General features: G+C 44.4%; 35 protein-coding genes, 3 long non-coding RNA genes and 3 other non-coding genes across 87 annotated transcripts; 24 read left to right on the forward strand and 17 right to left on the reverse strand.

Moving 5' to 3' along the window:
• Positions 1–408: 408 nt before the first annotated feature.
• Positions 409–15,582, reverse strand: ppip5k1b (diphosphoinositol pentakisphosphate kinase 1b). 6 transcript variants are annotated; one of them, XM_088379059.1, is made up of 31 exons: positions 15,335–15,581; positions 14,495–14,577; positions 12,830–13,040; positions 12,390–12,585; positions 12,105–12,281; positions 11,875–12,029; positions 11,710–11,811; positions 11,479–11,640; positions 11,282–11,403; positions 10,521–10,622; positions 10,074–10,160; positions 9,921–9,996; positions 9,522–9,631; positions 8,501–8,586; positions 8,069–8,194; positions 7,697–7,741; positions 6,672–6,793; positions 6,429–6,611; positions 6,218–6,359; positions 5,683–5,906; positions 5,453–5,580; positions 5,267–5,381; positions 5,089–5,196; positions 4,912–5,028; positions 4,696–4,836; positions 4,502–4,610; positions 3,633–3,773; positions 2,491–2,553; positions 1,357–1,494; positions 1,171–1,272; positions 409–1,096 (listed from the first exon to the last, which is right to left on the reverse strand). In XM_088379059.1, the coding sequence occupies exons 3-31, from the start codon at positions 12,983–12,985 to the stop codon at positions 999–1,001; spliced, it is 3,633 nt and encodes a 1,210-aa protein (XP_088235185.1). In that variant the 5' UTR covers positions 12,986–13,040; positions 14,495–14,577; positions 15,335–15,581; the 3' UTR covers positions 409–998. The 6 variants fall into 6 exon arrangements, with proteins under 6 accessions (XP_088235185.1, XP_088235187.1, XP_088235186.1 ...); XM_088379061.1 differs by lacking the exon at positions 3,633–3,773; XM_088379060.1 differs by lacking the exon at positions 7,697–7,741 and having other exon boundaries at positions 15,335–15,580.
• A 3,361-nt stretch (positions 15,583–18,943) lies between these two features.
• Positions 18,944–30,801, forward strand: acanb (aggrecan b). 2 transcript variants are annotated; one of them, XM_088377979.1, is made up of 18 exons: positions 18,944–19,089; positions 23,244–23,322; positions 23,495–23,878; positions 24,264–24,438; positions 24,603–24,730; positions 24,855–25,148; positions 25,257–25,448; positions 25,563–25,737; positions 25,813–25,940; positions 26,037–26,330; positions 26,408–26,539; positions 26,636–26,743; positions 26,843–28,237; positions 28,315–28,473; positions 28,546–28,628; positions 28,699–28,843; positions 28,951–29,133; positions 29,216–30,801. In XM_088377979.1, exons 2-18 carry the CDS (start codon positions 23,250–23,252, stop codon positions 29,302–29,304), a joined length of 4,137 nt encoding a protein of 1,378 aa, XP_088234105.1. In that variant the 5' UTR covers positions 18,944–19,089; positions 23,244–23,249; the 3' UTR covers positions 29,305–30,801. The 2 variants fall into 2 exon arrangements, with proteins under 2 accessions (XP_088234105.1, XP_088234106.1); XM_088377980.1 differs by having other exon boundaries at positions 25,257–25,385.
• Positions 30,802–30,907: 106 nt separating this feature from the next.
• On the reverse strand, positions 30,908–33,857 carry hapln3 (hyaluronan and proteoglycan link protein 3). 2 transcript variants are annotated; one of them, XM_088377986.1, is made up of 6 exons: positions 33,725–33,857; positions 33,299–33,435; positions 32,566–32,958; positions 32,173–32,475; positions 31,794–32,090; positions 30,908–31,711 (listed from the first exon to the last, which is right to left on the reverse strand). In XM_088377986.1, the coding sequence occupies exons 2-5, from the start codon at positions 33,429–33,431 to the stop codon at positions 31,813–31,815; spliced, it is 1,107 nt and encodes a 368-aa protein (XP_088234112.1). In that variant the 5' UTR covers positions 33,432–33,435; positions 33,725–33,857; the 3' UTR covers positions 30,908–31,711; positions 31,794–31,812. The 2 variants fall into 2 exon arrangements, with proteins under 2 accessions (XP_088234112.1, XP_088234111.1); XM_088377985.1 differs by having other exon boundaries at positions 30,908–32,090.
• A 3,273-nt stretch (positions 33,858–37,130) lies between these two features.
• mfge8b (milk fat globule EGF and factor V/VIII domain containing b) lies at positions 37,131–46,607 on the reverse strand. 2 transcript variants are annotated; one of them, XM_088377982.1, is made up of 11 exons: positions 46,400–46,607; positions 42,597–42,719; positions 42,126–42,257; positions 41,964–41,996; positions 40,252–40,365; positions 39,984–40,165; positions 39,761–39,916; positions 39,548–39,692; positions 38,971–39,155; positions 38,740–38,895; positions 37,131–38,390 (listed from the first exon to the last, which is right to left on the reverse strand). In XM_088377982.1, exons 1-11 carry the CDS (start codon positions 46,467–46,469, stop codon positions 38,247–38,249), a joined length of 1,440 nt encoding a protein of 479 aa, XP_088234108.1. In that variant the 5' UTR covers positions 46,470–46,607; the 3' UTR covers positions 37,131–38,246. The 2 variants fall into 2 exon arrangements, with proteins under 2 accessions (XP_088234108.1, XP_088234107.1); XM_088377981.1 differs by having other exon boundaries at positions 38,971–39,173.
• A 1,577-nt stretch (positions 46,608–48,184) lies between these two features.
• Positions 48,185–52,831, forward strand: LOC148396728 (monoacylglycerol lipase ABHD2-like). The gene is made up of 10 exons (XM_088377984.1): positions 48,185–48,466; positions 49,413–49,653; positions 50,246–50,421; positions 50,487–50,654; positions 50,793–50,976; positions 51,053–51,145; positions 51,221–51,322; positions 51,402–51,471; positions 51,535–51,619; positions 52,241–52,831. The coding sequence occupies exons 2-10, from the start codon at positions 49,421–49,423 to the stop codon at positions 52,477–52,479; spliced, it is 1,350 nt and encodes a 449-aa protein (XP_088234110.1). The 5' UTR covers positions 48,185–48,466; positions 49,413–49,420; the 3' UTR covers positions 52,480–52,831.
• Positions 48,900–53,295, reverse strand: LOC148396729 (uncharacterized). The gene is made up of 4 exons (XR_015858951.1): positions 53,151–53,295; positions 52,965–53,064; positions 49,393–49,638; positions 48,900–49,282 (listed from the first exon to the last, which is right to left on the reverse strand). It is a non-coding gene; the product is annotated as an uncharacterized LOC148396729 (long non-coding RNA).
• A 365-nt stretch (positions 53,296–53,660) lies between these two features.
• Positions 53,661–56,926, reverse strand: rlbp1b (retinaldehyde binding protein 1b). Its single transcript, XM_088379514.1, has 8 exons — positions 56,612–56,926; positions 55,733–55,776; positions 55,361–55,489; positions 55,086–55,290; positions 54,802–54,980; positions 54,586–54,744; positions 54,371–54,481; positions 53,661–54,303 (listed from the first exon to the last, which is right to left on the reverse strand). The coding sequence occupies exons 2-8, from the start codon at positions 55,742–55,744 to the stop codon at positions 54,175–54,177; spliced, it is 924 nt and encodes a 307-aa protein (XP_088235640.1). The 5' UTR covers positions 55,745–55,776; positions 56,612–56,926; the 3' UTR covers positions 53,661–54,174.
• A 666-nt stretch (positions 56,927–57,592) lies between these two features.
• Positions 57,593–60,031, reverse strand: isg20 (interferon stimulated exonuclease gene). The gene is made up of 4 exons (XM_088379515.1): positions 59,908–60,031; positions 58,755–59,309; positions 58,163–58,363; positions 57,593–58,090 (listed from the first exon to the last, which is right to left on the reverse strand). The coding sequence occupies exons 2-4, from the start codon at positions 59,274–59,276 to the stop codon at positions 57,902–57,904; spliced, it is 912 nt and encodes a 303-aa protein (XP_088235641.1). The 5' UTR covers positions 59,277–59,309; positions 59,908–60,031; the 3' UTR covers positions 57,593–57,901.
• A 207-nt stretch (positions 60,032–60,238) lies between these two features.
• adpgk (ADP dependent glucokinase) lies at positions 60,239–64,491 on the reverse strand. Of its 2 annotated transcripts, none has more exons than XM_088379648.1 (8): positions 64,259–64,491; positions 63,573–63,787; positions 63,270–63,495; positions 63,129–63,191; positions 62,885–63,005; positions 62,609–62,805; positions 62,378–62,476; positions 60,239–62,234 (listed from the first exon to the last, which is right to left on the reverse strand). In XM_088379648.1, the coding sequence occupies exons 2-8, from the start codon at positions 63,779–63,781 to the stop codon at positions 61,674–61,676; spliced, it is 1,476 nt and encodes a 491-aa protein (XP_088235774.1). In that variant the 5' UTR covers positions 63,782–63,787; positions 64,259–64,491; the 3' UTR covers positions 60,239–61,673. The 2 variants fall into 2 exon arrangements, with proteins under 2 accessions (XP_088235774.1, XP_088235773.1); XM_088379647.1 differs by having other exon boundaries at positions 60,239–62,237.
• Positions 64,492–64,913: 422 nt separating this feature from the next.
• Positions 64,914–66,980, reverse strand: snx22 (sorting nexin 22). Its single transcript, XM_088378955.1, has 7 exons — positions 66,737–66,980; positions 66,048–66,131; positions 65,847–65,951; positions 65,626–65,720; positions 65,366–65,398; positions 65,202–65,269; positions 64,914–65,088 (listed from the first exon to the last, which is right to left on the reverse strand). The coding sequence occupies exons 1-7, from the start codon at positions 66,803–66,805 to the stop codon at positions 64,982–64,984; spliced, it is 561 nt and encodes a 186-aa protein (XP_088235081.1). The 5' UTR covers positions 66,806–66,980; the 3' UTR covers positions 64,914–64,981.
• A 1,030-nt stretch (positions 66,981–68,010) lies between these two features.
• dnai4 (dynein axonemal intermediate chain 4) lies at positions 68,011–72,273 on the reverse strand. Of its 2 annotated transcripts, XM_088378799.1 has the most exons (17): positions 72,161–72,273; positions 71,903–72,059; positions 71,512–71,669; positions 71,272–71,369; positions 71,035–71,188; positions 70,761–70,900; positions 70,554–70,700; positions 70,305–70,490; positions 69,962–70,245; positions 69,707–69,787; positions 69,356–69,510; positions 69,088–69,248; positions 68,898–69,019; positions 68,735–68,833; positions 68,442–68,668; positions 68,191–68,344; positions 68,011–68,117 (listed from the first exon to the last, which is right to left on the reverse strand). In XM_088378799.1, exons 1-17 carry the CDS (start codon positions 72,187–72,189, stop codon positions 68,070–68,072), a joined length of 2,400 nt encoding a protein of 799 aa, XP_088234925.1. In that variant the 5' UTR covers positions 72,190–72,273; the 3' UTR covers positions 68,011–68,069. The 2 variants fall into 2 exon arrangements, with proteins under 2 accessions (XP_088234925.1, XP_088234926.1); XM_088378800.1 differs by lacking the exon at positions 72,161–72,273 and having other exon boundaries at positions 71,878–71,992.
• Positions 72,274–72,677: 404 nt separating this feature from the next.
• Positions 72,678–85,743, forward strand: ap3b2 (adaptor related protein complex 3 subunit beta 2). 9 transcript variants are annotated; one of them, XM_088377552.1, is made up of 27 exons: positions 74,561–75,295; positions 76,473–76,548; positions 76,788–76,862; positions 77,065–77,160; positions 77,220–77,380; positions 77,451–77,517; positions 77,615–77,797; positions 77,981–78,166; positions 78,537–78,634; positions 78,703–78,757; positions 78,831–78,902; positions 78,974–79,036; positions 79,115–79,247; positions 79,315–79,601; positions 79,698–79,884; positions 79,959–80,089; positions 81,973–82,020; positions 82,586–82,700; positions 82,778–82,940; positions 82,995–83,163; positions 83,258–83,336; positions 83,420–83,529; positions 83,793–84,021; positions 84,089–84,173; positions 84,241–84,338; positions 84,418–84,556; positions 84,706–85,743. In XM_088377552.1, exons 1-27 carry the CDS (start codon positions 75,018–75,020, stop codon positions 84,896–84,898), a joined length of 3,576 nt encoding a protein of 1,191 aa, XP_088233678.1. In that variant the 5' UTR covers positions 74,561–75,017; the 3' UTR covers positions 84,899–85,743. The 9 variants fall into 9 exon arrangements, with proteins under 9 accessions (XP_088233685.1, XP_088233684.1, XP_088233686.1 ...); XM_088377554.1 differs by having other exon boundaries at positions 79,959–80,077; XM_088377553.1 differs by having other exon boundaries at positions 74,567–75,295; positions 82,998–83,163.
• On the reverse strand, positions 85,737–89,474 carry sv2 (synaptic vesicle glycoprotein 2). The gene is made up of 13 exons (XM_088377565.1): positions 89,228–89,474; positions 88,665–88,763; positions 88,024–88,185; positions 87,787–87,949; positions 87,577–87,698; positions 87,345–87,508; positions 87,170–87,250; positions 86,985–87,074; positions 86,831–86,919; positions 86,639–86,766; positions 86,465–86,560; positions 86,222–86,381; positions 85,737–86,087 (listed from the first exon to the last, which is right to left on the reverse strand). The coding sequence occupies exons 1-13, from the start codon at positions 89,310–89,312 to the stop codon at positions 85,904–85,906; spliced, it is 1,623 nt and encodes a 540-aa protein (XP_088233691.1). The 5' UTR covers positions 89,313–89,474; the 3' UTR covers positions 85,737–85,903.
• Positions 89,475–89,609: 135 nt separating this feature from the next.
• snx1a (sorting nexin 1a) lies at positions 89,610–96,206 on the forward strand. Of its 2 annotated transcripts, XM_088377564.1 has the most exons (15): positions 89,611–90,002; positions 91,050–91,923; positions 92,053–92,192; positions 92,426–92,501; positions 92,580–92,623; positions 92,704–92,845; positions 92,927–93,005; positions 93,167–93,242; positions 93,354–93,467; positions 93,542–93,635; positions 93,702–93,907; positions 93,976–94,119; positions 94,198–94,278; positions 94,362–94,433; positions 94,561–96,206. In XM_088377564.1, exons 1-15 carry the CDS (start codon positions 89,898–89,900, stop codon positions 94,609–94,611), a joined length of 2,298 nt encoding a protein of 765 aa, XP_088233690.1. In that variant the 5' UTR covers positions 89,611–89,897; the 3' UTR covers positions 94,612–96,206. The 2 variants fall into 2 exon arrangements, with proteins under 2 accessions (XP_088233689.1, XP_088233690.1); XM_088377563.1 differs by having other exon boundaries at positions 89,610–90,002; positions 92,704–93,005.
• A 188-nt stretch (positions 96,207–96,394) lies between these two features.
• Positions 96,395–100,310, forward strand: LOC148396738 (uncharacterized). Its single transcript, XR_015858849.1, has 3 exons — positions 96,395–96,442; positions 96,569–96,659; positions 98,063–100,310. It is a non-coding gene; the product is annotated as an uncharacterized LOC148396738 (long non-coding RNA).
• On the reverse strand, positions 96,730–102,973 carry ireb2 (iron-responsive element binding protein 2). Its single transcript, XM_088377562.1, has 21 exons — positions 102,795–102,973; positions 101,937–102,026; positions 101,681–101,846; positions 101,288–101,425; positions 100,967–101,194; positions 100,807–100,876; positions 100,565–100,748; positions 100,360–100,499; positions 100,111–100,282; positions 99,928–100,028; positions 99,692–99,808; positions 99,467–99,626; positions 99,260–99,395; positions 99,116–99,200; positions 98,751–99,032; positions 98,554–98,658; positions 98,336–98,478; positions 98,092–98,239; positions 97,882–98,004; positions 97,560–97,745; positions 96,730–97,235 (listed from the first exon to the last, which is right to left on the reverse strand). The coding sequence occupies exons 1-21, from the start codon at positions 102,817–102,819 to the stop codon at positions 97,125–97,127; spliced, it is 2,910 nt and encodes a 969-aa protein (XP_088233688.1). The 5' UTR covers positions 102,820–102,973; the 3' UTR covers positions 96,730–97,124.
• A 44-nt stretch (positions 102,974–103,017) lies between these two features.
• On the forward strand, positions 103,018–106,101 carry slc25a44a (solute carrier family 25 member 44a). Of its 2 annotated transcripts, none has more exons than XM_088377570.1 (4): positions 103,018–103,492; positions 104,129–104,837; positions 104,911–105,038; positions 105,109–106,101. In XM_088377570.1, the coding sequence occupies exons 2-4, from the start codon at positions 104,213–104,215 to the stop codon at positions 105,298–105,300; spliced, it is 945 nt and encodes a 314-aa protein (XP_088233696.1). In that variant the 5' UTR covers positions 103,018–103,492; positions 104,129–104,212; the 3' UTR covers positions 105,301–106,101. The 2 variants fall into 2 exon arrangements, with proteins under 2 accessions (XP_088233696.1, XP_088233694.1); XM_088377568.1 differs by having other exon boundaries at positions 103,021–103,492; positions 104,077–104,837.
• A 92-nt stretch (positions 106,102–106,193) lies between these two features.
• Positions 106,194–109,938, forward strand: snupn (snurportin 1). Of its 2 annotated transcripts, XM_088377566.1 has the most exons (9): positions 106,194–106,321; positions 106,917–107,081; positions 107,317–107,512; positions 107,725–107,829; positions 107,971–108,067; positions 108,138–108,235; positions 108,362–108,439; positions 108,556–108,636; positions 108,736–109,938. In XM_088377566.1, the coding sequence occupies exons 2-9, from the start codon at positions 106,924–106,926 to the stop codon at positions 109,039–109,041; spliced, it is 1,119 nt and encodes a 372-aa protein (XP_088233692.1). In that variant the 5' UTR covers positions 106,194–106,321; positions 106,917–106,923; the 3' UTR covers positions 109,042–109,938. The 2 variants fall into 2 exon arrangements, with proteins under 2 accessions (XP_088233692.1, XP_088233693.1); XM_088377567.1 differs by lacking the exon at positions 106,194–106,321 and having other exon boundaries at positions 106,986–107,131.
• Positions 109,939–110,545: 607 nt separating this feature from the next.
• On the forward strand, positions 110,546–119,875 carry ptpn9a (protein tyrosine phosphatase non-receptor type 9a). Its single transcript, XM_088377757.1, has 13 exons — positions 110,546–110,978; positions 114,456–114,599; positions 114,676–114,765; positions 115,443–115,567; positions 115,648–115,753; positions 115,843–115,950; positions 116,122–116,438; positions 116,537–116,624; positions 116,696–116,765; positions 116,937–117,015; positions 117,124–117,274; positions 117,342–117,549; positions 117,627–119,875. The coding sequence occupies exons 1-13, from the start codon at positions 110,946–110,948 to the stop codon at positions 117,815–117,817; spliced, it is 1,710 nt and encodes a 569-aa protein (XP_088233883.1). The 5' UTR covers positions 110,546–110,945; the 3' UTR covers positions 117,818–119,875.
• A 234-nt stretch (positions 119,876–120,109) lies between these two features.
• On the forward strand, positions 120,110–130,842 carry LOC148396743 (paired amphipathic helix protein Sin3a-like). Of its 2 annotated transcripts, none has more exons than XM_088377755.1 (21): positions 120,110–120,223; positions 123,098–123,317; positions 123,701–123,886; positions 123,956–124,062; positions 124,140–124,437; positions 124,952–125,200; positions 125,276–125,428; positions 125,491–125,646; positions 125,737–125,826; positions 126,237–126,355; positions 126,440–126,650; positions 126,731–126,847; positions 126,923–127,161; positions 127,220–127,403; positions 127,483–128,083; positions 128,164–128,333; positions 128,406–128,579; positions 128,848–128,940; positions 129,031–129,125; positions 129,222–129,414; positions 129,489–130,842. In XM_088377755.1, the coding sequence occupies exons 1-21, from the start codon at positions 120,117–120,119 to the stop codon at positions 129,702–129,704; spliced, it is 3,978 nt and encodes a 1,325-aa protein (XP_088233881.1). In that variant the 5' UTR covers positions 120,110–120,116; the 3' UTR covers positions 129,705–130,842. The 2 variants fall into 2 exon arrangements, with proteins under 2 accessions (XP_088233881.1, XP_088233882.1); XM_088377756.1 differs by lacking the exon at positions 120,110–120,223 and adding an exon at positions 121,415–121,736.
• A 1,571-nt stretch (positions 130,843–132,413) lies between these two features.
• On the reverse strand, positions 132,414–136,985 carry crabp1a (cellular retinoic acid binding protein 1a). The gene is made up of 4 exons (XM_088377762.1): positions 136,832–136,985; positions 135,260–135,438; positions 133,526–133,639; positions 132,414–132,628 (listed from the first exon to the last, which is right to left on the reverse strand). Exons 1-4 carry the CDS (start codon positions 136,899–136,901, stop codon positions 132,578–132,580), a joined length of 414 nt encoding a protein of 137 aa, XP_088233888.1. The 5' UTR covers positions 136,902–136,985; the 3' UTR covers positions 132,414–132,577.
• trnae-uuc (transfer RNA glutamic acid (anticodon UUC)) lies at positions 135,635–135,706 on the forward strand. The gene has a single exon. It is a non-coding gene; the product is annotated as a tRNA-Glu (tRNA).
• Positions 136,986–137,449: 464 nt separating the features above from the next.
• On the forward strand, positions 137,450–139,900 carry skic8 (SKI8 subunit of superkiller complex). Of its 2 annotated transcripts, none has more exons than XM_088377759.1 (11): positions 137,450–137,604; positions 137,804–137,855; positions 137,933–137,960; positions 138,052–138,157; positions 138,469–138,641; positions 138,747–138,895; positions 138,961–139,054; positions 139,157–139,250; positions 139,342–139,434; positions 139,554–139,632; positions 139,724–139,900. In XM_088377759.1, the coding sequence occupies exons 2-11, from the start codon at positions 137,844–137,846 to the stop codon at positions 139,811–139,813; spliced, it is 918 nt and encodes a 305-aa protein (XP_088233885.1). In that variant the 5' UTR covers positions 137,450–137,604; positions 137,804–137,843; the 3' UTR covers positions 139,814–139,900. The 2 variants fall into 2 exon arrangements, with proteins under 2 accessions (XP_088233885.1, XP_088233887.1); XM_088377761.1 differs by having other exon boundaries at positions 137,481–137,604; positions 137,791–137,855.
• Positions 139,901–140,432: 532 nt separating this feature from the next.
• On the forward strand, positions 140,433–149,749 carry snx33 (sorting nexin 33). The gene is made up of 2 exons (XM_088377758.1): positions 140,433–142,645; positions 148,065–149,749. Exons 1-2 carry the CDS (start codon positions 141,211–141,213, stop codon positions 148,316–148,318), a joined length of 1,689 nt encoding a protein of 562 aa, XP_088233884.1. The 5' UTR covers positions 140,433–141,210; the 3' UTR covers positions 148,319–149,749.
• A 1,863-nt stretch (positions 149,750–151,612) lies between these two features.
• Positions 151,613–315,273, forward strand: lingo1a (leucine rich repeat and Ig domain containing 1a). Of its 10 annotated transcripts, none has more exons than XM_088378019.1 (12): positions 151,613–152,000; positions 152,111–152,178; positions 152,284–152,479; positions 153,229–153,377; positions 162,198–162,404; positions 171,800–171,964; positions 178,551–178,675; positions 240,703–240,863; positions 255,224–255,420; positions 262,051–262,137; positions 283,823–283,977; positions 311,226–315,273. In XM_088378019.1, exon 12 carries the CDS (start codon positions 311,238–311,240, stop codon positions 313,083–313,085), a length of 1,848 nt encoding a protein of 615 aa, XP_088234145.1. In that variant the 5' UTR covers positions 151,613–152,000; positions 152,111–152,178; positions 152,284–152,479; positions 153,229–153,377; positions 162,198–162,404; positions 171,800–171,964; positions 178,551–178,675; positions 240,703–240,863; positions 255,224–255,420; positions 262,051–262,137; positions 283,823–283,977; positions 311,226–311,237; the 3' UTR covers positions 313,086–315,273. The 10 variants fall into 10 exon arrangements, with proteins under 10 accessions (XP_088234145.1, XP_088234147.1, XP_088234146.1 ...); XM_088378021.1 differs by having other exon boundaries at positions 255,227–255,420; XM_088378020.1 differs by having other exon boundaries at positions 171,821–171,964.
• On the reverse strand, positions 155,811–195,219 carry cspg4 (chondroitin sulfate proteoglycan 4). Of its 2 annotated transcripts, XM_088378018.1 has the most exons (11): positions 195,065–195,219; positions 170,467–170,630; positions 166,657–170,211; positions 165,584–165,763; positions 165,236–165,511; positions 163,327–163,503; positions 161,410–161,608; positions 161,197–161,328; positions 160,837–160,997; positions 160,006–160,189; positions 155,811–159,665 (listed from the first exon to the last, which is right to left on the reverse strand). In XM_088378018.1, the coding sequence occupies exons 1-11, from the start codon at positions 195,135–195,137 to the stop codon at positions 157,801–157,803; spliced, it is 6,966 nt and encodes a 2,321-aa protein (XP_088234144.1). In that variant the 5' UTR covers positions 195,138–195,219; the 3' UTR covers positions 155,811–157,800. The 2 variants fall into 2 exon arrangements, with proteins under 2 accessions (XP_088234144.1, XP_088234143.1); XM_088378017.1 differs by having other exon boundaries at positions 161,197–161,608.
• A 3,245-nt stretch (positions 315,274–318,518) lies between the features above and the next one.
• Positions 318,519–389,751, forward strand: hmg20a (high mobility group 20A). 6 transcript variants are annotated; one of them, XM_088379503.1, is made up of 12 exons: positions 318,519–318,833; positions 336,355–336,453; positions 347,548–347,619; positions 378,649–378,756; positions 386,725–386,808; positions 386,921–387,130; positions 387,233–387,365; positions 388,119–388,156; positions 388,345–388,420; positions 388,497–388,712; positions 389,228–389,360; positions 389,439–389,751. In XM_088379503.1, exons 5-12 carry the CDS (start codon positions 386,743–386,745, stop codon positions 389,440–389,442), a joined length of 876 nt encoding a protein of 291 aa, XP_088235629.1. In that variant the 5' UTR covers positions 318,519–318,833; positions 336,355–336,453; positions 347,548–347,619; positions 378,649–378,756; positions 386,725–386,742; the 3' UTR covers positions 389,443–389,751. The 6 variants fall into 6 exon arrangements, with proteins under 6 accessions (XP_088235629.1, XP_088235627.1, XP_088235630.1 ...); XM_088379501.1 differs by lacking the exon at positions 318,519–318,833 and adding an exon at positions 336,067–336,185; XM_088379504.1 differs by lacking the exons at positions 318,519–318,833; positions 336,355–336,453; positions 347,548–347,619; positions 378,649–378,756 and adding an exon at positions 384,956–384,995.
• Positions 340,674–341,823, reverse strand: LOC148396751 (uncharacterized). Its single transcript, XR_015859161.1, has 2 exons — positions 341,691–341,823; positions 340,674–341,170 (listed from the first exon to the last, which is right to left on the reverse strand). It is a non-coding gene; the product is annotated as an uncharacterized LOC148396751 (long non-coding RNA).
• Positions 389,752–392,568: 2,817 nt separating the features above from the next.
• On the forward strand, positions 392,569–419,232 carry peak1 (pseudopodium-enriched atypical kinase 1). The gene is made up of 6 exons (XM_088377857.1): positions 392,569–392,902; positions 405,846–405,922; positions 408,986–412,177; positions 413,685–413,917; positions 415,124–415,917; positions 416,175–419,232. Exons 3-6 carry the CDS (start codon positions 409,107–409,109, stop codon positions 417,474–417,476), a joined length of 5,400 nt encoding a protein of 1,799 aa, XP_088233983.1. The 5' UTR covers positions 392,569–392,902; positions 405,846–405,922; positions 408,986–409,106; the 3' UTR covers positions 417,477–419,232.
• A 224-nt stretch (positions 419,233–419,456) lies between these two features.
• Positions 419,457–429,250, forward strand: syt12 (synaptotagmin XII). Of its 2 annotated transcripts, XM_088377860.1 has the most exons (8): positions 419,457–419,773; positions 422,564–422,624; positions 422,709–422,902; positions 422,963–423,361; positions 427,054–427,269; positions 427,570–427,690; positions 428,062–428,195; positions 428,281–429,250. In XM_088377860.1, exons 2-8 carry the CDS (start codon positions 422,579–422,581, stop codon positions 428,452–428,454), a joined length of 1,284 nt encoding a protein of 427 aa, XP_088233986.1. In that variant the 5' UTR covers positions 419,457–419,773; positions 422,564–422,578; the 3' UTR covers positions 428,455–429,250. The 2 variants fall into 2 exon arrangements, with proteins under 2 accessions (XP_088233986.1, XP_088233985.1); XM_088377859.1 differs by lacking the exon at positions 419,457–419,773 and having other exon boundaries at positions 422,511–422,624.
• Positions 429,251–429,623: 373 nt separating this feature from the next.
• Positions 429,624–434,041, forward strand: cat (catalase). Its single transcript, XM_088377858.1, has 13 exons — positions 429,624–429,797; positions 430,288–430,459; positions 430,593–430,703; positions 430,909–431,039; positions 431,158–431,262; positions 431,404–431,529; positions 431,660–431,851; positions 431,925–432,077; positions 432,217–432,355; positions 432,451–432,581; positions 432,658–432,765; positions 432,870–432,953; positions 433,116–434,041. Exons 1-13 carry the CDS (start codon positions 429,732–429,734, stop codon positions 433,176–433,178), a joined length of 1,581 nt encoding a protein of 526 aa, XP_088233984.1. The 5' UTR covers positions 429,624–429,731; the 3' UTR covers positions 433,179–434,041.
• A 588-nt stretch (positions 434,042–434,629) lies between these two features.
• On the forward strand, positions 434,630–434,701 carry trnam-cau (transfer RNA methionine (anticodon CAU)). The gene has a single exon. It is a non-coding gene; the product is annotated as a tRNA-Met (tRNA).
• A 643-nt stretch (positions 434,702–435,344) lies between these two features.
• Positions 435,345–437,181, forward strand: LOC148396756 (interferon-induced transmembrane protein 1-like). Its single transcript, XM_088379693.1, has 3 exons — positions 435,345–435,476; positions 436,245–436,470; positions 436,943–437,181. Exons 2-3 carry the CDS (start codon positions 436,252–436,254, stop codon positions 437,105–437,107), a joined length of 384 nt encoding a protein of 127 aa, XP_088235819.1. The 5' UTR covers positions 435,345–435,476; positions 436,245–436,251; the 3' UTR covers positions 437,108–437,181.
• LOC148396757 (interferon-induced transmembrane protein 5-like) lies at positions 435,424–440,516 on the forward strand. Its single transcript, XM_088379692.1, has 3 exons — positions 435,424–435,476; positions 438,032–438,283; positions 439,243–440,516. The coding sequence occupies exons 2-3, from the start codon at positions 438,065–438,067 to the stop codon at positions 439,462–439,464; spliced, it is 441 nt and encodes a 146-aa protein (XP_088235818.1). The 5' UTR covers positions 435,424–435,476; positions 438,032–438,064; the 3' UTR covers positions 439,465–440,516.
• Positions 440,517–442,652: 2,136 nt separating this feature from the next.
• LOC148396758 (uncharacterized) lies at positions 442,653–448,879 on the forward strand. Its single transcript, XM_088377905.1, has 11 exons — positions 442,653–442,816; positions 445,717–445,865; positions 445,973–446,161; positions 446,245–446,306; positions 446,379–446,432; positions 446,531–446,629; positions 446,700–446,835; positions 447,022–447,140; positions 447,271–447,366; positions 447,523–447,633; positions 448,110–448,879. The coding sequence occupies exons 1-11, from the start codon at positions 442,809–442,811 to the stop codon at positions 448,173–448,175; spliced, it is 1,089 nt and encodes a 362-aa protein (XP_088234031.1). The 5' UTR covers positions 442,653–442,808; the 3' UTR covers positions 448,176–448,879.
• Positions 448,880–449,208: 329 nt separating this feature from the next.
• On the forward strand, positions 449,209–511,439 carry LOC148396759 (alanine and arginine rich domain containing protein). Its single transcript, XM_088377897.1, has 45 exons — positions 449,209–449,447; positions 466,657–466,781; positions 495,348–497,125; positions 497,281–497,395; positions 497,471–497,644; positions 497,702–497,808; positions 497,891–498,028; positions 498,110–498,270; positions 498,403–498,439; positions 498,508–498,580; positions 498,703–498,754; positions 498,831–498,991; positions 500,392–500,578; positions 501,038–501,099; positions 501,175–501,232; positions 501,347–501,445; positions 501,978–502,063; positions 502,145–502,208; positions 502,285–502,329; positions 502,397–502,615; positions 502,688–502,789; positions 502,872–502,939; positions 503,197–503,826; positions 504,059–504,213; positions 504,287–504,436; positions 504,530–504,560; positions 504,640–504,781; positions 504,877–505,090; positions 505,174–505,357; positions 505,432–505,578; positions 506,012–506,474; positions 506,842–507,347; positions 507,552–507,704; positions 507,830–508,005; positions 508,069–508,162; positions 508,267–508,293; positions 508,595–508,672; positions 508,773–508,907; positions 509,007–509,119; positions 509,304–509,451; positions 509,536–509,733; positions 509,914–510,137; positions 510,229–510,427; positions 510,556–510,601; positions 510,681–511,439. Exons 3-45 carry the CDS (start codon positions 496,926–496,928, stop codon positions 510,809–510,811), a joined length of 6,552 nt encoding a protein of 2,183 aa, XP_088234023.1. The 5' UTR covers positions 449,209–449,447; positions 466,657–466,781; positions 495,348–496,925; the 3' UTR covers positions 510,812–511,439.
• Positions 481,875–481,961, reverse strand: trnay-gua (transfer RNA tyrosine (anticodon GUA)). The gene is given in 2 exon segments: positions 481,875–481,910; positions 481,925–481,961. It is a non-coding gene; the product is annotated as a tRNA-Tyr (tRNA).
• On the reverse strand, positions 491,284–493,612 carry cdkn1cb (cyclin dependent kinase inhibitor 1Cb). Its single transcript, XM_088377906.1, has 3 exons — positions 492,994–493,612; positions 492,787–492,898; positions 491,284–491,949 (listed from the first exon to the last, which is right to left on the reverse strand). Exons 1-2 carry the CDS (start codon positions 493,490–493,492, stop codon positions 492,789–492,791), a joined length of 609 nt encoding a protein of 202 aa, XP_088234032.1. The 5' UTR covers positions 493,493–493,612; the 3' UTR covers positions 491,284–491,949; positions 492,787–492,788.
• Positions 511,440–511,584: 145 nt separating the features above from the next.
• ppp1r3ab (protein phosphatase 1, regulatory subunit 3Ab) lies at positions 511,585–526,316 on the forward strand. Of its 6 annotated transcripts, XR_015858935.1 has the most exons (11): positions 511,585–513,648; positions 514,439–514,545; positions 517,375–517,563; positions 517,964–518,050; positions 519,200–519,281; positions 519,508–519,748; positions 521,767–522,602; positions 522,670–522,725; positions 522,804–522,889; positions 523,362–525,968; positions 526,050–526,316. XR_015858935.1 is itself a non-coding variant. In XM_088377898.1 (10 exons), the coding sequence occupies exons 6-10, from the start codon at positions 519,704–519,706 to the stop codon at positions 525,027–525,029; spliced, it is 2,691 nt and encodes an 896-aa protein (XP_088234024.1). In that variant the 5' UTR covers positions 511,585–513,648; positions 514,439–514,545; positions 517,375–517,563; positions 517,964–518,050; positions 519,200–519,281; positions 519,508–519,703; the 3' UTR covers positions 525,030–526,316. The 6 variants fall into 6 exon arrangements, 5 of the variants coding, with proteins under 5 accessions (XP_088234024.1, XP_088234026.1, XP_088234025.1 ...); XM_088377898.1 differs by having other exon boundaries at positions 523,362–526,316; XM_088377900.1 differs by having other exon boundaries at positions 521,809–522,602; positions 523,362–526,316.
• On the reverse strand, positions 516,098–522,466 carry LOC148396763 (forkhead box protein P4-like). 2 transcript variants are annotated; one of them, XM_088377903.1, is made up of 15 exons: positions 521,591–522,466; positions 521,448–521,512; positions 520,551–520,629; positions 519,522–519,605; positions 519,352–519,435; positions 519,194–519,278; positions 518,663–518,831; positions 518,469–518,573; positions 518,286–518,373; positions 517,979–518,092; positions 517,369–517,495; positions 517,040–517,110; positions 516,819–516,920; positions 516,586–516,726; positions 516,098–516,481 (listed from the first exon to the last, which is right to left on the reverse strand). In XM_088377903.1, exons 4-15 carry the CDS (start codon positions 519,591–519,593, stop codon positions 516,356–516,358), a joined length of 1,284 nt encoding a protein of 427 aa, XP_088234029.1. In that variant the 5' UTR covers positions 519,594–519,605; positions 520,551–520,629; positions 521,448–521,512; positions 521,591–522,466; the 3' UTR covers positions 516,098–516,355. The 2 variants fall into 2 exon arrangements, with proteins under 2 accessions (XP_088234029.1, XP_088234030.1); XM_088377904.1 differs by having other exon boundaries at positions 516,605–516,726; positions 520,551–522,458.
• Positions 526,317–526,825: 509 nt separating the features above from the next.
• On the forward strand, positions 526,826–534,872 carry ptdss2 (phosphatidylserine synthase 2). 2 transcript variants are annotated; one of them, XM_088379459.1, is made up of 14 exons: positions 526,826–527,060; positions 527,510–527,653; positions 528,506–528,822; positions 529,792–529,893; positions 530,048–530,130; positions 531,311–531,378; positions 531,464–531,598; positions 531,678–531,728; positions 531,835–531,948; positions 532,039–532,157; positions 532,231–532,345; positions 532,414–532,559; positions 532,642–532,827; positions 532,946–534,872. In XM_088379459.1, the coding sequence occupies exons 3-14, from the start codon at positions 528,617–528,619 to the stop codon at positions 533,088–533,090; spliced, it is 1,470 nt and encodes a 489-aa protein (XP_088235585.1). In that variant the 5' UTR covers positions 526,826–527,060; positions 527,510–527,653; positions 528,506–528,616; the 3' UTR covers positions 533,091–534,872. The 2 variants fall into 2 exon arrangements, with proteins under 2 accessions (XP_088235585.1, XP_088235584.1); XM_088379458.1 differs by lacking the exon at positions 527,510–527,653.
• Positions 534,873–537,143: the final 2,271 nt, after the last annotated feature.

Here is a 537,143-nt window from a genome sequence, read left to right on the forward strand (position 1 = left end):
GAATGCGGCCCTGAGGACTAGAGCTTGACACCTGTAACCTTTGACCATATTTTCCTAATAAAGTGGCCTGTTATTACGTATACTTGAAAATGGCGGTGTATCTAATGGAGTGTCCAAGTGACGCCACTGATTAAACAGCCAATCAGAAAGTTGGGGTGAGTATGGATGTGGTACTTTTCACTTTAACCTTAACCCTTAACCCTGTGTTGCAAATTCTTCCATGATAAAAAGTTTTTTGGGATCCACCAGGATTTGCACTCAGGTCACAGGGGTGAGAGCCCTAAGTACTAACCACTACACTATGGACCCAAGGCTTTCATCCTATGTACTATTTGTCACCATCGGATCAAGTCCAAGATGAACCTGTTCGTATTTTTGTGCGATCCCCCAAAAGAAGTAAAACGTGAAGAATGTGAACTGCTTTTATTTCTGCGTTTTGGTACATTAACACTTTGGCTGACGTTTCTTTAGAAATAAAAACATCATGAAACAATAACAACAAACATGACATCCAAAGCGATTCGCCGTTGAATCAACCCAACAAACATTTTGTTCTAGTTCTGTTCACACGAACGTCAGTGCTTCAGTCTACATTTTGAATGGCAGCATCGGTGCATACAAACTAGTAAGCAAAAAAACAAAAATTCTGAGAACAGGAAAATCAAAACAATCACATCTAATTTGATTGCTGGCAAACTAAACATTCATCTCAACAAAAAGTTGAGTCGTTGTCAGCAAGATGTTTGGATTTTCAAATAAATGTTGGACGTAAAGCAAAAACTTCCCCAAAGTGGACATTTGTGAAACTACTTGAACATTTCCAAAACAAAAAATAGTTGAAACGTTGCTGCTCCAAAATCTTTAGCAGCTAACAATAAAACAAAATAAAAAACTCAAGGCACAACCGGTGTTCAGATTTGGGTGCTGTCTAATTGCTGCAGTCGACGTCAACAAAGCGGGAGTGATCTTAAAGTGCATCAAACAAGAAACTGTGTGTGTCACTCGCTCAAGTTGAAGCTGAGGGCCGGGTTCTCCACGATGGGGGAGGAAGGGCCGGCGCTGGACACGGCGCTGGAGGGGACGCTCGCCTCTTTGTCTTCAAAAGCATGGAAAAATCGATCATGAACGCGTGATCATAACGCCGGCGAGTCTGCAAAAGGAGGCACTCACGCCAAAGAGGACGGCCGGGCGGTTGCAGCGACGGCTCGGAGCCCGGCGCTTGGGGGCTATCCAGCGACGTCCGGCTCTGCGAGTCGAAAAGTCCCGACAGCGCTGTGGCACATCGGTTACTTTGTAGCGTGGCGGCCATGTTGACCGGTCAGCCAATCAATGACTGGTGCGTGTGAGTGTGTGTACCCTTCATGGTCTTGGCGTGGGCCTCGCTGCCGCTCTCACACACGGCGTTGAGGAACTCATCCACTTGCTTCAGCGAGAGCAAGTTGTGCAGAGTCTCCAGCGGGTAGATAGAGGGCACCATCGAGCAGCCTTCAAAACCTAAAGGGGGCGCAAGTCGAGGACTAACATGAGCTCCGACTTCTCCGAGCACGTCGAGTGTGAAGAAGTACAAAAGCATCTTATAAAAAGCATAAAAAGGAGAATGACATTAAAAGTAAACTTATTCCATTTTAGAACAAATTCATCTTTGTCAGGTGTCCCCATCGATGCTGGAGGAGGCCGCAATTTTTCAGCAGTGCTACCGGAGGGCCACATGGGCAACCAGATGCATGACACAAAAAAAAAAAAAAAATCAAATATGGACAAAGTACATGCATACATGCAAAGGACATTCTTTTCCTATTTTTAAACGTTACATTTTCAAGGCATGTATAAAAGATCAGCTATTTGACAACAAGGCAGAAATGGAGAAAACAGAGGAGACACACGGATGCAGCACAAAAAGGTCGAGTGAATCAAATGGAACATGAAAAGTCATCCCATTTGTGCATCGATCAAACTTTCTGCTCCAAACTTCAACTGTGAAAAGAGAACAAGTTGACAAAAGTTGTAGCAGTCGCTCAAAAAGACTACAAACATGGTGGCCGACACCAACAGCTCGCTCCCTGCAATGATTTTGGCTTCCATAAATACTCAAAAAAAGGCCATCTTTACACAAAAAAAGAGCGATCAGCCAGCTGACACTCACCACATCATCTTCTCTTGTTCTGCTTGTGTGACAAAAGAAAAGCCAAAACAAGAATCCCCAAGTCCCAACTGTGCTACATTGAAGGAAAGCGGCCTGATTTGGTGAAAGAGTTTCGCAATTTTGTGGCTCGTGTGAAGCAGAAATGGCAAATCACCAAATTGGGAAAGTTAAAAAAAAAAAAAAGTAATTTTCCTGGTTTATTTTACAATGTGATGTTAGCAAGGAAAAGTGCACCAATCTTTGTCCCACATCCACACAACATAAAAATTTTTTTTTTTTAAAATCATGCAAGACCCCTTCCCTCAAAAATGGTGGAAAAAGAGCACAAGAAATAAAAGCAGACATACCGTTAGTCGGATGCCTGGCAAACGACACAGAAAATCTCTTTACTGGCGGCATAGACAACAGCTCTGAGGAGATAAGAAAGGTAACGGCGAGTTACTGCAGGCTCCGCCCCTTTTGGACACACCAGGAGAGACACAGAGGGAGGAAGAAGATGCTGAGCCGCATGGAGGACGTCGGACATGCCGGAAAAAGGACGGCAAGAAAGCGTTGCTTCAACCAAAAACCATAAGCATCCTGAAAGTCATCCTCACTGTCAAAAATCGTGAAAGAGCGTATATCGAAAGATGAAAGAGTTTTTGTCTTTTGGACATTTACTCCAAAAGAAGGAGGAGCCTAAAGGTGGATTCTGAGAGACAGGGTTGAAATGGTCTCAATCATTCATTATAGTTTTTAATTTCGATGATTGGTGAGCGTGCGCATATGATTATTTGAACATGCTTGTTACTTGCAACAACAAACATGCAAATAACATAAATGAGTGGAAATGGAATCTTTGCATCAAACTTGATGCAAGCTTCTGGCGCAAAAAAAACCCATCACGCCAACGCTCACCTGCCAGGGGAGCTGGACAGTGACAAGATGCGCCAGAATGGTGTGGCAACAGTGTCCTCTAGTGGACAGGAGTGAACATGACACCTTCTGGGATGCAGCGCATGCATTTTTGCCGCAGAAGGAAATCAAAGCTGCCAACGCCGACAACGTTTGACACAAAGCACGCGACTGGCCTGCAAAAAGTGAAAATCTGAAGAGCGCGGAGGAGAGGGATGTGATTTCACGGGCCCATCGTCCTTACGTAACAATGATTCAGTTTGTTGTCCCCAGACTGAAGAAAAAAAAAGCACAATTGAGGCTTCCGCACAGATGCAGGTGAGGATTATTTTGCATTCGTCGCACAACCAAAGTCGAGAACCCAAGCAGGCGCGTGCAAATCGGATCTGGCGTCAGGTCAGCACCATCATCACCATGACGACCGCCACGCTAATTACCCAACAGATTGTTATGGGTCACATTTGCATTTGGGCGAAGGGCTTTGATTGCAGGGCTACGCGAACGAAGATGATGAACAGTTTGGTGGAGGAGAATTGGACAAAAAAATAAAAAAGAGCGAAAATCAGGAGAACATAGGTCAGCGGCGCCAACCTACCAAACATGCCAATCTGGCTGGGCAGGCTGCCAGGGGACAGGGGGGGTTTTCGGTGGTGCGTGCGTACGAAGTCCCGCAGGTTGGGGGCGCTACTGGACACCCCCAGCATGGAGGCGCTGAAGAGGCCTGAGCTGTGAGAGCCTGTGTGACATAAGCCAGGTGGGAAGGGGGCGGGAGGGGGGGGGGGATTGAGCGTGTTGGGGAGGGGGGGTGAAGGGTGAGCATTAGTTCATCCCACACACACAAACACCCGTGCTGCTGTTATTCACAACAAGCGTTAGCTGTGAATAACCACATTAAGACAAGCCAACAAGTGTCAACAAATAAGTTGCTGTTTGGTTCTGCAACCAGCAGGGGGCAGGTGTGAGCGCAACCCGCTAAGTGCATACAGGCAAGGTGCAGAAGAAAAGCAAGAGAAGCATCTAAAGGTCTCTATTGTAGAAAAGTTGATTTGCCCTTGGTTGGGCTGGGTGACCCCAAAATGGAGTCTGCTCCTCACTCACTGCAAAAGCATATAAATAGCTGAGGAGGGTCATCCATGACACCTGCTGCTCAGTTGACCTCCACATGGCTGCTGACAAACAAACAAGGTCAACTCGCGTGACAATAGACAACTAAGCATCCACACAAGCTCTAATTTATGTGACCCCCCCAAAAAATTCAATATAACATAACATTAACCTAAAAGTAGACTATTGCATGACTGAGACAAAATCGAAAATTCTATTTGGAACACCAAAGTGGAATGCACGCGACAGTTATGAGCAAGAGAAAAGGTGTCAAAGCGGGACAGCGCAGGAGGAAGTTGTTGCCGACTGCAGAGAAAAACACACACACGGACACACACAAGAGAAAAAAGAGGTGCCCACCAAGGCCGCTGGCTGCTTTGACTTCGGGGGACTGGCGAGAGCTCGAAGGGTGGAGTCGATGCGACGTGCAGCCTTTGGACGACTGGCTGAGCGAAGTCTCGGAGAGGACCTGAGCGGCGTTAACACACACACACACACACGTGACTCCAAACCTACTGCAAGTGCCATGCGGGTAACGGGGGGGATGACGTTACCTCCATGGAGCCCGTCTTGCGGTTGCGAATGATGGGTGAGCGTTTCTGGATGTTGATTGGCTCGTAAACTTGGAGCGCCTGGTCCGTTTGGTCCTGAGAGAGATCCTCCAGGCTGCCCTGGTTGGGCTTTTTGTCTTTATTCTGATTTGGTCAGAGAACAACCGTAGTCAATTTGTTGTTCTTTTTTTTGAAGACAAGGGAGCGCGAGGCGAGCACCTCGGAGGAGGCCGGCCGGAAGCCGAAGCCGAGCGGAACGTTTTCCTCGTCATCGCAACCTTTGACCCCTGGACTGAAGTGCAGTTCCACGTGGAAACGCTCCTCCGACGAGGGATCCTGAAGACGGCAACGAGTCAAAGCGGCCCTTTGGTGTCGTCACGGTAACGAGCAAAGCACCTTGTTGTTGTCCTCGTACAGCATGATGACAATCTGCGTCATGTAGTTGAGCTCAGTCACAGCGCTCAGGTAGTCCATGGCCTGCTTCCACTGCTGGTCTTTTTCATCCTTCAAAGTCACACAACATCAAATTGCGTCCCAAACGAGCACGATTGCGCAGAACGGAAGCCGTACGCACGTCAAAGAGTCCTCCGTAGCGGAAGACGCTGAGCAGAGAGTGGACGTGGCTCTCGCTGGTGAAGTAGAGGCGCGTGCGGACGTGGCGGCCCGGCGACATCACCCCGCGCGAGTACCTGAGCGACACGGTCATGTGACCAGGGGGGGGTGACGTTGAGCCAGCGCGGCGGGTGGGCGGCGGTCTCACAGAGGGTGCAGCTTGTTGACAGCCTCATCCTCGTGCGTCCTCTGCAGGTCCAGCTGGATCTTCTTCATCAGAGGGACGCAGTAGGCCTGGGCGATGTCCAGCTTCTCGGCTTTGGTGATGCCGTATTCCTGCTCGTTTGGTGGAAGAATGGACTCTCGTCAAAATGGGAAGTAATAAGAAAGTAGGGAAAAAGAAGAAAACTGGATTGTGAACACAAAGCGTCTTTTGACCTGCGGTATGACGATGTCGGCCAGCGCTCGGGAGAGGCGGAAGAGCTCCAGTGTGTCGTCCAGGTCCAGCGAGGAGTTGTGCTGCGTGTCGTACTTGATGCAGTCGTAGATGTCCGGGATCTTACTGATGTCGTAGCGGCCGCTCTTCATGCGGAAATCTCGCTCCAGTTTGGACCAGCGCTGCAGCTTCAGTTCCAGGGTCTCGCTGTGGTACAGTTGCAGATCTGGGTTTTTTTTTGGGGGGGGGGAGGGGGGGGGGGGGGGGTTCTGGTTAGTTGCTTGTGGAGGATGCATTTTATTAGAAGTTCACTTGAAGTTTGTTGTAAAACTAAAATGCATTTAACCAAACCTTGGCAGCAGTCTGTTAGCTCGATGCTAACACATAATGGCAAACATGCTAGACAGGCTAAAAGTAGCTAGCTTTGATCTCACAGCAGCTATACTGCACACCTTGAAACACATTCCATGTATTATACTGCCCCCTGGTGGTATTGGCCAACACACCATCTTTTATTTGTTGAAGGCAGGCAGGTACCTGAAGACTTGGGATCTTCCAGCCGCTTTCGAATTTGCGAGGTGAGACTCTGGATGAGTGTGTACACTTTGTCGCAGGTTTTGACCGGGTTCTGTATGATTTTCATGGAGTTCACCAGCGACGGGCTCCCTGTTGGCGCCAGCTGCAATCCGGTATAAAAAGGGAGAAATTACCTTCACGTACCAAAACGACAATCTGAGTCCTCGGTCACCTTCTGATAATCTTCTTGTGAGAAGTCCTGGTCCTTCTGCATGATCTCGTGTAGCCGGGCTTTGACTTTCTGCTGGCAGTCGGTCAACGAGTCGCTGTCGCTGTCCAGCAGCCCGTTCATATTGGCGCTCTTGACCATCTGCACCAGGATGGGCGTCAGCTCACCTTCCAGAGCGAGGAGCCCCTGCGCACGAATGGAATTGTCAACGTGTTGTTCCGACGCGAGTGAGGCGATGATGATGACCTTGGCAAAGGCGGCGGCCGTCATCTGCACGCGGCCTTCGTCGGAGGCGTAGATCTTAAGGTCGTGGCGGTAAGTGCTGTGCAGGCGGAGGAGGCCACACCCGGGGAAGCCGGCGTAGTCGCCTGCGGGGTTGCCAAGTACAATGTCAAGACTAATGAATAAATAAATACATTTTAAACAATTAATCAATCAAAAAAATTAATGCAATAACCCATATAAAAATAACTAAAAAGTAAAGCTGTTCTGATTGCAGGACAAAAGGACGGACGACGTCACTTTCAGTTCAAACGTCACGTGATCAGTGCGTAGCTGGAATTTCACATTTGTCATTGACCTTTTGGCCTAAGTGATGTCTTTGCATCAAGAGAATGAAATGAAAGTGACTCAACGTGTAACCTGAAATTAAAGAGGCCAGCCACCGCGTCGATTATGTACATAAATGACAGGGATGTTTGTGGAAATGGGTGTCAAGGTCATGCTAAGCTCAAGTGCTGTGGAGAAGTTGGGACTTTTGCTGGATGGAGTTAAAGCAGATTCATTAATTAGTTTTTTTTTTTAAATTAGTTAATTTAATTAGTCATTAATTGAATGATTCTATCAGGAAACAAAAGTAGGATGAAAATTGTAATTTTAAATTTTTTAATTTAATTAGTAACTAATTGAATGATTCTATCAGGAAACACAAGTGATGAAAATTGTAATTACATTTTTTTTCATTTGTTAATTTAATTAGTTATTAATCGAATTATTATATTAGGAAACAAAAGTCTGATGAAAATCTCCACCATGAATAGAAGGCCGTGAGGAAAGACGAACTTGTAAACTCGCTAACGGTTAGCAAAATTTACAGCCAGCGGCCAAACTTCAAAAAAATTTTGCTGCTTTACGTGCTCGGCCGTGGCGACAATCCACAGCAATCCGCGAGCCGTTAGTGAGGTGTATTCAAAATCAGGACAGCAAGTCAATTAGTGGAAAGATGAAGAGCGTGGCGAGGAGGAGCGGCGTTAACCTCAGCTCGCTCTTACCAAAATCAATAGGGGACTCGCAGCCGAGGGCCCGGTGGCGACCGGCTAGTTGTTTACACCGAGCAAAGACCGGCCAGGAGAGAAGAACAGAGTTAATAGCTGGTGACACTGTGTGATGGCGGAAAGGGGGAATAAAAAAAAAAAATTGTGTGTTGCTGGTGGAGCTTTACAGCAGAGAGTCTGTGGTGAAAAATGCGCTTGTGAGAAAAAGCTTTTTCCAGTTCTGGAAGTGAAAGGTGAGAACTGAATGTTAGCTTGTCATATCAGATGGGGATGAGAAGAAACTGTCAGCAAGATTTGAAAGCAAACAGATGCAACGGTAGGAAAAACCCGACTCCCCTCCCCGATCCGCGCGGAAGGTTTGGCCCGTACCTTGGCCTCCGGGGTACATGCAGCGAAAGGCTCGACCCAGCTCCTCGGCCTGGACCCGGCCGGCAGGCGTCAGCTCGCCGCCCCACTTGAGGACCAGCAGCAGAGACGGGCCCTCCCTCTTGGAGTCTGAACAACAAACGGCATTCAGGATTTGCGGGCCAAATATTTGCCGTCATACAGTGCGTGATGTGTTTGCCGTTTGCCAAGAGCTGGAAAATAACGGCAAAACCTCATGAAAGACTTTGTGTGTTAAACGTCGATCGGGATTTGCTCTGAGAAGCAACACGCTTCTCCTGATGTCATATTTGCATTACGTTTGTGAACAAAAATAATCACGGCCCGCCTTTTGCGTGCTACAAATTCTTTCATCTGACATGAAAAGCCGAGGCTGTCGAAAAATTTACATACACATTGTTGTGAGAACAACATTACCTTCCTCTTCGCTGGAGGCTTTAGGTTGTCCGTGACGCAAGTACGTCAACTGGACTTTCCTGTTGATACCTGAGAAGTGACCGTACCTGGTGGGGAATAAACACACACAAGCGGGGGGGGGAGAGAGAGCAGCAAAACAGTGTCATATGCATTTATGGCACACACACACACACACACGCACGCACACACACGTAAATGAAATTAGTTGAAGCATTCCCGTGACCCTCGATGGTGTTGTTAACGATCAAAAGAGGCTACAGACTAATGAGTGTGTGCTTCTTTATGATCTGATCCAACAGGCGAGCGGCTGCCTGGATGAGGGTCACATGATGACGGACGGACGGACGGACTGCGGTGGGCTTCAAAGCCTCTGGCAGGTGGCGGCCACGAATGACACCTTTGCGCGTGTCCGACTGAAGCGCAAATTCAAATGGCTGCTATTCAAAACACTAAGCGCCATAAAAGTGTGGGACCTTTGCTCGTCGCTAATCGCAGATAGCTGGCTCCGACCAGATGAACGATGGAGATTAGCTGATTTAGAGTCCACGTGACGAGGACGGCATGCACACGCAAAAAGGCGACACCCCACACATGGTCGACGTGCACGCTTCCACGTTTGACATGTGCACGTTCCCGCGGGTGCCTCCATGTGTGTCCTGTTAAAGGCCAAATATAATTAATGGGAGGTGAGCAAACCATTAGGAACGAGAGGACGCATGCAGGTTCCTAATATTTTGCACGTCAGGTGGGCTGAAGGAGGGAAGTAGTAAATCTGCAAACTTTAAAAAAGGAAAAAAAAAAGACAAGGGAGAGGATGCGTACTGAGTGTCAATCAAGCTGGATTCCCTTTTGGAAAGGAGAAATAAGGGGAGGGATGGGCAGAGCAGAAAAGGGAAGACAAGATGAGAACATTAAACACTGCAGGACGAAAGGTGGCCAATGATGAACGGACAATTTGGCGATGAGTGGATGATGGCATGAGCCGGGACGGCGGCAGAGATTTGCATCCGTGTGTTCTCACATCTCCAGGACGGTCTTGAGTTGCTCCAGTTTGGACTTCTTCTCCTCAATCTCACAGTCGTTATGTTGGCCAAGTTCCAGCAGCAGCAGACGAGCGATATCCAGCACTTCCTAGAAAAGGCCCGCTCTTAATTCAAGCAAGTCAGCTGTCGCAATATTATTTGTCTTGTGCAAAGAGTAAAGAAGCTGAATAAAGTGAATGGCATATTGTCTGTCTACGTGTGTTGCTGCATTGTTTGTGTTCAAATCAAACAGCATGAAGAAAGGACTCTGTTGTCACCATTTACCACCCATAAGAGAATTTTCTATTATTTTTTTTTTTAATCAGGCAAGTGACTGTAGCTGTAAAAAAAAAATATATATATATATATATAGTATATAAAAAAGTGTGCCAGTTTACCTGAAGCTGTTTTGGTTTTTTCAACTTGAGCTTTCCTGACTTGTAACCTCCACACTTATCAAACAACTCAAAGAATCTGTGAGGGGGCGCAGAAGAATGCAAATATGAACAAAAAAAAAAAGAAACAAAAGTGAGCTTGCAGCCAGAACTTACAGAGGATGTCGAACCTCCATTTTCATCTTTTGCTTTGGTGTGCGATCGCCATGGCGAATGATGGCGATCACACAGCGCAGCTCCATCCTGTCACAAGAGGAAATGAGCTGAAATGAGCACATTACAGGAAAAGACTCATAAACACACAGCAGCCCAGCACCATAATTGCGTGATGGTTCAAACTCTAAAAGTACCAGTCTCTCATTTTCATAATCATTCTTGTTGCTCCACTATAGGAGAAAAAAAAATCATTCTAGTTAAAAAATATTTTCACCAACATTTGAATATCACTTTTGGGGAGACATATATAAATTCTCTGTAGGAAATATAATAAAATACTTTATATTATACTATAAAATATAAATAAATAAAAATAATATAAAATAATTTCATATAATAATTTGATAATATTTCAGGCAAATCTATTTGGAGCCTGACTGTCCGTACATGGTTCCTGAGGTTGTGGGCACAATGGGGATGTCTTCGGCTTCCATCGGGATGGACCAGGGAATGTGGAACTGGGGGGCCAACTCTCTCATCACCATGTTGCTGTGAAGGCAAAAAGGGGAGGGAGGAGGGGGCACTTCATTAAGCCTAAAGCACATTTGCACTCAACTTGCTTTGTTTGTTTTGAAATCATTTGTAAAGCATCGAAGGAATTTCCTCAACACGTGGCGGCGGCTTCCGTTTACACCGTGTTGTCGTTGTCACGTTCACGAGAGCGCTCGAGGGGACAGCGTAATAAATCAGAAGGCAGCTAAGCCGCAAAGCTGTCAGCGGCATCCGCAAATGAATTACGACACACTTGCTGCGAGGCTCGCAAAAAAAAAAATTAGGTCCTGCAAGTCAAGGCAAGACTTTTTAACTTATTTACGAACGTAATTATGGTACTGAACAAATAATCAATATTTATCATCAGTGGCATGCTTAATAATAATATAATAATATAATAAAAAACATGTGCATGCAATATTTCATAGCAACAACTTAAAAAATGTTTAATTAATTTTTTTTACATAATATTTTTTGTATTCATGAGTGGAAAAATACTTTATCACTCCAATATATGCAGTGCTGAGTAAGATTCTATGACATGACTTAACTCCAAACGATATGAATCACTGACTGCTGTTTTGGTTAGCAACAGTGCAAATGAGTTCCGCCGTTAACGCAATCAAAAGTGCGGATGAAGCGAGGTCACGACTTACCCGAGCACCTTGGCACAGTCGTCGTAATACTTCATGGAGTTTTTGACGAAGCTGAAGCCGTTGACGTCGCAGACAAACGAGTGGCCGTTGGCTCGGAGCAGGTCGAAGCCGCACACCGTTTGCTGGTGTCACAAGCGTGCAAACCGGGATTTACTCACAGGCAAGTCGAGAATGCATACGACGACGCGGCTGCTCACCTTGAAGGCCAGGCAGACTTTTCGGGCGACCAGCTTCTCCATGGCGGTCAGCATGACGGGGTATCGGATCTCCTTGCCCTCGCTGTCTCGTTCCACCTTGCCGTCCAGTGCCGGAGACTTGCGGGCCTCCGCGTGGGCGTAGTCCGGCCCCACGGTGTACACCTGACAGAATTGCAGAGAGGTGATGCAAAAAAAATCACCAAAAAAAATCACAAAGGGCCACCACGGTACCTTGACGTCCGTGCCGTCTGTGGGCATGAACTCCTCGTAGATGTACGAGCCCGTCTTGCGAACGCTGGTCTCCGGGGAATAGACGCTGCTACGACTCCCGATCTGTGGAGAAAGAAAACAAAATAACGACTTGCTGTCATCCATCGTGAAATATTTTCAGCTTACCTTTCGAAAAAGTCTCTGGCTGCCACCGCCCGCTGACGTCGGGTAGTAGATGTAGACGTTGTGGTCCTCGGCGCACACGGGCTTCTCCACAAAGGGTTTGGGGAAGATCTCCCCGTTGACCTCCACGTGGTCCTCGGCCTCCACCAGGTTGCACTCTGAAAAGCGCTTAACTTTCAACAAATCGGGACAATGATGTTGATTTTTTTTTCCCCCCCTAAGCGTTTGTTTACCTTCAGGATTGTCCGGCTTTCGGTCGAGCACGCCGTAGCGAGGTAGTTCGATGCCCTCTTCTTGGAGGATGCGGTACACTTCCCTCCGGTCTTGGATGAAATACTGCATGTTGAGGTCATTGATGAGAAGAGGATTCCTGAGTTGAGCGTATTCCACAGCTTTGTCCAGTGGGAAACCTGCACCATCAATAAAATAAAATAGATAAAAATAAATACATAAATAAATAAAATGTAAATAAATAAAACAAATTCCGATTCTCATTTTGCCAAATACTCAAAGGCCACCTTTGGAGTGAAAGGAGATGAGGCAGTCGCACAACGGCCATTTGTCCACGGGCTGGTCCAGGATGACATCCTCGGGAAAGACGACCACCTCGATGTAATCGAACTTGCAGAGCCGCTCCAGGATTTGCGTCATGGGCTTGGACTTGGACTTCTTCATCATGCAGCAGATGCCCACCACGATCTGTCGCCCGGACGGCTGAGGGGAAAGAACGTGACAGCTCATAAAGGACTCGACAACTATCGTAAAATTCAATTTAGATGACTCGACTTTTTTTTTTTTCAAGGGTCGAGTATATTTTTTGTCCAATCCAGCTGCGACTTTGAGTGTGTGTGGCTTTAAGAGGCGGGGCCTGGCCGGTGAGTGACGTGGGAGGCAACAAATGAGAGAGGAGAATGGATTGTTGCTGGCCGATCCCGACAAATCTTCCGTTTCAACTCACCGACTCTTCGTCTTCCGCATCTTCCTCTCGGAACATGTCAATCTTTACGTCCGCCTCCATTGGCCGTTTGTCGACCTCGTCGTCGGAGAAGTCGGCGTCGCCCCGCTTGGGACCATCCCCGCCATCGGGCCGCCGTCCATCACGGGATTGAGACATCACGTGTGCAACATGTTCAGGTCGCGGTCACGTTTTGATTTCCAGATATGTCACGCTGTGGAAATTACAAAGATATTGTCTGTGTGGAGGACAGCAAAGTTGTGTCCCCAAAATACGACATGTCGCAGCTCCTTCCAGGTTCCCTCTGGCGGCACAAAAGCAAAAAGAGTTGAGCAATTTTATCAACGTTGCCACATCTATCCGTGCGTGCGTGAGAAACTTCACTTTAGCAAGAGAAGAAAAGCGCCACTGATCAACATTGTGAAATTATTCCTGCTTTGCACAAATATTTGCTGAAAATCACAAAGAAAAGTGCAGCTACCAAACTTTTACAGCTCTTTTGTTCCAGCTTGACTTACTGTGTTTTCACGTGTGGACGTAAAATTAAGAGTGAAAATAGATATGGGTCACTGAAAAAATAATCAAATAAAAAAATTTGAAAAAAATAAAATAAAAAATAGAAAATAAAAAAAATTCTAAAAATTAAATAAAATAAAAAGTTAAAAATAAAAAATTAAAAACAAAATAAATAGGTGAGTGAACTCGACAAGGCGTACAAGGAAAAAAAAATACCTGAAACCAGATTTTTGCACCATGTGACTCTTGCTATTTAATCTGGCTTTGATCTGCACGGCAGTCAGTTCCTGGATGAAAATCGAGTTAACGCGCACAACATGAACGAGCGTGCAGTGAGAGATCATCCAGGTCCCACGAGAAAAATTCAAATTCACTTCATTTCTCGGAAAATTCTTCCATATTATTTGCAACGATACATTTATTCAACAAAGTCGAGTGACTTTGTCACCTGACGTCTTGCGTGCAGCACATACACCAAACACAAATACACACGATATAGAACTTGCTGATTGTGCAAAATGCCCCCCCCCCCCGCCTCCTACACACAAACACACCACTTGTTAACAGTTCAACCTTGGTGGAGGTCTGCCTGTGTTGCTCCAGTGACATATCTCAAATAATCTGCCGCTGACCTTGGCGCCTATAAATAACGGTGAGAAGGGGGCCAGGCCAAGATCGTGGGGGAAATGTTTATAGAGCAGCTACGCTAACCAAAAGATAAGTCATTCCGAATTAGCTTTGAAGTGACGACAAGTGCTACTAAAACTACGAGGAGCCCTTTCTGGCGTGGCTGAGCAGAGATAAAAAACAAATGGAGATAAATACCTGTATGAACTTTAATGAGGTCGCATTTGTGACCTTAGGGACAATCCAAGTTCAATACAAATAGTTTTGAGCGTGATTCGATTTTCCTTTCGTCCTGAGCCGCAAATAGCGTCGTGCTTCTCTGTAAATCAAGACCTAATTTAGCAAGATGACAGCAAATGTTCCCTGGTGTCACCATCGAGGTTTTTTTTGGGTCTGCGTTAGTCAAAAATTCTGCCTTCGAGAACAGATTCTGTCGTGAGAAACTCGCCATGGACACACATCTGAGAATTTAAATGACATGTAGGCCACCACGATAAAAGCTCCATCGCCACCATCGGCCTTTACCTTGAACACAGGAGCCAGCAATGTGTCAGTCTGTCCCCCAATCACTTAATGAGATGCCCGTCTGGAGTTTGAAATCCTTGGTCCTTTCAACAAGACAGAGGACAAGAAATGAGTTGAGTCATGTGTTGAACTTCACCAATGCAGAAAATGACTGAAAAAAAGTCAGGTTTTTATTACAAGCAGGATCAATAAACGTGTCTTTAACCTTTGAGACAATCTTTGGAAGGAAGGCCGAGTTAAATTTACGAGACTCTTGATTAGATGACAGCAATGAACTTTCAAGATGTCACCACATTTCTAATCAACATGAACTCAAGATAGCCTACGAAGAACGCAAATGATTCATCAGGGTCACTTTTCGTCTGAAAACGGGAACTATTTGCTTAGCTACAGTCAGCATGGAAAAACTGTTAGTTTTAAACGGTTTGCTGGTTGATTTTATTAGTAACACGCAGTCAACTACTGTAACGTTTAAGGTGCACTTGATCCGGAATCAAGATGGTATCACATCCTTACTTATGGCGGTTAGATATTTCAAACGGGCGCTCAGTGCGGTTCACGTGAGCTTTATAATCGATCGGGGGCAAATCCCACGGAAGGGAGCCCCACTTGATCGCAGCAGGTTGTGCCGTGCTCCGAATGAATGAGCGTGGGAACCGAAAGCGTTCAAACATAACTTCCTGACTCCTTGCGTCCATGGTTGTCTTCAGTGTGTTCTTTGTGAGGCTTTCCCACGTATACGGCGGCCACGTAAACGCAATTCGATTAAACTCAATTCTCTTCCGACGATTGGCCACCAGTGGGCTGAAAGGACTTTTGGTTCAAATAAGCACCACTTACCCGCAAAAAGGTCGTAAAAAGAGACCCCGCCGCGTCCACTTCCTTGTTTCTGCCCCCCTCTGACCCCTCCCTGAGTGAAGTGGACCCGAGGGGAACCTGGCGACAAGTTCACGTCCGGTCAACGGCTCAACAGCCTCTGACCACCCCCGCGCTGAGCACCGGCGCGCTAACTCGCTTCCCGGCTCACCACCACTCTTCCCCCGACCTTGCTGTCTGCCGCCGGGGGGAGAGCGTCGCTGTCCCCGCGACGGTGCTGCCACCTAGTGTCTCAGCGTGGTGAACTGCAACAAAAAGTCCATCACTAACGGGTGGCCCGCGGGCCTAACTCGGCCCACCATGTATTTTAAAATAAGAAAAATAATCTTTCATAGTTATAATATGGAAGTATTATATTATTATAATCGTTAGCATCAACCCTAGTTTGGATACAGATGGATGGACAGATTATAATGATTGTCATTACCATTATTATTATCATTGTCATTATTATAAATCATATAATTCTATTGTCATTACTATTATATTTATCTTATTTTTATCATTACTGTTTCCCCTCTATCCATTTTCTATACCATTTCTGCTGTTCATCACAAGCCCTTACATTGATATCAATCATTTCTTTTTTTCGCTTCTCTTTGACTGACACATACCCACATGCCAGCCAGACTAGCTGGTATGGCTAATGCGAGCCTGGCGCACCGTCAAGAAAGTGCGGAGTGGCCGTCGGTCCCATCATGCAACGAGGCATGAGAAGCCGGTCTGTGCCGCTTCATAAGGAAGTAAGTGTTCTCAACAAGCTGGTAACGTAAATTATCCCTCCTTCCTTTTCATACTCTATCACCGCCTAGCTGCATCCAAATGTGTGTGTAGGGGGGTTGGACGGGTTACTAATATTATGTAACCGATATTTTAAAAAATTGCAATACTGTATTCGGAATGAAGGCCGCAGTGTTTTCGGAATCTGCACCTTCAGATAATCAAGTCTTTGTCATGTTCCAGACGAGAAGAAACCGAGGTCGACAGGTCCATTCAAAAAAATCCTAATTCAAGCTTTGTCTGAAACCTTCAAGTACACTTTTAATTGCAATATCTCAATAAAAGTCCACTAAGGCCAAAATGTTTACAAAAGTTGTCTTTTTTGTGTTTGTTAGACAGCAAAGGATCAAGACTGTGGACGAGTGGTTGGCATATCGAGCCCGGTTCAGAGGTCATGACAATTTTGAGAAAGCCAGGCGAAAATGCCCACAAGATCTGGGAGACCACCACGCTGCCCAAAATTCTTCATTTATTGGGGCATAAAGAGTCAATTAAACTGAGCATTTTTTTTCAGAGTCCTATCATGGCGCTACATTTGGTCAATCCAGACATTTTTGGGGGGAGTGTAAGACGAGGCCCTTCTTCATTTTAATTCCTCAGCAGACATGCTTACCATAGCTGTCAGCGTGTCTCACATCCACGCGTATACATTTGTACATTTAAATTTAGGGAGCAGAGTATCAGCCCACAGCCATAAAGCGTCCATTCACGTCCACCGAAGAGAAGGATGCAGCCCTCCCACTTGACTGACTGCGAGGGACTATGCCAATACACACACACGAAGACACACATTTTTCTTGGTCTCAAACCCCAACTTTTCATATCCACAGCATGTAATTTAATAATGTATTAATTTATTCATTGTAAGTCGATAAAATAATTCATCTTACACATTTAAATGTTTCGTTTTTTAATAATGGGTTAATTAATTACAGCTAAATTAATAGTAAACATTTCAAAACTGCAGATTAATTATATTATTAATTAAAATACATTTTATATACACACTTGAACATTTTTATTAAACAAAACTTCCTATTGATTTGATATGGAGTATTTACAAAGCAAACTATGTATTTGCTGTCCAAAAATGTATACGTAGGTGGGCTGCACGGGTCTGGTGCATGCGGCGGCACACTTTGTATATTCACGTCTATATCTGTGCATGTAAACATACGTCGCGTGTCTTCCTATTCCTGGACTCACAAATGTGTCATGTCAGACATGTCATATTTACACAGTGGAGATAGAAATAAGGGAAATCCTATTTTATAAATTAGTATTGCATAATTGAGAGCTAAAGAAGATAAGCGGACGGATGGATGCTGTGGTAGATGCCGATGAGGTGACAGAGTTAAGCACAAAGTTACTTTCTGGGTAAAAACCTCCAAGGTCACCTCAACACATTTTTGTTTAAATGTGGCGAAGCCCAAAAGCACATCCACAAAAAATCGAAATAGAAAAGTGGCTGAAGTGCGTCAACCCAAATGGGCAAAGGTACATGACTGATCTAAATGGAGATATGTGTGTGTGTGCACCAGGCCACTGTGAGAAGAACTCTGTTCTGAGGCAGGATGCCAGCCGCCGGTCATGTTTGTAGATTGTAAAAGTAACGTACGACATGAGTCATACCACAACGTCTGGTGGCAGTGAGTCGTTTAAAAAGAAGTGTCATGGATAAAACGGCTTCATGTTCATTTTGTGATTCACTTCATCAACGTAACTGGCAGATATTTCATGTAACTTGTTCCATGAAAATTATCCATTTTCTTCACATGTTATATTATATTTATTTTAATTTATTTTTTGCATTTATTTATGTATTTATTTATTTTCCAATTTATTTTCTAATTGCAGCCCGCTGAGCGAAACATTAACTATGGGTTGAGCACACAAATGAAACAATATTTATATTTGGAGACAAGGAAATCAATCAAGCTTTTCCAGGTAAAAAGGAGTCAGAAGGCGTAATGGCCTTTGCAAGCGTACAAACGCCAAGTGTGTCGCTCAAACATGTCTGCAAGCCGGGCTTTAAAAAAACGCCTCTTGACATGTTTTGCTTTGAACGTTGTGGCTAACGTGCGTGCGTGCGCGTCATGAGGGCGGCCAGCACAGGGCCCGCATTGATGCTCTTGAACGCAGGTTGATGGGGGCCACGCCCTTTTTTTTTTCTTTTTCTTAAATGTTCGAGTACACAGGATGGCGCACGTGCAGAAGGTGAGCACATGTAAACACCTACAACAGCTTTTTTTTTTTTTACATTCGTATTGGACATTCTAAGAATCTTGAGCAATGCCTCGAACACTCCCGGAGGAATCATCGAAATACATTTAGAGTGCTTATACAAAGTCTACACACCCCTGTTCAAATGAGTCCGTTTGCAAGCTGACTGTGTACTGGTAAACAAACATATGTATATACAGAGGCACCTCATCATGGTTCTAACCCACAGGGGTGTGTAGACTTTTACATCCACTGTATTTATGAGGGCTTGACCGATTCATCGGCTGGCTGATTTAGTCAGCTTATCTTAGTTCTATTATAATTGTCAAAATCATCATCAAATTGTCCAAATTTTCTTTGTTATAAGTTTTTAGGTGACCAAAAAAAGTTATTTTCTTAATTACATATATTTTTAATTAATTAACCAATCAATTGTTTATTGTGAACTTCTTATGCTAAATATTGTAATAGGCCTAAAATAAATCCATATAAGCCCACCCCATTTGATCTTGCTTGCCCCTAAGCAGGAAAGGACCCCATCTTGGAACCTTCCTCACCCTCCTTCCTCCTTTCCTTCCCTTCCCTTCCCTCCTCCTCCTTTTCCAACATCTAAATGTGCGCTGGCGTTTGAATAAAGCTTCTTTCTGCTCTCCTCCACAAGCAGGAGTCACAGCCCCCGCCAGTCAGCGGCCACCGGGAGCTTCAGAGCATCAACGGTACGTACTCGGCAACATGATTAACTTCAACAATCTTTCACGGAGTTGGAAATGAGATGTTGTGCAAGTAGAAGTTTGTGGATGGACTCACTGGTCTTGTAGCTTTTTTTTTATTAATCTGAAACTATTAGCTCAAAAATTTCCTTTCGATGCATTTATCTGGGAGAGTATCAAAATTGATCTGTAAAATCAATTGAAAGTGATGGAATGATCCTTTTCCCCTGTTTCAGTACAATATTTTGATGAGTGATGCGATGATAAAAACCAATGCGATACCATTTTGGGGGGCTTTTCTTAGAATTCTGCTGAGGTCTTACTTTTTGTATTGACCCAGGACCAATCAAGGGCTCAAATGTTGCCCACAATAGGGAGGCTGACATTTTGACATTTATATTACTTATTGTCTTTTTTTTTTTCAAAAGTCACAATGAGATCTATTTGCCTTCAGACAATGAGTAAATATTGTTGAAACTTGTTCAAACTGTTTCTTGCCATTTTCACCTGACAAACTAAACATTCCATAGAGTATTTAAAACGACCCGATAGCCTGCGCTAGAATACAATAGGAAACACCAAAGGTACCCGGGCTAACAATTAGCATCTATCGGCGGGCCGTTGTTAGCTTTTAAGCACCTATCTGAACAGAAACAATTCGGCGGGTTACAGAAAAGCTAAAACTCTTGGCGGGCATACGATTTCTTCTTTAGCATCTGCCAAGGAGGACCAGTATTAGTGCTGTACTGAGAAGTCAAGAGAGGAGCTAATTTTTGATGAAATTTGTCTTATACAGCACCCAGGTGGCCTCAACTCACTGTAAGACAATATGCAGTGCAAAAGCAAGTGACAAATGATTATTTTTTGTCTTAGTCTAGCAAAATATTATAATTTTGTTGCTTTTTGGAGAGAGGATTAATAGCATTTCATCTTTAGTGGTGAAAGATGATTACGATATAAGTATGGTCAAGGGGAAAAAAATCTATCTCAGATTTCAAGGCACGACTAAAGTGTAATTGTTTATTATATACTGCAGTTATTTATTTAATTTATGCTTTTTTTTTAATTCTTGCTTTTACGGGTCATTTGTCGAGTGGGGGACATTTGTAGAGATTTTCTGTTTGGGTACACCCTGTTTCATGCAGCAATTAGTTACTTCCTGAAAAAAAAAAAATTATCCAGGGTATGCAATTATTGTAATTTCCTAAAAAACTAAAAAAATCCGATCGTGGTTATGACTTAAAAAGAAACAGACGACATTTCCTGTTTGTGAGCCTCTCCCTGCCACTGAAAGCCTTCTTGTTTATTGTTTTTTTCTCCAAATTTCTGGATCAGAGACACCTTTAGCAGTCCAGCAGCGAATTTTCCATCGCCTTTCTCCTTGGAGGCCACGTCCCGTTTCTATGGCGACGTCGGTCTCCCTGGGCTCCCATTGTGAATTTCAATTGGCAGATGTTGGTTGAATGAGAAAACAAAAATAAATTTTCACCACATATCACTCAAATGAATGAATATGAATAAATTGTCCCTTTCCAACACATGCTGACTACAGCAGACGTGGTTGTGACCTGAGAATGCGGAATATGTGCTACTAATGCACCTTTAACCACCTGTGATTTTTTTTTCCTCGCTGTACAAGAGTGTGTGTGTTCTCCAACATGAACCTTACAGTACACACACACACATATTTCCTAGCATCAGACGCACGTTGCCACACGTCGCCTCTGAGTGTGTTGCACTGTGTGTGTTCATATCAATGTCCACTCTGTTCTGCCAATGAGGGACTTTGGAAGGTTTTTGGGGGTTGGGTGCCCGCCCCTTGTGTTTACCTTGGCAGGGTTGCACCCCTCCCAAAAAGCCCTGCCCCTGCCCCTGTCCATAGCAGGAACAAACCAAGGCCTCTTTGCCCACCGTCACCTCGGCTGCAAGCGGAACATACCACAGTGACCGAAGAGGGGAGCGGCCGCACCCCACCCCAGCCTAGCACACCCCGCCCCCATCAAATGAATGAACACACTGTGGCGGGTCACTCCATTTAGAGGCAATGACTCTTGATGAGCTTCAATGAGGAAAGTCGTTTTGTTTTTTTGGTTTTTTTTAAATTGAGCCATCGACAACTAGAGTGAGCTAATTTGTCATTTCAAATCACTTCAAAGTAAAAAATAAAAAATAAACAAAAATAAATATTTCAGCTGTTAACATGTCTGCCAAATTTGGACGATTAACCAGAAAATGGATATGGCCCATTTTGTGCATTAGAAGTGCAGTGAATCAAAATGACTTTCTAATCAAAAAGTAAGAAAAGTAAAAAATAAATGAACCTTACTTTCAGAGTCTTGCTTGCTCACCTGGCCTCACAGGTGCAGCCATCTTGAAAATAAGACTTTGCACTGAATTACAAAGGCTGCCTCTTATATGTCAAAGTTGGAACTACACTTTAATTTCAACCAGTAATAATCTGAAAGCTGTGCCTTTTTATCTAATCTTTTCTGCACTTAAAAAATAGAGTTTGGCCACTCTAGTTCTCAAGCCGCTCCATTTTCCCCTTACGTCGTTCACCAAAATAGCAATCACGTATTCATTAAAGCGTGCACACTTGAAAATGATTTCACAAATGCAGTTGTCCCACCCACCTGCTGTTGAGTATACAACCATTTGCAGGAAATACGTTATTGCCCTGACTAAAACGGGAAAGTTGTCCCCCCCCACCTTCACCTAATGAGTCTTTTAGGCCAAGTGTTGACTTTGTGTTTGTTATTGGAGAGAAGTCTTTACTTCTCTTGTGCACTCTCGCTCAGTGGAGTACGCAAACACACTGCGCCTTGTTGGAAACGTTCAAAATGTCCTTGTTGACCACGTAACATTTAACCTGACATATGATTTGGGTCAAATGTGACCCCTTTTGACATTCGACAAAAATTAAAATTAAAAAAATAGTATAAATTGTATGATAGTATAATAAATAGTATAATAAAAAATAAAAATAGCCGTCATTCTGTCACACTGACATTTGATGACTTTTTCGAAAATGACATTATATTCCCAAAAAAAGCAATAACAATATTCCTGTTAGTGTAGTAATACATTTTAAAAGATGTGTACTTCCAGTTGAATTCTTTTTAGGATGTTCATTTCTATTTAGAACAGATTACATTGAGGATTGAAAATGAACTGTATGGAAGGGTTACGAGAAAAACACAGCAACATTCAAACAATATTTAAAGACTGTGACCGAGCAAAAATAGAGAGGTCTAAAATGGAAGAGTTACATCATGGCCATCCGCTTTGGGTCAGTACACACTGTGTGATATTTTGCATGCTGAGACAGCACGACAAACATTGGTGTGACTGTGCCTTTCTGTTTCAGTCTACAGTGTACCAGTGTTAATGGTCTACACACGCACGCGCACGCGCGCGCGCACTTTTGCCAGTTTTCAGTTAGCTGCGTCATTCCAAAAGTTCTCTTTACAGCAGAGCGTCATCTTGTGGTCAACCTCTGTAAGTGTTAAAATTACACTGGCCACTTGTCTTCTAAACTTAAAGTCGGATTATTATGGAGGCGGGGTTTTTAAATTATTATTAATTTATTCTTATGAGATGACAACATTAAGAATGAGCGAGAGGGGGATATAATAAAAAAAATTAAGTGCCAGAAAGTCCACCAATGCAGCCATAGACAAAATTTTGTTTATTTTCTAACGTATGTACCTAAATTGACCAGCATCCCTAATGATGCCAATTTGTTTAATGTAGATGTCAGACGGTTGCAGATTCAATGACGTTCCTTTTTTTCCCTTGAAAGCTGAGACCAATTTCCCCATCCAACCTGACTTGTGCTGCAAATGCATTTAAGCCGAATGAATCATATTTGGTCTCAACTAATTTCAGGCAGTTGGGATATTTCCTGTGACCTGGCGGCGACACAGAGCCGTTGGGTGTTTAGTCTTTCCAAATGATGTCATATTTGGAAACGTGAGGTTCTTCTAAAGCCGCTCAGTCATTCAACACATCACGCTTTGTCCACACTAACTGAGACATTCTTAAATAATTAATTTAAATAAATACATGCCAGGAAAAAAAAACTAAATAGAAGAAATATACTACACAGAAAGGAAAAAAAATATTGAAAAAGAAATAAATGTTTTGTCTGTTGTCTTTAGGCAAGGATGACTTCCCTGCTTCTGCTGTGTGTGTCTTTGCCCTTCATCTCAGCAACTACATCATTTGGACACCATGACGGTACGGCTCGGTGCACACGCAAGCTCTTCAACATTAAGCTCTCCAGCAAAACGACACGCAGCAGTGTTACAAAATGTCATTCTGACCTGAGAGCAAAAATTTGCGTTGGATGTTTGCTTTTCCACGCCCACTCAAATCCCCACTCGTAATCCACACACTGTTTTTCACGCAGACTTGGACGGCACACTGCGTGTTAGCATCCCATCGGCGGCACCTCTGCGCCCCCTGCTGGGTGGCAAGGTGGTAGTGCCCTGCTACTTCCAGGACAACACCGTCAGCGACCCGGGCGCCCCGACCATCGCTCCGCTCTCCCACCGCATCAAATGGACCTTTATCACCAAGGAGAACATCACCACCGTCCTGGTGGCAACAGAGGGCAAAGTCCACATTGAGAGGGATTACCTGGACAGAGTAACGATGGTCAACTACCCGATAGTGTCCACCGACGCCTCCCTGGAGATAACGGAGCTGAGGTCCAAAGACTCGGGCACCTACCGCTGCGAAGTCACGCACGGCATCGAGGACAACTATGACAGCGTGGACATCCAGGTTCAGGGTAAGTCATGTAGACACCATCTGATTTCTATTTCAATTGGATTTGGGTTTGGCTTGTTTCCATCTCGCGGTACCCTTTGGTTGAGTTCAGTAAAAGGGAAATGGTGACTTGATGGCAGATCTGGATCACACCTGACTATGACTCAGAGCCAGTCTGGGAATGCCTTGGCGTACACCAGCTGGAATCGGTGGCCGCAGACAGATGACTTACATTGCTTCATTTTTCTATGACATTGTCCTGTGAGATTGGTAAGGGGTGGCCGGTCTGGTTGGTGAACAGGCACACACATCAAATTCAGGAGCAAGGTCCCAAACTGAACCATAAACTGCATGGTGGGAACACAACTCAAACGTATTCCCTCTCGTTCTTCACGTCTGACCAACAGGTATCGTGTTCCACTATCGAGCCATCACCACCCGGTACACCCTGACATTTGAGAAGGCAAAGGCCGCTTGCATCCAAAACAGCGCCACCATTGCAACCCCCGCCCAACTGCAGGCCGCCTACGATGATGGCTACCACCAGTGTGATGCCGGATGGTTGTCTGATCAGACTGTCAGGTAATATTCATCCATCTGTGATCAATGGATTTTAGAGTCTTCCAACCACATGAGAATGTTGGTTTTCATCCATTGACATAAATTAATGCCAATAACGTCCATGAAAACATCACAGGGAATAAGAAGAATCCAGGTCCTGAAGCTGATTTACTTTCCCTTTTCAGGTACCCCATCCATGAGCCCAGGAAGGAATGCTACGGAGACAAGGAAAACTTCCCTGGCGTGAGAACCTATGGAGTGAGAGACGTCAATGAGACTTACGACGTGTACTGTTTCGCGGAGAAGATGGCAGGTACGTTGCGCAACAGGATACCAAATACACTGCAATGGTGTGGTTGAGTTAATTCCCTGCGCTGGCTGAAATATTGTCTTAATATATCTTGGGAAAATTGACTGAATGTGTTTCTCCCCCCCAGGCAGAGTCTTCTACTCCATGTCAGTAGAGAAGTTCACCTTCCAAGAAGCTGATGATCAGTGCACTAAACTGGGTGCCAGACTGGCCAACACCGGAGAGCTTTACCTGGCCTGGAAGGGCGGCATGGATGTGTGTAATGCCGGCTGGTTGGGCGACAGGAGCGTGCGCTACCCCATCAACATTCGCAGGCCTCAGTGTGGAGGCGGACTCCTGGGAGTCCGAACGGTCTACCTGTTTCCCAACCAGACGGGATACCCCCTGCCGAGCTCCCGTTACGATGCTATCTGCTTCCAAGGTACATGCTCAACCTCAACGAGAGTGGCAATGCCTCAGTATTGAAAAACTATACTGCAGGACCACTGACCTGAGTAGTTCTGAAAGTATAACTTTGTCACATTAACAGGTCGCGATGACGAAGGCGCAGTTCCCGGCAGGATCACTCCATTCCCAGACATCATGAGCATTACCCCCGCCCCTGGAGTTTATCCAGGACTGACAACCCCCGCTGGAGGTCAAGAGATCAAGCAAGGAGGTGTGGACATTCTCACCAAACCTATCTCACCTCCTTTTACAGACGCCGCCATGGCTCCCACTGGTAAACTTGTCGTTCTTCTCTAATGGCATCGTAGTCAGCGCATCACAAATCCTTGAGATATGACGACCGTAAGATTGAAATCAGAATGTCCTCAATCTCATTTCTGGCCAATAGGTGTGGTGTTCCACTACCGACCCATTACCGGTCGGTACACGCTGAGCTTTCTGGAGGCCCAACAGGCCTGCAAGAGTATTGGAGCAGTCATCGCCAGCCCCTTGCAGCTCCAGGCAGCCTTCGAGAAAGGCTTGCACCAATGTGACGCTGGTTGGCTCGCTGACCAGAGTGTCAGGTGTGCTAAAGGCAGAATTAATGCACGCATGTAGACTCCTCATAAACATCTAAAAGAAATATCTCTTGTGTTCAGGTATCCCATCGTTTCACCCCGAGATAACTGTGCGGGCAATCTTCTTCACCTTCCAGGAGTCCGATCCTACGGCCTAAGGCCAGACTCTGAGCGTTATGATGTATTTTGCTATGTCGAAAGTCTGCAAGGTCAGGATCTAGTCACACCTGAAATCACTGAATTTATGTGTTGTCAACACCAAATGTAGGTCTTGGCATCATGCAATTTCACTCTTTCTTTCCAAGGTGAGGTCTTCTTCACCAGTGACTATGACAGTTTCTCCTTTGAGGAGGCCGTGCAGCACTGTGAGGAACTCAACACCACACTGGCCACAACTGGCCAGATGTATGCCGCATGGAACCAAGGCCTTGACAAGTGCCGCCCAGGTTGGCTGATGGACCGCAGTGTCCGATATCCCATCACAAGCTCCAGATCCAACTGCGGGGGCGGCCAAGTGGGCGTGCACATTATCTACGCTTTCCCCAACCAGACGGGATTTCCCGATGAGCACTCGCGCTATGACGCCTACTGTTTCAAAGGTAAGAAACTGTCATTCATCTTTTGGGTTCTCACCAAATATTACTGTCGATTCCCAACTGGATTTTGTGTTTTACAGCTGAAACACTCGCCATTGGGACTGACAGCAAAAGCACCATTGACTCCATCAGTGAAACCATTTTTGACAAGTTACTGACAGTGGATGTTATCAGAAAGACAACGGTCGCAGTCGATCACGTCATTCCTACTCGTAAGACTGATTCTGTAAAATCACTTTCAAAGTTGCTTTCTATTTTGGTCACTTAACTTTCCTAGTCTCACGTGAAATTTTGTTGTTTGATTTTAGTCGAACCATCGGTGGGTTACAATGACACCCAAACAATTATGAACGCTACAGAAATCGAAGATGTTATCCAAAGGACAAACATCACAACCCAGCTAATTGCACCTACTGGTAAGACAGCTTTGATCAACTGCATGAACATAAAATAGGTTTTGAAGGATAGCACAGTACCTGCACATTGAAAAATGACGTCTCCAATTTGACTTCTAGTTCCACTGGATGGTTCTGCATCTGGATCAGGCGATGGTTCGGCCAGCGGGGATCTTCAAATCTCAGGCGATCATTCAGCCAGCGGGGATCTTCAAATCTCAGGCGATCATTCAGCCAGTGGGGACCTTCAGATCTCAGGCGATCATTCAGCCAGTGGGGATCTTCAAATCTCAGGCGAGTCCAGCACCACCAGCGGGAGCGGAGTGTCTGGCTCAGGACTGGACGTCACCTTCAGTGGACACACAGACATCCTGTCAGGAGACCATTCTGCCTCTGGTGACCCGCAAGGAGCAGAGGGTGGCAGCGCAATCTTCACCTCAGGAGACGCCTATAGCGCATCAGGATCTGGGTCCGGTTTTGTTGTGTCAGGGTCAGGCTCTGCCAGGGGCAGTGGAGACATTAGTGGCAGCAGTGGTGACATTCTGATCAATATACTGGATGGAAAAGAGAAAGAACTGGTGATCCCAACCCTCACTGAGCAGGAGTTAGGTAGTGGAGTCTTGTGGGCGTCAGGTATGTCCGGGTCAGGAAGCATGTCTGGATCAGGAGGTATGTCCGGGTCAGGCAGTGGAATTTCTGGTATCACTTTTACGGTCAACAGTGCCATTGACATGACAGTTCAGCAATCAGGAGAGCAGGAGTTGTACGGATCTGCAGAAATGTCCGGTTCAGGATCGATTTCCGGATCAGGCTCCTTGTCTGGGTCAGGCATCAGTGGATTTTCTGGCATCACCTTTACAGACAGCAGTGGCGTTGACCTAACAGTTCTTCAATCAGGAGAGCAGGAGTTGTACGGGTCTTCTGAAATGTCCGGTTCAGGATCTTTGTCTGGATCTGGCTCTGGCTCTTTGTCAGGGTCAGGCATCAGTGGATTTTCCAGCATCTCCTTCACAGACAACAGTGCCATTGACTTAACAATCCAGCCATCAGGAGATCAAGAGTTGTCTGGATCTCATCCCTATGCTTCGGGCTATCCCAGCGGCTTTCCGAGTGGTTTTGCATCTGGCAGCGGTTCTGCCTCTGGCCAACCAACCCAAACGGACGATGATGTCATCTTTCTAACAACTGACGGGCTGAAGGAAGTTACCGTTTCCCCTCAGGTGCATCATTCAGAAGAGGGACGTGGGGTTGTAGAAATTAGTGGCCAGGAAAGTGGCTCGGGAACCCATCTTCAAATCTCTAGCAGTGGCGAGCCCTCAACTGCCGGGGTTTCTATAGCTTTTCCTCCTGGATCTACAATGACCTATCCAGACAACAATGGATCATCTGGATACGAGGAAGAGGAGGCTACAGTCGTCGTTCTGACTCCAGATCCTGCATACGTTAGCCCAACCACAGCACCTTCGATTTCACTGGCAACGCCTCCCGTTGTGGAACAGCCACAAGTAGAAGAAGGTATGTTGCTCGCGATAATGCACACAAAAAAATAACAGACAATGTATCGATAAAGTCTTTTGTCATATTGTGTGCAGCTGTACACGGTTGTCCCGAGGGTTGGTTGGAGTTCAGGGGAAGCTGTTACCTCCACTTTGCCGACAGACACACCTGGTCAGATGCCGAGCAACGTTGCCAGGAACTCAATGCCCACCTGGTCAGTGTCACATCTGAAGAGGAGCAGCAGTTTCTCAACTGTAAGTGATACTCCTAATTTCAGCGCATTTCAGAAGCAAAGTCTCAGAAATATCGATGTCTCCGCTTCATAGCTAAAGGTCAAGACTATGAGTGGATCGGTCTCAATGACAAAGAAGTCCAGAATGAATTCCGTTGGACAGACGGCAGCGCCCTGGTGAGTTTCAAGATGGAGGTGTATCTCGGAACAAGGGTTCACACTTTTTGCGGCAATTGTGCCATCCCAGACGTATGAGAACTGGAGACCTAACCAACCTGACAACTACTTCAACTCCGGGGAGGACTGCGTGGTCATGATCGGGCACGAGGGAGGCCAATGGAACGACGTTCCTTGCAATTACTACCTTCCCTTCTCGTGCAAGACTCAACCCGGTAGGAACTAATCCAGATCGACTTCCTATGTATCGAAACCATCCAAATAGGTGCTGATCCGAATTAAAAGATCATCCATTTCATATCATCAATGTCTGTCTTGCCAGCGGGGTGTGGAGCGCCCCCGGAGGTGGCTCACGGCTCACCGATGGGCGTCACCAGAGATCACTACGCCGTCAACTCCAAAGTGCGCTACCAGTGTCAAGCGGGCTACACGCAGCGCCACCTGCCTGTCATACGTTGCATGGAAAACGGACAGTGGGAGAGGCCACAAGTGGAATGCACAGAAAGTGAGTTGCTATAAGTTTGCCCAACTATAGTAGGATTTTGTGCCCCATAAAAATAAACTAAATCTTTGGCTTGACCCTCCAGCATCCGGCGGCAACAGGCTACACAAACGATCGGTGAATAGCAGAAGTCGAGCAGTCAGCGGCCGAAGGGAGCACAGGAAGACGCTTTGAGCGGGACTGAATGAAGCGCAAATGAGATTCACAAAAGGACCCCCTCTCGTGGACACCAAGCATATTGCCCGACCAAAAAAGGAAATCCGCCAATGTAAATACAAAAGCACTAAAACACATTTAAACGGTGACGATGTAACTGACTCACATTTCTCTCCGTGTCTTTAATGAAGGCACTTACATTATGTTATTTATAGAGTTTAATTTATAGCTGTAACAAGTTCTCCATGCACAGGTACTACTGGAGGAGTCAAGGCAAAAGTGTTATTGATTGCAAATGATAGCGTGTTGCTATACTATATTTTGAGCCCATTTTATGTCAGGGTCTGTGTTTGTACTATTTGGTCCCCGGGGGCGATTTTTAAAACAATTTTATGTTTGTGTAGTACAGATTTGTTTTAATTAAATTAATTCATACGATGCTTTTCACAACATTCCGTTTGTCAGTACAAACAAGTTCCTAGTTTTAAACACAAAGAAATGAATTGAAAGGTTTAACTAAGACGTAGTCATTTTTGGATTTTTGAAAAAAAAAAGGTATTAATCGAGATTAATTGAAGCATATTTTGTCCCACTCTCACGTTAGAATAAAAAAAAAAAAAATAGGTAATAATGGCCACTTTCGATAACATTTTGACATTTACGAAAACTTTTGCCTTTAGGTTACGTTGCTTTGTGTTGAGCAAAATGCGAAGATTCTAAATTATCTTGATGTTAAGGAAAACATAAAAACAAATAAATCAATTTTCTTAAAATTGTGCAAAAAAATGGACAATTATGTCTTCCCACTCTTGCATAGGTTTTTAAAATAACAAATACCGCTAAATATTCCCATAGTTGAGGATAATTTGTCCCTCTTATTTTTAAAAAATAAAATAGCTTTTTGAAACATTCCATATCCAAACACAAATCCGAATTCAACATGTCTGTGATTGAAAACTCCCATTTGAATGGTAACTGATAGTGGAGACCCATCGCTGGCTTTACGCTTGGGACTCGCTGTAAATATTCTACGCCGCAACTGTGTGAACAGCAGGATCTGTCATTAACATACAATTTCTTTGTCATTATTCATCCTGTATCATTCCTTGTTATCAAATGCAGATGATGTCACGGGTTACCTAGTCTGTGGAACCGGATGAATGTGATTAGTTTGTTGTGTAGTTTTAAAATGTGACCCCCATTTGCAGAACACACTGGCGCACAGATAGTCCATTCTTACTCGGTTTTCACAGTTTAAAAAAAAATTAAAAAATGATGTGGCACTTCTGCAGGGGAAAAAGTGTTTTAGAAGGCAGATACAGACTGTGAAGTTGTACGATCCGATATGTGACAGCGAGTACATCGAGCGGACAGTCAATTTCATTTTTGAAGAATAAAACAGGCACCGTAATAGAAAGAAATAAAGTCAATAAGTCACTGTGTGGTTGTCGCCATCCCTGACGTGAGCATACAGTCTGCTGTAGTGTGCTGCGCCAAATAAAAAGATGGAATCCAGTCCATGCGTTTGAGTGACATGATTTTTTTTTTTTGCCCCTGTGACAATTTGCCTGACGACGTCATAGTGGACATAACTGGCAAAAAGCAAAAATATCAAATCAAAGACGTGCCCAGTAGTGATTTATTGCTTCATATAAAACAATACAAAATTGGATTGCTGTATTTTAGTATATCTAAAAAAAAGCAGTTGTTATCGGATATCCCACGCCTAAAAAAAGTATAAATCGAGCAAATACATTGAATTGCTGTTTTAATGAAAAAGCAACACTAATGTTTAAGTCACAGACGCTTAAGTAAACCAGTAGGAGGAGCCCTTCAGCTAAATGTACAGCGCGTGTGACGTCACAGTGAGAGGGGAAAAATAAACAAAAAAACATGCTAACTTCCAGGTGACACAAAGAAAAAGTAAAAAAATCATCCAGAATGGTGATTACAGCATATTTATACAATCATCTTATTCTTTTGTACAAGACGTCCCAAAGTGTTCCAACGTCCCTTTTCCAATGCACGGTACCTACTCGTCTCAGCATGGCTCCACTTGCTATTGACGCTTCGTCTCAAATGCTTCAAAAGATTATGACGCAATTCGTTCGCTGGACTTGACAATAACGTTTTTCAACAGGGAGGGGTGGAGGGAACAGAATTAAACCCCATTGTCTTTACGAGGAATGGGCCATCGGAAAAAACAAAAGTACAAACACACACGCTAACATTAGCTTACCCCAATGTGGCTTGTTAGCTGTGGACGCCGCACCACTCCTCTTCTTGCCCTTAGTCATCCGACCACTGAAGAAGTTTTAGAATGAGGTGGAAAACCAACCACCCCAAACCTAGGCGAGTAGAGCCAAGTGAGTACTGTGCAGTGGGAAAGAGGCGTCAAGAAGTTGGCATCACAGTCACAAGTGGTCTTAAAGAGGAAGAGGAGAACAATATCAATTCAAATGGTCTCAATAATGCTCATTTTTTTGTAGGCTAATGCTAAAGCTAACCTCTCAGACAAACCAGAGGTTAGCGATAACAGTAGACGCCAAATTTCAGGTGGCGCGGGGGGAAGCCGAAGCTACGCACGCCCGCTTGCGGCGGCCCGCAGTTAGCGCGGGGCTTGACGATGGGATAGCGGACGCTGCCGTCCGCCAGCCAGCCGGCGTCACAACGGTCCAATCCCGCCAGTCTCCACGCGGCGTACAGCTGGCCCACTTTGGCGATGTGAGCGGAGTTTCCTGCGCACGCCTGCAGCGCTTCGGTGAAGTTGAGCTTGGTTGGGCTCGCTAGGAAGTAGACGGTCCCTGCGGAAGGGGAAGTCAAACATTTGTTTACGTTCGAACCCGTACGAGTCTAAACACACCTTTGCCGTTTTCTGATTCTGACCTTTGATGGAAGCGGAGAAGCAGAAGGCGTCGAAGCGGTGGAGGAGGCGATGGCGTTGGCCGTAGGTGCGCAGGCCCGGCGCCAGGTCCGCCCCCCCGCATCCGTCACGCGGCGTCGTGATGGGGTACTGCACGGTGCCGTCGGCCAACCAGCCGGCGTTGCACCAGTCCAAGCCCTCGTCCCACGCCGTGAAGAGCTGCTCGAAGGTGGCCAGGGTGGCGTCCTGATCCTGGCACGCCTGCTGGGCCCCCTGGAAGTTGAAGTGGTAGCGTCCTTCGGTGGAGTGGTACGGAAACACCACACCTACAGCCAAGAAGAGAAATACACTGGCTCATGGAAAATGATGTTGCAAATGATTCTGGGAGGTTCTTTTCCCATTCCCGGTCCACTCACCTCGCAGCTCCAATTCCACGGTGACGCTCTCATCCTCCAACCCGTCTATCACCTCGCAACGGTACCGCCCCGTGTCGTTGAGACGCAGCTCACTGATGACCAGCGACATGTCGCCCGGCGCCGAGCGTCGCAGGCGGACCCGGCCCCGGAATCCGCCGTAGCTGCGGTGGCGGTTGTCCATGGCGACCATCACCTGCGTTTCCATGGCGGCGGGGTGAACGGGCTCGCCGACGGCGTTGGCGGGCAACCACGACCACTTGACCCGCGTCCGGCGCGGCTCGTTGAGCTCGGGTTTGTAGTGGAAGTGGCAGGGAAGGGTGACGCTGCTGCCCCTGGTGGCTGACACGGACGGGTTCGGGGACTCCACGTACAGACGGACCCCGTTGAAATAGACTGTGAGAAGACACAATTTGGTCACTTGGAAAAAAAAAGACACTGTGACAGAAAAAAATACAATATAGGTCATGTATATTAAACTGAGGATAAGTGGTTCGCAAAATGAAAGAATGGATGGATAGATTCTCCATATTTAAAAATTGATCACAAAATAAATAATGTATTGGAAAATATCGCAATATTATGGAGATTAAAATGGGGCATAAAAAAAGATTCAAAAGATAATTAAATAATCCAATAAAAAATATGAACGCAAAAAATATGAACAGACATACACGTATTAACGCTTTTAAAATGTGTATTTTTTGCAACAAATATAATGAACTAAGACAGCTACTTTCTCCGTTGCCATTGCCGTTGCTGCCGTCATGATAGTAGAAGCCGTTCTTGTAGTTGAAGTGAACGGCGGCGGCTGGCAGCAGCATAAGTCCGCAGACGGCCAACAGGGGGCGCAAGAGACCACCAAGCATTACGCTGAAAGACAATTTTCACGCACACACAAAAAAGAAAGTCCCCTAAATACCAACAGTGTGTTTTAGACACATCCAAGCAGAAAGCCTTCTAAAAATATCAAAACATGTATTCCTAAAATTGTTTAAAGTAAAATATTGTCATTTAAAGTCGTCCTGCTGCTCTTCTATTCCCATTACTAATAAACAGCAAAGTTTCTAACAACGGATTTCTCCTTTCTCGTCGAATTATTCGTCTTCAATATTTTCACTTTGAGCACAACATGAATGATAACAAACATGGTTACACTCACCAACTGAGAATAGACGAGAAGAACGCAAAGTGTCGCTTCCAGCCACTCACTCGCTTTCACTGCACGCGTCTGTGTGGATACGTTCCTCTATGGATGTGTGTGGACTTCACCGTCTCCTCCTCCTCAACGTGGGGTGACGTCACCATGGTGGGCTCCACACTGCGACCTCAAGTGACACAGTAGTAGTGGGTGAGAATTAAGAAAAAGTCATTTTAACACGTCAAACATTGGTTGAATTTTCTCCCATTTACACTTCTTAATGATTATCAAAATCAAAACGATTTCAAATGTAATGTGAATTTAAGGGAATAAAGTATATTATAGAAACATTGTAGCTAACATTGCTTACTTGTGTTTCAGATAAGGCATGCTAGCATTAAGGAAAGATAGTTTTTGCTACCATTTAGCGTTTGCATCAAAAATTGTATTTGCATACTGAAACAAACAAAAAAAATCGGTGAGTGAAGCCACGCATCTCAAAAACTCCCATCAGGCAACTGTCAAGATGCCACTGTAGCTTTTGGTGGCATCTTGTTGTTGGACGCCATTATGTTGGGCCATAGCTTTATTCAATAGAAGAATGTGCTTTGCCGCCATCTTGTGGCATGTATAGGTAATTACCGTCACAAGTCACGGGGGTTCACCGTCCAAAGAGTTAACGGGCAATTTCCCGCAGTATGTCCCGTTGAATGAAGGTCAGCTGCAAAGACAACACAAGCCAAACATTTGTCCAGAAGGCTGGCGGCCATGTTGGCCAAAGGTCATTTTTGTTTTGCCAAAGCCTTGAGTAGATAGAACATGCGTCGCCCTCGTCAAGTTGCGTTACAGTGGTGAAAAACAAGCGTGGTGGGTTAGCGGGGGAGGCTTCCGCAGACAATATACTGTTGAGCAAACACTGTCACGGTTGAGTGAAGCGCAGATGTTGGCCGGCCTCCTGACACCAAGCCCCAACCTCATCCAACCTCTGGCCACCGACAACACCATAAAAACACTTCAACGTCCTGCTTCCCTTGCATAATCTTTACACGGGAGTTTGAAATAATTCCGAGAACCGTCCATGTTCACACCACATTACCCGTCGCTCTTTAAAGAGTCAAAGCAGGCAGATTGTAATTTGGTAAATTCTGTATTCTATCACGCACAAGATTGTGCACAGCAATATTAAAACGTTCAACCCACATAATCCGCCAATCACTATTTTGTGTGGAATTCCTCAGGGATTATTTTTGCTCAGTTCCATCATTTTTCCTTTAAATAAATTCATAAATAAATAACTTAATTAAAGCACACTGCAGGAAGAAATATTTAAAAAAAAATTCCTTAGACATCACAAATGGCAATAAGAAATGGAATGGACCTAAAATACTTCCCTGAGGAACCCCACTTAAAATTGTGATTGTTAGTTGGGATATAGAAGTTCTCCTAAAAAAAGCACTGGGGTCACATTCCACTTGTGGAGAGTGATGACAAGATGATGGACTGCTGTCAAGTGAGTCTTGCCAGGTTTGTTATCACTTCCTCAACAATCGAGCATTTCAAGCGTACCTGGCTGAAACCAGTGTTGGTCCCTAAGTTGTTATCTCGCTCAGTCTTCCCAGGGCCGCACATGAAAGCTTACCGCCTGAGGCCACAAATACCAGCACCCCCTCCCTCCCCCTTTTAAAGCCACCCCCATTGTCACAAAGAGTGGAGGGCTATAATTTGGGCGCGGGCCCGCAACCTTCAAGGCCAGCCATCGCTCGTTTGTTTGCGTTTGTGCGGAGCCCAGACGTCTATTGTGTTACCACATCAGTGTGGACACACCGTCATTACACAACCTCTGAAGGAAGGTAAGTGTGTATTTGTGTGTGTGTGTGTGAGTGGATTAGAGAGGAAGTCGAGCATCAACTGGAATAACAACTAATAACGTCCTTGTTTTTGTTCGTCGGTAGTCCAAACGCATCGACGGCAAATCTAAAAAGACAGAATGGATTGTAAATTCTTTTCATCACATGTGAGCAGAAATAGTCGACTTCTCCAGGATGATTTCCTCATTAAAAAGTTCCTGCAGCAGGAAGTTGGAAGGAGCAGGGATGGGTAGATAGATAGACGTGTCCGTCACTTGATTAATGAGCTCGCCCGTGCGGGAATTGTTTCCAGGATGAAACCGGCTCACACACGTGACATGTTGTCAACTTCAATTTGGATGTTTGCTTTCTTTGAAGTAAGGAGCTATTTCCGAAGCAAGCGAGCAGACGGAAGAGCCACTCCTCCGCAAAACGGATTTCTTCAAACGAGTCAAGCAATGACACATTTGGAATCAGATGAAACGCTCGTGGGTGGACGGTGGGGCCAGTGTTTACATGGCTGTCTTATAGTCCCACTGTTCTGGGTTCGAATCTCAGCTCCAGCTTGTGTGGACGCTACACTGGATGTTGTCCATCCATCTCAAGCTGCTCATACCAGCGGAAAGGACGGGAGAGGAGGATGAAGTTTTACCCCAGAGGTGAATCTGCCCTGAGGGCCACTGCCTGGGTGATGAGTCAATAAAAATTGATGCAAGGAGCAATCCATAGCCTCCCCCTCTCCCTTCCCTCCTGACTTCACTCTCACATTTCAATTTGACATCAATGGAAGCATCCACACCCAAAGAAAAGTCACAATGGTCTGGAACGTCTGGATGTTTTTTTTTTTTTTTTAAAGATAATAAGATTATATAATATATAAATAATTTCTAATAATATATTTTATTAGAAATAATATATTATGTAATATATAAAAAATTCTAAAGATAATTAATAATAATCATAATATAATCTCATAATAATACTTGAAAATAGCTAACCAGGATTCATTTCAGTGACAAATTCACTCAAATGGAACTGGTCAGATTTCATTGCTCCTATTAAAACCGCCTAGTCAGCACATTTATTGTAACACACGTGCCTTCAAGGCCTTTGAGAAAAAGCATTGTTATAAATAAAAGTTGATTTTTGGCGGGGGGTCTGGGCAGGGGGGGGGTCGGCGTGTTAAAGTCACGATGTAACATAAAACAAACGATGCCGTGTTTGGTAACTCAAGCAAGATGGCGTGTTTTTTTTTTTTTTTTTCCCTGATTCCACCCAACAGCGATGATGAGCTCATTATAAAAAAACACATGCAAAGGCTATGTGGCGTATTTACATATGTGAGCGTTCGACACTTACTTGCATGACTTTCACAGCAGCCTAATGAGGCTGCGCAGCGGGATCAGGCGAGCTCGGCGTCGCTCGGTGTGGCTCCCTGGAGGCCTGCGGGGGGTTAAATGCTAAACAGGCAAAACGGCCCTCGGAGCTTTTCCGCCTTTTGATCTCGCACCTTTTTCAATGGAGAACAGCTGCAATCAGTTCAAACGTTGGAATCAAAAGTGCTTTGGCAGCCAACTGGGTGGAGTACAATTCAACATTTATTCTTGTTTTAACCGTACAACAGGACCTGCGTCTCACAAAATGGACTCCAATGGAAAGCACATAAAAAAACAACATTTCAATCAAGTGTAGAAAAGCAAAAACAGGGAAAAGACGATATTTACACAAACGTGTGGTCAAATTGAAGCATTATTATTCAGTGTCGGGCGACCTTCCCCCTCATGCATTTTTCACGCCGTCGCATTAATACGCTTCGTTATCGGAACCGGCGCGGCACAATACTATAATATTGCACGAGCCCAGAATTCATAATTTATGGGGCGGAAAACATGACGCGTGTCACATGGTGTGGGGAGCGGGGGTGTCTTTCTTTGTTTACATCTGCATTGTTCTTGAACAAGTATTTCTTTCTTTATGCAAACACAAATATCAAAAGTGCCATCAAAGCGAATGCGGGTGAAAACAACAAGATGAAATATGTCAGTAGCAATTGATGCAGGTTTGCTAGGAAAAAAAAAACAACGCTGTGAGCACAGATGCTAGTAGTTGGGCGGGTGTTTATATAAAAAAATAATAAAAAAATGCAAGAACGGCAAAATGGTTAATTTTAATGCCGGCATGTGGTGGTGATAACGGAGATGAACCACCAAATGGAGCTTTTTGCCTCCAGCACTGGACTGCAGAACAATCGTTTTGTTTATTCTGTTCCGTTTGGTCACAGACTTGGCTGCCTTTGAGATTTATTATGTCTGCAGTTTGATAAACCGCAGCAATAATCTGCAAACTCCAAAGAAAAAATGTCATGTGCTTCAACAAAAGAGTCGCCGGTAAGAAGAAGAGTGGAGGCTTTATATATACACATCACCAGCTTGCAAGGGGTCTTGGGAGCTTCTGCAGCGGGACCCCCAGCAGAGGCTGAAGTGGTTCAAATTCAGAGCGACGAGACACCCACCCGGCCATGAGGACGCCAGTCTTTCCCTCTCTCAAACCGATGGCAGTGTTTGCTGCCCTCTAGAGGCAAGACCGAGCCAGCGCAGGCACAGGAAAGGCGAACGAGAGGGAGAACCGAGAAAACCTGGTTGTCGGTGGAGGTAGAGAAAAGAGGGCGGGGCCGAGCCGAGGGTCAGGGGTCAGTGCTACTCGTCGCAGCCCAGGAGCTCCATGCGCAGGGTGATGCTCTCGTGCCACTCCCACGGCAAGATGCGCACAAAGCGGGCGAAGATGGGCGGCTCAAACAGGTTCTTCTTGTGCACGTTGTTGTCGCTGTTGCCGACAAAGATCTGAACGAATTGAGTGGAGCAGGGAAGAAAATCTAGATCAGTGTCCAGAATGGTAAAAGCAGAAAAATCTCAGTTTACACCACCAAACAAAAAAATTAATAACAAATAAAATTTGTGCACCACTCCTCGTAATGCTTGGAGACACTTTTTATTCACACATGTACTTAATCAAAACGCCATGGCTTATCTGTTGAATGGGAATGAGATTAAATGTATACTGCCCCCTAGTGGAAGAACACTTCCACATATCATACTACCGCCCAAGATTTGATTTTGTCAATTTCTTTATAGACCAGCGATGCAAAAAAAAAAAATCGTATCGTAGCAAACTTAATGACTTTGGACTGACCTTGTCACTGTTGGTGGTCTCATCCTGCATGATGCTCCAGACCTGGCCGTCGTCGCTGTGAGCCACTTTGAAAGCCGAGACGAACTGGACCGTGCCGAAGTCTTTGGCTCCCTGCGTGATGATTCCGGTCAGCTTTTTGGGAGATTGCAGGTCCACCTGAACACACAAAAAATTTGCTTTTGAAAAGGTCCCGGAGCGATTTTTTATTTGACTTGGGGCCTCTGGTCGTACCTGCAGCCACTCGGATTTGCTGTTGGTGGCGGCGGTCCAGGCGTTGGTCTTGCCCTGTTTGTCCAGCCGGGCGTAGTGCGGGTGCCAGGTGAAGGGTTCGATGCCCCACGTGCGGAAAGCGCTGGACGCCGTGATCTGCTGGTCCGACACCAGCCGGGACTTCATTCCCATGGGCTCTGAGCAACCTGAAGCGTTGGAGTACACTGAAATTGAGGATGAAGAGTGGAGCCATAGAGAGAAAGAGAAAAAAAACTTGATGGGCGGGGTGGGGCAGGCCGGCGGGTGATGTTAAACAGCAGCAAAAACAGATGATGATCATGTAGAGATTGAGAAGAGCAGATGTGAGGCCTCCAGCGTGCAGGCCAATCATGGATGCACAGGCCAAGGCACAGTTCACATGAGGAGAACCTCATGCAAAAAAAAAAAAAAAAAAAAAAGGCTGCAGAGAATCATGCAGAATGTCTTCTGAGAGAAATCTGTAAGCAAGTTCTGATCGCCAAATTTGGATTAGTGAGGCGGACAGTAGTGGGATTGATGCCATAGTGATGTCATCGCCAGTGTGTGTGTGTGTGTTTACCGTTGAGCTCACAGCCCACCAGCTCCAAGCGCAGCGTGCAAGCCTTGCGACACACCACCGGGATGATGCGGATGTACTGAGCGATGATGGGTGGGTCAAACACGTTTGTCTTGGTGCCGTCGTTGTCGACGTTTGCAGAAAACATCTACGCCAAAGGACAAATGTTAGCACCCGCTTGCGCCACGTGGGCAGCTCTGGCACTGTCCCCCTTACTTGGTCCTTGGTCTGGTCCTGGGTCCTGTACAGGGTGTACGTCTTGCCGTCCAGGCTGGAGGCCACTTTGAAGGCCTTGATGTACTCGGCGCTTCCGACGCGACTGGCGCCCTGCGTCACCAAGCCGGTGATGCGCATCTTCCTCTGCAGGTTCACCTGAAATGGCGCATGATGCACTTTGGAGATCACTCGTAGATAGTTTAGGTCAATTCGGGTGTCTGACCTCCAGCCACGGGTTCCTGTCGTGGGTGGCGGGGCTCCAGGCGTTCACCAGGCCTTTGTTATTGAGGCGCGCCAGCTCGGGGCCCCAACGCTGCAGGCCTAGGAAGGTGTAGCGGACGGACGAGGCGGAGATTTGCGACTCGCCCACGCCGCCGCCCTCCATGCCCAGCAGAGAAATACAACCTGTGGCACAAAGTGGGAGGAGCCGAACATCACCGCTTTGTTTCTCGTGATCTCTTCAAGGCAACTTTGTGGAGCGTTGGACTTACGCAGCTGGCAGTGTTTGCCCACGTAAGGGGACGGGCAGCGACATTTGAAATCCCCGTCCAAGTCCCGGCAGCTTCCTCCGTTCTGGCACGGCTGCCCGGCGCAGTCGTTCACGTCTGCCGAGGGAAGACAAAGCACATCGGCGTCAAGATGTGAACCATCAAATGTTGGAGGAGGTTAGTAGATGCCATGCTGACGTGACTGTGGCTGTGCTAGAAAGGAAGGAGCACGGGGTGAATTTTGTATTAACAAGACAGAAGATTCAAAAGACTGAAGAAGACTCGGGTGGAAACAATCCCGTGTGACTGAAGAGTGCACGCCTGCACTTCTTCTTGACGCCACTGGAAGGCGCCAATGCACTTAAATGTGCTTTCACCAGAACGTGCCAGCTTGCAGCAGTCAGAAGTTCCAGTGTGACTAAGAAGGGGCTTTCAAACATGCATGCTGACAACCTCAAAGTAGGGATGACAGTTTTTTTTTTTTTTAATAAATCGCCCACATACAACGTTGCATTTGTCCCGCACGAACAGCTGTGTCGGTATCTTGCCAACAATGTGGCGTTCCCTCGTCCAAAAAAAAGAGGGAAAAACCCCAGGAACATTCTGTGCATTCAGAAAGACAGTAGACGAACAATAAAAGTGATGTCATAACAAATTCCGTATGTTCCGGGCTGCCATTTTGTACAGTAGCGCCACCTACTGTCGACTAAAATTGACATTACAGTGCCCGACAGTGCAGCCAGCAAAAGTCACAGCTCAGCTTTTTTTTTTTTTTTCTGGGTCTGGTCACGTGCAATCCACGCCCAAGTCGTCATATATTCTTCCGAGCGTAAAACAAAAGTGTGATTTGACGCTCGCAAGTGCGCCCTTATTTCTTGGTCCCGTTTTTTTTTCCCAAACTGCAAAGTGCCGGCTGCCTATGAGGACCATATGGAACCACCCACGGCTGGTTCTTCCTCCCCCAAACAACAGAATAGGAAAATTATACATCTCCAATCAAAATGCCCACTGTTGCTATGGTAAAGGAACCCGCAGGGGGTGGTGGGAAAGAACAGAAAAGAAAAAGCAAAGCACGCTTATTGAAAGACATCTTGAAGGTTTCCAGATGTGAAAGGTCTGCGCCGTTCATCAAGTCTGTACAGTTGCGGCTTTAAAAAGAGATTTGAAGAATCACGCCAGGGGGCAAAACGGAGTCTCGCAAACATGACGGCTGCCACAGGGGAGGCGAATCTTTCTTCAGTCAACAAACGGAAGCTTTTGAACCTTCTTGGATCCAAGACCGATTTCCATCAAGGCTTTTCCCTCATTTGGCAGCCACATCAGACACGCAGCCATGAAGGCGAGTGTGACATTGCGGAGAGGGCACACTTAATTGGCCGTTCCGCCTCCACGTTCAATTTTCTTCCGCCCGGCAACAGAAGAGCCGCTGACGCGGTGAGCGCTTAAGCGTCCGTCTCTACTTCCCGTTGGCTCGAGCTCAACCGCATATTCATGGCACTCTTTTGGCTTTTTGGCTCTATCTATCTATCTATCTATCTATCTATCTATCTATCTATCTATCTATCTATCTATCTATCTATCTATCTATCTATCGGAAATGCAACATGCAAGGGTGAGTTGCTCAAGATACAAAATACTGGTGAGGAAAAGAAAGGCAACAAAAACACACACACACCACACACACACGTCCTCATCAGGTTTCTTACTACTGTTACCTGTTCTTGAGCTTAAATCTGCCGCAAAGATACCTAAAAAAAAACGAGAAGGTAAACATGATCAAACGCAGTGCGAGTGCCATTTGTGTTCCTTGGCCATTTGGCGCCCCCACAGCAGGATTGAGCCCTGGTGCAAGCAATTAGCGCGGTGTGCTAACTCACTGTTTTGACAGTGGACGCCATCAAATCCCGGCTGGCACTTGCACACGTACTCGCTGAAGACGTCGCCGCGGCGGGATTGGCCCGTCGCCGCGCAGATGCCCTCGTTCTTGCACGGGTTGGGCTTGCAAGGACCTGGCGCAAGACAACATAGGAGTTTCATAATGGCCGCCATTGCTACAAATAATAACTTTCATCAGGGTTGCAAAGGAGTGGAAATTTTCCATATAGTTCCTGATGACTTGCCAAAGGAGAATTTGGGAAATTCCAAAAATATGCACACACAAAAAAGTTTAAAACGCTTCACAGAATTATTTGAAATGATGAAAAGCTGACTTTTGCAAAATCCTGGTTTATTATCAAATTTTTTAATTCACTAAAAATTTGCGTCAAAAATTCTCTTGGAGTTATAAAATGATGACAAGCAATGCTTTATACAAATTTGGTGTGTTTTGTGTTTTTTTTGTGGCTCACCTGTCTCGATCTGGTTGCACGTTTCTCCAGTGAAGCCGTCAGGGCAGATGCAAATGAACGGAGAGCCTGCCTTTGTCACGCAGGTGCCGCCATTAGAGCAAACATTCACCTTACAGAGCTCGCCTGGAAAAAGAGGGAAGAAGGCGATCAATTCGAGCCGCCTTCCTACTGCCACAAGAGGGCGCAATATGTTGCGGTCAGAGCGAGTTTGATAACTAAAACAAGAGAGGAAGACAGAAGGGCTTCACAAATCTGCTTGAGTGCTGTATAATAAAATAATAAAATAATAAAAATAATATACAGCTGCAATTCAGACTTGATGGCTGGGCGGCTCTCCACAACGAGCAGCACGCAGATGGTGGAAACTCGACAATGACGACAACAAGCAGAACTGAGAATTTTCTTTTTTTCCCCTTGAATTTCATTTCAGCATTCCGCTCCATATAGAGGAAGTACGTATATGAAAAGCAGAAAAGCCAAGTTAACAATTACAATTGGACCTCAAGTGTAAAATTGCCGGTTTGGAGCTTGGGTGCCAGCAAAACATACTAAAAATGAGCCACGGCCTTGTTTGCGCACAACTTTTGCCGCCTCACCTCTGAGAAAAGAGACCTGTATTTATTTTTAGAAACCCAAAATAAAGTCTGAGAGACGTGTCATTGTCGGGCCAATTGTGGAAGCTCGTCACTTTTGTCTGAGGGCTTGACTCCTCGCAAACTAATCTAATGACCGTAATTAGAAGTGCTAAAGGCCGCCCACTATTTTAATCTTAGTGGGCAGATTTAATTGTAAACCGTTTAGGCGGCCGACAAGCCAGACTTCGTGGAATCAAAAGTGCGCTTCTAACTTTTTGTGTTTATTGGCGCCGAAAGCTGTTTCAAATCTGTCAGGAGTCTCGAGCAAGTGGCCTTGCTGTTCATTTATCATGAGTGCAGAACAAACCTCCCTTCCTCCCTTCCTTCCTTTCCTTCTTCAGGAAATGGATCAACAAAATAGTCTAATAAACGCCTTACGGAGATTAGTAACACATCAGCGGCCATGAGACGGAGGTCAAACGACCGAAGACTCCCAGAAAAAAATCCCAGTTATGACACCAGCCAATGCTGGGATAAGCATGTCAAAGTAAACAAGATGGAGCAGATAGCAAAAGTATTTCTCCTCCCGTCTTGTCCTTGAACACAACACAAAGCAAAGGATTGTGTCAACCTCGCGGTTTGCTGCCTCTTCTTTGACCTTCGGAGGCTTTTCGTGAGCATCATTGCTAGCTTCAAAAGTGCTCACTTACAGGCGCAATAACAACAAATGTACCAGTTAAAATTGTTTAAGCCCCGCCCACAAATGTTGAATTGAGGCATCTCTTCTGTTTTGTTGCTGTTTTTGAGAAAATTATTCAGGCAATTATGTGGTTAGGCTAATGACTTCTAAATAAATCTTTGCTTGGGGCTACACCTTCTACAAGAACACATCATCTGCAAAAATGACTTCCTGTTTCCAACCATTTGATCTGGTTTGCAAACACTCATTTTCTTGTTCGCCGCCCTGGTGGACAAAAAAAAAAAAGTCAAAATCTTGAAATGTCATCAGCGTTACGGTCATGATATTGTGGTTGGAACAAGCTCTCCAAGATTGGAATCACAGTGACAGATTGGGAAGTCGTGAGCGCTTGTGCTTGGCACAACAATTCATTCCCACAGGGCAGCGGGCCGCAATCGCTCGCTCGTTCCTGTTGAGTCACCGTCTACGCCTCGCTAATATGATTTCGCAAAACTTCATCCTTTGGGATGCAGCAGTCAGTCTTGGGGTATTAATTTAGCACGGTGATGATATGCTGTAAACAAACCAAATTTTTTTTTTTATTAAATATAACTAAATTAAATAAATAAATAATAATAAATCATTAAAAAAATATGGAAAATTAGCTGATGTTTACTCAATTTACGTTAAGGGATTTGGCAAAAGAAATTGTGCAATGTTGGTCCAACTTTTCTGCCTAAATGGAAAGAACACAGGGAAGCCTTAAATTGGACAGCCGGGGCGGAAGCGCAAGTGGAATAAGAGGAAGCGACGGCGCGCCTCAAGTAACCCCATCACGTCTATTAGCAGATGCAGGTGAGCTTTGCGTAATCTCCAAATGCTGCTCCAGAACTGCCATCTGCTGCAGCGCTACACATAAAAAAAAAAAAAAAAACAGGGGGGGGGGGCAGCTGCTAAAAATACACACAAGCATCGTCAACAAAACAAGCTCACTGAACGCAACCAAGCATCAATCTTGCTATTTGGTGAGATAGAATGTAAAATATTCAACATGGCAGATTGGAAAATGGGTTGCCAGAGCCTCAAATGAGATCATTCTCCATATTCCAATGAAAGATTAACGAAGGAAGCTATTTTGAATTGCAGTGTGCTGGTGGGGAGATCTTGGTGAAGACGTCAGCAATGACAAAAGATTAAATCCGCTTCACACAATCTTTCATTTCTATCCAGTCAACCTCGAAAATAAACTTGTTGTAGACTTGGATGCCATCACCAATCCGATCAGAAGATGGAACTGGCACCCAACAACTACTATATTTAGTCTCAGTTACCTCAATTGCCTGATGAGGGCCAAGAAGAACCTGGCAAGAACATCGCTCACCTCGTCACTTGGTAAAGTTCAGCTCGCGGCGCTTATGACTCACACTCGCAGCCGGCAGAGGCCACAATAACAACGTTGGACACGCTCCAGAAAATGTGGGAGCTTCATTGACATGTCTGCGTTGGCTGGAGCATGTAAGTGACTCATCGGCGAGGTCAGCCAATGGAGGCCGCACCTTCGCGCCTGGTCGCCATGCGCCGTGAGGGACAAACATGTTTGGATTGGCCTTCTCAAAAGTCGCCGCAAAGCGCTGGGTTCCATTTCCCCACAGGAAATAACTTGCAGTCCATTCATTTAGGGCTTTACTTCGAGACGTGCTCACCAATTAAACATTTCAACCACTACAACCGCTTTCACCACTACAACACGACTCCCAAGTATACGAAGAAGAATTAGAAAACGGCATTATATTAAATGTTAACATCACATCAGATTAGAAAATACACACAAAAAATGACACAGTTGACGTTCAGAAAGCTCACTGAGCTCAAGTCTCACGAGATTTGGGTGAACACAAACGATCTACGTCAACATTGAATGTAAAGTCCAACGACATGATCCAACAAATAGCAATTCGAATGAGTCCAAAAGTTGAATTGAACACTGGCGTGCATTGGTTTTCCTTACTTCGTGACAACAGTTGCTGTGTGTGTGTGAGAAAGAGAGGAGGGAAAAAAGGATGCCGGGGAGGAAAAGAACCGAGCAGTTTCTATTCTATCGGCCTACATGTGTTTGATGCATTCAAAAGCAAACAAAGGCAAACGCCAGTGGCATGACGTTCACGCTGGACAAGTACAATGGCTAATCATGTGACTCAGAAGGGGTCACAACTATGTGCGACCACTGCCTCTGGGTTGACATTCTGACAACACATACACAAACGGGTGCTGGACTCTGCCCATTGTCTGATTTTAAAAAGAAGACTCGGTAACTGATTTTTTTTTTTGTCACGTAAATCTCGCATTCCCACTAGACGCTCAATTGAGCGTATTTTACATTTCTGCACCAGAGTCGAATTGGGCCAAAAGTGGCATTAAACTGCTTCCGTCTCAGCATCCTTTAAGTAAGACAAAAGGGCGAGCACGAAACAAAAGTATCTTAACCAGTCGTTGGGGGTTTAAACTGTCTGCAATAAAAAAAAAAAAAAAAAGGAGGGGGGGATACTTACCGTTCACCCCAGGCAAGAGTCGAGCGGTGAAAAGTTGCAGCAAGACGAAGCAAAGCGCCCGCTCGTTCATTTCTGCTCCAAATTCAGCCTGCTACAAAATGCTCGGGTGGTAGTTTGTTTGTTTACGTGAGTACTAGAATAGAAAAAGACAGCCGACTGCTTGTAGTCGCTCTTGTTGTTGAACATAAAGCTCGCGCCTGAGAAAACACAGGCAGCCGCCTTATATAGAGACGGGCACGTGCGCGTCAACGCTCAGCCAATCACGAGCCAGCCTTTACATGGTAGCCCCGCCCCTAAAACGGCTCTTCACTGTTGACGGGAAATATGACTTGACGCACTCTACTGTTAGTGTCACGTGTATAGTTCGTTTTATACAGAGGAAGCGAGAGATGGTAATTGATTCGTGAAGCTGTAATATAAAATCAATGGTATGTAATTCATTTAGCCGCCGTAAAATGTTTAAAGAATTCAAACACAAACGCTGACAACCACATCTTCATGAGTAGAGACTTCTGAATTGACTGCGTTGTGAGCCAAATAAATAAAAGGAAATGCATAATGACATGCATATAAACTTGTGACTAGGCTTCGTTGAGATAGTTTGAGGTCACGAAAAAATTTCTTGGTTCGCTGCATCCGTGTCATTGTTTAAAAGAGGATCGATGAGCGGCCTGATCATGTTTACATGCAACTATGTGACCTGGGATCTCCACAGTGGTCTACAACGACCTTAAGCACATGGCCATGAAGAACCTTGATTGTGTCTCATTTAATTATTTCTCGTAGACATAGCAGCAAATGTTTTGACATTGCACGATTTTGCGATTCTTTGCGGTTTTGCGCCTCCTCTTCTGTGGTTCACCTGAGGACACACGGTATGTTTTCCAACACCAGCGGGAGTGTGAACGTTATCTGCACGCATGATTTTGTAGCCTAGTAACAAGCCCAAGACCGCACTTTGAAGCATCCATCCCGGCTGGTCCAACCACACAAGAAGAAAAAGACGATGGTTCTGTTTCACGTTCTGATTTCTTGCATTGTTCCTCACAGGTTGTCTGGAATTAGAACAGCCAGGCAGTCGACAAGAAGATACACTGGAAGTGGCAAAAAAAGAAAAAAGAAAAAATAATTCTGTCACTGTTAACACAAATCATAAAAAAACAGAAATAGTAACTAGTAATAGTGAACAATTCTCTTAAATTATTGTATGAGTTAAAAATGACATTTGGAGTGTGTACCTAATGAAGAGTTAGGGGAGTGTTTATCAAGTAAGAATAAAATGTTATTAAAAATAGTATAGAATAGAATTAGCTAAGGTGGAATCACAATTTCAAAAATAGCAATACAATATTTAAATCTAAACCTATTTGAAAATATTGACGCCATCATAATATAAAGCAGAAGTCTGGCTCCCTCAAGCGGTGGCATAACTCACAACAATTCCGAGACACGACGCAAAGACCATCACGTCTTTCTTTCATTTCATCCATGCAAAATTTGTTTCCGGAATACTTGTTTAGTCTTTGTAACAAATGAAAAATATCATGAATGCGATATTTATGACTGCCTGTGTTGCATTCAAGCGCAACAGAAAAGTCTGGAAAGTTGTGAAAGCGAGTCAAACTTTTTTTGCGTCGATAATAGAATGATCGTATGAATGAAAAAGAATAAGCGTGATTCATCCTGGGTGGGGTGAACGCGTCATCGTTCGAGATATTTGGCCGTTTCGCTGGGTCCATGGGCGGGGTAAACCCCGAGCACGGACCCCCCCCCCCCCCCCCTTTTTTTTTTGCGTGGGCTGGAACGCATCCGGAGGGCTGTAAACACAAGCGGCAAGTGAGGGAGGAACCGAACCGAACTGAATCCGGGCTCATGAAAGCCACTCCGGGGTCGTCAACGTCCTTTGAAATGTTCTTTCTTTGCTCAAGGCAAGTGTTGTGTTACGTGTGTGTGACGTTGGTCCGAGTGACGGGATAAAGAAGACGAAGAAGTCGAGACCGAAGCACTTCTAATGTAATCGAAGTGGCCGCTGAGGAAGCAACAAGTCTGCTGGGGCGCCAGCAACAGGTACGATGGATGCACTGTACTTTCGTTTCTGTTTTATCAGTGTAATCAAACATCGTAATTTGAGCCAAAGTCCAGAAAGAACAAAGCTCGTCTTTTCTGGCTTCAGTTCCTATTTATGATGTCACTGATCATGAGTTGTTCAACGGACCACGACAATCAGTTCCCGAAAGGCAATGGGACATAAAGGGAAGCCTCCAGTTAGTTTGGTTGACTTCCAAGTTGTTTTCTCGTAAAAAAGAAATGATGGCAATGAGCCAAACTGTCACTGTCTTGACTTCAATTTTCCGTCTTCTGAATTTGACACCGCATAGTGATCTCAAATTTGAACGATTATAAATATAATCAGGCTGCTAAAAAAGTTTTTATATATCCCTAGCCCTAAAAACTTGGATGACTTGTAAATGTGTAATATTTGTCTTATTTTTGATAACCCTAACCCATAACAACCTTATTTGACTCCACTGTTTGTGACATTTCTGCCACGAGGCTCTCATTGTGCACAGTCTGGAGACTTTTAACAGGATCAACTCAAAAGTCATGTGGGCGGCTGATTTAATAGAGGGGGGGAAAAAAATCCCTCGGCTCCAGTGCTAGACAAGAGAAGGTATTTGTTTGAGCAACGGAATATTTATGGGTCATTGCATTTGTTTTGTTTTATTACAACGGGAACAATATTGAGGTGCTCGTCAAGGTCGGAACAAGAGCAAAATAGTTTTTTTCTCGGCAAATAGGTTAAAATTTTAGTGAATCGGCTTCCTCCATTTTGGGTCCTGGCTCCCTTCTTCTCTGGTGGAGTCTTGGTTTGTAACGCAATGTCTGCCATGTAGGGGTCAACACTGTTACTACAACTTAAAAGTGCTTTGGTTCTGTTTCAATGGTGCTGACATGGACTGGGAGAAAATGGCAAAGAACGCAAAATTTCCCACCTCTGGCATGTTGTCTCCAGCAACTACAATGGTCTCACTGGCGGATGGCGGTGGCGGAGGAGACGGCGGAGGCATCCCGGCCCTGGGCTCGGAGCTGCCGGCCATGTTTGACGGCGTGAAGATGGCGGCGGTGGCCACTGTCCTCTACGTCCTCATGCGCTGTCTCAACCTCAAGAGTCCGCCGTCGCCACCGGAGGTCAGCCACCAGGACACGCCGCTCACCCGCTACCTCCTTAAGTGCTGCCCCTTGTTGACCAAAGAGTGAGTGGAAAACTTTTTCAGTTTTTCTATGCAGGTTGGTTCCCTCAGACAGTGACGTTTTTTTTTTCCTCTGATGTCATGTTGGAAAATAAATATTGATACAATTATGCTGGTGGGTGCGATTCAAAGTTGTTTTTGAATCATCTAGCTATGACACCTTCGTATATTGCTAAAAGGAAGGCAATTTTTTTATCTCAAATTTGATATTTTTTTATCTCAAATTTGATCTGAAATGGCACCAGAATTCCTTCATGCATCAGCCCATCGACAAAGTTTAGCGCAAATCACTTTAGGGCTTTTTGCCTAATCCAAAGCAGTAAACTAACGCTGCTAAACTGGTTCAGTGCACAAATTCCTTAGCCCTGCACGCGCCTCCCCTGCCACAAAACCTAGCCCGGACTCATTCTGTTACTTTTTCGCTGACGGAAATCCAACTGGAACGATTGAGCAACATCGTACCGCATAAAGTCACAGTTTGTTCTTGGCTCAATATCTATTTGTGAATGTGAGGGCCCCAAAGTGCTGAGTCAGCATCAGGTCGGCCCTTTCAGATGTGTTCTGTAATCCGACGCCGGCGGGCGCTCCTCCGCAGATACATTCCGCCCCTGCTGTGGGGGAAGAGCGGCCACATCCAGACGGCGCTCTACGGCAAGGTGGGCCGCGTGAGCACCCCGACGCCCCACGGGGTCCGCAAGCTCCTCCCCATGCACGACGGGGCCACGGCCAGTTTCGACCTCTTTGAGGCGCTGGTCCGACACTGCACGGGAGGTGAGATTGGTGAAAATAACAAGGAGTCTTTTGAAATGACAAACAATAATCCTAAAACTTCTCAGATGACATCACCATGGTCATCTGCCCTGGCTTCGGCAACCACAGCGAGCAGAACTACATTCGGACCTTTGTGGATCACTCCCAGCGGCGGGGCTACCGCTGCGCCGTCCTCAACCACTTGGGGGCCTTGCCCGACATGGAGCTGACGGCGCCGCGAATGTTCACCTATGGTAAGCCCGAATCGGCAACTGCGGAGAAATGATCTTAGCAAAGTCCTCTAGCCTAATGCTAACACGCAGTGCAAATCGCAATAGACAGGCTAACAGAACTAGCATCAAAGCAATACAAACTGCGCTTTGCATGGCCAGGTTGCACGTGGGAGTTTGCGGCCATGGTGAGCTACGTGAAGCAAGCGCTGCCCGGCACGCTGCTGGTGGTGGTGGGCTTCAGTCTGGGCGGCAACATCGTTTGCAAGTTCCTGGGTGAGAACCCGGCCAATCAGGAGCGAGTGCTGTGCTGCGTCAGCGTCTGTCAGGGTTACAACGCCCTCAGGTACTTTTGGTTCATATTTGACATTATTTAGGTCGCAAATAAATTAGTAATACATTTTTTTTGTGTGTCTCATCAGAGCACAGGAAACGTTCCTGCAGTGGGACCAATGCCGACGGCTGTACAACTTCGTTCTGGCCGAAAGGCTGAAGAAGCTGATCTTGTCGCACAGGTGGGGGATGGACGAGCTAGCGCGTCCTCCGCTTTACGGTCGCGACCCGTAAACATCTTTTTGCGTGTGGCGCAGGGAAAGCTTGCTGGGCGTGACCTCCAGCAACATCAGCGACGGCGACCTGAGCCGACTGTGCGCCGCCACGTCTCTCGCGCAGATCGACGACAGCATCATGAGGTGCAAAACGAAAGCAATTTAAGAATTTCACGTTTTTTTGCAATTTGGGACTCAAGATGTGTTGTTGTAATCCGTGCAGGAAGTTCCACGGGTACAACTCCTTGGATGAGTACTACAAGCAGGAGAGCTGCGTGCGCTACATAAACAAGGTGAGCGGCGGCGGCAGCGCAATTGCCGAGAAATTTTACTCACGTCGGAAAACTCTCGCTCAGGTCACCGTGCCGCTTCTCCTGATGAACTCGTCCGACGACCCGCTGGTGCATCGCTCCCTGCTCGCCATCCCGCGCACACTCTCAGGTTAGTGTTGAATTTGGAATACAGCAGCAACGCTACATAAGCGTGCCAGATTGTTTCTGTCACACTATCATGTTGATTTTTTTTTTTTGCCTTGTGAGCTGTCATTGGGGCGATATTAACAACAGCGGTATGTGAAGAAAAAAAAATGGGGAAGATCATAAAGCATTTGTGTTACTTGTTCTTCGCTAACTGGCCTCATGCGGTTTGGTCATTTGGAGAAGTCGCTATGTCTTCTCGTGTGTCGTGAAACCTAAAACCCAACGTGTACAGACTCGAGTGACGTCAGTCTGCTCGCATGCGGCTGACCCAATTAGATATGCAGCGGACTTTCTCTTTTTTATTTTTACTTTTTCTGCTTAACAACACTTTTTGGAACAGAACAGGAGGAACCCGCTGCATGAGAAATATTACCTTCAAAAGTAATTATGCAAAATATAGTTTCAACAGAAAATAAAAAATTGGAAATTTGAATTTTACTTTTTCTGTATATTTTAAATATAACAGGAAGGTGAAACATTCTACGCTTGATCCAAATTATTTAGTTATTATTATTTAAAAATTAATTATTTATTGTAACGATAAATGAGCAGTTAACATTATTATTTTTTTTAATCCTGACAGAGAAGATGCCCAACGTTATCTTCGCTCTCACGCAACACGGTGGCCACCTGGGCTTCTTTGAAGGGGCCGTGCTGTTCCCTCAACCCCTTACGTGGATGGACAAGGTCATTGTGGAGTTTGCCGACGCTATCTGCCATTGGGAGAGAGGTCGGCTTCCCCAAAGCGCCGCAAACCAGCCCAATTTGAGCCAGGAGCACACGGAGAGAGATTCGGCATTATTTCAGTCCGAAGAATTATAGTTGGACCGAGGTCTGAAATATTTGTTAGTCTTTCTTTGGATTGTAAGACCTCAGGTGATTCCACTGAACTGTTGCTATGTCTATTTGTATGGGAGGAAGTGAGAGTATTTTAACTATGTCCTTACGTTGGAGCGTGTGACTATGATGTTGACAGATTTAACGGCGTTTTCTCAAAAATTACAACAATCCCGTTAAGTGGTTTTGCACTGCTTTTGAATACCCCTAAAACTGGATTGGGGATAACGGTTTTTATTGCAGGACAAAATTTTGACTATGCACTTTAGACTCTTGGCGCAACTATTTTGCATTTTTCAATTGTTGATGAATTTATTAAAGAAACTACTTGACCTAATGGGAGCACTTTTTTCTTCATTGACTCACTTCCTTTACATATTCATGCATAATCACTTAGCTTTACTCATAAAAGTAATGACCTCTTTCTAAAACATGTCTTAAGTATAATCACCCATAATAATGACACTTACCTCATTCTGTGAATAATTCAGTTTTGTGGGGCTCCAGTTCAAAAACTCCAAACATCAGCTAGCATGCTAGCCACACAGCTAGCTTGGTAACATCGCAGAGCTACGGACAATAAATAAATCTGTAAACTACAACGTTTCATCTTAATAAAACTCAAACGAATGTGCTTGGACTTGTCGACAATTTACCTTTAGTCTGGCGACACGAGTACAGGCCTGACGAGACGTAACCCGGAACTTCGGAATTGCAGAAATAAAAGAAAAACGCGCGCGGAACGAACGTGACAAAACGCAGAAACGCCACAAGAGGGCACTGCAGCACCACAATAACATCTACAAGGCTTTCATTTGTATGTTGTCCCTGTCTTCGGCTGCCTCGGACATTCTATTTAAAAAACAAAACAGTATAACATTTAAAAAAAAGTTAAACGTCGCTTAGGCTATTTAAAAAAAAATACTTATAGCTGAATTTCTGATAATTGACATCTATGGAGTGGGAAAACACTCAACACCTATAAAATCCAAACTATTGGGACGTTCATTTTGGTGACAATTGGCACAATTTTTTAGTTCTACGTGATGTTAAAACGTTTTTCCCCAGCTGATCGTCTGTCCATACTGTATATGCCCTGACATTGACAGCTGGGTGACGAGTCCATTGTTTTTAATCCGAATATTTAAAAAAAAAAGGCCTCCAAATTCACGTGTATATACACTTTACTGTACAATCAATTGAGAGTGTTGGTACAACAGGTAGAACAATGGGAAACATTTCAATGGATAACATTAGGCACAAAAAGGACAAGGACTGATGTGAGACAGACTGTTTTTAAAATAATTTGTTTGGAGGCTCACTGGGGTCCCAACAAAGCCCAACAAGTTACAAGGACCTTCCCTATCTGCAGTTGAGTAGGGCAACACAGACTTCCAAGATATAAATCATGAATGGTACTTTGACTCAATAGCGCCCTCTGCTGCATTTGGGGAGGAAAAACCTGACCTGACACCATTTTGTCCCAATCGACACAAAATTGAGTTGATTGGATGCACAAAAAAAGGACTCATGGCCCAGATTGAAAAGTCGGCCATTTTGGTTTGAAACAAGCATTTTGTGGGTGATTTGTGGGCTTTATCTGGACCCCCCCAAAAACAACAACACAAAGGCGACATTAGCATCTCAGCATTCATTGGCATATAAACGAGGCTCTGGCTTTTAGTCAAACAACTTGGCCGCCGTGGCTTTGCCGTCGTATTTGGCCGCTTTCCCGTCAAACTCGGCGGGGAGGATGTCGGCGTCAAACTCCTTGTAGTAGTTTTCCAGCTCATCTCCGTGCACAAACACCTGAGAGAAGAGAAGGCAAGCAGAGAGTTGGCACTGCACCGGGCGTGGGGGGTGTTTCAGACATTACCCTCTCGAGTAGCTTGCTCTTCATGAGGGGCTTGACCACGTTGTAGGTGGTGGTGAAGTACCACGGCTGGTGGATGAAGTGCACGGCTTTGAAACGAGCTGGGAACGAGTCCTGGAAGGACAAGTGTGGACATTGTCAAAAGTGTCCAGTTCTTTTGGATTTTTGAATGTGAAGAAATAGCTCCTGTAAATTTGTATAGTGTGAAGGTATTCCACCTGCAACATGTCCACCATCTTCTTGAGCTCGGTGGGCTTGATGCCCGACGCCTGCTGCATGGTGAAGCCTTTAAAGTTCTCGATGATGCAGAAGCCGTTGATCTGGGTCTCCTCGTTCTCCAGAAGCTTCTCCAGGATCACGCAGTAGGCCCGCAGGATCTACAAAAAAAAAATGTCTCCATGGTCTGGAGAAGGATCGGCAGGGTCAGAACGTACCTCGTCGAAGGTGATCTCCTCGTAGTCCCAGTTCTCGATGTTGAAAAGCAGAACCACGCGGCCGTACTTGTCTCGGCTCTGGAGGATGCCCGGGTAGCCCGCCTCGATGGTGCTGCGTACAGCCTCGGGCGTCAGGTTCTCAAACAGCTCAGGGTACTCCTTCCTGAAGCGCACGTAACCTTGAAGAGGAAGTTCCGGTTAATGTAATCTGGTCAAGTGATAAAAAAAGATCTAAAAGATGCAGGATGGTGGCCCATGAGGAGCGGCGCAGATGCGGACGTTACCCTTCATGAGCTCAAAAGATCTGGGAACGTCGTATTTCCTGGCCCGGATGAAGCGAACCAGCAGGCTGTCGGGCTTCTCCCCGAAAGTGTCCTGCACGCCCTTGGCTAGCTCATCCCCCGCGTCGGCCTTCTCCTTGATCATTCCCCGCAACTCCTTGACCGCAGACACGCGCTTGTCGTCCGTCTCTTGCAACTCGTCTTTGGCCTGCGTGTTGTTGCGTGACAATGTGACATTGCTTTTTTTAAGTTGGCCTCAACAGGAGCACGATACCTACCTTCTGCCGGGTGTGGTCCGGCAGACTGGGGCAAGGTCCAAAGACCGGCCCGTGGTCCTTGACGGTGAGGCGCTCCAGCTTGGCCCGGAGAGCCTGCTCCTCCTCGGACACCATGCGGTAAGTTCCACTCTGAAGATGGAAAGGGGAGCTTCATGTTATAAGTATTTTTTAAGTTCATGGAAGAAATTCTCTCACTGTGCTTATGTGATTTTTTTTTTTTTTAAATAAACCTAATCCGCATGAAGGCAAGCGTTAATCAGCGTTGCAGTAATCTGCCTCACGAGGGCCCACAAATGCGGCGTGATGCCGATTAATGGCTGCAACTTAACAATGAGCTTAGTTTTTTTTTTTGCCAGGTTTGCGCATACTCACAACAACAGCCATGTCCGCTGAGCGTCACACTTTGGATCTTCAGTCTGAAAAAACACGCATGACAAAACCAATTAAGTAAGTGCCTCATGTTTGAAGTATTTAACAAGAAGTTTATACAATGCGTCATCGAGGCGGGTTCATCATTTTATATTGAAATGAATTACATCTTAATGTCATAAATGCGTGTTTGTGTTTAACGTGAACAATTGAATGGAATGAATCCATCTTAATGCCACTGCTGCCCTTGCCCTGATGATGATTTTGATGTACGATGCTAAATTTAGCTCTTGCATTATTTATCTGGCAGATTTGAGGTCAACTCTTATATAAGCAGCATGATTTGGATTCTGCTCAATCAGGCCGGGGAACAATAGCAATAGAAACAATAACACAATAGCAAAAACAGAAAATACATTCATAAACTACCCCCAACATCAAAATGGGTGAGAAAAAAATTGCACTTGTTTTTTTGTTTTTTTCTACAATATTTTAAAGCAGACATTTATGGACTCAGTTCATGAAAGTATTTAATGAAAAATAAAATAAATAGAATATAATCGAAATAGAATAAAATGTAGCTTTTATCTATTTATTTTTTGTATTACATTTAGTTCAAAACTTCAAATCAAAATGCTCACTTCTGAATTAAAAAGAAAAGCATCACATTCAAAAAGGGTGCTCTCTTCTGCCATCGTGTGGACGAGCATGTAATTGCTCTGCCTGTCACCTCACGTCGCTACCATAGATAGATGAACAGCGATACATTATTTGTGGCAAGTCATTTTGCTGAGCAAACAAATAGAATATTGAACAAGTGAGGAAATGTAAATCAAATTTAGTATAAAAATCCAAATCCCACAAGATGAGGAGGAGGCCTACCTGTTTCGAGGCGAAAGTGAAGTGTCAGGCGTCCGTGTGCAGGACGGGGGCAACGAGCTGTGACTTTTGTAGCGTGGGGATTAGTGGCGTCACTGCAGATTACAGCACGACACGTTTTTTTTTCCCCCGCATTCAGCCTGCACAGTGGTGGAGCGTGATGTAATGTTGGGGATACAGTCTTGGAGTGGTCGAGGGAGGGATGTTTGGGATTTGATTGCATTCCTCCAAGACTTGTGTAAAGTGCCCTTTGTGACTCTGAGCTTCTACAACGTGTTCTGGTCTGATGAACGTTTCATAAGGCAAGACTCAAAGTGGCTTTGAATTTTCATGAAAGTGAAGACTTACCGATTGGGCTGAGAAACCCATTCGAAGGTATCGATGCTCGCAGAGGATGCCGATACCAGCCACAGATACTCTGTCATCAAGAAAGTCCTATTTGTGAAAGAAAACATTCAATAATTTTGGTAATGTTATACTTGTGTTTTAATGAACCACTTTGAAAGGAATTTTCAGGTGGATAAAAACTTATATTTTTTTTAGTTATTTTTGCTTTGGAATGAGTCTGACTGCATCCTCTCCCTCCCTCCTTTGCTCACGGTACCGCACATGTTTCGCCCCCCCCGAGGGATGGCGAGCCGTAATCTGCTAAATCTGCTCAAGAAAAAAAAAGCGATTTGAGGAACAAAGTTATGCGGATTGGCCCAACAATGCGGCCACTGTGCTTTGGCTTCATCATCCCGTGTCAGAGCCTCCACACACGGGCTTCATATATGCTCAGAGGTCACATATTATGAGGTATACCTAACTATCGCACGGCATTCTCATAGAGCTGGATAGCAAAAGTCTACACACCCAGTTTTGTAACTTTCTGGTATATTTATTTAAATTTATGAAACTATACAGATTCCCAAAATTTTACAAGGACCTAATCATGTAGTCACTTAGGGTACATTCACCCCAAAAAAATTGTAGGAGACAACATTTATTTTTAAATATCACTATCAAGTTTTAATTGAGAGGTAAAAGAGCAGCAACAGCAGCACGTGTCAAGGAAGATAACGCCGACTTCCTGTTTGTGATGACGGTAACACTTCAAAAAGCTTTTCATGACATTTGTAATGTTCTTAATACCGGCTGTCAGAAAGAGGGCAAAAATCATCATTCGACGGTGTTTCCTCACCGGCTTCGGCTCGATCAAAAGACATGGCCGGTGATTTTTTGTGCAATCAGCGTTTTTGCCATCCCGGAGGAGAGAACGCTTAAGAGGAACTCGGAACTCTCAAGAATAAATTAGGAAGCGATTGCCTCAGAGTTGTCGTCGTCTTCAACGGGCCAGTACCGGTCCTGCATGTACTGCGCTACTGAGTGGTGTTCCGTCAGCAGGTTCTGCAGCTCCTGCTCCCACTGGCAGGCCACCAGCTTGTAGAGGTCCAGCGCTGCCAGGGCGTCCTCCACCGAGCAGTGGCCCTTACGTCCCAGCTGGCAGGTTGGAACAAGTGCTTGTTTATTTGAGGTTCAAATAGAAGCACAGTCCCCAAGTGCTTAACCTACCTGGATGTGTCTGTGGAGGAGCTTGCCGGCCAGGATCTTCAGGGAGACGCGCCGGCAGCTGGGGAAGCCGGCTAAGCGTCTCAGGAGGTGCGTGGCCCCCGTGTCACGGACCATGTGACGCGGATGACAGATACCCAAAACGCCGAAGTCGTTGAAGATCGAATGTCCCACCACCACCTTGCCTTGGAGAATGTCTGAGATCTACAGGGGATGAGGGAATAAACGTTAGCATTCATTGACATCTTTGAAAATAAGTCTGAATTTAACTGAAAATTATTCTTAGTCTGAATAACGGGTAACAAATGTGAGGACACATTGGAGTGAAAGTTCGACATTATCTATTGTATGTTCACTGTCATTTGCCTCACCCACAATTTTTTTTTATTTGCCCATTCCTTGACAACTGGAGGCCACCAGGTGGCGCCAAAGCAATACTGCTCAGGATTTGTCTTGAGCAGAAAACCAATGGAGTGAGGAATTTCAGCCAATATGCAAATTCAGAAATTGAATGAAGGTCCTCAACTTGCTTCAACATCTAGCAGTTATTTTGGGATCGCTCTTGTTTGCGTCAGTGTCCGTCGGCCCATCTCACCTCTTGTCTGGCCTGAGCATAGGGTGCGGCGTTTAGCATGTGATGCGGCTGGATGCCGCTCCAGGGCGTCCTGTAGTCGGTGACGGGATGACACGGCCGGACGTATTTGTCATAGAGAACGTTGCCGTGGTAATCCAAGATGCTGCAGCGGGCCAGCTCGCTGCATTGCCCGCCTGGCCCAGTGCCCACCATCTCGCAGTCCAGCGCCACCAGAGAGGCGGAGTTGGTGCTCAAGCACGGCGAGCTCCTGCCGCTGGTTGGTGGGCTTCCCTCTGAAAACCCGCTGTCCACCTCCCAGGTGTTCCTCTGGGTCAAATCTTTGTCTGGATTGCCTCTACTGCTTTTGGAGTCTTTGACTAGTTGCTCACTGTGGCTATCAGTCCTTTTCCTCTTTGCCTGCCGCCTGCGTTGCTTGCTTGCACACTTGAGGGCCCGAAACATCATGGCCTGTTTGCACAGCAATCGGTAGTTGCTCAGAAGCCCTCGGGACGAGGGCTTTTTCCTTTCACGCGTCCCCACCATTATCCACGGATCAAAGTACCATCACTGTCATTGCTGAGCGATGAGAAATAACACATTAAAAAGTCATGCCATGCAAAAAAAGCCTACTTTGGACTGATTCAAGTTAAACAAAAGTATGGTTCATTTTAATTACACAAGTTACTGAATCAAATCCTGTCTCGAAGAGAGAACTTAAATATGGTGCAACATAGCATAATCTAAACTAAAACTATCAAGTACCCATCCAACCCTTTGACTCGTTGTGTCCAGTTAGGTCATACACGTGACGTCACGTAGTCTATCCAACCTATGCCTGTGTCACTCATGCTACCCAAGAATTCTGCTTTATATTTTAAGCGTCATATTAAACCATGTCGTTCACATTTGCATACATATATTAATTAAATTAGCGCTACACAATCACGATTATATTTCAAAAGAGAGAATGAGGGGGGAGACGTCCGGCCCGCTGGTTTTACTTTTAAGCTAACCGGAGAGCACGAGCCACTCCAGACACATAATAGTACACATTTTCTCGAAAACAAACGATTGTAACATCGCAGGCATCTCTTTACTTGTGGTTGGCCGATGACAAAAGATGACACGGCAATAATTATGATAAGATAAACAAGCTTAATTTGGTTAAAAGTACCTTCTGCTGTTGCACGTGGACAGAAGCGATGCAGCCTCGGCAAGTGTGTGCAAGGTCGCACCTGATTGGTTAATCGTCTTCCTCGTCGTTGCTAAACAGGAAGTGAGCATGATATATGTTTTGCGCGCCATCTGTCGGTCTGGAGTAGAAACGTCGGCTACATATAATACAATTGTAGTCAAATCAGCTTTATTATTAATGTTTGACGTATCCAAGACTCTAATCACCCAATTCGTTGTATAGAAAACCCCCTTTATGTTCAGTAAATAACAAAACTTGAATTTAAAAGTTGAAAATCATGCTGCCATCTCAAAACACAAACAACAAATGCTTGTATATAACAAAAACCATTTATTTGATCTTTGCATCTTATATATTTTTAAGTATAGCCCTCAGAAAATTAAAATGGCCCGATAGGACAAAAGGTTCCCCACCCTGATTCAAGAAAAAAAAAGTTGTACGTACATAGGAATATTGTTTCTTCATATCATTATGAAGTCGTCTCGTTCACGCATATATTCTTTCCATCACAGTTAGGCTAGCACATAAAACATTACTTACACTACATACAGTTTAATAACATGTTAAGAACACGAGAGACAAATAACTGATTAGATTGTACTTGCTAGGGAGGGGCGGAGTTACATTCACCTTTGTGGCCCGCCTGCCTTTCTACTAGTGCAAAGAGTCCCGTGTGATAAACTGAAATTGCCGTGCTGGCTTTGCATTAAGACGTCATAACTTCAGTGCCTTCACTGTCCAGCTGAGGTAACTGAGCACAAAAATGAAGTCAAACATTTTTCAGTTTGTTTTCAGTGAACCAAAAACTACAGTGGAACTTCCAAAGTTAAACAGTTTGGACTTGAACCAAAACAGGCGTCCAAATTCAAACAAGAGTCAAAGCATTGTATCTGCAAAAAGCAACATGAAGATGTCCTTGTTGAGATTTTCTTTGGCTTTTTTTTGTGTGTGTGTATTTTCACACAATGCCAGTGATGACAAAGATGAAAAGTGTAACAAGAACCGGAACCACAAATGGACCTTACTATTCACATAATATTTAGTCTTCAAACATCATTAGGTGACAGTGCTGCATAGAAGTAGTTTTACTTTTAGTGTAATTCCATAGTTGTTAACTTCTCTTTATTTTGTGTTGTTACTTAAAACATGTGAATGTTATAGGACCACACTCCATGACTTCCTCTGAAGGAAAAAAAAAATTAGGGATGTTTTTTTGTTTCTAGAGCAAGACCAGTATGACGGACGGTCATAGTATTGTTACTTTGTGCTTTGCATCCTCAAAGTAGAAGCCAACTGTCTTGGGAAAGGGTGGGGTGGGTTGGGGGGCATCTAGTAACTTCTCTCACCAAATAACAATTATTATATTGTTTAGTTTACAAATGTTACTCTTTATGCACTTCCTGTTATAATTGTTCCCTTTTCCTGTTATTTCTGGTCGGGACACATTTTACGTGTATGTGTGTGTGTGTGTGTGTGGACACAGCCTTGGTGACGTTTTGCATTTGGACCTGAAATGTGAATATGCGTGACTTATCTCAAGGCACACGCCGTACTTGAAGATCTTGGGGCCCAATTCTACGAGGCCCTTCAAGGTAAAGATGATGAGGTGGCGCCCCCTCCCCCGTGTGAGGAATCCGACCATGGTCGACGGTGGCGGCAGGCGACGTGTCCACAGGCAGGATTGTAAAAGTGTCGGGAGGAAGACGCAACAGCGCCCGCGCGCTCACGAGGTCTTCAGAAGGTCTTCAGAAGTTCTGCTGGCTCTTGAACTCGGAGTAAACGAGTCCCTCTGCCGAGATGGCGTCGCCGAGCCCGACCGTCCGAAGCGGCCGCTTGCACACCAGCACCGGCGTCATGTGGAAAGTGACGTTTCCCCGGCGCCAGGCCGTCACCGGAGCCGTCGGGTCCAGGGTGAGCGCCACCCGTGGCTCCGAGTCTGAACTGTGGAAGCGGAGCGGCGCTTTCAGCTCCGTCTTGGCGACGTCGACGACGCGGGTGCCGCACGCCTGGCTGCTCGCCACGCGTGCCCCCGCCGCCACCGCCGCTTCCTGGTTGGCCCAGTAGCCGTCTACCGTGGCCAGCACGTGGTAGGCCAGCGTGTGGAAGTGGACGCGGGTCAGCTCGGCCTCCGACGAGGGGTCGCTGCGGCCGTGGCGTTCCAGGATCCACAGGAGGATGTCGCTCACCTGGCCCACAGCGGGGACGCCCTCCCAACCGGCCAAGTGGGCATGGGGTCCGCCGCCCGCCTGCGAGAGGAACAGCAGCTCCTGCTCGTTCAGCCCGACGGAGCTCACGATAGGCATGACCTGCTAACAGGAAGACACAAAGACAGACGGCACGGAACACAGTCAGTCGACATCGGCTTGTTATTGGAAATGTCCATTCATTTCCGTAAACTGTTATGATGGAACGGCCATCCATTATTTTCTTTGTCATTTCCAACATGTACCTCCTGCATGATGCTGTTCATGTAGTCTTTGTCCGTCATGCTCGCCAGCTCCAAGTGTATGGGGATGTCCTTACGAATATCCGATATGGCTGCCACCGCCTGCCAAGAGGGGAAAGTCAATCTTTTTATTCATTTAGCCTTCTGGACATTGCAAATTGACTGACAGAACCCGCCCACTCGCTTATGTGTGATACGATGGAGAATATTGAGAGGCAGAAGGTGGCGCAAGACCTCTTTAAGTCGCTCTTCCCACAGCTGCCGGCCCTGGCCCTCCATCATGTGCAGCCCGGACAGGACCACCAAGTCGGGCTGGAACTCCTCCAGGCTGGCCACGAACGTCTCCAGCGAACTCATCTCCCCGTTGGACACGTCGTGCGAAAAGATGAAGCGGTTAGCTTGAGGTGCCCGGGTAGAACCCCACTGCTCGCCTGGTCACAGAAATTCCGTCGGAACATTGAGGAACGGACAAAGATTTTAGGAGGAATTTGTCCGATGAGTTGATATTACCTGCTTTATACTCCAGGATGAGGTGGTATTCATCCGTCTCTTGCAGGGAGCCCGGTGGAACGACAATCTGCTCATCCAGCATCTCATGCAGTTTAGGTCCCACTGGCCCACATAACAAAACCTGCAGTGATAAGTGAATTTTCACCCAGATGTAGATTGAGTTTGCATTCTACTATTCTTTTTGCAGCTTGGTCTTGGTCCTTGCAGCCCATGAATATTAGCAATGTTGTTTATTCATGCTTACCATGAGCTCAGGATAGGTGGCGAGCTTCTGACCGATGAGGGCTGCGTTCCCTCCGACGTACAACTACAGGACAAAGAGTTCAAATTTCAGGCGTGAGTGACGGTACAAATAGAAGACCTCTGACAGGCAGCTGGGGGTCACCTTAGCACCAGGATACTCGGCGGCCGCCCGGGCGATCCGCCGGAAGACCTCCTTGTCGCTGAAGAAGCGCTCGGCAGCTGCCCCACGTTCCATGTAATGGACAAAGGCTTCCCTCAGGTCCTCTTTGGAGTGCAGCACCTCGTGATCCAGGCCGCCGCCGGGTTCCAAGGCCAGCGCCTGCAGCAGGCCTACCCCCGACACCACCACGTCCACGCAGGCATTCACTCTGAAACGTTACATCAGGTCCGTCCAAAATTATACTGCCGCTGGAGTAAACGTCCAGCAACCGCAGGTCAAACCTACCCAACGGCCACTCTGCTCCACTGCCGCGCGGGCAAGGTGATCAACGAGTCCCAGGCGTCGGAAATTACCCGCTCCAGGCGGGGCTCGCTCTGCGGGGATGATCGCAAGCCATCCGGGCTGATGTACTGGAGGAGCTGCTCGGGGCAACCGTGGTAGAGGCAGCCCACCACCAGGGCCAGCAGGGCCGCCACTGACGCCTTCCTCCACATGATGCGCTGCAGATGCAAACACAGCGAAACATTTCAATTCTTGTTGTTGTGATACAAGTGCTTGTATCTATTAAAGGTCGCAAGTCGGAGCAAAAATTTCTCGGACTGCAAACGGAGACGGCTCACTCGTATCTCAAGACACCAAGAAGAGTTTTGCCAGAAAATGTGTTGGTCGAATTACGAATTTTATTACTTTTGTGTGCTTCGACTACAAACTTTGCAACTTGAACCGAGTCATTCTGACATTGTTGTGTTGGTTCCGCTAACGCTAGCTAGCATGTCTTGTCTTTTGGAGTGAAGTTCGCCGCAACCAAGCGTGACAACAGTAAAACACGTTAAAGCCGCTCAGAGGAACGCGTAATCCCATTAAGAACCAGATTTTCCATTTAGATTCCTTCACGACAAGTTTTAATCACTCAAAAAACGCGGGAGCTAAAACACTTAATGGCTGACGACAAGAGCGGTGGTAGAACCTACCAGTGGTCCAAGTGCAGCCTTCAAACGTGTCGCCGAGGAACGTGTTGTTTCCAAAAGAACCGCATCAAGGGCTGTAAAATCGCTCGATGCTGCCCGTGAAGGGAGAGGCGAAGGTCGGCGTCATTGAACGGACGAGAGGCGGTGAGGACGGGGACTCAGCAGCAACGGGTGACCACCGTCCGCCAGCGTCAGCACGCAGCCAGTCGCAGCGGCAGCAAGCCCGACTTCCGCCTTTCCGCTTGACGCATGCGCAGACGCAAATAAATAAATCATGTACTCCGTATTTGGTTTTTGGGATCATATTACTAAACTATAGCTATATAATTTACTCAAGACGCAAAATACACATACATCCAAGTAAATGTTACCTTTATTATTTTTTGCCTTTCATAACTACTAACAACGTTGGAACAGTTATAAATTCAATAGTGGTCAAAACACAACCTGTTTATTAACACAATTATCTGACAAAAAAGTTCAGGAAAAAGTGAGCACTTTTACATTAAAAACAGAAATCAGTGAATACAAATATGAGAAACTATATGCATATTAGAGTTTTATTTATACTATTTATTACACACTGAAGCAAACAAGTCATCATTCATAAAATGCATTTGGCCCCTGGCAGAGGGTTTTAAAAGAACACTCTAAAAAGTTCACATCTGAGGTAAAACCACCAAACTCACTTTTATTGCATTCCCGTGGATTTTCGTTTCATTCTACTCATTTGACGACTTTTGTGCCAGACTTGCTGGGTGCTGTGAAGCTGACTCGGACGTCTCGCCGATAGAAACCTTGAAGGACTCCCTCAAGGACAACATCAGGCAGACCTGCCACACAAAGCGAGAGCGACAAGTGGCGCTTGGGAGCGATGCATGGATGCCACGCCAAGTCATGTAACCTGCAATCTACTGTTTACAAACATTATGAAAATGGGCTGTACCTGATGTGCATTTGGACACATACGGATCCTGGAAAAATCCCATCACTCGCTGATGTGGGAACTGAAAACTAAAGGAAAAAATTGCAATGCTGACTCGTCTTTATCAGAAATGATGATACGATACGTACGGGAACACGAACAGACATCATTACGATCAAAGTTACCTATAATCCTGATTGTCCAGGTCATCAAGTGATCTGAAATCAAAGCAATTCATTCATCATCAATAAGCAGAATAATCAGCCATGTTCCGTCAAGCATCATTTAAACTCAATTGGAATGCCGCTCTAATTTTATTCTATGAGGTCAATTATCAAGTATTTATGAAAGACAAGCTGCTAGTGGGCTGATTATTTCAGCCGAAAAGCGCTGAGAATGGAACGAGTAGCCTCCTATGCTACACTAGCATCAAAAGTGTTCTCACTCCATGCTGCTGATCTTGTTGCCTGTGTGATAATGTTTGACATGGAGGAAGTCCAGCAGCTCCTGTGGCACATCCTCACATTGATAGATGATCTCCTGGATGAGACACAACACAAAACATATTGTGACACTAGCTCAATACAAGTCATTTTCGATATACTGCCGCTTGAGTGAAGAGAGAAAAACAAGCCATAGTGCTCGTGTTGCATTTTTCTACGTTACCTGGATGTAATCCTCCAACTCCTGCCTCCTCTGCTCCATAGGTTTGGTCCTCAGGTGAGGATTCCTTTTACTGGGGAAATCGGGAGTCTGGATGATCTTCCTGAGCTGAAATCACAAATATGACTGGGCTTCTTGGAGGACAGCTCGTCAGAGGTCTAATGAAGAGTGTGTGACGGCGCTGGGGCGGTCACATGAACTCACTTTTCTGTGCAGAGTCTGGAATTCGCTGCTCCTCCTCAGCACAAAATGTTTCCTCTCATTGAAGAGCACTTCAACTCGAAAGAGCTTGCATGGAGAGATACGAAGCGTTGAAATAAATAAACACTGTGAGTAACAATACAGGATGAAGAGCATCTCTAATAATTATATATAATGGTGAATAAAGAGCATACGATTCAGCTGCTTGTTTATATTTGAACATGTGTCCGCTAGGAGGCATTGTACACTTTTTGTACACTTTTTAAATTGTAAATTGAGGTATCTTGACTAATTGGCGTTACCAAACCTTATTTGACCTACTTTGAGGGTACTGATTTGACAAAAAACAACTTTTGGAGGTTTATTGCCGATTTCAATATTTTGGGGGGTTAATAAAGTCCCCCCCCACACACACACACACAATATATTTATAATGAGCGTCAATTATGCGCGGATTTACGCTACTCGCGTGCCAGTGTTTACGGTGTTGCGTTGACAATTTTTCTCGAGGTTTTTGAACGCATCACGACATGAAACTACCTGCTCGCCCAGCCCAGTCACCAAGTGCTCACTCACCTTTTGTTTTAGTCTTTACTTCAGTATAAAAACACAAGCAAAATATCCGACAAAACTCACAAATAGAGATAAAACGGACATCAGACACAACAATAAAAGGCATTGATATTACTCACTTTTTTGGACTTTCCCACCTCGTCCTCTTCCCTCTCCATGGATGGAATGGTCACTTGTATCATTGGCATAACAGTTGTCCTACCTGAAGCATTTGAAGCGACTGATTTATTTAAAAAATAAAACGTCACACTTTTTGATCGGTCCAAATGTATCCGGTGAGTCTTTATGGAGTATCCGCTGTCTCCGTGGATGTGTCCGGGTTGTGAGCGCTCAAATCGGAGCTCCACCTCCACGGTAATTGGACAGGATGGTACATCCGGGACATTAAAGGTGCAGCCCACCGTGTCATATACTTTGTCATCATTTACACACCGAACAGGAAACTAACTAACTAACTAACTAACTAACTAACTAACTAACTAACTAACTAACTACTTTTTAAAAGTAATCAGGATGAAACTTGTTATTTTCTGATGTATTAAATTGGGCAATGAGGGAAAAAATAGTTTTTCACATTTCTACATTATTATACACACATCATAACTAATCTAGTGAAGTGTGAGACTATGTACTGTAAAAGCAATGTAGTAGTCCAAGTTTCACTTCCCACGTTTGGTCCTGAAACGGGATGCAGACCCAGAAACTTAAAACTGTTCACATACAAGCTTGTGTAAGTCATCTCCTAAAATTTTTCAAATTCAAACCCATTTATTATTAACAAAATAGAGGTTGACCTCAGTGACAAACATTTGCTCGTCAACTGAGTAGTTCAAAAACAACTCTCCTAATTTGAAGGACAAATGAGGAGGGGTAATAAATACAAGAAATGTTATATAATTTAATAGAATGTCATAGGAGTGCAATGGTTGTGAGAGAAGTCAGAATATTAAGAAGTATGAAATAAAATCAACTATTATGTGGCTGTTTATGTGGCTGTTGATCTTCTCTTTGCACTTTGTTGTGTTTTTCAGAGAAGCTGAAGTGGCTTTTGTATTGTGACGAGACTGGTGGTCAACAAGGACAAGTAAACGTGTGGGGGGGCTGACATGAGCAGGTGTGTCTATTTTGGTTTTTGACATGTGTCTGCTTATGAAATGGAGGAATGCGAGGGCAAGCATGCACTTGCTGCCAGTTTGCGATGAGCCGACATAACAGCCGCTCGGTCCGAGTGAATGGAAGCGCTGTCATCCATGAATAACCACGTTAGCCAACGCATTCCTGGACTCGGGTGGAAATATGACCCGACTAGCATCACAAAACAAAAAGCAGAAACATGAAATATGACCTGAATAGAAACGGGTAACATGACTCCAATAGAAATGTGACTCAAACAGAAATATATGACTCAATTTATGGACATCTCGATAACACTTAGGTTGCTTGTGAAAGCATCTAACTAGTAGTAGAAGGAAAGTGAACGAGTTCCTCCAAACTTGGCACCTGGAAGAAGAAGAAAATGAAAGTATCGTTAGCGAGAGATAAAGACAATCCACAAAAACATCATGGGCGTTACCGTCTTGCCCGGCCCAACGCTGAGGTCTTTAATCTTGTAGAAGTTTACATTTCCACTCGAATCTGCGATCAGGATACAATCTGAGCCCTTGGCGAAGAGCACGGAGGTCAATTGGACGCCCTGTGCGGCGGGCTCCACGATGACTGGGTCCAACCTGAGAGAGATGTAACGTTTTGTTAGACTCCACCAGCACCATGAAACAAGCTCAAGTCGACTCAAACGGACATCTCCAGTATCTGATGGAGACTCACATGGAAGCGTTCAGGTCCCAGATCTCCAGCTGTTCACTTTTGATGGAGGCAAAGACGGAGGGCCAGAGCGGGGACCACCTAACGGATAGCACGGGACTCTGGATGGTGGTGAAGCTCATGGCCGGCGTCAGGTGGTCCTCCTTCCAGAGCTGGATGGTCCAGTCGGCCGAGCCGCTCAGGAACACGTCGGGGCTGAACGGGGACCACTGCACTTGATTAACAGGGCACTGTCGAGGCAGCGGAAGGAAATGAGACGCCACCTAAACATCGGCGGCAAGGTGAGGCTGACTCACGAGGTGCTTCCGATAAAGGGCCAGGTAATGATGGTGGTTGGACACGGAGCACTTTTGGACGACGCCCTCTGAGGTGCCAGCCAAGTAGATGGTGGGATCCTGAAGGTGGGGCCGATGAAGTCACACAACATGACGGTGAAGATGGATTAAAACTTTGATTTACCGTGGGTTGAAAATCCAAGCAAAGACCGGCCGTGGCAGTGGAAACCAAAAGACCCTCCCTCTTGGTTTTGTTACCTTCGGCTTTCTTGATGCCGTCTTGGATTCTCCTCAGCTCCAGCATGCCTGACAATGGATGGAAAAAAGAATTGTCCGAGTTTGGGTGGAATCCAGCAATCGGCATGATCTCCTACCTATGCCCTCCAGGCCGTGGCTGCACAGCAGCCACTTGAGGACACGTCCGTCCTCCGACACAGACACGACGGATTCGATGGTGTCCTCGTCGGAAAGGCCCATCTCCTGCTTGGCCCAGGTGATGTTCCACACGGGATGAAAATGTCTCTTTTTGCAATCGCTTGACAAGAGAGAAGAAATATTGAAAGTTATTAAGTTAAATGATCTGATTTTATTTTATTTTTAGTCGAAAAGGCAAAACTGGCGGATCTGGGCGAAAAGCCTCACATGCTGCTGGCGAGGAATGTGCGCCTTTCTCGATTGCGCACGCTGAAGATGGCGACGGTGCCGTCGTGCATCCCCACCGCCAACTTGTCGGGCGTGGTGGAGGAGAAATCCAATGCCGTGATGCCGCTGTGACAGTGGTAGACGCGCTCCGGCCACTGCAAAAAGCGTTGCAAATGTCGACGTCAAGATAGAAACAGGATGAGAAACAACACGTGGGTACAAAAACAAGACTGAGGAAGAAACATGGCTGAGGTGGGAAACAAAAAGTTGAAATGAGACTCTGGAACACACTCAAGTAGAAACTGGACTCAAGTGTTCTGGAAAGAAGCCACTGTCATGTGAATTACATACGCTCAGGTTCTTGATGGACCAGCAGCAGATCAGTCCTTTTCTCCAGGGCTTGAAGTCACCATAGCCCACTGCCAGCAGATCCTTCCAGGGAGAGAAGAATTTGTCTTTGCAGGCCACATAAAATGATAGGGTGGGCCGTATCTGGCCCCCGGGCCTCGGGTTTGACACCAATGGCTTTAAAAATCCGCAGGCTCCAAACAATGAACCATTTGCATTTTACGCAACGCCATAAAGTGTTCTGGATGTCTTTCTTACCAAGTTCTGCTTATTCCAAGCCATACAGGTGATGTTCCATCCTTTGGTGAGTTCGCAAGTGAAGGTCCATAGAAGTTCCAGAGATGGAGCTACCACTTCTTCCTCTTCCTCCTCTGCCTGCACCTCCTCTTCTTCCTCCTTTTGCTCTTCCTCTTTCACCTGCTCCTCCACTTTTACCTCCTGCACCTCCTCCACCATCTCATCCAATTCTTCCTCTTCATCTTCTTCCTTCTCTTCTTCATTGTTGAGCTCCTCAGACTCCGGCTTGGTCTTGAAGGAGGGTTCTTAGAAGAGTTGGCTCGTCATGGCACTGAGACAAACATCTCCATTCTTCAGACGTTACCTTGGATCTCGGGGAGGTTCCTGTAAGAGGCCAGCCTTGCTTGAAAGATGTTGGCGACCAGGCAGCGTTCTGTGATGAGCAGGTTCCTCTGGAACGTCTCCGACTGGAAGATCAGCTGAAGCTCTGACTCATCCTTCATGTCGCCCGCTTGCATGTTGAAAGTGAACAAGGAGCTTCCGGTACTGGCTGGGGACATGCGAGACAAAATCAACAACTTTCCCTAATTAGCGTACTTTTTTTTTTTTTTACTTGTGCCGATTGTGCTGATGCTGCTGACGCTTCCTATTTCCTTGGGATCTTTATTAAGGTCCGGCGAACTTTGCGCAGGAACCTTCTCCGTTTTCGAATCTTCGGTTTGGAAGGAGTCGAAAATTTCCCAAATGGTGGCCATGGTGCCTGTCAAAAAAAGCAAATTTGAGTAAACTGACCACTTAACAGAGCAAGTGTCAAGCTTACCCTGATCGTGCATGACAATCTTGTCGCTCTGGAGTTTTTTGTTTTTAGAAGCTCCGACGAACGTCTGCATGGCTCGCTCCACGTACTTGTCGTTGCCCAATCGGTTGTTGCACAGCTCAATGTAGAGGACGTTACTCCGCCTAAAGACGATACGGCGAGGTTTCCCTATGCTCGTAGACTTATAATTCATAAAATATTTTGGGGGGGGGAAATCTTTCAAAGAAAACAGCCTAAAATAAAATAAAATAAAACATAATAAAATATCTTCACTGACTTAACGGCCTGAGCGTCTTCAGCTTGATCGGACATGCAGATGGTGGGCAGATCCAGGAGAGTGATGGTCTCCGTCTCGCTCAGGTAAACGTTTAACACCTCCTCCACAGCAATCTCCTCCGATGTCTGCTGACTCCCAGTCTGCCTCACGGAATCTGGGAAAAGAGCAAAGAATATCGGAATATAATCGCGTTTGCCATTCTGCGACCGCGGTGTCAAATTATGAGTAAATAGCAACCGAGAGGCTGGCTGGTGTCCAATTTGATATAGCCCATGGCACTTTGAGAGCCCACTCTGGCTGACAAGCTGGGAAGACTGCTGCTCCACCTGCATGTCCTGGAAAGCATGGAGAAAATATTGATGGATAAATAAACGTGAATTTTCTTTGAATGATCATTTTGGTAGATTTTTTTATATATTGTATTTTTCATGCAATCAAAAGGATAAAATGATACTCCAATTAGCAGGCACTTGTTACCCGGAAGAGGGCATAAAGAAGCACGAGGAGGATTTGGAAGTATCGAATCTGGAGTAGTAATCTTCAAAGAAGGATCTCTGTGGTTTGGCGTGCGGGTCCTTGGGCTCGGGGTCGTACAGGGGCCGAGGTGTGACATCATTGCCTTCCTCATCCAGAACCTGCAAAGAAAAAGATGAGGCACAAAATTAGCTGCTAGCTGAGGAGAAATGTGCTTTACTTTAAGATGTTGGCATCATAAATTCTCGTGGTTTTAATTTTCGCAACTAAAATGTGATAGTGTGTATTACAAATTGTTTTATTAATATCGTTGTGGAAATTGAGAAATATTCTCTTTTTGAAATGTGGATCCTGATTCTGACGGTGTACCTAATGGAGAGTCCAGTGAAGTTACCCGGATTGCTTTCCTATGAGCGAAGCGACCCATTTTGCTTTCCGACAGCATCCTGGAGCCTCTCCGGCTCTGGTAACCCGCGAAGCTCCCTGTGTATTTGGAGCTGTGAAGGATTCGCTGCATCCCCGAAGTTGATCTCCTCATCGCCCGGGAGGAGCTAGAAGACAAAAAGGGCAAAGAAAAAAAATAAACAGAAAGTTGACGTTAGGATTAGCCACAAATGTGTTTCAGAGTTCAACATATAGATATAATACATACGCGGTTAGTGTTGAACTATGTCGCCTCATCCTTCGTTTTTGGTTTTACAAAATCCTTCAACCTGGATTTGAGATGTCCCACAAATAGACGCCGATTGTTGCGCTTTTGTTGCCATGACAACGATACACTGCGCATGCGTACTACATCTATTTGCTAAGAAATCAAATCTTGTAGACATCTTGCTCTTGTATTCCAGTGTCAAAAGAAAGAATAATGAAATTAAAATAAAAAAATAGTAAAATAATATTCTTTTTTAATTGAATTTTTATTTAGTCCTAATATAATATAGGTAGATATAAAATTAAGTACAAGTGATTATTTTTTTTATCTTTCGAGGGACTCTGTCCAATATTTTACTTTTATTTATTTATCTTCGCAAAAACAACGGTTGTTTTATCCTTGTATTTTGGTTTGTAGTTGGATCAAAAGTCACAAACACGCAGACACACAACTGAGATGTTTACAAAATAATACCAAAAGCAATCAATGCCAAGCACTTCCGGGTTCTTACCTTCCGTTATCACGTGACCTGCGCATCACAGCCCCCCTATAACAACTACCTCCTCCTCCCAGGGATTACACGGTGCCTGTACGCCTGTAAGGGCCGTGTAAGAACCGCATACCCGCACCAAAAAATCTCGGTCGTCGCGGCGGAAGGTCGGAGACACTGAAACGCCAGCACTATGTCCGCCAGCTCGGGCTTCAACGACGAGAAAGGGGGCTCCTCTAGCGTCGGGGAGCCCGAATATGGCCACGACCCGGCGAGTGGCGGGATTTTCTCCTCAGACTATAAAAGGTACACCTGTGCTTGCTTCTGAGCCAAATGTCTTTTGCCGTTCTGCCGACGTCGATTTTGAGGGTTATTTCAATGTCAACATCTGGCCTGGATTGAGCTAGCTTCAAATCAATGTCCTCCACCATCTCCGGATTAGCTGTGTGGTTGCTGGTCGTGATTTGACTCCCTCGAACGCTTTTTTTGTGATGACTATGTGGAAGGTCCAAAATAAAAAAGATACAAAGAAAAAAATAGTAAAGAATTAAGTAGACGTATTAAATGTTGACGTAATACAAGTCAGTTTAAAAGAGATCATCAGCAGGCCTCAACTCCATTTTATTCAGCACCATCTCTACTGGACAGCGCCCCCCTTTTCCAAATCTCACATACAACGAACAAGCTACCTGAAAAGTAGCGGTTTTCTAATCCTCTAATCATTTTAATTCAATCTCAGATGACTTTGGCTTCAGAGAATCATTTTTGGGTGTTGTTGATATACATCTTGCCATTTGCATGGTAAAGGTAGAACTTGAATTTGTCGATGTAGTGACGAACTCTGTTAACTGCCATCACTGGTTTGCTGATGCTTACCTGAGCCCACGTGGCAATGTCTTTTACACAATAATGTAGTTTTTTTTGCATTCAGTCTCGCTTTTTGGCTTTAGCCCCATATGTGCAGAGATTTCTTCCGTCTGGTATTATGGACCGTAAATGACTTAAAACATTTGACGAGCAAGCTTTCAGGTATTTGGGAGTGTTTTGCAGTGCAGTGGAAAGCAGTCATTCATTTGCTGGTCCGCCATATAGGTTGGTATTGTATTTGTGGCTTTTGTTAGCCCTTTACATACAACACTTTGACAGCGATGTATTTTGGTTGTGCTGACATGGCGAGCTCGTCCCTCTGTTGTTGTTTTCGTGACTCGTCTGGAGATAAAGTGATTAGTTCCGTATCACAGCAAGCATTTGTTACCTGCAGATTTCTGAAAATGTGAGCTGCTGTGCGTTTTGCTGAATTGTGACATCCCCAAGTTTCTCCGCCCAGGACTTGACGGATAGGCTGGGCCAAGATTTGCCACTTTCAAGCGACGTGCATTGTGCGCACAGTTTTGGCCGATACTTAATCCATCCATCCATCTATTTTTTTGGATGGACGAATGCTTGAATATTCTGCAAATTTGCTGGCACTTGAATGATGACGTGCCATATAAAGTCACACACACTCAAAGTCATAGTGTTACGTGCATATTTTGTCGTTTGATAATTGCTAGTCGATATTCCGATTCAAGAGGCGCAGCCCTATTTAAGATGCCTGCAAAATGGATCATAACTCCTTTGAAAATGATGCTTGCTGCTAAAGCTAGCTGAGCTTTGGCACATCATCACAAGAGGACTCATTTTCACTCTGTTGGGGAGGGGAGGAGGTGCAGAGAACGCTGCTGAGTCATGTTAGATGAAGAAAACAGCTTGTTTAAATTAAGCATCCATCCATCCATTTTCTCTTCGCGATGGTTAAAATGAATGAGGGGATTAAGGATAAAAAAAAGCTGTCGAGGCAGGTGATGTTTGCGGGAGGCAGTGCGAATGTAGCGACGTGTCCTCATCAGCGCGGTTCCCTATGTGTGTGCGTGTGTGTGTGTGTGTGTGCATTTGCAATGACTGAGCGACAGGGAGAGGCCGGCTCTGCAACGGCAAGCACGTGAACAGCGGGGAGGGGTCGCCATGGACTCCACGCCCCTCTGTGACGAGTATCTTTTTTACAGAGCGGCTGATGGCAGCTAGGCCAGACGCAGCAGCAACAGAGGCAGGAGTAGGAAAGCAGGAACAGGCGGAAACGGATCCCTCTGAAATCCCATTCGGATAAACGCGTCGCCACGGAGACGTCTTTCTTCGCAGGAAGTGGAGCACTTCTGAAGAAGCTTGTTGCGTCATCCTCTGCGTGAAATGTCCTCACTGGAACAGAAAATCGTGACGTTCTAGCTCTTTTTGGAATCCACCTGAAAGGACCTGTCAGCCTTGATCACTTGTCTGCTTCATTGAGGATTCTGCAAAGTTTTCATAGAAGAAAAAAAAAAATAACAGAAGATGACCGCCATGCAGAAGCTGCTGCAGCTGCCTGTGAGCGCGGTAAACATGGTGAAGACGGTGCAGAGTCAGGTGCAAGGCCACGAGGAGGACAAGAGCCCGGTGCTGACCCCCGATGGCGGGCAGCAGACGTGGTACAACGCCGTCAGGCCAGATGAGCTGCGCCACCTCCGCTCAGGGAGCAGCGGTGGCGGCAATGGAGGGAGAGATCAGGAGGAACGAGCTCCAGTGGAGGAAGGTGGTAGCGGTAATGGGAGTTCCCAAACTCAACCTTTGCGGTAGGATGCTCACCAGAATCAAAAACCAGTTGGACTATCAAAGAGCTTTATTAAATTCCGCCGCTTTGGCCCACATAATTAGTGCGCGTTTCCACGGCAACAGCATTTCACGGAAAAGTCGATAGTTGACCTGAGCTTTGCTGTTCTAGCGCTTTGACCTTTTTCCTTGTTTCTACTTGGCCTTTCTTATCTGAGTTGAGCTTTTGACATGGTGCAGCTCAGAAATTTCATTTTATGTTTTTTGCGGGTTCGAGCTGCTGGGTTCATTAATTATGCATGCAAATGATATGTTAGCTTCCATAACACATGTAGCAAAACAAGCTAGGTGCAACACCCTCATTTGTATCTTGTATATTAAGATACTTTGAATGTTCCAACTCAGTCATGCAAATACATTTTCATATTTACTGGTTTTCTCTGCAAAAAAAAAGTCACAGCATGGTGCTATTGTCGTGCAAACGTTGTAGGTGGAGCGTGACTTTTTCAGGTAACCGGAGACCAAGCGTGCTGCCGGGGTTAAATAATTCACAGCCGTTTGTAGATCCAGGAGGCAAGAGTTGGTGTCGAGTTATTGACAGCACTTTGAGAAGAAACCCAACCTGACTGTCATTTTCTTCGTATTAGCACAACATAGCTTCTGGATTTTATTTTATACATTTTTTTTTCCCCTGCAATGGAATTGCCGTCACGCAGCATCACTCATCCTCCACCATAATGTGTCACTCCATCATTACAACAATCAGTCATACATTTTTCCGACTGCTCTTCTGGTTTCTTTGTTTTCATCCGAACCTGTTTGCCCACTCCAGGAAGTCAAATGGCGCTTGTAAGTCAATTAGCAGCAGCAGCCATTGGAACAAATGAGCTTGAGTTGTTCAGGCGGCCATTTTTATCCAGCCGCGGATGTCCGGCATTTGAACATCATTTTGCTGCACAACTGGTTGCCGTGGAAACTGCTTTGTGGAAAGCTGTGAATCAGCCTTGTACAGTTTTTTTTCGCACTGTAACACCATAATTCAAATGTGACTGTCCTATTAAATTCCTCTTCCAAGTTGAGCAAAGTCAAATTGTGTGTAGCATATTGCGGGTGTCATGAAATTTGGCGGCGCTCGAGATTCCTCGCCGACTTGCAAAACGTAAAGCTGCAATAAAAAAAAAGACTTTTCTTTCCTCTCAGGCACGACGACCTGAAGGAGATGCTGGACAGCAACAAAGACTCTCTCAAGCTGGAGGCCATGAAACGCATCGTGGCCGTGAGTAATCTTTTTTTTTTTTTTTTTCCTCTGCTCGCTTTACTGCAGTTAATGTAGCGACATTTCAAGAGACTGGCTAAAAGTGTTTCCGAGCATAAATTACGGCGGCAAAGATACATCTTAAATATTCATAACATTGGCGCTATTCCCTTACGCTGGTTCGCCGCAGGAGCCACTTTTGCAAAAAAAGTCCAAATTGGCTACGTTTGAAATTGTGACTTTTGTGTCCCCCCCCACAGATGATCGCTCGAGGTAAAAATGCGTCCGACCTCTTCCCGGCGGTGGTGAAGAATGTGGCCTGTAAAAATATTGAGGTAGGCCTTCTCCTCTGTGTAATTTATGCACCGGCTTTTTGCGCTTATCGTATTTGCACAGCCTCCTGTGGCTTTGCGTTTATCTCACCTGAAGGAAACAGCAATTTTCTTCTCCTCGCCGTGCCTTTCATCACCGCGTTGCGTTTTGACTCGCTGGGTAATGAAAATAATTGCTTTTTTTATTTTTGTCTTCCGTTGGCAGGTGAAGAAGCTCGTCTACGTTTATTTAGTGCGCTACGCCGAGGAGCAGCAGGACCTGGCGCTGCTCTCCATCTCCACCTTCCAGCGAGGCTTGAAGGTACGCAACATGATCAGAGTCAACATCGGTGTCGTTTTTATCTCTGTCCACCTGCACAGGATCCCAATCAGCTAATCAGAGCCAGCGCGCTGCGAGTTCTCTCCAGCATCCGAGTCACCATCATCGTTCCCATCATGATGCTGGCCATCAAAGAAGCCGCTTCCGACATGTCCCCTTACGTCCGCAAAACTGCCGCCCACGCCATTCCTAAGCTCTACAGGTGCGTGTCCTCGTTTTTGCTCACCGGAAAATCCAAACTGAGTCTGCCGTTGATCCTTGTGTGTCCTCAGTCTGGATCCAGAACAGAAAGACCAGCTGATCGAAGTCATCGAAAAACTCCTGGCTGACAAAACCACGGTGATCTTTTTTTCTTTTCACATTTTCCACCCCCAAAATTGTTAGCATTGATTCATTCAAAAAAATAAAAACACCTTTGTGACATGTGACATGGCAGCTGGTGGCAGGCAGCGTGGTCATGGCCTTTGAGGAGGTGTGCCCGGAGCGCATCGACTTGATCCACAAGAACTACAGGAAACTGTGCAACCTTCTGATTGACGTGGAGGAGTGGGGCCAAGTGGTCATCATCAACATGCTGACGCGCTACGCCAGGACGCAGTTTCTCAACCCCAACATCAACGTGAGTTCCACATCGTCACATTTGTTATCTGGCAGTATATTTAAAAAAATATATATATATATTTTTTATATATATTTTAATAATTTTTTTATTTATATTTTATATATATTTATTGTATATTTATTTTTTGTATATTTCTCTATAATTTATTTATATTTATTTGTATTTATTTTTTTTACCTAGGAGAACCTGCTGGAGGAGGGCTGCGACAAGACCTTCTACGGCTCCGACGGTAACGACGAAGATGAGGAGGACAAAGACAAGGGCGAGGCTGCCGCCTTGGCCAAAAGGAAGCCTTACGTGATGGATCCCGACCACCGGCTGCTGCTGAGGAACACCAAGCCGCTCCTGCAGAGCCGCAACGCAGCCGTAAGTTATTATTGCACATCATTCCAAGTGGAGTCTCCAGAGGCTTGACCTCTGTTCAGACTTTCATCTTGACAAGCTGTCCGAGCAGCCTCCGGCATTATGGCTCTCAGATGAGGACGCTCTCTAAAAGGAAATGAGGCAATTAAGCACAATGAGTAGCTTTGGCGGACGGATGTCAACATGAGAGAGTGAAACTCCTTTTGACTTCAGCTAGCTAATCAGCAATAGAAATGTTATGCTAATGAAATGGTTGCTTGTTGCCAAGCAAGTTGCTCATGAGATTTTTCTAGCGCTCGAGTAATTTGAAAAATAATTTAAAAAATGTATATATGTGGTGATAATTTACATTTTATTTATTTTTCTGCTCCAGGTGGTGATGGCCGTGGCTCAGCTCTACTTCCATCTTGCCCCCAAAGCAGAAGTGGGCGTGATCGCCAAGGCTCTGGTGCGTCTTCTGCGGAGTCACAGGTGAGCTCCAACACTTTAGACAAGAGTGGCATTCCTCATTTTTCTAACCTTCATTGGTTTTACTCCAGTGAAGTCCAATATGTTGTTCTTCAAAACGTGGCCACGATGACTATTAAAAGAAGGGTGAGTCAGACGGACAAGCTTGATATGTTTGTTTATGAATAAAATGTGACTCCATCTTGTTTCTCTCTGGCAGGGGATGTTTGAACCTTACCTGAAGAGTTTCTATATCCGCTCCACTGACCCAACACAGATAAAAGTCCTCAAGGTTATTTTTCAAACCTTTTAACACATAACTGCAACATCTCGTATAGTAAGTTGTGACTTTTTTTTTTTCAGCTTGAGGTTCTCACCAATCTTGCCAATGAGACCAACATCTCCACAATTCTCAGAGAGTTTCAGGTAGCAACTTTTAAAAATGCCAACATCTACTGCAAATACGCTAAACTATTTTTATTTTCCTCCACCCCGCCCCGGCAGACGTACATCAAAAGCATGGATAAAGACTTTGTGGCCGCCACCATCCAAGCCATCGGCCGCTGCGCCACCAACATCGGAGAAGTGAGGGACACGTGTCTGAATGGCCTGGTGCAACTGCTGTCCAACAGAGACGGTGAGTACAGTACGTTGAAGTTACCCGAGTTGCCGTGGTAACAGCAGCCATCGTCTGGCGCTCGCAGAGCTGGTGGTGGCCGAGTCGGTGGTGGTGATCAAGAAGCTGCTTCAGATGCAGCCCGAGAAGCACAGCGACATCATCAAGCACATGGCCAAACTGACGGACAACATCCAGGTGCCCATGGCGAGGGCCAGCATTCTCTGGCTCATCGGAGAATACTGCGAACACGTGCCTAAGATCGCTCCGGACGTCTTGAGGAAGATGGCCAAGTCCTTCACCAACGAGGAGGACATCGTCAAGCTGCAGATACTCAACCTGGCCGCCAAGCTCTATCTCACCAACTCCAAACAGGTACGGCGACGACGACAGTGCACGTAATTTTTGGAGAAAGAAAATTATTTTTATTTTTATTGTTTGGGAAAAAAACTTAATTGGCGCCCCCTACAGACCAAACTGTTGACTCAGTACGTCCTCAACCTGGCCAAGTACGACCAGAACTACGACATCCGTGACCGGGCGCGCTTCATCCGCCAGCTCATCGTGCCCACCGAGAAAAGCGGAGCTCTCAGCAAATACGCCAAGAAACTCTTCCTGGCCCTCAAGCCCGCACCCGTCCTGGAATCTCCGTTTAAAGGTTCCCCGGCCGTTCAAGAGCACTTAAAGAGGCTTTCTGTCATTTGCTCATCCATTTCAACCCCGCTTCCCTAGATCGAGACCACTTCCAATTGGGCTCGCTGTCCCACCTGCTGAACGCCAAAGCCGGCGGCTACCAGGAGTTGCCCGACTGGCCGGAAGCCGCCCCAGATCCCTCCGTGCGCAACGTGGAGGTGAAGGAGTCTGTGCGTGCAGTGGCATTCAGTAACATACCCCGAGAGGCAGGAGGGCAGCGAGTGTGGCTCTTGCTGACGAGTGAATGACATCACGCTGTTAGTGAAGCTCATCCATTGGCCAGTTGTGGTCTTGATTGGTTCTGCAGAAGCTCACTCGCTCCTCACCTGCTGTCTTGTCCCCCATATTTGAGCCAATAGCACACGGCTTAATTCTTCTTCAAAACAAACACACATTGATGTGTGATTGTTATATTTTTATTTTTTTTAGATCCAGTGGAGCCTCCAAAGGTCATTTTTTTCAAAAGGTTATTTTAAAAATATCACTCTGCAGTATTTCACTAAAAACAGATACATTTACATTGTGCGCCTCTTTCTATGTGTGGCCACGAGGGGGCAGTGTAATACATTCAAACTGAAGGGAAACGCCAGGGCTAACATAAATGATTACATTTAGTAAAAATTGGCCTTCTGAAAAGTATTTTGTTGTAACTAAAATATGTATTTCACTTTCTGAATTATTTTTTTTATTTCCAAATCCAATTTTTAATGCCTCAATCTGTCTGTGTGCCATTGGCTCCTCATAAACAATAATGTCTGCAAATCAAACCTTGAGCGCCACTTTGTTTTGTCAAAATCAAGAACATAACACCCTCTCTTGATTTTCATTTGAAGGAGCGCAATCAAGCTTTGATTCATTTTGTCATGCTTTCTTTTTTTTTTTTATTACTAATCATTTTTACAGATGTTTACTGCCGTTTACGCTGTTCACCTGTGGTCTACTCGTGATGCAGATCTCAAGATGAGGGAGGGCGGCGCTTTGTCACCATTAGTTGTTCATTTCAAAACCTCCCCCACTTTGGATCTGGAGATTTTTTAAAAATAATATTCTGGCAAGTGGGCGGCGTTGGAGTCTTTCTGAAAGCTTGTCTCACCTCATCCGCAGATAGAGGAAGTCATAACTACTGGCGAGGGGAGAATCGGCTTGCTGGGAGACTGGCGAGAGGTTGGCTTTGGGAGTGCGCTTATTGTTTGGCGATTTTGTTTCAAAGCTTTCTTCCTTTTACTTTCTTCTCACCAATGATGGACTGAAAATTGCACGATTAAGTCAGATATGAGGAAATGTCCATCAGTAAAGTGCTTATGCATTATTTAATTTTATTTTGTTTTATTTTATTTATTATTATCGTTATCAAAATGAAGCAGATGGTCAAGAAGGTTGAAATTAAACGTAGGGTTAGGACGTTGATGAACCACCTTTACTTTTTTTTCTTCTGCATCTTTTTTGTTTTGCATGAAATGTGTGACTTTTGAATTTTGTGTGTGTCGTGTTTGTTCTCTGTCACAGCGTGTGACGTTTTTTTGCCCCTTTTGTCTCCTTTTCCGAACACCGTTGTTATTGTCACACCTTCATGTGTCGCCATCTTGAAATGAGACAATTTGATCCAAGGTCCTTCAAGCCTCAACATAGTTTCAGTATTTAAAAAAAAAAAAAATCTAGCGCTACGACGAAACCTATGAGTGCCCTTGTTGTTAAATCCTCTAGTACTGCATTATTTAATTAATAACAAAAAATGAATATAAAAAATATTAAAAATAATATAAAAAAATATTTAAAATAAAAATTGTAGACCATAAAATATTTTTATCCGAATGTAGAGTTTCCACTGTACTTTCACTGTGCTTTTATTTTGATTCATAAGTGGAAAGAACATTTTTGCTTCATTTGTGTCTCTGTATTTAACCATTGTCACAGTTTCCCCCTTTTCTAGATCCAGAAACCTTCCTGTGCTTTGTCTCCTGATGTTTCTGTTTGAATTTTCTTTGAATTTTCTTCTCTTGAATCTCCCCCATCTCACCTCCATCCCCCATCTTTGTTTTCTCCCCTCCCTCAGTCCTGCCAGGTATTTTCTCTGCTTGAGCGAGTCACAACGTTGACCAGCGTGAGTCAGTTAGCGCCCTCTCGAAGCATTGTAGCGGCTTCTCGATGCCCCGCTCCTCCCCTTGCCACCCTGCGCCTTCGCCTGATGTGGTCGCTGTTCTGTGCTTCTAGCTCTCAGCCCCCCCTTAAAGACAAGCTCCTCTTCTTCCATTCCCTCTGTCCTCAGTGTCTGCCATTAAAGAAGTGATTCTCTTTGGGAGAGAAGCTTCAGTGTGTTTAGATGACTTGGTTGATTGATCCAAAAATTTGACGATATCAATTGGGTGCACCTCCAAAGTTGGAGAAAACGGATGGATGGATTTTCTCATACAATGCGAATGACATCCCAAAGACATCACTTCTCCGAATGGAACTGCTAATGGGTTAAAAAAAAAAAAAAAAAAAAAAAGCCACAAAGCACTCAAGGCTGACTTTGGGCCGGCCGGCTTCATCCGTCTGCATCGAGCCCCAGGCCGAGGCTTGCGTGGCCGTGCCGCTGTTGCCGTTGTGGCTCGCCGCTTCCGTCTCAAAGGGGGGGGCCGGTGTGGCGCCAGCCTGACGCTTTTTTTTTCCCCTGCCCTCGCCAGGTGCCCGAGTGGACCAAGTGCAGCAGTCGAGAGAAAAGGAAGGAGAAGAAAGTAGAGAAGCCTTTCTATTCCGATTCCGAGGGCGAGTCCGGGCCCACCGAGTCTGCGGACAGCGGTAAGTTAAAAAAGAAAAATCACGTTTAGTTGATGAGGTCGTGAGGTCACACATTTATCTGACTTCCGCCCGCGTAGAGTCGTACTCCAGCGGCTCCGACAGCGGAAGCGGCAGCGCCGAAAGCGGCTCGGGATCCGAGAGCCAAGAAAGTGAAGAAGCATCCGACTCCGAGGAAGAGGAGAAGGACACAAAGAAGAAGAAGAAGGAAGAATTGAAGAAGCCGGTACAAAGAAGCGAAAGGTGAGATTGCGCTTTTGGTCTTTGGACAGATTGAACACCTGGAAATGTTGGCAGCAGTGAGCAGAGCAGTGAGGAGGAAGTCAGGAAGCGCGCCAGGAAAAGCAAGCAACAGAAGAGCGACTCCGAGTCAGAGTCGGACGAAGACGATGACAGCGATTCCGAAAGTAGCCCGTCCGAATCGGAAGACTCCGAGTCGGAGGTGGATGTCAAAAACAAGAAGAAGGTACAGACGCGTGTAAAGATGAAATCAAAAGTTCGTCAATGTAAACGTAACAATTCTTTGGTTTTGAGAACCTCCAAATGTTTCTTTCTCGCAGGCAGTGCAATCCAAAACTCCCCCCAAGCCCGTCACAAAAGAGAGCAAGAAAGAAATGTCGCTGCTGGACCTTGACGACTGTACGTTTTTGTTTTCCTCTTCTTTTGTTTTCACAACTGGCATGTGACCTTTTCAGACATTTCTTTTGTTTGCGCCTCCTCAGTCGAAGCGGCCCCTTCGCCTCAAGTGACGCCCGTCAACTCCTTCCTGTCCAGCAGTCTGGCGACCGACCTGGAGGGCTTGTCTTTGTCCGACTCGGTCCTCTCGCCCACGGTAAGGGCACGCAATTTCCAAGTAGATTTGGAATTTGCCCTAAAATGTTTATTTATTTATTTAGTCACTTATTTATTTGTTTATTTATTAGCTTTCTATTATTTATTTAGTTATTATATTTATTAGCTTTCTATTATTTATTCATTTGTTTGTTTATTTATTTATTTATTTATTTATTTATTTATTTATTTATTTATTTATTTATTTATTTATTTATTATATTCGTTCCAATGGCTCATGTCTGTACCCCCTCTTGCCGATAGGCCATCTCGCCACCGGGGGCGCAAAAGAGCTACGAACTGCTGCACCGCATCACCGGCGAGGGCCTGTCGGTGGAGTACTGCTTCAGCCGCCAGCCGTTCGGCCCCGACGCCAACATGGTGGCGGTGCAGATGCAGTTTGTCAACAGCGCCGCCGCTGACGCCAAGAACCTCCACATGGAGGACGTTAAGCTGCAGTCCGGCATGAGGGTCAAGGAGTTCCCGGAAATCGGTAAGTGAAGGCAAGACGTTTACCGTAAGTGGGCGGATTCGGCCAAAAAATCACTTCCTGTCGGCAGAGCTGCTGCCTGCGGGCGAGACGGCCACGGCGGTGATGGGCATCGACTTCTGCGACTCCACACAAGCGGCAAATTTCCAGCTGTGGTGAGAATACTTAGCCCCGATAACAGACTAAGTCAACAAATAACCAATTTTTTTTTTTTCACCCCAGCACTCACAGCAGGAAGTTCTTTGTGTCCATCCAGCCGCCAGTGGGAGAGCTGATGAAACCCGTTTTTATGACCGAGAACGAGTTTAAAAAGGAGCAAGGTGAGTGGTTGGCACACAACGCCCTTCACCGTTGCTTTTGCATGTATCTTCAGCGTGTGGCGTTGTTTGAATCCAACAGGTCAGCTGATGGGCATGAACGAGATCACGGAGAAGCTGACGCTGGGCGCCAAGTGCCGGAACGAGCACACCATCGTGCAGAAGGTGACGGCCGCCGCCAACCTCAGCAGAGTGCCCTGCGGTTCTGACAAGGAGTGCAGGTAAGGGAGGAAAAATTATATCAAATATATAATTGCCGGACCCTGTACATATAAAAAAAATCACATATAATTCCATTTCCTTCACTCTCCGCATTTTCTTCATTCTGCCGCCGTTGGCACTTTTAACTTCTGTACCGCTTTGACTTCAGTCCGGCGCTCGGTCTTTCCGTTCCTCCGTTTCCCGTGCACAGGTTTGCCGGCAGGACGGCCAGCGGCGGCAGCCTGGTGCTGGTCACCGTGGCCAGCGAGGAGGACGGCGCGGCCCGGCTGACGCTCAACTGCGACAAGATGGTGATCGGCACCATGCTGGTAAAGGACGTCCTGCTGGCTCTCACGCAGTGACACGCTCGCTCTCCCTTCCTGTCCGTTTGTCTCCCGCCTTCTCCCAGAATGTTTGTGGGATTTCCTTCGCAACATCTCGTCTTTGTGACAATCGCGTCTGCACATGGGAACAACACGACAGCAACTCACAGCTACTTTGTTACTGTGCTGCCTCCAAAATGCCTGCTTTTGGCATGTTATTGTTTTTTTTTTTTTAAACTATCTCTTTTTATTTGATTGTAAAATATTTATGTGAATATTTTTCTTCAATAGTTTGCACCATAGTCTAGATTCAAGAACATTGGAGAATTTTTTTTTGTTTTAAAAAAAGAACAAAATTTGCCTATTTAGATGTTTGTTAATATTAGTTGGATGTTTTTCATTTGTAATTTAAAATTTTTATTTGTTTTTCATTTGTCATTTGAAATGATTTTCTACCAAATTAAGGAACAGTTCAGAAAAATTCTAGTTATTTTATTCTAATAGTTTTAGTCAGTTTTTATGTATTTAAACCAATTCATACCAAAATTCCAGTTACATATAACACTTTAAAAAAGAATCAAATTAAGATTTGGTTATCACCTTGGTAATTTTAGAATTATTTGTATTTAAGTAAATTCATTTAATAGTTAATTTATATTATTTAAAAACTATTTTACCAAATTCCACAAATTCAAAATACACGTATGTCATGTTTTTTTATATATAAGAAAGCAAAAACAAATTATGCTGAATCATCTCCCAAGCAATGTTTGTTTTCAAATGAACTGACGTGTTAAGTATCATTACTTTTAATCACAACGGCTGTATGTCCTGCTTGACTAGTGGAAGTTTATTTATTAGACAAATAAAAAAAATAACAAAAATGCAGATGTTTTATTTTCCAACATACAGTGAAAAAAGACACACAAACAATATATAAATAATTTAAAAATAGGAACAAAAATGTGCAATGATTATTGAGCACTGTCAAATATGAACATCTTGAAAAAGTTCTTTTTGGAATACACACTAAGGTAAAAAAAGTCAGGTAAGCTCCATCTGTTTGGTGCGCGGGAGGAAGAAAGCCGACAGGCCGCCGGTCAGCAGCATGGCCGACACCAGCAGGATGGGCACGGCGCAGGCCGAGTCCACCATGTTGCCAAAGACCACGTTTCCCATGATGGCCGCCACTCGGCCCGCCCCCGTGAAGAAGCCCAGCGCCGATGAACTGCGCCCGGGAGGAAAACCATCAGAGGTGAGCAAAGATGTTAAAAGTCATCGTCCAAGTTATTTGACTTTTTTATATTTTTAAAATGGCACTGACTGTTATTCCAAATGTCAAGTAAAGAATAAAAAAAGTACCGTAGCTGCGTCGGGTAGAGCTCCGTAGCCACCACGTCCAAAGCGTTCCAGGCCATGACGGACACGCCGCTGAACAAGCAGGACAACAGCAGACTTTGGCTTTTGGTCTGCACCAGGTAGATGAGGAACACGCTCAGGCTGGACACCAGCAGGCTGAGCGCTGCGGACACGCCAAACGTCAAATCAAATGGGGGACAAATGACGACCGGGTGGGCAATAAATGTGGAGCGTGGCCTTCCTCACAGAGGAGCAGCTTCCCTCCGATGTAGTCCATCGCCAGGATGGTGAAGATGTTGCCGGGTAGGTTGGCGGCGGCGATCAAGAAGCCCTCCTCGTAGACTGTGGGGGCCAAATCAATACGAATTTCAAAACGAAGCGTTATCAATTTAGTGAGAGCGTGTTTATACAATTACGTACCGACGGTCTTGACAGGGTAGCAGCTACGGTTGGGCTGCTGAGCCGGGGCGGACGTGTTGGTGCACGGGGAGCTGCCGGCCTCCAATCTGGAAAACAGCTCGGGGAACCACATCCACAGCCCGTAGTAGCTAGGAGAAGTTGCCTCGTCAATCGTCACACTTCTGGAATGCCGACAGACCCGGGCAGACTTACCCGAAGGAGATGCAGTAGAAGATGATGAGCAACACGGTGCTTCTGGATTTGAGGTTGGCGGCAAACATCCGGCGGACTGGCATCGCAGCCTGTCGTGTGGCGAGGCCACAAATGACTTGTGCTTTGGTTGGATTTGACTTTGCGATGAGTTTACCTTTTGCAGTAGAGCGGCGAGTCGTCCACATGGGCGTGGTGTGTTGTTCTCGTACGCTCTTTGCTTGGCGTTCACCTGCAGCGAAAACTCCTGCGAAAGCAAACGGAAGCGTCTCGCTGACTGACGTGATGACGCAATCAAGCTCTTTTATACAGACGTGAACTGTAGCAGCTTCATCTACTTACAGGCCAAGATGCTCCTTTCCCACGTGTGTTCAGTTGGAACATGTGGCGGAAGACGTGGATGGCCTCCGTTTCTCGGCCAGTCTACAACAACAATATTTTTTTATGAAAATAACCGCTAGCAAACAACACAGACTTACAAAGCAACCTGTGTGGCTTTTTTTTTTTTTGCAGCTACCTCCATGAGGAACTTGGGACTCTCGGGCATGAAGAGCTTGAAGATGATTGCTGATGTCACGCTTGGGACGGAGCAGAGCACCACAAACAGCCGCCAGCTCTGGAAGTTGAGTCGGCCCACGGAAAAGTGCAGCCAGGTTCTGGGGATCACGAGCCAGGCCAGGCCTTTGCACACACACACACTCAACTTTCTGAGATAGCCCCCGAGAAAACGTTGTATGGTGTCTCTGTACCTGCGGCCAGAATATTCCCCGCCATCCAAAAGGTGGCCAGAGCGCTGATCATCCTACCTCGCTTCAGTCGAGGCATAAACTCTGCGAAGTAGGAGAAGACGACAGGAATGGACCCGCCCACCCTGAAGAAATTCAAGTGGGGGGGTACTTTGGAAGAGGACGAGACCAAAATCGGATGGACGGACGGACTCTATCTTCCAGTGTCCTCACCCCACACCACTGATGAACCTGAGCAGCAGGAAGAGCCAGAACCACGGCGCCACGCTGGACAGGCCTCCAAACAGGCCGTTGACAGACAGGGAGACCACCAAGACGCTGCGGCGCCCCCTCTGGTCGGCCAAATATCCCCACACGTAGCCGCCCACCATCATGCCTGCAAAAGACCACGTCATGTAACCAATCCACTCCTGTCATTGAATTGCAAAAGCCAGATCCTCGACGTCCGACCGAGGAAAATGGAGGCAGTGAGCAGGCCCATGTCGGAGGAGCTGAGCTGGAGGTCGCAGCGGGCGGTGGGCAGCAGGAAGGACACGCAGACGATCTCCACGGCGTCGCTGGCGTTGGCCCAACCGCAAACCAGCAGCAGGAGCCAGTGGAACCAGCCGAAGCCTGAAAAAGGCAGTTTGACTTCGTGAGTTATATTATGTCTTTCAAATTAATTCATGCTTAGTTCCACAATTAATCATTCGATTAATTTATCTAATATTTTTATTTAATTTTCTTTAATAAATTTATTTATGTACAGCAAATATGATATTATTCATTGTAATGTAGATTTTGTTGTATGAATACATCGGAAGAGAACTGTCACACACAAACGCTCACACTCGCACCGCTACGACGCCCTCCGCTATCATGTCCAACAGCTTTTAAAGTTTGATAACTAGCCTTGATGCTTTGGTGAAAGTTTTGGACTCGGTGGTGGGATGTAATCGTGTCATAAGGCACAGGAGTGTATGAAGTGCTGCCTCCTTGAATGAAAATGCTTATGCAGGTTGCAGTCCAAGCTGCTTGCTTCAACTTTGGTAAGCCGGTCTTACCTTGACATTATATTTTGACTTTGGATTGTGTGGCATTTTTTTACTTACCTGCTGCCTCGACCGCCTCCTCATATGTTAATCTGGTTTCCGTGCCCTCATTGGCATCGCGGGGGACGAATGTTGCTCTCCTCTCAAATAAAGTTTCACCTAAAAGAAAAACAAAAGGCTTGAGTTGGCACTTAAGCGCTGCTTGGGTGTTTTGATGTCACCAATTGATTTTCTTTTTTTATTAAAAAGGAGCATTTTGTTCATTGTATAATTCCAAAGTCTTTGATTAAATTTATTTAGTACTCCACTTTGTTCCAGCTGTGGTTGCTTTTATGGTTAAAAAAAATAAAATAAAGATGTTTGACACCAACAACTGCAAGGTATTAACAATATGATAAACATTGCAGAACATAACAACTGAGCATTGCCATATTATGTATAACACAAAGTGCATTAAATACATTTGTTTAAACTCAAAAAATTGGATCACGTTTAGTTTGTTGCCTTTAGGTATCTTGAAAAGAAACATTTAAGTGGTGTAAAATCTAAAAAGCTCTCCAGCTTCATATAAAAGAGAGCTCGCCATTTACTTTCTTATTTGCATTTTCTTTTTTTTTGTTTACCTTCTTCCGAATCCGACTCGTTGGCCAACTGACGTTTTGCCGTCAGAAGCGGCTCTTGATCTCCGGTCGAGCTGAAACCAGGCATCCCAAAATCGGGCAATATTTGCGGTCAGACGAGCTTGTCCTCACCGCTCCATTTGCCACAATTCATTTTTATCAACCATCCAATCCGCCCCGCTTCGGTCCCGTGACTGGGTAGCTGAGGGGCGCTTCCTAGCTAGTTGGTGAGGCTAAGCACCAGTGTGGAATCCCAGGCGCTTTATGATTGGCGGTAGGACACGTACTGCTGCAATATGATTAGCTGTCGCATTCAATCAGCCAATCATATTGTAGTAAGGCGTGTCCTGCCTAGACTCAATTGGGATTTATCATAACCAGGAAGTGAGACTTTCGTACTGTCCAGGAAGTGAAAAGTGACAGCGGTGGTTTACTGGCGTCGCGCCCCCGTCTCCCCTCCTCCTCCGCCTTAACTCCAGTAGCGACTCTCCTGTCACTTTGGAGCACTTCCACCACCACCCCCCAGGCGTCACTTTCCACAACCGCGTTGCGTGTGCTCGTATGGGCAGCGGGGGAGTCATCATTATCCGACGAAAAGAAAAGCACACGTCGTGTGTCGTGTCTTGTCTATCCGCGCGCGCGTGCGTTAAGTTTGTAAATTAGCGAATTGAAGATGGCGTCCAGCTCGGAGCGCAGTCCTCCTCCTTTCCCCGACGCCGGAGACGCTGCAGGCCGAGGCAGCGATGAAGAGGACGGAGACGACCTCTTCGTGAGTGTGGTACGCTATCCAACTTTCCCCCACGGCCGCTTTTTCCATCTCCATACTTTGCTAACTCTCACTGACGGTTAGCCATAGCAATGCGCGAGGGGTGGAAAAAAAACAGTAACCACTTTTCGTTGTTGTTTTTCCAAAAGTTTTCACTCGTTGCTCTAAAAGTGACAAATGTTGCTTTATTTTACGTGATGCTTACTTTCACATGAACTTCAATGCGATTGTTATTCCGTCATCAAAAGTCATCTAGCATTTAATTGCCTGTGATCTTTGCGCTGCGAGTAGACTGACAAACTACAATCACTTTTGATGCTTAGTGAGTTTGCTTTGCAGCGGTTCGTATTTTTGGCAATATTGGCTTTGGGATTTATGTGGCGTGACTGCATAACTTGTGGCCCGAATAATGAGCAGTGATTCTTATTTGAATGGTGACTAAAAAGTGGCCCGTGCAGCGGGAGGGCAACCTCCTGTCATGTGAGCGGGTGGCGGTCACGTGGTTAGAACCCGGATGTTTTCTCCTCAGTCAAAGTTCAAAAGGGGAAAAAGAGCAATTTGGGAGAAAAAGCAAAGTCAGCAACTTTACGCATAACACAGCAAAAGTGCCAGCTTGCTTTTTTTTTTTTTTTATAACTAGGATTGCCCTGGATATGGCCTGACCATCGTTTAGAGGTGTTTATAATACTATGACTTGTATTAAAAGTTGTATTTAGTAAATTAGTCGTTCTAATTGAAGGGGCTGAACAAAATGTCTTTTGCTTTTATTTTTCCCTAATCTTAACCCATACAAATAAAACATGTATGTATAAAATAATCAGATATTGTTCATTGTAATACAGATGAATTTATTGCTTCTTTGTTGCAAAATACATGGTAAAAAGACCTTGGAGAAAAAAAAAAATTGCAATATTAAGGGGGGAAATTGTAAGTATATTATCAAAATTTAAAAAACATAAATGTATAATGGATTTATTAATGATGAACGAAAACAAGGAAAGAAAATGCGCTAATCCGCTTTGCATTGAGAGCACAGAGCTGTTTTGTCTTTGTCTCCAGAGCAACTCCTCCCTCAGCGAGACGCCGACGGTCAGTCAACCTACCGACGATTTGTTGACTCCTCCCGGAGACTCCACGGCAGAGCCGACGAGCGACCGCGTTAGCAGCGGCTTGGGATCCAAAACGTCAAGCGACAATTTAATGTCGCCTCCCAGCGACGTCACGAGCGACCCCATCAGCAGCGGCTCGGAATCCAAAACGCCCAGCGAGCCCTCTGACGAGTTTGACGACCTGGCGGACAACTGGATGACTCCGGCCGCCTCTGTCGATGCCAAAGCTGAAAAGAGAGCCAGTGAAAACCTTCTCAATGATGAGTTTGTTGACTTACTCGGAAGTGAAACTGAGCCGCAATCACAGGAAGGAGAGGGAGAAAGTCTGTTTGCTGAAATCGCTGATCCGAAACAGGAAGTAAAAGAAACCGCGCCGCTTTTAGATATCAGTTCATCAGCGGATCTCGCACCAAATCCACCGAGCAAAATAATTGACCCACTGGCGGAACTCTTTGACGATCCTCCACCAGCTGCGGCGCAGAAGCAAAGCGCCGCTGCAGACCTCTTCGAAGACGAGGGCAGCGACTTGTTCGCCGACCCGCAGCAGATCAAAGCCGCCAATCCGCCTCAGAAAAGCCTCTTCGGCGAACCCGACGAGAATCTGTTCGGTGAGCCGCTGGGCGCCAAGAATAAGCCCGCCGCCGAGGACCCGCGGGACGAGCCTCTCGCTGACAAGTCCGCCAGCCACGACGGCGGCAAAGCAAGCCAAGAGCGTAAACACGACGACTTCTTCGCGGCGGAAGCCGGAGACCCCGGCGACAGCTCCCGCCTCAACTCCAGGACCAACGGAGTTCACGTGGAAGAAAGCACTGATATATTTGCAGGTGAGTCCTCAGGTCCCTTGCGACAAAACGGACAATCATCCACATCGATCAGGCTCCAGGAGTGCCAAACGAACAAGTCATAGAGTAAAGGTGAAAGGTCAATTTTTTTTGCATTGCCTCTTGCCACAGAAGCCACAGTGGAGCTCTCTCTGGACAGTCCACAGAGCGAAAGGAAGAAGGCCGCCGCCCCGGCCGTCGCCGCCGTCGGCAAGCCTTCCACCTCGGCAGCCACCAGTGTGGCCAAATCACAGTCGGCTATGCTGGAAGAAGTAAGTCCCACAAAGGCCCGCCACAGTCGCTTGGATTCGGTGTGAGATAAAGTCGTACCGATTTAGTAGCATATCAAATTCATTTTCATCATTGAAATGAATTGATGCGTTCCAGACCTCAAAATAAAAAGCCAAAATAAGTGTTTTGAAAAAAACCCAAATATGACTGTATTCTAGAACCAGTGACGGGTGTAGAGCTTCCAATTCTAAAACTTGCTCCTCACTTATTGCAGCTTGAGGAAGAGGAGGAGTCAGAGCTGGAAGACAAGTTTGACATCACCGTCTCCATTACCGACCCAGAAAAGATAGGTGAGACTTTTTGACTTTGCCCGTGAGAAGCCAGCGTTCGATCCCCGCAATCTAATTCATTGTGAAAAATCATTGCAGGGGATGGAATGACCGCCTACATGGCCTACAAAGTGTCCACTCAGGTAAAGCTCCTTTTTCTCTAAAGGTACCACGTAAAGCAATACCGGGCTTTTAATCATGTAAAAAAATCAAATGTTTTCAGACTACGCTGTCCATGTTCCGCAACAAGACGTTCACGGTGCGCCGACGCTTCAGCGACTTCCTGGGCCTGTACGAGAAGCTCTCCGAGAAGCACGGCCCCGGCGGCTTCATCGTGCCGCCGCCGCCCGAGAAGAGCATCCTGGGTAGGCGGAGCTTCAGCCGGCATCGGCGCCGCTGTGCGCTCTGTTCACTTCTTTTTTTTTTTTTTTGTGGCGCCCTCGCAGGCATGACCAAGGTGAAGGTGGGAAAGGAGGACTCGTCGTCTGCCGACTTTGTCGAGAGAAGAAGAGGTGCCCTGGAGAGGTGAGGCGGATGAAAAAGATGAAAAAAATCTGACTGGCTGTGTATTTGGAAAGCGTGTGAGAATCATGTGACAACAGCAGGAATGCTTTTTTTTTTCTTCTTTTTTTATGGGGTGAGGGGTCGAAGTCTAACTTTGACTTCTCTTCCGCCGCTTCCAACAGGTATCTTCAGAGGGTGGTCACTCACCCTTCGCTGATCCAAGACCCCGACGTGCGAGAGTTCCTGGAGAGAGATGAGGCAAGACCAACGTTTGTTGTCCTGCTTTATTTGAGCTCCTCCCTCGTCGTCCAATCAAACGCTTCGAAGTGTGTGCAATTAGTGACTGTGTGTGTGTGTGTGTGTGTTCAGCTGCCCCGAGCTGTGAGCACACAAGCTCTGAGCGGCGCCGGCTTCCTGAAAATGATCAACAAGGCCACCGACGCCGTCAGCAAAATGACCATCAAGATGAACGAGTCGGACGTGGTGAGTTGGGAGGCCTCGTCTTCTTCAAGAGGTCATGTTTTTCTCCGCCCCGCCAACATATTTTTCTGCCGCAGTGGTTTGAGGAAAAACTGCAGGAGGTAGAGTCTGCGGACCAACAGTTCCGCAAGCTCCACGCGCTGGTGGAGTCGCTGGTGCTCCACAGGAAAGGTAACCAAAGACGCCTCTTCACGGGCCGTTGTAATCAAAGCTAAAGCCACCTCCCGCCTTCACCAGAGCTTTCCATCAACACGGCGAGCTTCGCCAAGAGCACCGCCATGCTGGGCAGCGCCGAGGACAACACGGCGCTGTCGCGCGCCCTCTCCCAGTTAGCCGAGGTGGAGGACAAGATGGAGCAGCTGCATCAGGACCAGGCGGCCAACGACACCTTCGGCTTCGCAGAGCTCATCGCCGATTTCATCCGACTGCTCGGCGCCGTCAGGGTACGCCAAACGGGTCACGCGCTCCCTCCCTCCCTCGGCGTAGAATAAATTTGACCCGCGCCGTGCAGGGCTCCTTCGACCACCGCATGAAGGCGTGGCAGCGCTGGCAGGACGCGCAGAGCACGCTGCAGAAGAAGCGCGAGGCCGAAGCCAAACTCCAGTGGGCCAACAAGCCCGACAAGCTGCAGCTGGCCAAAGAGGAGATCGGAGAAGTAAGGGCGTGCTTTTCCCAAAAACATCAATGTGATAAATGAGGCAAGCGTGATGATCATGTGTGTGTGTGTCGCCAGTGGGAGGCCAAAGTGACGCAGTTCGAACGAGACTTTGACCGAGTGTCGGCCACCGTGCGCAAGGAAGTGCTGCGATTTGAGGTGCTCGTGTTCGATGCCGCTCGTCAAGTAAGATGAGGAAAGCGCAGTCCTCATTGCTGAATTTTTCTTTTTTTTTCTTATAGAAAGAAAAGGCCAGGAACTTCAAAAGACAGATCGTCAAATATCTGGAGAATCTGCTCAAGTCACAGCAGCAGGTAAGCTCATCATCTGATGATTGCCATTCCATCCCAGGATGGTTTGGAACTTTTTTTTTCAATTACACTTTTCTCGGCGAGTCCACTTTGTGTAATCACGTGACCTCTCCCCCGTGTGTGTGTTCAGCTGATCAAGTACTGGGAGGCCTTTTTACCCGAAGCGAAAGCCATCGCCTGAGTGGGATTGCAAATCTCCTTTTGTCTTTCTTTTTTTCTCTTCTTTCACACTTGAGCGCTTCCTGCCTTTAAAATCCCGGAAGAACGTGTGTGCGTCGTCGCAAAACAGTTTACAATCAACACGTTTCTTGCTTTTGTATCAACCTTTCGCGCTTTAGAACTTTCTATTTTTCCCCCGTCGTGTAACTTCTCGCAAATATTTTCGTACAGACGCGCGATCGGTTTCATCCGGGTGAAAATAGCCCTCGGGCCAAACGAATCAAAAAGGGATAAATTAATTTTGGTTATCGATGCTGAGATGGGGGGAGGGGCATTAGAGCTCGCGGGCGTGAATAATCGCATCGCAGTGTACGTTTGATGTCACTTATGTTTAAAAATAAATGAATAACAATTTCACTTATCTGTGCCTTCTACAAACGAGCGGGGGCGATGAGACACTCGAGACTAATGAAAGACGTTTTTGACTCGTTTCTTTTCTTAAGCCGTTTCTACTGTACGAAGGAGTATTTGGATAACACCAAAAATCGGATTAAGAGTCACACAACGTGTACGATTGTTACGAAGCTTACTGAAAAAAAAGCATTTACAATTTTTTTTCCAAATTGTTTGTCTTATTTTGGTTTTGCTGTAGAAAGTGCAAAACAATGAATTAAAAGTTACTGATTCACCACAGAACAAAGGCAGTAAAATTTCACCCAGTAAAATGTACGTTTTGTTGTTCTCTTCATTTCCTAAACTGCAAATACTATTATAAAACACTAGGAAAAAGTATTTTGGTGATTCTTTTGTCTATATTTCCACAAATTTCCCCTTCAAGTATTTGGGAAACAAAAAACATCTGATTGAAAAATCAGACAAAAATATGTGCGAATGTAATTGTTACAAATCTTAATGGTTCATTCCAAAAACCTAATTGCAAATTAACACATTTATCATATATAATAAAATACTTTGGAGTGCATGTTATTTTGTATCATTTTTCTTGTTAAATGCTGTCTTTATTTTGCTGGTTTTGATATACTTGTTCCTTTTTTGTGGATTTCTTTTTCTCCTCTTATGAAATTCATACATGATCAGAATATGACTTTTCTTTCTAGCTCTTCTTTCTTCTAACATTTTTGCTCATAACTGCCCATTTAATTTTTTAAGGCACATCGTGGCCTGAATATTCCTTCGTACATTTGGACAACAGAACAAGCATGATCTAATGTTGAACGTCAAACAAGCTTTTTTTTTCCACCCCCCCCATTAAAACGCAACATAAGTGGCGTTATCACACTGTTGAAGGAAACATCCAGAAACAGCTTGACACTAAAAATATACAACAAACAGATTTAAATAAATATATACATGTATTGATTTTTATTTTTCAATACTTATCTCCAAGTTATGAAGTACTTTTTTTTTTTTTACAGCTTTAATTTTTACGTTTGACATGAGAACATTTCACGTTAGGTTAAATCACACCAGTTGTTCACCTTGGCTGGCGTTGAATGAAATGAGATTTATCAATGTATCTAGAAAAAATGTGCACCTGTGTCATGGAAATTTACTTGGAGAAGAAATCAAATAAATATTGCACTGTTTACACTTGGATATTTTGTGCCATTTTTTTTATTCTTGCCCTTCCCTGTACCCAAACTCTACTTATTCTAGCACTTTGATTTGTTTTATTTAGTGGGCCATCATTGCCAAAACTTTTACAGCAATCAGAATGAGAAAATGTGTTTTATTGATTTTTCTAACTTAAATGTCTCCTACTTCTCTCAAATTACAGATATGACACTTTGATTAGTGGGCCATCATTGCCAGTTATTGCTGTAATCGAGCAGGTTAGATTTATAGTATTATTTCCCAGCGCCCTTGAATGCAGCAATGCACACCTGTTGATTATAAACAGGTGTGTGTGTATGGAGGCGGAGTCAAAAGTCAAAGTTCTAAGTAACATACCTTTCCAGCATTCTCTGTCTAAAGATTCTTAGATGTGGCTTTGCTGTTGACTGAACTCGTCGTGGGACTTGCTGCATTTTGTAGATTTTCATCACTCAGGTGAGCATCTGCACTCATATGCTGCTGATCTGTTATTTTGCCATTGTGATTACATTTAGCACAACAAGGCCACTGGAGATGTGACTTTATTTTCTAATCATTCAAAATTTCAAAATCATGACACTGTACATGACATAAAAACCAAAACACAAATGCAGGACGTTGAGCAAAACAATGGCCAGAAGGCGCAATAAGACACTTTTGCATGAGTCGCACATACTGGGTAGGTGGAGGGAAAATGTTCAGTTGATAAAACATGGACAAAACAAAAGTGTATCCGTGAGGATGTATCGCTGCACTTTGACGAGAGTTCAAATAATTTCAGATGACTTGAGTGCCCCCCCAATAAAAAGGGTCTTCACAAAAAGGTCCTCGATTCAGTCAGTCAAGCTAATAATAAGCGGCACGCAGCTTGGCATCCATTCCGACGACAGACGGTGACAAAAGTAGTCCAGTGCGCGTGTTTCAAAGCATTGTCCGCGCCACGTATCTCAGGAGGCCTCCATGCTGGAGAAAGATGACGTCCAGCTCGTTGTCCAACTGAGCCGTGACTGCAAAACTTTTACCGTCGCTCGTCTGAAACAAAACGACAACAGCTCTATTAAAAATGGATGAATGGACTCAGACCCGACCAATTAATCTGCCAATGATTATTGGCCTTTTCAAAAATAACACTGGTCAACAAATATTTACATTTTTATTTTTAAATCTGATATGTAAGCTTTAATAAAAAAAAAACAAATATTAAATCTCAAAAACCTGATGTGTTAGGGAAAAGAAATCAACATCAATATGTTTAGCCATCACTGATTAATTTTTATTTTTTATTTTTGACCAGTGTAATTTGACGATTGATTTGAAAAAGTCTGGCCTAAGAAATGCGTCTAAAAAGCATCCTGCCTTGACAGCGAGCTGCTGGCGGGGCGTGAGGCGTTGCGGCAAGGCGACGCTGAACCTCTCGGTGCCGGCGAGCTCCAGCGTGTCGGCGTTTTCCTCGGGTGCGAACTGCAGCGGCAGGATGCCCGCGCCCACCAGCTGCTTCTTGTGCAGACGCTCGAAGCTTTCGGCGATGACGGCGCGGACTCCCTGTCGGAGGACACGTCAACATTTTACGTACCTCGCTACAGCACTCGATGTACAAGTTTTAGAGTTTTTCAAGTTCACTTTTTGTTTTAAGAGCAGAAAGTCGAGTACAAATGCGCTAAAGTATGGCTGTTCGTACAAGTAGATAAGGTCCTTTGGCCACCCAATCCCTGGAGCTTCCCGAGCCGTAGTCCTTCCCGGCCAGGATGATGAGAGGAACGCCGTCCTTTTGATAGCGTTCGGCCGCCTCAAACACATCCAGCTGGGCGAAGGATGAGAAAGGAAAACATACATTTTTAATTTTTTCTCCTCCAACTTAGCCCGAGGGACGCCTCGTAAATTCACTCACCGTTTGGCCCGAGGGGACGTGGAGCGTTTTGGGCCCTGCTTTGCCCACCAGTCGATTTTGGAGCTTGATGCTGGCGAACGTCCCTCTGGTCATCACGGCGTCGTTGCCCCGCCGAGAGCCGTACGAGTTGAACTCACGAGGAGTCAGCCTGCGTATGAGGATCGTAACGCATAGCGTGAATAATTCGAGATGTCATGATTATTGTATAAAATGATTTTGTTTGGGTCTGTTATCATCAATGCACCTTTTGCTGAGCAGGTACTTGGCAGCGGCACTGACGCGGGCGATGCTTCCCGCGGGGGAAATGTGGTCGGTGGTCACCTTGTCGCCGAGGAACAACAAGGCGTGAGCGTTGTCGATGGACTGAGGGGGCGGGACTTCTTTACTCTTGAGACACAGAGGAAAAGTGTCACGTGGTTTTCAATGCAATGGCGTGGCGAGGACCCGCCATCCCGCCCTTACCAATTTGCTGAAGAACGACGGCGAGCGGATGTACGTGGACTTGGCGTCCCAGGGAAAGATCACCGAGTCGGGACACTCGATGTTGCTCCAGAACGTGTTCCCTTTCTGGAAACGAGAGCAGTTCGAGCCAAAGGTAACATTATGTTGTGTTCAATGAACCTAACTTGGAGATGCTGGAGGATTTTTTTTTTTTGTACCTCCATTCTCGCCTTGAGTTCCTTAAAGACAGAGGAGATGATGGTGTCCTCCTCCGTCTGTTGCACCTCCTCCCTGGACGGCCAGATGTCACGAAGGAACACCTCCTTCCCGTCCGGAGTCAACCCCACGGGTTCCTTTTCAAAATCGATGCCCACGGTTCCGGCGATGGCGTATGCCACCACGAAGGGCGGCGAGGCCAGGTAGTTGGCCCGGACACAGTCGCAGAGGCGGCCCTCAAAGTGCCTGTTGCCAGACAGGACGCCGCACGCCACCAGCTCGCCCTGGAAGGGACGCCCGAGATGTCACGCCTGGTAAGGATGCAATGATTTTTCTATTTGAAATCGAGGGTGGGGAGACAAGTCACCTGCTTGATGGCGTTTACCACACTTTCGGGCAAGGGCGCCGTGTTACCCACGCAGGTGGCGCAGCCATAACCGATCACCTCAAAGCTGTCGTGGAAATGAAATGTTAAAGTGGGTGGCCGAGTTATGACGGAATTATATCTTACCCCAGCTGGCTGAAGTAGGGCAGCACCCCGCTGGCACTGAGGTAGTGCGTGACCATGCCACTTCCCGGCGCCAGGCTGGTCCGGATATACGGCTTGACCAGGAGCCCCGCCTCCACCGCCTTCTTCGCCAGCAAGCCTGTCGACATTAAGTCGTGCCCAAGCGTCAAGTGGGCGGCGCTTGCAAAAAGCTCAGCCGTCTTTTCTTACCTGCCGTCAGCATGACGGAGGGGTTGCAGTTGTTGGTGCAGCTGATCACGGCGGCGATGACCACCGAGCCGTGGGCCAGCTGGTACTCCTGACCGGCGTGCAGGAAGGGAACGCGGACGTCCTGCTTGTCCTTGGAGATATTGAAGCCTCTGGGGCCCAGCTGAGTTGGAGAGGGGTGGGGGTGTCAGGTCCGGTGATGTCATCAGCGTGAGTAAAAGTTTTTACCTTCTCATCCAAGCAACTCTGGAATCCTTCTTTCATGCTGCAGACGGCCACGCGGTCCTGCGGCCTCTTGGGCCCGCTGACGTGCGGCAACATGGCGCTCAGGTTGATTTCGATCACCTGAAAAGATATCCAGAACAGTATCGGATCGTTATTCATTTTTATTTCATTTTTTTCTTATCATGAATTCATTTTAATAATTGGGCAGTTTTTCTTGACAATTGTGCTTGTGTCTATACCTCAGAATACTGGGGGTCTTCTGCGGGGTCCTCGTAGCTTCTGAAGAGCTTCACAGCCTTCAGATAAGACTCCAGCAACTCCAGCCTTTCTTGGGAAAAGTCTGGACGCAAACAGATGAAATCACGTTTGAGCCGGCAGGCAGCGCCTCAACGGCAAGTCCGAAACCTGGTCTAAATACTCACGTGTCTTTTTAAAGTGCTTAATGGTGACCTGGTCGACCGGGAAGAAGCTGACGGTGGCGTTGTACTCGGGGCACATGTTGGCAACGGTGGTCCGGTCGGGCGCCGAGAGCTGCGACACGCCGGGTCCGAAAAATTCGACGAACCTACCGGCGATGGCGGCTTGTCGCAAGTGCTGCGTGACAAAAGTACAGTGATGTAAGCACAGGGGGGGAGGGGGGGGGGATATGCGTGTGAGCGGCCGAGCGAGACCTTAGTGATACCAAGGACGATGTCGATGGAGGAGCTCAGGGGGTTAATGGAGCCCACCAATTTGCAGCCCACCACCTGAGGGAGGCTCAGAGACACGGGCTGACCCAACATCACCGCTTCCGACTCGATTCCGCCCACACCTGGAAAGCCGTTGTGGGAAATGTTCCACGAGACGAAAAACTAGAAGAGTCCATTTTGTACTTACCCCAGCCCAGGACGCCCAGGCCGTTGATCATGGTGGTGTGCGAATCGGTGCCCACCACGCTATCGGGGTAGATGAAACCGTCGCTGACGTGAACCACTCGCGAGAGATACTCCAAATTGACTTGATGGACGGCACCGACGTCCGGCGGGACCACGTTCACATTCGTGAAGGCTTTCGAGCACCACTGTGTCAAAAGCTGTCGTTTAGTACCGTTTCTTGTCTTCCGGGACCTTGAGCTATACCTTAAAAAACTGAAGTCTCTCTTTGTTTCTGCTCAGCTCCATTTCCTGATTCTTCAACGATGCATCGCCTCTGCAGAAGGAGAACGGGCAAATCAATTTTGCCCCTCTTTGGCCTGCGACCCAGAAACAAACTTCCGAAGGTTTTGACTGTGCTACTCACTCTGAAACAGGTTTCAGGTGATAGGGGCAGAGGAGCGGCGTGTTTTCGATCTGCTGCAGCGAGGGGCGAGACGGCCCCCCCGTCGACGAAAGTGGCTCGTTGCAGGCCGTTTTGCCGCAAGAGCCACGCTGGCTCCCGCAGTGGGAGCCCCCTCGCGCTAGAGGCTTGGAAGGGGGCGGCCGCGGAGCGCCTTCCCCTCCGCCGGGGTTTGGAGCGTTCTGTATGGCACTGTTGACCCAAAACAAAGGTATCAGACCGCATGTTGAGCAAAATGTGGAAGAAACAAACTGTCTGTAGAAAAAAAATGCAACGTGAGCGCACCACTTGCTGTAGTCTTTTTGCAGACAGTGGTCCACAATGAGGTCCGTAGGACATTTGGGGTTGACCAGTCCGGGGTCCACACCATGTTTGGCCACCGCGTCCCTCATGGCTGCGAGGTCCACCATGGCAGGGATCCCACTAGTAGCAAAAAAAAAAAAGATGGTGGGTGTTTATGACTATCAAATGAAGGTCGCCTTAGGGAAGTCTGTTTTGCCTAAGACTTATCAGAAAAACAAACTATGCAAAAGGGCAGAAACGAACACTATCTGCATCATAGTGTTAGTTAAGTTAGAAACAAGTCCTATTAGATGCAAATAAGTTGAATGACAAAGACAGAAGTCCATATGACTTTGCCAAATGGATGAGCGCCAGCCATGTGCCCAGTAAACTCACGTGAAGTCCTGCAGGAGGACCCGCGCTGGCAAGAACGGCACCTCAGTGGAAGCCTGCTGCTTCTCCCAGTCCAAAATGTTCTGGACGTCATCCTCTGTGATGTAAAAGCCATCGCACTTGCGGATGACTGCCTCCAGTAGGACGCGGATAGACAAAGGCAGCTTGACTTGAAGGAGCAAAGAAAAATACATTTAAAATCAATCATTCTATCATCTGTTAATCACAATAGTTTGATTTTGTTGTTGTCCCGGCTCACCATATCTTGGATCATTTAATTTGTGCGGATTGAAGAACTTGAGGTTTCCGTCATCTGACAGCGAGTCGATTAAATGGCGATACGGGTGTTCTGCAGAACACACATTTTGTGTTATTGGAAAATAAAACAAGTCTTCAAACAAGCTAATCTTGTAACAGGATAGTAATTATGACAGGTACGCCCTATGACACAAACGGGTTCAACGCTGTCAACTTTCCACTCAACATTACATTAAGTATAATCAATACAATCTCACATAGTTATCACATGATCAGTGCACTTTGAACATCGCTATTTAGCAGCATGATTCAACGAGAAATCAAATCAATTTTTGACGACCACCTTGCCTAAAAAGCATTTCGTTCTTTTGAATGAGATCCTTGAAATTTCGTTCATGCGCAGAGAGAAAAATAGCAAGTGCTAAGTAACAGGATGACTGAAACGATCCCCGATTGACAACACTGAGTAGGCGGCGGCTAACGTTAGCTTGCTAGCCTTATCATGAGCCCTTTCCCTTTTACTACTTATCGCGCTGCTGGTTGAACGACTGGCGCCGGAGATAAAGTAACCCGCCCCCGGAAAAAAAAAAAAAAAGCACACGGCTGTGTAAATACTCGAGGCGATGCAGTGAACTAAGTTAGGGTGAACTTAAGCATTGTTGGTCATCGATGGAGCTTTAGTTCAATACTGGCTCGGTTCGAGAGAACAACCAAAATGGCTGTAGTTTAAGTCCTATTAACCAGAGTCATCATCTCGTTTTAAACAAATGGGAATTGGAGTCGTACGACTTGACAATGAAGGTGATCGTACGTGAAGACAAATCTGGGGGAGTACAAGAATAAGAAGGCTCCTCTTTACCTTTGCCCATAGACGGCAGCGCCATGATGACTTATGAAATCAACACGACTCATCCTCGCTATCCCGGTGGCGACACGGAACGGACCAATAAGAAGGCAGGGAGGATGCAGGACACGCCCACTAGCTTGATACTTTCACAATAAAAGCAAGACGGAAACGTCCGCTAGTCAAAATGAAAACAAATGGAAACGTCAATAAATGCAGAAACGTGCATCTTTTGTGTAATTTATAGTTGACTCGACTTGAGATAAAATGAAACTGTAGGTATAGTAAGAAAACTTTTTTTTTACACGGTATGATTATTCCAATTGTATTCAAACATTCCTGTGCTGGCAGGAATGTTGTAACAAGTAACGTGACCTACAGTAGTTGTGACATTTGCAATGGTTGTGTTGGACCTGAACGCATCACGAGCGACTAGTCGAACAAGAAGTCAACAAAGTTAAACAATCGAAAATAATCATTTCAAGGATCACCCTTGAGAGTGAATCAACTCGCCAATATTGTTTTTTAATCGTGTTTTGTTTTCCACACGGAATAACGATAAGGATAAGAAGCAGCGGAGACGACCTTTTCCCTTCGGTCTAGTAGCAGTCATGGACGGAAGCCATGATCCAGCAGCGTGTCTTCGAGCTGGAGGCCGAATGAAAGTGTGAGACCAGCGGCAGGGGTGAACCGTGCTAGTTGGCTCGAAACAGGTTCGTCTAAATCAGAAGTCTGTTTTGAAGAGTGTTCTAAATAAACACGTTTTGTTGTCGTTATTATCAGCGAGCTAAGCTAACAGGGTTAGGGGGCGCTAGTGGCATATACAGTACACGTGCCTCCCCTCCAAATTAAGCAATGCGAGAAAAATGGCACAATCGTTCTTTTGTAATTTTCCATCGATCGAAGAGAAAACAAGGACCGAATCAACGTGTCGTACTCAAAACATTCGATGAACCTCTTTTATTTTAGTGGGGCATTTCGCCGCAATTAATTTCCCTGCGAATATTATGAAATCTTGAATAATTCATATCTTCTGGGGCGTTTAGTACACTTCAGCAAGTCATTGCGATGGGAAAGAATGACATTCAGGTGACATTCAGGGAAATCAGATATTGTATTTTTACACGATACCAAGGGCACACTGTGTACCAAATACAGAGAGCAGTGGGCGTTAGTGGTACGGCATTCATCAGGAGAGCTGCCGTTGCCTGTATGATTGCATTTGGTCAAAAATAACATTACACGTTGATTGTAATTCTGAGATAAAACGAATAATCACATTTTTATTTTTCTATAGGTACTTACAAATGTGAACAAGGGGCAATAAATACATTATTCCCCTACCCCAGTCTGCGATGGCACCTGGAAGACTGACCGCGTCAGACGTAAGGCTTTAGCGAAACGGCACCCCAACCCCCCCACCCGGGACCGCCATGCAGCAGAAAGGCGCCATCCAGATCATCGAATGGGAGGACCTAGACAAGAGGAAGTTCTACTCTCTCGGCGTGCTCATGACACTGAGCACGCGCGCCACCGTGTACCCGGCCAGCCTCATTCGAACGCGGCTGCAGGTGCAGAAGGGCAAGGCGCTCTACTCGGGCACGGCGGACGCTTTCTGCAAGATCCTGCGGACGGAGGGCGTGCGGGGCCTGTACCGCGGCTTTATGATCAACACCTTCACGCTGGTGTCGGGCCAGGCGTACATCACCACGTATGAGCTGGCGCGCAGGCAGGTGTCGCGCTACTCGTCCAGCAACACCCTCAAGTCGGTGGTAGCGGGCGGGGCGGCGTCGCTGGTGGCGCAGACCATCACGGTGCCCATCGATGTGGTGTCGCAGCACCTCATGATGGGCGAGCACAGCGGCCGCTTCAAGGCCAAGCCCAAGATGATGCTGGCGACCGCCAAGCGTGGGACGACCTTTGGTCAGACGCGGGACATATCCGTGCAGATCTTCGCTGCTGATGGATTCAGGGGCTTCTACAGGGGCTACGTGGCCTCCCTGCTCACCTACATCCCAAACAGCGCCCTCTGGTGGCCTTTTTATCATTTTTACGCAGGTAAATTCAAACTCTCGCTCCAGCCTGTGTTAGTTCGTATAAAATGCTGACGTGTGTATATTTGCGTCCACAGAGCAGCTGTCTTTGAGGGCCCCTAGCGAGTGCCCCCACCTCTTGCTGCAGGCGCTTGCCGGGCCCATGGCCGCCGCCACCGCCTCCACCATCACCAACCCCATGGACGTGGTTCGGGCCAGGGTGCAGGTACAGTCTAATCATCACGTCAATCATCTCCAATAGACGGACTTTCCTTTGCTAATCTTGTGCGGTGCAGGTGGAGGGCCGCTCGTCTGTGGTGGAGACCTTCAAGCAGCTGCTGGCGGAGGAGGGCCTCGGCGCTGTGACCAAGGGGCTGTCGGCCCGCATCATCTCCTCCACGCCCACATCGCTGCTCATCGTGGTGGGCTACGAGACCCTCAAGAGGCTCAGCCTGCGAGACGACCTGGTCCACTACAGACACTGGTAGACCGGGAGGACAAAAACGCCCAATGCTGCATTTTACCTCATGGCGGGTGCTCGCTTTGCCCTCAGCAACAGTACTGCCCAAAAATGTCATAACAATGTTGAGAGAGACTCTTGCTGGACTAAAAAACGGCTTGCTTTTTATTTAGAAATAACATTTGCTCGTACGGCAGGACCTCCAAGGCAGAACAAAATCTATTTCATGACACTGCCAGACTTCAGAGTCAATTCTTTTGCCACCGGAAATCAGGTTGAGCGAATCAATGCACTCTTCAGGCGATGTTTAACGAACCTGGGAGAGAGGCCTGCTGTAAGCAAATAAATCCAGTGAAAAGTAAACTTTTATTTATTGATTGTGTAAACTCTAAATATATTGTGCCACGTCAAACTCACTTTCCTGCATAACTTTAATGGGCCCGACTTGACACCAAGTGCTACCTTCCTATTAGCAAGAGCTCTGGCACCATCTAGTGGCCGCCTAGGGTATTTCAGGGAGCACCCACAAAAATGTGACTGATTGTAACAGTTGTACAAGAGTAAAAAGAAAAGAACTCCTGCTTGATGTTACCACTCACCAGTTGAAGACCACAGACAAGCGGAAACAAGGATGTGTTTGCAGCATGCATTGTTGAAACAGTTCTTCTGGTTCCTGTTCATTTTTGTAGCTTTTCGCCATTACTGTGACGCTTCTGCAAAACACCGTTTTATTCAAAAACGAGTCTCCACTCCAAGCGTTTGATGTGACTTTGGAGGTTCTGCTGTATTGTATTCATGTGATATGTGGATAAATGAACTGTACACCTTTTTTAACGGCGCAATGTTTATGTGGAGCAGAATATGTAGATTTTACTTGATAAAAAGTTAACTAATTTCGCTGCAGAGTGCAGTTCGCAGCGTGGCCTTAATATGGGTCGGACTTATACCCGGTACTCAAAACTCCGCAAGTGTTTCCCCGGTCAGGAAAGCCGGTGAGACCTGAGGCGGATGTGACGTCACGGCATAGGCTGTCTCCCTCATTGTCGAAGGTAAACTAAACGATTTTATATTATTTATTCGCCTGGTTGCTAATTTGCACTTCGTATTAATTAGCGTTTAGCTGCTTTGAGTAACAACAACGAGGGGTTAATCGTCGCTTCAGCTAGCTAACTGTTAGCCGCACAGCATGCTAGCTTCCTTAGCAACGCTTAAAATTAACCGGGTTGCAAGCTAGCTATACATTAAGTTTCTGTCTTGAGAGTTAATGTTTTCGGTTTTTTCCACTCCTATAATTTTACATTTAGTGAGGATATAGTCACTTTATTCCTAGCCTTAAATGCAGTGAGCAGTTTGTCATGTAATAAACATTTTTGTACCACATCATTTTGCATGTGTGAAATTCTGCTTATTTTTTTGTGGTCTCATATGCCATGCCATGTTTTTATTTCTACATCCTTGTCTTGTTCCTCTCCTTGCATTCTCACCTCCCTGGTTCTTTTGACTTCACACATGAAGAGTGTAATGGACTATTGCAAACATGTTTTTGTTTCGGGGACAGGGGACAGCTAAGAGCTGGCTGGCAGCACGTTTACTCTGTGCACCTCATCCATTTAACGTGTTGTTTGGTTTTGACCCCACCACCAGAGCCCCCATGGATGACCTGACCCGAGCCCTCTCGACCAGCTTTGCTGTGTCCAAGGAGCCCAACAGTACGGCTGCTCCGCACCCTCGGCTGTCCCAGTACAAGAGCAAATTCAGCGTGCTGGAGCAGAGCGAGCGGCGACGGCGCTTCCTTGAGCTGCAGAAAATGTACAGCGCACTCGAGACCTTTTCACAATGTTTGTACAACGTAGACACAGGTAGATTAAGAGCGAGTGACTACTGCTTGGTCAGATATATACCGTAAGGTATTTGCTCATTTCTAGCACTAGAAAAGTCCATTTTTGGCATCGGAGATTGCTCGTGCCCGAATGTGCATGTCCGTCAAGAATGAACACACAGGCTCTGAATCTTGACCTGTGTTTTTCTTTCTTTTCCATCTAAGTAAAAGGTTCAACTACGTTGACCACGTGCGGCATCTGGCCAATGGCGACTGGACGGGGGCAGACGACGATGGGGAGCAGGACATGGAGAAGCCGGAGGTGGATGAAGAGGAAGGCAAGCGGGAACTTGATGGCACCGTCGAGGAAGAAGAGATGGAGATTGAAAGACGGAAGCTGCCAAAACATTACGCCAACCAGGTCAGTGTTGTGCCAAAAAAGGAAAACCCGTTTGGTCCCCAGTTTGGAGTTTTTAAAAAAGCTGTAAGGTCATTTTAACCAATCAGATTTAGAAATTAAGTAATTCTTCACTCTAGCTTGCCATCACAAAAGCCAAATTTTCCACATAGATGATGTCATCTATGTCCCATCTCTCCAAAAAATAAAAACAACATTTCTCTATGCCCTTTCAGCTCATGCTGTCAGAGTGGCTGGTGGATGTCCCAGCAGAGCTGGACTCTGATTGGCTGATGGTGGTTTGTCCAGTTGGCAAAAGATCCCTCATCGTTGCCTCCAAGGTAGGAAACGTGCCCATTTGAAGATGTGGAAGTGAGGAGAGGAAACAAGACCATAAGACAAGGAAGTGATGAGAAGATTACAAACTGAAGTGAACTTTGACACGCACATCGTGGATCGGTTGTATGCGATGTCGTGTGCAGGGTTCTACTGCGGCGTACACGAAAAGTGGCTACTGCGTGAACCGTTTCCCCTCCTTGCTGCCCGGCGGAAACCGCCATAACTCAGCCATGGGAAAAGGTAGGCGGAGCCCGGCCCACTTCAAAGCCAGACATAATTTGACCTGCTACAAATCACGTCTCTTCCGCAGACTACACCATCCTGGACTGCATTTACAGCGAGGCGGACAGAACCTTCTACATCTTGGACGTTATGTGCTGGAGAGGCCACCCGGTCTACGACTGTCCGGTGAGACGGGCGGGCCCTTCCCGAAAACGCCGGAACGTCTGTCATTCCCGACGGCTTCAAAGTAGTCTGGAGCGCAGATGTTCCCCGCCGCTGTTTTGACACCGCTGCTTGTCTTCTCCTCGGCAGACCGATTTCCGTTTCTACTGGCTCCACTCCAAAGTGCAAGAGACGGACGGCTTGGCGGAGATTGCCAAACGCAACCCTGTGAGTCTCTCTGAGTTTGTCGCCCGCTGCCTTCCAACGTCGGTGGCGTCCATACAGAACCGTGACGTGTTCTGTCAAATGGCGAATGACAGAAACGCACTTGTTTGCTTTAACAGTTCCGCTTTGTGAGCCTCCAGAGCAGCGAATGCACGGCGGCGTCCATCCACAAAGCCCTGGCAGCTGAATACAGCTTCAGCGTGAGAACATTTTGGGAGTCCTTCCTGATTAGAATTTTTCATAATGTTTGTAAACACCAGACGCCGGTGGCAGGACGCAAGTGTTTTTTCTACCAACAGGTGGACGGCCTTCTGTTCTACCACCGGCAGACCCACTACACGCCCGGCAGCACCCCGCTAGTGGGTTGGCTGCGCCCCTACATGGTCGCCGACATCCTGGGCCTGGAGGTCCCCCCGGGACCGCTCACCGCTAAGCCCGACTACGCCAGTCACCAGCTGCAGCAGATCCGGGAGCACAAGAAGACCTCCGGCGAGGTGCGGCCAGCCAGCAGGGACGGCGGCTACGAGCTGGAGCATCTGTCCACACCCACCCAGGACAACGGCGGCAACCACAGACACATCCGGGAAGCGCAAATGGAGGACTGATGTGATCACGCGGCGCCTCAAGTGTTTTATTTAGAACTTCTTCTCGGAAATTTCTGCAAATCCAAACTTCATCAGGCACCCCCGCTGGATGACCTCTGGCGGGTGCAGAAGTGTTTAATTCATGGTCTCTTGGCATTTGGATTGCAAAGTGACATTTTTAGTCAGTTGCTATGGAATTCGAAAGTTAAGACAGGGATTTGTGGAAATATGCATGAATTGAAACACATGGTTAGTCATCAGACATCCAGACAAAATAATCCAATTTAAGAAAACACGACACGTCAACAGATGTATTAGTAAGGAGAAGGTCTGAATATTTTATTGAACAAGCAATTCTTTCATTAAAAGAAAGATGTGGATGTTGAGTTAAATATTTCTCGGCGCCCTGAGCTAAGTCATTCAAATAAATAATATAGTACTGTGCCAGTCCACCCAAAAATATGATCCAAGTCCAAGCACCTGATGGCCCTGAAGTGCAAAAATAAAACAACAAAAAAATCAACGAAAAAAATAAAAATACAGAGTTCAACAAACAACCAAAATCTAAAGACAATAGAAAAGGCACAAATAAACACACACAAATCTACACCTTCAGAGCCAAGATTCAATTTCGTAAATCCCTGGTTACCCAATCATTCATTTTCTCAACTGCGGAAAGTTTCCGACTTGAAAAATGTTGTAAATTTGTAACCTTATAAACCAACAGTTCCGTCATATGCAGCCTAGTTCAATTACATAATGCACACAAGTTAAAAAAAAGAAAGAAATCATTTCCAATGCAGTCTACTGTTTAATCCGTTTCACCATAATGATATGTTTATAACCAGCTGTTTCACAATTTTTCCTCCTTACAAATGTTTTTTACTGTGTATTTCTTAATAAATGTTTTTAATACTTCCTGTTGCCCTCGATGTCTCGCCTTAAATAACACTAAAATCTTGTGTATGATAATAAAACGGAAAACTGTCAAAATTTGAAATGTCGTTATGTAAGAATATTAATTTACTATTCAAATGTACCAAGTAGAATTGTGAAGCACTTTCTGAGAAGCACTTTCTGAGAAGCCTGAACCAGCAGGCGCTTTATGCAGGAATTAGTCAGCAGCGTGTATCGCTTTCCAGGAAACGCTGCGCTCTTTTCTACTTTTTTTCTGAGCTCTCCCACGCTTTCTCACACACACACGCAGTGAAAGCGAGCTCACAACTTGACCCCAGATAGACGCCAAAATATGAAACGACAATAAAATATCTAAATGTGTCGAAGTTATCGTCGAAGTTTTGCTGTTAATAATAATAGTCAGATAAAATGGAGATAAAGTTACATTTTGTCCCAGGGCAACTATAATTTGCATAACAAATGCATATTTCTCGTGTATTTTCATGTTCAATGTTGCCATTACTTTGTTACATTTATTTATGAATGAATGCATGGGGGGGTGACCTTGTGGTTGCAGTTCCACTGATAACCACCAGGGTGCAGAGTTGTGCACAGGAAGCGGCTGACTCGCTGGCCTCATAGCAGGCAGCATAAAGGAGACGTTCAGGGCTCTCCGGCAAATAAAAAACTTCATGGCTGGAAGAAGTCGACGGCGATGCGCGCGGCTAGGCTAGGCTAAAGCTAGTCTGAGGCTGGGCTGGGCTTTGCGGAGGGGACGCTTCCGAAGGCGGCCGAACCTCCACAAGGGCCTTGTTTTTTAAATTTTTTTGCCTTTTTTTTATTATAAGTGTAAGCTCGCTGGAAACTAACACAAGAACCGCTTTCGTCTTGTGCGCCTTTCCTGATGGAACATTTGAGTTAATTAGCCTTGGAGAAAAAGAAAAGCAGGACCGACGAGTCAGCGACCCCCCCCATAAGGCTTCTTCCTCCTCCTCCTCCTCCTGTGTGGCGGTGACCGAATTGGTACCATGGCAGCTACTTTGTCGGCCGAGGAAGAAGAGGTAGGCCCTTTGTGTGTTTGTGTGCAATTCGAGGGACTGGGACCGTGTCAATGCTCGAATGCGGACTGAAATGTTGCCCAGAAAGCCGAGCGGAACTGCTGTTATCGATTTGTGGCGCATTATTGCATCACCGACAGTTCCCATGTGTGTTTGAGTCGTTGTGTTGAGCAAATGACCCCTCCTCGCCACCACGCATAACCAATGCAAGCCCCCCTTGAGTGGGTGGAGGGCACAGCAGCTGTGGAAAATATGCGCATTTTATGACTAGTATCGTCTTTTCCAAAAAATCGTTTTTTTCCCATTTTTTCCGTGGTCTTTAAACGCATCATCATTATTGCGTTGCGTTAACTGAACACTTTGTTTTTACCCCCCCAAAAAACAACTAGTTATGCATACCTCATTAATGCCATAAGACATCCGTTCATCGATTTTGGTGTACACCTGGGAATGGTCGCCAGACAGCAGCGCGACCATTCACACAGCTAAAGGCACTTTAGTGTTTTTTTTGTTTTTTTCTTAAATATTCAAACTCCTAACTGGGAAATTGCACTGCCTGATAGTGAGAGGTGTTCCTAATATTTTGCTCTGATGATGCAGTGTTAAGTTCCAAGGACAACATAATTACATGCTTGCTGTGACTTGATGAATGACATGATGAATGCACGTATAAAATGATGAAGCAAACGCCCTGTCGGATGCGATAATTAGAGTTGTCAGGAGTATGCAAATGCGAGTTTAACCACAATGAAAATCTAATAAAATAAATAAATTTAAAAAATGGAATCGTCGGTGCAGGTCAAACGACGTGACGCACGGCTACTACTTTTCCTCGAAACAATACTAGTTTGAGTATTTCCTTTTGATGACTCACTTTATGATTACATAAAGTTTCAGCTAACACAATGACTGATCATTTTGATTCATGAAGTTTCAATTGATACAATGACGGATCATTTTAAACGAAGACCTTTCTGTCTTTCTGACACATGATGGATGCTTCACCGGTGGGTATCGGTGGCTGGTATTGGCAACCTTGGCGAGTACTCGATACTTTGAAATAAGGTTGGTGTTGGTCCAAATGTGATAACCTGGTTTTGGTACTTGCCCATCCCAAGTTGAACTGTAGGAAAATAGTTGCTCGCTTCTCTGGCTTCCTCCTCCCACATTCTAAAGACTTGTTAAGTTTATTGTCTAAATTCTCAGTAGGTGTGACCTGCGACCGGTCCAGGGTGTATGCCGCCTCGCCCCAAACACAAGAATGAATTCAGAAAAATATTGAAGAATAAATAGTTCTTAAACATGACATGAAAAAAGACACAGAACTGTACTCAGAGCGATTCTTCGAAAACTAATGCTGAATCGCCACATGATTGCCGTCGCATTCCAGCATTTAGCCTGGACCGCCCGACCACGTGTTCCCACTTTGAGTAGAGTTAGCATGTTTTTCCTCGTTGGCGATTCCTCGCCTCTTCTTCGTAGTCATCATCTGCCTACTTTGTTTCATTCTTAGGTTTTTTTTTTTCTAATGAGGGGGTCCTCTGGTGTGTGTGTGTGTGTCTCAGGGGAACACACACGCGCGCACACACACACACACACACACACACACACATCGTGGAACTTCATTCAGGCAGCTGTTAAAAGCATTTCCACGAGACTCTTGTTTGAGGGGCGGGGTTGGTTGCAGAGTGCACGTGTGTGTCTGTCATGTGCTTCTGTGCATGTATGTGTGTGTGTGTGTGTGTGTGTTGCGTGCGCTCCCAGGAAGCAGAGAAAGTGGGAAGAGAGGACCTAGTGTGTTGTCGTATCGACTTCCTGTTTTTTGGGCATCGACCGCCTCGTCCCAAATGGAAGCGAGCCTCAATTTGGCCGCCATGTTACCAAACACAACATCTGCAAATGCCTTTTATGGCTTTTATACACAAACAAGATCTCTAAGCAATTAATAGATTACCAAAAATAATGATTGATGAATTGGATAATTGTTTAACTAACGTCAGAGTAGAACTAAAAATTGATCTGCCTTAGCTAAGTTTCAGCACAGAAAACAGTCACGAAGTGATCGACGCGGCATCGCGCTAATTAGATGACGTCGGCATTAAGCTGGGCTCTCGCAAACTAGTTACGCAAGCGCGCTCTTGGAAACTGCATCGTGACGGTCCCAAGCGTTGAGGGGAAACATCTGCCACGATCGGGTAAATATTTACACATCCTGAAAGAAACAAATAAGCCACTCGTCCGCCGTTAGCGCGCCAACGCCACGGCGGAACGGATCCGCTGATTTGATCCCACCAGCCCCCCTCCTGAGAAACCAAACAAGAAAGTCTACTCCAGGAAGTCGGGGTCGCGGTCTGTAGGCGAGTGGGGGCGTACCTGACAGGAAGTTGTCTTTGGCGCTCACATCTGAGGCCCAGCTTGACTTGAAGTCTATCAATAATGTTGTCACACTCCCGAGTGGATGCAAAATGCTGACGTCAGCTAAACACTTTGACAGACTCGATACGCTCACGTCGGAAAGAAAAGAAAACAAAAAATGAGACCGTAATTATCAACTTCCATTTATACTTGTGTGACGTTTCCCTAAAGTGATCATTCGGAGGCTGGAGATGAGGGGTACCTAATGGAGTGACCGGTGGATCCAAGTGTCAGGTGCACCGGCGCCTCACGTGGTGCATGTTAAGGCCCGAGAACAGAGCAACGGCTTTATGTCTCGTCGTCTTTCCTCGAGAGAGAGAGAAAGAGAGGGGAAGAGCAGACACAGTGGCATCCTGTCTTCGGGCCCTCGCCACCCCTCACTGAGCGTTTTGTCCTCCGAAAGAGGATCCCACAAGTGGACTTCCTGCACCCCACGGCCCGCCGCCTCCGCCAACCCCACGACTCCCTTCGCGCTTGTGACCACAAAAAGTAGAAGGCCACGTGGGGTGCTGAGATGGCGGCGACTCCGAGTTTTTTGGGGGGGGCACAGGAAGTACCCCCAACACACACACCTCTGTGAGACTGCTAAATTTAGGGGAAGCTTTTTCAAAGTCAATTGGAATTATTTAGTTTTTCCAAAGGTCTAGGTTTGTGAATAGCTAAAAATATGACCTTTTTTTTTTTTTTTTCCGCTTGGTTTGATTTCTTGTAAACCCACCAGGGGGCCTTTCTGCTATTCTCTTGGGTTCTTTTCTGTGGTCGCTGCCAGATTCCACAAGAAGCTCATTAGCATCGTCCGACACAGCTGGCGGAAGTCGGAACGGCACGCTTTGGTGTTCGCTCATGATAGAAGTTGGAGGAAGCAGCTCTTAAAGGATTGTAAAATAAAATAAAATAGTTTGTTGTAAAATTCTACGCGCACGTGTCGCAGCAGTTTATGCTAGCGTGTTAGCATTGTTGCCAAGACTATTGGTGAGCCTCATATGAAAGTGATTTTTGTTTTTCCTAACTTTTCCGTTCCGGTATTTTTGCGGTTTTATATGACGTTGTCGGCATCTGTTTCAGGCTATCAGACAGTTCCTGGAGGAAATCACCAAGTGGACCAGTCAGCATGGAGTCTCGCCACTCTCCAGGGAACTGGCCGTCAAGTTCCTCATGGCACGCAAGTTCGACGTGTTCCGGGCCATCCAGCTGTTCCACAGTTACAGGGTAGGCAAGCTTCCCGTTTCTTTTTTTGCCGCCATCTCGTGTCTTCGCTTGGTCCGACTGACTCGGCCTTCTCCAGGAAACACGGCTGAAAGAAGGCATCGTCAGACTTCAGCCTCAAGAAGAACCTCTGCGCTCGGAGCTGCTCAGCGGAAAGTTCACGGTGCTGGTAGGTTGCTCTCGGCGTTGTGTCGAAATGACCATTTTTATCTTGTCGATTGTGCTCAGTCGCTGTTAATAAATTCCAAATTTATCACCTCTGCGGTTGACGTAAGTAATGCCCCTTGGCGCCGTTTGTGGAAATACGTTATTTGTTGTTAGCGCGCCACCCGCCAATTCCGAGACGTGAATGAACAACATTAGCGAGTAGGAACGTGTTCTAATTTGGAATCAAATATTTCCGTGAGGTGGAAGATATATTTAGCCTTTTGTCATCCAAATTCCACCCATTAAAAAGACTCCCGCTTCCCGCCGATGCAGCCGATTGACGTGGATGCTGCACACGTCGTTCATATCCTGTCCAAGGTATTTTTAGCTCTATTCCTGTATCGGCTGCTGTTAAATCGTCTTCCTTCAGCAGCAGCGTCATTTACTGAATCCACAGTTGCCCCTCCTGTTATGGACTCCAAAAAAAAAATCCAGCCGGTAAATTCGAGCGCTCTCTTGTGGTTGCTTCTAGAATTGTCACGTTTGAATTTCATTTAGAATAGTGACTCAACCTTGATAAAGATAAAAACGACCCGGTTTTGTTAGTTGTGGGCAGGTAACCTGGAAATGTGTTTTTTTATTTTATTTTTTCATTTTTTTAATTTAATTTTTTATTTTTAATGTTTTTATTTTTTGCAGAGTGCACGGGATCCGTCAGGAGCCTCCATCGCCTTGTACACTGCCAAACTTCATCACCCAAACAAGACGGGCAACCACGTGGTTCTGCAGGCACTCTTCTACCTCCTGGATCGCGCCGTGGAGAGGCGAGCATTACGACTCCCACCCAAAAAAAAAAATGTTGGAGTACCTATCATTGTGTTCTAAACTTATTTGTCACCAACAGCTTCGAGACTCAGAGGAACGGCTTGGTGTTCATCTACGACATGGCCGGTTCCGACTACACAAATTTTGAGCTGGACCTGAGCAAGAAGATTCTCAACTTACTGAAGGTTTGTCATTGGGACTGATCTCAACATCTGGATTTGCACTGCAGGTCGAAGTGGCCATGCTTTTTACTGTGTTCCCTCAACTCTTTTAGGGGGCGTTCCCGGCCAGGTTGAAGAAGGTGTTGATTGTCGGGGCGCCGGTGTGGTTTCGGGTGCCCTACAACCTGCTCAGTCTGCTGCTGGAGAAACTTCGGGAGCGTGTAAGTGACTTCCCGTTTCATAGCCCACCTCATGGGCCGGAGACGAGCCATTAGACTTTCAGACAGGGACAAAGCACTCGTAAGGAGCTCCACCTCCTATGGCTCGCTAGACCACGCCCCTCAGTCAGGCAATACGGCAGAAAAAAAGTCAACTGAAATCTTGGCTTCCAGGTCCAGTTTGTGAAGATGGTTGAGCTGCGCCAGCACCTCCCCAGGGACTGCCTTCCCCAGCACCTGGGAGGCCTTCTTCCCCTGGACACCTTCAGCTGGAACCAGCAGCTTCTCGCAGGCCAGAACGGCCGCGTGGACCCCGTGGATGAGCTGGTGGGCATCCCCTTGGAGGACTCCTCCATTCATATCCCAGGACCAGAATCCATGCGCCCACAGGAGCTGCTGACGCACCTCGGCAGACTCCAACGCTCCGGCATCCACTTGGAGTACGAGGAGCTCCGGAGAGAAGCGCCGCCGGGGACCTTCCACTGTGCACAGTGAGCTCCTTCAAATATGGATCTGTCACTTTATTTGTCCCAAACACGACACGAGTTGAACGTCGCCATCTATGGCCTTTCGTTCTTTTTATTTACAGAGCCGTCTACAATATGGAGCGGAATCGATATGGAGATGTTCTGTGTCTTGATCAAACAAGAGTCCGCCTGAAACCACGAAAGAGCGAGGTTCGCCACTGGCCGACTTGAGGCTCGACGCTGTCAATCAAGTGCTTAATTTTAGAAACATGTCCCAACAGAGATCTGACTACATCAACGCGAGCTTCATGGATGGTTACAAACAGAAGAACGCGTATATTGGTACTCAAGGTAAAACACACATTGTGTTGTTTTGAAGTATCTGCAATTTCAGAAAATGGATGTGTACCTAGTATCAACCTGTGCGGTACGCCAATTTGGAATATTGTTGCAAATATTTATCTGTTGCAACTAATTATGAACTTACTCGCATGATAAAATTGCTTGTTTGCCACACTGTAGGTCCCCTGGAAAAGACATACGGTGACTTTTGGAGAATGGTTTGGGAGCAAAATGTGCTTGTTGTCGTCATGACAACCAGGTAATTTGACTTTGAAAAATTCTGACAAGCTCTGGTCGAACCCCAAGTTGGACCACTTTCGGGTCGTAGGGTTCTGAGAAAAGTATGCAAAGTTCCTCATGGTTGCAGGACGGAGGAGGGCAGCCGAAGGAAATGCGGACAGTACTGGCCCCTGGTTGAAGGTGGCCAGGAGGTCTACGGTCACATAGCTGTGGTGAATCAAAGGGTGGACCACTACACCCACTACAACCACACCATCCTTGAGCTGCACAACACTGAGGTAAGGCCACAATATACTGCTTGAATATTCCCATGCAACTAAGATACGTCCCCAATGGTCCAAACAGACATGTGAACAAAGGCAAGTGAGTCATTTCCAGTACCTCAGCTGGCCCGACTACGGCGTCCCGACCTCGGCGGTGACTCTCATCGACTTCCTGTCGGCCGTGAAGAAAGAGCAGTGGAATATGATCAAGGCCTTGGGGCCTCAGTGGACGGGATACCCGCAGAGACCCCCCATGGTGGTTCACTGTAGCGCTGGGATCGGCAGGACGGGTGAGGAGGCATCTGCACTCCTGTGGACATCAGAGCAGAGCGTAACTCGCTAACATGGTTGTATTTTCCCCCCCCAGGTACCTTCTGTGCCTTGGACATCTGTCTGTCGCAGTTACAAGACGTGGGCTCGCTCAACGTGTGCCAGACGGTGCGACGCATGAGAACCCAGAGGGCCTTCAGTATCCAAACCCCGGACCAGTACTACTTCTGCTACAACGCCATTTTGGAGCAAGCCCAAAGGCAAGGCTTGCTCCCGACCAATCAGTGAGCTGCGCTTCATTCCTCACACCCATTTCCATCCATAATACACCCAGCCACAAAATTCTGCTGTTTGCCCCAAGACGCTCGTCTTGCCAAGTGCTGTCCTTGTCTTTCCTGGAACCATTCGTCAGCATGTGACAATGTGTGTGCGTGTTTGTGTGGCTGTATGGAGTCCAGCAAACAGGTTGTATGGTCTCATTGTATGGCAGCCTAAGCAGTAAATCCACCCAAAACGCAGTTTTTTTTTTTTTTTTTTTGCTAACAACCATTTGGTCACAAACTTCACATTTTTTAAATGTATTTCTTTTTTTTTTTTTTTTTTACTAACTTTAGGGTAAACCGTATTTGCAGGTGTTAGGAAGCGAGCCCTATTGCGAGTTAACAGACCCCCGCAAAAAAAAAAGTTATAATTTTTTTTTTTCTTTCTAGTTCAAACCAAGGATAGGCTCCTTGAATAATGGAGGTGGCCACACACTTCTAATATGTACTCTAAATATATTTTTCATTTTTGATCATACATTTTCAATCCACTATCCTAACCCAACAACAAAAGCTTTGAAGCCAACAACACGGGCTGAAAAAAGCAAACGAATGGGCTCTCTTGCATCAAAAATGATTGCACAAAACTGCTGAACAACACAAAACACATAGATAATTTTTAAACTAAAATAAACTCTCAGAAAATGTTAATATTTTGAAGTCCTATCTTTGTACTTACTGTATATCATTCCAAACTTGCCATCTAGTGTTGATTGGTGATATTACAACTTAAAATGACAGCTAAGCTTAGCCTTTCTACATGCAAAGATGTCAACCGTATCGCTTCAACATACTTCCTGGACACTGATCAGCACTTTCCTATTAAGTTTTGGCGGCGTCTTTGGGTGATACATAACAGAGCGCACAAAAATACGCACAGATGCTTGTCGGTGAGTTTTAGCAGCAAATATCTGAAAATAGCCAAAAATACAAATATGTGAAGCTGTAAATAGTCTTCGGCAGTTATTGTTTTATGGAAGATAAATTCACATGATGCACAATTTTCTTAAAGGGGAGGAAACTGTCAAATTGTTCTCTTTTTACCCCCAAGGGTCCAAGTTGTTTTTTAATTTTTTTAGCAGTTTTAGCACAAGTTGGATGCCAGAGTAGCTGATAAGAGCGAGCAGCAAAAGACCGCCTGTGCTACTTTGCACAATAAGACACACTATGACACACGAGCAAGCCACTCGCACATTTCCATCCGTTTTTGCCTGTCCCAGCTGACACACACTCGCACCAGTCTTCAGTGAAGTGACTGTCCAAATTCCGCACAGAAAGGTCGCGATCAAACCCGAAAATGACAACTGTGAAGCGAATGTGCTCACCCCTCCCTTCTGAAAAAAAGGACATTCCGCGGGAAAAGTCAAGTGTTGGTGAGTGGTGCAATATTTTCCCCTCACACAAACACACATTTTACACACTCACCATGTCTTAGCACTTTTCACCAAGAGCCCCAATATACTTGGAAATGTCAGCAGTGATGTATGTAGAGATAATATAAAAATGAACCATTTATTGATCTCCAGAATGCACACGTGCCTACCTTAAGTCCCAAGTGATGTATGAGACGGATTTTAAAATGTGTGTGTTGCTTTTAAGTTCCAGACTGTGGTTGTAAATGTGTGCTTGCATCTTGCCACATTGTTTTAAGTATATAAGTATGTAAAATATCAGAGTATACTGTATTATTGTATGTGTGTCATGCACCATGTTGTAGTCGGGTCAAGATTTTTTTCTTTTTATGTTAACTACAGAATTCATATTGAATTTACTTGTAGTGAAGCATTTTTTTTTTTTTTTTTTTTTTTTACATCTGCCGTTGTCATTTTCCCCCCGCTTCCTTCAAAGCCGAAATGTGGCCTATTTTTATTTTTCTATCCTATTCAACAGCTGTTTTCATACGGGATATATAAAGTTATTTACATTAATTTTATATTTGTTTTATTATAACCTATTACTGTACTTTATCATTATTGTGAATACTGAATCAAGCTATACTGTAATAAATACAAACCATGTCAATGTGCTTTCTTTGTATCATTCTTGAAGCACACTTTGCTTCTTTATTTTAAGTTCACTCACTGCCAAACTGATGCTTGTTGACTCGTACCACACATTTTAGCTCAGAACAAATAAATCGGCAAAGAGAAAAATTCAGTCAGGTCACATCAGTCGAGGCTACATTGCATTTTGAGGATGCGTGCATGTACTTTCGCGGCTGCTCTTCAAACTCGGTGACGCGCAATGTGACGCGCACCAATGCCAACATGGAGAGGAGGGGGGGTCAGTGGGAAGGGGGGCGTGCCCCAACTATTTTGTTCCAAACACGAATAACGTCAGGAGTACGGAGTCCCTTCTTCCTAATCACTACTGGGTATGTAACACCAAAGTCAACAATTTTAAAACCCATAAATGCACTTTGCACGCCTTGTCACGATAACTACGCGAGCGGCGTTTGGAGAGTATGTGTTCGGCAGACGATCGCATGCTTGGATGATTTTTTTTGTGCACAAATGTAGCGTTTAGTGTACTACACAACACTGCAATGGTGATTTTTTGTTTTGTTGTGTTTCATAGCATAGAAGACAAACATTACGCGATGCGTTCTGCTCTGTTTTGATGTTTCAATCGAGCATGTTTGCAAATGGGAGGAGGTTACGTGTGTGTAGAGGGGAGGGGGGGTGTTGTTGTGGTTCGACATTTTAGACGATATACGATGAGAGCAAATGACAAACTCGACCTCGTTGTTGTTTATGAATGCGCCACAGACGTCGTGTAGCCGCCGTACGACTTTGGCATTGTTCCGGAAGGGAGCCCCTTTTGTTCGGCGCTTCGACCGAGCACCGTCGAACAACAAAAGGCAAAATGTTACACGCATGGAACGACTGCCAAATATTTGTTTTTTTCGACAGTGCGTGTGTGCTTTCTGACGAATGGACATTTGTCGTGTCCTGTCCAGTTCTTATCTTTTGAGAGAGACCACCCCCACTCCTAAAAAAGGAGACAGAAGCCGAGGACAGAGGAGGAATCCCGGGCTGGCGTTTAAAGCTCCGCCTATCGTGGGCGATGCTTTAACGGCAAGCGAGTGACATGATTGGCTAGGGCTTTTCCCAAAACGGGGTGGGATTTAACCCGGAAAAGGTTGACCAAAAAGCGAGTCAAGTGTCAAACAAAAAACTCCAGCAAGTGTTTAGTCAAGGCACTTTCGGATTGTTCGATAACTAATAACTTTTGGAATAACTTTATTCAAATAATAATGGTATTTTTATTCTGTAAAAGCTTCCATTAAAACAAATAATTAGTTTCGTTTCGTAGTATAGACATCGTAGTTTTTTCACAAAATTAAGACCTCAATCCCCAAATAAAAAGCCTTAAAATGTATATTTGATGTGAGAGAATTGTGAGGTAACCTTTTTGCCTAGAACAAATACAATCAATTGAGATATATAACTATTTTGTTTCGCCTCAGCGCTCAGCAGTGTCGCGCTTCCAGTCAAAATGGGAGAGCTCCATCGACCGCGAGCTCTATCTTCGATTGACAGCTCCAACAGCCAATCCGGAGGAGCTACCCCGCCTCTACGCGTCGACCTCTCTCCGAATTATCCAATAACAAGACACTAAGGAGGCGTGGTTACACTAGCCCGCACGCCCCCGCCCACTGGCTAACCTAACGGAGATTGTTTTCTCCCTGTCGGGGAAAGCTTTTTTTCCCCACTTTGCAGCTCCACATCACCTCATGTTTTTGTTTTTCTTTTGTAAATCACACCACGGATTAAGTCGCGTTTGACACACCGGTTGCTTCGGACTGCACCCCAGCTGGAGGCATCGTGCTTAAACCCCCGCCGAACGGATTACCATAGCACCGTCGGTAAACTTAAAGGAGAGGGGTGAGTTCAGGTTGGAAATTCATTCAGCGAGCTAACGCGGCTAGCCACGAAGCTCTTCACCAGTCTGCCGCAAAAAAAAAAAATCACTAAACACAGAAATTACGCTTATTGTGTTATAAATTGGGAATAATTCCCCGAATGAGTTCCGAGTTGATGTTTTAACAACGCTACTAGTTAGTCTCATGTGCTTCCCTGTTCGCATCCCGGACGTCCCTTCGATTCGGGGCTCCTCATGTTGTTTACATTAGCTAGCAGCTAACACCGCCAAACACTCCCCCCACTCCCGCGTCAAAGCAAGTTACATACAGGCTTAAATAGACGCAAAGAAATAAGCCTCCGTGAATGAATCAGCGAGCCCGTGACTTTTTAATGTGTTTTTTTCGCTCTTATCTCCGTCGACGTGGAGCGCCTCGGCGGGGTCTCTCCCGCCTCACATGCTCCACCAAATGGCGGCCGCGTATGGAACTCAAGCTCGGTGCTTGTGGGGCAAGGCCTCGCGTGAAATGGAAGGGGGGCGTACCACAAGGGGCTTTCATGTACTCTTCTCCTCGAACGAGTTTAGTTTGTTATCTATTTGTTCTGTGTGTTTGGTGGATTAACAACATTTTCCTCAATTCCGACTCTTTCAATGTTTCCTATTACCCCCCCCCACCCCCAATTGATTTTATTGAAAAATGTCCCTGCCCTCCCGAGTGTTATGATCTGGGAATGTCGTTAGTATTGTCAACTGTGCGTGTGTGAAGCTCCTTGAGACTTTTTTTATACGATTGAAGGCTTTATAAATAAATTTGACTTCTCCACGTAGCAACGATTTGCGGTCGAGCGACGGTAGGCTAAGCTAGGTTAGCTCCCACGCTTCCAAGTTGCGAGTTAACGTGTTGCGGCATGCGTTTCTTCATAATCAAGCTGCACATTTACGACTATAATCTATTTCTCGTTTAAAAGATCTTGTTTTCATGGAGACTTTGGGGAAGTTGTAAATGGTGGAGCAACTCCCACACGTTTGTTGCTTCGGTGACGTAGCCACTCGGTAGCCGTGATTGGCCATAGCCATTCTGTGTTTTTACTCAACTCTCGTGACTAAAGGAGACGCAGAAGTTAAAGATTTCTACGTTTATAAATCTATACGCCACAAAATGCACATTGGTGAAATGCAAATGCCTCAAAATGTTTACCTTATCAGCAAGTATTCCATTTCAAAGTTTTGCATTCGGGTCTGTCTGATATGTTATGACTCCATCGTGCAGGGTTTAAAAGGAAAGGTGGCTCAAAGCAACACCCAAAGATCGAGTCTCATCTTCTACGGACTTTGTTGCCATATGAGAGTGAAAACCTCGCACTCACGTGACCTCCATCCACAGGTCTCTCAGCTCAGACGAGTATGAGTTCATGATGAAGCGGCGACTGGAGGATCAGGAAACGGTTTTTGCGTCCCAGCAGCGGCGCCTCCCGGGCAACGCCGACACCTTCCAGCACCGTGTCCTGGCCCCGGCGCCACCGCCGCCGACGGTGTATGAGCCCGCGACGGACAACATGCAGCCCACCTCGGGCGTCCAATACTCAGTCCCGCAGGGGTACCAGGTATGCAAATACGCTTGCAGGGACAGAGCAGAAATTTACAGAATTGATTATTAGTTCGTTTAGTCATTTATTTTTTCAAACCGGTTAAACAAATAGTACGAGCTGAAACCTCTACAATCTTGAGAAAAGAAAATTTGGATCACATGAGATGGAAAAGCAGTTGTAACAGGAGGCTGTTCACTTTTTACATCTACTTTAGTTGTGTAGGTGTGTTAGGTTACCACAAGCGAGCTTGAAATCAGAGTGCGCCTCATCAATAAAACGTACACACAAATAATAGTTCTGTTGTCGAAATAATGTGCATCAATTGTGAGCTGCAAGAGACGCGCGTTAAATGTCAGAAAAGCCTAAATCACACGCTTCGTTGTTTTTCTTCTTCGCAGGTTCCCGCGGTGGTTCAGAACAGCGGCGGCCACGGGCACGCGCCGAGCCCGGCCGTCCACGGGGGGTCGCACCACCACAGCCCCGCTGCCGTCCAATCGCACGGCCCCCCGGTGATGCCGGCGCACAGCCACGCGGCCGCGCCCCAGGCCTCGGCGCAGGGTCAGCAGCAGTTTCAGCGCCTCAAGGTGAGTCCCGTGTGACCGAGATGTTTTTTTGTCTTCTTGCAATAACTTGGCTCTTTAATTTCATCGTAGGTGGAGGATGCCTTGTCGTACTTGGATCAAGTCAAGTTGCAATTTGGCAACCAGCCTCAGGTTTACAACGACTTCCTGGACATCATGAAAGAGTTCAAGTCTCAAAGGTGAGCACGCCGTAACATTTCAAGCGTTCCGTGGACGATGGCGGTCATAACGCCCCCGCCTGTTTCTGCGTCGCCAGCATCGACACCCCGGGTGTCATCAGCCGGGTGTCGCAGCTCTTTAAGGGACACCCCGACCTCATCATGGGCTTCAACACCTTCCTGCCGCCCGGCTACAAGATCGAGGTGCAGACCAACGACCTGGTCAACGTCACCACGCCCGGCCAGATCCACCACATCACCCCGCACGGCATCTCGGTGCAGAACATCCCCATCACGGGTGCGCCCGGCACCCAGCACTCTGCCCAGGCCCCGCCCACCGCCACTACCAGTGCGCTGGCCCTCCTCACGCAGCCCGTCCCAGCCAAGATGAGCAAAGTGAGTTTTTATTGCATTTAAACACCCCCAAAAAATGTCACGCTGACAAATTCAAATTGCAAAGTAGTGCCAGACAGAGCCAGATGCTTTTTGTGGCACGTGCCTTGGTTCAGTAAAAAGCAACTCGAAACAAAAGTCGCTTCTGTGACGCATTTTGCGTTTGTTTCAAAATGATGGATCCTTTAGAATGAATAGAAAAAGCAATGATCAGTTCCAAGGCCTGACCTGTTGCCAACACAAACTACGCAGAAAGCGTTTGGCATCCAGAAATACACTTTAAAGTAAAACATGGGGCAGGGAGGGAGGGTTGATGAAAGCCGCTTGACGTAAAGACCAAAACAAAAACGAGGCTCGCTTCGTTGGCAGTGAACATTCTGTTCCTTTATTTATTTATTTTATGCCTTACTGTCCTGGCTACTTGTTTGGCCGACCGAGTTGTGCAGTTGCTGCCTCTTGCGTGCAAATATCCGCCACAACAAATCTTCCAATTGACACGTAGCGCCCCCCCTCACAGCCCCCCCAGCCGCAGGCGCCGATGTCGGGCGGCCAGAGCAACCCGTCCATCCCGGCGTACAGCGCGCCGCGCTCCCCGCCCATGTCGCTGCACCCGCCGCACGGCGGGATGCCCGCCGGCTTGCCGGCGCAGAACAACCAGCCGGTGGAGTTCAACCACGCCATCAACTACGTCAACAAGATCAAGAACCGCTTCCAGGGTCAGCCCAACATCTACAAAGCCTTCTTGGAAATCCTGCACACGTACCAGGTCGGTGTGAGGAACTCCCCACCCCACCCCAGGGAAGTGGCAATTTATTTTAAAATTGAAATTTATGTTGTGCAGAAGGAGCAACGGAACGCAAAGGAGGCCGGAGGAAACTACACCCCGGCCCTGACGGAGCAAGAGGTCTACGCTCAGGTCGCCCGGCTCTTCAAGAACCAAGAGGACCTGCTCTCGGAGTTTGGACAGTTTCTTCCAGACGCCAATAGCTCAGCGGTGAGCCACTCTTGAATTTGTTCATAGTTGTATTCAACTAACATTTCCGTTCGCCCGCTCAGCTGTTAAGCAAGACGACGGCGGAGAAGGCCGAGTCGGTACGCAACGATCACGGCGGCACGGCCAAGAAGCTGCAGCTCAACAACAAGCAGAGGCCCAACCAGAACGGCTGCCAGATCCGCCGGCATTCTGCTCCCGGAACCACGCCCCCCATCAAGGCAAGACCGCAAACTTTGATTTCTCCTCTCCCGCTTGGCTCTTTTTTGCTTCTTTTCACGCGGCCCCATTTTCGCATGTTGGCAAAACAGAAGAAGCCCAAGTTGCTGAATTTGAAAGATTCGTCCATGGTGGAGGCCGGCAAGCATGGCGTCGGAACCGAGTCGCTCTTCTTTGAGAAGGTGCGTTTCCAACCTTGTTCCACCTGTTTTGGAATTATAATTATTTGTATTAATTACATCATTACTCAATATAGCCTATAACAATCTTTCTGTGAATGCTTGTATGGATTTGTATTGTAATTAATGAAATGATTATGCAATTAGATCGATGTAACATTTTGAGTCTTCATTTGACCAAACATTGTTTTGGAATGAATATAATAAGAATAACAATTTTGATTATAATATTTTATTTATATATAAATATATATATTTAATATACATATAATTTATTTATTTAAATATAATAATTTAGAAATATATATTTATATTTAATATTTTATATGATCAAATACTCTCATGGGCTACGTTAATGATGCAATGATGTTTTTGCCTGGGTCCTAAATGTGCAAATGCGTTTGCCGCTAAAGGTGCGCAAAGCCTTGCGGAGCGCCGAGGCCTACGACAACTTCCTGCGCTGTCTGGTCATCTTCAACCAGGAGGTGGTCTCCCGGGCCGAGCTGGTGCAGCTGGTGCTGCCTTTCCTCGGGTGAGCGAGCGCTCGACATTTTCAATCTCAGCCGCCCCGTCGTGTCTCTCTCACCAAAAAACGTCCCCCCCCATTTGTCGCCAGGAAATTCCCGGAGCTTTTCACCTGGTTCAAAAACTTCCTGGGCTATCGGGAAATGTCGCACATCGAGGCGTACCCCAAGGAGCGGGCCACCGAAGGCATCGCCATGGAGATCGACTACGCTTCGTGTAAAAGGCTGGGCTCCAGTTACAGAGCGCTGCCCAAAAGTTACCAGCAGCCCAAATGCACGGGGAGAACGCCGCTTTGTAAAGAGGTCAGAGCGGCGCTGACATTTTGGAGTCCAAACTGGTTCCATCGTGAAACTTTGACATTGTGTGTTCCGGTTGGTTTCAGGTGCTAAACGACACCTGGGTGTCTTTGCCTTCGTGGTCCGAGGACTCCACCTTCGTCAGCTCCAAGAAGACGCAATACGAGGAGCACATCTACAGGTGCGAGGACGAGCGCTTCGAGGTGAGTGACGTCACGTGAGGTCATCGTCTCCGTGCCGGCGCCTGAGGACTAAACGGGACAGCCCCGTGTCTCCAGTTGGACGTGGTGCTGGAAACCAACCTGGCCACCATTCGAGTCTTGGAGTCGGTGCAGCGGAAGATATCGCGGATGTCGGCGGAGGAGCAGGCCAAGTTCCGCTTGGACAACACACTGGGCGGTTCCTCGGAGGTGGTGCACCGGAAAGCCATCCAGAGGATATACAGCGATAAAGCCCCGGATATTATCGACGGCCTGAAGAAGAACCCGGCCGTTTCCGTCCCCATCGTTTTAAAAAGGTGCGTGTCCTAGCACTTCATGAAGCATACTTTTTTTTAATCATGTTACTCCGCCCAGGCTGAAGACCAAGGAGGAGGAATGGCGGGAAGCCCAGCGAGGTTTCAATAAGATCTGGCGGGAGCAGAACGAGAAGTATTACCTCAAGTCTCTGGACCATCAGGGCATTAACTTCAAGCAGAACGACACCAAAGTGCTGCGCTCCAAGGCCCTGCTGAACGAAATCGAAAGCATCTACGACGAAGTGAGCGCACTTCCCTTTTTTCTAACTTATTCTGGCGAATATTTCAGACTTAAAATTGAATGTTTTCGCCCCCCCGCAGCGCCAAGAGCAGGCGTCCGAGGACAACGCCAGCCCGCCGGCCGGCCCCCACCTGACCCGAGTGTACGAGGACCGGCAGATCCTGGAGGACGCGGCGGCCCTCATCATCCACCACGTCAAGCGCCAGACGGGCATTCAGAAAGAAGACAAATACAAGATCAAGCAGATCATGTACCACTTTGTCCCGGACTTGCTCTTTGCCCAACGCGGCGAGCTCTCTGACGTGGAGGAGGAAGAGGAGGAGGAGGAGGACGAGGAGATGGATGTGGAGGAAGGAGTCCCCCCCAAGAAGCCCAACGGCATCCCCGCCGCCGGTGGTGCCGGCGGCAGTCCCTCCAAGTCCAAGCTGCTGTTCAGCGGCACGGCGGCCCAGAAGCTGCGTGGCTGCGACGACGCCTACAACCTCTTCTACGTCAACAACAACTGGTACATCTTCCTGCGGTTGCACCACACGCTGTGCTCGCGACTCCTCCGCCTCTACTGGCAGGCCGAGCGGCAGATCGAGGAGGATGTGCGCGAAAGGGAATGGGAGCGGGAGGTTCTGGGGCTCAAGAAGGAGAAGAACGACAATCCGGCCGTCCAGCTGAGACTCAAAGAGCCCAGTGAGCCTCGACGATCGATCAATCAGGAAAATTCCTATCGCCTTCGGCACCAACGTCATATTTGTGTGTCATTAATCTAGTGGACATCGACGTCGAGGTTTACTACTCAGCCTTCTTGGAGATGGTTCGAAATCTACTGGACGGCAACATGGAGGCGTCGCAGTACGAGGACTCGCTGAGGGAAATGTTCACCATCCACGCGTACATCGCCTTCACCATGGACAAGCTCATACAGAGCATCGTCCGGCAGGTGGGCATCTTCGTCTTCTGCGCTCAAACCCCCCGACTGGCTTTTTTCAACGCTCCACTCTTCCCCTCGTAGCTCCAGCACATCGTGAGCGACGAGGTGTGCGTCCAGGTGACCGACCTCTACTTGGCCGAGAGCGCAAACGGCGCCTGCGGGGGATCCGTGTCCACGCAGTCTTCTCGGAGCACCCCGGAGGGCGCCTACCAGCGGAAAGCTGAACAGCTCATGTCGGACGAGAACTGCTTCAAGGTAAGAAAATGGAATAAAATAGAATGCGCTGGGGTCGCTTTCCCTAACCTTAATGATCCAAGAACATCGTTTGCACTGGAAAGAAATGTCAGGGCACAACACCAAAGTAAACCAAAAGTTGATACGCAAGTTTTATTGTGAAACGTCGCATCTGCAAATTTGGGAAGTGTCTTTACCTAAAGAGTCCCCGGGTCGCCTCGGCAGTTCAAAAATAAATGCTACTGCGATGTGGGAGCAGTCACCTGGCATCACCTTTGTTTCCTCCCAGGTGATGTTTATAAGAAACAGAGGCCTGGTGCAGCTGACGTTGGAGCTGCTCGACACCGAGGAGGAGAACTCTGACGAACCCCTGGAGGCAGAGGTGACAAACACGGCCTGCGAGTGACACAAAGCAAAAACCCGCCGTTGAGTCGTTGATTGAACAAATAATCGTCGCATTGTGCGTCTGCAGCGGTGGTCCGATTACGTCAGCCGATACTTGAACCCCGACACCACCACGCCTGAGCTGAGGGCGCATCTGGCCCAGAAGCCCGTCTTTCTTCCCAGGTGAGGCACTTTAATGTAAAATACATTCAATTAATCGGTGGACTAATCGTTTAAAAAAAAAAAAAACGCCCTGTTCATGGCTCGTGCCGTCGACAGGAATCTGCGGCGGATCCGGAAGTACCAGAAGTGTCGCGAGCAGCTGGACAAGGAGGCTGGCGAGGGAGGCAAGAAGCCGCTGGACAAGGAGAAGATGGAGTGCATGTTTAAGCTCAACTCGTACAAAATGGTGTACGTCTTCAAGTCGGAGGACTACATGTACCGACGCACGGCGCTGCTGAGGGCCCACCAGGTAGGCTTTGACACCATCTCGCCGTTTGCGAGCGCTACGATCGGTCGTAACCCCGCCTCCCGCTCGGCCTACAGTCCCACGAGCGTGTGAGCACGCGCCTCCACAAACGTTTCCGGGCGCGGTTGGCCGCGTGGGCCGAGGAGCACGTGAGCGCCGACATGGCGGCCGACACCGACAAGTGGCTGATGGGCGAGGGCCGCGACGGACTTTTGCCCTGCAGCACCTCGCGCCAGCCCGAGGTCCTCCACTTCCGCAACGTCAACAAATACCGTGTCAAGTACAACCCCTAGTGACCGGCTTCAGGTCAGGCAGCCATTTGTTTTTAAAACTCAATGTGTGTGTGTGTGCGTGTGTGTGTGTTGCTCCAGTGGTGGCGGGATTACCGTTTTTTACCAGCGTTTTTAGCTGGCGACACATTTCGCCCCCAACGAGGGTGCCAAAACTCGGGGAGGCTCTCGTCCCGCTCACCAGCACTCACAACGAGAAGGTCACTTTTTTCTACAGTAAACGCCGCTTTACCATTCCGCCGTCCACACGATCCAACAGAGGGGGGGATTCTTAAAGCCAGCCCGGACACACCGGACAAGTGCACTTATTCCAGAAGCAAAACGACAACCAACAACTTAACTTTTTTTTTTTTTTTTGGGATGGCGCCGACCGGACGGCCAATCGTGACTCACTTCCTGTTCCGGACTTAACGTTGTCGTCGAGCAGCAGACAAGCGCGTCGCCTCACGTCGCAAAGCTCGTCGCGTCGATGAATTGTACATATATACAGATATGAAATATATATTATATATAGTTCTATTAACATGCATCATCCTCGCCACCCTGGAAGACAACTTTTTGTTTTAGTAATGAAACAAATGCCTCGGCCAATGCTCACACACCCACGCACACACACAGTTTGTAAATACACTGTAAATAGTGTCAGACTTTTTAAGACCCAACCGTGTTGTTGTGATAGTAGTTAACTGTTAGAGTGTTTCAGAAAAAAAAAAACAAGCAAAGAAAGAGAGACAGGAAACATTTATTACAGTTTTTACCAAAGGGACTTGATCGTACAAATGTGCTGTTTTTGTCACACCTTCCATCAGGACCCCCCCTCTCTCTCTTTGTGTGTTCTTTTATGTCTTTTTAATTTAGGTATTTTCCAAAAAAAAACATGGAAAACGTAGAAATATATCCAGGTGTTTCTGTTTTTATAAATGACATATATATTTTCTTCTCAATTGACCTGAAAAAACAAAACCGAGAAAAGCACTGCGACCACCTGACCCCGCCCACCTCTCACCCTGGATAGATTTCTGCTGCCCCCCCCTCCCTGTTGTATTTTTGATATTGGAAAAGTTACGCGAGCATGTCTTTCGTCCATTTATTTAGACATTATTTAAAGTAATAATAAAATCACATTTGTAGCCTACAATTATTCAATGTCTGTGGACTTTTATTCCTGTCTCGGCCTTTTTCTTTGGCTTGTCCTTTCACATTATTGCTTTTACTTGATCTTGATGAAACCCGAAATGAAGGTGCAAATTTCCATAAAAAGCTAATTTTCTGTAAATAAAATTGGTCATGACATCTGTGTAAAATACAATTAAGAGGCGTATTTCAGATTATCCGTTAAAGACAAACACATTCCTCATGCCCCATCTCAATGAAAAATTAATAATATTCCCTCAATCCAAAACACCAACAAAATTTCATCTAAAATGAAGTCTCACCCTCCCAAAAGAAACCCAGTAGAACCCAGAACCTCTTGACCCTTATGCAAAGCTTTTTTCATCACAACTGTTCTATGAAAGCAACAATCGATGCCAGCAGTTGACGTCATCACTGTTTGATGGCGTTTTTATTTTGTAAGTAGTTATTCCGTTCATATCCAGCAGAGGGCGCCGTTTCTCTGTCTCCTCTTCAACGTGTTCATATTCTTTCCTGCCTTCTACGCTCTGCATTTCATGCGTGCATTGCTATTTGTTAAATTGTTGTACTGTATCAAAGTTGTTTTTTTAAATTTCTTCATAAAACTACCCTCTTAGTGAGTCCAGCTGTGGCCATAAAACCTTAAATTGTACACAGCAAAGCTCTGACCTCTGCAGGTGTTGGTTAAGTGCATCTTAAAAGGTAATTCCTCTGGGATGTTGAAACCATAAAGCACGCTAGCATATTCAATGTGACAGCTACACACACACACGGCAGAATGTGACCTTTCTCTTTTTGCGTGCTGTCATTAGAATCTGAGCAAGACCAGGAAGATATTCTGCGAGGAGTTTTTAGAGGACAAACGTCCGATTATAAAAACATTCTTTTTTTTTTGTAAATAATTGTCAATAGAGAGCAACTTTGATTCTGATAAAGGCTTTTTGGCCTTTTCTGTTTCCTTACATCAAAGCACTGAGTCTATGACCCAGTGTACCCACCGTGGCCCCGCTGTTCCATGCCCTCCTGAAAAGATGGCAAGAGCTCGGGAGGAGGGTGGCGGGGCCCCCTTTGCCCGGCACGACAAAACAAAAGAATGCCCTCATTGAGCCGCTGCCATCCCGACCGCGGGCTCATGCTTCAATTGACTCTGCGGCGTGCGGCGCGCCTCAGGGTGCCTCTCTGAGTCCCCGGCCTCTTTGCTTCCCACAGGCGCGGCGGTGCACCGAGGAAGAAAATCATTCTGTGTGGGGATAAGCGGGTGAAACGTCAGTGACGGAACCCATTTGTCCAAAGGGCTGAGGGGACCCCCGAGTGGCGGCCAAAGCTCTGAAAAGAAAAAGTTGGCAGCCAAAGAGACACATTTGCTCTTGAGCTTTTGTGGGGTGCACCTGCGGGCGGGGGTACGTTTCCCCCCAAAAGAATCATTTATTAGGAGGCAGGCTTCTAAAGGCGGCCGGGAACTATTTGTCCAGAAGCCCACTCGGTGGTCCAACCTGGCAGAGAAGAACCCGTAGCAGTGTTTCACGTATACGTCAACATTGTTAGCTTTGCTGCTAAGCTAATCAGCAGCACAAAGGGTCAGACATGTTTTTTGTGTGTGTATTTTCCATCCAGATTTTATTGTTCCTTGTGATTGTTAAGAAAGAGAGTGAGAGCGTGACTACTTTTGTGGAGGACTGCAACTCGGCATGTTGGGATTTAAACTGTGGTCCCGTGTGAGTCTTCTGCCGCATTCCGGCGCTTCATTCCCGCACGTAAATGCGAGTGCACAACACGTCATCGGCCCCGAAAACCTGTGAAATATAGAAACACATGAAATTGACATTTTGAAGAACCATCAGTACAAATCCTTGCTAGTCTTTTCTCATTGAGCGGCTTTCAATGTGGACAAATCAGAAGCAAAATGCAAATTGTATGCAAATGTGGCCCACTTTGTGCGCTCACACAATCGGCTAGTTGTTAGCAATGCTTCCAAAGCTGCTGCCTGTTGTTTTTTGGGAGGATCATTTTCAAAAAATTACTATTTTTGTCATACATATTTTATATAGTTATTTTTGCTAAAATGATTTCGCTTTTTTTGTCACATTTTTTTCAACCAAAATATTTCTTTTTTAATTATTATATATTTTTTTTCTTTTTGTACTCTTGCCGCATCAAGCTCGGGTGGGAAGGTAACCTTCAGTGCTTGTCAGATTTGGCCGGGATGAGAAGAGCTGAAATAATCGATGTCCGTCAGAGCGAAATTATTTGGCTTCCCTTGAGGAGGTTGAGTTGCACATTTTTGCTTTTATCACTCAGAGGTGATGACCACCAAGGATGCTTCCCCTAACTAAAAAGCCCACTGCCTTAAAAGTTCATCTCCAAGCATCCGAGAAAACAAGAAGTCCGAGGGTGGGAACATTTGAAAAAATCTTGGACTCATCCCCCAAATGGTCTTCCAAGGATCTTAATCGAACTACAAACAGGACATGGTTGTCTCTTGTTTTTGAGCTTTCACGTCTTTCCAAATCTTGGGAATGTTTTCTTTCTGAGGAGGGAATCTCTTAGGAATCTTTCAGTAAGACCAGAAAATCCAATCTTTTATCCGATGTTGGCAATTAACCTCAACGGATTGCCTTCAAAGGTTTCTTTCACAGCAGATGATTACCGAGAAGGTTAAGGCTACGCAAAATTAATTGCTGTTAACTCACGAGCGTTAACTCATCGCCGTTGAGTTCTCGGGTCCAGAAAGTTTTTGGTCCATCCCCGTCCACCAAAGTCTGCTTACAGCTGATCTTAGTATCCGACTCCCAGGTGGCAAGACTCTGTAAGAAAAAGCAGGAAGATGGTTGAACTGAAAATAACAACAAAACAACTTTTTTTTGCCATCCAGATGTCTGACATCATGGTGAAAAAGTTTGTGGTTCGTTTTTTCCCCCGCAAGACTTGAATGCATTGCTTTTGTAGTTTTTATAAGGACAAGCGAGCTAAATCTACAAGCTTCTCATTTCCTGTCTGCTTACTTTGGGATTTTTTTTCTAACATATGCCCGAAAGCCTACCCCAATGCTTTCTCACAGTTCGACTATGTTGCCTTATTTTATTCAGTTAACAATTTTAATCCTATGAAATACTTCTTCTCTCAGAGAAGACCTGTAACGCATGAGGTGTACCACAGGGAAGTATTTTAGGTCCCCTGTTCTTATACAGTTTCTGCTGGAACAACATAGATACCAAGAGTATTACAACAAATATTTAGAGAATTTATCATGCTTGACATGTTGAGATATATTCAAGTGTTGTCCCCCGCAGAGAATTCCGTGAAGGAGCAAAGTAATCCCGCCTGACTTGTGTGGGAATGCGGAGCGGTGAGGTCTCTGCCAAATTTAATTATTTTTTTTGCAATGCCACACAAAGTGCTTCTTGCTTGCTACCTTTGTATATCCAAACCAGGCACTGAGACAAAAACAAAACATGACAAATGAGCTATGACAATGGCTCCTCGGGTCGGTCAGAGACAACACGCAGATTGGGGTGGCAGGCCCAGTACCCAGAATGCCGCGGAAAGGGCACCACGCTGTCCCCAAAATAGGTCACATCTGCCCTCCCTGTCCCAAAACACAGCACTGTGGGAAAAAAAATACTACGATGGTTAGTGCCCCATCAGTATCAGCAGGTGGCGCTGGCTAAACTAGCTTAATTTTCTTACAATGTTGTTTTTGGCTAGTGCTATCTTGCGTCCCCATTTGGTGACTCGACTGCCGTGTTGCCCCCTTTAAACGTGAGAATCATTTTGTTCATTGGTGAGAGGGCGGGAAAAAAAAAAATCCGAATTCACTTCAAGAGCTCATCACGATCCGCCCTCGGGGCCTGCAGATAAATTCCCATCCATCTTAAGGATCACGACGCCCTTTGATCCACGCGGACGGACGTGAGGGCGATACCAATAGGACGAGGCTACCGGGAGCTCGCCATCCCTCAAAAGCAGTTAGTGGTCTTCAAGCCTTGAACTCGGAGGACCACAACTTTGTCAGAGTCTTCATCCCGAGCGTGAAATGGAAATTGCCTCGTTGTCATTCTTCGGGTGAATGCATTGGCGTTCTCAAGGTTTTCCTATGCTCACCAATGTGTTGTGAATGACTCAATAGTGCTCACGAGATTGAAGAAAAAAAAGAATTCAGCCCTCTTGGTTGGCATTTTTATCACGAGGCGGAAAACAAAAAAAACCTCGAGAAGCCGTGCCTGAAAAGATACAGAAAGTCTGTCAAAGTGGTTTTAAGTGCCCATTTTAGAACCATATTGTCTGTTTTCACGGGTCCTCCAAAAAAAAGGAAGCTTTTCTGATTTCTAAAAAAAAAAAAAAAAATTGAACCCTGACCCCAATCCAAAGCCCGCCACTTAACTCATTCAGTGCCATTGACAATTCTAAACGTCAAAGATATTCACCTTGCACTTTCTTCCATCCACCGTCTCCTCGTCAAACTCCTCGCCGATGTGGAAGTTGATCTCGGTGGTGCGCACGGTGGTGGAGGTCTTAATGTAGAACTTCTCGCCGTCTTGCCGGATCTCCACGTGGGGGTTGGAAGCGGCCGCCACCGCCACCTTCCTCAGCATGGCGTTCACGCCTGAGGAGGGAGCGAGACAAATCTGAGTCCAAGTAGAAACGCTGCGTGTGGATCTTACGTATTTGTCGAGATGTTTGAGGAGGTTGCTATTGCAATTTGTGGCCGATGGTGCACCTGAGGACTTTATGCTTTCTGATGTCCAGGATCATGGCTGTTGGACTATGTTGAAGTCTCCATGACAACATGAAGGTTTATGTCCCTGGTGGTCTAGTGGTTAGGATTCGGCGTTTTCACCGCCGCGGCCTGGGTTCGATTACCGGTCAGGGAAGCAAATCAAAATGTCTGATCGAACTTTCATGTTTGTGTTTGATAGTCGCTGTAACGACTTGAACTCTTTCATGAATCCCAGCAAGAGCAAGTGCACAACAATGGAGGCTTTTTTTTTTGCCAGATGCAAAAGAAGAGCTCGTCTAATCCAAAATGAACTCTCGGCTGCTTTTTGTGCCAACAAACAGCTGCACCTCGAGATCATTCAACTTGACCGGCCCGTCGTCATAACAACACGTTTGTTTTGGTGCTCCCAGCAAGTCGGCTTCAGTCATCGCCCGACATTTGCTGCGGCCCATCACTCTTCTGCTTGTTGCTAAAAGGTGGGCAGGGGGTCACTCAAGTGGATTCCAGTGCAGAGGGAGCCGCCACTTCCCATCAGCATCTTTCTAATGGTGCAGCCACCGGGAGGTTACCCAGGGTGCAATCCGGTCCAGGGAACAAGACGGACACGATGAGTCAAAGCCAACAGCATGGCGGAGGTCGGGTTGCGGCTCGGGCTTGTTTCTTGGAACGGCTCCATAATTCTCACGTCTAAAAAAGCATTTTGTTTTGTAATGACAGAAAAACAAGCATCCAAACTAATTGAAAAAAAGAAGTTTTCATCCGAAAGCCAAATGTCAACAAAAACAAAGGAATCGACAACCGCCGTTCCAAATCTTTTGGAGGGCCGTATACGAACAAACGGCTTGTGCCCGACTGGAGGTTCCCAACATTTGGGTTCACCCCCCCCCCACCCATCCCTTCGCCACCGTCGTTCCCCCTCGCCACCGCAACACAAAAAACAATTGAATGACCCACTTAACGCGGCACACTCGCCGCTTAAAACCGTTAAAGGGTGAAGACGATGCATATGCGTGGCCTACTTAAAAGGCTTCAACGTGAACAATATGGCACATTTGGAATCCGACATCTGCCGTTACACATCCATCGGTCTCAGCATCCTCAACATCTCGCCGTCCTTTCCCAGGGATCCTCTCTGAACAATGCCGTGTTGTTCCCAAGTCTGCCGTGCATTCCCAAAAGAACAACAGTGTGCCGATTTGTGTCTTTTGGCTTTTTTTGCGTGATGGATGTGAGGCTTGCACAGCGATGTGGGAATGGAGGAAGAGGAAGGTGGACTCACCTAAAGCTTTGAGAAGTTCGTCGAAATTCTCGCTCCTCTTCATCTTCCAGGTGCCGGCGAAGTTGGCCATGTCTGCTGACTGAGGCGCAGTGAATGCCAGGGAGAACCTCTTCCATTCATACTGCCTTCCCCTCGCTCGCTCTCTCTCTCTCTCTCTCTCTCTCACTTTCTCTCCTCCCCTGTCACTCTTTCTCACCCTCCTCCTCCTCCTCCTCTGCAGAGGCTTGCCTCTACCAAAATATTCCAATCTCAAAAGATCATTGAGGGCAAGTACTAATTTTCAAGGATGAGAGGACATACAAGGAATAGAAAGAGAAACAATAAAGATGGCTAAAATCTTACATGGTAGCAACTACAATATGTTAAGTTTCATTAGTTATTATAGCGGAGGGTCTTTTTGTGTTGTGTCAAGTTGTGGGTCTCAGTGGCCTGACAATCTACAAATAAATAAATACATTACTTTTTTTTTTTTTTTTTAGAAAAACACATCAAATCTTTTAGCTTAGAGAAGATACTGTCTGCATCTCTGCTCTCAACCGACCAAAATGACTCAGTTGCTCTGAACTGAATCCGAACGTTGCGCAAACATTATCCTGTACTGCCGATAGGGGCAACAGTGAGCAAGTTGACTCACTCACCAAGCGCCAACAGACACGAAGAAGAAGACACGGAAGTGGTCGCCCCCCCCCAGCGTAATGTTGTCATGGCGCCTCGCGTGTAATTCCACTTGAGTTCGTACGAATTCATTCAAAACCTTTGAGAGGGTTTTTAAGGTACGTGGACGCGCATTACAATTCACGTTTTAAGTCAAGTACTAGACAACTCCCCGCTTGTGAAGCAACAAGCGGGCTTATATCGTTTTGGAGTTAGCATTAGCATCAAAATAGTGAGAAGCTATAGTCTTTGTTTACATTTTCCTACACAGTTTGGCATTCTTAATTCAATCACTACATTTTCAATGTGTTTGTTTAGGTTGCTGTTGTTAAGCTGGCTGTGCCGCTGCAAAAGAAAAATGAGTACTCAAGTATGCAATATTTCATCCAATATTTTCACATTGGTTAAACAACCCCTAGAATGATCAAATGTATCTTTTCATTTCAGTACAGCATCCTTTTTAAACAGGAGCATGGTGAGTACCAGCCAGACTAATTGCACTATAGTTAATAGTAGAGCAACAATATGCCTCCAGTTAATTTCAACAATTATTTTCTTCCCTTTAGCACACGATGATGCAATCTGGACAGCAGCGTGGGGTAAAAGTGAGGCGGACATTTCAGAAACAATTGTCACCGGCTCCCTTGACGATCTGGTCAAAGTGTGGAAATGGTTAGTGTGTGTGTTGTCTGTGCATGGATTATATTGATAGGTAACCTTGGCAACACAGATGTGATTAGTGCAGTTGATGATTGTTATGAATAAAAGAAAAAAGTTGAAGACGTTTATTGGACATGGAATGAAGAGTGAACAGGATGTTGCTTATGGAGCGATACTGTCGCCGAGTGGCATTTCTGGAATAATAACACCAAAACAGAGTCAAATCAGTGAACCACACTGCCAAGAGAAGGACAACCAACCTGCCTGGAGGATGTCACCAGAGAAAAAGACAACACGAGCTAACAGTCAGGTTACCTACGCAGGTCGGACGAGAAGCTGGAGCTGCAGTGGACGCTGGAGGGACACCAGCTGGGGATCGTGTCCGTGGACATCAGCCACGATGCCGCCATCGCTGCGTCCAGCTCGCTCGACGCGCACATCCGCCTCTGGGACCTGGAGTCCGGCAAACAGATTAAGTCTATGGATGCGGGACCAGGTGAGACCAGTGGACCATGAACGCATCCATGAGGAACACCACTCACTCGTCCCTGTCTGCTTGACTGCTGAATTCATGACGTAACGTGATATGCTTCCGCTCTAGTGGACGCCTGGACGGTCGCCTTCTCGCCGGACTCCAAGCACATCGCCACAGGAAGCCACCTTGGCAAAGTCAACATCTTCGGTGTGGAAAGCGGCAAGAAGGAATACTCTCTGGACACCCGAGGGAAATTCATCCTGAGCATCGCTTACGTAAGTAAGGCAAAGGCAACATGATGCATTTTGATTCGACGTGTTTGATTTTGTCTTTTTCTCAGAGCCCAGATGGTAAATATTTGGCGAGCGGGGCCATCGACGGCATCATCAACATCTTTGACATCGCCACAGGAAAGCTCCTCCATACGCTTGAAGGTGGGCTCAGGTTGAATTACCTTGGGGAACCCGTGAGCACATTGTGAGAATGATTGAAATGGATGCCAAAATGTTAAAGGGGCTTCCGTCCTCCTCCTTTAGGGCACGCCATGCCCATCCGCTCCCTTACCTTCTCTCCGGACTCCCAACTGCTTGTCACGGCATCCGACGACGGCTATATCAAAATTTACGACGTGTATGTCCTTTTTTCGCACACGTGGCATTTTTGTTATGATTCCCTGGAAAGCTCATTTAAAAGAAGATTATTTATTTTATTTTTTCCCTAGACAACACGCCAATCTGGCAGGCACGCTGAGCGGACACGGATCCTGGGTGCTCAACGTGGCCTTCTCCCCAGACAACACACACTTTGTCTCCAGGTAACGTTTCATCTTCAGCAGGCTTAAAGTGAGGGTTTAAGAAGTTGAAAATATAAATCCCTTAATTGACTTTCCCGCCATTTCCTCTGCTGCATCTCTAACTTTTTCCACCACTTCAGCTCCTCAGACAAGAGCGTGAAAGTTTGGGACGCCAGTTCCAGAGCGTGCATCAACACCTTCTTCGACCACCAAGACCAGGTAAGTCACTATTTTTGTTTACAATGAGTTTTTCTCTTTCCATGACATATTTCTTATTAAATTGAGAGTTGCATAATTGCACTTTCCTCAGGTGTGGACTGTCAAGTACAACAGCAACGGCTCCAAAATTATCTCGGCCGGTGACGATCGAGCCATCCATATTTACGACTGCCCCATGTGAGGCGACGGGTGGCAGGAGAGACTACTTTTGTGTGAATGATGTTGTACTCGCTCATGACAGTACAATAAATTTTGTTTTTTAAATAAACCTGTCTGATTGGAGTTGATGATTATTAAGTATTTATTTTGATGATGTTTTCTTTAGGTGGATCACTCAGCTGTCAATTACACAGAATAACCTTGGAGAAAGTCTAAGGAATTCGGTTTTTGTTGGTAGAAATTAAAACAAAATTTAACGAAACAGATTACGACTACTAGCTTCATATGGGGAGTCTGCCGTCTGCTGGGGACATGTGGTACTGCACCCACTTCACTCATTTCTACAGTACTGAACGTGCAGGACGTGTTTCAACGACGGTGGTGCATATTTTATTTGGAAATTCTGAGTAGTTTTATTTGGCATGTTTGATTGTTTGTCATTTTTAGTTCTTGGATTTGTCAATTATCAGGAAAACGCCCACTTAGTCCAATTATCAATAATAATTATTATAATAATTAATACTTAATGATAATTATATTTATGTTTTTGGAGCGCCATCCCTTCCGAGCTCCGGTGTCGTGTTGTTGCAATGACTTCATTCTACGAGCTTGAGGGCGTCAGTGAGCCAGCCGCAGCCTGAGCCTCCCCCCACTTCTCTCTCAGGGATAGAAAGACTCCTTGAAAGAGAGCAGGCGAACTCGCCTCCAATTGTCTCAGTCCAACGTCATGGAAAGACTTACTTTGTGTCGAGGCTGCGAGGAAATTGAGCCACAGAAACAATACCGGCTCGCCTGAAACGACTGTTGTGATTTTGCAAAGGATCGAGCGAAGATGCGCAGGAACCTGCTTACGGGACTCACGGAGCAACTTTGTGTCTGAAGGAAGGACGGACGGAAATGTGGAGCTTCCGCCTCACAATGTATACGGACACCATCGCTCTCAACCCAAGTGCACTTTTCGTTTGGAATTATTTGCATCCGGGACCGTTTTCAGGATCCGTAATGTGACCAAAGTGGGGGGAAAAAACGAGCGGGCCCGGACCATATTTTTTTGGGATAATTAAAAGCAAAGTTTTGTTCCCGGAGCTGGTTGGTGAAACCGGTTTCTTAACTGACTTGATCGTTACAGGGAAGTAGAAATCTGTACATTTAAGGGGGCGTTGAGGTGCACGCAAATGACTGCATGATTTAGACTAACGAGTGCATGGATCGTATTTTTATTAGAGTTCAAGTGCGAGGAATAAATTGAGTAAACAGCTTTTGACTGACAGTGCCGTTGCACACCTGATCCGTGTCATATGAGATGAGTTGAAATATTCATTCGTGTTCTAGATGTTTCCAATACAGCTGCTAGAAACCATGTGCGTGTAGATTATTTGGCATATTGTTTTGTGACTGAGCAATCTGGACAAAGTCAAGATGTCGGTGAAAGCCAAAGCCCTTTACACATTCCAAAGTGAAAACAAAGAGGAGATAAGCATCCAGGAGAATGAGGAACTGATCATCTTTGACGAGAACTCAGTGGACGGATGGTTCCAAGGGGAGAACAGCCGAGGGGAGCGGGGTCTCTTCCCGGCGTCCTACGTGGAAGTCATTCGCACGCGTTCCAACTCCAACGTGACCGACTGCTCCATCAGCCCGGCGGGTTCTTTGGGGAACGATTCGTATTATCTCAACTCCACCGCCAACACCACCCTCAACTCGCAACCCACTTACTACGATATCGACGACGATGACGACTGGGACGTCTGGGATGACGCGTCCACCGTGGTGGAGGACGCCGATATCGACCGGAGCCCCGGGGCCAACGGTCACCCGCGTCAGAGCCCGCCGTCCAACAACCCCAACGTGCACTACCGGGCTAAGCCGCCCATGGAAAGGCAGGACAGCATCTCCAGCGGCAGGAAAGGCAGCATGGTGGGCCGTAATCTGAACCGCTTCTCCAGCTTCGTTCGATCCGGCGTGGAGGCCTTTGTATTGGGGGACGTGCCCATGATGGCCAAGATAGCTGAATCGTACACCATCGAGATGAACCCCCTGGGGCCTAGATGGAAGGAGAGCCCGCAGCCTTTCTCCTGTTCCATCGAAGACCCCACCAAGCAGACCAAGTTCAAAGGCATCAAGACATACATCTCGTACCGCGTGACGCCGAGCCACACGGCTCGGCCCGTGTACAGGCGCTACAAGCACTTTGACTGGCTCTATAACCGCTTGTTGCACAAGTTCACCGTCATCTCCGTGCCTCACCTGCCGGAGAAGCAGGCCACTGGACGTTTCGAGGAGGACTTCATCGAGAAACGCAAGCGGCGGCTGATCCTGTGGATGAACCACATGACCAGCCACCCGGTGCTCTCCCAGTACGAAGGCTTCGAGCACTTTCTGATGTGCGCCGACGACAAGCAATGGAAGCTGGGGAAGAGGCGGGCCGAGAAGGACGAGATGGTCGGGGCGCACTTCATGCTCACCCTTCAGATCCCCAACGAGCACCAGGACCTTCAAGACGTGGAAGAACGGGTGGACACCTTCAAGAACTTTGCCAAGAAGATGGACGACAGCGTCTTGCAGCTCACTCACGTCGCCTCGGAGCTGGTTCGCAAGCACCTGGGCGGCTTCAGGAAGGAATTCCAACGACTGGGCAACTCTTTCCAGTCCGTCAGCCAGTCGTTCATGCTGGACCCTCCGCACAGCTCCGAGGCCCTCAACAACGCCATCTCGCACACCGGCCGCACCTACGAGAACATCGGCGAGCTGTTTGCCGAGCAGCCCAAGTACGACCTCTTTCATATGCTGGACACGCTGTCGCTCTACCAAGGCCTGCTTGCCAACTTCCCAGACATTATTCATCTTCAAAAAGGTAATACATGTTCAAAACTTCACATTTGGCAAATCCGGTGTCAAACATAAGGCCCGGGGGCCAGATCTGGCCCACCATACCCATTTAAGTGGCCCGCGATTAGCCCGTCCGTCTCACAATTCTGAGCTTCTGCATTCTTTCTAGTACTTGGCTCCAAGCTATGTGTGAAGTTTGTGTGTCATCCCGTACTTTTGGTTTTGGTTTCAAACTTTGCTCCTCACCGACAAACAAAACCGGTCTTGTTGGCGATTTCATTATGAATGACAGATGGGCTTGCCCACCCCTCCCCCACCCACTTCCCTCCGCAAAATGCCAACCTTTTAAACGAGAGGCTGTAACTGCTCCCTGTGCATTTTACATGTCAGTCGGCAATAAGCGTCTCCTCGGCTGTCACTCAGCAAAGCCAACTTGTTCCATTTTGAAACTCAACATATGGATCCAATTTGAAAAAACTGCTTCGAAAACATGATGCGTACCAACAATTTTTTTATTTATCAAATCATATATAGGTTATACTTAACATTTTTGGACCTGACCCTGCCGGGACTAAAACGATTGGCATGGTTGTGCGTATGTGCGTGAGCCACGTGTTCTTAGTTTTGGATGTCTCTCGGGAGCAGGCAGCTTCCAGGTTATGTCAGAGCCCAGGCGTGCGTCCGGCACGTTGAACTCGGCTTTCGGGTTATTTTATTTTTCCTGCTCATTCTCGGATTTCAAATGAGGGCAAAATTTCCGGTACATTTCCATTGGAAGTAAACCTGCTACATTTTGACGGCCTATTCCAGCAGAAATATGTTTTTTTTCTTACTCCAGCTCAAAGTACCCTGTTTGTTTCGATCAAACGTGTTAATTCCCACGCAAAGTTTACAGTTTGAAAAATGTGTGGAATTTTCACCCATTCTGCTCTCCATCTGCTTCTTCTCATCCATCTTTGTGAAGTCGAAGGAGGGCGAGGATTGGATTGCGAGGGCTAATTGCGCCGCATTGTTCCAGAATGACGGACCTTGTGAGCTTTTTGTTTGTGCAGATGTGATCGGCGCCGCCGCCCCGCCGCTGCCGCCGTATCACACTTGCTGCTTTGTCGGAGAGTCTCGCTCCCTGAATATATTATGACACCACCTCTGGCACATATTCCCAACTAGATCAAAATGGCCGCCGGGATGCGGCGTGACGGAAACAAAAAGGAATTCTCAAAAGTTTCAATAGCACAAAGGAAGATGAAACGGATCCGTCTCTTGGTGGATTGTATCAGAGAGATGAGATTTCTCTGTTACGTAAGAGGCCCTTCCTTGTCGAAATCTCAACATAACCAGAAAACTACCACTTTTGAGGGAAAAAAAAATTCCAGAAGGAAATATTATGCAATTGTAATCAGCACCGATTTTCGAACTTGCCTTTTTAGAAGAATTGGATGCTATATCTGGATCAGCCGGAACCTCGCTCGGTTTTGAACAAAACACAAGACTGCTGAGTGGGCGTCTCCGACTCACCATCAGTTCCCGTCATTAGCGTATCCACGGCGCCCGCAGTGTTTCCCCGAAGCAAATATTTGACAGTACGGCACTAGAGTGGACCAAGCCCAAAAAGTCCCGTTCCTAATTGTTTTAAGATCCCGCACACTGGAGTTATTTACAGTGACGACTGTTCGGAATGGTACATAACGTTTTGCTCCTGAAAACTTCAGCGCCGTGTCTCGTAACGTGGATCCAATTATTCATAAACGTAACAAACAGTTAAACCAAAAAAAAAAAAAACAGCATGTTGTCAATGGGATGGATGAATTTGAGCTTTTCCTGCGTTTGTGTCTTTTATTGTTGCGCTGATTCCTTTGTGTCTTTTATTGTTGTGCTTATTCCACTTTGGCGAGCAAATATTTTTTGTACTGGGCTGTTGTTTGCTCATAAATCTGGGCCCACACGATTTGTCCGTCCGTCTACATGCTGTGACATTCCTGTGCATGTTGGCCCACTGCGTTGCTGATTCACACCAACGGAGACCACAGATGTCTCCCAGAACTCTTTGCTCGGCCCTCCCTCCCTCCCTTCACATACTCTCGGGGCACCAGAGTGCAAAAAAATAAGCCTTCATGGCTTTTGTCAGACCAATGTTAGCGTATACAAGCCCGGTCGTTGTCCAAATTGAAGTCTCGTCATTATTACGCAAACAGTCTCTCTATTGTCGTCGTCTCTCGTTTGATTCTGATCCAGCGCCACGAGAGCTGCGGTTCTCCAAAAACGACACAGTCTTCTTGTCTTCAGCCGCTGTAACATGATGCGCAATCAGTTTGAACTCGCAACCTCACCACATTGCTCGTCTCGTCAATTTATCGAGTATCGGGATAAAAATTGGATATGAATATTTAAATAGCAAAATATTATATAATGTTGCCTTCCTCATGTTCCACACTGGTGTCAGTGGCTGCCGGTGTTCTTTTTTTAAAGGCAGGGCCTGGCCCGGTGAGTGATGTGTGTGTCAGCGAGTTGGCTGTCGTTAGCGTGTTGAAATCTGACAGAAGATTTGATGTAAATTTAAAGTTTGAAGATTATGGTTGTTTTAGAGTCAGTTCAGTTGGCATTGAAACCTTTGTGGGATTGCACAAGGAGCACACCTGTGAGTTCATTTTTGTGACACAAGGAGCCATGTTTGCAATGGCGTGGCCTGTTTGGCTAGCAGACATTAAAGGGAAGTGAGTCACCGCATCCATGTGGGCGACAAAACATCCAGCAGACACTTTGGTTAGAAGCGACAATGCAGGCTGGGAAAAGTACTGTCTATTAAAGACTCTTTTTACGTTTTTGGACTGCAATATGTATTCAAATAACAACAAGCAATAACAACACCTGAAATACTGACTGGCATGAATTCTTTATCCTCTGCGATAAGCAGGAAAATAACACGGAAAATTTACCTGGTCTCCACCAAATTTGACTAGCGGTAGTTGTTATTGTGTTTTTTTAGAATTTCTTGGCATGCTAGTTCACAAGCCGTTTCTGACCCCAGGCTCCCCTGTCCTACTTTAAAAGGGAAAATCCAAATGGGTCCAAATTTGGAGCGTGGCGTGTGAACTGGATGAGCTTTTTATTGAGGGAGGCTGGCTGAATTTGCTGATGTCTGTCAAAAAGGCTGGCTGTGTCACGAACACGTGGAAAGTAGCAGCTGAGAGCATCTGTGTTTGTTTATGTTCATCAGTTGGCTGTTGGCTGCACAGCGGTTTGTTGGCATGTGTAAAGTATAAAATATTTTTCTTGAGTCAGCCCATTCAGTATTCAGTACAGTGGAAGCACATCTTTGTCCCTCCAGGTAAAACAATGCATGTTTTAAAGATGATGTATGTTTATAAACCGCATTATTAAAAAAAAAAAAAAAAGTTGCCTAGCTTTATGCTAACGTATCATGTTAAACACCATAGACGGGCTAAAGGAAATTAGCGAGATGGTTCAAGACAAGACTGCCCCTTTAAAGCAGACTGATTTCAGGGACGTATAAAATGTTGTGATTACTTTTTGGCCATTTTGGCAACGTGGCTTTGATACGTGCAGTTGCCATGACGACATCCTCCAGATGACTCGTCTCCAACCTTGTAGATGCTTGTCAGCGACTTTAATGTGACATTCAAATGACGCAAGTTTGTTGGCTTCGCCAACATTTGGGAGGTCAGCTTTGCAAATCCCGTCCTGACGACCGCTGGAAATCTCCAACAATTTCCCTCAACTGAATTCAACTTTTGATTAGTGGCATATTTTTTCATGATTTGCCAAACATGACCCAAGGACGGATTTTGTAGCAGCTGCGATGACTTGTACTTCCCTTTGAGATCAGTGCTGAGATGAGAGAAGCTCTTTTTGTTTTCCTTTCTGGGCTTGTGCGAGGCGGGGGGAAGCAAAAGAATCGCAACTATTTTGAGTCAGTGTTCCGTAACAGCGCCTTGGATTTAAAAGATAAAATTGTGCAACAATTGCTGCTGCAAACATTTTAGCGACAGTGCTAAGCTATTGGATGAAGGCCCGTTTTGGCTGGAGCTCTTCTCCATCATACAGTTGTCAGCTCACATTTGTGCGAAGTGGATGCTTGAAAACGGGGAGAGCAAATCTCCCAGAATTCCTCCTGCCCTCTGAGGCTTGTGGGAAAAGAACGTTGAGCAGACGCCAGAGTTCAGCCGCCCGCAGGATTGTAGCCACAGTTAATCTGCGCGTCCTCATTCTTCTTCTTCTTGTCCCGTCGCGCATGCGTAGCCGTGCCAGCCCGTAAAGAGCTTGGCCGCTGTTTAGACAAGCGGCCTGAACCCCCTCCAGGTTTTGCTAATCCCTCGCAGACTATCTCGCCGCCATTAAGCTGTCACACGACTGCCACTAAACAACCAGTCACCGAGCAGGTGACCTTCTCTCAAAGTAAAAGTGGAACTGTCTCGAAGTTTTTTCGAGAAGAAGTTTTTTCACCAAACAAAATTAGTTCAAACCGTCTTTGCCGTAAGTGTTATCCTCGTCGGTCAATTTTCCACTTCCAATCACCGCTGTGGTGACCTTTAAAAAATTCTGTGCGATAAAACGCGTCCAAAAAGAACACTGGAGGAGAACGAGGCTCTCCAGCTGTTTACTTCTTGTTAGGGAGACATTTTATCCACAAAGAGATTGAAACTAAAAATGAATCAAAACAAACTGAATTTGAACAACTAAAGGAGATGAAAATGCTGACATAGGCACTCCTTGAAGTGGGTAGCCATGCTATGTGCTACATGCTACGTGGTGATGCACATCCTCCTCTCATGTGGAAAAAGGAGCGCCTGAATGTAGGTCATCACCACCGTCTCCTCTCTCTGTGCTTTCCCACACGCTTGCCAGGAATTCCGCGCAAATTCCGGGCCCCAACGTCGACTCGAGATGTCGTTACCCCGGCGACCGCGGGCATGTCCCAGCTCGCCAAAGACATCAACCATGTGAAAATTTGAAATATTCCGTTTTTTTTTGTGCGCGTGTGTTAATGCTGGAGCGTTCAGACAGGCTGGAACAATCAGATGGATGGTGCCCGTGGAAAAGTGACGTCATGGACGTCTGGGCCAGCATGGTTCCAACTTGCCCTCAGACGTTTGCTATGTAGTGAGACAAAAAGTAGCGAGTGCTTGGTCCCCCCTCGCTCCACTTATTCACAACAGTCAATTGTACGCAACAATGTATGCAGAATTTTGCACAGTTGCTCTCAGCAACAAAAATAGAAGACATTTTATTTATTATTCAATATTTATTATTTATTATTATTATAAGTGCTAAACTGTATTGTTATTTTATTTTTATTTTGTGTTTTTTTTTTCTTATGGCCACCCTGAGCAACAAAAATAGAAGAGATTATTATATATTATTATAAGTGCAAAACTGTATTGTTATTTTACTTTTTATTTTATGTTTTTTTTTTCTTTTGGTTTCAGGTGCCTTTGCCAAGGTGAAGGAGAGCCAGCGAATGACAGACGAGGGCAAGATGGACCAGGACGAGGCGGACGGCATCCGGAAGCGCTGCCGGACGGTGGGCTTCGCTCTGCAGGCCGAGATGAGCCACTTCCACCGGCAGCGGGAGGTGGACTTCAAGGACATGATGCAGGCGTACCTCAAGGAGCAGATTGCCTTCTACCAGCGCGTGGTGCAACAACTGGAGCGTACGCTGCGCATGTACGACTGTCTCTAAGGACGACAAACGCAAAGATGCTCCCAACTCCAGACTGATCACGTCACGGACGACGGCGCCGCAGCGATTTGTTTATTTGACATAATTTAAGGTAGGACGTAACGTGTAGGTTTGAAATTTCTTAGCCATTCCTTGAAACTAAAGCCATCAAACGGGTTCAGTCCCCTTCTCTTAAAAAAACAAAACAAAAAAACACAAGAATGTCTTAAACTGTCAGCATCATTTCCGTTTCCCAGTGAGCATCCTAATGTTGCTGAAGTGCCTTAAAGTCGCATGTCCACCAAGTTTAGAACGGTTGGAAAAAAAAAATCTGTGGATTTTGAAGATCACACCACTGTGGTTAGCAGCTGGAGGGTAAATTACCCCAAATTATTTTTGCTACCTTACACAATTTTTAACCACACACATGAAATCATGCTAATTGTTGAACTGAACCAAAGCGCACCGTGTGGCCGAAACGTACGTTAGACGTTAGTCAGTTGTATTATGGCGCAAAGTAGGCCATGCCACGTTTTGCTAGCAGGACAGACCAGCCTTACTTTTAGCTATCCAGTACTCGCGGAGGCTGCCGATACCGACCACCGATACTTAAGGAAAAGAAAATCTACATTGCAGTCAGTCCTCCTCGGCTGTAGTTGGCGCTACAACGCAGCACTCTGACACATCGGCAAATCATCTTAAGTGGTTGAAAGAAATTTTGTTTACAATGTTTTTTCATTGTGTTAAATGAAATTTTGAGGTATCGGTACTCGGTATCAGTGAGTACTCAAAGAATGAAAACCCGTGCTGGTAATGGTCTGAAAAAATGAGGTATCAAACAATTTTTGTAATAGCGGGCTGTCCATTGACTAATTTAGCAATTTTTGCAATGCTAGCGGGAAATAAACAAAAGCTGAATTTTTTAGGGATTCTAAGCAAGAACAGGTACTGATTTTTTTTTATGATGTGACCAAAAATGTCACTTTTTGTACGATTAAAAAAAGATAATTGACGTTTTTAAATCGTCAGTGTGTTTGTTATTTTACATCCACAATTGTGACGTGTGAATGCTTTTTATGGCTCTGACACAAATGAAGATTTTTGTGTCTGATTTACATTCCGCTGTGCTTGTTTTGTTATCATGACATTCCCAAAAGCAGCGATTCAGCTTCCTAAAGTGAACACATGCCATTGTGGCTCCAAATGTTGCCGTGTGTTTTTTTAATACTCTGACCATGTCTGTCTGGCAGTTTCTCCCACAAGTCCGAATTTTCCGACGTCTTTCTCTTTTTTTTTTTCTTTCTTCAATTGCAGGGCTCATTTCTCTCTCTGCTTTTGTAATTGAATCTGTCCTTGTCTGTGAAGAAAAATGTGCAGGCAGGCTCTGAAAAAGGAGGACAAAAATTTTAGTAAATGAAAATTCCCTTTGAAATAAAACGCATAAAAAAATGATGTAGATGTGTTGACCTTGAGAGTTTACAGGATGTTATAAATGTCATCCACTCGATTCAAGGGAAGGGGACATAGAGGCTTTAAATAAAAATAATAATAATAATAAAAAAAAGAATGTTGGTCTGATTTTGTCATTAAGCCTCAGCAAGCTTGCCATTGCTCCAAAATTTGCGGCAAAATTTATCATGACAAAGGCAAAAAAAAAAAGTTTTAATTGAAATAATACATTTTAATTTATTTTTTAAAAAAAGTAGCAATTGTGCTAAATTCTAAAATTTCCATAAAAGTTACTATGTTGAGATGAAATGTATAATTTGACAAAATACATTTGTAATTTTTCAAGAACAAATTTGTTAGCTGCTTCATCCAGCTGCTGTGAGAAGGCCGATCCATTCCTCCTCGTCGAACTCCCCTAAAAACTTTGTATAACATTTCTTCCTAAAATAAACAATTCTTAAGCAGAATATAAATCTTAAAAAATGCTTGTTCAATATGAGCCTAGAACAAACTAATAGACTTGATTTCCTCTTCAAATCATCCCGTGCACTCGAAGACACTCAACCTTCAATCCCGGCAACGCGTTTCAGGTTCTCGCACTTTGTGGGATGTAACACGAGAAGTGGCAATGACCTCATTTTTAAACTCACAGAAGGAAATGTCATCAAGTGGAAAAGGGCAGCGGAAGAAATACCGTAGGGTGGAGGACAAAAAGTTGGATGGGCCTTGGTGACCCGAATGAGATGAATGATGGATGGTATCGCCGCATACCTTTGGACGCTTGAGGTGGTCGGCAGCGTTTGAGTGTTCCCTCGTCTGAGCGAGTCCTTCCGAAGGGAAGAAGTGTTGGATTGCGTCCTCGCTGCGAGGGCACCTGCCAAAGCCATCAAGGACGGCCGCTGGAGGAAGTTTGTAACAAAACATCAAAATGTTGAGTGAAGAAAAGGCAGACGCTGGGTCTGCATCGTTGAGTTAGAAGATAAAAAAGTCGTCACCGAAGCGCTCCGTGCAACTTCTTTTGTGTAGACCTCAGTGACATGGACTTGACCTCTGACCTCCTTCTCTTTCTCTTATTTGAGTGTGTCCAGGAACAGATGGTGAAAGGCATACTTGGAATTTCTTTCTTCTTCTTTCTTTTGCTTGGTAAATGACTCTGCATTCATTTGTTTTTTAGAGAGTTTTGGGACGGGAACGCGCGTGCGCGCACGGTCATGGAAACTGGATGGTTCTGGCAGACGAGTGGTGTTTCTTCCGAGTGGGACATTGTCCTCTGAACAACCTCTCTGGTGACTCAGCACTTATCGGAAGATCTTCTGATTTCGCAAACTACCTCGATCTTGTCCACGGGGGTGAAAAGACGCCGTGTACGCTGCTTGCACGCAACATGCGCATTTATGTGTTGGATCACTCTGTCAGTTTTGTTGATTTTACTCAGGAGTATATTTTGACAAATCTCTACTTTAGCGTTTAAGCTTATTTATTGACCTGCTTGAATTACGCGCAAGAGGAGATGAGCAGGTCGCGGTCGAATGAAGTTTCTAATTTCACTCTGATTCTATTAGTACGGAAGAGTATAATTGAGAGAAAAAAAAAAGAATACAAAAAAACAGTTCTTTACATTCAATTTCACAAGTGATTTTTTTCCTCGTTTATTTTATTTTTTACTATCATAATATTGTTTGTGCATATGTAAATACGATCAAAATTTATAAAAATATGTAGTATATAGTTTACATTAATTTGCCAAGTTTTTTCTACGTCGTCTCCATACGTCACATTTTGAGCGATAAATGGCGATTGGACGTGGTTGGTGGCGTCACAAAAATGGCGGCCATTTGAGCGTCTGCCTTCATTTGATTGGTTGTCAGTGTCGGTGGAGCCTGTTTACATGGCGGTTCAGTTGATGAGAAGCACCTGTGGATAAAGCCAAACAGTGGCAGGATTTTGGGCATAATGTCATTAATTCATCGTTACGAAGCGAATGCTCGAAAGAGTTCAACTTGAAACAAAACCAGAGCGACACAAAATTTTTCTTCGCATCAGCAGGAAGCAGGCAGGCTTTGCCTTTGGGCTAAAAACAATCAAAACAAGCGCACTTTTGGCAGGGAAGACGATCCTCCCGCTCTGCTTTGAGTTCGCTGATACACAAAGACGGACTTTCTTGGCAAGTGCGCGTTCTTCTCGTTGGCTAACGCTCGCAGAGTGTCGAAAGGACCACAAAGACAACAGCCAAACAAAACTGCAATTCCTTGAGGTAAAGTAAAATGATAAATTTAATGGAGGCGGGCGTGACCTCGTAATCACCTTCAATGTTACATTTTGGTGATAGCTGCAATGTTTTTGTCTTCATATTTCTTTCACTAGTATTTCGTAAGGATGTGGCCAGAACAAATGTGGCGCCCAAAGTGGAACGTCTTTCATGTTAACAAATGGTCAGTGCAATCTTCAAAGATGACAGATAGCGATGTCTGCTTTTTCTGCTTCGCATCAGTTCATCCGTACATAAACATGTCTGTTTCTTTTTTCCCCCATCACAGCTCATGAGTTTAAAACTCTTAAGTGAACCAAAATGAACCACGACAAATTGTTACATTGCCCTCATCGCTGATTGGTTGTAGACCAGGAAGAATGTTCGAGAAACTACTGAACGCAACAAGCTAACAGACGACATGCTAATCACAAAGCAGAGTGTTGAATGGGAAAATCAACTGTTTCGTCTCGTGTGCCGACACTGTAAGTTCGATTCCCGCATGTGAGTGTGTGAATGTGTGTTTAAAAAAAAAAAAGAATCAAAATTAAAAAAAGTCTCGTCCACTTACATGCTACATGTGGTTAGCATAAGGCCGTTTAACGATAAATTCAGTTTATTTGGAACCACACAAATACTAATATCCGGGTTGTAAGATGAGTTTAAAATATTACTATAAATATTTGCTAATACTTACTAATTACTCAGTTTTCTGCTATTTTTCTGCCACACTGAAATTTTTGTTAGCGTGTTAGGTAACGTTAGCGCATCGGCGCACTTGCTTGAGACAGGCCCGCCACCTCAGTCACGTTTAAATGGTGTCCGTCCTTGGGATATTATGACAAAAGACTCTCAGTTGTATTATTAAAACACCTGGGTAATGTTTTAAACTGCAAAACAAAGTCGGCAATATGTCTGCTTGAATGCTTGTTGTCAAGTTTCTGGATGAGAAGCCAATGTGTTTTTCCGCTCAATGACTTCATATGGGGAAATTGTACAGCCGTGATGAAAAGCAGCGGAGGCCTGACAGCTCTGGAGCCAATTTCCCCAAGGACGCTCACGCTTAAAATAACTCGCCGCGTCGGCATCTTTGTGGGTATCGGGCCACCGTCTCACCCCGCGGCGTGACATCTCGGACCACCTCGGACGCTTCCCAGGATCACGTTGCGGCGTGTCCAACATCAACATGGTGCAAATGTTCTCCTGATGCAACATCTTTCTGTGTTTGCTGTAGGGAGAAGTCCAGCTCATCAGCTGCATGCAAAAGATTATGACAACCCCGCAAAGAATGTCCAAAAAGGGGTGACTGGGGTCCACCCTGATGATGTCATTCTTGCGGTCCGTCTGAGATGTGATGACGACAACAGAGATGAAGAAAATCAGGTGTGTTTTTTTTAAACACAAAATTGAGTACCATGTGTTGTGTGCTAGCAGCGAGTTAGCATGACTGCGGTCAGCCAGCGACAATGTTGCTTTTGGCCTTTAAGACATAATGAAAGCGGCAATCAAGCTTTTGTGGACAAAAGCCAGATGTTGGTGGTTGTTGGCCTCTGGCCGTTGTTACCATTACACCATTGGCGCAATTTAGTTTTTGACTTCACTTAAACCCTGTGGCTGGAAAATGCAAAAACATATTTAAATGCTATGCTAGGTGACTTAAAGTGAAGAATCAACAGGGAAGCTAAGGCATTGCAACTAAAATAATAACAAAATAATATAAATAAACAATAGTAAAATGATAACCCGTTCTATTGTGCAACAGTCACTTATCTCACCTCCAGCTGTCTGAGTGCAAGTTTGTGTGTGTGTGGGGGGGTGTCTGAGTGCTGTGCTCTCTCTGAATGGTCTTTTCTTTGCTTCGCTGTTGGCTGCGCAAGTGTGTTATTTTATTGACCTCCTGACCACCACATATGGCCTCGGGTGTGTTTGTGTGTGTGTGGGTGAGGGGGGCGTCTTGCAATCCCACCCCCATCTAACAGCTGCATGTCAGAGTATGTTCAATTAATTTTGTTGTTGTTTGAACATTTGAGTAAAGAAAAAATAAAAATATCACTATTTGGTTTATTGCAATCAAGGAAAAGTTGGGCTTGAAAACCACAATTAAAAGGACTGAGAAGCAGGAAGTTGCATAGCCCTGAATGTAAACCAGGACAGGCACAACACTGCTGGAATGTGACTTGTTATCTCGATAAGATCATTGAACTCACTTAAAACAGGCATTGTGTGACTGTTTTCATCCTTTGGAAGGTGCTGCTGTTTTGGTTAGCAACAAGGTAGAAATGGATTCAATTGTTAATAAGTGTGAACAAATCCTGTCGTGTCCATGAACAGATGCTGTGATAGTTTACCCTTGAATTAAGCTACAGTAGCACTAGTGGTTCATTGGCGCCCTCTAGTGGCATGCCAAAGAATTACTGAATGAAATATATGTATAAAAAAAAATAGATGCCTCTATAGCATTCCGCACAGCTTAGATATATAATTTAAAGCTGCGTTTACTTTTTTCCTGGATAACTAAGAATCGGCAGCGAGGTCAAGCGATTCTCTTAGGTGGACGCCACTTCATGCCGGACCGGCAATGTGCTCCACAGATAAGGGCCCAGTCAAGCCCAACAGGAAGCGCTCATGTTTGTCCAGCTTTAAACTTCATTACAACCCTCTTTAGATGTTTTTATTTAATCAGCCCTCGTTGCACAACTTGTTGCCGAGGTAATCAGCAGGCCTGTTTTTTTTCTTGGATGAGGTCATGCTTGTTTCAAAGTCATAAACAACTTCTCGTGGTTGTCTTTCTTTAATTCCCCCCACTTTAAGGAAACAAGTATTTATCCTCCTGGCATCTCAAGAATGGCTCCTCCTCTTCCCAGTCGGGAGCTGTTTTCCCACTTTTATTTCTTTTTTTTTTTTTTTAAAAAGACCAGAGTAATCGTTTTGCAGCAAACTTGCGCAAGTTGACGTTCGTCAGAGACATGGAAAAAAAAAATGCTGCTTTTAAGATTGAGGCATCTGGAGGGAACATTGTCTGCTCAACGATTACCCCCCCCCCTCCCAACGTGGTCATTGTTTACAACCAGGGACGGTCCACGTGAGCCCCGTTGGCCTTTAATTGCTTGCGAGAGCATTTGATGAAGTTAAACGAAAACAAATGAAAACGTCTCAGTACAGTGGACTAGTCTGCCACAGTCCTTACGATTGAGGTTCGACTCCACTCCACATGTGAGTTTCATAGAACAGAATAGCTGACATGCAAGTAAACAGCAGCAGCAGCAACAATAAGGTCTGGATTCTGTTCTCCTTGAAAGACATCCAGGAACGACATCACTTTCATAACCGCGGTTGAGATGTGATGACGTCAGCGGGCAGGCACGCACGCCCAGCTGTGCTCACCTTGTGAAAAGCGTTAGTCAGAAGGTGCGCGCGGGCGCACTCGCGCGCACCGAGTTGGCTTGACTACAACATTCATTTTGCCAATGTTGTACTTTACTGCCATCTGGTGGTCAGGTTGGAATGTTGTGTCTAAAATTAAAACCACGACCTGATTGCAGGTCTGTTTTTATTGAGAACTAAAATTTGCCATAAACAAATCACAAATTCCGAGCAAAATCCATCCAGCCTTTCTCCAGAGCCCAAATTTGAACCCAGAAACTAAGCACTCATCCATTGTGCTGCAACAAACTTAAAATATTGTTAATAATTCCAACTAACGGATTTGACCTCTAAACCAAGAAATACTCTTGGTAGTGAAAGGAGTATTGTGAATATATCGTCATACTTTAAAAAGGTGTGTGACTGAACAAATCAATAAAGGTAGCCTTTGTTGCATCAGACTTTTTATTGAAATTAGTGTAATGGAAACCTTTCAGGAGGCTTAGATGGACGCTTGTCATGCTCTGAAAGCTCAACTTTGAAAAAAGGTGTGGGATGATGTAAGGGCAATGAAAGAAATAATAAATAATGAATGAACAAAAGGAGTGAAGCTGATGAAACTCTGGATGAAAACAAAAGGGAGCAGCAGCAGCAAGCTAGTTAGTGAGGAGGGCGCTTAGTCTTCATTAATGTCGTTTAATTAGAATACAGCAAAAACACAGAGACAGATTATTTACACAAAAAGGGAGAAAGAGGAGGGGGAAGTGAGAAATAAGAAAAGCCAAATATTTCACAGGAAATGCAAAGTGTCCTTGAACACATCACTTCCTGAGCTTTGTGCCAACTGAAAATAAACAAGATGTCAAGACATTTCAGTACATGGTAAAAAGTTACGTTTTTGACGCTATGACAAAAGGAACATAAACGAGAACTTTGACTCCGTCTTTAGTGGAGAAACCATTTAAAGTCTAGTTCGGGCGTGGGAAAACTTTCTCTCCCATCCGAAGGTACTAAATTGATAAATGTCTGATACAACAACCACATTTTTAAAAATTATAATACATTTTGAGCATCTGTGGCTTAAATATTTTGGGATTTTCATAAATCACACTAATTTGTTAGCGTCATCGAATCAAATGCTGCATCTGGTCCATAAGCCGTCGGGACCCCGGTCAAGTTCATTCCCCCAATCCGAGAGGAACAAAGAAGTAAAAATCATCAATATTAAAAAAAAAAAATCTATCTCAGTACGTGACTATATTTAGCTTACATACAGTAATGGAATGCTTTGAATAATCGAATTGTCGTCCATTCCGACCAACCCCTGCACTCAGAAGCTTCTGAAGAATTCTCAACTAAGTCGTCCAGATCTGCTTAAAACCAAACTTCCTGTCCGCTTTGTGTTGCCAAACTCGGAGCTAAATTCAAGTTGGAGAGTTTCGTTTTTTTTTTTTTTTTTTTTTTAAGTACCAAATAATGTACCTCCAAATAGACAAGCTGCTAAAATGTCACGAGTGATGTATAAATGAATTTAGCCCTGAGAGACAGTGGGGTGGGGCTAGGGTGACGGGGCTAGGGTGACGGGGCTAGGGTGACGGGGCTAGGGTGACGGGGCTAGGGTGACGGGGCTAGGGTGACGGGGCGAGGGTGACGGGGCGAGGGTGACGGGGCGAGGGTGACGGGGCGAGGGTGACGGGGCGAGGGTGACGGGGCGAGGGTGACGGGGCGAGGGTGACGGGGCGAGGGTGACGGGGCTAGGGTGACGGGGCTAGGGTGACGGGGCTAGGGTGACGGGGCGGGGACAAACAAACAAGAAAGCACAGAAGAGACAAAAAGCAGTTTGAAATCTGGACAACACGCCATTGAAAAAAAAAACCCTTAAAACTTCTAGTTGGAAGTCTACACAGGAACAAAAACTCATTTTGGGGGTGTCTAAAGGCAAGAATAACAAAAACAGTCGCTGTGGACCTAAATGTGTTTACGTCATCATTTACCGTATGTGCACGAAACAGCTCAGCTCATGAGCTGAAAGCGAATCGACGATCAAAACTGAACAAGCAATGCGAGCCTTTGATTGAAAATGGTCGAGCACACCGAGAATATTTTCTTTTTTGCAAACACGGATCATGTTTATGTCACTTGTGCCCTTGAAGGAATGATAAAATAAATATAGTACATGGCATTGGAAGATAAGAAGCCGCCTCTCGCCTTGCCAAACAACGATTCAGTGTTTTGTTGCCTGAGAATCAGTCCACAGTTGAGTCGAGAGAAGTATGCGACTGTTTGCGTCCAAGAAAAAAAATCCATCAAACTGCTGTGGCGACAAGTGAAGTCTTTAATACTGAGAAGACTTGGAGCGCTCCAAACGTTTGAGGGTCCACCTCTGGCTGGGGCAAGGGTAGTGCTGGTCGGGGAGGGGGGGGAGGGGGGGTGGTTAAGAGTCTCAAACCCAGTACTGGTTCTTTTTCAAGACCGGAGTTGTCGTCCGGCAGTCTTGCACCAGCTCTGGGTCGGCCTCCTTGGAATCCATGTTGGACATGGGGATGTTATTTGCCGGATCTGTTTTGCGAAAGGTTTCGGTGCCGGCGACCTCGCCGTTTTTCGGCTTGGCCGCCGCCGCCGTCTGGACGTTGTGCTTGCCGGTCTTATTTTTACGGACCAGGTAGTATGCCAAGAGGGCTGCCAGGAGCAGGAGGATGAGAATGACCAGGATGGGGATGAGAATGGACCAGACGTTGCCGCGTCGAGAAACAACAGGGTTCCTGTGAGAGCCGCTGTCGGACGGCGCTGCGGTGGTATGGCCGTCCCAATGGGCTTGGTCCCGGTTGGCTTTCCAGCGAGGGTTTTCGGTGGTTGGAAAGGGGTACGCGGCCACGTTAGGTTTGTCCTTCCCGTCCTTTGTTGGGGTCTCTGAAGGAACCCTCAGTAGAGTGGCAGGGTAGACGCCTGAGGCATTGTAAGGGCCGGTTTGGAAGGAAAGCACGCACTCCGCCGGCGGTACCCCATGAGCTTTGAGTAAGAAGCGGGCCTCATCCTGAGTGAGCCCATCTTGGGACCCGGAGGAACTTTTTGGAATTTCCATAGCAACGCGCCCTTCATCCAGGTCCCGCTGGCTGAACGAGTCCACGGGCTGGCCTGTGCCGGGACCGCCAGACCTGACGAATCGAGCGCCCCGCGGCTGCTGGATGACTGTGAACGTAGGGGAGGTCCTGGTCTTGTTGGCCAAGGCCGTTGCGTCCAAAAGCTTCCCGTCCACCTGAACAAGAGAGTCTTGTGGTAGCAGGGGATCCTGGGCAATCTTGGCTAAGGGTTGCACCGTGATGTTGAGGACTGATGACGCATTGGCCGCCCGACTCCGAGCGATAAAGGCAACGCTGTCGCGGGGCGAGGTAGACTTGACGAAGCGTACGCTGACTCTTCCTTCCTTGATCTGTGTCTGGGTGAAGGCCGACGTGGGTTGCCGGTCGACCATGACCGCTGCGTACTTTGGAACGCTTGTGATCTTGTAGAGGACGTCTTCCTCCACGGGACCACCGGTGGTGGCTCTCAGCATCTCCTCGGTCACCAGAGTCTCGTCGTCGCCCTGCTTCACCTTGATCTCCGGGGCTTTGTCCAGCATGAGGGTGCGAGCGAGGATTCCAATGTGAAGCGTCTGTGGCTCCGTCTGATGTTTCCCGTCGGACACGACAAATTCCACAAAGCCGTTTGCGAGGCTGCCGTCACTGTGAAAGCCCACCTGCTCTTTGTTGATCATCTCTTGGGTGAACTCGGAGAGGATGTCCATGGTGCGGGCGTCAACCAGGTGCCCGTTTCTTGGGGGTTTGGTAACCTTGAAATGGACTTCATCTGGGGGGCTGTCTTCATCCTGGGTGTTCAGATGCTTCTGGGTAACAATGATCATAGACCCTTGTAGAACCTCCAGCAGCTGGTCAATGGTGACGAGCTCAGGGGGTTCCGATCCCCGTCGTTTGATGGAAACATTAAAAATCTCCTCTAGGACCACAGAGTCGGATGTCACACCGTCAGCCCGACTCCTCAGGCGGGCCCTGAAGGAAAAGCTATCCGAGGAAGCCACTGAGTCATCATGAAGATATTCCAACTCTCTGCGGGTCACATCCCCCTGCGTGAAGTAAGGTGAATCCCGGGGTATGTCCCGACCTCCCAGGGTGATGCGTCCATGATTGGGGAAACGTTTGATCTCAAAGACCACATCTGCACTCTCTGGCTCAGGAAGGCTGGCCTGGAGATTGGAAGCGTCAAAGATGGAATCATCGATTGTTTTCCTCTGGCCTTGCACGATTTCCAGACCTGCGTGGAAACAATGAGCACCTTACAAAGGGGGATTCGGTCACAAACTTGGCGGCCGCAGTCCTCGTGGATGGGTACGCTGCATACTAGTTGTATTTAGTCTTGTGTTAGCTTAATAATTAGCATGGCTTTCCTCATCCCTTTTGTGAAAGCGATACATCTTATACTAACAGAAGTGTAACTTGTTTGCCATCATGGAGGCTGTGATTATGACTTAGGAGTGAGTCGTGTTGAGCACAGCAGGAGCCAACCTAAGGTTGTTGTTGTTGTTGTTACTATTTGTACCTAGCTAGCCGAAAAAACAGCTAGCTACTAGCTAGCTAGAGAAAGAGACATTCACCTTTGTTCCTCCACATCTGTGAAGAAATGTTGCTATGCGTTGCGTAGTAGGAGATGGTGATGGGTAGCACGTCACGGACATCCGGGGCGGGGTGGGAGGACATAACGAGCTCCACCGAGTCCCTCACCACCCAGAAGGGCTTCTCGGGCAGCTGGTGCTCATAGAAAACCGCTCCAGATTCCAGCTGAGGACAAAGACACGGATTGAGGATGTACACTTGGACAGTAGTTTGTCTTGAATTGAATTTGTCAACGTTTCCAAAGGCCCATCTACTATAAGCAGAGCTCATTATTTTTGATATTTTGGAGAGCTCAGCTGACATTTTTCTGCCTACATCTCCTTCCCCCTGGAGGTTGAAAAGAATTACAGGGAAATTGGCACCCCGGCATCTCGACTGACCATCGGAATGTGGCGGCTTGTGTTTATTTTTCTGCGCTCGCCATGTCCTGAACTCAACTCTCTTTTTCCTCTTTCTTTCACTTTTTCTTTCTTTTCTTTTTTCTTTTTCTTTTACTTTCTCTTTCTTTTTCTTTCTTTATTTTCTTTTTTTTTCTTTCTCAAACTTTTTCTTTCTCCCTCTCTCTCACTTTTACTCTCTCTTTATTTCTTTTTCTATCAGAAAACACTGACAATCTAGCTGTCAAGGTTTGAAACCGGCAAGAATGATTTGTTTTTGCTCCAAATGTGACAGAAACATGCTTTCCATTAGTTTTTATCGGCTCTGCCCCATTGGTCAAGCAGTAAAGGGGGCGGGGAGATTGCGGGCTCACTCTAATGGCTAATTTCAGCAAGATCAGATATAGCGTGCTATAATTCTTGATCCTTGTTCACCTGAGTTTGGGAGAAGCGGTTGATTTCCTCCATTTGGTTCTTGTCGTTAGCCAGGATGAGTCTTCCCAAACGAGGAGGCTGGAGCAACGAATAGATGATCTCGTTTCCGTCCTCGTTAGTCACGGCACCCAGATTGGCACTCGTGATAGGCTGTCTCGTTCCTGCACGAGCGTTAATCGGTGGAAAATTAACTTCCAAGCAGTGTCGTTAAGCAGACTCCAGAGTCAGTTTTGTCAATGTTTTATCATTTCATATGTGATGTACTTATGAAGCCATCAAATAAAAATAAAAAAGCTTCTTGATTCTATTTCAACCTACTAAAACTCCCTCACTGGTTATTTGCTGATGTGGACATCTCACCTGGAAACACCATGAGCTCCTCTTGCGTTACCATAGTGATGGTGAGCGGCCTGGCTGTGACCACAAATGTGTGGAGTGGAGACGTGTGTTGGCCGTCCGACACAGTGAAGCTGAAACCACCGGACTGGTCACCTGGAGACACACAAGGTTGAGTTTGAAATACAGAAATGTGTACGGATGGATCAGAACGTTCAGTTGGGCGCGAGTTGTTACCCTTGTGAATGAAGATGATTTCCCCGTTATCAATTTGGGTCTGTGTGAAATTGACGGCAATCTCATCGGGGAAGTCTTTGAAGGCCACCATTCCGCTGGTGGCCGTATCCACGGTGTAATAGATGTCCTCGGCGGCAGTGTCGCCGTCTTCAGTTTTCAGCATGCTGGACGTGATGTCGGCCTCCTCGCCGGCGAGGACCTGATGTGATATAGATGTGAGTTATAGATGGAATATATTTGTATAATAAACATTTCTTTTTTTGAAACTATTTGAGGGGTGTGTTATTTAACCGCATTTTTTTGTATTTAATATTTTTACAGTTTTAAAAATACACTATTATCTTTACTTTTTGTGTGGTTGCATAAATTTTATTTTAAATTAAAAAATACCTGTTTCATTTTACCTTCAAAAATGTTTTATTTGATTTGACCATAAAACATTGTATTTCATGTGAATGTAATCTAAGAATAACCAATAAAATATAAACTAAAGTAAAATCAGCAGAAACTGTTTACTTTTAAGACTCTTAAGCAAGTAATGTTGCTCGAAGTCAGACGCAAGCTCCTGATGTCATCTTGTAGTTTTAGAAAGTGACGCTAGATGGCGACATCGGGCTGCTTCACAAGCATGCGTTGATGTTAATGAGACTGAATGACCAGGTGCATTTAAAAAAAAAAAAAAGACGATGTTTTTTCAAATGAATGGATCGATACGTTCTCCACGTAAATGAATGGATGACATAAAACCAATAAGCTCACACAAAATTAATGACATATCCCTCCCTCAGGCATATTAATGCAGCGCACGTTTAAATACTGGAGAAACAACTTGAGCATGGAGCGCTTCCTCTTGTCTTTGAGGCGACATCTCGGAATGAAACCACCCTTTCCTGAATCTGGACTTTGGCCTGCACACACTTTGCACTTTGTCAAAAGTGGAACAAGTGATATCAACTTCACTTGATACCTGTGGCCATGTTGGAAACGACAAAATGGTGAGTTGGAAGTGTTTTCTACCCTTAAATATGCCATGTTCTACCATTATAGATGGAATGTTTCAACTAATCACACTTTATCTGCTGGTACTGTGTGATTGAGATTTATTTTGTAAATTGGCTTCTTGTGGAGAGTGAATTCTGCCTAGCAACAAGTGGCAATTTTCCTGTAACCAAAAAAATGAGCCTTTTTTTTGTTGGACCAACTTCAAAAAAATAAATCTTAATCTGGTGGGACTTGTGGTTGAGGATAGCGGAGCATAAAGTGTCAACAGAGATCACAATTAAGACTCCTCATAGCTAGCATAGTCGCTTCTAAATAAATACCCTGGGAACTAAACTTCAAAGGTATTTTCTCATATTTGTAGTAATTTTAATAATAACTTAAAAACCAGTTGACTTGAGATTTTATTTTTGACTTGCGAACTGCATGGCGGGCTCCATCGAAGTTCTCACAGTAGGTTGCCCACCCCTGGTGTGCTTAACCGCTAGCTGAGACCAGAAGACTACGCAAAAGGGATCAAGGATGAGTCCGAACAGCGCCCGAGCCTAGCCCATGTTAGTCGTCATCGTCTGATGGCGGGCTTCAGAGGTCAGCGCACACTTATTACTCGCAGCTTGCCGCACGTCGGATGGCTCATCATCAAATGGTGGTTTTTCCCAAAATATGGGTTGCCTGGGAGATGGGGAGCCGCAGGAGGAGGGATGGAATGGGCCGAATGACACGCTTGCTTTCCAGTTGCGGGAGATGATTACGCCTGAGTCTTCCCAAGACTCCAAAGTATGAAGGGACTCGTCCAAATTTGGACCAAGGTCAAAACAAACTATTTGACAGGGTGCATATGATGATATATTTGTGAGCAAACATAAACAGCATGTTCTTACAAAAGCAGCAAAGGGAATTTTCGAGATAGAACCTTACCTCCAGCCCGGTGTTGTGTGTCACTATGGGCGGCTCGTCGTTCATGGGCCGGATGGTGACGGCCACGGTGACGGCGAGGCTGCGGCGGTCAATCTCATAAGCCGAGGCGGAGACGGTGAAGTTGTCCACGGTGCTCTCGGTGCTGTCGTGCACGTAGTAGATCTGGCCCTTTTTGATCTGGGGGCGGACGGACGGAAAGGACATTGTTGCATTTTGTGGGTGCTTGCAGACAAAAATGGCTTCTGCTCAACGCTGTTTCCATTCCGGAGTGACTTCAAATTCATATTTTCAGATTCGGGTACTACGGTGGACTAATCTTGATGGCCTCGAGTGTGTCCTTGAACTCTATGACATAAGACACGTATAGAGACGTTTGGGAGCCCATGTAATTTTACAGTCACCGCTATTATTTGCCGCGCTGCGCCAAGACAGAAAGTCAAAGGGACGAGTGACATCGTCTCTGTGGGAGGAGACCCAAACACAAAGGAAGAATCAGTCACCGGCTGTCAATTGAGCCGCCATGGAAAGCGCCACCTACGGCAGGGTCCACCCTCGAAAGGAAGAAGGGCCACATCTTCTTGTCGCCCGGCCTCTAAGTCCTGTTCGACGGGAGCCATTTTGACACTTGACAGCCCGCTCGCCAAAGACGACAGCGGGACATTTATCTCGATAAAAGGCGGTAAAGTGCTCCGACGAGAAGAGACGCTTCGGGGAGCGGGAAGTGCCAAATGGATCCCCACGTGACGGCTCACTTCTGGAATAACAAGCTAGGTCGTTACCGACAGAGCGTAGTCACCAAAAGTCAAGTCGGTGCGCTCGTTAGACTGCTACTGGGATATTTACACGACACGAGCGTTTCTTCTTTCTTCTCGCATCTAAAGGATTAGCTCACCATATTTATTTTGCTTTTTGTTTTTTTGTAAGTCTGGTTGTCCCAATACTTTTGTCCTCATGAGGCCATTCTACACCTAATAGGAAGGACTGATTTAAGTGAAGGTCTATTGGAGGAGAAAAACGACATGAGCAGATACGGATTCCTTGCTGGGAGCTGCCACATCTGATTTATTTCACCTACTCATACGAGACTTTCTGTAATACTCTTGACTCGTATAACCTCTGCGAACTTCAGTTAAGAACATGATCGCACACGCCAACACATACGCACACGCTAACGCACACACCAACATGCATGCTAACATGTACGCTGACGCACACACATGCTAACACACACGCACGCACACACGTCGATCTGCCGGTCTCCCAGAAAGGAGCTTGGGAACTGTTCAACTTGTGGAAAAGAGTCAAAAATTACAGTTGGCTCCAGCGACGCAATGTGCTGTTCATTTGGGAGTGTGGCCGTAAAAATAAGAAGAGCTTACATAAAATATTTCCGAGAGGGAAAACAATGAGCTTTGTTTTTTGGCGCAACGTATCAATGCTGCCCTCCCCTCTGTAGAGTTTTTTTTTCCTTTTGTGATTTCTCCGAGAACAAATCACGAGTGGTTTGCGTGAGCTCCATTATAGGAATGCGCGCAGCCAGTTTTTTTTTTTTTTTTTTTTGGCTGCTCCAAAGAAAACCAGTGTCAGTTTTTCCAGAAGCTAAGAGAAAGATGCAGGCCAGGGCTGGATGCGGGAGCGCCGAAGCCTGACGAGCTAAACGTTGCGGTAACGTTCTGGGGTTTCTGATTTTCCATCGGTGACTTCTGGTGCGTTTTTAATATTTTCCTCCAAGCGACGGAAGACACAACACAACAACTTGTTTTCACTGGTTACCGGGGAAACGATGATTGCTCATGGACAAACACTCTCGGATACTTTACAACAGCAATGAACGAGATGGTCTGATAAAGGTGACTTCACTCTGGAAAAATAAACCCCTCCCCCTTCCCGAAATGTTGCCCCGCCGTACCTCTTCCCAAGTGAAATAAGTCAGCTCATCTCCATCTTGGAAACGGATCTCCCCGTGCTTTGGCGGTTCTTCCACGACAAACTCGATGTTGAAGGACGTGTAGAAGGGGTGCGAGATGTTGATGACTTTGTCGTTGACGACCTTGCTGAAGCCTTCCTTCACGGTGAAGTTGAGGGACTGGATGGGGATGATTCGAGGTACGATGTTCACCTTCATGCGCAGGTCCTCCACTGTGGTGAGACCATTGCTGACATCCAAAGTCAAGGCGTCATCACCCTGGAAGGACACGGACCCTCAAGTACGTCACGCCAAGAAAAAAAAACATCTGACAAGGGTTGAAGGACACACCTGGACCGATGCAGAAACATAGAGGATGCGCCCGTGATCAACGTCCTCCTGCGTAAACGACTGAATATAGTCGAGGACTGGCGAGTCTGTGCCGTTGGACAGCTTGACCACATGACCAAGGCGAGGCGGTTCCTTGATGGTGAACACTATTTCTGCAGGCCCAATGTTGGCTTGCTCCACCTACGGAAAATGTACCACAAGGTTATCGCTCGCTAAGAGATGTCTAAATCAAATTCATTAAAATTGCTCCATTGGAGCCGGGTGGTATTTCCTGTCAGTAATTCTGGAGTGCAAAAAGAATTTTCAACATCATTAACACTTGTATGGAAAATTGGGCCACGGCCGTGACGCCCGTGTCATGTCACACATTTACATCAGACGGATTTACGGTCATCCGACTCTGAGAAGTTTTTAATCAGCTCCCCGGAGCCTCGAGCCTGTTTAGCAGTCATGGCTCCCTTTCTCTATTTTTTACATCACACTACTTTGCATTTCATAGTATTGTAGGAAATATTTTAGATGCACTTCCAAAAAGCCCAGACAAATATTTTTACCTCTGGGAAGACCAAGGCAGACATTTTTAGATTCATTTCATTACCACTCTGAAAAGTTATGTCATGTACGCTCTGGATTTGAGTAGTTTTGCTATCAAAAATTGCTCTTCATTAGACTCAAATTCAAGTTCCACACTGTAATTTGTTTTAGACTTGACGCTTGATTTGAATCCCATTAGTTTGCTTTCCAGATGAACTGCAGGCAAGCCCTCACAAATGACTCAGGGAAGCTCCCCACGGGATACGCAATGCTCTGTTTTCCACACTTAGCAGACTGCAATTTAGTAAATAAACCAGATTAAAAGCAGTGGCTGCGCCGTCACATTTGGTGCCGCTATCATGTGGCTGCCATGTCGATTAGAGACCAGTTATTGCTGCGGTAAACCGTTTGATAAAAAGCTGCCCAAATCACGTCAAATCAACGTATACATCCTCCCCAAGATAAAGATTATTCTGTCACGGACAGGCAACGTAAAGAAATTGAAATGGTTGAACCACAGCAGGGGACGATTGAATTACCTTGAGAAAATCAGAGTTGACGACAGTGTGCTCGCCCTCGTAGGAAACGATGACTGCGTTGGTTATGACTTCAGGCTCGGGCAGAGAACCTTGTTTGGTTATTTTAATTCTGAACGTGTCCTCCTCGGATTGTCCTCTTGCTTGGACCGTGAAGCCAAAGGCGTCTTTGGACCTCAGGCTCTCGTAATTATGCTCATAAGAAACGACACCCTTTTTCAGGTCCTCCTGGGTGAATTCTCGTGCTTCGATCCCACTTACAATAATCCTACCCTCACTGGGAGGTGACGTCACCTCAAATTTAATCTCGCGCTCATCCCTGATGTCCATGTTGGACGTGGCGCTTAGCAAAGTGGTGTCAAGTGTCTTGGTGCTTCCATGGTCAATGACGACGACCATATTGTTCGCCACGTTCAGGTAGGCTTCGCCGGCTTGAATCTGCAGCAGAACGGTTGTTTTGTGAAAGCCGTTAGACACCTGCAGCGGGAAGCGTTCCTGATCCGCCCCTTGGTGAACAAAGAGAACTTTTTTATCTCTCAGGTCGGCTTGAGTGAAACGGTAAAGAGATTGTGAGGGATTCTGTGCGGCCACAATATTGCCGGAAAGGATCCCCTCGCGAGCGTAGGCAATCTGGGAATCATTGAAGCCTGAGTAGGCATCCATGAACTGGATATCGTCCGTCGTTAGCAGGCGCTGCCCATGGCGGACGACGTTGAATACTTTATCCACAACCTGCAGTAGAGAGTGTTGGTTCTCGCTTTGGATAGATATCCTGAAAACATCTCGTATCGCTTCCTGAATTCCAAACCTGTCTGATCCCTGATCGAACACTGTGAAGAGGAATTCGTCCTGATCTGTGCTGGACCCATCGTGCTGGTATATGAGTCTGTCAAGTTGGAGGTCTTCATTACTGAACACTCGAATGGCTCCCTCAAATCGAGGCTGCCCCGGAGGGGAGTCCCTTATGAGTCGTCCGTGCTTCGGCTCTTCATTGATCTGGAACATGAAATCCGAAGAGCTGGTCGATTCCACCCAAAGATAGTTTTTGTTTAAAACCTCCTCGCCGCCATGTTGGACGATTAGCACCTCGTTGGTCAGAACCGGGGCGTCGGAATCAGCATGGATGCTAATTTGGAATGTGTATAAAGGCGAGTACTGATCCTCGGCGAAGACTTTGAACTGGAATTGATCTGTAGCATCAACAGCTTTTCGTGAAAAGACTCTGTAGCTGATAAAATTGTCCAAAATGTCTCTCTGGGTGAAGGTGTCACCTTCGTTTAACTCGGTGTCCAGTAACAGGAGACTACCCAGGATCGGAGGCTTGACGAGAATATACTTGATACTTTCCGGGTCTGGGTTTCTCCCTGTCACCTCAGCTTGAAGCTCCGTGTGTCCGATGACTAGCTCTTCACCGGCCTGCATCTCCATTGGCACCAGGGTGGAGACTTTGACTGGCGAAGGCATGATCTTAACTAAAAAGGTGTTATTCCTGAGGGAGAACGTTCCCAAGTGCGTGTCAAACTGAATCCGTTCAACGACCACGTCTTCTTGGTTACTGGAATCGGTGCTGAAGTACCTCAGGTAGTTTTTATCCAGATCGGACTGATGGAACTCGGAGACTGGTTTTAACATCCCATCACTCGTCATGATCTTCAGTTCCCCGTAGACGAGCGGCTGGGTGATGTTATAAATGACATCGCCGTGGCGAGGGTGCGAGAGGACCGCCAAATTGTGAACGCCGATGGAAGCGTTGCTGCCTTGAGCCAGGAGAAGTCCAGTGTTGGTCACAACTGTTACATGAGGCTGTGTGAGAACCAACTTGAAAGATGCAGAGTAACTGGCAGATTGACCATCTGATACTTCCAAGGTCATTCCATTGACTTGCCCTCCTTTGTGCACAAAGTAGATATTGCCTTCCGTTAGATCCCTGCAGGTAAACTCTGAGATGCTTCGCTCTGGTTCCTGACTTTTTTCAAGGAAGCCACTTTCAACGGAAGTCTCAGACGTCACAGTTACCACCAAGTTGTCACAACGGGCGTCGGACTCTGAGATTTTGAGGAGACCGGGGCTCAAGCGAGTCTTGCCGTTCTCTGTGATGGGGATTTCTTCTCTGCTCAGTTGTGGAATGTCTTCAGTAAGAACGATTGTAACGGGTATCACGTAACTTTGAGGTGTTTTAAGACATTCGGGGAGGTCGCCGTTACTGCTAGCAACCACGTCGAGGTGAATCTGATCTGCGTTTCTTTCATGTCCATCGTGCATATACTTGATTTTCTGGTTGACGACATCCAAAAGAGTGAATTTTTTTGTGCGTTTTGTAGCGATGTCCATGTCGAGCAGGCCATACCACGGGTCGCTCTTGAGAGAAAAGATGATCTGGGACTGACGCATACCTGCGGCGCTAAGGTCAAAGGTCGGGCGCAGGTGGTCAATATCAAGGAAAACCTCTCCGGCCTCTGGCACGAGCAGCGGGAATACATCAAGGAGCTTGGTCACGTTTTTGAAGATGGCTGGCGTGTCGTCCGTTGGGTAGCAATGCGTTTCGGTCGTTTCAATATCGACGTACTGCGTACTAGGCGGCGGGGAGGTCGTCGTTGCATCGACGTCGTAGTAAGTGGAATAGTCATAGTCCTCGCCTTCACACTTGACGTGAACGTCTTTGGTCACCAGAGCGTCCTGTAGGCTTCGTTCCTTCTGATTAACTTTGATCTCCCCAAAGCATCCGATAAAAGACTCGGCAGTCATCTCTTCTTCTGCGCGATTTAATAAGTCACTCTCGCGAAAAACATCCTTCATTTTAGCTTGAATGCCTCCTAAATATAAGTTCCCCACCAAGTCCAGGCTTTGAGTCGAGTCGAGAGGAAGGGAGACGACCTGGCTGTCTATGTTGATGTCAAACAAATCCTGACTGACCTGGACCTTAACTCGATGCCATTGATCATCATCCAGCTGCACCTCGTTGTTCTCCAGCACCTCCATGCCCTTGCCGTAGTCCAGCACACCTTTAAGGTAGCCTTTCACGACACCAATAGCGATGAAGTCCGTATCTCTCCCCGGGTGAAAGGCAAGAAGGGCATCCTCGATGGTGGTTTTCATGAGGAATTCCAAAACTCTTGGAGCTCCGCTAGCCCCACTCCAGGTGGGGAAGGAGACAAACGAATCCGGAGTGCTGAAACTGGTTGCCTCCCCGTCGCCTGCTTCAAACTCGCTGCTGCAGGATTCCTTTGTGTCATGGCATTGTTTGAAGAGCGTGCCGAGAATATCAAACTCATGGGACTCGAATTTGACGTTGCTCATGCAGCCACGGAAAGGCGGGATAGCATTGCTGAGGTAGGGCGTGTCAAGATCTCCGGTTCCTCCCAGCCAAATGCCTTGGTCGATGTTCAGTTCCTCCCCGTCGTCGTTAAGAGGGACATAGGTGGAGAAGAGCTCGTCGATCGTCATGGTGAGCTTGTCATCCTGCATTGTGAGGGAAACTTTGTGCTCCAGAAGGTTACTCAGCTGGACACCTTGCGATGATGACAGGATCACCTCGCCTGCGCCCATGTTCATACGAGCCTATGGAAACATGACAACATTTTTGTCAACATGAACTTCATTGATTGGTTTTTGACATCATGCTTTTTAATTAATATGGCTTTTTGTATGATCGACTGACTGGTCACCAACTTTCCCAAACTATTATTGCAAAATGGTTATGGTCCTTCATAAAGGTCGCAACCAGGACACATTGGCAGAAATCTTGCATTTGTTGACTGCTTCAGAAAATTCAAGCTCGCTTCCATTTCCATCTCCTCCAAGGCATCTGCTCACCTGTATTTTGCCATTTAGCAGCTCAATGAACAGATAATCCTCCATTCCGGCAGCCAGGAGCAGTAGCCCACTTCTCCGACTTGTCTTCAACTGTAGCGTCACGTGGAAGCTGGAAACATCTTGGAAGGTTTGGATACTGCAGAAGCTGTCCCCAAAGTAGGATTCTGCGAAGAAGAAAATTGGTTCATAAAAATTTACAAAAGTGAAAGGAAGCAGGCAATCAAAACTTGCCACTTCATTGAGACCACAAGTGCAGTGTTTTAATTTTCGTTGCAGCGTACTGTCTCGCATCCTTCTCCAGACAAGGTACTTCAGCCTTTCAGGACTTTATGAGTCATAACCCCTTGTGAGGACACACTCTCCATTCTTGATCTTTCCAACGGGATGCAAATTCAGCATTCGACGGCGCTCCCAGGGCCCTCGGCAAATGCAGAAACCCATGAAGGAAGTCAATTATTTCCTCTTGAGCAGCCAAGATGACGCTGGATCAATGCCAAAGACAACCATTTCCGCAATCTGGGTTTCCCCTGAACTTTTACGGAGAAAGGGGGGGGCTTTCCAGAAGTTACATGATGGCTCCCGATACAGAAGCTCGTAGGAAATAGCAATGAGTTCTGGCTGCTAAGGACTTTCCCATGAGACTATTCCCCTTCACATCAACAGATTGGTGGGCATGCTGCCATGGGGTGCATTCTCAACATAGCGGAATTAAATACTCCGTCGTGGTTAGGTGATAATGCAGAAGATGTTAAACGGTCACATTCGATAAAGAGGCTAACGTGGGAGAAAATAATTGATGACGTCAGTCATTAACTTGTTGCCAGTTTTGGGAAGTAATTGTTACTGTACTTTTGTATTTTCATGGTGCACTGTGTTTTCCTGTTTTTATTTATCAGACCACCTTTTACTTTAGTTAAATTTTACTAGTCAGTACAGCATTGTTATGTCTGTTTGTAATGCATGACGACGATTAAAATAATCAATTAGCTACGGTTTGAAAGTGATTATATTTGTTTCTCTAAGCAGCACAATTTTCATCGTGGCATGCTTTGCAGTCGAAAGGTTTTGGGTTCAACTATCTCCTCAAGTTTTTCCTCCTCATGTTCTCTCTCCACTCCGGCTTTGAAGCCACCCACACTCCCCAAAAAAATCAATGTTAGATTACCAAGTAGAACTACTCCAATTTGCTGGGAAGGCAGCTTGAAAGTGGCTAATGAACCTGTTGAAGAGCTGCAAGTCCAGAAATACTGCATAAATCTTTGGTTGTTAGTTTTTGGAACTTTTCAACTACAATCAAACTGATGGCTGTGTTTGTCCTTTTTCATCCTTCGAGCGAACTCTCACCCATGGGCAGAGTAAACAGAAACCAGGACAATTCGTTTGTCGTCAGCAAGGACGGAAGCAAAAGCCTCCATGGTCATGCCCTTGCTTGGGAGATTGGACCAAGAGGCATCTGTTTGTGCTTCCAAGGCTGCGTTGAGCCGACTCAAGACCAGCGGTGAGTCTCTCCATCATTCAGAAGCGAGCTCGAGCAAAATGAATGTTGTTGCCTCCCTAAAATAAATATCCCAGGCAACTGTTTTAAACGGCACCACATGTTGCGTAAACACAAAATGAAGCCCAGCTTAGATAATTGCTGGTGATTAGACTTCTGTCGTGTTGACTTCTTCTGCTTCTTGCCATGTCACTTTTGTTTTAGTTTTGAAATTTGCTACTAAATGACTACTAGCAGATAGCTAGAAAAAATAGCTATAATAGCTAACTAGCTTGTTACACATTGTTTATGCGGCTAGTTTGTAGAAATGAACCCCCTCAAAAATTTGCACATGGCCAACCGCTAATAAGTGAAAGTTGAGTTTCTAGAAGTATTTTAACAATAAGTGTGAATCCGAGACATTCATCCCGTAAAGGCGAAACCAAGGTACTTCAGACGAACGACTAATTGCGCCGGAGCCTCCGGGCCGAGACCACAACTTAGACGGGAAATTGTCTTTTCTTCTAGCAATGGCATTAACAAAGAAAAGCTCGATGAGCTCGGCGCTTCTCGCAGCTGAGCTTTTTGTTGGATTGTTCGCCGAGCGCAAGGATAAAACGCCGGAGGAGGGAAGCGATGCCAAGACAATTGCGCCCGAGGATTTTCCGCTTGAAATTCATCTTGCTCGAGTCTTGAGGAAGACATTTTGCCGCGTTTGCGCCACTTTCCGTACCTGGAATTCATTAGTCCTCCCCCTCCCGCTGAGACGAGTAAAAAGACCCGCCGCATTCAGGAAGAACCCATTTTCCAATTGCTATCTGTTTAAACGAACCGCTTTGTTTGACTCTCAAGCCTTCTGTAAGTGATTTTCATGCCACCGCTGCATCCGATGAATCGTATCTACATTATGAAAGGCAACAGAAAAGCTCGTTTTGTTTCGCCGCATCACATCAAGCTGTTGACAAGCGCCTCGAGCTACGAGGTTTCGAGCTGACGGCGTCGTGCCGGGTAATAAGATCACGAAACAGAGTCTTCCTCTGCTTTCACGTATAACCTCACGAACGACTCTTGTTGTTTTCCTTCGCCGCCTCCTTCTCGTCTTTCCGTGCTCTTTTGGGTCTCCCAACACATGGCCGGAAAAGGAAGATCAACTGAGGGACCGCATAAGTCGCAAGACATTTAGCGGACTTGGACGGGATTTACTCTGCTCTACTCGTACTTTAGCTTATCTCTCGGTTCAATTTGATAATGACCATTTTGGTGGATAAGAGTCGATGGGCCAGCTGGTGAAAACAAAGTGTTTGGCGGCCAGTGCCTTCTGTCTTTAGACACAACCTTGTGTTTTTTTTACAGTCCTTTGAAACACGAATGTAGATTTTCCTAAATTTCTTAATCAGTGGCAAGCACAGTGGGCGTTTGTTCCTCCAGCACAAATTTGCCATAGCAACAACGCCCGGGATCCAAACAAACCGCCCCCCCACCCCGCCTCGCGCTTAAGCCTATAAATAGTACTTATGTTTCTCATTTGTTTCCTGCGGCTGTGGTGCGAGGGCACAAGGGCTTCTGGGTAATTACACGAGGGAGAGCCTGTTATTAAGAAGAATGTACATGCGCCGCTTGAGCTCCCGAGGAGCCCGATACGCAATCGTTAACATGATTTGCAAGCTCTTATGAGGGTCTATCGTTTACTTTCCCCTCGATGGTTTGTGGACTGCGGCGTGTTGCGATCGATCTTCGGAAAGACCGTGAAATAAATACCCCGAGTCGTCTGTAAAAGGGAGGATTTGCAGGATCCAGATTGGCTTAGCTTCGACCGAAACACAGTCCGAAATGCCGTATGATTCCCGAGTTGTTCAAAATGATTTATTTCCTAAAGATAAAGTTTTGATACAGTTGTGGAACTGGAGGGGATCCGCTTTTCAAATCTTGTTTGCGCTCTCCAGAGTGTTGGAAAGTTTGAGTCATTCCACAGTGGAGAGGAAGGCCACAACTCTGCATTGCTTGACAGCACTACTGAATATGGACCCCCTTCTCGCCGCCGCCAACTTTTCACAAGTCGCCGGGGACGCGCTTTTACGGGCTTGGAGGAGCCGTTTCTCACAGCTGCCTGAAAGCCGTCTCGGCATCGCTCGGGACACGTCCCCGATCCACCGCCGCGAGGACGGAGGGGGTCCCATCTGAAAAGAACCGACTCACGGTGACACGGCGGGGGAACTACAGTTAAAATTCCTCGGCTTTCTGCTTTTTCAAAACCCAAAGTGACAAGGAGTGCACGGCGGCCCGAATCAAAAATTACGACCGCTTGAATGGAGAGTGTCAGAAAATGTGAAAGAGAAAGTGTGCAAAGAACATGGTGAAAGAATCCCTCTTGTTTGGCTTTGTGCTTCTCTTAGAAGACTCGGAGCTAGGAGGCCAAAACTACATTCTCGTGCCAACTGCTAGTATTTCGATTGCCGTTCACCTGGAAAGAAAACGTCATGTTTGGTCAACTTGACTTTGTCACACAGCCAGTGAAAATATTTCCACTCAGGTTCCATGTTCACAACAAAGCAATACTGTGCTGGAACACAAGTCCACACAATGGGACTTTCTCAAAAGTCCAAATAAGGCACTCGGACCGACTCGCAGCGTGTTGGCTCATCACGCGCGCTGCTAAAATAAAAACGCAGATGATCTCACTGGCCGTAACAACATTGTAAAACAAACAAGTGTGAACAGAAGCATTGTGGCCAGTCGCTGGACTGCTGCACTTTATGACGAAGCGGGTCACAAAAGTGGGCCTGTGTGTGCAGCCAAAACGGCGGAGAACCCACTTGGGTGGGGCTCATTCAAATAATCACGCTTCTTCCATTGAAACGTTGCATAAGGAGTACTCGGCGCATGGAGGCGATTTTACTTTAGTAATAGCAGTTGTTGGCGAACGTCTGCCCACACCAATCGCATCAAATTCGACTAGAATGCTAATTGTCATAACATATATTAACAATAAGATTGTCTGTGATATTGGGCACTGAGCTACCGCTAAGCTAACAGTTTTGCATCATGACTTTTTGATGATGTCTGAGGCAGCATGTTCAAACCGAGGCTGCTTTCTATCTGTCATTAGAAGTTGTATACTTAAGGAATTATCAGAACCTGCAAGTTGCATTAGTAGTTCATTAGTACTAATTTGTTTTGTGGTACAGGTTTTACATTTCCTTACTTCGACTGACAATCCAATTAAGGAATTCTAGATAAGCTGCCAAAATTGTGCTCTGAGATTCTTTTGTATCAACATCTTTTCAGCAAAAGTCAATTTATTGTGTTATTAGGGGTGTGGCCATCTGTCACTCTGCTACCAATTACCATCGTGATGTCGACTTATAAGCGGCGAAAAAGAGTTGTTGCTAATTTGCTTGTCACTGCTACGAATTCTTCAATGTGAATTTCAGCTCAGGGAATTGAAAAACTGGAAACGTGCCTGTAATGTACAGCGTGCGAAGGAACGCTAAAGATCGAGTTTCGGTCGGACTCGCTTGTTGAAGGAACTCCAGGTTTTTCCCAGACACATCTCATAAATTCTCAACTCTCCAATGGCCTGCTTACGGAATCTCCCATCAGGAATTCCGCAGTCTTTGTTGTTGTTTAAAATATTTTGAAACTCTTGCCTCGAACCCTGTGCCAAAACGGTGCTTCATTCAACGCTCGAGTGCTCTCGATATATTTTTCTACCATACGTTCAACTAAACGTGCTACAATGGTTCAGAATGTTCCTCTCTTGTAGATCTCACTCGGATTCCATAATGGCAAGAAAAATGGTCGCTGTCAGTTGGACTATTGTTTTTCTTTTGTTCATTCCGGAATGAGTTCCACCTGTGAGTTTTTGGTCTTGTTTGCCTCTTGTGCCATGAAATATGTTCCCATCTCCACCTTATTGACTTCCAGCTGTGTCTGGTATCTGCATCTCACAGTTTGCTTGCGTTTCATGTTCGGGTCAGGCTTTAGGAAAAGGGCGTTAGCATTAGCATGAGTAATAACGGCGAAGGGATTAGTGTTACGGTTAGCGGGAGGTTAGGCTGAGCTCTCAGATTCCAAAGTTGAAATTAGATTGCAGTACCTTCACTCTTTCCAACCACGTATGCCGTTTTGTGAGTCACACGTTTCGAGCAAAGCATCCCAAATGAACGTTATTTGTTGTCATTACCGTGACAACTCGGTTGCCATGTTTTGATTTCGTTCCAGATACTAACCAAAGGCTTCCGAAAATGCTGCAAACATGACCTGTTGTTTCTTCCGCTATAATTAGGAGGTTTTGAAGTAGAGCTGGGCAATTTAAGCAGCACAAATAGATGAATCAAAGGGAAGTCTTCACGTCAGTAGGCGCTTGTGAGCTGTCGTTTGGCCTTTGTGGGGTCAAGTACGACACAACATGGCTGGCTCAACAGTATCTACCAAAAAATGTAGGGATGAAAAATTAACTTGGACTCAATTCTTTGTTGAATGGTTACGTTTGTTAAAGATTGGGTCACAATTCTGCGGCAGCACTTTGTTTTCATTCCTTAATATAACACAGTAATTTTTAAATCCAGTGACGTGCAAAGGGTCTTCAAAAGATGACCGCCAAGAAAAACAGAGGGGGAAAAAAAGCAACATTTGGGTTATGATGAATCATCCTTCAAATGCAAACCCCAAATTGGGACACAGTATAGTTTTGCAAGCGGGACAAACTTCCAGCGTCATACCTCCAAAGTATCCATGAGCTAACGTGACAGTGAGACTTTTCTGTAAACGAGCCTCTGGCTACCTTCCAGTGTGCCGATACAGAAGCTGCTGTGAGAAAAAAAAAATCACACATATCTGACTTTAAACAGGGCTAGTAAAGCCAGTATGTGCTCAAGATCAGAGCGTCACATTAGCTCTCCGTAATGGGAACCAGCTGAAGGCACAGACCAGCAGACTGCCTGACTGGACTGATCCATTCCAGTCCAGACGAACCCCCACCCCCTCTGAGTGTAGGGTCAGAAAAATGCATTATCCAGATGCTGGCTCTCCAACCAATTCCGACCTCCACGCCCAAATTCAGTGGCACGAGCTGCAGACATAAACACTCACACTCACTCTTGCACTTATTAACGTACGCACAAGTCGTGCAGCCGTTTCGACTTTTATAGCAATTGATAGTTTCTCCTCGGCCTGCCGGCTGAGTCAGCCCGCCCGCCGCCGCGCTACCGTTGAGGGGGCCCACCCTGCCCCACCCAGAAGTCTCAATTGGGAAGCCATCCCAGAACTGAGTACTCGCTCACATACAGTACTGCAATAAACCGCATATAAAATACAACACAGTGGAAAAAATGTAGTGGACATGTTTGGTTTTCCTTTATGGAAAACCAAACCAAACTGTGTCCTAACGTTTTTTCTGTCTTCAGCATTGATTCTGCAAAAAAATTACACAACAAGTTACCTTAATGCCTTCTGCAGCCGGGTAGAGCAAGAACCAGTTAATTTCCGGAAAGGAGCCAGAGAAAAATCTTATAATAATTTATTACAAATGGTCTGCTTGCATTAAGCCTAATAGACCATAAGGGAGCAATATGGCATCTCATTCAGAAATATTTTGTTAACTCTATTTTCCACTCCAGTCTTTCTTATTACTCTGAGTACATCAGAACTAAAACAGCTCAAATACTTTAAAAGTATGTCAAAGTATATGTCAATGTAGATTTGTAATGATTGAGTGGATCCTCCAAAATCCAACTACCAGCTCCACCTAGAATCAACTCTTAATCACAGCTGACCGAACACGTAAAAGTGTTCCGATACTTTTCCTGCACCGATTCTATTTCATGACTTCCTATGAGCAAACTTGATTGGAAAATCCAAAACGAATCATCGGTGGAGCCGACAGGAATGGCGTCTATTTCGGTTCCAATGGTAATGATAGGTTGGTTTCGTGCACACTCATCCACACGAGGAGTTTCCAAAAGCAACAAGTCGTCACTCATTTTTTCCAGCCAACGGTGCCGTCCGCATTGCGGGACGCTTCCATCCCTACTCGCGGATTACGAGGTTTCATCGTGGAACACCCTTTTCAACTTGAACGTCGCTTTCTCTGGTCTGGTTAATGGTTTAAACATGTGGTGGCAAAGTCGGGGCAGATGTGCTCAGTCCGGACGTTGCCGGGGGAAGAAATCTGAGGTGGCACCTTTTGATGGTGAAAAGTTAAAACGATATCTTGAGCCCCCCCCCCCCAAAAAAATACAAATCGAGAATTTCATTTTATTTTTATCACTGGAAAGACTTTTGCCTAATAGTGCGGAAGCTCTCCATTTAATTGTACTCGGGACTCGGCTTCGCCACAGTTGCGCTCGGACTAAAATAGCTGGAGAACTGGGTGGAGAAGTACGCACGCCTTTGGCTGCTGCGCCCACCTCTCCGGCCAAAGCTATTATTTCAGTCGGGAAAAGCTCACTGTTGAGCGGGAATCTTATCACAGATGGGAAACATTTGTGTCAGCGATAAAGATAATTCAGAATCCCTTCAACTCAAACACATTATCCAGAACAAGGCCTGTTATAAAAGTTAAGATCACGACAGTGCACCCTTTGGAATTTCACCAAATTTTCTTTTCCAGGATCTCGTTCGTCCCTGCTCTGCATATTGAAAACAAGGAAAAAGGCAAAATGTATGAAGTGCAGAGCCAGCACAAAAAGCAAAGCTGCCAAAAGCACAATGATCAAGACTTCCGGATTTGAATGAGTGAGTAATTGAGACTTTTGTCATTTGTGATTTCTGCCAATATTATTCACTATACAGGGGGTCCTCAGTTTACAACGTCCTCGGGTTATGACACACGTCTCGTATATTATTTTTTTATATTTATATTATTTTTTTTGTATTTCATCTCATATATTTAAAGCCTCATATATTGAAAGCCGTTTTGCGTCATAAGCGTCGTCAAAGCGTCCTTAGATTCGTACAAACTAGTTCCCACGCGCGGCGAAAGAATACCCCGCGAGATGCTCTGGACCAAGGAAGACGCCATTACCCACTCACATGATATACGCCATTTTGGACTGTTGCGTCATGTCTCTCTTGCAACACCCCTTGCAAGCCAACCACAGGAATAAAGGTAAGGAATTATTCTCTTGCAACACCCCTTGCAAGCCAACCACAGGAATAAAGGTAAGGAGTTATTTTCATCTTTTTTATGACTGTACTGTTTCATTTTATGACTGTTCCGACTTGCACCACAATTCGTTTTACATCGCTGCGTCGGAACGGATCAACGTCGTATACCGAGGACCCCCTGTGATAACTACAGAAATCGAAAGATTCTAATGGCTGTTGTCAGGTGGAACTCTAAATCCCCAAATCAGCACTTTTCAGGTTACCAATTACATTGCATCGTCAAAAAGACTACTCAGTAATTTGTAAAGCTTACGCCCATGCCTGGGCTGACCAATCGTATTGATTCATAAAAAATAAATAAATACGAAATTTACCAAACAGGAGTTTTCGGCTTGACACCAGCCAATTATTGGAAGGCTTATTTGGCCTCAATAGTTCAGTCAATGTGATGTTTGTTAGCTTTGTGCATTGGATAAATTATTCAACCATTGACCCTCTCTACTGAAATGATTTTGTGTGGATTCGGATTGTATACAAGAGGGAAAAAAGTTTGCTGTCTGAAACTAGTCTTATATTGTTTGCAAGAGTTCACCGACTTGGTCAAACCAAAGAATTGGACCAAAAATCGATTGAAATCCTGATGCGGACTGTCCTCTTTGTTTTGTGGCCAAGCGCTTCTTGTGACAAGGGTCATGAGTCTGAATTGGCGGCGGTGGCATCAGCGCCACGAGTTCCTGCCTTTTTATTGCTTACTTGAAACTCCAAGATGCCTCGGAGCTAACAAACAAAAACTTGATAAAGTACCTTCGGCAACTGTGCGGCAGCAGACTCGTGGGCGTGAAAAAGAAAAACAAGCGGCAGCCTACCTCGGAATGAGTGAGAGCTGCCGCTGTTTTTTAGCACACGAGATTCTTTTTACATCCAATTTGCATTTAGATGATAAGCAATGCACGGACTGTTGTTCCGACAACAAAGTAATTACAACTAACGCCGCACCTCATTGCCTCTGAGTGACTGCTGATATTTCTCTATTTCATTTATTGGGGAATATGCTCTTATTAGGCCATTTCTTAATTACGTGTGAGCGGAAGGATGGATGGGATTCAAATATAAGCAGCCGGAAAATGGTGCAGAATGCCTGTAAAGTTGATATCTGCCATATCCGAAAGACAAAAGCAAAAAGCAATCGATTAGCATTTTAAACGTAGTTGCTGAGGATGCGTCGCTAGCCTTAGCCGGTTAGCTTGCTAGCATCGCAATGGAACGCGTTGTATTGTTATTGGCTCCTTGTCTCTCGTCCATTTTGCGGGGTGTTGCCCAAAATGTTCCAAAAGCTTACATATCCAAAATTTTAGAAACTTAAAGAAAAGGTGTTTTTGTCGCTCCCAGTTTAACTTTACTATAAAACTCACAAGTGAAATCAAAGAAATGAAACTTATTGAAAACGTTTAAACAAAGCATTTCAGAAGTTTGGTCGCATATCACTAACTTATGATCAAAACTGTTATGGATGGAAATTAGCATAAAAAAAACCTGCTATTTTAACACGCATGCTTCAGCAGCACATCCAACCAGAGCCTCATGATTATTAAAATTGACGCAAGCTGGACTCGATAGTTATACCAGTGACTAATACACTTGGAAGCCTTCTGGCGATAAAATACCAACGTACTGCAAGATTCAGTCGCCGTGCTAAAGAAACCATCACGAACGTTCCCATCAAACGTCGGCTGTCAGGACGCGTCTGCCGATCCGGAGCCTTTCATCCATCATCGTCGAGACAAAGCCCTTTATCTCGCCGCAACGCAATTAAAGTGTACTGATGGAAGTGTCACACGAGCGTGAGTCATTAGATGGTACAAGCAAGACACGCCGCACGCACAGATGGCGTGTGCATAATGGCATGTGCATTTACATACAGAAATGAATGTGGGCTATTTTTAGATAGGCTGCTGTGTTTGTCTTGTCACAAAGTAGCTCCGCTTTTTTATTTTACAAGACCTTGTTGAAGTCAAGCGTCGCAGGAGCATAATGAGAGCTCATCGATAAGGGCAGGCCACTGAACGCTGGCCAAAGGCAAAGTAAAAAAATGTCCATTTCATTCAGCGCTGGAGGTGCGAGATCCACTCGGGCAGAGTTGCGGTCGCCTATACTTAAGAACCAAACAAAGCCCGGCAAAAAAGTCAATGCTCACTTCAGACAAGCCAATAGGGACAATCATTGCAAACCTGTCCTCAACAAATAAGTGAAAACATACTCCCCTGAGGACAAAGTTTGTTTTCTATTAAGACCAAAAATAAGTTTGCTTGCTCCCAAAGCCACAAACTTATCAAATACATCATGGTCCGCCTTAATGCTCCCCTTCAAAAATATTGGAACAGGCGAGTCAATTGCTTCATTTTTACTGAACAAAACATTTACGCTTGACAACAAAAGATGAATGAATCACTTTTTCATTCCTAGATATTTTGATTCTCAGATCATATTCGTAACAGTATCTCGGAATCCACTCGTTTATCATATACGTCATTTATAACATTTGTAAACAGAGATTTGGAAATATGTATGTATTATTTTAAGCGTGGTATTTCCATATTTCCAAATAAGATATATGCATTTGTTCTCGTGGCACATATTTCTGAGGACTGTCCCCGGTGGTGACATAAAAGCACGTCGTGATGTTGCTTCTGGACATCCACTAATAACAGTAAACTTTCTTTCCTTCACCCTTGTCCTTTTCGCTATGTTTCACTGCTTGTGTCACACATCTCATGATCAAGATTTTTACGATATTCGCCTTTCGTTCACCTCCTTAAGTGGTGAGAAAAACAGTTTGGTTGTTTTGATTTGTTCTGCTCCCGCTAGCTAGCTAAAGTTTCATTTTGGTTCTGAAGAAAACTATTGTTTGAAGAAATACTTTAGAAATAAAGGAATAAAAACGACATCAAATTAGGACGAGGTACGCTAAATTTTAAGCCAAGTGACGCGTAACATAACACCGCATAGTCGAGAGCTAAGTTACGGTGACAAAATAAGCTAACGTTAGCGTGTGCTTTGTTGTTAACGTCGGCCATATTGTATCATATTGAAGGCTGTTCCGATACTCAGAAAGGTACCAAAGAAATAAGCCAAGGTATGGTTGAATGTTTCTAGAATCCTAATTGCCTCATTTAAAACCTCAAAGTGTCCAGTGAGTGGTTATAAAATTGATTCCCCCACAGCTTGAGTTAAAACTATCGACTTCTTCCAACTTTCTCTGCTCATTCATAAGAATTCAACGCTTGTATATAAAGAACGTTCAAATACACCGCGGCACCTTTCACTTCACTCAAACAGAGAAGACGCTTTAATCTTGGCCAAAAAGAAAAACCCACCCTTGATCTTAGTCATGAAGTCAAGGTGATAATCCCCATTTGAGGTTAGAATTTGGGCTGGGCTGGGATTCAGCAGGATTCCGAGAGGTTTTCTTTGCTCTTCTTTTGACCTCCTGGTGCACACCTGCTTTTTTTTGGATCATTCATCAGATCAAGTCTAGCTTGGTTGAGTTTCAACACAGAGAATTGTCATCAATTATTATTCCGTCTGGGTGAAGAAACACTTGGTTAATATTAAACTTTTTTTTTTTTTTAATAAGCCGTTTGACTTCTGTCATCATTTATGGAAAAGCCACATATGTCCGCTTGCGAAAGCCGCGGAAATGAAAAAAACACAGGGGGTGTGCTGTGATGTTTTTATTCGCGGTAATTAAGTAAACCTGGCAAGAAGGTCACTCGTGCGCAGATGATGATCACTAATCTGCAGGTTAGCTCGCAGGCGGTGTCGTGCTTTGAGTGATAAATGACATAAATGTTCTTTATGTGTCATGCAAATAACCTTTAAAGGTAAAAATGAGGGAGCGGAGAACTGTGAGTGTCAGCATCGTATACTTAAAGAAGCTATACGGAATTTCTGGCAGCCGTACGTACAACAAACTCGCATTTGTTCGTCTTGTTTTTTTTTTTTCATGGTGCGGAGAAGTTCTAACTGACATGATGATGACAACCAGACACTGGTCCTGTTTTGGGTGTAACGCGACTGGAGGGAATTCGGCCGAGACGGAATATTCTCAAATCGTGTTTGTCAGTTTGTATTAAGCCACGCATTTGTTTTAGTATTAGTTTGACTTTTTTAATGTTTGGAGAGTTTGTCAAGTGCGAGAGAAAACTAAGATCGCTGTCGTGATGGGATCAGTCTGGAATAAAAACGCTATGGAACATTTCGAGTGACCGCATACTTTCACGTCACTTTTTGTTGTGTATTTCAAGATTTTGTGTGACCTCAGAGGTTATTTTTATAATTGTAGGACCGCAATATTTGGCTTGGCTGGTCATCATGGACATATTTGAACAGATGATTTTAGTTTTAATTTATTATTTTAGAATTGTTCTATCCATTTTTGGTCCTCCCCCTGCACCTATTATCTATTTATTATTTTTTTTGAATTGTTCTGTCCACTTTTGGTCGTCCTCCTGCAACGCACCATTTTGCCGCCAGCAGAGAGCGTTTCCATACATGACGTGTGCTCGCACTTAAGTCTCCAAATAGACGCCGATGTGTGCGCCCCTAAACAAACGAGACTCTGTATCGGCCGCTCGCGCTCAGGTTGCTGTTTTAGCTGTGTGACATTTTGCGTCGTGCCTGTGAGTCATGCGCGAGCCAGGGCGTGGCCGCCGACACAAGTGACTCTCAGTTTCATATTTTCTGTGTGTGTGTGTTTTGTAACGATTGTTAACACAGCATGAAAGTTGCTGGTAACTCGAAGTGACTGTAAATAAGCACAACATGACTTGGGTTGCTCCTCGTGGCTTGCAGTCGTAAATGATGAGTAACCGGCATGTGGCACAGAGAGCATGACTGCAGGGGGGGCGGGGCTCGGGAGGGGGGAGACGGAGACAAACAAACAACTGTTTAAACTCCCATTCACACCTCTGTGGAGTTGAATCTTGGTTTTCGTCTGGATTTGTTAAAAGATGTTGGCAAACTGTGTTTCTTGTTGGGATGGCAGTGTGTGGCAAACGCTTGCAAAACAGTGGCAAACCGCTCAATGATTCTACTGGAGTCGATGAAACGGCCCCACTTCAGTAAGTTAAACAAAAAGTCTTCACATTTCAGACGGCTTCTGTAAAAGGAGCCTTTGTGTCGTCACTTCAAGTAGAGTGAAGGAAAAACACGTGGAAAGAAAAACTCAAGCAGCCGGTCTTGGGCGATGTCAAGTCGCTCGCGGAGGTTCTGGCCGACTGTCGGGTCAGGGTGTTGGTCGTGTTTCCAGGAGCGTCACTCGCCCTGCCACACGGCTTTGTGAAACCCTAATCATGTGTTTCACTTTCTTAACCACCTCACTGGTCTGATGTGGTGGCGCTAACCGTCGGAAAAAAATGGCGTGCGGCAGTGAAAGCGCACGTTGGCTCCACACGGGCTTGCTCTTGAAGGCGGACACGCCTGCTGAAGTGTACCCATCTCTTGCTATTACTAATGAGTCCAACAATTATCTTTGATTGTCTGTCATATTCTGAAAATATTATGCTCATAATCCAAAGTAGTCCAGTCTAATTCAGATGGAGGAATAATAGTTGCTCCTTGCAGTAGATAAAGAATATTGTATTATAATATTGTTGTATTGTCTGTCTGTTGTTGCTGTAGCTTTTGTATTCCAACGACTTAAACGTTTATAACGCTGCATCAATGCTAATAAACAAATTGATTGATGTCCTAAGTGGATTAGAACCCTTCCTCTTGCTATCATTCACACCTGTATCCATTTTCCTATTGACATTTTTTTACGACGGCTTCAAAAAAGTGCTCATGAAAACAACAAAGCTAGCACGGCTGTTTCACTCTACCGTTTGTCCGACTCGGATGCTCCGAGCGCTCAACAAGGTTGGCTGCACTCTCTGAACTGTCAGGAAAAAAAAAATCTCCTGGTGAACATGTGTGCAAAACACAGACCAGGTTGAATTTTAACGGTGCGCCACCTTGTAACAGAGGCCTTTCATTTCCAACACGTGTCGGACGTTTTGATCTGCCAAAGCCGTGGTGGAGGAAGCATGATGCTTCCCAGATATGAAAAGGACACGTCACGTAATGTTGAAAGTGAATCTGATAAATTCTGGCCCTTAGTTATGAATACATTTATGCTTGTTTATGGGAATTTCAATGAGCTCCTGCAACCGAGTTCCACGGGCCAATTGAAGCAGCTCGTATATTTGTGCCTCCTAATGAAGGCCTGGCGCGGCGTAAAGCCCTGCTGAATCCTCCAGAATGCTGCCGAAGGCGCTCGATACCTTCCAGCCGGCGCTCACATGTTCCAAAGATGGTCGTGAAGAAAAAAGGCCAATGGAAATAAACGCATGGGGAGAATTGCGCAGTGGCACGAATCGCACGCTAAAGCGTTCTCAGCCGTCTGTGCAAATGTGTCCAAGGAGCCCAAATGTGCTCTGAAGTCGAGTTGTCTGTCGTCTCGATTTTCTTTCTTTTTTTTTTTTTTTGGTGAATGGAACATTTCAGTGATTTTTTATTTTTTTTTATTCAAGATTCACAGCAGGCAAAGCTTTTTCATCTTTTGTTGTTTTGAGGATGAGTCAAATAGTAAAAGTACATGAACTCAGCTTTCAGTTCATAGTAATATAAAGTTTCGAGTTGATTCCATTTTATGCTCAGAAATTCTCCGAAATTTTCCAGTTATAAGAATTCACAAAATTTTTCACATCGCCATTACCTCATTGCCAAAACAACAAATCAAAGACTTAAGTTACAAAACGTAATCGGCTTATTTTGACCATTGTGGTATCTCAGTGCCTTTTCCATCCATAAGATGGCGCCGTGCTATCCGTCATAAGTAGCTGTGACACTTGTGAGAACGTTTTGAGGAGGCAGCGTGGGTCGGGCGTGGCGCCGCACGTGGTCGCGCTTGTCGAGTTTGGCAAAGCAACCCTCAACTGCGCATCACCGCAGCGTTTTCTGCAAGTCCTCGCTGAGAAAAAAAAAAGCGCACACTCAGCAGTTTAAACAATATTATTTATCTTCGTGTCACTCAGCAATGCCACTTGGCCTTCATTATTTTTCGGGGCCTCCGCTTCCACATGAGCTCATCGCAGAAACGTTCAGGAGTTCAGACGGCGACTACCATCAGTAGTTAATGTCCCGGTCACGGTTAGAACCCGCCTCACCAATTGCCCGTGCGGGATACGGTTAAAAAACAGCTGTGCAGTTTAATAAGCCTCTCAAATGGAATATGTGACGCCCTGTCGGTCCTTGTCGAGTGTCCTTGTGTGACTTTATGGTGCTTGGATCACTTTGGGCTTTTCCTGCTAGCCCAGAGAAAACCGCAGATTAAAATATACAGCGCCGTCGTCACAAGCTGAAATCTAAAGAAAGATTTGCTCGGGGACAAAAAAACGATAGACAAATACGCGTTTGTAAAAATAGCCTCGCTAGAGAAAAGGCGCTATTGTGTTTACGTTATGCGCCATTGCTATTGATAGCGCGTCACATGGACGGGAATATTCGTCCGTCTTCTCTGCGGGTCAGCTTTTGTTTTCGCTGGGCGACAGAGTTTACATGCCCGTACCGCAGGAACAATACCAAGGGTTGCTTCGTTTCCGTCTGTGGTGGAGGCCACTCGTCGCACAATGGGCTGCGGTTGAACGTCAGTCAAGCAAGTTTTGGATCGATCAATGTTTCTAGCTTGTTTTTGGGACTGCGAGCTCACATATCTCAGGTTTAGTCACCAAGCTGAGGTTGAAACTTGGAACCAAATCTTCAGCTTCTTTGCTGAACTGTCCTTCAGTCTTTTATCTGAACGCCTTGAGCTTTGTCGCCCGGTGATGGCTGCCTCGCACATTATTGTGACAGATATGAAATCTGCTTTGCCGTCCTTAAGTGCGTGTAGATACCCACACTTGCTGACCCGGATTTAGAAGACTCTCGGATTAGTTCCATCCTATTTAAGGACAAGAACGAAACGGTCCTGTGAACGTTCTCCATCTTTTTGCGTCACAACTGAACCGGGGAAGAGAGAGAGTTCAGTTTTGCTGGATCTCTACAGACTGACCTGAAGCTCTCAAAACTTCTCAGAACACACGGAACCTTTTAATCCTTGCTGATTAATGAAGAGTGACAGACGAGATTCACGTTGAGTGGGAACTGAACCAACGACACCGTCAGTAGATCCAGCAGCACTTTTAAATGCAGACTTTACACTCTCATCAATTGTTTTAACGCGATCATTAAGTCTGAATTAAAATTCCAAAGTAGCCCGGCAGTCACCGCCCCAACATGCTGACCTCGCTTTCCTTCTGCTATTCTTTTTTTCTGGTCTTCAAATGATGGCTGCAAAATGAAAACGAGTCTAGCAGTTGGCTTCTTGTTGTTTATGGACAAAGCAATCTCCGTCCGGTGAGGTCACAATCGTGTAACCGCCGATGCTTTTATGCAGCTGTTCTAGATTCCCTTTCCACGGGAAGCATCTGAAAAGATAATTCTGCTCTTTTGGCTTCAACTCAGCCCGGCCGCAGGCTGGGGAATGTTGAGCTGAGCCGATGTCCGCTTCTGCCTTCGCTTTCCCTTCCAGTTGCCAGCTAACATCCACTCGTGTTGTGTTAGCATATGGGCCCGGTCTCCATGTGTAATAAAAATATTGGCGAGTAGGCGATTTCAGTCGATAAGAATTGGCAGCTCTCGTAAGGGTTCTTTCACGGTTGCAAATATTCGCGAAACGATCACCAGACGTTATTTATTTATTTTTCTCATATAAAGTTGTCAATGTCACATTTTGGGCTGAATTAAGTGACAAAAGCAGAGAAAGCTTTTAGGCGCATGTATTAATTTGATTTCCAAAGATGAAATCAAATAAGATTCTAATTATAGTTTCAATTAGTTTTGTAATTGTAAAAGGTACCTTTGGTTAGTTTTCCTTTTCTAAAAATGTATTTTAAATTTTATTTTTTGGATTTTATTTTGTATTTTTTTTATTTGTATTCATATTCATCCCAACATACCACTAAAATATTTGTACTGTGGATTGCACGACACGTCGATTCCTCACAGCAAATTCATCCCGCAGCCATAAAGCCAAATATGATTTCCAGATCCGCAATGTCGATGGGGCGGATGGAATTCTCGTTTGTTGCCGTTATCGGAAGCCGCCTGCACCTGACAGCGAAGCGGGCCAAATGATTGTATGCCACAAGTTTGGAGGGACGCCTTTGTCCGCTAGATTGAATCTAAACCCCCATAATCCCGTTTTAAGTGAAGTTTGGACCGCACTGTCCATCAATCCAATGTGAAAGGAGGCCACACACAAACACACGCACACATGTTGTCTTCGCTGCCCATCGATTGCGTCGCCTTTGACTGGAACACACATAAAGCGTAAAGATAAGGGCGCGGCGTCCCCTCCACGGACGGCCATGTGAGCGAGGCCACCAGCTGCTCCCTTTGCCGGGGAATTAAACTCACAAATGACGTGACCGAATCTGTCAGGGAAAGACGCAGCTAAGTTCATGTAATATACAATCTCACTGAAAGATGAATTCATCGTTACTTGTATATTAACAATTTTAGCTCTTAAATGTTAACTGCGGTTGATATAATGAGCAACAATAACAATGAATAATTATAATAATAATAATTGTAATGATAATAATGATAAGCATAGTAACAACAAAGCTGCTTTAATATAATTTTTTTGCATGGAGGATATTTGGCGTCTTTCATGTTAAGTCAGGTCAAATGAGTCAGTTTAATACAAAAAACACATAAACAAAGTTCACGCCTCCGCCCTTTGTTTTTCAAAATCAAAGCTAAAAAAAAGAAATCATTCGAAAAACATCTCGTGGCACGACTAGTCTGTCAAGTGTTAAAGTTCAGGGTGTTTTCTTTGCATTATTTTTGTAATTTGTGAGTCATGATTGGATGGCTGGATAATGTGGCTCCCACACAAACACACTTGAAGTTTCTCCTTTTGTATCCCTCACACCATAAAAGGCGCAATTACCTTTTGAGTCCAATTATGGACTCTCATCATGGTGGTTTTCCTGACAGTGCCGCTTTATCCGAGAAGCACGTTGAACCTCAAGCGTGTAAAATATTCAGCGTGATTGCACAAGGAGCTTATTGTCTGCAGCGAGCTTGTTGCCTCAGCTCCCCTTGTGCAGCTGTTCCGGGTTTCGCTTGCGACAGCACACTGAACTTGACGACGTACGTAATTTCCTCCTCGCTATTTTAAGATGACGCTACCGCCATGCTAACACACACACACGTACTGTACATAATCCCAAGCCTGTATGGCCTTTCCTAACCTTTGCCCCCGTTCCAAAATGCTCGCTGCCTATTCTTAGCCCTGGTTCGATCCCTTAACCTCTCAAATTAGATTTTGATCCCGACCTGTAACTGGACTGTCAAATTAGCGAGAACACTTAAAAGCAACATCATGCTAGCGGTTTTGACGATGCAAATGACAAATTTTTATTGGCGGCCCAATTGGGCCGGCATGAGTCAACTCAGCTGGTCCCGATAAAGTCACGTGGTGGCACTGTTAATATCAGACCTGGACACTTTGATAAATTCAAGCATGGTAGCCAGTTATTATGTGGATGTAGCATGAGACCAAGTTTATTGGCCGCCGCCACATGACGAAGCAGCTCAGCCTTCTGATTGTGACTCACACGGCCCGAGGCCCAGAAGGAGTCTCACAACTTCCAAATTGATTCCTGCTGGCTATATTTGAAGACATGACTCATATTCACAAGTCACACTTGATGTTGTTCCCATTGGGGTAAATGTCTCTAAAGCGTAGCGTGACTAGCATGCGCTAAATAGCACATGCTAAATTTTGACACATTCATCATAAGGCGACTTTCTTGCTAATTTTGTCTCTATTTGGCAAAAAGAAGCCAGAAGGACAATTCCAAACGCAAGACAGCTCCGGATGTTGGAGGCTTTTTTTTTTCTCTCGGTTTCCTGTGAGTCATGCGGCTTTTCCCGCGGAATCACACCAGAGTCCCTTAAAAGCTGAAGTCCAGTTTGTTTCACGAGTAGGCGTGCGCGCTCTAATGCATACTCAAGATTCTTCCAAGTATTCATATCAAGCGAATCCTGCTCGGTCACGCGTTCATCTTCAGTTCGATAATTCTACAAATAGAAAAATAATTTGAAAAGTTGGAATGCCCTTTACGTACATTTCCCACCGTCACGTCGCCGCAGGCCACACGCCACCTCATTCTGTCCAACATGTGACAAACATGTTACAACACGTTTCTCAAATGCCATTCTCACTTCTTAATTAGATTGCTAAACAGTTTCCCCGCCACGATGTCCGTTAAACACGCGTCTTGATGAAATTAGCCGCCGACAGCGCGGGCGATAGCGAATGTTAAGGTCATGAGCTCGGACGCCGGGGCGTTGTCCATCCCTCACGGGGGCATTTTGTGTTTATCGTTTTAATTTATTGTTGGTGATGAAAAAGGCAAGGAAAATAGAACTGAATCTTCTTTGTTCATTCTGGAAATAAATAAATAAGTAGAGCAGCGGCAGCACAGAGGGCCCTATCGGAACATCTGGTCATGCATAATTCCTTCTTATTGAAAACTTGGCAGTTGTGTGATAATGAGAATTTTCTCTGGCGCTTCCCTTTTGGAGGGCTAAAAAAAAAAGAAAAACTCTTATCAGAAATAAACACGCCAATTGACTTTGTGCGTGTGCCGCTTTCATTTCCAACATGACCGACTGCGGCTGCGTGTGTGTCCTGCAGGTAAACAAAAGTTTTGTTGCAATCTTTGGGGGGAGATACCTTGACCTTTTTTTTTTTCGATTTAGATTGTGACATTGTTCCAAATGAACGACGCAATTATGTTGCGAGGCTAACGGCGTAGCAATTGAGGCGATTCCCAGAGTGGCGTGATTAGTCCTTGTTCCTGAGCTGCCGGAATGCCGCCGAGCTAATGTGGCGAAGTCGAAAACCGCGGATTTGGAATTCCCCTGCCATCACAAGGCCATGCTACAGTCACACTTAATTTATTTAAATTAACAACTGAATATCTCAAATTGAGACTTGAGCGACTAAGACCATGCCACAACCACGCCTTTTTTTTCTTTTTTTTTTTTTTTTAAAATCAACAACCGAACATCGCAAATTGGCACTTGAGCGGCTAAAGCTCCGCCGTCACGAAACGCCGACCACTTATCCGATTGATGTGGATCAGGTTAAAGCAACAGAGGAGTTTCCCGTTCACCTTTCCGGAGTGAGCGAGGTTGAGCGTAGTCCTCGCCCCCGAGGCTAAACCGGGACTGCGTGTGGGCCGCCCCCCCAAATATAAGCTGAGCCGCCTGTCAAAACGGGAGCAATGTGGGAAAGATCATCTGCCCGGGAGGCCTCGAGGTGTTTATCAGCATAAAGCTCCATTTGCAAGCGGGACAAAAGTCTGCTCGCTAAAGGCTGACTTTTTTTTTTCATTTATTTTCCCGCCGCCAGAAATCAGAACATGTGACGCGGTTAGTGGCCAATATTTGGAGCGGCATTTTTCTGAGCAGCCAGATGGGGGGAAGGAACGTCAGAGAGCAACCAAGATGGGGTTGGATTAACCCTCGAAAAGGCTCTGGAGGGAAAAAAAATGACTTGTTCCGTTTATGTTTTAAAGTTTGTCTTTCTCAAGAAGCAACATTGAGGCTCAAGGTATATACACATGCAAGGGAGGGCAAAGAATTTGAGGAAATGGGGGGGATGCGAAGGACGGTCATAAAAGAAATAAATAAATAATGACAAGACATCTTTGGGCTCAAAGAGGCCTTCAAAAGGGGGGCTGGCCTTCGAGACAACCTTGGTGCGTACAATGAGAAACATCTGCTTAGAATGTGGACGTCTGCATCTTCAATTATGCGATAACATACCTCGGAGGTTCCCATCTGATGTTTTCTGTCTTTCGGTCGTCACCCGTTGTCATTCAAATTCTTAACAGAACCAAATTTGATTGAAAAAGGGGCATATCCATTTGTCACCTGGCGACTAATTAAGGCAAGATGGCGTCTACTTGCTTGTCGTTATAATTCAGTGATGCTAGCTGCAGCTAACCGGAGCGAAGCAGCAGCGGCGGTGGCGAGCGTCTCGTTCAAGGACGCTTTGACAAGTTATTTCTGTTCCACGAAGCAAAAGGCCAAACATTTCCATGATTGGAAAGGAGTGCGATCACTAAGCCTTGCAGCCTGGCTTGCTTCAGGTCAGAATTAAAATTGCACGTCTCGATCCAACAGCTGCCCTCCATAAGGTTGGTGATACGAACGGCCGGACGGCTATCTTTAGGCCCCCTGATGTGATCCGATCCGCTGAATAAAATTAGTAAGATATCACCCACCGTGACTTACACCCTTCGGGAGTAACTATTGATTCGGTTTTAAGCAGCGGATAGAAAGGAATGGGAACCGTTTGAAGAACAGTTCTTGTGGACGTTCCTTCTTCAAATAATGCTGTGAAAAGAGATCAAATATGGACACTCTTAATTTTCCTGTTTGGATTTTGTCCACCACTACCTTGTTTAAACGATGAGGTGAGCAGGGGGTCACCTCGTGCGCCCCTAAGAATAACATCAATTCATCAGTATCTCAAAGCAAATATTGGACTTGTTAGTCTTGTGCGTGGGGCAAATACAAGGAAGGGCACACTCTGGATCCATTTTCTGAAGTTCCTTCCTTCCTTCCTTCCTTCCTTCCTTCCTTCCTTCCTTCTTTCCTTCCTTCCTTCCTTCCTTCCTTCCTTCCTTCCTTCCTTCCTTCCTTTTCTGATCCAGCCCCACAACTTTCTCTTTCCAGTCAGTCAACGAGCGTCTCCCTAATTTTCTCCGCAACCCTTGTTAGCACTTAAATTGAAGGAACGTCGTAGTAGTCACAAAAGGCACAGCGCGCTGCCGAGCACTGTGATGTGTCATGTTCAATTTCAGATACCGACTCCATACATTACGCATTGCTCGCTCGGGAGAAGACTGGGAATGCCGTCGTTGCTTCTGTTCTTTCGATTGATGCGGTGATATTCCACCTCGGCAGGTAAAATACGATTCCAAGTGTGAGATCATAGTGGGAAGCGCAGATGGGAAACAACATGGGCTGCCGAGCAATCGCAGTTTTAGGCTCGCTTTTGCTGAGCCACTGCTTCTCCGTCCATCGTCCTCGGAGGGAGTAACGCGAGGACATAAGACTGTGGAAAAAGTTGTGGGTTGCAGTGCTGCAGAAAATGAACGGAAAATGTTATTACACCACTCTCTGGGCTCCTGTTCACTTTTTTTTTTTTTTTTTTACCCCAAGCTCTAAATCTGCTTGTGATTGAAGCGAGAGGCTCCAAACAGATGCAGCTTGACCATTGCTCACTTCTTGGCATGCTGGCAACATGCGTTACCCGGCCTCTGACATTTGAAGACGTAAACACATCGGCGAGCGATGGAACCTTCTCAGCCCCCGTACTGACAGCCGGTGGCGGAGATTTTGTCAAGCAAAGGTTAAATCTAATCGGGGACGACGCTACATCAGGCTGACATTAGCTGATCGGAAGGAATCGGGGGGCCAGAAGACCATCTCTGCCGATGAGGAGAAAGTCCTTCGTCAGGCTCTCATCCATTGCAAAGGAGCAAACATGAAGTCGCTAACAGATTGCTTCCAGCTTTTATTCCCGGACAAAGCGACGCTGTTTGCAAATACTTGACTTCACACATTGGCTGCTCGTGGAGCGCTTCGCTCCTAGCGTAATTACGCACTGCAATTTGCGGTGCGGCGCTCAGGGGACTGACAGACAGCGCTCCTAGCCCGCCGCTCATCCTGCCAATTCTGACATCCGCTAAATACAGTCTTTAGCCGCTGACAGCATTTCAACTGTCACATTTTTTTTTTTTAGCCGCTAAGGCTAACATTTGCACTACCGACACATACAAATATGCGAAGCCAATGGAATTCGGATTGGCTTTGCCGACTACAAACTAGAAGTACGGTGGCCTTCGTGGGTCAGAAATGTGTCATTTTAGCGATATTCTTCAGTTTTGATGATGCGCGTTTCAGCGTCCCTCAGCGATCGAAATGAACTTTTCTACAATGGACGACTTGATGTTAAATAAGCTACGTCAGCACAAAACTCCTACGTTTGACTGCATCAATCTGCCAAAATACCAAAACTCAGTCTAGCCTGCCCCTGTGCAGATTTCGACCGCACCCCATAAAAATTGACCCCCGTGTGTCTAAATGTACTTTAAAAATTGGCTGCAAAAGTTTAATGATGGCCGCACTTTGACATATTTGCTGAGGGTAAACCGTTTTTAAAAGCGGAACATTTTTGAACAACATTCTCATAGCTGAAGATATTCTTGGATGATAAAAAAAAAAAATTCGCGTACATGACATGTATATGTATAGTTTGTTCCCGCCGTGCATCGTGCACAAAGTGTACTCGCCCTGCGGAGGAAGTCACATTGAGCAAAGGTACTGAGGTTGACTTGTGCCTGTGCACTGTGGAGCCATTGTATGGACCCCCGCCTCCCTGTTAAAAAACTCACACTGCACTCTCACTTTCACCCCCTCTCCACCCCTCCGCCACCTCTGCATGGATACTCAGAAAAAAACCCGTCCCTCGGGGTGTTCACGCTCCCCGTGAAAGAGCGATTCTTTGCCTTCATCTTCTCACCTCGCAGCCGCCTCGCTCGCCACTGACCTTCGACAACAGAACCGCAATGCAAACACTCTCGGCAGACCTTGTATGTGCACAAACGCCCTGGATGGGAAACAGACCTCAAACGCCGGACCAGACGCACGCTTGAATTGCATCCAAACGCTGAGCAATGAATCAGGCTTGGGAATAAGACCACAGAAGGAAGTTCAGATCAAATCTTAAATTCAAACACCATGAGGGAGGGAGGGGGGGGGGGGGGGGTGTCCTTGCCAACGTGGAACAGATGCAGATGGAGGAAAGTGGAGGAAGGGGCAAGCAGAGTAATTAGCAGTGGTCCATACCTTCATGGCTGAGGTCAGTGAAGATCAGCAGGGTCAGGACGGCGCCCACCAGGGCACATTGCAAGGCTCTCATATTTTTTGTGCTGCCAGTTAAGTCCTCCCAGCGTCTCTGCTTAGACACACTCCATTCACCGGGGCCTGAATGACTTTCTACTTTGAGGACCTACTACTGGATACTGTGAAGGGGCCGTGCCGGGCGGGCCGGGTTGGGCCGGGCCGGGGAGGGACCAGGAGAGAGACGCCCTCCTTGACACCCTCCTCCCCATTGCAGAGCTTTCAAACACACTTGCACACATGTTCCGAGGCTGAAGAATGGTTTCCTGTCTCGCTTTCTTTCGCCTCTTCACTTTTGAGACACACTTGTGAAAAATTTGTTTGGATTCCGATTGGATTGTTCCCGTGGGAAATAAAGGAAATAGGAATCTCCAATTATATATAAAAAAAAAAAGAATGTTATGAGAACAATGTTTTCCACAAGCTCTCCACATACACATTTTCACACGCTTTTGTCTTTCTTCACATTCCGGGAGTGACTATTCTCTACCGCTACGGATCGATCAATTGACCGTAGAAATGTTCAACAGTGGAGCAACAAATAATAGTATTGGGACCACACAGTTGCACCTTCCCTCCTTTTTGTCTTTGCCGGGTAATTGAAGTGGCCTGCCGGGAGTGCCGCCTGCTTTCTGCGAAGAAAAAACCTTTTTGCTTTTAATTAAAGACCAATCGAGTTGCCAAGCTCTCTCGTTGCTTCTCCCTTGATCAATGTCGGCTTCTTTATGTTTTTGTTCTACTAACCTGCTCCCTGAGCTAATTAGGCTTGGCTTTAGAGCTTCTGGCTTCACATCTCGCCGTTACAGACCCAGCAAACTTCCCCCCCCCGTTATAAACAACGCTCTTAAATCGAATGTTGGTACTCGCGCACGCCACCTTTCTTGTAATGACCGTGCGCGCTCTCCTGACAAGGATTAGTACTTTCTGCTCGGATGCCAAGATTAAACTTCCTATTCGCTCGTAGAGTCGAGAGCCTTTCCCATCTCACGGGCAACCATTTGGCAAATCATTCTCACTGACAAGGGAAGTGGGAATATAATTAGAATATGCTAGCGGTGTGGAAAACCTCTTAAAACAATAAATAACTTTATTTTGAACAGAACAGTCAAATTAGCATTATTTTGGAATCCAGATGAAGCCATGGAAAGTTTACTTAATCTTTAGTGTCTTAAATAAGTGGCCTAATTCATGTGTATATCCTGTGCATGGTTTTGTTAACATCAAAGGTAATTTTGGGTTTCAAATGAACCTTATCTACATTTTGGTGAACACAGATTAGCATCATCAGACAATTTAGACTTGAATTATCCTAATGTATGTTTTTATAAATGGATCTCTCAAGATTTATGCCACCCTGTTATTAAAACCTTTTAAGTCATCGAGAAGAACAGAAAAAAAAAGCGTGAACTTAGCGAAATGGCGTCATCAAGCTAATAGCAGTGCATTGAAGACACTTAGCATGTACTGGTGAGCAAAAACTAGCAGTAGCGTTGTTTTGGATCATTTTACAATATTTACAATAATAGTAAAATTAAATTGTTCATATACGTAGATATTTGATTTTTTATTGTAAACAATTTTTTAACCCATTTTGTTCTTCGACATTTACCATAGTAGGTAAGACCGTTATCGTGTACGCTTGTACACAAACTGCATTGTTTTGCAATGTATCCGTAATGGTCCAGCTTTTGAAAATATCAGTGCCTAAATTGTCCTACATATGGGACAGCGACCCACTGCCGAAAAAGCTGCTAAGGCGCAATGACATGCCAGCTTCCTCGGAGCGATTGCGGCTGTAAGACGACCCGCTGAACGACACATGGCGGTTGTAACCTGACACTATTTATGGCAGACAATCTCCTCCGACAACAAGCTCCTTGATTATTTCAGCATGGCACGAGCCGCTCGTTAAATCGCTCCCACCCGAGCCTGCGACCACGATGACATGCTCCCGCCTCCCAGAGAGACATAATTCACCCCGGAATCGTTACCCACTGCAAATAGTAAGCCGTTCACGTCACCGCTGGGTCCTCCGATGCGAGCGTCAGTCCCTCAAAGTGATTCAATTTAGCTCCAAGTGTTTCATTAAAGCGCGCTAATAATGTACGACGGGATTCCTGTGGAGTCTTTGATCCAAACGGGGAATTGTTTGCATTCAGCGTGCCCCCCTCAAAAAAAACACATTAAACGTCTCCTCGGGCCTCAACATATTGAACGCATTTCCCAGTTCACCGCTGCCTCGCCGGATGGCTTTTTACATCACCTCATCGGCTACACGGCTCATCTCGGGTCCTCACATTTCTCCCGACATCTGCATCCGCTGTTACGTTTACACAGCTTTGCATGCGAGGCCACATGACGACGTCACGACAACGTATCGAGGTAGACTGCCACTCGGTATCTGCTTCCAGCTGCGAGTCAAGTTGTTTGACAGATGTTCGAGCATCAAATATGTCCTGTATCATTCTGAATAATAAACACCGCCTTGTATCCATTTCATTGGAAGCAGCTTGCGACATTTGTTGCCTCAAAACGTAGAACGTAAACATAAAATATTAGCTCTTTGCTTTTGAGGACTGGACTTGAGGACATAGAAAATGGATGGCTGGTTTTTAATGGTGTTGTTCCTACAAACAGTAACATGGAAATCAAAGTCACTTTGTTGTTTTGTGGTCCTTCTAGATGAAGCTTTTGCTGTCCATCTAAGTTAACGAGCTTGGGGTACACTTATCAGATCTCACGTCTTGGCCTTCTGATGTCATTGATACCGGCAGAAGTTAACTGGGGATGTTGGCCCAAAATAATCACCTCTGGAGGCATCTTTGCTAGGCTCGCCTTTCAGCGCCCCGGCTCAGATCGCATCCTATCCGACTGCCGCTGTGCTCCCCGAAGCTGACGACTTGATTAAGCCACCGCTTTCGTGTCGGTGTTATTCCAACCACTTTTTTTTCTTCTTCCTCCTGTCAGTACGTGAGATGGAGCCAGATAATCATGGTACTGTTTTGATCATCATGCGGTGATGGGGAATAAGCGCCGTGATAATTAAGCGGGAACAAAGAGCATCGGGGCACCCGCTTGAACGCTACGACGGGCGGCCCAGGAAACCGGTAGTAATATCTCCCGCAGATCGCCCGTCAACGTGCCCCCGCTTCTGTTGCCTCTACTTATAGCTCACTCGTCATTAGCATGATTGCGCCGGTTAAAGTTCACGCTTCCTCCAGTCTGACCCAGCAGCCCGGCAAAAATACAGACGAGACGTCGGCGTTGACCTGGTTCCCACTCGAGGGACTGAGGGAGATCCCCTACCAAAGAAAACACAAAGAGCTGATGGAGGGAGGAATGGCCAAGTTGACGTAATTTGAACCACATTTCATCACATTTCAAAATTGGTCTCCTTTAAAATCTGGATAAATCCTGGAAAAAACTGACGGCGGAATTGATGAATTGATTATTTTTGGCTCTCCTCTTAAGTGATTGCGAAAAGTTTTAAATCAATCTTTGTGTTGTATATCCTGGGCGACGGACGGTCGGAGCACAACAGATGTCATTTTTTGGAAGCATCTAATGTGTGTTTCCGCTTTGCTTCCGCTGGCTATTTTGACTGCCATGTCGACTTAATTGGCTTTTCGAGACACTGTAAAAAGATGCACGTTTCTTTTCCACTGTGACGATAATTGTCGTTTCAAGCTTTTCAGTCAGCAGCGTTGACATATTTGCGAATTGAGAAAACACGGCGGAGCTTTTAGTGCATTCCGAGACGGCGAAAGCTTAATTTGCAAACAAATGGGCTGCTGTCAGACACTCTCTGTCCATTTGTTTTGAAATTCGTTCACATATAGGCAACGATGCGTCCAAAAGATAACAACAAATATGAGATCGTGTGTTAGATATCGCTGAAAATCAACTGTGCCGTAAAATAACAAACAATTGTATTAGCATATAGCGTAAAACCATGCTAATGTGTATTTTGTTTGCCTTTCACATGAGGTACTCTGCTGGTTGTTTATATATTAGCCTGACTTTGAGTACCACATGAGTTATAAAATGATTTTTTTAATGGAACAGTTTGAAAAAATGTAGTTAGTTTCAAAGCACGCTCTGAGAAGAGATAACACTGTCGTATTAGCATGTAGCGTTCCGTAAAACAATGCTAATGTGTATTTTGTTTGCCTTTGAAATGAGGTAGCCGACTAGTTGTTTATATAACTTTGAGTACCACGTGATTTATAATGATTTTTTTTAATGGAACAGTTTAAAAAAAAAGTTATTTTCAAAGCATGCTCTGTAAGAGATCACATAGCCTTGAACATGTCATTTTGTCGAATTCACCAAAAGTTCCTTCTCGCTTGTATTGAGGCAAGAACTCCACCTACTGAGCGGCAGTAATGTACGTTTCAAGGTCACACGTAAACTTAATGGTGATCCAAAAGCATGCAGCAGCCTGCAGCAGGCGGTTCACCAGAGCAGAGCAGGTCAAAACAGGATTTAGCAGTGCCCCCTGGTGGAGGGTCACATGCATTCAAATGACCGTCCACTTGTGGAGATATTCACATCTTAGGAATTTTCTTTTTAAAAATAGATTTACCAAGCCTGATGAGTGTGTGTAATGACAAACCCATGTGAACAAACAAAATGCTGAATAAACAATCATTTCCGTCACAAGTGACTGTGTCCAACGGCAGGTCAAATGTCAAGAAGTAAGAAGCGCAAGGTCGCAGTTCAAATGTGTGGGAACGCAATGCTGATTCACGCGTGAATACTTGCGGAATGAATCAGAGATCTGACGTGGGCGAGCATTTTTTCACACGCTCTTTTTAATTGTGGCACTATCTGACTCTGTAGAACCAATAACGGAAGTGAAAAGAGAAGTGTGTGTGTGCCCTCTGGATGGCTTCAGATTGTTGTACAAGTGTGTGTGTGTGTGTGTGTGTTTATGTGAGTATCAAAATTATTGATAAATCTCAGTCCAAATCTAAAGAAGTAAGTCAAAGTATCTGCATACTTTCCTTTTCGACGTATTCCCAAGAGGAATCTACGAATTTCCTTTCCTTCTTCCTGCCTCCTTTAATATCTTTCAAGTTTCTTCTTTGTAGATTCCAAAGCAAGAAGAAAGGCCAAAGCGAGAATTTCCCCACGTTTCACTTTGGCGCTGCCCATTTGTCTGCTGCTTGTTTGATATCAAGTGCAGCAATGACTTTCTTGCTGACCTGAGGGAAATGTCCAAAAAGTTTCTTCTTCTGTAATCAGAAGTTCTGTTATTCCCGACCTACATTGCTCATGTCAACACTGTGACGAAAAAGACGATAGTTATGCAAAAACGTGCCCAGGATTCTGTAGTTGGACGGCAACGTGGCATGATGCACTTCAAAGATGACTTTGGCAGCTCATCTCTCTTTTGGCAACACCTTTTTTTTTTTTTTTTTTTTGCGTCAGGGGCCAGCGGTCCTTAATCCGAGAGGCTCGGCGGAAAGGCCAAAGCTTCTCGAACAATCCCCGTTGCGGTGAAATCCAGCGATCAGTCAAGCCCGAGCCCCTCTTGAGCCTCCTCTGGGGGCTCGGGACTCGGGCCAGTCTTTGACAATGGCCTCTAAAGCCCCGAGGTGAAGTGTTGCAAGGTGGCGAAATAAAAAGGAGCAGTCGGAAGAAGCCAGAAGACAATTGCGGGCGAGAAGAGAGACAGTTGAGATTTTCTGGGGAAAATAACTCGTGCTTTATTCCACTGACAATTCTACTCAAGTCTCAAGCAACTGTATCTGAGTCTTTCAACTTCATGAAACAAAATAACCTTTCCTAGAAAGGTTCTCATCCACCGTCTGACCTCTCTGTGATTTTAGTTCCTTCAACAGTTTTAGGACGATACTTTAATCTTGTCTGATAGCAAGACCGCCTTGAATGTCCTTAATTAGTCATCACCTATCGGTGGCAAAGAGTTTAAGTTCGGACAATGTTGTCCTGATCCAATTTAAGAAGACGGGCTGTCTGAAAACGGGCAGTGGGAATATGATCCGTGATTTCAGCTCACTGAAACTGAAAGTACTCGGGTTCACCGTGTGGTCCCTTTATGCTCGGCGGTCTGAGACACTTGCTAGCACAATGTTTGGGCCATTTTCTGTTTGGTAGTGCTTTTTATTACACATATTTGAATGTTAGCTTGAAGTGCATGCAGCAAATGAAATGGATCTGCAACTTAACGACTGCGCTTCAAAATATCCATCTCCAAATGGGGGCGCTGTTGCTTTAAGCCGTACAGTGGCGTTCTGGTCCTCCGGGAAAATGGCTGGCCGGCCAGTGGCAGCTCAGCTAATGGGCGGCGCGCGGGGGCCTCATTTGCAATCAGCCTGGCAGAAGTTGAAGCACTTAACTTGATGGGAGACCGCCCGACATGCTTTTATAGCCTCCCCCAAACTTCTTCCCATTTGGCCAATAGACGCCGACACTTACAGGCTGCAAACTCCAAAGATCCAAATTTGTCCTTTGCGGAGATAATAAGGCACTGTTTTGATTGTGTCAATGAACAACATGTTAAGTATTGTGGGGACAGTTCAGTGTAGCTTGAGTGGTGCACTGAGATTTGAATTTATATTGTAATCACGTTGGTAGCAGTTATTCCTCAACTCAAATAATTTTCCACATTGAAATGAATAAATCCAACAGTTTTTTTTGTGTGGGTACAACACAGTCGTGCAAACACAAACAAAGAAGAGTTTCACAACTACTGTGACTTTGTAAGCTGCAGATGAATAGAGGATAAAGAATTGATGCTATTCGTTAGCATGTATATGAAATTTGAAAATCTGTACCAAATAAGGACAAAATGGCCAAACTAATCAATTTAGCACAAAACGTATAGTAGACCTTTACCCAGTTTCTTGGGTGGGCCGGATCCATTTGCAAGGGTTTACCGAACCCTCGGGCCAAAAGAGTTGTAAAGGTCAAATCAGATAATCAGTCATAATCCTCTGTCGGCTGTAAAGGGCAGGCCAAGAGCAGCCAATAAAATGGGAATGTCCCAAAGGTCAGCGGCGATGTGGCAGCTCTTTGTTGTCTGAGCCGCAGAATGCCAGACAACCACCAAAATACAGAACATCCCAAAAATGGATTTTGCCTTTTGTCAAAAATGCAAAAGCTGCTACGGATGTTGTGTTATGAGACCCGACAATCGGAATCTGTGACCCTTGAGGTATTTCGATTCAAACGCATCTCAGACGTGCCACCCAGACACACGGAAAGTGTTTTCCGTTGTGATAATCGGATGTTTCCTTTCATGCGCTCGGTCGGCCCCGTGCATGCTAATGGCGGACCAAGGGTTCAACGGTCCTCATTTCATCTCAGCCAGATAAGGAGCCACATTAGCTCCCATGGGGCTCGTAAAGGCACCAGTGAAGAAGCTGAAGAAAGAGCGGACGTTGCCCTCACTTGTCAGATCTTTTTTGTTTTCTTCAAAACAAGTCAAGTTCTATTTATTTATATATTTATATGGCTATTTTTCAATATTATTTATCAATTTAATAATTTCATTTAATATTTGTATATTGTTTTTCAATGGATACTATCCTCAGCTCAGCACCTCCAAACATTACTGAGGTGTTCCACGGTCGACTTTATGTCCAGCGGCGGGCAACACGTGTAATCCCAAAACAGACGTGGGTGACTCTTGAGCGTCTTGTTGCCAATATAGTTATTGACTTGCATTCCTTTTTTTTTTTTTTTTTTTACAGTTAAGTTGAACGAGCCTCAGCTTCCTCCGTCGCTGGGCCTTAGTGCCTCATTTAAAACTTGTTCAAACTTGCCACGATAGATTGGCGGGTGAATGCCACATTTATTGTCCACGTCTGAAACTTTCCAAGAGCTTTAACAAGGCAGACGGCGATGTAAACGAGCAGCGCTATTGATTCTGTTCACCGCCACAACAACTTCTGCCCGGTTGAAACCACACAATGCTCATAAAGAAAATGCAGACGGCGACGCACTTTGAGGAGATACCAGAATCAAAGCTGGTGTAATTACCTCCATCATCGATCTTTCCATTAATTAGCCCCCACCCGGCCCCCGCCGCAGCCCACATTTCTCTCTTGACGACGACAAATCCTAATTCCAATTTTTATCAGATTTAATATTTACCAACGTTAAAGATGATGCATCTAATTAAACGCGAACATCGTAGCTGAGCAGAGAGGGGGAGGGGCGAGCAGTTAAACGCATCCCAAACAGAAGAGGGCGGCCGACGAGAGATGCATTTAAACACTCGTCGGATGAGGCCATCGGGTGCAATGCGACGTTATGGTCCTTCCTGCCGCTGGCGAGAGCCAGATGGCGCCTTACGACACTCCCACGTAGCAACTCAAGTTAGCAACTTTGCTGACTTGGTCACTCAGAGTTAAATTTGCTTAAAGACACTTTCCCGTGACAGATTCTAGCTTGGCAAATAATCGTATTAAAATAGTTATTTTTCAATTCTTACCTCTGCTTTTCATTAGCGTGCTACGTCAACAACGTTAGCCAAGTTCGACTTGCACACAAGCAACAAATCCATAACAATGGAAACAAACTCCTCGGAGGTAGTAATAAAGTGACGCGGCAATAAACTCCAGACGATAATACGCGCCTTAGCCTCCCTTTAAATAACGACGCTTACCGCGTAATCAATCGCGGGTAATTGAGTCAATCAATTCTCCCGAGAGCGTTGCCACGACGGAGGCGCTCTAACCCCGGCCCAGCGAAAACGGTGCGCTCTTTCCCATTTGAATAGCCACGATTGTCATCGTCAAGGTTACGGCAGCCGCTCCGCCTGCTGACGTTTTGTGAGGTGTGGATGATGCACAACGTGTACTCGCCGTTATTGGATGGCCCTGCCGTATTTATGCCGCAACCCCCCACATAACAAGTGGCGCCATCTGCATCCACCTTTAAGGACCTTGTTATCCAGCTGTGGGAGATCCTTTGCTTCGTAAACTTTTTATGTCGAGGAGCTCCCAGAAACAAGACTCGGTTGGTGTGGAAAGCGGGCACCTGATTGATTTTTAATCTGAGACGACACAGTCGACAGTTGGTTGCGAGCGTTTCGACTGATATTACGAATAAACAGCGTATCAATGAATTTTAAGACCAAATGTTGCTTGCGAGGTGATTGGAACGGTCAATAATATTTTTTATTAAAAATTTGATATAGTATAATGTAATATAACATAACATAATGTTATAATATAATATATAATAATATATAATATAATATAATAGTTAACTTGAGCTTGTTTGTGCGTGCAGCTTTTTTGTACTAAAAACGAGAAAAGGGAGAAAAAACCAAACTTGCACTTATTTGGAAAGTCATTTTGAAGAAGCAGCCACAAATATATTTCTATGGATGTTTTTTTTCCCATTTGCTACCACATCCTGTGTGTGCTATCGATTTCCTGCCAGTGTCCATAAAATTACATTTGGGGAAAATAGACTACTTTCTCAAGATCAATAGAATGCAGGTTATTCCCCGATTATGGGAGTATTTTTCATGGGAATTTTTTATTTATTTATTAGGCTCATTTTATTCCCTAGAGGGAAATAATCATTAAAAAAAAGTCTTTATTTACCGCTCAGGGCCATTGAAACTGATGTTATGTTTAATAAAGCATCAAAGTGTTGAATGAGAATTGGATATATGGTGATATTTTATAGACATCTCCTTCATGAATCATCAAATTTATGGAAGTTGTGCAGGTTATGAGGAGGAAGTAGTAGCGCAACGCACGAGCGCCGCCCGTCCGAGAAAAAAGTTAGTGTAGGAGTTATCGCCACCTTTTATTGTCGTCAGGCTGAAAGGTCTGTTTTTCGATGTCTTGGAGTGGACGTGAAGGAGGCCCATAACAGATGCTCAAACACGTTTCATGATACACGGCGGAGAGATTTTTTTTTAGATGAGATCAGATGTCAAGTTCAAGCGGTAAAACGGTGGACGACATCACCGGGCACGGCGGGTCCTGTCCTCCTTTTACCCCGTAAAAAAAAAGTACCTGTAATCTTCTCAGTTCATAGACGCGTTAAGTGCTGAACTCATTTGAACTCTGTTGCTAACCAAAACGGCAGCCCCTAGCGAGGATTGTAAACAACTGAATGAATTGGTTACCTGTGTTAGAATTAGCGCCTGATCTTAGTTTATTATAATGAATTTAAATCACACACAAGGATCAAGTCATTTAGGCCAAGTGCTTTCACTTCCTATTTGTGTTTCTTTTCAAGTAAATCCAGAATATAACAAGTCAAGTTACAAATAAGTGATTAATAACTAGTTTGAAATCAGAGAATAGTAAAAAACAATTCAAATATTTTATTATTATTTATTTTATTCAAATATTGCTGGCAATATCTCTATTTTTTGACGTGAAGACAATATGTCTTCGCGGTCCACCTAAAATGATGTGGCGGGCCGTATCTGGCCCCTGGACCTTGAGTTTGGCACCTATGATCTCGAGTCTAAAGTTACTGACTGCAAATATAATGAAAAAAGCTGTCCTCTCATTCGACAGTAGAAGGAGAGGAGCGATTTTTTTCATTATATTTGCAGTCAGTGACTTTGAGACACCTCAGGTCATGCCGGCTCCGGTCCACTCGTCTTATGGCGTGCGCTGAGCAAGCAGAGAAGTAAGTGGAACGTGCTCGGGTCTTTGATGCTCATCTGGAGACTGCTCTGATTAATTAGAGACCCTCAAAGCTTTGCTCTTAGTTGTCATGCTGGAAGCTTCACTCTCACCTTGTGAAATGCTGCTTTTCATACCTTCTGCTGCTTGCTTTCCTCATAAGAATGAGTTGAAATTGCAAGTTCAGTGCCCATGACTTCTTGTTGTCCTTGGTAGCTGCCGGGCATTCACGAAGTAGATATGCATTCAAATATATATTACAATTATAATTTTAGCCGCATATGGAAGAGGCCTGATTCCGAATATCAGATTTCCAGCAACTTTGAAGTTATCTCATGACTTTGGAGGTTCTACTGAGTATTGGCTGACCTTTTTCGACAAGGCCTCGTTTCAACTTGGCTCCGACGTGTCAAAGGAGAAGGCGAGGCGGCTTTTTACCTGTTCAGAGGTGACACGGGAAGAAACCGACTGACGACCGCCATCCATCACTCGGATGCGGGGTAATGGCCGCTGAATTTATTGGAAGTGTCTTTTTGGCCGGCCGGTCCGGTGGAATGCAGTCTGGCATGAATCCATTCGACCGGCGATCCATCAGCTCCTTTTCCAGGGTCAAACCGTACGACACACGCTTCACTTAGCTGCCGTGTTGTCAAACGTGTACGTCCACGAACCTCCCGTCGTGATTTATTTTGACACGTGGACTCACAAGAAACCATAAAAGTGTCAACACTTGTTTTTTTTTTGTTTTTGTTTTTTTTAAGCCCGAACCTCGTGACGGTCCAGACGGGACAAACCGAGTGACCAGAGTATCAAATAGACAGGCGAGGGCTACCGTGTGGCCCTCGAGGAGTTTCCATCGGGGTGAAGCTCGCTGATGCTGAACACTCTAGACAGCTGTGGCTAACCCCTCAACAAATCTTGTTTTCACCGCACCCCTAATTCTCTCCGGACGATGCGCGTCCATGTTTACAGCCTGCTGCGGAATAGTAATGAGGGCGGAACCTGCGCTGTTGCAAAATAATGCAAACATGCGGTAAACATTCATAATTGAACATTTTAATAGCACAGATCAGACTGTGAAGCATTGTGAATAATTAATGTCGGAGATGAGACCTTCTTAAGCGATGGCAAGTTCCTCCTGGCTGCTGCACGCCGCTTTTCTTAAACAAGCTGTTTGCTCATACCATGAAGGGCGTTTATGAGCCGAAGTAAGAAATGTATATTGAATATAAATTCAGGAGGTTCAATTAACGGAGCCTCCTGAAACGTTTGCTGAAACATTGCGGTGTGTTTATATTCCCAGCATAAATGAGTAGATAAAAGTTTATCAAAACGCCGGAGGCTGCTTTCCCACGTCCTCATTTAGGGGATCGGCCCAGGCAGCGTCCTCATAGCCTTCAGGTGGCGAAGCGTGCGACGTTCGTGGTTGCCTGTGAAAGTCAATTCTCTGCTTCCCGGTGGAGCGGCGGGCTGCGCCGTTGAGGGTGCGAGCGCTGTGTTGGCTTTAAGTGTCGCAGAGCAGCGAGGTGACAAGCTCGCGTTGGGGGAAATGATCGTGCAAATACGTATGATCGCGGCGCGGCCGAGCAAGCGACGCCTAGGGGGATGACGGCCTTTGATGATGCTGCGAGCTGCCTGCTAAATCAGTCGACCTTGGCGCTGGCAGCTCACACGTTGCTTGTCTTTCAGTCTAGCCAAAAGTGACATTCAGAGCCGTGCTACTGCATGCATTGATGGACATCAATTTCAGAGCTCTGTGGGCAGATTTGATTTTTTAACAGGTCTTATTTTGGTCCGCTTGGAGTCACCATCCTCAGGTTCTATTGGTTCTACTGTATTTGTGATTGCGACCGAATGCGTGTCACTTTGAACGCAGGGCCCGGCCTTCTCGAGGGACTTGGGTGTAGCGGCTGCTGATAACGGCTATTTAGCACGTTAGCCATTGACCGCCTGCTAACGGGCTAAATCGTTAGCCGCTCTGAGTTGAGTCATTCTGCTTCAGTTGTGGTCGTATGACAGTATTTGTTCTAATTAGCGGCGGTGGCGATGTGAAATTAGCTTACAATCAACAGTTATTTTATTTTCAAATAGTAGAAGTAAAATAGGTCAAGGTAGAAGTCGTCTTGCTCGTAGGAGACATTTCAGCTCCGAGGAACGATTTCCACTCGTATCCGCAATTTGAACCCCATCAGACTATCCCATGCCAGGACAAAAGTCGCTTGCGTGTGCATTTTTAATACACACATGTTACTCAAGATGCTCCTCATAAATCATTGAAGTAACCCCGCCGAGCCATCCAAGTCCATCACGTGTTGTGACGATGGATGTTTGTCAGGGACCGGCTACTCGGCTGCTTTGTCTGCGATGTGAGGAGATTTGTGGAGCGATTCGTCACGGAGATCCGAGCGATACTCGCGGCCGAGACACGTCAGGCGTTTCTGAAGAATGAGTCGTTGCCTCTTTCCTTTTTGCCAGCCTCGTATCTTACCGTGCTCGTGCCCGTCGTTTCTGTTTTAAATGAAGGCAAATCCGTCCTTCAAATCATGACGTAACTTGAGCAGGTTCTATTTGGTGATCATTGATCAAAAAAATAGCACTTGAAGATGTAAAAATGGCGCCCACAGTAAAAAAACCAAAAAACAAATGTTGAAGTGCAGCCTTGGCGAGCCCGCATTGCATGTGATGTTTCTTCTCTTTAATGAAGTGTGACTAACTGCTTTTACATTTCACTTTAATTACAGATTGCTAATACGCCAGTGCCTCCGATCGTTCATAGTTGAATAATTTTAATTTTGCCTTCCTAAATTGATTTATTTAAGCTTAATGAAAGTGTTATCTTTTCAATGCGCCACCATCGCTTCGGCATCTCATTATGGCCACGCGTCAGTGCATACAAGTCGCCCCCCCCACCACTGGGATGGAGATTTTATTCCTCAGGGAGTCATATACCTTAAACTAAGAGTGAATAAAAATTAATAAGAATGATGTTTTCTTTTCAATTTACACAATAGTGTTCACTTCAGTGGCTTCTGTTGAGTGAATGACTGAATACTTCAAAATTAGCAAAGTAAAAAAAATTTGATTGTCATTCACTTTACTTTTTGTACATGATACGAAAATCGATTGTGGGACGGGTGGAATTTTTTCTCCCAACAATGGAACAACTGCCTTCCACTAAATATCTGCCATTTGGCAGCAGCTTGGCTTTAAATTCCAAGATTTGTCAAAGACGGGAATATAATCCTGTCAGAAAACCGACGTTGTGTGTCAAGCGGCGAGCCGACACCTTTGATAAAACGCTGCTCAGCCTCGCCGCAGCGATGCCTTTTAGTGGAGCCAGGAATTTTTTATATTCTATTTTTAAGGCTAGTTTATACTGAGACATTTCCCCCTCCCAGCACGTCCTCACCCCGCGACAGCGCACGCATTGATGAGCGCAGACAGATGGCGGGAAATGGAAGGTCCGCGGCGATATTGCCGCACCTCGGCGGAGGCGCGACATCAAAAAAATCGGCCTTGATGTCAGAATCCCGACGGAATGCGGATCCGCCAATCCGGTGATGCTAAAGAGCGATAGCAGTTGATCTTTCTCCACAAAGGATTACTAATGAAATAACCTTTACTCAAGGATGCAAACATCATACAAATGCTGAGATGTAATCAGATTACATCTCCGAGGAGGCTGCTGGTGCTTGGCTTCACTGAAGGGCACCTCTGTGCTTAACCTTGTCTCTCAACTCTTTACCTTCAAAATATGAGCGTCATCAAAATATTCCTTTGATCACTGTTGGGGAATTTATGCAGCTCAAAGGTACAAATTTTTTTTATCATCTTCCAAGACCCTAATTTAGTTTTTCCATCTGTGACTCGGCAGGTCTGTTTGCTTTTTGTTTTGAGCCACAAATAAGACTCGCAATCTCCAATTTACTTTCTTTCAGCAGTTTATGGTACAGTACAAATAGCAAAACACACAAATGCTAGTTAGCGGCTACAACAAGCCAAAATGAGCTTACGCGGGCTCACAGAGACCAATCTACTGGCACGAACAACGCCAAATGATCAATCGACAATAAACTAGCTTGTGTTGAGTGTTTGTGTCATGACTTACAAGTCTAATGACTTCCAAACCAAAATCTGGTTGTCAGATATGCTAACAGTTATGCTAGCTGCTTCGATTTTGAGTCAGTTTTTTTTTTTTTAAATGCCGCAAACAGTTTAAAAATAGCAAGCACAAAGTTGCCGATCATTTCCCGATTTAAAACCAGATTAAGATGCTAAAAATCAGTCCCCTTCCTTCCTAATGCAAATAATTATAAAATAAGTCTTATGGAGTGTCTTCCTTTTCATCGACCGGTAACTAAACCACATATCAATACTAATCAGCGGTCACGTTGCCAATTGTTACCGGCTGCGGAGAACGTGAAGACGGATTCTAATTGCTCTTGTCAGTCAATATCAATTTCTCAGTCCCCTGGTGCATTCAGCCTAATTTGGACGCTCCAGCTTCTTACAGGTATCCTGCGGCAAAACGGAGGCTTTCAGATACGTTCGGCTCTCAAATAACGACTCGGATGCCCGCGAGCGCGTCATTTCGATCGACAACAGGGGCAAAAGCAATTGAAGTGAACTTAAGTCCACCCCCCCACCACCCGGCATCATAAATAATATTTAATCCCTCTCTGGAAGAGGGAATTGGTAAAAAAGTCCCTGAGCTTTTTTGATGCATCTCAGCGCCTTCCAGCTAGTGCTGACACCAATAAGATAGAAAGAAGACAGCTTTCCGCGGGCCGAAAAATTGCGGAGGACGAGCGGCGTTTTTCCAAATCGCATCAGCCAAATCGTCCGACGAAATCGGGGATATTGAGACGAAGTAAAGAAAAGGCGTGGTAATCGTTTGAAATCTCATTAAGAGGCGCGGACATGGCAAATATTAGCACTCGTAAGTGCAGGTGAAGCTTGGAAGTCTCACAGCAGAAATCCATTAAGAAAGGAGTCAAAGGGCTTTTTTTTTTTTCTTTTTCCTCAGGTAAAGTGATATTTAGCGCTTGGTGTGAAAGGACAAGGAAAGTGCATTAGGGCCAAGTCCTTTTTTGGTATGTGAATGCTGCACACTGCGGCAAACTGTGTCATGCAGCGATTGTACTGCGGCTTTTAGGTGTAGTTTGGGTGCGACACGCAACAAACCAGAGTGGAGGTGAATGTTGCGGCTGTGTGGCTGAGATTGGGCGGAGGTTTACTACATGCCGCGCCAATGAAACAAGAAGTAGCGGCGGATCCTTCCGTGTTGTCATTTTCATAAGCGTATTTGGTCAGGACTGTGTCTGATATGCAGCCGATATCTTATGCTAATGTAGTTAGCTTGCGGTAGCATTTGTTTTTATTCCAAATTTGACACGCGTTAATTTTTGCACAGGTAGAAAACCAGCACCGTTGCCGCCTGATGAGCGACTGTTCTGTTTTTCTTTTTGTATTTTTCATCCGTCCTGATGGCTAGGTCAGTCTGGGTACTGACATAGCTACCCAGCTAACCAGTTAGCCAGCTAACCAACCAACTCTTTTTTTAAAATTTTTATAAATATAATAATCTCGCCAAGGAACTCCTGCATGGGTCTATTCAGGAATGGGACACTGTGATTTATAGGAATATATTGTATGTATTGAGAGTGACATTTTACACCTTATTTGTCATTATTGTGAGACATGATTACGTAATCAGCCTCTTCCAATAGCTGAATCTCAATAATCATCAACGTGCCAGTGCGGTGGCTGCCTTTTCTGCCAAGGCACGTTTGCGTAAGAAACACGCACGCTATGGCGTCACCCATCATGATTTGCAAATGAGCAGATCCATCATAGATTGAAACGGTTCACAGCCGTCAGCGCCGAAGTGTTCCGTTTGTCTGGCGCCTTCCACCTGCCGGGTCGGCAGCTGCTCGCCGCTTTGCCCTCCCGCGTGCGCCGCCAAACACTTGCTTCAATGCTACGTGTCGTCAAATGTACCATGTGAGCATTTCACAAAGAGTCTTTATTTTCCTACAAATAACTGGCACTCGGCCTCAAAAGTGGATCTCGGAGGAGGGAGCACATAACTACAATTGTGGCCTCCCCGCCAATTGGCTGCACGCTGGAGTAAAAGACGGCCGGCGAGAACGCCGCATCTCCGAGATGGAGATGTCCATTTCTCCTTTTTACCTCCTCCCTGCAATCTGTCCGACAGAATGGATCGTTTTGGGCTCTCTTTAACTGCGCCCCCGTCACTTTTTCGACCTACTTTTTGGCCTCCATTCGTGATTGTAAAGGCTTCGAGCTGGATTTTTCTATTCACGCCATTTCCTTCATTATCATGAGCAATTTTCTATTTTCTCTGCTGCCCCCGTCTGAGCATCAGTAAATGTCATTTGGCTTTTTTTTCTTCAGGATAGAAACAGAAATATGGAAAGACCCCCCCCCGCCACCCCCATAATAATAATTCAGCCAATACGTTGATTCAGTTGATTTGAGTAACGTGGCATCGTGGCGGTGGAATGAAATTGTTCCTCCACTCTCAATCTTTCCATCTCACACTTTATTTAATCAAATGAACGCGCCGACGCGTTCCGTTCCATCTTCAAATGTAATGTTATTACGACACACTTCCCTGGATTCAGCCTTCCTGTCATCATTTTCCCACTTTGACTCATTCACCGCCATTGACGGCGAGAGGCGTCAAAGTTTCACTTTTAACTGGGCTGGCAGTCGATCCGTTAACTTAGCCCATCGTGTTTCATGATAAAATCCGCCAAGGCAGAGTTTATGTAGAGGACATAACGAAAAAATATACAAGTTCCAGAATGGCCCTCTCGACCGTTTGAAGGAAGAGCAAGAAGGGTAACTTCAAAAGTGACCTGGTGCTCGTTGTTAAGAACATCGTGACAAAGGATTTGTGGCGTTCCTTGAGAACGGACGTGCCATCCTTCCTCCCCCGTGTCCTCTTTTGTCATCACTCTCATACGGCCACACGTATTTTCTTTTGCACATTCCCACACTCCTCACGCCTCCTGGATTCTTCCCTTTGCCTCCCTCACAACTTGTGACATCATTCGTCACCTCCCTCATGTTGCTGTCCTCTGTCGTCTCATTGCATCGCCCCCTTTTCTGCCACCAGCGTGGGAGGAAATGAAAGGATTAGTGAGAGAGCGACAGAAAGACAGGCTAAAGCGCAAGATCTCGAGTGCGGGAGGCAATAAACGTAGGCCTCTCACGGTGAGAAAGTGGGGTCTTCTTTCACATCTAATGCGATAACAGCATGATGAAGTCGTGTCACAATGACGAACTTATTATCAGGAGGGAACTAACTAACTAACTTAACTAACTGACCAACCAACCAACCAACCAACCAACCAACCAACCAACCAACCAACCAACCAACCAACCAACCAACCAACCAACCAACCAACCAACCAACCAACCAACCAACCAACCAACCAGCCAACCAACCAACTATTCTTTATGCAAAAGGCTTTATCCTCAATTTTACAAAATTGTATTACCAGTAGTTTTCGTCAAGTGGTTGCACAAAATGAAAGCGTTTGGAAATAATTATATTGAATAATGAATATAATTTAAATAATTTTTTGAGCAGAGTAGTCGCCTACTTATAAACCATATCCGGATTTTATTTCATGACAAAAGGAAATTCAACACGCCATTTTTATTAAACTAACAAATGATATGACTACTGGAGTTGACTGGCTGGCTGGAGAACTGAATAACTAACTATTGAAGTAAGAAAGTGAGTGTCAAATTAACTAGATTAGACTGACTTGCTGACTGACTAGTCACCTATCTAACAGCATTTACAGTATTATTGACTCACGACTTTCTAATTGAATCAACCACCGCCACCAAGTGACTCTCACTGGCTCAAAGGTTGACCGACAGGCCAGTCATGTTGCTGTCACGTTGGAGATGAGAAGATGAGACTGGGTGAATCCATGAGGTGCGATGATATTTGCTCATCAATGCGGCGTGTTGGAGTGTTTGGGCCGAGCAGACGTCACAATCTCATCTTTTAACACTTTGCGTCAGTCGCTGAGTCTCGGCGGTCTCGTCACCTTGGTGGGCGAGTGGACTCGGGAGCTTCACAGAGGCAGAAATATTGAACATAACAGAAATATAATGAATAGATCTGTTCCCAGGTTGAGTGTAAATAATTTCTAAAAGTGTCATTTACAAACGATTAATAGAAAACGTCCTGGAGCAGAGAAGCGTTACATAACTCAGTCTTTGCGCGTGCATGCGCTCGCTTTAGTTCCACCGTAGTCATCAGTGGCTTATTTGATATTTTTACATTTCTACAGCGCGCGACAAAGAATTAGCGCAGTCCCGTTATGCAACCCAAGCATAAAGGCTCGCAAGCTAGTATTTAGTGCGTGAGCTTCTCATGACCTCATTTATTACTCTTTGACTCATTAAGACTGTTTATTAAGTTAACAAAAATGATCTTTCACCATTTGAGAGAGTGCAAGCCATTCAGCCTAGAGACAATAGAAAATCATAAAAATGATAAATGGTGTAGCCTTTTAGACCAAGCTGTGATGTCATCATGATGAATCTACTTTTTGCTAATAAAGTTGTGAGGGTTTTGGAAGTAAGGAGCTGGACGGTCATGCTGATCTTGGTCCACTGGAGTGCTTCCAAGGAGAAAAGGTCCTCCGCTGCCAGAAATGTGTGAACATGGCAGCCAGCTGAGCTTGTTCATAATTGATCTAATGCCACATATTTGGAGAAGGAAAAGTGCAAGTAATTAGCCGCCGGCCTGCAGCTGCTCCGTGGGCAGTCCTGACTCATGAATCTGGCCACCGCCACACACGCACTGATATTATGATAATAATAATATTGAGCTTTTGTTCTAGAAAATACTACCTTACGCGCAACACTCCAATCAGTAGAATCGTTTCAAAGTCGCACTGACATTTGCCGTTAACGTCTTGCATTTCTTGAACGTCAATAATTGTCTTTTGGTCCTCTAGCAAATAGACCAATAATTCTAAACTTTAGACTTTAAACCTTTAGACTTGAACGGGTTACATCAAAACAAAGAAAATAAACGTTATCTTACAAAAGACATCTAGCTTAATGCTAACGCATATCTTACGAAAGACCGCTAGCTTGATGTTAACGCACTACGCGAAAAGTGATAGGCTAATTGAAACTAGCATCGATATTGTGCTAGTATTATGTCGTCAAATTTACTCCCAATATACTGCAGGTACATTTTCATTCTATCTACCAGTAATATTGTGATGACAGAATCATCAAAAGTGTGCAGAACACAATATGAAGTTGCTGCGGTAATAAAATCCTCTTTGCCTAACAGCCATTTTGTTTTTATTGTGTCTGCTTTGGCCGGAGCAGATATGAGATGTTTTGCTTAGTCGAGAGTCAGGTCCGATTTTAATCAAGAAGACGACGACTCCCCACGATCCCGCGGGGGGCTTCTCACTCGTCTTTTATGAGCTGACTTGAAGATTGTGTAGAGGCTGAAAAATGACAAAAATGACACAAATCCTTTTGTAGACAAAAAAAAAAGGACGTGCAGTGTTTATTTATATTTCAAGCTGTCACCATCAATAAAACATTTGTAACAGTTCAGAGAATAGTTAAAATATTATAAACAAATATTAAACAAACAAACAAATACATAAATAAATAAATAAAATTCGCGAATAGCATCTGTCTTCGTCTCCTTTGACGTTAACGGCCACTTTTACAATCGTCCTTAGTTTCGTTGATTCCAATTCCCGCTCAACTTTAACGTATTTTTCCGTATCGTAACGCACCAAATTATGAAGCGCAATCTCCATGAACAGGTTTAAAGTTCAAAATATCCACCAATTGATCATAAAATTTAAAGTTGCAAAATCGTCAACGGCTCCGAATTACCATGACGCGACAAACATCGACACGTGCTTCACGCACACAAACGGAAAATTATTGATCAGCTGATCAGCATCGCTTAGACGCAAACAAAATCCGCTTCTCGCTTGATAGATCTTTCTGGTCGGATGTAAACATCTTCAACAATCTAATCATCATTGCTAGCCCGACTGCGGTCAAGTGAGGTGCCCTGATGTCACGCACGATGACGATTGGACCAGCAGGCTCTCGCGGCCTCCCATTAGCACCGCGGGGTGTGATAACGACACTCTCCCGCTCACCTCTCGGCGGCGCCGCCAGCCAGACACGTGAGCTCTCCGCCTGCTTCACAGGAGCTGTTAACTAGCATCTGGGAAACATCACGCCTCGATATTACTTGTAGATGGGGCCTCGCTTGGTTGTACTTTAGCTACCTGCTTATAAGAAGGTAGCAGAAAAATGATTCCCTTTCTCCTTTTTCAAAAGAACACTTTTTTTGCTTCAGTGAAATGTTAATGTAAATAAATGACGATTAATTTCTTCTGCACAATTTCCACAAGGGAGCTTAAGATGGTCTCCGAAAGTGTGTGTATGTTGTCCGTGCATTTGCACAACTAACTGAAACGTTGGCCTTTGCAAGGTCTCGAGGGAATCTAATGTGACTCGACACAGGCATGATGTGCATTAACCACAAAAATACCATTTTTCTTCTCTCCAAACATGAAGCATTAATCATCCGTTTATTGACGTCAGACAGGCCCTCAGTACATTTTGAAAAGATCCCTAGCTTGTAATTTGATGGACCAAATTTATGAGGCTGCTCAGGCTTGTAAGGGTTAAATCAGTGGTAGAGTTGATTATTTAAAAAAAGAAAAGTGAGTGTGAAGTTCCCATGCCTGACACCAGGGGGCCACATTGGGCTGTAATGTTTTCCCCCACTCTTTCTTTTTTCAAGCACTCAGATAAACACACAGTGAAAACAGCTTCTTCCCTCGACCCCCCCCCCCTGTCGATCTAAAGCTCTGCATCCAGGTGATCGCCCAGGGGAGGGGTGGAGGCGGCTGTATCCGTTTCAAGAGCGTCATTGGGGAATAAGACGGTGCTAATGCGAGATGAGCATAGACCAGAGAGCCACTGGAAGGGATGAGGAGAGGGACGAGATCGAAGTGGCGGGTGGGCGGGGGAGTCGCATCCAAGCCACCTAATCAATGCTGCACCGTTGCTTGTGTCACGCCAGCGAACCTACTTAGTTTAATAAGGTGGTCAGTCAAAGTCAAAACAAGATACAGGAGAGCTCAGACCTCCAGCAAGGTCAAACGCTAATACCGTGCCAATTAAATGCCACTAGTTTAAAACCCAGAAAGCCAATTTGCACGGAGTAAATCATAAATTCTATATGCTGCAGGAATAGTCGCGCAACGTAGAATTGATTATTTTCCGTCACGTGTAGCATCACTGTTGCGTTGACGTAATGTTAGCCGTTAGCTAAGCTATGAATTTAACAACAAGCAGCGATTAGTTAGCTATGATCGACAACAGATAGATAGATGCTAACTTTTTCAGCGGGAATGACGGTTTGTAGTATGACAGCAACAATTACTGCTGCTATTTTTCGGGCTGGCGTGGCGTCACCTGCAAAGTTCAGATCATAAATAATTTACCTAAGGTTTCATCATAACGGTACTGAAACAACTCAGGAGCGTTTGCGACTGGAATTGCTGCCGGGATGGCAACGAGAGTGCCGCTTTTGGCTGCGGGGAGTGTGATAGACAAGTCAGGTGGGAAAGGTGAGGAAATAAAGCGGTACGGTGACATTGGGCGACAAGGAGAGACTCGCGCGATGCCGCACCTCACATGCAGGACAGGCTGACAGACGGCAGCTAGGAAAGGGAAAGCAGCATGACAACGGGAGATGTCGAAGACCCAGACAGCTATTGGAGACCACTGGAAGAAGAAAAAAAAAATCAAAATAACCCTGAAGGCGGTGACAGCTCCGACGGAAGCATTGTTTGTCTAAATAAAAACCCACTTGTGTGTTTTTCCGGCTGCCTCGCTTTGCACTTGAGAACGCGCTGCCGTTGCGTTTGCTTGTGTTTGCATGCGTGTGGTGAACATCAATATAATTGTCATGAGCATACAGCTAGAGGTGTGTGTGTGTGTGAGAGAGAGAGAAAGGGAGCAGCTGCGTATAACAAAATGCTAGCCAGACGACAGAGCCGCCGTATTTTCGAAGGCCCGGGGCGGGAAAATATAGAGCTCAGCTTGTTTGTCTGTGATGGATATGAATACATCAGGCACCACAAACAAACGTGTGTGTGTACGTGCTCTGTGTGTCTTTTTTTTTTTGGTTTTGTTTGTTTTGCTTTTGCGTGTGGGCTTTCAGCACACCGTCCTCTCGTTTATGCTGCAGACGCGTCCGCGGAACAAAGGCCCGGCCAACTCTGCTGACGCAAGGTCAAACTCGAAGGCGCGCGTCCCAGGACGCCTCCAAACAGATGTTGCCTGCACATGCACGCACCCACACACACACACACACACACACACACACACACACACAGCAAGGTGTCTGATCAAATTCATTGCACGGATTATAAGCTTCACACTGACCAAAGACTGCCTAGAGTGCAGTCTTGACTGCAATAAATAAATAAATAAATAAATACATAAATAAAAAATAAAAAGCAAATTAATTAACAGGCCCATAAATAAATAAATAAATTAAATAAATAAGTAAATAAATAAATAAACATGATTTACATACCAATGTACATTGCACCCAATGTAAATAACCTTTTAAACTTTGTGAAAATGTGCATCCCTGCTGGTATTCCAAACTGTGTGCAAGGACAAATGTGCAACTGCAACATACTTTTGAGTCTGGTGCCGTTTTCTTCGTAATCATTAAGTCCAATCTACAGTAATAAAAAAGCTGCAGGCCTTAGCTTGGCAGTTCATTCCACAAAAATGGAATTCCCTTGATGCTTAAGAAGAATGTTGCAACCAGAAAGAGACTTTGACCTCAGCTAACTTGGGCATCTGTTGTAAGTTTTGAGTTTGAATCGATAGGAATCTTGCTTGGACATGCCGAAACTTGACTCGGGAAGTATGATGGCTCCAAGTGGGAACCGATGACAACTCGCAGGGGCAGCGAGCTGTCCGATGCTGCTCAATAAAAGCATCAATAAGCAAAGACATCTGCTTGCTGGCGCAAGCAGGAGCCGCGGCATTGATCGTTCTATTTGGTTGTCAGCGAAGCCGGTGCTATCTTGAGCCGAGACAATATGATTCATAAAGGGAGTGAGTCATCTCCCCAGTGAGTCCTCTTGTTGTCAAATGCGGCCGCCCGCCTTCCTTCTGAAGCCCTCGACAAATGCAGCAAATCAGTCTGTGTGTACAGTATGTTTGGGTCGGCGAGGAGGGGGTAGAAGCATTTGGAAGCCAGTGAGCCAGCATACACGCCTGTCGCGGCTACTAAACGCAAGGCGTGGTTAGCTGGGGACACTCCAGCCGCTCAAATGCACAGTAGCCTCATTATGTCACTTCTCCTCACGCTGCACTGTAATTCCTGCTTCTGCGATTTCCCTACTCGCCACAATACTTACGTGACTTTTATCGCCGCATACGCTTCAAGTATTTGGCCAACCGGGATGTCTTTTATGGGTACCACGGGTCAGCGGCATCGAAACAAGCCCGCTGACGCAAATAAGACTCCCCTGTCTGAATGGCTTTCTATTGTTTGGAGTCAGTCGCGTTTGTTTTTGCAGTTGGCTGTATTTGTAGAGCAGCAGATTCAAAATGCCACCGTGCCGGGCTTTTATCCACCTCAACAACACCATGTTGTCCGATTTTAAGTCTGTTAACCTTTCAAGCGTGTATTTTCAAAAGACGGGCAGTCACTGAGATGTTCCTGGTTAGAAATTTTTCATCTATCTAATCTATTTTAGCTAGCTAGCTGTCTTAGCTAGCTAGCTGTTTTAGCGAGCTATCTTAGCGAGCTGTCTGAGCTAGCTGTCTTAGCCAGCTGTAGGTTGGTGGTTAACGGTGACATTTGGTCAAAAGTGGTGCTAAAAGGCAGTGGTTTAATGTGCTGGCTGAAACACGTGGTCGACAAAGAGAGATGAAAGGCAAATGAAAACTGGATAAAACATTGCTATGAAGAGTTTTTAGCCAACCGAAGAGAGGGTGGTCAAAAGGGGCAATCAAAGGAAGCGATCGAAAAAAAAAAAATCAAAGAAAACTTGTGGAGGGAAAAACAATGACGTGACCATTTCTGGACCTTTTTGCACCTTCCAACCTCTTAGTGGCTTTGCTTTGTGTGATAACATTTGAAAATCAATAGTTCCTTTTACATCCAAAAGTTCTTTCCTTTGCAATGTTATGTTGTATGTCAATCAAAGTGTTGGAGGTTGATCAATGTTTCATGAAAGTTTGGTAAGGTTTAAAATGATTGCAGGGTTGATAGAGCAAACTTGCCATTACTTTCAAAATCAATACCTCTGTCGTGTGGCTCGCAATCCTCGGCTGCGTGTGCTTCCTGGGCAAGTCAATTTTACAAAATTTCCTATTGAGTAGCACAGCCGAAGTGCGCCATCCTTACACAGGAAGCAACTCAGAATGATTCCAGCTCATAATTCTCCATCTCGTAGCCAAGTATTCCTGAGTCACTGTTTGAATCACACTTTCCGACTCCCACTCGTGAGAAATTGCGCTCAGTGGTCGCGCTTAAATATATTTTCTTCAGGACCTTTTAAAAATGTCAAAGCTCAAGTTAATTGTTACGCCAACATCATCTTCTGAGTCAGCAGACAAAAGTTTTGGAATGGATGTCTTTGCTGCTACGTTGGTGTGAAATCAAAGATCGAAAAGTAGGCCATTCAAGATGGCTACCGAGGAGTACTTGGTGCAAACATTTCGAGAAGCGCTGGCCTATGCTGTTTACCGCTTTGGCTTCGCAGCCTTCATCCTTCTTCATTAAGCAATAACTGAAAGTACAAATGGATGCTTCAGCACCGACATTGAACGATAAATAAATACCCAAAGGGAAATGGACTGAGTTACAACAATTGACTTCTTGGAAGCGCGTAGGTGCCATGTGGCGCTGTGGCCGTTGGTAATCGTATTAAGCCCCGCCCCCACCTGCTTCTATGCCACCGCTGCTTGTGGAGAACATGCATCAAGCTGTGTCAGAGAAATCCAGAGTCAAATTATTCACTTCAGTGTGACTGGCTGCTTAAAGAGGACGCTGAACGGTTGACTCCAAAAAAATGTAAATGTAAGTCCCTTGTACTCGACTTATTTCCAAACACGAGTGGCCGGAGTGGGGAGCATGTGCGGCTACATGTGTGGATAGCATGTCTTAGATCCCCAGGAGACGCACTTCAATCGGTCTCGGCGGTCCCTTGTGTGACTTTTGCATGAATGCACCGTGATTGCAACATAACCAGAGTGCAGCAAAGTGGTGTGAGACAAGAATCGTAATATGTCACGCCCCAGCGCACTGCATTAATAGAAGCAGAGATGGAAAAAGGCCCCCCCGCCTGAAAAAACATGTCGTTTTCCGCTTTGTATTAACACGAGCATGTAAACTGAAGACTGAGGTGAGTCAAGCAAAGGTCAACACACCGTGTTTGTTTGTATGCCCTGACAATTGACGTCGGAGGAAAATTGGCATTGTATTGACAATATGCACTTTTGCTTTTTTTATTTTATTTTTGTATTTATATAGATTTTTTAATTTTATTTATTTATTTAATCTGGCACAGTAAGAGTCCTGGAAAAGCAATAATATTGAAAAAAAATATCGAATCTCGTGGCAGTCCGATGCAAATGTAATTGGACCAAAAAGCCAAGGTGGAAATTGTGAGGCAGGTGTCTGTTATGGCATCCGAAAAATCCCCAAAATAAGTCCCAGTAGACTCTCGGCTTTAAACTCTTGCTTGAGAAAAATGCGTAAAATATGTATATTGTGCATAAATACTGCTGACAGTGCGCAGGAAATATATGCCAATATTGTTTATATTAGACAAGGCAGCGAGAGGACAACAGAGATATTAAATGCAGAGCACAAGGCCATAATACAGAATGGAATAAAGGATGATTGCATTCGGTTAAGACAGTCGGCGTGACGTTTACGGTACGGAATGATGCACGGCGACGGTGACGTGACAATCGCCTCAGCATCGTTCCAGCTCTGGCAGCGCATCACAAACATGGCTGCCGTTCAGCTCAGCTCTTGGCAGTCACGGATCTGCCGGCACGAAATAAATAAGTACACTCCACATGTCGTAAAATAAACCCACGCGGGGCGCGGACCTCGTGAGTAGAACGGTTACGAAACGAGCGCGTGAGCCGCATTGACGCAGGGAATTAAATTAATATTTGAGACGGCCTGTTTTTAAAACACTCATCATGAATCAGCAGCCATTCAACTTTTATCTCCTTCCGTTACATGTTGGCTGTCGTGGGAAGAGACGCGACATAAAAATAGAGGTACACCTCGCAGCATTAAAATAGAAAAAGAAATCAATGTTGAGTTATTTGTGTGTTTCTTTTTTATACACTACATTACTGACGATTACATTTTTTCACATGAAAGTAAAAAGTACAAAAAAGCATTTTGTTTTTCCGTAACAGTCCATCTGGCTCCTCCTCCTGAGACATTCCCCGGTAGTCCCTGTTGGCCATTTTGTTGTGCTTTTGATGTTGCCGGAGTGGTTTAATTGCATCATTTTCTGTCTAATTCGAACTCACTTAACACCCAATAATATGAAGTGATGTGACGTCATTGCGTCCACGCCGATAAAACACAAGCACGTCATTTGACAGCACAGGCCCATTCTAGTTAAGCGTGATCCATAATCCAATACAATCACCATCATGTGGTAATGTATGAGTCGGGTCCAGCAGACTGCAGCTTGTAAGCGAAGCACTCAACTAGCAGAATAGCATGTTACTTAGTATTAATGGGCCGTGGAGGAGTTTGAGCTGCAGGCAGGGCAGGCCGTCATTAAAAGCCAGTAGCATCCAAAACGCCATCTTCCGCTTGGAACAACTTTAGAATGGCTTTTGTAAGCAAGCCTGATACAAAATCAGTTCAGAATTTGGATTTTTCATGAATAATCACTTCTCAATGGGTTGACCTCATGTAGAAATATTTGTGTTGTGGAAAAATCAGGACCAGGTTTCAGTTTTAATATGTTCCTCAAATAGTAAATAAAAAGTGTAAATGTACCATTTAAGAAGTCTCAAAGATAAATAAGAGTGATGACTTCCATTGTCTTCTGTTGTTTAACTATGATGGAGATGTAATAGCCAAGGCCATTTTGAAATTGCTCTTTTGTTTTCGGGACGCTGAAATGAAGCTAGCTAGCGCCGAGCAAGGCGGACTGATGGATGAGCAATGAAATAGCGGCCCAGGAATGAGGAGGGAAATGGAAAGAGAAAAGTGAATCAAAATGGCCGAGTATGTGGGTCAGCCAGCCTGCTGTCAGGCGTCCCTCCGGTGTGCGCCCTGATAGACAACTTTGAAGAACTTAAAAGATGGATGTCGCAATGAACACGGCGGTCTTGGCTTCGCGCGGAATGGTTAGCGCCTGCTGGTGGTCTATTTACAAGGGTTCACAAGGAATCAAAATGGCCGCCACCAGGTCGGAGCCAGACGTTTCATCCTTTTTGAAAGAGAGATCTGAGCGACACACTGTTTTTAGCCCTCCGCTAGGCTAATGCTAATTTTAGCACTGAATAACATTTGAAGCAAACCCACTCAAGTTGGTCCAAACACAATTATCCAACAGTGGACGCGAGATAAAAAACAGCGCTCGACTTTCCACGCCAAACGCCATCGGTGGCTTCAATCTTTATTAAATCTTTCGGTAATCACTGAATATTAACTAGCCGACTAATTGCAGACCCCCAGAGGTGTTTTTAATGACCTGCTCTCGAGAGGTTGCAGCACACCTCCAATCTGGATTCATTACAGCCATTATTAGATGAAGATTCATTAATCAAGAAGGTGTTCAGACTCTCCTGGGGGAACCTCGAGGACCTTTTTTTTTCCTCACAATTATGACTCAAGAAAAGCATTAGATTGAAGACATTTTTCTCTTCCTTTTGTTTGACTTTGAAGTGCCGCAGACGCTTGATTTACAGCGTTCTAATTTTAACAAAGCGAGTCAAGTCTTTGTGGATTTTCCCCCGCTTGAATTGGATTTCTTGTGCATTACATGGTTTATTAATAAAGGTTTTATTATGTTGACAGATTGATTTAATTTACTTTTCATTTACATTATTTCCTGTGGGGAAATGGTACAGACTGTCACTTACTTGCCTTCCTTGTTGACTCACTTTTTCTTTCCCGGCTGGAGGTTGCTTGAAATGTCACAGACGATGAGGTCTGTTTCTGGGGTTACTGTTGCGGGCCTGAGAGAGCACTATGATAACTTATGACTTTTCTGACAGGGCATTTAAAAAAATAGATAACTTGCCGTTAATGTTAGACATCGACGGAAATGTCAAATATGATGGAACTTGCGCTGAAAAACATGTCGACGGGTTCGACATAATCTCATCCCGCTAATTGCATTTCTGAGGGTTCTTGGTGGATTTTTTTGTGGGTGTGATGCGAGACCAAAATTTCCAGTGAAATAAAATGTTTGACATTTCCATTCCCCTCGACGGTATCGCTAACCCCGCCCCCTCTTCCTTGCTTTTGGCTTCATTCTGAGAAATACATGCAAAAATGATGTCAAACTTCAGGATTTATAAAAAATAATCACCAGTGTGTATAAATCCCGAAAGGTTAGCCTGTTGTCCATTCATGATGGATGAAAAAAAAAAAAAAGAAAACACGCTGGCCTGCGGTAAACACGGTAATAAGATTAGCATAGACTCGCTAACTCCCCCTGCTGGCGACCTTTCCAAATGTCAATACGACACGCCATTCACTCCTATTGAGGTTGCTTTGCCAATGTTTGGTTCCATAATGCAATCATTCCAAAAACGTTCCCGCGGCACCACAGCTTGAGGCTGATTTTTCCAATTAGAATACGCCTGACCAAGATTTCATCCCGGAAAGCTACTTTGCAAGTTAATTCATCGTAAAAGGCAGTAATGGTAGCTGAAAGCGTTTGTTTTCTCCCGCTTACTCCACACAGCCTTGTAATTTCGATAATCACATGCATCTCGTGATCTTATAACACGCCTTGTACATTTACAGGCTTTTTGCTATTAAATATTTATACGCTATGTATTTGCTACAACGGCTCTGGTGAGGAATACTCATCGACATTTTTTAAATTAAAGTCTGACTGGTCTGTTCTTTTTTATTTTTTTCAACACGAGATAAGGATTTTTTTTTTTTCCCAGCGACACAGACATCAAGCTCCCACGCCATCAGTGAGTAAATCAGTCGCACACCCACGCGGGCAGCCACGCTCGCTGGCTTCATCCCACCGGGCTCATCACCGGCCGGCGTACATGTGTGCGCCGGTGCACGCACACGCGCGTGCGTCATCCAATCAGCAGGAAATATCGTCCCAGGTGGGCGGCGGCTGTAATTCACGCCGGCTACTCCAGCGGCGCAGGTCGCTCCCGTAAAAATGGACGGCCGAGTGGCAACGCTTCAGTTCGCTCCCTCATCACTCATTTCAAGAAACTTCTCTCATGTCTGCCCCCCCACCTGCGTTCCTTACTTCTGCCGTTGAATAATTCAACCTGGACCTGGACAGGGCCAGGTTGGGAGGGATTTATGGGTCACTGCCGAGCGGCTCTTCCCAAAATAATTCAAAGCCACAACACGCAAACACGGGGTGCTTATTATGGCTGACCGTTACTCGGGGGGGGGAGTTCCTCAATCACAACTTGGATGTCATTTCCATCAAAGTCGAATCAGGATCGACATATTGCCGGACGGTGCATAAGTATTGGGACACGCGGTTGATAAATAATTGCGACGGTTGCCGATCGGACGATCGTTCGGCGGCAGGCTTTCCGCATCCAGGTGTGCTGGAGCGTAGATTGAAAAAGAGTATTAGGAGATGCGACACGCATGGGCGGCCAACTGCGTGCCAGGTAATTAATTTATTGAGCCGGGGGTCTGAGACAGATGGACAAGATGACAGGCTAAATCAAGGTAAAGCTTTTTTGACAACCTGTTTATGAGGTGTCACTTTGAATTTGGATCAAGGCTCGTTGGAGTCGCCACTGTTTTTTTTATTGGCGGCACACGATCACTAGCGTGCATGCAAAGTCTCGCCGGAGAAGAAGCGAATGTTGCATTGTTATTCAACAATCCTCTCGCTCGGGATGTAAATATAATATTTGGCCTTCCATCGAGGACTGCGCTGAATCGTGCCGCATTGTGCTTGTGCCTCTCATCAGCCTCCCCATTTGCTGGCTTTTTAGGTCCAAATGCAAAATCAGCTGTATTATCTGTGTGGATGCTGTAAAAGAAAACGTGCTTCATGCCGCGTGACAGCCCATTTGTCTTGTTTTATTTTTAGGCTCGCGCAAACACCGAGCCGCGATGCCCAAAGACCATGCTCGTCGACAATTCCTCCACATTATCCTCCGGTAGAATTAAGTTATCGTTTTTAAATCGGATTTAAGGCGCATTTCAAAAATCGGGAAGGTTATACCAATGGCGAGATGAAGTTCATACTAGGGAAAAACGATGAGTTCAGATCAGATGGAGGAATGTAACATTTATTCTTTTAAATAAATAAATAAAAGTTCATTAGCGATTATTCTAATTTGGGCATTGTGGGCGTACAAATTAAAAAGCAAGTTTCCCGTTGGGTAATTCAGTTTTATGAAATATAAAACAATATAACAAACTAGGCCGTCAGCGGTTATCGTTTTAATTTGGGCATTATGGGCTTTAAAGAAACATAATTTCCCGTTGGACATTCAGTTTTATAAAATAAATATTAAAAAAAAAAGGTCATCAGCGAATATCGTTTTAATTTGAGCATTATGGGCGTAAAAATAAAAAACAAAGTTTCCCGTTGGGCATTCGGTTTGGGCGTAATGAACAGGGAAATGATGATGTCATTTGGCATGAGCGCAGCGAGCACCTGTCAAAGCATCTGGCCTTGTATAAAGCGACTTTCACCCGTCCCGTCTCATTGCAAAGTCCCAGACTGATAGCTGCAATTCAAGTCGACTTGCTCTCCCCCTCCCTCTTTTGGTATTCCGATGCTTTACCATATCCCCTCGGGCAGTTTCTGCTATTCAGCTGACCCCCAAAATTCTCGTTCCTGTCACATCTCCCGAGCCGACAGCTAGATCAGAGGTCGGGTGCGGCGAAGGGACGGCACCCCCGCTACGGATGACATGCCTTGCTCAATACTTCCCCAGCAGTAACACGCGTCTTTGTCACCATAAAACACTTTGCGCTGTTTTGCCCGAGGCGCGCCAGTCTGACAGCCGGCATGGAATGGACGATGACTTCCATTATGTGTTTACAATCAAATGATATTACACTCATTTCTCGAGAAACGCAGAGTCGGCGGTCACAACTTTGCACTCGTCACACCGACCTCGCGCCGATTCCGTTTGACGGCTACACCGAAGAAACGTCGCGGGGTATCAGCGAGACTGTCCGTGAAGATTTGGTGTTTTGAATCAGCAAACGAGTCAAACAAAGCGAGTCAGCGATAAATCCATTTTTATGCTGATGTTTTCCTTATCAATAAAAAAAGAAAAAGAAAAACAATTTAGTGCCTATAACAAAAACACAACAATGTAAAATTCCTTTCAATCTGTTTTTCGTTTTTTTTCAAGGTTTGTTTCGCAATCTCATTTGTGTTATATGATAACAAATAGTTTCCTTGAGAATTTTGAAAAATGGAGTGCAGTGAGACAACAACAAGAAGACGTCAGTGAAGTGCAGCTGCTCCTCGGCAGTAATTCGCTTAAGACTTATCTGTGCTGTGATTCACGACGCGTCACTTGGGGCTGTTTCATCACACTTTGCTGTTGATATGGCCAAGGTTGGCTCTGGGGTGAAATAACATTAGTTGACCGGTACCTACCTCCGTAAATCTCAACTTGGTTCTCCTCCCTCTCCATCCATCCATCCGTCTGTCGGTCTGATCATTGCCGATCCAATTGGCCGCGTTCACGGGGAAGAGAATTTAAATTTGGCTGCTGGGTTTTCTTTCTCGAGTTGATGAGGTGAACGTCGCGTTCGTCTTTTCGGGGGAGGGGGGGGAGTCTCCCGCGGCCGAGCGGTGAATTACTTGTGACAAGTTATCGGGCCTTTTTAACGATGGCCATAATTGAGGATTAGCAGCTGACACCGCCCGCGAGGGGACTGGCACTGCGTTAAATGGGACGATGGTATCTGCCACAGCCGTCGTCAGTACGATTTTGTATTTTTTTTGCCGCGTCCACGCTCATCTTGAAGACGCAAGTCCGTCACCTGTCTTGCCTGGAGGTTGCGATGATACGGTAAATTTTCAGAAAACAAATTTGTACCTCACAAAAAATGCTAAACAAAACGTCATTTGAAGTCTGCCTTTCAAATAATCAGTTGAAATGATCATCAAATGCATCCCGGTATTTTGTTCCGGCAGATGCGGAGAAAGAAGGCAATTCACCTTGGCTACAAGCGAGCGCAATATCTTAAATCTCGCACTGCACTGCAGGCTAGCGTCTCGTAATTTATGAGCCAACGTAGCTAACAGCAAGGACTTGTGCCATTTCAAAAGCTTATTCCGCATTCAAGATATCTATAAGGCAAAAATAACTATAGGCAAAGTCATTTCGGGACACATCTGTGTGCTGTGAGCATATATATATATATATATATATATATATATATATATATATATATATATATATATATATATATATATTAGCACAGTGTTTTGTGGTTTGATCTGATTGCATATTTAATCAAAACAAACCCAAAAACCAAAGTGCACTTTACTATTAGCGGAAATGCTATATGGCTTTTTTTTTTTTGAACAATATTTTATTCATTTTTAAACAGACACAGAACAGAGAACATACACGACAGCAGAGGCAAATACAAACATCACATAAACTAAATAACAGAGAGAGGCAAAAATGGAACAAAGAAATAGTATATAATAATAATAATAATAATAATATAATAATGATAATATGATAATAATGATCCTTGGAGGGGTTTTTTTTGTTTTTTTTGCTTCTGCACCAAGATTGGCAGCATCTCACCTACGGATGGCATGCTCATCATTGCCCAGGGAACATTCCACTTGACATAAGACATCCTGCTCCGGCTGCACCGAGCCCGAGCTTGACATTTGAGCTTTCTTATCCATCTTATCTAAGGAAGAGCCTCTGTCAGATGGCATTGAGACTGGACGGCCGTCTCCACAGGCACGCCGGACTCGTCCTCCCTCGCGTCTCGCTTCACTTTTGAACCCACTCGCATTTTTACTATTCAACTGTGTGACTATGATTGAATTGAAATGGAACATGAAGGCTGATTCTTGCAACCATTGCACGGATTTCTTAAGGTTTTAAAATGAGCACAAAGAAAAAAGATATGTCAAACAAAAATGTAAAATGTAACAAATTCCAAATGCCAAGGTATTAGATAAAAAGGATCGCTCCTATTTACTTTCGCCGAAATGCTTGTAGAAGATAAATAAAATACTTATTTCGCAGGTTGCATGCGTGACACATTAGCATTAGCAGCTAGAGTTTGGATTCTGAAGCGTGGCCCCGTTCTTATCTCGTATATGTTCCACTGCAATGACAGTGAAATGAATGGCAGTGAGAAACAAAGCAGTAAACTACTGAGCATAATTCAATATTGTATTATAAATATTCAAGCTGTTATTCTGTCGGCGTTTAAATAGTGGATGGAGCTTTATTATGGCATCAGTGATTCATGTGTAGTATTGACTAGATGGGAATGCTGTGATGAAAATTCATGTTCAATAGGGAAAATGCACTTTGCAAAGCCATTTTGGAGGAAATTTGCCACGTGCAATATTGCCAGGCAGTTGAATTAGGAGTGACATCTGGGTGATCGCTGATTTGTTTTATTGCCTCAAAATGAAGCTGCGATACGCTTTTATTCACGTTCCAGAAGCTATTCCTATTGAACCGCAACATTTAGAGCTCTGCTGCTCTTTTCGTTGCAGGATCATGTCCATTATTTTCCTCCTATTTTTTTAATTATTATTCCATAATAATAATAAATGTCCCTTTGCAATTCATGAGGTTGTGCAGGATATGTGTTGTTTTTATTTTGGGTTCTGCGCAAGCTGACCCCGTGACCCCTATGGTAATATGTGATCTCGCTCTTAAGAGCAACAAGAAAAGTCACTGAGCATTATTTAATGTGTTTGTGAACTGTCCTGACCTGAGTCTGAGCTGCATTAAACACAGTCTGAGAAAACTGCAAGCCACAGAAATTCAACTTTAAACTGATCCTGAAATATAGCCACATTTCTTCACTTGATTTTTTTCCCCCTGATGTTTTGCTTTAGAAATGTTTTTCATAGCACGTCTACATGGCCAACGCACAGGCTAATTTCAAAATAATGGCCTACCAAATATGTTAGTATGGTTTTATTTTGAAGTAGGCTCTCATATCGCACAGTAGCATGAGGTCTAGCTTAATTTACACTTTCGAGATTTCAGCTCACAGTTATTATTGCTATCACACAACACTGTCCCGTAATCTTATCCACTCTGTAATTCAGGACGCGAAGAAGCCGCTAATTAATTTGGCCGCTATTGTATGATACGGCATAAGTCTCTGGCGGCTAGCTGTTAGATAACTGCTTTCCCTGTAATAAAAGGTGACTGAGTTGTCACCGCAAGTGGTCCATGAAACCCAGACAAACATCTTTTTGATTTGACGATGACGACTTTTTTTTAGTTCTTTCCCGAACTCCGCTCGCGAGTTGAAGCAAATTGTATCGGGCCCCTTTGCCTTTGTAAGTCTTCATGTCTTCATGTGAGGAATCAATTTTTTCCACAGCCCGAGATGCAATGAATAATAAATCGACATAAAAGTTTTCTGTCCGCGAGGATGAGCGCCGAGCGTGAATCTCTTTTGGGAAATCTTGACGACCACGAGTGGATATGTGTGAATTATACATTTTAGAATATTAAGCGGCAGCGCTGCGGTGGACAACGTGGTACTTTTGATTAGAGCAAAACTCCTCCACCCGGAGTGGGGATTGGTGACTTACACCACGGCAGAAGTTAATTTTGAAGAGCAACTTTTTTTCTGCGACTCCTTTTTTTGTTCCATTTAATCAGGTGTATGCAAATGATGGTGTGAATCATTTGAGCTGTAAATGGAGGCTGGATTACGGCAGCCCTGGTAGGCTTGTTAAGAAGATCCGCTGCTCAAAATGGATTTCACATTTTAATGGGCTTATAAAACCACAAGGCACTTTGTTTTCCCTCAGTAACGGCCGTCGCTGTTGTATACGCTTGCTGTGATGCCGCAGAAGGCTGCGCTTGTCAAGCGTAATTACTGTTAATTTGAGGGAAGAGAAAGTGATCCAGTGGCGCCGTTCCGATGCTGGCCAACTGTTGACCAATGAAAATAACTCACCGCGAGAATTGTTGACTTTCATTTTATGTGCATGATTTTTCCATTTGGTGTTCAAACTTTACAATGTTGACCATTTTGCGTCGTTTGCACAGTCGTCGCGCACCTCGGCTAGCGGCCTGACTCATCTTTGATGCTCGTGTAACTATTATTTTTTTTTTGCACATACTGTCAGATTATTTTTGGACGACACGGCCTCTATTTTTGAAATGATGAAATTTGGTCGAGCATGTTGTTTGCTTTGGTGACTGCTGTCCTAGCTTAATACTCTTGAGAGAACAGATATGAAAGTCAAGCCTTCTTTTTCTTTAATTTTTTTTTTTATTTATTTAAAAAAACTCTAAACTATCTATTTAATTATTCACTTATTTATTTATTGATTTATTTGCGGGGGAAAAAAAAACCTCAATACCATAGGACAAAATTGTCCCAATCGTTGCTGGTTCCTCATTGGCTTTTTCCAAATTTGTTGTAACGCCTTCTCATAATGAAGCCCGGCCCCATGAGAGCAAACGATAAGGATTACAGTCAGGAGGCCAAAAGCAATTTATCCGCTTGCGTCACATGACCACTAACGGCGACTTAATTGCCGGCGAAAACGACCCGGGCAGATTGTTTATTGAGAAACTAATCTGTCCGCCTCTGCGCCTCGGGCTGCTGGCCCGCAAATACAGTCGGACCCTAACCTGGCACAACAGGCGGCGACGAGGGTCGTCATTCATCAGGCCGGCTAACACGGAGCTCGCCGACGCCATGACATTGAAGCGAGAGCCTCGCGTATATGCGCCGCTCTTGCCGGGTGAGGTATTTAAAGCCATTCCCCGTTGTCGCTCCGCTAGCGCGCTTCCGTTGTATCTGCGGATGAAATATTAACCCGCGGACCGTCGCCTAAGTGTTTCATAAATATTGCATAGTGTGGAAGCAGTAATTGGTTCGCCCATCTACAATGGCTGTCACCCCGGCCCGCAGGAAGAAAAAAAAAAAAAAAAAAGGAACAGAGCGAAAAGGCAGCGCAGAGGACAATGTAGCGGATGCGGCTCTTAATAGAACGCCGCATATCTCTCCTGTATTGTGCATTATGGCCACAAGGAAAGCACTTAGCGGCCGTGATGGTTTGCAATGCGCCGGCTTTATTACAAAAGCACATCCTATCCATTTCCAGGCGCCTCTTTTTTGTGTGGAGAGCGCCGGCGCTGACATTGAATCATGTGGCACTTTGTTTTGGGAAACAAAATCAATCAATATTTATACAAGACATTATTGGCCGGAGATTAAAAGGCACATTGAATTCGTAAAGGTGCTCCAAACTTTGAAAGTGGAAGCTTAAAGGCCCGGTGAGGTTTCAAGAAATGTCTTGAAAATTTGACTCACTGCCGAGAATTGTGTTTTCTGGAAAAGTTGAACAGATAAGCGTAGAAAATGAAGCAAAATTGTTATTAAGAAAATATAAAACTACAATTCACGGAATGCATTTGCGCGTACTTGCAAAAGTCAAATTTTGTTTTACTTCATTTTGGCAACTCGTCTTCCGAATGAATTTACTAGCACTTTGAAATTTTCTTTCAAATTTATTTATTTATTTAAAAAAGAAATCCGCCGGCTTTGAAACTGCGTAAAAACGGGCAACTTTGGACATGCGGAATAAACAAAACATCAGTTTGTGTTCCTGCTTTGGTTTCGCCGATTATCAGGACAGCGTTGCGTTATCAGTCCCGGCACAACATGCGTGCGTTGTGCAAGTCTGCAAAACGGAATTTATTTATTTATTTGCAAGCAGTGGGGGGGATTACACAACCCGGCTCAAATTTTGGTGGGCAGAACAGCTCAACGGTGTCGAGGGCCGTCGTTTTGGAGCTCATCCTTCAGCGGAGAATTTTTCTTTTTATCTTCCCGCTCGCAGGACGCATGTGCCTATCTGACCTACTTCTCCCGCAAGTTGTCCTCTTTCTTACTTTTGTGCGTTTCCTCGTCGGCAAATTGAAGCTGCGGGCGGACGACTCCGTTTTTATCGATACATTTGTTAGATCATCAGAATATCCCAACCCAGTTTAAAATAATGGGATCGTTTAGTCACTGCCACTGGCGCAGCTAGGTTTTTTTTCTCGGGGGGCCAAGGGGCCTGCAAAAAAAAAAAAAAAAAAAAGAAAATTCTTCAGAAAACACCGATACACATTCATTATATGTTCTCAACAAGGCATGGGGCAAATGTTGGGGGGAAAAAATCCTGTAAATATCTGAAAATACTCAAAAGTCAATGATCAGGCCTGGTCCAAGCAAATATCAAAATTTATACGGCAAATGAATACGGCAATCAAATCTGGTCATTAAGCATTCCGCTTCCAGAAATCTTGATGGCGGACTTTGAGTTCTTGCGTTTGAGCCGCGCAAAAGGTTTCTTAGTCCGACTTGAGTGCCAGCATATGAGAACAAGGCGCTTCCCACCGGCTGTTGCGAAGAGCCCCGGGGCCAAAGGCTTTCTCTTTCTCTTTCTCGGCGTGACAGAAAACGTCTTCTTGACAGATGTTTATCATTTAAGTCCGAGCGCTCTGCTCCGCCTGGCCTTCATATCTCGGCCGCTTTTCCCCCAAGCTCAGCAGAGAATCGGGATCCTTCCAGATATCAGCCGGAAACGAGCTTTCTCAGACAAGATTTTAAAAAATACATTTTAAAATGCAACAGTTTTTTCTTCCTTTTTTAGATGGTTTGGCCATGAACTAAAAATAGTGTTTTAATAATAACGGCATTTCTGGCTGTACAAAACCTATCCATATCGTTATATTTTTTTTATTCCATTTGAATGTCTTGGAGTGATGAGGAACGTATTGTTAATCATCACACTCATTAATTCATTTTTTTTGCCTAATATTTCCTTTTGAAAAAAAGGTTCTATTTTGGGCCTTTAATGAATGAATGCAAGATGAGAAGATTTATATCTATATTAGCCTCTATGTCTAGGATATGGAAAACTTTGCTATTATCATTGGATTTAAAAAGTCTACACACCCGTTTCATTGCCAGGTGTTAAAACCTTAAACCTTAAAAATCACTCAGTTGGGGTAAAAAAGGCATTTTAGAGAAGGGGAGTTGCACAAGTGTGCACCCCCTCCCTAACTGGGCAAAGTTCAGAATGAACCACTCACGTTCAAACATGGGAATTAAACTTCCTCTGATGACACCCGAAAATAAAGTTCAGCAGTTCAAGTCGGCTTTTTCTTTTTTTTGTTTTCTTTCTAGCAGAGGCTTTTTTGCTTACACTGACAGCTACTCAAAACTATTTTTAATTCCCTCCCCACCTTGACTGATGATTCAATTCCATTTGAAATGTTTCATCTTTTCATCTTTTGAGGATGGCCAAAGCTGCCTTTGGTGACAAATATCCTTTTTGAGAACTACGGCCAAAAAGCTCAACCCTGGTTTCATTTGAATATATTTCAAGTACTGCTTGTAAAATCAAGAATATTTCGGCACTAAAGGTGATTTTCCCCAACCATGTTGAGTGCACACAAGTGGAACAAATTGGCAGAATATTAAGAGCTATTTTTAAAAGAACTGCATTGTCACCTCAGGGGGGGGCTGACAGCTGCTGCTCTATGCAGTTGACATCACCTGACAGTCGAGCAAACAATTTGGCTCGTGGAGAAGAGTTCAAAGTAAAGTCGTTTCCCCAACTTCTTCAAGATTTTTTTTTTTCCAACCTCGACATTTTGGGATTGTACGTCATTTGAGTATCACAGCCTGTCCCTAATAATGTGACCTCACAAGCAATATTGAGCAACTCAACTTTAGACTTCCTCATTTTGTTCACTCGAATACATAAAGAGCTCTTTTTGTGTGTATTTTTTATTTTTTTTTAGTTATTCCAAGCAGGTTACGAGTTCATTGAAGCGGCGGCAGTGCACTCAACAGTAAACGCTCCGTTTTTTTTTGTCGCCTGGCTGGCCGGCTGGCTGGCTGCTGGGCAGAGCCGTAATGCGACGTGTTTGCAAATTCTAACTTGTTAATATTACGGGCCATACTCCAAATGAAAGTGACAGGCAAATTAATTTTTGGGTTCATAATGAGAAAAAAAACAATTAGGCATGATGATGCGCTTCATGAGTGCAGTAATTCGTTTGGAAATGTCAAAACGCTGTCGCTCAATAATGCTTCTGTACCTTTTTTTCCATTTGGACTGTGCACATAAACCGACATATTTTTTTTATGATCGCAAATAAACAAGCGGGCCCACCGGAGTTGGCGGAGATTATGTTGAAGCAATACAACGCCTCCCCCTCTATTATAATCTACCCTGCGGTGTCGGAAGTCCAACTGTGTTTGATTTTCACTGATGAGCGTTTGGGGGTGGGGGGGTGAACTGTTTTTTTTTCTCCTCCAGTTCAGCCTGAGAAAATGTCACGTGAATTTAAAAAGATGAAAATAACAGAGACATTTAGTTTACCTGCAAGCAGTTAAAAAATGACTGAACATTTTTTTTTTTTTTTTTTTTTTAGAAATGGCCGTGCTTGTTTTTTTGCATTCTCCCCGGCTTTGGGTTTGCGCTCAAGTATGAAAAAATCTTTTCCAATTGAGTGCGAGTCCCTGCAATTTGCCCGCCGGCGTATTCTGGCGGACATGAACTCTCCATCCCGAGAGCTCTTCCTTGGGGAGAGGCAACGCGTGTTGCATGTGCTGAGGCTTAACAGCAGGTTTATACCAAGGTTAGCGTCACTCCTCAGGCCCGCGTAACTCCTCGGCGGAAACGATTGACGTGGCCATAAGCCGATCTGGCTATCCGGGGAGCTGACGAATGCATCTTTGATGCCTCACTCGTGCCCATGTTGGAATCCACTTTGTACATACATGCATTTACAGCACATTTGGACGAGAGCCTTGAGTGCCTCTTGGAAAGTTGACCTTTTACTTCAACATGGATATGAGCAGAAAAGTGCTGTTTTTTTTCGGGGCGTGGGGGGTAATATACCGGTACATGACATGGAATGGCTTTTAATCCATAAATACGGGTATGAAAATGTGTTTTTATAATATGTTTTGGTCATCTGTCCTCATTTTCTGTGAAACAGTTTGTAAGGTCACAGTTTTTAATATTATAAATGATAATGATTGTATTAAAATAACAATTATATATGATGTTAAAAAAAAAAGCAGTATAAAACAGATATGTAAAAGGCCATAGTTAGAAATAACCTACGTAAGCTGCAGTTGATGTTTTCAAAAGGACAAAGAAAACATCTTGTCTGTCTAACTGTGCTGCACCACCGTTTGTGTAGCCGTTGTTTTTTAGCTCATCTTTGGCAATGTGCATTCTTTCGTTAGCATTAAGCTAATCAGACTTTCCGAAGACAAATCTTTTGTTCATCCCTTCTGATGTTCATCTCTACCTACAGTGCCTCGTGGGTTTTTTCCCCAAATGTTAACAAAGACTCTCTATCCTCACGATTCTGTTCTCGATGGCGCCTCATCATCCTCAATGTCACGTCCAACTGCCCGCATTGACGAGCACTCCAGCGCCAGGCACCTTTCGAGGGCACAACAAGCCGCTTTAATTAGGCGCTCACATATTCATTCATCACTCTCATTACCGAAGCCAAAGAGGACTTGAGTATGGATTTAACAAAGTCGTGTGCCTGCTGCTTGAAGATAGCTTGTGCACTTGTACCCAAGTCCAATCAGAGGCTGTGACTCACAACCTTGTTGCAATCAACATTTTGTTGTGCGCTGTGTGGCCGTCATTTTTCCAAAACACTTTTCAATCAAATTCTCTCAAATTGTCGAGATGCCCATTTCATAGATGAACCGCCCCCGGGGTAACTTGAGTACACCCTGCACTTTGCACCTTGAAAAAAGTTCTCCGTGTTTTCCCAGTTTGTTGCAGTCATTAAAAGGACAGAAACACACGGCGGAAAATGTGTGTTAATTACGCCTGCGCTGCCAACACGGAGATTAGCGTGTTCTCGTTATCCGCCGCCGTTTGTGTGCGCTAATTCTCTGAGATGCTGAGACCTTTTCTGGGGCTGTTAGCATTCAGAAGAAAGTCTCTATTATGGGATGTGTTTACGCTCAGGGGGGCTCCTCGCCGGATCCTTCCACCAGCTTGCAGGCAGTCACGAGCAACCTCGTTCTGAGCTCGCTGGGCCGTCAAAGGCTGCGAGGATGTTCTTCCAGAAGCCAAGACGGCTAGTTTTTAGGATGTATTATTTAGCAGTGACACCAGGTGGTTCAAATGACGATGCGGCTGACCTTCTTGCTTTATCCAGAGCCTTCATGAATCTATCTGGGTTAGTTTTGGAACTGGGACAGAAAAAAAAAACAAGTTTGCATGCAAAATGTAAAAGATTAGAAATGCATAATTTAATTCTCCTAAGCAGTGCCAGGAAAGTGTCAGACCTCGATGTTTCTGCTGCCTTTAATAGTGGAATATTGCATCAACCATGATATAAGATTGTCTCGTCATTTCACTCAAGGCTCAATTTTGACAAACTAACGTCGTCTAGTTTGAAGCTGCTTAAAGATATTTGCAGTACGAGAGCATTATGAATGGCACGGGGATCATAATGCTCTCGTAGCAGAGTGTGTAGGTGGCCGTGACTAAACATGCAACTAAATGAATAAATAAATAAATAATATGAATAAATACAATATCTATAAATGAATAAATAAATAGTTAATTGCATAAATATAATATAAATAAATATTATGAATAAATGGATAAATAGAATGAAATAAAGCCATGTTTGCCTTCCCCGAGTCTTTGCAGCCTACGACACTGAAAGGCATTTCTTCTTATTTATTTATTTATTTTCAAAAAGAAGGTTGCCACAGTTTCTGGATAAGCCGCTATCAATTGATGTTTGCTTTTGCTTTCATGTACACTGAGCCGCGCAAGCAGACAGCAGACAGGTTTATCGTTATAATTAAAAAGCAGGTCGATGAACTGGCCCCGCCCGAGCTTCGTTTGAAGGAGCAGCAAATGTCGCTCACTTGATATTCTCTATGTGCAATAGACAAACAATTTAATTCAATTGCAATTTTGTTCTATAATATGAGACTTAATCTAAATCGATGTTTTTGCCTTCATCACCACGATTTCTCGAGAGCGCTCCACATCGTGGAAATTTTCAAACACCCTTAATTGGCCCTTTATCGACTTTGTTAGGAGTCGCTATTTAGTCCAATTGCCTGCGTGCACACGTTGCTCATGTTTTTCTATAATTTCATTCAACTCAACATCTGCTTCTTCTTCACACGCAGTTAGAAAAAAAACATTTGGCTAAATGTCAACCAGTTCCAGGTAGAGCAAAGCAGCCCCAGATTATATTCGATCACCTGATATGATCAATCTCTTTCAAATACATCTTGTAAGCCAGTCTAGACCAATTTCATAATTTTATTGTTTCCTTGTGCCAGTGAGTGCATCATATCCCCCGTTTGGCTGTTTGCTGGTGTTACGTCAGCATTAGCAGTTGAGCCGTGGATTTGGTTAAAAGAAACGGGAATATGAAATCTCATCGAGCACGTTGAGCTGTATGAGCCTTCTATTGCAGCCGAATTGTAAAACCTCATCGCTTTTTTTTTTTGGGTAACTCTCCACAAGAGGATTTGATTGTAATTCAACACTGCGGATCCTTGTCTCCTGGGTTGCGACGTGTCGACGTGTGCTAATACATGTAAAGCCTGAATTCCCATTTCCATATACTGTATGTATGCTGATGCGCGGCAGGCAAAATATGTCACTAAATCTGCCGCGTGGCAAATCTGCCAGAGCTTCGTTACCTGCTGCATCAAAACGTTATGTTGCATCAGTGAAGTTGGGCCAATCAGTTTGGAAAGGAGACCATTTTTTTTTGTTTATCTGATGTTTAAGTGCATGTTTAATTTGCTCAGTTGACTCGATTGTTCAAACTGTAAAAATTATAGTTTGATAACAGAATAAAAATTAATGTGATCAGTGTGCCAAAGCACTACTTGTATTTGAAGTGGAAATTTGGCTGCATTTTCCGACCTCCTGAGGCATTTGAGAAACGCAGAATAGGCACGGATTCCGAGGATAGGTAACATCCCAGAATGTGAACGGGTCAATTTGCGAGTAGCGAATCGCGACCAGGCAAGGGAACATCGCAGTGTCCCAAAAAAAAAAAACGTAGACTGAAAGTGACCTGCTTCGCAAGTCCGTTGGGTGTGTAACACATTGGAAATCTCAGCACATCAGTCATGAGGACAGGAGCAGCACTCGCCAACATAGCGCAATTAGCGACAGACTTTTTTTTTTTTCTTTGCCCTTGTGACGTCCTTTCACCAGCTAACTTTCCTGCAGTTCAAAGGTCAGCTCTGTAAAAATGTGTGCGATCCCCTGGGGAAGGGGTGGGGAGGTTTTCAGGAAATGTCCCGCGCTCACCATGTGAATGTGTGTAAGAATTCTCAAAGAGACGCAAGCCGCCGACGTCCTCCCACGGTGTCCCGCACCGGCGCCGTCTTTGTTCCCATTTTTATTTCATCTATTTTATTTTTGCTCGGCGCTGCTTCCCCGATAAAAAGCGCTTTGTAAACGTTGTTTGGCGCTAGATGAAAACTTGACTCGCTCCCTTGTCACATTGCGTACAAACATTTCATCACCGCATAAAGATGTGAAAACATTTGTTTTCCTTTTACAACGCTCAAAATAGAAAACAGTTACGCTTGCTCCTTGTTAAATGCTCATTAATTGAACAGATTTATTAAGGCCGTCGTCGCAATTCCGTATTTGAACTCACTGCAACTTTCCGGACTTTCTATTTATTTAGTTCTCGGAGTGTTGCGCAAGGTGACCGTTAAAAATGGTTCATGAAATAAATTGTGACAAACATTGCATACCATAATGTTTTTTGATCTAAAGTTGCAGAACAGTTCACCCCCCTTAAGAAAAACTGTAGTGAGGCCACAAAATCCCCCCCAAAAAAAACGAATGAAAAATTAAAGGGGAATAAAAAATGGCGGCTCATTTGATTTTTCCGTGAAAAGGTTCTAAAACACACGCCGGTGATCATTTTTCACCGTTTATTAAACAGCAACAACTAGTTAAACGTGATGAATGTGCCTTCGCACGTGCAATGCAGCACGGCGCATGCGACACAATCACACTTGTCCGAGCCTCCATTAAGGCGCTCGGATGATTACGGATGAGAGTTTGGAGCGCTTGTGACAGGCGTGCCCATGAACCGACACGTGGCACTGTCAGCTCATCCCGCATGCATGCGCATCCGTAAACAGCGAGGAAATCTCACAGATTAGCTTTGTGATCAAAACCATATTGTTGCCAATTCTTCTTCTGGAGGCCAAAATATGCCAAAGATATTTTATGTCTGACAATACCAGTTACAACACCAGTTACAAATACGCCAAAGATATTTCACTATACCAGTTCCAATCCCTCAAGGCAAAGTTAAACTTAGCCTCTGCTTTGCACACAATTTGTGATGCGCAACACTTACATTGAACTATTTTTACATTTTTGTCCGCAGCGGGATGTGAACCGTGAACCTCAAAAAAGTAAGACTTCAAAGATGTTACAGATGAGCCGCCACATGCAACACTGCACAAAGAAGACAGAAGGAAAATATTCCCCCTGTGGCTGCACCGACTGGGATGTTTACGTTGAAAAAGCATCGCAGAGGATTGCGGGGTAGGTGAATTGCAACCCGGAGCGTCTTCACGCATGTATGGACATGTATATATATATATGGAGAAAAGCATTTTTTTCCTTCCCTCTCCTTTCCGCCGCATGAGGTACAAAGTCGACTTTTATTTGTCTTACTTGTATTTCTTTCCTTGCAATCGTATCGAGGCCTCCGTCAACAACAGCGAGAAACGTGCCAGCACGTAATTGTGCATTCTGCTAGGTCACTTTCACACAGAGCGTCGACGTACTGAATAAACATTGTGAATTATGAATGACGTGCTTATAGGCAACAGCCTACGTCGAAAATACATTACGGGAATCGTCCGTTTAGATGTCATACTGCGAACAAAATGGGTTTTTTTTTTCATATGGTGTGGATGGTTACCTTGCCAATAAGAACATGTAAAATGCAAGCTCGAGAAAAGCATTAGCGGCAGAAAAGATCACATGACAGCATGTCTGACTTTCTGTGCGATAATTGGATGCTAATTGGGTTTTGTTTGTGTTGCTCGTGCTGAATTAAAACGCCTCTGCCTGACATATTTGTTGACGCTCGCTCGTATCAAGGGGCTTCGTGCTATCCGTCCTGTCCGACATCTTACGATCAATATTTCATGTCGACCAAACAGGTTGCTTACAGAAGTTCTTTGTTTGATATCATTCCTGCACTGTGAAGTATAAATTTACATATTTCGCCTCGCAGGTTTTCTTCCCTGTAAATTTGGGCTACCCGTCAGTTGTTAGCACTAAGCTAACTGCTAAATGCTGTGGGTTTTGAAAAAGTTGGCATCATGAAGATGTATGTACATATGTATTTCCAGAAATAATTTTTCAAATTAAAGTGTGAATGATCATCAGATTAGGACAAAGGCAAAATGAGAAGCCCCTCCAACCTCCACACATTAGCTGTGACACACTAATAGCATATTAGCCTCTTTAGCTAGTTAGCATAATGGGTGAGCTGCGAGCTGTGTAGCTTCACTGTTTGCGGAACAATTTGCGTTGGCCTAGTCAAAATTCTGATTAAATAAACTATCAAGTTGTAATTTATTCTTGCTTGTTTTTAACAGGAGCTTTTAGAATGCTTGCGATTATCTTCCGCCAGTTAAAAAGGTACAAATGTGCCGCTTCTACTTCATCCACACCGCCGTGAGGTGATTTCACAGTTCTGATTAACTTTCCTCTCCATTAGCTTCTATCAATGTGTGCACAAATTCATATTAAACACACGATAGTAGCAGCTGTGGCCACTCATCAAGCATATTGTTGAAAAAAAAAAAAAGCGGATTCATTGTCAACATGTGAAGATTAATGGCTCCTGCTGACTTGGCTTTAATCACGCTCCAAAGTCCGGAAAGAGCGGCTAACCGTTCCGACAAAAGAAATATATTGCACTTAAGTGCGTAAGCGTAAGGCCTGCAAATTCTTCATTATAATGAATCACTTTCCCCTCAGCAGCCGAAAGACGAGCGACGGCTGTTCCGCAATTAAAGACGGAGGCCCCGCTAAGTAATTTACTCTTTGCTGCCGGATGGTTGGCGTGGGTCCTTCACTAAATGCTGACTGCACATTATATTTTAACACGCCCTCGCTTCAGAGCCCCCTTTGGAAACATAAACTCTGTCTTTTTTTTTTTTTAATATCTAAATGTTTTATTTGAGTTGAGTCGGAGGCACGTCCCTTGTTTAAAACCGTTTCGAAATCCTTTTGCAGTACATAACACATATTTTACATTATTGTCGTCATGTGATTTTATTTCCCATATTTTTTATACATATAAACACAAAATACAGTGATGGTTTAGTTTTAGCCTGTTAATTAAATTTAAGGTGAAGAAGGCCAGTGGCCCTTGCCTTTGCATTTTTCTTTGTGACCCTAAGGAGACAAAAGTTTGCACACCTTTAATTTATTGGAGGTTTCAAAACATTTCTTCATCGTGCCCGGCGAAATAAATGCGCGTCACGCTCAGGACGTCGTCGGGCCGGTTAGCTGATTAAAAGCGAGCGATGCTAATTTTGTCGGCGGCGCGCAGGGAGACTGGCAGTTTAAGATTCATGAAGTTGCATAATTGGAAGCTGATTAAAACAGTTTGGGGATTTTTCAGAAAAGAGATCAACAAGACGCTTCGTTCTGGCTCATAAACGGACTCATGAAATCAATCAGCGGCACTTTTAGTCCACCGAGGAATATCACGTGGTCGGGTTGCTGCACTCGCTATCCATGTTAAATTAGCTTCATTGCCTCGTTTAGAGGAAGACAATTGTCATGTTTGACTTGAATTACGACTATTTAGCAATAAGAGAACTTTATTATTCGTAGGCCACCTAGATGCGGTAAATCTCGTTCAGCATGCGTACAACACACAGGGACAGCTCTGAACTGATTCATACGTTAATCCCGTTTGCGGTTTATTTTTCTGAAATATTTCTTCTGTCAACGTGCTGTTTTATTGCCGTAGATTGTTTTTGGACATGCGAGCGAGCCTGCAGGCACACGCGGGAGTGTCACGGAGCACATTTTCACGGGTGAAAATATGACGAGCGACACACGGCAGCTGTTCTTTGAAATGACATGGCCTCCTGCGGCCGCCACGCCTTGTGACACGCCGTTGTTTGGTACGCGAGAAATAGAGCAAGTCAAAGCGTCGCAAATATGCCAGTTTAACGCCCTTGAAGGACACACACAAACACACACTTGCACTTGTATTGACAAAACATTAGGACGTTTCTGGTATCTCCTTGCTATTTTGTTTCATCACAGCAGTTTGGAATCCTGTGTATTTAAAAAAAAATAAAAAAATCAAACAATATCTTCACCCTCAGCGTCTAAGACGGCAACAGTTCTGGCCTGCTGCCTCCATATTATTGGGGGTAAATAAGAAACAGTAGGTGGAATTTGGAAAAATATATATTTCAAGGAAATGGGAACCTTCCAATTAAATGCACAACAGGGTCCACCACCGTGCAGTCGGAAATGTTGTCGTGTTGTGCGGCGCGGCGCCTTCCCATGCAGACCCTCGCAGGATTTCAGGCTGTGGCTAATGAGGCTTAGCGCTTATGTGGGCCAACTCAGACTGGGGCTCCACCGTGGAAAAAAAAATGCTCACACATGATTAGTGTGGAAATCAAAGCCCGCCCTGAACACAACCTGCTACCTCGTTCTGTGTGTTTACAGCCGAGCGTTTGTTTTCATTCCGGTCGCTAACTCAAATGATGTTGCCGGGTGCACAAAATTCACATATTCAAATATTTTTCGGACAATACATTGCTCTCTGACGTCACCATGATCCGACTTGAGTAATTACAAATCAATCTTGGTCCGGAATGTGACAGTGTGTGACGACCACCCACCGCGTCGACCGCAATCCCGAGTCAAAGGCCTCGGATCGATCATCAACGTTGCAGGCTCGACGTGTCCTTCGGCCGTGTGTCCTCTGAGGAGCCTGGCGAGACGGTCCCCGCCAGGCCTTTAAAGAATCAGCCGCGTTTGATGATGACTTGCCATTTGCTGCTCAGTATGCAAGCTGACCAGCTCATGTCGTTTCCTTTCGGCGAGTCATTAGTCACACATTTATTTTGAACTGGTGTCAATTCTCTCTCAGTATGAGCTGACTTCTTTTGACTGCAGTCATTTAGACTTAGTCGGTCTCCTTATTGCCATTTAAACCAAAATAAGGCATTAGCTTTAAGTGCCATTAGCACTCAAAGCTAGAAAACCTGGCGCAGCTTGATTTTCGTCCTTGGGTAAGTCTATTTTAGCGTGTTTGTGGATTTGGTAGACCATGTTGGGCAAAAAATTGCTGGCTGAAAGTAGGCTCAACTTTAGAGGAAACAAGTCAGCTGTGTTCACGCCCACTACGGCGCAGCACACACAACTTCTCAGTACATCTGTCAATCTTTGCTTTGGTCTTCCTTTTAATTTCTTGCCTGGCTGCTCCATCATGATCATGATGATGATCATCACCATCTCCGTCCGTCAATCTGTCCGTCCGTCCGTCCGTCCATCCATCCATCCATCCATCCATCCATCCAACCTCCACATCTTCATCTTCATTTCTGCTGACTCAGCACTGCTTCCCATTATTTGTTTCCATTTTTCCGAAAGAATGATATCAAATATTCCTCAACTCCCCACGCACATGGAAATTTTGCATCTGTCCACATATTAGCAGAATGTCTTGCTCAACATGGCTGCCTCTTTGATTCAATTTATTGGCTTGGCTGTCATAGTAACAAGAAAACCAGAATGAAGCTTGTGGCTGTTCGGGAAAAAAGGTCGTTCGTTAGTTGGCAGCTGGAAAACAGACTCAAACAACCGTGTCCTGCTGCCATTGCTGTCAAGTTTTTTATTTTTTGCTGACACCAGCTGTTTTTTTTAAAAGTCAAGTGCACCAACGTTAATGTTTTTGTCACACGGGTTCAGGCTGCTTTCAGGAAAAAATATTTTGTCCTTTGCGATCTGCCAAGTAGTGCTCCGCTTTTTGCGTGGACCGCACTGAACTGGTGTTGTCAGCTCTGCATTGATGTTCTCCTTTAAGACACTTGTGCAGTGTTGAGACTTCCAACTGTGACTTTGCTGAAAGAGCGATAACTTTATTTGCCCACCATGTCCTTTTTCTTGTTTTGCGAGCATGTTTTCTTTTCCATATTTGCGACAAGGAAGCTGAGGCAGCATGGCAAAAAAAAAAAAAAAATCGTCAGAGATGTTTGACTTAAAACGATTGCGTCGTCTCAACCCTGAGCCGTCAAGATGAATAGAATGTTGCATGTGTGCTATTGTACGAGAGTCTTGATCATTTTACCTCAAAAAGTTTCTTTTTTTTTTATTTACCTCAAAAAACAACTTGATCATTTTACCTCAATATTTTTCATTTTTATTTATTTAGTTACTTGATCATCTTGATCATTTAACCTCAATATTTTGTATTTTATTTATTTATTTTTTACCTAAAAAAACCCCAAATACACAGGAATGAAAAGTTACCAGCGTGTAAACTCTCCACTGCACCAAATTGGGCGTCAATACTGCGCTAGAGGTTGTGTGTGCAGGTAATGATGCCTTCTGGATGCTCTCCGACACCCCCCCCCCCCCCCCCCCCCCCCCTTTGCAAATCCCCCAACCAAGCATTAGTCTGACCCGGCTCCATTCTTCCACGCCTCTGGTTTCCCCTCCAGTCAGAGAAATGAAAGCCCAGAGAGCCCGAGAAGAGACTCGCTCCAATTACGAAGCAGCCTGCAGGTAATAAACGGTCAACTTGAGATGTCAGTTCTCCTCGCCTCTGAATTCACAAGACTCGGAAGCAAAAGTCAAACTTGCTTTATTAATACAAAGTCATCTGGCCTTATTTCGGAAGGGTTATGTAAATTCAAAATAATTGGTTTCGATGACTTATTTCTATTCTTGACAGCCAAAAAGATGGTTAACACAAACTAGTGAAGCTTCTTCAAATGAAACAAACAAACTTGGCCAACCGCATAGTGCGACAAATGCCTTAAATGGATCTGAAAAGTGTAAGAAGTCACACACCTTCTGCTTCTCTCCTGCTAATGCAGCCTGTGAGTTTCTCCCTGAAAGAAAAAAAAAAGAACTTGAGCTTGCTGTGCAGGCTGCAGTCGATTGAGCCCAGCCACTTCATAGTAGCTGAGTTTTGATTCGGAAGACTCGGCTAGTCAACAGTGGCAAATGTGATCAATAAGCTGCGCTCCTCCCGCTGTGTAATCAACCTGACATTGCAGGTGGGAACTCTTTCCCGCCGGCGGAACCCCGCAGCGACAGCCAACCGACCCATTCAGGAACTTGAGTCTCTCTCGTTGAATTTGGTTTCACGCAGGCCGCAGCGGGAAGCCGGCCGGCGTTCTCCGCCATGCTCCTAATAAACAACCATTTGGAGGTTGGCAGTTTCACTCCCGCCGTCCGGGATGTTCGCAAATTCTGCTTCATGGGGTTTGATAGCGGGACAATTGACTTGGTAACTCGTTTCCATTAAGGCCAAATCAAGCGTCCGCCGATATCCAGAGATGACCTGGCGTCGCCTCGGAGCTATTTACTTTTGATATTGGATAAATTGTTACACTTGATGATTACACAGAAGGGCTTCGTGGCCTTTGGGAATTGCGGGAAAACGTTAGACTTTTCCCCAACGGCCGCTCTTTCCGTCCACGATTAAATTCCGTGGCGTTACGTCATTGATAGTCAGTTCAAAATAACCCAAAAGATTCTGCTACTAAGCTTACGATTTGCCATTTGGTTTATTTATTTATTCATTTATTTATTTATATTTTTATTTTTATTGTAAGAAAAGTTAGCTACTTTGACATTAATAATTAAAATTACAGTTGCTTTCTTTGCTAATTTTCCAGCTTTATTCATTTATTATTATTATTATCATAAAAAAGTTAGCTCCTTGACCGCAATGACATTAATTAATGAAAATTACAGTTGCTTTCTTTGTTTGCTAATATTCCAGCTTCAAGGTATCGATAGAGAACTGTGAGCGATAGCGCTATATTATGATATTGATATTTCACCGCATAATTACAAAATTCATTTATGCGGCCACGAACACACATTGAGCGAGCGTCAATTGTGCAGCAAGTCGACCGTTGCACGTGGCCCGAGGTACGGCATCGACTTGGCACCGATTTATTTTATTTTTTTAGTCCCACCGTTTCAGACAACGCCACATTTACTGATTGAAACATTTTCTTGATTTCTTTGACCGTCCAAAAGGTCCCGGCTGATTGATTGCCCGCGTGGCGACTTCTCGTTATTGACGTGTCGGCTCTGATGAGTAAATAGAGGACGTCAAACCCCCTGCCGGTCCTGTTGGGACCGCTCGCCGGGTCCGCTGACACGCACTTGACAGATTGCGGCCTTAAAAACATTTCCCGGAGTTAGCGTTGAAGTTAGCTTCTTGGCTGTTCCCGAATTGTCGCTCCCATTACACACGCACTTTAACTTGATGCTGGGCTAACTAATGGCACTTGATGGTGGCGTTAGCGCGTGATAACCGTTTATTACGGGCACTATACGTTTGACGCCAACCATCCGTGTTGGCTCAAGTCAAACCATTAGTGTCCACCCTGTCATTGAACCTTCAAATGACATTTTAATGGTTGTGTGGCATGTTGGGGAAAAAAACAGTAAACAACTTTGAAGAGTGAAATGATCTTTTGCAAATTACAATAATAAACGCTGTTTAACACCATGACCGCTTTTTTTCGTTCTCAGTTCACACCTTATCATATCTGTAACCGCATATCTTTGACTTTATGCTTAATTTTTTTGTTGCGTTATCGGAAGCTGACGTGAACACAGAGGGAAGCAACACATGTAGACAGGGAATAAAATATAATATATTATAACATAAAATATTATATAATAAATAAATATAATAGTCAGACATATATTCTTAATCCTCTGCAAAGAACAAATATTTTTACCCGTCATCTCAGTGTAGAATGTGTCCACTAGAAGAAGGAGCACAATCCATTGAAGTGAAGCAAAAATTTGAGTTGTGAGCATCTTCACTAATATAATCAAAGTTGTATCTCAAGTATCACACCTGTATATTATAAAGCAGAGGTTGGAAAGTTTTTTTTACAAGCCGTACATTCGGTCCAAGCTCGAGGGAGCTCTTCCCGGCCGTATTAAATTATTAAGATGTTTTTGTCTCAGCGGGCCAGCAAAGTAAGTGTTGCAGCTCCGCGTGAGATAAATCTCAGCGGTTCTCGAACGAGTGGTCCAGCTTTTTGGTGCTAATGCGAAGAACTAGCGCGGGCAAAATAAAGGCCGACGGACACTCTTTGCTGGTTATTATCTCTCTCTCCTGCTGGTTGGGAAGCGTTTTTATTGAGGTGCACGCTGGTAAGGCAGCGCCAGATTGTCCATTAAATATTGAGAAAACGCTAAGCGAGATGAATTACGCATGACGATTTGTTTAAATCTGATTTCCTGTCACCATGGAAATGTTTTTTTCACAGACTTGTCCACAAATATTCAACATAAGATGTCAGTCAAGTGGCTTTGTGTTCTTTCTTGTCACTTTCCACCAGTCTCATCCAAATCTTAAGGGATTGATTTTAATTTGAAGGGATAAAATATGGAGAGGTTTGAGACAGGTGTTGAAAATTAGCTGTCTTGCTAAACCTCTTCACCCGTACATATTGATTAATGGCCGGAAACTGTAAAGTGACATAAAAACATTTTTTTAATGATTTTAATGATTTAAAACAAAATCACAAATGAAGTTCATTTTACGAAAGATGAAACCGGTAAATGGCGGTTATAAAGCCTGTTTTGTCAACGAAGAAAGTAAAGGGTATACATTTTCAAATTTAGGGAATAAAAGTGAAAATTCATCCAAAAATATATTCTCGCGTCAGTAGAGTTGCGACCAACGATTAGTTGAATGACGAATTAATTTTTCAATTATTTTGTTGATTAATCGGATTAAAATACAATTTCCACCATCTATTCAAAATCAGGACATTCATTTGTTTTCTACACTAACATTTATGATTCAATTACTATTTTGGTCCATAATATGTAGGCAAAAATGTTTTTCCCAAATATTTCATTTTGGTTCTGCATTCCCAGTGGCCCAAGTTGTTTTGATGATTACCTTCTGCTCAAAATTCCAGTTGAGACATAACATTTCGTCTCATCAAGACCTTTTTGTCAGCCTCGTCCAAAGAGACTTCGACTCTATCGGCTCTGCCAAGCGACGACCACCTGGCTCGGCTCGGCTCGGCGCTCCCGCCGCACCAAAGCGGGCTGCGCCGATGCCAAACAGTCGCTGGAATCTCCTCCGCCCGTCCAAAAATGGGCACGGCGGCTTGGAGATCCTTCTCCCTGCCTTCCCTAAGCAGCTTTCCCGTTCATCTGTCATGCCGTATCCAAACTCAACCCGCCTTGGGAATGCCGGGCGGGCCAAGATGCGGCGGCGGCGGCTAATGACGGCCTTAAATATGGAATTTTCCCCTCGTCGGTTTTCGAAGCACTCACGGCTCGCTAGCAAGGTGTTCCTGCGAGACAAAGACAAACGTTATCGCCCGTGCAGCATCCAGCGGGCCAACAAACCGGCTCTTGACAGATAATCCATTTTGTGGCCAAAGACTCGGCCACCTGATGGGAATTCAGCAATTCTTATTCTCTTTGCGGGGGTAAGAAATACTCTCTCTTCAAGGACGGAATAATTGAGGCTCACTCGCAATACCGCGCCTGGAATTTATGTTTGGAACGCCTACGCTGTGTCTGAATAGATCTCCAGGTGGCTTTCGTGTCACTAGGAAAGAAAGATTAGGTAGAGTCAAGCAATACCACAAAAAAAAAAGATTTTGAGCCATTTCTGTTGCCTAAAATGTTGCCTTGAAATACTCAAACTTCTTTGTCAGATGTGTCCTCATTGAAAAGCCATTTATTAGTTCAAAAAAAAATAAGTTCATGAGACATTTGGCGGCCCAGGTAGTCTTGAAAATCTACAAAAATGCCTTTTATTTTTCATGGCTACATTTTTCAGATTTTTCAAGTGGAGGCTGCTAACATGCAATTATGGGCAGCTCATGATGACGTCCGCCATGCTAACACAAAGCGTACCTGGGGCAGCACAAAGCCATTTTGATTATAGCCGTGACGAGGCGTCTTGCCGTGCGAAAAGCTCAACCCCCCCCAATCTCGACTTCTCTGCAGCTCATCGAAGCTATTTGTTCTCATACGTTCATCAACGGGGTTTGTTCTCAATGCCGAATCTGCATTACATGAGCCGCTCTTCAAATTGGGAGTTATTATTCAAGACGGCATCGCAAGGTTGAGACAATACGCCGCTTTGCTCACATTCCTAAATCCGAGTCTTGGCAGAACATCGGCACGCTCGTATACGTTACCCGTATTTATTTGTTTCGGTTCGATTGGCAAGGTAAATCTCGATCACATGGTCACCGTGGTTCTTATGGAAGTCCACGCTTCATTTTTTTATATCCGTGGCTTTAAAGCGAGCTCAAGGTTGATTATTTATCGCCTTATTTATGTTTGTTGTGGTTCCCTGAGCCAGAGGCCCATTTTTTTCTTTTTTTTACCTTAACAAATATAGCAAACGCTGAAGGCGGAATACAAGTGAACTTGTAAATATTTTTTGGCAGGGTTGAAGGTAGATGGAAATTTCCATTCCGACACCTCACATGCTAAATGAATGGAAATGAAGTGACACTTGGGTTACAAAAACCTTTAGAAATACTTTTTTTTTTTTTTTTTTTTTTGCATGTGGTTTATTTAATTCAAAATCAACATCCTTCACCATTTATTTTGCTTTTGATACTCCAGAGGTGCTTGACTGCTTTTCCGTTGTGGTTTTGGTCGTGTTGATTTTAAATCAATGGATAGAAAATACTTTGGAGTACAATAAGGTCAAATAAGTCCCAGCACCGACGCAGCAAGAAAGCTCGAAATGGTCAGCATACTTTTTGGGTCAAAATGGCTTCCTCCATGCTTTTCTTCCCGCACTGAGCCACCAGCGTAATTCTAAATTGCTTCATTGTAGGAACTCGCTCTTCTAGAACAGGGCACTTATCCAGCGGGACCCTGGGGAGTACTTTACCTATTAGGAGGCCACACGGTGACCTTCACATGGCCCATCCTTGTCCCTCTACTTTGAGGACGCCACCTATAGAGTTTAAAAAAATAATAATAGTAATGAATGAGGCTTGGTAGTTTTGCTTTGGGCTTTAAATGCTTTTTATGCATTTTGTATATTAGGAAAAATATGTAAAATTATCTATTAATTGTTTGCTAAATATTATGAATGTGACTACAGTATTTTACTTTTTTAGTTTTATTTTAAGGAGAAAATTTAGATTTATATAAATTAGTTGTTTGCTAAATATTATGAATGTGACTACAGTATTTTACATTTTTAATCTTTTTTTATTTGAAGGAATACATTTTCCTATTTTTACGTTTTATTGCAGTTTACTTGACCCTATTACAAAATAAACTCACAGTTTGGACAAATCAGTATTTTTTTTCACTATAATCTAAAATCTGTTCCACGTGGGATCCTTAATCAGTGTCGGCAATAGTTCATTCTTTATGATTCCTCCTTATTATATGTTGCATGACCCCGGTCCGCTAATGGCCTCCATCAAATTGACAATTAAGCCTTTACGGCCCTACTTTGCCTTTTATGTTGCACGACGCCGTCCTGAAGTGGAGCCCATAAATGTATATAATGTGTCATAATAGGAACGCTTTAAGCTTTTGGCAGCCAGACTTGAGTCTCCTTACACATATCATAACAAAACATAACACCATGATGATGATACTTGCTCCAGCAGATGCGAAGGTGGAGTTTTTTTTTCTTCAGCTCGTTAACCCGCTCAAGGCTGTAGTCCAATGGGGATTTTGCCTCTGAACCGTCACACCTATGGAGGCTAAAAAAGTAAGTTAAAGGCTCTTGAGCACAATATGCTCCTTGGTGCTATGGAAACCAATAGACGGATTTAAAAAAAAAAAAAAAAAAAAGTTTTTAATCCTCAATTTCTGGCCTTGAAGTCTTATTTTTGTTTTACTTAATTGTCCCTCTGGCGAATAGAACGGGTATAAATATATGTTTTGGAATATTCTTGCCATGATTTGGAACAGCAAGTCAAAATCACCATTTTGAAATATATTTTTACATTCGCCGTATCCTTAGAAATTATTAGATAAATTCTATAAATAAATAATATAAACTATAATAGATAAATAATTAAATTCATGGAAGGCTGTTTATCTGTGCTCTGTGATTGGTTGACAAAGAGCCCAACTTCTCTCTTCGCCTCACCTTTGACCCTCACGAGGATAGAAAATGGTCGAACGGTTGTTTGTTTTTCCTCAGTGGGTTGCTCCAGCCTACGGCGGCGCCGTCCTCTGCAAAGTGTCTATTAAGACGTTTGTAGGCAGCGACTCAAATGAGCGGCAAGATAAATGATGTCATGGCCGCACATTTGCTTTCGTCAGCGGGTTTTTGCAGCGCTCGCCGGCAAGTGAATTGCTTACTCGCGTAGTCCGGCTCACACTGATTAATCGCTCATCTCGGCGTGCTAAATCTCAACGGGGACCCGCTGGCAGCGGGTCGGAACCTCCGCGCACGGAGGCTGCGCCATCACCACGTGACGCACTGCGACTTGCGCCATCTGTCCGTCGTCCTCTGCAGGCCCTCGTGGACAGATTCATTAATTGGTGTGTGCTGGCTGTGCAGCTTCTCGTTACCTCACACTTTGCCCCCCCCTCCCTCCCCCAGTTGACCGCTTTAGTCCTCCTCTGCTGTTGAACTTTAGACGGGCAAATTGAATCCAGCTCTCCTAATTAGATTGTGTTTGTAACTATGTGACTAATTGGACAAAGACAAAAGGAGCTTGACAGGCTAAGCTAATATTAGCTTGTGTGATCTTGTGACTTCCAGTCACCGTCAATGTTACCATGTCAAATCTGCTTGACCAATCACAGACCGACTGTCCAAAAATGTTGCCAAATGTTAAAGAGTAGCGTTTTCAGTACCATCTGTCTAAATGAATTGCTCACTTGAAGGCCAAGAAGAAAAAACATGCAAAACATTTACAATTGTTGACGACTTGTAATTCTAGCAGAATGACTGACAGGCTTGACCAGAAATAATTAAAAACGGATCACGAAAATGACCCTAATTTTTTATTTTTTTTTTAACGTCGGGAAAGAAATACTGAAATGTCAGAGTAAATCAAAATATTTTCTAAACTCAAAGCTCTTCACACACTCTCAGCATTCCAATAAAATGCATTAAAATGCTGCGTTTCATCCCCATGTTAAAACATGAAGTCTAAGGGATCCCTAATCGCCCAATTACCAGCATCTCCATGCTCATCAAGGCCAATTAATTATGGAGGCTGGAAGGAAAACAAGCGCGCGCTAGATTAGCGAGGAACGCCGTTCAATTAGACACCACAGCCCCCCGTCCTGAATCAAAGTGCGTGGCGACACGGGGTCATGCGAGGTGACCGTTTGTTAAACTTTGCTTTCTGGGCGGAGCCACAAACCCGGAGACCAAGAAAGCCATCAAGCCTTGCAAAGCTCTTAAACAAGAGAGTGATGAAAAAAATCAATTATCAGAAAACCGCTCATGGTAATTAATAGCGAGGCATGTGTTTTGGAGTATTTCTAAAGTCCATAGAGGAGCTCAATAGCCCCCCCCCCTGGACCATTAGGAACTTTTAATATACTTCACGAGGGCCTGGTTACACAAAATAAAATCATCTGGACCCAGATACATTTGAAGTCGATGTAAAGTTGACTTAATTCAACCAAACCTTTTTTTGCGGGTGTACAGTCAGGGGCCCACGAGCCGTAGGTTGCCCACCCCTGCCATAGCGCACAGCAGCAAAAATAAAAGCAGGATTAAATATGAAAGTCCCCATTTGAGGGCATTTAGCAATTATTGGAACACAATTTTGGAACAGACGCATGATGTTTTGACCATCTCACTGTCGTTCCCGTGTACTCTCTCATCTCCGTCCTTCACTTTGCCGCACTCCAGTCAAGGCCTTGCATAGCTGGCAGATGTTGCCCAGCGGGACATTTTGCAACTTCCAAAGGTGGCATAGCACGCTGCTGCTGCTGAGTCAGTCGGCTAAATATGGCATTGCGTTGCCATTTAGCCTATGGCGGAGTAGACGTTTGTCTCTTGGACAGAAATAGCATTCATAGAATTTTGTCAGAATATTGGAGTAGTTGCTCCAAATCAGGTTTTAAGATACTGTGAATGGATCCTGGCTAATGGCACTGAAGATGTTGGTGGACGCTGCAAAATTCTGTTGGCTTGTTTCCAGCACCAGGTGGGCATTAGCGGTAGCGCTCCAGAGTGATTTGGATCCGATTGGGCTGGCAGGACTTTTGGTGTCAGTCTTGGTTAACCCATTGCTGTATGGCGCTCCGCAGGGTTCAATTTTAAGCCCCCTGCTGTTTTTGTTGCATTTGCTGCCGCTGGGCTTTTCCTTTCACTGCTATGCGGATGACAGTCAGATCTATTTCCCGCTAAGCAAAAAGGACGCATTCTCCTGTGTAGAAGAAATCAAAACCTAGATTCCTCTGAGCTTCTTGAATTCTATTTCTGTTTCCGTGTTGCATTAAAAAGGGAATGAGGGGAGCTGCTTCCATTGGCTGGGAAATAATTTGACTGTGTTCACACCCGCAATGGCGCAAACGCCCCTTTCCAACCGTACCGGCACGCCCAGTTAGACTTTGTGCTCGACTCGAGCTAACCAAATCAGCAGCACATGTCATAAACACTCGAATGAGTTTAGACCAACCACTCGCGTTATTTTGTCCCAAAATTCACTTTACATTATTTCCAGCAGGCCAGGTGCTGACGGCACACTTAATGGTTGAGGAAGTGTGTCGGGTCGCCAAGTCCTCCCACGGGCAGTCGGCCGACTCTTAATACACTCTGAAGCCCGACTCGACCCGCCAGACTCCAAACATGCCATTCGGGTCACTAACCGCTGCTCTTCGCCACGCCGTCGACCCAGCACTTCCTTCCTGCTGCTCAAAGGTACATTTCACTTGATGAATACTGCATGCTCTTTTTTTTTTTTTTTTTAAACCCCCCATGCTGCTTTTCACTCAGGAAAATCCATCCGAGTCACAATAGACTTAAAAGCCTGAGGCTGTTTGAAAGGTTTTACCCCGTCTCTGGTTGTGACAAGTTTCATTCATCACCTTGGTTGAAAATCACATTTTTCAATTGAATAAAAATGTCAATTACTGAAGACAATAGGACAACAGGCAAAACCTGTTAAAGATTACTGAGAGCTGTGTATTTGGATAAAGGCATTTATTTATTTGGTGGATGATGCATTAGGGTAGTTCAGTATTTAATACATAGCATCTATTAAAATCAGGCCCACGAGTTGTGGAAATATGGTGGACATAAAAATAAAGACTCGGAGAGGAGCAGTTTGATGGAAATGGCAATTGCTAGTTATTACATGATTTGTTTCATCGGTGTCAGTATCAAACCTTAAGCCCATTAACAATATCATTAAATGCATTGATTTTGTTGCCAAGCGCTAGATTTAATCGTCCTAAATCAAACGTTTGCGAGAGAGCGAAGCAAAAGGGGGTAGCTGTGAGTTTTTGTTTATTTCTTGATTTTTTTCCAAGCAAAGCCTCGGCACAAACAAACAAATGTGCGCCGGGGGAGCAGAAGGATTATTCACTCATTTCTGATCCCGCTAGATTGTGGGCGTCTTTGACGAAAATAAACGGAGACCTTTCAAATCAAAAACCTTTTTGCCTGCGTGTGTGTGGGGGGGTCGTGTCTGTGTGTGCGTGCGCACGAACGGCCGTCGTGAAATAATAAAACAATGTGGAACTAATTTCCACTTTCATTTCCACTTGGGCCTGACTTATTTACGGTACAACAGCTAAAAGCTGCTTCACCGTGTTTGCTTTGAACTCATGAACTCATTCACTGCCAACCCAGTTAATATCTTTGATGTTTATTACCGTCATTTTTTACGTTTTTTAATGGAAAGTGGAGGTGACCCCCCCTCAGTATGCCGATCATTAGACACATAATAAATCGAGTAACTATCAGCTTTTTCTACCCGCGAGCTTTGCTTATAATTGAGCAGTTAAGTATCGAACGTTTGAGTTTCATGTGCCGGTCTGTGAAGGTAGTTTGGTATTTGACGGCGAGAAGATAAGTGGCGCTTGAACCAGTCTGCAGATGCAATCTGCGGCCTTTAAAAGTTCAATCTGATCTCAACTTGGCTGAGATCTCATCACTTATATGCTTTTCATCGAACGCAAAATCTAAATTGGTTGGCCTCCCAATATGCTAGATTTGTGCCCCAAGCTGCTCGATCCACATTCTCAAAACCGAGGAAATTCAAATATGTTCGTATATTTTTTTTTTTTTTAAAACACACTGTGCGGCTGTGTTGAATTCATTACTATGCAAATATGGAAAAGGTATATTTCACAATAGAACTCGTTGTTCTAGGTTCCACTCAGAAAAAATCCTTTCTGTGGAATTTGCATTTTAATCAGTTTCTCGTAGATGACGAACTGGACATTTTTTCTGGAGGATAAAAAAAAAAAAAAAAAAAAATCAGTTCTCGCAATATCCCCCCCACATTGACCTTGACGTTCACCACATTGCTATTATTATTTCCTATTTTCATCCCATTTCGATGCTTGAGTTGCCTCTTTGAGCTGGGCCCATAATCCCTTCATCCATTTTCTCATGGAATTGGGCCGAGGTTGCGGCAGACAGAGTTGCGTAACCCAGGTGTTCCCAGCTACACCCAGCGTACGGTCCCGGGAGTCAACTTCCTGGCGTTCCCAGGCCAGATAATCCAGCTCAATCCCTCCCACCTGTCGGACGAGATCGCAACACCGCGGGGGAGTTGATATTTTGCTTGCATTCTAATCGGAAGACCCGAAACGGACATGTGTAGAACCACCATTAAATTCTCATCAAAATTAAGCCGCAATGGCTATCATACTAATTTGCCGTAAAGATGCTTTAAAACGACAATTTTGTTGTCACTCGTACGAAATAATGACAATCAAGGCACCATAATTCGCCATAAAAATGCTCTTAAGATGCTTTATTATATGCAATAAATGACATAATAGATTTTATCCTATAAATACTGTTTTGCCTTTCAAAATGTTATCGCCTCATGTCAGTAATCCCTCGTGAATTGTGGAGATGACGTTCCAGACCAAACCCACAATAGACAAAAACTGGTAGCAACAAAATAACTTTGTTTTGACCGATATTTTTTTGGAAGGGGGCGGAGTTAGTGATAATTAGTAGCCAAGTGGGCCGCTAGCCGATGTTTGTAGCTAAAATATTTTTTTCTGGTTTTAAATGCCTTTTATATTTTGCCTTTGTTTTGCCTCAACGCGCCATCGATTTTCCACGCCAACATTATTTGCCCGCAGAATGCTACGCTAGCTGCAAGCGCGGCAAGCCGCGCTCGTCTAACGACTCCGCTACCGCTCGACTCCATCGCCCTCATGCTAATCAAGCTCGTCCCCGTGGCGAGCAGCGGTGCCAAGGCCCGTCAAATGAAAAGCCTCATTGGTGCCAACAAGCCGTTCAGAATGAATTCCCTGTCAAGTGAGGTTTGATTTCGGGAAAAATTCTCATTTTTAAAACCACTCTATAAATCGCACGTGGCGCTGAGGGGGTAGATGTTTGTCTCGTTGATCCGTTTGTGATGAAAGCGACACGGTGCGGCGCGTCACATCGACATGCGGCTGACTCTCTGACTGCCATCTCCTTTGGGGTTAGCGAGCGCTAATTTGTACACGGTGATGACAAGCGAACGCCTCATCTTTCCGAAGGCGATAAGAGAACGGCTTGTCTAAACACGCCTGTCCCTCCATCTGTCTCCATTTACTTTTGGATACCGGTGCTCATCTGAGAGTTTTTGCCCCCTCCCCTAACCAACTCCGCCTCTTCGAGTTTGACTGGCGCAATTGCAAAGCGGGAGCCATCATTTTTCTCCGTAATGGACGACTCGGACGTTATCGCCCAAATAGGACAGCTGATGCCAGCTGGTGATCAGGATGGCGTGTTCGTCAGGCTGTTCTTTTTAGCATTATTGTCCATTTATTGTCACGTTAGCCATATTGTCCTGAGCAGCCTGCCAATGTGCCCCCCAAATTCTGTCATCATGCAGCTGAAAGTCACGATCAGCCACAATTTGCAATCGTCAAATCGGGCTAACACTATAAAATGATGTTGTCAATTTTTTATTTTTTAGTCTCTTTTTTGCTCTGGTAGGCCAAAGGAAGTCATATCATGCATAAGCATGGCCGCTATCACACAGGCTGTTCCTGTCCATTTCTGTTACTATGGCAACACAACGTTTTGTTTGCGCTCATGAAATGCTCTTCCGCCAAATCAAATTGTCGCAGGCGGTGTTGACGCCATCCATAAAAGTTGCCGCGCTGAACTAATAAGGTCGGTGGAGACACTCAGGCTCACTGTGATTGGCCGGCTACCACTAGCCAATAAGGGAGCAGAATTTGCTCAAAGGAAGATTGAGAATATCAAAGGCAATGCACAGCTTAAAAAAATCCACGATACCATTGGAAATTACATTAATTTTTATTATATGTCAACCAAAGGCACAGTCGTGTCTTTGCATAATTCAATTGCAGATAGTAGCCCATAATATTTCAACATTATTGTATTTTTCAGAGGGTCTGATATGACACGTAATTATTCCCGCTAACCGAATTGTAATCGAGAATTTCATTAAAGCCGCATTTTCAACTAATTCATGTGAGAAATGACGTCAATTAGACCACATTTGAGCTCTATATATGGAGCCCAGTGTCCCTAATATTATGGCCACTTACAGTTCCCATACAGTGTGCATTAGTCACATTTAGACAATGCCTAAGTGATAGTAGCCGTTCGGCGCTGCTTTTTTTGCGACTCGTCGGAACCTTTTACTGACACACTTGGTATTTCTCATCTCGTTATTTGGGCTGATTATAATTCCGCGGCTATATTAAATGTCAACGAAAGGCCAGCGATTGTGATGCAAATGTTAAGCATAGAATGTGTTCTTTCGTTTTGTCCCCCCCCCCCACACACACACACGTGAGTACACTTTATCTGAAACACAATGGCCAACAAAAGCAACAAAACAAAATGTCAATCATAATAATGTTGTTGAAACCCTCACTCGGCATTGGGACACAATCAAATTATTGTCAGCTGGACCACAAAGCTACACAAAAGCTTAATTCATCTGGAAACGTATGTCCTTACACAAATGCATATAAAAGAAGGATATTCAATTCAAAATGTTGAAAGTTTCTGTACAGACACGGCAAAAAAAGCGATTTACTTTAAACGGCCGCGGTTGAGAAGAGAAGAGTAGCTCAAAATGAATGCAAAAAAAAACACATTACGTAACTCCATCACTTTTCTCCATCTTGTGTGTTTAAATTTTAAATCATGTAAAATACATTTTTTGTTGTGCTTTTTGTTTCTTGGAAATTTTCGCGGCCGCTGCTAAGCACGCTTGATGGACACTCGAGCTGTGATTCCACAAAATATTTTAAGGGATTATGACCCTCAAGAGCGTTTCCCCTAACAACCTTGTTGATATTTTTATGTAAATGAAATAAAACACTCTTAACCTTAACGAGGACGAGCGCTATGAAAAATGGACGGCGGGATTAAAGAAACATGAAATCCGTGACGCTCCAAACACTTGCTGCTCATTCTTTGCCGCATCTGTTCTGTAATGTTTTTACGTACGATCTCTCTTTTCCTCCCGTCCTATTTTTTTTTAAGTGGAAATAAAGACCAAGAGCGGATTTGCATTAAAACTCGACTACATTATTGTTTTTGACAAAGGTAATCCTCATATATCTGGATTAAAGCGAAGCCAACTGCAATTACGGGTAGTGACTTTTAAATGCGGCGAGTACATTTCAGAAGCTGTTGCAAAAGTGAATTTTACAAATGAAGAGCTCGGGATAAAGTTAGTGGCAACCTGCTTTTTATTTTTTATGTATTTATTTATTAGTCACTATTTATTTATTCTACATTTGTTTTTATGCATTTATGTAACGCAACGTTGCGTAGACAACCCGAGTATGTGTTAGAAAATTACTTAGAACGTTAGCAAAACCATTTCACGATGCTTTAGTAGACTTTAGCAGGTAGAGTGAACAAATATCCGCCTGTTCTTAGTTTTCTGCTCACCACAAGATGGCGCCCTGACAAAGTAGTTACGTTTCGACTTTCGCTGGCAGTATAAAACTGACGACGTGCGGCAGAAAAGAATCTTTAATGTCCTCTGTGGGGGTAATAAAGCGCGGCGATGCTTTATTGCTCTTCAACAACACCTTTGTTTAAAGTCAGCCGAGCTGCTTGCTTTAGTCTTTGTCATTGAAAGTCAGCGCTGCGCCCAAAAAGGCCTCTAATGGGCCCCATAATGATTAGCTTGACTGATGGCATAATGAGGCCTTTATAAATATGTATGGCTCACATATTGCCGATGATTAAAACGCCAGGCGAAGAGGTCAAACTCACGGGAACCGGTCGAGGGAGGCGAGTCGCCGTCGCGCCTGCCTCACTTTATTTATGCCGTTTGCGCGACAGCCATAATGAGGGCGAGCTGCGAGCGGGATCTCGTGTTTTTAAAAAATCTTTTCATACCAGCTCCGGACCACCGCTTTCTTTTTGAAGCTAATCCTGGAAAAGTTGCCTTGTCAGCTTGTCGTTTTTTTTACTCAACGTGCGCATCTCGCTGTCTAAGCAACGTGACACAGCGTCTTCTCCTCGTAAACAAAAAGCAGCTGCCGAGTTTTCGGGCCGCTCTTTCATCATCAACGCATGTTCAGAACTTTGGTTCTCTCTGTTGTCGGGTTTCATTCTTTCAGACAGCCGCTGACAAATCTTTGACACTTGGTCAACGTTTATCTTGCGTCTTCAAAAATAATAGGGCCAAGGTAGGGACGCTACATTTTGCTAGCTTGAGCTTTTTCACATTTGTTGTCGCTACATTTTGCTAGCTTGAGCTTTTTCACATTCGCTATCAATCCGATCCTGGTAGCTTTCACTAATACCAATATATTTGTTTATATCTTACGTGAATCAACGAGGGGGAGGGAGGCACATGCAGCGCTTTAAATGATTAAAGTCCATTCTTCTTCTTCTTGCCCAGTCAAGCTAACAATGTCCACATGTGCTTGTGACACGTCACTAGAAAACGAATAGAACACAATGTTCCCGCTGGAGTGCACACGATGCGATTGAATGCTTCTTGTTGTGCCTCGTGGAGGAAACAATACAAAGACATTGGACAAAGCAACATTTGCCGGAGGAAGAAGCTGGGTGGGCGCAATGTTAGCTAAACGACGCAATGTTAGCTACATGGCGCTTCGTCATTGATTTGTAACAAGGCCAAGGAAAGCGAGGAAGGTCCAAAATTTCAACAGTTACCCTGTATTGGCTCTATAGAGGATGTTGGATTTTGATCGATTCCTTAAATAAATGATTGCGAAAGCTGTTCCTGTGTGAATGCAGCACTTATAGTCGTTACTCTGTTGTTGTTATATCTTTTTTTCCAGTGCTATGCCTTCATCTTGTCTGCTTTTAAGATAAGTTTGGGGTTTCTTTTCTTTTTTCCCCCAGTGAAGAGAGAAATGTCTTACCTCGCTGACATTTTCAGCGGTGACAGCTGCGATGAAGGCGAGAGTGACAGCCGAACCTGGCGGCAAGGTAAGAGAGTTTGCGCTTTACTAGAAAGAAAAAGAAGCTTGAAACTTATTGATTTTTTTTTTTTTTTTTTGTGAAGGGTTGTCCTAAAGAAAATGATGTCATCATAAACCAATCAGGGATTATTTTTGTTTTAAAATTCCAGATTATTATCAATTTCTTTTTTTTTTTTTAATGTGAGGTATAATTAAAATGCGCCATATGTGAACGTGTCAAAAGGGTTAACGGTCCCAATACGTCCCTCAAGACCTTTCCGAACGACTTGTTCAGAGGCAATTTGTGAGCCAGCCGTCGTCGTCTTGGCACACACGCATAATGTTCTTCGCTAGCTGTGCCATCCGCGGGGAACTGTCGCGTTTTAACACTTGTCAGGGTCACGTTCAGGCGGCAGGGCTGTCACACGCAGAATAATGCAACCGGGTTTCGGCGCACGCAATTGGGCAGCTGTGCTAATGGAAGGAAATATTCAAGGCTTACTGGAGGTGTTGTTTGATAATTTATGGCTTTGTATAATTGTCTGCAATTTCCGAGGTTTTTTTTTGTTTTGTTTTTTGCCGATCAGATATTTACGTCCACGTGGAACAGCATCGGCTGTGCCGGAAAAACAATATTTACGGCTGCATCCGTCGGACTGGATGCGGCTCTAAACAACAGCTAACCTTCAATTTATTAGCAAAGCGTGGGAGCTTCGGTAAACACTAAGTTCACAAAATAGACTCCGGACGACATTCAGAAAAGGTCCGAGGAGTACTACGCCCGTGTCCGTGCATATGCGTTCAGCTTCTCCCATATCCCCGCAAATAGCAGTCGGGGTTGTTTATTTACCTGGCTGTAGAGCGCAATTTAGAATTTTATAAAACAGTATTAGAGCATAAATGAAGGAAAGCAGAGAAATGAGGTCGCTCCCTACAACATAAAAAGGCGCTCGATTATTCACCAGTGCTGCTGTTTTGGTTAGCAACAAAGTTCCAATGGAGACAACGGTTAACCCATACTGCCACAACATTTTTAGTCAATTTATTCATGGTTTTTATTTTATTAACATACTCATATTGGATTATAATCATGAAAGGAGTCTGTGGAGAAAAAGACTTAAGATTAATTATTCTCTATGATAAAATAACTGTGTGTCATCTCCTGCATACACCTTCATTGTGCATTAATATTCATGCCGTATCCATAGAAGGAAAAAAAACATTTGAAATTGCTCTAAATTTTCCTTTGCCTACGAAGACATAGTTCAGCTGTTTTTGCGTCGTTCTGCTGACTCAGCTATGAAGTCAACATAACTTGCTTGGCTGAGGTCATAAAGTCTTTCCATCTCTGCTTTTGGGTACTTTTTCTCTGCCCAAGGGGAAATCCCTCCAAAAAAATGCTCTCAAGCAAAATAGAATTTGCGTCTTGGTGATGTAGCCCACAGCAGTTGAGGTTAAGCGTCTTGCTCGAGGGCACTTTGGCACCAAACAACGAATTTATAGGGTGCGGTAACATTTCCGGTTAATTTCGATTCTGAGCATTTAGCAGTGGAAATGATGCAGAGGTACACACAGCGTGGGTTGACTTTTCACTCGCTATACGTGCGATTTACGTGCCGACGCCGCAGGTCGCCCGGCCCTCCTGTGGAGTCGTGGCCGTGCAAATCAGAGCCCCCCCCCCGTCCCGCCCCCAGATGCTACCCGTGTGCTCCAACTCTGTTGTCTGAATTTGAGCGTGAATCATCGAGTGTGGGATTATACGCCGATGAGTCACGTCAGCCGAGGGATGCCCGCTGTGCGCTTTCCAAGCGCGTGTTGGCAGCAGGAACTTTGCCACGATGTTGTTAAGAGCAAATTCCCGCGGCAGAATAGATCACCTTCATCGCATTTGGCCTCGGAAGTCAAAGATGACTGACGGGTTGGTCTCTTTATTCCATCTCCTTTGGAAGCAATTTACCTTTGCATTTCTTTTTTATATATTTTTTTATCCATTTTTAAAAATATAAATATTTTGAATGGACATGTCCCACATTCAAACTACTGCGGGAGAAAAGAAGTCGAAAAGGATCATTGAAGCTTTGATTGGTCAAGGGTTTGTTTACTATGAGAATGCTTGAGGTTTTGACACCCGAAGTATATTTATTTATTAATTCATTTATTAATTTGTTTGTTTTATTTATTTATTTTATTTTTATTTATTTATTTTCAAATGGGCCTTCAAATCGGCTCATTTCTTTTCTCCAATGCGTCCTCCATCTTGATGTAAAACATAAACAAAGCAACCCAAGCGCTCCCATTCAGAGCGATCAGACTGCAGCGTAAACAGCGGCAGAAATGAAGAGGGGCGCCACCCCACCTCCCGGTGCATCTCCCAATCTCATCACACACTGCGGCTCCCCCCTCCCTCCCTCCGTCCCCCCTTTCCCCCTCCCCGCTTCCTTCCCTCACTCATCCCGAGAATGCGCGCGCGATCCCCGTCGCAGTGAAAAGCGCACGTGTGGCCGGGCGGCTGACGGGACGCATTTCCCGTTCGGATAGCGGATCCTCCTCCGTAGCAAAAACATAAACAACCGCCCTCCCCTCCTCGTCTCTTCCTTTCCCTCCATCTCAAACGGAGTCTGGAGCGCGTTGGATATTTAACGAGCAAGCTTGGCACGGAATGAAGCGGAGGTGATTCCTGGATATTCTCCGGTAAGGATGACATTTCCGCTTCACTCTTCTTCCTCGGCACCTGATTGACTTGTCGGAAAGCGATGACGAGTGCAATCGGATTGTAAACTGTCCCATTTTGGAGATTTTGTTACCGCCAGTTATTTGGGGACAACTTTGCACCATTATAGGACTTATATTTATTTATTAATTTTCATTTATTTAATATTTATGTTCCATTAGTGTTGTGTTGGGGGTGCAGGGAAGGTGACATGAATATTGTTTCAATGGCGTAGCAATCATAGCAAATTTAATTATTGGCTTTTTAACTTCCTTTAATCGTGCCCTCCATCTGGCTTTCCTCGTTATCCTTCATTTTGTCAGTCAAGCCTCACTCAGAGCGGATGCGTCTATTTCTGTCTTTTTTTTTTTCTTCATCTCTGCGATGTCGTTATCAATTCTGCGTTCATCTTCTGTGGGATCTACAGGGAGGGGAGTGGCCGGGAGGAAAGTGTCTGGATCCGGCCGTCGCTTAATGAAAGTGGAAAGAGGAAGGAAAGAGATTAGTCGGGAAGTGAGAGGGCAAGGGAAGATTGACGGGAGGTCCGCAGAAAGGAGGATGAGAGGGTGAGGAGACAGAGGGAGGGGCGAGGGGGCACTAACACGTCTGGCAAAGTGCTTTTAAGGCTCGGGAGTCGGCTTACTCACGTCCGAAAAGGGGCAACGTGATATTCTGGCCTCCATTCAACACATGGATGCACTCCGACGGCGAGGAGCATCAATATTTATCACATTGCCCCATTTCCACAAGAGAAAACGTGATCGCTCCACAGGATGGGGAAAAATAATAAAAGATCAAATCAAATCAGCTCCACCTTGGATGGGACCTCTTCGCATTCATGTCGATCCTCTTCACAATTGCTTTTCTGGGATTCTCCATTAGTTTTCTTTGGGTATTTTCCCAGGTAGAAAAGGTGGTTTGCGCCTTGGTAATGAACACATACAACCACAGCCCTTTGCCCTAACTAGCTTAATGCTAACACACAATGCAAATCACTCTAGAGGGGCTAACGAACAGTATTGATGGTTGAGTCTGATGTTATAACCATTTAGGCAAAATAAATTGCAACATATACAGAAGTTGTCTGTGGATTTGCTGTCGGGCGAGGGAAGCATCCGGTCCAAGGGTGACTCAGCAAGGGGCACCATGGATAGACGCCCCACCCTCCCTCCCCCTCCCACCCTCCACCTTCCCCTCCAATTACACAAATTCTGCCCACTGCCAAAATGACGAGCTAACAACTCATTTTCTGCACAATTTTTTCTCCAGGCCGTGGCAGCAAATATCGGTGGTTACCTTCATGATTGAGCGCGATGCATGAAATGAACTTGGCAATTTTGTCACGGCGAATCACACTTAATGATGTCCGAACGGGGGGCACTCGCGCATTAATGCTCAACACACGTTTCTCTCGTCTGTCTCTCTGTCTATCTGTCTGTCTATTCATCTATATCCATCCATTTCTATCCATCCACAACAATCGATTACATCTGATAATGAGAGGGGCTGAGAACAGCGCCCAGAGGAACGCCTTTCCCTATTTGAACAATCTTACTCCATTTCATAACTATCAAGAGGCCCACGCTGTAAACACATTTACCACCCTATGACTCATGTTCAATTAAACTTTTTCCATTTTAAAGTCGCAAACTGAATCATGAATATTCCAAGTGGCTGTGATATGATATAAATTTGCCCCGTCTTTAACACAGATAAGAGATGAAGTGCGGTGCCATCATTTGCATGCGCTAATAAGATCCACATTAAAAAAAAGAACTGATTTTTGTTTTTTTGTTTCCCGGCTCCCTCATCGTGTTCTCCTCTGATTGCACGGACCTCGTTTGCATTCGCTTGTCATGCGCTCGCCGCTCTTATTCCGAAAACACGCACGAATATTTGTACAAATTTTCGTGGAACCGCTGTGAGTCACATCGAATTGCTGCTTGACATTTTCTTTGTGTTTTCTTATTTGCCGTATTGCGCAAGTCGGAACAAACTGTGTTTATTCTTTACTATTATCATTGGCATTGTAACTATGATACGTAATATAATATTACGACATACAGGCCTATTTAATTTAAATTTAAGTATGGCTTGAGGAGCAATTATTTTACATAACTTACGTTCTGGCAGACTGTTTGTAAAATAATTGTTTATGAGAGGGGGGGCCGGAATCAAGATTCACAACGTTTCATGGTGTTGATGTATCTTTGTGCCACGTGGCCTTGCATGCTTGGTAGCTTGACATCACTTTTAAATATTTGACACCAGCCCTCGTCCTCTTCTCAGCTGGAGATCAATCCGAACTAATACATATTTAGTGGAGACCTTTCTCCGAGCTCCCCCCCTCCCCTGTGAGTGTTTGACACACTGTAACATCCTGGAACGCTTGCTCCTGACAAAATCATCTGGGAATTTCTCTGAAAGCCGTATCACTCGATCACAGCATGCTTAGATACGTGCAAAATGTTGATTGCAGAATCAATGCTCGTAGATCTAGGTTTTGAAAAAAAGAATTTGACCAATGGAAATTGTATTTAATTATGCATGCTCTGTTTGAAGAGAAAATTGAACACAATTATTGAAGTTACCCTCAGTACAGTCGGTCCAGACGTCCAGACTCTTCAAACGGAATAAATCAGAATCCAACCTCTAATTTTAAGGAGAAAAAAAGTTCAAAATATATAGAAGAAAATATATATTAAGGAAAAAATATATATTTATTTATTTATGAAAAATTGGAGGTCACCGAGGTGCATTTGTCAATCGGCAGCCATCTTTTTTTCCGTCCCGCTTGCATGAAACCGCTGCTCGGCGGCCGTGCGATGTTATCTTTTAAATAGGCAATGCGCAATTTCCTCCATAGAACTAACAGGATGTTTCCGTGCTTGTCCCATCTAATTAAATGCGACATTAAGCGTAGTTGCCGCTTATTAAAATGCGAATGACAAATGAAGGAACATCGGCGTGGCTCGTTTGCCGCTTGCTGACATTTGGAAACGATCCGCTCCGAAATACGGCTCGGCGGGCTGTCGGGTGGCTTTAGCTCGTTGCCGCCGTGACGTTGCCTTCAAACCACCTCGGATGTGCGACTGACCTTCAAAGTGGAAGCGTTTAGAGAGTCGCAAAGCGATAATGTCAAGAGCGTCGGCTGTTTTTAGACGAAGAACAAAACCGAGAACGGTTTCATCCGGCGCCCGTGTGATCTCGGCGCTCCCTCGATGTCGGTGGCTCCTCTGCATCGTTTGATCCGCAAAAACAGTTTACGGCACCGATTTACCTGCTGTCCCACTTTTGCTGGAGTTGTTCAAAAGCTGCTGCTGCTGCTTTTTTGTTGTTTTTAATTGATGGCGGCACGTCTGCATGACTAAAACAACGTTTGCCATGCTGGCCGGCGTCTCATTTTCGGGTTTAAAAATAGTCAATGAAGTTTAAATCTTGGAATTGACACGCTCGCCTTATTAATTCTCCGCACGGATTTGACGGTTTGGAGTCAGGAATATTCATCGGTCCCTTTTACGATTCAAGCAAAACAGAATTAGAATTTTTTTTGATGGGCGATCAAAGCTGTTAAATTAGAAAATCCTGCCACTGGTTGCTCTTGACAACAATAAAATGAAAAAAAATAAAGAAAATTTAACAACTTTAAAAAAAATAATAAAAAATATATAATTATAAATATATAAATATATAAATTAAATACATTTAAAAAAAATGATATTTGTGACTTCTATTTTTGCATTGCCGCTATGTCCCCAATTTTTCCTGTTGAGACTGATCCCCGATCCGCAGTTGAGTAAACAAAAGTTCCCAGGACATTACTTCCCGTAATCCGCTTTGTGGTCCCTTGATACGTTTGGATATAAATATCATCACAGGATAGAACCAAGCTAAATGACGGAAGGCGGGAAAGCAGCGCTTTCATCACGAGTCGTTTTCTTTTTTTTTTTTAACCACCATTCCCCTCGCACACATCTTCTCTACTCTCACTGACAGTGGGTTTTCATCTCACTTATTTATTCATGCGCTCCGACCACGCCGGGCTCGCCGCGACCGAGGCTAACTTTCGTAGCGCTAATCACTCGGCTTAATCCTTCTCCGTACCGACCCGACGTGTTGATTCGGCGTCTCCGGTGACTCGTGGCTCGAGTATCTGCCCTCAACACGTGCTCGCAGGTGAGCTTTCGTGGCCGCCTCGTTAAATCCTCACCGGGTTTGCGGGAGGGGAGATCTCATTGGAATGCCGGGCCGCTCTGCGAGCTTTGTTTATAGTGAAATCCATCCCGCAGGCGTTGGCTACTTTGCTGAGGGCCACGTCAATGCGCGGCCAAAAACGTTGGATTCGTCTCTTTAATTGATTCTATTCCACACTATTGTCTCGCACGAAGCTAATTAGTCACGCCTCGTTCGCAAAAGTCACCGGGGCTAATTACGTGCAGGTAGAGGTCGTGATGTAAATTGGGTGGCGTGAGTGGTGGTCGCCGGGAAGGTCGCCGCTCGTGTCCTTCGCTTGCCGCGCGATCAGAGGTGAAGGATGTTGAATTATGTCGAGCACGATGCTGCACGCTCACAGTTGACACCTTCCATGTCTCATAAAGGTCAACGTGCGCTGGTGTGCGGCTGGCGCATGCCGGGAAGCTGCGACGGCTATACCTTGAATAGTTTCTGTAAAATGAGTCTGGTCATCGTCACAATTATTTGGTAACTTGTCTGACAGGATTTTTCCACTTAAGTACAAAAGCTTGAGCAGTGTGGTAGGAGTATCGGTACTCCCTCTAGTGGTAGGTGAAAGAATAACTCAATTAGATCTTCAATCTGTTGATACAATGGCCTCATATGATTTACTGTATTTTTTTACTCCAATTCAGTTGTATTTGAAACACGCAATGAAATGGTCAATCTGTTGATACAATGGCGTCATATAATTTATTTTATTATTTTGTTAATCCAGTTCAGTTTAAGTTATTTCAACTGAATCAGTAAGTAAAGATTTTATTCCCTGGCTTTTAAGTTGAGTGTTAATGTTCATACTGTTTTGAGTTCCAAGCATGCTTATGGAACGAGTTAAACTCATATCTCTAGGCACCACTGCGTTTGGTATAAAACCTCAGCAAACCACGTTTCATAATTCAAAGCAAACACTTTGGTTGCATCCCAGCTTCTCATTGTAGAAGTGATGATTACAGCGCCAGGGCCTTTTGAATGCGGCACCTTACAATGAAAAAGTGCTTCTCTTTTTCCCGTTTTAATTAAAGACAAAACGCGGGCGCATGCAGGGAAGGCTGCAAAACCAAACAAGAGCTCGACTCAATGATCAAGAAGACTGGCCAGTGACTGTTTATTTAAATATACAAATTTGAGGACTGTTGCATTATATGTTATTGACTATCGCTGCTGTTTTCCTTCACTGGCAGGCAGGAAAAAAAATAAACATATTTACAAGTTGTGTTACTCAATTAAAAAAAAAAACTAATTTGTTGGTTGCTTTTGGTTTAACACAATAAGCAAGTAATTTCAAGCAATGTGCCGCGGGGAAATTATGCAATTTTAATTAATTGGGCTGAAAATGAGAATTTATTCACTACAAATCCTGTATCTTTGTTCATCTATCCATGCCAATGACAGACAATAATAACCGGAGCAATTACATTTCTTTCCACTAGGTGGTGATTTATAAAAAAGTCTCCCCCTTTAAAAGTCTATCTTTGGCCACCCCATGCGAGTATGATTTTTAATTTTTTTGGGGGGGTCTGTTTGTGCCCTGCAATTGAGCATATCTGGCCTAAAGTCACCCACAACACAAAATAGTTGCATGGAAGTACAATTTGGTCGACTAATAGAAACATGTCATGTTAACTGCTGTAATTATAGTTCCTCAAGCCTCGCATGGAACAACAAGCTATTGGCATCGGAGACTTTGTTTGCTCCATTGATGTGATTATCGTAACGAGGTTTTCCCACAAGCAAGTCGAATCTCCCTAATCACGCAAGCATTTCTATTAAAGGGCCAGCTTATTTTCTAAAAAAAGCACACCGGTATATAGAATCGGTCTTCAATCGAGAGCGGCCGCGGCGGCGGTAATTACAGCGTCGACGCAAGTGTGTCAAACGTGTAATTAGAAATTAGCGTGCTTGGGAAATAATCGGAAAATACAGTCGCTCTCTGTCCTGCGGCGAGAACGTCGACTCATTATCAAAGCTGACAATAATGTCAACTGGCACGCGAGCCGACGAGATTGCTTTTACGGTGAGTGCGGGAGATCCGGCCCACGGATCCCGACGTGCTTTCGTAAGTACCGCTGGGCGAGACGTCCTGCAGCATTTTCATTAGTGCGAGCTGAAACTTAAGCGCCGCTAGCCACGGCCCTGGTTGCGCTGACTGGTTGCCATGGAAACAGGTGAAGAAGAGGAAGAAGTAGTGAAGGCGGCGGCTGAGTCCTGATGAGGAGAGATTGTGTGTCTGTTCCTTTTTTCATTAAATAAAAGGAAATGAACAATTTAGGCACAAGTCACATAAAGGTCAAGCGAAGAACAGATTGTTCCGATTCCACTTAAATCTGCTCACAATCATTCCAAACATGCTCCGTAATTGTTTTAAATTGCCTCGATATGGTGAAGGGCTTTTTCCTTCTAAATCATAAGCGTCAAACTCGAGGCTTGGGGACCAGGTGTGGCCCGCCACATCAGTTTAGGTGGCCCGCAAATTATGTTCAACTTTGTTTCTTGCTAAAACAGCAAAACATTTGATCCGTTTAAATAAATATCATGATCTTGATAATTTTTACTGGCTTCTAGTTTCAAAACTAGTTGTGCTTAAGTCATGTAAAGTGATTTTTATCTGGATGGCATTTTTAGCAAATAGTTGTAGTTGTACGCAATAAAAAATAATGAAAATAAAAATTTAAAATAAGTGAATTTGTGAAGAGTGCATAAGCGGGGGATTTATGTATTTGTCGGGATCATCTTACTGCTTAAATTATAATCGAGTGACACTTCTGATGTCGACGAAAACATTTTCGAAAAATAGCGTCTTGTCTCTCAGCATTCACACGGTAATAAAATAACTCCTAATAATAAATTAAAATAAAATTCGCCACCAAAGTTCCGCATTCCACGCTTCATAAATCTTTATGCAAATGATAAAATAAATGCCACACAACTTCATCATTGGTCTTTTCAAACTTGCAAGCGGCGCTTATAGCATCTTATGGCGATGCGGCGTTCTCACTGTGTGCTAGCCCTGCTCCCCGCGTAACTCCAACTCGGCCTTGTTGAAAATTAAAGATCAGCAGCAGCGATCTGGAATCAATATGCCGCGTGTAAATACCGCCGCTGCGGGCCGTGACATCGCTTATGCGCGTCCATGTGAAGTAACCGCCCGCAGCCGTAAACTTGACTTGATGTCACGGAGCCCAAGGTCGAGGTGTCGGTTTGACGAAATTGAGCCCGCCGTGAATTGCGATTGTGAAATCGATGGCACGCGACGACGGAGGCCAGAATGAAGACGTCCTTTGGCTTCATAGCGCTCAGGCGCAGCTTTCGGAAAAGAAGTTGGAAAATTTTATTTAATTCCTCTAAAAATGACAAGAGCAGCCATTGTGGCTGTTTTGTTCTCACTTTCAAGACTTGGTGGATGAATTGATGCCATCAAGGGACTTCAAGCATGAAGCTCGTAACTTGATTCAAAGACTTCCTGACAGTTTTTTTACGATTCGTATTAATCCAGTTTTGGCAGCGGCCTGATAAACTGCAGCTTCTATCTTCCCGCGTGTCATAAAACCATTTTTTTTTAATGACCGCGAGCTTAACTAGAAGTTACAAAATAAAAGTTGATCATTTCCTTTTCTTTTCGGAGAAATAATGGCAATGGAAATTGCTTTTAGGGTCTTATCTGTTACCAGAGTGGTTATTTGATAAGTGATGATGCGTGTGGTGACGCGAGCGTCTTCGTGCTTTTTTTGCCCTTTATATTTTGAAATAATTGTCAGACAAAAGCCACAGATCCAACTTGAGAGACAACTTGAAAACTGGATGGGTTCATTATGAAAGCTTAGCAATGAAATTTCATTGATTTAAACAGCAAATAAATTCGATTATTTTTGTTTGGCACTTTGTGTTTGTGTTCTTCACTGGCCGGAAATGCATTTTGGGTCTCCAAAAAAAAAAAAAAAGCACAATTTTCTGTTTTGTGCTCAAGTGTAGGTGTTCTGGCAGTACAGTTGTACTGGGACAGTCCAAAAACGCAATTGCATCATTGCCGGTCACTGCCACCACGTTATTCCCTTTTTTTTTTTTTTACCTCCTACACAGACTCAGTGAAGCATTCTATCCTAGATTTTTTTTTTGTGTGTGTGCGGTGTCCTGTTATCAGTTAAAGTGAAGTCGCCTAGCTTCTTGAAACAAAAGCATCTTATTGGCTCTCATTTCAGCAATCGATACGCTAGATCATAATACACAGTTGAAGAGGTAAGAAATGCGGACTAAATGGAGCAGTCCTAAAAATAGATCAGGTCTTTGAAAAGTGTTATTTTGTGACCATTGGAACCTTTAAATCTGATCCAATAGCCATAATGTGGAGTCCCTCAAGGGTCATTCCTTGGACCCCTTTTGATCAGCATGTCAGGAACTCGATGTTGGCTATTATTGAGAGCTATTTTGGTCTCATTAGCAACGTTGAGCAATATTAGGAGATTGTGACATAGCAAGAGAGTTACAGTGAACGTCACCACGACTAAATAAATCTCACTCGCCAGCATCATTTTGTCCCAGCCTGGACATTTATCCGGTCCTTGGCATTATTTCCGCTCAATGGTGACAATATTTCCGTTGCTCCACTGCTAGCCCTACTTGAAAAATGAAAGAAAAAAGACGGTGCCTGATAAGTGACGCCTTCCTGAAAAAATTCCATTGTTACTGCCGGTGGCATTGTTGGAATGGTAACAACGGAAGCTGGAGGGTACTTGTTAGCAAATCTTCGTAGGTGGAACTCGTCTCTCCATAGCTGATGTTGTTTGGCAACTTTTTTAGACAGCTAATTAGCGCTGACCGACAAGCCAGAGCCTCTGCAGGTTTCAGTTTTGGAATTTTCCATTTCTGCCAGAAATAAGTCCATCTTGTGCATAATGCAATCTTATTCCAAATTTCATGCAGCATAACAGCAAAATTCTGCTACACCGTGTTTGCTTTGAATGTCCGGCGCCGCTAATTAGGCCAAGCCCACAAACCTTAAAGCGAGAAACTTATTCATTTACTGTTACGTTCTCACTAAAATCGTCCCCCCCCCCCCCCCCCCCACACCCTTGGCCAGTTGTGAGTCAGTGCCTCTTGGAACGATACAAATGTTCTATGCAGCTCTGGCGCTGCTCCTCTCCTATTTCAGGTTTCTGTTTTAAGTCCAAAAACAATGAGCTCTGCCTGGTTTTGTGCTACACTCAGGTATTTCAGTTTTTGACACAAGCTGAAGGGAAAAGAAAAGAATTTCAGCTGAGGGCAGCGAGTTCAACCAACGTTGTCTTGTCTGTTTGCAAGTTCAGGGCAGCTGGCTGGAAAGCAAATGGTATATTCTGTTTATATTCTAAATTTAAATGTATTACTTAAATGAAATTTAAGACATATTTGTGAATACTTTCAGTGTGGAAAAAAAAACATCATCCAATCTCATGGAGGCTGCCGATACCAACCACCGATACTTGGCCCTCCTCGGCAGTAGTTGGCGCTATTCTCTGGCAGTTTGATCAATTTGCTAATTATCGTTTGCATCAGTAAGAAAGAACTTTTTTCTTTTGGTCACAGTGTTAAATATTTTAGATACTCGGTATTTATCGTGAGGGTGAATACGTGCACTGTTATCTAAACATAGTGCTGTGGTACATCCCTTCAAAAGGCTTTCCAATTAAAAAAGAACAAAAACCAAAATATCTGACAGGGTGGTAGACTTAAGCATTTAATAATGCAAACTACCGCTCCTTAATAAAAGTCCTCCACTCACTCCATAAAAATGATACTCTTAAAAATACATGATGCAGGGAGGTGTAGTGGAAGCTAATTGCAAGCCAAAAAAAAGTCAGTGTTTCCCAAATGACTGCATATAAGCTTTCCGAATTACTCGAATGAAATAAATACCAGCGGCAAATAGTCCTCCACTGACCCCTTTTAGCAGAATTCCTCTTACTGATTTGCATTCGTGTTTGTTGTCAGGCAAACTTTAGGTGACCTTCTGCTGTGAAACTTCCTCTAATTCAAATATGCGACTGCGCTAAGATCCTATTCTTGTTTACAGCCTCAGCCTCGGGGAATAGTCGCGGGAATAACGAGGGTTGCCCGCGTCCGAATTTACATCTTTGAGTAATTTTCTTGAAACATATTGTCCTATGCGTGATTCCTCTGGGTGAACTACCACGCAAACAATCTTGTGGGCTTCATTTGCAAGCGGGCCCATCACTCCTACCTCGTAATTATGCCAGTCGAGCCATCCCGCGGTTCCTCGGGTCCGCGTGGACGTGACGTTTTGTGACGCCGGCGTGCGAGCCAATCGGCTGGCAGCTGCCACAGCATCCAGGGTAATTATTTACAGGAAACCTTGTCGCCCCTGCTATAAATAGTATCCCTTGTTCCCTCCCTAGCAGAGATCCCTCAAGCTTTGAGATTGTAAAGTAGCGAGGATAGAGGAGACGAGAAGCTCCTCATTTTAACTGGAGGAGGCAGGTCTGACATTAGCGAGCATCCGGCCAGGGACTTCATTACTACTCAGTCGGCTTCCGTTCTTCCACTGACTTGTTCTGGTAGCGGCCCAGGTCAAAATCGAGATTAAGTTCCTTTGGTGTCTTCGCGGAATCGCTCGGTCATCATGAAAACGTGAAAGTCGGAGGTCTCGTTATGAGTGCTCAGCAAGAAAGTTTTAATGGCTAGCTTGATGTCGTATTTAGCCGCCAACTTTTTAACTGCGGAGCTATAAAAATGGTATATCCGTTTGTAAATGAAATATAATTTCGGTCTATTTAGCAAAAAAGACATTTTGTTGTCCCCAAGGACAGACTTTGAGGTTATAACGCAGGCAAGTTATGTTGGCACTTTTGCAACTTATTGATTTGACTTTATTAGCTCTCGGTTAGCATCGTTAGCACTCTGTGTTGGTCATTTACTTTATCACAGTGGCTTGCAAATAAATTTCACCTCACAACCCTAAAAAGTCTCTTTATAACACGTCCTTACACTCGCACTTTGATTGTTTTTGTACTATAAGAAATACAAGCCATGTACAAACTTAATAGCAAGTTCTTGGTTTTATCATGCTAGGATTAGCATTTTGCTATAAGGGGAAAAATTGAAACATTGTGACAAGAATTGTTTTTGGGAAATTCCAAGGCAGAATGCTGGCTCTACATTCTTGTTGATTCAATCTTAGTTTGACAAACACTAAACACGAGTAGCGAAAAACCAAACACCTGATTTATGAAGCAATACTCCAACCCAAATAAATAGGACAAAAATCCATCTCTGGCACTTGGATGCGAATCGATTGAAGCGTTTGTGTGTAATTTGATTTGAGACTAGTGCATCACATTTTTTGACACCTCGCCGGTCACCTTGATGCCTGCCTTAGCTAGCTAGCGCTAAAGTAATACAGCACTTCAAAGACGCTAAGAAGGGATCGTATCAAATAAGCAAACCTTTCTTTTAAATCATCTTTGTTTCAGGGCTGTTCCCAAACACCCCGGAGGATTTTTTTTTAAAGTCCATCAGTGTTTAGAGAGGAAGATTAAATAACACAGCCATTTGATGATAGCATTGATTGACTTTGGCTTTGAACAACTAAGCTGTTAATTTGCTGACTGATTTATCTTATCACAATGATCACAACAGTGAGTTTTTTATATTGTAATATTTTTGCCATACACCTGAGTTACTTTTTGGATTATTCTGATCAATTCTGAAATGCTAAAGGCCTTTAACATGACAATAGCAAAATGCAAATTACAAATATGATACTGATTGCGTAAGCAAATGTAGGAATGATTCTAATATTCTGAGATATAAATTTACATGTATGAGTGCAACTTTATCTCACAGCTTTTTCCTGACAGCTTGCGAACGTGTAAGGTGCCGACACCTCCACGAGCTTTGTAAGGACTCGAGAGAACTTTTTGCGTCTCTCACCGAATGTGCTTTCAAACCGGGGATCCGCGAGCCTAATTCAACTGTCGGCAGTTTTCGTGATGATGTGAGAACACGCGGAGACATTTTTTATTTTTTTTTAACACATACAACAGGAGAGATAACGTCGGCACAAAAGCGGGATAATCGAATTTTCAGATGGGTGCGCTGATCTCTGGCGCCCGCCGTGGGCAGGCTGTGCGAAACTGGCAAGACGAGCGTTTCTGTCTTCGTGCGTTTGATTTTTTTTTTTTTTTTTGTGGGTATCATCATTCTGTAGCGACATGTGACATCGATAGCCACCATGTACTCTCATAGGGAGGATTGTCTAGCCATTTTATCAATTATTGAATTTTTTTTATTTTATTCATTATGATTAAACACTGTACAAATATTGATTTGTGAGATTTGTGAGATTTTCATTTTGTTTCAGGCCTCTCTCGCTCGCTCTTTTTCTCCCTCACATTTTCTTGTGTTCACTGTACCTTTTTTATACACTTGCGATGCCTCGGGGTCAACAAGCCTCTAGATAAACACTTTTTTTTTTCACATGACAGCTTTGATTCCTTCCGGATGCCGCTTTGAGATTCAAGCCCCTTCACTTTAGTTAATCAGCATTCAGCCCAAGCTCTTGTTTTGTCTCACGTCCTTCTAAAGAGGATGGAGAAAAAAACCAAGAGTTGATTCCGACGGGTTGCCCAAAATAAGATATACCTGAATTGCCTTTATCCCCTTTTTGTTGGGCCGCTTTGGGACGGAAAGCGCATCCCTGCTTGTTTACATCAGAAAGCAGTCTGGTGTAAGGCTGGAAAAGTCTTTCAGATGTCACCCAATGGCATCGGCCGCCTTTCTTTGATACGTCAATCAGACTGACAAACGGCGCTTATCTCCCTAAGAGAGAGAGATGAATCGACCGTTTCATTGGGCTCGATCCATACGGGCCAAACCCCGAGAGTCCCTTCAGGACTTTATCAGATGCGCCGTCGCCCGATAAGACCCTGCTGAGATCGGCGGACGGGAATCTCGGGAGGGGTTCTCCTGCATGGATTTCATCTGAAATATGATCAGATTACTATTTATTATTTATGTCAAGCTTCGCACTTTCTGATTGGTTCATCTGAAACTGATAGCCAATCAGGTTATTGATCAACATGCGGGTCATCATCAAGGACGAGCCATTCACTGGATAGAAAACAAAATTGATAAACTTGTTTCTTTTCTTAGGAAGGCATAAAATGTTGGAGGAAGAAGGTCAAAGTTGAGATTATGACAAGAGATGTTTCGGTCGAGACTTTTTTGTCTTCTGAGCTTTTCTTGTTTTTTTTGCATCTTTAGCCTTAGCTAAACTCAACCCAATTTTACATAAATAAAATGCTATTTATTTATTTGTTTGTTTATTTATTTATTTATTTAACTGCAAGACCCCCCCCCCCTTTTTTTTTTTTTTTAATCCAATGGTTTCTTCTGCCATCCTTTTACTGCAAGCTTTATCCTCAGCATATTGACAAAAATCCGTCAGCATTTTCGAGCCCGGTGTCAGCCTGGTGTCGTCTTTCCGTCTCACTCGTGAGCCCCATCCAGTCAAGAGGCGGCCATCTCTTGACATGACGCATTTATTTCAAACTCAAACCTTCATCTGCACCACTCAATGTACTTTTTTATGCAAATGAAATGAGACTCAATTGACAGCTTTTAGCCACTTAGCCTCTTTAGCATCGTTTACTGCTTTTTTTAATCCGTAATTGTCAAACGAAATGCCTCTGACTTCAAATGTTTGAATATTGTTCCGTGTCGTATGTAAAACGCTTGCAAATTTTTCACAGGGGATCACTTGAAGAATGCAAATAAATGCCGCCAGTCGGCGTCACCATCAAATCATCTCCAAAGACACCGTGAGGGTTTTATGTCCTCCTGAATTATTCCTTTTGTTTACATGTGGGCGATGAAGCCTGATTGTTTTTACTTGCTTACTCACCATAATGGACTGGCTGGGAAATTGAAAAAAACAATGGGGGGGGACTTGAAGCCAAGAGACACATGATATATTGGCGATAGCAGGGCTAGCTGCTGAGTCAGCAGAAAGCGATGTTATGTTCCCGACCCTTTGTGATAAGGACGCTTGAAGGAAAAGCTCGCCAAAGATCCGTCACAGAAACATCTGTCCGGCACTCGAGTCTTGACAAAATCACCTGATTTGATGCGGGAGCCCGTTTGGAGCTTCCATGCTGCGACTTCATTCTTAGTCCTTTCAAATTCAAATCAATGACGCAAATCAAAATACTGCATTCAAGATTACGAGTGCTCTTATAATGAAGGTTCTTAGACGCCGGTGCACGGAACAATACTGATGCTGCCGCAAGGCCGCGATGCATGAGAATTTCAATATTGACTCCTCAGTGGCGATGTGGACAACTTTTTTAGTGTTTGAATGCGCCTCGTTTGGCTTTAGAGACACATTAGCACATTTTTCGACTGACTGTTCCCAAAAGTGTTTAAAAAAGGGTGACGTGCTCTAGTCCAAATATATTCATATATATATATATGTATATGTATGGCTCCCCCAAGCATATTTCGGGGGGTACAGTGCCAAGTCGTGTTGTGTTTTTCACAATAATAACTCGATGTGTCTCAAGATTTCAGACATATTTGTTATTGATAGCTTGAAAATGATTGGGCCAAAAAATCAGTAATTAACATCTGATCTTGCTAACCTCCCAAAATCAAAGTCAAATCATTAACTCTAACGTTGCCCGAGCCCTTTTTCCACTGATTAATTGATTAATGGCTTATCATTTAATTAAACCGTACTTGACCTGCTTGGCTCCCTTGGCACTCACTTTTTATCTGGGTCCAGTTGCTGCCCACCCTAATTAAGGGGGGGGGGTGACATGACAGCCGCCGAGTGGTATCTCTTTCCTCTCTTCTCTCGCCTCGAATGTGACCATCACCCAAACTTTGCTAGGTCGGCCTAATTACCTTGATTATGTTGTACTTTCAAACAAACTCACGAAAAGGCTACGAAGGGTGGCAGGAGTCGCGAACCATGAAAGGCTGCGGCGGCTCGTAATTACTTTGGCGTGTCATGAATTGTCTGGAGGGCAAGGTTGATTTGTGTTTGCCTTTATTGTGCGCTGACATAAACCTCAAATTCGCATTAACGTTCACATACTGCACTTTTCACAAGCGTAATGGACGTATATTTTATTTCACGAGCGTAATAATGTTTTTATTAATTTTATTTTTTAGTTTTTTAATGTATTTGATTTATTTTTTAATTTTATTTTAAATTATTTTATGTTATTTTTTTATCTTTCAATGTATATTTGATTTCACGAGCGTCATAAAATGTTGATTTATTTTTTTCTCCCGGTTGTCATTTATCGAAAGAGCCCATCAGTGATCGTCGCCGTTTCCCCGGGAGACAAGCGGCTTAATTACAACGAACGCCCGTGACTGTAAATCATCCCGTGCCGCCTACTTCACATCGTAAACAGCGTAGTAAATAGCCATCGTCGGAAATGACTTTGCGTTTTCCTACTCTTTTGCCTGATAATTAAAAATTCTGTTTAGTGCTTAAGCAAGGTTTACCATTCCAATTATACCTCCTCTCCCCTCCCTCTCCTGAAAAAAAAAAAAACCTTGCCTGCGAGGCTGTGAGCACAGTAGCAGGCAAGCAGGTCAATGAAGAGTCCCCGGAGTGCAGTGGAGGTTAAGTACCTTGCTAGGAGGCATCTTGAAGATGTTAATTGTTGAGAGACAAGAGCAAAGAAAGCTCTTTGCCACCTCCGAGCAGAAGCGTCACAGCAATTCAAAGACGGGGAGGAAAAAAACCTGGCATCAGATTGTCAAACGAGACATTTGAAATTCGCAAAAATCTTTCTAAAACCACATTTCTTTGGGGCGGGGGGGGGCAAATCTCTTGTTTGAAGCCTTGCGGGTTGGGATTACTGAGGCGAGATAAGGGGGGAATATTGGTGTAATGAAGAAAGCACTGACAGAAAGTATCGCCTTCAATGGAGATAAGAAAAAGCTTCACACGTCTTTTTTTGCCGACTTAAATACTTTGGCAGAAAAAAAAATGCATATATAATCAGATAAATGCACAGGTAGCTTCTCCATGAAACCTTTTCATGCCCAGTAGGTCGATTAAAAGAAAAAAAAAAAAGCAAACCACTCGAGTTTGCTAGCTGGAGCCGTTCCGAGGTTTGCTCGTCCACCGGATCCACTTGAACCCACGGCGCTGTCACCGACGCTCCCCGCGATGCCTGCATTCCCCTCGAGCGTGGCGGGGGCAGTACCACCTCCGCCCGGGTGACACGTTGGCCTATCAGGTGGCTCCGGGTGAGGGCTAATCCTGTTGCAAATAGAAATGTTTGCCGCCTAGGGTCGGAGCACGGAGGATCGGGGGGGATGCCAGAGCGATGCCACCGGCCCCAAGGAGTCAGTCATCCATGTGCACACGGAGAGATAGCCTAATCTTGTCACAGACACTGCGAGGAGGTGGCAGAGGGTGGGGGTGGGGTCCAAGTCTCAAGCTCTCGCTTGCAAAAACTTGAGCTTACGGAGGTGATATGGAAAGCTCATGATAGAAACTGAGAGGTTTTTTTTCTTCTTGGAGAGCTTTGATGCCGTTGAGCCCCAATTTGCTTAGGCGTGCATTTCTTACGCGTTATCGTATGGCACTCCCGTCAAGAAGTCAGTTGGATCGTTTTTTTCGGATTGTTTTTTTTCCCCCCAAATATGTCAATTTCCGGATTTCCTTGCTGTGTCTCACGTAGAAGCCGTTGAAGCTTGCCAAATTTTAGGTTGGCATAACAGAATCAATGTCAACATTGCCGTTTTTTTTTTTTTTTTTTCAAAATTTGTTTTTGTGACTGAAAAAACAAAAATGATTCACTAGAAGTTAATGTGGTGGACTCATTTCAAGCAAATAGCAAATGTGCTTAAGCTGCCATCTTTAAAATGTCAGTTTAGCATTCTCTTCATTGTTTAGTCGCCAGTCCCACCACTTTTCTATTCGAAGCACCAGCAAGAGCGGAAATTCTCCGCAGTGTGACAAAGCGGCGGGAATAATTTTTGCATGGCCAAGCTGACGTCTTTCAAGTGGCGAGCGAGACAAACGTGCTGAGTTTCCCCCCCATCAGCCGCTCCGCTCCGCTCGCTTCTTAAAATACTCGGCTGACGAGGAGCCGACTTTTGGGTTTCATCGGAGCGGCAACAATGTATTTGCAAATTCAGCATCGGTGGGCCTGACACATCTTCCTTCCTCTGGTGCTTAATCACGTCCTTGCTCGATTACGTGCCCACCTTGTCGCGCTAACAAGGAAAGTCGTTGCCTTTAAACTAAAGCCTTCCTCTTTCAAGCATATGTATTTTATTTAGGTATATTGAAATGAATTAGGATATTATGTCACAAGATAAAAAATAAAAGAAATAATAAAAAACAGAATAATTATAAAATAATTTGTATTTTATTTAGGTATTATGTCACAAGACAAAAAAACAAAACAAAAAAAACATGAAATTTATATAATTATAAAATAATGTGTATTTTTTAGGTAATATTATGTCACAAGATAATTTAATTGTACAAAATGTAAAACAAATAAAACAAAACAAGCATTTCCATCAGTTCCCATCACCACAATATACTTACTTGAATGCAAGCACAATTAAGTCTTGCCAGTTGCAAGACGGGTATGTGCGTATTTGCAGCCGGGGCATTTTGGAATGTGACATTTGCAGAAGCTAGCAAAGCGGCGCAGCCAGATATCACACTCGCAAAGTAATTGTTGTGCCACTAATGAGCCGGCTGAAGGCTCCAACATCTTGCCGAGGAAGAACAAGGTGTCTCTATTAGTGCAGACAAATGACTCAAGCGCAGATGTTAGTAAGCAAGCCCGGCGAAGCAAAAGTTCATCGCTTCACATTTAACTGCGTTAGCATTTACTAAATGTGAGCTTTTCATATCACGCTGGCTCCGTCTCGTCGTTAATGTACAAATCTATCCGAGCGGGCCTCTTTCACGTCAAATCTTCCCGCGACCAATGAATAATTCATCGGTGGTAGTGTCCAACCCTCCCCGCTGCGAACGACATCTTTTTTTTTTTTTTACATCGCCAAAGCAGGATCGTCTCGCACCCGCAGAGAGAGAAATGGAGCATGTGCTTATTACTGGCGACAAGTGGAGAGCCAAGGCGGCGTTTTTCAAAGAGTACGCGATGACAACGCTTGCAAATAAACATGTTGAGATGCTGTTTGGTGGCTCGTGGTGAGAAAATTGGATGGCGTTGCTTATGGATGTGTATGTTTGCCGTCACAGCACCGTCATCGTGATGGCACAAGACGCATCCGGTAGGCGAGAGGTGAACACAAAGCATTTGGCCAATTAGAGGCGTCAAATAAGTGATTAACCAACACAATCGATTAAAAAAAAGAAAAAAAATTCATCGCCGATTAATTTTATTTATTTTTTTAAATCACTAACCCTAACCACAAAAAATGGTTTTAGGAAAACTAGCTACTTTTTAATGTAAAATAATCGAACAGAATAATCGACATCGATTCTCAATATTCAATAATGACAGCCGTACAGCCAATTAGTCCTAAAAACTTTCCCTCTTTTAATTCTAACCTGTACATCTCAGTTGAAACGACATATATTTTTTGGAGGGGAAGTAAAAATAAAACTGAACGTAGTTGCACAAGTGTGCACACCCTCATAACTGCTCATGTTTAAAATGAACCAGGACTGTGTTGACTTAGAATATCCACAAAGGAGTATTTCCCGCTGCCCCAGGTGTTTGACTTGACGGCATCATTTTCATGTAACAAATTGTATCTTCTGCAGGTCGCCGATTGGTGGGAGAGGCCATGAGACCGCGGGGAGGCAATGTGGGTTAAGGGGACCCCAGCACACATCATTGCCCGCCTCTCCTCTCGCTCCTCTGCACAGCCGTCAGCTGCAGCGCCACGTTAGAAGCAGCACGCTCACATTTCCTTCCTGTAAGTAACGCCGCACTGCTCGGGCACGACATTATGCTGCTGCCGCTGCCTATAGAGAGGCCATCTTGAATCCACTTTGACACTCTGACTGTTTTAGCCATATATCGTTTTTTTCATATCTGTTAAAGCCCTATTAAGTAAATTTCGTACTCGAAGTTCTCGGGTGCATTGTATTTGTGTCGCGGGGACTCAAATGGTCCCCGAACCTTATGTTGGACAGCCTTGACTGAGTTAGTCCCATACTTACTGTATTTATTTGATTGTCTGGCCGCAACATGTTTTTCATACAAATATTTACTGTAAATATGTTTAGCAATAGACGACAGTTGTTTCGGCATATAGGAAAAGAACGCTGTTGTAAAACGAGAACCTAAAGAATCCATAGCTGTTCTTCCGAGGTTTCTAATTGAAACCAAACTTACTTTGCCTCGTGATCATTGCAAAACACATCGAAGCATTTCGGGCCCCTATTTTGCATTTGTCAACTTGTCCGGCTGGCTGAGTGTCATCAATTTAGCACATGGCCCCCAAGCAAAGCTACTTGCTAATCTCTGAGCTCCTGATTCTCCCAAAAGTGATTTGACACTTTCTGACAACACACAGATACACTTATTTAGGAGCCTTTAAATCATTTTTTCACACTTGCTTGTACGCACACCATCTGTGCCGCACCATGGGATGACTTTAAATTCCACCATTTGGTTTTGTGAAAACGTCAAGCCACGTCATCTCGGTCGGTGACACCACAAAGCTTAAAGTGACACTAACATAAAAACATGTCTCGCCCATTATTTCACTTCCAAATTGTCGTAATGTGAATCCAGCCATCGTCACCTCAAAGCGGCTCATCATTGATATTCCGTTGGCTCGTTAAGCCCCGGGAAAGTATTTTCCTTGAGATTTAGTAGTCCTCATTACCCGACTTTGTTTGATTACACTGCGTCTGAATGGACTGCCTGATTTACTCACCTTAATTCAGCTGCAAACGACTTTGAGCGCAGTTTAGCTTTGACCCCCTAAAGGACACCCCAAAAAAAAAAAAATGGACCTATTAGGTTGGTGTTTGTGTCCAGTGGACTGGAACCGCCTCCCTATGGAGTGGCCCAGACATTTTTTTGTGCTATCACTTCGGCTCTTTTGTGTCAATGGCTTCAAAATGGCCAATTTCCTGCCTGCCGTGTGTGTTTTCACGATTTTATCATCCCCCGCCGTAGTTATTTAGTCGCACTTAGGCCCATCAGTCATCGGCGCCGTTTCGAGGGGAGGTCGACATGCAGTAAAACTGACGGACGGCCTTCCGCCTGACTGAAGACGTATGAGACGGGAACAAGACCGATTTTTTTTTCTTTCTTCATTCTTTTTTATGATATTTTGAGTACGGTCAAATGGTGCTATTAGAGGGCAGGAAAAAGACATGTTTGTGACAAAAGTAGAGATTTTAGAATGCATTCTCTCAAACTTTGAGACATTTTTTGTTTTGTTTTGTTCGGAAGACACAATTTGACTTGATGTGACGTGTTTATTGGCCGACTGGAATCCAGCCTGGCATGTTGCTGGCATGTTTTTTTAAATGGTTAGATGTGGCAGAGGGTCTCAGCTAGCTGGTTTGTGAAATTTAGTGTTGTGAATGATGTAGATGGCGGTGTTGGCATTTTATGGATTTGAAATCGGCGCAACCTTTCCGCAGGAGTTTAAAAAATTAGGAATCTCGACTCGTCACGATGAGGAAGACGTGTTGGAAGATTCACAAGTGCCTCTGTTCAATCTGTTTCATAAAAAGCTCATTCTCTCTGCTTTTTGGTCAGAAAGTCATATTTTGGGTCTACTGGTAATATTTTGGGTTTACTTTTCTTTTTTTTTCCTAGCGAGAGATCGGCTCTATTTTATGGGGAACTCGGCTTTGAAAACAACTGGCAGTCAACGAGTTAATATTTCATATTATTTATTATTTCCAACCTCTTACAGCATCAACACTTGATAGCTTAATTTTATCGATCCCAAAGGAGCACTTACGAAGCACTAATTGCATTTTCATTCTTAGCTGTATGCAAATGGGACTCCCTCCGTGTTGTTTGGGTGACTTCAATGCTCGCCCTTTTAAAAACAGCGAAGGAAGCGCGCTTGCTTGTGCACTGTGACCTCGGCTACAAATGCTTCATTGGTGGCCTCGCCTGTGGATGCAGATGGCTTCTCTTGTTGATGCCGGTGCCACGCAGTACGGCCGCTGTGCTTTTTATTTCTTGTGGTCGAGAGCAACAGGTTGCCAAGGTTGCATTTGATCCGAACCAAGACTTGCGAATTCGTTGGAGCAGCTGGTGTGCGGAAAAGCCAATGAAAGCATTACAAGTACGCTTCAGTGATTAGGAGATCTTGCAAAGCTTTTTCACGCCCTGCACTAATGTTCTGATGCTGAGCCGCTAGACCACACGGAATGCTGTTTTTTGGGTGTATGTGTGTGTGTGTGTGTTGTTGTTGACTCGTTTCTTTTGCAGATTGTTGAGCTCAGACTTTTTGTTAATCACGCACAAGCTCAACTTTAAATGTCGGTGACTGAATTTGTCAAACTCGAAACACCCACCCAATGTTCCAATATTTTTGCTCATCTGAAAAACGGAAGGTGCTTTGTCGCGTGTTGTTTGAAACGGCTGCTTGTAAATACCATGAAATATTCAGAATGCAGTTTTTGTCGTACTCGTATTCAGAATACGACAAAAACAAAGGAATTAGGATGCCGTTCCAATACTTTTGCAACAGAAACTGAAATGCAACAGTCTACTGCCAATGACGTACAAGTTCGCTTTTCAACTGCTGACTGCAACAATCTTTAAATGAATATAGTTTAATATAATAATAGTAAATAATATAATTTATAGAAATCAATGACTAACAGATCCCTGTAGAGGGCGGCGTTGTATCTTTTTGGATTTTATTTTTCAGCACAGCTTTCGAGTCTCTTGCATACATGAGTCGGTGACATAATCTGAGTTTGACATCGCTGCCGTTTGTCCTTTGCAAAATTTAATTTTTACAAGGGTAAATTGCACTGTTTTGTGTACATTACAATTAAAAGCATGAAACAGATGTCCATAAATTTATGGGCAGATCAGTCGGCGAGTGTAGCTTGACTTTTGCGAGTCTTTTCTTCCAACAGAGCTTTGAGCTTGACCTAGTTTTTGGCAGGGAAAGAAAAACGATAAGACCCCCCCCTCCCCTCCCATTCCACAGCGCTGTCAATAGGCAAAGATTGTGCACTTCGCAACTCGCCTTGTTTTGCATTTCCGTAATAAAGCTGAGGGAGAAAAACAGGCGCCCATCTCTCGGAGCAAAATGTGTGTTTGCCGAAGATTTCTCCTAATCCGGGCTGCACCACTCCACACAAGAATCCAAGGTCAGCCTTCCAAAGGAATCGTTCTTCTATCGGATTTGCAGCTTCTTTGATTTGTGCTCCAAATCATTGTCCCCACAAAGTCACGTATCAAATTCAAAGACTCACTTTTGATAGCAACAAAAATCCTTATTATGCCAAACATACTGCAAATGTTTACTTCAGACGGCAACGGTTGCTGCGGTAATGGCTAACTACATATTCGATGCTATTTTGTGTCTAAAAATGAAAGGCATTCATACAATTAGTTGTCCGTGTGTGTGTGTGTGTGCCTCATTATTTTGAGTGATATTAAAATGTCTGACTGAATTAATCTCTCGGGTCTATGATATGTGTTTTAACAGCCCTTTAAATGGATATTCGCTGCTCATTCATCTTGTATCTGAAACGTCCTCACTCTGGGATCATATTCAGTTAAAATGAGAAGGGGGGAAAAAATACACAATGGTGTTCGCTAAATGAACGAGCAGTCACAAAAAGAAAGTCAGAACCGGGAGGATTGGAACTGCCGGAATTTGAGTAGAGCTATCAAATAGTTTTGCGTCTCGGGCCGTTTGTAGGATTTAGCTTGGCAGCAGATTTTGCGTGTGTCAGTGTATGTGTGTGTGTGAGTGGAAACTTCCTCTTGTAAAGGCTTAATCTGTTTTTGTGGTCTATAAAGTCAGCTTTTAAAGTGATTGCAAAGCATCAGCAACATGAAGGTCAGCGGCCTTCGGTCAAACCCGGCCCGGTAGCAGCTTAGTCAGAGAGACGGATTCCGCATCAAGTATTCGGCTCTTCGTCAAGAGATGGCTTGCAAAACGTGGAGAATGAGCCAAGGAACGGCAGGCAATATCGCAAGATGGCTACTTTGAATGTTTTATTTTTGTTCCATAGACCTCGACGTATAATAATAATATTATATTATTAACATAACAAATTTAATGCGCCGTTTTCAAAAAATGCATCAAAGCGAGCCAGTTCACCCCGTGCGCTCTCTTTTCGTGACTGCAACGAGAGCGTCCGTGCTTCTCGCCGTGCTAGCAAAACAGCGTGCTTGCGTGTTTATTGCATTTTCGTGTCCCGCCGCCGCGGCTGTCTGACAAATGCATTTCTTAGATGACTTTCATTTCAACGCTTGCTCCCCAAATTGCCTTTGGGCAGGCTGCATGTTGATCAGAATGTGTTTTTCATGTTACGTGAATGCTTTATGGAATAAGACTAACGAGCATAATTGAATGCCAATTTACAAACATCACCCCAATGTGGGTCACGCGGAGTTGCTTTTGACAAACACGCAGCACTCATTTGGGGGAAGTGCAAGTCGACGCTCATATTTGACTCAAGTCATTTATTCAATTTGTTAAGTCCTACTTGGTGCCACTAGAGGGGGGGGGGGGCACAAGGGCACTTTCCGCTACCCCCAGGAATTTGCTTGGACCCTGCCAGGTCCCAGGCTTTTCCAATTATTCCTGGAATTTTTTTCCACATCCTCCATAGGCAACATATTCATCAGCATTTTCTGGAGAATATTTTGGGTTTGTAATTTGTTGGTTTTTGGAGCCCCTGAGATATCCTTGCCACCCCCCCAAAGAAAGAAAATCCTAGCTCCGCATTACCTGGTGCTGTTCCCGCAATACTTGATGACAGCTTCCTAATACAGCTTTAAAGTGACGACTTTGAGTCATTCACACAGGATTGCTTTGACTTTTTCAGCAACTCCCAAATCCCATGATTATTGTTGCATAATTTCAGTACCCCAAATGAACCGCTGCTCACAAAGCACCGATCATTTAAATTATAGTCCAAACAAGTCGCTAGACCTGCTACCTGCTGGTGGGCGCGGGGATTCAAGTAGGAATAAAAAACAAAAGTTTAATAGGTGATTAATGGCGAAGGGAAATGTCAGACATTTCGCGGGATGAGTTACATTCACAATAAAATGGTGGCAGCTGCTCAAGGGTATGAATCGCCAGACCGGCTCAAATGAAGCTTCCATCGGCAGCTCTAATTGGCTAGTTGAAAACAAATGAGGAAAACAATCCCAGCTTTTTAATTAAAAAGGTTTTTGTTTGTGCGACCGGACCCTGACGGACTACTTGTTGTAAGCCTCTGTCTTACAGCAGCCTGCAAAATGAGCCAGTTGCCTGTTAATTGCTGGAATTGTGTACTTTTTTACAGCCAGTAACTCAGTAGTTTCAGTTCGAATGGTCGCAAAGAGCGAAATTTGCAGCCAGATTTTCCGCCCCTATTTTCTTCAGGTTATTGTGAAGTTGGGGCTGAATGGGATCATAATCACACAGCTTTATTTATTGATGTATTTATTTACTTATTTATTTATTGATTGATTCTCCTGCTATTTATTTACTTATTTTATATTTAATTTTATATTTTATTTATTCAGTTCTCAAGGGAAGCAACAACATTCCATTTGTACTGTTTGTTCCTGTTGACCCAGTAGACGTGTGTCAGCAAGAGGCTTGCTTTAATTCTGTCAATGAATTTCAATGTTGGCAAGTCGCAGTCAGCTACACATCTGCGAAATGAGGTGTCCCCGTGCTGGCTCGTTGGACGCGTTGGGCTGCAACGATACAAGCCACAAATATAAATAAATAAAAAAAGAGGCCATTAGATACAGCCAATAAATTGCAAAGCAGCAGTCGTCGCTGCTGCTATGCCCTTCCAGCAAGTTGATGCCAGGGAAGCTACTTGCAAAAAAGAAAATTAATACATTGCATTTGAGTTTTTCAAGGCTGCTTAATTGCACATGTAATGGTCGACTTCCATTATGCCTATTTTTTTTTATTCTCCCTTTTAAGCGTTCACTGGCTTTTTTCCATTTCCAAGGAAGGAAACGTCTTATTAGCAAAGACGCACATGAACGTTTTGCTTTTCACAAAAATACAATCGATTGCCAAGAAGTCATTTACCGCCTATTGAGGGGCGATTTGTTGCCAGTTGTTTCTGCGCTACGTGAAGGATGCTTTCCCGATACGTGCGCTGACGTGCGTCACAGCGGCGATGCCGGAGCCAAAAGGTGCCTTAATGATCTGGAGACGGGAGATCATTGAAAAGCGGCAAGCATCATCAATCATTGGCAAAATAGACGCATCAGTGGACAGCGCGGCAGGTGGTGCGTTCAGGGTCATTACGAGTTTTAATCATTAGCTTCTTTCTTTTCGGCAGCTTTATGGAAGTTCCTCACAATCATTGCGCCCACTTGGCACACAGTGGCTCGCTCGTCCAGCTCGCGAGAACGCTCTGCTAATTTCCATTTGGCACACTCTGGAAGAGGTGGGCAGGACTGGCGTGTCACATAATCAATCGCGCCTCGCAAATTAGAATGTCCGAGACGTTGCGCAACATAAATAAACCAAACAACTATAAATAATTCAGAGTCCCAAAAAAAAAATGTCTCGCATGCTCGCCTTACTTTAATAATCAAGTCAACTTTATTTATCGAGCATGTGCACAGCTGTGACAAAAGTGCCCGTATATAAAATCCAACATAATAGATATCGCAAAATTAAAAAACAAACCAGCTTGAATAATCTTTTCTCAAAAAAACAGACGTAGTTTGTCCGTTGCCGAGTAACAAGCATGCGCGTTGACAATCTAAAATAAATACCGTAGCTAAAATACGATGCTTTTATTTTTTTAATATGATTATATAGAGCACTCGGTCGCTGCTGCAGTTGTTTTTTTGAATGTGCTCAATGAATAAAGTGGAGTTAAGTATTTACAAATCCTGCCTGGCCGTGCTGATTTGAATTCAATGCGGCGACGCCCACCTTCCTTCCTTCTGCTTAAGCCGCGAGAAGGCAAATCAAATCACGAGCATCTCGTCTCATTCAGCAGCAGCGAAGCGATGAATCGCTACAATGGGGCGAATTCAGTCCGCGCAAAACGAGGCAATCTCATCTTGAATGGGCGACAAAGTCGAGTGTTGGTGTGCGAGCGCCGACGCGTAATTACACGTCCCTGAGCTTCGATAGTTTTTGCACAATGACAATTGAAAATCACACAACAGCAAAGTTCCAACGTTGATGAGATGGCGGAACGTACAAGTTTCAAAGCATTAACCCCGCCTGTGTTGTTGGTTTTTTTTTGTTGTTGTTTGGTGTATTTATTGATTTATTTTTGTTTTTTCAATTTGCCATATAGTGCATCGACACTTGTTTCGAGACGCGGGACAACAAAAAGCTACATTGAAGTGTCCAATATTTGTTGTCGCCATCGCTTCCAGAATTCGTGTGTGTGTGTTGGGACTGCGTTCCGACGTCCAAGCGTTTATGTGTTTGTCGTTTTGCCTCCGCAGGGTAGAAAAGGTTGAAGAGGTTAAATGGGTTTATTTGCTCTGCTGAGAATCTCCACGCTGCTGTGAAATTGTTCTTGCATCCGGGATGCATCTATCCTCGCCGACCGAGAAGGGAAAAACAAGAAAAAGAAATGTTAGTTTTCAAGTGTTCCCCCGCCGGTGACCTCCAAACTTGGGTCGGCGTCTGCTGCTTTTTGTTGTGCCGACGCGACGTGGTGTCGCTTGACTGACATTGCTTCCAATATAACATAAATGCCCCGGAAATCAAGCGAGGGGAGGCGAGACTGCTGTGGCTTTTGATTGGCTGATTGATAAACCCTGACACTGGATGATGTCATCAGAGAGAACAACAGGCTCGTAGAAGTACAGCTGGCCCGGTTCTTAGGTTTGTTTTTCGAATCCAAACTTAAACAAATTTAGGTTTTGTGGAAACTCTAAATTGTACGAGACTATGAATCTTGATTGTAGTTGATATTGGTATTGATCCCTGCTGCAAAATGGTTGGTTGTTTACAAACGATGTGGTCGTCGGCGACAGAGTTCACTTTCCAAGGACATAATCTTCACAAAAAAGCAAAACCAAAAGTCTGATCTGTTTAAATGTCACTTGTGGTGACGTTACATCAACAAATTTTGGAACTGGCTGTAGCGCCCACTTCATACTGTTAGCCGCCTATGCTAATGCGTGTTATGGACGTTTTGGGTAAAATAGTCTGCAAATTGTGCAACTCTTTTCCTCAGTTCCTTCTCCCGTAACGACAACGGCTGATCTGCAGCTTTAGGGCACCTGCCGAAAGATCCCATTTCATGTGTCTCTGGAGGACACGCTCTCGATAGATACAGGATCGACTCGAGCGAGCGAGGGGAGGCGAGGGGGGGAGTGAATGATGGAAACAAAATGACATTGATGAAATATTCCCCAGCGCGCGTGGCCACATTGTTCAGATGAGGCGTCACACGCGTGCTATTAAGCGCGAGCGGGATGTGCGCGAGGGTTAAACAGCTGCCCGGCTCGTCACTCACTCGCTGAGAAAACGAGGTGACGTTTCACCAAAAATTGATTTTTGATGCCCCGCCGACGTGCTAATGTGCAAAGAATGACAGACATTTTTGCACCATTGATGACAGTTTTTTCAGGTCGGGAAGATGGCGGGCCGATTTGGCACACTGCTGGCCTCATTCATTCATTTATTTTATTTATTTATTTATTTTTATTTCTTTCTTTAATACCGCAGTGTGAGTCAAATGGTCGGAGGGACCGTTTTTTATTTTATTTTTTTTTTAAAGATGCCGCTCTTGCAGATTGGCACCGTGGCTTTTCATGACTCAAGGCTTTCTGTGACAGTATTAAATGCACGACCTGCATTAGTCCCGCACGCCAGGCAAATAAAGCCCGAGGCATCAGGGGACGAGGGGAGCCTCGCATACTTATGCTTTTTTTGAAAATGTGTGACATCAACAAAATTGCATGAACTCTCACCATTGAGATTTTGTGAATCTTTTATGATTCATAATCATATTCCACTGCACTTTTTCAAGCTGATACCAGCGCAAGAATTCACTCTTTCCGTCCCGATACCTCTCGCATTTTAAATATATTTAATTGAATCATTTCGTTTTATGACAAGAAAATTATAAACAAAAATTCGACGCAATATCAATAAATCGAGCCTTATTGTTTCAAAGATCATTTGTGGAGGTGTACCTAAAAAAGCGGCCGACGGCCCAGCGTCCGATGGCCTTTTCTCGTAAGCCGCAGTTTAGCACAGTCGCGATTGCTCACTTTTCACCTAAGCCGAAGAGAAAACGAGATCAAATCTTCCCCGGCGTGCAATCGCTCTATCGTTCAGCACCGATTTGATTTTCCCGTCGTTCCCTCCAACCTCAAGTGATTGAATGTATTTGTCCATTTGGAATATTTCGGTGCGGAATGCTTTGTGACCTCGGGAGCACTCGGAATAACGACAACTGGTGAACGGCGCCGGGCGACGGCGCCTCCTCGTTGGAAAACCGGGACGGGATTCGATGCGGCGCCCGATTAAATGCGTGTGGAGAAGTGGCGACATTTTTTACAAGAGGCTCTGGTGTCAGCAAGCCATTGTCTGTGCCGGAAGATGACAGGCGAGGAGGCACGACGATGGATGAACCCCAAAAAAAAAAAATAATAATACTCAGGCTTGTTTCCAAGAAGGGTTATGAGAGCAGAGCTTTTCTCATCAGTGCTTTGTCTGGTCACCATGGTTTCAACTTCACTGTTGGAATGATCTTTGAGGTTGTAAATTTGGCATGAGTAATCCCATCAAGAGATTGATAGCACGTCTATTAAAACCCTCTCTTAGCTCGTATGTATAATTCAACCGTCCGTAATGAGCTTTCCGGCAATTTATTCACAACAACAATTTATTGATGACGCAAACGGCTAGCAAGTAAGATTTGCGTCGTTGGTTTGAGGGTTGGACTTTGCCGAGAAGTCGTAAGATAAACGGCGAGACTGATAGTTGATGTCAAGATTGACTGTCGATTGGGGAAAAAAAAAAACTTTGACTCTGACTCTCGCTCTGACTCTGACTCTCGCCCGGTCCCCGAAGATTGACTGACTGTCGGTTGCTATGGCGACAAACGGGCTGCTTCTGCTCTTGAGGTGTGAGATTTTACCTTAGCACTTTGTAAACATGCTCTTCATCACTTGAGCAGACAAATATTTCTCAGAGATTCCTCCGTCTGGCATTTGCCTTTTTTTTTTTTTTTTCTCGTTGATTTACAAGCTCAAATTTGAGACACGAAGGCTGTATGGTGGCCATCAACTCTAAGAGCCAAATGTTTTAAGCTGACGTGCCGTGACTCGTCGCCTGTCGACACGATTCAAGCGAGTGACGCTTGTTAGCGTTTGATCGACCAGCTCCAGCGTAAGAACGTCTGGCTAGCGCCTCGATTTGCAAATGACCCAAGATGGCAGGACGGTCGTTCTCTGATAACAATGGCCGCTTTATCGCCTGTGTGTGTGTGTAAGTGAGTGACAGCCTTCAGGCTGTGGACGCAGGCGGATGAAGGGCGAAGGTGCGTGCCAGCGCCGAGGAACACAGCCGAGCCGAGCAAATGAATTATTGATGCTTTGAAAAGCCGTGGAGGCACTCTCCTTTGTTACCTCGCTTTCTTCGCCGCGCCAGAACTCGGCCCGCTCATCAAATGCATCCTCACGGAGATGATTGTCACCCTTTTGGTTCTCTTCTTTACGTTCGGCAAACACAGAAGGAGGAGGAGGAAGGACTGCAATAGCCCACAGCAGAAAATAAAAAGCAAATTCAAGCCCAATGTTGGATTTCTTGGATTTTTAAATATTTTTTTAATAATTACAGCAGTACCTTGATCTATTTGTGTAGAGGGGCTGTCATTATTATTATGATTATTTAAAAAAAAAATTAAACTGAAGGTTTGGTTTTTAACTAGAGATCAGTGAGAACCGATACCAGGTGCCGATACCTGTCTTATTTCAAGCTAGCGGAACTACAGTTTATATTTTTTTTTCTCAAATTGTTTTCAATTTTTTATATATTTCTGTATACACTATTTCCTGGCAATAGTCTGACTTTTTCCTCGTGCTTAACACTTTTTTTAAAAAAAAAGTTGACAAGCTAGTGGAACTAGCGTTTCTATTTTATTTGTATTTGTTTTCTATTCCTATATATACTATTCGCATATAAGAATGCTTTCCCGTCAATAGTCCGACGTTTTCCTTCTTTTTTAAAAAAGTTGACTTGATTCTCGTGCAACTATTTCCTGGCTCGATCCTCCATCGACTTTTTAGTCAAGTATAACTGCAAACTTACCTTTGAGCATCAACATCTGCTCAGCTGAGGTCTGCCTAGTGATCTGGAAAGAAGCTCATCCTCCCTAGAGGAATTGTTTCACACACACCAGAAGAGGACGGAAAGAGTCCTAAAGTGAAAGGGAACACGCAGTGAACTCCGGCAAGAGTCTCTTGGCCATGCGTGAACTGATGCTGATGACATTTACATGTAGCTGTGACGCCTGAATGACTCCGGTCGCTCCGAGGGTCCGCGGCGAAACGGGCGGGCGGGCGGAAAACGCTTGCGGAGACGTTGCAGTTTAACACTGCAAGACAAACACTTTAGTGGTATTATTGTGCCGTGTGAGGGAGAGACCAGATGACATATGGACCAGTCTGTTGTTGTTGTCGTCCCCCCAGCCCCTAGGCGTGAAGATGACTCTTGGTAAAATGTGAAGTTGCTGGAAACCTTTCAAAGCTGTTTTACAAATGTCATCAAGTTGTCATCTCACGCTGATAAAAGCTAAGCGATAGATGGGTAGGAAAAGAAATGATTGGAGATATTGCCACAACTGCTTTTTCCTGGATGTCTTGACCATATTTGGCCAAAAGCTAATTTGTCCATCATGGAAACCTAAACCAAAATAATCATTTGAGAATAATAAAATGTGGCAAAAATATTCAAAATCGGTACTAACGTGAATTTATTTTGTTACTGATCGGTGGCTTAGTTGAGGCCCAATCTGTTTGCCCAATCTGTTTACCCAATCTGTTTACCCAATTTTTTACCCAATCTGTTTACCCAATCTACTTTATTAGACTAAGAAAGTTATTTTTGATCATGACTCCTTAGCACTCCTCCAACAAAGTCCAACTGGAGACTGTGACACGTTATAATTAGCGAACGCTTTCATCTCGTCTCCAAATATCTAACTGACTATTCTTGTTACTCTCAAAGGGAAAAACGCCTTTGACTTGTAACACACTTTCCGCCTGTAATGAGGACTGAATTTCTCACGTTTCCTATTGAACTCGCACCGACCGGTTCAAACCCTGGCTGGATCCTCTTCCGACTAATCATTCCAAAATGGGCCCGCGGAAGCCCGAGCGGAGGCTTTGCCAGTGTTAACGAAGAGCCGAGGAACGGCTCCAATTTGCTGTCCTCCCACCAACCTCTGCTAATCCCGCCACGGCGTGATTACAAACCCGTCAGAAAGCATCGACTCCGAGGTAGCAAAGTGGAAGCGATTGATCCGACACTCCAGCGAGGTGCGTCGGAAACGAGTCGGAAAGAGCTCCCGGACGGGAAACGGTAGACGGCAAGGTACAAAGGAAGGAATGTGCTAGCCAGGGTAGGGAGAGTAAATAGAAAAAGTCTACACACCCCCATTCAAATGCCAAAGATAAATCATTGAAAAACATTTCCCATCATTCATGTTAATTAACATTCAGATAAATAAAGGAAATAATGAGGTTGCACACGACCTCTTATAATTGTGGATGTACAAACTTAACCAGACAGAACAGCGCACGAAGCAATTTGAAAAATATTTTATTTATTTATGTATTTATTTATTTATTTCCTTTTGCCGTTTCAACTTTCCTTCAGTGACACACGTGTGTCAAACTGAGCGCGCGCTGGAAGCATCAGACGGGCACGAACGGAAGCCCACAGTACCACCAGGCTGTCGCTAATGGAACTACACCCTCATCTTTGCCTCGTACTTTAATCTGATTCCATTGCTTTATTTGCTCTTCGGGGTGACAGTGAGGGACACGCGCGTGCGTGATTTGAATGGTGTGGGTTGATTTTAGTGCGGAAAAAAAAAGGTTCATTCGTTCAAAAAAAACGTGGAATGAAAACCAAAAAAACTGTGTGAGGCTTTTGTACAACTGTGTGTATGTGCCACGCGTGGGAGTGGATCCTCCCTCCCTCCCTTCCTTCCTTCCTTTCCCTCCTCCCTCCCTCCCGTCCTTCCATCCATCCCACCTCGCATTTGCATTTCTCCTCATTGCGGGACGGAGCGTTGGGCGCGCGCACGCACAGTCTGGGAGTCGTGCAAAACGGATGTTCGCTGTCCCCTCCTTGGTTTAGTCTCTTTTTTTTTGTTTTTATCGCTACGGGAGAGAACATTGCCCTCGCCCCCCCCTTCCCTCCTTCCTCCCACGCATGAAGGTGTTGCACTTGAGGTAGTGGTGGCGTGCGTTCCTCTGTGGGGCTCGCTCGGACTTGCTGTCGCGCGAATGGAAATGCGAAAGGATGCTCGACAGCAGCGGCGCTGAGGACCACAGCAGGTGAGTTCTTCCACGCGCGCCCTTGAATGACAGATCAGGCTCCGGCGACTTTTATCTTAGACAAAAATAGAGTAATCAAAAAGACTTGCGTCAATCTTGGTTGAAGGCGCGTCAGTCTTGGTTGAAGGCGCGTCTTTGGCAGGTAATCTGATCAGATGATCATCAGCAAGCATGTAAGTGTGTCCAAGTGTGTGCGAGCGCGTGTGTGTGTGCAGAAGGGATTTAGCCATTAATCACGTTGTAATTGTCCCGTGAATGTGATTGCAGCACCTTTATGGAGGCTCCATATTAATCTTCGCCACTGCGATAACATTGGCAGCCTCATCTGCAAAGATGGCTTATCTGTTCAATGGGCTGCAGCCTGCATTTGATGAACCCCTGCCAACCCCCCCCAACACCCCCCCCCCCCCCCCCCCCTCCTGCCTAACAATTGGGATATCACATTGTCAGCTACAAGACGGTGAAACTTGGTCTCTTGGCTGCATGACAAGTTAACCCCCACCCGACCCGCCATCAGCATCCCACCTCGCCCAGCCCTTGCATGTGTCTTTGCGATGCTGCCCGTCTTTGAGAACAACAGCCCGAGTATCACAAGACTGTGTAATGCTGCTCCTGCGGACATTCATAAAGTGCTGTTAGGTTATAAATAGCCTCAGGGAGGGAGAGGAGGGCAAAGCCATGATAGGCAGCACACAAAGAGGTGTGATGTCCAATATGCCCCCCACCAACTAAAATAGATAAATAAATGTGCCCAAAATGTCGCCGTTTGAGGAGGCATCAGGCAAGAAAGGGTGTGGCATCATTTGCATTGACGCAAAATGTATGATGCTGTCTTTGATGTAAAAATTTTTTTTAAAAACGTCAGCACCAGCTTCAGTGCCAAAAGGCTTCCAGGAGTGTAAAAACAAAGTCGGAAGGGAACTTTTTCGATTTCAGACTACAAGCTAAACATATGAAGAAAAGCATTAAACCATTGTTTTCCATTGTCAATATTTTTTGCGATTGTAAGACAAGACAACAAAAAAGGCATTCCCGCTGGCTAAGAATGCTAATGCTAAAAACAATGCTAATAAAGACGCCAACATGCTCCTCAGAACCGTACGTGTAGATTTGTGGCGGGAAATCTGACGAAAGCCAGACAGGCGTGTCACAAGTATCTTTGTAACTTATTTATTTATGCAATTTTTCACTCAGTTGACAAGAAGCTATTAAGGTTTACAAATTAGCGGTTGATGCTAAGGTTAGCGGCTTGTGACTTTTGGTGAAAGCGATATTGTTGGGCCCAGGGGCGTGTGGTGACCATTGGGAATTTTGGATGTCTATTTTTAGCTTTTAATGGAGTCATACTATATTGAAGAGACCTTCTTATTTCTCCGCCCACCTCTGGCTAGACGACCCTCGAGAAGTGGCTTTGGCCGCGGCCGGCTTAAAGGTTGCGGATCAATGCCTTGGCTGCTTTTAGACGCCTGATCGGCTTTGTAGTCCGCAGGCCCTCGGCACGCATGACACAAATGCGCGGATGGTGACCTTGGCAGCCGTTCATCAATAAGTTTGACCTCACTGATCCTGCAGGAAGAAGGAGGAATCAAACAATCCTCATCCTCGGCCCCTCACGTGTCGTCGACACCATCCTCTTATCGAGTCGCCACCTGCTGATCGGCGCTTCCGATACGGAGGTGCCATGGTTTCCTCTCGCCTTACTGACCCGGACGGCTTTTGACGTTAGTGCGAGGTGACAGATCTCGGGCTTGCCCCGCAGTGACACAGTCAAGTGGCAAGCGGTATTAGCGGACCTGCGCCGCTCCTGGAGATGCGGGCGTTATGGCGGGTGTAAACCTGACACCTGCTTTATCGACGAGGTGTTGATTAGCTCCCAGTTGACGTTGGCGTGGCGATTGTCATGTTTATTGTTCTGATACAACTGGCTGGCGTTGAGATGATGACGGCTGGATGCATGAAGCTGCGGCGAGGACTGAATCATCTTCTGAGCTGTGGCTGCATAGTACTACACAGATAGAAAAAAACAAAAATTATGAGCGGCATATTTTCTTCCTTTTCTTCATTTTAACTCATTCACTCCATTTCTTCATTTTAGCTCATTCACTACCATTGACAGCTATAGACGTCACTCATATATTTTAACTGTGCTGGCAGTGAAGGAGTTAATTTCTGGTGCCACTAAGTGTGTATCAAGTGATTCAAAAGAAATCATGGGCTAAAAGACTTAAAGCACCACTTTGGGCACTACCATACCCGTGCTCTTGACATAAGAACCTGCAAACTGATTTCGGTTATTGTCATGAAAACCTTTGGAAAAAGTCTCAATGAGCTCTTAAAGTCATCTCTTGTTGTGGACTGGGGCTTTGGGTGGTTGCAGCTGATTCAGAGTGCCTCGTTGTTCCGGCACGGACAAGCCGTTCTTAATGTTTGGCTAGCATTCTCTTCTCGCGTCTTCTTACGAGAAACAAAGGTGTCTTCTCTTTCTAGCGTTAAGTCCCCTGGCAGCGTCACAGCTTTGCGCTTTATCGCTTACGGTGACCAATCAAGGAGTTGACGCTCGTCGCCTGAGCTGCTAAATAGCCGGCGAGTCCACGCCGATATTGAGCGCCGCCTTCAACCTGGCGTGCAATCGCACTTTTGCCCCCGACTTCACCTCCGTCAGCGCCGAAAGCGGAAGCGAACATTTCCCTCTCAAATCCCGTCGTGTCGCAAGCATTAACATAATTATTGTATACGCTAATCCAAAGCTGACATTTTGAATTATTAATTTATATTGCAGGTTCATGTGGCGGGGACATTGTTTTTTTGTTTTTTTTTTCCCAGATATTCTCTTTGTTTTGCTACTGTAGCATTTGTGTTTTGCTGCAAGTTCAAGGGTTCATATTGATTGAAGCAGCTCATAAAAAACAATCGAGATTCATTTATTCACATTCAGCGCGCTCTCCCACGAGCTCATCCGCTTGAAGCTTAAAAAAAAAACGTTCGGGAGCAGCAGTGTTTTGCAAATTTTTTTAATTTATTTATCTCTATATCTATCTCTGTTTATTATTTTGAATTATTTGTTTATTTAAATCATTTAATATTTATTTTATAATATATAATGTTTGATTTGATTGTCCTTGTTCCTTGAGGACATTTAGTTTTGAAATGCGCTCAGTTTATTGTTGCTCCATCAAGTTAACAGGCGGACCGAAGCAATCATGCGCCAATCCTTGATGGAGATTATAAATAACCGCGTCCCACCGTGACCCGCTTTTACTCAAAGTAGCTGAGAGGAGCGCAAACACCGGCACAATAATAATCATCGTCTGCTTGTTTTTAGCCTTGTTGGAGACACGGCTGAGGTTCGCTAAAGGTCGTCAAATGGCATCGATCAGGCTCGGTTTGGATTTTCTTCTCTGTCAAATGTTCCATTTGAACGCGGCGTCCTCCGCTGTGCCGTGATTCATCGGGGCTTCGTGCAAACGCCGCCATAAATCAGTTGGGCTCCGCCTCATTAAAATAAAAACCAGCCAGTGATTGTGCAAAGGGTGCAAAGGTCAAGGGTTGGAGAGGTTTTTTTTTTCTAACAGTAGGCGTCTTCATCAAGCGCCCGAAGGGGGTAATTGTATGGAGAACATTGGGAAGAATCGATGGCTGTTACCGGGCAGATTTCAACACTGACAATGCTTTCAAGACAGACAAATTTCACCGCACCCAGTTGTGTGTGTGACAATCATTGGGACTTTAACTTTAAGTAACGGTGGTTGTGCCTGTATGAGTGTGTGATGTGATATCAGACATAGTTAGCCAAAGCAAAGAATGGAAACTGCCATAACGGGCTAGCACTCAGTCAGGCGTCCATTCTTTATCCTCTGCGAAGAATGACCCGTCCCTAATGAAGTGTCCCGCGAGCGTCCACCCACACAAAGCTCCTCTCGAGTCCCGCCTGGGTGTAAAATGGCCGCTCCGTTTCCCAACGGAGGCTCTACAAACCCACTCGGAGCGTGGAGAGCTCATTTGGAGTGGCAGCCCTGAACGGCGGCTCGCAACCCAAGCGCTCATTACCGGAATATCACTCGTGGCCGTCGAAGCGTGGCGCCGCCCAACTGGAAGCCGCCGATGTGCTCGGTACGATGGAAGGGATGTTTGCGGTGGAGCAGATGTGACAAGCATATTGTCATTTGCCAGCGCAGCGCTAATCATACCCTGCTGATAAACAACCAGCGTAGCGTGTACAACGCACAAAGAGTGAGTCGTCGCATTTTGCGCAACACTGAGTCAAATTCATAATAACCGAGGACCCACGTGATGAATTCGAGCTATTAGGCCTGCGTCTGTGGACTGTAATGTGGCTCAACACAATAGAAGAGATTTCTGCCCGCTTTTGATTGACACCACAGCGAGGTAATCATGTTTTGATGCTTGTTTGTTGGCTATACAAGTGCGCCGCAGCAGACTGGGAGCTGTTTTGAATCTTTCCACCCTGTCACGGAACGAAAATATGACGCGGTGGAGTCGTTGTATGCCCGCCGTTGCAAATGTGCTTGGAGCCCATTACGTGTTCCCTTCATAAGATCACTCTTGTTGTTTTTTTTCCCCTTCATTATGTAATTCGAGACAACAGAGGCTTTGCTTTCCGTTAAACGGGGAGCATTTAGCGCCCAAAAAGCTTCAAATATGCAGCTAACATCCCTGCGAGTAGCTAGTGGACAAAGGAAAGAATAAATAAATTTTAAAAAAGACAGAAAATAGACTGTGGGTTGAAGAGAGAGAAATTGCAGGAAGAGGAAACGGGAGGTCAGATTTCAAGTTATCGACCAGACGGGATGGCATGCAGAGATGTTTGCTTGCTTGCTTGGCATCAAGGCGCTGAAAAGGAAGAAAATACAACAGGGCTGGTAAAAACAGAACACACACACACACCAAAAAAAAAAAAAAAAAAAATGAAGGTCTTGTTTCTATTTTCCACCAATACATATTTTTTAAATTAAGGAGCTATTCAAAGTGTGGCTGCCAGTTGGCCATCTCTATTTATTTATTCTTTCTTTGTTTCTTTCTTTCTTTCGCTCGTTCGTTCGTCCATTTATTCATTCATTCATGTTTGCCAATATTTTTCCTTTTACTGCAAATCAGTATAGGCTCCAAATATCAGCCCTGAAAAAAAAAAAACGTATCGCTCCATCTGTAAAATAAACTACATGAAAGAGCCAAAGATAAAGCGGGGATCTTTTAGCTGGGGCACTGCCCCACTTTCCCCTGGCCTCCTGATAAAACCGATAATCATCTAGCTTGTCAGGTGAGAAGCCTTCCTTTGATTTTTTTTGGGGGGGGGTTTCCATCTTTCAAGATCGTTCAAATTTAGCGCTCCCGCTGCTTCTTTGCGTTCCCCGCAGTCGAGGCGGAAGATCGAGCCGAGCCGAGGCGTCCCCGCCGCCGAGATAGAGATACTTAATCCATGTCCTCGGAGAGATCGCCCCGCAAGATGAAGCCGTAATTAGTCAGATAAAACCCAACATAATGACACCATTGATACAGGTCGGGGAAACGAGGACTGAGAGAGAAAAAAAAAAGAGAGAAAACCATTCGAAGGCCAATAAATTAGCATGCGCAGCAAAGTAGCCGCGGTGGACGTCTCAAAAGGGCAACGCACAATGCTTCTCTCATATCCACCTGCTCTCAAATAAAAAATAAAAATAAACGCTGACCTTCATACAATCAAAGATTATAAGGAGGAAAACAACAACAGTTTTCAGCGCGCTTACGCTAAGGGTCTCACGGGAGCTGGAAGCAATTAAAGGCAAAATTACTCGTCTAAGCTGTCCTTGCATCCGTTCACTCGCTAGCTCGCTATCTCGGGCTCCCAGTAGTCCAGGTCGTAAAGATAGAAGAGGAGAAGCTTCGAATCGGAGCGGGCCGACTAATCCGAAAACGACTAAAGGGAGCCCAATCTGGCGTTTGGACAAAAGAAGACGGAGGTATTTCACACGCCACGAGTGGATCGCTGACAAGGTCACCCCGCGAGCGCTTAAAGACGCCGCAAATCCCTCGTCGATGCAAGTTGGAGAAGACTCCTCTCGGCTTGGGAGGGATTTCACAGAAGCGGCAAAGAACTCTCATTAGAGTCCGATAAAGGTAGCGGGCCGGGGATCCTGCGGTAATGAGAGCCACCTTGTCTTTGCTTGTCGTGCGGCCGCAAAAGAAACACGTGTGCTGACAGGCTGGCCGATAGTGGTGCTAGTGGTGGACATGCGTTTTTTTTTGTTTTTTTTTTTTCTCGAGTCCTTCTTTGTGGTCTTGTCATGCGAGTCGTGCGGCAGCAAGACTCGCGTGGCATTTACAACCATATTCCAAAGGCTTCCGTTCATTTTTTCTATAGCGGTTCTCCTAATTAGGGTCTTAGGTGAAGCGGATACGACAATTTTCCGGGTGACTTTGGGCCCGAATTGGCGCCATAGTCTGACTGCTTCACCTTCACACGTTTGGACAACTTTGGCTAGGCGAGCCAAGGCAGCTTTATTGCTAGGTCGCATTTGTGAGCCAAGATAACTCAATGCGCTTCACAAAAGCGTCCTTAGCATTAGCTTGTTAGCCCACAAAATTGTTAGCTTCACAAAAGCGCAACACGTAAAAGCATTACAAACGGTTCAAGACAGGCAAAGCAGAAAGAACAAAAGTAGCTTATCAAAATTAGGAAAAATATATTATCTGACCTACCGCTACTTATTTGGCCAATAGAAAATAACGGAAATGATTCATATTATGTTCACCAATTCAACATTTTCAATAGCATTAGCTTGTTAGCCCAGAAAAGCGCCTTTTTCACCATAGCAACAAGTTTAAAGGTTGATCATTTTGTGCCTGCATAAGTCACGCCTTTCAGTTATTGGTTGTTTTTCTTCGGACGCTGCACTTTCTTGGATATCAAATCGTTGATGCCAAACAGGGCTCCAAATGTACATACATCCACGAATGCAACAATAATCAAACATCATGCTGCAAAATCTGACGGAGCATCCCAGGTAAATGGAGTCTTTGCAATTTTCTCCAATTTCCCGCATCATCCCGCCAACGAGGCTGGCGCCAAATGTGAGGGAACGCCGAGCGCTTGAATTATTTATTTTCCCATTTGCATATGTAGCCTAGTTTGAGGGAGGCAGACGACTCCGGAGGATCTTAATGCGCCATACGGCCGCTCGGCCGGCCTGGGCGATTTACTGAGCCCATTACCTCGCATCAGGAGCAATCACTCCACGTGCAATGAAAGCGATACCATATGCCGCACGCACTCCTGCGATATTATTTGCCGGGATTGGCCGGGTTACATCGCCTCTCATCGGGCCCACCTGATCCCACCCCTAGCCCGTCGATAACTACCACCATCGCCAGGGAAAATCTGGCAGGTTCCAAAAGTACTTTGCACTTGTGCGGCAGGCCCTCCCTCGTGGGCCAAGGTCAAACACCATTTCATTTTCTCGCCTTTGATGGCCAGCCCCACTCCTTTTATCACACCCCCACCCAACGTTGTCACCTCCGTCACACCACTCCAGCCACGCAAACGCCCCACCACAACCACCACTTTTAAAAGTTTGAGAGGGTCCAGGTGGCTGCGCAGAGGTCATGAATAAGCGATCACTCAACTTCCACCTTGTCACGCTCGTAAAGTCTGAGCTACGCCGCGTAGCTCATGACTCATAGCCACCGGCTCATTTTCTGACTTGGCAAAAGTAAAAGAGCTCAAGAAATAAACAAACCCCATTTCTTCAATTAGCTAGCTAGCTAGCTATCTAATTGACTTATAGATAGATAGATAGATAGATAGATAGATAGATAGATAGATAGATAGATAGATAGATAGATAGATAGATAGATAATTGAAGAAATGGGGTTTGTTTATTTCTCCTAAGTGCTCAAGAAATAAACAAACCCCATTTCTTCAATTAGCTAGCTAGCTATCTAATTGACTTATAGATAGATAGATAGATAGATAGATAGATAGATAGATAGATAGATAGATAGATAGATAGATAGATAGATAGATAGATAGATAGATAGATAGATAGTCTTCCTTACATTTCATTCCCAAACCTCTTCTGCTCTCATGATCACGACGCTCGAGTCATATTTGCATTTTGGCGTCATTAGCGCTCGGGGCAACGCTCACGAAAGCGGGTGACCCGCCGCTTAAACAAACCCGTCCAAATTCTTTTGCCACTGCGAGTGGTAGAAAAGGCATTTTGTTGTGTCATTGCACGGGAACGCAATCTATCAGAGCGCTTCGGCGGGGCTTATGTGCTCTTCTTAAACGTCCCCCGGCGCTTAGGAAACTGCTTTTGTTCATGAGCCCGTTCTCATCCACCGAGATAAATTGTCAAGCAGCAAATTGAAATGACTTTGCTATGGCACTTTGATACAACGCTCCGCCGTTCAGGGTCATGCATCAAGATGTGTTTGGGAGGAAATACTCTTTTTTTTTTAATAATATTTTCTTGATGTGTTTTTTTTTTTTTGTCATAGCCCAAAGTCGAAACGATTTTTCCTCGCTGTGTGTGGAGGTGTGGTCACGCAGGCGCTTATTTTAAATCCTGAAATTCTTTGCAGGTTCAACTTCATAGGTGTCCTCAAAGGAAAGTATATGAAAGAATGTTGTTTTTTGTTTGTTTTTTTAGTTCAAAAGCAAAAGAGGCTGGTTCAAGGTGGAGGACAAAAAAGTTGCTGGCTCGTTTTGATGGATGGCGAAATGGCAGCCGTCGCAAGCACGCAATGGGCGAGCTGCCTCGGGAGACGGATAGCTTGATTGTTCCTTTAATTGGTTCGATGCCGTCGCATTCCTGCTTGAATAGGAACCACGTCGCATCATTGAACACGCTTGGCTGTCTTTGATGGGAGATTTAAGATGTCGGAATGAAAACAAATCATGCGCCAGCGCTGGAGAGTGCCTTCCTTCTATTACAGCTCGATACTTCCAACCCGATAAAATATTCGGCACACACGCCGGTGTTGTCATACCTGGGTGGGCCACCGGTAAAGACTTCCGGCTGTTTCTTTATCGGAAAGTTTCCCTGTGTGGGACTAAGAAAGGAACGTCAATCAAATTCAAGCAGGTTTTTTTTTTGCCACTCCCGGTTGATGTCTACTGTCAAAAAAATATATAAAAACAAAGTTTATTTCGAACAACCACATACTGTATCTTAAGACTTCAGTCTGCTAGCTTAATGCTAACGCTAAGTTACAGCTAAATTAAAATGCCCTCCATTTTTAATTAAGTTATTTCTTACTAATAAAATTAAGACTTCTAAAAAAAAAAAATTTGCCTAATTTACTGATTCATTTTTAACAGTCGTGGTTTTGCAATAACGACAGTTGATTCTCTTATTTATTTCTTAATCCAAATTACATTTTTAATATTATTTTTATTACATATATATAGTTTTTATATTATTTTTTTCACATAAATTATTCCTTTACTGTTAACAAAAAGTCATAAATAGTAGTCAAATTAAGGCAATATTATTCCCATATTTAAATGAGACACATTTATTATATCCTCCATTAAAAAAGCATTACTTAGCGTTACTATTTGCACTCGACATGTGAGTGAAACCTCGTTGCGACGTGGAGGTAAGCATGTGATTACTCTCGCCTGTCTGCGCGCCCTCTGGCTTCCTCCCACTGACCTAATACATGCAGATTAAGTTAATTGGATCTTGTAAGCGGCCAGGAGGTGTGAATGGTTATCTGTCTCCTTCCATGAGCCACGTTAGCGAGCCAGTCCGGCCTCTTGCTTCGTATTGTCACCCAGCAATGTTTATACGAGTGTGCCTTCGGAACACAAATGGTTTAAAAAAAAAAAAAAGTGGCATCATAAAAGCTGTGTCGGGGCTCTGCTGTGTCTTCTTTATAGGTGCCCATATAATAAGGAAGAATCACATCGATTTAAAATTAGAGCAAGCACACGAGATAAGCGCTTACCTCATTTTGCTCTTTTCTGCCACATTGGCACTTTCCGTCACCTCTCCGAGAACTCATTTGCAGCTCATTTTCCAAGGCCTCCTCGCTCACGCAAAAGGACTTTTTTTTTTTTTTCTTGCCAGACTCTCACGTCAGTCACAATTAAAATCAAGATATGCCACGGCCGTCCGGTTCTGTCACCATCAGCCTTAGTAGCGGCTACGAAATCTCAATTATTTGTGACTCTAAGAAGCCATGTTTGCATGTTAGCCGCCTTTCACTGAAGCGCCACTTTAGCCGCAGTCACAGCTGTAAACGCACCAGCCTGAAGACGTGTGCTCTCGGGAAACTTGATGAAATATTCTGGCTCGGCATAAAAACACTATAAGGACGATAAAGCGTACTTAAAATACGTTGATAGGGACCAGAAAACATTCGGCGCGAGCTAGCAAGCTAACAAGTGGCTAACAAGCGGCTAGCAAGCTAACAAGCGGCTAACAAGCGGCTAGCTTAGCCATTGTTAAATAAGTTTTGGTATCACATTTAAAATGTTTTTGTAATTTTGGGGAAATTTGCCAAGAATGACTCAGTTGACTTAAAGGATCTTCATCAGGATTTGTAATTTGTAATTCTCAAACTTTAAATAATTTGATGTGTGTCTTAATTATTTATGTGGTATGAAGTGGTTTTGATTTTGTGCAGTGTTTTCGTTCAAAAGGAGGTGACGGGGACTGGGCATTAGCGAGCGCAGCACCTGCACAAGAGGTCAAGCCCCTCGTGAGGTGAAGTTCAGGTCGACTGGCACGGCGGCCGTCGGTGTTTTCAGGACAACAGCTGGCCGCTGTTGGAATTCTGCACCTTGTTGCAGCGACCGGCTTCTTGGCCAGGATTAACGCTCTGGCGTCCATCTGTCGGGCATCGGCTTACATTTAAGCCCTGCCATTTCACAGGCCCGCCTGCGGTCAGCCACCCCGCCAGGCAACCAGCTTTAGCCTCCCAATGATACGAGGGTCAACTTTTGTATCCTCTTGAAATTCAGCAGGGCGAGCAATATTGACGTGAGCTCTCTCGGGTGACGATAGACACAATCTCCTTTTTACCGGGCATCAAAAGATTCTCAATATGATTGCCAGTGTCATTGATTTTGATCCAACATGATGCGGTGACTTATTCTCAGATCCCGATTTGTTTGCTTATTTAGTCACTCCACATTGTTTTCTGTGTGCCCTGTGATTGACTAGCGACCAATCCCGGGTGTCGTCCACCATTTGCCCCGAGTCAACTTGGATCGGCTCCAGTTTCCCGCCGCGCCAGACTAGAATAAGATCCATAGCCTATGTATAGATGCCGTAGCTAATACAACGTCCCATGAGCGTATACGCTATTGGTGTAAGGTGTCGAAATAAATCAAGTAAATACAGGTGAGTCCATTCAAGCATAGCCTTGCAGCTGACTAAGCGCTTTGGCAAAGAATGAGCTTGGGAGGCTTTTAACGCTTTGTCCCGCAACACGTAGTGTCAGCATCACAGCGGGGGGGATTTTCCCAGAAGCTTACAGGTATTTACAATGGCGGTGAGCGGTGCTCTGGACTAATGTGTTGTGTCAGGTAGACCAAAGCTGAAGCCTCCGCTCAAGTCTTTGACCAGCCCACACAAGCATTTTAATTACGCGGGGCAATTACTTTGGAAAGTCCAAAAGCCAAGGAGTGAAATCTCTTTGACGTCAGGTTATATATATTTATTAATACCGAATATCGCTTAGGAAGAAGACGGATGGAAGAGTAATGAGTTTTTGAGCAACTCATTTTTGTATTTGTTTTTGCTGAACTGGTCGCCAGCCAATTACAGGGCAGCCACATAGATCGACGAATATTCACTTCCTGAATCGGAAATGTAGAAATAAAAAAATACAGATTCAATAAATCTGCTGGGAAGACAAACACTCCAGTCATCTTAAATACGTAAGATGCAGTAGCTTTTTCACGAACCATAATTGTCCAACTAATTAATCTTTGCTAATCAGTGTTGTGATTTGAAGCAGTCTTGGACCAGTGAGCCTTGGCTTGTTTGAGTACTGTTGGCTCACCGTTCCTCAACCGTATCCTTTCCTTTGAGAGCGCCTCCGCCCCGCCCCCCCTCCTCTCACTTCACCTTAATTAATGGTATCCTCACGGAGCGTCGATTGGAATAAAGAAGTTCATTCGTTCATTCAAAGGACATGCCTGTAAGGGAGCGATAGCGATAAATCATGACATGAAGCTGGCCCGTTGCGTTCGTTTGTATCTGGCAAAGGAACGTGACCTGCTAAATGTGCAAACGTGGATTATGATGGGATCATTGGCCCGATTGGGCGTCGGTGGTAATCACGTAATCTCATTTCATTGACTCGCATCCAAAATCCTCACGAGAGAAACCGACGGGTTCTGGCGTTCCCTCTTCCCTGATCGATATGGCTTAGTGAAGAAAGATGATGGAATGCTCTGCAAGGCTGTTGGTATAATCAACATCTCCATCATTTTGATTAAAGATGCTATCATGGGATGTCTAGTGTTTGCCTTTGACCTCAGAGGGTCAAACATGAAATAGATGTTGTAGACTGAACTGACATCCCATCTGTCTCGAGGTTGAAGTTCTTCACAGTTGCTAGCAACACTTGCTAGCATCCCAACAATTTGCTCGTTCTGTATCTTATCAGACAATAAGATACCGTCCTTGCGGATTTTTTATGTTTTGCTCCTCAAGTTGGGTCAATGCCAGCATACAGTTCTTGTATCAAAACATGTGACTGAGTTGTTGAGAACAGCATTTGGATCCAGAATAATTATGGTGAATCCATTTCGACAAGTTCTTCGAACACCCGGGAAATGATGATTACGCAATCATCCTTCAAGTGCAGATTGCTAGCAGATTGCACCATATTACCATCTACACGACTGGTGGTAATTTAATCAAGGTTGACTTAGAATCTAAGTCTATCTAAATCGTAGATAGTCCTGATTTTATTCCACGTTTTCTCCATGTAGACAGCATTTGTCAGCTAACTATCCAAACCGTTAACCGACATCGTCCCTCCATTTTTTTCCCCTGCTTTAGTAGTATCAAATTGATAGAAAGGAAAACGACAGGGTGCACCTTAGTGGAACAAACCCTTGATGTGCACAGTAGGAATTGGATTGCGGGCTGAAAAATGTTAATCTTAGTCGCAGCTGCACCCCCGTCCCCGGTTATTAGGATGATAGCAGTCGCTGATTGATCACCCACGAGCCCTGCAGTGGGAACGGCGCTCAGTAGAAAAGCGGCAATAACGGGCCGGTGGCAGATGTGAGTGGATTGCCCCCAATGTTTGATTTTCCAGTTCTGTGCTGGGGAAGTGTACATACTTTTTATTGTCCAGTCGTTGGCTTCAATGGAATGATCCTTTCCTGGTGTATTTATAGGAATAGCGTCACATGAGAATGGGTTCTTATTAAAAATGTATTGATTGTTGAACAAGACTGCTTGTGCCTGTCTGGCGCTGATATGGCTTTTCTAACGCAACACTACCTTGTTCTTCCAGGTAACCGATAAGATGGCGGCTCAGGAAGCGACCGGGCACAGCTTCCTGGTGACGTGCTGGCAGCCCGTTCTGATCCTGATGCTGGGCACCGTGCTGTCCGGTTCCACCACCAGCTGCCCGTCCCGCTGCGAGTGCAACATCCCGGAACGTAGCGTGATGTGCTACCGCAAGAAGCTCATGACGGTTCCCGAAGGGATCCCCGCCGAAACCCGGTTGCTGGACCTCAGCAAGAACCGCATCAGAACCATCAACCCCGACGAGTTTGCCAACTTGGCTATCCTGGAGCATCTGGAGCTCAGCGAGAACACCATCTCCACGATTGAACCCGGCGCGTTCAATAACCTTTTTGGCTTACGGACACTGGGACTGCGTAGCAACAAGCTCAAGCTGATCCAGCTCGGGGTCTTCACGGGCCTGAGCAATCTGACTCAGCTGGACATTAGTGAGAACAAGATCGTCATCCTGCTGGACTACATGTTCCAGGATTTGTACAACCTACGCTCGTTGGAGGTGGGCGATAACGACCTGGTTTTTATCTCCCATCGCGCTTTTCACGGCCTGAGTAGCCTCCAGCATTTGAGTCTTGAAAAGTGCAACCTGTCCTCTGTGCCGACGGAGGCCTTCACCCACTTGCACAGTCTGATCACGCTCAGGCTGCGCCACCTCAACATCAACGTGATTCGGGATTATTCCTTTAAACGTCTCTTCAGGCTCAAAGTGCTGGAGATTGCCAATTGGCCCTATTTGGATACAATGACCCCAAATTGCTTGCACGGATTAAACCTGACCTCTCTGACCATTGCGAACGCTAACCTGACTTCCATTCCTTACGTGGCTCTCCGCCACTTGGTGTACTTACACTTTCTCAACCTTTCCTACAACCCGATCCACACCATCGATGGGAATAAACTGCACGATCTGCTGCGTCTTCAGGAGTTTCACCTGGTCGGAGGGCGACTGGCCATGATTGAGCCCTACTCTTTCCGGGGTCTCAACTACCTGAAGATTCTCAACGTTTCGGGGAACTCCCTGACCACTCTAGAGGAGTCGGCGTTCCATTCAGTGGGCAATTTGGAAACCCTGGCCCTGTACGACAATCCCCTCGCCTGCGACTGTCGCATGTTGTGGGTCTTCCGGCGACGCTGGCGACTCAACTTCAACCGGCAGCAGCCCACCTGCGCCTCCCCCGAATTCGTCCAAGGCAAAGAGTTCAAGGACTTCCCGGACGTCTTGCAGCCCAACTACTTCACCTGTCGCAAATCCAGGATTAAGGATCGCAAGCCGCAGCAGCAGTTTGTCGACGAGGGCGCCATCGTACACTTCGCCTGCGAGGCTGACGGCGATCCGGCTCCGGTGATCATGTGGCTATCCCCGCAGAAGAAGTTCATCACCACCAAAACCATCGGAAGGATCTCCGTGTTGCCGGACGGGACCCTGGAGGTCCGCTACGCTCAGATTCAGGACAACGGAACGTACGTGTGCGTAGCTAGCAACGCGGGCGGCAACGACACGTCCCTGGCTCACCTGCACATTCACAGCTATTCGCCCGATTGGCCCTTCCAACCCAACAAGACTTTTGCGTTCATCTCCAACCAGCCGGCGGAAACCGGCGCTAACGACACGCGAGCTAACGTCCCGTTCCCCTTTGATATCAAGACGTTGATCATCGCCACCACGATGGGCTTCATTTCCTTTCTGGGTGTGGTCTTGTTTTGCCTGGTGCTGCTCTTCCTTTGGAGCAGAGGCAAAGGCAACACCAAGCACAATATCGAAATCGAGTACGTGCCGCGCAAATCGGACGCTGGCATGAGCAGCGGCACGGCCGACGCTCCTCGTAAGTTCAACATGAAAATGATTTAAAGACGTGCAAGGAATATAAAAAAAGACATTTGTGAGGACTAAGCACTGGATTTTGGTGTGGCCACACAGAAAATGACTCAAGAACCCGAGAAGGGCCGTGGCTGACTTTCAAACGAGAGCCGATGAAAGCATGGCCGCCGCAACGTGGCTCGTGGGCCCCGTTTTACTGCAAGACACGTTAGGCATAAACAGTTCATGTTCCTGTGGATCGATAACGGCAAAAGTATAATTGACAAGAGTTACACCCACCCGAGCAGCCAGAACGCGAGAGGTCGATGATGGTTCCGTGTCTGTTTTTCTTTTCATTTGCACACCGCCAACCCCCAGGCAACATGTCAAGTTCTGAATGATATCCAGCCGTGACCCATTTTCAAGTTGAAAATCAATACATTTCATCAGATGAGTGTTTGAAGTATGACTGCTTTGTCCTACTTTTATAGTCTTGACTGCGGCTGTTAATAGTCTGATCAGTCATCAGTGTCAAAGTCATCGATTGGAAATGCCCTCGTAGGTAAAGGACATCTGGGAAAAAAAGGGGACGTGTTGTTTGAATATTGTTTGGGGAAAGAAAATTGCTACTGGTGCCTGAAGGAGTTTCCATTGAAAAATTAATGGACAAATTTGAAAATTCATTCATCCAAAAAAACCTTTTGGGGTAAATATTGAGTATAATTTTTTCAATGCATTTTTCCATTGAAAATGATGTTGACAAAATTTGGAAATTCATTCACACAAAAAGAAACGATAGGGATAAATATTGTGTATATTTTTATGCATTTTTTTCATTGGAAAGTTTGTTGACAAAATTTTGGAAATTCATCCATCCAAAAAAAACCCTATTGGGATAAATATCGAGAATATTTTTATGGATTTTTTCCATTGAAAGATTTGTTGACGAAATTTGGAAATTCATTCCTACAAAAACCTATTGAGATCAATATTGAGTATAATTATATGGATTTTTTTTTCTTTTTACTTGTTCCATGTAATTCCCCTTTCTCACCGTAGAGCGTTTCAAATGGTCCTCTACTGGTAGGCACGAATATCAAAATACATAAAAGCACAAAGGATCTGAAAAAATTGAGAGATTTGAGATTGAGTGGGAATAATTACAACAAATTGCAGATGAAAAAAATTCCTGCTGTGGCACAAAAAATGAAATGTTGTGAAGGGTTTAATTAAAAAAAATGAATTTGCAAATTGTAATACTTCGTTAAATTGCTCTGAATGTTCGAAAAGAAAGAAAGAAATATTTTTGTTGCTATTTTTGCATTGTTTAAAACACCCAATGTTGAACATTCATCTCCTGCATCCACATTTGGAAAGATTTTTTTGTAATATTGGGAAAACAAACTGGTCAGTTATATCAAATTTAAGCATGAATTTGAAGAGACGGTTGGGTTTTTTTGGGTCAATGCTGCATATTGATAATTCCACTCAAACAGCAATTGTTGGTTTTTTTGTGTGTGTCTAATATTTCATTGCTGCTATCACAAAAGCCGTGGAAGTGATGATTATTCACACGTCCCCCCCCCCCCCCCCCCCCCCCCCCTTGAATGTCAACATTTATTGTCCTCCTTGTGAGAATGTTGTGCTTCTTCTAGCCTTAGTTTCTCAATTGCACACTGTGGACAGCTGGCGCGTGAGCCTAAAGGCGGCCGGCAGCTCCATAACAGGGCCTCGCCGCAGACAGAGATACGCTAATGGGCTGCGAAAATGCGCTCGGCGGCCACAGCGGCGGCGGTGGCGGCCGCATGGATGCTTTCACCCGTGGATGCAATGTGAAGCAGCTTTGGTGTAATCTCTTTTGCATAAAGGAGAAAGAAAAAAAAAAACAAAGCAGCCGGGCAAAATGGCTCACGGCTTATGAATGCTGTCTGTGTGTTCAAGGTGTGGCTACTGTTCCTGACATCTTTTGGTCCTGAGTCAACTAGGAATTCATGTTTTTTGGTTTGTTTGTTTTTTTGACCTTGGACTATAATGAACATGTAGTCCAAGCCAACTTTTTATGAAAAAAAAAGATACTTAAAAAAAACAAATATATGGAGAAAAAAAATCATTCAATTGTTCTGTGCAATAAGGTAATATGCAGATTTTTTTTTTTTTAATTAACAAAATTTTGTTGATGTTGAATTGTTGACAATATGGTATGTTGTATTAAACAATCTATGGGATTTTTTTAAACACACTCTGCTTCTGTCTTTTTTGACTACAGAGATTTTTCGCAGTCCGAAGTCCGTATTCGTGGTGCCTAGAGGTAAGACTGATTTGTTCTGTGACTACATTTGTATCGCAAATCATTGCTCCCCATTGAAATGAATGCAAATGCAATTAATCCGTTCCAGCTTTCCCTGACAAAAAAAAACTAATACAAAATGTGACTCTGTTATGCTATAGTATGCTATGCTATGCTATGTCATAACATACTACATGCCCTTGGTTTTTGCGAATCCAGCAAGACGCCGCCTCGGCTAGGGCACCTTTGGGACATCGGCCATTACCGATTTTTCGGCCCTCTGGCGCTATCAAAGCGCACTCATTTGTCATGTGACTTCAAACTCCGACACCCAGAGTGGGAACGGAGAGAAGCTATTCTTGGTTGTTTGGAGCCCCGGGGAGTGACGGGAGAAGCATCCCTCACATATTAGATGTGTACTTACAATTCTAGGTCAGGAACGGGCTGATGTATTCTGCTCGGAAAAAGTACACGCTTACATTTACACGCACGCATTCACCACCGGGTGCTCCCTGGACGCTCGTCAGAGAGCACACGCCTATATTTGGAAAACGCTTTTTACATTCAAAGAGACGCTTGGATGTCAAACGTTTTCTCCTAACCACGTGGAGATCAATTTCCAGCATTGGTGGGAAGCGCAGAGGAACTTCAATCTTGCAATCCGCCAGTCCCGCACAATGGAGTCAAAAAATCAATGTTAGGGTTTCAATTTTTTTTCTAAAAGAAGCCTTATGGTCATTTTTTTATCCCAAAAAAGCCTTACCATACATGATCTTTTTTTAATTTTTTTTTCAAAAAAAGCCTTACTATACAGGGTACGGTTTAGAAATAGGGTTTCAAATTATGGTTAGGGTTTGCAAGTAGGGTTTCAAACTAGGGTTAAGGTTTCAAAGTAGGGTTTTAATTCAATCTTATTTATGGAGTAGTTGAAAAATAACCACAAATGCATACAAAATGATGGACATGAAGTAAAAATCTGATATATGAAAACAAAGACAGTTCAAACGATAAAGTAAGAACATCAAAACTTTGATTTCTAATTAGTGTTACATGTGTACATTACACACAAACACGATTCTCCCAGCGGACACAATCCATAACAGCAGCCAATGGATCAATTGAAACGATCGAGTGAGCAGCTGACCGGCTTGCTAATGTTTCCCTGGTGATTTGGAACCCCCTGAGAAGCAATAATCCACTCAAGCTTCTCTCGCTCCTCATGACCAGCCTCCAGATCAAACACAACCCATAAAATGCCTTTTTACCACATTCAGTAAAATGAAGGAAATCACATGTGGTTTTAAAACAACTGCAAAATTTTGCCACATTTTCGGTAGCTTACGACATATAAATGATTCACATGCTTATATTCTTCATCCTTTTGAAAAATGTTAAATATTACTGCAGATTATTGCCTCACGAAGCCCACTCTTCTTCGTTTGTGCCTGCGTGGCTGCATGACACTGCCCCCCGGTGGATAAGTCGTACACACAAGAAGCATCAATAAAATAATCAGGATGTCATCATAACGTATTATTTTTCAGTGAATTGGATCGATGACGACGGCTGACGACGGGTAAAGCAAAGCCAGCTGCTGCGCCGTAATCAAAACGCATTTGGCGTTCATTAGAAAGAATGGCGTCCTGCAGTGGAAAAGGCCGCTTATTAGCGAATCGAAGGTGCGCTCGCAACGTGCAGTCTGTGCGGCCTATTCCCGCGACTTTGTAAGGACTCTAAATTGGCTCGTCGTAATTACAGGCCGCGCGACTTGAAAATCGTTTTGGATTCACGGCGCCATCGAGTTGATTATTATCATTATAATCATTATTATTATTATAATGATGATGCCACATTTTCTCCTTGTGCGAAACATAATTGGTGAAGAGGAAAATGGCGGTTTTGGATTGAAATGCTTATTTGCTATTGGATCCTTGGTCTTCAAGCTCTGATTAGAAAATCTTAGACGTGGTTTGGAAAACCTACTTTAAAACTTTAATTTTAAGCCCTATCCTTCAACCCTAACAATGGTGTGGACCCCAATTTTGAAACCCTTACTAGATTACTCGTGGTATCGGTTCTTGGTATCGGTACTGGTGATTTGAGAGTAAATACACGTCTTCATACCCCAATGAGAATTTTTTGTTCATGTTGGTCAATCCTTCCTCATTCTCGCCCTTTTTCACGGCGTTGAATTGATTTAGAAGTCAGATGAGTTGCAAAATTATCAAGAGGCTCTTCTCTTACCAGCATATTGTCCTCATAGCTGAAATTTTCATGGAAACGAAATTGGCCCCCGCTGTCAACCGGCTGCAGAGTGACTCGTTAAACATCAACGGTGAAGCCTTAATTAGCGTCCCTTCAATATGCCAGCCCATGTGTTCGCTCTCTTTGTATATATACCTGTCTGCCCCTTTTTTGTTCATCCGTTTGTGTGTGTGTGTTAGCATCCTCTTCAGCATCTTCCTGCCAAGCTATGTTCTTGTTTCCATGGAGACTGCTTTTGCCAGTGATGGCTGGCCCACAGTCCACAGAAAGGGAGAGCGAGAGGAAGACGGATTTCTTGTTGTGCTGCTTGTTAATGAGCGTCTCTTCTTGTGGCGGCTCCTGTACTGAGACGCAGCGAATCAGATTTGGCTTTTCAGGTAGTGCGATGCACGTGCTGCCTCTCGTGATTCGTTTGTTAGCGCAGAGAAGCCTTCATAGATGTGCTGCGACAGGCTTTACTTTCATATCAGGACTACATTGATAAAATTGCTAAAAACTTTGAAAAAAAATATTCTGTACTCACCAGAGATGAATAATGGTCTAGGTCTGGAAAATGTCTTTCGAGTGATAATAATTGAAAAAAATTCAAAGAAATCAGATGACATTTTATTGTGTTGAATGTGAAGTATGTAGCTTCTATTTATATAGCTTTTTTATTTTTCTGCATTTTGTAAATTTGTGCTAAAGTATACATATTTGTCCACTGATTTTTTTTAAAATTTGAACATTTTTTATTGACAATATCGCTGAGATTGCACATTTCCTGTTTGAATCCAAAGTTGAAACGCTTTTGTTTCTCTGCTGGCACATAAAACCGCAGTAAAAAGGCACAGGTTGCGGCAGATATTATCTGCCCGCACTGAAGGGGGCGTACGTGAGTCAACAGGTAATTAATGCTGTCCCAGATGCAGGTGGCAGTGGACGAGACAACGGATGTCACAAACAAAGCTCAGATATCTGGCATTGGAGCTAAAAGTGAAGTCAAGGAGACATTTTGGGGATTTGATGTCTTGAGTCATGATGGACGAGCCCCTGCTGTGTGTTTTGGGAGTATTGGAGAAAATACAGCTGTGAAAAGCTAGTGGCTCACACATATGACAGAATTGTTGTGATAACATCAGAGCTTCATGGGGTCCAGGCCAAAATGAAAGAAAAGCTGCCGAAACTAAAAGAAAACAAGGAGGACTTTTGCAAGAAAGTTTTTTTGTGGCGAAGGATACGCGAGTGGGCTTCATCTTCAAATAAAGGTAATAAAATGTGTGTGTGCGCATGCATGTGTAGAATGCTGATGAAATACGAAATAAGCAGTAGCCAATTAAATAAGCTACCATTTTGTTTATATTTTTGTAAATGTGACTCTTTTCTCACCAACCACGAACCTCACCGCACGTAACTTTTTTTTATTTTTCGCACGTTACTAACTGGCTAAAAAGTTGCAGAAACTCGGTGGCGGCCATGCGGAAAATCGTCGCTGTGCGTAGGTTAAATGTGACGTGAGCGTGGCGTCTGCCCCCGAGCCTCGCCCCTTGTCAGCCGGTTGTCGCTGCATGCGCATGACAGCTGACATCGGCGGGCTGAGTCGGCGACAGCTTGGGCACACGAATGTAAACATACATCGACGCTGACAAACTGGAAATGTTCCATTTTTACGCGTTGTTTTCCGCACATCTCTCCATCTTCCACAAATACGGAGCATCCTTTTTTTTTTTTTTTAATCTAAAAAAAAACACTGGGTGCTTAATATTGCTGAAGTTTCGTATGGAATTTCATAATACGTCCTTGTCGACAGTTACCCTGCCAGCCTTTAGAGTTTGCTGCCGGCGTCCGTCATCATCAATCAGAAGATACTTTGGCTCAAGTCCTCATTAGTCTGGTTTCCTTCCAAACGTATCACAAAGACCGTCTATCCGTCCGTACGCCCACCCAAAGATATATTATCCGGATAAAATGAAAGAATTCCAAGAGGGCCTAAAATTGGATACAAATGGACGCCTAGAGTATCCCAACATACTTTACACACACCTCAAGCAATTTCAGACCTTATTTGTTTCTCCTCCAGGCTGAAGGGGCAAATGGTTTTCATGGCATGAGAAGGTTTGATGCTGCCTGCCGGCTCATGTTCTGCTCTCTCTGGTCGCACCCAATCGTATTCCGGCTTCCATTGACGATAAGAAACGAGAGCGGCCATTGTGTCCCCGCGGCGTTTCGGGAAGGAGAGGGGGGGTGACATTGAGTGACGATTGAGGGAGTTACAACCTTAGCGAAGAACCATAGCAAGGGGTAAGCGCAAGAAATCCGATTTCTCCCTTTCCCCTAACACGGGCCTGAGCTGGCGGTAGTACAAGGCCGGGATAAATGGAAGTACATCAGAGTGGAGGGATGAGATTATCCTGCCTGGGATTTGGATGTGGATTTTGAGGAAACGCTGAAGGTGGGAGTTGTGATGAAGCACTCAGAAGAGGGCAGTCAGTTGAAAGATAAGCGACAAACCTGAGATTTACAAGCACCTACCCTTGTTTTTGTTTTGGTTTTATTTCCTCAATAACTGCATCGGCGTAGCGGAGGTCGTGCGGGTTTCCTCGTAAAGCCGCGGCTGTGCACATTATGAACGCTCCGGCGCTAATAATTGCTTCCATTTGAAAGCGCTCCCATCAGGATTCACGCAATTAGCTCTTCAATAAACAAACCGAACGTGTGTTTCAGAGAACAATTAGTGCTTTTACTAATGACCAAACTCCTTACGTTGGTGTTCTTCTGTGGAAAACGTGGTCTAATTTGACATGGTGCTAATCTTCTTTCTTTCCGGTAACAACAGTATTGTGGCTTTTGTAAGATTCCTGAGTAATCAGAAACAAGATACCAATACAAAATATGCACATGAGGTGCAGGGATTATTTTGTCCACTTGGGGTTGCTATCATGTACGTGACTGGGACTTTGAATTGTGTGGCTTGCAAGGCAGGGCCTACTCTGGTGAGTGACGTGGGAGTTAGTGAGTGGCAGTTAATTCATTATTAGTAATTTAGTTTTCTTTTAGTTTTCTTTTTACTTATTAAAGTACTGCAGAAGTTATTTTTGTCACTTGTTTTTTTTGTCCTCTGCCAAAAAAATAGCAGCTTAGGCCAGTAAATCAGAAGCGTGACATTATTAAAATAAAAAAAGTCAACGAGGACTCGCATGGAGCCATTCTTCTGCCGCATTAGGAGGCTCTCAAAGAAAGTGTGTCATCAATTTTTCACAGCTTAGCTTCGCTCTTTGGCGGGACAAATACATTTCCGTCATTGTCATCGGAAGTCGCCGGCGACGCTAAAGCATAAGGGATTTTTTTATTTTTTTTTATTTTGCATAAGCAGGTCACTTCAACCGCACGAGTTGCATCAGCAATAACGAAAATGTCATTACATCCTCAACTCTGAAAAGACAATTTTTAAAACCAACCAGAGCAAAGACATTGTGACTCGCTAAATATTAAATGCATCCTTGAGTAGGAAGTACAAACCTGCATGGTAAAAATTTGAAGGCCAACATTTCTTCTTGGGCATACAAGAACTGGGACATACGAGTGTCCTTTTGAGTTACATGCCGTTTTGAACTTGACATTCGACATTCTCATTTATGCAGAATGATGTAAGACACAAGGAATGAATGGCTTGTACCATTTTCATTTCACTGCGAGGGGAAACGTTGCTTTTTTGGGATACATCAGTCAGAATGGAGAATAGGTGCTTTTGTTATTTCAGTCTTAAAAACATCACCCCTGCTTTTGGAGCCAAGACCTTTAACGAGTGCCTCTGCCTTTATGTGGCCTATAATATATATATATATATATATATTTTTTTTTTTTAAAGAATTTTTGAATCTAGTCGAATCTTTTGATTAAGTTTATCTGCACAGTCAGCACTTTTCTAGCTGACTGTGTGATAGCTACTCTTGAGCTGCAGTAACCTTGAGTGGAGACGAGGATCCCATATGCCTTCCTTATGACATGAAAGTCAAGAATTTATAATCATCACTTGCACTACCGTATTCATCCCGAAGAGAAACTTTGTGGCATTGAATACATAATTGGACATTTTTAATCTAGGGGATGTTGCTTAAAGAGGCGAGATGAAATAATTAAAAATAAGAATTAAAATAATTGAATTTCTCTTGTGTTGGGTTTAGTTAATCAGTTAATCGTTGGTATAATTTGTTCTGAAACAAAATGCATTCTTGCTAATACTCCGTTTTTTAAATAGATGAACAGTCATTCCATTTTAAACTCTTCCTAATCCTAAACAATCAAATGACTCAAATATGCTAATATGCTAACGCACTAAGATTATGATGAAAGTGATCAAAACAAAGTTGCTCGCTATATTGATCCAATTAACGACCCTTTGAGCTGATAATCACACAACTCATCCACGTTTTATAACACTAACATTAAACATTCATGCTGAGGTCCCCGTTGTAAAGCAGCTTCACAATTTCTTCCCATTTCCGCACTTGTGCCACGGTGGCAAATCAAATAAACATGAGTGTTTCTTTTTGACGGGAACTTCCAGGAATAAAAACATACTGAAACGCCGACGAGCTAGAAAGGTAAGAGAAATTGCAGAGTGAACACCTTACATGGCCACATTTGAATTGTAGATATTGTAAATGAATTATGTATTTCATCACAAAGACTTAATAATTAAAATGCGTGAACGGCAAATAGCCCTGGTTAATTATTCAACTGCATTGTTTTGTGAGGCGCCATGTCGTCTCGCATCAGGTGAAAAGTTGCGCGTGTGACTCGGTGCTAAGATTATTTTGTTCCACTAAAAAGGTTAAATGAAATGACGCTGGAACCAAATGACTTGTAATGCTTTGAATTTATGATGTCCTACTACTGTTGCGGCACGTTTTGGTTTGTAATAATAGACAATAGAATCAATTACTTTGATTGGAACATTGACTCAGCCTTGATTACAGCTAATTTGCTTGAGTCAGAAATGATTCCGTTTATCAACCAGTTATGAATTAATATGAAGGCCGCATGTTTCTGTATCTAACTGCTGGCTCCTGAATTTACCCCCGGGGGATCAATACTTTGTCTGTCTGTCAATTACTGCTTTTATTTTTTATTTTTAGATTATTATTTTAATTTTTTTACTGCTTTTTTAATGTTTAAGTTAATGATTTTTTTATTTTTAGATTATTATTATTATTTTATTATTTTTACTGCTTTTTTATTCTAAAAGTTAATGGTTTTTAGTTCTTAAAGATAATCCCAAATTAATTGCACGTCAGTAATCTACACTGAACAGATGGATTATGTTAAAAATACTGCAACGCATTTTGAACATTTAATTCAGTGATTTTTTGACTTGACCACTTAACACTTGTGGTCGACATCACCAGATGTTTGCCGTTTGACACCCACAAATTTGCCTCATATAAGATTAGTTTTTTTCTTTTTTAAAATGTCATTCGTTCATTCACTGTCTGCATTTATGCTTATTTTATGCTTATAATTCTGCACTAAACAAAATTTGGATGGCATCAAAGTCGTCACAGCAACACCTCCCTCTAATTCCAACATGTCACGACAACTTCTCGTTAACAGATGGAGGAGGAGAATATCATCGCAAGATGTCCTCATCCACGCTTCGTAATGTAAGGTTCCGTCGGCTTCCATGACGGACGAGACGGGGGACGAAAGGTTGTTTTCGTTCAGGTCCATCCGTTGGCGAGCTCTGATGCAGCACCAATGACTCGGCAGGTACGCCTACAAAGCGTTGCGTCACGTTGCCATGGTGATATGCATCATGTGGTCACGCAAATGAAATCTTTGCTTTTTGCCCTCATGTCGACGATTAAGGTCTTTCATCAAACAAAACTTTCCAAAATTGCATCCTGTGCCCCATAAATGAAGGTGCCCTTCTCTGTGAAAACTTCCGACAAGTAAGAGATGCACCTGCTGGTTAATGAAACATCACAGCGGCGCGCGGTGCTGACATATATGGGCCAACCCCAACCATGAATCCTCCGAAATAGTCCTCCACGGTCCTCCAGAGACTCTCCATCCACATTCAGAGAAGATGGGAAGCGCTCGCTACCCATCGACCCTGGTGGCCCCAATCCGAGATGGAGGAGTCTGTTGCCATGGTGGCGCTGTGGAGGACAGATGGCGCTCACTCATGAAGAGGCAATGTAGGAAATACTAAAGATGCGACGACGTAGCACGTCAGATACCTTGAAGCGCTCTAACCATGTCATGGGAATTTTCCAGAACATGTGAAGAGAAAACATACTTGAAGAAGCGGTGTGGGGCGGGCAAAAAAAAAAATCGAATTTCAAATCCGAAAGACTGGCCAGAAAATCTAAAAATAAATTAAAATATAAATTAAACTATAAAATGAAAAAAAATATATATAAAATAAAAATAATTTAAAAAATAAAATAACATTTGTTTTAATTATGAAATAAATGTTCCGATAATTAATGATTGATTATACTTTGTAAACCCTGTTAATACTTTATTTTATGATCTGTTAATGTTATTTTGTCCCTCAATTATCTCACAGCATGAAATATGGGCTTGTTTAATTAAACACAAAGCTATTGGTCTAATTTATGAGTGGAAGCGCAGATTAATTGCACCTTCTGCCTTCTCATGGTAGAGCATTTAATTATTCCGCCTGTCACCACATGGCTGGATGACATTAGTTGTTGTAGATTAATAATATTTTTCACACCAATTACATGAATTTTGATGATATCCTGTGGCACTTCTGATGATCTCTCATGGCAGAGCAATGTGATGGGGAGTCTATAAAACAAATTTCCATAACATACTATAATATTGGAAGTTCTGTCTTGTTTCGGAAAACATTGTAATCCAATTGAAATTAATTTTGCATCCAGTTTCTCCATCTGATTCAATTGTTTCCATATCGAGAGTCCCCCCCCCATACCCATGCTCGCTTTTCGATAGCATTTTTGCTAACAGGCACCCAGAGACTGCTCCACTGCAGTATGGATGACCGTATGGAGTGCTGCAGACGTTGGATACACAGCAGAGGCGAGTAAAAAAAAAACAAGCGGGCGGCCCGTGCTGCCTTCAGGTGCAGGTTGATAGAAGAGAAGCTTTTTTTAGCATCTGGGCCAGCCGGGATAGTGGACGTTTCAGAGGACACTGGAGATTACAGTTAAGAGTGAGGGAAGCATAGCGTGACTTTGCTGTGCGACTTTTATACAAACCACCTAGGACTCTAACAGGGGAGGGAGGGGGGGAGTCTTGAGGCATTGATGGAAAGAGCTGCAAAGACAAAAATCAATATTTACAGCGGGCTGTCTGGAGGAGTTTGGCCACATCTGGCTCCCGTTGTTTTGGACTGGCGGTGGCTTTTATCTCCTGTGATTATTCCGACTGTCTTTATCATACAGATTGAAAACAGGGCGGCTCCTCAACGGGGGCCAATCGCATACCATTTGCACCCAGGGCGATTCCACCTCACTTCTCCCAGTGTATTTACTGTCGTTGACCTTTCACCGTCAGCCCTCATTAGCACCGCTGCACGTAAGCCTCGGGCCGAGCGCGCCCGGAGGTTATCAATATTCCGGCGTCCCCGTCGGCGCTGCTGATGAATGGCTGCCGACTTACCCAACCTCGCCCCCATCGCCTTTCTCCCGGGGTCGCTCGGCGCCTCAGGCTACCGTCTCTGCCCGGTATTGATGCGGAGACCTCGGGAGCGGTGTCGCTGGCGCCCTCTAACCCCGCCGCCCAATTTGCCTTCGCTGCGCGTTGAGAGAATTGCGCCACACGGAGAATAACCTTCGCCGATGCAATGAAATGAGACGGTTAATCAAAGTAGAGAGGAGAAAAACAGCTCAATCCAAGACGGAGCTGCTGTTGCTCCTTTTAGCCAGTTAGAGACTCTGCTTTGAAAAATGTTTTTAATTAAAGCAGTGAACACTTGAGAATCTGGTCACGTTGACATTTTTTTATTCTTATTGTGTTACATTTTTACCTACCAACCTACTTACATAAGCCTGCAGCTAACTATAGCTATCTGCTGAAGAAAAAGTCATTTGAGACTTTTTGCTCTCTGTGCGGCCCTAATTTTCTGCCTCATGAGGCTGTGAGAGAAATATCGTTTGATAGATTTTGTCTCACAAAGTGAAAAATATACTACTGCGTTGCTTGAACTATGTGATAACTGCTTAGGGCGGAAATTCAACATCCAAACGTATTTTCGGTCACATGATTCCAAGATGGCTGCCTCTGGCAACGTTGTCAATGGCTACATATTGGAGGATGCTTATAACTTTTTTTTAAATTAGATGATGTTGGGTCAACATATTTTTTGTACTCTACAAAATTACAAAATGTTGTTTTATGTAAAATCATAAGCTTCCAGAATATAGCCATCAAACTGTTTAGCTAACTAGCAGCTCGCTATTTTGCTAACCAGTGAACCAACTAGCCGACTCTCATTTTAACTAAATGACAAACTCTTAATATACTAGCAAGCTAATCTTGCACAAAAAAAGTTAGTCTTTGTAAACTTTAACTGTAATTTTTTTACTGTAGCAGCATTGGGCTTCCGTGGGTTGCCTCCTAAAATGGGCTAGAAAAACTGTAGGCCAGTTTTCTTAGCATTTCATGATTCATAGCGCGCACCCGCTCCCTTCCGGCCGGCAAGCAGGCCCGTCGAGGCGGCGGTGCCGCCTCATTCCAGCTGGTGTCTCCACCACGCGCCAGATGGCCTTGCTCGTCTGAACAACATTTGCCCTCCTGGTCTCAAAGCGACAGATTTTGTGCCAAAACGTTTACTGTACATCGGCAGATAGTAGCGCTACGCTGGCGCTGGAGCAACGGCTCCGCCTCTCGCTGAGCACACCCACAAGTGACGTTTAGCCTCTTCCATTTTTAATTTGTATGTTTTTCAGTGCTGAATACTAAAGTATGAAATGGACAATCAAACAAAAAATTATATGCTAGGCTAACTTCTTCCAATAGTGGAATGAGCCATCATTCCAAGAGAGTGTTGCAGCTATTAGAGAATGCTAAATACACAACGGGAGAGCTCCACTTGAGGCAAAATGCTCAAAGCAAAGGAAGCCATGCAATATAATGTGTGCACACCCCCACACACCATATGGTCTTATCATATAGCCACCCCCATAGAAGAAGAACAAATGGCAGAGGCTTAATACGACAAAAAGCACACATTACATGTTGTGCAGGCAACATAGGAAATAAATGCGCAACTCCCACAGCCTCCATTTTTCCAAGCGGAGTAGATGAGGTGAATGACTAATGTGGAGGTATGAATATGTCCGGGGGATTGTGGCCACAGCCTCGGAAGAAAGTCAACTGTATAGCACGCCTCGTAAAAAGCACAGTAGTAAAATGTCTCGGCCTCTTTGCAAAAATGGAGGCGATATAATTTAATGAGCCCGATAGGGTCGGGAAGAGTGTGTGTGTACTTGCTGTTCAACAAAGCCATTGTGCAACGTTGTGGCCATTATCTGCTCCACGCTTGCGCTTTGTTTACACTTTGATATAAATATTGTAATCGGCGCTAAGCCTGAAATGTGCATTTTAATCCTCAAACTCGTCGGCGGGAGTAAGTAGCATCGTCAGAAACGTGTTCATTTTTGAATGAATGTTATTTTGTTGATTTTAGCATTCGTGTTTGTTTGTGTTTGTGTGTGTAGCAGCTGTGTACAAAAAAGAGGCTACACACAAAACGCAAAAATAGGCACGACCTATGCTGACCTCTGCACTTTGTAAAAATGATACGGCGACGATTCGTTGCAGATTATTTGAAGGTGTGGTTCGGCGAGAATCAGCGCTTGAAACATTCTGGTGCGACTGGCCTGCCGTGCGGCGATAGTGTCGAGGCGATTTAGGTTTTGGGTTGTCCACAAAGATCCTCTGAGAAAGCCATTATGGAGTGTCAAGACTGTTTTGCTATCAGTACTCAGGAGTCGATGGAGCAAACTGAGGCGCCAAGTTTTCCCTTCTAATTTGCCCCCTCGCACCTGATAAGGCACACCAGGGTAAAGGCTATCTGGACTATGCAAACATCCAAGGATGCAGAAATTGCAAGATTGACAAAGGAAATGGTTTGCTTTGCCTAATGGCGCTATCGATCAAGATTTGGCATCAGCCTCATTCCAAGTAAATAGAGCCATCGTATTGAACATGTGACGGAATGGTGCAAAATTGTTTTGAGGCTTTCATGTTGCGGATTTTTAAGATAAACTTTACCTACGTTTTAGCCTTCACGGTTATCTCGTCATTCAGAAAAGTGCATTGAGGCCGCCGGCACAAGCTCAAAGGATCTCACAAGTACGCTTAGTTAACATAAAAGCTGGCAGCAGTTCATGGTATTCACTTCAGGGCCAACACCGTCTCAGTTGTTTTTAATTTAAAATTTCAATTAATTTAATTACGAGGTTATTTTATCACCCATTCAGCTTTTGAACATTCAACTGCGCGTATAACAAGTGCTTCACGTACAGTCAGAAAGGAATTGCATCAGAGGCTAAATGAGAGCAACAAGTTCATGACATTTGCTGTTTTTTAGTGCATTGCTGCCACCATCTGGTCAGGAGTGCAGTTTGGCATTTAAACGAACCCGAAACTTAGTTGGAGCTTTACGTCTTCACGTATGAGAACTGAGAGAGCATCTTCATTATTCAAAATTTCAAAACCTCATTTTATATACTAGGCAATGTTTTTGTTTATTTAAACTTAGCAGTCAGAATTTTTCTCATTAAAAAAAAACAATTTTGTTTTTTTGGGAGGATGGAACGGATTTATGAACTTTCCATTCATTTCAATGGGAAAAGATGATTTGAGAATGAACACCAAATAAATCAAACTCGTCTCAAAGCACCACTGTATATTAATTCATTTGTGTTTGGAATCATATTTTGAACATTTTGAGAGTCGGGTGTTCTGTTCCTAAATCCTAAAGACTTCGACCCATTTGCCACTGACCAATTGGACACTCTCAACAACACCTGGCAGGAAGTCTGCTTACCAAAAGAAAACCAAATCCAGCAGTCATACAATTTCAATGCCACCCCTAGCATAATGTAGCGTAGCGGACTTGCGCGCTAATGATTTTGCTAGCCCTCGTGCAGCACGCCTTGCGCAATGGCCTGCATGCTGGCTAATGTCCCTCATAACGAGGAGACAGGTGGTCGGCGACCCGCAAGAGCAAAACCCCCGCGGATGCCGCATGACGACGGCGGCCGCAACATGGCCGCCACGCCATCGTACCCATTTAATTCCCTGGCAGTAATGTGGAAAATCCAGCATCTGTCTGGGCTTTATATAGCATGGCCTGAGGCTGTGGGAACCTGCAGTGATTCAAATGGCACAAAGGCCTGAAAAACAGCCCTCTTCTGCAGGAAGTCCCCAGGTCCCCTCTGCCTTGCCGCTGCTTCAAGGCAGCCCTTTTGCGTGATTTCAATTCGCCTCAGAGTTGCCCGTTGGAATCGGTTGCTCCGCCATACCTTAAAACCGGACCCTTGGCTTCAGCCTACGGATGCACTTTAGGAGTACTCGGGCTGTTGAATAATTGTATTTCTGATACATGAAGCAAAATAAAAAAAATTCTTAAAAATTACATCAAATTAATTCTAATTTCTGATTATAAAACAGTCACAGGAGACCACAAACTTTATCAATATCTCAAAATAAGGTGATTGGCAGATTTGAAATCTGCTTAGATTAGTAAAACTGTCCTGTTGCTAATATTATTTGCATTGATTGGAAAGCTTTGGGGTAGATTGGCTAGACATAGCAACACAGACAGGCTGAAATGTCATTGGACATTAACATTTTTTTTTTGTGCTTCTATGTGCAACGTGAGGTTAATTTTATTTTTAACATAGTGAGCACTAATAGTCCAGCATACCCATTTCAAAGCAAACTATCACTTTTACGGGATTTAATTATGTTTTTCATCACCGTTGTGCAGCAGAGGCGGACATACAATTAGGCAAGCACAGGCAATTTATTGCCTTAGGGTGCCCCAAGATTTTCAGGGTAGCCCAAACATCTCATAAAATGGATCAATAATAAAGTTTTCTTCCATTAATTTAGTCTTAAGTCGTGACTTCAAAACACATCAAAATGCTCCAGCCATCATGATGTTTAAAAGTTACAGATTTGACAGCTGGAAAGCTTAAAGTGATTATTTTTTTTGACCTTCTCAAATGTCATGCCAGTGTAAAAAACAAAAAAAAAGCTAACCAGTGTAAATATTTAGACCAGTGTGCTGGATTATACATACTAGGCGTGCAAGTGAACTCCATGAGACGCGAATAGTCACTGGATGTATTTAATTATATTCTGCACTTCACATCACTTGGCATTTAATTGCATTTCCTACTGTACAGATGTCAAATTATGCCCAGAAAATGAATTCCGAGGATTAGAATTGGCAGCATGCAAATGTCTCCGTGGTCCACTTCCAGTAGGCCAGCATTTGGTTCCATAGAATTCCCAATATTTTAAGAGGACATTTGGGATGTACTATGTGTGATCAGTTTTTATTTTTATTTATATAAAATTGTTATTGCACATTAAATGTGTGTAAAAATTCTAATGTTAGCATGCTAGTTTATAGCTGATTTACATTTATAGTCCCTGGGCTGGTAATTCTTTCAATAATTGACACTTTTTATATTAAATCAGGGTTGAAGATGGCTAACTATGAAGTGCCAGTCAAAAAAAAAAAAATATTAATTTGAAGTGCTGCCATTTCTAATAAAGGATTGTTGATTGATGCCTATATACTTTAAAATTTGTCATATTTGACTTTTGTTTGTGTGCCTTTTAGCGATGCTGGAAATTTGCATTTACCGTCACAAGTCTGTCTAATGAAAGCCGGTCGAACCCGGGTGACGAAATGGTCATCAATGATCGAATCGCATTGATTTGAATGTAAATTCTAATGACACTCAGATTGGAAAATGCCAAATCTTCCATTTGCAGGTCAGTATAGGTCAAGCTTTGCAAAGATGCGCAAGCTGTTTCCCTATGCCGAGGTTCATTATTTCATGAGCCCTGAACATTTGCTCTAAAAGCCTTTTTAGCTCTGCGAGACGCGTCTGCCACTGCCGTGCTTACAACTTTGGCTTTTCATTGAGTGGCGCGCACACACACACACACACACATGCTAAATCACGTTTGTTTTAAGATGCTAGTTGAGGGGAAAACAAGTCATTTGCATTCCCTTAGAGTATTTCCATTTGAATTGGTAAATAAGTGCAAGAGGGAAAATAATGAAGTTTGTCTGCATAAAACTATATAAATGCAATAAACAACTTCTCCGGTATTTGAAATAAACCAATAGAAGTGGACTCTGGATTTTATTGTTTTACTGGGTTTCACTTTACAAGTACTGGAGTACGAGTGAGCCATTGTGCGTAAATTAGCAATAAAATATTTCCTCGACACACAAATTATATCCGAACGTGGTGGAAATGGCAGACAGGTGGGTGTTAAAAGCACTGCCCGTGGTTTCATGTCAGAGGTGTGACTGTGTGTACTTTGATGACGCTGTCACGCATTAAGCTACTTTAGTTCTGATGGTTCATAATATGCTGCTCGCTGCTAGGATTTGCTGATGAAACCAGAAAGAGGTTGCAGCTCATCGCTACCCTTTCCTGACCTCAGGAAGAAAACAAAAAGCTAACTCGCGGAAATTGAATAGGGTAGTGTGCGCCGTTGTGAGACAACTCTTGGCCAATCGTCACCCCTCATTCCCATGAAAATCAGGTGCCGCTGTCCGTTAATATCAAGTTCATACAAATCGTCAGTCGAGACAAAGCGCCCAAATGATTTGATTAGCTTGCTAGCTTGCGTTAGCCAGCTCGCATAGTGCATATTCCTACGTCCAATGAATACACAGAGGTGATTCATTACTGTTGCCCTGAACATGGTAGGCTGCTAGTGTTGCACAAAGCCGATCTAAAAAGCTCCCAGGCGAAACAAAGCGCCTTCAGGATCTCTCAGCAAGCAATTAGCAAACAATAACAACTCCATGTGGCGTTTAATTAGTGACGGGGATCAACCACGCATTACGCTGTCCTGACCTCAACAAGTACCAAGAAAGTCAATTTGGTGGAGTGGGCGGGAGTGTTCATTGATTCCAGCAAAATCTGCGTAAAAGTCCACAAACCCCTCACGAGGCACCAAGCAGCTTGAGCGCTAATCGGTTAAAAATGATAAAATTAGCCCAAATGGTTGCTATTTCCCCGGGATGGTCATGTTTACATCGAGACGTCTTTGTTTAATGAAGGGCATTAAAGTTCTCTATTGTTTGCTCGCCACTTAAATCCACTTTGGCTAATCCCAAAGAAATTTAGGCTTTGCTTATTTCCCTCGGCGAAACATTACACACACAATTTCAAAAGAACTTGAAACTCGCTAACTACTAGATGCGCTCGTATGAGCCGACGTGGTCTTGCTAGCTGCTATACGGAGTTTGTAATTTATGCCGTTGCATAAATTTGCTGTGAAATCCTCAAAACATCCAAAAATGTGACTTCATTCGGGAGCGAGTTGGCCATCGGGAATTTCAGGAGATTCCCCAAACGGCCGGTCCATCTCAGGACCCATCAATGGACTTAAGACGAGCTAAATGTAAACGTGTAAAGGACATGGGACAGGCGTGTTTTAACACAAAAGGTGTTGGCTTATTCAAGCGAGGTCTTAAAAGCGGATTAAAGACGACCTTAAAGCTTAATGAAGACGACTTTCTTTGAACAGACGTTTGCAGTCTGGAAAGGCGCTCAGTACACGTCCATCAGACTGGCTTTTTAATTGAGAATCCTGTCACCCCCTACACACTTTTTTTTTCTTCCCCACGCACACCCTCAACCGTAAGAGTCATAATTAATCCGCCTCCCCGACAGGGTGGCCGAGATTAAAAAGTCTGCCGGACGAACCTTCAGCAAAGGACACTTTTCGAGTGGCAAAAGTCAAATCGTTCCGAGTAGCGGATTCATCAGACGATGAATTCCTGTAAATTTAGCAACCCAACTTGAAATTTCTCACTGCTCAGATGACGAATCAAAATAATCCGTCTAATTGACTTGAGTGGCAAAATGAAACCAAATTTTTCCTGCTGTGCTTTTTGAAAAATGCCACCATGTTGTTTGGTAGCTCTTTGTTGCTCGACCTTGGCGCGGGCAAAAGCCTCCCGGGAAATCAAAGCGCTCATACTTGATTGGGGGGGGGATTGCAGAGTTCATGTAAACAAGAGAGACTGCTTGCAGCGGGAGGTCGGAGCCGTAACTTATTTGCCAGCTCGCGCGCATCTTCCATTTAAATAAAAAGCCCGCAAGGTTTTTTAGAGCGGGGAGAGACGTCGCGGTCCATCGTAGCGTGTCTTCGTTCAATCGGGCAATTAATGTCGACCTTATGGTGGCATGTGAAAATATGGCAGCAAGTTTCTCCCATGGAGACACTTTAGCATGACTGTCTGGCAGTCTGGTCTCGACGGAGAACCGGTCACGAAAAGTGCAATTAATTTGCGCCCAAAGCGCTTTGTAAGAAATGTTTCTTAGAGAACAGAATACAGTCAGAAATGAGTCTGAATGAAAAGGATATGCTCATATATTCAGCGAAACATAAAGCTGTTGTCACTGCTCTCAAATCCTGCTTAATGTGGAGAGAAGAAAAATAATAAATAAATACAAATTAAATTAGTCACTAATTTTGTGAAATCTCTTGTCAGCATCAATGACAACTAAATATTGTCTTTGTTGACGCTGAATTTTTTTATACATTTGCACAGGTTTGTCCTGATGGCTTCATTTCTTCAAATCTGTGCTGTTTGATGTGAATTTCATCTCAGCAGCTTTTCCTTAGTGGCCATCGTAATTTTTGTTTGATTTGTTGGTCTGAGATGGAATTTTGCTGTCCAAAGTCCTCTCGCGTTTACCTGCTTGATTGATTATTTTCGAGGCAGCTCAAACAATTTATTACAAAGAAAAAAATCATTTCGGGAAAAGCAGTGTGCTAAATTCTTGCCCAGCGTGCAAACAAACTCACATTTCCTTCCACTTTTGTTCCGCTTTGGCAGACATCCGCACCACCTTGATTGGTTGTCGCCTTCTCGCCTTCAGCATCCGTCCCATAATGAGTTTGACAGCAGCGCATTGATTCGGACTGCGCGGTTCCCACTAATTGTGCTCGACTGCTAATGCAGAGCGACGCCGGAATGCCGCCGTGACCCGGGAAACCCCGAAAAGGCCCTCGGGTGTTTTGCACCCAAGCTTCCTTTTCTTCACACTCTGTCATTCACATGACTTCAAATGCGCTCAAGTCGTCTTAGGTGAAACTTAATTGGCTCTCCCTCCTTAGATAATAATAATAATAAAAAGTGAATATAGAGAGTGCCGCGGTGTTGCGTGTCCTTATCATTTATCAAAGACCCGGCGAGTTATACATATTTATATTGTCAGATGACATTTATGCTCGGTAAATACTCAGCGGACGTCTGACTCGATGGGACGGCAACGTCCAAGTAAATTAATGTAGAAAGCATCATCGGCATACACGCTGCCTGCACTGGTGCCCCGTCACCCCCCTCGGTGTCTAATTAGCAGGACAATACTTCTTGGCTGGAAAACTTCAAGAACTACACAAGTATTCATTACATTGCGGCGGAAGCACTACTTTTGTCTTTGTCGGGACTGTTTACATCCAAGGGCAACGGTTTGGTGGATGTCTAAAGTCATCTCTGTGCGGCCTCGGTGGAGGTTAAATTAAATCAAATTAACCATCAATTCATTGTCATGACATTTTTTTCAAAGCCTGAATTAGTCATAAAATTAAAAAAATACAAAAAAATGAAATAAATAAAATAAAATAACCATTCATTCAATCATGATGTTTTTTTCAAAGTCTGAATTAGCCATAAAATTTAAAAAATCCAAATATGTTAAAGTCAACCGAAAAGAACTGAACCACCAAGAACGATGAGGTTCTGGGGTATGTTATGAAAAATTAGACTATTAAAAAAATCATCTGAAAGTCTTCAATTCAAAAACTCAAGGTCTTGAATTTGGCTCTCCTGACCGGCCGCGTCTCCGTCTGCTAATTCAAAGCTATCTTGCTAATTAAATGCACTTGCAATAATGAAGAGAACACCATTTTCTCCTAACCGTTGTTTAGCCAGTTGCAAAGTTGCAAATTGATCCAGAATCAGCAACTTGGTTCACTCTGCTGAGCGGCTTACTGCGCTTTTACAATTTCTCGTCTTATCGCTAACGATAATGTTGACCCCGCGTCAGTGTTGAATTGCCCGAGCGGACGCTTTCAGGCCTGAACCCCGATAAAAAAGTACTCTTGCATGTCCTCTTGACTGGACTTGTCGTGGCAGACAACGAAAAAAGTGTCAAAGTGGCCGCAATTATTAAGAGTCATAGCGTCGTCGTATTTTTTAAAAGTTTGTCCCTGAGCTGACATATTTTTTTGGGATTGTCTGAGTTCTGAAGCCCTGATGGCAAACCTGTATGGGTGATGGAGAGATATCGCTTCTATTTATTTTCTTTTTAGCGCCGTAAAGGTTTCTTGCCGCAGCTTATGTGCGGCGTTATCTTGGAAATGTGTTTTGGGATTATCAGATCATGTTGGCCTGTATTGTTTCGGCCTTGTGACTCAGCATGGGTGTTCCATCATGCCCCAAATGTTGGCAGGATCTTTGCCGCGTTACAGGAAGCGCCTCGAGGTCTGAGCCGTCGCCTTGATAGCGTCTTAGCCTAGCCCGATGCTATCAGTTCAGTTGAGATCAAATCGAAACATGACTCCAAGTAAATAAAATTATGCCCGCACCGCACGTGTATTGCTACGATTAGGGCACCAATCGCTGGCGACTCAAAATGGAAAGAGAACTAGCCCTTAAAAAGCAATGTTAAAAACCCAATTTTCATTGGGTAGCTTAGCGCAAGGGTGTCAAACTAATTTTTTTCGTGGGCCGCATTGTCGACATTGCTTCTATTGGAGGGCCATTAGGACTGTCAACCCAGATAAATGTATGAGCACCTCACATTATATACAGTAAAAGCTACAAAACAAACTGACAAATAACTTGTTTTCCAATCAGACGAGTGAAAACTGGTCAAATATTTAAAAAAAAGATATTAAAAGTGAAGACAATTTGCAATTTCTAGTAATGACACACGAATTTGATGCACAATTCGTCTTCGCGGGCCACATAAAATGTGGCGGGCCGTATCTGGCCCCCGCGCCTTGGGTTTGACACCAGTGGCTTAGCGCTAGCTAGCTGCTATGACAGAGTACCAATTAAAAAAAAAATACACTGGGGTGCTGCCAGTGTAAATGACTGCATAAATTTTCATAAATTATATATTTCACATTTCACAATAATTTAGTTTGTCTGTTTTCTCCCTAATTTTTTTCTCCTGATTTATTTTGCTGTTTTCTTCGCTAATTTGTCATTATTTTTCAGAACCGGATGTTACGTACGGGAGATTGCATTGCGCGCGCTGAACACGGAAGTAGAGTGACGACCAAAATGGACGGCGAGAGGAGCGATTGATTTTGGCTACAAATGGTCAACGGCGCACACGGTAACTGTTTTAAAGAATTACTTTTGTGTTGTCGACTTAAGTTGTTAATTGTAACGTCTATTGTGCTGTGTCCATATGTGCTTGTAACGTGTTTGTGAAGTCACAAGGTGTTGTGTATGTGAAAGTTCTGAAAAGTCAAATATTAATTTGTTTCATTTCATTTTTCTAGTTCTCACGGTGTCTGTTCATTTATGAGAAGATTAAATATTTATAAACATCAGTACCGACCGGGAGGAGCGGCATACGGCGAGGGATCCTGGAGGTTAATGTAAGTTCTTTTCAACCAAAATTGAAAAACTTTCCCTGAGGTTGATGAGTACAACCCGTGTTTTGAAAAAGTTGCTCTGGAAAACACAGGATGTTGCGATGAAGCCAAATTCAAAATATCATCCCTCATCCAAATGAGGCTTTTTGCCCGCCATCGACTTTTAACTGCACCCGAGCGTACGTTAATCAACCACGGCCCAACGACATCAGAGCTCGCACCGTCCGACCTTCTCATCCCTCATCCGCCGCCGTCTCTCTTCGTGGAGCCGGCGACAAAAATCGTGCGAGCTGTCAGGCAAGTTCAGAGCAGAGTTCGGGAAAGAGAATCTGGGAAACTAGCTCCCACCTGATGAGCGCGCCTCTGATCCCGCACAACAGGCGAGGCCACCGCCAGGCATCAGCTGACTGGCAGAAGAGAGCACAATGTTTACGGCATGGGGAACTTGCAGGAGCGAATCAAAAGGCCGGATTTTTTTTTTGTATCCGCCTCTACTGTGAGTGCAAACTTTAGGAGCGTGAAGCAGAAAGCCGCTTGACAAGGTTGCACCCGCTTTGAAATCACAAATTGGCTGCGCTCGCTGATGTCGCACCTGTCAAGTTATCTCTCTCAGGCTTTATTTGATTTTGAAATCTGCTAGTCATCCAGCAATCGCAAGACTATTTGAAATTCCAGGATGAAGCTAAAAATGGATCGCTTAGTGCATTTTAGATTTATCGTGAAAGTTCACTTGAAAGCTGGTAGAAATCATTGTAAGTCAGACAGGGCCTGCCTGTTTGCTTGGTCCATACCGCAACTCAACCTTTGGTGGGACGCCGCAATATGACAATGACAAAGTGCCCCCAAAATGATCCATGCCAGTGCTGCTGCTATTTTTTCTGCGGCCGTCCTCTTCCGCTCGATGGATGATGGATGCGGGATCAGCCCGTGTCATGAATCTTGCTCTCACTGGAGGTCCTCACGTCGACGGCCGGGAGTATGCCGGAATTTTAAACGCGCATTAAAAAATACCACACAATCCAAGAAATGGGTCCGGGAAGTGCAAAGGTCAAATGCTATCGGATGGATGTGTTGCAATCTAATGAGATTCAATGAAAACATGAGCCGGGTCGAAACCTCGCTTTACATGGATCATTTTTGACTGACATGTCAGAGCTTGAGCACCGATTAGGGATTGCAGGTGTGTTACGGTTAACTGTGCGTGTGCGCAATCTCGGCAGTAATTAGAAAATGTATCTACACGGTTTCATTTGGCTACACAAGCGGAGTGGCGGCGGCAGCTTGTCAACGATAGCGGCTCGGCCTCAAACTGGCACGTGAACCTTCAGAAATGCCCAACACGAACGGCGGACGAAAACTTTCAGCTACTACCTAACTGCTAGCTAACTACTAGCTTCTACGATGCAAATGAATTCTCACTGACAGAATAGTTATCATGACTGAAGTGAAAGCGACTTCATTTTCAATTCAATATTTTTTTAATGTGGTAAATATTATGGGAAATTGATTTCTATTACCGATATGCTGAGTGAATTTCTTGGAATTGTGAAAAAAAAAATGCATATGATGTCTTTTTTGAAGCACCGATTGCAATTTTAGGAAGCACTCGTTATGAAGTGGCGATCCCATCGCGAGTGCGATGTCACTCTGCTGATGTTTGAGAACATCGGATTGGTTCAAGTAGACCTCGTCATGAGTGTTATCTGCACAAATGCATGCGTGTGGACATTGGCACGGTCCGAGCAAATATTGTGTTTGTTTTTGCTGCCGGCTTGACTAGTGAAGGAAAGTCCACATGAAGACGGAATTCACTTTTGTATGTACTGTGGTATCTTGACTTACGCATTTGATTTGTAAAGTAATCAAAATAATTGAATCCGTATTTCCTATTGAAATGCTACTAGCATACTTAGCTAACAGATTGCTAGCATAAAGTAGGTGCGAGCTACTGATTGCGAAATGAAACACCAAGAGGCTTCATGAAGCAGTTATGTGTTGATTAAAACGTAAATTATTCTAGAAACATTTCCAGTATGCGTGTATTGACTTTGATTTTGAATCAGCTGTAAATCTTTCAGTATTGCATGCTACTACCGACCCGCCCGCAGTTGTGTTGTCTTAAAAAAAAAAAGTCAAGCTATTATATGTGGCAGCGTTGGAGCCCACCTTGAGAAGAGTCATCAGCGTTGCGATTTTTTTCAAATTTACACCCGCCCTGATAAACACTGACTAGCTTGTTGGTGCCAGCGGCCATAAAATCAGCAGTCTATTTAATCACAATGCTGCCATCTAAGTCTTCCCTTAGCCTTAGCGCTGTCTGCGCTGAGCTACGGCCGCTTCCGTTTAGGGTCATCCCGCAAGGCTCCTCGTAAATCGCACCGCCATTACCTGTCTTCTGGCGCTTGCTTGATAACACTCATTACGGCGCCGCCACCCGCAAGGCGAGGCTTCACTTCGGGGTCCCCCCGGGACTCTGTCGTCTCAGACGACTCTCCCCTCCTTGCTCGCGGCTCACCTATGCTTTTAAAAGTCATAAAATGATGACCCCACCCCCCTCGCCTCCCCTCTTTCCTTCACTCCCCCGCAAGTCAGCCAGGAGACAAGAATCACAAGCGGTGATTATTTGATATTGTAAAGTGAGTTACGCCCGCCACTCTCCTGCAGAGATGGCCGACTCATTCCCAAGCACAGAGGGGTGTGTGTGTGTGTTGCTTTATGAGGCTCTTCAATCACATGGCAGGAAGTGTGTGTGAAGCAGGGCTCGAGCCGAAGGGGGCAATGGAAGTTTGAGGTCTGTATCAGCGTGGAAATAAAATAATGAGAGGATGGGAGAAGGACAAGTTCATTGATGTTAGCGATGCTAGCATTGAGCTAGCTCAAAGTTTTTATGCATCATTTTGGAGAACCTTCGGTCTGATTTTGTAAAGTTTGGTCAAACCATTTTTTTTTATTTATGTGCAAATTTTCCAGCAGTATCTATTTTTGCTTTTCATGGAAAAAAGCTTGAATGGAAGTTCGACCAGCGAACATTTGAAGATGGAGAAACGCTTTCAATTGCGCTCGCGGCTGAAGCACCTTGTTGTTGTTTGTGTAACGCTCCTCAAACACAGAATAGCGAGATGTTCAACAGAGGGGATGAGCCGTTTCATCAGCCAAATAGAGCGCGAGAGCCCGAGGAGGCCATTCACACTAAGCGTGTTAAAACACTTCAAATGGCTTTCGGAGCAACTTGTGGAATGCGAGCGGGCCGACGGGGGCGAGGTCGCACGATACACTGCGGGATGTTCCCCTCCGGCATCCCACTCCAAGCTTTCAAAAGAAAGTTGATCGATTCATCTTTGTGCAGTTGCCTCCACTCGGGGAGAGGCTATACACAGAAATAGAAAAACATAATACCAAGCACTACAAAAAAATGAAAAGAAACATCAACACTTGTTTCTGATGGGAGGAAAAAAAATAAAGGTGGCGTCCTTTCTGTTCCTCTGATGTGAATATTTTTTTATGGTTTCATATTTCATTGCCAAGATTATTTTGTGACAACACTCATAAAGTTGTTATTTTTCCACATTTGCAACCCTAACTAACACAACATTTTATGCAGGTCTTTGCTAAGCCCTTGTTGGATTTATTTATCGGTGGAAAAAAAAAAAAAGTCAACATTTGTTAGACGCGTGTGGAGCACCAAACAAGCATTTCTTTTATGAGACTGAAAACTGGCCTCGCAATTTGCATGCAAAACGAGTAAGATGACTTTGATAAGCAATTAACTTCTTAATTACGATTTGATAAAGTAAGGGGCACCGTGCACAAATTTACTGACTGCTTTAAATATAAAATTAAGCACAAATAATGGCGTTAATACTGTCGTAAGCAAGAATGAAAATTATGGCCGTGTCCAAGAAAAATACAATGGTGCCTTGAGATATGAGTAGAATTTGTTCCACAACCTTGCTTGTATCTCAAAACGTGCCTTTCAGCAGTCACCTGACCTGACACTCCTCTCGGATTGGTCAGTTTTATCCACAAAGCTTCTGGCTCTTTGCCGCTAACATTTTGTCTTAAATTATGACTTTCTTTTTCTTTCTTTCTGGATTCCCAAGAATTAAATAAGTCTAATAAAAGGCATTCCGTGGGATGCTAGCACGGTGATTAGCGAGAGAGGCACTTTAGAGGTCACATCCCCGGAGGTCAAATATACATCATATGCTCCCTGACACATCTGCTGTGAGATCACTCATTTTTATTATTTATTTTTATTCAAGATCACCTTAAGTCAATCAATGCTGCACATCTATCCTCCTCTATGGTTGATGCTAGGCCACAACTCAGGAAAACAATAAGGCTCCTTTGACAACCAGTTATTGCTCGAATCTCCAACACGCACACACATATGCACGCATCGGAGTGGAAATTTCCGCTTGGTCAGGTCCTGGAGCAGAAGTGCCCGCCTGGCCTGTGTACCCAGGCATAGGAGACCCTATTTTATCTTCTCATCCATATCTGGTCGCCAGGCCACTGCGGCCAGATTTTCTTTGTGTGTCACTCAAGCAATCTCTTGCTCTTTGCGGCGCTTGTGTGCTTCTGCCAGGTCAGGATTCTTGAGCATGTCACGTTTAAAGGGAAGAGGAGGAGCTTCTTTGATTGGCGTTGATTGAAGTCGGCTGTGATCGCTCTCACAGTGGCGCAGCCCTCCCTCTCGCAGATCTGATTCACAGATGACCTTACAATATGTACATGACACATTTTATTCTCTTTTCGCTTGGTTTTTAACTCCACTTTTACTCCTCCATAAATATGGTAATACATAATCTTACAGCCTCTAATGCTACATAACAAACAGCCTTTTATTAACTCTGATAGAAAGAATCTGAACAAGAGGTTTTATTGTCTGCATCTTGCTGAACTCCCACAGTATGAATAAAAATGAACATTAAAATTAAATACTTGTACCAAGGAGGAGGTTTGTTTCCAATAAATCTCATCTTTGGCGGATTCCATTCAAATTCTGTGCAATGCTTTTTTTTTTTTTGTGCTCATGTCAGTAAACGCTTTGAACTCTGCATAAGATAGACCTTATCGTCTATGAATAATAATAAAATAAACAATAACTAAAAAATAAGAATAAAAGAATATATAAAATATGAACAGATAATATTAAAGCTACCAGCCGCACCATAAATAATCTCAATTAGTTTGCCATATTAGCGATTGTGAAAATGGCTGAACTCTGCTTCACCCACCCTAACCTCATCTTCAACCCGCCAGTCGAATCGAGCCTCTGTTATCGACGATGACCGGAAAAGTAGTCGCCCTATTTGCAACTGTGTGGAGTCAAACTTCATTTTGAAGCGTTTGCTCACGCGAGCAACAAAAAGACCCGTAGCCTTGATGTAAAGCTGAAATGCTGAAATAATTCATCAAAGTCTCGTTTGTTTTTTATTTTTGCTGGCTTTCTGGCGACGCTCGATCTCCCTGCCTAACGAGGGGTCGCCTTGTCGAGCCACTGCGGCCTCCATCAAAAGCGTCTTTGTTTTTTTGTAAACAAGGCGAGTGCAGATGTCAACAAAGAGTTGCTTGTTGATGTGAGTGTGAATGAAGACTCGAAGCTTTGTCGGAAGGACGGACGACTCAGGATGTGCCGACTTCCGTCAACAGCTGCTACTCACCGGCTGACTTCCGCTCCAATCGACCCGCATCCTTTCCACATTCATGAAATATCCTCTTCTAGCCAAACTTCATCCTTATGGTCCATAAAATCCAGAAAACCCCAAATTAATATTCACATAGGCAATCATTTTATCAAGTGGTTTAGAGGTCACGAGCTCCTTCGTGGTTGCCTTCCATGACAGAGTGACAGCTTCATTAATTGGCCATCTTGAGGAAGTGCAATTGTGCTGGTGAATACAAATGGAGCTTCACAACGTGGGTGAGGATGAGTGTCAAAAGCTTGCATTTATGCGATGAATTTGCTGCAGTTCGACTTTTCTTTCACCCATTGTACGTGATGTCACGTCACTCGCCGATTGAGAGGCAATCGTCACATGATGATCGGCCCCACCCACTCCGCCCAATGAACAAATGAATTCCGGCAGGGGGGGGACTCAGATTGGGCTTTCTGACATTAACCTTCTCCTTTTGGACTTCATCAATTTTTGAAGGTGCTCTGGGTGGCGTCTTGCGTGATGGCTGACGTCTGAGCTTCCATTAAGCCTCTCAGAGCAGAGTATTGTGTCACTTGCGGTGCATCTGTCAAGCTGTCGTGACAGGGCCGCACGCTGCATGCAAATGACGACAAAGATAATCGCGAGAATGGGGGTGAGAGGCCTCTGAGCACGGGCGAGCACTGGTATCGGCCCAATAGCGGGCTTATTTTGTCGGTATCGTAGAGGCTCCCGATACCAGGCATCGATACTTAAGACAAAATCATTAAGTCCTCCTCGTTAGTAGGTGGCGCAACAGTGCGACAGTCTGACACATTGACGAATTATCATCGGCATCAGAAAGGAAGGTTTAGTCCACTTCTCACTATATCGTGGCAGCCCGCGAGTTGGCGCGGCTCTAGTTTTGTCTAAATGGCGCTTGCCAGTCACATTTCACGCGTTCCTTCAAACTAATGGAAATGGAACGCTAGAATAGTGATTGTTTTATCAGCATCTGATTTTTGTCATTTTATAGATCGGCGCGAGAGTGATGACTGACGTGTCAGCTGAACTTGGCCTCCCCCACAGTTTTGCCGCTTAATCGACTAAAATGCAAATGAGTGAGCAATCGATAACATCGTATATTTACTTGGACTACGGCTTTCTGCTGAGCGTGCAAATGGCACAAACGTCATCAGTGATCCGCAAATACTATTTCATCTTCATTTCTTATCGCCAGTGTCAAATCAAAAGGCTTCTGCAGGGACGTGTGTTTGAATTTAATCTGGATTTTATTATACTCATTATCGTTCCGCGAGGGGAAATTCAACTGGCTCGCCAACGCATATTTCGTTGCACAGCGTATGTATGAGGGACCTTCTGCACCACTCGAGCCTTGATTCCTTGCTCAAGGGCACCTCGGCAGTAGCCAGCAAGCTAATTAGCATCCCGCCGACAACTAGCTTGTGGTTTTACATTTATGTCCACAGCAGGACTCCAAACTATAATATAAAAATAAAATAGAATCCTAATATTAATCATTCTTCGCAGAGGATAAAGAATATGTATTTTGATTGTGGCTACTGCTTGTGTTAAATTTATCAACCTGTAAAAATAGAATTGACTACTTTCCGAGTAGCCATCACATTACAATTTTTATTTATTATACATTTTTTATTTTATTTAGCGATGACGAAAGTGCGCTTTAAACAACGGCCCGATGGCCCAACTACTGACGGACGGACGGATGTTTTACGCTAGCCGATGCTCAATTGCCAGAGTAACAACAGGAGACTGGCAGAGCTACACCAAAAAAAAAATATAAACGTGACATCATTATCAGCATTCGAGAAAATCTGGCAGACGTTGAATCGACAGCCTTCACGGTCCACCGACACAACAATCCCTGTCGAAAAACTCGACTTTTCGGACACTTTGACACATCCGTCAGTCGGCGGCCGGCTTTCAGCATGGCTGCCTCCTCTTTAAGAGGGGAAGCCACTTGGAGCCGACAAGTCAAACACGTCTCAATTTCTTTGTCGTGAAAACCTTGGCGTGACCGCTATTCTTTTTAAGAGCACATTGAATCAATAAGCTCATCGCGGCGCGGAGAATTTGCTTTCAACGCGAGGCGTGAGATGACCGTCATTTTCTCACCCCCTCCGACTGAAACTCAAAAAATCATTCAAAGCGGCTTTGTTAAACAGAAAATAGTCCAGCAGCTCTGACTCACCTTTTTTATTCCTTTGTTGCGTTCCCCTTTGCTTTGCCCCAGTTATTTATATTTATTTGACTCCAAAATGCATTGTCTAAAAATACCGTCGCAGTGTGACTTTGTTTGCCTCTACTTTATGAGGCTTCACCTTCAGTCAAGATGGATCACTTGCCATCCATCTTGAAGCCGGGACCCAGTTCCTTTTTGTACATTGTGGATAACACAAAAATGGAGAGGCTTTAAGAGCAGATCAATAGGAAAACATGTCAACGTGACCTCCAAGTAGTCAAACTCACGACCCCCACCTCGCACTAAGTATCCGTTTACAGTTGAGTGCATTGATATGCCAAGCTGTGAGTCAAGTATGGGGTTTTATTAAAAATGAAAAAAAAAGTGAATGTGTTCCAGGGTCAAATTTAATTAACTGTACCAGCAGTTTTTGAATAGGAGTGAGAATCCGGTCATGGCCTCATTTTAGTTTTCGCACCCCTGCTATGATCACATGCTTTTAAGCTAATTTTGTTGTTGTTGTGCTAATTTTAGCTTGTTGCCATCTTTTTAGCTCCATTTGGGTTAAAATAGCATTTTTTTTGTAAGGTTTGTAATCACCGCAACATAAATGCTAATTTGCGTTAGCCGGTATATGGCGTTTCACATTAGCATTAAGCTAGCGGAGTTTGATTCGACAAAAGTCAGTGCTACAAAAACACACTGAGAACATATCCTCACAAAAAATCGGGATCCAGAGTGCGTCTATGACCTATGACGATCCATTTTTTTGCGATGCAAGGCTTTCATCACTTCAGGCTGTGATTGATCTGCCAAGTTCCACTGTGTCAGTATGCCACAATCTGCGCCTCCAGGGTGGAAAAAGTCCCCTGGCTGACTTGACACTCAGCCCGAAGTTCAATCCACTGACCTTTCTCTTCGCCGCCTCTTGACATGTGGAGGCACTGCTCTCCTCTCACATTGTCTCCTGATACGTTTGATCATATCTGTGGCGCTGTACAAGGCTGCTCGCCGCCTCCTCCTCCTCTTCCGAGCAGCGGCTGACACATCAAAAAGGCCTCGAGGGAAGTTTGCTAGTGGAGTGTATCGCTGAAATGCGGGGGGTCCGCCTGCTGACTTGCTCACTGGGGCACAATGCTGTCGCGATGTGACGGGCGACTTTTTTTTTCTTCTTCCTATTTTGGAATGGATTAAGGCTGATGCGAAAGACAGTCGGTCCCAACACGTTGGGAATCAAAAGGTTACAAGTCTCCCGCCGCGTTACGCCGCGTACCGATACGCGGTTGAATATTCCACCTCGCGTCGTGTGACTAAGTCTGTAATCCACGTTGGATTCACACCTCCCAAGCAAGCAAGCGTGTTCGCAATCCTCCTTTATCTCGAAGGCAGATTCACACCGGCCGGCAATCTGCTTGCGCACAAACGTAATCTGTTTACGGAGCTTTGGTGCGTGCAAACAAGAACGTCTGCAACTTCTACGGTCGACTTGTTGGGCACCGATGCGCCGATGTTGGAGTTTTGTTATTGTGGATTTTTTGTTATAGAAAAAAAGTAGGAGGAGGAAACTATGAAGCAATTGAAGTTTGCTTACGGTGTTGTGCTATTGCGGAATGTGGGTTTTTTTTTCAACTCGTTTACTCCCATTGACGGCTATAGATGTCCATTTTAACTGGGCGGTGAATGACTTAATAGCTTTTGATGTTTCTTGATGTACACCAGTTCATTTTTCACCGCCGCGACCCACAACTAAATGGGGCCACATGGCAATTGTCTCTTGAACTACGTGGCGTAAATCCAGCCTCGAGCAGCCCATCCAACGGTGCTTGGTATTGACATGATTCCCTCCTAATGGAACGCAACGTAGTGTCTGTTCTCCAATCAATGAGGAGTAATAATATTCTTCCGAGGCGTCTTACGACTGCCGGCCTCTGTAATCAGGACTTCAAATGCGGTCTTGAGCACGTCGTACTTTCCGATGCAAATTTACACATTGGCTTTCCCCAGGATGCATCTTTGAATCGAGTCGAGGGCCGGCGGCCATCTGCGGCCTCTCCCAGCTGCTCCCCTTGGCCGTGGCAGCGCTCACCGGGAGGAGTACTTAAAAGTCCCTAATCTGTCCGGCCGACGCTCGCCTTGGCGTGGAACCGACGTCGCCGCCGCCAGAGCGACATCATTACCACGTTGTTAATGTATCACACTGGGGAAAAGTCAATGGGATCATCCATAATGATTTGGAGATTTATCGGGATGGCGCGGTAATGACCCTTCGCTATCAAACGCATGCAAAAAGAGCCTGCTTCCCCTCCCCCATCCCTTTTTCCCCCTCCCCTTTATCATTAGTTCCCTTTATCGCACCACCCCAGCGTCACGGCAACCTTTGCCGCTCGGCACAATCGTCCCGGGTGGTAATCGCGCATCCCGCTGCGATGCCGGAATTAACGCCAACACGATCACGGCGCTCGGTGTCACGGCTGATAGCGGCCGATTGAACAATAAGGCCTGCTATTTTTAATCAGCCCGCTGAGATGAAGGACTCAATATATGTTTACACGCCAAGGGGATTTGGTCCATAGAAATTAATTACGCCAATCTGTGATTTGGGTTCCGGTCGTGTTTGGCTACTGCTAACGTGCTAATCTGCAAGCAGCGAGGCACATTCAGCATCTCGGTGTGAATATTTCGCCCCGGTGAGTAAAACTCCACGGACAGGTGGACTTTGTTTCACCCGTTTTCCAAATTCTACTCTCGTCCACCGCTCGCCCGTTTCAAACGATCAATGGTGGAGGGAAAGTCCAAAAGAAGCGGGCTCTGATATCATCCATCATCCTCTGTCAAATCTTGGCAGAAGTGAAGGAAGAATTGTAAGAAGCGCTTCAAAGGTCTGTCTGTTTTCCCAGCACGTAAAATGAATTTGGGGGAAGGACTGATATAAAACGGAGGTCCACAAAATATCCTGAAGGTGTATTTGAACAATTCCCAAATAGTTGCTTCCACTCTAATAAGTGGCACGGGCCATTTAACCGCCAGCTGCATCGTCTAACACCGGGAAAAAAACCAAAAAAATATGTGGGCCTGCTAGTTGGAAGTAATTAACTTTACTATGACATCTGACAATCCCCTTTGTTGTGCTTGTTATTGCTGTTAATGAACTTGACGCCAAGTACATGCAACAAAGTCAGCTTCTAATCCTATACTTAAAACTTGAAATAATGTTAATGGGCAATTGTCTTGCAGTGCTTCCCGTCCAGAGGCGGTGCTGTTCGAACGCGGCTCTTTCGACTCCCAACGGGGACCATTGCACATGCGGTAAGTCAACCTCACGCTGATAGATCATGCACGACCAAATGCATGCTGGGCTGCACAGGCGATTAGAAGCCCTGTTTGATCTATAGACATGGCGACATGTCCCCGCCCCCTCCCTCACTGCTACTCTGACTGTGCAAACATATGTGCAACATCCATGTTGTATTGAGGTTCAAGTTATTTATATGTACATATACTTTTTTATTGATATATTATATCTATTTTTTATATACATGTTTATATATATAATTATACTTTATATGTATTTATTTATATACGTATGTTTACATATGTTTTTTAATTGCTATAATGTATATATTCTTTTATGTTTATATATTTATATATATTTATATTTTTTATTGCTATAATATATTTCATTTATATATGTATATATATATATAGGAAAATGGATATATATATACGTATATATTGTTTTTAATTGATCTGAAGATGTGAAGCTATTTAAATATGTTTGCTATTGAACTGACTCAAGTCTGCACCGTCAGTCTTGCAGCGTTCCACAATCTGTCAAATCGCACATGCGTCAGAGCAAAAAGTGACGCTTACGAGCGATCGCACGTAAGCGGCGCCCATGCCAGGCACCGTTTCAACGTGCATCTGCTTATCACCTTAAATTCATAACACTAGCATGGCGTTAACATTGAGGCTGCGGTGAAGGATGCAAATGAAGGCCCACTCAAAGCAGCATTGCAAGCAAAATATGTTTTATGCAAACACACCCCCAAAAAAAAATAGCCTCTCGGATTTGAATTGCCTCAAATTGGGATTTAGGATTGATATAGCACATTAAATAATTCAGAGTTGTCAACAAAGGTTTAAAAATAACACAGCGCAGGAAGACAAAGCAGCGATTACCTACTCACCACACGCACGCATTTAAAAGTAAAATCAACAATCCTCGTGTTGGAGGATATGCCGACATTTTTGGATGAATCTTCTTGACGACAGCCGAGTTGAACCTGCAGCGTGTCGGTCACGCGTACAATTGCTCCAATTGCCTCCAGATGGCGGTTATCAACTCCAAAATTCCTTTCCAAGTTCCAGTTGGGGTTTCAACCTGATTAGGGAGGGGTATCTATTAAATCGCAACTCGTCCACCAACAAAGGCTGAGGTGATGATCTGCTCATTTGCTCTTATCCCCTTTGAGTCCAATTCACAAGCGCTGCCTTCATCTCGCCAATGTTGGGACACGGTGGGCCGCGGCTAATTGACTTAGGCGCAAAATGCTGACAGGCGGCCACAAATGAAGGCAAATGATTTCCACGCACAGCAGTGCCAAAAGTGGCTATTGGCTCCGGCACTCTTTGGTGCAGACCTCTCATCTTCCACTTGTCAAGTCGCCGTAGAATATTAGCGAAATGCTAGTTGAGACTGGAATCAGATTATTCCATCGATTAATCGGGGCATCGCCTCGCAAATAAAATCAACAGGTACCGAACGTACTTGTTGTATTGTTGGGGTTTGTTTTAACAAGACGCACTGCTTTAGTTGAATCGCTGCTGTTTTGGTTAGCAACAGAGTAAGAAAATAGGCTCAGCTGAGACTCCATTTTTGTTCCTGATGGGATCATGGTCTAATATGTTTCGAATATACTATGCATTTCATTAGATATGGCTAATCCAAAGCAACATTTTTGAGTGTTTTTTTTTTTTCTTTTCAGCTGTTTTTGGCTACTATCTTCATCCAATATGAACCATTTCCCCCCCTAAGATTGAGCTAGATTGCAAGAGATTGCAGCAGGTTGTAAGAGAGCGGCTCTGATGGTCAGCAGTAATTAACGTTGGAATTCATCATCTCCAGAAACATTTAGCGGCAGTTAACATGGGCAAGGGCACCGCCGCAGATGAAAACGTTTGCGATCATCACAAATGAGCATTTGTCGTGAGCATTTTTCTATTTTTGGGGGATGTCAAACTTCAATGAAAGCCCTGACGGGCCATTGAGGGCTTGTAATTTTTGGATACAAATTGTGTTTTGTTTTCGGGTTCTGATTGAAGGCGATAAATCATATCGGTGCTCGGCCGTCTCCGGGGACATTTGTAATCAATTCAAAATTGCTGCATCGTGGCTTGAGCCAACCTGTGTTTCGACCTTCAGAATGGATTTTAGCAGATGTTGATGTACGAGTGGGTTGATAGAACTGTGACGGACCCCATTGATGCGACACTTGAAGGAAAAGCTTGGAAAATAATACAGCTGGTCAATCCATTTTCTCCGTAGTTAATAGCAATGATACTTTACCAAAGATAATGATGATGTTGTCTCATATCCTGAAATGATTGTTTGTACGAGGCATTGGCTTATTACCATTTGATGGTTTTCCACGGCTTTAAAAGTCAAGGTTTTAATAAATGAGCCACCTAATTGAATTACCTGTGTGAGCAGAGAGGGGAGGGGTGAGCAGTTACGTACGGAAGTGCCAGCGTGTACTAGTCATAACATTGTGGCTCACCAGTCTGTTCTAAAAATAGATTCTCAGAGATTCTCTCTCCGCTCATGATTTTATTGTTTCATATTTTGTTAGTATATATATAACAAGTGGTACAATCAAATACTCCCACCCACGAGCGCATAAACAATCCAATGATGTCATCATGTGGCAGTTGCTAATTACACCATCACGTCATAAAGCCGCGTATTCACGAGCCGTCATATGAAAACACACAAAGCAGAAGCTGTGAAATGATTTATTTTCCTTGCTCTCCACTCAGGGGAGTGCCTGTTTGCCTGTCAAGCCGTTTCTATTTGCGGGCTTTATATTTGCGCCGAGCTCTCTCCCAATTAAACAAAGTGGTCCGTGACACATATCAAAATGACGCAACGGTTGAAACGGAAAAAAAAAATCTTCGGCTAAATCTTTCATTTGGGCGTGTGATGTGGAGCGAACGAGGCGAGTAGCTGCGAGGCCTCGCTTGGTTTCGATGGATTACAGCTAACAGATAGCCTTTAGCTTGCTAGCATATGCCGCACTACGTTTAAAGTAAAACAATATATACGCCAAGTAAGATTCAACATTGTATTCAGAAAATACTTCTTAAATTAATTTCTCAGCGCCTACCAAACCCCTCAAGCGGCGCTAAAAAAATATTCCTCACGCACAATTCAGAGAACCACAATGAATCGGCGCTGATCAAACAGTTGGAGGGCATGAAAATCCTAAAAAAAAATACCCAACAATCTTTAGAAAGCTCACTGATAGTATTTCCACCGGCGTTTTTATCCAAGAGGAGGTTCACTTTTCAGAAAGTAGCAAAAAGATTACAGTTTATCGTTTTCAGCGTAAACTTAGTTTAGTTTGACGGTCAAGTTTATTTACAGTTAACTGCAAGCGGGAGTGGCATTAACATCTTGAAGTCTGGTTTTGAAGAATTGTTCACAACTAGCAAACTAGCATCGCTTGGAAAAACTTTCAAAGCACCGTCATCCCGATTCCGCTAGTTAGCTTCTTTGAAAACTTTTCACGAGTTTGTCTTCAGTAAACAGAGTGAATGTGATGTCATTATGGATGCGGCCACCAAATGGTCTCCAAGAGCAGCAGTGCAAATGGCGCCTCAGTGCTTTTCTGATGCTCTCATTGTGGTCGTGATAACCTTGCATGCTTGCCGCTTGCAGCTGTGCGCCATCATCTGGAAACATGATGACCAAAGCCTAATGTTGCTTCCTCCCATCCGGCGTTTGGCGGACTTCGGGCAAATGCGACCAAATGGCCCGAGCAAATTGAACGTGCTTAACTCATCGACTGGCTGCCTGGCTAAAATGAATATTTGACGTCCATAGACGTCATCGGTAGTGAACGGTGCACGCTAGCTAGTCGTGGAAACACGTGTGGAATCAATCCCAGTTTTAGAAACGTTTCTAAGACGAAGATATTGCGGCCGCAGTATGCTAATGATACGGCGCATATTCGATTTGCAAGGACTTGACTGTATGTATTATTATCGGCGATGTAATTTGCCAGTAGCGGCAGCTGCAAAGCTCACAGAGTGCGGTTCGACTCATTAACGCCACGACCTGTGGCGCAGATCGTCTCTCATGTTTACGCTTTTCCGCCGCGGCCGCATTTGCCCGTCTTGCCTTTTGTTTTCATTACACACATTTTAACATGCGCACGCCCCGGAGCTGTTGAATCAAGTCCACGTTCGGAATATTCTCGCCACCATCCGTAGGATCTGTATGCAGTGGGATTTTTTTACAAACATATCCTCAAGCGGCTTGTGTTCCGATGCCAACGCTTTGGATGTTGCCGCTTTGAAGGTGGCTAAAAATGCGCCAATTGCCGTTGCGCGTCACTTGAGCGTTTTGATTTTGCATGAACCGAGCTCGCCGGAAAGAGACTTTGGATTTGGATAGTGTTTATCAGTGCTCTTGCAGAAGCTCTTCAACCGTTTCAGGTCAGAAGAGCAATGCTATGGAATTTCCATGACATTTGTGGAAGACTCGAAATTAGAAATGAGGCTCAAATGAGCTGTTTACCAAATTTATTGGTTCGCCCGTTGTGTTTGAGTTAGAGATGTCCGATTTATTGAGGACTTCATTGTCGTGACCTGTCTTCGTATTTCATTTTCTTTCAGGTCTTGTTTTCCTGTGTTCAGTATTCAGGACCGGTCATACTTTTCTTTATCGTCCAATCAGCTCCCTCAGCTTAGTTTTCATGTCAGTTCATTGTTTCTGTGTTGCTGTCGGTGGTCATGTTCGTCATGTCATGGTTGCGATTTTGCTTTCCTTGCGTTTTTATTGTTTTGATACTTGGAATTTGTTTAAACTTTGTTTTATCTAGCTTTATCTTCTATGTATCTATCCTATCTAGCTATATTATCTAGCTATATTAGCTAGCTAGCTATGTTAAACTATATACTATAGCTATATTAGCTAATAGCTACATTAGCTACTATATTAAACTCAAAAATTGTATATAGGTGAGGTCCTAAATTTGGAATAGTGTGTGTCGCCTTCAGTCTTGGTCACATACATTGTCAATCAGGGTGTCAGTGCTTTGATTGGCAAGTTTCTGGGCCATCGTCACCTCTCGCCCTTTTGTCAGTTATGATCGACCGTGCTCAGCAGTGTCGCCGATAACGCCCGCACGGACTTCCGATACAACACGAGAACGTTTGCGCGAAGTCACATTTCTTTTGACGTTCGTCAAGCGCGTCACGTCATGGTGGCGGTTGGCTTTATTCGCCGCCGACAAGCTCACCTCGAAAGGTCGTCAGGCTTTTGTGGGACGCCGCTCGACTTTAGCGTCACAATGAGCTCTTTAAATGCAAATGACACGATTACGTTTAAGCTCATTCTGCCGCTGTCTGTCGAACTGACGGCGTGTTTATCCTTTTAGGTGCACGCTGTTTATCGGCGCCTCCGCTGCGAATGACAACGCCGATAAGGGAGTCAGGTTTTTTTTCTACCTTCACGTGCGCGTTGCGTGAAATATGAGACGGATACGCCTGGTCGGATGTCATACATCATCTGAATAGGATGCGCTTAAAATTCAGCCCAAGTTGGCTTGCTCGTGTAGATACGCGAACGCGTTTCAGTGTTTTGCCACGCGCACCTGACACTCACAATTCTGCTTGTAAGATAAATGCATTGTTTTTATGGACACGTATTGTTTCTAAACATTTTTGAATATCGAAGTAGGACAGGAAAAAAATGACGGTACAGCGTTTGGGTCTCCAGTCCAATATATTAAGGCCATATTCCTCATGCTGTTCATAATATAAAGATATTTGACTATTTGAGCAAATATAATGTTTGACAATATTTTTCATCTTAAAATGGGAATACAAGAGAGAGTTTGATGTAGAAAATAAAATGTCATCTTAGGACAAGGTTTGCACAACAAAGCGGGGAAAAGGTACTGCGTAATATAGACGACCTTCAACGTCTCAGCCCTTATCGTGAGTCATTTTTTCCTTTTGACGTGTTTTTTGGAGAGAAAAAAAATCCTCTGAAATGCGTCTGCCATGTAACCGTACCGATACGCATAAGCTTTTTTAAGGGATTTACAAAATGTCAGTGTCAGGTGGATGTTGTCATAACTTTTTTTTTTTTTTTCTGCTTGAAAACACACATCCAGCATGTCCCTTTTTTCCGCAGACTGAACGGAGAGTAAATATTAGCATCAAGATGACAGCTCGTTTCATTACGAGCTCGCCCTCGTACTTTAAGTGACGCGTGATGCGGCCGTGGCGTGTTCATTATGGCTCCCGTTGGCGGGCGAAACAATGTCGCACGGGTCAGCGGCTGCCACAACAACACGCCAGCTGAAAAACGCAGCCGGCCGAGGCCACTCGGACAACAGCGTGACATCGTTTGTCAATGTTGCGTGTGGGAGGTGGACTGCGCAGTGCTTGCGTAAGCTAACGACACTGCTTTGTAGCATTGGATACACGACCCGAGCACACGATCTTGTCATTTGTCCAGTTGGGTGAATGTGCTTGAATAGTTTTCATTGTTTACGTTTTGGTTTGTTGTTAGTAAATAGAACCTCCTGTGCATGCCAAACTTTTAACCGGAGTTAGAATACTTCAAAAATATCTGTTGTCGATTGCAGTGGTGTACTATGGAGGAGCAAAACTGCCAAAACAAAATAAATAAAAGAAAAGTGAAAATAAAAATTAATATAAATATAATATAAAAAAATTGCAGTAAAAGAAAAGTGAAAATAAAGATTAATATAAATATAATATAAAAAAATTGCAATGGTTTACTATGGAGGACCAAAACTGCCAAAACAAAAAATAAAAGAAATAAAAGAAGTTAAAATAAAAATGAGTATAATAAATTGAAAATTACATAATTAATAATAATTGATACTAAAATGATTTCATACTATTTTAACCTATTTTTTTTTTTATAAGCTTGAAAATATTAGAAACACTTCATACCCATTTTAATAAAGACGAGGAATTATTTTGTTATTTTGACTTAAATGCTAATATTTGCACGGAAGAGAAGCACAAATATGTTAAAGGGTTACAAAACTCTGACCGCAAGGCATGAAAATGAGCTGTCCCTAATATTTCGACCTCCTACAATAACCAAAATATTCCGAATATGAGACTGGAGACTTGCAATAAAGTGATCTGCTCTTCATGTCATAAACATTTATGAAGGAGCAACATTAAAACCAGCCAATATTAAATTCCACTCATATATGGCCTGTTTTTTAATAAATGTTCCCACACTGGAATATCACCGCAGCTCAATTTTCTGCTCAATAAATCCAAAAGAAGATTAAACATTCCTAGATGCGCCGTGGTGTTTTAGAATCACACACGCACACACACGACTGGCTTGTTGAGACTTTTAAATGATCACGTAACAGAGGATTAAAGGAAATAGAATCTCCCCTCGACGATAAAGATAATTACATTTTGGTCAATGATACTTGACTTCTTAAATGCGACTTTGGGAGCTTTTCTGCGTCCTTGCTGTTGTGTTACGACGGGGGCCATTTTAAAACTACGTATTTTTGCTTATCGGGCCGATGCTTGTTCTTGTTATTTTTGTTCCCCCCCTCCGTCCATCCGTCCCAGGTGTACCGGAGAGAGAAAGAGGCGTGCTGCTTCTTCAGAGATAACCTCCTTTCACATTCCAGGAGCAATCACAAAAAAAAAAGAAGCAAGGACAAAAGGCCACCGTCACGCTTAGGTATTCATTAATAATAATAGAAATAATTGCTTTTTTTATGACTTAAAAAGCGGCATATAGCAACTGCAGACAATGTGTTTCGTTATAAAACACGACAGACCACATTAGTTCACTTTTGACTAGGGATCGCCGATACCACTTTTTTTAGACCGATACCAGTCACTGATACCACATACCTCTAAAAAGTACCTCAAGTACTTTTGATATATACTGCAAGACCCATATCCGATACCACTCACCGATACCACATACCAATACCTCTAGTACTTTTCATATATACTAAAAAATGTTTTCAAAAATTTAAAAAGACCCATGTCCGATACTACTCACCGATACCGCATACCGCATATATCAAAAATACCTCTAGTACTTTTGATATATTCATTAAAAAAAAAAAAATTCAAAAAGGCCCTTGTCAGATTTTGTTTGCCTGAAGTATCAGTGGCTGGTATCGGCAGCCTCCATAAGTACCGATACCTCAAAAAATAAGGCCTCTATTGGTACTGATACCAATGCCTTGCGTCGGTATTCGTCATGGTACGTCGGTTGGTTGAATGGGCTCTAGATAGGGTTTGAAATTTCACTTTGAACCAAAATCTTGCTTACATTTGGAGCTTTTGTGCTATTTTAGACACCATACACATTTTGAAAGTACATTAATCGTTTTTAGAGACTCTCTATAGCTATTTCCACCTCTTAAATGCTCGGCGAATGCATTCAAATATAAAACCGAAACATGTCATTAATTTCAAGGAAGAAAAATAAAGCCTGACTGTAGGCAAGCAAGACACAACTCCGCACACGCTGTGCCTGACACGTAACAGATTATAATAAATACATCATAATAATCCTCCCTCCATACTCACCACCGGTGGCGTGCAGCATTTATTTTGAAAAATCTATATATTGCATTTCCAGCTGCTTTGTGTGCCAGCAGGCCAGGAAGCAAGTCACCGTGATAATTCCGTGAAAGGTGGAACGCTTTGTTTTCCGCACATTACCGTTCTTCCATTACAATTCAAATTAGGGTTTCAAGCCCAGGTTGTATTTTCGAGTTAGGGTTTAAAGTCGATGTTCAAATTAGACTGTGCAGCCTGGCACGGATTAATTTTTTTTTTCCTAGCATCAAGCACTCCCTCTTGTCCTTTTAATCAGAGTAAGAATTTCAAATGGAGACATCATCTGCTGCATTGAGCAATTCTGCTCTCGAGGCCCCCCCCACCCCATTTCCCCTTCGCTCCCGCTCAAAGTGCAATCCCACCGAGCGCTTGATGCCCTGCCACGGGCAAGTCAGCTGTTGGCCTCTTTTTTTTTTTTTTTCCTTTTTCTTTCCTCCTCCATTTTTTTAATGGCCTACTTTAGAAGCAGAATTGGAGGTCTGTGGAACCTGGGGATTAGCACACCTACATCTGCGCTTGGCTTGTTAGAAGATGGAACCGCCGCCAGGCGACATTCCGAGTTTGGACCTGCGTCACTCACACGCATGGTTGATCTCGTGAAGCTTTTTCATGTCCACATTTGCTTCGTTTGGCTGAGCACTTCCTCTAGTATCGCTAATTTTGTTCGTGTTTGATCTGCGTCATCACACTCATAAAAGCCTTGCAAATAAAGTGACAGATTTTTAGCCATTAAGTTGATGTAACAGTGTTTTGGGAAATACATGACAGCAAACGCTTTTTCCCCAAATGTACTTTTAAGGTTTTTTTTTTCTGACATTGAGATATTTAGTATATTGAACCTCAGCGATTCAGCGCTATGCAAACATTTTTAAATGAACAAGCTAATTTAATTTTAAAGTTCAAATCTATTTTAAAACTAAACTTTGACCACGGTAATTTTAGCAATGGAAAACAAAATCAGCTTGAACGTTAGAAAACATGCTAATGTCATTTTTCTCGTCAATGCTGATGTGGACAAATATGTACCCAAATTAGGCAAATCAACGTTGATCCAAGTTGTTCATGATTCTTTTATTTCTTTTCATTTTTACAAAATCCTCTGCATTTACATTTTCAGAACCATAATCATTTGCAACGAGAGGAGCTTAATGCTAACAGTAGCTAACCTGGCTGGCTAGCTTTTTCTAATGCTAAACAGACTAAGAAACCCCAAGAGGCGATAACGTTTAGAAATATGGCTCAAATGTACCCAGAATAAGCCGATTCTAGATCCAAATATAACTTCATTATGCTTTGTATGCTTAAAATATCCCTTGTCCAAATGATTTGACAAGAAATCATGACTTAACAAGCTTGGCTGGCTAACTTTTGTTTCCGAGTTGAACACTCTCCCCAGAAACTGGTGGTAAAGGCACTGTCAAATGAAATAATTTCCCAAGAACTTTAACTATTAGGCTAGCACAAACAAAAGCACACAGTGATAATTGCAATTAGCGCACAAACGTGTCACACGGCGGTTGCCACAGTGACACCGCATCGCCGATGAATATTTAACGAGCGAAGCTAAAAATAGCGCCGACTCGCTGTAAAGTGTCACCAGTGTACATGTGGGGTTACGTGTTGTGCACCTTCTGTGCACCCGTGCCGTGTCGCCTCAGCAGAACGCCGTTCGCGGCCAACCGGGAGCCTTCGGAACACACACAAGGAAGTAAAAACATTTACACGGTTGCATAAAATAGCACACAGCTTAGTTATGTTTGATTAGCATGAGCTTCCATCAGTACACAGCTAGGTACGGTTTAAAACGGGCATGTTGCGCCGTTGTGGGTACGAACACAGCTGACTTGATTCCGATTTGGTGAGAACTTGGACACGGTTTCTTGAACTGATACGTGAAAGCTGCACATGAAAATAATGGATTTCTAATTATGGATTTTTGTACGCTGTATTTGTGGGAACGATGGATCAGTGCGTTAGAGGAAGTGGAAGCGCTCCTTTATCCGAGAGATAACAATGCTTGTCTAATTATGATGACAATATCAATTGGCTTTGTGAAAGCAGATGCTCCATTCCTGTGATCCCATTCTGAGAACACGGCGTTCTTTTTCCGCGCCTTGATCATTTTGCCGAGACACATTTCATTTGTTTTGAACGAGGCCGACCGACTCTACCTGCGTAGCTCCAGCCGGCCGGCCCTGTTGGGTTTTTATCGAGGAGACGACGCCGCCGGCATGCGCCGCGTGAACCGTAGAGTAATGAGCACACGCAACAACAAAAGAAACAACGGGAGCTTTCACTTTTTCTATTTTTGCCGTTTTCAAACAATCCTAATGCAACCGGATCCCATGGGACTGCAACACCGTTGCTGGTAGAGCACTTGTAATGGGTTTGTTGTTCTAGTAGGAGCCAATCAGTAGGAGCTCAGGGCTACCGAAAGCTAGTTGTACTGTGCAAACAGGAGCATAATAAAAAGCATCTGGTGCCGAACGCTTGTTGTAGCACCTCAATGGAGCAGACAAATTAATAATAATGGTGTAAGGGGAAAAAAAGATTTATTAAAATTATTTATGAATAAATACATTAAATTATAATTAATCATCAATTATAATGAATAATAATTAGATTATTATGAATAATACTAATAATTCAAATTAATTCCATAAATTATTATAAATAAATACGTTATTTCTTCATTAAAACTTATTTATTCCCTTATTCGCTGTTTTGTGATTTAGTCCTGGACATGATATGAACTACTCCCATTTAAAAGTCTTGGAACAGTCAGGTGAATTTCTTCAATTTTGCCAGGGACTGAAAATTAAGGATAGGCGAGTACCGATTTTTGGTGCCGATATCAGTTTTGTACTTTCCGTAAAAAAAAGTGTCATCAAGGCCTCCTCAGCAGTAGTGGGCGATATACTAATGCAGCAAATCATCATCTGATCACAAGTTCAAGTAAAAAAAAAAAAAAAAAATGGCTGAAAAATCTCGGATCAGTCGTATCTCAAGGCGGTACTGTTGCGTATCGACGCTTGAACAAGTTGAACATGGCTGGCCTCACCACCCGCCGCTCTAACATGAAAGCACATTTTTCATCAGCAGCAAGGTTACGTTATGAAACAAAATACCGAGAAAAGTTAATCAGCGGCCAGTCGTCATGTCGGCAGGTCAAGACAAATTGTGATTTCCTCTCTTTCCATTTTTCCAAGTTCCTTCTTGTCAATTGGACCAGCGGGAGGGCGTCTGATTGTGATGGATGGAGCTTTTTGTCTCACTAAGCCTTCCCTTTTTTTTTTAATGATTACGTCGCAGTGCTCTGATTAAATACACTTTGAGGCATCACATCAATCAATCACCCGCCGAGTGGAATCACAGACATCCTCATGTCACGTTGCTTTGTTAGGCCTCGAACTTGGTGATTCGAGTTGACTAAATTCAACGTATTATGTCTTCAGTCGCTTTGTGCATTTTTACACAATATCACATTCTTGGTTTGAAGGTCTGGTGACATGTTTCTTGTTTCGTGTACAAAAAAATGTCTTGAAGTGCTTTTGAAGTGTTTTAATGAATGGTGCAGGCAATGCGGTGATTTTTCTTTGCAGGGCTGGTTTGATGAAAAGCATTAAGCTCAAGTCGAGAGATAACTCTTTGCCACGGCTGATTTTGTAGGGAGAGGAAATTTATTCCTCAGAATATTTTTTTTTTCTTGTGGCTAATCAAACTTGTAAGGCACCACAGGAGCGTCCATTTCTGGATTTGCATTTTCGGCAGGTGAACATGGTTTTCCGACAGACTTGAATTGTCCTGATGTTGTTTTCTCCAAGCGATTGTGCCTGTATTCGTTTTAATTCGCAGTCCGTCACCGATTTGAGCAAACTAAATGGATTTCCCATGAATAGCATCTGCCGTACCTTCGTGTTGTGTTGCCCTAATTTGGCTTTGTTGTTCCCCATGTTGAGTCTCCCCCTGTTGCATTTCAAACAAACACACTGTTGATTCACAGCATGAATATCAAAAAGCAGACATGAATATGAATGAAGGCCCCCCCCAGGTCCTCTCCTGAACGGGACACGGGACGCCAAGGGGAAATTATCCCTCCATCCATCCATCCATCCATCCATCCATCCATCCATCCATCCATCCATCCATCCATCCATCCATCCATCCATCCATCCATCCATCCATCCATCCATCCATCCATCCATCCATCCATCCATCCATCCATCCATCCATCCATCAAGTGCAGAAACGAACGAGACGCAGCGGCAATCTGTATCGAGCGTAATTCAATTTGTTAAGGCGGATTCCATTCATTTGCGCAAACGTAGCGTTATGCGGCCGTTCGGTATCTTTTGGTTTGTGCCGGTGTCGCGTCTCGCCGGCGTCAAATGGAAGCAGACAAGAATCACTTGGGGGGGGACTTGTGAATTAATGGAGTGGTTAAATTAGCTTTAGGCATAGCTGACTGCTGTGTTGTTACCTTTCCCCCTGAGATCACAGTCTGTGGGCTTGTGTGTGTACGTGTGTGTCTGCATGCGCTGACAAACATGTTGCCCCACCACAACGTCCGACTTTGATGACGAAATGTGTTGGAGCTGTGTGATCATCAGTTGCCGGTCAGTGATGCAGATGCCTTGAAGTTAAAAGCTAAGGTGGCTAACATGGCTTGAAGCAAGCTACACACACAAACAAGTCACGGGATATCGTAAATATTTTTCGTCTCTTCCGAACAAAGTCAGTCACTGACCGATTATCGGGTATCTTCTCGTGATGTTCTTTGCTCTAAATTGGCTGACATCTACTATCCATGCTAAGGACAAAGAGAGACTAGATAGCTCTTAATTATGACTTTCTCATAAAACTGGGTAAACGTAACTTTCTGGGTCTGGAACACTTTAATTTGATTTCCATTCATTTAAATGGGAAAAATGACTTTGGTTCACAAACGTTTCAGTTTGTCAGACAAGATCTGGCAGTACGTATGCTAACTAGCTAACTAGCTTGCGCAACAGTTTCACGTTTGCGATGAAAAAACGCCGACCATTAAAAACCTCGTGCAGGCGTGCGGGGGTCAGTGCTGCTACGGCAGAATCCAAGGCTACCCTGCGGAGATGTATCTTTTTTTTTTTTTTTTATCTGCTGAGGCAGACGAGGGTGGTGGGTGGCCGCGGTGTGCTGTGCAAGGCAAACAGAAAGGCTCTTTTGCCCTCCCGGCATGCAAAGCAGATGTGGCGCGCAAAGTAACAGATGTCGTGGCTGCGCGATGACATGCATCTCGTGTGCATGTGAGAGGTGAAAACATCATTCAGGGAGCTTGTATAGAACTGAATAAACGTGTCATATCGCAAATGTGTCGGGCTTACAGCACGTCATGCTGCGTTCTTGGAATACAAATAGCTTCCAAATCAGTTCATACAGCTCCTTTTTTAATTTGCTTGCTTTTTTATTTTAGTGACAATTAGTTCCGTAAACTTGTATATTTAAAATGCGAGAGAGACAATTTTTCAGCAGAAGTGAAAATTGAAATTTTACCAACGTTTATTGCCTTGAAATTTTGGACTTATTTTATTTATTTATTTATTTCTATTCATCCAGTTATTTATTTATTTATATTCATCCATTCCTTCATCCATTTATTTATTTGTTTATTTATTTTATATTATTTATGTATTTTATTTGCCCATTTATTTATTTTTTATTTATTGTACAGTGCATGGCATAGGGTCCATGTGTATGTGTCACACGTATAAGTCGCTATGAAAAACAAATACCGAATGAAGAAAAGGAAGCAATGGACCGCCGGAGCTCAGCGACGGTTCTAATAGTCTCCTAATAAACGTCACATTTGCCGCCGTAGCGGAGGACGGAAATCGGCAGGCGAAGGCAGCGGCTCTCGTGGTTTGACCTTGAAAGGGAAGCCTGAGGTTAGATGTGGGAAATAGCTTTCTGAGAGCCATATTAAATTCACCTCCCCTCGCCATCCAGGAAAAAAAAAAAAAAAAAGTCCGTGTGATCCCCTCTCGTGATCCGAGAGGGAGAATCGCAATGGGCTGACATCGGGGCCTCGATTGCGCACGCTTATTATCCCGCGGCTCCGAAACATGTCACGTCTTTGCCCGCGCACGCGCCGACCTCTATATTCCATCACTTAGCAGCTGATGATAAGATGGAGGAGAGTGACGCTCGCTCGTTCACGCTCGGCCAATTGAAAGCGAATATGCGGCGCGTCGGGGTTGCTGAGACATGTTGACACATGTCAGGCGCTCAATGCTTGAAGGTCACCCGCAGCGCAAACAATCTCCCTCCCGCGTGTTTGCCGCTGAATAATACCTTCCTTCCGGGGTTGGCCAAGTGAGTGTAAGTGTTTGTGTGTGTGCGCACGCGGGTCTAATATCACTGTGCAGGGCCATTTGTGCAGCAAAGGTCATTTGTTGGGCCTATTAGATATCTGCAAGACCATTCGGTCGATGCTCGGCCACTGTCAACAAGCTAATCGTCACACAATCGTATTTCTATCGGAATAGGCCGCTGTTGTTAAAGTTGGCGATATTGATTAAGTCTATTTCCCGGATACTTTTGTGTCGCTTGTTTTTTAATCAAATGATTGTCTACCAGACTATAATTACTTCCGTACTATAAATAATGGGCGACGTCACAAAATCTTTACCGATGTGGTAGAAATAGAGGCTGGTATTGTCCGTACTCGATCAAAACGATGAGGCTGCAGTAGTCGTTAGCGGTGGGCTATGCTACAAATCGACTAAGCAAGGAAAATATTTTTTATTTTATTTTCAGTACTGATCTTGATACAGATACTTGACTCATTCACTACTGTAGATATTTATATAAGCGTAATCAAAAGGGGTTTAAATTCAAATGAAAATTACAAAATGATCAACTTGGCATCCCCCAAAAATATTTACAGTTCGTTCCATTTTCTTTCCTCTCCATGTGCGCAACGTGCTGCACATGTACGTATGATTGTGTGATGTGCTATCAGCGAGCGTGTCAAAACACCGCCTCGTGCCATCTGCCGGCATTTTCAAAGGTGCAAAAAGAAGAAGAAAAAAACCCATCTTGTAATCCCCAAAATGAGCCCATGAAACTCATGGCGGGCTTTCAGGTTGTTGCGAGGCATAGCCAGCGCATTCCCATAATGACCACTCGCATCATTACCGTTTGGCAAAAAGTCGGTGAGTCGCAACATTAGCGCAACGGGATGTGATCAGCGAGCGGGAGCTCGGCCTGCTTTTTAGCCGAGTGCAAATGAGATGAAAGGTGCTCGCAATAACCACGGAGTACGTGTTGCTGTGATTTTTACAAGTGCAAAAAAATGTCGTCTTTTGAAGGAGAAATATGCAAAAGTTAGTTTGTGTGGGGAAAGAGAGGCTGCTAGCTTGCGTACCGGAAAAAAGGCTGTAAATGTTGCCATGTATTTTTTTAAAGCAACTTTTTCATTAAATTCATCCGGTGCCGCAAAACACCAACAAAACTTTTCTACTCAAATATCAGACATTATTGTCCAAATAGAAGCGGTTCAAATGACAATTTTTGCATCAACATCAACGCTAGTTTCGTTAGCCCGTCTATAGCATTTTGTATTGCGATAGCGTTAACCACGGACTGCCGAGGAGGTCTTACTCGAACAATGATGAATTGTTTTTGTTCTCCGGCGAGCAACACGCAGGCTTCCTTCACCAATTAACGTACCCGTTTCAAGTGAGGCGAGGCAAAGTTCAGCATTTGCACCACAAAGCTTCGCTCACTGCACAGGCACGGCGCGGCGCGTTGGCAATCGAACAGGAACAAGAACAAAGAGCCTTGAACACAACCTGCTCCTGCCACGTGACGTCTTGACAGAGCGTTGTGCTGCAGGCCACGGGTGGGAAATGTCATTTATGGACCGATGACTCTTGCTAAACACTTCCCCATCTGGCAGAATTGAGTTTCAACTGGAAACTGGCTTGCGTTTGAAATGGCTGTTGAAGAGCAGCCACACACGTGTTGTTCACTGGCAACAAAAATGAAAAGTGCAGGAGGTCTCTGGAATTTTTATTCCTTCATGTATATATTTTTATATATACCAGTGTAGTATTAACAGTAAAATACTGTATGCAAGATAAAATGGATATTTTTAAATTTTATATACAGTATGTGAAATATTTATGTTAATTAATTTTATAGTTATTCTTTTTTATTTTTAAATTTTATATACAATGTATGAAATTTATGTTAATTAAAATCGAGAAATACTTGTTAAAAAAATACAAACATAGGCCATTTGTGTCAAGTGACTTTTTTGTTATAATAAAAACTCTATCCTTAAACAATTTACGGGCAAAATCAGTTGTAATTTTTATGTTCAGCAGGGTTGTTGATGTCTGCTGAAAGTAACTAATAAAGTAACTTGTAATCTAACAGTTACTTTTTAAAATAGTTATCAGTCAAATATTCAAGAATTTTTTTTTAAATTCAAGAAGTGAAGTTTTTACGTTACTTATAAAATAAAGAAATCGGTAAAGTAACTAAGTTACAAATCACATAATCATTATTGTTACTATCTAAGTTACTTTTTCAAAGTAACTGTGGCAACACTACTTATAAGTCAAGGTACCAAAGTCTAAGCTTGTGTGCATAAAATATAGTCAATAATGCAAAGACAATAAACACATTTTGATTGTTGTCAAACATCCTTCAAAATGGAATCCTTGCGTCAACATTTGCTAGCATTGCTACAATCACACGTTCTTAAAAAAAATCAGCCTATTAGCTCAGGTTTAATTATTCAAAATATGACAAGGAATTATGGATGGTCCACATGGCGTCACTTGATCTATACCCATCATATATATTTAATGCAACAGCAGCGGTTTAAGCAATTCCCAACTTAATTTGATTCCACCCCGTGTCACCTCAACAAAAATGTCAGGACGGACGCCGTATATTAAATTACCGAGCGTATGAATGTTTTATTGAATGAGAAAATATTGAACATCAGACGTTTCACTCGGGTTGGAGTTTGTTCTCACACTTGATTGATTTCCCGCTCGGCGGTTCTCTACGAGGAAAATAACACGCTGCGTTATTAACTGGGAGGAGAAAATGGGCCGAGCTGGAAAGTGACTTGCTTGTGGTCGTCGCCTTAATAGCGTGCTTCTTCTGCACAAGCACCGCAATCTCCAGTCCTCATCGGAAACGCCGGGCGCTGACTCAGAGGTGCCGACCTCATTATCGATCGGCAACGCGTCAGCCCGGCGAACTTTAACGATGCCAAATCCAATTAGCTCTAACTTTCAATTCAAGCCAATTTCAACTCTCCTAATTGTACTTTTTGCTTATTGCCTCTTTGGACTTTGCCTTCCTGTTGCCATTTGGAGCACCGGAATAATCAGAGTAAGGCGGGGTAAGAATAAGGCTAGTTGTGATTTTCACAACTTCATTTCTCGTGTGAGCCAAAATACGGTACAAGTAGGACGATCCAAAAGCCTCCGAGCAAGGCACGGCGTGTCAAGCGGCGTCAAGGTGGGCGCATCAAATTAAACAGAGTGTATTTAAGTGCAAATGGAGCGTGAAGTTCTCTCCCGGCCCGGCGAAGCGGCAGACAGACAGACCGGCGCGACGCGAAGTGGCAGCCGCCAGCTTTTGAGCGCTGACAAGTTTACACAAGCACTCACCTCTGACCGACACTCATGGCTAACAAGCAAGCGACTGCGAGATCATTTACTGAAGAGTCGCCCGCATATGCGGTGGCAGAGCGGGGGTGGAGGATTACTAACGCGGCTCGTTAATTCGCGGCTTGGAAAGCTCTCGGCTTGATTAAAAAGCACTTTTCGGCCTCACTTCCGGCTCGCTCTTTGTTTTATTGCCGAATGAACTGAATGATGAAGACTGCGACTTTTGGCAGCAAAATTAGGATTCAAACATTTTGACCATTCGGTCAAAATTCCCATTTGCCACCATGCTCCTGGTTGTTTTATGAAAAGAAAAAAATATATACATTTTATTAAATAAAGTTATAATAGTTGAATTATAATAAAATTATAATAGATGACAGAAAAGAGAAAAAAAAAGAAAAAAATCTTAATGTACAGTGAAGTGACTCATTAAATTATGGGAATAAAATCTTCAAAGTCTGAAAACATATTTGAAAAACGCACTTGCAAATACATTCAAACATACTTGGAGTTTATGTAAATTAAAAAAAAATCTAAAAATAAATCACCCCGCCCCAAAAAATCCCAACAATTGTGAAAATTATTCATACTTTTAAAATCAAATGATTTGGGAAAAAAAACAATAATACGTGCAATCCGTCTTCCCTTCCCGAAACAAGTCGTAATAAAATGATGCCGCTGACAACTTTCCAACAAGTCATTCTTCACGTAAACGTTAACGCTTATAATGGGCTGTGTCACATCCAGAGTAAAAGCTTTTATCAGCATCCGCTGTCACCTCTCTCGGCGTTTTACCAAAATTAGCGGAGGCTGAGGTACCTCAGATCAATCAGCATGAGGAGGAAAAACACCTCGGACGTCAACTTTTAAAAGCATCGCCTCCAACCGTTTCTCAGCGACGCAATTTGTCAAAATAGCCTGACGAGAAAAGCGCGCCCCATCCCGGCGAGTGGAAAATATCAGCGACAGTTAATGAACGACACAAAATATCGCTCCTGACTAGGCGAATAAAAACACAGCAGACGCCGCCATTTAAATTTAGGGACCAAAACAAATGTGAGCTAAGCTAAGTTCGGGGGAATATTGGCATATTTTCTTTGGGGAGTAGGAGGCTTCTCAAGCTCTACTATTGGCGTCCATCATGGGAGATGTTAAAGACCTTTGGACTCACTGCTGCATATTTTATCCACAGGCTAAAATCTATGGACTCAATTTCGACTACAAATTACACAGCGCCCGGGGATGTGCGGATCAAAATGTATATTGTATTTTCATTTTGTGAGACATTGATAGGTTAGCTAAGAGATTTGGAGAAAACACACGCGCACTGTTACATTGCATCTTTAAACGGAATGAAACTTAGCGAGATAGTTTATCTACCCTTTCTGTATTCCTTCTTTATTGTCTTTAGTCTCTTGGAGCCATCCTTTGGGTCGATCCTTGGAACTCGCGTTGACAAACAACCAGCACTCATATTCACACCTACGGACAATCGAGAGTCCTCATTGAACCTAACAAAGTTTTTGTGGAACATGGGAGGAAGCCAGAGTTCCTGGAGTAAGAAAAAATATATACAAGAAGCTGAGAATCAAACTCTGAACCTCAGATCTGAGAGACAAACGTGCTAACCACTAGCACGAAGAGCTGCCTCTGTTAGTTGAAAACTAATTACATCTATAAAACATTTAAGATGTTGATTAGCACTCCTAGTTGAGGTTTACTGTTAAAATAAACATAAAATGACAGCAATTACACTTTGTGTATTTGAAACAAGCACATTAGCGTAGCCTTTCAGTCCACTCGCTTGATGCTAACGCTAAATTGAATCCCCTGTTGCTGTGCTGTAGCGCAACAGATTGAACTCAAATATTCTTTCTCCTGCGCCAAGAATGACTCATATTAGTGCCGCACTGATGAGCCTAGATGAGGTGAGGCATCTCAAGGAACAGCATCGGTCCGATAAGGTTACGTTATTAACTTCAGGATGAAAGGTCAAATCCAGTTGGGTTGCGGTTCAGATGGAAGTGAGTTCGGGCACAAGTAAATTTGCTTTGGGGTTGCGGTTAGCTTAGCGTTGGCTTGATTTTTAGCCCTACTCTGATAAAGTCTCTGTCAGATGTAAGGAATGTAACGAGGGAAAACAGCCTCGCCGCTGACGATTTATATACCGAGTCTGCCGAGTGGGTTAGTTCCTTTCATAGAGAATAACACCCCCCGCCGCCTGCTTTGCTCTGGGCAGGATTTATGCGTTACATTACTGTACTTCTCTAAGTGGCTAATTTCTTAAGTAGCTGTGTCGTCAACATTGTTGATGTCGTCCATTCGCTGTGCCAGTTGGTTCCAGCGCCCGTGACTCATCATCCTTCATTCTTTTGCTGTCCAAAAAAAAAAAGCGACCTGAGCTGCCGCCTTTGTTTTTCTTCTTTGCATACCGTTCGTAGATTTTCTTAATGTCTGCATGATGTTGCAGCGGCATCGTGGGACAAATGAAGGTTAATCTTGCACGGTTTGCATTATTTAGCATTTGCCGTTGCTTATTTGTAGCTCGAGCGACGCAATAGAAAATCCACGGCTCTAATTAGCCCACGGAGATGGAAAAGCATTAAAGTCCGACTCTGTAATTTTATTCGCGTTGAAGATGAATTACACACTTTGAGTGTCGGAATGCGTCGCATGCGATGACTTCAGCTATGGCACGCAAACGCACGCCGTTCACTTGTTGTTTTTTTAAATAGGTTACGATCAAACAAACCAGACAAAGAAGTTTAATTAGGTGATTACATCTGTAATTAATGTGATCGGCATGTAATGAGCTTTGGAGGTGTTGGACTTTTGAACCCTTGATTCACTTTTTTTCCTCTGATTCCACAAATAACTTTTGGTACGAAGCATCAAATCCGAAAAATTTCACGTTAATAAATGTTAATCAACAAAATTACAGCGAGTAAATTGACGTTTTTTTTTTTTTAAATGAAACAATTCAATGGAGCCGAACGGCAATGGTATAATTGCATTTCAAATCAAACGGAGGGAAGCAACGCGTTAAAATGGAACACACAGTTGGTCAGCGTTGATGTATGTTTACATGCGTGTGCGTGCACGAGGCACAAGCTGTCACCGACTCAGCCCACCGATGTCAGCTGTCATGCGCACGCAGCGGCAACCGGCTGACACGGGCGCGGCCCGGGGGCAGACGCCACGCTAACATCACATGTAAATTACGCACAGCGACCATCTTCCGCATCGCCGCCACCGAGTCACGTTTCACCCGAGTGGGGACAACGTTCAGTCATTTCACCCTGAAATCCTCACTACAACCCTTCAAAACATCAACAATAATCACGTACCTTCGCGTTTGGAGCTCATTGATCGAATTTCGGCAACACAGATTCGCCACGTGAAACTTTTTAGCCACCGTTCATATTAAATTATAAAAGTAATTACCACTGTAATATAAATAATACGGTCTAAAAATATATACTTTTTTTTCAATCAATCACAAACTTTTGTTTGCCTTATCTCATCCTAAGTCATACCAACTCAAACATTTACCAAACATATGCTCATTATCTATCGCTGTCAAATCTCATCACATCAGGTTATAATTTGTTATGCTTCTGGGGATCATTTTAGATTTTCTTCACTTACAACCAGAAGCCTGAAATCTACCTGAAACGTTATCTTCTTTCCCTAATTAAGATTCCAGATACACTCTCACCTCCCAAATATATATATTTTATTTTTAAAGAGAAAAGTCAAATAGACACTGACAACGTGTGTGTGGACCGAACCGGACCTGTAGCCTCCACCTGTAGCCTCCCGCCTGCACTCCAGTGTGTCCATCACGGGAACAAATCAGCATTAATCCATATCGCAAACTCGTTAGTTGCGCTCGGCCCATATCGTTGTGCCGTTTGTCTTTGCCTTTATTAATTACATCGGCCTCATACGATAGGATTTTTCATTCCGGACGGTCATTAGAAACGCATTATCGCACCACTGATGCAACCTGACTTATTTACACTACAACAACTATTCCCTTGGAAGGCCTCAAGTGAGGCTGGGAAAGCGCTCCAGTCGCCCGAGGGGAGGGGGGGGGTGGAGTTGGTGTCACGGCAAACAAAGCACAATAGTTCTGCCGCGAGCGGCGGCGTGAAACGGTTTTTCCGAGTTCTCCTTTGCGGCTCTCGACAGACCAACAGCGTTCTATTACCGGCTGCTCACAAGTCAATGTAGTTTGCCTTCCGATATTGTTCCGACCTCATGGCGCTGGCGAATGAGAGAGGTTAACATTGTCGAGGAAATATTTACATGCGGCTAAACGTGTGTATTGTTTTGCTGCGCAGTCAAGCTTTTACTTGTCAAAACGCATTTCCTCTCTGGCTTGGTTGTTATGGCGCTGTTACCCGAGGCCGAGCATGCGGTGCAAAGGCGCTCGAATTGTTTTTAGTTGTATTTTGGTTAGTCCATAAGGGTCGTTCCAGGCGGGACATCCACCCAGAAACTTTTTTTTTTTTTTTTTGGGCCACACATGCACACAAGACGAGTGTACCACTACACCATTAGCGACTCCCACCTATTTAGAAAAAAAAAATCTGTAGAAGCCTTACCCCCTAAAGTTAGCCATTTTAGCTTGAGGCTAAGATGTGAGGGTCATTTTTAAAGCAGCAACAATATGAAAAGTGCAAATAAAAGTTCTCCACGTGCGCCCTTGACTCTCATCTCAACCTTGGTTTTTACATATTTAATATTGTTTTTCACTCCGAGGAGCGTGTTTAGTCCTCCCGGCGTCTTATATAGCCTTCCTTTGTTTTTATTTTAAGCCAAGTAGCCTTATTCAATCAATTTATGGAGTCCAAATGAAATTGTAGTTGCTTGGTTTCATGGCAGGGAGATGTAACATTACGTACGGTGGGGCTGCCCAAGCACTAATCATAATCAATAATGCACGCCGGACTCCTCAAGGGGCTCGCTTCTCTTCAGCCTATGCGAGTTTACCTTCGGGCAAAGTCGAGAGCGAAAAGCGCGTCGCTTTGCAGACGGACGCTAATGATACAATTGCTTGTTTGGCCTTGGCGGACGTTTATTTTCTGCCTGCCGATGGGATTTTTTTATTTATTTTCATATACGTTATGTTTTAGGTTCAACGTAGCAGTTTAGGTTGTCATTTGTGCAATTGTGAGATGTACTCAAAGAAGAAAAGCTCGTAATACAAAGAAATCATGTATTGAGTGAAATCAGGAGACGTGCAGTACTTTTGTCATTTGACAAAGGCTTAAGAGTTGATTGAGTTGAGTGATCATTAGAGCTTTCAATTGCTGGGTAGAAAAGGAAAAGCGAGGTTGATATTTTTCCATTTCGTCTCTTTTAAATCAAAAGTGTATCGACTCGAATCCAGTTAGCATCTGCGCTTACTCTTTGCAAAAAAAGAAAATTGTTAAAGAAAAAATTCTAACCATCTGTTGATTACGGCAGTGCTTAAAAAAGACCAACCAAGTCATCGCTCCTCGGACACGGACTATACAGAGACAAGAAAAGACTATTCAAAGACACGCATTCAGACTTTTTTTTTTGTATGTCTTAAAGATAAAATTAAAATTCGTGTCGGCTGTTGCTTAATTTTTTTTTTTTGCCACCTCATTGTCGATAAGGAAATGTGAAGTACCCTGCATCACCCTTCAGGAAGCCAAATTGTCTATTTTTTGAGAGAAAAAAAACAAAAAGCCATTGTTAAATACGAGTTTAGACTGCAGGGCTACTTGGATTTGGAGGATGAAAGAAAGAGAAGCAGATACGTGACGCTGACATATTGATAGTGTAGCGCTTTGGCTTGATGTGTCAATTGGGTGGTTTGATCCCTCCAAAGGGGGCCCTTAAATACTCCCCTTCCGCTCTCGTGGCCGTCCCAACAGCGCCTTTGTCAAATGCAATCCCTGAGCATCTCATAAGATATTTATGTGTCACCTGTGCACGTTTTCGTGTGCATGTGTGTGTGCTCGAGACCTTCCTATTAAATGTCCACAGCGCCCTCTAGCTTCGACTGTGTGAACTGCTCCTGATGCAAAGTGTACCCGTGTGCGTGTGTGTGTGTTTAACTTGATTCAGCTCCCAGTTGCTAGCACATTTATCATGATTTAAATCACTGATGGTGACCTGAAAACTGGCCAAAATTAAAGACCACAGTCTGAGAGAAACTTTTACTATGGGAACTTTTACCAATTCTTTCGACAATGAATTTAAAATAAAAGCAGCTGGCCCACTTGGGGCTCGGGCGTGCCCATCTAATCTAATCTTATCTATCGATCTATCGATCTAGCTAGCAAGCTACCTACCGACCTACCTACCTACCTATCTTTCCGCCCGTCCATCCATCCTTCAGCACCAATGACTGATGAGTTTAATCTAATTAACTAATTAAGATGTGTCCCAATACTTTTTGTCCCTAAACTACAATAATAGTACACAATAAACGTTGAAGTTGTGTTTACAATAAAAAATGAGCCCACACGCACGTACAATCTGTCCAAACATCCGGAAAGGAACAAATAATGATTTAAGTACATGAAACGGTTTGACATTAAACTATTGTGCCGATAAATATCACAACATTCTAGCGGCTCGTCTCCAGTCTGGCTGTTCTTCTTTGGAAATGTTTTCCTCATATACAGACATCATCTGTGAACACCTACTTGCTCCATAACCTGGCGTGCGGGCGTGAGGGGCGGCAGAAATGGTGAAAGGTCAACAAGCAACGTTTTGAAAGGACGAATTTATTCAGGTTGGAGAAAAGTTGTTTTCCTCCGTGACACCGACAAGTGCAAAGTTTTGACAGCAATACCCGATGTCGTATTTATCTCGCACACAGTCACGGTTTTGAATTGAATCTAACGGAATGCTAATCATTTCCTAACGCTAACAAATATGTGCGCCAAGCTTCTTCATATCTTCAGCAAAGAAAGCATTAAACCTCATCCGGCGTTCTCTCGTGACGGCGTCGATTGCTCTCATTGACTGGATTCGTATCCTCGTGGCAGATTCCACTCTCGGCTTGGCCCGCGAGTATGTGGAGAGGGCTGAAGTAGCGGGAGAAGCGCAACTTCTTTCTGGGTCAATTGGCCCTTTGGCTACGTTTGTCCTTTAAATATTTATGAAGGATGAACAAGTATGAAATAGGGGTGACCAAAAGAAAATAAAGAAATAAAATCGAGGGATGCGACATTTTCCACCTTTAAATTATTCAACCTGCCGATAAAGAAACCACAATTATTTATTTGCATCTGTATGTCTATTTTGGGAATCGCAGCTAAATTTGACATAATTTAGTTGGTTAAATTATTTACTAAATTAGCGGGAAAATAAATCAAGTTTGAATAATATATATATTTTTAACTTTATTTTTAAAAATGCTACAATTATTTGCTATTTCCAATTTCGCGGACCTCCTGGAATACCGCCACGGGCCACTAGAGGGCCACGGACCACCACTCGACAATACCTTCTCTAAACTACGAAATCTGCAGTTCCAATCCACACTTGGGGCGTCGAGTATTAATATCGAGGAACAAGATGGCGGGTGTCTCGTGGCGGCAGATGGCGTGTTTTGCTTGAGTCCAAGTCTCAGCTGTTGCCTCACATTGCGCAGTTGTCAGATGAGGTGGAAAAAGAACGCACCTTCTGTCTCTCACTCTTGCCGCCCTGCGACTTTCTTCCCGTATTCTTTGCCGGTGACCTCACGTGGCGAGCGTGCCCGGCCCGCGTCCCCTAAATATTTATTTAATACGCCGAGCTGAAGCCGAGCCCGGATGACTCCGAGCTGGCCTCGACGCATACATGACTGTGTGGGGAAAAAAAATAAAAAATAAATAACAAAACACAAGCTGGTCTTGAGCGTGATGCCACGAAAGTGATGTTGCAGATACCTCAACGGCTGATTGTTGCTATAGTAACAAAGTCGCTCAGCCGCTCTGGCCGCGAGCTGACACCTTACATTTAATTGTCACATGCAATAATACAACATTTTTTAATAATTACGATCACTGACATTGACCCAGGAAAGCACTTGATTTTTTTTTTTTTTTTTTGTTAAATTGCTATTCCAAAATGACAGCTAACGCAAACTTTCGACTAAATCAACAATTAGCTGTGTTCTATTAGCATTTGTGTTTAAATTCCAGCAACATATTTACTTTAATACATTTTGACAGGAAAAATGTATTGTATATATAATATTTGACGTGCTTTTTATACAATGCCGTTGTATGGTCGTCAACCTGGCATCTTTCCGAGCTGTTTGTGTGTTTGTGTACGCCGCTGGCCAGGTCGTGCTGGCTGAGCCGACTTGTTAAGTGGCCGCCACTGAGTCACATGACAAGTGGCACAAACATCACAACAAAAAGAGGGGGGGGGGGAGTCTGCCCGCTGTGTAAATTTACTGAAAGTGATGAGTCGGCATAATCAAAGGCAGTGTGAGTTGATCATGATGGTAATATCCGTCAACATCAGCGCTAACATCCATTTTAGGTCCATGAGACACATTTTTGACTTTGAGTGGCATTATTCGGCCCAAAATAAGGCGACGATATCGATTAGTCGATCGTTAAAAGTCTTCTGTCACCCAACGGAAAACAAGATCTGCTGGCAAAATCACTTGAGCGAGGCGACGCCCGTGCCGACTTCATCTGCTGTTCCGCCGACGCCGTGGGAACGGCTAATCAAGTTTGGCCGGCTATTGTCTGGGAACAGCGGCTGCCCGCCCGCCCGGTAATTGAAAATGAGTGAGTGCCTTGTGCACAGACTGGCGCATGCGGCATCTCGCTTGGGTGAGACCGACGATGATAGAGGGACGCCAGACGGGTTTGTGTGTGTGTGTGTGCACACATCGGTCCAGTAGACTTGTCAGGGACAGGTTGCCGACGGTGGACGTCTACCTGTGAGACTTTTCCATCCCCGGAGTGTTCCTCTATAGTGATGCTGATCGGTGTCTCCTGAGAGTGGTGCTCTGTCACCTCATGTCAGACAAAACACACACACACACACACAACTGAAGTCCAAAATAGTAAGGTTCTAAGTAACTGAACATAGCAGATGGGGGGGGGGCCTCGGGGGTACCACCACCCCACACCCCTGAAATATGATTGGACCTCTATCTCAGGTGCCAGGCCAGATAATCTTGAAAGGCTCTTCATTTTGTCACCAAGATAGGTAGCCATGGCAACAGCATTATAATCCAACCACGTCTCATCAGCCTCCCTTCTTTGATTGAATTATGATCCTGATATTCAGATTTTATTTGTTCGGCAAAATACTTCCCAAATCTATGATTTTTTCAATCAATTTATTATTCAATTATATTTTTAATTGATTTATTTTTTATTAAATTTAAATAAATTACATTTAATTAGTATTTTTTTAATCTTTTTGAAATTGATTTATTTTTTATTACATTTAAATAAACGTAATTCAATTTGGGGTTTTTTAATCCTTCCATTCCGATATTACAGACTCTAATTTGCATTGCGTCACATGACTTATATTACTTTCGTCTTCCTTTCACATGCGTGAATTCAAAATCCTCATTCGAATGGAAAGGTCCCAAAAAAGTGTGAATAATTATGAAGTGAGTCGAGCCGTCGAGCTTTCTGCAACGGGTCTTGGCAGAGGTGTGCGCTCTTCTCTGGGACTGCTGCGGCAAATTACACCAGTATCTTTTCACCTCTCCATCCCACTCAAGTGTCCTCGCGCAGCTGTCGCTTGTGCCGTACGGCCTCATCGGAGCGCTCCGCTTTTAATCGACTGGCCGTGACGTGCAGCCGAGGCGACAGGAGCAGTCCACTTTTGGTCCCGCTCGATATGTACCCGCGTGGAACCCTTCCAAATCCAACTGGCCTCCGCAGAGTCAACAACGAGTGGCTGCCAGGTGTGCAGAGTAAACAAAAGCCCGTCGGGGGTAAAAATGATCCTCTCCATATTTTCTACTCTGCACTTGAATAAAAATAGAAAAAAATACGCCAAATTGAATCCTGAGGTGATTTATCATGAGATTCAGATTGCTGAGTTTACAATGAGGCAGCAGCTAGCGAGTATTTATTTGTAATGCTTTGAAAATGAAAATGCTTTTTTGGGGAGTATTTGTCAAGTGCAAGAATGCAAAGAAAACGATAATGTCATCTTGTCCCCCCTTCAGCTGACAGCTGACGTATTTGAATGACGTGAACCTACGCATTTATCCGGGATACATGCCATGTCGTGTCGCGACCTGAAACGTATCCACAACATCGGCGCTCGAATGCAGCCGTAGGTTAATGGGATTTCGACGTGTACTCTTGTCTCGAAGCTTTTTTATTTTTATTTTTATTTTCCACTGGGGTAAACACAGGAGTGAGTCATGCGCATTTGTGATGCAGATTTCATTCGGAAGCTTTCTAGCGGAAAGCCGCAATAACCTCAACATGCCGCACGTGATAAATAATGCACACACCCACTCGGCTCATACGTTGACTATGTGGCAAGCAAACATCCATCTCCCTGGGATGAAGACGGAGATGATGATGATGATAAGCAGTGATTGTGACATATAGAAAAATTGGAAAAATAATATAGGAAGGTGTTTGGAGGTTATACATAAGTCGTTTGTGACTGTGGTTATCTTCTTCACTTCACCACAGCGCCCTCTGCTGGATCTAGTAGGGCACTAGTCCACCTGCCCCTAGTGCAACATTACTATTAATTACATGTGGAGGGGCACTGGCTCACTTGCCCCCACCAATGAGTGATAAAATGTTACTTCATGTTATTAGTGACTGTGGTTAAGGTTTCATTTCACTACAGTGCCACCTGCTGGATGTGGTGGGGAGCTGCCCCACTTGCTCTGAATAAAAAAAAAAATCTCATCACAAGGAACATGCATATTAACATATTAAAACAAACACGCCTACTGATTAGATTCCCTTGCAAGAGTGAAGTGACAGTGAAGTGACATTTTTTCTTTAAAGACGTCACGTTGACAAGCAAAACGGCTTCCTAAAAGGCACTTTGTGGCAAAGTAGTAGTCAAGCCACCAGCAATTTTGACTGGGAAGTGAAAGATGAGCAAGCGTGACGTTTTCTCTCACTGCACCCTCCGCAGGTGCTCCGGCACAAATGGATTTCTGGATGAAATGGCGTTTATGGAGAAAAAAAAAAATAGAATTGCGGGCTATTACGGAGCAAGCAACCCTTTGACCTCGGCTGCGGGGTTCCGGTCCATGTTTGACGGCAACAGTAATGCATTGCTGATGGAAAAACATCAGGTGGTCATCCAGAGTCCCGACTCAAGTTGACAACATTCGAGAGGCCTTGGGGAAAGGCCATCCACTAGGAGGCACTCTTGCTGTCTCCATTGACTGGTGATACGCTGACGTTAATAGTTGTGTGTTTGTGTGTGTTTTTGTGTATGTGTGCCCTCTGCGTCTTTAGCGAGATTAATTAACTCAACTCCAGTCATTAGCCTCCTTTTTGAAGCTCCATATATCATGCCCCCCCCCCCCCCCCTTCCACTCATCTTATGGAGCGACTCAACTGAGAGAATTTCTAATGAGATGATCAGATCGCATTTGAGTGTTTGCCGCTCACTCGCGTGTGCGTTCTTATGTGCTGGGAAAAATACATTTTCATCAAAGAGAAGATTAACTCTGATTTAATGATGCCGTTTAAATGGACAAAGTACACACGCAAGGGACACTTCATTAGGTACACTTGTGACATGTGATATTGTCTGTCTACAAGTGTTGCTGCACTTTTTGTGTTCAAATATTTCCCAACAGGTTATTAACATCAAGGCTATGGAAGAAATAAAATCCCCTTCTGAATTGGGAATTGGATTCCTTCATTCAACTGAAATTTTATCTAGTCCAATAAACATCTCATAATGTCAAGAATGTGTCTAAGCCTTAAATACAGTTCTAAGAACACTCCATTTTTTATTTGAGGTGGGGCAAAAAAAAATGTCCAATCTGCTGTTTGATACATCTAACGTAGCAGTCTAACTTGAATGTCAGGTCCAAGGGTAGCTCAGAAAAATCTTATCCAAACATTCAAATCGGAGCAGATCTAGAATGCCAGGCACACAGGGAGGCCCGCTGGTTTCCCTGGCAACGGCAGGAGATGGTCTCCTGAGGTAAAGAATGTTTAATTGAGCGATAATGACTAAGCCGTTCTGAGCTCTACGAATTTGGCCAAGTGCTGCCTAACCTTCAGCTAATATCAGGTGTGACATTCACACGTATGTGCCTTTTACCTCCATTCTTTGGTTGGACCACTTTTTTATTGCTTTGCTGACTATTAAATCCTTTTTTTTCTTTTTTTTTTTCTTTCTTCACAGCCATGCCCTATTCATTACGTTCCAGACCTATCTATGACAAATGAAAATTTGAAGGAAAAAAAGAGACCATGTAAATTAGTTTGAACCCCACATTTCAAATAAATGGGAAGAGACACTTTTGATTGGTGGTGAATGGCAACTATTATGGTCACACATGTTTTATTTCAAGAAGAGGAAATTCAGATGCCAGCAGTTACATAAATAAATGAATGAATGAATGAATGAATCTATCCAAATTTAATACATTGTTTTTCTTCAGGCGCGGTGGCATTTATAGTTCTACATAATATATGAATATATTTATTACTATTAATACAATATAATTATTACCTTTTTTTCTACCTGAATAATAATGGAATCTAAATAAATAAACAAAGAGATGTATTTCCCCCCCCGCATGCTATCTCACAAAATGTTTCTGTTGCAGGTTTGGCTTTATTCTTTTGTTTACTGAGCTTGGGAGCGTGTGCAGAACAACAAGGCCTACATCAAGTATTCATGAATCTCCTCATGTTTCATAAGCAACGGCTGCAAGGTGAGCGAGAACTCCGTGTAATCGTCTATCAAACATAAATAAGTAGTTGTGCCTTGGGGCTGAGCGGCGTGGGAGGGAGGCTTGGCCAGGTTCCCTGGATGCGGCGTGTCTCTCATCTGCATAAGAATCACAGTGCGCAACACGCTTGTGCCGCCGGCTATGCCCACAGTTGAGGTGTAACATTACCACACGGGAGGGGGGCAATCGGTTGCAAGATAGTGAGCGGTAAACTTGAAAATCAATTTCACTATTAGCTCGTTTAATCATTTCAGTGTCTTAATCGGATGGATGGATGGATGGATGGATGGATGGATGGATGGATGGATGGATGGATGGATGGATGGATGGATGGATGGATGGATGGATGGATGGATGGATGGATGGATGGATGGATGCTTTATTGATCCTCGGCGGGGAAATTCATTTGCCAGCAATTAAATACATAAACAAACAATATAGATATCGTACACGACAAAAACGATGAGAGGAATAGATCTGAGTAAATTAAATAGATAGGTTAATAATAATAATTATAAAATAGATGGGGTAATAATAATGAATAGAGCCAATAAATGAACAAACAATGAATGAATGTTGTTAGGTCGTTGTGCTTTTGCTTGCGTTATATAAAAGGCAATTTATCATGGTGACATTGGTGCAAGGTCAGGCCTCTATCATGGTCATCTTAGTGAGTGGAGATGATGCATAGCGACAAAGAGGCGCGCCGAGTATTCATGAAAAACATTCAAGACGTCTTAACACAGAAAACTTAAACATGTTTGTGCAGATTTAAGAGTCACGCCTCAGCCGGGATCATTTGATATATTTTTTTTAGGGTGTGTCGGGGTTAGACACGTTTTTGTGCCGGCCTGACCTCTGCGGCCAATTATAACGCAGGCCAACGCCGCGGCCGACGATTTGTATGGGCGAAGGGATTTTTATTTTTCCATTTGCTGACATTGGAGATCACACGCCTATTATCGTCACAATGCTGGCATAAGGGAGCTTATGTAAATGCTTCTGTCAGGCCGGCCGAGCTTTGTGTTTGTGAAGAATGGCAACGGGAAAAGAATGGCGTCCGCTTACTTACTCGAGCTGAGCCGAGGGAGCCCCCGCAAGGACAACGCCGCCTTTTTTTTTTCTTTTTCCCAATCACGGGAAATTGTATTTAATTTAACCATTCAGGCTGAAAAGTCATTTGCCACACTTGCATGATCTAATCCTTTACAAAGATAATAATGCTCATTTTGTTCATTGGCAGTGCCAAAGACTTAATAACGTGTTGATCACTGTAATGGGAAGGTGACGTTGCGTCATCATGGCGTAATGGATTTGACCACCGAGGATGCAATTAGACAACGATTTTCACTGTCCCCCGCATGTCCTCGAGGCTGAGAAGAAGAAAAGAGCAACCTGGCCGCAACTCGGTCTATGCAAATAATGCAGCTGCTCTCGAAGACTCCCCCTGGAGGAATGTGGCTTAATTAGGCCCCCCTCTCCGCATCGGTCCGTGCCAGCGCCTGAAGAAAAAGGCGGGGAAGGAAAATCTCCTGCGGGGTTTTCGGGAAGGCTCTGGCAGCGATGTTATCTGTGGTAGCCTTGCGGGGATCCATTTGTGTTGGCTGACGCCAGGCTCATTGTGTCTGTGGCTCGAGAGCACTTTGTCATCAGGCCCCAATTAGCCGCGAGTACGCCGAAGGAGCCACGAGATCCATTTGATAGAAATAGGCTCGTCTGCGGGGCCGACGAGTGGATGACGGTGTGTGCGTGTGAAAAGTCAAGCGGTTTGATTGGGACGCTCTCGCGGGCGCCGAGTTGTTTAGCAACCTTCGACATAGCGATGATGGGGTGCGCATGACAGCGCCTCCGCTGGCGATTGTTTACTGTCTACGGAGTGTAAATAGAAAAGGCACTCGCAGGCGAGCGACGAGAAACGGCCGCCTGGCTGTCTAATTGGATGACCTGCGATGCTCGCGTTTGTTATTTTTAGCCTGGAGAGCAGCATTTCAAATTCTGCAAACACACAATGAAAGTTTGAAGATGCCACAGGGTGCAGTCATTCCTGGAAAATGGAATATTTGAATGAATACGCACCAAAAAACTATCTCTGTCTCTTTGGCCTTTATAGAAGCGGCTTAATCCGAGTGTCGGGCTCGATCTGGTACCTTTCATTCTGTCAAGTGATGTCAGAATCCCCACTTTATAAATGACACAGTGCACTACGGCATTGTTGAAAATGTCACCGACTGTCATTGTCTCCCGTGGTGATAATTGAAGGCCCCGCCCCCGTCTGACTTTAGCGATGGGCTAATTTGCCATCTTTGTATGATTTTTGTCAGACCTCGACATCGCTGGGGTCCTGACACTGTTGGCCGCTGACCTCTGCTGGCTCCCGTGAGGTACTGCAAGTGTGTCCTCTGCAAAAAAAAAGCCAGACTCAAAGTAACGGTCCGTTAGGCTGTAATAGTTTGTCTTTTGTACGCTTATGCCCCATTCCGTCGACCTCTCTTCGATTTAAGAGCCGACAGGCCGCATTGCCACTTGCAATAAATGCAACCATGTGGAAATTCTTGACGGGTCAATTGGGTTGTGCATCGTGCTGAAACCGTCTCATCCTCAATGCGGCGGCCTTCTTTCTCTGGAAGTGTGTGAGGCTCTTTAATATGGAAATATTAATAATACAGCATACAGATGGTGCACCTCATGCTCCTGTGTTTTGTGTCACCACCTCCCCTAAAATTGCTCCGCTTTCCCAAAATAGATGCAGCAATGATTTGGGATTTGGCGGCTGTCAGTGAAATGGAGGACACTGCAGCTGGAAGGGGAAAAAAAAAAGGCCTCTGTCAGGTACTATTGGACATTTCCAGATGGATAAAAGCATCAAGACTTAATCAATTAATTAATCAATGGAGGGTTGGACGAGGCCCATTAGTTGCCACTGAAGCTTCATTTTTCTTCTTAGCAAGACATTTTGATGAATTAGCCCAGTGGGAACAGTTCCAGTGCACAGCTCTGAAGCCATGAAAGAATTTCTGGATATGTTTAGGTGTGGGATAAAAGTCCATCAAACACCTTTTGGGTGAATTAGAACAAAAGAGGCACTTCCTGGAAGAGTGGAAACTGTTGCCACTTTAAGATGGGAACTAACCATACATAGCAAAACTCGTACACTTCCCAAGGTGGTGTACCCCAGGGTTCACAGCTCGGCCCTCTCAAGTTCACCTTCTGTTTAAAACAGGAGGGGTTTTGGCATTTTAAATAAATTCAAAATACAATACAATACAAAATAAATGAACAAATGATGATTGGAGAGAAAAATATGTTCAAGTAAAATTTAATGCAAACATTTTTCATCTAATTATTCAATTAATAGATTGATTCTATTAATATGGTGTGTTATAACAGCAAAGATAAGAATTCAAAAATAATTGACAGATGGTGTAAAACCAATTCTTTCACCTAAACCTTATTCTCAAGGTAGTTTATATACGGCGCACCCCAAGGTTCCTTACTCAGTCCTCTCTCGTTTTCTTTTTCCACCAAGTAATTAGCAGTCTCGTCAGAACGTGGTCGCCTCTCATTTTAAGACCCTACGACACCGTTGTAGTTGTCCCAATTATTCTTATCCTTGTGTCCTATTCGTGTTTGAAAAGTGGCTAATGCACTTTCAATGTAGGCCAGAAAATGACTTTACTGTGGGATGAAGTAACTACGGTTGCCATCGTTTGCTCGAGTGCTACTAATAAGAACGGGAAGGCGAGATAAAGGCCTCCCTCGAAGGTGGCACCAGTAGCCGTAATGAGGCTTGACGTCTGATGGATTAACCGTACTTACTTTTGAAAAGGTTGTCTCATTTTCCATTCACCCTCCGCGGTGCTCACAACACCATGTCGGTAAAACAAAGGCCGCTTGTTTTTTCGGTTTTTTTTTAGTCCTAATGCTTTCATTGCTCAGCATTTTGTGGTGTTTGGACATTTGTGTCTGCGGGTCATTAATTCTTACTAGCGTTGACGCCACTTTCTCCAGGCTAGCCAATAGTGAATTTGTAATGAAAATGGACGAAGCCCGAAATGATCATCAGGCACTTGGATTTTTTTTTCTTTTTTGGAACACTCACCGTCATTGTGTCTCATAACAAAGCGGAATGAAGGTTAGTGTGGCTCATCTTTCAAAGTCTGAGCTGAGAAGAACGAGCGTAACATGACCGAGGTCCCTCAAGGTTCTTTTCTCGGTCCTCACTTATTCAGCGTTCCAATCGAAAATGTCAAAACCTCCTGAACTCTCCCCTATCTACTAAAACGCCTCTTCTCATCTTTTAAATCACAATTTGGGACGTAAGACCAAACAGATCCATCTTCTCTGATCATCGCAGAAAGAAACACCAAGGACGGGCTAGTTTTGCCCTTGGGCGGCTTTTGCAACGGTGCCAAGTTTGTGTATTATGCACAAAACGTGTGTGTGTGTGTGTTTATGGTCCATTGAAGTCCACTTTGTGTTCTTTTGGATCTTTTCTGGCCCTCTCCCAAACTGCAAATCTGTAAGAGGAGATAAAACGACGTCCAGACCGTCAGACAAGAGGCAATGGATAGCAGCCCTTCGGAGACGGATACTCGCAATTTTATTTAGAACATTTTGGAAGAGCACTGACGCAGAGATAAGCCTTTGGATCTCAGAACACAAGGAAGCTTATCAATGAATGTCATTTGTCTTTTTTTTGGTTATGTGAATTGATGATGGTCATGTGACTGCAGTTTGCATTTCAATCATGGCCCTCAGCCACAGTTTCAATTAATACATGTGGAAAAAATGGATTTAATTACATTCGTACCCTTGACAGAACAAAAACAATATTTTTTTTAATGAGCTGTGGTTTCTCAATCCCACGTCACCACGGCACTCGAAGTTTTGTGGACGCTTAGTCGTCGAACGCACACCGATTGTCAACGTGATGTCATGTTTAATACACGATTCGACGATGGCTGTCACGACAAACACACATTACACGTTTGTAAATCCAAGAAGTTTTTTTTTTTTCCCCACGGCTGGCTGTTTGCATGAGATTGTGTTTGTATAATCAAGCTGATTGATAATTATGTGCCAGAGTGACTTTTTTTTTTTTTTTACCTCGCTTTGAAATCACTAAATGAGGTACTTTATATGCCACAATATGGATTAACACTAGATTGGTACATTTTATTTTTTGGGTTTTTTTCGGGCCAATCATTGAGAAAGAAGTGTGTAATATTATATTTGCAATATTGTTTGAGTGGAATTATTGCTATAAATCAGTGTTGAGGGGTAAACATTTTCATCACTCGCATTCATTGCAATTTCAGTACGGCCCTGTGTACTCATTTGATTATACAGTGGCAAGTGTATGTTCAAATGGAAATGTTCATTATCATCGTGCAATACGAGTGCATCGGCGCGCGCACGAATCGTATTCCCCTCTCGTATTCTCGTCATGCAATGTTAAGCAAATGCAATATAAAGCAAGTAAAAGAGGACGGCATCCCTCACAAAGTCAATCTCGTACTCATGTGAGAATATGGAGGACTCATCAGCGCCGGCCCATGATTCGCTGCGATTTTCTGACTTATTGATTTCCTTTTGTCCATTATCTGCCAGGCGGTGCGAGCGGAATGATAAACGGCAGGCGGCGGCGTATGAATTTAGATAAGACGTTTAAGGCTCAGTGCGGCACGCTCGTACATCAAGTTATTATCCCTTGTCATCTCCCCTCACCTCTTTATCCCCTCACAAAGGGCAGACGCAATCGAAGGTGTCCCTTCACATCTGCCTTGTCTCCTGTTAAAGGTCCTATCAGGACCATTCTGAGGCGCTCCTCCTCTAAGGAGCCCAAAAAAAAAAAAAATCATGATTATGTTCATCAGAAATCATTTGTGGGCCGCGGTCATCATCCAGAGGACAGTCAGCTGTCAACGTTGTGTGTTAAGTGAGTTATGGTTTCTAAGGAATGTTGAGAAGGTCATGTTTAAAAGAAATAAAAACAAGCCTGTATGATTCATGAGGCTGTTAGAAGCTACTACTCCATGATTTTTTGCATGGCAACAAGGTGGGTGATCCATCTATCCGTTCTATCCCTTTTTTCGGATTGAACAAGTGTAATACATAAATCTGGCCGTTAGGTGGTAGCAACAACCTTGGGTGTATTTACTCTGTCTGTTCTAAGTTCGACGAAGAAGAGGAGTCAGCAGAACGTGTCTCATCTAAAGCAGGTATTCTCCATCCATCCATCCATTTTCTGTACCGCGTGTCCTCACGGGGGTCGCGGCCGTGCTGGAGATTATCCCAGCAGTCATCGGGCAGTAGGCGGGGGACACTCTGAACCGGTTGCCAGCCGATCGCAGGGCACACAGAGACAAATCCGCACTCACACCATTCTATTGTGGTAAATATTTGTTTTGCATTTGTCGCATGATTTCTAATCCTAACAAGAACAAATGTGTCGTTTATTTTATTAAATGCAGTGGAATGTTAATAATATGGCAAGATGTGAAGTAATAAGATACCGATCGACATGCATGGGGACGCGCTCGTATTGTTTTGATGGGGGCGGCAGCATATTTTGCTCACTTTTGGCTGCCGTTCACATTGACTATGATTAGTTTTGTGATTTTTCCTCTGTTTGTTAGATTTTGTTTCAAGAGACGTAGCGTTTGGTTAACGATGGGCAAAAAAAAATGTTTCGCGCTCGGCTTCTTGCGAAAACAACGCTAACAGCGTAACTAGCTTCATGGCTAGCAGCTCGATGCTAACCGTCGTTGCTGTAGTCATTTGAATAAACAATTTTCCTACCAGCTTTGCGTTTAAGTGTCAAACCGTGTATGGTATTATTTTTTTTTTTTATGATACGTGTTAGTGTATCGCGAAAGACGACAAGGTAAATAGCTGTTACATCAGCAACAAATAAATCTAACAGATGTTTGCCACTGGTTAAAGACTACAATCATTATATACTGTGAAATTAAAGACACCATGGTATACATTTCTCACCACTTAATAAAACTCATATTAACAAAATAACTCTTCGTTGTGCTTTGTCCAGCTAAATTGGCATTTATTTGAACAGGCAAGTTATGACGTGGATGCCCCAAACTATTTAATAATAATAATAATCTGTTACGTTCCATTTTTACCGTTTGTTGTAAAGCTGGCCTAATATTGACAAAGTGAAGTGAAAATCTTAAAGAAATGAAAAACTGTTTCTTTAGGTGGTGCATTGTGTGCTTCCAACCAGAAGAGGGCGGTGCAACATAATACAGCAAATCGCATAATAGATGTCAGGAAAGTTCCAGGACTGTGTTAAATAAACCAAATTATTCATACCGCTTGTCATGTCGAAGACTGCCAGTGTAATATGTCCAGGCATTCGTCTTGGAAACCTTTTGAAACTCAAAAAGAAATCAAATGTGATAATCTTCCTGTAAAGTGGATTACTGAACTAGAAAAAAATGTTGCGAGAAGAAACTTTACTGGACTTCCCCCGGCCAAAAGGAATATTTGTAGTAGATTATCTCATTCCTAGTCTGACTTTATTTCCCACAGTGTTTAATGGCTGGGGGCAGAAATGCCGTCCAGGATGTTGACACTCACTTCCCGTGTGGTGACGCGTACGGGTTCAAAGTTGAAAAGGATGTGGCATTGTTGCTGTCTGCAGAGTTTAGTCTGGACCCATACATACCGCAATAATATTTATACTTTCTAATTCGGGAGTTGATTAATACTTTTTTTATGTGGTCCAGGAAAAGGAGATTGCTTGTATTTGCCCTTGTTTCAGGATGGAAAGTTAATATCAAAATTTGGCTTATCTGTCTCCCCCAGATGGCACAGGCTTTACTATGACAAATGTTTCCAGATGGTACACTCATCTCCTATTGTCTGATGGAGCAAAAAAAAAAAAAAAAAAATCATAACTGGTCACTGTAGAAATTCTTTTGTTCTTAGTCTGCAGGATTCGAAGTCATGGATGAGCAGCAGTCGTCTCCTGCAGCCAATACGGAGAACGCCAGCCAGAGAAATGGAGATGAGGTACGAATTGAAACCGAACAATGGAAAGTTGGACCTCAACTTTAAATAAAAGGTCCATTTTCCATCCGCTAAGTGAGCGACCCTTACCCGAGATGTTTTGCTTTCATCTCAGAAGACAAGACGTGCCACCTGGACCAAGGGCAGGAAGAGGAAGAAGCCAATGAAGGACAGGAATGCACCCAAAGCCCCGCTGACCGGCTACGTTCGCTTCATGAACGATCGGCGCGAACAGCTGAGGGCCGAGCGTCCCGACGTGCCCTTCCCGGAGATCACCAGGATGCTGGGCAACGAGTGGAGCAAGCTGCCCCCTGAGGAGAAACAGGTAAGAGGCTGCATCAAAACGACTTCAGCCCACCTTCATCCAAAATTTTGAGCATGCTTGGCAAAGTGAGACGCCGCGTTTCAGACGAATCTTTGTCCGCAGCGTTACCTGGACGAGGCGGACCGCGACAAGGAACGCTACATGCGAGAGCTGGAGAAATACCAGAAGACAGAGGCCTACAAGCACTTCACCAGGAAGGTCCAAGAGAAGCAGAAGGGCAAGCGACACAGAGGCGGTGAGGGCTCATTCGCTTGCCAAAGCTCGTCTCGGGCCTCGATGGATAGCGGCAAAGTCAAGTACTAAATAAATACTGGTATGAAATGGCACAAGACATTTAAATGGCCGACGAGCTTGCCCGCCCAGTATATTTTTAAAATCCAAGATTTATTTGACCGTTCCTCCACACACACACATAAACTGCACTTAAAACTTCAAAAGCTTTGGCCGGAGGGAAATCATTTTTTTTTTAAGCATATGCATCCATTGGTTTCTTTTTTGGAGGGCATTGGAATTGAAGCACCTCGCATGGTATTTCCTGTTTCCTTTAGTTTGACAGTAAACTTCAACTGGGCGTGGCAGGAACGGCTTGAAACTTGTTTTTTTTTAGCAACTGTTAGCTATTTCTATCATTGCGGCGCTCGTATCTGATTTTTTGCTCTCAAGTCAAAGCAAACAGCCGAGTGAGCGTCAGCTTGAATAAATTGGAGGATGTAAAGGATGTCAATTTGTCACTGTCAAAAAAAATTAGCAATCTGATTTCACATTTTCACATTACTGTATGTCATCCAAGTGTGAAGAGGTATCCGTATTTGCGTCTGTTGGATGACCACCCGCTATCAGAACAGACGACGGAACGGGGCGTTCTGTATGACTTTTGCTCACCTGGGTCAAGAGTGAAAGCTGGCTCCCAGTGACGGAAACATGACTCATCTGCTGTCCTCTTTCTTCATTTCTGTCTGTTCCCCCTCTCCTTTTCCTTCCTCACCAGATGTTGGGAACCAAGCAGCCAACGAGACTCTGCGCGAGGTTGGTGCTTTTTTTTTCCCCCCCTGACCTGTCAACACATCAATATAACAATAGTGTTGCATTTAAAAACATTTTATTTGGATCCAATTTTCACTTGGCACTACTGTGCAATACACGGTGGTTGGCATTTTTCAGTACAGCCTTAAAACAAGCCTCTCAGTTATCGTTTCCACACTGTTGCTCACCAGAAGGATAGCGAGGGGAAGGACCGAAGCGTGTTTGACATCCCCATCTTCACCGAGGAGTTCCTCAACCACAGCAAAGGTGGAATACGACGATCACACGCCGACTATGCCGTCACGTTCTCATTCGTGGTTTTTGTTCCCCCTCCCCGCTTTAGCTCGCGAAGCCGAGATGCGTCAGCTGCGCAAGACCAACATGGAGTACGAAGAACGCAACGCCGCACTCCAAAAGCACGTGGAGAGCATGCGTGGCGCCGTGGATCGCCTGGAGGGCGACGTGATGCAAGAGAGGGGACGCAACGGCCTGCTCCACCAGCACCTGGATACGCTACGGCAGGCGCTCGCCGCCAGCTTTTCTTCCGTGCCTCTGCCAGGTAACAACCGTGCTGACATTTAGTCATCTTGGGTCTCCTATCCATTCACGTTTATCTTTGTAGATACGATAAAACACTGACCTGATTTTTTTTTCTCTTAACTGTTATAAAACGGTATTGGAGTTCCTCAGGGAAATGTTTTACATCCTCTAGTTTTCAATAAAGGTTAACCACTCCTTGTCCAGCGTCAGTTTCCTGCACCGCTCCCACAGCAGTTGGCGCTGTTCCCCGTGGGCGTGGAGGCGAAAGATTGATTGGGCTGTCCGCTGAACAAAAAAGTTTTCTATCGAAAGCAGTGTTTACTTTTCACTTTATTATTTTTGTTGTTGTTGAGCAAATCGCTCAGTGCCGCTGATGTCAGCGAACAAGTCGAGGCAGATGCTCAGAACAAGAACGTCCTGTGACCTTGATGTTTCTGTACTTGTCCCCCCCCCCTTTTGCTGACCGACTTTAAATCAGAACATTAAAAAAAAAGTCCCCAGCTCCATCAATTATTGCCATCATTACGTCAACAGGCAGCGGCGAGATGCCCACCCTGGATACCATCGACTCGTACATGAAGAAACTGCACAGCATCATCATGAGCAACCCGCAGGAGCACGACAACCTGATCAACACCGTCAGGGAGTTGGTCAACCGTCTGGACAGGTAAGAAGGACTTTGAGTCCGACAATTTGGCCAGTCTGTGGACGAAACAAACGGGAACGAGATTTTCTTCCGTCTCAGATAATCGCCAAGTGGGACGGCCGGCCGCACACTGATGGCCACAGCCATCAAACATTTAACTCTCTGCAAAAAGTGATGATGATGATGTAGCTCCTTATATTTATTATTTTCCCCATTTTCTTTGGAAACAATAACCAACGACCGAGAAATGTGTCGCCACAGGGTGAAGTGTGCAGTTTGCGTTTTTAAACAAATATTACTTTGTGGTTCATATTTTGTAATGACAAACGTGCCATTTAATTTCCATGTGTGTGTGTGTTTGTACAGACAAAAGTGCTTGTGTTTTCAATAAATAACAAAATGTTGAGGTGTACTCACTTTTTTCGTTTTATGAACATCCTTATTTAAACCGTTTATGACTCAATCAAAAGCAGAAATTTCAGGCGGCTTTCGGCTGGTGTATTACTATGTTTGTTTTTTGACGGGACATTATGTGGCTTCCTGTTTTCATTCAGGGCTGCCTCTTTTTTTTTTTTTTCTTTCTTTCTTTCTTTTTCTTCCCCTGCCTCCACGTTGCCCGCTGAGACTTCCCGTCTGCAAAGGTCACACGTGTCGCAACTCTTGTACTCGAATGACAATGTCCCAAACAGATGTCCCGCGCAGCCTCATCTTTACAACACCCATAGCGACTTCTTGTAAAACAAAGAAAAATATTCCATGAGGTGTTTTGTATGTACTGAATCATGCTAAAAAATGATACCATCATTATTCTTTGTAGGGGTAAAGAAATATTTCTTGCCATTTGACTTCTGATAGAAACACGGTGGCTTGGTGCAGTAAGCCGGCTTGGCACTTAAGCTCATTTGTTTAATGAGCTTGGCGGCCTAATTTATTTCCCGTCTGTGCCCGAACTTAAACGCGGCACGAGAAATGCTAGCGATACAAACATTGGAACCGGATTGGTCGAGTCCAATCGGTCAGATGACCTCACAATGTGTCATCGATGCTCTTTTCTATCCACCCAAAATGAACTTGGTCCTTCTTCCCCGCTGCATCCTTGGCAGCCTTCCCTCACTTTGGGCTAGGGTGGAGGCAAGCTGAGGAAGCGTGACTCAAGATGTCATTTTTGTGCTAACCATTGATTATTTTAGAAAGGGCCTTTTACCCATCCATGTTCAACATTGATTGACTTCCGCAAATGTTTTGTAATTGCAATCGGCGTGCCCTCTTTCCTATTTAATCAATAAAGTACTTCAAAGTGAAGGGGAGGAGGAAAGCACCGTCACTGAACCCATTTAGAAATCCATAAATTAAAAATGAAGCGACTAGGAGCAAGCTCCACCCATTTTAAAATAATTATACTATAAACACAATCCCAGTGTCACTTGTATTGAGGCCAAGTCAGGCAGTTTCACTGAAACTGTTTTTTGATTCTCAGAAATTTAAATTCCATGAGTTATACACTTGCTATCTTAAATATTAATTCAATTGAGAAGTTTTAAGTGACTTCTTTTTTTTTTTTTTTTACTTAGAACACAACAGTTTTCACTGTTACCAAAACAACTGACATTGTAATTTTCGCTCCGAACGATTGATGACTATTCAGTCTACCTGACAGCCAATTATTGTTCATAGCCCCAAAATATGTCTGGCGTCAAGTCTTTGAGCTTGTTCCCGCTTTGCCTCCATCATTAGGCCCCGGCCGTCGGCGTCGTTTTTAGCAGTGAGTCACTTGAAAGTTTATCATTACACAGCTGACTTCCTGCCAGCACTGAGTCACGTCGCCTGCCAGACTCGCTCGCATCTTTTGGTGCGGCCCGCACCTGCATCGTGTTTTCTTGGGGGGGATTTGGCCGCAACTGCACATTCTACTGATTAGAAGGACATTTCATGCGCATGCCCTGTTTTGTTTTCAGACTTTTGGGCTTCACTGCCATTGGCGTCTCTTTGAGATGCTCTTCAGAGCAACACGAGAGTTTTCAAAAACTGCAAGATATAGATACGGTTGTGTAAATGGAAAAATATATTTCTTAAATCCATTTCTAACCCCAAAATTAGGTATCTCGTAATGCACCGCTGTATGTGTAATCATAGTAAAGAAAAGCTTTTTATTACAAATTAAATTAAAATGAAGAATAATTAAAAAGAATGGAAAACAAAATTGCAATATAATGTAATTCATAAAGTAAAAAAAATAAAAATTACCCGAAAATTAATTAATTTTTTTACGTTTCTCCCCTTGCGTGTGTCAGTATAATTTAAACTTTGAGGAAAGGAGTACAAGGGCACAAACTATACAGATAAGGGGTGAAAAGTTACAACAAAATCACAATAGTTTCCATGCATGCACCTGACAAGTTATTGTCTTGTTGTTTAACCTTTATTTTGCTCAGTCAACCTTTAAAATGTGAGTTGGGGTCACTATGTATTATTTGATGCATCAGGCCTTGAAAAGTCATTGGCTGGTGGAGTGCAAAGGGAGAAGAGCAGCAGCGGAGGAGGAGGAGGAAACAATGATTGGAATTCGCTTGCAAAAAAAAAAAAAATTGAGTCATTCCCACATGTCAGGCTCTGGCTAGAAACTCCGCCCCCTTTTTTCTTCTTCCACATGTGCTGCCTTTAGGCTCTGGGTGATTTTTCAAAACCAAACCAAGAGGTGTGTTTCTTATAAATGTTATTGTTGACTCCAAAACATAACAAAAGGCTCATGAGTGGAAATGACAGGCATGGATGGACGTTTACCACAATTTAAATGTTATTACCCACAGCACGAAAGGGAATTCCCCACCAGTGCTCACAATCCCATATTTTTCTCAAATATGTAAGGTCTGAAATTGAATGTGCAACAGATTCCTTTTTTTTTGTATTATTAGGAAAAAAAGTGACTTTCCTGTTATGTCTTTCTAAATAACAATGGGTCTGATTAACATAACCACCACAAAATTTATGGCCACACAGAAATTTAGTTCAAGTGTGTCCACAAAGTAGTTTTTAAATCATTTCTATGTTTCATGATGTCTGTTTTGTGTGTTTCTGTTTAGCAATCTTTACAGTGATGGCAACCAGAAATCAGCCGTGTTGATTTTGGAGGTAGTCGAAATGCATTATTATTATTATTAATTTATTTATTATTATCATTATTCATTTGAAATATTTCAGCGTTTTACAGGGAAAATATCAACAAAAGAGCGAGAGAGATGCCAGGCCCCCGGGTGTGCGCGCGTCACAGCTTGAAATAGTGATCCGTGAATGCGCGTTCACGCGTCTCGCCTGCCCAAGATCCCGGTGCGCGCGCTCCCGCGTCAGGCTTGTGGAGAGGGGGGAAACATGCAGCGGCAGTTGTCGGAGCCACGCCGAAGAGCGAGCGAGCGGTGCGAGCGAGGGAAGCGGAGGATTCGTGGACGAAAAAACCCACTCGCTTGAGTGTCACCGGTCGATTTCTTCCCACTCGGATTGCAGTGACAAGAGACGCCTTCTCCCGCGGGATATTCGCCTTGACGAGAGCAGCTCAACGTCGAGGAGAGGTAAGAAAAAGTTGCTTTTGAAAAGGAAAGAAAAAAGAAAGCTACAAGTCGCCTCGCCCCGGCTTCTAACTTCCACTTTTCAAGAGGGGGCAGTGCGATTAAATGTCCACATTCCAAGTTTGCAAGCGGTTGTTGTGGAAGAAGGGTGCAGGCAGGCAGGCGGGCGACGTGACGTTTCCACGCCAGTGTCACGCCGCGCAAGAGGGCCAATATACACCGCCTGAGGGGCTGCTAGTACATGTTTAGCATTTTTTTGTGGGGACCTTCTGATTGTACAATTGCTAAACTTAAATAAATAGCTCATCCTGTGAACACGCTGATGGGTGGGAAAGCAGAGGTTCTCGTGCTACCAGGGAGGGGTCTTTGAGAAGGGGGTCATCGGCTGTCAGCATTTGTCATTTTATTGTTTCTAACTATGTGTTTCCTTAGAGCCAATAAGAATTATAAGTAGGAATGGCGAGGAAAATTTAATTGTTGTTTGCCATATAAGATAACAAAAATCTGAATCAGGCGGCTATCACTGATGCAGTATACGCAGCTACATCATGATCACAGTGGAGTTTAATTTAAAAATACATTAAATCCAGATTTATATTTGAGTTTCATGTTTTTAACTTGGCAGGAATCAACTTAATTACATCAGATTTTTTATTTATTTTTTGTTCCCAGAGATTGCCAGTGTTACAAAGCACATTACACATGTCATAGATAAAAGTCACAATTTGAACTTTCAAGTGAGAATTGTCACTTTGAAGTTCAAATTAGAATTAAATTAATATTTAAAGTTCCTGCCAATCAATCTTGATGCATTTTAGTTCTTCACAGACCCTAATCCTCTTCTGTTTTCGAACGAATGCAAATTCTCATGACGAACCCAATATGAACGTCTGTATGACTTTGACAGCTTCTGTACGCACGTCGAATTTCATTTAAATCAAACAACATAAGCAGCTAAACAGGCCACTATAAAATTGGAAATGTACCCAAGCAGCTCTGGATGAGATCTGTATGAAACACGGTACGCATATAAAAAGACGTTTGCGTAGACGTGACCTCAGCACACCAAAACCAAACGTTTTGTCATCTGGTCACGTTTGCAGCACATCTTAAGCTCTGAGAATTGGAAGCAGACAACACACGATGTGTTTGCGCATTCTGCACTTGCTCCAAGATCTCGCTCCAAGCCGCCACGAGCGTCTGGCCATTGTTCTGCTCCCCACCTACTGAAAGAGGACCACCAGGCGGGCGGACGTGTCGTTGACATTTGAAACCGCTCTCCCGCAAGCTTTGTGAAGTCAACACTTGTTGGATTGTTTTGCTGGATTGTCACGACGTGGCCAGATTGTGCTCTGCTGCCGTCTTTGACTTGGTTTTGATTTCTGGTGTCTTTGAGTGACAGAGGCGCATTTGATGTTGAAATGCTTTTGGCGTTTGGTGGCATGATACGTGGCTCTACCATGTTTGCTCTGCACCTCCTTGTTTGCTCGCTATCTACCCTCAGCAACATTACTCACACATTGTGTTGCAACGATTAGATAAGGAGACATCAAACGTGACTTTTATTATCTATTCGATTACCATTTAGGCTTAATGGACACTAGGCCTGGCAACATATAATGAAAGAGAATTCCCATTAGTATGTGAAAGGTTAAGATATGATACCGAGGACCTCAAGTACAAAAAAAAAAACACTTGCGGGAAACGACGAACAGGCTTTTTGTATCAAATAACACCAACAAGAATTTGGTGGCTTAAACAGTCAATAATATATCCGTTAACAGAACGTTTTTGTGTCAGTTGCCTCAGAAACAATTCTTTGAAGCAAGTGTCATATGACACAACGACCTCTGACCTCCTGAGCAGAACCTAAGTCCAGGAACAGGTGTAACCCTGAGGTGCATATTTGAGCACTATCGTCTCATTATTTTGTCTTAGCAGAGATACAATCCCATCGGGGCCGGTGGGGGGAATAAGACGGTCTATTGCAGAACAGAGCCAGATGCGTATTTTCGTCTCGGATATTCTTGTTTAGATGTGCAGGCGGCAAACAGTTCATGTTTACCCTAATGTGGCCCTTGTCCCTCTTGACATGAATAAAAGATTAGAGCGGAGAAAAACAAACTTATCTTCTGCAGGAAATGGCTCTTAAATTCTTTTCATTGAAAATTCCTTGCAAAAGATTCTTCTCATCTTTGGTGTTTTTTTGTTTTTTTTTATTTCAGCCCCAGTGCATCATTTCACTGGGCCGTGTTGCTAAGCTGTGAGGGCAAGTACCTCCAATCGTGACTCGAATTAAAAAGCCACCGTGCCGCTCCTCAAACGAGTCATTTCGTCAAAGCGTGTGTGTCCCGCTCGCAGGGCGGGCAAAGTTCAACCATTCAGACAACCAACTTAATGAGCCCAAGCCGGTGAACTTCTTTCTCTTTTGGTCAGATCAAGTGCGCCTGACGTCATCGCTGTCCTTTGCGATCTATAAAACAAAAGCGGATCTTCTGCCAGAGGTGACGTCAAGGCCTTTTGGATAGCTGCGGATTGTGGGTGACTTTTCAGCCCACCCCAAATGCTTGTAGAAACGGAATGTACTGTTTTGTTATTGCCTCTTGGGAGGTGATTGATGAGGCTCATGGTAGACATTACGTTGGCTCTTTTGGCAGTCGGGACAAAGTCAAAATGATGCTCTAATGGCAGGAAGCAGATTGCCACATCATTTTTAATGAGCGACTTGCAAGTTATGGCCAATTAAATGACGCCCGGACACCTTTGTGTTTGTCGGGGGTTGGTTTGGTTGATTACGATGCAAAAAAAACCCCTGCAATTAAGTGGGTCACTTAATTGTGAAATTCGTCTTTGTTTGTGTCACTAAGACTGTAGTATACTGCCCCCGGTGTCCAAGGTGTGCACAGCAGAAGAAGCACAATAACGGATTAATGGCGTTAAAATTCTGTTCAGTGGGGAAAAAAAAAAGGTTGAAATAAGAAATGTGCTCACATTAAACTCAAGTTAAGCCACCCCTCGATTTGTTCTCTTGTTCGGAGACTGTGGTGATGATCCTTGAGCTACTAAATAAAATGTATTGTAAAAAAAAATCTGTTTATCTCAGGATTTGAAACAAACAAAGAATACAGCTGGAGGTGACAATAAAAAGCCACAAAAGAGCAAAACAATCTGTGTCAGGCCAGCAAGGACCTTGGATGAGTTTGGTGTCCAATTTCATTTCCAAAGAGCCTCTCGACACACTCAAATACACACATTTGTGTACTACGTGCTAAACCAGCCTTTGTACATTCTCGTGTTTGGTTTTGTTGAAAAGGGCTGCGCTTCTTCATTTGCATTTTTTGATGGAGCGCAGAAGCGAAAAATTCACGACACAATAGGTAAAGGACGTGTGAAATGTTCTTCCCGACGCTGCAAATGCACAAAGTCTTCTTCTGGTGTTCTTAACTAGGTCGTGATGACTCAGCTGTTGGCGCTAAAAAACGGATAAAGGGAGCTCGACGGCACATCATTGCTCAGTTAAGAGCTTTTGTCTTTTTTGATTTTTTTTTTTTTTTACAAAAATGTTTTAATCTCATTCTGTCACAAGCAGGTGTGCCTGGCAATCAATGTATGAACTGCTGGCACTAACTAAATAGATGAATGGCATTATTCTTTTCAGGTCGGATTTTACGGATCAACCAGGGCGGAGCGATTAATAATTGTGAGATTATGTAGTATTTGGTAATCATCGCTGGCTCACGTAAGCAAAAAAATCAGAGTCGAGCCGGGCACTATTAATTCGATGTGACCTTTTTATCGTACATCCATATCTAAATTCCTCTTAAGCCCAAGTTTAGCGGTCACGCTAAAAGCAAAATTTAAATACTTCATGCGTACGTTTTACGACTGCGTAAAATGCTGCAGAGTATGTCTTTGCATCTTTTTAGTCCATGCAATAAAAATTAAATCAAAAGGGATGCAAGAGTCATCAATAGAAATAATGTCACTGATGGGGAGCAAAAAAGAAAGGCCGTGAAAGAAATTCTCAAGGCACCGCAATATTTGTTCTCTATCATGAAGGATTTTTTAAAATTAATTAATTAATTATTCATTTTTGTAATTTAAAAAATAATTATTATTAAATAAGTAATTGTTTTATGTTTTATTAATTGCGATGTTTTAATTAATTGATAAATTAATAATTAAAAAATCACAATTAATGAAACATCTACAGCATTTGCATACTTTACCATTTGTAAATAAACAAACGCCATCTTGACCCCGCCGACTCTGCAAACAATTTCAAATTGAAATGATGCAGACTTCAGCTGAGTGACGGGGGCACGGGGGGTCTCTCCCGGAATTCCGTTGAGCTCATCCAACCTGCTTTTAGACTCACGGCACACAATCCATCCACGGGCTGAGCTCATTAACAGTTTAGTTGAAACCCCTCTCACTTGCGTAAATGTTGATGGATGGACGGCACGGTCGGATCACGCCGAAATAAAAAAAAAAGAAAATTGGTCTGCAGATATATCAGGTCAAAAAGACGATTGTCCATTGTGTAGATGAGACAACGCGTATGACGTGTCTGTCTGAGAATGGTGTTGAATGTCATGTTGGAATTTGCACATGAATAAATGTGGGACTTTATTTAGAATGGCGCTTTGCAGATTTAGTGAATTGCCCGCCGTGGCTCCAGTGTGTTGTTGTTGTTGTGGTGGCGGTGGCAGGTTGGGTGTCCTGCCCAGAGATTGGCATCCAGCCACTGAGCTCAAAGGGGGGGGTCCGTAGGACTGAGTGACAGGAACAGTGGCAACACAACAACAAACCAACATGCTCTGAAAATTCGTCAACATCGGGGGGTGCATTCGGCGGTCGTCGCGCTGTGAAATGTAATCGATCGTTAATAGCCGAGTGGGGATGGGGTGAGCTACACCAAACTGGATTAACTTCCTAGCGTGTGTGTATAAACAGAATAGAGCTGCAAGGTTGACTCTGGAATTTTCTGTTTTGTTTTTATTGCTGGCTCTTCTGTTCCAATGCTGCCATTTTTGCAGGATCTCTTTCAGGCTCTCAGCATGTAAGGAACATTTTGCCAGATATGAAGTCACTTGTCTCCACAGACGGCAAAGCCAAACTCTGGCATGGTTTTTAGGCTTTGAATCTGGATTTGCCACCTCTGCTTGTTTCCAAGACTTGGTGCAGAAGCATATTTAAATTTAGCATCTGATGCCATGTCCGTGTAATCCTAGTCATGGGCTCTCCGAGCGGCCCGGATGCTTTTTTCCGCCCTGCCCTGGCTTGGAGACACACAATCATGACGTCACGTTAAACGGACTCGGCTTTGTACTCGGACTGTTTCACATGCGTGATTAAGTCAAGTCAAATTTATTTATATAGTTGGTTATAAAGCCAACAAAGGCTGCAGTTTAAAGAATTGCAGCTGAGTTCATCTTTTCACGCAAAGTCTGACTTCATTTTGGTCCTCTGCCTCTCTTCTGAATTATTCCCGGATTTTTAGTTGTGATGTCTAAAAATATGCCGTTTCATTTTGACCCAGCATCCAAATATAACCATCTAAAAAAAATGTTTTTCTTCCATTTTTTTATTTTATTTTAGAATGACACACTTGATTTCAACTTGGATGTGTTTCTGAAGGCTTTCTTGTCGGTTAGCAAATGTCGCAGCTTCTCGTTGTGGAATTTATGTCATCGTCTCGCCCAACTGGGTCTTGGCTTACGGTCACGCTCGGCGGACCATTGCAGGCAAACGGTCTGATACTCCTCCTGCGGCCTCAGCCCATTTAGTCTGCTGCGCACGTGAGCAATTTGCTAAGAGCAGGAAACTTATTGAGCTCATGTCCTCTCCCAACTTAGCGAGCATGCTAATTCCCCTACAATACAATACACCGACCAAAACACTTTGTTAAAATCTATTAAAGTAGCGGCTTTATTTTTTGGGGCACTATTTTGACAGTATGTCACCATGTAATGACTTTTCAAGTCATATTTCCTTCCTTCTTAGTTTGTCCAGACTGTTAGCCTGCTAGCCTGACAAAAATGGCCGCTTGTGCTCTGCCGACCGCTAATGTCGTTGTTGTTGGAATAGATGTTTTATTTTTTTAGCACTATTATGACAGAATGTCACCATGTAAAGACTTTTCAAGTCACGTTTCCTTCCTTCCTTCCTAGGCTAGTTTGTCCAGACTATCTGTTAGCCTGCTAGCTTGTCAAATATGGCCATTTGTGCTCTGCCGACCGCTAATGTTGTTGGAATGATGGTCAATCAAGAAACATGCTGTACCTTCTTAAAACAAACCCAAACAAACAACAAAAAAGTATTCACTCTAAACAAAGTCTCCACCTCTCAAGCGCGGGCTCTCAACAGTTCCGAGCCAAACAGCAACACTGCCTTATATAGCTTGCTTTCTTGCCTGAGCTCACAAAGTGAGCAAAACCAGATTGCCAGAAGGGAGAAGGTGAAGACACAGGAGTAGCCCTCCTTATTTATTTACCATACGGAAACTCACAGATAAAAATAGGGCTTGTTTGAAATCATGTTGTAGACTTGTTCGCGACTTGAGCAAATTTCGGGTTTCGTCAGGGAAGGTTGCCAGCATTGTCGCAAGGAAGTTTTGAACATCCATTGTCTCGCTAACAAGTGTATGCAAAACCCAAAGTATTTATAAACGGTCTTAAGAAAGTTGTTTTGGATTCAGAGACCAAGTGAAAATGCCGACTACAGAGACTAATACCAAGGTTGTTAGCATAACGTGTGTCGCGATGGTCAGAGTTTTGACCGGACTTTGTTGAAACCCAAAGTTCCCATCAAAATAACAGGTGATGACGTAAACCTCCTCCAATCACTGCTGCAATATTCCAATCCCCAAAGCAAGAAAAATCCAATCCTAGTGGGTTTTATTCATTTAGAAATGTCTGACATAATGATTGCCCCTCCCCACCACCACCACCACCACTACCAATCGGCCGATATTTTGTCACCCTGTCACGAGGAAATGTTTTAATCCTGTGAGACATGGCGAACGTATTTTGAACTCGCATGTCACCTTTAAAGCTCAGCAGCTATTTTTGGACAGTTTTTGTATCGTTTGAAAGCCTAATTAACTGCGTGGGAAAATCCCCTCCTGGTCCCCGCCTGGCCACGGTTGCCAACGAAGCAGTCGGTCGGTCGGTCAGGAATGTTTCAAGGGTTTGTTTTTGACCTCATTATCTCCTGAATGCTGATTCACTGATAGCGCAGCCATTAGCTGGAATGGGCTCAACAACTCCCCTTTAAACGGAGCATCGGCTTTTTCTTTCTTTCGAATCACCCCGAGGAACGTCATTAGTGAGTTTCGGGAAGGTTGTCTGGGAAAATAATTCCTAATTCCGGACTAAAATCTTCAGCAGATGTGGTCAGATCAAATCGGAGCATCCGCAAAAACAGACATGGGCTCGGGTCTTTCGATTCTATAGATTTGGTTTCCACATTATTATTTTTTTTTTGGAGCGCTCCGGACCTTGCCACCCAGGCATTCATAAAAGTCATCCTTACATTTAACAGCTTTTTTTATTTTTCCCTAGAAAGATGAGAAATACAAGAGTCCACCCCAGGAGTTGAGCTGACTTTTTAATGATGTGTTTAGGTGACTGCGGCTTTGCTGAGCGCCGGGCGCTGCCAAAGTCAAGGCCGTATTGACCGACGATGCGGATCCATTAAGATTACACTCTGTTGACTCACGGTAGCTCTTTAAGTTACTTTGCGTATTGATTGATGCATTTCCCCGCCGTGATTGTCCTTGATAAATGCATTAGGAAGTGTCCGCTGCGTTTTCCCTCCAGTCTTCCGAGTGGCCGTGCTATCTCTCCCCATTAAAAAAAAAAAAGGTCCGAATCAATTAAGAGTGTTACTCTCAGGAATGGAATTTTTTTCTTTTAAAGTCTGCCCTTGTAGCCCCAAAGGAAGACGAGGTCAAAGGAGATCAATGGCTGAGTGGATGTCTGGAGCATGTGTTCTTCTCCCATTCCCCCTCTTGAAGCATGACTATCCCCACAAGACTCCGAGAAGGGGCAGCTGTGAGAAGTTTCCGGAAGACCGCACTGATAAAAAGCCCCCTCCACCATTCATCTCATTTAGCCACAAATGCTTCCGTTTCAACAAAATGCTGAACAGGCGCGGGTCTTTTATTTATTCATCGTGCAGACATCTAAGATCAATGAGAAAATTCACCAAGTTTTCCGTATTTCCTGCATGTGGCCAAGCACTGATCCCAGTCGGATCCTGTCCAGAATTCTTTCTCTGTAGTATGAAGAGAATGTGACATTAGATGTGAGGTCATCGGTTCTCATGTCTGTCCAAGGCTGCCGAGCTAGCTATGGTTTTTTTTCCCATGCTACTCGCCAAGTTTTATTGATCGGTGAAGAATGTGGAAATACAAAAAGCTGAAAGTTTTTGTGAAGGAGATTATCATTATTATTTTATTATTATTATTTGTATTATTATTTTTCCGCAAATTGTCTTTAATGCTTTATTTACATATAAAGGCCTTTTTGAACAAAGCACATATTGTTTCTTTGTGGTTAGCTAAACCACTCTTCATTGCAGCATTTAACATGCTGTCCACTAGTGGGCGTTTGGACAGCTAGCCTAGCTACCATAGTAGCATAACCCAACGCAATTCAAAAGCACCACGGCTCAGCTCAGCTCAGCTCAAAATCCATGAAAAGCTTTGTTCAAATCTGATTTAATTTGATTAATTCCACAGAGCTTAATTTTTTTTTTTTCTCAAACCAGCGAGTTCAGATCCAGTGATTATTTTCTGCTGAATTATTCCACTTCCTACAAATCCATCTTGATGTACTTTGTGCGGAATATTATTGCAGGGGACCCCCACTTGATTTCCTCTCCAGTTACTTGACATGTTGTCATGTTCTTGCCGATTCCAATTTATTGCCCGCCGCCACGTTTCAACTCGACTTGAGCCGAGTCCTGCCATCCGGCCTCCTGTTGCTTAACTGTCTCGCCAACTTTGTGCCGTCCGAGTCTTTAAACAGGCTGAACGTTTCAGCTGTTCACTTTTTGAACCACCTGTGGTTCCTTCTATCCCAAAAAATTGCATCCCACGCTTTGAAGATTGCAATTGATATCCATCGGAATATTTCGCCGCGCTTTGATAATTGGTTGATCCCAAAACGATTGTTTTGTGGTGTGTAGCTGTTGCGAGACGAAGATTTGTTGTGACTCCGCTTGTGCCGGACCTCGTTCATCCCAGCCCCTCTTCTGTGTTTTTTCAGCTGTGTTTACATGGCAGCTCTTGCGAGGGTGGGGTGAATACCTTCCTCCCATCCTGACATTTGTCCTTTTTTGGTTCCATAATTTGGTTGACATACTTGTTCATGTAATAAAGGGAAAGAAAAAATAATCACAAACCATCCTGTCAGTTTGCAGGATGTGGATTTTGCATTATTGATGAATATGAAATTGAAGTCGCTGCAATCGGGGCTAATCCCTCAACCGACGCATCCCGGGATTGTCGATCCATAAACGTCGGCTCATCGGGCCCTCAAGCCTCGCTCGTTCTTTCAATTTATCGCTTTCACTCTTAATCAGAGAATTGTGTCATGTGTGTGTGCATGTCATGCAACCTGACATAACCGTGAACGGGAAGATGTTTGTAAAAAATGTGCCGATAATTTGTCACGTTTCGCATTTCAGTCGTCTTTTGTTCCATTTTTTTGCATTGGACATTTTTTTTTTTTTGGTCGGGCAATTAAAAGAACGCCTAAACCTATTTGGATCCACGCAGTGGCTTTGCTTCTGCTTCCAGTGTCTCCTGTGCCGCTTCAGCAAAGTCATCCAGGGGATCAGAAGAATTTTAATGAGCTGAATGAGTTAACAAACGTGTCTAAAAATAACCGCAGCGTTAGCATTTTGCTTTTTGAGCTTAAAGGCGCTCTTGACTCTTCCTGCAAAGTCACAGACGTGTTTCGTTCGAACCCGCTATTCATTTGACATCGTACGGCGAATATTGATTCTGTTCTATCGGTCATTCACCGGCGTAATGATTTAATTCATTCACTGCCCAGTGAAATACAACTATGACGTCTATATGCGTCAATGGCAGTGAATGAGTAAATTTTTATGCATCACCGATGCACCGAGTCCCGCACGGGACAATGCGGCTTTGATGTATTCCGTCCGTCACGCTCATTACACCTTGGCGACGAACGCTGAAGTCTTTACGGTCGTCAATCAAACCAAGTATGGTTTGTTGGACCTTGAATGCATCAACTTGGCCCATGTCGATGTTTTTGTGACCTTTTGTGGGCTACAAAAGCCCAGACAAGCGACATGCTCTGGTCCCCCTTCGCCCTCATTACCCTGAATTTATTTCCCTGTTGTGCTTTTGATAAGATTTTATTGCCGGCACCATTCTAACAATCAGTGTAATTAAATTTGCTTGCAGACAGTCGTAACTGTTAAGAAAGAAAACAATAGACGGGCTCAAATGCGCTATTTTAAGGAACGCCGTTTTCCTCGTCTTGACTGATCGGCTGTGCTTTTTAAAATGCAAGGCCTTAACGCAACATGTCGCTGTTGTTAATATTTAATCGGACAGAATGGCTTTCTTAAATATTCAGTTGAATTCATCACTGAGCTCCTGTGGAGTGAAATCATTACCAAAAAAAAAAATTACCTTGTAAATAATGAATGGTAATGACACTAGTAATGTACAAAATAAATCTTGCACGCCTTAATTGAAACTCTTTCGATTCGTGACTATTACAATCGGACTTTGTACGGTCCAACGTTGGTTTCGAGTCATCTGCTGAGTGAATGGCTTTCTATCATTATTTATATGTCACAGAACTTGGAATTCCTTTTTTGTCTTTTGAAGAAAGCCAACACAGCATACATGAAATCCATCAACTGCTAAATTCCCCACATTACTGGCGGGCTTCCTATCTTTCGTTCCGATAACTTGAAAGTGTTAATCTGGACCGGCGTGACGTAAAATCTGGCGTAGGCTGGTCGAAGCCACGCGAGCCTTTATCAGTATTGCTTGCAGAAACAGCTGGTTATCACTTTGCGTCACCCGGCTCGATCCCCGAGCTCAACCTCGTTGAAGAGCGAGCGAGCGAGCGAGTCCATTCAGCCGCTTTGATCCTTCACGGCGTCAGTATTTGCCATGCAGATTTACAAAAGGCCGAGAATGCTGTGCACTGATAGCGGAATGGATTGAAACAATATGTGGATGAGAGAGTGTGTGAGAGTGTGTGCGTGAGAGAGAGCCTTGTTCTGGTTCCAAAAGTTTCTCTGGCAAACTCGGATGACAAAGCAGGAGACGGTGCCAATGATTTCTGAATTTGCATGTGATGAGCAGCGGTCAGGTGATGATGAATCAGCTTTGTGGGTGTTCCAATATTTACGTCCGCTCCACACAAGGCTGTAATGGCAGGTTAGCTGGGCATAATCACATCTAACCACCGGGGGCGTTTTTTCTCGGAAGCCGGCTCGCACGAAATGGCAGGCTTGTTTGTGACGGGTGACAATTTTTGTTTTGTTTTCTCATGTCAAGCATGTGTGACTGACTAACTGTGAAAGCGAGCATCAAAGAATGGAAACGCTTATGGCTTGGCTTGCTATGCAAAGATCTTGTGTTTGTTTTGTTGTTTTTTTTTCCTCTCCCACTCAGATGCCGTTGCGGTTCGAGATGCTTTGATTGCAATATGGCTGATCACTTCTCTCGTCCCTTCATATTGTGTTCGTGTTTTGTCTTTAACTCTGCTCATAACATATTTCCTCCATTGCGAACCTCCCTTTTTCCGCATTTCACTTTAAATTTACGATTGTTTGTGCTCTACACATGAAACTGTGCTTCGACTTTATTTTTTTTCAGCCGTTTAATGAAAGCTGGCTTTGCCGCAGACGCCATCTTGTTTACACTCGCAGTCATGTGACCTGCATTCAGATGCGCTTTATGAATAAAAGTGTTTATTTCTGTAGTGGATCATGAAATGAATGATGAGGATCTGAGATTTGTAAACACATTGATATTTGTGAATATATTGAGATGTAAACAATGTGGCCGCAAGATGGACGCTTGTGTGATAGTGTCGTTATTTTACAGAATTTACGGTCACGGCCGCACTTCAAAATCCATCGGGACTTGCGTTAGCAGATTTGAAATTGACTCGGCTCTCGTCTGCATCTGCAAGAGGGCAGGCGGTGGACAGCTGCCGAGCGCCGACGGCTGCTGAATGTATCATTAGGGGACATTATGACATCGATAGGTCTCGGTGGGAATTCGTCTGACTTCTTTTTTTTTTTTTTCACCAAGCACTCATGTTTCGACTGACTTGATTGCACATCTGTCTTTGAACTTGAACCAGCAAACGTGAGGGGAAAGGCCAAGGCCAAGCCCATCAACGGTTGACGCTTTTCCCCCCGGCCGTTGTTTAAAACGCAAGCAAGCAGAGAGACTGATTGGATTGGAAATGAGGATGGGAAATTGAAATTTGCAAAGCCTTTTGCGAGAGAGCGTACAAGCTAATACAAGAAGACGCGGTACTTTGTCACTGTCTATTTCGGGGCAGCGTTTATTGGATAATCCCACCAATCTTCCCGACACGTTTCGCTCTAATCGGTTCTGGCCTCCAAACGGGAAAAATCTGCCTGCTGGCAAAACGGCTTGACCACACTGCCGGGAAGCACACGACCCACCTTTCCCTCGAAATGTCAGTCCACGCTAATTGAAGTCTTAAATGCAATTTAAGATGGGAGCAGCCATTTTGCACGGGCGCGAGAAATAGTTCATTCAAGAGATGGCTAGTGGTTATTTATTTTGTTTTGATGTTTTTTTTTTTTTAAAATCCCTCATAATGATAAATGTGAAAAACAATTTCTTGCTATCGCCACATTTTTGAATAAAGTCTTTAATGTATTTTTCATTTTTCATTCACAGGTTCCACTAGTGGGCGCTGTCTGCTTCAAAAACTGCGACTCAATGGCCGCTGCGCTTGCCTCTTGGCACACGACAATGTGAGTTTGTGTGTGTCTGAATATTTTTTTGATGAGTCTTTTTGGTTATACTATATATAAAAAAAAAAAAAAAAGAAGAAGATTGCAATACAAAGTTATTTCTCTCTGTAGGAGGCACATGGTTTTATGTTTACATTTATAAATACGCTTTCAACTTGTGAGCTGAAAATATCCTTTGGCAGCAAAATCATTTATTTTTTTTCTTTCCCGACAAGACGCATCAGGCTCGATTTCACACTCGGGCATCAACTCAAATGCTTTGAGCCAGCGAGGCGGAGAGAGATTCATAATGTAAAAAGCACTCTTGGACTCGGACTCGGAGCTTTTGACCCGCTGCTTAACCGGAGTTGACAGAGGTTGCTGTCGTTCTGCTTTCACCTTCATGGCTAGCCCTTAGCTTGGACACATTTTGATTTGCTGTACGCTTGGCAGGTTGAGGCAAAAAAAAAGTGTTTAGTCATTAATTTTCTTTGGCTGGCCCAAGGCTGACAGCTCATTGGCTCAGATAGCAAATATAAAAGCTGCGTGAATGTCCTTGATAAGAAACAAGAAGAGTTCAAGATTCTGTCTTTGCTTTTGACGCATGTTCCAAAAAAGTGAAGTTTCAAGAATGAGTCAGAAAATTGTCAGACCGCCCAGCAGTGACATATTTTACAATGTTGAATTATTCATTGAGGTTGTTGACAGACCAGGCACGGAATTCATTTTTTATATTAGCGGCGGCTCATTAGCGATGATTATCTTATCTTTTGCACCCTCACAATCCTCCCGACCGACTGACTCACATTAAGGAACATGTTTACTAGTTTCGCAAGCGGCGTCAAAAAATGGCCAATAAAAAACAATTTTAAGCATCCGAGAACTCTTTTTGCACATTTGTGGGTTTTTTTTTTTATATGTACTCCATGCCCATCAAATATTTCTGCACGTTAATCATTCGGCTCTGGCCTTGTGTGCTCAGCCGGCGGGTTGCTTTCCTCGGAGACCTTGTCTCTCTTATTTTCCCAGGCAAAACTCTCCCACATCTTACGCAATAGCAAGTACTGCAATGTTATTGCTTTACTCCCCCGCCCCATGGTGCTAGTTCAATGCAGCAGCCCCTTGCAATATATATATATTTTTTACTCATTTTGAAATCCACCCTCATCCTACCATTTGATGGATATACACTGATCACAACATTTATCATTTTTTCCCCCATATTATCTTCATTAATAAGAATGATGTTGTGTTCCTGACCTATTTTTGAAACTGAGAAATAAAAATGTGTCGTGTCTCACTCTTGGCAGTGATAACACAAGTTTTTTTTTTTTGGTCGAATTTTTAACTGTGATACTTTCCCTCCCGTGTGGTTTGTGTAGTGTCGAAAGTGCTAGCGTTTCATTTAGCTGTCTCACGCCGAAGACTATAAAAAGAATGTTTCTTCCTTTCAAGCCCCAAATTTACTTTTCACTGTCGGGAACTCAAACATGAAGCATCTATTGTTAGTGGCACACATTGATTTTGTGCTAAAATCCCGGAACGTAGAAATGACTTGTTGTGCTGGTGGTTTGGATGGATCTGGCGCTTGTCTCATTCAAGTCCAGTAAAACTTCACAACAGCCTGCGCATGGATGGACCTGTTTTTTTTTTTTTTATGGGACAGATAGTGCGGACGTGGCCTCGGTTTTCCCAGCCCGACTTCTTTTTTTAAATTTATTCTCGTGAAGTTTAGTGTATTATACTGTAGCGTGTTTGCTGACCTTCTCCATCCTGAAGTTCAAATAGCAGAAGCTTCTTTTCCCAGGGAGACTTGGCACAGTTAATCTTGCTGATTCAGCAAAAATGTTTAAGACAAGGCTCTGATTTGCATAGGACACTGTGGTTTGAAAAATAACGGCAGTAAAAAAAAAAAAGGGACTCGAGTGGGTCAATTCTCATTTCATGTTCGACGCTTAATGCAGCTCGGCATTGCTCAACTTTGCTCAACATCTCACATCCTGCATCTCACGTTGAGAATGATAAAAAAAAAAAATCTCACATGGAGAGTTTGTGTTGACAACTAATCAACACTATTTGATTATGTTAATTAGGTCGGGATTATTTGAGCAGAGAAGAAAATTCATACCGGCTCCAATAGTGTTTTGTGTAAATCATCCTAGCCAAATAGACAACCTAAAGCATCCTAATCACGATATTCACATTTTGTTCATTATGTGATAAGGGAAAAAAATATTCCCCAATGAAAATCAGTTCGACCCAGCTCAGGCTGTAAAACGCAACCTCAAATGCTAATATGCTCCAGTTTTTTTTTTTTTTTTGCATTCTAAATTGCTTTTTTTTTTGTGTACTTACGCAACACATCTTCAGCGTAATCGAATTTTGTGTTGAAGTGACTTCTTCTGCCATAAATCATCACAAGTCAATTAGGTTGCATAATAGCTCGTTACATAATGAAAGCAGCTCAAGAATAGCAGTCGATTCGTTTTTGGCCACGAGCCGCTCCGCTAAACTGTAACAGCCGTGTTTTTATGGATGAACGGGGCATGATTGTCTCACTAATGGGTCTCTCTACCCTCCCACCTTAGTTTTACGGGAATAACACTGGCTGGAAGCTTCTCTGCTGCACGAGCTTCAATGGCTCTTTGCATCCTCCCTGCCAATGCTGAGTGAATTCATCAGTGGCAGGCTGATGATATCGATGGCGTCACTCAAACATGATCGTTCCTCTTTTGTCATTTTTTTTTTAAGTACAATCATGTCATCGACTAAGTGTGAATCAAGGAAGCACATTTGCTCCTTGATGGCATCTTGGTTATCACTGACTGCTCAACCTGAAACATGTAATCCTGTTTGGTTTGGATTTTGATCTTCTGCGCGTGCATTTGGATGAGTCAGTTTGCCGTCCTCTCTGGGTAGAAGTAGAGAAAGCTTGCCATCTATTGGGGATAACGCGACACTACCACGTCATCATTTTCTTTCCTCACACATTTAGTCTTCATTGTCCAAGTTAAATTTGTGTCAATTGTTTAACAGCCCATTTTTTAAATGTATTTATTGTTTCTCCTCTGCTCTGTATTGCAGGCACGAGATCCCCAGGCTTGAGATTTAAACGGCCTCCAGTGCGGTTGGTTCCCGAGATCGACGCCTTCATGGAGGCGTTCGCTGTCCACTGACGGAGGGCCAACCGCGCACGTCCGCAGCCATGTCTGCCTGCAGCACCTTCACCGAGCATGTGTGGAAACCGGGCGAGTGCAAGAACTGCTTCAAGCCAAAAAGTCTACACTGCGCTCCGAGCAGCAGCGACAAGCCTCGGGCTGAGCGCAGATTGGCGGCATCTCAGAATCCGCCCTGCGCTGGGACCAGAGCCAACTCCAACCTGGCCGACAACTCCCAGAGGAGCGGCGGTGGCGGGACGGAACGCTCGGGACACTTCCGTCCACCCGTGGCAAAAAAGCCCACCATCGCCGTTAAGCCCACCATGATGCTGCCATGTTCTTCTTTGGGCTCTGGTTCTAACGGCATAATCCAGAGTCCGACAAATGTCCCTGAGCCGGGCAAAAGTTCAGCCTTCGTGGTCTGGAATCGCAACGGATTGAACTGTAAGAGGGCCAGCGATACGAGGAACAACAACGAGGGCGAGGACGGCGATGATGAAATCGAGGGCTACGAGCAACTTAGTCCCAGAACCCCGAGCGGAAACAATAACAGCGGACTGACGGACGTCTTAAAAGAGATTGCCGGCTTAGGCCCCGGTCCAAGCCTAACGCCCGTCGCCTCCAAAGACTTATTTTGGGGACGGATCAATAGCTCGTACCAGAGGTCATTGGAAAGAGGCCTTCCGGCTTCGAGCTGTTTGGCCATGGGAAGTTGCATCACCGGCGGCAGCACGAGTCAGAAACGGGTTTCGCTAAGTGACAGCGCAGAGATAATCAGCACCGAGGGCGGTCGCTTTTGCTACCCCGAATTCTCCAGCGAAGACGAGGACGATGAGGAAGAGTCGGAAAGAGACGACGAGCACGAAAGCTGGGACGAAAGTGACGAAGAATTACTCGCCATGGAGATCCGCATGAGAGGCCAGCCGCGCTTCGCCAACTTCCGCGCCGCCACCCTGTCCCCGGTGCCGTTCGCCGCCAGCAAAAAGTGGAACACCGTCCCGCTCCGCAATCGTTCTTTGCAACGGATCTGCGCCGTGGACTACGACGATAGTTACGACGAGATTCTGAACGGGTACCCCTCGGTGGAGTCCGCCGGCGTTATCATTTACGGACCTCCGGACTCTCAAGGTAGCGGCTTCCTTACAAATTCGGGCTCCACCGTTTCTCCGGGATCGTCTTCGTCCCTACCGGAAGATTCCCAGACGGCTTCAAGCAGCGAAAGCGGCGTGTCGTGCGCCGCCCCAAACGGATCGCAATCTCCCAAATCCCCGACCGCCACGACATCTCCTGTGAAAAAAGAATCCGCTCGCAGAGCCCTGAGTCCAGTCAAGGTTCTGGAAACGCACAAGGCCGTTCTGGCGATTCACTTGGACGATCCGGATCAGTCGGCGTCGATGCCTCAGGCTCTTCCGGGCCAGCCGGTTACCATCAGTTTTAGTCCCACGGAGGAGCAGGCCAAGCCGTACCGTGTGGTCAACTTGGAAAAATCGCTTATTTGTAAACCTTACACCGTCGTCGACGTATCGGCGGCCATGACGGGCAAAAGCGAAGCGTCTGCGGATCCGAAGCACAAAAAAGCCGAAACGTTTTGTTGCACCGCCGGACAGCCGACATCGCCCACGTCACCGACGTCGCCTTTGGACCGTTCAAATGCCCCGCGAAAAAAATTAGGGAGCACGCGCTACCAAGAAGTCTGGACGTCGAGCACAAGTCCTCGTGAAAAGATCCCCAAAGTCGATCCAGGGAACGGGAACGCCTCCGGCCGCTCTGTACCTTCTCAACATTTGAGCCACAAATCGGCTCCCACGTCTCCGGTCGCCGGGCTGTCGTCTTCCCGAACGGTCCCGGTCAAATCTCCCAATTTATCGGAGATTAAGTTCAACAGCTTCAACAACGCCGGCATGCCTCCTTTCCCCATCATCATCCGGGACGAGCCGGCATACGCCCGCAGCTCCAAAAACGCCGTCAAGGTCCCCATCGTGATCAATCCCAACGCTTATGACAACTTGGCCGTGTACAAAAGCTTCCTGGGACTCCACGGGGAGTTAGCGCAGACCAAAGCCGTCGGCAGCCGGGCCACCAGCCATACCTACGAAGAGATCGGTTCCTCCGAGAGCGTCCGATCCACCTCCACGGATAAAACCCTTTCCGGCCGGGGTACTTCTGAAAGAGCGTCTTCGGAGGAGACCAAAACTCCATCTGAAGCAAAATCACCAAATTTACAGCCAAGCCCAAATTCCAACGCTGAAAAAAGTTGTCCAACTCCCATGGCGGTAAGACGTGATCTCAGTCGGGATGATCTTCTCGAGCAGTCTTCAGGTGCGGGATTGATCCAACAAGTGGACGCCAGCGTCGTGCTCTCGCAGATCGTGGCCTCTATCCAACCCCCCCAATCTCCTCCAGATTCTCCCTCCGCCCAAGACAAAAGCTTCGGCGCCGAGGAACTTTACGCCCTCCCGCCCGACGCCGTGAAAGAGACCCCGACGTCTCTATCACACGAGGTCGCAAAAAACACCATCTCAAAAGTTCTGGCCAAATCTCAGAGCGCCTCGGCCGCCGTTCCCCTCTCGGCTTGCCGGTCCGAGCCCAACGCCCCATTCCCGCCTCCCAGGTCCACGTCATCCCCTTATCACGCTTCCAACATCCTCCAGAGACATTTTGGCAACTGGACAAAGAGCGCCGCTTGCAGTTCTCCCCTGCGCTCCGGCGACGCCGAAACTCGCCTGAACGGAGACGCCAAGCGGAATCAAGCGGAGAGCGCCAAACCCAAACGCTGGATCTCCTTTAAGAGTTTTTTCCGGCGGCGGAAAGATGACGACGAGAAGACGGAGAAAGAAAAGGAAAAGGGTAAGCTAGTCGGGCTGGACGGAACCGTCATTCACATGCTCCCGCCGCCGCCGGTTCAGCAGCGCCACTGGTTCTCGGAGGCGAAAGCCGAAGATCCCTCTCAGAAACCCACCATTGTTTTTACCTACAAAATGGAGAGAGCGGAGGGAGAAGAAAGTAAGGAGACTGCACTGCTGACACCCGGCCACAGCGAGGAGTCCGGACCTTTGAGCCCAGGGCGACAAGCACCCGCACCGGAGGTCACCCAAGTTGCCCCCGACAACGACGTGAGGTATTTCTCCCAGAACTGTTAACATTTTTTCTGCTCCCTCCACCCAAATAGATATGAAATTGTCTTTTAAGAGTAGCACTTGACTCCTTTGTTGTCAGGATACATTTCAATTTATTCGGATGTGTTAACTGTGAATAATCCTAAAAGCGCCATTAGACCCAAATGCGTCCAAATATTGGACAAGGTCGGCCAGTTCAGCTTATTGACTCGCCTCAGTCATTTTGTTGGAATGCTCTGACACGTAACTTATCGCCCCACGAAGGGTTAACGTTTGCAATCATTTGCTTAAGTCGCCCTCCCCCCTTTCCCGACTGAGGCCATTTTATTAACTGGCGATGGGCGTGCCCTTCAACGCTAGCAAGCACGCATCACCTTAGACAGGTGGGAACAGTTAGAGCGGCGTAAGGCGAGGACGACGAGCGGGAAAATGTCCCCAGCTATGTGAAACCCGTCTCTGCGTCCACGTCGAGATTCACGAATGGGAAGCTGCGTAAGCCATTACAGCGGGTGAGAAACAAAAACGGTTTATGCTTCAAGAAGTAGATAAGGAAGACAGTCTCGGTGATGATGTTATTCTGATTTGAAACGCAAGTTTTTAAAGGCCTAGCTTAGTGGGGAAAAGAAAGCAAAGAGAGAACGGAAAGGCTTTCGGTGCCGTCTCAACAAGTCACGTCCTGACCCTGAAACGTGTAGCAGCCGTAAAGGTATTTCTCCTGTCAAGGTCTCGCCAGCTGTGGATTGGCTCACTTTTCGGGACACGTAGCCGCACTATACGAGTGCAGTATACAGCAAAGAAGCTACAAATGTGTAAATTATGGTCTCATCTTTTTTTTAACCTGGTCACAACACCTCTATGTTGTCTTGAGCGTTATAAAGATTTGCAGTGTCATAACTTTTGTTATTGATTGACTCACGGGCGACAACCAATGACAAAACGACAATGATTCAATCATCTGTCGTTGCGAGCGCAGGCGGGGAATTTTGAATTAGTCATATGAAAACTAAAATATCAAAACGTCTCCAGAGGGAAAATGAGTCATCTGATTTGGGATCATTAAAATTTGTCAGAGGGTCGGTGACAACTCGCTTGCTCTTCCAACCTGACTCTGACCTCTTTCCTTTTTTATGGCGTGCCTTTTAGTCAAAATGTAATGAATTATTCATTAATAGGATCAAGAGCAGAGCATAAAAGTGACATCGTGATTATCGGATGGAATTGACATCGTTGAAAACCTCAACACCATGCCTCATTTTAAAGGATGACCTCACGACGAGGATCTCTTGTGCGCGATTAGTTGCTTTTAGCGTACAGCCGGTGACATCATAAACAAATAATCATATGAAACATCATCCCCTCTCGTGTACTCGAATTAGCACCCCTGAGTCATCGTCGCTAGTTTACCATGCTATAGCTAGCATTTGTCGCTCAACATATGAAGCCGCTCAAACGAGAAACAAACGTAACGCGCTTAGCTAATCACATGGTTCCTTCTCTTCTCATCTCCAGCCAGCTAGCAGCCGCCGGCGCCAACAACGTGGCGGCGGCGGCTGGCGAGCTGCCCGCCGTCACGCCGCTCCCCGCCAGAGTGAATCTGGGCCTGGTGCTCGGGGAGGCCCGCGCCAACCGGGTCGCGTCGGCCGGCAGCGAGCGCAGCGCCAGCCTCGGCGAGCCGGAGGATGACGCCAATCGCTCGCACTCGCCCGCCTCCAGCCAGTGCAGCGCCACCTACAGTAACCTCGGTAAGACTACAAACAAGAATCACCTAATCATCAATTAGCATTCTGCTTAGCCGGAGTTGTTTTGGGAATTTTTGTCGCGTGTTTTTAATTGGAGGTTTAGTATGTCCCTCTCTCACTGGTTAATCACGAAACGTAGTGGCGGAAGGCAGAGTGCTCGCCGCCTCACACGGGGAGAAATCTCCTGGCTTAGCGGGAGCCGCATCAGAGGCGTCTCTGGCATGGAAGCAGGCAACGCAATCTCAGCATGCCTGCATTTTTTTTTTTTTTCCCCTCCCTTGGAACTTTTAGGCTTCTGCGAACTTGAGGTAGGCTTGTCACTTGATTCGTCGCTCTCTGCGCTTTATTTATTTTTATTGTTGTCATGTTTTGACTTCAGCCAATTTGTTTGCGTGCGGCTTGAAGCCAACCCAAGTTACATTTTTGTGCGTAACCCGAATAATTTTCTTTGTCAAGGCAGAAATCTCTTTTTGTCGTTTGATTAGATTTCAGTCATCTATCATGATGCGAGTGTAACAGCTTTAGCTATTTCCCCAAGATTGCTTTTACAGCCCAAGAGATTACCCAGACATATATTTGTTAATATTTAATGAACATTTTATTTTTTAATTATTACTTACTATCCTAAAGTATATAGTTACAAATAATAAACAGCTCAATGAATATGTAAGAAGAGAAGCGGAGATGTCAATAGTGCAAGACGTGTTGGGATTACTGCACAGCCGTTTAAGATCTTCCTTCCAAGGGAGGATTAACACGACGCATTTACTTGATCCCGACTGCTGTGTCTTAGCGCCTCGACGAAAATGACGGCCGACACGCCCCCTTTCAATTTTGCCACAAATGAACTATGGACGTGACAATTCTTGATCTTTTTTGCTCCACCTTCCATCTTGTTTTGGGCCATCTGCCTGCCTGGCACTCAAATTCGATCGCAGCACCCTCCCGCGTAAATAAGGTCACTTCTTCCAGCCACTCTTTAAGCCTCACCGCAGACCAAGAAGAGTGCAGCTTGAGTTAGGCGGGGGGGGTAGGACTCGTGTCCAGCTCCCTCACGTGCCCCCGCCGCCGCACGCTAGCTCCCGTCAAGCTAAACACCATCTGGGCATTATCGCCATCGGTGAAGGCAAAAACAAATTAGCTATTAGCTGCGGTGGATTCTGCTCGGTTTTTGCGACCGTGTCCTGAACCGGTACGTGATTCTTTCAGGTCAATCTCGAGCCAACATGATCCCCCTGAAACACCCCCGCAGCATGAAGGCATCCAACGACACCCTGGCGTCCATCGATCTCGAAGGCCTGGCTGAGCAGCCGCCACTGCCGCCGCACAAAACCACTCCGCCGCCCTTGCCCAAAAAGGCGGTGCCTCGCTCGGTCACGGAGCCCGGCCTGGCCGCCAAGGAGCACCACCAGGGCGGCTTTCGACCCAGGGCGGAGGCCAAACCCGGCGGCACCAACCTGAGCGTGGCCAACCCGCTTTATGACTTGGATACCACCTGGGAGACGGCCAGTCAGAGCTCGTCCGTGGGTACTCACGATCAGGAGAGCGGAGACTCGCTGGAGCGGCCGTCGGGCACCTTCGGCAGAGCCCGCCCGGCTAACAGCACGTCTTCGCTGATGTCGCAAGCCAGCAGTACAACCGGCACCTCCAGAGAGAGGAAAGTCTACCCGAGCACAGAATCTCTCGCCGGCAAGAATCGTAAATCGGGACAAGGCGCCGCCGTCGCCCCTTCCAAGCATCCAAGGCCCGCTCTTTACCGCGGACTGGACAGCTGGGATGAGGTGGTGGGCAGGATCAGGGGCCTCCACGCGGACACTCTGCGGAAGCTGACCTCCAAGTGCGAGGATCGTTTCATGGCCGGCCAAAAGGATCACTTGAGATTCGAAACAGACAGCTGGTCCGACTTCAGGCTGACCGCCGGGAAACCTTGCTGCGAGGCCGGAGATGCCGTTTACTACACCGCTTCGTACTCCAAGGACCCGCTGGTCAACTACGCCATCAAGGTCAGACTCTGCTGGCAAATTGTCTGTCTACATGAGCTGCTGCACCGTTTGTGTTCAAATATAACGGCCACATATAATAGATGCTAATTTTTGCCTACGTTAGCATTAGCCTCGAGCGAGCAAACTTTTTAATTATGCTTCGTGCAAGAACTACTTTTTTTGTTGCTATGTGTCGTGTGCACGATAGAAAACAGACCCCAACTGTCAATCACCCTAATTTGAGAGCAAATATCAACGCTCTCGATTTGTTTTTGTAGATCTGCCGAAGCAAAGTGAAGGAGACCCAGCAGCAATTCTTCCACAGCCTGGCTGTGAGGCAGAGCCTGGCCTTGCACTTTAACATCCAGCAGGACTGCGGCCATTTCCTGGCCGACGTCCCCAGCAGCATGCTCCCCTGGGAGGAGGAGGACGAGGCAGAAGAAGAAGAAGAGCAGGGGGAAGACGAGAAGAAAGAGGGCGGAGACGGCTTGAAAGAAAGACAAGTGAAATCGGAAGCCAAACGTCCAAACGCCGAGTCGGACGAGAGCTCGGCGGGCTGCCTGCGGAGCCGAGTGGTGGTCATCACGCGGGAGGTGCCTTTCCAGACGGTGGCCGACTTTGTCCGCCAAGGCGTGTCTCGGCACACGCAGAAGCCGCAGCTGTACGAGCGGCAGGTGTGCCTCCTGCTGCTCCAGCTGTGCTCGGGCCTGGAGCACATGAAGCCTTACCACGTCACGCACTGCGACCTGCGCCTGGAGAACCTGCTGCTGGTTCACTGCCGAGCCAGCGACGCCGGAAGCGCCGAACCCAACAACAACGGCGGCTGCAAATCCGCCGCTGCCGCCGCCGACTCGTCCTGCCCCGCCCGCCTCATCATAAGCAACTTTTCCCAAGCCAAGCAGAAGAGCGCCCTGGCCACGGCCGACCCGGGCGCCCTGCGAGAGCACGCTCGACTGGCGCCGGAAATCATCACGGCCACTCAGTTCCGCAAGTGCGACGAGTTCCAGACCGGGATTCTCATCTACGAGATGCTGCACCGGCCCAACCCCTTTGAGGAGATGCCGGAGCTGAAGGAGCAAGAGTACACCTGGGCCGACCTGCCGCCCCTGCCCGTGCGCTCGGTGTACTCGCAGGGCCTGCAGCAGCTGGCCCGCTTGCTACTCACCGTCAACCCCTCGGAAAGGATCCGCATGTCGGAGGCCCGGGCCTGCCTGCAGTGCCTGCTCTGGGGACCCCGCGAGGACTTGTTCCAAGCCCTGGGCTGCATCGGAGCCTCGGGCTCGTCGGCCGCCTCCGCCCAGCGCCAGGCCATCCTCCAAAATTGGCTGGACCTGAAGCGCACGCTGATGATGATCAAGTTCGCCGAGCGCTCCATGGACTCTGCTTGCGGCGTGAGCCTGGAGGACTGGCTCTGCTGCCAGTATTTGGCCTTCGCTAGCACGGAGAGCCTGAGCCGGGTGGTGCACGTCCTGCAGCAGCCGCAGCCCCCGTCCCAGAACCACAACCTCAACCAGTCTGCCCCCGCCGGACACAACCCCGCTCACTTAGCCTTCCACCAAACTCAGTCCCAGCCACTCTGAGCTCCACTGTGTGGTTGCCAAGGCAACAACTTGGCCCCCTTTTGTGGTCCCAGCGCTGATGCTAATGTTTGGTGTGGGCTGTTGGCATCATCAGCATTTGTTGATAGGTAAAATTGCGCCGATTCAACATCAACAGCAGGACAGAGTCGGATGAAATGAACGCGAGCTGGAGAACATTACGGCAATGCCATTCAAGCTAATGAAAGACGATTTGGACCATCGGCAGTAAAGCGGCAGCTGCGGTTAGCTCGAAAAGTATGAGTAGATGCCTTTACATGCCACCACCATGGAATATTTTGATACATTTTAGCGGTTTCACAAAAATATAGCTCTACCCATTTTGTATATAAATTAGCTCAATTTGGATGACTTAATATATTGAATTTTAAATGGTGTTTTTTTAACCATCATTTTAATAGAATTGTATTTTTTCAAATTTATCAAAATTAGTTGAAAATAACAGAATAATATAAATGTGTGTCAAATGTTCCTAGTGCAAGAGAAACCAATGACAAGTAAAAGTATGAAATAAATTTACAAATCCATCATCGGTAGATGTTGATGAAGCCAAAGACCTGCCACAAATTGTCCATTTAAACATCATGACACAAAACATTACGACTTGCGTTTACGACCCTGTCCAAAATGAGCCAGTGATTTATTAGCGACTTGTGAAGCTTTTTTTTTTTTTCTTCTCTCATCAATGCTAGTAAATCCTTCCAAGTTGCTGTATTACGTTTTGACACCTGTGCAGGAGATTTACAGCCTCCAAAGTTGAAGTAAAGAAATATTTCCCCTGATTTTTCATGCCATCTGATTCTCGCAATAGTTTTCTGGCACATATGAGAATTCTCACTGTGGACAAACAAAAGGGATTTTTTTTTTTTTTGTCCTGGACTGCATATTTTTTCACACCAGGGTAGTGTTGGGAAAGGTTTGGTGGCATCGGCGCGAATCCGTTGGAATGTAGAATGTAAAACTTTTGCCGTTTGGACCTTTCAACCCATGAACCACTTAGAGACGGGTTTCCATTCCACACTGCCTCCTTTCCCGTCCATCCTTCTGCTTTTGAGGACCATTATCGCCTTGAATCGGGCCTGCCTTGCAAATCGAATGAAAGGAAAAGCTCGGAGGAACAGAAATCCCCACAACACTAATCCCACCCAAGACGTGTTTTTTTTTTTCGTGATCATCAGACTCGCTCGGCCGCGAATGCACATGGGTTCATTTGTGGTTCGCATGCCTTTGGTTCAACTTGACTCTTTGTTGTTTTGCACATAACAAAAAAAAAAAAACATCCAAACTGACATGGACAAGATACTTGGCATTGACTTTTGTATTATTTTGCTTGGTTTTCTTTTTGGGGGAAAAACAATTTCTATGAGGGGGAAAATGTTACTTTTGCAAAATGGAATGGTGGTCAAAAAGGGAGGGAAGGAAAGAGACAAAGTAAGTGTGTGAACGGACTTATAGACGAAAATAAGAATGTCTGGAGAGCACTGGTGGCTGTCCTTGTATTTAGAAATTCAAGCCTGAATATATACATCATCTATTTTACTCCATTTTTTTTTTTTGAGCACCGAACTAACATTTGAACAGCCCACCGTCCGTGACGTCACCGTGCTCTGTTCAGTTCACGGTGCCACGAATGAACACCACTGAACAGCAATGCATCCGTTGTGATTTCTTTTGACAACAAATGTACATTTATTGTTAACAAACAGTGAACGGGAAAAAATAAAATATGTTTTTGATATGTAGGTAAGCTTTGTTGACTTTTTTTACACGTCCTTGACGGGATGACTGAATTTTAGGAGCAGTAAGTACACGACATACACAATAATTATTATTAAATATTACAGAATAATTAATGCAATTGCCAATTGGGTTAATGTTGCTTTAAATTCTCCTTTGCATGTGCATGCCCGCCTGCTGCTTGTGAAGAGGAGGAGGCGGAGGTGAGAAGTTGTTCTGCAGGGAGCGTGTGTGTGTCCGTGTGTGTGTGTAAGGCGCACACAGAAATGCCTCCAGCAGCATCTTTCTTTACAGACTCCAGCGAGCTGCGGCACAAGCAAGCTGCTCCTCTTCATCTCTCTCCTCCTTCCAAGCAAGCCTCTCCGAAGTAACCCATTTCTTCCTCCTCCCTCTTCGTCGTCATCTTCTTCGCCCTCCAGCATTCGGCGGCACTGGATGGAGAGCGGCGCCTGAAGAGAAGGAAGAGCGGTGGAGTTGCTTCGTCCATCCTCCTCCTCTTCCTCCTCCTCCTGCCTGCCGCTGCAGCAAACAGGAAAGTCCCGGTAAGAAAGCATCCTTCTATGCTTTGCTTCTCAAAAAAAAAAAAAAAAAAGCGGGGAGGAGGAGGGCTGCCGTGATTTTGCTGCACACACACACGCTGTGTCCACATATTGATCCGGTGGACTCCAGCAGGTTGCACTTAGAACAATTGATGCCGCTTCCATGTGCCGCTAAATGCCCCAAAGCACGTTTCTAGCTCTGCATTTGCATGGCGTCACAAAGTCTGGGATTTGGAGCCACAACATGTCCTTGCTAACTAGTTTGGTGATGGGACGGCACTTTGGAATAGACGCCGACAGTGGAATCACACAAGTTAGAACACAAAACCTGCGGGAGACTTGTCGGTTTTCTTCCTAGAGGAAATGTCACCTTCAGAAAACATTTATTAACTCATTCACTGCTGAGCATCACTTGCAGTTATCTGATGATCACGCACACTTTCTATACACTGGCCAATAAACAGATCCTTTTTAAAGAAGTGTTTACTATCTGCCAAACTGCTATGGAAGGCCAAAACTGCTCAAATAAACAAATATAATAAATATATATAAGTGGAGAATTAATTTAAAAATATACAAACTGATATTCTTGTCATATAATTTTTTTTACTTATTTCCACATTTATTTAGCTATTTATTTTTAAATTTAATTCTTTCATTTTTACTTCTATTTTTTTAAATTTTATTTAAATTAAATATTTTTGCATTTATTTTTCAATTATATTTTTGATATTCGTTTTTATTTTTACTTTTATTTGTTTTCAATTTTAGCAGTTTTGGTCCTTCATAAAATGCCACTGGTTGTCAACTAACTTGAGTTGCATTGACCGTAACCATTTTGTGGTTGTTTGCCACAAGTCAAAACAAATTTGTCCGCCTGTTAGCTTGTATCTCAAAACACAAAGCACTTTCACATCAGTGACTCTTCTTGACTGCCCATGCTAATGATGCTAATGATGCTAAAGGTGAACCTGTGTGTCATGAGGTTTGTGTAGGGGGGTATGCCCCGCCTCTTCACTTAGCTGAACCTCTTTTTTTTTTTCCTCCACTATCTCCAACTTCATCAGGGGATTCCCTCTCAGACACACATAGCACCATGCTTGCAGAATTGGCCGAGGGGTTATTTAATTAAGGGAGCGGCGTCCGGTCTCAGAGTGGTCTTCACGCAAGTATCATGTTGCAGAAAATAATCTCGGCATTGTCCGTCGGTAGTTCCTCAGGGAAGTATTTTAGGTACCTTCATTTTCTATTAATCAAGAGTAAAATTTCAAACGAGTCTCCTAAAAATGTTGATGCACTCCTAAAAAAAATCTTGTCAAAAGTTATTCGCAGACATTTTCAACGTCGGCAATCGCACCAGAAGACGTATGGCTCTGTTTTATGGCTTTCAGTTCTGTGGCAAGGCCGTTAATTAGATTATCAGTCGTCTGAGCCAAACTGGAGAAGGATTTGATTGATCAGCTTTTTGTTGGAATATTCACAAGGCCTACCTCCTCACAAACACACGTGCACGCACACGCTCAGTCTTTCATTTTCCACTCAGTCTCATTGCTGCGCCGGAAAATTGAAATTTCACAAATTCCCAAAGCGCTATTGTGCTCATGTCACTTAGCGTGAGCCGATACAGTGACAAGATGTTTTTTTTTTCTTCCGTCTCAGGCCTAAGGGCAAGTTACCAAAATATTACCAACAGCTTTCTCAGCATGATAAAGTACAAGATAATCAATTACATTTGACTCTGAGTCTTCCATAAAAAGCTTGTCATCATGGAATAGATTCTCAAACCTGCCAAAAAAAAAAAAAAGAAACTCTACAATGTCACTTTTGTGAGTCAATAAAATGAAATCCTAAAAGAGACAAGAAGCCGCACACAAGCAAGCACAACAAGCCTGTCTGCTTGTGTTCTATTTCAGCTCAGCGGCTCCGCTGAGACACAGCCGGAGCGCCCACGCTGCCTCGTTTGTTTTTTGCCAAATCTCCATGAATCATCCTTCCTTCCTAACACACACACACACACTGATCCATCACAACTACAGCCAAGCTAAGATATAACAAAGCTCAGGTCCAAACGGCACATCAGCAGCCGTCAGTGCTCTGCACTGCGTCAGCCACTTTAATTTGGCTGCACGGCTTCAGCTGACTTGACTGGTGCCCCCCCCACCCCACCCCAAGGGTTACCCCCCCCCCATCCAATGGTATCATTAGTGTAATGCTCCAGATTCCAGCGAGCAGGGAGAAGGATGAGAAGCTTCTTGGGGGAGGAATGAGTCAGTCGATCGACAATGGATGCCCGCTATTGACTTGGTGTTGTGTTGCCTTGTTCTTCTCTGTCTCTTTAAAAGCGGCCTGCGAGTGCATTCATCTCCTCTTGATCAATTCTCAATCTCGCTCATGTTTTGTCCAACGATATCTCGTGGCATGATTTGCACGTGGCGGGATGTCGGCACGTAATCGTTGTGTGTCTCGTCGTTATTGTGCGATTGCAATCTTACAATGGGCACAATAAATGCTAAAAGTTTTTTTTTTCCTCACTCGTCTTCTTTATGACCGCACGTAAACATTCCCGTATACATCTGAATAGCAAGTGGAGCTAGTCGCCCTGCAAAACTCAAGATGATTATTTATAGAAGAAAAAAAACCCAAATGACATTTGGGATAACGACCTCATTTATTTGTTGTAATGATGTTAGCGCTAAGCCGGCCTCTTGCGTCTGCTGCACACGCAGATATTTTCTCTCTTCTCCATCCATGAGGAGACTTGACTGGGCCGTTTCCGCTTTTTGCACTTTCCAGGCCGGCTCCTGCACCATGTCCTCTCCTCCGAGTGGGGACGTCTCAGGCTACCATCTGAGTGGTGAGTGGATAATAGAATGAAATGAATTTTTATTTTCACGCATCTTTCTAAGCGTCTCCAACTTGCTCTATGCTGTCTTCTCAGTGGTGCGTAACCCGCCGGGCTGGGAGGTGGGCATCTACCTGGTGGGCTTCGTGGTGCTGCTGGCGGTGGCTGGGCTGAACATCTGGAAGCTGTGGAAGTCCGGTACCTTCCCTGCGCCGTCGCCCTTTCCTAATTTTGACTACAGATACCTGCAGGAAAAATATGGAACCTCCTTCGCGGAGGTCCGACAAAAGGTAGGCCAATCGCCGGTCAGGGTCGCTCGGGTCCAATTCCAAAGTGTGTGTTTTGTGTAGCGGGTGGCAGCTAACAACCACCGGCGGACGTCAACGGCGTCTAGCCGCAAGCCTAGCCTGGGCCCAGGTGACACCCCAGACGGCCTGAGGGATCTGGGCCAGCTGGAGCTGATGGGCAGAGATTTGGACCTGAGCGGCACGGCCCAACTCAATCGCTCCATCTCCACCGACTCACTCAGCTCCATCTCGTCCATCGCCAACAACTTTGGCCACGACTTCACGGTGGGTCAGCTGGAGGTGACCCTGGAGTTCGAGCCATCGCGCCACAGCGGCCAGGGGACGCTGCACATCATGGCACATCAGGGCAAGGACCTGCTGGAGAGAGAGGAGGGAGACTTCCCAGGGTGCTTCATCAGGATCTCCCTGGGTCCGGAAGAGCTCAACGTGGGAGTCACCAGGGTAAGATGGTTCTTGCACTCGTGTTACATTATCTCCACTTTAGCGTAAATCGGGTCGCTCTGAAGAACTCAATTAATTAATAGCGACTTGAGTGTGCATGCACCACTCTCGAGCACCACTAGGGGCGCCATGTCTGATGTGGGGTTATTTAGGAAAACGACCATCCTCACTGATTTTGAGCGCTCGAGCAGCCACATCTTGGCAACGACAGAAAATGCTGACATCAGCTAATTCCTCAGCCCCGCCCTTATTTTATTTTCAATTCTAATCATAAAGCGTCTGCCGCATGTCCTTCCTGTATTGTTTTCCCCGGTGCGTCGCCGAGGTGTCAGTCATCGGCGGGCCCGCCTGTTTCCCATCCGCTCTGCTCAATTTTACACTCATCGGTTAGCTGTCATTTTGGCTCGCAAAGCTTCCTCCGCCCGTGCACATACGACTACAATCTGCTGTGTACACACAAACAGCCCTGTTGTGCACAATTAGGGAGAAATAAATAGGAGGCAAAAGTCCAAGGCTGAGCTCTGCGCCGGCACATTTGTCCAGCGTTCCCGATGCCTCCATGCTGCCCCTCATCAATAAAATCCATAAGAGCCCTCAGGTGGTCTTCCATTCAAGGCCCTCTTCTTGGTCCACGTCGGCACAAACATTGGCTTTTTACTCCGGTGTGAGATAAAATGCTATAATTACATCCTCTTCCCCTCCCATGTGTGTTACTTGGTGCCTAGTAACCTGCATCGCTCATTTTTATTTCATACCATGGTTTTACACAGCGGAAATGCAGTTACTAGGCAAATAACCACAGTCGTGATGTTTTTTGTTTGTGTTTCAAGATAAAATATCGCATCGGTGGTCCTCTGGGGTCAATTTGACCCCAAGCTGTTTTAGCTGTTAAAATCTCTCTGTCACTGTGTGTGACCGAACATTCCCACAGCTGCAGGTGCAGAGTTAATACATTTTATTTAGTGTATTATATTTTATTTAGAGGGGAAGCGAGTGCATGGCAACAGTTGGAAAGACTTGGTGTGGTCATTAATGTTGAGAAGTAAATTTGAGAAGATTTGTATGAAAACTTCAAGATAAATTAATTCTAATTTAAAGGTTTGACCTGATGGTGGCTCGCTGATCTTTATGGGGTTATTTATGTATTCCACAAATAAACAAAGAGCCTTTCACAAAAACTTGGGCAACACAATTCTGTAAATTATTTTCTGAAGGCAAATGTGTCAAATTACCACATTTGTTTGTATATTTGAGGACGATGGGGGGGGGGGGGGGGTCGGGTTAAACAAACTGGAATGACCTCGTACTTTGTTATTTGGAATGAATAGATGAAATCGAATACCATGCTATATTATCAGTGACCTGTAGATGGCAGTATTACGCCCAAGCTACATTTAAAGTGCCACAATTAAAAATCAAAGAAGAAAGCTAGCCGCATGCGGCAAAGCTAAACATGCAAGAAGATATTATATACACGCTTAAAAACTTTTCCCAACTGGACTACCAGTCCCAACTGGATTTAATTGAGCGAGGAAGACCAATGCCGGAGATTCGAGATGTGCCTCCGAAAACATGTCGCTCGTTTCGAAGTGAGTGGTACACGCGCAAGGACTGGCTTTGCGGCTGCCCTGCACGATGTCGCCTCTTCTGTTTCCCCTGCTTACTCTTCTCCGGTCGTGACAACGTGTGGACAGAAAATGGATATTTTGACATGAAAAATTTGCACAGAAGTCTCAGCAAACACGAAAGGTCCGCTTCCCACATCCATAGCCAGATCGCTTTGAAAAACTTCGGGACATCGACGATAGATGTCGCTGTGGACGAGCAGCGCAGACTCGATGTTAGCGTCCACAATGCCAAAGTTAAAGAAAATCGAGAGATTTTAAAGCACCTGATTAATGCAACCTGCTTCCTTGCTAAACAAGGGTTACCGTTTGGCGCAAACTATGTGGAACTTTTACATGCATTTGCTGAGAACGATGAGAATTTAGCAAGACATTTGGAGACGCCCACTGTGTTTTCTGGCTTGTCAGACACAATGCAGAAGAATTTAATCGAAGCAGTCGCCGATGTCATTAGAAGTGATATTAAAAAGGAGATTAACGCAGCAAAGTTTGTTGCCGTGGAGGTCAACGAGACAACAAACGACGCAGACGAAGCGCAAATATCTGTCCTTTTGCGCTATGTGGTTACAAGTGAAGCTGGGTGTGAAGTGAAGGAGGCGTTTTTGGGCTGCGTTGACAGACGAGCTCCTGATGTTGCGGACTACGTCTTGGGAGTGCTGGAGAACTATGATTGCGTTTGGAAGCTTGTCGCTCAGACGTATGAAGTACCTGCTGTGACGTCAACGATGTTGCACGGGGTCCAGGAGAAACTGCAAGAAAAAGTTCCCGAAGCTATGCACTTGGATGCACACAAGCCTGAACTCCTTTTAGTGCATTCAGCAAAAGGCTTGCCCGCGTGTAAAAGGTTTTTAAAAACCGTGGAAGGACTTGGGAATTTTTTTAGTAAGTCCACAAAGCGCAGCGGCTTGCTGGATGATGTGGTGAGGCGACGTTTGCCGGGAGCGGCGCCTATCCGATGGAGTTCCGATTCCTCATTGTTTAAGACAATAAGCAGGCATCAAGATGATCTTCGCAATGTGTTCCGCATCATGAGTGAAGATCCTGACAGCTGGGACAATGATACTGTAATGCTGGCGACCGGATACGACGAGTGGCTGTCAAAAGCCTCCACGTGTTTTTTAATCAATACTTATGAGTACATTGCCAAGGAAACGGATGAACTTTTTCAAGGGCTTCAAAACAACACGATGGACTCTGAACATTGTTGCGAACGAATCCGCGACACGATGGAACGAGTCGAACGCAGGAAACCAAAGTTTGACATTTTCTATGAGCAATTTGAGCAAAAATGCACCACGCTAGGCCTGACGGATGGTGAAAGCAAAGCAAGCAAGCAATCTGTCAGAGATGAAAGGAAATTAATGTATGATCATATTCTAGATAACGTCAGCGTCCAAATTAGAAACATATTGGATCGTTTTGGTGAGCTTGCGTTTCTCGGTTTAGTCGATTGTTCAAAATTTTGCGATATGATACAGATGTGCTCTTTTGAAGCCAAACTGCGGAGCCTGTCAAAATACGAACGATTCTTTGACATTGCGAGACTAAAAGCCGATCTGATCGGATTGACTACATCAAAAACAGTAAGGGACGAATGTCAAACTCCAGAACAGCTTCTCATTTTTTTGGCCAAAAATGATTTGATCCAGACTGTACCAGAGGCGACAAAGCTACTCCAGCTCGTCCTCACTTTGCCGGCTACGAGAGCATCCGATGAAGAGTCAGTCTTTAGTTTAAAACGACTCAAACCATTCCCACGCAGTGGCACGGATCCAGGAAGACATTGCTCGCTGGCGACCATCGCGATGGAAACTGAGCGACTTTCCAAGCTAAAACAAAAAGGAGACTTTTATAATCGAATTACGGAGATGTTTGTTCAAAGGGACCGGCGCATGGACTTTATCTACAAGTGAAGGTAAAATGATGTCAGGCTGGTAATCTAATGACAAATGTGATATTCCTGATCCAGTGCCTCACCCATAAACTTGACCACGTCTTCCCGGCGCCACCTCCAGGCAAAAACCCGCCACGGTCAATCAAGCACATTCCGTCTTTTTCCCCCGACAGGTGCAGACAAACGCGTTCACCGTCATCTTCGACGAGAGGTTCTCTGTGGCGATCGACGTGTGCGCCCTGGACGAGTGCAGCCTCCGATTCGCCGCTTTCGGCATCGACAGCGACGAAAGGAACATCAGCGCCGGTGTGGCTGAACTCAAGCTGTCAGATCTGGACCTCACCGTCAGACCCTTCAACGCTTGGCTCTACCTCCAGGATGTCAACAAAGTGAGTCTTATTAGGATGATCATCACTGTGCTTGTGTTTTAACCATTAACCTAAATATACAAATATACTGTGTGTTTGTAGGTGTATTAAAATAATATATCGCAATAGTCATTGGAATCAGACGAGGGTTGACCCGCCGGGTTTACGTATCACCGCGAATAAATTACCCCAAATGACAACCATTTCATGAAATACCAACAATAAGATTCGATAAATGTGTTTCAACATGTTCAGAGTGTTTCAGTTTTGGCAGGAACTGCTTCCAAACTCGCATGTCGTGTGTGACTGGACTCGTTTTAGGCAGCAGATGCGGTCGGGGAGATTCTGCTATCTCTCAGCTACTTGCCCACGGCGGAGCGCCTCACGGTGGTGGTGGCCAAGTGTAAGAACTTGTTGTGGACCAACGGCAAGAACACTGCAGGTTGTACGCACTTGCAATTTCTTCTTTTTTCTATATAAACAAGCGTTATTTTTTTTTTTTTATCAAGTGTGACAGTTTGTCAGTATTCACACTAGCAGTAGCACTAATGTTTGTCTCTTGGCATTCAAGCCTTTTCTCCTCGCCGGTTAATGAATTCCGTACAAGCTTCTGCCTCGGTGCTTTTTCAGTGTTAATTAGCCTTTCGTTGTTATTAACTGTAATTAGATGTGTAATTTAAAAGTCTTCATCAAACGAAATGTGTTTGAAAATTAGGGATTAGAGCAATGTCATTAGCATTTGAAGCTAATTCGATTGCATGCACCCACGTGCGGCTCATTTAGAATTGTAACGCCGACCGTCCCTCGTTGCAGACCCGTTCGTCAAAGTTTACCTCCTGCAAGACGGACGCAAGATAAGCAAGAAGAAGACTTCCACTAAGAGGGACGACACCAACCCCATTTTCAACGAGGCCATGATCTTCTCCGTGCCCTCCCTCGTCCTGCAGGTCCGACACTTGCCAACTGATAGCAAGTGCTGAGTCATGCTTGCATAACACACACCCCCCACCTTTTTTTTTTTTCCCCCTGCAGGAGCTCTCGCTGCGGGTCACTGTCGCTGAGGCATCCGACGACGGGCGGGGCGAGAACCTGGGTCATGTCATCATCGGTCCAGAGGCCGGTGGCATGGGGATCACTCACTGGAACCAAATGCTGGCCACGCTGAGGAAGCCCGTGTCCATGTGGCACCCGCTGCGCAGGGTCTGAAGTCAAACGCTGACATTACACGCAAGAGCTAAATTTTGGTGATCTCGGATAGCTGCAAAATATGAGAAACGGATCTCTGTATGCCAGTGGCAGGCCATGCAATCGGGACCTGGGTCTTTAGTGGGGACTGAATGCACTTCTAAACAACACCACTATCATGTCACAATACTTAAGAAAATTAAGAAATTCTAAGTACAGTGAACCCCTACAAAAATCTGCCATGCATCCAACATATACACAATCATGAGTCCATGTCACATGAAGTCTCCTTTCCAGTCTAGCAGATTGGTGCTGTGTTTGATGTTGCTTTGAAAAAACACAATCCAGGTACTCTTTTAAATTCCCAGGTGATCTATTTGCAGATATAGCCGAATCGAACGTCCGGTAGAGTATGATCAGCGCGTTGTCGTCATGTTGCGCTGTTTTGTTATTCTTGCAGTAGTAGACCCGCTGGCATTATTAAGAGTGTAAATGGTGTTTCTCCCTGTCAATTGTGACAAACGTAAATTTACATTTTAGTTTGTTGACATTTTCTGAACATTTTAGTCATTTTCCTAACCGGTCACATGCAGAGTCCACTTTTGACTGCATTCTCACATTTGAAATAACTCCAGAAATATTTAGCACCGCGACCACGTGATATTAAATTATATTTCTGTATGTGCCAAATAATAGCAATATTTTCCATTTCCATCCAGCAATTCTGTTCGCCTCCTCCATGACCATGCATGAAGCTCTAATGCCCGGAGCGCCAGCTTGTGTAAATGCTCTTTGAAATAAAAGCAATTCAACTGAAGCAGTTTTGACATTGACCTACTTTTTAACTTGACAGTGATGGTAACTTGACAAATGATTCAATCCCCTGACAGGACAATTGTTTTTATTTAAAAATTACCACAGAAAAATAAAATCAAAATATTTTTTTACAAACCTCACTATCTAGTCTGTATCTGGTTAGCCATTCAGTTTATCCATCGAGTTATACATCTACACAAGAACAACTGAGCTAGCGAGCTATCTCGGGAGCATAGTTTAATCGAGGCCAGATAAATTATTCAAGATTGTTATGTCATATTTGTTTTTCTTATGGTCCCAAAAGTAGGTCAACATCTTGCACAGCAGCCAATCAGAAGAGAGGAAACCGGAGGAGGCGGGGTTAAATCGAGCAAAGTCCGGAAACATAACAGAAATATATTGCCAGACTGGGAGGACACCAAAAAGTTAAAAAGCGATTTAGTTGTTTGAATCAAGAAGAAGCTCGGCGATCACCTGTCGACATGGCTGACAGCAGAGACAAAGCAAGTGATCAAATGAAGCTATGGCAGCAGGCTCGAAGCTCCCAGGTTCGTACGAGGGCGAAGTAAGAGGTCATGTGGGGCTAACTAGCTGAATGTTATCACAACATTGTTATCAATAAACAAAATACAGCGCTAGTACGTGCACTATTTTTTATCAGTGAATACCATGTTGCTTAGCGTTTGTCTTAATTTGCATGTATGCTCGCTAGCTATTTGTTGTTATTCAGAAATAAAACCGAACAAAAAATAGCTTTGCTCTCATGCTAGTAGTTGAAAAGTAACGCAGAGTAGGTCATTTGCAGACTAGAGGAATTCATTCAGACCGGACTTCAACCTTGGTCATTATATAAACAGAGCAAACATTCGATTGTTATTGAAGAACGTCCACTTATCTTGCACTCGACAAAATCTCAATAGATAAAAAAAATCTAAAGCTAATACCAAAATGAATCAAACTAAAATGGAGCACAATAATTTCACATTGAGCAAACATTAGTGGCAAAGTGACATTTTGTGTCAATGCCGTGTGCTTCAGAAAGCAGAGACGCTGACCACAGGCAGCGGAATTCCCATCGGAGACAAGCTGAACCTGCAGACAGCTGGACCGAGGGGCCCCCTCCTGGTCCAGGATGTGGTCTTCACCGACGAAATGGCCCACTTCGACCGTGAGCGTATCCCCGAGCGTGTGGTGCACGCCAAAGGGGCAGGTGAGGTATTTGTCAGCGTCATCTCCATTTAAAACCACTGTTGCTCCTCCCGTGTGTGGAGGAACCGTAGATGTACGCTCATAATCATTTTCACGACTTGAATGTGAATAAAGGAAGATTTTTGTGCGCACAGGAGCGTTTGGCTACTTTGAGGTGACGCACGACATTAGCCGCTACTGCAAGGCCAAAGTCTTTGAGCATGTCGGCAAAGTGACGCCCATCGCTGCCCGCTTCTCCACTGTGGGTGAGTTGAGAACAGTCGAGTACAGCAAGAGCTTTTGTTTTTCTAGTTTGTTGGTTAGAATTAGCAGGACAGCCCAATTTTTTTTGTGATTTTTGAAGGCAGTGTAAGGCTGTGTAATGTGCATTACTACCACCTAAAGGATGGGAGTGGAACACTCATTCCTTTTCCAGACAAACTTTGAATATTGTATTCTGCTGTATTCCAGCGGGAGAATCCGGCTCAGCAGACACCGTGCGAGACCCTCGAGGCTTTGCCATCAAGTTTTACACAGATGAGGGCAACTGGGACCTGACGGGCAACAACACGCCCGTTTTTTTCATTAGGGACGCCATGCTGGTGAGTCTTCCACACCAAGGTAACAGTGCTTTGTTGTAGCACACCACAGGAGCATTTCAGACACCAGCAATTTTTCTTCAGCAATGGAAGACTGGTGTTGACCACTGATGTTTTGCAGTTCCCGTCCTTCATCCACACGCAGAAGCGCAACCCTCAGACGCACATGAAGGACCCAGATATGGTGTGGGACTTCTTCAGCCTGAGGCCCGAGAGTCTGCACCAGGTCAGCTGTGTGTGCGAGATGCAAAAAATGATTCCGACGTGCATCACGATAATGCAATTATTCTTCCCTTTAACCTTTAATATCACAGCTGCCTGCATTCTATTTGTAATCTTTTTTTTTTTTTTTTCTTTAACTATGCAGGTGTCCTTCCTGTTCAGCGATCGGGGTTTGCCGGACGGCTTCCGCCACATGAATGGCTACGGCTCGCACACCTTCAAGCTGGTCAATGCTGCTGGAGAGCCCGTGTACTGCAAGTTCCACTTCAAGGTCACGCCTGGTCTTCATCTCAGAGACCCGAATCTTTGTGTTCAAAAGTTTATCATCCCGAAACATGTCCACTTGAAGCGTCGACCTCGCGAAGCGCGGCACTGATGATGCTCATATGATGTCTTTCCAGACGGACCAGGGCATCAAGAACATGCCCATAGAGGAGGCAGACCGCCTGGTCGCCTCCAACCCGGACTACGCCATCGGAGACCTCTTCAACAACATCGCCAATGGCAACTTCCCCTCTTGGACTTTCTACATCCAGGTCATGACCTTCGAGCAGGCCGAGAACTTCCGTTTCAACCCCTTCGACCTCACCAAGGTACAAATGCCCTTCCAACTCATCCGTCAGCTTTAAAAAGGCAAATTTACAATCACTCCCGTCTGGCTTTCAGGTGTGGCCGCATCGAGAATACCCGCTGATCCCGGTGGGCAAAATGGTCCTGAACAGGAACCCGCTCAACTACTTTGCCGAGGTGGAGCAGATAGCTTTCGACCCCAGCAACATGCCGCCGGGCATCGAGGCCAGCCCCGACAAGATGCTGCAGGTACGAAAAACGTTTTGGGACAATTAATAATGAAACAAGAAATCTTCAAACAGCACACGGACGAGAAATATCATTTTTCCATATCCAACATGGTAGCCGACGCGCATGTATCAAAGGTCTCCGTTTCTCTCCGCCTCAGGGTCGCCTCTTCTCCTACCCGGATACTCATCGGCACCGGCTGGGCGCCAACTACCTGCACATCCCCGTGAACTGCCCCTACAGGGCCCGAGTGGCCAACTACCAGCGCGACGGCCCCATGTGCTTCACCGACAACCACGGTCGGGACGACGGACGAGCCGAGAGAGCTTTTAGTAAATCCCTGACATCGGCAAATGCGGCGCGGCTCATGCTACGTGTTCTGCCTGTCCTCCAGCTGGCGCTCCAAACTACTACCCCAACAGCTTCAGCGCACCGGATACTCAGCCTCATTTTACGGAGACGTCCTTCAAGGTGTCCCCCGACGTGGCACGCTACAACAGCCACGATGAAGACAACGTCACCCAGGTAACCGTTTTGTCGGAGCTGGCTGGTGAAAAATACTGTAGTAGGACAAAAAAAAGAAATGAGCTTTTTCTTGCAGGTTCGCGCCTTCTTCACTCAGGTGTTGAACGAAGAGGAGCGTCGGAGGCTTTGTCAGAACCTGGCGAGCTCCCTGAAGGGGGCGCAGCTCTTCATCCAAAAGCGCATGGTAAGCAAAATTCCACATAGTAGATAGAGTTTGTGTTTTTTTTTTGTTTTTTTTTTTGGGTCGACTTTGTGGATCCCTCTGAAATTGTGTGCCGTGTTCATCAGGTGGAGAACTTGAAAGCCGTCCATCCAGATTATGGAAACGGGGTTCAGAACTTTCTCAACAAGTACAACGCGGAAGCCCAGAAGGTAGAAAAAACAAAAACAAAACAACACTGGGATTCTGCTTTTCCACTTTGTCAATCCGGAATATCATTTGATCTTGTAAACATCTCAAAATATTCTTTATCAATGGTCTGCCATGACTTAATCAATGACTTGACGTGGCTTTTCTGGCTCTTTTTCTGCTAGAACGCTACTCATGTGTACAGCCGTCCCGAAGTGTCGGCCGTCGCCGCTGCATCCAAGATGTGAACGCACGCACGTCCACCGGAAGCTCGTTTCCGTCCTGCAGTCATAGTAAAAGCTGCAAGAAACAACAAATTGCTAACCAACCATATGCTAGCAAGACTTCGAAGACGTCATCTCAAAATAATGACAGTAATCTGCCAGTTTTCATCTTTGGAAGAAAATCTAACCATTTTCATTTTGTTGGATCTGTGCCTCAATGAACAGGAATGATTGTTGTTGATTCGTGCCAACAGTGCTAACGTTAGCCAACGCATAACGCCATATCTGCAATAAGCTCCGCCGTTTTGCAGGAAGCAACCCGTGTGAGAAAATGCTGTGAAGAAATATCCTCGTAGGAAAAGTAACAATTTTTCTGATGTTTTCTTTTGATTTCACAGCCGACTTAACTGCTGCCGTTAATCACTCCTTTGCTGGAAAACGCTTCATTGATCAATACGTTCACAATTACAGCACAGTGCCTTGTGCGTGTGTCCGTTCACATTTCGCAATTACATTTCCAAGTGTTAGACAGGTTAAAGAGGAAGTCAACCCCAAATCTTTACATGCCCTCATTAGTCTAAGCACAGCATTATGATTAAAACAGCAGTTTTCGGAAGCTGAGCTTTAGCCCTGGCAACTGTGAATGTCATTTCCAGTTGACAGCAAGTGGTGAAATGGTCGCTTGGATTGTTTCATTCATATTCCACAAACAAAATGTCCATCAGAACACTGATTTTCCAGTCGTTGGGTTGCACAGAACATAATATGGAGTTGACTTAGTCTTTAAAGAAAATTGGGTCATTTTGTGTATATTTGTAAAGTCGCCTAATTAAAACTCCTAGGTTGTGATATAACATTGCTTTGGTTAATAAAACGCTTAGCAGCAACTTATTTTTTCATTATTATTCATTTTTTCCCCCTTTAAAACCCTAATGTTCGTCAGACTTATACGTTATTGTGACAGCCAGAGTTTATTCAGCACTTGATCCGGAGAGGACCGTTCGTAGCCACCTCCGCATGTTTCTATTTGTCAACGTGCGACAAGACTACTCGCTGATGGGTGGCCGTAATATCCACCACGTAGCTCCGCCCCTGGACTTGCTCCGAGTATCAGTCATCATTACAGACCATATTTGCAAGAAGAATGCTTCCAGGTCATAAATGTTAAGCAGTCAAATGGAAAACAGGAAGGACTGCAGTAAATTGCCCTTTATTGTAGGGGATACGGGAAGGACCGCAGTGAATTGCCGTTTATTGCGGGGATGTGTTATTTCACATTATGTTTACTTGTCAAAAAGGGAAGCGGATTGAAGAAATTGTGTTTATCGAGTCCCGTCCCGATATTTCACATTATGTTTATTTGTCGAAAAGGGAAGCGGATTGAAGCAATTGTGTATAGCGTCCCGTTCCGAAATTTCATCTACTGGTTAGTACTAATCTATAAGTATGTCTATTGGTGTCGCAATAGTAACGACAGCAGAGTGGCGCAGCGGAAGCGTGCTGGGCCCATAACCCAGAGGTCGATGGATCGAAACCATCCTCTGCTAAGTTCATTTTAGGGGCACTTTCTGTTACTATATTTTGAGTATCCCGTTATTAAATGTTAACATTCCACATCAAAACACTATTCAGTTAGTTTCAATCAGTTTGTATTTGTTGTTGATATCGAACGTATCTCAACGACAATAACAATAAAAAGGAGCACCAAAAACAACACCAGCATAGGCTAGCGTTGGCTCGTGAGTGAACAGTTCGTTCAAAAGAACGAATCTTTTCAGTGAATGAGAGTGAACGAATCACTTCCAATATGTTTTCCAAGTTACTCTCGTTAAACACACCTGCGTGAAAAGATTTTGGTCATTTTCACGTGCTGCAGGAGCTAAAACTTTTCACGCAGGTGCACTTAACGAGGGAATCGCACGGACACTCCATTAGGTACACCATTTTCAAGTGTACCTTATAACAGGGCACTTTATTAATCTTGGAAAACATGTTGGAATGCGGCCCCAAGGACTTGCGCTTGATACCTGTGACCTTTGACCATGATATTTCCTTAATAAAGTGGCCTGTTATTAGGTACACTTGAAAATGGCGATGTACCTAATGGAGGCCGCGTTCCAATATGTTTTCCAAGTTACCTTCGTTAAACACACCTGCGTTTCGTTGAACGATTCATTTGAATGAATCTTTTGAGTGAACTGATTCTAAAGATTCCGTTCACTTAAAAGAACTGGAATGCACATCACTAGTATGGGCGGACAACCTGGAACAGAAAGCCAGAACAATTTGTGGATCAGGTGTGCTCAAGCCTCAACTCCAAGTGTAAGTGAAAAAGAAAATTGTTTGCTGCGGAAACTTGAATGCTGGAATGGGATGGCACGTATTCGTCGATGTTTCACTGCTATGTTGAAGTCACTGGACCTAGAGGTGCATTAGTAGTTGAACTAGCCAAATACAGTTGCAGTAACTTTAGTTTCTACTCATACAAAGGAGGCATACTAAGGCCACTCAAGATCCATATAATGAAAAAATATCAGCATTGTGATAACTGCATCTGCAGAATGCAAACATTTGTGCAATAATTGCATATGAAATCGTGTGCTGATATTGACCAATTAGATGCAATCTTAAATCAAAGTCAAAGTCAGCTTTATTGTCAATTTCTCCACATGCCAAAGACACACAAAGATCCGCATTGGTATCCAATCAGAGAACAGTATCTAGGGATTTAATTACTAAGTAACTTAATTAGATATCAATGCACTGGCCTTATCATAAAACATAATATGTCTGCTCACTTGGCCTTTCAGAACCCGAACAAACTACTGCCAATATTTGGGTTTTGAAAGTGAGATTGCATAAAATCTGAAATGTGTGTATTTGACGCAAAATGTTACTTCAAACGTGACCTTGACAGTTCATCAAAGTAATTCACAATGTTTCCTATTGGGAAATTTGTTTCGAAAGGAGAACCAGTTTCACAATGCATTGTGTTCACAATGTTCCTTCCCCGCTACTCCATTTCCTCTCACCTACAAAAAGTTCACTTAAAAAGGAAATGTAGGAAACGTGCTTTTGACTTGAACTTAGAGACAACATGAAGCCGGCAGCTAGCCCAGCCGCGGCGGTCTCCACGCAGGCCGCGACTTCCGATGGGGCCCCCAACCAGCCCGCCGGTTCTACCGTAGTCTTGGTCGATACGGCGGATGAGAGCATGGAGCCGCCGCGCGACTACATCATCTTGTCGCTCTTCTCTTTTGTCTACATGGGGAATCCTTTCTGCTTGGGACTAGTGGCGCTCATCTTCTCCATCAAGGTGAGATTGTCAGTTTTTTATTTTTCTCTTTTTCTTGTGTTTATGTTGAGAGTCATTTGCTTTAGAAATATGTAATGTTTGGAATACATATCTGGAATTGAATAGCTGGGTTCTTAAAAAAATATATATTTGTATTATATTATTTATATTATATTATATATTTTATAATTATATTCAAGGACAGTGTGTCGCAAATACGTATTTATAAGTACCACCACAAAATATACTTTACGATACAGTTGCGTAGTAGTCCTACGTGTTTATCACAAATAAGCAGAGGTTTTCTTCCTACTAAGTATATTTAATAATAACTGGTGTAACATTATCAACAGTTTTAATAGTAATGTGCTACTAGCCGCCTACCACCTAAGTCTTGTAATGGATTTATTATTTTTAATTGCTTGTCATTTAAATTATATAATACATTTTTTTTTTTAAATGTGAAATTGAATATTTTTGTTTGTGATTTCAGGCCAGAGACCGGAAATTGGTGGGAGACATGGAGGGAGCCCAAAAGCACGCCTATACTGCAAAAAGATTCAACCTCCTTGCCTTGTGCTTTTTCGCCCTTTCTATCTTCGTTATGGTCCTTGTATATGCTTTCTTGGTTTCTAATGCAAAACGCCGTCGCGTGTAAATTTCAAGGTTGTCACCTCACCTTATATGTCCAATAAACATGTTTGTATGTTTGAAACGTGCATAAGCCACAAACACTTGCTGATTTTTTAATTTCATTTTGTATTCTTAAATGTTTATTTATTAACCTCCTGTTAAAACATCTTGTTCCTTGGTTATTGGCACACTTCTGTTGCTACAGGGGTTGGCCCATACCTTTTTTGAAAGAAAGGTGGTGTTAAATGTTTCGTAAATGTTGAAAAATATTACCATGTCTATGCTAGTTCTTTTTTTTAGACATTTAACCTTAAGCTATCTTTGTCTGCTCTTCGACGAGCTTGTGTTCACTATTGATGTCGAACGTACACTTCAGTAAGTATAACAAACATAGCAGTCATTAAAAAAAACACCATCGTACTAAACATTAATATTTACTTGCTATTTCAAAAATACTAACTCGCTAAAGTGACCACGGTGTGTGCAAATGCCACGTTATATGAAGTTGACAGTAACTGGCCAGTAGGGGGTGGTGTTGCTAACCTCTAATTTCATGTTTTGTATCGTAAGTTTGACATCTATTCTACAATATTTTGGAAAATGAGAGATGAATTGGTCATGTTACCTGAATTATCGAGTTCTGTTGAGGTATTTCGTTGCATGACAGGTCAGACAGAGTCAAGACATTTTCTGATTGTTTTGAATCATTCCTCCCATCTGACCCCCACCTGCTCATTAAACCTGTAAAAAAAGGAAAAAAAATCCATCTTCTCCCTGGAAGTTTTCTGCTTGTGCTGTTTTTAGGCTCTGTCAGGGTGACCACATAATGACAGAGCTGGCGTATATGAAAGAACCGTGCCCAGTCGCCTCCCTTTTCACTGGCCCATATAAAGGCTCTTGCTCGGGGGGGCTCCTTTCCACTGAATCTCCTCGCTCGCTTCCCCAAAAGCCAAACATCAACCAGGACCCAGTTGCCCCGACCATGGACAACCTTTCGTACCACCATTCGTACAATTACCCCTCCGACTGCACCCCGCTCACCAACTGCAAGTCTGCCCGGAAACCAGCCGGTTCCACCGCAGTCAACATGGGCAACGTGGGCGAGAACCCACCTCGGGACTACATCTTTTGGTCTCTGTGCAACACCATGTATGTGAACTTCTGCTGCCTGGGATTCATGGCACTCCTGTATTCCATCAAGGTAATCCCCACCACCGCACCTTCATGACTGTAAATATTCTGGCATGTGAAGAAAAGTTCATTTTATGGAGGACTGGCATGCTCCCCATCTTTTTGGATTAGATAAACTAATATTGAGTTGATTTTTCTTTTTAATTCAACAAACAAGAAGATTGCAGTTCTAGGTCATCCAGATCTTGTCACTGAAGCTCACTTTGATCATATGAGAGTCTTCGCAGTATCATCGTGATAGTTGTTGTCGCAGAAATCAGGCCTTCTAAACACAAGAAATGGAGCCAAAAAGAAGAAACTACAGCGTGTACAAAAGTTTTTCATGCACCAGCAGCAGACTGGCCAGGAGTCCCTAATTAAAGATGTTGGGCGGCTTCATCCGGGTGGTTAAAAATGGCGTAATTGCCATGTTCTTGGTGGGCGAGTGCTCAAGAGAAATTAGAGAGGGAGGAAGAAGACGACGACGAAGCTTGGGTTACTCCTAAATTAAACAGCTGTATCATCCTTGAACCTGAGAGCTTTGAAAAGAGCAGCAGTTCAGTGATTGGAAGGGATTTGGTCCGAGAAAGCCTAAACCCAGAACTACATCTGTAGGAGCAGGACACTAGTCCTAAACCAAAAACCGAAATTCATGTCGCTGGCGCAAGCCCCAACCCAAGTCCTACTGTTAGCCTCAAACTTAATCTTAGCTCTGACCCTAAGCCAGAAGCCAGACCTGACTGCTTATCTGTAGAAGCATCTCATGAGCCCCAACTTTAATCTTAACCAAATCAAAACCTAAAACAATAGTTTCAAAACAAAGCCCAACCCCAGATCTGTGTTATAGCATTATGCTAGGATATAGCTAACATAGCTAGTTAGCTATAAATAGTTATATTTATACTCCAAAATTGGATTTGGATTGGATTACTTTCCACTTCTGCCCAAACTACAGATTAATAATGTTTTTTTTGTTGTTGACCCAATTAGGCCCGTGATCAGAAGACGCAGGGTAACTTGCAGCTGGCCCAGGAGTGCTCGGATAAAGCCAAGTGGTACAACATCCTGGCAGCGGGCTGGAACCTTCTCATTCCTCTCCTGGCCGTGGCCCTGCTGGTGCTCCTGCTGGTCCACCTGGGCTCCTCTCAGGGTTCCTTCGACTTCCTCGGAGAGGACGGCCTACAGAATTTCCTGAAACTCTTCAGCTGGTAGATGGACCGGACAAAACGAGCAAGGCAAATTTTTTTAGCGATTTTGATTTGAAGGGGAAGTGACGCCGCGGTGTGATCGGAAGGCAGTCTAGCGTGCTGCAGGTCTAGTTTTGTGCTGAGCTCAGCAGCTTTTTCATGATTCTATTTGGCTAGCGATGCAGCAGTACTACAATTTACAGCAACTTCCCCCATTGGTGGGGAATTGGGACGAAGCCCTGCCACAAATTACGAAAATCTACCAGTAATTTTCCACTCAAAAAAATATATGTAAACAATGCCTCAAGATGGCGACAAAGTACATTTTTCTTTTAAACGAAATGAAGCTCACACCTCAGAGAAACATGAACAGCAACATTGAAAAAAAAATCCGGGCAAATTTGGATCCGTGACCGAAACCCAAAGTTTGAGCTATTGTCGTAAATTTGGAAGCTGCCGTTCTTGAAATATGTTATATATATTTATTGTATTTATGCAGCCCCGTCCGTCGTCTATGAATTTCTTCCAACAACTCAACCCAATTATCGCTTTTGAAACATCTTTAGTCGTGACAACAAATAGCTGTTGATGGAAGCCAAAGATTTGTTTTTGTGATAAATTAAGGACGGGGCAACAATCTCTTTCAGCCTTAAAGATATATTACAGTTTTGCTAGCATGAGTTTGTATTTTAAAGAGACAAAACCGATTTAAGTAAGGAATCATTTTAGGTCAAAAAAGGAAATCCAGAAGTTGCAACCATGCTCAAATTATTGTCATGTATTCATTGAGATAGCATCTCCGGGTATCACCAACAAATGAAGTCTGACACATGCAAAATATTTCTCAAAATTTTAATTTAATAGCTGATTTAATTCAATTAGCTGTCTTCAAAAGAAAAAGTAAATACATTCAACTTGGATTGTTTTTAAAAATTTAGATTGGTTGAGTGAGAATTGGCTTAGAATTTGCGTCGATTTTTTGAGGATACCCTGGATGCATTATATTATCTTTTTTTTTGGTCCTTTTTCTTGTTAACTCTTAATAAATCCACAAACTTCAGTGCATTGCTGAACTAATTTTTTTACATGCTGTATTTTTATTATTGTTTTCATAAGTTTTACATAATTTAGACATTATATATATTTTTACATAATTTTAACATATATATAATTTTCAATTTTTTTATATTATATATAATTTTCAACACGTTTTTTAATTTACTGCTGCTGCTTCTTGTCCCGTGCCTTTCCTTCCTTTCCAACTGGACTGGGCTGGATGTAAAAGCTGAGTTCTTGCGGTTCTGCTCATGTACCTACACCCTGCTTTGCTTTGCTTTCCAACTGCCACTTACACGAATCCGGGAACGTTTTTATTCCGCTCTCGCTTCCCTTTCATCCCAGCTGCGTCCAAATGTGGAGCTATACATTATAACTAGGTGTCAGCTGCTCAAAAATGACATCACGCGATATTCCGGACAGCCACGGTGACCCATTTGCTTGAAATGTGATGTGTCGTGGCAATTTAGTCATTTGTTTTCTCCCCTCCATACTTTTTAACAATCTGCAATTTTTTTACTATAGTTTTTTTTCCTACAAAACCGCTCGTCAAGGTAATTTAATTTCTCTGTCGGCTTGCATGTCCAGCTGTTTCTGCTAAGGTGGACCGTGTAACGACCTGGGCGTCCTTCTGGTCCGACCTCCCAGCGTTCAACTCCTATTAGACCACCTCTCTTGAGCTGCCCTCTTTATTTATACACGAGCAAATGACAGCTTCGGGCCTGCAACTTTCTATTTTGCCCTTTTGCGGCGGCGGGAAAATTGTTGCAGATGTCTGGCATGAGGAGAATTACAGGCTTGCTGCTGGAAGAAGGCAGCGTGTTCAAATGTTGCTTCTGGGTGTTGTCCGCTAACATTTGGGGCAAAAATATACACGACTTGCATTTTTTTTTTACATTCTCTAACATGAATCAAAATATAATAAGTGGATGATGAGTTGAAAAACGTAAAGACTGATTGAAAACAACTTTTGCTGAAGGTCAACACACTAAGTGAACATTTTTTGCAATATTTGCATGAACTGATTTCTTTTTTCTTTCTGAGCTAGTGATTTTATTATTAGTTGTTGTTTTTTGTCTTCGCAGAGGACAAAGAATGCATATTTGTGTGTTATGTTATCTTTCAACATGTGTTGCTTCACCTTTTGTGTTCAAGAAATTTCTATCTTAAAAATCGCCATCAAACCACAATAATATTCACCAAACTTTTACAGCAAACCACTTTCACAGTGTCTAACAAAGTTTAAACATTTTGATCTTCGCAAAGGCCGTAATCTTAATAGATTTGGATTTTAGATATGATTATTTTTAGCAGGTGTACCTAATGCAGTGTCCACTGAGCCTCTTATGTGTTTTGAATGAAGGCAAAATGTCACTTCATAGTGTATTTCCGCTCTCTTTCCCCGCCCCGTTTCTTCTTCTCAAAAGTTCCCTTGTTGCAACATTTCAAAGAAAGGGCCCATTCAATTGATTCTTTAAAAAAAAAAAAAAAAAGGCTCGCTGCACAATCATTCCTATTGTTCCTGAGACATTTTCGTCTTCCCTTTTTCCGTATTTTAACATCTTGCAGAGCACTCACACAGCCGGAGTCATTTTGATCTAATCCAAATGGAGCTGTTTAAACAAGTCACATGCTCCTTTCCTCATTTTTATCAATAAACCCTAAACCAACACGCCCCCCTGTCCGCCATTGATGCAAAACTCTTCAGTAAATATCGCAAAGTTGTCAGCAGTTCTTTAAACTAAAACTTTAACAGGCTGTAATGAGAGTTAAGTCCACCAGTGGGCGCCACAACGTGCATTTTCAAACGACTGCCAAAGGTCGACAGTGTCAAAAGCTGGCAAAAAAAAACCCTCATCAAATATTTTCTGAACTGTTTTTGCAGTAACAAGTACACCGCAAGTCCCAAAAATACTTTGTGTTCTCCAGTTTGTCATCTTTGCTTATTATTTAAGGCTGTAAAAAAAAAAACTTAGGCCTCGGCATGCTTTTAAATCGAAAGGAAGCGGTCATCTTATCGATCAATAGCAGCTCCACTTTACGTAATGCCTTCACACCACAAGGCCCGCCAATGTAACAACCCTCCTACACGGGACACACCCACATTCAACACATACACACCCCGCCCCACTCTTCTACACACACACACATACCTGATAAAACATGACCCCTGGGTGGGCGTGGCCAAGGTCTGCAAAGCTGAATGTGCAAGTTGGAGCCAAGTGAAGACAACACAAGAGCTGAAGCGAGGTCGCCAGTCTTCCTTTTTTGTTTTTGCATCGGAGGGAGTCACAACAACACACGACAGGCAACATGAGCAGGTGAGCGAGCGACCTTTTTGATCATTTTAAGGTCAACTCAAAGGTGACTCCTGAAGTTCTCACTGTTCACTTCCTGCCTTTGCATTTGAATCATAAACATTCAAGTGTGTTTCGTTTTGATGCTCGTGCATGCAAACTTCTGCATTTTTGCTTCCTCTGTTCATATTGTCCTTGTTCTAATTTTACGACCTTGATAACGTCCTGGGGTGTTGGGTTTCTTCTGTCACACCCTGCATGCGAGCTGAATGGCATGATTGACAATGTTCAGTTCACTCATGGAATGTATCACATGAAGACACATGGAGCTAAGTCAAACTTTTCACACCAAGTACAACACGGAAGAATGTTACAGTAGCGTAGTAGGGCTAAGTGTTCGCCAATGCGGACAGCATTATGCGCTCTCGACTCGTTCTAAAGCGTTGCTGCTGCATTGTGTGGGTGTTTGTTGCACAACTGTAGTTGTTTTGGTTTTTTTAAATTCTTAGTTGCTTGTTATAAGAAGCAGATCATGTGACTTCTTCCTCGGTCAACTGCGTAGTATTACTTTGCCAGCAAGGAGGAATGCGCTTTTGCACGGTTTGAACATTAACACGGAGTTTAAAAATAGGAAAGTACTGCATTTACATAATGATTAACTAAAAATAAAAGATGCATATGGAATAAAGAAATGCACATCAGTAAACATTTGATAACAAATATCTCTAAAAGGTTAAATGGAAATATACTGTACTTTAAAAAAAAGTTAAATACAGCTGAACTGGACTCTAGTTCGAGCCAGTGTATCATTATGCATAATTTGATTTATTTAATTTATATTTAATTTAATTCAGTGATTGTTACCTCTACCACTAGAGGGAGCCGGTGTCCCAGCATTTTTAGTTTGTCGAGTTTGGCAAGATAATTGAGCCTATTGACGGACTCATTATGTTATATGTAATGTGAATAATGTCCATTCCACTTTTGAGTTTTATTACGTGAGACCTGTTTTCCTTCTTTCCAAGTTTTTCAGCAGAGCTTTGGTAAATAGCAGCAGTGTCAGGCGGGTGGGAGAGGTCACGCCCCACCTTCAGGGCAAACTTATACGTACAGCCCTTTAAAAAAAAAAAAAGTTCTTTGTTCATAAGTTCCTTCCTGTATGCAAAATCCTAAAATGAGTTAGTGTATCTATCTTTCCCTTGTGTAAGATATTGCACAAGTTTCCACGAGGGACCCTGCCAGAAGGGCTGCTATGCATTAGAGTGAACCCCCAAGCCCTCCCCCCACCCCTCCCCATCCTGTTGCTGCTGGGGCTCATGTTACACGCAAACCCATGTATACACTCCCTGTGTTGGTGTGATGTTGTAACACAAACCAAATGTGTCAACTTGAACTCCCTCACCCAAAAAAAAAAAATCCCTGTTGTGATAAGTCAACTTTGATAAATACAATACAGAGCATTCTGAATTGTTTGGCGGGCATCCACAGAAAATAAAGCAGCTTAGAATTGAAGGAAGTGGTGTTTTTTTTTTTTTAAATCGATACAGGCTTCCCACCATTTTTTTTTGTATTTTGTATCAATAAGCAAAGTCACATGATTACCAGTAAAAGGAAACACAGTGGAGAACAAAGATTTTTTTGAAGATGATCTGGTTTTGTCTTTGCCAACTTTCACCACGTCCCACATCTGGATGCAATTGTGCACATTCCTTAAAGTTATGACCTTCCCAAGCCCCCCCACCCCCCTAAAAAAAAAAGGATGAGAAAACAATCGAAGGACGCAGGCAGAAAGGCCTTGAAGGGTTTCAGTTACCATTTGGGTGGTTATTAGCGCCTTTGTGTTTGTTTGTTTTTGTTCAGTTTTAGCGCTTATCTTTCAAGTGTATTCTTCTTGGTGACATAACAAGCTGCATCTGATGCTGATCAGGAGAACTGGTGTTCGTCAAGCATGTGACAAGCAGGGAAAGAGCAGAGCTGTTTTATGGCCTTTTGAGGAGGAGCCCAGATTAGGAATGTGGAACGTCAAGAGCAGAAGGGAAAAAATATATTTAGAAAAGTCAGACAAAGGAGGTGGAGCTGTGGAGACCTTCTTGCCGTTCTATCTAAACGTTCTTTGCGTGCTTCAATCTATTTCTGCCTCTGCAAAGTCAAAGACTGTGCACTGAATTTGAAGGTTGAGGCCACTTTAATTGGCCAGGAACTAAGTTAGTTGTGTTCACTCCTACAACGGCGCAAACATTCCTTTCTATTCACGCCTGTCAACGGAAATGCCAAAAGAAAGACAAATAGGGCCCATAATGTAATTTTTTAAAATATATATTTAATAAATATGTTGTATATATATTATATATATATTTTATTATATTTAGATATTTTATATATTTAATTTCTTAATATGGAAATATATTTGCAATATTATGAGAATAATACTTTTAGAATGAAAGTAATCATGAATTTTGTTGGGTCAAAGGAATTATTTGAGGACAAAGTTGTAGTTTTTATTTTATTTTTTTACTTCATTTTGCCGAGTTGGAGGTTCATTTTGAAATCAAGGGGAAATTCTGCTGCTGATCGTCCAACATCAGAAGCACTTTTGAGGGCTTCCATGTAGTGCCGGATCGCGAAGAAAGCGATGCAAGTCATGTTATGTGCGATGAGCTGCTATTATTCTGACTTTGATTAGCATCATGCCAACTTTAGACAGCAAAAAGAGTAAAGCAGCTGATGATTTACAGTCAGGCTTTTATGTAATGTCGTGATCATTCGTTTGGATGCATTTCAGCACCGCAGATGTGCATTGCAGCACCGCAGATGTACATTGCGTTCTTGGCAGGGTCTTGTTTTCCTTTTTGAACCCGATGCACTCCTCTTGGGGGTTGGAACGTTGCAGCGTTTGACTTCTGTCTCTCTCCCGTGGTGCGTAGGTGTTTGATCAGCCAGGCGGAGGTGCAGAGTTTCATCGAGAGGTGCATGATGGCGGTGGGCACCAAGGAGCATCACGCCCGCAGCCTGGCCCAGGTTCTAGTGGAGGGTGACCACAGGGGTCACTACAGCCACGGACTCAACAGGATGGGTCAGTGAGCTGTTGTGGGCTACGGCTCACAAACAGAAGCTCACGCGCAGACTGACTCATGATGTCACGCCCCTTGAAATATCATTTTGGACGATTTTTCCTGACAGATATGTACGTGAAAGATGTTAAGACGGGAATCTGTGCCAAGGATGGGGAGCCTGTCGTGGAAAAGGAGAGTCCGGCCACGGCCCTCGTGAACGGGCAGAACCTCCTGGGCCCTGTGGTGGGGAACTTCTGCATGAATTTGGCCATCAAGAAGGCCAAAGAAGTCGGGATCGGCTGGGTGGTGGCGCGCGGTGAGTTAGCCGTGAAATTTTTTTTTTTTATGTGATACTTGTTGATATGTTTTCTCTCTTAATACATCGTATGTATCTTTTAGGCTCCAACCATTATGGCATTGCCGGCCACTACGCCATGCTGGCTCTGAAGGAGAACATGATCGTGAGTCCAAAACGTCTCAAAGTCCAACCGCCGTCTCGTTTTGGTTTTTCTAATCAAAGATCCTCATCACAGGGAATGTCCTTCACCAACACGTCCCCTCTGGTGGTCCCCACTCGTGGAAAAGAGGTGAGCCCTTCTTCTGAAACCCCCTCATGATAAATCATTTATATAGGAATATAGGAAAAATATAGGATTACTTCACGAAGCCGAGGTGTTGTTTGTAGTGCACCTTAGGCACCAACCCCCTCAGCGTGGCAGCGCCGTCCAAAAATGGGGACAGCTTCGTTTTGGACATGGCCACATCGGCAGTCGCCCTTGGAAAAGTGAGGACACTCAAACGAAAACAAGGAACTTCCTTGGCGTGACACTTCCCCCCCCTCCTTCTGGACACAGGTGGAGCTGCACGACCGTCGCGGCGACACTATCCCAGAGGGGTGGGGCTGCGACCCCAAGGGCAAGATCACCACCGACCCTAAGGAAGTTCTGAACGGAGGAGGCTTGGTTCCCATCGGTGGCAGCGAGGCCACAGGTCTGCCCGGATGTTCCGTCGAGTCTTTTATTGACGAAACATTGACCCATATGTTATGAATTATGATCAAAATAAACATGACCTCCCTCCATGTACGCAATACTAAAAGATTTAAAGGTAATTTGGAACACTTCTTGCATTGGATCTCATTAACTGAACTGTATTATGGTGTGTGTATGTTGTTAGGAGGCTACAAAGGTTACGGCCTTGGGATGATGGTAGAAGTGTTCTGCGGTATCCTGGCCGGAGCCAAATACAGCAAACACATCCGCACATGGAAAGTGACCGACAAGGTTGCAGATTTGGTAGGTTGCACAGTTTTGAGGGTTAAGCAAATTCATGTGACCTTTGACCCAGTGAGTGTTTACTCTTTGCAGTGAGGCCTTGAACTCATGATGTCAAAACCAAGTGGCGTATGTGTGTGTGTTTTCACAGGGTCAGTGTTTCGTGGCAATCAACCCGGAGAACTTTGCTCCCGGGTTCACCGACCGCATGGTGGACCTCCTGGCCATCCATAGAGAACTGGACCCTGTGAGTGTTTGGGTTCTGGGAAAAGCGGAAAAAGCATCAGCATAAAGTTATCTGTTTATAGAACTACAAATTTAATACAGACATAAGTGAATAAATATGTAAATCAATACAATATGGAAATGAGGGGCATCTATTTGTATTGTATTTATGCTGCAGGCTGATGCTGACGCTCCTGTTCTGGCCGCCGGAGATCCCGAGAGGGCTAACATCGCCAAGTGCGAGAAGATGGGCGGCATCCCATATCATATCAACGTCGTCAAATACATGGTGGGTATTTGACAACACGCAAAAATCATGTTCAGACACAGTGCAAGCACTGAAGCAGCTTGTTATATTTGATTTAGAAAATAATATTTCAGTTATCCTTAATATTTCATTTAAAAATGAAATATTTTCTGAATAAATCAAAATTCATCTGCACGAAAGTTAATGTAATACAATACATTCATATTTATAGTTATTGAATGTTTGTTTTTACAGCAACCGAAGCAGTCACCGCGTAAAATATTGTTTTGTTTATAACATTGCCACCTTGTGGACGTTAGGGGTAACTTCATAATTACTGGCGTTTTTTTAAATCACACAAGAAATACGAAAAAAATGCATTTTTGTTGAGAGACAACTTAAAAATATGATTACTATTAAAGTGTAAAATTTAAAAATAAGTTTTACTACAATAATAGACAAAAAAATGTTTTGTTAGAAAATGTCCTCTCATTCTGGAATATTTTGTTGACTTTCAGAATGAATGTGCCAAGAGAGAGGGCGTCAGTCCTCTGCTGCCTTGTGACAAAATCGTTCCAGAGTAGAAGTGTCAAGTTGGAGATCATCTCGGCTTCTTCAGCCTGGTTGGTGTTTGTCAATAGCGTGACCAAATGAAACCAATTCTTTAACTAATGACAAATGAGGATTGTGTCAAATTACGTTTTAGTCAAATTTAGTATGTCTGACATACGAACAACTCGGCTGTTACTTTGAGCTCAAATTGTTCAGCTTGCTTCTCTTTGCATGTTTTTCTTTACCGATTGTGCAGACGAAACGTTGCCTTAACACCAAGTCCAGCCGATGCTGTCAATCAGATGACAACTCAGTGAACAAATGCGGTTAGAAATGAGTGAATGTACTGTGAAAGCGGCCTTGTGATGTTTGGAAGACAGAACTTTTTTTTAAATTGAATTGGGAACTGACTTGATATTTTTATATGTACTGCGAGCCTTGTCAAGATAAGCGGTTTAGATAAAGGATGGATGGATGGATGGATGGATGGATGGATGGATGGATGGATGGATGGATGGATGGATGGATGGATGGATGGATGGATGGATGGATGGATGGATGGATGGATGGATGGATGGATGGATGGATGGATGGATGGATGGATGGATGGATGGATGGATGGATGGATGGATGGATGGATGGATGGATGGATGGATGGATGGATGGATGGATGGATGGAATAAACAAACTATAAAAGTGCCTTATTAGTCCCAATAAAAAGCCATATCAGACAAAGCGTATTTGTCCTCGTTTTTTTTGTATCTGACATCCTATAAAGGATTTTATCATTGCTTTAACGTGTACTACAAAGGAAATATTAAAATAAGGAAATACTAAAAAACATTTAGGAAGTTAAACTGAACACATAGATAGGTGTAGAAGCCAATCATTCATAATAATACATAACCTAAAAGAGAAGAATAAGTGTGCTGTAAACTTAAAAGGACATTTATTCCTGGTTTAATTTGGATGATGAATGAATGAATAAATTATACTTGCGAGATATTTAATGCTTTTTTTTTTTTTTTTTACTTTTACACGAGTATTTTGGTCAAGAAGAAATTATAAAAGTAGACTTTTAGTCCTTCAGTTTGACCTCTGTTTCATTTGACCGCCATTTGACGTCTTTCGCCAATCAAATCAAGACAGGAAGTCACGCGACCACAGTCACCACACGACGTCTGATTGCGGCCTTGACAAAAGTTTGAGGAAGCCTGTGCTCACTTTTTATTTCCCAAAAAAATAAGTTTGTCGTCTGAAATTTCAGCTAAAGCTCGAAGCGTAACTTGAGAAGACACGTTACGGTGAGTAGACGTTCCCATTATTGTTTTTGTCGTTTATTTGTTTTGGTTTAGCACAAGAATGACAAAATAGCACTTCCATGGTCATTTTTAATTGTGTCCCATTTTTGTAAAGTAGCAATGTTCTTATTTGAGTAAATTTTATACGCCGCCCTTTGACTGTATTTATGACTGCACACAATTTCAATTTATCAGTCTTTTCTGTAATGATATGAAGCTTGTGTTGTGAAGTGAATATTGGCCGCTAGATAGAGACAAAGTACTGTTTAGGAATATCGTGACAAAGTCGTGCAGTTGCAACACAATAAAAAAAACATGCTTTTGTTTTCAGTTAAGTTGTATTTTTACAGTTTTATCAAAATTCAATCAATAATATTATGTTATGAACTTTATTTCCTCATTGTGGTCCCTGGTTATCTTTAGCTTATCACAGTTTACTATACTGTATATTTAATTTAATTAAACAACGGTACAATAAGAGAACTATATAACACGGTAAAAAAAATATGATCACCTTGTGAATATTTAGATAACTGATTATTTTATGCACCACTTGAAGGAACCAGTGTTAAATAGCATTTCCACTCTGAGCCAGGAAGAGACATCTCTGGTGACATGAGGGGGGGGGGGGGGAGTGATGGATGCCCAAATCAGGCCTATAATCTCCCATGCCAAAAGTCCTGGCACCAGGCCTTGGACCCTAGTTGTCTCGTTAGCACTTGGCCGACCTCAGACAAAAGGAGAGAAATCAACAAATCAATAGGCTTTCAGTCCTGGGAAGGGGGAGAAAGAGTGCGTGTGTGTCTTTATGTGGAGGGTCGGGGGGTAATAACAGGAAGTCAGCCTGGACGTGGTCTGTGATTGGTCAACGGGGAGACATGTTCATTAGGTTTGGGGGAAGGTTGATGTGTCCCCCCCCGCCCGAGTCAGAGGATTAAGGGGCCGACTGAAATCCTTGTCGAAATACGGGTGGTGGTGGGGATCTAATCTGCGCTGGCCTTGGCCCTGTGCCCCCCCCCCCCCCCCCCCCCTCGTGGATTAGATTTGGGGCCCACTCCAAATACTCCCGAGAACAGGGCTGCTGTTGAGGATTAAGAAGATTCTAACAGGTGTTTTCTTTTGTGGTGCTGAGGGGCGACCCGGACATCACTCGCTGAACGAGACGATCATGAAGTGATCGACTATTGCCGGCCGGAGATGCACAAAGGGGCGGGGCTTCCAACGTCGAGGTCAGCTCGTGCTTATTTTGGGCCCTAAATCTTAAATTTGCCAGTCAAATGACAGGTCCGAGGGATGACTGATGGAAAGCGTTGGAGGGGCTGGGGGCGGGGGGGCTCTCCTGCTGGGTCGTTAATGAAGTGGAGTGACTTCCTGGTTGGTTCTACGCAGCTGTTGTCCCCCTCACAAAGGCAACATTTTTGGCCTTGACTCTGATGTGTGCCCTCACCTCTCACTTCGTCTCAGCCAGGTGCTTGGTGCGAGCCCCTTTGGTCAAACAGTCCAAATGAATTTCCTCAGTGGGCATGTTCCTGCGCTCTCACACCAAAGCGTGAGCAGACTGTTGAGGTGTTGCTCGGCCTTTGTCTGCCTGTGAGGTCCCAAAAGCGCTTTGACAGCTGCTCGGCCACCTGCGAGAGGCCGCCGGGGAAATCGTGCAGGATGGCCGTGCACACGTCCTACTTGTACACGTACTGTAGTCATAAAATTTGAGAATAATATTTGAGCATTTTTCACGCCACAGGTCCAATGGCGGGTGATGAAAACGAGAATCAATCCACCATTCGCGGCACAACTGCTAAAATGGCTTGTTGCGCTCTCAGGCCTGAGTTCAAATCAATGACGTCAATACTTAACCTTTGCGTTCAATCGATGCAGCTAGAGACACAAATGATGAAAGCAGTGGTGTTTGATTTGATTGCTATCATGATCGACTATAAATTGACTATATATAAAAACAGAGCATTTGTTTTTGAATGAAATATTCTGTTCAAAGTTCGTCTTGCTGATTCTGAATTAGCCACCAGGGGACAGTGTAAGCCGTAACAGTTAAAACAATGTGATTCTCTTCTTTTAATTTTTTAAAATATTATATTTTATATTATATATATTGTATTTATATTATACATTTTCATTATATTTATATTATATTTGTTATATTAGATGATTTATATTTATTATATTATCATATATTAATTTTTTTATTTTTAATATTTTAATTTAGTTTTACGGTCAACTTCATTCATAATTGGGTGTCAGTGGACGTATGTGTCAGCAGGCTAGCTCGTTGCTGGGTGTCAGGCTGGAAATACACTTCCCATCCATTATCCATCTGGGCCCCCCCCCCCCCCCCACTCACCCACCCACCCGACACAAAAACTCTTCTCTTGCTTGGTCACTCACTCTTCCTCTCCCCTCACCCACACCAATCCTCCAGTGACATCACAAGAGTGCATCAATATTTGCATATATGTCTGACGTCATTTTAATTCTGCTTACATTTATTGTAACCAAGCGCTGCTTTCAACCAATCGAGGCCCTCCGTGAATTAATTTTGCTCAGAGTGCTTGTCATTTTCAATTTATTTGACTTTATTTATTTGTTTGCTTTGCTCTCCGTCTCTTGACATCACCATCGAACCGGCAGGTGTCCTGACCCCCTTTTTTTTCGATCCTATCATAGTGTGTTGCGTATTTCCATGTCAATGTGCTGATCAATATCTCTTTCGAAACAATTCAGTTCTTTGTCACGTCTGGGGTCATAGTTCAAGGGGGATGGAGGGGGGGGGGGGGCATTTCAAGGCATGTTAACGCTGAGATAATTTTGGTCCAGAGTGATGCGGATGGAACTTTGCTGTGGTCATAATAACAGCTGGTGTGGTGTATGGGGGGGTCTGCTGCACGGCTGGTGGGGTGGCTGGGAAAGAGCTCCTCCCCTGCGAACCCACCGAGGCTTTCTGCATCTGCTCAGCTGTCGGACCCCCAGACCCCCCCGCACCCCAACTGCATCTCAGTGCTCCATCAGCTGAGAGCAGCAGGAGAGACAGCTGGTCAGTGCTACCGGGGAAACACAGCCTGTTTTTATGTGAGTGTGTTTTGGGGAGGGGGCAATGACATCACTGCCAAAAGTGATCCATTTAAACACATGCTCAGCTATAGAGACATTTTTTAAAATGTTCAAGCCCGTTAATAAATGATGGGAGGTGGTTGAGGACATTTGGGTTGAACCACTTGGAAAATGTTCTTTAAGTGCAGCATAATTCGGATAAAGCCACCTTATTTGAACATATATAGGGTTGATGACTAATTACAGGCGATTTAGCCCAGAAAAATAACACCGTTATTCATTTTGGCAAGTTTCACAAAATGACTTTTTCTTTCCAAAAGGCCACAATGAAAGTATAGAGTAACAAAATGCTAGTTTTCAGTTCTGATCAAAACTGGTCCTTCACAGTGCTCAGTCAAACATATTTTTTCTATTAATTATTTTTTATGAAAGTGTCTACAGCAGTTGTCTAATATAAAACTGTTCAAGTGTACCGTACTGTATCATTTTGAATTCAAGCTAACAAGCTAGCTGACGTTACTGTGCACTTTCATCACCACTTTTAGTTAAAACAAAAATGTCTAAGAATAAAATTAAATATAAAATAAATATAAAAAATAAAAGTAAATATTTTCTTTTCTAAGCCTCCTTAAGTGAACGGAAATGCTTCACTGTTTCCTTAAGGAACATTGGCCAATAGCTTAGCAGGCTAACTTTACCGTACGTTACAGTTGCATGTTTAAAATGTGTTTGTATCACCAAGACAACCAAATAACACTTAACACTTTCCCAAAATACATAAAAATCATCTTTTAACCTAAAATCAATTTGATTTCATCCAGCAAATTCAATTTTGAAGTTGTAATTTGGCAGGCGCCTTTACTTGAGCGTTTTTTTTTTTGTCTGTGAACCGATGGCATCTTTTTAACCGCATGCTCGTAAGCACATTGGGGGGCTGCTGTTGTGATTGTTTGGTTTGGTCGAGGGGGGGGGAGTTTAAAATGAGTCAAATTTGAGAGGAGGAGGAGGAGGTGGGAACGTGATGGAACAGAAAGCCGAGCTCTTTTGTCCTAAAAAGTCTGGTCACACCAGGGTCAGGAGCGAGGGGAAAAAAAAAATCTGACTAAAGAAAAAGATTTACGAGTACTTGAAGTCAATCAAAACAAGTTCCAACCTTCTATTTTGCTTTTACTTGCAAATAAATCCAGAGAAAACTATTAATCTGCGGCTTTTGGGCTTAGCCTCAGTTGCTTGTCCGCAGGGTGGCAAAATAAAAGCTTTGCTTTAGGGGAGAGTCATGGGGGAGGGTGGGGGGGGGCAGCCATGCAATCATATAATCCATCTGTCTGCGTCATAAAGCGCAAAGAAGAGCTCCTCGTTAGCGCGCTCCAGCGACACTTTGCCTTAAGTGGCCAGCGTCCATCTGCTCCAAGCCGCAAAGGCCGCTGGTGATCATTGATCCCTTATTGATTGCGCGAATTGCTTAATGACCACCGAGGTCACCTCATTAAGCATCGGCCGCGCGTTTTAATCGCGCTGGGCTAATTTAAGACCTCCCCTGATTAATTTGGGGGGGGGAATGCACGCTGGGTTTAAGAGGCCAACAATGGATGGCAGATGACCGACAGATCCCCGAGTGGCTTTGCAAAGCGCCGCCGATGCTTGGATTGTAAATTCTTTCATGAACATATTGTGTTAATAAAGTCCAGAAAGATGGACGCGCCAGATTGCCAACATTTGTTCCAGAACATATTGTGCAATCATTTGTTGGTTTTGGGGGGTGTCAACTTTTTGTCGCAGGGTTTGACTTCTGGATATGCGGAATAGTTTTTTTTTTTTTTTTTAAATTCTCATCTCTTCTGTGTAGAAGGACTTGGGTGGCGGTCAACGCAACCATTTGCTGCTCTGTTTGTGTTGGACAATCCGTAAAGTCGCTTCCTAGTTGGCCATCGTTCGTTACACTTGCTTGACCAAAATAAGTGCTGACCACACACAAGGATAGAAGATCGTAAATATTGACCAGGTGTAGCATTTTTTTGTCAGCAAATTGAGGAGAAAAATTAATCACATTTTAAAAACAAAATTAGGGCTTAGCTAATTTAAAAAATGGTTAGATTGTAAATTATAACTTTTTTAAAATTATTAAATTAGTACAAAAAAATATAAATGATTTAAAAAATATTTGTTGTCTTGAGTTATGAGCAAACCACGAGCCCAAAAAAGTTTAAATATTAATGTAAAAAAAAAAAAGCAGACTATTTAGCAAAGTCTTATGGTTAATTTAAAAAAAAAAAATCTTCTCCTCTGACCTGTTTTAACCATCCTCACCACCAGGGTGCGATGTTTCCTCACCCTTTTGGGTGGGGGGGCATCAGTCACAATGTGTTAGGTCAGAAAGTACACATAACACACTATACATAGCCCGACAAAAACAAAGATGTGCTGTTGAATGTTGTCGCTTTTAACAAGGCTTCATTCATCATCATGCGGTTGCTTCTGCAGTATCTAAAACGTAAACAAACTCGTGCCCACCCCCGCTTTGGCGGCCCACCTCTGGTCGACCACACCCTCATTGGGGTGAACCATGTCTTTGTCTGCCTCCGTGTGTGTGCGTGTGTGTGTTTGTGTGCATACGGTGATTGTACTGGATGTGAAAGAGCGCTCTGTGTAAAATAGTGGCTGCAACACTATTCATAGATTTAACTTTAAAGGTAATTGGGGACATTTCCTGAAGGCTTTTTTTTCCCCATTTAGACTCAACTCTTGCGGGGGTAGTTCACAATTCTTGACTATGTTCCTACAGTATGAGACGATTGTCTATTTTTGAGATCTATGGAGATGACCTTGACCACCGTGAAGATGCTTTGGGCGCACGAGGCGGCCTTGTTGGTATAAAGGAGGGTTTGAAAGCGTGGGCTTCGTCTTTGGGCTTCTGGGTTGGGTCGAAGTGACAGATTAGCCAAGACATGTGCTATTTGTGTCCGCTTATGGTTTCTGAGCTTTAAAATAACACCGTCTCACTTTTGGAAACACACTGCGCGTTTGTTTAAGGTAAAGGCGCGCCCACGTAGACTTTTACTGACACATTTGATCGCGATCATAACGCTGTAGTTGACCATCTGTTTTCTTTTTTACACTTTTAAGAAAGTTACAAATCTTAAGACATAGCCTGTAGTTTGACATCTGTACATTGCGTTAATTTTCATTGGCAAAAAAAAGTTTTTACTGAATACTAAAGTAAATTTATCTTTATAAATCTCATCCTTCTAAAGTAACTACCTGTACTCGAGTACAATTAATAAAATGTTTGAGGACAAGATTTGGTGATTCATTCACAGGATAGACTATTCAGAAGTCATTCTCACAGCTAACACAAGGGGGCAGTAGAGGTCCATCCTCTCCTCCTGTCCAGCGGCACCTTCAAATAAAATTAATTGCATGATTACAAAATAATGCTCATGACAAGACTCGTGTGTCACCGATGATGAATAAAGAAAGATCCTGTTGTGTTGCTTTGTGTAACCAAAAGAGGGAGAGGGAGGGGGGAGGCATTGCCCTCTTCCTCCCATTGTTCTCACCTGGGTGCAAACAAACAAACAAACTTTCAAATCAAGTCAAGCGGGCTGTTGCCACGGCGATGGACAACAGAAACTAAAGCCCAACTTGTCCCCGCGTGCGTCCGACACTGTTAGATGAGAACCAGAAAGTAAATTGGAGGCAAAGTGAACCCGCGGTGTCCATTACAGAAGAGAACGTATACGTTGGGAGTTTAGTGACTGATGAGGCCCGAGGCTCGCGATGAGAAGAGATAAGAGCGCCCCTGGGTGTAGTTCACCTTCCAACAAGCATTTCAAACATGTCACTTTACTCGAAAAACATCGGCGTTAAAACTGATGTGACTCCCAACAAGCCCTCGGGCTCGTGGATATCTAGACTCAGATTTTCGGGCTAAACTTGAGCCCGAATTATAGTTGACCTTCGATCCGCAACACTTCAGTGAAGTTCTCAGCGGAAAGGAGAAGAGAGTCAACGTTTTCCAAGTAATGTGCTGAGTTTACGCGTGGAGTCACCCACCGCCCACATGCCAGGTCGCTTTCACTTCCTGATGGTTGTAGTCGTTTCAGTATGAATAGATGAAACTCGTTTAAAAAAAAAATAGAATTGCCGCAAATTTACAGGCAAGAGATTTGTGGTCAGGATCACGTGTGAATTGTGTCAGCAGGCAGTGCGGCTTCTTTGCGAGTTCCAAAAATAGCCGTCCAATGTTGATTGAAGACTCGCGACCTCAATTTCAATTTCGCAGACAGGCACAAATCTTCATTTGTAAATTTTGTAATTTGAGAAAGATATAGCCCCAATTAACGGGATTACAGTTCATTTCAATGAGGAAGTTTGATTTGCTTTATGAATAATATGCAAGGTGTGGCTCCTCTTTTGTGTTTCACCTTTTAGGACAAAAATCGGTCCAGAACTTGTATGAGCATCTCACCCCCGACTGAATTGGCTTAATGGATCCCTCGGAGATATTTTGTGTCTACTGAGCTTTCACTCATTTACCACACCAGCTCCGGGGGATGTTTGATTTGGAATCCTGCTGTCAAATAATTTCACCTCCGCAGAGTTGATGATGTGTTTACACACCGCTCATCGGGAGGAAATGCTGACTCGGTGAGAGCGTCAAGTCGTGTGTCACACTCTCGGTCAAAGCAGGAGGTTGTGCTTCTCAATGTCACATTTATGACCTAAGCGCAGAATTTTAATTAAATATTTTTGGGGCCAGACTTCATATAGAGTAGAAAAAAGCCAGAGTGCTCGTAAGGAATTTTAGCCCTCACTGCCATTTTTCTGTCCATCACCTGGAAATTTACCAAAGTGCCGTCCCAGCACCGATACTAGGGGGGGGCGGGGTGATGTTGAGATCCAAAGTGAATCATTGGCCAAAATGGCCGCTGCCAATAAAAATGGACAATAGAAAGAAATGCCTCGGGCTGTTTAACAGCCTTTTGCGGTATTTAAAATGCATCCACTCTTGCACTTACTGGGAGCTTAAATGAGCCGAGTTTGTCTCGTTAATGACCTGTGTGTGTATGTGTGTGTGTGTGTGTGTGTGTGTGTGTGTGTGTGTGCGCACAAGGTGGTGGACAATAGAAATACACACAACACAAGTTTCCCTCCGTTTCCCGACTACTTCCCGCCCTCTGAATGTTTTAGAGGATTAGTCAGTGATAAGTGACATCAGACTGAACATGTGGACCTTGACCCCCATGTGTGCACGCACGCACACACACACACACATATATGCACACACACCGGTTGCTGAGTCATGCCTCTATAGCGTTGCGCTATAGGAAAAGAGAATGACATCATTCCATGCGGATAGTCTTTTGTGCGTGCGAGCGTGATTCAGACTCTGACTCACTGTCTGTCTGCCAGAGGTGGCCCTTTCCTAGTGTTCTTCTGGTTTCCCGCCAAAATCTCTCCCCCACCTTGCAAATGTTTGTTCCCTCCAAAAGCACACCACCCTCCCTTTTCTCCTTGGCCTTCTTTTCTATCAACTCTGACCTTTGACCTCCTGCTCCTGTTGACTCAAGAGGCCGGCACAGGCCACTCAGAGCTCCTCAAGCCTTAGGCGGTAATCACTGCGTGTGTGTGTGTGTGTGTGCGTGTGCATGCATGCATGTGTGTGTGATTGCGACGTTTGTTGCTATAAGTTGTAAGTGTGTAGTGTTTTTTTTTCCACAGACTACATTTCTATATTTTTATTTATATTATATATTATTTTCAAATGTTATTTTATATATTATTTTTTGCGTGACGGCCAAAGTGTGGCGCGGCTGCTTTAGAGCGCCTCATTGTTTTCTAAACTAATTAGCGAAATTGGATAACAGCAAACGTGATGATCTCTCACAGAAACAAATATCCGAGTCCAGCGGCCCACACGTGCAGCAAATGCTCGCAACTGTCCTAGCGTGCCATCAGTTAACTCTCCGTTTATGCTGAATGGTCTCGACCCGCCCGCGTAGCCCGTCATGTGATGTCATCGGGGGTCGGAGGGGAAGCTGCCAAGCCAGCGCAAGCAGCCTTGCCTTTGGCCTTCAGAACAAAACCCGACTCTATTGGACCCGCTTGACCCGCTGCTCGTGTTACAGAGCACAAGAGAAACAGTCAGAAGTAAACCATAGATCATTTTCACATGTGGCAAGTGATGATGTGGAAACCAAGCAGTTGAGACTTTTTTTTTTTTTAATTAACTGCACCCAGATTTTGTGACATCTGTCCAATTGGATGTGTCGATGTCATCACAGTGGTTTACCATGGTGGCAGATGCTCATCACGCACTTCAATCACACTTCTTTCGGAGTTATTGCCCAAATATGAGATGCAAAAAATGCAGATGGAATGAAGTCAATAAACTGGAAAGGGAGGGAGGGAATCAAAAATCTGTGAGAGCTGTAGAGAAATGTGATGGCGAGGCAGATAAGAGGTAGCGATACAGGCGGAGGAGGAACAAGGAGGGTGTGTCCTCTCTCCTTGCACAAAGTGGCATTGTGCGTTGAGCCCTGCACACGTCAACAATGGCTTTGAGTGACAGGAGGCTCCCAAATCTCCTCCGGGTCCGCAACGGCGCCTTTGTTTCCTGGTCTCGTATTGTGGCGGACAAAGGGTGCGCTGCGGCCGGCAGTCAGTGTGTGTGTGCGTGCGTGTGTGTGTGTTCAAAGTGTACTTTTACAAGTCACTACTTTACACACGTAAGGGTGGACAATCGGGAAAAGTGACTCTGATGAGGATCTTCCATGACACCCAGAACATCGGAACCCTCATTGTCTGGACCAGGTACCGCGACAATGGAGCTAGCTTGATGGGACAAATTGTAGCATCCCATCTGTTGTTCAGAGCGACACTACCTGGCCGACCAAACAGATGTGCCGTTTGACAAGCTCGACCCCGTCCTTTTGCCAGCGCTCGCCAATCCGTGACGCGGGCCACAAAGCCCAATTGCGAATCGCCTTCCGCTGTTTCCCGAAGACCCGACCTGGGGGCCGAGCCCCGCCCCGCCGTCAGATGTGGCCTAGCCAAGTGTGGTGGAGTCTGCCTGGTTTTAACGCGGCGGGGGCCCGGCGGAGACCATTGTGCGAGGTCTTGCGGCGCAGCGGGTCGCCGGCAGAAGCCGCCTGGCGGGAGTCTTTGAAGACGGGCCAGCGGGGTCCGAGTTTATGGGGATAGTTGGGATGTAGAGAGGAGAAAAGAAGCAAAGGGGGTCAGGTGGAGGGGGGAGAGTCCTTTGGAGCAGCAGTTTAATAAAGATATTTAATACCACAGAGGGGCCCTGCTTTGACTCTTTGAAGGGACATGAGCTTCAAGAAAGGAGGCCAGACAGCTGATTGTAGAGACAGAGTCCAAAAAAGGGAGGGCGAGGGAGGATGACACTCATGAGACGCATAAAAGCAGAGCAATAATTGCCAAGCTTTTTTAATTAAAAGCCTCTTTTGAAGACACAATTTGTTAGGTCGGGTCCAGTCAGCATAAAAGTCGCAAGCCTGGAGATTCAGGATCGAGGCCAGCTCAATAATATCAACTTGAATTTGAGTTCTGATTTGTTTGGTGTGATAAAAATCATTATTGTGAAGCTCCGTTTATGTTAAATCCCTGAGACCATAAGTGCGCCACAACTTAGACCTGCTTTCACGAGGTCTAAAATCTAGTCTACCTTCTGTGTGAGGCAGATTTTGGATCTGTACAACTTCTGGCATGTTTGACTTTAGCTGTTCCACTGCCCTACACAAATTCTGAGAAATCTTGCTGACACAGCAGCTCTGGCTTTGCCAGTGGGCTGGCTGCCCTTAGAAGGGTTGAAAGGAGCTTGTTGTCCCATCCGGCAACCGTGGGCAGAATTTCAGGTCCATTGTGCCCTCAGAGACCACTAACTCCTCCATATTCATCCAAGCAGGGTGGAATCTAATAAAACCTTGGGCTCAGGGGAAGCAATTGTTATCCGGCGTCACACGCCGACAATGCTTCCGCTATGCGGGCTATCCCAAATAAATCGACTATTGAGAGCCTAATTTTGAGGGTGGATTTAACCATGTGAACATGCATGTGGGCAGTTGGGACCTTAGGTTGCGTTTCAACTGAAATTATAGTTGGAAATAAATTAGAATTACTTCTCCAACTGGTCGATTTTAGAAAGTTCCACAGAAGAAGAGAACCTTGTTTGGTTGAGGTTGAAGAACAATCGTTAGAGTATGGTGGGTAATTCCAGGCTGGCCACTACAGGAAGTATCACGTCTAATCTATATGACTCATGAACTCGTTTGTTTCCTTCTTGGTTTTGTTTTTCCGTGTTTGTCAGCTCACTTGTTTCGTTCAAAACACATCTTGATGTTCCTTTTTTTTGGGGGGTTGAGTTTCTGTTTGTACCCGGGCAGCTGTTGAACCACTTGACCCATTTTTCACTATGAATCATGTGTTGGGTTTATCTAAATGACAAACATACCGTCTTATTGTTGATGATATATTGAAACCCAGGCACAGAGAATTTCTTTCACTGTGAAGCCAATGAATGGAAGGTTGTTAATAGCTTTGAGGGATAATACTTTAGAACGAGGACACAAAATGGAACATGAGCTGACAAAAATCCCAAATGTTTCCCACCAGATTTGATGCTGATATGATGTACGCTAAACATCCCAAACATGTGCAAGTCATAAGAACACCCTCGAGTCTTAACCTTTAAATTTTCAGCGAGTCCCAAGTTATCTTTATTTAATGTCTGACTCACGTTTTTTTTTTTTTTTTGCTATGCTCCATCTTTCCGTGCTTTTCTTTGGCCTTGCTTTCTCTCTGGTTGGATTTCGGATTTGGTTGGAATGTGTAGTTGCGTCCACCCGCTGATTGTATATTTGCATTCTTTTCCCTTGGAAATTCCAATGAAACCTGGACAGAGTTCCAGCAACCCGAAGGGTCCCGGCGTCCATTTTGGTTGCGGGCTGTTGACTTGTCTCATTGTGACACTTAATGGAGTAAGAGATAAGAGTAGCGGGCACTGTTTAACGCGGCAGTCGTTCTGGCTCCAGCGGCCGACCCGCTGGTCTGTCTCCCTGTCTGGCTGCAGGCGTGAGGTGTCGGGTTTCTCCGCTGGAAGAACAATGGGGCCTCCAGCCTGAGTCAGCACTCTGCGGCTGCCCCGCCTTCCCCGCTAGTCGCAGGCTTTTTCCCTCCAACAAATGCGACCAGCCAATGGGAGCTTGGTGTTGGGGGGGGGTGCACATATACGCACCAAACAGGAGGAAGTCAAGTGGGGGTTGGGAAATTGGTGGGGAGGAAAATAATGCCGTGCAGGCTTTTACTATCTGTGCAGATGTGCAGCAGGCCTGAAATCAACCAGCAGTTCTCTGAAATGGCCACGACTGCTGCTTTGGTGCATGCAAGAGAAAGCACACACCTGGAAAAAAGTGCTTTGTTCTATTATTATATTATATTACATTATATTATATTTTATTATATTATTCATATGTATTGTTTTGCTTTCTAGCAGAAGCTTGAAGATTTTATGCTAACACTTGTTGCTATTTTGAATTGTTCATAATTCATCCCATTCATATAAGAAGAGACTTTTTCTTTTTGAGTGGAAATATTTTTTTTTTTTGCTTTGTTTTAGCTGTGAATGTTTTTTATGCTCCAGAAAAACGAGTTGAGTATAGCTAGCCTTACACGCAATAAATCCTAAAAATTCAAGGCTTTAATCCATAATTATTTGCCTTCTACTTTCCGACGATGTTGCATTTACATCCTCGCCACCGTGTCGGTGCTCAGTGGATAGAAGAGATTTCTGGAAACAGACTCCATGCCTTCACGTGGATTTGCAGGATGCGGTTACAAGTTCAAAGGCGCGTTCCCAACTTGGTGCGCACCATCTGCCGCCTCGTGTAAGCTAAACCTCCTTTATTTATACAAAAAAAAAAAAAAAAAAAGATGAGGCCGCACAATAAGCGCTGAAAAGGAAGACGTGGCGCGTTTTGATGTCTTTAATCCTTCCTTGTGCTCGGCGTGTCATGTGCTAGCCTTGGGTGAGTGCCACGCTTGTTTTGCGTGATTGTGGCCTCACAAAAGGACGGATGCCATTGAACGTTTTGTCTCGACGATCTCCAGGAAGTCATCTCAGACAGACCAAAAGACTGCTGACCGACGCCCTTGTTTGGCCGCAGGCGGAGGCACAGGTGTCAAATGATGCTTTCATTGCGCTGGATGTTTCCGTGGCAACGGTTTGCATTCAGGCCGGACGTTTACATGACGACCACATTTTGATGGTCCGAGTGTGAACTACAATATGGGATAAAGTAGCAGTGCCAAAGAATTCCCTTATTGTTGGCTCTGATTTCATTTTGACCTTGGTATTTCGTGTTGATTGTCTTTTAGTGCGTGTTGGTGTTTTTTTTTTTAGAAACTGCTTTGTTTTAGTTGAGCTTTCATTACTCTTAGTTAACATATGGAGCATTTGTTGAGCGAAGTATTGTGTAATAAAAATAGATAAAGTAACATTTAATTCATAAATAATAAAAAATCTATTTATAAATAAATGAATAAATTAAAATGAAGTCAAATTTAATTCCCAAGGAATAAAATAGGAAATACTGTACATTTAAAATCCGCCCGAAATATATGAAAGTAATTGACAATGACGAAAATGTCACGATTTTTCTTTAGTTGTCGTTTTAGAAATGAAAAGCTGTAAATTATATACTGCTTTCATTCCATTTTTTTTTTTAAATTGCATTTTAGTCATTTCATTCATTTGCGTTATAATACCAAAAGTTATTTTCACCATGAATCCAAACAACAAAGAAGTGGTTTTCAGAACAGACACACTTCAAAATTTGGACATACTTGCTTTTCACTAGACAGCAACGACTCCACACCCTGGCGGGTGCACGCTTCCTTCTAACAGCAAACTCCTGAGCTCCTCTTTCCTGGAGCTCGGGCCTGTTTCCTGCGCGGTGTGGCACCCCCATATTCAAACAGATGTCCCCCCCGCTGAGTGCGTAACAAATTGACAGCCATTTTTCTCCCTTGCTTTCAGGAGCTTGAGGGGCGTGCCGTATTTGAGTGTGCGGCAGGGGCATCTGACCCTTTCAGGACTAATTATAAACACCTCCTCCTTGTTAAAAGATACTACTGGCTGTATTGATGCTGTCTCTGCCCTTCTCTAGTCGTGATGGAATGAAGCCTTCTCATTCATATGCCCCACCAGGGGCTGCACTCCCTGGCCACAACATTAGGTACCCCTCTTTATGCCAGAGCAAGTGGAGTGACTCTCTGAACGGCAAGCTCAATTTATGGAAACATATCGTAGAACAATTTTTTATTAGTATAGAAATGAGTTTAATCCCTCACACATGATTGAAACTAAGGAGGCACTAATTTTGTCATTTGAGTACTGGCTGATACCGAGTAGCAATATGTGATGATGCCGGTTGTAGGTTTTATTTTAATTATATATTTGTTTAAAGGAAAAAAAAAACGTGCTTGAACAGGGCTGACATGGCAACAGCTTGCATAGGCTTAAGTATCGGTGTCGATGTATCGGTGGACTTTTTCAGAGTATGAGTACAAGACGTGTCCCTACATTGAACACATAAAATTATTAAAACACAATATTGAAAAATGTGGCATCAGTGTTATATTGTTAAAAAAATCATATATTAATTAATAATATTAAAAAATGTGGTATCAGTGTTCTATTGTAAAAAAAAATCACTATAAAAAATTTCTGCTGGTTAATTAGAAGTGAAAAGTTTTTCTCCAATATTGTGTCGCAAGTGAAGCGCAATATAGTTTGTTGGAGATTTGGCAAATGTGATGGTTTTTAGGGAATGTTTACTACAGTTCCTTCAAGGTTTTAATTTGTTTTTAGTAAAAGCACTTCCTGTCTCTCTGTCTGTCTGTCTCCAACACTCATTATTAGTTGATGGTTAGCTTGCTATGGAGCCAGCCGGATTCCAGGACTGCTCAATCGTTATTATTTGTAACTTTAAATCAACTCACGTACACACACACACAAACGTGGTTTGTTGGCAGCCTCCTAAATGAGCACCATAAAGCAGAGAGGGGGCCGGCTCCAGATCCCCCCCGAGCTCCGCTGTTGCCTCACCCTGGCTAAGAATGCTCTGTTCAAACGTTGGACATTTATGGTGGGTGATATGGAGGCTAAAGTTCAGAGGCCAGGTCCAGCACACTGACGGTGTCGGTCGGTAGGAAGGAAGCGGGCCAGTAAATACTCCGTGATGGATGGAAACGTTGTTTCTCCAATGAGCCTCTGTCATTCTGCAGCGTAGCTCGTAATCATCTTATTTTATTTTTTTTTTCTCTCTAATGACCTTTAATAATAATAATTTCATGTTTATGTTGCCCGTGTCAGAACCCCACCCATATCAGGAAACCAACCCAGTCGTGGTTTCGAAGAAGCCAGCTGTTTCTTTTTTTTATGAATCTGTTTGGGAGGTGCCACAGGCCACGATGATGACGATAGTTCACTTCCAGGAAAACAAATACCTGGGAAAAAAAAAATTCATTTTCAAGTCGTCTTCTTTACACGTGATTGAACCGTCTCCACCTCCCGAGTGTGTGTGTGTGTGTTCTTATTGTGTGCGCGTGCACACCTGTGCCTTGCGGACCGATGCTGTTTTGATGTTGAGTGACATGTTGGCTTGACTTTAGCTTTTCAAGGCCGCGTCGTTCTTCAGACGTTTGCTTTGCGCCGTGTTAACAGTGACCCCCCCCCAGCCCCCCCACCCCCTTCAGCAGGGCCAGCTGTGTGGATACAATGCAAGGAGCAGTAATTGAGGAGGAACGATAGTAAAGCGCCACTCCGGACGCTTGTCTGCGGATGTTCGCCATCATGCATGAACACCTGAGTCAGCGAAAATGATCAATTCAATCGGTAGTACGCTCACTTCTGTCGATTATTCTTCAGATTTACCGTTGCGTCTCAAGAGAAGGGCGACATGAAATGCTAACTCAAGCCTGTTATTTTCCAGTCGTTTGTCGCCTGGCTCATTGCGGCGGCGATGGCGGCGCTTGCGATCCCAGACGGGATGGTTATCCTCGTGGCATAAACGGGCAGGACTGAAGTGGAGAGATAACACGCAGGACAATGCCGCAGCCCAGGCCACACACGCACACAGAAAGGCAAACGTGGGTGGTCTCTCCAACGTGACAAGGGGTTAATGACGGTGCATGGACCGCTAAAACCAGAAACACGCTAGCGCACGCATCCGTACGCACGCATCCACACAAAGGCTCGGATGAGATTGACTGCTTTCAGTGATTCCGAGGGCTCTGCGTGTGTGTGTCATAAAGCTGCTAAAAACGTTATGACCGAATAGGTCACCAAATGTTTTGAAACCATTACATTATATATATTACCACAAAGAAACTAAAAAAAGAAAACAATTACATGGTTTGATCAATTCCACAGTGATCAGTTTATAAAGGGAACATTTAGTGTAGATCAATGGAGAAGTGGTCGCATGACCTCATGTAATCATATGCACTTTTTGTCTGTACAAAAAAAGCGTATTTCTCTGAAATTGTTTTCACAAAAGTGTCTCCCTAGTGTGGCTTATCACGATGATTATTGCGCAGAAGTGCTTTAGGCTGCCCACAATAAAAAGCCACTTGAAATTGTGTTGGAGTGTAAACAGATTTTTTTGTTTGTTTTTAAGTCTTGTCTCAGGGAGAGTCCAAACAGCTGCTATGTTTCCTTCTCACTCGTCACGCACCTTCCCCAGTCGCACTATTTTTGGAAAAACAAAAAGTCTGGCTTTGCTTTTGAAGTACACACGGAGACGTTTAAAAAAAAAAAAAAAAAATCCTTCTCTTGTCCTGCCACTCAAACGCCAAACACATTCTTTATTTTGTTTTTGGAGTGTACAAATGCGCCCCTCCTCCTTCCTTTTCTCCGCACATGACGGCCACAAATAAACACTTACTCTTGTTCTTCAATTGACTGACTCATTATGGAGGAAAAGGCCCTGAGACTCAAAGCGTCATCATTCATGTTCAAATGAGCGTTTGTTTGCTTGCAAACAAAGAACAGCGCAGGGCTTTTCATTGCAATTATCGTACACACTTTACATTAGGCACGCTGATTGTATATTTGTTTTGTGTTCAGGTGCCAAGGAGCCGGCCGAGGGCTCGCTGCCACGCTGGATAAAGAGCAGATGGCGACCCGGACCGGGCAGGCAAGCCATTCACTTTCCTCGCCGTCTATTCAGCTCGGCGGCGGCGGGACGACAGGTTAGTTTGGTTCTTCAACGCATCGCTGTCACCAGGCGAGGAAAAGGAACAAACACTTTTGAATATATTCGAGTGGGCAGCCCAGTATGTTGTGTTATTGAAAGAACGGGCCTATACCAGAACTGGATTTAATTAGGTTAGTGAGTTGTGTTTGTCATCTATAGCTATTGAATGCAGCAGAGAGTAAGATGATTAAAAAATCTAAATTGATAACCAACATTCTTACAGAATATGTGGTAAAAAAATAATTGAAAAAATAAATTAAATAGAAATATATGTATATATATTTTTAAATAAAATAAATAAATAAAATATTACTAAACATGTGGTAAAACAATATATATATAAAAATCAAAATAAAATATAACCTTTCAAAAAATCTTAACATTTCGAGTAAACGCAATCCAAAAAAGTCATATTGCGTAACGCCCCCCTCCTTCCCCCCCACACAGCAGTTAACTAGCCTTCAACTGGATCTATTCAAACACTCAACCACAAAGTAGCTTTTCCTCACGCTGCTGTCATTTCAAAATGTAAATACTGTGTAGCCAATTTCCTCTAACATGTTTGCGCAGCTCGCGAGGCGTGAAGTCACACCGTGCTTCTCATGTTGGATAACTCCTCCACACGTGTGTTTTGAAACAAATACGGACTGAGCTGAGGGAACGCGGACAGATGGAAAGCCGTTGGTGTTGACTTCAGATGGACGTGATGATCTGAGTGATCTCATGAAATCAAGGCTGAACTTTTTAGTCACAACACGAAAATTGATCTGCTGGGGACATTGATAAATATAGTTGCGTGTTGTCACAATAATCAACTTTGGCGTTTTGAAGCATGAGACCCAACGCTAACATATGCAGACTGAACTAATGGGGTCCTAGCATTGACTCTTGGGGTACCCCGTATTTAATCAGATTCAATCTTACATCGTTTTGTACTTTAGTAAGACTTTTGTACTGTTTTGTGGTCGGAAGCCCGATTGAACTGTCAAAAAGTCCCTTTAGGTTCAAGAATTTGAGGATTGTGTGGATTGTCAATCGAGATTCAACAAAAATGTCACATTTTCACGAGCGCCCTCGGCCGTTTTGTATTAGGTATCAATCAAAAGCGATCGTGTTCTTTGTCAGATGGATATGCATGTATCACATGGCAGCTCTCCATACCTTGGGGGGGCCTGCTTGGGGCTGGTGTTTGCTTCCGCCCTGGCTCCCATCTGGCCTTTATTGTCTGGTTGCCCGGAGCGACAGGTGCTATTGTTCCCACGCAGACAGTTGCCGTATTGGCACACTTCTGAGGTATAGCCTGTCAACACACACACAGAAATCACCTTCTTGGCTATTTCCTGCGAGACGGGCCGTGCCGAGACAGGAAGTAGCATCGGGGTCACGCCGGGGCTCCGGAGGCTGTCAGGTGTCTCGTCTGCGGCGTTTCCCGTGAGAAGCGTAATTGTTTGTCTTCTTCTCTGCGAAGTATTACTTCAGAAGAACTGAAGTCGAGAGATTTAACGAGAAAAAAAAAAAAGCCTTCAAAGATGGGAAATGACAAACGTGGCATCTTTGATTTTGATGTGTTGTGACTGACACAGCTGTAAGTTCATGGCGGGCAACACGCGAGGCCGCAAAACCAGCAAAGTGCTTGTGAACATCTTGTACGTTACTTTTTTTTTTTAAATTTCCTCTCGCACGAGACACGGCGGGCCACATGTGGTGTTCGAGTACGTCGTCAGCCAGTGTGATTTACAGGCAATAGAAAGTCTACCTTCTAAAAGTAGTGAATTTATTTCTTTTGTACCTTTAAAAACATACGTTTACAAACAGGAAAGCATCAATAAAACACATTATGACATACGCTCGTAACATCCGTACCTCAAATCCTCTTTCCCCATTGAAATAAATGGAAATACCAATAATCAGTTCCGTTTCAGTTGACGGCAAGTGGGTAAAAAAATAGAATTTATTTTACGGTTTGACTTTGCCTTTTAAGCTAGTGGGACTTTTCTTCAATTATTTATTTGCTCGTTTTAAATGTGTAATCTCTTTGTTTTATGTTTACTTTGACAGTCAAGGTTGGCAATAAACCAGCTCGAAGCTTCTTTTTTGATAAATTGTCGACGATTTGACAAACTGCTGCTTATTGTAAAGAGCCGACTTGAGGAATCACATGTACTCTAGCTCCGATTATATTTAGTCACATGACAACCATGATTTACTCCAAGTGCATGTTTCTGCTTTTTGCGCGTGGATTGTATGGAATCTCATGTCAGGGGACACAAAATGTCCTCCAATTCTAGAACGACCCATATTTGAAGTTTCGGCACACCCAAATGGGCTTACGTCAACATGTAAATGACCAAAACCAACATTGTTTCTTTTTTTCGTTAAGCCAGATTAATGTACACGGCCCCTTGTGGGCTCGAAGTTGACCTTTATGCATTTACGTGGCAACTTGACGTATTTGTGCAGTGAACAAGCGGCGCAGTGTTGGCACTCCGCCTCGGGAGAATCCAAACAGAGAGCTAGCGAAATGCATTTGCAAATGTAGGGGTTAAACGCGCGACCTTTGCCATAAAGACTTCTGTTATTGGCTTTCGTTGGAGGCGGCACATGATCACACACACACACACACATGCACACGCACGCACAATGATCCCTGTTCAAATACATGCATACAGTCTAAACAAGGTCCCAAATAAGACGCTTGAATGTGAAGTCCTTTGAAGCGCGAGGCGAGGCTGGAGCGGCGGCGCGAGCTCACGCGTGTGTCCCAAAATCCCTCATCAAGGCGGCTCGTCACTCTCGTAAACATCACACGTGTCTGCGGACAGCGGGATTATCGGTTGGGGATAAAAGGTCAGGTCGCGGCGAGCGCCTGGGATCAATGGGGGAATCTGAACTAGATTGTTTGACTTTGATGCGGAAATGAAAATGACGGTCTGTTCGTGTTCGCTGAAGTGAGCGTTACGTGAAGTCGACGTAACGCTGCTTTATTTGCTTATTTAACATATTTAACCTCGCCCTAGATCATGGGTGTCTAACTTGGGGTCCATGGGCCAGATGCGGCCGCCATATCATTTCATGCGGCCCACCAAGATAAATTTCGCATGTGTCAAGACTAAAATTACACATTTTTTACTAGTCTCTGATTTCAAAACTAGTTCTTCATCACTTTATTTTGTTGCCTATATAGACGACAATCAACTATGACTACGACGAGGCCCGTGTCAAAAATGAGTTTGACACCCCTGCCCTAGATCGATGGCGGGGGATGTTTGACTATCTTTGTTAGTGCGAGACCAACAAACAAATACTCTGATCGTTTTGGCAGCATCTACATTAAAAAATGATGTTTGTACCCGTTTTTGCAGAATTTAATTTTACGGAGACACCTGGGAATACTTTTAAATTGCGCAAAAAAAAAAATCTGCTTTATTGGATTTATGTGTGAGGGAACTCGCCTTGCTGAGGAAATTGATACATGCCTGGAAACAAATGGGATAGTGCAGAGGGGGTTAATGTAGCTGCAGGTTAATGCAGTGTGTCATATGAGTGTGTGTGTGTGTCAATGGGACATGTTGTCATGCATCGCCGGCCGATTGTGAGCTTCTGGGTGGAAGCCTTGGCTCTTTCTCTGACTGAGAAAAGAGTGGAGCGCCTTCCCAGGAGTGCTGACCCCTCCGCCTCTGGGAAGCCGTTTGTCTGCCTTCCCGGCGCTGCTGAAAGGAGGACGCTTTAACCAGCGCCATGCCAAGCAGCTCTCGTCTTGAGTTTCACCTTTTACCAGCTTCCCTCGAGGATGCTCTCGCTTTTCTCAGCTTAAGGAAAACATGACGGCCTTTTAGCGCCGATGAATTGCTGTGGTGTTACAATACCGGACTGCAGTGTGCGAGGGTTCTGCAACAAGCGGTTAAAAAGTGAAGTGTGGAGAGTCTCTGTAGCCAGATTGCACTCTGCTAGCCACACACAGTTTTTTTGTATGATCATAATATAGCGATATGTCTCCTTCCTTCACGATCCTGACATGTTGCTTGTGGTTCAATCGAAAATAATCTTTACATACAATGGCCGCTTTGTTAGCTTCGGGTAACATTGTGATGAGGTTGCCAACCAAAGAAGATACAACTGAAGTCAAATAGTGCTCAGCCCTCCAGCTAGTCTCGTGTTTGTCATCCATAAATAATGTGACTTTCTCCTATTGTAAATGAAGTATGTCGAGCGATGATTAACAGCACATTTCCATAAAGATACTTTTATTTGAAGGTGGGACAAACCCTGATCACAAACTCGGGAAACTCAAGATGAGCTAAATTGTCACCATGTCTCAGGAGATGTTCAGCAGTCATGTCCTTGCCCTGGACAGGAAGTCAGACAGAATGTTTGCCAAATGGAAAGATACCAGGGCGTCCCTGAAGGAAACCCAAGAGCGTAGGACACCGGATCAGCGGCCAGGTCGTCGTCTCCATATCCGTAGGTACAATAGAAGCCGCTCCACTAAGCGCCATTCAGCGCAGGTAACAGATACCACACTATCATGTACGCTGAATAGACAGCTAAGTATCTGCTGGTCTTTCTTCACATGGGATTGTGTCATGGTGGCACAGGAGGGGCAGAAACCAAAAACAGCAGGGTCACTTTCACCTGCGGGTGACATCATTGGCCAGTGGAAGTTGTGCCAATGTGAAGCAAACCTTCTTTGAGCCCAAATGACAGAAATGCCTGTGGGCTTGCTTTGGCCTTGGAGATGTGCCTTTGGCACTCTTACGCTGTTTATTTTGTCAACGCAAGGAGCAAGCCACATCTGAAAGCAGAGATTGGATCTCCTCCATCTCAATAGTTGTAACTCACTTGTGCTTGAGTGTATGTCATTATTTAACGTTGATACTTTTGTTTAGAAGGACACAGCTTATGTTGCTTTAGCATTCGTGCTAATGTTTACACTTTTACATTTTATGCTAGTCTGTCTAAAATCTGGTTAGGATGTTTTTTGCTTTTCACAGAAATACTTTAAGTTGTTAGCATTCACTGACAAGTTTTGAACCAACATTAGAGCTAAAACTTCCTAGCACGTAACTTTAGCCGGCATTAGCATCAATTAGCATTTGAATGGCGTCGAACAGCAGCATTTTGAGTCGGCAGGCCGACTCCACCTGAGTCGTCTCCCCCTGCCCTCTTGTGTCGAGCGAACGAAGCAAACAAATTCACCTTTGTCCCCGTAGTGAAAGTCATCGCGCGTCGGCCACATTCCTGCATAGATAGAGAACACGGATGACTAACTGAGACGTTTTCGTCGAGGCACCATTCATTTTCTGACTCATCAATTTCATCTAACAATCATATTGGTTTAGAAAAGCACACATTTAACGTGAGTAGCCATGTTGTGTGTTTTAATAAAGTCTAAATACATGAGATGATAAATTTGTACAGGCAGTTTAAAAAAAAAAAAGAATCCGTTTGACCATGACTCATACTTAGAACATTGGGGTTTTATCTGAGAGGCCACAAGAAAGCAAAAATATTTAAAAAAACAAAATGTTTTAGTGGTTAGACGTGTAAAGTATAGCGAACATGCTTGGGCATGACTATAACCTGTGAATGAATGGAAATCATGCCAGAAAGTATATTATGTCTCCATCTTGATAATAATGCACAGCAATTTGTCAGAGCGGAATTCTTTCCCATACAACCACTCACAATTTAGACAGCTTCAAATATAAACGACTTAAGGTCAAACCTTCCCCCTTCTAAATATATTACACCATAAATATTTGGCACGTCTGATATATGAATAAAAGTCCATTACAAGAGGAATATTTTGTCTCGGTTTATACGATGAACCTCATCTTTAAATAAATATGCTCATAATCCAAATACACTTAAGATAAAGATTGTTATCTTGATCTTTCTCGTTCCTCTCATCACTCGTTCCTGCTGCCACTTTCTTTCCGTGCATGTGCCCCCCCTCCCCTTACTCCCCCTCTTCTTCATGCACGTTGGACGGTATTCAATTCCGTGCGGCCCACGGGAGAGCGGGATGTGTTTATTCTTGTCGAGCCTCGGGCCATACAGCTGCTCTTGATATTAACCCTGGGACATTTTGTGCTGCGCATCACATGAGAAATGTAAGATGGAGATTATTTGGTTGCTCAGCTCAGGGAGATGTTCGGCCATGTTGCTTTTTCTCATTTCATGTGTGGCAATAGCTCGTAACTTGAACAACTCGCATTTATGATCAAAAAGTGACTTTTTAATGGCTCGGTTACAAATACGCTAACCCCGCCTCCATCCTGGTCTCAGGTTTTGCATTTTTTTGGGGGGTAGGGTTGATAACAGTTTTAGTCTACTGTAAATTTTGTTTATATTGGCTGTAATTTGGCTATGACCACAAGATGGCAGCACACTTGTTTAGTTTGAGATGGTGTGTAAAAGAAGAACGAAATAGGAAACGGCTGTCGTTTCATTTTGTAATTTAATGATTAAAAAAAGAAACAGAAAGCGCAATTAAATCGTGTATTTTTAGATCAGGGTGGTCTGGAACATAACTTTTGTGATGAGTCGTGTGTCAAATTAAACAATGGCATTTTTTCAGCTGTCAGCGAAAATCAGTAATTGGTAAAATAATGCATTTGGTTACACAGATCTGTCAGACCGAAAGCTTTTTAGTTTATGACAAAATGACACATGTGTTTGTCTTTGACTGTGCCTTGTTTTGACGGATGTGTTGGATGTGCCGCGGTTTTGTCAGGTTCCAAAATTACAATTTTGAAACGGCCCCAAAACCGAGTCCAGTCGAGCCAAGCAGAACTGAGTTGAGCCAAGCTTGCCCGCTTCTGGAATAAGTATTCATAATCAGCAAATACAGTTTACAACCCGTGAAGTACAAATCAGAGCAGAGATAATTGAATAGACACAATCTTACAGTACGCACAGTTGACAAGCCATTTATCAAACGATAGCTGTAAGAAAAAAAAAAAAGTTACTGGCACGCACACTGGAAAAAACTCATACCCCCCCCCCCCCCCCCCTCGCTCAAGTTGTTCTTGTAATTGAGTCCTCATGTCGGCAATTGCTGCATTTGTTTTTACAGCCCAAATTCAGCACATTATTTTAATGAGAGGGGGACAGAGGCCTCGCTGCACCAGCACTTTTAAAGCTACTGTTTTATTGGCCTCTTAATCCAAAACAAATGTTTGTACTCGGAGGCTATTTGAGACGCTACCTGAATCCATTTTGTGCTGAAAATTTTCCGCGGAATGAAAATTTTTGTTTCACGCTAAATGAAACGGCAACATATCGTTAGCTTTTTAGGATATTAGCATAAGTCGCTTTCAACTTACTGTCAATATCAGTAGAAATAGCAGTACGCTATACGGAAAATAAACGGAGCGGGACTTAAAGCTAGCTCGTTTTGTGCATGGCAAATATCCTTCATGAAAGCCAAAGGAACCTCAAAGGAACCAAATTGCTGTTTTTTGGGGAGGGTAGGTCTGGAGGAACATGAAGGGCACATTCAAGCCTCCGGGCAAATCAGTCTGGGGAGGCTTCCAATCCGGCTCCAGTGGTCTAAGCGTTAGTCTGCAGACATGTGTGGCGATCTGCATGCGATTAGCGCCACTATAATTTGCGTTGAGTCATCATTTGGTGGCCAATGATGCCACGTTGGCTGGAGGAAGCGCGACGGCGTCCCGCCTGGCTGAATTCTCCACCCCCTCTTCTTCCTTCTGATGCCGTTTGGCCCCCGTAAACTTGATCCAAAATAAAGACCTCAATTGACGTAACCGCACAAAAGTACACTTAGAAGTGACAGACTCTTTAGAGTCGATTTGCGATTTGTTCCGAGTGATGGATTTCCCCTCGCTTATGACTTTAAAGCTTCACACCAAAGAGAAGCATCGTGAATTGCTTCTCTTTCATGCCGCTTCCTTTGATTACAAGCGTTCGGTGAGCATCAGAGGGCGGTTTGGACTTCCCAATATGACCCACCCCCAGCCATCCCTTCCTGATTTGTGCCGGAGGTGCGGGTGCCATTTAGTCGAAGTTGTGTAATGACAAGGCTCTCTGGACATTGATCCAGATGGTGGCTACCAACTCCGCCTTTTAATTAGTATCTCTCATTAGTTACCACTTCTTCCCTGTGTTTGGGTCATCACCATCTTGTATTATTTTAACCTGCTACAATTGTATCACATTGAAGCTTGGCAAGATTTTAGACCCGATGACATTGTGGTGTTGAGTTCTATTAAAAAAAAAAAAAAGCACGCAAAACCTCAATCTTCTCTTCACAGACTCACATGCTGTGACTTGCTCACCACGCTAACTTGCTCCTTGCCAAAAACTGAGAGGTTAAGACTTGTGACTTCCTCCCACGTGCAGGTTAAAGAACTGTGCTTTTTTTGTTTTTTCAGAAGGGGGGGGGGTCTTTTGGCGCCGACACTTGCCAAAATAAGAATTCTTTCCTCCCTCGCACACGTATCTGTCCTTGGCTCTCTTTCAGTATTTGAGATAACGCTGCCGTACAGTCTACTCACCCCCCCCCCTACTCTTTACACACACACAGACACACACACACACACATAGATGTTATCTAAGCAGTTGCAGCCTAAGTGGTGCAGTAGTGACAGCCAAGACTGATGCTCGTATTTACTTTGTGTCCAAAACTTGCAGCGGAGTGCAATTACAACACGCCAGCCCTGTCAGTATGTTGTTGTTTTTTTTATTTTATTTTTTTGTTAACACCCCTGCTTAGGAGGATTGTCCCACTCATGTCTCACTGCAAGCAGTCATGTGACCCAAATGTGCTTTAGTTGCACAAGAAATATTCACCAAGCAGGAATATGTGCCATCAGGAACTGAAAAATATATATTTGAGATTCTCGTTTCATCTTTGCACCGGAGGAAAGAGAAAGCGATTTGGCGCATACGACACACGCTTTTCACCGTAATTCCTCCCACTCGCACACCTGCGGAGGGCTGCACCCTCATCTCCAGACACACATAAAGTCATCGTCAGGCTGGCCTTTGCCCCGAGAGCCTGTGGCGATGGAGGCTGATAGAAACCCGCCCGCCCACATGAACGGATCCGGCGTGATTCACCGCGGGAGGAAACACTGAGCCTCCGTTCGGTCGGGGCCGGCCTTTGTTCCATCGCAAATGTGTCGTCCGGTTGCAGTAGGGGTCGCTTGACCACGCTTTTATTGCCCACGCTAAGTTGATGAGAGTCGATGACATCATTGGCCTGACTCGCTTCACATTCAGTGGCTCATCAAAGGAATAAATGAAAAGTGTTTAGCGGCTCCCCTTGTGGGCATCATGGTGAATTTCGTTTTGGCCCCAAAATGCTCTTTGTAAGCACAAATAAAACGGAAAATATGAACGTAATAAAAGTCTGACGCATGTTCTGAGCACTAAATAAAATCTGATAGGCGGCAATGAACGACTTGACCAAACGGGAGCGACTATTTCATTGAGGCTAACCTAAATGAGTTTTGTCTCTCAACTGGGGGGGGGGGGTCGGCAACATGCGAATCCGCAGACTGGAGGGCGTCGGCAGCCCACCCGCCGCTGTCCAAATTTCAGGAGGTTGTTAAGTGTGGGAGTGTGGCTGGGAACAAAATGACATCATTGAATTCCTTGCTAGTAGATTTCTGGGGTGTGCAGATAGCAGCATGAATCCGTGTTGGTTTTGGTCCCAGGTGAAGTTGAGCCGCCATGGTGTTTATTTGCTAGTCGGGATTGCGATGACTCAGCCGCCGAGTCCTCCAACTGCCCGACGACACACTGCGTCATTTGTTCTCATTGTCGTCTGGGGTCGTGACATTGTTAACGATGCTTGAAAACTTTTAAGTGACTCGACCTTGTGTTATGGGCTGAAAGACCCAAAAAAAAAAAAGCTCGAGTGTGGGAGGTGTTAGTCACTGATTAAATTCTGTAAATTCTGATGACATTTTTCTTAAACGGCTCAGCCAGTTTCTTTAAATACATCCACTGTCCAAAGTGATGCCAAAGATGATTATATCAAAGAATTTTAAAAAATCACATAATTTATTTATTTTTAATTAAAAAATAAATTATTTATAATATAATTTTTTTTTAATTTATTTAATAATACCATACGGCAATAAATACACACTATACAGGGTGTCAAAAATAATTCTTTAGTTTCAGGCACCAATCAGACGGACGTGAGCATAGATCTATAACACAAATTGGAGCCTGGACTTGGAAAATCTGTGCGATTATTCAGAGCAGGTACCATCTTGACCCGGGAGTCCCGCAAAAATCCCGCCCTTCCGCTCGATTTATTTTGATTAAGACTTTGGGTTAGTAGGTTTAAGACGAGAGTTATGGTTCAAGTGAGGGTTTCAAAGAAGGGATTGATGAAGTTCAGCCCGCAGATTTGTCATTTCATTTCCCCAAGGCCATCGCGATGATTTGCCACAGCACACAAGCGCATCACGCCACCCTGATTGCTGCTAACTTAAGCTCCTGTCTTTCGAAAAAAAGGTTAATTTCTATTTGAAATCGATTTTATTCATACAAATTTGTCACCGGCAGCCTTTTCCAGTCCACAGGGACTGCTAGAAATAGCTCAATGTGTTTATATGTGCCGACCGCTTCTAAAAGTGGAGGGTGGGCTGCCTCCCGGTCAAATCACGAGCTCAAGGTGTGGTTAGTCTATTCTTAGTATAACGTAGCCTGTGTGGAGCCCTGACTGGGTCTTAATATGTGTGTGTGTGGGGGGGGGGGGGTGTAGAGTCTGCTAGACGGAGACAAGGCGAAGCCTGTGTCCGCCCCCCCATACCTATTAATTCTCTCAGGGTGGGAGGGGGGGGCTTGAGGCTAGCCACAGCTAAATTGAGCTGTTTGTATATGCAGGCCCGGCGTGGACTCGTGCAAGATATGTGTTCATTGTGTGTGAATTTCAAGGCAGGTCTAGGTGTGTGTGTGTTCCAGTATGTCTTTGGGGTCCGGGAAATCCATTTAAATGATGATAATGGCCTCTAAAATGTTGACTGGCTCTCTGTGTATAGATGAGAGCGTCATGGTACTACTTTTGTCCGTGGGTCCATATTTACACGCATGATGGGCAGCAAATATTGCGAGCAGGTGCGATGCGAGGCAGCCAGCCTCCATACTTGGAGTCGCCTCCACCCGCTGTGCACAACCAGCCGTGGGAGGAATTTTCATCGTTTTCAAAGCTTTCTTGGGTGGTCCTCGCCAAAAGCGTGCCCATTTGTGTGTGTGCACCCCGGAGAGTGTATGCATTTATTAGGGACTTTAATTTTGTCCACGTGGCTTTGTGAGTGTTGTATTTTATTCCTCCGTGCCTGTCTAATTAGCCTTTGCAGCCGTTTAGGAGGGTGATAATCCAAAAATGGCAGCAAGTGGTCAGGATTTAATCGAGTGCAGCTGCAACCGGGGCCGTTGTGGTCCAATATTAAGACTAAAAATATCCTGTTTTTTTGACAAATCGAAACAACAAAAAATGGTTTGCTGTCGCTTCCACCGCGTCATTTCAGCGAAAGATCACGTCAGCGTTGTTGCTCACTACTTTCATTGAAATTGATACGGCGGGTTGCCAAACTGGCGTGCAGTGTGGTTGACACATACACACACACACACGCTCACCTCATCTAGCAGTAGCCTGCGGTGTGCTGATTTGACAGTTTGCTGAGGTTGAATTAGAAGAAGAAGAAGTCTGGACATGTCTCATTGCTTCCATTTTGGTTCTTGCAGCGTTGAGCACTCCAAATTTTCCCAAAGGAGAAATTGAGTGAGAGCAGTTGCTAAGGAATATTTTCCAAAAGTGTGTTTAAGTCTGCTTAATATATGTCATTGCAATAAATGAACGAGTCTCATTTGATGACCGCCATTGAATGTTTTCATTGGTGTCATCTCATCTGGTGCCCGTGGTAATGATACGGCCCTCCTCGTCCTCGCCCCCTCCCATCTGTTCCGAGTGTCATCCAGATGCGCTCCATGACAGTGGATGATTTTTGCCTTTCCAACAGGGCTTGTAAATGTCGTGTGTCATCAAACCGGACAGAAACTAGACAAGCTTGTGGGCTGATTAGCGCACCCGGTTCCTGATTGGTCACCGGGGGGTGCTGAAGCACGAGATGCGACAGCGCCCGAATGAGCGAATGCTTTGCCGTAATACAGAAACAGGTCTGGCAAATAATGGCCGCTTTGTACGACTCCAATTATTGCCGGTGTTTTAAGGCGCTGAGATAAAGCCGGGGTGATAAAACACGCACAGCGTCGTGAGCGGACCTCCTCGCCCGCCGCATCCCTCAAACAAGGCTTGCACAAAAGATGGCAAACGAGCAAACACGGCGCCGGCAAGCAGCTGTGTAGAAGGAGCAAGGACGAGTGTGCTGATAAAGGCCGCTCTGTGCCGGGGCCCGACGGGCGGCGTTTTTTACAAGCGGACCTTTTACTGTCTGCTAACTCAGCGCCAACAGATGTGTTTACACGGCACCTTTATTGCCGCTCATTGACGAGCTGTCAGCATGCGTGCGTGTGGAAACAATGGAAGGTTACAATCCAGAGACATGTCGGAGTTAGTCGTCGGAATCGGTCATCGGTGTCGCTGATGATGTCATCGAAGGTGTGTGGAGGTGCTTGACCACTTCACAAAAGTTTTGGATGGATGGATGGATTTTCTTCGCAACAGTAAACGCGCACACACAAAAAAGTGTGAAGTAATTGCGCAATTGACACGTTGCAGCACTTAGTGGAGAATAAATATGACAAAAGATTTGATTGTTACTTGGACGCCAGCTATTTCTAGCCTGCCAAGTATTTCAGCAAAGATGTGACAAGAAGAAAATCACATTTGACCCATAAATGCTTTTGATACATGATAAGAAACACTTTCAGGATTGCGCCATCAGATTTTAAATTTAGATTTGCGACTCTCAGTGGGCTGAAATGTGTGTGCGTGCCTGTGCGAGTGTGTCTTTGGACGTGGACAAGTACCAGAGGAGGGAGTTACGCATGGAGGAGGAGGAGGAGGAGTGTTTTTTGGGAAGGATTTTTGGATATCAATGTTTGCTCTGGCCCGCTTCCAAAGGACCCCTGGGCTTCTCTCAGCTGTTTATAATAAGAAATGGAAAAGAGCGAAAGTGACCCGAAAGAGACGCTAGAGCAGGGGAGGATGTCGTGTGCACAGGGCAGGGAGGGAGGGAGGGAGGCCGAGTTAGCGAAAAAGTGGTTTTGACCGTCCTTGACTTGCCAGTGCCACAATGAGGACGAGGAGGAGGCGAGTAAATTGGAAGTCAACAGGGAAATGAAAACAAAGAATTGATGCGATCAAAAATACAGAAATGAAGATGACATTATCTAAGAAACATTTAAGGCCAATATCCAATTTATGAAAAAAAAAACATGACATCTTTGAAATGTTACTGTTTTTCTGTAATGTCAATCTGCTCTTTGTAATGTTTTGAAATATTTTTCTCTCGGTTTGGGCAACAAATGGATTGAGATGAGTGAAAAGGAAAAAATCGAAATGAATCTTTTTCTTCCAAAGAAAAAAGCTTCAGTTCGATGCCACATTCGTCTTGCTCGTGTCCCGCTTTGGGTCGGCGGTGTTTTCATTCCAGGCGACCTTGAACGCACCGCACTCTTGAGCAATATGGGCTGCACCATGTACAAATAAATGGAGGGGGGGGGTGGCATATCAACATGGAAATACCTTGAAGTCAAATCTGAAATTCTCAATTTGCGTCTCTTATTCATCTGAAACTCAAAATCAAAGAAATTCAAGATGCTGTTCCAATACTTTTGGAGCGGACTGTGTCCTCTTTACAACAGTCTGCAATCTCTTGTGCGTCATAAGTTGGCACTTAAGCGTCATCAAGCTAGCCCGGGTTGTAGTCACAAAAACTTACGAGCAGCCAACCCACAAATTTTCACCGACACGCAAAGCCCAAAAAGGTCCGCACGTGTTTGATCGCGACAAATGTTGCCGAGGCGGCTGTGTAGTGACTTTACCGTCTCCGTCTGTTCTTTTTATGTCCGTCCTTGTTGAGGGCTGCTCGTGGGGAGCCACATGTGACAAAGCGAACAGGCCCAGATGTGGCGCCGCTGACGGATCAAAGTCACTTTGATAAAGTTTACACAACAAGCATCTTGAGGCACGAGACACTTCGGCTAAAAGTTGCAAATGCAAAAAAAAAAAAAACGGGCTCAAATTTTATTCGTCACAGATGTGGTCGTTGCCATTTATTTGCTGATCTGCAAAATCGTGATTGTGTCCCGAAATCTAGCTAGCATGTCATGTCATTCTCATGAACCCCCTCGTTTTTTTTTTGGGGTGAGGTGCAAGTTGGCAACAGGAAAAGCGATTTGGGAGATTAACACGACAGGAAGGAAGCAGATACAAGACCTACTTCCGGCGCTACGTCGTAAATATTTGCGCTGGGTTTTGACGTCTCGCTCTCGACGATAAGGATGGCCTTTCTGATCGCCGCCGCGTCTTATCACTCCGTTGTGTAAGCGGCTCGTTCTGACAAAAAGGGCAAAACAAAGCATCTGATTTGTGTGTCTTGACAAAAGGAAAACACATCTCTTGCTGCAGCATCCCTTCGAGGAGATATCTTCTACATTTTTAGCTGAGTAACAATTCTATTTGGACTGCTCAAAGAATTGGGCTCATCTCATTTTGACCGCTTTCTGACACCAGATGATTAAGGCAGATAAGGATGGTGCGTGTGTGTCGATTGTGTCACCATGCCTCCTTTCAATTTTGGTGCTCTAATGGTCTCGATTTCTTACCAAAGTAATTTCATTTTTAAGTTCTAAGTGTTTCTTTGGCAAAGCAAGAACGCTATTCATTGTAATGTTTCATACTCTCCAGGTTGGAATGTTCAGCCCGATTTTCTTTTTTTTTTTTTTTCTTCATCCAATTCTGATTTGAATCTTTACCATTTCAGTTGTTTTGAGGAAAAAACGGCACCATGTGACCTGCTTTGGAGCCCAGTCAGACTCGCCTCTTTCACGCTAGATAAAAACTAGCGGAGCTTTGAGTCAGCAGTTCTCTAAGCGAGCCAGCACCGCACAATTTTTTACCTTTGCGTCAAACAAAAATTTTTCCTTCGAGCCGGATTTGAACCAGCGACCTAAGGATTCCAGCAGGGGCCTCTACAGTCCTCCGCTCTACCAACTGAGCTATCGAAGGCTTTGTGAAGGGGGGGGGCGCACTGATTACGGTTTTAGCTTTTTTTGGCTCAAAGTTCAACTCACCCAGTTCAGAACCCGGCATGAGCTTTCTCTTTCCCACTACAGCGTCTCAGCAGGAGCCACTCCAGTCTTTCGCTCTAGCGACTTTTTTTTATTTATTTTTATTTTTTTACAGTACGTGATGATACACTATAGTCTGAGTTCATCATTCCAAACATTAATTGTCCAGCATATCCATCCATTTTCTTTAGTACGACCTCATTTGAGTCACAGTAACAAAACAATTAACTATTAGTTAACCGGGTAATGATATTCATGAAGGGTAGTTTATGTGAAGTAAATCTCTCGTCCCCTGGCCGTGTCACGACTTCTCACAACGGTCACATGGGGGCATACTTGAACCGACAGTAAAACTCTTGTTGGCCTGATGCAAAACACACACACACATACTCACACGCACAAAGATGCACACACTTCTCCTCACTGAGGGCCACCAGCCGCGCCTCCCTTTGAAAATCCACAGTTGTGTTTCACCCTGCAAAACGGCCATATTATTTACAGACAGGTCTTCAGGAGGTGAAAAATAGAAAATTTGAAGATGTGATGGTTTACGCACTTTTGGGAAGATTTCCTACAAGAGTGTGTGTCTGCAATTGTTTTGAAACATTTGCACTTGCTGTTTTGAGAGGCGGTGTGCACACGTGTAACAATTTCTCTTGTTTATTTTTACTTCTTTTCTCGAAATGTATTTGAAAAAAATGAAATGGAAATTTGGGTCATTTGTTTACATAACCAAAATCTGACATTGGAACAGGGGTGTGTAGACTTTTGGTATTGACTATATATCTTGGTTCGGCAATGAAAAGTTCAGCAATCAAATCAAAGGTAAAGTCAATTTTTGCCTTGTGGCCATTTTCTAGTTTCAAAATCACTTTTTTATTTAATTGCAAGTTAAAAATATAGAGAATGAATGAAACGCAGATTCCTTTGCTTCACCAATCAATAAATGCTGATTCTCCAAAGCAGCCTTTTTATCCGTCGTAATTCTCATCTTTTTGTTCTAAAGCCTCACCTCGGGAACCCTTCGCCGGGGGGTGGCAAAAATATTTGGGGATACGGAGTGAGAAACGAGGAAGTGTTTAGAAGCAGATGGCAGGCTTCTCTCTCTCATCTCTTTTTGGTGACATCCACTGGGAATTGTAGAGGCCTTCGAGCATTCCTATAGAGGCCTCGGAAAGAGAAGCCAGTTCTGCAGTTGGCCGCCATCTGGGCCTGCTGAGTGCCTGGCCTGCAGCTGACAAGTGTGTTCATCTTCGCCATAGTGAAAAATTGATACCATCGGAGGTTAATTGAATCATTGTAGCGGATGTCGTACATTTACTGGCTCGGCTGTTAGACGTGTTTGTGTTGTGGGGAAGAGTTTCTGTTTGCACAACAAGCAGCGGTTTGGCAGCAGGTAAACGAAGCTTCGCAATGCCCTTTGTCACTCCCGCATGACCTTTACTTTCAAACACAACGTCAGACATTAACACACTAATATACCACAAAAGGAAATGACGTGTTTTGTATTGACTTTCTTTTAGAGGAATTTTGTTGCATTTTTATTAGTGGTTATAAGTTCCAAAAAGGCTTTGTTTTAGTTTGTTTTTTTTTTTTTAATTTAGTTAGATTTGGATTTATTTGTAGTTTTTTTAATATATTTGTCAAGGAAAAAAAGAAATACAGTACAACAATACCAAAATATGTCTAAAATGAACTTTGAAAGCTCATGTATGATATTAATTGGCAATTAATTGACTATCGTTATTGCGAGTTTGTTTTACGACTAAAATGTTTGTTTTCATCGAATGCATGAAGCTCATCTGACGCTGACTTTTCCAGTTCACCTTTGTGCGTTTTTTTTTCCTCACTTTTTTTGTCTCCCATTGTGGACAAATTTGGTGGCATTCTTGCCCAGCTGACGGCGTCTTAATGGGACATAGCATCTGTTGTGAAACAATAGGGAGGCAGCAAAGGATGATGGCAGGCTAGCATGTTGCCGTTGCCAATTTGCCCTTTTCCCATGGCTGGGGGGCTTTGTGCGCCGTCCATTGACGCTGCCAATTCCGAGGCGCGCTTGACTGCGATCTGCCTGTTGTTATTCGGCTTTGCGTGCAGCTTTTCAGCCATTGTGCGCACGTGTGTGGACAGTTTTAGAGAACCCCGCATCCCATTCACGGGGAAGCGGTCGTGCATCTGTCCTTCACTGAGTGTAATTGTTGCAGTGGTGCGCTCATGGTGCGTGCACAGTGCGCCGTGTTCCTAACGGCCAAGCCTCACCATAAAAGAATATTGTCGATCGCCAACAAAATGTGCTGTGAAAGAGCGACAGGTGTGCTCTGGGAAATTAGCCACTTTCACTTAACTTAGTGTCTTTTTTTTTCAATTCCTATAAGTATATCAAGTTTGTGCTTAAAGTTTGTCAAAATTAAGTGCTCGTAACTTAAAAAGAATAAATAAATAAATAAACTCCGCAATAAGCTCATATCTTGAAAGACAATCATTTTCCATATTTGTCGTTGCTGCTTGCAATTTCACTAATAAAGTAGATTTTGCTGCACCGGTGTACCTAATAAAGTGGCCAGGTCACACACACTCCATTTTCAACCTTTCCATGACATACAAAAGGCCAAATTATCATCAATCCCGGACAGTATGCACCACTCAGTGTTGCCAAAGAGTGTTTTGGTCCTTGCAAAGCCCACACACTGTGGGACATGGGTCACTTTGAACCCCTACGATGCCATTTGCCTGGTAGACATGTGGCCGTTTCATGTCTGTCCGGTATTGTGTCCACAGTGTGTCACGCCCGTCGGGGTACAGTGGCATTTTTGTGACCGCATTGACGGCTGAATGCGCAGTGTGGACGCCCCAAAACACACACAGACGCTTAAGTCCTCATCAAAGCTGCCCTTACCGCCTCCTCGGCCATCTATGTACAATTTTGTGTGCGTGTGTGCGCACATGCGTCTAAATGGGCCCTTTCCCGCTGTGTAATTGCGGGCTGCCCATCAGCCCATTGGCTGCGCGCTGCATGGCGACTCAAAGATGTTGCTAATCCCCCAGCATAAAGCCGCAGGTCAAGCAGCCAGCGGCGGTTGAATTCAACTCCGGGACGGCGGCCACAAATTAGGACAGGGCGACAAGACGCCCGCAGCATTCTGGGTATTGTTGCGAGCTGCCAACTGGTCTCAAAAGGCCCCCGTGAGAAGAAGCAGCCGGGGGAGAGGAGGAGATTGATGGCAGCCCGGTGACCTGTGAGCTCCCTGATAAATTCATATCAGCGAGAGACGCTTGACACTAAGGCCCCTGGTTTCGTAGACATTTGCACTCAGCTTCCTTCTCGTGCCGGGGTCAGTCTAGTTTATCGTGTTTGGGAATTTAGCAGATGGCACTGCGCCATTTTGGGCGTTTTGGCGCATCGATGACGTCTTTCACACATCCCTAGCGCACCTGACAATAAATCTTAGACCCTCTAAAAGCAGGTCTAAGTTGTGGCGCACCTGGTTGATCGGATCAAAGTGCAGGCAGACAGATTCCGCACTCTCTTTTTTTAATGAAATATTTCAAAAGGGTCGGTGGATTGGCGTGGTTTTCCTCGAGATTTTGGTGATAAGTCAACAAGGTTAAAAACAAGACGCCGGCAGCAAGGACGAAGCTGTTCAGTTTTGTGCTGTCTGATGAATGATGACCCTTTGTGGAGTATCTCATAAAGGCTGCCGCGCCGCCCCTTTTCATAAGAGCTGGCCCGCAAAAGTGAGGCGTGAATAGCGTTAGTGCAAGTCAGTGCACCCATAGCTGTGTGGCCAGGCCTGAAACGCCACCTGCGAGGCCTCCACCCCAACTTGTATCAGGCGAGATGATCGAGGGAGCCAGAAGAAGACGGGTGGAGAAGAAGGAGGCGCCGATGGATGGCTGGATGGATAGACAAGATAAAAACCCAGGCGGCGAACGCCCAACAGAAGCCTTACATCCCCGTGCGAGGCAGGAAGTGAAGGGGAACAGGTTTTCCTCCGAGGGGCTGAAAGGGCTCCGGACAAAAGGAAGAATGGAGGCGGTCAGGACTGGCACTGGGCCGGAGTAAGATCTCATTCCTCAAGTGTCATGGCGCTATCTGTCGCCACAATGGCCCCCCTGCTTTCCTGCAGAGTCCGCGTATGCTCGTCCGGTCGGGTTATGAGCTTTTGATGAGTACAGTATGCGCCGGACTCCAAAGGATCCCCAGGAGCTTGTTCGCTGGGCTGACTAACCTTGAGGCCGGATGACAATCACGTAGGTGGCATCTCAGGAGCATCAGGATTCCGGAAATAAAAGCCCAAGCCCCCGATTGATCAATATATTGATTGTAAAGTTCCTGTACAACTTTTCCCCTCATTGCTGTGAAGGCGTTCGACCATCTCACAGCTTCATTGTGGAATTCTCATCTGTGGGAATTCAAAAGCTCATTGTGTCTCCGGCACGCCATATGTTGTCGCTGGCATATCGGTGGCCATTTTGTGTATGAGGGACGTTTGGGTGGGGTGCGAGGGGGTCAACCGCACAGGAAAACAAAGAGGAATCAGAGACAGCTGGCATGTTGGATGTTGTTTAAGTGGCGGCTCACGTGTCACCATTGATGTTGTTAAAGAAGCCTTTGTCAAATTTGGTTGCAGAAAGTAAAACAGATCCTGTGTCAGTTTTTACTGAAAGCGACCACAGGTGCCATTACACTTCAGTGAACAAAAATGACAACGCTGGAAAGAAGCTGCTGTAGGCCACAACTCACACTCACAAGCTCACATGGAGACTAACCAACCAGCTCATTAGGCCACACCCCTTTACAGCACACACCAATACTACAGAACTTAATTAAAATACAAATTTATTGTTTTATTCAGTACGATGTTATTTTTCAATATTAAAATCACCCCAAAAATTAAGTTTTTTTTTCAGCTCGTAAGTTAAGGTACAACTAGTGTAATTGGACCTTGACTTTCGAGCCAGAAAAAAAACTAATTTCTTTCCTTTGTTGTCTCGGAGATTCCTCCAGCAAAGATCATGTGCCTTAACTTTGGCCGCCAAATCACCCACGTGACCTTTAAACCTTCTCAAGTGGAGAAACAGAGCATTCCATTGAGAGGACACCGCTCGCTTCACGCGCTTCTAATTGGCACAAATGTTCATCTTACTTGAAGAGTCACTCATTTGAAGCACCTCTAAACCTTCCTCTAAGTTTTCCAAAATTTTAATTCAACAAAGTCAAGTTATAACTCCAAAATATTGAGGCCAACTGGACACTTCATTAGGTACACCTTGACTATCTGGTTATATTTAGTGCATGGAGACTCTGAGAGCTGTTCCTAATATTTTGGTGATTTGGCAACAAAATTTGAAACCGCTCCTGGTATGTCGGTACAACAACAACTTTGCAACCCCAAAATAGTTTTTAAACATCCAATCATTTAAATAAATAAATAACGGCCATCTCTGTGTATGACGCTACCTTCTCGAGAGCAAAATGAATTAGACGAGGAGAAAGTGGGAGGAACTCCCTCCCTCCTCCCTTCCTCCTCCTTCCACGCCAAAGTAGAGATGCAAAAATAAAGAAGACATAAAGGAAGATATTTTGTAAAGCAGCCACAAGTTGCCTGTCATGCCGCCTCCTGCGTGGACGAAGCCGCCCGCAGGCCCCTTTTGTCCGACGCCGGCATGAATACAAAGTGGATGTAAGGGGGAGAAAAAGGAAAATCGGTATTGTCGTGGCCAGTCTGAAAATGAGGCGAAATTACGTGGAAGCTGCACGTGTGCACATTTGTTTTATTTTATTCTTAGACTACATTCAGTTTTTTATTATTATAATAATTCAACTAAAAACAAGCAATAGTTATAAAATAATGTGTATGATTAAATGCAATAAATTTTGTCATCTCAGAAGCTCAACAGCATTACACCGTCTTATAAATATTGTGCATTATTACGGGAACTTAAATAATAGAGATTCGCAATAAAATTACTGATAAAAATACAGAATATCAATATAAATGTTCTATTACTTGTTTAATCGTGTATGGTTTATCTTAATGATATAAATTGCTACTACTGTTAAAAATATAATGAAAAATAATAAAATAAATTGGACTACTACTGTTAAAAAATGATAATAATTGATAAAATAAATTGTATACAAGCGCTCAAGTTTTAAGCTTTTTTTTGTAGGGGCCCTTCTCAAAATGAGTGTTGATTTATCCAAAATAGACACACTTCTCTCATTTGTTCGAGCATTCGATCACGTGGTGCCTTGTGTGCGCATGTGTGCGTGCGTGTGTGTGTATGTGTGTGTGTGCATGTGCACGTGTCTCACCTCAGGCTCCAAATCCCAATCAAGCGAACATTTGTAGTCCGCTAAAACCTCAGTTAAATGTAACATTTCAGCTTCATGACTTTTGTAAACACACAAATTCAGCCCTTGGATTTCAAGCTTAAATTTTGAAAGAAGACCCCCCTCCTCCAAAAAAAAAAAAAAAGGATGACACTAACTAACTAGACGGATGCAAAAGTACAGACAGATTAATCTTAGCCCAACTGAAAGTGTCCAATGGTGTCTGGTCGGCACATTGAAAACAAACACCAGGCTAAATTTAGCATCCCATTCATCACGCCGGGGCTTTCCAAAAAAGAAGGTGTGGGTGTAAAAGGGGGGTCAGGGAGCTTTAACTCTGTGACAAAGCCTCATTTGCAGGTCAATGCGATGGCACACTCGCCTCTCGTCTCCGCGCAGCTCGCCTTTGTTGCCGCTCGCCTGCGCCCATGCCAGATGGTCATGGAAAATGCTAATTCGCTGGCCCCGTTTGCCTCCTTTCTGCATTTAATTGCACAGGGCCTCGCTAATTGTGTGCTGCCGTCGGGTGGAGGAGGATGTGACTCAAAGTTTTTTTGCTCGAAAATGACAGTTGTTTTTTTTTTTTTTTGCCGCATGGGTTGGATTGGCTATGCTTGCTGACTTGCAAACCTTCGTGAAGGGGAATAAACACGACAGATGGATCAGATTTTATGCTCACAATCCTGCTAGAATGGAAACCAGTTACAAGTGCATTGCTCTCTTCATTGTTGTTTAATAATATCAATTCAATATTACATCATCGTTTGACAAAAGTCTACACACCCCTGTTCAAATGCCCGGTTTTTGTATTTGCAACATAAATTAATTCCAAACAATTTCTACCAGTAGTGTAACCTGTAACCTGTACAATTTAGCTGAAAATAAATATTCAGGGAGAGGAGTACTGGAAATAAATGGCAGAAATAATGTGATTGCAAAAGTATGCACACCCTCTCAAAACTGTTCACAATCACATTAATGGGCCACAAGAACAGCGGAACTTTATTTGGAGTCAATGCCACGGATAGAAACGCTCTTGTGCTTGTGACTCCCTAAACGATCCCATCGAAGGAATGTCGCGACGCGGTAACACATCCAAACGCGAGATGTCGGCATTGCGTTCAAAGGTCGTACGGGACACGGCGAGGGTCTCATAAGCGTGATCCCCCCCCAGCGCCACATCGGCAGCTGCTTGTGTCATTATATTCCATTGAAGGCTTGTTAGTGAGGCCGAGACAAGAACTGCCATCTCCTCCCTTTGTGGCCATCAAAGTGGTCCAAATTGAGTCATAACAGCCACTTCCTGTACAGAGCCTATATTAAGACGGATGGATGGATGGATGGATGGATGGATGGATGGATGGATGGATGGATGGATGGATGGATGGATGGATGGATGGATGGATGGATGGATGGATGGATGGATGGATGGATGGCACCTTTACCATTGTGCTTTATGTGGTTGCACAGCTGAAGAGAGAAAAAGTGTAAGGTGACCCCCTTTAACCCCAAGGGGGAGGCACCCCAGCCCCCCAAATGTGTCCCGTCTCCAGCACAGAGGGGACTTCATTAAAGTAACACATGAACAGCTGTTGTCTTTAACATGTAAACTATTGAGATTTTAAAAGTCCACTCAATGACCCCCGCGGCTCCCCGCGGGCATATGGGCGTTAATTAGCTGGATATAGCCATAGATTAATTATAATATTTTTTTCGGCCATTGGTATCAATGGAGCGGGTGGACAAAGTGTCTTTTGTTCTCTGATGCGGGACATTCTGCGGCTGACTGAATGGGTCTTGGCTATGTCTACATGGATTTGCCATATGGCAACAAAAAGCAAAGAAAGAAGCCCGAGAGCGCTTTGTGTTGGAAATCAGAACAAGCCCCGGCGGCTTATGGCTGCATAGAGCCGACAAAGTCACTCTTGCCATCAAAAGTCTCCGTTTTGATCATGTCACACAGTCAAAGCCATTGGAGCAATGCTATGGATGATTACCATAATGCCACTGGGCATGCGTGGACGCAAATATGTCAATAAAGGAAGATGCCGTGTCGACTCCGAGGCCCGACGCGATCCTCTCTGGGATGCGTCAGAATTTCCCAAAAATTAAATCCCCATAAAAAACAAATGGAATTTAAAAAATCCCTTAAAGCAAATTGTCAACATTGTTAACTATCCCGGCAATGTTTTAATTACCATTCTTAACTGTCATACAAAAAAAAAGATACAATTTACAAACAATAAACATTTTGTCATATTTAAAAAGATGTTCATCTTTTGCATAGTAAGAAATAGTTACTATTTGACATAATGCTACGTACATCCCATTTATGTTATAGTTTGGATGCAAAAGTGACCACAATTAAATCAGTGGGTCGAAAAGCGGCCACGGTTATCCAAAAAAAACGATCAATTTTATCACTCTCGGTGCTGATTGATGCGTCACGCACTCGCTGCGCATTTGGCTTCTTTCATTTTAGTGTAAACTTACAAGTATGACCTGTTGAATGCTACGTGTCAATAGAAGAGGCCGAATACAAAGACTTGAGGTTTTTTCTCTTTCCAGCTCTGGCAGGTGGCCTCCACGCCCGGTGTATCCACAGCGGAGTAAACAGCGTGTGTGTGCGTGCGTGTGTGCGAGTGGGTCTTTTGGGGGCTTGTTGAGTGCGGCTGCATGTGGGGGAGTCTCGATTGCGGACAATGCGGGGATCCTAAGGCAGCTGCTGCTTCTATAGAGGGCCAAAGGGCCTTTAAATCCCAGCCTATATCCCACAGCTGCCATGCTGCCCAAGTCTCAATACAACCCCCCCTTAAAAAAAAAAAAAAAAAAACACCCACCCCCACTCTCACAAGGTATATCAAGGCTGCACCTGAGCCCCTTGTTGATGTTTAGTAGTCCAGAAAAGAAAGAAAATACAAAATTTGACTTAAAAAAAACATTTTATTCTCATCTTTTTTTTTTTGCTCATGAGGGAACTTGCATGGAGAACAAACATTTTTTTTTTAAATGGCTCAGACAAAGACGACTAGTGTACGCTACAAACTACATGATTGCAAATACACCACCAATACAAAAATAAGGAACTAAAATAAACATAGGCCATATGGCTGAATCAAGAATTCACTTAACACGTACAAAAGAAACATAAATAAATTATAAATTAAAATAGACTTAAAAATATACATTTACTGGAGAAAATAAAACCCAACGACACATTAACCATTAATAGGCGGTTGTTTCTATAAAGCTGTACACTTTTGGCCAGTGTAGACAATTTAAAGTCTTTTTTTTTTTTCTTAAGGATTGCACAGATGTTAAAACACTGTTAACACTGTCGAGTGGCAGCAACAATGAATGCTACATTTGTACTGGATAGAAAAAAAAAAAAAATCACGCTCCATCGTCCCCACCCCGAAAGCCCGACCGGTTCAGTCCTGAAAGGTCGGCAATGGGTGTCCGGCCAGCGCTGATCCACGGGACCGGGGGGGAGCCGGCGATAGTCCATTCTTCCCCTCCTCCTTTTTTTCTTCTTTCCTTCCTCCATCAAACATGCCCACACAAGCAGTAGTAGTGCAAAAAAATCCACCTGAGGAGAAAAAAAAAATTAAAAATTGAGTTTTCCTTGTAGAACAAAATGGAGAAAAACAATAAGCAATAGACACGAGCGCCTTCCTCGCCAGGATGCAAGATCAGCAAAGGGGTGGTACTCTTTTTTTCCCGCCACAGCGTGTGACGTCGTTCCCCTCCCCCACTCCGCCCTACTATTGCTCCCCCCCTTACCTCCTTTTCACAATCACCCCTCCCCCAGCCACTTCGTTTTTTTTTTGACGTGTTAAATCCTTTCAAAATAAGGTGAGCAAAACAAAATATAACGGAATAGCCTCAACAAATAACAGTAACATTTCCCGTAACAGTAAATGTTTAAATAACAGGATGGAATCAACCTGATTATGCTCAAATACAGCAACATTGAAAAGCCTTAACGACTCTTATAAATAACAATCATTTATAAAATACAAGAAACTGATTGCCGCTTTAAAATGTGTTGTTTAAAATGTTTACATTTATTAAATAGAAATGGTTCCCCAGATTAACCAGGCAAAGATCAAATTAAAAAGACCAATCATGACTCATAATATAGTAAACATCATGAAATATGGATTTATATCAAGTAAAGAGCGACGATCTTCAAAATAAAGCCAAAATAGCTCCAATTAAATATCCCAAACATGTTTTTTTAACAACTAAAATGGCTGAATGAAATCATCACAACACAATCCAGCCTGGTAAACTATCTTTGTAACTGAACCTTGAAGAAGAAAAAGACCACGCGCAAAAAGTTTTACGTGGGCTATAATAATAAAGACACATCTAATTGAATTCAAGTACTTAATAGGCATTGCAATGATTTGTAAAAATGTACCTTCAGCGGATCCTCTTCCTGGGGGTTTGCTCCATGGGAATGGGAGACTTGGCGTGATGGCTCATCTCCACACACTTTCTCTCCGCGGCCCTTCTTCGCTTCACGAAGAAATCTAAACGCAACAAGGCAGAAAATTGGCGTTGACGCTCTTTTGCACGGAATCTTCCATCGTGGCATTCAGCGTGGATGCTGGGCGACTCAACCTACCTGTGATGTGCGTGTTGTTATCCGCGGGGGCCGTCGGCCTCTTCCGTCCGCCACAAGGGGCCATTCTGTGGGCCAGCCTCCGGGAGTTGAGCTTGTCCGCGCGGTTCTCCTGGTTGAGCTCCACCGACGCGCCGTCGCTACCCTCGGGCGCGGCCAGACGTTCCAATGCGTCCGGGTGCAGCTTGACGGGCGTAGCGGGCACGTCGAGCTGCACTGACGAGCTTTGATAGAACGCCGGGGCGCTATCCGAAGAGACCTCCACCCACTCGTAGTCTCCATCCAGTGGGGTGTTGGCCTCAAAATTAAAGTTCCACCGCTGCCGGTCGCGCTCGGAAATCTCCCGCAGTTTGACGCTCATCTCCCGGCTTAGCTCGTCGTGGTCCACCGGTCCGAAGAGGTTCCGACATACGCCGGTGCGCTTGTGGAAGGGGAAGGTCCTCCTGGCCACCAGCCTCTCCATGGCGATGCTCGATAACTGGGCGTGAGACATGTCCCCCATAGGACAGGGGAAAAAAACGGACTGATTTGGGAAAAAACAACAACAACAAAGTAATGAGTGCGTCTTCCTCGTGTGCGTGTCCCACGCTGCGCAGTTACGTTTAAATGTACCGTACTAGTAAAAGTCAGAGTATATAACCTCCAGTCAAGCCGTCAGTCAGCAGACACCTCGGACGACTTCGTGATTGGCTGCGACAAGTCCAACCCCCACTCCCTCCAAAACACACACACGCGCGCACACACACACGTACGCACAACCCCCACTCCAAGTTGGCCGCGTCTTTACGCGCTGCTTCCACGCAGTGTTTCACAATCTTCACCGAACCGAGGCACACCATTGACTTAAAAAAAAAAAAAAAAATCGCATAAGTCACAGAAAGCGAACACATTGGTTGTTAGTGGAAGCGCGTTAAAATGTTTTACTTGTCACTAGTTACTGGCACAACTATAGTTCACCAAATATATGTTATTAGGTTAGTAAATTCCGGGAATTTGCAGCTTGGAAACTTTCCATGGAAATTGACAGGAATAAACCAGAAATAGAACGCTGTAGGTCGGAACTTAAATGAAGCTCGTGGTGACAACACATTTTAGCATAATCCTAACAAAAATAACCAAAAGACATTTTTACAGTCAATAATTCTCTTTGGGACCAATTAGTAAGTGAAATTGGATCCGAGACACGATAGATGGGTTAACAAAGCTGCTCTCACTATACATATTATAAAAATAGACACTTGTACATGCGTTTAAAAAAATAGTACAGATCAAATTTATTTAACTACTGGCACTGTAACCAAGATTTTTTTGTGCTTTATTACTTTACACCACTGCTGACAGAGTGCCACAACTTCATTTTCTTTATTTTCTAGTTACGATTTACTCTTACAGAACCCCCTGGCTTCATCACTCATGCAACGCCAGACCTCCATTTTTTTTGGTCTTTTTGTTTTTTTTCTTTACGCACACGAAGCAACGTAATCAACATAATGCATACAATAGTGCGCAGTTCTGTTTTTACTGCGGCTTCTCGTCACACCCTCCACCTGCTTTGAAATAATTTGTTGTAGAAACTTAAAAAAGCAGTAATACAGTCGTACAGTTGCATAGAAAACACACAAAATGTAACAAATGTTAGTGGGAATAAATGCGTGGGATTTAATTACAAATTGAATGAATTCAATCACTAGTTAATGCTTCTTAATTTGAATCAAACGCTGAGTTTCATAAAGCTTCCTCTGATAGATGCGGTTTCTCCATTGTGCTGACTTCAGGTGCTTACGTGTTCGGAAAAATAAAAAGTGACGGCCAACGCCTTTGTGTTAGACAGTGGACGCACAGCGTCCCCTAGAGGTTAAAAAATAAGAGCTCCTTCAGAATGATAGAAACTGTACTTTGATAGATTTAATGCAGCACATGTATAAATGTCATGCTTTGCATTTGGTGTGCTGACAGCTCTCAAAATTGAACTCGTGTAAGATGCAATGATGTTATTTTAAAATTATAAAAAAATATATATGGTATGCTGAAACAATCAAACTAAAGATTTTCATTGTTTCACAAGGAATTTACTGAGATTAACAATAACTAAACCCTCTCCGAATTGATATGTATTTTTAAAATGATTTATTTGACAAGTTCAAAGCAATGTCATCTAAACAAACGTTTAGCTGTCGCACTGCAACGTTGACGGTTATCGCATGTGTGGTGCCATAGCGACACCTAGTGGCGAAATGCGAATAAGAGAAATAAAATTTCATTTTAACTCCATATTCCTCCAACCACCAGTATATTTTTCTTCTCATCTGTTATTGGAACACAATTAAGTTACTTTTGCATCTCTCTTTTTCTTCCAGTTGTGTGTTTTGTGCTGTTACTTGAATGGCACTTCCACAACAGGACCCCCATCCCCCTCCCACATGCACATATCCACAACTGACCTGAAAGCGAGTGTACCTTTTTGTGTCAAAAGGCTGCGGGCAACACCACAAAGACTTTTGGCAGCAGGTTGGATGGTCATCTGATCCCTGTAAAACTGCAGGCGGGCTTTCAAGTGAGTCACACCCAGCTAAAGCGCTTTCCTCAAAGAGTTAGCTTCTGTTTCCTCACTTAATGACCCACTCTACCAAATTATATACGAGTGGCTCTGTAAGTATAGATCTTTGCACAATGAGCTCTAGATCCTTGTAGGTAGGATACAAGGACAGGGGGGGAAGGAAGTAGAGCAGATTTACATTCTGAAGATGATTTTAAATATATTGCTTGTTATATTTTTCATATTCAAATTAATATAAGCGCTTGCCATAACAAAGTAAAACCAAATAGCATGTATTTTCTTTATTATCATAGCATTTTACCATACCATTAAGCAATACATTAAAAAACATTTGATTTTATTAAACCTCTAAATATATACATATGCACACACATATTTATTTGCATGTACTGTAATAGTGTTTCTTTGTTGTCTTTTCTAGTTTCTTTGGTCTAATGGGATTTGGGCTCTGTGCAGTAGACCAGGCAGGGTGACAATAAATCAAAGGGCGTAGTCATTGTTTTGAGACAATGGGTGTTAAATGTGTTTCCTTTTCACTAATTCGCCAAAGTTGATGTTTGGGGAAGCTAATTGTTTTATAATGCGTGCAGTACAACATGACAAGCAGACAGGTCCCAGACAGCCCCCCCCCCAAGGCCTTGGGCTATCTTGCCATTCATTTATTCTTTAATTACAAAGCCTCACTGCAGTTTATGATCTAGCACAGCCATTATGGCTCTTAGGACTCAGATAATGTGGCCTTGGGCAGAGGATATCACACATAGAGCTGATTACACTTCATTCACCAGGATGACAGCAGACCTGAGCATTTTACAGCCCCCTGGTCACTTCCTCAACTTTATTTATAGAGCACATAATCAAAGTTGCACACAAAGTGTTGTAGTAAAAACCAGACATATAAAAACAGACATCTATTGTATGATATGGAGTGTTCAGAGTGCCAAAACGAAATGACCGAATGAATAAATAAATAGTTGAAACTTCTCGTTTCATTTACTGAATTGTTTCGTCCCGGAACTGAGAGCGGCGCTGTTTACCAAAATTCTAGATAACAGCTCTCAATAAGACTCGCAGAATAAGAAATCGGGCTTTTTTGCGCATGCGCATAAACGTCTCCCAGCACCAAGGCGCCGCTTGTGGCGGTCTCCTTGGCGCTATTGGAGCTTTCCGTTCAAATAAAAACAATGACGACGCTCCGTGAGCGGCAAAGTGGCTGAAAATGACTTGAAAATGAATAGTCGCGTCCAGTTATGTTGTTCTCCAACGACATTTTCCGAGGTTAATCCGCTTTGGACGTCTTATTTGTCCGGTCATGAGTGGCGTCAGTACTCCGATTTAATTTAAGTCGCAGACGGACAGTGGCGGTGAAGCCTTAAGCATGAAGAAATTATTCAGCTTCTCCAAGAAGAAACAGTCCCCGTCCCGCGCGGCTGACAGGGGGAACGCGCTGTGTGTTGGCTACGAGGTGAAAGAAAAGGACCTGGGCAAGTTTCACAAGGCTGCCTGGCGGGGAGATGTGGCCAAACTGGAGCATCTCGTCAAGAGCAATGACGTCAACCAGGTTGACAAACACAACAGGTCAGTGAGGGCGACTGGTTCCTCTTCCTCAGAATATCCTTGGGAATTTGAGCAAATTCTTGAAGAAAGTTCTCCATGGTGCTCCTTAAGCATCAGCACTAATAGACATTTCAAGTAAATCCCTTTCATGAATTTTCTTCTCTTTTGACTTACAGAACAGCGCTCCACCTAGCTTGTGCCTGTGGAAATGCTGAGGTGGTGAGATTTCTGGTGGCAAAAAAAGCCAAACTCAATTTATGTGACAATCAAAATAAGTCCGCCTTAATAAAGGTAAGCCCGGAGACACGTTTTGATGCATATCAGTGATTTTCATCATCATGACTATTCTCCCTCATTTTTTATCAGGCAGTACAAGGCCAGCATGATGTATGTGCTACTATTCTGTTGGAAAACCACGCTGATCCCAACCTGGTGGACACGGAGGGAAACACAGCTTTACATTTTGCTTCAAGCATCCCATCGACCACCACTGTTGACACCCTCGTGGATCATGACGCAGACATCAACGCCCAGAATAAGGTAATGAAGGTGATGAAGACTACAGAATTGGATTTTACAATGTCGTCTCATGTTTAGGAGGGCATTTCACCCTTGACTGTGGCAGTCCAAGAGGACCACATAGAAGTAGCTGAGATTCTCCTGAAAAAACGTGCTGATGTCAATATTTTGGACAGAGATGGAAGGTCAGTGCCACTGCCAAAAAAAAGCCCCACTCGGAGCGTACGTATTTAATGCAGCTTTCTTTCTCATCAAACAAACCCGCAGGTCACCATTAATGATAGCTGCCGGCAACGGACATATCAGCATGCTGCGAATGCTCTTGCAATTTCACGCTGATATTTCTCTGAAGGATAACAAAGGACACTCGGCTGAGGATTACGCCGCGATCGAAGGCCATCATCCGTAAGTCAAGAACTGACTGAACCTGAAGCGTTGTAAACATCACAGGTTGGAGTCAATGTTGTGGTCTTGACTCTCTTCCAGCTGCGCCATTCTCATCACTGAGTGCAGTACTCAAAGGAACCGGGCAGCCTCGCTGTCTCATCCAGGTCCGAGTAAAAAGAAGTCCAAATCCGAGTTGGGTAACGCATCCCCAGCCCTGGAAACGGGCTTCTCCGTGGGAGGACCTGCTATTGACAAAGATGGTGAGCTTCAAATATTTAGCGTGCCGTTATCGGGGTGTGTCAGTCAAAGGTCAAATGGCTCTGCTGTGAGTGTGCGTATTTGCAAAATTCCGTCTTGAATCAAGAGTTTTATGTTCCCCTGCATTGTTTCAGATTTTGAAGATAATTCCCAAGCAGAGTCACTAAGCCAGTAAGCTTCTTCATTTCACCGCCTAAAATCTTTCCGTCCAGCTTCCAAGTCTGATTTTATGATTTTAGGTTGTCGAAAAAAGGCGGCACTGATGAATGGGTTTCATCTGAGGACGACTGTGAGTCACTTATAGTTGAAAAGGTTTGTTGAGTCAGCATAAATTCTTTTCTGGAATTAACACTAATAAGTTCTGTTTTCATCCGTGTTTGTTGTATACTTTTTAAAGCCGCCGCCCTCCCTTTTTCTTTCTCTTTTCCTTTCAGACGCCACCAAAAATGAACCTTAGAAAAATGCTTGAATCGAAAAGAGGAAAAGGTACTTGGCAGCTCATTTTCTCTGAATTTTTTTTTTTTTTTGGTCGTGGTGGTAATTGTATTCATAACATTCGTAGCCTTTGCAGTGCTTGACAAATCCATGAGTGCGTCCGACTCTGACAGTGACAATAGCGCCGCGAGAGTTGTGCCCAATAAACCCCCAGTAGAACCCTCACCCGTTCCTTTCCGTCCCAAAGCCTCCCAGATGACCTCTACCCCTCTCCTAAACTACTCGCAGGTAACATGTTTTCTGTTGATTCTTGTGTCACTTTCCTTTGATGCCGTTCCTCTCCTTTTTTGTCCCCCCTCCCCTCCTCTAAACTTTTAAACAAGCCGAGGGCAAACGTGGTGAGATAGAGCAGCTGTCGGGAAATCAGTCAAGTTCAGAATCTGAAGACCCGAGCTCGGAAGGTGATGGCTCTGAGGAAGAGGAGGATGATGAGGAGGATGATGAGGAGGATGAAGAGGAGGATGAAGAGGAGGAAAGTGAAGAGATAGAAGAAGAAGAGGAGGAGGAGGAGAGTGAGGATGACTCTTGTTTGGCCTCTGGTCAGTCTAACACTTCATCTTCAGAAGACGCACCAAAGCCGCCCTCCCTTCTCCAAACTGAGCTCGATGATGGAAAAGCTCCAAACAAACACAGCTCTGATGGTGCGCCTGTAAAGAATTCCTCACAAGCACCTGGAACATCACCTTCTCATAGGCTGCAGTCGTTGGACGCCGACCAGGATTTGGTGGTGTCGGCCGTCAGAGTGGAGTCCAAATATTCCGACGAGGATGACGAATTGATGTTGGTGGAAGAGCCGGAAAAGGAGCAGGTTGATGATGATGATCAAACGAGCCAAAGAAATATGCTGGCCAAAGGCACAATTGGACGCACTGAAAAACGTAGATCATCGTGGGGTTCCTCCTTAGAGGAAACGGACAACCATGGCTGCCAGGATAAAGATGACATCACCAGCAGGACTTCCTGTCCAAAAATGAGGCAGGATCAACAAATAGCCGTTGACGAAACACCTTCGCCAAAATCTCCTCGGTCCAAGAAAAGAGCGTCACCAGCCGAATCTGATTGGGACTCTCCATCAGAAGAAGACGGGGCACCACATGCTAGAAGAAACCCAAAAGTGACAGCAGAGGAGCAGTTAGTTGAAGAAGCTTCTCCGGCATCCAAGCAAAACGAACACGCCGCACGAAACCGAGACCAACCAGACAACCAACCGGCTGATGATCAACCCGAGCTGTCAGAAAACAAGAAGGATCGTGTGGCTCTCCAGAATCCGCAATTGAGTTTGCCACATGATGAGATGTTAGAAGAAGACAATTGCAAAGTGAACAAAGAGAAGATGTTCGCTATTCCATCCGGCAGAGTCAGTGGCGGCCACTCGGACGGCAGCGCGCTTTCGGAACCGTTGCCGCAAACCGACATTGATGATGTTGATTTGGATTCAGCCGATGAGGTAGGGAGCTTCTGAGGACACGGTCAAGGTGTCACCGTGTTGGAGTAGGTAATCAATAGCGTAGATTGTTCCTTGCATTTTTTGAATTGTTGTTTCTGAAGGTGCGCCTCTGGCCCCGCCTATTTCCTCATAGTTCATTCCCGTAGGTGCAAATATCTCATGAGCTAATATTTTTATACAGAACAAGGAAGATGAAAATGATGCGAGTCACGAAGACCCAGCCGATGATGATGATGACGATGGGGAGGAAGAGGAGGAAGGAGAAGAAGAGGAGGAGGAGGACATGTCAGATGATCAAGATGAAGGCAACCGAGTCCTGCCGGATGCTACGAAAAGTGTTGCTGAGGCTTCCAAAGATGCAAAAAGCGGTAAGAACAAGTCAAGGTGTTCCTTATTCCAGCCTCTCACACCAAGTTGGAGTCTTCAATGAACCTAACATTCAAAAAAAAAAGTTTACAGCAAGGGAGAGTTGAAGATGCTCTCATCAGAGGCACAGCACAGACTTGGAAGGCTTGGAAGCAAAGCTAGACAGGCGAGATTGAGATGCTAGAGGAAATGTCCAGAGAACGATGCTGGAAATGGAGTTGCCAGGTAGGAGCCAAAGGGAAAGATCACAAATGAGATGTATGGATGAGGGAGGACCTGCAGATAGCTGCTTAGAGGACAGCTGGGTTAAACATGAACGTGAAAGAAAGCCAATGCTGCTAATCTGGATTTATTAACATTCGACAAATATGGTATAAGTGAATAAATTAAAAGACTCACCTACGATAACTGTTGTTTTATTTATTGCCCTTTAATGAATGCACTTATTTTGAAAATCTCAGGTGATCATTCCGAGTCGGGACTGGAGAAGGAAGAGGAAGAGCAGGAGTCCTGGGATTCTGAGGTATAGTCCGTTGAATACGCACGTTAGAATAAATGTCACTTCAACTTTTTGGTTTTATGACTTGTGAACGACCAGAATGAAGATAAACAAAGCGCACAAGCACAGAATACGGCTCCAGAGACGGTGGAAGACGGTAAGGTGTATTTTTATTTGTCATCATTCGGTGTTGTAGATGCAGATTTTCCAAATTGAGTTCAGTGCTGTGTGGTCAAAACAACCTGTTGCATTTTTTTTTTTTTATTTATAGACTTGTTATTTAGTCCCTCATTTTTAAGAGGGGCAGGAGGCGGGTGGATGCCCGAGCCTTGGTGGAGTAGAGGCAGGCAAAGAGGCAGCCTGGGAGTGGGTAGGAAACGGGAATGCTCACCCGACCGACTTCCTTTTGGGCCGCTGCATGTTATTTGTGCACCCATCATATATGCACTGAATGTATGCATGCACGGTTCATAAAAGGCATTCTCGTTTTTCAAATCGTCCATCGTCCAAAGCACGACAGCATTTCATAGTTTGCCAAAATGGGAAAATAAAGTGCCGAGTTGTCAAGTGTTCAATTGTTGAAAAGAACCTGTGATGCTGAGTTTTTGACCAATCTGCAATTGGAATCATTCTGAATGTTTTGCTTTCCCAACTAAATATTTTCATTAACTCTGAGCTCATTTGCATGAAACTTTTTTACATCAGTGTCAACAAGTCATCCACCATTTTGAATATTTTGTCTTTTTACTGCAATTCACGGCTGACCGCTCAAATGTTCTCACTCAACTGTTTTTGCTTTTAAAAACTAACGTCATTTTTGGCTATAAGCTAGTTGGACGAGAGCAAGTTTGTTTGGGCTAAATGCACAAATTAAAATATGAAATGTCTTTCTGACTCGCCAGGCCTTGGTGCTGTTGCTTCCATTGGCGAGAATAAAGACAGCGTGCAAGACCGAGATGTTCAGAAAGAGGATCCTACGCTAAAAGATGTAAGCTCATCACTAGAATATTATTTTTAAATATATATGTATAATTATTTCTTATTTTTATTCTGTTTTTCACCCCACTAGAATGAGCAAACGAAATGGGGACTGCTTTTGAGCAAGTGTGAAGGAAAAAGCAAAGACAAATCAGGTCAGTAAGTCGAAAGAGCCCAGACAATATTTTTGAATGACTCGACGTACATTTTCTTTCTTTGCTTCTTTCGCAGACTTGATGGAGGAACTCGGTTTGGGAGATTTTGACTATGCTGAAGGTCAGAATGAATTTTTATGAACACGCTGCCCTCAAAAGATTTAACATCATTTTTTTTTTTTAAATAGATGCGTCGGACTGGGATACATCGAGCAACGTCAGTAAAAAAAGCCTGCCCGACGGCACTTCTCCCGCACCCGAGGAATCCCCACAATCCTCCAGTAAGGAGAAGGAGTCTCCAAAAGCTCCAGTCGCTACCCCGAGGAGGATCGAGGCGGACGAGAACCAGGTCCCGGATCGTCCTCATCCTCAGCCTCGTTCCAAGACGGTGCCTCAAAAGAGTGACAGTAAGCGCTTTGCACTTTTCATTTTGACTTGCCATTCAAATGAACTTCACATCATGATTTCTATTTCTTTAGCACGTTTTCCTTCAGAATTGGATCACGACCAAGACCAATCAACCCCATCGTGCGTTGAGGCCGATGATGACAATCGGCAGCGACAGGAACCGGTCAGCCAAGGTGCAAAGTCCCACCAAGCATTTTTTTCATCGTGCCATTTCTGCGCACGAGTTTTCTGTGTAACGATTCTCCTCGTCCGTAGGCCGCCCCGAAGTCCAAACAATGGCAGAAGACCCAAAAAGTCATCTGCAACACGACAAGAAGCAAGAGGTCAGAAATAACAAGCTGATGACACGTGACGATTACATTTGAAATTGGCTTTCTACTCCAACTCGTGCAAATGTGTCATTATGATGACGATATATAAAAAAAATGTAGATTTATTGGTTTCCCCTTTGGAGTTAGAACAGCTTCCATTCCATTCCAGGAATAATATTGTGAAAATGTAGTTCCTTGTTTGAAGAGATCATTTTGAAACCCCCCCCCCCCCTCCTTTTTTTCCCCTTTGCCCCCCGCTGCCATCCAAGGAAAAAGATGATGCATTGGAGTCAGGTGACCTCACCTCACACAAGTTTGGCCTGATCGGCTTGGTTGAGAATGTGGCCAGAGCCCAACAAAGTCCTGATGATGATGATGAGGAAGGTGGTGGTGGTCCGCCACTGGCCCCATCTGAGAAGCTGTGGGAAGAAGTCGAGAAAAAAGACGCTAAATCCACCTTAGCATGTGAAGAGCAATTGAAAGCAGACATTTCCACTGATGACAAGCAGGTGAAGTTCTCGTCTGCTGACGAACAATTAAGCGATGAAGAGGAAGGAGAAGCCATTTTGCGCCCCGCCGCTCCAGCACGGAAGCTGCTCCCGCTTTCTGGCCCGGAAAAACAAGAGTCTGCTTCAGAAGACTCGCCGGCGGATTCTGCCGACTCATCCCTGAAGGAGAAGATACCAGACCGCCGCTTACCCGCTGCTGAGGGAGTCATGGATGAAGAAGCAAAAGAACCACTCCACAGGAGGGTAGACCCCCACAATAACCCCGAGCTTCATCACAAACATCAACCAGAAGAACCTGAGAAGAACAGACATTCTACTTCTTATCCTTTGGTTACCCATGAGGACTTTGAAGAGGACGTGGAGAACTTGAACTTGGAAGTCCAGAAAGAGGTAGAAGATGGACCGCCTGGCTCCTTTAGTCCTTTCAACGTTTGCTCTCGTTTTTCGTTAATGTCTCGTTTCTAGCAGTAGACTTTTGCTTCCTGTGTGGACTTTGCATGTGTTGCAGTCATTTATTTCGTAAAGGAAATGTTTTCACTCCTTGGTTAGGTTTTAGGTTTGCGAAGAGACTATATGAAGAATGACCTTGTACGTCTTTTTCTCTTTGCTGTGGTCTTTTCAGGTCATCGAGGAGACCCCCAAGGCCGCGAATCACAACGTTCTCACTAGCTCAGGTGGAAGCGCATTCGAGGGCTTGGCCGTCGAGAAACCTGAGAGTGGCTCAGCGAGTCAAGCTGAAGACTGCCAACAAACACAGAAGCTTCCACCCTCTGACAGGTATTGCACTTTTTTTCTTTTTTCTTTAATCCTGGCTTTCAAAATCTTTTCTATGCCAAACCCACAATTTCAGTCGCAAACCCGAAAAAGTTTTCGGAGATCAGACCTCGCTGCCGGCGGGAGGCAGCAAGGCCCACGAATCCAGTACCCGTCAAATCGACAACAGAGAGCTCTCATTGTTTGACGACAGCACTTTAAGTGACGCGTCGGACCATGAAAGAAGGTATTTTTTGAACAGTCCACTCGTTGTTTTTTTTCCAATTCATCCTTAAGTTTTCACAATTATGTTTTTTCTTTCTTTCTCTATTGGCTACAGGCATAAAACTGGAGAACAAAGGCAAAAACAGGTAACGTCATTATATTGCCCTTTTTTTTCCATCACATTTCAATTGCGTACATCTGTAGATTTAATTTTCATCCAATCAGCAATCAGAAGACATCGAGATGTCTGAAGATATTGATGAGTTCAATTCGTCATCTGACGTGACCACGGATGATTCAGACTTTCGCCCTTCCGGCCATCGCCCTAGCTCCCTCTTCATTCAGAACCTGGATTCATTTGTGACGGGTACATTTGATTAATTTAAAAAATAAAAAAAATAAAAGACCTCCATATACAGAAAGAATCAAATCAAAATATTATGGCTATATTTGTATACACAGACTCTCGGAGCATGGTAAAGCTGCAAAACATTTTCCACAAATACGAACGCTCCATTCAAAAGGCCAAAAGCCGTCACAGCTTCTTCGCCGACAAAGTGAGCCTCTTGGAAACAGAGAAGGCGCAGCTGAGGAGCGCTCTGGATGAGGTGAAAGACGTCAAATCAGCCTTGGAGCGCAACCAGCTGGACTTGCAAACGGAAGTCACCAACCTCAAGTAAAAACTTCCGGACTGTATTATCCTTTCATCAACAGTTTTTTTTTGTTTTGTTTTTTCACATATTTTGTCTCGCGGCGCAGATTCCAGCTGAAACAGGAGCAAGAAAAGGGACGTAACGCCACCATGATGTACAACACCACCGGCGATAAGCTGAGGAGGACGGAAGAGCAGCGACAGGCTGAGCTTCAGGAGAGACAGAAAGTGGAGCTGACGCTCAGGAACTTGGAGCTGGAGATGCGAATACTAGTCAACAAGAAGAAGCAGGTACAAACGCATGATCTGATGAGATGCCGAGTCGGTGTGTCCTGTCACTGTTGGTAACTTTTTTATGTCTCCAGCTGGAGGAGGACAACAGTCAGACCCAAACGCTTTTGGCTCAGGAGCGCAGCGCACGCACGGTGCTGGAGAATCTGCTCGGCAGTCATGTGCGCAAGCAGCAAGAGGTAGAGGAGGAGAACAAAAGAAACATAAGCAAAAGTCACCAGGTAATTCCCGTTGATTGAACCCTGAGCAACTGTGATGTCATTTTGAGTCGACAGCAAGTGGCAAAATGGCCGCCCCCTCAGATGGATTATCATTATTATGATGATTAGCAGTAGTATTTTTATCTTACTTATCTTATTTGATTTATAAATATGCTTAAATAATATATATTTTCTCATTTTAAACTGATTTATTTAGTATGTAACCTGATTTGTTATTTGATTCATTTCTTTTGTTAGCAAATTAATCCAAAATCTGACACTATACATGAAAATTTATTCTAAGGCCTCATAATCGTAAGTCACTTGACAGCCTATAAATGTCAGATGTATAATTTTTTTCCTCGTGTGGTTGAAAAGTATATCTTGAAGTTCAGGTAAATCTGTGGGATTCACGTTGTAAATCTTTGCATTTGTACATTTTAAACACCCATAGGCTTTGTCACAACTCACGGAGGCCAGCGACAGGGAGCGGGAACTACTCCAGCAGATTTCCATCTGTCACGAGCAGCTGAGCACCCTCAGAAGAGACCTTGAGAATTCCCAAGCCAACAGCAGCATCAGGCAAAGAGACCTCCAGGAGGAGAATAAAGCCCTCAAGGAGCAACTGGAAGAGGCCCGGCAAGCTCTCAAATCCAACACAGACACCCTCAACCAAACCGTCCTGGACTTCAACAACCAGACGGCCACCGTCAAGTCGGAGTTGACCGTCACCGCCGGGCGTCTGGAGAATGAGCGTCAGACCCGAGAGACCCTGGCGGCAGAGTTGGAGTCGGTCCGCGCCCGTCTGACGGCGGCGCTGCAGGAAGCCGAGCGCTGCATGGCGGCTCGCTCAGACGCGGAGAAAGCTCTGCTCCACGAGAAGGAGGAACATCGTCGTCTTCGAGACAGACTCTCAAGTGAGTTTGTGTGCTATGATGACAAAAAAAAAAAAAGCACTTAGAAGCTCAGGCTCGTTCTTTATAGGGGAGTCAAATGAAATTAAAAAGAGCATTAATGATAAGAATTATTTCTCAAGGGATTGTGGATGACAGAAAATACGTAAATATGTTTTGCACAGTTTTTTTATTTTATGAAATATTTTTATATATTTTATAATATATTATATATTATATGAAAAATTATAGAACGCCATATTATAGAAAAATGGAATCTTTGGAGATGGAAGACTAGGTCTTTACTGTACAAATTCACAAGCTATACTAAATATCAACATTCTGTTTTAAGTGATAGTCAAATCTTTGACGGACTTCCTTACCTGTTCAGGTGACGCATCCAGTCAGCACGAAGCAGTCAACAGCCTTTCTCAGAAGCTGTCCAAAGCAGAGTCGCAGGCAAACCACCTGGAGAACGAGGCCCATCGGGTCATGCTGCAGCTGACAGAGAAGAACCTCCTGCTAAACACGATGCAGCGTGAGAGCGACCACGCCGCCGCTCGCGTCAAAGAGCTCGAGGCGGCGCTGCAGGCCGAAAAGGAGCTCCTCACTCGGGCCGTGGCGCGCCAAGAGGCCACGAAGGAGCGCTTAGCCCAAGCGCAAAGTGAAGGCATGTTGCTACGGCAACAGCTGGAGGAGGCGCAAAACAAAGGTGCCGCGAAGGAGAATGCCGTGACAGACGCCCAAAAGTCTTTCAGTGACATTTTATCCAAGCTTCGTTCCGACTGCGAGGAACGAGTGCAACTGGTGCATGGCCGCAATCAGGATCTGGCCACGAAAGCCGCTGAGCTTCGAGATCACATCCATCAATTGCAGGAGGAGAAAAATGAGAGAGAGGTGACCGTGACCGCACATATTAAAAAAACTTTATTTAAAAAAAAAAAAGGATGAGGTTTTGAACAGTTAAAAATCAAGACTGCTTAAATACAGAAAAGTAACTACTTAAGGAATTAATGGAAAGTAATTAAAATTAATTAAAATATATTGCACATTGTTTTAAAAAAATATTACAAGTGTCTTTTCTTTTTCTCTCTGGCATAGGCAAGTGAAAGGCAGCTGCAGCAGGAGTTAGCGGACTCATTAAAGAAGCTGTCCATGTGCGAAGCCTCTTTGGAGATCAACACTCGCTATCGAAATGATTTGGAGGAAGAAAAAACGCGGCTCCTCAAAGACCTCGACAACCTTAAGGGAAAGGTAACAAACGGCAAGGAACGGTGCCGACTGATTTTTTTCTTTCTTTCTTAATTCCCCCCTCAGCCTCATTTGTAGTGTTTTTTATCTTTTTATTTTTTGCATTTCGCATCTTTTCTGTCACACAGATAGAGGATCGTGAATCCCAATGCCTTCAATTTGAGAAACGCCTGAACGATCTCAGATGTCGCCTGGATGAAAGAGAGAGCGAACTCGTCGCCGCCACTCAGAAACAGCAGGAGGCGCTGTCTGCCGCCGCCGCCTCCGACGCTGTCGTCAAACAACTGGAAGAGGCCGTGCAAAGGTAAAATGGACGGCGCACTTTTCAGTCTGATCAAATCTTGATGTCCTCCATACGTCGCCTTAGGCTGGAGATTGAAAATGTCAGGCTGGCGGCTGCGGCCAAGCAACAGTCTAACAAACTCGAAGCACTTCACAAAGGCGCTCAGGAGGAGGCGAGGGTGAGTGCAACGTAATTGCATTTCCAATTTTATAATATTGGACACCACTACACGACATGTGCGGCCCTTCGTGACATATTGAAGGAAACTTGTTTTGTTCGCAGCTGCCTGACAGTGCAAACGGAGGAATGGTCGGTGCTTTGCTTTTAGATTTAGCTTCTCTGTGTGGACCTTTGAATTATTGTCATAGAAATTCATCCGTGTTTTTCGGGCGTCCTTTAACACAATGAAAAACATTGGGGGAGGTTCTTCTTGGTGACCTCGTTGATTCATTTCCCTAATTTTGTCGTTGGGTCTTCCATTCTTCCTTTTTCAAGCTGCATGTTAAAATCTATCCAATGTCTTCAGGATCTATTTAACTATTTGGATTATCTATTTTTAAGAATCAAAACACAACACTTCAACCAACAAAAATGGGATTTTTTTGTGTAGATCCGAGCTCAGTTGGAAGATTTGGTGACCAACCTTCAAAGTAATAAGATGACATTAGAAGACCAACTCAACAAAGAGGTGAGTCCTGCAGTTACCGTAGCTCTTTTTTTCTTTTTTCTTTTTCCTAAGCAAATGCCAAGCCCACTTATTTTTTGTTTTGTCTTATATATATTTTTAGGTGCAGAAGCAAAGCATGTTGTCCAACAGCGCCCACGACTCTCAGGCCATGTGGGAGGAGGAGCTAAAGAGCCGCTCCAAGTTAGGACTCCGTCTAGCAGAGCTCGAAAAGGAAAAAGGAGAACTCGGCGGTCAGGTGTGCTTAAGTTTGACCTGAACTAATCTTAGTTATCAAATAGTAAACATTGCCACTTTTTTTTCCTGGATGTTGTTGAATTTGATGTGGCGTGTTAAGGTGGAAATGGAGAAAAAGAAAGCCAAGAAAGTAGCAGAGCAGAAAAAGGCTGTGGATTGTCGTCTGGAACAAGAGATGGAGAGAAACACGGCGCTTCAAAAAGAAATATACAGGTGATTCCCAAGAGCCGCCTTTAGCGGCCCACAGGCCTAAAATATTCCAATTTTGATTCAGTTAAAATTGTTTGCCTTTGTAGTTTACAAGATCCATTATGATGTGTAACAACAATCATGAGCAGTTTGTTTTTATTTGCTTACTGACAAGTTTGCTGTTTAAAAAAAAAAAAATTGAATTAAGGCTACGGACTCTACTTAAAACTGCCAAGAAGAGGCTGCGGGATCAGAGCACAGGCGGTGGCGGCGGACATGACTTCACCTCGCCACTGAGTAGTCTGAAGATGGACCACAGCCGGGCTGACAGAGGTTTTCACGAAAGGAGAGAAAAGGTTCGTCCATGTGCCTTGTCGCTTTCATTGTAAACTACTTCACAAAAACACAAGTGTTTTCTTCTGCCTTTTGGTCCTCTCCAGGGAGATCTGGAGAGAGGAGCGCTCCAAGGCAGCCTGTCGGAGACGAGGCTGTTGGAGGAGGAGGTGCTCAACCTCAAACGTAGAGTGGAGGCCTCAGCGGTGGAGCAGAGGCAGATGGAGCAGTACCGGCGGGAGGTGGAGGAGAAGGCCCGACAGGAAATACAGCACAAGCTACAAGAAGTCAACATCTTTCTGCAGGTAGACTATAAAATCATGAGTAGAATCAAATAAATTGTTAAAAAAAATCAAATAATGATAAAAAATGATTTAATTCTCGCTGTTGTGGATTGAACGAACGATTCGAATCAGCTCTCGTGGCACAGTTAGTACACAGCGACATCACTTTGAGCATCATCATGGTTGTATTTTCAATATTAGTCCCAAGCGGCAACACAGGAGGCACAGGACCAGATAAAAGCGGCCAACGAGGCCAGTCTGCGCTTGAGGATCCAAGAACTGGAAAGCGAACTGAACCGAGCGCGAGCCTTCCAACACGACACCTTCGGCCAGAGAGAGTCCACCCGAACGGAACTGGAGCACTTCAAAGAACTCTACAGAGAGGAGCAGAAGCTCCGCAAGTCTTTGTCCGCTGATCTAAAACGGTCTGGAAGTGCAATAGCGACTTTCAAAAAAAAAAAAAAATTGTTCAGCCTGAAATAATACTGTCTGATTTTTGCTGTTTTTTGTGAGCAGGACTAACCATCAACTCACGGAGGCCAGTTCCATGTTGGTCACCGAGCGAGGCAGGTCTCTCATAGCCTCCCCTGGGCCGCTATCAACGCCGTCTGGGGGCGTGGCCACTCTGGGTGACCCATACAGGGGCCTTGCCTCCAGGCTCCTCGGCCCTGTGGCCGAAGGGCAAAGCAGCAGTGTGGAGGACTACCTGACCATGGTAGGTCATAACTTCAGTGCTACCTTGACTTTGGAGAGTTAGTCCCAATTTAGGAAGAATTTTTTTTCCTCCCTCCATTCTTCAAGGTTTTATTGAAATCCAATTGCTTAACTGTTGGTCTCCTTCAGATGCAGCGTCAGTTGGATCGAAGCATATCAAGGGAACTTAACAAAGGTACGAGAACAGACGCCATGTGCAAAATCGACTACGTGATATTCCGCCGCGTGACCGATGACCGTTTTCCTCTCCTCAGCCTCGACGGAACTTGACATCTCTTTGGCCCGTATGTCTCCGGTGGGCTCTGCCTCGAGGGTGGACCTGGACCCTGTTAGCAGAGCAAAGCAGCAGTACTTGGAGGTCCTGAAGAAGAACCACGAGGTTTGAGAAACAGCCAGCAGTAAGAAGATGAGGTAGAAATGACTGCAGGTTTGTATCGTCACGCCTGGCTCGACTGGGACGGCACCAAAGCTAGATCGCACAATCAGTTCGGGATTGGGACGGGCAAACCAAATGCACATTGCACTTAAGCACTCGGGGAAGTTCAAACACACCTCCGGTACGAGAACCACCATATCAAATGTTTTTAATATTTTAGCCCTCTTATGTTACTGATTAAGACAGCTAACATGTTATGAACATTAAAAATATTTTTAGATTCGATTGAAATCAGCAACATAGTGTTGGAATAATTGTCATTCTTTGGTTGTATTGATTTTTGTCGCTCAGTTAACTGTTGGTTATGGGTGATTTATATATTATTCAGGCGATATTTAATTGAAGGGAAAAGATTTTACATTTTACTGGTCAACATTTGTCTCAGTGAACTTAACAGTTATTTCCACAGAGGTACCCAACTAAAGTATTTGTTCACGTCACAAATTTCATTTTTCTTTTTGCGCCACCCGTGATTTTTCTCTCCGCAACCCATTACAGTGTTGTAAGAATTCACGGGATGTTTGTCTTTTAAGCAGACTTGTAAATAAAATTGGAAAGCGGCAACCTCGCTGTACATTAGACAGCTAATGAAATTATTTTAAGTGTGTGGACTTGTTAGAAATGTCGCAAAGTCGGCAACGTTCAAAGCTGCTGACCAAGGTCGATAATTACAGCTTAGCTTCACGGGCTTGATTACAAAGTTTAGTTTGGTGCAGGCATGTCTTCTTCTCATAATGGGAGCGGGAAAAAAAAGCAGTCCGTCAATATTTCATAAACACATTTATGTCTTAACCCGCCCCTCATTATTTAGATTTTGATGTGTTTACTTGATATTCCATGTGCGAGAGTGGAACGTTGCTTAAGAAACTATTCCCCTCACTTATTCAGATGACACGATGCGCTTATGATTGCCCCCCCCCACGCTTCTGCCGCATCTTTTCCTCGCTTTGATCCACCCTTCAAATGTGAGATATTCAGATTTATTTTGGTGTTCTCGACAACAGATGGCTACATCTGACAGACTGACTATTAAAGTGTTATTATTTCCTTTTCTCCCTCAAATTGATGCCACTTCACACGCTACATGTAAAGCTTGCTTTGATTGAGGAGGTTACTCACGTCTGATTTACATGCGGCCAAGAATACAAATAGATGCATGATGAATGAAAGGCGGCAAGGAGTTGAAAGGATTGTTTTTTTTTTGTTTGTCTGAAAAGTTATGATAGATAAAAACAAAGCTCTCCTTGTCGGGTCGTCTTTTTGTCATTGATGCTCAGTCAAAAAAAAAAAAAGAAGAAGAAGAAACAAAAGCAAAGTCTTGTCATGTGCAAATACATCAGTGTATCAAACTTTTTACTGTTGCCTTAATTCAGGGTTGGAGAGGTTGTTTTTTTTTCTTTCTATAAGATGCATGTGAGAAAAACAGGCACAATCAAACAAAATGGGATTTAAATGTAGGGATGAAAGATTTTCCAAAAACAATTTTTTGGACAAATTAATATGCAATTATTTTTTCAAGGTATGCTCTCATTTATTCTTTAATCAAACACAAGAAATAGATTAATTTAGATTACTACCTACTCTAACATAATGACAAACCATTAATTAACATGGAGGACACATTACTTACTTTTTGAGTTCCCCCCCCCCCAACCTCAATTTGAATTGGATGCCTTTTTCGAAAAGTCATTTTTAACTTCATGTAACAATTTTATCAATAATTGGAATTTTCTTTTCATGTCATCCCTCTTGTCTAGCCTGAAATGCCACAGTTACCGAGAACATGAAAAAAGAAAATGGCAATAAGCTCCTTACGGCGCGAGGATGTCGCAGACTTCAGTTGTGGCTTGAGAGTAAAACAAATTGAGGCGGACAAGTGGAACAAACACAGGTGTTTATTTGTTAGCGTCTGCTCGCCACAGTCCAAATGAGACATCAGCGCAGTTTCTTGTCAGCGGCAGCAGAATAACGAATGTCTTAAACGCCATTTAAACGCACCTCCCGGCTAGCCCTCCAGACAGATTGACAATGTTGTCTTTTTTTTTTTGCTCACTGTTTTATTTTTGGCTGTTTACTCTGTGCTGTCATCCCGCTTGACGTCCTTTTAAAGAATCCGCCATCCGTCGTGAAGATCTAGGCAGACTTAAAGCTTTTTTTTTTCTCTAAGATAAATACGTGAAGAGATTCAAGGGAGAGATGACAGGCTCGGCGTCGCCCTGCTCCTCGGCTCCTCACGCACAAGTCAACGCCGCGATAAGATAACGAGACACTTTGCTCTCCGATAACAAACAAAGAGCGTCCCTCAAATCCCGGTCAGTCATTAAATGCCGCTTAATGCATAAAAAGGATTCTTTTATTCCTAAATAAATGTCGTTTTGATATAAATAAATAAAAATGAGTTGATGAGTCCCATGTTGGCTGTCCAAGGAGACAGAAAAATGGCCTTGGCACATTTATTTTAATACTTGAAAAGCTACTTGCTGTTTTTTCTTTCTATTTTCCCTCCACAAAAGCTCACAGGAAATAATTATCAGTTCTCAGCTGCGGTGGCAAATCAGGCAGCACTCCAAACAAAACTCCAGGCACTCTGTCGGCTCCCGGAAGAGGACCGAGTGGCAGTGAGTGTGGCAGTTGAGCTCCTCCGCCGGCGTCCGGCGCAACGCTTGGCAGCAGCAGGCGCAGGCACCGCAGCAACAGGCGCAGAGACGGAGCAGGCCGGACGCGCAGGCGTCCAGCGGGGCCAGCAGCAGCGCCGAGCATTGGCAAGAGAGGCAGGCCAGTAGCAGGTGAGCGCACGAGTCTGAACAACCAAAAAACTTACTTTGGTTAAACGCAAAAACTCCTTTTCGCTCCTCAGCGACATCTCAGCTGTAGCGCTACTCGAACTGCGCCGCTAATATGTTTGTGTGAACCAACCAGAGGTCATGAAATGTTCTAAAAGCCTGTCAGACGGCATCAAACCAGCAGAGTAATTGATCTATTAACCCTCAAATGAATCTCCCCATGTTTGTTTGTGGTGCCAAGGAGAACTTGAAAGGCGCACTGATCATGTGAGATTGCGTTTCCTTAATCACAGAAGCCTTGTTCAGCCCTCCAGGGAGAGTCATCAAGAAAAAGGGAAAAGGCCACAAAGTCTCGCCAGTGATGAGTTTCCACCACAAAGAAACTGTCACTGCATAATTGCTGCCCTACCTCAATTAGGTGCGTGTGAAATTGCCTACATTAACCCCCGTGGTACGTTTCCACGGCTCTTCTGTGACGCTACGCGGTGTTTTAGCGCTCGTCTCTTGTCTTCATCCTCACGAGGACCGAGCGCGCTCATGCAAATCGAGCTGTTTTATCTCGTTTACTCCCGCGAGGAAATGAAAGGAAGGTGGCAGATTCTCCCTGGGGTAGGCTTTCGGCCTTTTCCTACTTTAGCCAACCGAATAGTACTCGCGCATACACAAATTTACATATAAGGTATGCAAATAGGTGTGCCGATGGGAAAACGAGCAGTATGGATTTGTTTCGTGTCTAACTTGATAGCAAAGTGATAAAAACCAGCAAGTGAAACCAGATTGTGCTTGCCTGAAGGTGTAGCAGCATGTGGTTTGGAGTCCACCATCCTGCGTACTTGACTCGAGCTTCCGGACCCAGCGAGATCATTAGGGAGCGTCGGACCGCATCGAGGGCAGGTGCAGGTGAGACGCGGACGGGTGCCGGGCACTGCAGATTTCTCTTGTGGCGACGATGCACATCTCTGGGGCTGCGCTGAACGACACAGGTGCAATAGGAATCATTGGTAATCTTCATTCCTAAGCACTGATGGAGATTTGCTCGGGGTATGGGGCATAGAGTGGCCAAGGATATCCGAGAAACCTGATGAATATGTTTCCGACGAGGGTGATTTTTTTTTTTTTTTTTATATATATATATATGTATATATATATTTTTTTGAGTCAAACGTAAAACACATTTGCCTTACTCGTCAGATTAGACAACTAATAGGAGAAGCGAGCGTAAACCACAGACTTAAGACACAAGTCTTAAGCAAGATCAAGCAGACCAGCTTCAGCTCTTCAGCCCGACCAAATTCAATCTGTTCAAAATCAAAACGACCCAATCAAATAAGTAAGGCAACCTACTGTCAATGAGGTCCATCGCCATGGTAGCAGGACAGCTCTCCAAGTTCCAATCTCAGTCAAAGAATATCCACCCAGCCAACATGCGGCCCTGACTCACCTCTCGGGAGAGCACAAATATGATACCGTCCCCTTTCCCGTTACTCCAAAGATGGCGGAACGCCTTCGCACAATAGAGACACATGTCCCATACTGCTGTGAGCTTTTTCTGTCTTAACGTCACAGGCTTCATCCAGCCATACTGTATTTCACATTGATGAGCTTTAATGAACATAACATTAGTAAATGTGATTGGCGTTTGCTTGCAAATCACAGCTATTGTAAAAAGTCTCTCATGCTACACATTTAAAGAGAAGTATTGATCTTGATGATCGGCTGATGCCTTGATGATCGGACATGTGCGACAGCTTCATTAGCATCATTATTTTATTACACCTCAATGAGAAGATGATGCTGTCCAAAGTGTTAAAAACACATTGACAATGTGTAAATGTGTGTGTCAGATCAAAGCCGCACACACACACACAAAATGTTCAGGTTGTCTTCTCGGTAAACACACAAACGGCGGGAGGGTGTCACGCCAGTGACAGCCAATCAAATCAAAGGCGGCCCAGGGGGGGGCTCAACGCTAAAGCTAACTCGTTATCAGCCCAGACAATTACTGACATTAGTCACAACATGGCGCCTTTGTTCTCGCTTGGATTGTGAAGGCTGCACTTTCCACGGTGTCATGAGACGACAGCGCGCCGACGCCCGAAGCGCCTAATTTGACGCTTTCTTGTTTTTTTTTTAAGCAAGTCGGAATGATGCGCGGAAGCAAAACAATATTTTCAAAATGTTGATCAAAATGGGGTGAAAAGGAGACATTTAGGTCATTCTAAAAGTGGAGGACACAGCTTCAGAGCAATTACTACTATTTCAAAGATGTCTGTGATAAAACCCCAAACTTTTACAATTAAAAGGAATATGTAACCAAAAACGTTAACGAAAAAAGAAATTCAAACTTGTTTCAAATTTGATCTCTAAGTTGGTCATGAAGATGTAACATGAGAAAAATAATTCTATTTGAATAATTAAAAAAAAAAAATCCACAGTCAATTATCAACTGGTCAAAAAGTTTATTGAGGAGACACAAGTTCATAGCACAACAAAATACTTTGACTTTTTTTTTTTTTACTTTTTTTACTCTCGCAATTTAGGGCAACACGGGGGACTAGTGGTTAGAACGTTTGCCTCACAGTGGACAGTTCTGGGCTTCCCGTGTGGAGTTTACATGTTCTTCCTGTGCAAGTGTGAATAAGCAATACAGACACAGGTTTTGAATTACATAATGCATAGTCGAATATTAATCATCCGGTCGTTTTTTAGATTAACTTGTAACGTCATCGTTGCTGATTTGAGTCCTGTCGAGCTTCAGTCCGCCATTGTTTTCTATCGCGAGTCCTCCTCGTTCAAAACCGAGCCAAAGTGAACGCTCTTCATCAGTAGTGTACTCCTGCCAGATAAAAAATTTACTTCAAGTTGAGAGAAAAAAAAACAAAAAACATCAGTATAGTTGGCTTTATAGGATTGAGGATTTTGGAGGCCACTTTGAATCACCGAGCATTCCTCTACTGACCCCGTCACCTTCTGGGATCGCCGTCGTTGATATTCCGCCTCGTCAACCGTCCACACGGCGCCTTTGGAGTTCTCTACGCGGACGAAGCATCTGTGTAGGCTCAGGTTGTGGCGAACAGCGTTCTGTGACATGGAAAGACAAAAAAAAAAAAAAACTGTATAATATTGAGACGCACATCACATCATTGGTCCAGCAGTAAATTTTGCGCGGTTACCTTCCAGGTTGCGGCGTTGCGTCGGAAAAAGGCAAAGGTACTCGTGAACCAGGTGTAGATCTCGTTCAGCGTTAGCTGCCTGTCTGCTGATTCCATGATGGCCTGTAAGGGAGGAAGGAAATATTACGGCGGGGATGAGGGCAACCGGATGGTTCTAGTGAGTTTTATGACTAGTGAAGACTCCAAAAAAAAAAAAAAGACGATGACGGGCGAGACCCCACCTGTCTTATTAAGGTTGCGTATGTAAAAGGCGGTCTGACGTCGGCGTTCTTGTAGAGATCATGTTCTTTTTCTACGATCAGAGGGGAAAGAGTTAGAAAAAGAAGTTGTTTGTAATTAGTTCAAGTTTTGTGGAGAATTATTTTTTACTTTTACAGGAATGTGATTTCTTATTTGGGGAAATATATTGCAACATTTTTGTGATTTTTTTTTTTTTTTTTTTAGGTTAATTTTTAAGCAGGGGGGTTAATTTTAATTTTTGCAGCAAATTCTCTCCAGTTTTAACAAAATATTTATCCATTTTTAACAATGCATCTTTGAAATGTATGACCTGTAGCATAGACCGACGGGTGATGTCGGCGTCTCACGGCCTCGGCACACGAAGTAGGAGGGTCGCCGACGGGGGCCGCAAGACCAGGAGGACTCGGCGAGGGGGGCTCGCTGGCTACCGAGCTGGACTGCAAGCGAACAAAAGCACGCGTGAGGAGGACGGCGTGACGGAGCGATTGGATCGGCCACCTTCGAGGTCATTATCACACTAATGAATCGCACACGAGGAAGTCCATTAGTCGCCAGGGGGAACTGTTTGGGGTGGTTATTATTTGTTTATAGTCTAAGTGATCACAATAAGCAAGAAAGCAATTACTGGTTAGTAATAAGTCCCAGTTGACGTTTCCTGTCATAACAAAAAGAGAGTCTTGTCATCTTGTGTACTTAAAATCCCAAAAGCTTGATGCAAGCACAAAAATGCAAAACACTATAGGCGAGCTGATGCATATTTAAACACAAACGGTGCAGCAACACATGTACAGAGACAGAACAATACGGGAGTATATTCAAAAATTATAAAGTGGTTCAGAGGATGTATGCAAAGTTACAAGACTATAAAAACATGATTCAACAACAATGTTTTGTTATCCGCACAGACATCAGCAAGCTACCTGCGGACAAAGCAAGTCGGCTGAAGTGTCGCGTGGTGCAAAGTGGGAGTCCGTAGAGGGCATCAGCTGAAGGTGAGCCGTCATCGCGCGCAGACGATCTCGTTCTTTGCGCAGCTGAAGGAAAGAAAAAAAAAAAAGACAAGTTCAAACTTTTGGTTGCAAACCCTTTGGCGTGACCAACAGGTAACATGTTCAGACTTTAAGGGGTGGATATTCTAAGATAAAAATGTGCTTATACTTGAGGCCCATTTGAGTGGATCTGATCAATAGATCGTGGGGGTGTAACTAATGTTGTGGCCAGGCCCACCTGAATCTCCAGTTGATGAACCACTTGCGTCTGGACTCGACACTGTGCTGCGCTTTTGTCGTCCAGTGTGTGCTCACAGCGCATGTGCCTAAAACAAACACACACACACTTTAAATATTTTAAAAAGCCAGAATAAGTTTTAGCTCACCATTCTGGCTGGATGAACATGATTCTTCCACTTACTTGACAAATTGGTTGTAGTTTTGGCAGCTGGACTCGCACCCGGGCCAGTTGCACACACCGTGACCGTAGAGAACATTTGGAGCTGTGAAATCATCTTGACTCAAACTAGATGAAGAACCACAACAGGTGGTGCAAAGATCAAAAAAAAAAAAAAATCAGCTTTTTCTGTTTTGGCTCAAGAAGTGGTGTCATACCACTTGTGAGGAGAACGTGACAGGAGGTCACACGTTTGACTTTTGCTGACTGTCGTCGCGTGATCAGCGCCTTTGAGATCGCACTTGATGCTGTTTTCTTCTTCTGCTGCTGCTGCTTCTTTCGTCATCTCCTTCCAAACGTGCTTCGATTCCTCTGTGCTTATATCCGCTAACAGCAGACAAAAAACATTTGCATTATTTTGCTTTATTATTTTTCAATATTGTATTATTAGTTCATTATTAATGTAGAGCTTAATTAATAGAATATCAGAATGTGATTTCCCTCTGTTGTTTAAAGCCATTTCCACCGGGGATGAGCTTAGTAGGGGATCTTCTCTGCCTCTTCTTTTACTCTTATTTGCGCTCACTGCTGCCCCACATGTTGTGGCTCAAATTGGTAGTGCACCAAAGGACACAGCCCTAAACCCAGGACTGCTTGTTTATGTAAAGTGCTTTGGGACAACTTTGGTTTTGGACATGATGCTTATATAGATGATTATAGATGGATTGAAATTGTGACCCATCGCTCACCGGCAGAGGAGCGTGCTGACTGCTGTCGATGAAGCTGATGCTGGATGTGCAGGAGCTGCTGGAGCGCCAGTTGATGAGCAAGAAGCTGGTAGGCAGACAAAACACTTGACCCACATGTCACCACAACAGCAACAAAAAGTTAGCTTCTCAGTCTTTACCTGTTTGCTTTTCTTTAGCGGCTGCTGCTGAAGCAACCGCACGTTGATCTGCTGCCTTTTCTTGTAGATTTCTTTGAGATGATGCTGGGGAAGTAAAAGCAGTGGTGCCGAAAAAAAACGAAGCAAACCTGTTGATTCTCTTTTGCTGTGAAATAGGAGCGTTGGGATACCTGGTGGAGGATGAGGGCCTGCTGCTTGTGCTGCATCAGAGCCTGCAGCTGGTCGGCGCTCAGAGTCATCATGGCGAGGAAGACCTTGATGGCGACGATCGCAAGATGAATGGGAAACACACACAGCAAAATCTAAGTGAGGTGCGCGCCGGGCTGAGAAGTTCATTAAGCAGCACAATGACATGCTTGTTGTGAGCTCTAATAGAAGTGGACGCCTGTTAATGAAGGTGAGCACACGCTGAATGATAACCAAACTCATTAACACGTCAAGAAATGACCGCTAAGGCTTTTCAGCATTGACATCTATTGCAATTGATTTGTTTTGTCTTGTCTCACAATTTTTAGCTCTTTAATAAATCTTTATAAAATGTCAACAATTGCATAAGCTTATAGCAAAGAAGTACAGTTTGACTTTCCATTGACATTCTCCGCATGCTTTTTTTCCCCTTGTTAAATATCTGGACAATCATATCACTAATTATCTTAAATTACAATTATCGTACTATACAGAACCAACAATTATTAATAATTATCCTTGAGCACTAGCCACAATTCTACTTTTATTATAATATTGTTATCTTAATGGTATAATTGCATGCCATTTTTAAATTACTGCCATAATATTGATTAAAAAATATATAAATTTGCCTTATTCTTTGTGTCAACCAAGTCACGGCAATCCGCAAAATTAGAATCGAGGCAATCATGTCTGGGGAATTTGTTTCTTGTTCATTCAAAAATAACTTTAATGGTACAGTATTTGATAATCCTTATTGTAGCCGTGCAAGTTCATAGTCGTTGACGCCGGCTGTCATACTGAGAGATTTTTCTAATATTTCGACCCTCTTGCGTGTCCCCAAAATATTAGAAACAGCTCAAAGTGATGCAATTTGAAAAAAAAAAATGATGAATGTATCTTCTTTTTTTTTTTTTTTTTTTATAGATCGGCATTTATGTTTTGTTTTTTTTCTTCTTCATCTGAAGCATAAAATAAATATTTCCGGAATGTTATGCATAAGGTGTACTTACCGTTGTGGAGTGGCAGCGAAGTGAAACCTGCAGTCAGTGTTGCCTCCAAGTGAGGATGAAGATGTGACGAAGACGCCACCTGAGTGGGAGGCGCCGCAAATTAGACGAGGGGGTGTGGGAAAATCAGCAGGCGCTTTAGATCTATTTATGACTTGATTGTTACATTTCTCCTAAATAAATATATCAGAGAGCCACACGAGAGACGGTCGAGTATAAATACACAACAAACAAACAAGCAAGCCTCGTTTATATTTGTCTTTGGCGCAGGACAAGTCTCGTTTTTGGGAGCGTGCGTCCTCATTTTGAACATCTGTCACACACGCTATCAAAGGCTGATTTAGTCAATTGCAATCGGAGGAGATTCAGCTGGACAAAAGTTAAACGGTGACGCTGATGTTTTTTTATTGGCTTGTGTTGTTTAAAGCATTCCACTTGATTAAAATCTGCTTTATTTGCCAAGTTCTTGCATGCCAAACAAGGAATTTGACTCCGGTTGATCTCTGTCTCTGTACAACTAGTTAATAGACTTGACATGGAACGCCTAAATATTAGCGTATCAAGTGTTTGCATGTTAGCCTTAGATACACCCTGGTTTGAAATAGTTGAAATGGAGTGTACGTATATTCCAAAAATCGAACAGGAAGCATTTTGTCTTTGGCCCGCGAGCAAAAATTTGAGATTGCTGTGAGATGACAACAAACTCAACAAGCAGCAGATTGTAACGCTTCAAAGAAGCATCATAGATTGAGAATTTTGTTCCACTTCACCATTTCTGCTCTCAGTTGTGTCTTTCTCTCTTTGAAACAAAAGTAAAGCCACACATTCTTTTTATGTCTTTATGATGTCATAAAGTCTTGTCAAACTTCATTGGTTCAAAAAAGTTCTTGAAGAGCGAACCTTCGCTACATCACGGACGTGCTGCTTGTTCCTGCTGTGCGGGGAGGAAGACACACAGGTAGTATCTAAAAAGCAATAACCAGATAGAAAGCTGTCAAGGCAGCCATTGCGCTACGTGCGACAAGTCGAAAGCTCTGACTCACGGCAGCGGCGGCGGGCGGGCGGGCTTGCGGGATGATATTTTCTGCGCCTGAGCTTTGACTACTGTACATAGTTGAACTCCCTTCCTGCCCTATTTTTAGCGCTGGCCCTCGCGACAATGTCACGCGTAACCCGACGCCGTGTGTTAAGTCAGAGCTTGTTGAATGTCACTTGACAGAGGCCGAGGCGTCGCGATCACCTTCCGTTCGGCTCTCCCCAGCCCAGCGCCCCCATGGACTTTGAGGGACGAGCCAGACCGGCCCCGGCCTGTCGCCTCCTCTTGCCGGGCCCGGAGGCGGACGAGGACGACGGCGACGTGGTGATCAGCATCAGGCCCAAATCTTCCCCGCTGCCACGGAGAAGGAGCTCGCTCTCCGACGAGGACGACTCTGAGCTCGAGCAGCCGCCGCCTTGCGGCTCCAGGAGGGTGTCCTTTGCGGACGCCCTCGGTCTAAGTTTGGTGCAAGTGAAGGAGTTTGATTTGTGGGACGTGCCCAATCCGCCGGGAATGGAGTTCCTGGATGGCGAGGGACTAGCTACGGAGGAGTACCGCATGTCTCCTCTGACTTTCCAATCCCCGTTGTCTCCCGAGGATCTGCTGGTTAGGGTCCAGGAGCAGAAAGTCGAGCTGGAGTCCCTGGAATTGATCCCTGGGACCACCACGCTGAAAGGCCTGATCTGCGTCCTCAACATGTCCTTCCACAAGGCCGTGTACGTGCGCACCACTTTGGACTGCTGGGCCAGCCACTTTGATCTCCTGACCGAGTACATCCCCACGTCAGGCCACGCTCACATGGACCGCTTTTCCTTCAAGCTGACCTTAGTGCCGCCCTTTGAAGAGCAGGGATCCCGAGTTGATTTTTGTCTGCGATACGAGACGCCCGTGGGTACCTTCTGGGCCAACAACGACAACAGGAACTACGTGCTGTTGTGCCAGCAAAGGAGCAAAGAGCAGAGGGAGAACCCCCAGAAGCAAAATGGGCAGAAGAAAAGCTGCCTGAAGACTGTTTTGAGGTATTTGTCCAGATACTGCACAATGTTTGTAGCAGCATTTCAACTCAAGTTTGTGTTTAAATTGTAGATGTGACAGTCAAGCCTCTGCGGATGAAACACTTAGCCAAGAAAACTCGTCAGCAGGTACAAACTTTTATTTTCTCATATCAATGCATCAATGAATGTATGAAAAAAAACCTACAGAGACTTTTTACTCGACAGATGGGTCAACAAATGGAGAAAGGGTTGACAATGAGCAAGTCATCCTAATTCCCCATCAGTCAGAACTAGACAGGAACAATTCACAGGTATGCTGATGACTACTTTCAAATCTTGCCAAACACCAAATATTTCATTTATTTTGATTTTTTTTTTTTGCTTAATTTATTATTTATTCATTTATCTTGATTTTTTTGTTTTGTTTTTAATTTATTTTATTTATTATGATTTTTTTTATTTATTATTTTTTTAAATTTTATTTTATTTGACAAAGTTCCAGTCCTTAATTATGACTCAGCATCACGTGTTTCTATTTGTTCAACTTTAAAATAAAAACAAAATTAATGGAACTTGAGTTGCATAAAATTTAGTAATTACTGTTAGTGAAATAATCCCATCAATCAAAAGGCGTCGATATTTTGATCCGCTACTGCCACCTGCAGTCGGCAGAATTTGACATCAAACAGCTTTTTGTTTTGATTTGAATATTTTGATATCCTGTATTAAGTTTAGAACATAATCTGAAAGATCTCATTTGTAATTTTCCATCTCGTTGGACAGGATGAGATCAGACATAACTGCGTCCAAAGAAAACGTCGAAAGGCGGCCCGCATGGCTCTGGTGAGGGACTACTTTTGCGAAAGAGACGGCGGCGTACTCGATGCGTCCAGTCCGAAAGACGACAACGAAATCCCAGCGAGGGAATCTTGGTCTGAAGACAAAGTTGAAGGTTCTTGCGCCCTTCTGGAAATCACTTTGAGGGAAAGCCCAACCCGAGCACACGAGAAGCAGGCACACCATGAGCCGAAGACACCCGACGATGCCGCGTTGACCCCTTTAATCCAAGGCGACGTTAGCCCGGACACGTCAACCGACGAGACTCCGCCCGCTCAACATTGCGACACTTTTGTCTCCGGGGCTGAAGAAACAAACGAGAGCTGCTCAAATCAAAGCAACGGCTTCGCTTTTGGAAGTCACATGTTCGACGACAATGGGACGTGTCCGGAAACGATTGCGGGAGAAGACGATACCAGCCGTGACGTCGAAGACGTAAATCACCGGGTTAGTTTGATGCTTGAGAAGCTGTCAGAAGCGGAAGATTCTGTGATGGGATCAAGAGATCATCAACATCTGACAAAAAACTCGATTGAAGGTTGCTTCGATGCCAACCTGAATGTTCCTCTTGTGGAAAACGGCACACGGAGTGACGCAGAGGATTGTAGTAAACAAAGAAGTTTCAACATAACCAAGACTCACCAAGAGCCGTTTGTACCATCACGTCTGCCGTTGCACCAAAGCAAAAATGATGTCCCGCAGCTTCAGGAAAAGGTCACCGATGAGTTCATTGACACCGCTTTGAATGTTCCTGAAGACACTTGGAATCGGGCTGACGATGCTATCGAAGGTGAAACCAAGGACATCCAGGGCCGCTGTCAACCAGATGAGCGAGAGGAGGAAGTTGAAATTGCATCTCCAGAGTCAAAAGAACCTGAAGATGTCGAAAAAGATCACGTGAAGATGAATTTCGACATTGCTGAAGAACACTGTGTGGAGATCCAGGGTGGTAAAATAGAGATATGTTTGGATGAAGATGGAACAGATGTGGAATTGGAGGAGCAAGATATAAAGCCAGGAAATGAAGAGCAGCAAATCCCGGGTGATGACATCAGGAGGTCACAATCGGGTCACTCGCTTGGTCCTACTCAACAGAATCCGGATAGCGCCCATCTCCTTGATGAAGAAATCGAGAGTGAGGACGCGCAATCCGAGGGCGACGGCGCATCGGCCGAATCGGACTCGGACGACGAGGTGGAGCTCTACATGCACTGCCTGCGAGCGGTCCGCACCAAAGACCCGAGCGCCGACCCGGCCTTCAACCTTAGCAAGAGGCCCTCTCTAAGCAAAACCAAAGCGCTCTCCTCGCCCATGCCGCCCATCAGCGAGGCTGCGGAGGAGGACCGTGTCGGCTGGCATCCGGAAAGCCAAGCGGATAACGTCGTCTGGTCGCCGCCGACGGAACCCGCTGGCAAAAACGCGGCGAGGCGCGACAGCTGCTCTTCCTGCAGCTCCATCTCCAAAACGTTGCTGTACGTCGGCTTGTTAGCACTATTTGCGTTGACGGCTTATTATTACGATTTTCTGGCATGTTTTGGCCTCTACGTGGTTACGCTGGTGTGGCTCTTGTGTCAGGGAGAAAAACAGTCCATGAAAGACAACTCCATCGGCTAAATGGGAAGCAAACTTATTGTGGAAATTCCAATGTAACGTTCATTTATGTCAAAAACACTCCTTGCTATATAGACGAAGGATCCCCCCCCCCCCAATATGCATATGATTGGCTTTTGAATGATAAACAGAACAATGTGTCATTTCAACCCGCTTTGTACCTCAATCGCTGGCTTGGGTGCATTGTGCAATGAAATGCCACACCTAAATAAAGGGTGTTTTTAGGACGGAATTAAAAAGGGTAACAAGCCTTACATGCGCTGTATGAGGAAATAAAATAGTTTAAGATGACTAAACCTTCTGCACACTTGCGCACGGCTGACTTTTATGTACACACAGGATGTAAATGAAAACTCAATGTGCTGTGCCTGAATGTTCAGATGTGTCACATTTTAAAATTACGTATTTTTTCTTCCATGTAGTTGTGTATACAAGGTGCAATGGTGAATCAATTTATTGTCAAATAATTTCTGATAATCATTAAGACCTTTTATTAAAAAGCTCATCTTCTTGACAGTATGTATGTATTCTGCAGTTTCAGAAGTCCTTCATGAAAGTAGAAGCCAAATAAAACGTTTATTTTGGAAAACGATCAACTTTTTGGCCTTTTATCCTGACAGACTAAACCAATGAAATCGATAGCAATTTTAAATCATTCGAAGTGTCATTTTGAAATGTCCGCGAAAAGAGCAGGGCCGGATTTTGCCATGGACGGTGGCCAGCCGGCAGGGGGCAGCAGAGGCCAGAAAAGAAAAGGGAGGGAGGGGGCGACACACAACTGCTTCCAGATCATTTCATTCATCAAAATACTTATCTATCCACGTGTAATGAATTGTGTTGTGTAAAAAAACGTTTTTCTTGCCCCAAAGTTGAATGCTCGTGCTTGCCTTTGAAAACAAGATGCGTGTGGTTTTGTGGTGAACAACAACACTTCGATCACCAGTATGTACGTCCGTGTCAGTTGAGCAGGCGAGTGTAAAGAACACTTGGAGGAAATCACCTCTTGTTTTGCTTTGATTTCAGCGCTGAGCGGTGAAAAGGGAACAAACAGACTGACGCAAATCCAAGTCGACGAGCAAAGGTGTGAGCCCTTTGAATTGCTTTCACAACTTGAGTTTGGCAGGCCATGCATGTCATGTGGCCAACATACAGTTGATGGATATGCTGAGTTCGTTGTCTGTCTCACTCGAGATCAAAGTCTTGCTCAATTAACCTGAATCATTTCATCGTTCTCTCATTTTGCTGTGCATGCTTACTGTAGTCCAATAAAAATACAAACGTTTTCACCAACCTACTCTGACTGATGATTCAAATGATACAAATTGTTTTTGCTTTGCATATACGAGTGAGCGATTTGGAACACAGCTTCTGGGTGGGTTTGTTTTTTGGTCACGCACACGCGCGCTGGGCTGTACAGTGCACGACCGGTACAAACCGACTGGACGCGTCAACGCCTTTATTCTGCTTCAAACAAGTTTACAGTTGAAAGAATGGCTGGCTCAACTAAATGTAACTAAAAGTCGTTAGAACGCATCTTATGTTACTTCGAAACAACGAAGAACTCAATGACGCGTATTCAATGAAAGCGTGTTTTTACGTTCACACTTGACTTTCCACAAAAGCGCAAAAACGCCATCGTTTGGCCTCAACGCTGCAAAAATGTCTTCCCGTGAGATTATCTTGCACGTATGTCACACTAAAACGAAAAATATGATTTCAAAAATAAAATCCAAATGATAATGACTTCCGGTAATGGAGACGTTTATTTTGAAACGTTGAACCGGGACTTTTTCCTTTCCTTTCTGTGAGTCGATCGATATGAAAGACTTGACTACCGCATGCCCCATGTGACGACGCTGTCTGGGCTCAATCGCTTATTGAGACTGACGGGATTTATTCGCGGTAACGCGGCTTTGACCTGTCGTCTTGCCATATCGATGTTGTTTGACGGCAGTTGCGTTTAAAACGCTTGCATAGATGGAGTCCGAGTGGCGCTCCAACCGCCTAGAACCACCGACGCTGCACATTGACTCGGTAGGTATTTTGCATCTCTATTACGGTCATATGACGTTTTTGTTTGGACAACAGCTCGCTCCAACGCGGCCTTAATAACATTGTTCGTTGGGCATTCCAAACCGCGGAGAAGTGAACAATCCTGGCAGACAAGGTCAAACAGCATGCTACCATTAGCCAGCGAGGCTAATAGGACAGGAGACGAGGATTGACAGTTGACCCAAAAAAAAAATGCGACGATTTTGTCACCAACTAAAACATTCACTCGTGTGACATTCGTAACAATGTTAATGTTGTTATTAAAAGCACATTAGCGTTGTCTGCGCTACGACCGAAAGGGTTGAATCAGGCAGCTGGACTTTTCCTATTTGTTGGAGACGTTTCACCGTTAAGGTGGCTTCAAGTCCCTTTTTTTTTTCTTTTCTTTTCTTTTCTTTTCTTTTCTTTTCTTTTCTTTTCTTTTCTTTTAGGTGTGCCGCATTCTATTTATGCCGCTGGTGGGTGTGACCCCAGGGAGTCATTAGGGTGGTGTTGTTCTTTCGTCCTGGTCGTTAGGGCCACTTTTCACGTGGAAGTGACGTCAGGAGGACGTTGTGAGTGGGGAAAAAGGTCATGTATGTCAAATTGGTTTTCATCCCATCACTCTTACGGTTGCCCTCGGGAGTCATAATCGTTAAACAATGTAAACAAAAGTGCAACATCTTTTGTTTGTTTGAAGACGTAGAAGCTGAATTGAGGAGTTATTGTGATATTAAAGACCTAAATCATGACATTTGCTATTGCTTTGGCTCCATGAGAACAATCAGAGGAAATGGGTTTATGTTGTTCTTATTTATGGCGTGGCGGGCCATGCCATGCCATGCCATGCCATGCCATGCCATGCCATGCCATGCCATGCCATGCCATTTGCTAGACAGAGCTGGGCTGTTCTATTTTTGTTTATGGGTGAGGTGAGTAGTTGGAGTGCCAGGTAGTTTCACTTGTTTTCTAATTAATTGAATGACTCGTTTTGAAGAATTGTGGCAAGCCGTCACTGTGCACAGCACTGGATCCGGACTCTTGGTGACCTCGAAGCGTTTCCTCAAACCTTAGAGGTCACTTTAGGGGTGGTTGTTTCTAGATTGACACAAGAAATCTTTCACACCTCTTTCAGACCACCGAAGACATTTGGATTAAAAATGAAACATTTTCAACTAAGTCCCGAGTCAACCTTTGCGGCTGCGTGTTCTCGTCAAGTCAGATGCGGTGGTCAGAGGGGTTTCCGGAACAAGCTCAAGCAAATATTTTGGATGAAATAATTGACGCAGCCAAAGTCTGTTTACAATAAACAAGCTGAACATTGATCTTGTGCCAATGCCAGCCATCTCTCGGAAAAGCAATCGCCTGGCCCGCCGCGCTAGGAGGCGGTTCCTTATCTCCTCCCTCCTCGCCTCCCAGTCGACTAACACTCATTTCTTCCACATCAGCATGCATCGCGGTCGCTTGGGTGCCGCTGACGCCAGTGACGCCTCACCTTGGAAGTCAAAGGAAAAGCGGTCGAACCCGCACGGCAGATCTTTTTGAGGTGCGGCGCGGCCATGAAGCTGGAGGCGAGGAGGAGCTGCGTGGCCACGGCGCACCCGCCGCCGCCGCCGCCGCTCAACAATGGCACGGGGGAGCCCGGCTGCCCCGATCAGAGCTCGGCGCTTAAAGCCAAATTCACCAAGCAGAGCTCCAGGGAGAGCCTCCAACGGAAAAACGCGGAGTGCGAAGTGTATGACGACGGGACCAACACGTTTTTCTGGTGAGTGTTCTCTGCTCGTGACAACCTTCATTGAGCTGTGCGCCTATTTTTTCCTCAATTTCACACCACCCGATTTAGCAGAAAGACCATTATTAGCTCTGGACTTTTTTTTTTCTTCCTCCCCCATTCACTTCTTTTATAGCTCAGCACACAACATTGCCATGGCAACCATCGACTTACTTGCAAACAGAATCCATCCACGCTACTAGATTGGTCATCTCTTATCTGAATCTGTTAGCGTCGTTCTCCCCTACTGGTCAGACCGGGGCATTGCAGGCCGGTTGTCGCGAAAGCGCAACCCGGGGCTTTTTCTCTTGCACCGAGCCAGAAGTTGATATCTGTCAGTTTCATCTTAAGACATTGCATACAGCGTAAAGTGGGATAGTAGCTTGTGCTTGCAGCTGTTGGTGCAGAAGTGGCCAGTCTGGAAAATTGACATTCTGTCGAGCTTACGTTGTGCAATAGCAGCCTGCTTGCTTCCTTGGCGCTGCTTTTTCAGCAAGGGAAAATAAACTTCGATTCTCTTCTAGGAACATAAATAAGCGTCACACGCCATACCAGAAAGACAGCACGGTTGCGTCATACTAAAACAAGAAACGCGGCAGTGATTTCGCCTGTCATAATTTGCGGTATTTTTTGTTTTTTTTGGGCAACCTAGTTGTTTTTTTATTTTATTTTTATTTTTCCGTTAAGAAGTGGTACTCGTGGCTAAATTCTAATGTTACAAAGCATGGAGTGAACCAATCCTACTCCTTGACTGCACTGGTGCATAGAGACTCTTCACGCTTTGCTTTTTAGCCATCTATCGTTCATTATAGTTGGAAATATAATTTCTACTGTACTGAGAATACTGCCCCCCTGAGTATCTCCGGTGCAAACGTCCTCGACAGACGAGAGTTCTTAATTTGCTGCCGTGAGTCAGCGTGTCCACCATGTCATTATGGATAAGTGCGGCTTCTGTTTTGACAGGCGGGCCCACACCGTCACCGTTCTGTTCATCCTGACCTGCGCTCTGGTGTACGTCACGCTGCTGGAGGAGACGCCGCAGGACACAGCCTTCAATACCAAGAGGTTCTTGACTCACACGCCAAGTCGGCCAGAAACACAAGAACATGATTTTCCGCACGCACATCAAAACCGGAATTGAGAACATCCAACCATCACATTAAAAACAAGAACCTCTCAATTGATCAGAATGGCATTCTGTTGTTGTCGTCTCCTTTAGGGGGATTGTGGCCAGCATCCTCGTGTTCCTCTGTTTTGGGGTCACGCAAGCAAAAGATGGACCCTTTACTCGTCCGCATCCAGGTAACAAAAGTTCACAACTGATGTGGGAAAGGGGGAGGAAGCCATTTTGAGTCATTAACCTGGCAATCTTTGGAGCCGCAATTTGACCACATTTGGTTTGGGCCCCACACCTGCAGTTGTTTTCACTTTCCGCACTTCAATTTTATCACAGGATGCCAATTTGGCCACTCGATTTTCTCGGACCCGTTAAACTTGTCGTGTTGATGGTTGGTTGAGCTGGTTAGCGAGCATGAAATCAAACCGGTGCGGCTCGGCTCGGCACGTTGGACGTGACTGTTTAAAGCAGACCGCTGTCAATTCAGATTATTGTTATGCTATAATTTCAACAAAATCTATACTCGATTTCATTGGCGCATAATGAAGAGCAAGAGGAGAAGGCAGAGAAGGAAGTTTTTTGTGTTAGCCATTGTTGACATCCACTCTGCGCGTATGGTGTCCACAAGGTTCAATTTTGAGGCCCCTGTTTTGTTTTGATTCTTTGAACTGTCTTTGCATGAGAAATTTTCATTTTGCGTCGAGCGTTTTATACGCGGCGTCGGTTGTGTTCTATAAAACATAAGTTTTGAACACCTGTGCGGTTTGTTTTCCAGACATCATCCAAACCACCGCCGTTAGTCACTTCTTCTTTTTGGCAAAACCCGCTGGCCGAAAGGCACATTTCACAACGCGCCCGTCAGTTTCAACGGGTGTCGGCATGCGCGAGACACTCGAATGTAGCCAAACGCGTTTCCTTTCTAACGGCAACTTTCTTATCTCTGTGACTTCCTGAAGCTCCAGCGGGAAATGCAGATGGCTGGGTGTGCCCGCAAAACACATTTTCAAAGCTTTACATTTCCTGCCCGCTTTTTTTTTTTTTTTTTTTTATGGTCCAAAAGACATTGTCAAGTGGTTTTGGCTTGTTGTTCACCTCGTTACATGTCGGGGGGAAAAAATACCCGGCGGGATTTCAGGAGGCGCAAACCTGTATCTCTCGCTGGGTCAGTGTGATTAACATACTTGTTTGCATTTCCCACAACTTCTCTCGAGGTCCTACACAAGAACTGGTTCGACAGACGAAATGTATTCTCTCTTGCAATGTTTGTTGAAGAATTGTAGTTTGCTGCTTCCAAATCAGGTTTATCCAAATATTAGAAACGGCTGTGAGGACGCAGCAACGGAGTGTTTTTGTGTCTTTCCACAGCCTATTGGCGCTTCTGGCTCTGTGTGACTGTCGTCTATGAGCTCTTCCTCATCTTCATCCTCTTTCAGGTGAACTGAAAATCCTTTTCTTAGCGCTTGTATAAGGACCCGAGCTCTTGTTTCAGCTCAAATTCCAAATGTCATTTCCATCTAGACGGTGCACGACGGGCGACAGTTCATGAAGTACATCGACCCCAAACTGGGCGTGCCCCTTCCCGAACGAGATTACGGAGGGAATTGCCTCTTCTACGATCCGGGCAACTCCACGGACCCGTTCCACAATGTTTGGGTACAAATCTTGTGTTTGATTGCCCATTCCATCTTCTCCTCACATCATTATATTTGAACCGTTTTGTTTTTCCCGGCAGGACAAGATGGACGGCTTTGTTCCGGCTCACTTCCTGGGGTGGTACATCAAGGTAAGCTAACCCCTGCTCAGGCTGCGCTCCCGAATTAGTTTAACGTCGATTTTTTTTGTTTGTTTTTGGTTTTTTTTTTTGGTTTTGTTTTTTCCCCCCCCCTCAGACGCTGATGATTCGGGATTGGTGGATGTGCATGATCATTAGTGTCATGTTTGAGTTCCTGGAGTACAGCCTGGAGCACCAGCTGCCCAATTTCTCTGAATGCTGGTGGGACCATGTAGGTGCACCAGTTTTTACTTGCATGTTTTTTTATTTATAGCGTGTCATATGTAATCAACTTTTTTTTTTTCTCTCTCTCTCTCTCCAGTGGATCATGGACGTGCTCTTGTGCAACAGTCTTGGCATCTACTGTGGCATGAAGACGCTGGCCTGGCTATCCATGAAGCCTTACCAGTGGCAGGGCCTGTGGCATATTCCCACTTACAAGTAGAAATTTATTTTAGTAGTCTTCTTTTGTTTGAAAGACGACAACTGGAGCAAGGTGGTGTTGTTTTTCCAGGGGCAAGATCAAGCGCATCGCCTTCCAATTCACACCGTACAGCTGGGTGAAGTTCGAGTGGAAGCCGGCGTCCAACCTTCGTCGCTGGCTCGCCGTGTTAGGCATCATATTCATGGTAAAATTGAAGAGCATCTTTTTTCTGGCCTTTGTGCTCTTTTCAAGATTTATTGTCTTCTGTTTAAGTTCCTGCTGGCCGAGCTGAACACCTTCTACCTGAAGTTTGTGTTGTGGATGCCTCCGGAACATTACCTGGTGCTGCTGCGACTGGTATTTTTTGTGAACGTGGGGGGCGTGGCCATGAGGGAGATCTACGACTTCATGGACGACCCGTGAGTGCCAGCGACGAGAATCGCGGCGAGCTTTCCTCCACGTCCATCCGACAACCGCGCTTCTCTTCTTTATGGCCGACAGGAAGTTCTACAAGAAGCTGGGCCAGCAGGCGTGGCTGGTAGCGGCCATCACCGTCACGGAGTTCCTCATCGTGCTCAAGTACGACCCCAACACCATCATGCTGCCCATTCCCTTCTTCATCATGCAGTGCTGGTTGCTGGGCCTCCTCATCATTCTCGTCTGGACTCTGTGGCGCTTCTTCATTCGGTGAGAAGCGTCGTACGCTTGACAAGAAGTAGAAATAGCGGCTTTGATTGAAACGTAGATTAAGCAGATTTATCTTGTAAATTGCTGAATAGTTGAAAAATGTCTATCCTGACTGCAGTGACATCACCCTCCGCTACAAGGAGACGCGGCGGCGCAAGCAGGAGGAGCCTGCTGAGCGAGAGCGCCCCCTGGGCAACGGCGCCACCTCGGGCCGCAGCAAACTTAACGGCCTCTCTGACGCCGTGCGCCACAGGAAGTCCTGAGCGGGCGACTAAGACGGAGCAAAGCACGACGCAAAGACACACACGGCTGCCGCGGCCGTTTTTTTTTTTTTTTTTTTTTTTCTGTTCCCCGTTTGGGATTCATACATGGAACTTTTTCTTTATTTATATGCAACGTTTTGGGACGAAGACGATGGAGTTAAAAGAGACTAATCGAGTGCTGCAAGGGCGCTGAAGCTGTGCCCGCACAGTCCAGCGCACGGCATTTGCTCGGCATCTGAACGACATTTCCGGACATTTACCAAACATGTTGTAAAGCTCCTCGTTGCAGAGCGGCAAATTGTGCAAAAAGTAGTACAACACTGAAGAGTTGACAAGCGCTTTCAAAAGGTCAAATTAAGCCGTTATATTTGCTTCAGCCTGAAACTTTACCTCAAATCCAAAATTCCCAAACTGCGTGAGTATTAAAGTAAACTTCACTTTGCTTCAAAGAATTGTGTGTCCCCAAATGTAAAATGAGAACGACAGTTGGCTAAGTTACGAGCAGCAGTGGAGAAAATGTATCATGACGTGTAAATTGACATGTGAAAATGTTACGTATCATCTTTATTGATATTCATAGATTCTAGATTCAGAAGATATGATGAAGCTAATTGAAATAAATCATCTTTATTAAAATATGAATATATCTGGCAGACATTTGGCCATTGCACCACTACGTCAGCTGCCACTAGTTCTCAGTTAACTCATTTTACATTTGGAGATCGAGTCTCATGACACACCACCAAAGAAACATCTCAAGGGTAGATGAACAACAAAACACAACTTGTGATGACATGAATCATGGTTTTCAAAACTGGAACTTTTTTTTCTGCTTCTCGCAAATGATTACTCACCTTACTTTAATGTTGAGAATCACTGGTTGAACGTTCCACTCCAGCTTTCTCTCCAAAGTCCTTCAGATGCATTTCACGTTGATCCTCCAAGTATCTGCTGAAACGTGTTAAGCTACTTATAGTGTGGTAGGTATCCTTTCGGGGCGATTTCCTGTCGTTGTCGAAGACTAGATTGTACAGTGTTAAATAGCCAATAGACAATCGCACTCTGCTCAGCGGTTGTGGAAGCTTGCTTTAAACATAAAAACAAACGCTTTGGGCTTTTTTTTTTACATTTGAATATGTTGTGGTTAAGCTAAAGAGGATGTGATCATGATACTTTTGAGCACCTGGGAGCCTTTTGTAATGGTTGTGCTGAGGTTTTCCTTGTTGTGGGCTTAGCACGTAGGCAGGGTTACCAATGTGTTTCGCAAGAGCTCACCTTGCTCACAAAAGGTGTCCTCTTACTTGAATCAACAATTCACGTCTGCTCACTTCACAGACCAAACGCTTGGAGAGCTTTTGTTGCTCAAGCCATAAAACACATTTAGACTTTTTCAAGTACCAAATATTTGCACCTTATTTAGCTTCATTACATTCCGTAGCTGTGAGTCTTATGTTGTTCTATTCCGATGTTTACAGTTAGTCACCATCGAACTTGCAATAACAACCCTTTTTGCTATTTTATTATTTTGAATGCTTTGTCAATTTGGATTTAAGTGAAGCCATGAACATTAAGTGTAAACAAAATAGTGATAGAAAATCCTGAATACTAATTTGAGGTGTCGAAAGACAAATTCTGTTTTTTGTCTCCATTTGTACACTGGTCAAAGAACGTAACTAACCTGAGAGATGCTGGTGTTGTTTTCAATAAAATATACACAAGCTCAAAGCTGGAGGATTCTTTCATTTGCTTCTGTGTCAATAAAAAGCTACTTTGAAACCCACATCCACAGTTTGTCTACTTTTCCCATTCCCAAAAAATTAACTGAGAGTCATCTAATACATTTGACCATGATATTTCCCTAATAAAGTGGCCTGTTATTAGGTACACTTGAAAATGGCGGTGTACCTAATGGAGTGTCTGTGTGATTCCCTCGTTAAGTGCAGGTGCGTGAAAACTTTTAGCTCCTTTTGAACGTGAAAGAAGCTAAAACTTTTCACGCACCTGCGCTTAACGAGGGTCACTTGGAAAACTTGTTGGAACGCGGCCCCGAGGACTAGAGCTTGGCACCTGTGACCTTTGACCATATTTCCCTAATAAAGTGGCCTGTTATTAGGTACACTTGAAAATGGCGGTGTACCTAATGGAGTGTCCGTTTGATTCCCTCGTTAAGTGCAGGTGCGTGAAAACTTTTAGCTCCTTTTGACCGTGAAAGAAGCTAAAAGTTTTCACGCACCTGCGCTTAACGAGGGTCACTTGGTAAACATGTTGGAACGTGGCCCCGAGGACTAGAGCTTGGCACCTGTGACCTTTGACCATGATATTTCCCTAATAAAGTGGCCTGTATTAGGTACACTTGAAAATGGCGGTGTACCTAATGGAGTGTCCGTTTGATTCCCTCGTTAAGTGCAGGTGCGTGAAAACTTTTAGCTCCTTTTGACCGTGAAAGAAGCTAAAAGTTTTCACGCACCTGCGCTTAACGAGGCTCACTTGGTAAACATGTTGGAACGCGGCCCCGAGGACTAGAGCTTGGCACCTGTGACCTTTGACCATGATATTTCCCTAATAGAGTGGCCTGTATTAGGTACACTTGAAAATGGCGGTGTACCTAATGGAGTGTCCGTTTGATTCCCTCGTTAAGTGCAGGTGCGTGAAAACTTTTAGCTCCTTTTGACTGTGAAAGAAGCTAAAAGTTTTCACGCACCTGCGCTTAACGAGGCTCACTTGGTAAACATGTTGGAACGCGGCCCCGAGGACTAGAGCTTGGCACCTGTGACCTTTGACCATGATATTTCCCTAATAAAGTGGCCTGTATTAGGTACACTTGAAAATGGCGGTGTACCTAATGGAGTGTCCGTTTGATTCCCTCGTTAAGTGCAGGTGCGTGAAAACTTTTAGCTCCTTTTGACCGTGAAAGAAGCTAAAAGTTTTCACGCACCTGCGCTTAACGAGGCTCACTTGGTAAACATGTTGGAACGCGGCCCCGAGGACTAGAGCTTGGCACCTGTGACCTTTGACCATGATATTTCCCTAATAAAGTGGCCTGTATTAGGTACACTTGAAAATGGCGGTGTACCTAATGGAGTGTCCGTTTGATTCCCTCGTTAAGTGCAGGTGCGTGAAAACTTTTAGCTCCTTTTGACCGTGAAAGAAGCTAAAAGTTTTCACGCACCTGCGCTTAACGAGGGTCACTTGGAAAACATGTTGGAACGCGACCCCGAGGACTAGAGCTTGGCACCTGTGACCTTTGACCATGATATTTCCCTAATAAAGTGGCCTGTTATTAGGTACACTTGAAAATGGCGGTGTACCTAATGGAGTGTCCGTTTGATTCCCTCGTTAAGTGCAGGTGCGTGAAAACTTTTAGCTCCTTTTGACCGTGAAAGAAGCTAAAAGTTTTCACGCACCTGCGCTTAACGAGGGTCACTTGGAAAACATGTTGGAACGCGGCCCCGAGGACTAGAGCTTGGCACCTGTGACCTTTGACCATGATATTTCCCTAATAAAGTGGCCTGTTATTAGGTACACTTGAAAATGGCGGTGTACCTAATGGAGTGTCCGTTTGATTCCCTCGTTAAGTGCAGGTGCGTGAAAACTTTTAGCTCCTTTTGACCGTGAAAGAAGCTAAAAGTTTTCACGCACCTGCGCTTAACGAGGGTCACTTGGAAAACATGTTGGAACGCGGCCCCGAGGACTAGAGCTTGGCACCTGTGACCTTTGACCATGATATTTCCCTAATAGAGTGGCCTGTATTAGGTACACTTGAAAATGGCGGTGTACCTAATGGAGTGTCCGTTTGATTCCCTCGTTAAGTGCAGGTGCGTGAAAACTTTTAGCTCCTTTTGACCGTGAAAGAAGCTAAAAGTTTTCACGCACCTGCGCTTAACGAGGGTCACTTGGTAAACATGTTGGAACGTGGCCCCGAGGACTAGAGCTTGGCACCTGTGACCTTTGACCATGATATTTCCCTAATAAAGTGGCCTGTATTAGGTACACTTGAAAATGGCGGTGTACCTAATGGAGTGTCCGTTTGATTCCCTCGTTAAGTGCAGGTGC

The sequence above is a fragment of the Syngnathus floridae genome, chromosome 6 (assembly GCF_059516105.1).
Source record: "Syngnathus floridae isolate MCC-2025c chromosome 6, RoL_Sflo_1.0, whole genome shotgun sequence".
NCBI lineage: Eukaryota > Metazoa > Chordata > Actinopteri > Syngnathiformes > Syngnathidae > Syngnathus > Syngnathus floridae.

What these genes read in the sequence shown, in the direction of transcription:
- ppip5k1b (XM_088379059.1), bottom strand. Translation starts at nt 12,985, where the DNA reads ATGTCTCAATCCCGTGATGGACGGCGGCCCGATGGCGGGGATGGTCCC. An exon ending in ATGCGGAAGACGAAGAGTCG is followed by an intron (nt 12,586 to 12,829) that starts GTGAGTTGAAAC and finishes CTTTCCCCTCAG; the next exon opens with CCGTCCGGGCGACAGATCGT. An exon ending in CATGTACCCCGGAGGCCAAG is followed by an intron (nt 7,742 to 8,068) that starts GTACGGGCCAAA and finishes GTAAACAACTAG; the next exon opens with CCGGTCGCCACCGGGCCCTC.
- acanb (XM_088377979.1), top strand. Translation starts at nt 23,250, where the DNA reads ATGACTTCCCTGCTTCTGCTGTGTGTGTCTTTGCCCTTCATCTCAGCA. An exon ending in CGTGGACATCCAGGTTCAGG is followed by an intron (nt 23,879 to 24,263) that starts GTAAGTCATGTA and finishes TCTGACCAACAG; the next exon opens with GTATCGTGTTCCACTATCGA. An exon ending in CGATGCTATCTGCTTCCAAG is followed by an intron (nt 25,149 to 25,256) that starts GTACATGCTCAA and finishes TCACATTAACAG; the next exon opens with GTCGCGATGACGAAGGCGCA.
- hapln3 (XM_088377986.1), bottom strand. Translation starts at nt 33,431, where the DNA reads ATGCTTGGTGGTCTCTTGCGCCCCCTGTTGGCCGTCTGCGGACTTATG. An exon ending in CGGCAATGGCAACGGAGAAA is followed by an intron (nt 32,959 to 33,298) that starts GTAGCTGTCTTA and finishes GTCTTCTCACAG; the next exon opens with TCTATTTCAACGGGGTCCGT. An exon ending in CTTCTCCGCTTCCATCAAAG is followed by an intron (nt 32,091 to 32,172) that starts GTCAGAATCAGA and finishes CCCCTTCCGCAG; the next exon opens with GGACCGTCTACTTCCTAGCG.
- mfge8b (XM_088377981.1), bottom strand. Translation starts at nt 46,469, where the DNA reads ATGAACGAGCGGGCGCTTTGCTTCGTCTTGCTGCAACTTTTCACCGCT. An exon ending in ACTCTTGCCTGGGGTGAACG is followed by an intron (nt 42,720 to 46,399) that starts GTAAGTATCCCC and finishes CTCTTTTTCCAG; the next exon opens with GCGAGCTCTGTAAGGTGAAT. An exon ending in GGGCAAACACTGCCAGCTGC is followed by an intron (nt 40,166 to 40,251) that starts GTAAGTCCAACG and finishes TTTGTGCCACAG; the next exon opens with GTTGTATTTCTCTGCTGGGC.
- LOC148396728 (XM_088377984.1), top strand. Translation starts at nt 49,421, where the DNA reads ATGGTCTCACTGGCGGATGGCGGTGGCGGAGGAGACGGCGGAGGCATC. An exon ending in GGTCCGACACTGCACGGGAG is followed by an intron (nt 50,422 to 50,486) that starts GTGAGATTGGTG and finishes AAAACTTCTCAG; the next exon opens with ATGACATCACCATGGTCATC. An exon ending in CAGGGTTACAACGCCCTCAG is followed by an intron (nt 50,977 to 51,052) that starts GTACTTTTGGTT and finishes GTGTCTCATCAG; the next exon opens with AGCACAGGAAACGTTCCTGC.
- rlbp1b (XM_088379514.1), bottom strand. An exon ending in AGGAGATCACCTTCGACGAG is followed by an intron (nt 54,745 to 54,801) that starts GTACGTTCTGAC and finishes TTTTTTTTGTAG; the next exon opens with ATCCTGCGGGCCTACTGCGT. An exon ending in AGATGGTGGACATGTTGCAG is followed by an intron (nt 54,482 to 54,585) that starts GTGGAATACCTT and finishes TTGTCCTTCCAG; the next exon opens with GACTCGTTCCCAGCTCGTTT.
- isg20 (XM_088379515.1), bottom strand. Translation starts at nt 59,276, where the DNA reads ATGGTGGGGACGCGTGAAAGGAAAAAGCCCTCGTCCCGAGGGCTTCTG. An exon ending in ATGCTCAGGCCAGACAAGAG is followed by an intron (nt 58,364 to 58,754) that starts GTGAGATGGGCC and finishes CATCCCCTGTAG; the next exon opens with ATCTCAGACATTCTCCAAGG. An exon ending in TCCTCCACAGACACATCCAG is followed by an intron (nt 58,091 to 58,162) that starts GTAGGTTAAGCA and finishes CCAACCTGCCAG; the next exon opens with CTGGGACGTAAGGGCCACTG.
- adpgk (XM_088379647.1), bottom strand. Translation starts at nt 63,781, where the DNA reads ATGTGGAGGAAGGCGTCAGTGGCGGCCCTGCTGGCCCTGGTGGTGGGC. An exon ending in CCGAGTATCCTGGTGCTAAG is followed by an intron (nt 63,192 to 63,269) that starts GTGACCCCCAGC and finishes TTTGTCCTGTAG; the next exon opens with TTGTACGTCGGAGGGAACGC. An exon ending in CCACCTATCCTGAGCTCATG is followed by an intron (nt 63,006 to 63,128) that starts GTAAGCATGAAT and finishes TTATCACTGCAG; the next exon opens with GTTTTGTTATGTGGGCCAGT.
- snx22 (XM_088378955.1), bottom strand. Translation starts at nt 66,805, where the DNA reads ATGCCAATGATACAAGTGACCATTCCATCCATGGAGAGGGAAGAGGAC. An exon ending in AGGTGGGAAAGTCCAAAAAA is followed by an intron (nt 66,132 to 66,736) that starts GTGAGTAATATC and finishes TCTCCATGCAAG; the next exon opens with CTCTTTCGAGTTGAAGTGCT. An exon ending in CTGGACAATCAGGATTATAG is followed by an intron (nt 65,270 to 65,365) that starts GTAACTTTGATC and finishes TTTTTCCTTTAG; the next exon opens with TTTTCAGTTCCCACATCAGC.
- dnai4 (XM_088378799.1), bottom strand. Translation starts at nt 72,189, where the DNA reads ATGAGGCGACATAGTTCAACACTAACCGC. An exon ending in GGTCCATCAAGAACCTGAGC is followed by an intron (nt 69,511 to 69,706) that starts GTATGTAATTCA and finishes CGCTTTTTGCAG; the next exon opens with TGGCCGGAGCGCGTCTACCA. An exon ending in CCACGGCCTGGAGGGCATAG is followed by an intron (nt 69,020 to 69,087) that starts GTAGGAGATCAT and finishes ATCCATTGTCAG; the next exon opens with GCATGCTGGAGCTGAGGAGA.
- ap3b2 (XM_088377552.1), top strand. Translation starts at nt 75,018, where the DNA reads ATGACCGCCATGCAGAAGCTGCTGCAGCTGCCTGTGAGCGCGGTAAAC. An exon ending in GCCATTCCTAAGCTCTACAG is followed by an intron (nt 77,381 to 77,450) that starts GTGCGTGTCCTC and finishes GTGTGTCCTCAG; the next exon opens with TCTGGATCCAGAACAGAAAG. An exon ending in CACAGATAAAAGTCCTCAAG is followed by an intron (nt 78,903 to 78,973) that starts GTTATTTTTCAA and finishes TTTTTTTTTCAG; the next exon opens with CTTGAGGTTCTCACCAATCT.
- sv2 (XM_088377565.1), bottom strand. Translation starts at nt 89,312, where the DNA reads ATGCCTGGTTTCAGCTCGACCGGAGATCAAGAGCCGCTTCTGACGGCA. An exon ending in AGGTTCATCAGTGGTGTGGG is followed by an intron (nt 87,699 to 87,786) that starts GTGAGGACACTG and finishes GAATTTCTTCAG; the next exon opens with GGTGGGCGGGTCCATTCCTG. An exon ending in TCGCCGCTCTACTGCAAAAG is followed by an intron (nt 86,920 to 86,984) that starts GTAAACTCATCG and finishes GCCACACGACAG; the next exon opens with GCTGCGATGCCAGTCCGCCG.
- snx1a (XM_088377563.1), top strand. Translation starts at nt 89,898, where the DNA reads ATGGCGTCCAGCTCGGAGCGCAGTCCTCCTCCTTTCCCCGACGCCGGA. An exon ending in GACTGCTCGGCGCCGTCAGG is followed by an intron (nt 93,908 to 93,975) that starts GTACGCCAAACG and finishes CGCGCCGTGCAG; the next exon opens with GGCTCCTTCGACCACCGCAT. An exon ending in CCAAAGAGGAGATCGGAGAA is followed by an intron (nt 94,120 to 94,197) that starts GTAAGGGCGTGC and finishes GTGTGTCGCCAG; the next exon opens with TGGGAGGCCAAAGTGACGCA.
- ireb2 (XM_088377562.1), bottom strand. Translation starts at nt 102,819, where the DNA reads ATGGCGCTGCCGTCTATGGGCAAAG. An exon ending in CCTGGGCGTCCTGGGCTGGG is followed by an intron (nt 100,500 to 100,564) that starts GTAAGTACAAAA and finishes ACGGCTTTCCAG; the next exon opens with GTGTGGGCGGAATCGAGTCG. An exon ending in AGAGTTGCTTGGATGAGAAG is followed by an intron (nt 99,627 to 99,691) that starts GTAAAAACTTTT and finishes TCTCCAACTCAG; the next exon opens with CTGGGCCCCAGAGGCTTCAA.
- slc25a44a (XM_088377570.1), top strand. Translation starts at nt 104,213, where the DNA reads ATGCAGCAGAAAGGCGCCATCCAGATCATCGAATGGGAGGACCTAGAC. An exon ending in TTTTTATCATTTTTACGCAG is followed by an intron (nt 104,838 to 104,910) that starts GTAAATTCAAAC and finishes TTGCGTCCACAG; the next exon opens with AGCAGCTGTCTTTGAGGGCC. An exon ending in TGGTTCGGGCCAGGGTGCAG is followed by an intron (nt 105,039 to 105,108) that starts GTACAGTCTAAT and finishes TGTGCGGTGCAG; the next exon opens with GTGGAGGGCCGCTCGTCTGT.
- snupn (XM_088377566.1), top strand. Translation starts at nt 106,924, where the DNA reads ATGGATGACCTGACCCGAGCCCTCTCGACCAGCTTTGCTGTGTCCAAG. An exon ending in CCCTCATCGTTGCCTCCAAG is followed by an intron (nt 107,830 to 107,970) that starts GTAGGAAACGTG and finishes TGTCGTGTGCAG; the next exon opens with GGTTCTACTGCGGCGTACAC. An exon ending in TAACTCAGCCATGGGAAAAG is followed by an intron (nt 108,068 to 108,137) that starts GTAGGCGGAGCC and finishes TCTCTTCCGCAG; the next exon opens with ACTACACCATCCTGGACTGC.
- ptpn9a (XM_088377757.1), top strand. Translation starts at nt 110,946, where the DNA reads ATGGCAGCTACTTTGTCGGCCGAGGAAGAAGAG. An exon ending in AGATTCTCAACTTACTGAAG is followed by an intron (nt 115,754 to 115,842) that starts GTTTGTCATTGG and finishes CAACTCTTTTAG; the next exon opens with GGGGCGTTCCCGGCCAGGTT. An exon ending in TGAAACCACGAAAGAGCGAG is followed by an intron (nt 116,625 to 116,695) that starts GTTCGCCACTGG and finishes ATGTCCCAACAG; the next exon opens with AGATCTGACTACATCAACGC.
- LOC148396743 (XM_088377755.1), top strand. Translation starts at nt 120,117, where the DNA reads ATGGAGAGGAGGGGGGGTCAGTGGGAAGGGGGGCGTGCCCCAACTATT. An exon ending in GAACCACGCCCCCCATCAAG is followed by an intron (nt 125,647 to 125,736) that starts GCAAGACCGCAA and finishes TTGGCAAAACAG; the next exon opens with AAGAAGCCCAAGTTGCTGAA. An exon ending in GTCCCCATCGTTTTAAAAAG is followed by an intron (nt 127,162 to 127,219) that starts GTGCGTGTCCTA and finishes TACTCCGCCCAG; the next exon opens with GCTGAAGACCAAGGAGGAGG.
- crabp1a (XM_088377762.1), bottom strand. Translation starts at nt 136,901, where the DNA reads ATGGCCAACTTCGCCGGCACCTGGAAGATGAAGAGGAGCGAGAATTTC. An exon ending in CGAACTTCTCAAAGCTTTAG is followed by an intron (nt 135,439 to 136,831) that starts GTGAGTCCACCT and finishes CTCCCTCCTCAG; the next exon opens with GCGTGAACGCCATGCTGAGG. An exon ending in TGGATGGAAGAAAGTGCAAG is followed by an intron (nt 133,640 to 135,259) that starts GTGAATATCTTT and finishes TTTTTCTTACAG; the next exon opens with AGTCTTGCCACCTGGGAGTC.
- skic8 (XM_088377759.1), top strand. An exon ending in CTGGTCAAAGTGTGGAAATG is followed by an intron (nt 138,158 to 138,468) that starts GTTAGTGTGTGT and finishes TTACCTACGCAG; the next exon opens with GTCGGACGAGAAGCTGGAGC. An exon ending in TCATCCTGAGCATCGCTTAC is followed by an intron (nt 138,896 to 138,960) that starts GTAAGTAAGGCA and finishes TCTTTTTCTCAG; the next exon opens with AGCCCAGATGGTAAATATTT.
- snx33 (XM_088377758.1), top strand. Translation starts at nt 141,211, where the DNA reads ATGTCGGTGAAAGCCAAAGCCCTTTACACATTCCAAAGTGAAAACAAA. An exon ending in CATTATTCATCTTCAAAAAG is followed by an intron (nt 142,646 to 148,064) that starts GTAATACATGTT and finishes TTTTGGTTTCAG; the next exon opens with GTGCCTTTGCCAAGGTGAAG.
- cspg4 (XM_088378017.1), bottom strand. Translation starts at nt 195,137, where the DNA reads ATGAGAGCCTTGCAATGTGCCCTGGTGGGCGCCGTCCTGACCCTGCTG. An exon ending in TCAACTCTGATTTTCTCAAG is followed by an intron (nt 165,764 to 166,656) that starts GTAATTCAATCG and finishes CATTTTCCGTAG; the next exon opens with GTGGAGCAAGCCAACATTGG. An exon ending in GGAGCTCATGGTGTTTCCAG is followed by an intron (nt 160,998 to 161,196) that starts GTGAGATGTCCA and finishes ACGCTCGTGCAG; the next exon opens with GAACGAGACAGCCTATCACG.
- lingo1a (XM_088378019.1), top strand. Translation starts at nt 311,238, where the DNA reads ATGGCGGCTCAGGAAGCGACCGGGCACAGCTTCCTGGTGACGTGCTGG.
- hmg20a (XM_088379503.1), top strand. Translation starts at nt 386,743, where the DNA reads ATGGATGAGCAGCAGTCGTCTCCTGCAGCCAATACGGAGAACGCCAGC. An exon ending in TGCCCCCTGAGGAGAAACAG is followed by an intron (nt 387,131 to 387,232) that starts GTAAGAGGCTGC and finishes CTTTGTCCGCAG; the next exon opens with CGTTACCTGGACGAGGCGGA. An exon ending in GGGCAAGCGACACAGAGGCG is followed by an intron (nt 387,366 to 388,118) that starts GTGAGGGCTCAT and finishes CTTCCTCACCAG; the next exon opens with ATGTTGGGAACCAAGCAGCC.
- peak1 (XM_088377857.1), top strand. Translation starts at nt 409,107, where the DNA reads ATGTCTGCCTGCAGCACCTTCACCGAGCATGTGTGGAAACCGGGCGAG. An exon ending in CGCCACCTACAGTAACCTCG is followed by an intron (nt 413,918 to 415,123) that starts GTAAGACTACAA and finishes TGATTCTTTCAG; the next exon opens with GTCAATCTCGAGCCAACATG. An exon ending in TGGTCAACTACGCCATCAAG is followed by an intron (nt 415,918 to 416,174) that starts GTCAGACTCTGC and finishes TTGTTTTTGTAG; the next exon opens with ATCTGCCGAAGCAAAGTGAA.
- syt12 (XM_088377859.1), top strand. Translation starts at nt 422,519, where the DNA reads ATGAGGAGACTTGACTGGGCCGTTTCCGCTTTTTGCACTTTCCAGGCC. An exon ending in CAACGGCAAGAACACTGCAG is followed by an intron (nt 427,691 to 428,061) that starts GTTGTACGCACT and finishes CCCTCGTTGCAG; the next exon opens with ACCCGTTCGTCAAAGTTTAC. An exon ending in TGCCCTCCCTCGTCCTGCAG is followed by an intron (nt 428,196 to 428,280) that starts GTCCGACACTTG and finishes TTCCCCCTGCAG; the next exon opens with GAGCTCTCGCTGCGGGTCAC.
- cat (XM_088377858.1), top strand. Translation starts at nt 429,732, where the DNA reads ATGGCTGACAGCAGAGACAAAGCAAGTGATCAAATGAAGCTATGGCAG. An exon ending in GGTGCACGCCAAAGGGGCAG is followed by an intron (nt 430,460 to 430,592) that starts GTGAGGTATTTG and finishes TTGTGCGCACAG; the next exon opens with GAGCGTTTGGCTACTTTGAG. An exon ending in ACAACGCGGAAGCCCAGAAG is followed by an intron (nt 432,954 to 433,115) that starts GTAGAAAAAACA and finishes TTTTTCTGCTAG; the next exon opens with AACGCTACTCATGTGTACAG.
- LOC148396756 (XM_088379693.1), top strand. Translation starts at nt 436,252, where the DNA reads ATGAAGCCGGCAGCTAGCCCAGCCGCGGCGGTCTCCACGCAGGCCGCG. An exon ending in CGCTCATCTTCTCCATCAAG is followed by an intron (nt 436,471 to 436,942) that starts GTGAGATTGTCA and finishes TTGTGATTTCAG; the next exon opens with GCCAGAGACCGGAAATTGGT.
- LOC148396757 (XM_088379692.1), top strand. Translation starts at nt 438,065, where the DNA reads ATGGACAACCTTTCGTACCACCATTCGTACAATTACCCCTCCGACTGC. An exon ending in CACTCCTGTATTCCATCAAG is followed by an intron (nt 438,284 to 439,242) that starts GTAATCCCCACC and finishes TGACCCAATTAG; the next exon opens with GCCCGTGATCAGAAGACGCA.
- LOC148396758 (XM_088377905.1), top strand. An exon ending in CTCTGAAGGAGAACATGATC is followed by an intron (nt 446,307 to 446,378) that starts GTGAGTCCAAAA and finishes TCCTCATCACAG; the next exon opens with GGAATGTCCTTCACCAACAC. An exon ending in TCCATAGAGAACTGGACCCT is followed by an intron (nt 447,367 to 447,522) that starts GTGAGTGTTTGG and finishes TTTATGCTGCAG; the next exon opens with GCTGATGCTGACGCTCCTGT.
- cdkn1cb (XM_088377906.1), bottom strand. Translation starts at nt 493,492, where the DNA reads ATGGGGGACATGTCTCACGCCCAGTTATCGAGCATCGCCATGGAGAGG. An exon ending in TAACAACACGCACATCACAG is followed by an intron (nt 492,899 to 492,993) that starts GTAGGTTGAGTC and finishes TGTTGCGTTTAG; the next exon opens with ATTTCTTCGTGAAGCGAAGA.
- LOC148396759 (XM_088377897.1), top strand. Translation starts at nt 496,926, where the DNA reads ATGAAGAAATTATTCAGCTTCTCCAAGAAGAAACAGTCCCCGTCCCGC. An exon ending in ATTTTGGACAGAGATGGAAG is followed by an intron (nt 497,809 to 497,890) that starts GTCAGTGCCACT and finishes ACAAACCCGCAG; the next exon opens with GTCACCATTAATGATAGCTG. An exon ending in GAGAACAAAGGCAAAAACAG is followed by an intron (nt 504,561 to 504,639) that starts GTAACGTCATTA and finishes TCATCCAATCAG; the next exon opens with CAATCAGAAGACATCGAGAT.
- LOC148396763 (XM_088377903.1), bottom strand. Translation starts at nt 519,593, where the DNA reads ATGATGACTCTGAGCGCCGACCAGCTGCAGGCTCTGATGCAGCACAAG. An exon ending in CGCTAAAGAAAAGCAAACAG is followed by an intron (nt 519,279 to 519,351) that starts GTAAAGACTGAG and finishes TCTGCCTACCAG; the next exon opens with CTTCTTGCTCATCAACTGGC. An exon ending in GTCAGCACGCTCCTCTGCCG is followed by an intron (nt 518,832 to 519,193) that starts GTGAGCGATGGG and finishes GTCTGCTGTTAG; the next exon opens with CGGATATAAGCACAGAGGAA.
- ppp1r3ab (XM_088377898.1), top strand. Translation starts at nt 519,704, where the DNA reads ATGCTTGTTGTGAGCTCTAATAGAAGTGGACGCCTGTTAATGAAG. An exon ending in GTGGACGCCTGTTAATGAAG is followed by an intron (nt 519,749 to 521,766) that starts GTGAGCACACGC and finishes GTCACTTGACAG; the next exon opens with AGGCCGAGGCGTCGCGATCA. An exon ending in TAGACAGGAACAATTCACAG is followed by an intron (nt 522,890 to 523,361) that starts GTATGCTGATGA and finishes CTCGTTGGACAG; the next exon opens with GATGAGATCAGACATAACTG.
- ptdss2 (XM_088379459.1), top strand. Translation starts at nt 528,617, where the DNA reads ATGAAGCTGGAGGCGAGGAGGAGCTGCGTGGCCACGGCGCACCCGCCG. An exon ending in TGGCATATTCCCACTTACAA is followed by an intron (nt 532,158 to 532,230) that starts GTAGAAATTTAT and finishes TTGTTTTTCCAG; the next exon opens with GGGCAAGATCAAGCGCATCG. An exon ending in CTGTGGCGCTTCTTCATTCG is followed by an intron (nt 532,828 to 532,945) that starts GTGAGAAGCGTC and finishes TCCTGACTGCAG; the next exon opens with TGACATCACCCTCCGCTACA.